Source organism: Rhodnius prolixus, unplaced genomic scaffold, assembly GCF_049639745.1.
Source record: "Rhodnius prolixus isolate KJV_2025 unplaced genomic scaffold, Rpr scaffold_8, whole genome shotgun sequence".
In the NCBI taxonomy this organism is placed as follows: domain Eukaryota; kingdom Metazoa; phylum Arthropoda; class Insecta; order Hemiptera; family Reduviidae; genus Rhodnius; species Rhodnius prolixus.
The window spans coordinates 31,222,504-31,799,219 of record NW_027411593.1 but is presented as its reverse complement, the minus strand read 5'-3'; the positions used below and the strand labels follow the sequence as shown (position 1 = coordinate 31,799,219).

The 576,716-nt window shown below is 31.7% G+C and overlaps 29 protein-coding genes, 7 long non-coding RNA genes and 1 other non-coding gene across 113 annotated transcripts; 21 read left to right on the top strand and 16 right to left on the bottom strand.

Moving 5' to 3' along the window:
• Nucleotides 1-34,206: 34,206 nt before the first annotated feature.
• LOC141451218 (uncharacterized) lies at nt 34,207-45,035 on the bottom strand. Its single transcript, XR_012456632.1, has 2 exons — nt 43,738-45,035; nt 34,207-36,943 (listed from the first exon to the last, which is right to left on the bottom strand). It is a non-coding gene; the product is annotated as an uncharacterized lncRNA (long non-coding RNA).
• Nucleotides 41,360-51,117, top strand: LOC141451208 (fatty acyl-CoA reductase wat-like). The gene is made up of 10 exons (XM_074122412.1): nt 41,360-43,589; nt 45,437-45,643; nt 46,235-46,483; nt 46,926-47,071; nt 47,228-47,337; nt 48,164-48,356; nt 48,712-48,951; nt 49,045-49,302; nt 49,402-49,466; nt 49,559-51,117. Exons 2-10 carry the CDS (start codon nt 45,458-45,460, stop codon nt 49,702-49,704), a joined length of 1,593 nt encoding a protein of 530 aa, XP_073978513.1. The 5' UTR covers nt 41,360-43,589; nt 45,437-45,457; the 3' UTR covers nt 49,705-51,117.
• Nucleotides 51,118-51,341: 224 nt separating this feature from the next.
• Nucleotides 51,342-62,823, bottom strand: LOC141451214 (uncharacterized). Of its 2 annotated transcripts, none has more exons than XR_012456604.1 (5): nt 62,713-62,823; nt 62,500-62,535; nt 62,193-62,263; nt 60,839-61,026; nt 51,342-52,267 (listed from the first exon to the last, which is right to left on the bottom strand). It is a non-coding gene; the product is annotated as an uncharacterized lncRNA (long non-coding RNA). The 2 variants fall into 2 exon arrangements; XR_012456603.1 differs by having other exon boundaries at nt 62,619-62,817.
• LOC141451209 (putative fatty acyl-CoA reductase CG5065) lies at nt 55,583-60,503 on the top strand. 2 transcript variants are annotated; one of them, XM_074122413.1, is made up of 8 exons: nt 55,583-56,029; nt 56,907-57,155; nt 57,620-57,765; nt 57,922-58,031; nt 58,722-58,914; nt 59,489-59,728; nt 59,822-60,079; nt 60,179-60,503. In XM_074122413.1, the coding sequence occupies exons 1-8, from the start codon at nt 55,844-55,846 to the stop codon at nt 60,249-60,251; spliced, it is 1,455 nt and encodes a 484-aa protein (XP_073978514.1). In that variant the 5' UTR covers nt 55,583-55,843; the 3' UTR covers nt 60,252-60,503. The 2 variants fall into 2 exon arrangements, with proteins under 2 accessions (XP_073978514.1, XP_073978515.1); XM_074122414.1 differs by lacking the exon at nt 56,907-57,155.
• Nucleotides 62,824-64,881: 2,058 nt separating the features above from the next.
• Nucleotides 64,882-82,540, top strand: LOC141451206 (piwi-like protein Ago3). 3 transcript variants are annotated; one of them, XM_074122409.1, is made up of 19 exons: nt 64,882-64,989; nt 66,030-66,145; nt 67,324-67,498; nt 67,592-67,664; nt 67,862-67,996; nt 68,568-68,766; nt 69,303-69,508; nt 69,617-69,730; nt 69,949-70,114; nt 71,164-71,265; nt 71,769-71,931; nt 72,006-72,187; nt 73,331-73,615; nt 74,948-75,064; nt 75,264-75,458; nt 77,790-77,978; nt 78,085-78,189; nt 78,504-78,644; nt 80,009-82,540. In XM_074122409.1, exons 2-19 carry the CDS (start codon nt 66,056-66,058, stop codon nt 80,093-80,095), a joined length of 2,724 nt encoding a protein of 907 aa, XP_073978510.1. In that variant the 5' UTR covers nt 64,882-64,989; nt 66,030-66,055; the 3' UTR covers nt 80,096-82,540. The 3 variants fall into 3 exon arrangements, with proteins under 3 accessions (XP_073978510.1, XP_073978508.1, XP_073978509.1); XM_074122407.1 differs by having other exon boundaries at nt 67,324-67,664; XM_074122408.1 differs by having other exon boundaries at nt 64,911-65,096; nt 67,324-67,664.
• Nucleotides 82,541-84,128: 1,588 nt separating this feature from the next.
• LOC141451207 (dynein regulatory complex protein 1-like) lies at nt 84,129-101,082 on the top strand. 2 transcript variants are annotated; one of them, XM_074122410.1, is made up of 16 exons: nt 84,130-84,496; nt 85,796-85,907; nt 87,190-87,394; nt 88,826-89,019; nt 89,240-89,449; nt 90,152-90,291; nt 91,140-91,356; nt 91,713-91,839; nt 92,310-92,539; nt 92,972-93,117; nt 94,562-94,684; nt 94,784-94,935; nt 98,301-98,399; nt 98,613-98,742; nt 99,795-100,071; nt 100,165-101,082. In XM_074122410.1, the coding sequence occupies exons 1-16, from the start codon at nt 84,237-84,239 to the stop codon at nt 100,231-100,233; spliced, it is 2,691 nt and encodes an 896-aa protein (XP_073978511.1). In that variant the 5' UTR covers nt 84,130-84,236; the 3' UTR covers nt 100,234-101,082. The 2 variants fall into 2 exon arrangements, with proteins under 2 accessions (XP_073978512.1, XP_073978511.1); XM_074122411.1 differs by lacking the exon at nt 100,165-101,082 and having other exon boundaries at nt 84,129-84,496; nt 98,613-98,731; nt 99,795-99,969.
• Nucleotides 100,928-107,476, bottom strand: LOC141451210 (glutathione S-transferase 1-like). Of its 2 annotated transcripts, none has more exons than XM_074122416.1 (6): nt 107,334-107,476; nt 102,854-103,006; nt 102,715-102,773; nt 101,836-101,980; nt 101,591-101,755; nt 100,928-101,241 (listed from the first exon to the last, which is right to left on the bottom strand). In XM_074122416.1, exons 2-6 carry the CDS (start codon nt 102,986-102,988, stop codon nt 101,092-101,094), a joined length of 654 nt encoding a protein of 217 aa, XP_073978517.1. In that variant the 5' UTR covers nt 102,989-103,006; nt 107,334-107,476; the 3' UTR covers nt 100,928-101,091. The 2 variants fall into 2 exon arrangements, with proteins under 2 accessions (XP_073978517.1, XP_073978516.1); XM_074122415.1 differs by having other exon boundaries at nt 107,313-107,472.
• Nucleotides 107,477-160,559: 53,083 nt separating this feature from the next.
• LOC141451204 (uncharacterized) lies at nt 160,560-165,402 on the bottom strand. Its single transcript, XR_012456586.1, has 3 exons — nt 164,852-165,402; nt 162,434-162,644; nt 160,560-160,963 (listed from the first exon to the last, which is right to left on the bottom strand). It is a non-coding gene; the product is annotated as an uncharacterized lncRNA (long non-coding RNA).
• Nucleotides 165,403-175,889: 10,487 nt separating this feature from the next.
• Nucleotides 175,890-226,337, top strand: dpp (decapentaplegic morphogen). 2 transcript variants are annotated; one of them, XM_074122403.1, is made up of 3 exons: nt 175,890-176,373; nt 219,554-219,829; nt 224,323-226,337. In XM_074122403.1, exons 2-3 carry the CDS (start codon nt 219,571-219,573, stop codon nt 225,132-225,134), a joined length of 1,071 nt encoding a protein of 356 aa, XP_073978504.1. In that variant the 5' UTR covers nt 175,890-176,373; nt 219,554-219,570; the 3' UTR covers nt 225,135-226,337. The 2 variants fall into 2 exon arrangements, with proteins under 2 accessions (XP_073978504.1, XP_073978505.1); XM_074122404.1 differs by lacking the exon at nt 175,890-176,373 and adding an exon at nt 212,116-212,363.
• Nucleotides 226,338-244,765: 18,428 nt separating this feature from the next.
• Nucleotides 244,766-260,258, top strand: LOC141451198 (uncharacterized). Of its 3 annotated transcripts, XR_012456581.1 has the most exons (6): nt 244,807-245,408; nt 245,855-245,949; nt 246,792-247,024; nt 256,101-256,152; nt 257,657-257,946; nt 258,025-260,258. It is a non-coding gene; the product is annotated as an uncharacterized lncRNA (long non-coding RNA). The 3 variants fall into 3 exon arrangements; XR_012456580.1 differs by having other exon boundaries at nt 244,768-245,408; nt 256,101-257,946; XR_012456582.1 differs by lacking the exon at nt 245,855-245,949 and having other exon boundaries at nt 244,766-245,408; nt 256,101-257,946.
• Nucleotides 258,693-258,764, top strand: TRNAE-UUC (transfer RNA glutamic acid (anticodon UUC)). Its single transcript has one exon. It is a non-coding gene; the product is annotated as a tRNA-Glu (tRNA).
• A 758-nt stretch (nt 260,259-261,016) lies between the features above and the next one.
• On the bottom strand, nt 261,017-269,582 carry Slh (sec1 family domain containing Slh). 3 transcript variants are annotated; one of them, XM_074122365.1, is made up of 15 exons: nt 269,444-269,582; nt 268,885-269,044; nt 268,096-268,309; nt 266,796-266,883; nt 266,574-266,663; nt 266,299-266,440; nt 265,978-266,208; nt 265,724-265,814; nt 264,628-264,763; nt 264,357-264,541; nt 263,360-263,439; nt 262,471-262,609; nt 262,201-262,392; nt 261,933-262,022; nt 261,017-261,294 (listed from the first exon to the last, which is right to left on the bottom strand). In XM_074122365.1, the coding sequence occupies exons 1-15, from the start codon at nt 269,469-269,471 to the stop codon at nt 261,256-261,258; spliced, it is 1,905 nt and encodes a 634-aa protein (XP_073978466.1). In that variant the 5' UTR covers nt 269,472-269,582; the 3' UTR covers nt 261,017-261,255. The 3 variants fall into 3 exon arrangements, with proteins under 3 accessions (XP_073978466.1, XP_073978467.1, XP_073978468.1); XM_074122366.1 differs by lacking the exon at nt 269,444-269,582 and adding an exon at nt 269,274-269,404; XM_074122367.1 differs by lacking the exon at nt 269,444-269,582 and having other exon boundaries at nt 268,096-268,305; nt 268,885-269,024.
• Nucleotides 269,552-273,750, top strand: LOC141451189 (peroxisome biogenesis factor 10-like). Of its 5 annotated transcripts, none has more exons than XM_074122392.1 (6): nt 269,552-269,691; nt 270,309-270,560; nt 270,769-270,946; nt 271,738-271,895; nt 272,621-272,863; nt 273,245-273,750. In XM_074122392.1, the coding sequence occupies exons 3-6, from the start codon at nt 270,835-270,837 to the stop codon at nt 273,605-273,607; spliced, it is 876 nt and encodes a 291-aa protein (XP_073978493.1). In that variant the 5' UTR covers nt 269,552-269,691; nt 270,309-270,560; nt 270,769-270,834; the 3' UTR covers nt 273,608-273,750. The 5 variants fall into 5 exon arrangements, with proteins under 5 accessions (XP_073978493.1, XP_073978494.1, XP_073978490.1 ...); XM_074122391.1 differs by having other exon boundaries at nt 269,670-269,809; XM_074122393.1 differs by lacking the exon at nt 270,309-270,560 and having other exon boundaries at nt 269,554-269,691.
• Nucleotides 273,751-275,246: 1,496 nt separating this feature from the next.
• Nucleotides 275,247-284,256, bottom strand: LOC141451183 (probable peptidoglycan muropeptide transporter SLC46). Of its 4 annotated transcripts, XM_074122380.1 has the most exons (11): nt 284,075-284,239; nt 283,874-283,993; nt 282,722-282,866; nt 282,234-282,476; nt 281,950-282,121; nt 279,991-280,174; nt 279,741-279,903; nt 279,520-279,615; nt 277,795-278,022; nt 277,068-277,224; nt 275,247-276,960 (listed from the first exon to the last, which is right to left on the bottom strand). In XM_074122380.1, exons 3-11 carry the CDS (start codon nt 282,849-282,851, stop codon nt 276,867-276,869), a joined length of 1,467 nt encoding a protein of 488 aa, XP_073978481.1. In that variant the 5' UTR covers nt 282,852-282,866; nt 283,874-283,993; nt 284,075-284,239; the 3' UTR covers nt 275,247-276,866. The 4 variants fall into 4 exon arrangements, with proteins under 4 accessions (XP_073978481.1, XP_073978482.1, XP_073978480.1 ...); XM_074122381.1 differs by lacking the exon at nt 283,874-283,993 and having other exon boundaries at nt 284,113-284,256; XM_074122379.1 differs by having other exon boundaries at nt 283,874-284,239.
• Nucleotides 284,257-284,290: 34 nt separating this feature from the next.
• On the top strand, nt 284,291-287,091 carry alc (5'-AMP-activated protein kinase subunit beta-1). The gene is made up of 6 exons (XM_074122394.1): nt 284,291-284,626; nt 284,747-284,910; nt 285,337-285,430; nt 285,516-285,633; nt 285,711-285,823; nt 286,783-287,091. The coding sequence occupies exons 1-6, from the start codon at nt 284,441-284,443 to the stop codon at nt 286,927-286,929; spliced, it is 822 nt and encodes a 273-aa protein (XP_073978495.1). The 5' UTR covers nt 284,291-284,440; the 3' UTR covers nt 286,930-287,091.
• Nucleotides 287,092-288,389: 1,298 nt separating this feature from the next.
• Nucleotides 288,390-289,396, bottom strand: LOC141451193 (sentrin-specific protease 8-like). The gene has a single exon (XM_074122398.1). It carries the CDS (start codon nt 289,230-289,232, stop codon nt 288,531-288,533), a length of 702 nt encoding a protein of 233 aa, XP_073978499.1. The 5' UTR covers nt 289,233-289,396; the 3' UTR covers nt 288,390-288,530.
• A 59-nt stretch (nt 289,397-289,455) lies between these two features.
• Nucleotides 289,456-306,993, top strand: muc (dihydrolipoamide S-acetyltransferase muc). Of its 4 annotated transcripts, XR_012456573.1 has the most exons (11): nt 289,456-289,654; nt 291,022-291,179; nt 291,252-291,388; nt 292,274-292,525; nt 292,622-292,795; nt 292,872-293,065; nt 293,161-293,323; nt 295,032-295,165; nt 300,081-300,229; nt 301,285-301,391; nt 302,152-306,993. XR_012456573.1 is itself a non-coding variant. In XM_074122376.1 (10 exons), the coding sequence occupies exons 1-9, from the start codon at nt 289,521-289,523 to the stop codon at nt 300,205-300,207; spliced, it is 1,473 nt and encodes a 490-aa protein (XP_073978477.1). In that variant the 5' UTR covers nt 289,456-289,520; the 3' UTR covers nt 300,208-300,229; nt 301,285-301,810. The 4 variants fall into 4 exon arrangements, 3 of the variants coding, with proteins under 3 accessions (XP_073978477.1, XP_073978478.1, XP_073978479.1); XM_074122376.1 differs by lacking the exon at nt 302,152-306,993 and having other exon boundaries at nt 301,285-301,810; XM_074122377.1 differs by lacking the exons at nt 289,456-289,654; nt 302,152-306,993 and adding an exon at nt 290,053-290,296 and having other exon boundaries at nt 301,285-301,810.
• Trs23 (trafficking protein particle complex subunit 4-like protein Trs23) lies at nt 302,840-306,199 on the bottom strand. Its single transcript, XM_074122399.1, has 3 exons — nt 306,025-306,199; nt 305,676-305,954; nt 302,840-303,584 (listed from the first exon to the last, which is right to left on the bottom strand). The coding sequence occupies exons 1-3, from the start codon at nt 306,197-306,199 to the stop codon at nt 303,382-303,384; spliced, it is 657 nt and encodes a 218-aa protein (XP_073978500.1). The 3' UTR covers nt 302,840-303,381.
• On the top strand, nt 306,851-311,637 carry tank (EI24 domain-containing protein tank). The gene is made up of 7 exons (XM_074122387.1): nt 306,851-306,993; nt 307,062-307,237; nt 307,842-308,097; nt 308,193-308,312; nt 309,393-309,616; nt 309,692-309,766; nt 311,364-311,637. Exons 1-7 carry the CDS (start codon nt 306,979-306,981, stop codon nt 311,470-311,472), a joined length of 975 nt encoding a protein of 324 aa, XP_073978488.1. The 5' UTR covers nt 306,851-306,978; the 3' UTR covers nt 311,473-311,637.
• Nucleotides 311,638-311,868: 231 nt separating this feature from the next.
• On the bottom strand, nt 311,869-314,842 carry PNKP (Polynucleotide kinase 3'-phosphatase). Its single transcript, XM_074122375.1, has one exon. The coding sequence runs from the start codon at nt 313,554-313,556 to the stop codon at nt 312,033-312,035; it is 1,524 nt and encodes a 507-aa protein (XP_073978476.1). The 5' UTR covers nt 313,557-314,842; the 3' UTR covers nt 311,869-312,032.
• Upf1 (Upf1 RNA helicase) lies at nt 314,354-329,919 on the top strand. 2 transcript variants are annotated; one of them, XM_074122361.1, is made up of 20 exons: nt 314,354-314,435; nt 315,932-315,999; nt 316,744-316,848; nt 319,090-319,239; nt 319,336-319,508; nt 320,688-320,900; nt 321,625-321,797; nt 321,871-322,078; nt 322,922-323,081; nt 323,157-323,351; nt 323,461-323,549; nt 323,640-323,898; nt 324,713-324,926; nt 325,149-325,375; nt 325,514-325,747; nt 325,822-326,068; nt 326,339-326,506; nt 326,593-326,744; nt 326,865-327,044; nt 327,985-329,919. In XM_074122361.1, exons 1-20 carry the CDS (start codon nt 314,414-314,416, stop codon nt 327,991-327,993), a joined length of 3,246 nt encoding a protein of 1,081 aa, XP_073978462.1. In that variant the 5' UTR covers nt 314,354-314,413; the 3' UTR covers nt 327,994-329,919. The 2 variants fall into 2 exon arrangements, with proteins under 2 accessions (XP_073978462.1, XP_073978461.1); XM_074122360.1 differs by lacking the exon at nt 314,354-314,435 and having other exon boundaries at nt 314,989-315,999.
• LOC141451200 (uncharacterized) lies at nt 329,752-332,562 on the bottom strand. Its single transcript, XR_012456584.1, has 2 exons — nt 332,337-332,562; nt 329,752-330,189 (listed from the first exon to the last, which is right to left on the bottom strand). It is a non-coding gene; the product is annotated as an uncharacterized lncRNA (long non-coding RNA).
• A 77-nt stretch (nt 332,563-332,639) lies between these two features.
• LOC141451170 (unconventional myosin-IXb-like) lies at nt 332,640-364,836 on the top strand. 3 transcript variants are annotated; one of them, XM_074122357.1, is made up of 31 exons: nt 332,640-333,622; nt 333,861-334,104; nt 335,696-335,971; nt 338,744-338,838; nt 339,123-339,285; nt 339,358-339,493; nt 339,586-339,776; nt 341,232-341,407; nt 341,489-341,689; nt 341,774-341,909; nt 342,136-342,334; nt 343,284-343,350; nt 344,854-345,120; nt 346,975-347,203; nt 347,856-348,013; nt 348,868-349,093; nt 349,357-349,539; nt 349,802-349,908; nt 349,982-350,086; nt 350,174-350,286; nt 350,507-350,660; nt 351,644-351,888; nt 352,679-352,959; nt 353,310-353,483; nt 353,650-353,935; nt 355,211-355,428; nt 355,507-355,584; nt 355,661-355,857; nt 355,998-356,253; nt 358,079-358,271; nt 358,832-364,836. In XM_074122357.1, exons 1-31 carry the CDS (start codon nt 333,336-333,338, stop codon nt 358,942-358,944), a joined length of 5,754 nt encoding a protein of 1,917 aa, XP_073978458.1. In that variant the 5' UTR covers nt 332,640-333,335; the 3' UTR covers nt 358,945-364,836. The 3 variants fall into 3 exon arrangements, with proteins under 3 accessions (XP_073978458.1, XP_073978459.1, XP_073978460.1); XM_074122358.1 differs by lacking the exon at nt 344,854-345,120 and adding an exon at nt 343,611-343,658; XM_074122359.1 differs by lacking the exon at nt 344,854-345,120.
• LOC141451199 (uncharacterized) lies at nt 341,499-343,032 on the bottom strand. The gene is made up of 2 exons (XR_012456583.1): nt 342,897-343,032; nt 341,499-342,328 (listed from the first exon to the last, which is right to left on the bottom strand). It is a non-coding gene; the product is annotated as an uncharacterized lncRNA (long non-coding RNA).
• Nucleotides 364,837-368,149: 3,313 nt separating the features above from the next.
• On the bottom strand, nt 368,150-377,990 carry LOC141451173 (microsomal glutathione S-transferase 1-like). Of its 2 annotated transcripts, XM_074122362.1 has the most exons (3): nt 377,769-377,990; nt 368,834-368,916; nt 368,150-368,744 (listed from the first exon to the last, which is right to left on the bottom strand). In XM_074122362.1, exons 1-3 carry the CDS (start codon nt 377,892-377,894, stop codon nt 368,495-368,497), a joined length of 459 nt encoding a protein of 152 aa, XP_073978463.1. In that variant the 5' UTR covers nt 377,895-377,990; the 3' UTR covers nt 368,150-368,494. The 2 variants fall into 2 exon arrangements, 1 of the variants encoding a protein (XP_073978463.1); XR_012456570.1 differs by lacking the exons at nt 368,150-368,744; nt 377,769-377,990 and adding an exon at nt 369,207-377,762 and having other exon boundaries at nt 368,836-368,916.
• Nucleotides 377,991-384,288: 6,298 nt separating this feature from the next.
• Nucleotides 384,289-403,562, top strand: Smn (survival motor neuron). Of its 3 annotated transcripts, none has more exons than XM_074122395.1 (8): nt 384,289-384,597; nt 384,969-385,064; nt 386,296-386,409; nt 386,480-386,594; nt 388,609-388,691; nt 388,772-388,852; nt 388,931-389,042; nt 403,396-403,562. In XM_074122395.1, the coding sequence occupies exons 1-8, from the start codon at nt 384,562-384,564 to the stop codon at nt 403,464-403,466; spliced, it is 708 nt and encodes a 235-aa protein (XP_073978496.1). In that variant the 5' UTR covers nt 384,289-384,561; the 3' UTR covers nt 403,467-403,562. The 3 variants fall into 3 exon arrangements, with proteins under 3 accessions (XP_073978496.1, XP_073978497.1, XP_073978498.1); XM_074122396.1 differs by lacking the exon at nt 384,289-384,597 and adding an exon at nt 384,678-384,731; XM_074122397.1 differs by lacking the exon at nt 384,289-384,597 and adding an exon at nt 384,770-384,891.
• Nucleotides 403,563-404,844: 1,282 nt separating this feature from the next.
• Nucleotides 404,845-408,458, bottom strand: LOC141451188 (uncharacterized). The gene is made up of 3 exons (XM_074122388.1): nt 408,319-408,458; nt 405,980-406,022; nt 404,845-405,857 (listed from the first exon to the last, which is right to left on the bottom strand). Exons 1-3 carry the CDS (start codon nt 408,405-408,407, stop codon nt 405,024-405,026), a joined length of 966 nt encoding a protein of 321 aa, XP_073978489.1. The 5' UTR covers nt 408,408-408,458; the 3' UTR covers nt 404,845-405,023.
• LOC141451186 (hsp70-binding protein 1) lies at nt 407,669-415,759 on the top strand. Its single transcript, XM_074122386.1, has 7 exons — nt 407,669-408,624; nt 408,707-408,881; nt 409,604-409,825; nt 411,033-411,188; nt 413,273-413,481; nt 415,337-415,440; nt 415,587-415,759. The coding sequence occupies exons 1-6, from the start codon at nt 408,454-408,456 to the stop codon at nt 415,403-415,405; spliced, it is 1,002 nt and encodes a 333-aa protein (XP_073978487.1). The 5' UTR covers nt 407,669-408,453; the 3' UTR covers nt 415,406-415,440; nt 415,587-415,759.
• dmt (dalmatian) lies at nt 415,588-421,348 on the bottom strand. 3 transcript variants are annotated; one of them, XM_074122370.1, is made up of 4 exons: nt 419,713-421,348; nt 419,492-419,635; nt 417,849-417,970; nt 415,588-415,923 (listed from the first exon to the last, which is right to left on the bottom strand). In XM_074122370.1, the coding sequence occupies exons 1-3, from the start codon at nt 421,132-421,134 to the stop codon at nt 417,890-417,892; spliced, it is 1,647 nt and encodes a 548-aa protein (XP_073978471.1). In that variant the 5' UTR covers nt 421,135-421,348; the 3' UTR covers nt 415,588-415,923; nt 417,849-417,889. The 3 variants fall into 3 exon arrangements, with proteins under 3 accessions (XP_073978471.1, XP_073978470.1, XP_073978469.1); XM_074122369.1 differs by lacking the exon at nt 415,588-415,923 and adding an exon at nt 416,388-416,552; XM_074122368.1 differs by lacking the exon at nt 415,588-415,923 and having other exon boundaries at nt 416,591-417,970.
• A 1,610-nt stretch (nt 421,349-422,958) lies between these two features.
• LOC141451175 (myogenesis-regulating glycosidase) lies at nt 422,959-440,779 on the bottom strand. 2 transcript variants are annotated; one of them, XM_074122363.1, is made up of 14 exons: nt 440,674-440,779; nt 438,166-438,258; nt 431,675-431,787; nt 430,262-430,442; nt 428,702-428,839; nt 428,532-428,598; nt 428,122-428,362; nt 427,298-427,514; nt 425,634-425,904; nt 425,365-425,558; nt 425,115-425,289; nt 423,759-424,067; nt 423,472-423,683; nt 422,959-423,397 (listed from the first exon to the last, which is right to left on the bottom strand). In XM_074122363.1, the coding sequence occupies exons 1-14, from the start codon at nt 440,674-440,676 to the stop codon at nt 423,080-423,082; spliced, it is 2,532 nt and encodes an 843-aa protein (XP_073978464.1). In that variant the 5' UTR covers nt 440,677-440,779; the 3' UTR covers nt 422,959-423,079. The 2 variants fall into 2 exon arrangements, with proteins under 2 accessions (XP_073978464.1, XP_073978465.1); XM_074122364.1 differs by lacking the exons at nt 438,166-438,258; nt 440,674-440,779 and adding an exon at nt 437,276-437,450.
• Nucleotides 433,801-438,651, top strand: LOC141451201 (uncharacterized). Its single transcript, XR_012456585.1, has 2 exons — nt 433,801-434,763; nt 436,498-438,651. It is a non-coding gene; the product is annotated as an uncharacterized lncRNA (long non-coding RNA).
• Nucleotides 440,780-443,144: 2,365 nt separating the features above from the next.
• Nucleotides 443,145-458,735, bottom strand: Snx27 (sorting nexin 27). Of its 4 annotated transcripts, none has more exons than XM_074122371.1 (10): nt 458,309-458,735; nt 454,434-454,548; nt 454,226-454,354; nt 454,012-454,145; nt 453,794-453,923; nt 451,294-451,471; nt 450,959-451,206; nt 450,565-450,714; nt 449,615-449,743; nt 443,145-449,535 (listed from the first exon to the last, which is right to left on the bottom strand). In XM_074122371.1, exons 1-10 carry the CDS (start codon nt 458,563-458,565, stop codon nt 449,467-449,469), a joined length of 1,539 nt encoding a protein of 512 aa, XP_073978472.1. In that variant the 5' UTR covers nt 458,566-458,735; the 3' UTR covers nt 443,145-449,466. The 4 variants fall into 4 exon arrangements, with proteins under 4 accessions (XP_073978472.1, XP_073978473.1, XP_073978474.1 ...); XM_074122372.1 differs by having other exon boundaries at nt 454,446-454,548; nt 458,309-458,734; XM_074122373.1 differs by lacking the exon at nt 458,309-458,735 and adding an exon at nt 456,634-456,701.
• Nucleotides 458,736-459,070: 335 nt separating this feature from the next.
• Nucleotides 459,071-473,201, top strand: Lac (septate junction protein lachesin). 4 transcript variants are annotated; one of them, XR_012456575.1, is made up of 8 exons: nt 459,072-459,275; nt 461,787-462,028; nt 462,676-462,932; nt 464,290-464,553; nt 464,759-464,898; nt 466,599-466,713; nt 469,146-469,237; nt 470,560-473,201. XR_012456575.1 is itself a non-coding variant. In XM_074122385.1 (7 exons), exons 1-7 carry the CDS (start codon nt 459,233-459,235, stop codon nt 470,563-470,565), a joined length of 1,044 nt encoding a protein of 347 aa, XP_073978486.1. In that variant the 5' UTR covers nt 459,071-459,232; the 3' UTR covers nt 470,566-473,201. The 4 variants fall into 4 exon arrangements, 3 of the variants coding, with proteins under 3 accessions (XP_073978486.1, XP_073978484.1, XP_073978485.1); XM_074122385.1 differs by lacking the exon at nt 466,599-466,713 and having other exon boundaries at nt 459,071-459,275; XM_074122384.1 differs by having other exon boundaries at nt 469,146-473,201.
• Nucleotides 473,202-474,686: 1,485 nt separating this feature from the next.
• LOC141451196 (INO80 complex subunit C) lies at nt 474,687-476,312 on the top strand. Its single transcript, XM_074122400.1, has 5 exons — nt 474,687-475,038; nt 475,176-475,272; nt 475,684-475,783; nt 475,908-475,975; nt 476,098-476,312. Exons 2-5 carry the CDS (start codon nt 475,192-475,194, stop codon nt 476,227-476,229), a joined length of 381 nt encoding a protein of 126 aa, XP_073978501.1. The 5' UTR covers nt 474,687-475,038; nt 475,176-475,191; the 3' UTR covers nt 476,230-476,312.
• A 636-nt stretch (nt 476,313-476,948) lies between these two features.
• On the top strand, nt 476,949-481,240 carry LOC141451197 (transcription elongation factor 1 homolog). Its single transcript, XM_074122401.1, has 3 exons — nt 476,949-477,106; nt 477,678-477,802; nt 480,733-481,240. Exons 2-3 carry the CDS (start codon nt 477,687-477,689, stop codon nt 480,863-480,865), a joined length of 249 nt encoding a protein of 82 aa, XP_073978502.1. The 5' UTR covers nt 476,949-477,106; nt 477,678-477,686; the 3' UTR covers nt 480,866-481,240.
• A 22,794-nt stretch (nt 481,241-504,034) lies between these two features.
• Nucleotides 504,035-571,294, top strand: Tm1 (tropomyosin 1). Of its 41 annotated transcripts, none has more exons than XM_074122341.1 (10): nt 504,035-504,279; nt 531,496-531,758; nt 540,264-540,397; nt 544,043-544,160; nt 549,109-549,179; nt 550,854-550,929; nt 552,000-552,062; nt 553,829-553,898; nt 554,457-554,535; nt 562,221-562,985. In XM_074122341.1, the coding sequence occupies exons 2-10, from the start codon at nt 531,519-531,521 to the stop codon at nt 562,222-562,224; spliced, it is 855 nt and encodes a 284-aa protein (XP_073978442.1). In that variant the 5' UTR covers nt 504,035-504,279; nt 531,496-531,518; the 3' UTR covers nt 562,225-562,985. The 41 variants fall into 41 exon arrangements, with proteins under 41 accessions (XP_073978442.1, XP_073978447.1, XP_073978441.1 ...); XM_074122342.1 differs by lacking the exon at nt 549,109-549,179 and adding an exon at nt 548,605-548,675 and having other exon boundaries at nt 504,098-504,279; XM_074122339.1 differs by lacking the exons at nt 549,109-549,179; nt 552,000-552,062 and adding exons at nt 548,605-548,675; nt 551,656-551,718 and having other exon boundaries at nt 504,098-504,279.
• A 2,059-nt stretch (nt 571,295-573,353) lies between these two features.
• Nucleotides 573,354-576,274, top strand: LOC141451169 (uncharacterized). Its single transcript, XM_074122356.1, has 3 exons — nt 573,354-573,510; nt 574,161-574,349; nt 575,967-576,274. Exons 2-3 carry the CDS (start codon nt 574,335-574,337, stop codon nt 576,186-576,188), a joined length of 237 nt encoding a protein of 78 aa, XP_073978457.1. The 5' UTR covers nt 573,354-573,510; nt 574,161-574,334; the 3' UTR covers nt 576,189-576,274.
• Nucleotides 576,275-576,716: the final 442 nt, after the last annotated feature.

Below are 576,716 nucleotides of genomic sequence, written 5' to 3'. Positions count from 1 at the left end.
ATTCGCACTATATGTATATTCGCGTACTGTAGAGAAATCTGATGAAAATGTAGTTTCCAAATTGTATGGGGCACCGTAGTACTATAGAGGATATTCCCTGCAAACATTTTTTTATAGAAAAAGAAATTGTGGCTACTATATATTTAAGAGTTTTTGGGGAAATATGATCTTCTCTAAAGAAGATTACTGGTTACCAAGAAAACGGAAACATATTTGTACATTAGAAAGGAGTGGGATAAAGTAAGCACAGGGAAAAGAGCTGCTACCGTCAGAGAAATAAGATGACGGATATTAAATGGGTAGTGTTGTTAATATAGAAGGCTGTTGTATGTCGGCAAAGGGTGGCAAAGGAAGTTTGAGTAGGGATGCATTATCGCCCTTCTGTGGATGACACCTTCAGTACAACAAGAAGAAGTAGCAGGACGAATATAAATTATGTTGCTCTTCCGTCTTATCCTGTCGCCCTTCTTCAATCTCCTTTTATTCCTTTAGAATAATAATTAATCCTTTCTTTTGTCTTTTGATGCATAAGTTTATTCAAATATTTTACTGACTAATAACATTCTCTTCAAGGTAAGAAGATATTACAATCTTGTCAAATTTGTTATGAAGAATTTTTAACGAATTAAATTCGTTTTGAGGTTCTCTTTTTTCCTTCCAAAAAAAGTGGGTTTTTGAAACATTTTCTGTGTGCAATTTGGGACAACAAAATACCTCAAATACCAAAAGACTTGGGTATCGAAAACTAGACTTTTCGATTCGAATTTTTCAGGTGCTCTGGCTATTTTAGCAATCAAATTCCACAACCTAAGTATCACTTTCACAGATGGCATTTCTTTTTTGGAAAGAGCTATTTAAGTAAACAACTCCAACGATGTTCTTGTTAATATTGTATACATAACCTTGTGTACTTATTGGTCTAAAACGTTTTATTTGAAACAAGGTCAAAGCAATTTGATAATGTTTGCTGAAAATTGGTATTTAGTTGGTATGTTTTGGCATGGAGTAGTTTAGAGAACTGCTTCAGGTGCAGAAGTGTCTTCTTTTCAACAGAGGTACTCACAGCTACGCGTCCTATCCGTCACTCTCTGAAATTACCATTTTTCTAAAACCTACCGTTCTTTAATTTCTTCAGGGTTTCGAAATCGATAATTAAAAATGAAACAAATAAAAATCAAATCTGATCAAACTTTTTATCTGGTCATTTTACAAAACATTTTATGCTTTTTATGAAGAGTGATTTCTGTTTTTGATTAACAGCTGAAAAAAAAAAAAAAAAATCATAACTTGATCATTATTTCTCTAAAATAAGAGGCGGAAATCATGAATGCCTTCATTTTGAAAAATAATTTATTATCTACAAACTATGTGAACACATAGTTCAACTGCTTGCTGAATAGTTCATACCACAGAGGGTTTAGTAAGCTTTCCTAAACATTTGGAATTAAGAGGAGCAAAAAGGGCATATAAAATATTAATAAAATTATAGATGAAAGGCTCATAGCATTTTAGTTTTTAATACTATTTAATATTCCATTAATTACATTTACGTAAACAACATTGCAAATAGTGAGAAACAAATGCATTTTATTTTAATTCAATCTGATTTTGACGTGAATACGTCTTTAAATTTGCTATCATATGGAGGCAATCCAAAAAACCTAATGATAACAAAATCGGGGGATACAGTTTGGCATTATAGTTTCGAATCCATCGTCTACATCGAAAATTAAATTAGAACACTGGATAGCTAAAGATTCATTACGATAAGCGAGGACTGTGACGCATCGCGCGCGGTGGAGGGGAAAGCACCGCCATTTTGAGATCATTTTGCTGCGTATCGAGATTTGCAATAGTATAACTTTTGACTCGGAGAAGCTACGATGTTCGTTTAAGTTTTAATCGTCAGCTGTTGTCACAATCTATCGATTGTGTATAAAACATTAGTGTAAAATAGTGAAAGTGATTATAATAAGATGTTAAAATACAAAAATATTGTCAAAAATATATAATGTCGGCCTATACGTGTCGAAAAGCCAAAACCAACTACAGAGATCGTATACGGTTGGAAAGGGCTTCTCAAGAACAATCAAATGGTAATAATAAAATACCCAAGCTGTGCTGGTAAAAGAATGAATGCGGCCGAGCGGATCAACGACGGTGTCAGTACATCTGCAGCTTGGAGCAGTTGAAATTTTGCAAGTGGATGTTGCAAATCGCTTCTACATGGACAACGGACTGTATAGGCATAGATTGTGTTCGATCGTCGATTTGTTTCCTTGATTTCATACTAAATACGTAAATAAAAATATTTTATATAAAAAATATAACCCGTTACGTAAACGTATTCACGTACAACACACGGCCGTGTCCATGACACAGCCACACGTTTTTTTTTTTTTAGTGAAATTTTTTTTTGATCAATAATTATTATTTTTAATAATTGAACTCAAAAATTTTTATTTTAATTAATAAATCAGGTATGATTTTTTACATTTATTGTTAAAAAATAATTATTATTTCATTATTTGTGGGAATATAGAAGGTTAAGTAGGAAATAAACGCCTCCTTATGAAACTTCAAGGAGATAGATGGGAAATAAGCATCACTCCAAAAGTGTCATTTAGGTGCAATGGTGGATAGCCTCATTTCCTCATTAATTGGAATTAAATATGCAAGTAAAATTCTAAATTGGGTAGTGCGGAAGTGCGATCCACAATATTGAAATAATTTAGCAGTTCCAGGCAATGTTTTTGCACCAAATACTTTTTAACAAAACTTTTATTTCGTAAATCGAGGTAAAAGTTAGTCAATTGAGTGTCACACACTAGAAATGTAATTTTTAAAAAACAAAGTTTCAAGTGTCGCATGTGATTATTTTAGCGTGATATAATGTGCGTATTAAGAGATTTAATAACATTTTTGTAATGTTGTATTATATTCTAAATATTCATAATATATTTGCTGACATATTCAGTTCGTTTACATTTTATTCAGTACAATAATAGAATTGTACATAATAACATGTCCCGTTATAAATAATGAGTGTAATATATGTGTGGACTGTCAGACCAGGGTTGAGTTTTGTGGCTAGAGACCTTAATAGTGAATTTGTGTATTTGTTCGGATAAAGATGGCGGTAGAGGGGAGCCTCAGTTAAGGTCTTAAGCCCCATAACATTACAGTTAATATGGGACCACGATAAATTACTTTTATTGCTAGTGAAAGATACATTAAAATGATTCCCTATTACGTAATTATAAATCCTGAAAATAATGTGTTATTTAAGTATTTACTTAAATAATATCGTTCAGACTAGTTTTACTCCCAACTGCGATCAGTTATCGTGGACGGAACAGGGATTCTACGAGGTGTGGCTATTAAATAACGAGACTATTGCTGTAAAACATTTTATTTTAAATTTATACATATTTAGTTATTATCACCTTCAATATACACCCCTCCCCTATCACTACAACGCTCCATGCGAATTTAGTGCTGTGCTGGAAGTCTTTTTCTGTCAGCTCCTGCATGACGCGTGCCGCTTTTTCTTTCACAGCTTCAACGGACTGAAATCGTGTTCCTTTTAATGCAGATTTGACTTTGGGAAACAGATAAAAGTCACATGGTGGGGACAGGTCAGGCGAATAAGGCGGATGGCCTAAAAAACTGGAATGTTGTATTTGACTAGAAGAAACACCTTGACGGACAATGCAGTGTGAGCCGTTGTCTTGATGGAGAACCCCGTGACTTGGTCTTCCACAAATCGGGTCGTTTATTTTCCTTACTCTTTCACGGAGTTGAGCAAGCACCTCACGGTAGTAATGTTGATTAATTATAATCGATATTTTCATCCGTTTTGGACGTGGAAGGGCGACCTGGGCGGCCATCATCTCCGACGTCTTCTCGGCCATCTTGGAAACGCTTGAACCACTCAAAAACTCTCGCGCACGTGATTAACATTCATCGCCATAAACTTCTTTTAATAAAAGATAAGTTTCAGTAGCGGTTTTACCCAGTTTCATGTGAAATTTCACAATTGTTGCTCTACTACTATGTGTAGTATCATGTTTTCGGCAAAACGAAACTAACACCTCTTACAGAAACGACGGTTCCGGTCAGACAGATTTCTTTACAAACACGTGAGACGCTGCAATCGAAAAAGAAGGCTTAACGCTGCACAGCTGTCGGTCGTTAGGTCGTTTGGCGCATGCATAGTTCTTCTGTAGCAGCATCAGTCTCGTTATTTAATAGCCACACCTCGTAATGTATTTTCTCATTAAATAAAATCCAAGGCCTAGACCAGAAATCAAACCCAGTGCCATAGACTTAGCTTTGCGCGGATCTCGCTTCTAAACGCTCAGCTATCTTATTTAATAGGAAAGAGTTAACATCTCGCATCAATTCGTCACTATTTGCGATACGCGTATTCCGATTTCATAATGTCCAAGAGGTGAAAATGAATCAATCAAACAGCGAATATAAGTAAGTCCCTATGTTACATTCATTCTCCTGTTGAATTCCAACATTCTCTCGTTTTTGTCCGATGTAAGCTAGCCACCGCGAAAAATATTTTTCTTAATTTTCAGCAGAGATAAGGATGAAAATTCTCAACTTACGTAAGTTAGTTGACGTAGATAAATTTAAATGTTTCTTTAATTAAGTAATAATGCCTTCTTGATATTTAAGGGAAATTTAATTTAGATATATTTCAGAATTTATTTTTTAATTAAAGAGTTTTCTCTATTTTCAATTACTCGAATCTTTTATACTAAGTAATGACTTGTGAATAAAGTTCTTTTTACGGAAAGAACCTAAAAAATGAAATGTTATTAGCATATTAAAAAAAAAAATAATAATGTTTTAGAAGAATAAAAACTCATTTTAAGTAATTAGAGAAGAACTAGTCCCGGTGATGTTGGACATTGCTGCCCGTAATGAGACTGTAACTCTATCTAGCTCCAGGTGCAAAAACCCTATCAATTTTAAAGAAAAAAATTAGTTTGATGTTTCTATGAGGAGATTGCCATAGGTTTTTTAGTGAACTTGCTCAGTTAATTAATTTCAGAAACACCTTCAGCAGGAATATTGAAGGACTTGGCTCTTCCAACTGCTGATAATGTATAACTACAGTTTTAGGTGGATAGGCAGGCATTGGCTGGTCTCTGAGGGTTACCTAGTTGTATCTGACTATCTGTAAATGACCCCCTCAACCCCCCAGTCATGCGAAGGCCGCCCTTTTCGCAGGATATCGATCCGATCTAACCGCCATTGCATGGCTTCATTTGCATCTAGGGATTCTTTTTTTTTTTTGCCTTTTTTGTTTTTGTTTTTTATCCCACACCATTACCATTCTTTTTGCTTATCTTTATTTATTTTGTACACCTGGCTGAACATTATCCTCTAGGTATTTACTGGCTTCGTAAATACTTGGAACAGTCGTAACCAAAGCAATCAAATGATCTTTTTCTAGGCTTGGAAGATTTTTTATAAGCTCTAGAAATTTAAATTGTGGCAAAGAAATAACTACCTATTGCTTATGAATTCGCAGATTTACCTTTTTCATGGCAAAAATCTTACACTTACGAGAAACTTGCTCAAAATTATTTGTTTAATTACAACCTTAAGATTGTAAACTTTAAAAATCAAATTCTTGTTAGTGTTATTGCCTTTTTTGTTTTTTAAATAAAGTAAGGTCTGTCAACGTTTTGGATGCTCAGAAAACTGCTTAGTAAAATTATCTTCTGTGCGAGGCTAGCCACTGTAAAATAGAACGGAATTAATAGGCAGATCAGTTGAATAAAAGGAAGATGCCTAAAAGAGCTACTTGTGGAATCTGTACCGTACTTAGAATCATGTTCTCTGATTAATTTCGGCGTAAAGGAGGTATCTCTTAATGGAAGAGATATAACCTGGCCTTTCGTTGGAACAGCCGCAACAACCTAACTCGACGCAACTTTTCTAACTAGAAAACTGAATTATATTAAAGTAAATTCTATTGTCCTATGTGTAATAATGATACATGAAACATGGAACATCTCACTGTATACCAAAAGACTCCCGTAATTTACCAGCATAAAGATGCCACCTTAATCCTTAATTCACTGAGGCGTTTTATAACTTTGGTTTCTAGAAATGAAATAACTGAATTCCAACATTTAACGTTTTTTGGGGACGGTAGTTTGTGGTCGTGATTGTCTGATCTGGAAACTTGCTTCTGTACGAATAGTTACAGACGAATAAACAGACTATGACCTAGAGGTAGACCGATCTCTCTGACTCAGATAGCCTATTCTTTCACCTTTATTTACTTTCTCAAGATTAGCCATAATATCACTGCAATAGAATTTGGGAACTGTAAAGCTTTAGCCATTGGCAAGAAGTGAAATAGAGGATATAATGGAGAATTACCTTCAGCTCTCAGATTAGGAGGAGCTTGGTAGACCAAGTGAGGGTGAACGCAAACACTAAATTTAAAGAAAAAGCAAGCCCCACTCATATGTTTACAATTTATAAATTGTTAGATCATGACCAGAGATGTGCTAATTTACTCGGTGAGATGATAGACACACTCTGTGGTTTATCTTCTGTACGTTGGGCTCTGAAGCTGAGAGGAGAACTGATGAATGTTAATTAAGATTAACTATAAGCCCTATGACCAACAACAGTACTAGTGTAGAATGTCCTCTATGTAATCTTGAGAAGAAGGAGGATACTTTCCACTTTGTTGCTACCCGCCCTGTCGCCTATTCGTTTGACAGTTTTTGGAGAAAAATATCTCTCTTTCTAGAAAGATTTGTAAGTTTGTTGAATGGTATAGATTGGCCTCAACTAATCCATTACGCAACTCATTCTTGGAAGTTTAGAGGAAAATTCCTCAATGAGCCTGTTTTTTTTTATTTTGTAGACATCTGAGAGGAGCCTTTGTGTTCATATAGTTTATCACTGATGATTAATTACCTAAAAAATCTTAGCGAATAAAATAATAAATGTATCCTGTCAATTTTCCTCCATTTTCTTAGTCTTTTCTGTATTTAAAATGTTTCTATTTATATAAATCGATTATTTAAAACTTTTTTCCCCCAATTGTGTAAATAATATATGTTTCAAACTCCGGCAGGCGGTAGAAACCATGCCGATTAAAGTATTTTGTTCTGTTTCAAAAATCTTGTATTTAAATAAACTTTACTACTATTAATGGAGAATATAGCAGCAGAAGACTACTTAGCTCAATCAACATAAACTCTATTAAGTTCTCTTTCTGTAATTTATGACAGCTCCAATTAGTTGTTGTATATTAATAACGTAACACCAATCCAGAATCTATTCAGAGGAATGAACAAGTTAAATTTAGGCCAAAATCTGTTGACATACAAGTTTTATATTGTAGTATAACTTCGTTTTATAGATTTCCATTTGAAATATGAAGACCACTTTTACTTTTTAGTATGAAAACAAAATATCAGCATTATTTTCAAAGAAGTTTGTTGTAGGAGTAACTGTAACAGTAAACATAGAATCTGTAGTTACCAGTAGCTTTTTATTGATCCAACCATTCAAGCAGGATGTCAACAGGCAGGCCGTACGAGTTGGTAAAAGAAGAAAAACTGCCATTATTCAAAGAAAGATTCCATTGTGCATTATGCACGTTGTGACATAACATGTTATTTATGTTCAGTAAACATTTGCTTAAAGGAAATGATAAAAGAGGAAATATTCATCACGAGATGGTGGATTTTATTCTTTCCTTTTTTTGACTAAGAAGCTTTTTCTCTTTAGAATAGATTGTGAGTGGTTTTGGAAAAATGGAAATAAAAACAAAAAACTTGGCCTACTGATGAGTTCCTGGTCCGTACTTGTTGGTACAAATATAATATACATACTCGTTCAGTGAAGTCAACGATGAAATATGCCTTTTGTCATTATTATTTCAATAAACCCTCGTGAGTGAATGTTCATACATATTTCAATCTAACTTGCATATTTTCATTTAATACCTTTTAGTAATATTTAAGAGATAGGATCTTGCATTCTACTGAAATAGTACTTCAGAGGAAAATCCTACCCACAACCATCTTCAAGAAATGTTTCTTCTGGGTATGATCTTGCACTGATACCTTCCAAGATTGTGTCGCCCTCTACTGGTGCCGCCAGGTAAATTGCTGTAACTGCCCTCTCAAGAAAATCCCGGATTCTGAGAGGTTTCTTGAACAGTACTTACCTCCTCCAACAATACCTCATGATTTCCCTAGTTGTCTCAATCTTGCTTGGATAATGGCGATACAGTCAGTTAATTGGTATATTGGAGTTTTCTCCGATTTCCTTATAGAATCTGTAAGTGCTATCGCTTTACAGATCTAGCTTCTACAGGTACCATCTAAGCCTATGATGTCACGTGAGGGGTACTCTGTTAGAGGAATTCATTCTTTACTTAGTGCAAGACACTCCTCACAACTAGATTAAAAGTGCCTTGACAAATCCTCGCCTTCCTCTTAGCTAGGAAGGCTAAGGCTGGTCCAGAGCATACTATATCTTGACTGATCTTTTCTTGCTTTTACAATCCTCCTATCATATCGCCTGCCCCGCAAAAAGATCATCTCATTCCCCTCCGCCACCACATAGTAGTTTACCTCTGTAGTATTATCTCTGCCGAGCTCACTTCAGTTTCTGAGTCATTCCAAGACCATCTTTCAGCCTGGCTATATCGGAAAGGAATGACAATGTCTTTTAATTTTCATTTTTTAGCAATGTTAAATAACAGTTGGGTTCCTCAGTCGGCCTTCGGGCATTGAGACTATCTTTAGTAGATTGCTGCGATTCATCGAGGTTTTCCAAGCCCTTTGACTCCATTACTTTTAAAGGGAATACAGTACTTTTAAGATCAATTTATGGAAAATTCCGTTTTTGTTCATTTTTTGGCAACTTTTTTCTTTAAACCTATTAGATCTCCGTTGTTGCAAAAACGAGGATTTGTCGTCTACGTTGCTTTTCGTGGTTTTTTGATGATAAACCAACTGTTGTCCTACCGGACAGTTTTTTATAAATAAAACTTCTATTCTCGTGCGGTTCAATACAATTACATATTTTTAATTAATTCCCCAATCCTTTCATTTATTAATTAGTTGCATAAATTCTTCATTTATTTCTTTCGTATAGAAAAACCATATATTCATCACCCTAATCCAGTGGTTCTCAACCTTTTCATAGACGCGGAACACAATTATATGTATATATTTTTCTCGCGGAACACCAACATTAATTTGAAATTCGGTATTTAGCAAGAACTTAAAATTAAATTCAAATTAAAAAAAAAGGGACAATTTTTTGTTTTCGTATCTTTCCTAAGTTTTTAAATTTCAATACATTTAAAATTGAAATTTCGCGGAACACTTGGACCATATTCGCGGAATACCGGTTAAGAACCACTCCCCTAATCTTTCAAGTAAACAATCTAGAAAGGAAATGATAGAAATCTTCTCTTTTTGTGGAAATCACACAGTGAACACAGACCATCATTTTGGACCATCAAAGGGAAGCAGTTAAAAAGTAAAATGGTATAGTCTTACCTCTGATTTTAATATCATCTTTGACTTGAACTTTGATACTCAAGTAATTCCTTCATTTAAAGCGATGATTAAATTAACTGCCTAACAAGTGTTTATTTTAATTTCGGTTAAGGTATCTGTTAACAAATATTTTCCTTTACCTAGTTTTGATATTTATTAAATATCAATAAAAAACCTTTGTTTATCTAGTACCACATTCGCGGAATACCGGTAAAGAACCACTGCTTTATATCTTCTACCTATTTAGATCTGTGCACAAAATAACTATAGTTTATAATTGAGAAAAACAAAGTGTACAAGAGAACAAAATTCCATACCAATACGTGGTTCACAGTGAGAGATATAGAACGGCCATAATTTTACAGAATGTCATGACCCAAAAAATTTTCAACCCTCTATATCTTCTACCTTTTTAGATCTGTGCACAAAATAACTATAGTTTATAATTGAGAAAAACAAAGTGTACAAGAGAACAAAATTTCATACGAATACGTGGTTCACAGTGGGAGATATAGAACGGCCATAATTTTACAGAATTTCATGACCCAAAAAATTTTCAACCCTCTATGTCTTCTACATTTATAGATCTGTGCACAAAATAACTATAGTTTATAATTGAGAAAAACTAAGTGTACAAGAGAACAAAATTTCATACGAATACGTGGTTTACAGTGGGAGATATAGAACGGCCATAATTTTACTGAATTTCATGACCCAAAAAATTTTCAACCCTTTATATCTTCTCCCTTTTTAGATCTGTGCACAAAATAACTATAGTTTATAATTGAGAAAAACAAAGTGTACAAGAGAACAAAATTCCATACCAATATGTGGTTCACAGTGGGAGATATAGAACGGCCATAATTATACAGAATTTCATGACCCAAAAAATTTTCAACCCTTTATACCTTCAACATTTATAGATCTGTGCACAAAATAACTATAGTTTATAATTGAGAAAAACAAAGTGTACAAGAGAACAAAATTTCATACGAATACGTGGTTCACAGTGGGAGATATAGAACGGCCATAATTTTACAGAATTTCATGACCCAAAAAATTTTCAACCCTTTATATCTTCTACCTTTTTAGATCTGTGCACAAAATAACTATAGTTTATAATTGAGAAAAACAAAGTGTACAAGAGAAAAAAATTCCATACCAATACGTGGTTCACAGTGGGAGATATATGTAGAACGGCCATAATTTTACAGAATTTCATGACCCAAAAAATTTTTAACCCTTTATATCTTCTACCTTTTTAGATCTGTGCACAAAATAACTATAGTTTATAATTGAGAAAAACAAAGTATACAAGAGAACAAAATTCCATATCAATACGTGGTTCACAGTGGGAGATATAGAACGGCCATAATTTTACAGAATTTCATGACCCAAAAAATTTTCAACCCTCTATATCTTCAACCTTTTTAGATCTGTGCACAAAATAACTATAGTTTATAATTGAGAAAAACTAAGTGTACAAGAGAACAAAATTTCATACGAATACGTGGTTTACAGTGGGAGATATAGAACGGCCATAATTTTACTGAATTTCATGACCCAAAAAATTTTCAACCCTCTATATCTTCTACCTTTTTAGATCTGTGCACAAAATAACTATAGTTTATAATTGAGAAAAACAAAGTGTACAAGAGAACAAAATTTCATACGAATACGTGGTTCACAGTGGGAGATATAGAACGGCCATAATTTTACAGAATTTCATGACCCAAAAAATTTTCAACCCTCTATGTCTTCTACATTTATAGATCTGTGCACAAAATAACTATAGTTTATAATTGAGAAAAACTAAGTGTACAAGAGAACAAAATTTCATACGAATACGTGGTTTACAGTGGGAGATATAGAACGGCCATAATTTTACTGAATTTCATGACCCAAAAAATTTTCAACCCTTTATATCTTCTCCCTTTTTAGATCTGTGCACAAAATAACTATAGTTTATAATTGAGAAAAACAAAGTGTACAAGAGAACAAAATTCCATACCAATATGTGGTTCACAGTGGGAGATATAGAACGGCCATAATTATACAGAATTTCATGACCCAAAAAATTTTCAACCCTTTATACCTTCAACATTTATAGATCTGTGCACAAAATAACTATAGTTTATAATTGAGAAAAACAAAGTGTACAAGAGAACAAAATTTCATACGAATACGTGGTTCACAGTGGGAGATATAGAACGGCCATAATTTTACAGAATTTCATGACCCAAAAAATTTTCAACCCTTTATATCTTCTACCTTTTTAGATCTGTGCACAAAATAACTATAGTTTATAATTGAGAAAAACAAAGTGTACAAGAGAACAAAATTCCATACCAATACGTGGTTCACAGTGGGAGATATATGTAGAACGGCCATAATTTTACAGAATTTCATGACCCAAAAAATTTTTAACCCTTTATATCTTCTACCTTTTTAGATCGGTGCACAAAATAACTATAGTTTATAATTGAGAAAAACAAAGTATACAAGAGAACAAAATTCCATATCAATACGTGGTTCACAGTGGGAGATATAGAACGGCCATAATTTTACAGAATTTCATGACCCAAAAAATTTTCAACCCTCTATATCTTCAACCTTTTTAGATCTGTGCACAAAATAACTATAGTTTATAATTGAGAAAAACTAAGTGTACAAGAGAACAAAATTCCATATCAATACGTGGTTCACAGTGGGAGATATAGAACGGCCATAATTTTACAGAATTTCATGACCCAAAAAATTTTCAACGCTTTATACCTTCCACATTTATAGATCTGGGCACAAAATAACTATAGTTTATAATTGAGAAAAACAAAGTGTACAAGAGAACAAAGTTTCATACGAATACGTGGTTCACAGTGGGAGATAAAGAACGGCCATAATTTTACAGAATTTCATGACCCAAAAAATTTTCAACTCTCTATATCTTCTACATTTATAGATCTGTGCACAAAATAACTATAGTTTATAATTGAGAAAAACAAAGTGTACAAGAGAACAAAATTCCATACCAATACGTGGTTCACACTGGGAGATATTGAACGGCCATAATTTCACAGAATTTCATGACCCAAAAATTTTTTAACCCTTTATACCTTCAACATTTATAGATCTGTGCACAAAATAACTATAGTTTATAATTGAGAAAAACAAAGTGTACAAGAGAACAAAATTTCATACGAATACGTGGTTCACAGTGGGAGATATAGAACGGCCATAATTTTACAGAATTTCATGACCCAAAAAATTTTCAACCCTTTATATCTTCTACCTTTTTAGATCTGTGCACAAAATAACTATAGTTTATAATTGAGAAAAACAAAGTGTGCAAGAGAACAAAATTCCATACCAATACGTCGTTCACATTGGGAGATATAGAACGGCCATAATTTTACAGAATTTCATGACCCAAAAAATTTTCAACCCTCTATATCTTCTACCTTTTTAGATCTGTGCACAAAATAACTATAGTTTATAATTGAGAAAAACAAAGTGTACAAGAGAACAAAATTCCATACCAATACGTGGTTCACAGTGAGAGATATAGAACGGCCATAATTTTACAGAATGTCATGACCCAAAAAATTTTCAACCCTCTATATCTTCTACCTTTTTAGATCTGTGCACAAAATAACTATAGTTTATAATTGAGAAAAACAAAGTGTACAAGAGAACAAAATTTCATACGAATACGTGGTTCACAGTGGGAGATATAGAACGGCCATAATTTTACAGAATTTCATGACCCAAAAAATTTTCAACCCTCTATGTCTTCTACATTTATAGATCTGTGCACAAAATAACTATAGTTTATAATTGAGAAAAACTAAGTGTACAAGAGAACAAAATTTCATACGAATACGTGGTTTACAGTGGGAGATATAGAACGGCCATAATTTTACTGAATTTCATGACCCAAAAAATTTTCAACCCTTTATATCTTCTCCCTTTTTAGATCTGTGCACAAAATAACTATAGTTTATAATTGAGAAAAACAAAGTGTACAAGAGAACAAAATTCCATACCAATATGTGGTTCACAGTGGGAGATATAGAACGGCCATAATTATACAGAATTTCATGACCCAAAAAATTTTCAACCCTTTATATCTTCTACCTTTTTAGATCTGTGCACAAAATAACTATAGTTTATAATTGAGAAAAACAAAGTGTGCAAGAGAACAAAATTCCATACCAATACGTCGTTCACATTGGGAGATATAGAACGGCCATAATTTAACAGAATTTCATGACCCAAAAAATTTTCAACCCTCTATGTCTTCTACATTTATAGATCTGTGCACAAAATAACTATAGTTTATAATTGAGAAAAACAAAGTGTACAAGAGAACAAAGTTTCATACGAATACGTGGTTCACAGTGGGAGATAAAGAACGGCCATAATTTTACAGAATTTCATGACCCAAAAAATTTTCAACTCTCTATATCTTCTACATTTATAGATCTGTGCACAAAATAACTATAGTTTATAATTGAGAAAAACAAAGTGTACAAGAGAACAAAATTCCATACCAATACGTGGTTCACACTGGGAGATATTGAACGGCCATAATTTCACAGAATTTCATGACCCAAAAAATTTTTAACCCTTTATACCTTCAACATTTATAGATCTGTGCACAAAATAACTATAGTTTATAATTGAGAAAAACAAAGTGTACAAGAGAACAAAATTTCATACGAATACGTGGTTCACAGTGGGAGATTTAGAACGGCCATAATTTTACAGAATTTCATGACCCAAAAAATTTTCAACCCTTTATATCTTCTACCTTTTTAGATCTGTGCACAAAATAACTATAGTTTATAATTGAGAAAAACAAAGTGTGCAAGAGAACAAAATTCCATACCAATACGTCGTTCACATTGGGAGATATAGAACGGCCATAATTTAACAGAATTTCATGACCCAAAAAATTTTCAACCCTCTATGTCTTCTACATTTATAGATCTGTGCACAAAATAACTATAGTTTATAATTGAGAAAAACAAAGTGTGCAAGAGAACAAAATTCCATACTAATACGTCGTTCACATTGGGAGATATAGAACGGCCATAATTTTACTGAATTTCATGACCCAAAAAATTTTCAACCCTTTATATCTTCTCCCTTTTTAGATTTGTGCACAAAATAACTATAGTTTAGTTTAGTTTGGGGTTTTGTAAGGTGCGCAACAACAAGGGTCCTTTGCACCTAATAACTATAGTTTATAATTGAGAAAAACAAAGTGTACAAGAGAACAAAATTCCATACCAATACGTGGTTCACACTGGGAGATATAGAACGGCCATAATTTTACAGAATTTCATGACCCAAAAAATTTTCAACCCTTTATACCTTCAACATTTATAGATCTGTGCACAAAATAACTATAGTTTATAATTGAGAAAAACAAAGTGTACAAGAGAACAAAATTTCATACGAATACGTGGTTCACAGTGGGAGATATAGAACGGCCATAATTTTACAGAATTTCATGACCCAAAAAATTTTCAACTCTTTATATCTTCTACCTTTTTAGATCTGTGCACAAAATAACTATAGTTTATAATTGAGAAAAACAAAGTGTACAAGAGAACAAAATTCCATACCAATACGTCCTTCACATTGGGAGATATAGAACGGCCATAATTTTACAGAATTTCATGACCCAAAAAATTTTCAACCCTCTATATCTTCTACCTTTTTAGATCTGAGCACAAAATAACTATAGTTTATAATTGAGAAAAACAAAGTGTACAAGAGAACAAAATTCAATACCAATATGTGGTTCACAGTGGGAGATATAGAACGGCCATAATTTTACAGAATTTCATGACCCAAAAAATTTTCAACCCTCTATATCTTCTACATTTATAGATCTGTGCACAAAATAACTATAGTTTATAATTGAGAAAAACAAAGTGTACAAGAGAACAAATTCCATATCAATACGTGGTTTACAGTGAGAGATATAGAACGGCCATAATTTTACAGAATTTCATGACCCAAAAAATTTTCAACCCTTTATATCTTCTACATTTATAGATCTGTGCACAAAATTCCATACCAATATGTGGTTCACAGTGGGAGATATAGAACGGCCATAATTTTACAGAATTTCATGACCCAAAAAATTTTCAACCCTCTATATCTTCTACATTTATAGATCTGTGAACAAAATAACTATAGTTTATAATTGAGAAAAACAAAGTGTACAAGAGAACAAAATTCCATACCAATACGTGGTTCAAAGTGGGAGATATAGAACGGCCATAATTTTACAGAATTTCATGACCCAAAAAATTTTCAACTCTCTATATCTTCTGCATTGATCTCTATATTAATGAAATGCGTTTAGAGTATAGTTTAGCTGTATAGACAACTTTTAAATCTTGTTTCCACTTGCCTTAACCGTGCTGCGGACTCATATCCGAGCCTCCTTGTTAGATCTGCTGATAGTATTGAAAACTCTTCTTTGAAATTGGCAGTACCTATTCTTTCTTCCTTTTAAAAATTCTTAATTTCGAATTGAAGGGAATAGTCTTTATAAAGAATAGGGTGTTTTTGTACAAATATTATAAATATCCTTTTTTTCCGATTTCCTCGAATTTTTCTGCACTAATCTATATAATAAAATTCCAGGTCCTGTCTAAAATTGTGACTGATTTGTGCTGATTAGTTAGACTGTAGGGCCTCGCATAATTTTGTGTCTTAGATGTGCTGGAAACAGTTTGAAAGATATTAGTGACATTGAGGCTGTGAATATTTTGCGCAAAACCTGAAATACCTCACCGGTTGCTGTGGGATTCTGTTTATATCTCGTATTTCATTGTTTCTACCAAAGTAAAATAACATTTCCTTAGAAAATATATAAAAAATAAATTCTCTTTACTCTTTGTTTGTTTTATTGCTTTGTTTGTCATCTTTACAGACATGTATGTCTTGGCTGGTGACTTTGTTATCACCCCCCCCCCCGTGTTTCTGTACAACTGTTTCCATTCGAAGAGTTGATCTGACAGGCTGTGTAATATAATTTCCAAGTTGAAGGGGGGCGAAGAAATGGCCGCCACCTTGCCCCAGAACTTCGTGTGTAGGTGTAGGTGGTCGGTTTCTGTAAGAAGAAAAAAAAAAAAAAATTGTCGTACCACATATGTCAAGTTGACTTGTTTTCAATTTAGAAAAAAGCCCCACCCCTCTCACCATCTTGCCACTCCGAGATATATTCATGTATTCCACTTTTAATATTGCCTCATACTTGCTAAATGTTTTTTTAAATATATGTAAGTAGCTTTTCATTGCATAGTATGATGCGATAAAGTAGAGAAGTTGAAGTTGTGATCCGTTTTTTTCATTAACTTTTTGTCTAAATTTTGCCTTTCATTCTAAACTGAAGAGATTTCCCACATAAGAAAGCAAATCCTGAAAATCAATTTACTCATCTTAAAATTGAAAATTACAAAACTTTCATCTGTTAATATTATTTGTCTAAACAAGTTTTGTAAGTACTACAAGCTCTTTGTGTAATATCAGATCATTGAAACTTTATTCTTTGTACAGGGTGCATGCTTAAACGGTTAATCTAAGCAAAAAATGGTAAAGGAAAAGTTGCCCGTCACCTCTAGTTTCAGAATATGTGACTTGATTTTAGATTCCTGCCCGCATACGCGGCTGACGCGCGACCAAAAGTGAGGGTTCGCAGTTGACCCCCATTTTCATGTAAACAACTTTAAAGAGTATAAAAAGTTATGAAAGCAATCGGAAACCGCAATTCGATATCTTCAAAATTGAAGGTGCTAGGCCATTTCAAAATCTGATATTTATTAATCATATTTCAATTTTTTAACTTGTTATCAAAGAGAAAGAAGAGCACGCGATAGGTCATTTTTATGTATTTTTTTCATCCCCTTTCTACTAAAAATATTGCCAAGGCAGTAAAGCTAGTATTTTTCTTAATATCGGGAAATAAGTCGTTTTCCGAGTGATTTTTCTAAGTAAAATCAAATGTTAAGAGCTTTAGATGTTCTCAAGCATACACAAAATGGCTAAAAATTAATTTTACATCTTTATTTTACATTAAGAGGCTAGTTTTCAAACAGATTTATGAGTATAAAATTAATAAGGGATTATGAGGGAAAATTTTTAAGTTTCCAATTGTTTATTGTGTTTACAAAACCCAAAAATGATGATTTTACAGGGAGTAGGAGAAGTTCAAAATTGAAATTGATAAATAGTAAAGTCCTATTTGCAAATCTTTAAACTATAATAAAGATTATTTCAAAAATATTGATTGGTCCCTATCTACATATATACTAAGTGGGTGAGCAATTGAACATGCCCGGATGCAACTTTAATATGAAATAAATGGTACAAAAATAAAATAAAATTTATGTAATAAATGATAAATTCAAGTGGTGTAACTGTCAACTTTCTGGATTGTATAATAATTGTATAATATTCTGCCTCAGCAATAAACAGATCTTGAACTGTACATAATAGTGCATTAAGATCCCCTATTGCGATAAAAAAAGAGGCATATGTAAATTAGTAGCGATTGTAAGTTCCCTTTTTTGCCTAGATTTGATTGCAACCTTCCATAAGATGTTTATCATAAATGTTGCATGCAATAATAATATGTTTAAAATGGAGAATATGTTGAATGCAAATTAGTAATGATATTTTTCTTATTAATTACCCTAAAAATTATAACGCAGAATATCCATTCATATAATTAGAATAATCATTATTTTCTTGCATTAAACAGTTGCGAGAAATATTTGAAGTTATACTGCGTGAATAACTTCATTTTATTATATAGGATAGAGAAAACGGATAAATATTTTTGTCCTTTTAAATCTCATTCGGCATCAGAATTGCGGCCTTAGCGATATCTATTTTACATGTTGGCCAAACATCTTATTGTGTTCTTTAAGCATATCTGATTTTACCTGCAAATATCAGATTTCCTGAATTACAGTGTGTCCGTTCCCTGATTTGACCGATCGTGCCAGTGAGTTGAAAGGAACTTCTAGACTAGCTAGTTTCGATGTTTTCATTTAGAGCAATCCTACTTTGTTCTCTAATAACTCAGAATTTAAAGCATGATTCTCCTTAGCTTTACTTGCTATAAGAAATGTGGTACCACAGGAGAATAAAGAACAATGGCGCCTAATTAGTAATTCTGCAAAGAACTTGTTTTTTTCTTTGTTCTATGAATGGCTTAGTTATAATTTTGGAATCGTCTAATTTGCCAATTCTAGGATCGGTAGTGTTTCAACTTTTTTTTTAACTCTATTTAATTTGTCTCCCTGTTAGTAACAAATAAATATGATTGCGCATAAATATTATTCATAGGGAAGGGATTAGCTATGCGGTTAACATACTGGACTCCCACGCGGAGGTGCCGGGTTCGAATCCAGCTGCTGACCCTTAGATTTTCTCTTCTGAGAAGCTTCTTACAGCTCACTGTCCGGTGATGGAGTAGCAAGGAGTTTGCGTTTGAAATTCTTTTATAAATTAAAATAGCTGTAAATTAGTTTCAACTTGACGATACAAGGAAAAAATAGAAATAACCCCCCGAACTATTTAAAAACAATAAAAATCATAAAATAAAAAGTCAAGCTCCTGGATACCAAATCTAGTAATAAATTGAAGTAAACATAAATGTAACTGAAATATGGAATTTAACAAATAATATTAAGTAACTGAATAAATACCTAATGTCCAAGAGAGCTTAAAGGTATTGCTCTATTACAAATAAAATTCAACCCTTTATGCAACTGTTCTACCGACTAAATCGAAAGAATTGAATGAGGACCATCCAACATGAGACGACAAACATCAGGATACCCTTTTTCTATCCTACTATACAACACTGGTAAACACTGCCTGTCAAGTTAGTTACCTTCATGTCAAACAAGCGTTCTAGTCTATACTATAGTTAATTAGCGCTAGTAGGGTCCTTTTAATACCTTTAATAATCTTTTGAATCTCTTCGACTGGGGCGCAAAAGTTAAATGGGCGTCATACCATGTCCATTTCTTTTAATCCCCAAGATATTGAAGGCTGGAAACCTATAGGACCATGGTGCTCTATGAAGGATTGAGTAGAGCTCTTCAGCTTTTTCATTAACTGGGGATTCCTTAGTGTACAGGAAGTCAATCCTTCTTTCTTTTTTTTCATACACTTTTGATTTGAATGGACGTTAATTAAAGTATTTAATTACAAATAAGTTGCTCAATGGAGATATTATCTCTGTAATGAAATACGAAATAATAGGAAAGAATTCATGGCCATATTATTTAGCTGGTGCTCTGATGAGAAGAGTATTCTTTCTTCTTGCAGGATGGCGCCGCCGCTATTAACCACCCTCTTCGTAATTTCCATCGTTCTCTTTTTCATACCACAAGAATTCCACAAGGAATCTTCTATAACGCCAACTTCGCTAAATATTTCACTCCTTTCCTTGATTAATTTCTTCCCCAAGGAATATTCTACTGGTTGCACATTGCCGAGGGTCTAGAGGCATGGTGAGAAATGTTGCCTATAGAAAGGATCAAGTGCTAGCTATATATATTTATATCTTGGGACCCTACTGACAATCCTCTTCCTTCTCCTCTTTTAACTTTTACCATGTATTTTATTATTAAAATTCAGGAATGATTTACCGAAATACTCTCATATTTTATGTATTTAAGGTTTATTGTTAACTTATTATGGATAACTTCTTTAAAACGCTTACCAAATTTAGCAAGTCTTTTAACACTAGATTTACGGGTATCACCGTATAACCTATTTTTACTGAAATCCGTCTTTTTGACGGGTAAATTTAAATGCAATTTTCATAAATCTTTTTATCATAAATAAATTTTTACTGACCTTCCAAATGGCACTTATATAATTTTTTTTTTCAAAATCCACTGTTGAAATAATCACTCACATTGATCTAATAGTATTATGAAATATCAAGCACACAGCCTCACTAAATTTCCAAAAATCACTTGTTTTCTCTGCAGAATTCACCGGTGAAATGGTAAGATTTACTCTACTTGTAAAAAACAAGTTCAAATGTTTGTTTCTGCACTTATTACTCAAGAGAAGACTTGAAGAATTGAAACAATCTATTGTAAATTTAGTAACCCGTCAATTTGACGGATTTTCATAAAAATAGGTATGCAACATATAGAAATAATAAAATATATAGGTCTTTCGGGACGTGTGGAAATATATATTCGTTGCATTATATTATTAAAAACCAGTATGTAGTGTCAAATTGACGGGTTCCGTAAGTCTAGTGTTAATCAAAGAAGGTTGTATCTGGCTGGCCCTTTTTAAAATCATTTTACGTTAACAACACCCAACTTTTTTTTACTGCAACGTCAAACGAGAAATTAAAAAAAAAAAGAAGCTATATATATATATATATATACACAGAAAAAGTGCATTTTGTAAAGTGGTTTTACCGCTTGAGGGGATAAATTGATCTCTACATGATTATTGAATATATTGTTCGTATTGATTTACATTTTTCGATCCCATTTAAAAGCCAGTTATTTTGGTTTATTTCAAAAAAACAAATTTAAAGATGAATTTCTGTAAACAGTATATAATAAGAAGTTTGTTTAAAAAAGAGCGGGTAGACCACCAAGAAATGGAAGTTAAAAATAACAGTGAGGCTTCCTCTCCAAACTGTAGAACTTTTTAATACCACCTTCTTTCGCTAAAATTCACTCAGTTTACAATTTTAATTCTTTTTGCAAACTTTTATATTTAAGGAGGAGAAAAAAAAGAGTAAAAATGTGAATTTAGTTAATAATCATTGATGTAAATCGGTTCACCCATTGATAATTTTAACAGTTGCAAGACTTCCTCTTAGTAGGTGTAAGAGCACGATAGCACTTCACTGCCACGTAGAGGACCTTTAATCACTTCTTCGTGCTAAATTTTATCAAAAACGGACTAAGCGTTATGGAAATATTGGTAATAATAGTTTTAGAAAGGGCTTTACTTGGGTGGGGCAAACTCCCCTCCTTATGAGGCGTAGCGTCGAGACTTTTAAAATGCAAATCTGTACAAAATTTCGATTCGAATGACACTTTATTTATGAAAATCAGTTCACGTGTCGATAATTTGAAACGATTGCTATACTTCCCCTTAACAAGTGTAAGATTAGATCGTCGCTTTAATGTTATGTAGGGGAGCCCTAACCCTATCACCCTACCAAATTTTATCAAAATCGGGCCAAGATTTACAGAGTAATTAGTAATAATAATTTTGGAGGGGGCTTACATAAAGGGGGCTAACTCCTCTCCCATTCGATGTACAGCGACGAGACCCCCAAAAGGCACATCTACATAAAATTCCGAATCGAATGACACCTCATTCATGAAAATCGGTTCACGCGTTTAGGCGCTACGCAGTTTACAAAAAAGGTAACAAGAACAACAACAACAACAACAACAACAAGAAGAACAAGAACAACAACAATTTTTGAAAATGCCGTTTTTGCACATTTTCGGCAACTTTTTTCTCAAAATCTATCCGATCTAGGTTGTTGCAAAAAAATTACAGTTATAAAGGAGGGTTTGCCCTACATTATAAAGAAAATTTGGGAATTTTATCTTTTATAGAAAAAGAGAAAAAAATTGTCAAAGTTGGGTGTTTTTCAACGTTACGCTTTTTCCTGCAGTTTTTGATGATCAACCCTTATACAACTGTCCTACCGGACAGTTTTAATTAAAATTGTTTTAAGGAATATATAAGTATGAGTGATAAATTTAAAAATAAGAAGTAAGGTTCATAATTAAGCTGCAATTTTGGCAAAAATTACTACAGATTCGCTGCACATTCTTTGACATATTATTTGTACCATCTTCTCATATCTCTTCAGATTTGATTGTCTCTAATCTTTTGATTGCCAGCCTTCTGGGAGACGTCTTTGCTTTAATTTCCACCGCTAGTCGTTAGATTTTTATTTTACTTCAAATTTTTCATAAAGTAATTTACACTTCATTAGTTATAGACCTTTTTGTGACATCTTTTTTTAAAAATTTATTTCTCTCTTTTCATGTAAAGTGAGACTAAAATGGGAAATCTCTTTCTGAAAGATGATATTTCTGAAGTCTTTTGACATTGAATTGTTTTTCTATAATTCGAGGAAAGAGAGATTGTCAATATTGATGTGTGAAAAAACATGAACTGCCCTTAAGAAAATATCGCTTATGGAATTCAATAAAGGATTAGCCTAAAACTTTTCTCGCCTCAAACAAAGAAACATTAAGTCGAAATGCATGTGGGAAGCAAGGCCTTATTGTTATAGAGATACCCTCGATTATGATGGGTATTCTTGATCTGTAGGGAGACCTTCAAAGATCTTAGCATTCCTCAGATCTCTTGGAGTACCAAAGAAACAACTGTTATAACGCAGTGAATTCGGTGTATCTTGGAGTCTTAAGTGCTGTACACAGTTAGTACACTTAACCTCTCTGATGGAACGAATTTTCAGCTTTATACCGTGATCAGTACATTTATTTTCCTCTTCAAACAAATCCGACGTAGTGGTTAACTGCTTTCCAAATGGGTTTCAATTAATTAGATAGAAAACAATGGGATAATCTCTTGGTTCTTATCAAATTACCTGAGAAATAATCGTATTTCCGCTTTAAGGGTGTGGAAGGTTTGCCCCAATATTCAAGTAATCAGACCAGTCAAACTCAATCATACATAATCACAATTATAAATCATTTCAGGAGACCACCATTTAATTTCATAATAATCATTTAGGCAGCCAATTAATTTGTTAAACATTTTCTGTTGCAGATTTAGTTGCTCCTGGGATATGGACTGAAGTTGTGTTTGAAAGTTTGATTGCCATTTGAGAACTCATTTACTTACCTCACTTACCCCATTTTTACCGAGATAAGTATATTTTCTTATTTGTGAAGTAATTATAAAAGACTGATAGATTTTTGTAGTTTCGTTTAGACGTATCTTCCTTGTAAAAAGTGTGAAATTAAAAGAAATATACTGTTAAAAAGGCTAGGCGCCACGGTAGCCGAGCGGTTAGAGGCGAGACCTGCAAAGCTAATATGCATTGTGGTACTGGGTTCGATTCCCGGTCTTTAGGCCTTGGATTTTATTTAATGGTTAATAAAAGAAATTTACAGTAAAGTACGTTTGCTATTCGCCTCCGTCCACGACACCTAATTGGTAGTTGGACGTTAAGCCCCGCCTGAAAAAATAGGCGATTACTTTACTTTTTACTTTACTTTACTATTAAAAAGGACTAGTATAAATAACGAATATATTTAATAAATGATTCAATATTCGCATTAACCTAAATTAAAAACGAGAGTTAAAGTAGGGTAATAGAGCACAATTTTAGTTTAAAAGAATATGGTTAAACTTTAAATAATAGGTAAATTGCTGCTTAGACTGATTTGTTGAACTATAATCATCTTGATTTATAAGATTATTTAAGGCTGATTATCCTTGCCCTTTATCTACCTGATCCTTCGCATTTTGCTCGCCCTGTGTACGCTTTTTCTATATTTATTTATGTAGTGTATTTCTTAACTACATACTAAAGCAAATAACTGCGGAAGAACGTAAGTTACTACGTCGAAAATCTGATTTAGTTGCGGTATTTTGTGTAAAAGTCTTGAAAATAATTTACGCCAGATGAGATAGATGAAACAGAGTTACTTTTGAGTCCTCAGCCCCCATTATCTCTGTATCTTATCGACGTAGTAGAACAGAGGTGGAGCCGTGGATTTTGAAGGAACACCGGAAACGACGGTGGAGATCCCGAACTGACTGCCGTCAGGCTAAAGGAAATTCTTGGCCGGTCGAAAACGGCTGTAGCTGACTTTAGCAGATTCCGGATCCACCAGTTGGTTCAGATGTTGTGTGGACATGCGAATTTAGCGTACAATCTTTTCAAATGCGGCCTTACCCAGTCGCCAATTTGCGCCGGCTGTGGTGAGTCCTGTGCGACACTTTGTGGAGAGAAATGTGTCCCGTTTATTCTAAAACTAGATTTCTCGTCTTCGGGAGGTCAAATATTTCCCTCACGGAGATTTTGGCATCTGGTAATCAAATGAGTCGTCATGCTCCCTAGTGTCCTGTGGCTACTTAATTATTATCAAAGTCAGCTGGTCGTTTCCGGTGTTCCTTCAAAATCCACTGCTCCACCTCTGTTCTACAACGTCGATAGGATACAGAGGTTTATTGTACTGTTATCTGGCAATCTGTAGCCGGATTTATTAGTTTTGAAACCCCGTGGCATTTTGGATTGCCTGCGTTCCTTCCCATTTTTGGTAGAACCACCCTATTAATACAATCTACAATCTACTTTTGATGAAGTGTGTGGAAATGGAAATAACATTGAACGTAGACCAGTAAGTTATGGCGCAGTTTTATTTCATTTTGAAGGATTTTGCGTAATTTTAGAAGCGGTTATTATTATTTGAGCCATCAATTCTCGCAAGTAACAATGGCAATGCTTTACTTTCATGATAGAGTGAGACTGATACCAACATATCTCTTAGAGAGAAACCATTTTACCGGCATCAAAAAAAAAAAATCATTATCGTTCTGGTTAGAAACTGTGATCGGAACTCCTAGGAAATGAGTTACCGTTCAGCTTAAAGTCTTTAGATGGGAGGAGATTCCTGAAGGTGAAGGAAGAAGTTGTGCCCCGAGCTGTTCACAGGTCGATAATGGGTAATTGCGTGGCGCTGCTACCCTTCAGTGGGGGTCCCCCTTTTGCTAGTTCAGCATATTTAGTTTTAAAAACAAGATTATCCAATGATTTGGAAATTGATTTTAGAACTATTTTGAATATAAAGTAAATAAATGACAAATTTACTGCTTAACGGGTGGGGGAAACACAAAACAACCTAACGCGTCACTTCTTTGGTGGTGCAATTTCCGTTGACCTTTAAAATAAATGAACCTATTTTCAGATGACCTTCAAAGGGATATTTTCCATTGTAAATGACTGTAACCATAATTGTAACCTCTGGTTTTTTTAGTTACATTCTTTTTTTTACTTTTTTTTTTTTGTCGGCATTTCATTGCTTTGATAATGTTCCCACTGCCAACTCACTTTTCACGGCTGTAAAGTGAGTTGTATTATTTTTATTCTTCTTTTCTTTTCTTTTTAAATACGTGCTTTGCTTGCGCAGTTCTACTTTTCACCAATTCAATAACAGTTCAAATAATGAATGACTCATTCATTGTCCTATTAATCTAATTTATCATGTGGCAACTCAAATAAATAGACAATAGTACCTAATTATTTTGTAATTTGTAATTTATTTTAGCCCAAAGATCTGACTCTGAGTAGTGATAAACTTTTAATAATGGTCCCAATTTACTTTTTATTACCTAATAGCCTAAGTTTCGGCCTTTCTAGGCCATCTGGAGTAGCCAAATATGGAATTACATATATTACATTTTAAATACATGGCTCCTAAATTAAATTATTAATAATTTACTTTGAAACAAAATTATTCGGAAGACAAAATAATTGTTAAGGTAAATAACATACAATTTATCATAACATTTATTTATTTAATAATTTGTGAAGCCTTTAGGCCCTACAAATGGGTACAGTGCAGATTATTACAAAATATTAATGAAAGATACAATTAAGAGATAAACTTTATTATAAACAAAATAGTAAGCTTTTCAACAAACCAATAAATTAATGATAATGAACTTCATAAAAAGAAATTGAATGAAATCAAACTAAAACAAAGTTAGTTGTAAATCAATCATTTACTTTCATTATTATTATTATTATTATTGCTAATAAACGATTTTACTTTATATAACGTGTAAAAAAATATATATAAATCTATATTATTATATATTGCGGTGGAATTTGGCTGAACAGAAAGATGTTCTTTTTATGTAAACAGCTTATTCTCGAAAGAGCTTGCGCTTTCAAGAACGTTCTTAGAATACCTTTTTAAACTTTTAAACGAATACAGTTCTTGTTGTTGATCAAGGCTTTAGCCCATTTTGTGGAAAATATAGCTTTAGAGAAAGCTAAATCCCTCAGAAATACTGGAGAAATAGTTTTCTTGGTAAATGGGTTTAAATAAAAGTTGAGAGATCGACGATTATGCGGTGAGTGCACAAATTTTAAAATAAATTCTTTGGAGCCATTCAAACAATCAAAAACTAGAATAGTGGCATTTCTTTTTTTTATCTTATTTTGGCTGATTTTGTTGGAGATTTCTTCACTGTGGAATTGTTGGTTGTAAGAAATGGCAGCCATAACATTGAACGTAATTGACAGTAATTACATTTCAGATATTTTGGGCTGCAAGAATTGTGTGTTCAAAGCTGTAATTTTATTGAATTTTGAGGAAGTGTGAGCACGTGTTTACCTGTCACAGTGTCGCAGACATGGGGTTAAGTTTTTCCAAATTTTTTTAATCTATGACCTGAATTTGTGTACGAAGATTAAACAAAGTCTGATCTTCTTCAAAGAATCGTTGTGTATTTCTCAAGATTTTAAATAATTATTTGTACTTAACTTTTATTATTTTTATTACCAATTCTCACTACACTTCTCACATGACACCGCCTTACTGTCCTCTAATCATGATCCTGCCCTAGCTCACAGAAATCTGCAGTCACATCTCTCCTCATTAGAACAGTGGTTCAAGAGATGGGCTATTAAGCTTAATGAAAAGGAAGTCTCAAAATATCACCTTCACTCTTCGTCGCATTACTCTTCCTCCAGTCTTCGATAACCTAACACCTCTACCAGTAGTGAACGTTGCCCGCTACCTTGGGCTTTACTTAGACCGAAGACTTTCTTGGAACCCCCACACTAGACTTAAAAGAACAGAACTAAACAGACGCTATCGACTACTTAAAAGACTCTTAGATGATAGATCAAAACTTTCTCTGGGCAACAAAAGACTGATTTATACTTCTATTTTGAAACCCATCTGGGCGTATGGAATAAAGCTGTAGGGTTCAACCAAACGCTCCAATCTCCAAAGAATTCAATCTCTTCAATCTAAAATACTTCGAACCATCGTAAACGCTCCATTTTATGACTCCAACCTGACTATTCACACTGACCTTAACATTCCTTTTGTCACACAAGTTGCTAAAACAAGATACAGAAAACTCCACATCAACCTGTAATCTCGTATAAATCCACTAACTAAAAATCTTTCTTCAAGAACTCTTCCTGACAACCTGACAAGACGCCTTAAAAGAGACAGTAGCCTCCGTGATCTCCTCTCAAGTGAAGAGAGTGACTAACAGACCAACAGTGGGTAACTTCTCCACTCGTTTGCTTCATTTGTTACTCTGTTATTATTGGGCGCATTCAGCAGAGAAGAGCGCTACGGAACTATCCGCTAAATGGCGCACTTTTAGCATCGCTCTCACAACATGTTGTGGCAGCGGACGCCATCTTATGGAGCGGAAATTTTCTATGCTACTTCGACGGAGCGGTGGTGATCGCTACTAGCAAAGTACGTGTATTTATAAAAACAATTTTGAAATTTTTCCAATTTTTTTGGTAATTAAACGCAACTCTCCCAAAATGACCAAATAATTATTAAACCTTCTTGTTTTTAACAGATGTAAAATTATTTTTTAGTCATTCCGTGTATGCTTGAGAACATCTAAAGCTCTTAACATTTGATTTTTCTTAGAAAAATCACTCGGAAAACGACTTATTTCCCGATATTAAGAAAAATACTAGCTTTACTGCCTTGGCAATATTTTTAGTAGAAAAGGGATGAAAAAATACATAAAAATGACCTATCGCGTGCTCTTCTTTCTCTCTGATAAGTTAAAAAATTAAAATGTGATTAATAAATACTAGATTTTGAAATAACCTTAGCACCTTTTAATTTAAAAGACGAGTTGTTTTTTATTTGACTGATTCCTCGCCAATATTAATTCGAAAAAAGTTTATGTTTAGGTTATATTAGTGGCAGAGCGTTCAGAGAAATAAAGCGCTCCCTTTGGGAGCGATCTGGTAGCGCTCTTGTCTGCTGATGGTAACACAAATAAACGCAAAAAAAAAATACCAATTCTAAACAGTTCGCTCTTCTTTCTACACATATAATTAGGCTTACCTAAGAAGATAATGATTTTTAATGGTAATTTTAGGCAAAAATTCACTTTTTTTTTTATGCAGAAAGTAGTTTGTTGCCTTGAAGTTTAGTCAAAATGATGTACATATTTGTAATTTTACGTTTGTACATGATGTGACTTTGCGGCATCAAAGAACAACCAAAAAAAATTCATAAATTCCCATTCTGTGTTCGGTGTATAGGGGCCAGTTAAGATTGGTAGAGTACTCAATGTTTACTTCCAAACATACAGCCGTTGTGCGTCGTGCTGTGCGCGTATGTATGCACAAGTGGGGGTGTGAGTTCGATGAACCTTGGAGCACGACTCGGCCTTTAGTACCGTATCATTTGCTTTCTCTTGGCTCCAATCTCTAGCTTTTGTTTTCTTTCACTTCAGGTTCGCCTTGTGCGACTTATGTCTGATTACTTGGCTCTTAATTTCGCTTTAAGATTAAATATAATTTACTTTTAATTTGACTTAACTTAATTTCGCTGCTTAATTTTTTGTTTTGTTCTAATGGCAAGTAATTTACTTTTAATCGTACAAATTCTTACAATTGCTACAAAACAATAATTCAGTTTTTAGTAACATTATTAGCATTGTAAACTTGCAATATGTCTTACTGCAGGTACATACCGTGTACCTGACATAATATGGCCTTACAGTTAAAAAAAACGATGTATTTTCTGGAAAAATAAGTAAAAATTCCTATCTAACACGATTAGGGAACATTAAATAGAAGATATTTATTCTCAACCCTCAAAAAATATTAACCAGCCATTTTGTGTTTGCTTTCGCCAAATAAATACGAGGAATGGTTAATAAATAACGAGACTGATGCTGCTACAGAAAAACTATGCATGTGCCAAATCTTAACGACCGACAGCTGTGCAGCGTAAAGCCTTCTCTTTCCATTGCAGTGCCTCACGTGTTTGTGTAAGAGGTGTTAGTTTCGTTTTGCCGAAAACATGATACTACACAATGTAGTAGAGCAACGAATTGTCGTGAAATTTCACATGAAACTTGGTAAAACCGCTACTGAAACTTATCTTTTGTTAAAAGAAGTTTATGGCGATGAATTTTTATCTCGTGCACGAGTTTTTGAGTGGGTTCAAGCGTTTCCAAGATGACCGCCGAGAAGACGTCGGAGATGATGACCGCCCAGGTGGCCCTTCCACGTCCAAAACGGATGAAAATATCGATTATAATTAATCAACATTATTACCGTGAGGTGCTTGCTTAACTCCGTGAAAGAGTAAGGAAAAAAAACGACTCGATTTGTGGAAGAACAAGTCACGGGGTTCTCCATCAAGACAACACGCCGGCACAAGTACAACATCCAGTTTATCTGTTCCCCAAAGTCAAATCTACATTAAAAGGAACACAGTCCATTTAAGCTGTGAAAGAAAAAACGGCACGCGTCATGCAGGAGCTCACAGAAAAAGACTTCCAGCACTGTTTCGAACAATGGTAAAGCCGTATGGAGCGTTGTAGGGATAGGGGAGTGATGTATATTGAAGGTGATAATAACTAAATATGTATAAATTTAAAATAAAATGTTTTACAGCAATAGTCTCGTTATTTAATAGCCATACCTCGTAGCTTGTTCCATTTATATTTTATCAGTTAATTATTTAAAAAAAAATTGTACGAATTTGTACAATATACTAATCTGTTAAACCACAAATATTGGCACCACTGACTTGTTGCTCCAAAATAATGTAACTTCTAACACTTGCAAACTTTGTCTTTGCGTTCAAGCACATTTGGATCGAACTGGCCTAAAGTTACTCTCGCTTAAGCTCTCAGCTTTATAAACTACTCTCAACATTAAATAAAATCTTGAATCTCTCGTACTCCATACTCAACTTGATGGAATTAGATTTAAGTACGTAAACTTTTGGAACTTTTTTTGTTTCCCCTCCATATTAATACACATAAAATGTCATGCGTGACCTAATTTATTATAAAAGTTATTAACAATAATGGAATTTGCGTGTTGTGTTGTTGATATCTATGTGGTCACTTCATTGATTACTACATACTCGTATGATATACTAACGGGAGCTGAGCGCCAGTGAATAGGACCATAAACAAAATGAACTTTTTATTAAATAATTGTGGTCCACTGAAATGTTTCATATTTTATACTTCAATAATTTTTACTTTTATAATTTCAATTAGCATTGCTACATTTTAGTTGTGTTTTTAAATGATAAAATGGGGAGAAATGGAAGAGAATATACACTATTAATTTGAAAAGTCTTCTAAGATTAAACACTATAATCTAAAATGTTATAATTTATTAAGTAGGACACGGGATTATTTCAGATTTGTTTAACTACGACAACTAATGTGCTTTAAGTATTGCAAAAACAAATATTTTTCTTAAAAGACTAAGTATAATAGTATGATAGTATAATTACGACAGCGTAATTTCCTGAGTACACAAAAAGAAGGCTTCATTTGTTTGCCGGCTTATAGTTTGCCTCTATGGGAGAGACTAAGTTTTGCAATAGCAAATAGCAATAGTCTTGTAATAACAAAGCCTTGCTTGGAACCATCTTTGGATCCCTATAGCACTATATCGAAGATAAAACAGTAGCAACATAAGTACAACCTAACACAAAATCCAGACCGGAACTTGAGCCACCGAAATTCTCAAATTGATTCTACAAATCAAAGAAACTTAAGAGGAAAGAATTGTTCTTCCAGCGTTCAAGAACTGATTCCCAGCAGCCAGTCACATTAATGTGCGGAACCTTATCTTATCTCAACTCCAAAATTCTTAGTGAGATGAATGCATTTTTTTCTCCTTTAAGTCACAAATTGTATTGCCCAATAGAGTCTGTAGTCAGAGAGATGATCATGGTAGTTACAAAATCATATGACCCTGTTGGGATACTCAGTCTAAATTTTCGAAAATCCACCCAGTTAATCCAGATAGGCAGGCCTCTACACCAAGTTCGGGGACAATATAAGGTAGAGAGGTGCCTTTTATTTGACCAATTGACCTTTATATGTCTCAAGAACAAATTTCCTTCCACCTTCTGCATCATTACAGTATTTTCAGTGCTGCTTTGCTAACAGAGGTGGAATTCCTAACAATCCATTTGTAGATGCATCCTAAGGACAAAATAAAATGTCATGGGAAAGTTACTGGATTGTATAATAGTACAGCGCGCGCTATCTATCCGCAGCTATTAGAACTAAGATGGCAAAATTGCTTTTCAGTAGACAAAAACTTTTAATTCTTCATTCCCCTTTTTGATTTTTTTATATTTTATGTTATTATTAATTAATTATCATAATAATGTGCCAGTACAACTACTTTTTTTTATAAATAATTTTACTAACAAAACTTATCTTTAAATATTTGAACATCTACTATTATTGGGTCCATTCAAATGTTAGAACTGTGTTAAAAGAAATTATTACCAATATATATATATATATTATAATAATCTTTAAACATACATTGGGGAACGAAAAAAAAATCATATTTTGTAAAATATTTTTAAAAAATCAGTTTTTTAAAAATTATGCATGAACATTAGGAAAAGTTGCTTGACTGTATGATAATAGTACATCGCGCGCTATCTATCCGCAGCTATTAGAACTAAGATGGCAAAATTGCTTTATTAACTGTAATTCTTTTCATTTTTCGAAAGGAACTTTTTTTAATATTTTGTTGTTTGATTCGTTTTTTCAGAATTTTAATATAAATGTAATCCTGATTCTGTAATACAATATTTGAAAGGCCAAGTTATAAATTGCTTACTTTTATAAATTAAATCTCGTTACATAAAAGATTAAACCAAAGAAAGCATTATAATCAGAACGTAACAGCATTTATATTTTAGAATGGGATGAAATGATTGTATGTTCCGATTGATCAAAAAAGACTGCCATTAAGAAATCGCCGTTTTTGTCGTAAAAAGTTCTGAGAAAAGCCGTTTCGAATTCTTAAGTTAACGAATCTAGGTGACTAGGTTTCATACACTAGTAATGAATTAAGGTAAACAAAATCTATGTTTGAAGAAAACTGTCATCTAACTACACTATAAGAAAAGAAATCACTGCAATTTACATTCTCTTACTACGAAGGAGAAATGTTGCGATTACGTCTAATTGATGTTAATAATTATCTACAGAAATATTAGGTTTGTAGTAATCTCATTCTGAAAATGAACAAAATAGCAACAACAAACTAACTGAAACTTTATATTCACAGTGGGTAACCTATCTGTAGATCTATCGATTAGATTCATTTCTTGCCCTTTTCTTAATGGATTTCCTATTTTTATTAGACTTTTCTGTTGAAAATATCTTTTACAATTTTCCCTGAACTTTGTATACATTATTTACACACGGAAATATAGGTTATCAATGATATTAAAATCATTTACCTTGGCATGTTCTTTCTAGGACATTCTGAGAAAGGTTGATGGTACTTATTTCAATGAAATTTGCATCTATACATTCTGAATAATTTTTATATTTATATTTTTTATTCATCCATTTATTTGCAACTTGTAAAATTTTCAACAAGCAACTCAAAATATCGTATTCTCTGTGAGAAGTATGAAACTATTTATTATTGAATTCAACTCCAGGGCAATTAAGAGAGTCGGAGTGCAAAAGTGATTTACATATTTGTTAAAAAAAAACTAAGCTTGGTCGAAAGAGGCTATCCTCCGAAGTTTAGGCAAGTTATTGAAAAAGAATATTGGGGTAAGTTAAAGCTTGAAAGCTGTTGTTATTAAGAATTAAATTCATGTTTTTAAAATTCGAATAAGAGAACAAATTTATAAGTTGCAAGAGAGACAGTTGTAAGAGAGACAGTTGCAAGAGAGACAGTTGCAAGAGAGACAGTTGCAAGAGAGACAGTTGTAAGAGAGACAGTTGTAAGAGAGACAGTTGCAAGAGAGACAGTTGCAAGAGAGACAGTTGCAAGAGAGACAGTTGTAAGAGAGACAGTTGTAAGAGAGACAGTTGCAAGAGAGACAGTTGTAAGAGAGACAGTTGTAAGAGAGACAGTTGTAAGAGAGACAGTTGCAAGAGAGACAGTTGCAAGAGAGACAGTTGTAAGAGAGACAGTTGTAAGAGAGACAGTTGCAAGAGAGACAGTTGTAAGAGAGACAGTTGTAAGAGAGACAGTTGCAAGAGACATTACTGTAAATGTTTACACAAAATTTTATTATTTTTCATTTTTTAATTAAGAAAATATTCTGTTTAAAGTCGAAGCAATGAATGACATATGGCAGAGATTGCTAGTTGAAGACTGTAGTTATTACTGTGTCTGGTTAGCGGGTCTTTGTTTCACAAGTAGAACTGGTCTTCATCAGAACTATAATGAAACAATGGATATGTTCCCCTCGCTGGTCAGCTGCACCCACACTTTCGCTTCTGGCATTCTTTTCAGCTGAATCCACGAAGTACTGATCAAGGAAAAAGTACAAGGCGATAAGGATTTATCACACTAATAAAGAAATAATACTCGAAATTCTGCCACCAGTAATAAATTTATTTTCAAACATTAAAAATGGTATATATTATTATAAAATGTTGTATGTTCAAAGTCAACAAAACTTTGAACAGCAATAGCAAGTTAAAGAAGATTGTTTTAAATTTAAATGGCTGCCTCAAAAACAAAACAATGAACTGTTCAAGAGATAATTCCAAAGCTAAATTCCAAATAAAACAAAATATTGTAAACATTTTAATACGTCATTTAAAACAAAATTTCCTATTTGTATACAGAAGTAAAATTTAAAATATGTCCAGAATTTTTGTATCATTTAAAAAAAAATAAGAAAAACCCTCATTTGCACTGCATTAAATGTGAAACTATCTCATAATATGTTGCATGTAAATGTGAATACCTTACTATACAGATAGAAATGTACAAAAGTAAAAGATTTGTTAGCACAATCCATGCAGCTCTGTTTAATGCGGTGATTGTGTACGTTTTCAGTTTAATCATGACTTCTATTCTCTCACATTTTTTTTTATTTTCTTTATTTTCCTTTTGTTGTTGCTTCCAGCGAGCATGGAAACTATCGTGATATAAGACAATCTTCTTGTCACGGCACTCCAGCCCCTCCACAGTAAACATTATTAAGAAGATCTTTAAAGCCACAAATTCTCTTCAATTCGTGACCTTCGAAACATTCCCTTCAACTTGTCTTGAAACTTCTGAATTGAACATAGAATAGAAAAAGTAACTTTTTTTTTTTTTGCCGTTATTCCAAGAATGTTTTATCTTTCTTTAAAGATAAGAAAGTGAAGTATTACTGGACTCTGGATTAATTGTAACATTCAGTTTTTAGTTTTATTGAACTCAGGTTTTAAGTCTGTAAAAGTTTTTAGTAATGTAGCTGAACAGTATATTGAACTTGTGTGTACTAATCTGTCATTAATATTTTGAAGCATTACATCTTCTTGGAAACTGCCTTTTAAGGTTTCTGATTTAATACTACGTGCTACTGAGTCTAATCTACACATCGCCATTTAAGACTTTGTCATAATCTTTAATTTTAGAAAAGGCAGAGCCACATTAATGAAAAAAAAAACAACTTTTAGCTTCTGAGATATTCACGCTCAAACTTTTCATTTGAAAAAATTTCTTTAATATTCTAGGGGGGGTCCCATACCCCACAATTTTTAGCTTTTTAGTTGAAGGAAGCAAAACGCTAAGTCGTATCTTTATTCAAATTAGCTGGCTGTCGCTTTGTTTAATATAAACCTTTAAAGGACAAATAAGCGTTACTTGCTAGTAAGCAAACCCATCTGTTACCTCTCGCTTTCACATTCCTTCCAGGATATTTCAGTATTCTCTCTCTCTCCTGTCCCCTTTAATTTTAATTTTAAGGGAAAAGGCAACAAATTCCTTCTGTTCAACTAAATTAATTATGACTTTTTGCCGTTTTGTAAGAACCATCAGCCATGCTTTTCTTGCTTCTAGCCTTCTTTAATGTTATTTAACGTTTTATTCTTACTTTAAAATTGAACAATTAATTTAACAAATTTCTGTTAATTTACTAATTTTCAGCATGTCGATTTTTTTTCAGTTTTTACTGAAGGATTAAATGGTTGTAAGATTTTCTTAAAATGAAAGAAGCAAGGTTTTTGGGGGAATGTTCCCACTTGTATGTGGTGTGATCGATCAAATATCTTGAAATGGAAAAAACCATAGATACTCTAGCTCTAAAGTGAAGGTTAACAAAACGCATCTACATGTAAGCTACAATAATTGTGTTTAGATTTCCTGTAATAATCTATTAAGGCAAGTTCGTTAAAAGCATATCTTATAAGGGCACCCACGGAGGATCAGATTCCTCGAAATTCTATGAAAAAAATAAAAGATTTCCAATAATGTGCTCCAAAAAATGAAAATGTAACATGTTCTGCACACAATAAATAGGTAAGTCAAATTTGTATGGTTTAAAGCTACTAAGTATGTTCAGAACATGAATCAATCTGTGTTGTCCATCTAAAATTTGGGTATAAGTTAAGGATTAGATTAAATACCATACCGTAGGTTTAGCTAGCCTAAGGATTTATGGTTGCAATCTCAAGGTGGATAACCTCTCCAGATCCTTCTCAGCTTAATTAAACCAGTTTTTATTGCCTGTCTCTCAACCATTGAGAGAAAGTATCTAATAGTGTAATGCCAGTATCTTCTTCTTCTACTTGTCAAACCTATAAACACTATCTGTGCACATCCGATAATGTTCAATCAGAAAGAGGCTTCCGATTAGCTTTCCTTTTCTTGGAGAATGTCTTAAATAACTTGAAAACTAAAGATAGAACTTCTTTTTCTTTGCCTGCGGCCTGAGGTTTTTACTCAGTAATTGTGGGCTGCGCTACTGCGGCATTTTACTTCCACGTAAATAGGTGAAGTTCTTTGAGAGTACTTCGGGGAAGGTTCTCGGACGAGTAAAAAAGCCTGGAGATGAATGCCATAATAAGGATATTACACTTTAGATACCCAGGTACCTAAACACATGAATAGTACTCTAAAAAAAAACAGTCTCAATTCCTGGAATCAACTGTGTAATACTTGATGACCATCTGAATCACCTGGATGTCGTCTGGAATGGTTTTATTACCTCTTATAACACACCAAACTAAAGGTATTACGACTAGATCTTTGCGCTGAAATCCAGTTTTCCTTGGCTAGCCGAAATAACGCCTCATTCAGATTTATACCAGACACCCCGGCTTGTTCTTCTTCTGTTCTGGAACCGTTCAAGAACCGCACAAAGTTTAAATTAATCACAGATTCATGACTAAGTAATTAATAATAACTTAAATGTTGAAAATTGTTTATTTTGTAGCAAGTTACCTAAATTAATTTTTAAACATATTTTTAGATGTTATCTCTCATAAAAAAAGAAAAGAAAAATGATTCATAAATGAAAAATTATTTAAACTTTACCCCACCCTGACAAAAATATCTTTGTACGCCCTTGAGCATGGCCTTGTAAGTGGGAAATCCCAGTTCAAGATGTTTATTATGCGTGTAAATAAATGTAAGGAAAAACAATGTATGGAATAAAGGCTATTCTCCCTTAATGTGCCAATTTCGTACCACGTACGATCACATTTCATGTATTGGAAGTTTGAACAAATTAGAACAATATTAAAACGTTGAAAATATTGTGTTCAGAAAAATTCATGCGTGTATTTATCCCATTTTTATTTTTATTTTATAGATGCCCGGAGCCTTTCTATTTGTCCAGTTGGCCACCAGAAAGCGTTATCTAGCTAGCAACTCAAAATATCGTACCATCGAAGAGAGAGCTACAAGATATTGTTGGAAAATCCATAAAGAAGCCAGCTGGATTGGAACCTAGAACGACCAAGATCCGAATCCAGAGTAGCCTCGATACCAAGATTTGTCACGTTCACTCCAAAACTAACCAGGGCTTGTCAGGTCTTTTAAAAAAAAGAAATCTACGGACCACAGTGAAATTTCAGATAGCAAATTGTTTAGCTCAAGAATTTGTAAAAAAAAAAATGTAAAGAAAAGTAAAAAATATCATAATTTTTCCTTTCATTTTTAATTTTAATAATTGTGGAAAGAAGAAGTCTAAGTGCTTTTTTTGGCGATATTCTGAGTGTCGCCTTTTACTTACATTCAGAGTTTTAGTCTAGAAAAATAAAAATAAAAGCAGATGTTGTGTTCTAACCTGGCTGAGTGCAAACATCAAGGCGTTGATGGATGATGCAAACATCATCCCCCCTTTATGCGGCTGTGTTTACATTACTTTGTGTGATACATTGGCTTTTGATATTGTAAGCGACCAGCTATTTCTCCAGCATCTGTTTGTATATGCGTAGTTGCAAGATCAATCTCAGGTTGTTTCCATTTTAACCATTTCTGCGTGTATCTGTTTCTTTAGAAAAAAAAAAAGAAGGTATTTTATGCCAAGGATATTGTTCCCTTCTGACAATTTTTTTTTTTTAATTTTCACTTAGGGTATTTAAATGTGTTTCGATTATGACAAAGTTCCGATTTTGAGTTTCCTACTACTACTACTACTACTACTACAATGGCACTACAACCCAGTTAGTTGGGTCCTGGGCCTCCTCGATTTTAATCAGCCAGTCGTCCCTCTCTCTTGCAGCCGCCATCCAGTTTCTAGTTCGCAATAACTGCCTGGCATCCTGCGTCACACTGTCGAACCATCGTAGCTTTGGTTTACCAACTCCCCTTTTGCGGTCAGGGACTTCCTGTAGAAGCCTGTTCGGGATCTCTTCGTTGGCCATTCTTGCGACATGTCCAGCCCATCTAAGTCTGATTAGCTTGATTAACGCTATAATATTCGGCTCTTCTGTCAGAGCATACAGCTCTCTGTTTGTTCTGCGTCGCCAAGTCGTGTTCTCACGTATTGGGCCGAAAATCTTACGCAATATTTTCCTTTCGAATATTAAAAGGCGTTGTCCATCAGCTTTCGTGATTGTCCAGGTTTCGGAGGCATAGACCAGGACAGGGCGAATAAGAGTTTTATAAATTCTTAGCTTGGGTTGCCCTGTCCAACAACTTACTTCTCATGTGCCTATAAAGGCCGAAGTAGCACTTATTCGTGGATATGATCCTCCTGCTGATCTCGCTCGAGACGTCACTACTAGCAGTCACTACTAGAAATCCCAGGTACACAAAGCTGTCAACCTTCTCAAATGAGTAGCCGCCACTCTCAAAGGGGACCTTCAAACCTTTGATCATTTGTTAAAAATTTGGTCTTACTTTCGTTGACACGAAGGCCCATACTTCTGCCAGCCTTTTCTATAACTACAAAAGCAGTTATTACAGCATCGGCAGATCTTCCTATAATGTCGACATCGTCAGCATACGCGAGGAGTTCTACAGACTTATGAAATATAGTTCCGGTGGTTTGTATTCCGGATTTTCTAATGACCCATTCCAAAGCTATGTTAAACAATAAGCAGGCTAACGCATCACCCTGTTTCAACCCATTCATCAGAAGCTTAGAAGTTTTGGGAGATATCTTACTGAACGATTTTGGGTTTCCACCATTTTGAAATCACTTGAGTCTAAGAAAAAGTGGTCTTAACAAATTGGACTGTATATGTTATGTACATGTAGTGTCTGTAGAGAGGGTGAGCACAGCATAACACAAGAACTAGAACTGCAGGAAACTCAAATTTGCTATCTGATTTAGGTGCCACCATCGAATCTAACAATAAATAATAAAATCATTTATCCATTCGGAAGTACTGCTTTGTCGGAAATAGCAGAATGCTTTTTATATTTTATTTTTTAACTTTGCGTACTTAGTTTACAACTTTTATTAAAAACATTTAACCGAAAATTCTATTGACACTTGTTTCAAGACGAGCGTTGGCGTTCTTCTATAGTGACCTTTAAAGGAATTTATGGATGGATATATTATCCATTAATTATGAATAAGGATTAAATATGTAACTAAAATTCCAAAATAGCCACGGTAGCCGAGCGGTTAGAGGCTAGACCTGTAAAGCTTTGTATTGTGGTACTGGGTTCGATTCATAGTCTTAGGCCTTGGATTTTATTTAATAGTTAATAAAAGTTTACAGTAAAGAATGTTTGCTCGACGCCTCCGTCCACCTAATTGGTAGTTGGACGTAAAACCCCGACTGAAAAAATAGGCAATTACTTTATAACAAAAAAAAATATATATATATATATATATATCAAACACATGGAGAATATAACAAAGAAAGAATACTTTACAAAAAAAAATATGAAATATGTGCGAGAGAAATAAAAATATGAAAAATATTTGAATAATAATTATTTACCTGGGCTTTTCTCGTACCCCCTAGAATATCGTCTCGCACCCCAGGTTGGGAACCCCTGATTTAGAATATTGAAGTTAAATTGTATTTTAATTCATCAGATTTTTTTTTAAATAAACAGTGAAGTTCATAGTTTAGATTTACTCGAAACTGCTCGCAGATTACAGAATGTTTTGCAATAGCCATAGTAGTACTCCGTAATATTGGAATTTCTTCCATATCTGTTGTCGATGGTGTTGTCAACCATGAGATAAATGCGTTACCTACAAGACTGTCTTAACCAACTTGGGAATAATAAATAACATTTTATTTTTGTTTAGGTTGAAGAATGAAAATGGAGATCAGGTTACCATTGAAGAAGATAATTGGATTATACAGTATGCCACTGACACGCCTGGATCATTGCTCAGCCTGTTTTTATTTCTAGATGAGCAAAGTTTCAGGTGTGTATGTGGTATGCATTTTTACTACAAACTTCTATTGTCAACTACTACTGGTGTTTTTCAAGAAAAAACAATGAAATCAGTTAGAACATCTAAAACTATTTCCACGCATCGCCTGATCCTTGCTCCACCTCAGTATTAGACAGAGTAAGGTGAGCAAAGTTTCAGGTGTGTGGGTGAGAAATGATTAACAACTTCGCCCTTTGCTGTTTCTTGCAAGAAACAATGTTTCGATTAAAAACTATATGTATTTATTATGATATTTGTATAAGGGTCGATTGTCAAAAAGTACAGGAAAAAGCGTAACGTTGAAAAAACCCATCTTTAATTTTTTTTTCTGTAAAATGTATACTTTTTTACAAGCACTTGTATTAATCAGGACTTCATCCCGCACAATTATATATTATATATTTTTTTTATGAACTCTGTTTACATATATGTGTATGTTAGTGCAATTAATTAAGAATTTAATGTTTTTGTGTGTACAGTTGAACTTTGATAATTGGAACTACAAAGGTGGTCAGAGTTCAGATATTATCTAACAGGAGAGGTTAAATAAATAAACAAAATTAAATTTTTTAATGTGTAATTCTTTAAACAATGAATAAGCATCAAAGTTGTGAAAAAAATTGTTATTTTTTATCAAAACAAAATCTGTTGCGAACATGTAAATGAGTTTGTCTTACCGAAATTTTCGGAATATATTTAATGTTTAACGAATAAATTACGATTTTGATACTGACGACCAAAAGAACTGAATTCAAATATTGATGTTTATGTTACTTTATTTATTATGTACAATGAATTATTTGCATTAAAAATGTGATGGGATCCAAAATTCTGGCTAATATTGATGATTTTATCCGTATTAGCACGACTGTTTCTCTAATTAGTTTTTTCGATTTTTAATTAATTATTCGATTCGTCAGTTTTGATTTCACCCACTTGTTTTTTATTTATGTCCTTACTGTAAACACCCTATTTTATTTTTATTAATTCTTACTGCAATGCTTCACAAAATGTCTTTGTCATAATTTTTACTGAATGAAATACGTTACAACATTGTGTGTATCAACTTAATATTATGTAATTAGTTCATGACTAGTTTGGGGACCATATTAGTTGATTTAAGTAAGTGTAAAAAATGACAAAAAATTAATAAAGTAGAGGGGTACTAAACATTTCCGTGAAGTCAATTTGCGCCTTGAAATTAAGGCAAGGTCGGTGCGTCCTCGATCCGTTTACTCTCCTCTTTTACGAGAAATTATATCCCAAAACTACCGCTAGAAAACTAGCATGCTGGTTAGCTGGGGAAGGTTCTCTTAGCAATTGAATGATATTTGCTTGGAAACGTGCCCAAAAGTTAATCGTACGATGTCCCATGAATGGTCACCTAAGCTAATAGTATACAGGGTCGAATCATGTCGCATCTCTTCTTTAAAAATTCAAGTCGTTTTCGATAAAAAAAAAAAGTCGAATTGTTATTTGAGTTGAAAAGTTGGTATATCTAAACAACATAAACAGAGAATTATTATGTCTGACATAGACTGCAACCTTTGTGCCTTGAAGGAAAACGAAATTGAAGGAAATGGTCTGCGTTTGGAAGAACTCTGTGGCGTTTAGTTTTTAGCTATCACATTTCAATTCTATTCAGCATAATTCGATAGATCCGTGTTTGGTCAACAGAAAAAAAGTTCTTCTGCAACATGTTAAAGCACACCCTGCATCCTACTGTCTCTAAAATTAATAAACTAGTGTTTGAAATCCTTCCTTACTCTGCATAACAGCTCAGACCTCGCCCGCTTGGACTACCACTTACCTCCGATCCATTGCACATTTTTGCAGAGGAATATTTTTACGCGGAAGAGGAGGCGAAAGCGGGTCATATTGAATTATTTGTTTCAAAGAAGCTTAATAACAAGAGAAATTGAATTACTTCACTATTCATAGAAATGAGTTTAAGTGTTTAGTAATAAAGGATTTTACTTTAAAGAATAAACTGGTAAGGCTTAATTTTAGATGATTATTAAAGTAAACCCGCGAAAAATGAGAAAATATTTGTTGTTAAGTTCATCACAATACTTTTACACAAGTTACATTGCACAATTTCGATTAATTAAAAATCTGGTAGAGGAATACGTGAATCCCAGCTCGATGGAAACCCATAGTTCTCCAAATATAAGTATAAAACATTTTTCTTCTATCAAAGCATGAAGTAGACGTAAATGATCGAAGAGTAACTCTCAAACACCTTTGTTTCTCTCCATAGCCTTCACAAATGTATTTTAATAATGAGTAAAATAAAATTAGGCAGAAGAAAACTGAGCTAATACTCAGATATAGAATTCGAAAAGAGGTTTTCTATGACTATTAAGGGATATGGCCACTACATCTTGTGTGAGATCTTACATTAATGCTATTGCCTCCTGGAAGATCAGCAGAAAGTGTTTTTTAAAGAAGTGAGAATAATATTCGGATACCCAGGCTGCAGGTTGCAGCTGACAGCTTGTATCTAATTAATTTGCAGGTATTAGGAGGAATATGGAAGGAAACTGGAAGAGTCAGACTAACTGGAGTCATGGACACCAATCCTCTGAGTTTAGTGAGTCCACTTAACTTGGTAAGCAGAGCAGAAGTAGTTGTGGGAGTTGAGTTGACTATTCCTACAAAAAAAGATTATAACTGTGTATATATATATGTATATATACATAAATTGTATATATACAATACATATATATATTATGTTCAACTAGAATAACCATCATGTTTCAAGTCCAAGTTCAAATTTTCAAGAAAATTTAGTCACATACACTGCAATAAGAGATATACAAGTGTTGAAACTGACAGCACGATTTTTGTTTAAGCTCATTTAATTTTAACTAAATTGAACATTAATTTACCAATTACAACTTTTTTGTCTAATTATAAAAAGTTTATTGTTGTTTTCATTGTAAAAAATTATCATACTTGAAATTTCAAAACCGTCTGTGAAAAATATAGTAATGTAAATTATGTAGTAACTGACATTGAATAATGTAACAATATGAAGATGGGAATTTCATATAACATATATAAAGAGTTTTATTTAAATTTTCCATTACTATAGGCGATCTTCTTTCTGGACGTCGTTCGCAGTAAAGTAAGTACGTCATAACAAATTTTTCGTTTGTTACACGACTGTTACAAATAATAACTATAATTGCAATAAAATTCTAAAGTGGTTTTCATTTTTTTTTTCTTTTTGAATTCTCTAAACTGTTTCAATTAATTTCTTAATAATAACTTACCCTTGAAAAATAAGATAAAAATAGATTTTTCTGAAAAAGCATGATCATTTAAGAAATGTGAAATTTAGAAAATTTGTTCCTGGGAATGCGTAAAACTTTTTATAAAAGGCAATAGCTTAAGTTCTTTTTTATTAACGAATTTTTTAGCTAAAACTCTTTTCTCTTTATTCATCATTACCGCGCACCAGCTTCAAAAATCACTGGACATATTTAAATTATACAGATTACTAGTTCTATTCACAATAAATGTACCTCACTAAGAGAAACTGAACATAAATAAATTCAAGTAATCATAGAATTGACTTTGGTCCGACCTGACTCTTTAACCTTCAGAACCACATCTAGCGTCTGATTTTATACTCCTAACTTCAACAAAGATGAAAATTTCTTATTATATAATCTCAATTATTTGTTTCTCACGTTAACAGATTGTAGTTTTATTGAACTTTTACTTTTTTAAATTAAAAATAAATAATGAATTTGCAGGCATTTGCAGAATACATAGTGCATGTTTTTAAAAAGGAATTTGTAACAAAAATCTTCTAGTTTTGTATTGTAATTAAGATATTAATCATATTCAACAGTTAAATTTTCTTCATAATCACTTACATGTAGACTACTTTATTACTTTCAAGATTACTAATAGATTACTGAAGAATGGCCAGAATTTCTGGTACCCTAAACTAAACTAAAACCCTATGTTGAATTTCGAACATTGGGCATCATATTCTAACTTGTATCTTTCTAAGTCAAATATTAAAATTAACTGGAATCCTACACCGAATTTTGGACATATTCATTCTGCTATTTCCATCTTTTAATTTCGAAAAGTCTGAGAATACCTCTTAATTTCTATATTTTTTTTCTTGTTCCTGCACCATACTCAAATTTTGTCAGTCTCTTCTAATTGTCAATCTGGTCAAGCCAGATTAGATGTATTTGTGAATTCGCTTCTATTTAGACTTGCGAACAGAAAGAAATACTCCTATCACAGGCTCCAAACGGACTTACTTTCCCTCTGTTTGATGGACTATATAGTCCATCAGAGTTTGGGTGGGCTTGTCAGGTTTGTAGGCAAATTTATTGTTGGTGCAAAATCCCTAATATTAACTAATTAAATCTATGCGGTTAGCGTATTAGATTCCCAAGCAGAGGTCCCGGGTTCGAATCCATGACCTTTAGATCTACTCTTGATAGGAGCTTCTTACAGCTCACTGTCCTGAGGCCGGCAGTGAACTGAAAAAAAGCTCCGGGCGCCAATAACCTAAGATGTTGACGCGCCTTAAAATCATTTTAAAAAAATTGTCTAATTAAAAGTAACAAATATCATTCTGTTGTAAAGGAACAGCTAATGTGAAAGTATGTCTTAGCAGGAGCCATTTCGTCATGATGAACTGCATTATGCACCTGATTTATGATACTCTACAATCGAAGCCCAAAAGATAGGAGCTCTCCCAGGTTTTATTATTTACCTTTAGCTTAAGACACAAGAATTACAAAAACTTTCCGCTTATAGAAATGACTTTGAATTTATTTAGAGTAACAAAATACCCAAATCCTGTATCACAGTTCCATCACTATCTCTGGTTTTTATTTTTATTTTTTTGATAGATAAATGTTTTTAGTGTTTATCCTACGATATATCAAAACAACTTATTAAATTTGGTCATAATATTTCTTAATTAAAAATAATTTTCAGTTATTTATTTCAAGAAACACGATGTCCGAAGTCGTTCAGTTTTTTAAAGGAAAAACTATATTTCTTACTGGAGCAACAGGAACGTTGGGAAAATTATTGATTGATCATCTTTTACGAAAATGTGAGCCAAAAAAATTATACCTGTTAATAAGAAATAAAAATAACGTCGACCCGAACAATAGAGCTGAAAAATTATTTGAAGAAGTTGTAAGTACTTACGTTTTGTGCTTTTGTATTAAAATATTCTTCAAGATAAGTGTGAAATCTTTTCTCTCCTTGCTCTTTTTAGAGCTGCTCCTCATAAAGGAATACATAAAATAAGGAAGACCCAAATTTATTTTTAAGCTAGAAAATTCTTTATAGAATATAAAGTTTTTAGATTTCTTGCATAATAGGAGTGGAGTCTGAAGTTTTATACCAGTTTTTCTTTCTGATATTGTATCCAGTTTGGCTTTTTTTAAGAGTTCTATCAATGACGATTACGTTTAAAAAAACGGTAAACATGATTCAAAATTCTTTTAGCCTCTAAAAAAAAATGCTAAAAATAAAGAGGGTAAGTTTTTTATTTTACAATTTAATTTTTTAAATTTTAAGAAACATTAATTGGAGTTTTGATCGAAAAGTGGAGAGTAAAAAAATAGTTTTCATTCAGATATTTGGTTGGGTGCGAACTTAACAAAGTGGAGATGAGATTAGGCCTTTTATTCATTAATTATTCATTGCTTTCCGAAGTTAATTCCTACAATAGTGAGTTGTGTTCCTTTCACCCTTTATGCCACATAGAAATTTTTGTTTCAGATATTTGAAAGACTGCGAAATGAAAAACCATACATACATGAAACGGTGAAAATACTTGATGGTGATTTATGTGAAAACCTTTTAGGAATAAAGGAAGAACTGTTTAAGGAATTAACGGAAAACGTTGAAATAGTTATACATGGTGCTGCCACAGTTAGGTTTGATGAACCTTTAAGGATAGCCACCAATATTAATGTTAAAGGAACAATGTCCGTCATAAAATTATGTCAGCAAATTAAAAATCTGAAGGTCAGAAATTTTGAATACATCAGCGAAGAAATTAGATCATTTGGTTGTTTACATACGATTTTGAGGGCTTCAACATACGTCGTAATTAATGCGTGTAGCCATCTCAATGCGTACAAGCCATTGAAAAGTATTCTCTTATCAAAGAATTGATGACGATCCCAGAAAGAGACCTTCAAGTACAGAGTCAGGATGCCTCCAATTTCGACTTGTTTGCGTCAAATCTAATTCTTCCTCTCAGATTTAATTTAATTTAGTTTATGAGCAACATATAAAGTGAATGGCACGCTCAGACTTTTTATGTGCTCAGTCGGCACCCAAACATTTTCTCAAGCAGACGGTGAATTGTTAAAACACCTTCCAATAAAAAAAATATCTAAAGCAGTCCAAAACTAAAGCCCTCGGTGAATATTCTCCTTGATATAAGCATTAATTTTTTTTTCAGGCCTTTTCGTACATTTCAACTGCATTTTCTAATTATCCTTATAGAGATATAAAAGAAGAATTATACGATATCCATATAAATTGTGACCAATTGATGGATTTAATGACAATATTAAATGATAATGAACTAAATAGCTTACAAAGCAGGTATTTGCTATTATTTAGTAAACTAAGAAATTTCAGTTATATGTTACCTACATATTAGCCTCAGTCAACTATTGGGGTTGCTGTGGCGTAGGCTTTCTGGTCAACCCTATTAGGTCTAATATATTAACAAGGTTAAATCGATTTTTTTAAATGTAGGATTCTGGATAAATGGTGTAACACTTACGTGTTTACTAAAGCAGTTGCCGAAAATGCCATTAAAATGTACGCAAAGGATATTCCTGTAGCAATTGTACGTCCAAGCATTGGTAATTACAGCTTCTTTTACATACTTATTTTCTAAAACATGTTAAACCAATTTTTATTTTATTGGGCGTTACACTTCTCATTAAATTGAACTTTAGTTTTAAATTCTAGATGAAATCGAACTTGTCATATTTTTCGGCTAGTTCCTTCAATGTACGAAATCAGGCTTTATGAAATTATGATCTCATTCTAGATAAGGTAAAAAAAAAAGAAGAGCTTGTTTAAACGGTTGTTAACGATGTATTCCACTTTTACTTATTTTGTTACCTGAACTATCCACTTGCTTAAGAACTTTATTTTAGTATTGCTAGTTTTTAAAATTATTTTAGTTTCATATCATCCATTTTCTTTTTATTTGTTACTCGAATTTTAAGATTGTGGCGACTTTTTGGTACGGATTCGTCTAAAAAACAAATTAATATTAAATATAATAATTCACTCAATAATACAGAAATTATGTTCAGAACAAGATGAATATTACCACACTGCTTTTATTGTTGGAAAATAAAAATTAATTAATTGTAATTCATTAAGCATTAGATTAGTTTACTATTAAACAAGTATAATGCAGAAAAGCAGCAACAGATTTTATTTTTTTCCTTACTTCTATCAAGAACTAATTACTAAACTTAATTCAAATATTTATAGAACCAATATTTTAGGTCAGTTCAGATATAGATTACAGTTCAGATAGGATTAAAACGTGGAACAATTTAAAACACTTAATTTAAATACTTATACACAATTTAAATATTTATGATCTCTCGAATTTTATATTTAAATTTTCACAAATTTCCCTGTTCGAGTTTAATTCTTTAAATGTTACAGTAATAGGCACCGAAAGCGAGCCCATCCCTGGATGGTCTGGCAATTTTAGTGGAGCTTCACGAATGGTAGCCGCAAGTTCTTTGGGAATCCTGCGGATAGCAAAGATGGGACCAAATTGCACTGCTGAAATGGTGCCAGGCGATAAGGTGGCTAATTGCATTTTAGCGGCAACGTATAAAACAGGTCACTTAGGGTAATGTCAAATGTATTGGTTTGGATTAAATTATTATTTCTTTCTTAAAGATGGTGTTTGTGACAATTTATGTTGATAATCGGGAAGAGTTAAATCTGGAATTGGACTTGTAGAAAGTGGTGGCCGTTAAAATAGAAGAAAGATCTTTCAAGATAACAAACGAATCCTCAAGCACTATTTTACCAGCTCTAATTTTTTAATAGAGATTTAGAAAGTTGTTAAATTTACGTAAAAAAAGCAGTTAAATACCAAGCGAGGCGGAATTTCCACGGAAGCTTAAATAAGTTCCACGGAGAACTTATTAACTCAAATTAGTTCATAAAATTCATACATTATAATCATATTATGTTTACAGGGCTAAAACAATTTTAGTTTATAATATGGTCACCAATAGAAACAATAAAGTCTCTTATAGTGAATTTACTAAGATTATGTGCAACGCTAGTCAGACTATTCCTTTGGAGAGAATAATGTGGCCGCCCACTTTAATTATGCAACCAAATGCAGTTGTATTCGAAATATTGTCATTATTTCTTTATCTCATACCTGCATTTATACTGACTTTTGTCCACACAATAAGGGACGATCTTCAAAGGTATAAGCCAGAAATATTTTCTTCTTAAGAACTAAAGTAATAATAGCAGCGAAATTCGAACTTTCAAAAATAACAGTTTTTTCTTAATTTCAGCATTTTTTGGCTCTATAAGAATTTTCGCAAATTAAATAATACTATATCATACTTTACAACAAAAACATGGAACTTTACTTATAACAACACAGTTGAATTGTGGAACGATTTAGGCGATGAAGATAGAGTACTGTTTAATTTCGATATGATTTCCATTAATTGGTCTAATTGTATAACAAACTTTTACAAAGGTATAAAAAAGTATTTGTTCAAAGAAAATATGGAAAATATTAATTCAGCTCTCAACAGATATGAAAGGTGAATGTTTTCATAAATTTGTATATTTCAATTCTTCTGAAAGTATTATTATTTTATGGATTCACTTTAAATTAGTGCACTAATTTATTTTAATTGCAGACTTAAATATTACCAGAACACAATTTGGACATATTTCTATGTTTATTTAATTTATATCATCTTTGGTAAATAATAGAATCCTTAACAAAATTTGTTATATATTTTTTCTTCGTTATTTATTTATTGCTACATGTACATATAATACAATATTCATCAGGCACAGTGTGGACAGAAAGTAATTACAATTACATGATAGTAAAGCTGACCGACATAGCTGATGTTTTGCAACGAATCGTAGGAAGAAAGAAATCAGCCAGTGCCGACAATCACGGGAATTTTAGTGATTGGAATTGTCTAGGATAGAAGATCACGAGACTAACGCCGTTCTAGACGTCGAGGTGAATTATCAGAATGAATTACAGAGGAAACAGTTCGAGCTGTTGAATGGAATGGCAGGATAGGCTTCTGTTGAAATTGAGGAATGGAGAATGGATAGATTCGTGACAAAGGAGATATTTAGATCTTCGTGAACGGTGAATTTATTTAACAATAAGGCGGAGAACTTTTGATTAAAAGGATTGGTTGCGGGAGGTATGGGAGAGTTTAGTTGTGCTCCACAGCTATGTTCAGTTTGTATAGAGTGGTTGAAGTTGTCTTTTACAGGTTTAGTTTTTAGGGTGTGCTTAGTTTAGATTTAGATCCGATCATGCGTCTTAGTTGCCCTACTTTTTTTGCAGTTTATTATTTTTTTTATCGTATGTGGCTATGTGAGTCAGTAGAAATCCTGGGAGCGTACTTCTTTCGAGAATGGGATTGTTAGTGTAAGAACACATTTTGGCACGTTTTACATCTAGGCGTGAAAGTTATGAGGATAGATTTGCTTTCATTAATTTTTATGCGCCAACTGGTACACCAGCTTGCTATTAGTTTGAGGTGCTCCTGATGGGTTGAGAGGATGGCAATGTTGCCACAATAGAAAGTGATTAAACTGTTTGGTTGGGTTGGAATATGCAGTATAAAAGTTACCAAGGATGCTGCCTTATGGATCTCAAGCGGAGATCGGTTTAACTGAGGAATATTCGGAGTACTCGTACTTTTCGATGTCGATTAAATAGGATCGGAGAATCAAAAAATGCTAGGTAGACATTTTTTAAGCTCGTAGAGAAAACTTAGTGCCACACTTTATCAAAGGCCAACAAAATTTGTAAATATGTTAATTAAATTAATCTAGATAATAGTGGAAAGTTTGTCTTTTGTTAATACTGTTGTGAAAATACTGTATGTGAAAAAATTTTATTGACAAAGTTTTAGAGAAATCATAATAGTAGTGACAGCCATGATGATCTACCACTTTTCGAGTAAATTGCAAAAATAAAAATTAATAATCAATAAAGACGCCTTTCAATGTGCCTTAGACCACATTTATTTTGTAATGTGTTTCTGTTAGTCGGAACTTAGGCTAATAATTGAAACTGTGTTAGTATTGTGCAATTGTTAAAATTTCATTTTGCAGTGAAATGGCATTTTTTTAAAAATTGCGACATTACTCCTTCCTCCAAACCATCTAGAATAGCCTTTCAAGCAAAAATGTTTAAATAAACGTTCTAGGCACCTAAATGAGGAGTATAGTAAGTATAGAACTGTTAAAGACAAACAGTAAAGGCAATATCGAGAAAATTTTGCACAAACAAAAAAAATCGACTCAAAAATGTATTTATTATAAAGCAGCTAAGGTAGCTGGGGTTTTAATGCCCTGCAATTCTAGGAAATAACTTATTTTTGAACCTAATATTCCTTTACAAAGGAATACTAGGTAATACAAAGAACAAGTAAAGAATTTGCCTTCAATTAAACAAACTAAAAAATAAGTTCAAATGAAACTTATTACTTAAGTCTATTGTCTATTATTTTGAGGTAATGGAACTAAAGGGGGAAAAAAATTAAAATTTTGAAACTAATAAATAAAAAAATGCAAGGTTAATAAATAAATTAGCCAAAAGTAAAGAAATAAGAGTATATTCGTTTTAGGGTTTTTTTTTTGTTAAGGAAATGAGAAATTTATTAAATATAAATTGCCTTTTATTTAGAGTCAGTAACACCATGACAAACTGAATTTGAATTTGAAAAGTTTATTTACAAAGCAGTTATACAACTATATATTCAAAAGGAGGTTTCAGGCTGCAGTGCCTATATACATATATACTCTCCACAACAATGATTTTTACTTTAATAAATAGTCCAGACTTAATGTAAGGCAAAAAACATAAAAAAAAACTTACAACAGCCTTGACAAACAAAACCAACTCTATGCACTTTTCAATATCCAATTGTTTTTGTCGGAATGCCTAATAACAATCTGTATATACATATATATACAATAAGTAAATCAGGAAGAACAAAATTAATTAGTTCGTGAAGAGCAGGAGGAGAGAAACTACCCAGTGGTAGCACTCGTATAAAGTAAAATTAAATAAAACTAAATAAGAACAAAAAACCTTTCTTATTGATTTAATTTAAATAATGCAATTCTTCTTCTCTAATCTATATTATTATTAAATTCAATAATAATGTTATAAAATTCGTCATGTTTTTCAGTAAATTGCTGCTACTAAATCATTCCTTCGCAAACTTTTCTAAATTCAGAATTCCTTCTGAATGCTTCTAGGCTGACGGTAATTTACCAAGCCGAAAATGCTTTTTGTTTTTCAGTAGCTTTTTATATATTTAATATAAGATTGAATGAATATTCGTCCAATAAAGCTATTCTATTCCATTCTTCTGAATGCCAGAACATCATATAAATTCCATGACTAATAATACTTTGATGGTGATGGAACAATTATCCTATCTAAAAATTTTCTGGTGAACTAAACATAATTTTCTTCAGAGTTTTGAACACCTCCACGTAGTAAAGCGGAATCAGCAACTGTAAACAGAAACACACAAAAAGAAGTTGATGTGAAAGATTTAACACAACTATTTCTCTTACTACAATAATCATAAATACAATGGACAAAGTTTTTCCGAATTTTCCGCTAACTACAAATATTAACTATATGTACATTAAATTCGCAGTGAAAAATTACATATTTTAAAAAACTGTTGAATCCCCTAAAGAAAATACAAATTAGGAGGGAAGCTGTACCATGAACAACAACTAGAAACCTTGCAGGTAGGAGTGACTTTCTTTGCAATTAAAGGGCATTGCTTGAAATTGGTAAAAAGGTGCTCAAAGTTAAAGTAAGTTCTATATTTCATGAATGGTCACCTCAGCCAATAGTACACAGGGTCGAATTGTGACCATCTCTTCTTTAAAATTCAAGTCGTTTTCGATTCGAAAATCGAAATGTTATTTGCGTTGAAAAGTTAGAATATTTAAACAACATAAACACAGCATATTATTGAGACTGGCATAGACTGCAATTTTGGTTCTTGAAGGAAAAGATTTGCGAAAGAGATAATGGTCTGCGTTTGGAAGAACTCTGTGGCGTTTAGTTTTTAGCTATCACATTTGAATTCTGTTCAACATTATTTGATAGATCCATGTTTAGTCACCAGAAAAAAGTTTTTTTTTGCGACATGATAGAGCACACACTGCATCTTACAGTCACAAAAATTAATAAGCTAGTGTTTGGAATTCTTCCTTATTCTGCATAACATCTCAGACCTCGCCCCCTTGGACTATCACTAATATTAATCCAAGGGTGAAAGCAGCTAGTCAAAAAAGCATGGAGGAACCAAGAGAAATTTACAGTCCACAAAAAAAAGGTTGAAATGATCAAGAACTACATTGTATACATACTTCGATGAGTAAATTTGTAGGGCTTAATTTTTGACACTTATTGAAGTATAAAAGCTAAAAATGCGAAGATTTTATTAAAGCAGTATAATATTGCTATAAGTTCGATGAAAAAAAGCCCTGTTGAGAAAAGCTACTTACTTAAAAATAGGTGCGACAATCCGTGGAATAGGACCTAGACATCCTCAACCAGCATTTTTCCCTACTCTGGGCGATCCATAGTTTTTTCTATGTGGCTCCAAAAATAAGTTGACTACTTTTTCCTCTATCAAAGTTAATCTCTCCCAAAGGGATTTCATCAATCCATTTAAACAGAAATATTATTTCAGTAATATGTAAAATAAATAAAAAAACCTGGAGCTGGAGCTCAGTTACAGTATTCATAAGGGAAATTCTGAGGTTTGAAAGGAATAACGCCACGTCTTTTCAGACGAGATCATAGCCTCCTCATAGTGGATCAGCGGAGAGATTATAAAGAGGTGAGAATATTTTCGGATAGCCTGGCTGCGTGCTAAGAGAGAGCAGCATAAAGATCTTTAATGTGCTTTGGCAAATAGAAGTAGAAATTAATGAGAAAACGGAACTGAAAGAGCCTGGCAAAGTTGGAATCATCGATACCGTTTTATAGTTCAGTGTGCCCAAGACAGACAGTCATATTCTGCGGAGATTTAATTCTCACAGATAACTTACATTGTAAGCAGAACGGTAGGTTAGTTCTAGGAGAGGTCCTGGGTTTTTGTAAGTGGCAAAGGATATGTAAATGCCTTTTTAGGCAGGATTAGGAAGATAGGGAGCCCTTTGAAGACAAGTTTCCTTAAATAATAATCTTTTAATAAAGGTGAACACTATGTGTATATAATGTTCGAACCAACTTGATGTCCACTGCTTTATTTTTTTTTAGCAGAAACTCAACATTTTAAGAAAATGCAGTAACATAGCACTACAGTAAGAGAAATACAAATGTTCAAACTGTCAGCACGAGTTATGTTTACATATATTCACATTAATTCTAATTTAATTGAAAGTTAATTTTTCAATTACCTCAGGAATTGTATTTAACTATACAAAGAATGTTATTGTTTCTAATGTAAAATTATAATTCTTGAGATTTCAAAATTTTCTGAGAATATCATAATTAATGTAAATTAAGGAGTACCAACAAAGAACAATATAAGAACATGAAGATGGGAATTTCATTTAATACATATATATATAAATAGTGCAGGTACTAATTTCCATTACCAAAATTCATTTATTCTCTTCCTCGTTCGTATCAAGGTGAGTAAAGAAGTCAATACTAAATTTTGGTTTGTTAATGATTACTTTATGTCCAATAAAATAAAGATTTTAAATAACCTTAATTTACAAATGTGGTTTATATTTTTCATTTCTAATCAATCAAATCTGTTTGAATCAATTGGTTAATAATAACACAGAAAAATGAACATAGATTTTTGTGAAATGAGAATAATCATTCAGGAATCCTCAAATAATTAGAAAATATTGTAAAACTTTTCTTAAAATGCAATGGAAAACTTGAAAAAAAAAATTATTATTTAAAATTTACTTTTATCTTGAATTAGTTTTACTAATGAAAAATCTTTCTTTCATTCTGAATATCATTACCTCATCAGCCTCCGAAATCATTCAAATTTTTAAATGGTACAGTTCTGTACATATTATTCACAACAAATACTAAGAGAAATTGAACATAAGTAAATTCTGTGTAATGGTAGATTTGACTTAGTTGAGACCTTATAACCTTCAGAATCCCTTCTAGCACCCGATTTTAAATTCAAACAAAAATGAAAATTTCTTAATTATGTAATCTCAATAACTTTATGATCGACTACTTCATACGTCAACCGAAAATCCGTTAAAGCCCTACGCCGAATTCAGAACTTTTTCTGTTATTTTTTATCTTATAATTTCCAAAAGTGTGCAGTATATCTATTTATTTCTATAATTTTTTTTTTTCCTGCACACATTAGTCCAGCAATGAGAGTGGACTTGTCAGGTTTCTATTTCAATCCAAAAATCGCTACTTACTTGCTATTTCTATTTTCTCTTCTCTTTTTTTTTAATACACATAATCTGCATCTGCCACTGCTTGCTGTCATTTGCTCGGAGTGTAATGATTTTATATATAATTTACCCAAGAAAACCTTTTTAATACTGACTTTAATAGATGTATCAGCTGAGGGATGTCATCAAAACGTTCATACATAAAAAAAAAAAATGTAATGAATGAAATAATAAAGAGAACAATAAAATTATAAAAGGGTTTTATGCAAATGTTACGAGATATCCATCATCAAGTAATGTGATAAATTGTTCTATTTAAAATAATTACACAAAAAACTTAATAACCGTAAAAGTATAAGGTTTACAATATTAAGTGCCACGTATCGTTCTTTGTAATGGAGTAGCTGAAATGTAAGTCTGTCTTAAAAGAATCCACTTCATCATAATAAGCTGCATTATGCTTCTGATTTATTATACTCCTTTCCGTTTATAAAATTGGCAATGAATTTAGTGTAACAAATTATCCAAATCGAGTATCACAATTCTCTCTCCGTGTTTTTTTTTTGTTTTTTTTTTTAAAAAAAAACTTTTTAGCAATAATCTCCGAATGTGCCAAATTTCTGATTATAATATTTCCAAAATAAAAATTCCTTTCATTTGTTTGTATCAGAAAGAACAATGTCGGAAATCGTTCAATTTTTTAAAGGAAAAACCATATTTCTTACTGGAGCAACAGGAACGATTGGAAAATTATTAATTGATCAACTATTAAGAAAATGTGATCCAAAAAAATTATACCTGTTAATAAGAAATAAAAATAACATCAACCCAAAGAAAAGAGCTGAAAAATTATTTGAAGAAGTTGTAAGTATTTACGTTTTGTGCTATTGTATTTTTGAGTGTGAAATCATTAAATGATCCCGGTTTCTTGTATGGAGAAATTAACTTCATATTTATATAACAGATATTTTTTTAAATCGCAATTTGTGTAGGCATTCATTTTGTAATGCCAAATCACAGACAATAGTTATATGTGAAACGCAAAACAAAAAATGGTGTTTCAGAAAGAAAGGCATAAGACCGGGCAAGGCTAAAATTAGGATCACTGTTTTTCTCTTTGGAAATATAATATTCTTCTGCCCAGCTTTTGTGATATACTATAGTTTCCTAGCCATAACTCTCGCAATTCTTACTTAGTTTTAAACTATAATAGGCTAGCTTCTATGAGCATTCTATTTTTTTGTTGGAAAACCTTTAATAATGTCCAACATTTTGGAGTGTATTCTGATTTGATAAATCTGTAAATTGGAATTTTTATACCAGATTTCTTTGTGTCATATTCTCTGTTTGGATTTCTCTTCTTATTATGTGCAATAAGTACTCTTGAACAAAGAGGACAGTCTCCTTATCTTATTTTCTATTAAACTACTAGGTTACATCTCATGTACGTTCCACTCCTTGTTAAGTTTTAACAAAAAATTAGCAAGTTTCAGATGTTTATTTTTAGAAACATAAGAAACAATTAGCAAGATTTTTATGTTTATTTTTAGAAACAATGTTATGTTTGTTTTTTAATTTCTAAGAAACATTATATGAAGATCAAAAAATAGGATGCTAAAAAATTAGTTTTTATTCTCAAATTTGGAAGGAAATGGAAGGTGATAGTCCTACAAGTAGAAATAATACAATAGTGAGTAGTGTTCCTTTCACGCTTCATGCCACATAGTAATTTATTTTTCAGTTATTTGAAAGATTGCGAAATGAAAAACCATATATGTGTGAAACTATAAAAATAGTTGATGGTGATTTATGTGAAAACCTTTTAGGAATAAAGGAAGAATTGTTTAAGGAATTAACGGAAAACGTTGAAATAGTGATACATGGTGCTGCCACAGTTAGGTTTGATGAACCTTTAAGGATAGCCACCAATATTAATGTTAAAGGAACAATGTCCGTCATAAAACTATGTCAGCAAATTAAAAATCTGAAGGTCAGTAATTTTGAATACATCAGCGAAGAAATTAGATCATTTGGTTGTTTACATACGATTTTGAGGGCTTCAACATACGTGGTAATTGATGCGGGAGCCATTTCGATGCGTGCAAGCCATGAAAAGTATTCTCTTATCAAAGAATTGATGACGATCCCAGAAAGAGACCTTTAAGTACAGAGACGGGATGCCTCCAATTTCGACGTGCTTGCGTCAAATCTAATTCTTCCTCTCAGATTTATTTTAATTTAGTTTATGAGCAACATCTAAAGTGAATGGCACGCTGAGACTTTTTATGTGTTCTATCGGCACCCACACATTTTCTCAAGCAGCCGAGCAATACTTTCCAAGCAGACAGTGAATTGTTAAAGCCCCTTCCAAAAAAAAAAAAAAAATCTAAAGCAGTCCAAAACTAAAGCCCACAGTGAATATTCTCCTTGATTTAAACATTTATTTTTTTTCAGGCCTTTTCGTACATTTCAACTGCATTTTCTAATTATCCTTATAGAGATATAAAAGAAGAATTATATGATATCCATATAAATTGTGACCAATTGATGGATTTAATGACAATATTAAATGATAATGAACTAAATAGCTTACAAAGCAGGTATTTGCTATTATTTAGTAAACTAAGAAATTTCAGTTATATGTTACCTACATATTAGCCTCAGTCAACTATTGGGGTTGCTGTGGCGTAGGCTTTCTGGTCAACCCTATTAGGTCTAATATATTAACAAGGTTAAATAGATTTTTTTTAATGTAGGATTCTGGATAAATGGTGTAACACTTACGTGTTTACTAAAGCAGTTGCCGAAAATGCCATTAAAATGTACGCAAAGAATCTTCCTGTAGCAATTGTACGTCCAAGCATTGGTAATTACAGAAAATTTCTTTTAAGTACTTAATTTCTACACTACGAAAAATCAATTTGTATTTTTATTAGGTATTAAACTCACAACGAAATGTAGAATAAATCAACAACAAACTTATATTTTTCGGTTAATTTTTCAATATATGAACCAAGTTTTTTTTATTATATTGTATAAGATTTTCTAGTTAACGTAAAAACAAGAAAAATAGCTTATTAAGGATTTTTATATTCTACTTTTACCATAAATATCCCATTGCTCCAGAACTTTATTTTTGTATTGTTAGTGTTTAAGCAATTTTTTTACGAATTTTAATTTTATGGCAACTTTTAAAATCCACAAAATTTTAGTGGATTAAACTAAAAACAAAAAATATTGATGCAGATGCCTTATAATACACAAATTATGGACAGAATAAGATAAATCGTACTATAATTGTTTTAGGGTTGGTAAGATATAAATAAAATAATTATAGTGTAATAAGTATCAGTTTAAATCTCAAATAAATATAGCGCATGAAACAATTTTTACTTCTTTCCCATCATTTAAATACCATGTCTAAACTTCATTCAAATATATAATAAACCAATATTTCATAACACGTTAGTTCAAAACATCGTACAATTTAAAACAAGAAAATCGAATTTTATATCAGTAAATTTTCGAAAATACTTAATCTCTATCATTGTTACAGTTTTCGGCACTGATAGGGAGCCTTTTCCAGGATGGTCAGGTAGTTACTGTGCAGCTTCACGAACAGTCGCCGCAATTGCTTTGGGGTTCCTGCGGATAGCAAAGATGGATCCAAATTGCACTGCTGAAATGGTGCCAGGCGATAAGGTGGCTAATTGTATTTTAGCGGCAACGTATAAAACAGGTCACTTAGGGTAATGTCAAATGTATTGGTTTGCTTTAAATTATAATTTCTTTCTTAAAGATGGTGTTTGTGACAATTTATGATGATAATCGGCAAGAGTTAAATCTGGAATTTGACTTGTAGAAAGTGTTGACCGTTAAAATAGAAGAAAGATCTTTCAAGATAACAAACGAATCCTCAAGCACTATTTTTCCTGTTCTAATTTTTTAAATAAGATTTAGAATGCAAGAAAATGATTACAGGAGGATTACGTGATTTTAATTTCGGAATATAGAGTACTGATCCATCCATTAGTTGTAGTATATATAAATAGTTGTATATAGTAGAGGGATGAATGTGTGAAGCGAATGTATTTATAAGTAAGAATGGAGAGTGAGTGATATTCTAGTGATAAGCACCTAGACCATGCTGACTGTATGGCGAAAACAAAACAAAACAAATTTAAAAAGTTGTTAAATTTACAGTAAAATAACAGTTAAATACCAAGTGAGGTGGTATTTCCACGGAAGCTTAAATAAATTACATTTACACAAGTTAGTTCATAAAATTCATACATTATAATCAAATTATTAATATATTTACAGGGCTAAAAAAATTTTAGTTTATAATATGGTCACCAATAGAAACAATAAAGTCTCTAATAGTGAGTTTACTAAGATCATGTGCAACGCTAGTCAGACTATTCCTTTAGAGAGAATAATGTGGCCGCCCAACATAATTATGCAACCAAATGCAGTTGTATTCGAAATATTGTCATTATTTCGTTATCTCGTACCTGCATTTATACTGACTTTTGCCCACTTAATAAGGGACGATCTTCCAAGGTATAAGCCAGAAATATTTTCTTCTTAAGAACTAAAGTAATAATAGCAGCGAAATTCGAACTTTCAAAAATAACAGTTTTTTCTTAATTTCAGCATTTTTTGGCTCTATAAGAATTTTCGCGAATTAAATAATACTATATCATACTTTACAACAAAAACATGGAACTTTACTTATAACAACACAGTTGAATTGTGGAACGATTTAGGCGATGAAGATAGAGTACTGTTTAATTTCGATATGATTTCCATTAATTGGTCTAATTGTATAACAAACTTTTACAAAGGTATAAAAAAGTATTTGTTCAAAGAAAATATGGAAAATATTAATTCAGCTCTCAACAGATATGAAAGGTGAATGTTTTCATAAATTTGTATATTTCAATTCTTCTGAAAGTATTATTAATTTATGGATTCACTTTAAATTAGTTAACTAATTTATTTTAATTGCAGACTTAAGTATTACCAGAACACAATTTGGATATATTTTTATGTTTATTTAATTTACATGATCTTTGGTAAATAATAGAATCCTTACAAAAAGAAAATATAAACTAAAAAAATTAACAAAATTTATTAATATGTTAACGAAATTAGCCTAGCTAATGAGTGGAAAGTCCGTCTTTTGTTATTAGCTTTTAAAATCCTGAAATCTTGTATGAGTAAAATTTTTATCAACAAAGTTTTAGAGACATCTAATAGTGAAAACCATATAAAATGTATATCTAACTCTTTTGGAGTACTGCTAAAGTAAAAATTTTAATCAATAAAGACTCATTGCAATGGAACTTTGGCTAATAATTTGGAGTGTGTTAATATTTTGTAATTGTTTAAAATTTATTTTGCATTGAAATTACATATAAAATAAAAGTGAAACTTTACCTCTTCCTCCAAACCATCTAGTATAGTCTTTCAAGAAAAAATGTTTATATAAACGTTCTAGACACCTAAATGTGTACAGTTACTATACATGTTTTAATAAAAAACGATAGAACCATTTTCGTAAACTAGCATTAAATTTGTCTAACGATAAAATTCAAGATGACTAAAGTTTCTCAAGCATTATTCCATGATAACTGGCATACATATTAATAAGAAAAAACATTTGTTTACCTTCTTTAATAATGAAAGCCTCCTTTTATTTTTGGCTGGTCAAATCTGTGTTAACATGGCCAAGATGTACATGGTTGATAACCTATATCTTGATCTTGTATTCTGGTAAATGCACTCACTCCGTCTTCTAATGCAACGTAGACACTGTGCGATCAACCTTTCTTCTCATGATCGTCCGTACATCTGCTCTAAAATTTTGGGAAATTTCTTAATTTACATATAAAATTCATGAAAAAATTTAAATTTTTCAATCAAAAACCCGTTCACAAAATTTAAACAGCTTTAACGTAGCTTCACCTCCTCATGTAAGTTAGGGTCAGTATACAAACATACGAGTACACTGAGAGATAAATGCAGAATTTAAGTTGGATAATAATTTTTATGCATTTTTCTAAGATTTAAACTTAATGCACTCAAGAGTATATTTTCACTCAAATGTGTATGTGTCTACGACTTTAAGTTTAAACTTTTTCCAGGAAAATACTATTAAGACAATCTCTGAGAATCAGGAAGGGGTTAATTTTGTTATAATGGTCCACTGTAGTACATTACATGATGAAATCAATTTTTGATTTAAAAATTTTGTTTTTGAATTAAACAGTTTGACTTGAAGGGCTAATTGCCCTAAGTCAGGGGTGGCCAACCCAATTGATCTTGTAGGCCACTTTGGAAATTCATTAAAACCCTGCGGGCGGCTTATAAACTTAGTAATAAATCAAAACTTCTAAATATGCATAAAAATAAGGTAATGATACAAAAACAGTATTTGATTTATTTGTTACAAAACACTACCCTAGGAATCAAAATATTGCTCAGAATAAACAAATTTTGTAAAATTAGGATGAATATTGTGGCCATAAATTATTCAAGGTGGGCCACACGCGGCCCGTAGGCTATTAAACCTATCAACAAAGCATCCCTCGATACTCTCAAACAAACCAATGAATATTCCACTTCGACCGCAAGAATCTGAATTCGCAATCAATTTCGCGCTTTTTAAGTGTGGCCACGAATTGGACAATCGGCTTTAGATAAGACTGAGCACAGTTAAAAAAATCACTGTTGTTCAACAACAACATTTACTTTTGGAAACAAATATGTTTCCATTATTTTGATTAATCCAGTGTCCGGTATGGGATTAGGCTCCGCAAAGCATAAAATTTTATATCACTCAGAACCAATTGAATTAATGAGAAGCATGTGTCTTACAAGTTTCTTCTGCTCGAAAAGTTCACTTTTTAAATACGAAATCTCTTATCTCTGGGGACAAGATTAGTCACACTTAGGTGCAGTACAGCAAAAAGAAATGGCTATAAAATCTAATCTAGGAGTTAAAAAGTCTTTAGCGGCTTACCCAGATGTGAATAAAATGGATTAATGAACGTGTGTGGAGGTGAGCTCGAGCCTGCAAATGGTTTCAAGTAACTGCAAGAATGAAATGACATTTTAGCTATTCTCATTCAGGGCTTTAAAAGATGACAGTATTGTCTATGATACTGCTTATTCTGGAGTATTGTCAGGATAAGATCCCACTAGTTGGCATCCAACCCCTCACTATAAAGCACTTTAATAAAGTTTTCTTCCATGTATAATTTTTTTAAAGACATGCTTTTGCCTCTCACATAATTAAAGAAGTAGATCATTAAGTTATACATACTTACCACTTTACTGTTTCAATATATATTACGCACTTTTACCTGAAATAAATAAAAATTTTATTGCTTCTTCAAATTTCAATATTCAGACCATTAAGAATTTAAATTCTTGTTAAAAAAATTACTTATTAAACAATACTAAAACTGCTCAAGTCCATGCTATTTTAATTCAATTTCATTTAACGTAATAGACAAGCTGATGAAGATTAAAAGTATTACTGTGTTAAAATGTTGATCTGTACTTTTGACCCACGGAACTGATATTTTAACCTTTCCATCATTCAAAAGCTCGATTCTTGAGCTTACAATCTATAGCTGATAACTGCATACTAGTGATGGGCTATTTGAGCGGACTCGTTCCATTGGAACGAGTCCGATGGTGGAACGAGTTGATTCAAATCCCTATTTTTAAAAAAAGTGATTCCGCCCCGCCCCAAAAAATTTAGGCAAATAAAAATGAAAATGAGGCAGCAGAAGGTTTGGAACGATTAAACATAAGAACAAATGTCACGCAATTTATTATATTATTATATCATTAAATGTTAGCTTTCCCAGTTAATAACAAAACTATATTTCTTTAACACACATTGAGTACTATCCCTAATTTCCAATTGCTCTGATAAATATAAAATTAACAACGTAATACAAAAATTAACACAAAAATAGGCTAGTCAAATATAAATTAAAGCAATGCAGTTTTGTCATTATCTAGCTTGACCACTAGAAGACTGGAGTTAACTTACTTCAAGAGTATTCAAGGTAGAGAAACGGAAATGGGTAGGAAATTATTCCATAAAAATTCTAACCCTTCAAAATTATAATTACTCATAATATTTATTTACTAAGAATTGAATATCAAGCTTTTAAAATATTATCTTATTGTTTTACAAAAAGAAAAAGCTGTGTGCTTAATCTTAAACTTAGCGCTGGACACTTACTCTCATCTTCATTGGCGTAAGTTTGAACGTGTACATGTCAGCTAGACGGTCAAAGTAAAACTGGGCCAAAATTTAGTATTACCTAACTGGTTTACTTAGTGTAGTATCCCTCCCACTCTAACACCTATTTCACAAACATTCATCGATTAAAAATATTTTTTAGTTAAATATTCGTTTCATTGGAATACAAAAAACATTATAACGCTTTCTTAAGATGATTTGAATTTTTAAAATTTGTTTTTGTCCATTACTCTTATAAAATACGAAGAATTTCAAATAAAATATAATATATACAAACACAGAATGATCTAGTGTGCAGGTGGAGTCAGTCGTAGTTACCATGACAACGGAACCGTTAAACGACTCCGGCCCAGCTCTAGCATTTTCATTGGTTAAATCCACTGGAGTTGGTGGAGTCGAATCCGGAGTGATTTAAATCCTTTTGAAACCGGACTCGTTCCATTTTTTCGTTCACTGAATCTAGCCAATAGAAATTGCTGGAGCTGGAACCGGAGTTGTTTAACGGTTCCATTGCTATGGTAACGAGGACTGACTCCACCTGCACACTAGATCATTGTGTTTGTATATTATATTTTATTTGAAATTCTTCGTATTTTATAAGAGTAATGGACAAAAACAAATTTTAAAAATTAAAATCATCTTAAGAAAGCGTTATAATGTTTTTTGTATTCAAATAAAACGAATATTTAACTAAAAATTATTTCCAATCGATGAATGTTTGTGAAATTGGTGATAGAGTGGGAGGGATACTGCAGTAAGTAAACCAATTAGGTAATACTAAATTTTGGCTCAGTGTTACTTTCGACTGTCTCACGGTCATGTACACGGTTAAACTTACCCAATGAAGATAAGAATAAGAGTGTCCAGCGCTATGTTAAAGATTAAGCACACAGCTTTTTCTTTTCGTAAGATAATGAGATAATATTTTTAAAGCTTGATATACAATTCCTAGTAAATAAATATTTCTTTATTTATGAGTAATTATCATTTTGCTTGAAGGGTTAGATTTTTTTTTATGGGAATAATTTCCTACCCATTTCCGTTTCTCTATCTTGGATCCTCTTGAAGCACATTAACTCCAGTCTTCCAGTGGTCAAGCTAGATAATGACTAAACAGCATTGCTTTAATTTTTATAATTGACTAGTCTATTTTTATGTTAATTTTTGTGTTACGTTGTTAATTTTATATTTATCAGTGCAATTGGAAATTAGGGATAGTACTCAATGTGTGTTAAAGAAATATAGTTTTGTTATTAACTGGGAAAGCTAACATTTAATGATATTTTTCAATAAATTGCGTGACAATGTTACTAATGCATAGGGTAAGTACAGAGACCGGAATCGGTGAACGAGTTGTTGGAATCGATTCCAACCCTGGAACTGATTCAAATCCAACGAGTCCAAAGACGGACTCGTTCTGCCCATCACTACTGCATACAACTCTGTTAGGTGTTTAAAGGTAACAGTTTTGTAACCTATCAACAAAGCATCCCTCGATACTCTCAATATTCTGCTGTTTTTGTAATTTACGGAACATGTAAGTAAAACTTGCGCTAGAGATTAATTTATAATATATAATTGTTCTTATGATTCATGGTTCTTCATTTTTCAAATAAAGGATAAGAATTTTTCTTTACTCATAGGGTGAGTACATAGTGATAGTATAATTTATTATCTTGAAAGAGTTTGACCATTAAAATAAACCTTTTATTGTATTACAAAATTGGTTAAAAGATATAGTAAAGGTATTTAATAGCGGAGAATAGGAAATTTGTATATCAGAGTTAAGTTTCCAGTGTGTGCCTCTGTAAATGGTGCAGTTTTGTTTTAAATTAACCAAAAATAATAATATTCTTCAATAAACAATATAATATTATCAGCAGAATTCAATACAATTATGTAAAATTCTTATGAGTAAGTCCTTTTTCAAAAGATACCTGTTGGAATCTGTTGACGACATGTCCTAAGTTAGTCGACTATCAAAACATCATTCATATTGAATTTTATTACTTATATCTGTGTATATGTATCAGAGGCATAACTATACATAAATTAAAATGTAAGGCTATTCAGAACCTCTATTTTTATTTATCAAAACATTAGATCTCACTCTCCATACTTATATTAACAGTAGAGCTGTTTCTTATCAGCTTGCAAAATATAACAGTTCCAATTAAAACTTATTAATAGAAGAAAGAGATTTTAGCCAACGAATAAAGAAAGTTTTTTTTGGAAACAACTTTACGAGTGTAGATTAGTTATGAACGAATTTCAAGCAAAACTAAATTCTAAATTAAATGCATTCTCTATTTTTATTCGCTACTTTTTGAGAGATGGTTTATATTTAAGAGCGGTAGAGAATAAGAGGCCGATGCAAAATTATTTGGCCTCTAGTTACTACCAAACAAATTAGAGGAGAAAGATTGCTTGGAAAACTATTACAATATAACTATTAATATTAGACATATTCTTTTCTGAGCACATTTCATATAAAAGACCCTTATGTGTTTGCAAGTTACATACATGTCGATTCTTTAAAACTTTTCACTTTTAATAAGTAATGTGTATTTATTTCAGCTTTTAGAAAAGTTTATAGAGTAAAAATGGCATACAGAGGAAGCAGAGGAAGTAGCCGTGGTGGGAGAGGAGAAGCACTGATGAAATTGCTCCAAAAATCTGCAGTTTCTCCAGAAGTAATATTTGATAATATATTATTATTTTAAGACATTTATTATTCTTGCATTACTATTAGTTTTTCTCGTCATTGAGGATTTCCTGAGCCATAAGTTACTTTTGATTTCTGACCTGGCATCTTCCATCCGCAATACATTCAACTCTGTGACTGCGGATATCCACTTATTTCTAGGCCACTACTCCTTTTTCTCCCTGGTTTTCCTGTTAAACCTGATTTCAGGATCCATTCCACATAGTACATTCTGAAATGGGAAACCATATTATATCCTTTTAATCCCAACATTACTTAGAACATTAAACTTCACTTTCCTTCGTTATAGGTATATCTACTTTGTTTCTCTCTCAGTATTGGTTCAATATTCAGTTTCTGTGGAATATTTTTGTTTTCTCTGTGGATCTTCCAGTTCGATATCCAGTACATTGGTATTTTACAGAAGAAAGTAAACATTGTAATCACTTCAGATAGTGTTGCTGTTCGTTTTTATTAGATGAGGCACTTCTTTCCAAGCACATTCTAGATAGAACTCGGCAGGTTATGAAACAAACTCTTTTCGAACGGAACTCAAGGCTATACCGAACCTTGGAACCGTCAAAATGTTATAATATCTTTGATTATATCCGTTGTAGAATGTATGTTTGTTGTATCCCTGATCGGTTTCGTACTTTCATCCATTAATCAGTTTGGTGTGGAGATTTCAATTTGACTTAAGTTACCTTCTCTTACAACACTTGCTGACTGGGTGAGATACATGGTGTGTATGAGTGTTATTCAAAATGTTAATGAATCGTTAAACATTTGTAAAAATAATGAAATAAACATTAATGATCCACTAGATCTTCTCAGGTATGATGTGGTGGCATGCTTTAAGGCCCTAATAGCCTAATCTACATGCATTTGTGCCGCAATAGGATGAAACAAATATAAACACCCTCTTTTTACAACAGGGAAATTGACGCACTAAATCTTTTAGTTCTCCTCTGGGTTTCTTAAAATAGAAGGGCCATATCCACCAAATATGAAATTAAAATAAAATTGGAAGAACAAAAATCGTTTAGGTACAATTGGAATTTGGGTTTGCAACATAATGAGAATAATTTTTTTTTATTATGCTTACAGTGTTTACATTTATTTGGTTGACCACCTATTCATAACTCATATTTCCTCCTTTTTATCCAGGAAGAAGAGTTTCCTAAAGACATTGGCGTACAAGGTGGCTCAAGTCAGGCTGCTAAGCCTATGGGTAGGAGTGCTGCGTTAATGAAATTACTTGAGTCTGCTTCTGGTCGTGGTGCGGCCAGTTCCTCTAAAGAACCATCTCATGTACAAAAGAGAGAATCGTTCACAGGAAGAGGTACTGCTAGATCATCATTTTCCGAAACTAGCACAAGTGTTGGTCCTTCTAGAGAATCTTCTTACGCCCATGGAATACCATCATATGTTTCAGAAACTTCTATTAGAGAGCCAGAACAGCACGCCCCTCCAGGACGTATGAGATACAATCCGTCAATATCAGAAAAGTAAATTTTTAATTTCTATGGTTGAGAATGTTTTCAACCCAATGAAAGACTAATCTTGTGGTTTTATTATTGCTTAAGTCATAAAAGATAATCCTATGTTTGTTGAAACCATTATTTTTAAAATTAACAACTAGAACTATTCTACTTGTTTTTATTTTTGATAAACATCATAAATAATAAACTGCAAATTATCTCAGAGAGAGTCCACCAGAACCAAGTTCAAGAAGACAACCTTCAGATGAAAGATCTTTGGAAGAAAGGTTTTCAGAACTCACGGTATCTGAATCATACGATAGACCAGCTGTTATAAAAAAAGGAACCTATGGACAAGAGTAAGATTTTTATGTTTAATTTATTTGAATAAAAATAATAATTCAATCGTATAAATGAATTTATACATATATAAATGAATTTATACATATATAAATGAATTTATACATATATAAATGAATTTATACATATATAAATGAATTTATACATATATAAATGAATTTATACATATATAAATGAATTTATACATATATAAATGAATTTATACATATATAAATGAATTTATACATATATAAATGAATTTATACATATATAAATGAATTTATACATATATAAATGAATTTATACATATATAAATGAATTTATACATATATAAATGAATTTATACATATATAAATGAATTTATACATATATAAATGAATTTATACATATATAAATGAATTTATACATATATAAATGAATTTATACATATATAAATGAATTTATACATATATAAATGAATTTATACATATATAAATGAATTTGAATGTATGATGAATTTAATTTGTCGAATATGGTTAACCATTTACTATTTTATGTTTTAATTTCAAAAAGAAAACTTATAAGTGTGTCAATTTTTTTCCCCAATTTTAGGGTTAAAGTAGCCGCAAACTATATCCGGCTAAATGTTGAAAAAGGCAAAGGTGTTTTTCAATATGATGTAAAATTTAATCCAGATGTAGATTCCACCAACATTAGATGTCAATTAATGAAAAATGTTACTCACATAATCGGAGAAACCAAATCATTTGATGGCAGTTTATTGTATCTTCCAGTCAAACTGCCTGAAGAGGTAATTTTCATTTTTCTATTTTATTTTTATTTGAAAAATATTAGAGATTTTATGCAAGGTTGGTTTGGGTTTGTTGTCTAATTTTTCAACCGCAACTATTCTATACAGGCAAATAAGAAATAAAAAAATAATAATGTAATCGTCATTTAGTACTAACAATTTATACCAACAACTAAAATGTAGCTACACACAGGATTCAAAATAGGGATCTCACACTTACAAATTCACACTTCAAAACCCCTACATCAACCCACCCGCCCCACCAACTTGTTAAAGAAAACATTTCTCTTGATTGAGTTCTTATTTTGAACTTCTTTCGCTTCAGATGTGTTGGTAGAAGCCTTATAATTCGCATTTTTAACGCAATGAATATAATTAATAATCGATACTATGCATTTCATTTAGATTTTCATGAGGCTATTCATCTAACTGTATTTTACCTTCTTATTTATGATAATTTTTAGTTATTTATTTTCTATAGTTCTGATCACTTTTCCAAACAGTGGTATTCATCTTTATATTAATTTTTATTTCAGATAACAACAGCACATTTAAAAATGCCAACTGATGGTTCAAATGTAACAATGAAGATAACTTATGTGAAAAAACTCTGTATGGGTGATCGTACAACAGTCCATCTTTATAATGTTTTATTTAGAAAAATAATGCAAGTTCTGGGCTTAACATTGCAGGGGAGACACTTCTTTGATCCTAAGGCATCTAAGCAAATACCTGCGCATAAGTAATTCATATGTATATTATATCTTATCTCAGCACTTTATCTATAAAAAAAAAATAACAAAGGTGATTTTGTAAAATATAATTTTCAATTAGAATAATTCTTTTTAAGTCTGGAAGTTTGGCCTGGTTATATAACAGCAATTCAAGAATACGAAGATGGAATTATGTTATGCTGTGATTCATCTCATCGTGTTCTTCGAACGCAAACTGTGCTAGAGCTGATGTAAGCAAATAAGTTTTTATTTGTTTAAATTTAGAGTGAATCACTACTTTAGACAACCACATAATTCTAAATTTCTTCTAATAGTTTATATTTATTTTATCTTACTATCAAATCTTTTGTATTGAATTTTCACCGGGATTTATTAAGAGTGTAAGAAACATTATTTTAATGGATTCTTTTGAAATAATAGATTGTATATATTATTTTTTTTACATTAGGGAACAAATAATAAGTGTAGATAGTCGGACCTGGAAAGATGAATTCATAAAATTGGTAATTGGACAGACAGTTTTGACACGTTATAATAATAAGATGTACAGAGTAGATGATGTATCATTCGATGAATCGCCTAAAGATAAATTTGAAAAAAAAGATGGGACCAAAGTAAGTTACTTATTAATTTGTATTTAATTAATGTACTTAAGGGGAGAGCTGCAATCAGACCTTGTTTTTAGATATATCTTGATTGTTCGTTGCATCTCATTGCCAAAAAAAATATCTGAGATCTTTTTCTTAATATCTGAGCAGGTTCTAAATGGCTAGGTTCGGGATGTCCACATTTTCAGAATGTCTTGATAAACAGTGTGATCGTTCTTTCTGGCTATTTAACAATGCTTATTAATATGTATATATTTCATATTATGTTAAATAAACAGGCCGTAAAAATCATCATATTGTAAGTTCTTGTAAACATTCACAACCAGTCCGGTGACTCCTCTCCCCAAAAATTAACAAAATACTTATGTTACATCAATCATATTTTATTTTCGAAGTAATCGTTAATGTTTGTTATAATGTCATTATTAAACTTCTAAACGTTCTGTTTTATGTAATAGTGTGCGATAATTTCTCTTTTATTTTCATGATTTTGATGATTTTCTACCTCGTGAAGTGTTTGTTTTGTTTTCTTTAGAAGGATATATATAATATACTTCTTTATAGGAGAATATATATATATTACTGATCTAGTGGCCTAATAATTCACTATTAAATTGACTTATAAACAAGAAAACTCTGACCGAATATTTCACTGAGGATGCGTAATCTGCAATTGTAAATGAATCGTGCTAAAGTGATTTTTGCAATTGCCGTTACTATGAAGCTGAGATTTTTATTATTTCATATTTTACAAAAATCAGGTTTCACTGCCTTGTAAAAAAATCAATAAACATTACGCGATCAATCTAAAAAAGTAGGCATTGATCAGTTAAGCCTTGCGGTACATTCAGCAATTGCTTGAACAACATTTATTGAAATAAATTTCAAAAAGAACTCCATTTGATGTACATACTTATTATTTTTTTCGTATTTTAATGGCTAAAATATACACAATACTTTTTATTGACCATTCCACTCTTATGACTAAAATATAAAACCTTAAATAAAAAAAATCCAAATGTATTGTTTTCTTTACGAATTGAAAATTGTTACAGATGTCTTATATTGATTATTATTTTCAACATTACAATATTAAGATATCCAACACCAGTCAACCTTTACTGAAGAGTAGAGTTAGAGGCAGAATGAAAGGAATGGTAAATATATTTTGAATACCCAAGCAGCTTTTAAGCACAGAATAGACGCTGGTTCAATGTACATTTTTTCAGTTAAATAGAATATAAATATAAAGTATATTATTTAAAATATTAACGTGTTTAAAATAAAACATAAATTATTTGGAAAATAAATAGAATATAATATTTATATTTAATACAATATAAATGTTTTACCAAGTTAAATATAAAAAGAAATAGTATAAATTTAACTATTAGTGATACAATGATTTTTTTTTATAAGTGTGTACATATCAGATAAGATTTGTTTGTCTTTGTGAGGAGAAGAGAATCTCAAACTTGATCCATTTGTTTGGATTACAGATGTATTTCACTGGATATTTCTCAAATGTTCCTTCTGCATTAAACCAAATGATCACTAATGTATTTTTCGGATCAGTGATTCAATTTAAAATGATAATTGTAATACAAATCAATTATTTATTGTTATTTATTTATATAATAAACAATTTCCATCGTTTTAGAAAATGGAATTAGTCAATTTAGTGCCTGAATTATGCCATTCATCTGGCCTTACTGAAACAATAAGAGCAGATATGCGAGCCATGAAGGACATTGCTCAAACTACCAGAATATCTCCTAGTCAACGTCAGTTTGCACTTAATGAATTTATAAATTCTATCAATTGTAAGTTTATATTTTACTTTTAAAAGAAATTTTATTTTAATGATTCTGTTTTAAAGTAATTTTTCCGTTTACAGCTAATAGTGATGTGCAAAAAATTCTCTCTTCATGGGGATTAAGTTTAGCTAAGAATATTATTAGACTACCCGGCAGAGTAATTCCACCTGAAAATATTTATTTTGGAAATGATATGGTTCACAGTGGCAGTTTCCTCGCTGACTGGGGTAAAGCGGCAGCTTCAAGCTCTGTTTTAAGTCCTGTAAGTATGTTGTCTAAATCAGTTACAAAAGTTATTGTGATCAGAACTCTTTAGATTCCTCACCTTTCCTTTTTTAAAATGTGTGTTAAAAGTGGCTAGATTTCCTTTTCTATCATCTTTTCTGAATTCTGATTCTGTTTTCGCTTCTTTATTTTTCAAAGATTTATTTTTTTTACGGTTTGTAAAAATAGGTTAGTTTAATAACTAAGAATATTCGCATTAAACACTTTTGAGAAAATTGATTTGCATCTTACTCTTGAGGAATATTCTAATAAAATTTCCCCTAAACGGCAATTCATGTGTTTAATGCTAAATGTATGGTAATTAGTAATTCAGCAATTAAGAATAAAATAGTTTATTAAAATATATCAATAAAAAATACCAAAAAACTAGAATTGTTACTAAGTAATACAAACAAGAAAACAAAATTTTAAAAGACGGAAACAAATAACAAATAAGTTTGGTTATCTGCGCCAAAAACAAAGTAGCAATGTTGTAAGGTCTTCTCAGGCCTTGCGAATACTTTTTTCTCTGAAATTACTTAATTATTTTGAAAAAAATTGTTTTAGAAGATCTTTTTTTGTGTTACAAATATGAACAACTCAATCAATTTAATGAACAAAATTTTAGATAAACAAAAGGTTAAATATGGGAATTGTAGGTGATAACAGTAAAACTGCAATAATAAGGTTACAGCAATAATTGTAACCGCAACTGTGAAATTAATTAACTATGGTAATGAAACATTATATGAAATTATAGATTCGTCTTCTTCAGAGATTGCATTATCATATTTATGTGAAAGTCAAAGTTGTCTTCACAAACCTAACGATTCGATCTCTGAATAAATAAGAGATTCCGAAACTGATCTGTATGGTGAAAAACAAGCGTGCTATAAACGTAAGAGATAATTATAAAATCACGACCGTGCTCAACACATGAAACCTTTATTCACTTATCCCTAATTTGAGCCCATACTTATCAAAGATAAGGTGTTGTAGATTAGACTATTGGTGGAGACACTTAGTTTTCTATATTACTTTTAATTATAGTGTACACTTGAAATTTGAGATTAAGTAGTCATTACTATTTTTTAGATTTTCACCTAATTTTTAATTAATTTATTTAAATATTATATTTTAGATTGATCTGAGACGCTGGGCAGTCATTTGCACTAATCGAGATGAAAAAACTGTGGAAGCATTTGTTGATATGTACAGAAGATGTTTACCACAATTGGGCATAAAAATGAGTCCCCCACAAATTTTGCCAATGCAAAATGATAGCATTCAGACTTACATAAAAGCATTACAATCAACTTTGGCACGTAATTTACAAATAGTTGTTATTGTATTTCCTACGTGTAGAATTGACAAATACAGTGCTGTAAAAAAATGGTGCTGCATTGACCATCCAATACCGTCTCAGGTATATCCTTTTTTTTTTTTTTATTACAAACTTTTAATTTTATTTTTCTTAATTTTTCTTGGGAAATGTCAGTGTTTTTACTTTTGGTGACCAACAAAAGGTTCTCTTCTCGCAAAGAACACTCTAAGGAATGAAGAAACAAAATCATTGGCGATTGGTGGACTAGAAATGATTTCATCTATCATTTTGGTTTCCCTTTTGTTCACCCTAGTTAAAGTGATCATAATTCCTATATATGTACGTGGGTAAATCAAATATGAACCGGACTTTTACTTTAGAACATTTATTGGTACAGTAAATAAAATTTTGAATATGCCTTATTTTTCTATATAATCTCTTTTATTTACACATTTTCCCACCAAATCGGACGTTTTTTAATTCCGTCATCTAAGAATGAATTTGGTCTCGTGTCAGTAGCCAATTGCGCAAGAACGTTTCTACACCATCGTCATCGTCAAAGTGATAACATCCCAGGGGTGTAATGATGCACCCACGTCTCATCGCAGGTGACTATTGCCTCAAGAAAGCATCCCTCTCTGTTCGATATCGTGTCAAAAGTCTTCCACAGACAGCAAGACGGTTTGCTTTCTGTCTTCGTCAAGATGCGAAGAACCCATCTTGCCGACACTTTTCGGTAACCCAAATCATCTGAAATGATTGATTAGGCACTCCCATACGATGTTCCAACGTGGGCAGCAATTTCCCATATTGTAAGGCCGGCGGTCTCCTTCAATCATTTCACGGATCGCAAGAATATTCGCGTCACTAGTGCTTGTCCGAGGTCGGCGTGCATGGCTGTCATTTTGCACTGACTCTCGGCCATCGGAAATTTTTTTGTGCCAGTCGTAGACTTGGGTCCTTGAAAACGTGTTTTCAGCGAACTGTGCAGTTAGTCAACGCAAAATTTCGGCAGGTTTTACGCCCCCCCGGGACAAAAATTTAATAATAATGCGTTGCTCAACAGACATGTGCACCTCTTATTCAGACATGGCGCTACTAACAGCCAAACTGTTCTGGCGAGCCGGACCAAGTTACTCCGCTCCTCTTTACATCCCCACCCAACATATATTATGACGTCACGTTACTCACTTCACCTAAGGAGCGTCAATGAGAAAATCTGCTTAAACTTCTGTTCACATGCTTGCCCGATAAGTTTTTGGGCTGGAATGGATGGCCTAGGAACTCGATATTACATGGGACTGCCAAGATAGAATTGATAAGCAATATTTCCTGCCATACTGTCGCAGCAAAGTTTCCTTTCAGAACAACCCCTCATTCATGTTAGGGTTAACCAAAAATTGATACATTAAACAGTATGTTAAACCATTTCAGGTAATTCAAACTCGCACTATACGAAAACCAGAAAAACTACGAAGCGTCACGCAGAAAATCGCGTTACAAATAAATTGTAAACTTGGCGGAGCTTTGTGGACAGTTGACATTCCTTTAGTAAGTATTTTGTGTGTATTTTTTCTGAATTTCAGTAAAGAATTCTTCAAATTTCCATATTGATGCTTTCAAATTGATTTTTTTTTCTTTTTTTCTTTGTCTTCGTGGAGTCACTTAGGTAAATATTCTTTGTTCATTGATGTTCCCTAGACATTGTATTGGCAAAATGTCTTAAAATCATAATTATTACGTATTTCAGAAACATGCGATGGTTATTGGGCTAGATACATTCCACGATGCTTCAAGACAAGGAAAAAGTGTGGGAGCAGTAGTATCGTCTTTGAATAAAGGATTGACCAGATGGTATTCAAAAATTTACTCACAGGCTCCAGGAATTGAATTAATAGAGGGCTTGGAAGTTAGCATTCTAGCTTGTCTTCAAAAATTTAAAGCAGTAAGTTGAATTTACTTACAGGCTCCAGGAATTGAATTTTACTTAGAAGGGGGAACTCTTTCAGCTCTGGGTGTCTTGGCAAAAGAAAATACTTGCAATTAAGCTAAAAGTAACTTTGTTATATACAGGGTGTTTCAGGGTTAAGTGTCCTAACTGAAAATATGAATTTAGGACCTCAAAACAAGAAAACATTTTCCTCTAGAGGTATGCCCGTAAACGCTTTGTTTATGAGATATTCACGTCTAAAGATCTCTATTTTATGAATTATTATTAGGTAAGTTATAATAAAAAAAAAAATTAATAGTGTCTTCCAACTACTTTATTAATAGAAAATAATGACAATTAACAGTAAATAAATAAATAATAAAGAAAATGAGGAATCGGTATCTTTCTTCCACAGCAGCAATAGCCGAACGGCACTGGATTGCTGTTCTTGATTCAATAACTCTTCTTCTTAAAGAATGAAGATCATTGACCGACATTTCATAGACTTCCTTTAATGGCACCCTAAGCAAAGACAATCCATTGGTGTCAGATCTGGAGAGCAAGCAGGCTAAGCCACCGGTCCTAAACGGCCAATAAAGATTTTAGAACGAATGATAAATTGATTGTATAACTGCTAAAATCACCTTGTGTCTCTAACTGCACATACCAATATTGACATTTTACGGAATATTACCATCTGGAGTTTGCAGGGTGGACTTTCTAAATAATAACTCTTTCTCAATAACATTTATCAGTTTGACGCTTTTACAGAGTTTGTGTCATTATGCTTCACATTTATTCTAACAGAGAATATGCCGACATGGGGTTTGTGTATGGTTTTTGCAATGCTGCCCATTGTTAATATTCCGTGCGATTTCCGAATAAAAGATTACCTTACAAGACCATCTTTAGGCCCACATTTTAACGTCTTAGAGTAACTAGCACATTTGCTTTAATTCCACTTTAATGTGCTGAAGGAGCTCTTGGCCCTTTATGAAATAAAAGGAGTGTGACAATAATGATGATAATCCGTTCGCCAGTGTACGAAGAGCTGCAGCTAAGTTACATATTACGCCAACTTCAGTAAGGAGAACTCTCTCTGCAGATAGATGTAACCCATAGCATTATCAATGGGTATGATATTTATTACCTCAAGAATTTTGCCAAAGAAATTTTTCCGATTAGTTTAAATCAAGTTGAACTTAAGCCATAATTTTCGCGGCATATTCCCTGGACCGATGAAGCTACATTCACAAGAAAAGTTCAACCAAAAAATGATCATCTCTGGATGCTCGAAAATCCTCATGCAATTCGCGAGCAGCATTTTCAGCATGAGTTTCTGTGCAATGTTTAGTTATGGATATTAGACAATATTCTCCGCATTTCTTACCACCTAGGCTCAATGCGGACACATCTCTGCAGTTTCTTAGAAGTGATTATTACATTTTGATTGAAGTTGTTCCGCCTCAACTCAGAAGGAACTCATGGTTTCAATTAGATGGTTGTCCAGCACATTACGGCAGAGGTGGCTAAATCAACATTATCTCAATCGATGGATTGGCCGTTTAGGACCGGTGGCTTAGCCTGCTTACTCTCCAGATCTAACACCAATGGATTGATTTGGCTTGGGGTGCCAACGAAGAAAAAGTCTATGAAATGCCGGTCAATGATCTTCATTCTTTAAGAAGAAGAGTAATTGAATCAATAACAGCAATCCAGTACCCGTTCGGCTATTGCTGCTGTGGAAGAAAGATACCGATTCCTCATTTTCTTTAATATTAATTTATTTACTTTTAATTGTCATTATTTTCTATTAATAAAGTAGTTGGAAGACACTATTAATTTTTTTTTTTATTTTAACTTACCTAATAATAATTCATAAAATGGAAATCTTTAGACGTGAATATCTCATAAACAAAGCGTTTACGGGCATACCTCCAGAGGAAACCTTTTTCTTGTTTTGAGGTCCTAAATTCATATTTTCAGTTAGGACACTTAACCCTGAAACACCCTGTATAGGGCTTTTTCTTTAATTTTGTTACTGACTTTATTGGAGCCAAAAAGAATAAAAATGAACTTGCGATACCTAACATTTACTATAATTAAGTCACTCATTTATTATAATTAAGTACTTTTCTTTAATCATTTCCACGTTGGAATCCAGTATTCGCTGACTACTACTCAGCTAATAATCTCTTCGCTAATTATTATATTATTAGTTTTACGCTGTGGAGGTTTAACATTAAGCAAGGAAACAATTTTGAGCTGCAACTTCATTATTATTTATTAAAAACGTTTTAGACTCAATTAGTCATGAATTATTTATCTACATATTTCTTTTTGCAGATTAATGGAGTTTATCCAGAACAAATTTTAATTTACCGTGATGGTGTTGGTGATGGCCAATTGGATGCTGTGGAAAAATTTGAATTGCCTCAAATAATTACAGCGTGTCGTAGAATATCGCCTAACTATGATCCGAAATTTTTATTTGTCATCGTACAAAAACATATAAATACAAGGATATTTACTGAAGTTAGTAATCTCCAAAAGGCCTCTAAAAAATATTAATGTATAGTTTCAGTATTCATCATGTAAGATAATTATTATTTAATTTCATTGATTTCTGTTATTATATTAGGAACGAGGTGACTTTGTGAATCCATTGCCAGGAACCGTTCTAGATCATTCAATTACTCGAAAAAACTACTGGGATTTTTTCTTGGTATCTCAGAGTGTTAGACAGGTAGGAAATTAACTGATTTTCTTTTCTTTTGACTTTATGTAAAGTGCTTTGTAAGCACAAAATTTAATCCTACTAAGACTATGATAGTGATTTGAAGACAATTAAACTTTAAAGAAAGAACGTAGACTAATGTTAAGCAAGATTCCTTTTGTGACTCAAAAACATTTTCTTCTTAAAAGTGTTTACATTGTATTATGAATTTATTGATAAGTAATAAATAAATTACCAATTTATTGTTATATAATTAATAAATAATTAAAATTAGGAAATTTTTGGGAAATATTTTTTTAATAATATTTATATTTTTAATGTAGGGTACAGTGAGCCCGACACATTACATTGTATTGCACAATACTACAAAAATGACTCCGGATCAAGTGCAAAGATTTACTTATAAGTTAACTCATCTGTATTATAATTGGTGCGGAACTGTCCGTGTTCCCGCTCCATGCCAGGTAATTTTTTTTGTTAATATTCTAATATTTTTTCTTCAAAAGATATATTAACATTTAAGTAGGCAGTGTTATTGAGGGAAAATAATTTTATTACTAATATTCATAAGATTAGATGAGCACGTTTGCACGAAATGTGTAAAGAAAGTCTTCCTTATATCAGTTTCCTTTTCTCAACGTACTGCCCAGCAGAAATGGATTTTTAAAATTTTTCAACTAGAATAGGAAAGTATGGCAATCGTGCCAAAATTTTAGATTTTGGGTATTGACTGGCAATCCTTGAGCCCTAAAAGTGGATTCTCTTAACCGGATTGATAGTACCGAAAATACTTCTTTATGAGCGGATTTTGCACCAATTTCTCTGTTCTTATTTGTTTTCGGACATTTTTGAGACTGAATTTTCGTTTTGATGTGGGCACTTTCTTTTCGTCCAAAACACTTTTTTGGGCAAGAAAAAAAAAAATCTTACGTTACACTCATGTTTTTTTTTTAAATCAGAGGTAAATATGTATACAAAATAAAATACTTGGGAGAGACAATTTGATGGATAATGTTCTTGATTTATCCGTTATAGTGCGCTTATTTTTTTTTATTTTTCTTATTTCTGACCTGTTTCGGAGTTTTCATCCATCAACAGAAGTTAATAACTAATTAAATTTATAATTAACAGAAAGTAATTAATTAGTTTGTTGTAAAGATTTTCGATCTCCACTTTCAATGCTGTGATGAATTTATGATGCTCTTTGAAACGTTCTGTTTAACTCCCCTTCTTCTTTGTCTTTTTATTATTAGTCCATAATATTGCCAAAACTTTACACAAAGTGATACTTCGACTGTTATTAATTTTCTTTTTAGATTATTAATATTTTAAAATTTTTCTTTTTTCACTTTTCCTTATTTATTTATTTATTTTTCTTAAAAATGGCAATATCGACACTATAATGATCGAGTATAGGTTAAGTCGAAAATGATTCATTGTTTATATCATTCTTTAGGGGGCTTCTTTGAACTGAGCTGACGTACATTTAGTGCTTAGTGCGTAGAAATTTCTTAGTACTTAGTAGAACTTAGGTATGTTTGAAGTAAAAAATTCTCTAAAATCAGAATCTCTAGATAGATAATACCTTTAGATTAAGATGGTAGATACTGGTTACCACTGCATATTACTTTAATATTGCCCTCTCTATATTTTGTTAAAATGGCCTGTTGATTTTGAGTGTAAACTGATTATTGTTATTTATTCACTTACACTAATATTAATATCAAATGTGTAAAAAAGTCATTTCACTCTCAATTGCCATATATGTATATTTTATATACTTTTATTGAGAAAAGGCTAAATTTTTATGTTACTTTTTCTGTTTCAGTACGCCCACAAATTAGCCTCTTTAGTTGGCGAAAGTATACACAAAGAAGCCTCAGAAAGCTTAGCGGAGAATCTCTTTTTCTTATAAAAATATCTACTGTATTTTTAAGTTTTTAGTATTATTATATATTTTTCAATACTTAGAATCTCGTTAAATGAGACTACTTTTAGTTAGTTTTTTTTTTTTTTTAATTGAATTTCTTCGAAACATTAAAGGCTTCGTTTTAGAAAAGGTTCTGGAATATGTTCTGTACTATTTTATTTGTATTATTATTTATTTATTATGAGATTTTTTTTTTCTTTTTTTCACAATTTATTTTGAAGATATCCTATAAAGTTACTGTCACATTCTGTACCGTCTTTATTAAAGATGTAGTTTTTGTCTGATATTAATGAGTCTGTAGGTTACTAAAATAGGTGTAGTAAAGCAACTTTATTTAACAAGAAGTGAAGTACAATTTTCTTCATTCAGTTCTTTTTTCATTGTTCGTATTCATTTTATTATTTTTTTCTTTTATACGTTAAAAAATACTTCTAAAATGGTTTTTCTCTGAGTTCCCATTAATTGACTCATTGGAAAGCTTCCAGTGGATGGTAATCCTATCATGTCACATCCAGTCATCTGCTTTACTTGTTGCTGGGGCAATTGTGTCTTAACTTATAAATTTCAATTGAGATTAAAAAATAATAATAATTTGTATATAATGAAATGTACTTTTGACTTAAAAAATATCGTCATATTTCTACTTAGTTTCTAAACGTGTACTTCAAACAAACTTACGTTAAAACTGGATTTTAAGCAAATATAAAAAATAGAAGTCTATAATTATTATTTAACGTTCCTTAAGATTAAGACTAATTGTTTTTTTTTTCACTTAGAATTAAATCTTACTTTAATTCTGTAAATACCTTTTAAAAAAATTCATTTTAAGAACTCGTCAGAGTAAGTTGATTTCAAAAAGAAGGAAGGATAACGAGAGAACAGTGAATCGTGGTATTATCATTCAACCAATGCCAACCACAATCACAATTATTTTGAACAAAGATCTCTTCTCTAATAGTTAAATCTAATTCTTAAGGATATCTCTCCAATTCAGTTTTCCTCATGAATCTTTCAAAGAAAGTCATTTATAATGTTCTTAATTTGTTTTGCGCCTGTTTGCTCGAACGCTGATTTAGTATGAGTTGAAGAAGTGAACCAATGCTAATGTCATCAATTCTGCTTATACTTCTCATTACAACGTAATATTATTGTAAAACATTTCTGAAGCTGGCCTATTGATTGTTACTTGTATTCCGATAAATTGCCCTGTTCTTCAAATTGAATCTTAATTCTCAATTTCAATTTTTTTAAATTAATAAATTATTTTGACAATGGAAACAATCTTTTCATCGTACATTATTATATTATTAATAATTAGTACAACTAGGGAAGGGATTAGCTATGCGGTTAGCATACTGGACTCCCACGCGGAGGTGCCTGGTTCGAATCCAGCTGCTGACCCTTAGATTTTCTTTTCCTAGGAGCTTCTTACAGCTCACTGTCCGGTGATGGACAATGTTGTCTGTCCGGAGGCCGGCAGTGCACTGAAAAAAGCTCCAGGCGCCAATAACCTTACGCACCTTAAATCATTAAATAATAATAAAAAAAAAAATTAGTACAACTACCGAAAAGAATACCAGTTTTATGTGTAACTGAAGTTAGAGAATGTATTTCTTTTAAAAAATGATATTCTTTTCAAGTTCGTTTTAAATATATTAAACATTCATTTTAATTTCTTTGTTAATCATTAGAACATAGTTTTCTATTGTATCCGAGAACATGTTTAATCAACACTATCATTTTTGGATTGTTGTATATGTTACGAACCATTTTTAAAAGTACATCATTTTCAAACAAGAATTATACACAGTTCTGAAAGTTCACATAAATCAGCAAATATTTTATAAAAATCTAGTCAAAATCTACTTCGTTCATTAAATCTTAAAACACGTTTTGAATTTATTGAAAAATAAATTTAAACACTTTATTTTGTATTTTTAGAGTACTTGTGTCATGTATATTTTAGTTCCATGTATATATTCTTATTGTACTTTATTATTTTAAAACAAGTGGTTTTATTTTATTTCTTGTTATAAAATTGATATGATTTTTTTAAATGTTTAATTTTTTTATAGTTTCTAGAATGAGAAGTATTTAATTTTATTTAGGATTGCTTTTTACAACACTAGAATTTAATTTTAATTAGGACAGTTTTGCCTTAACGCTAGAACTATTATGGTACTACTACCAGTTTATTATTTCCAACATAAGAATACCTTTTCAGTGTTGCATAGAATCTCTTTGGTTCAAAGATTTACTTAATAAATTTTTTATTTACAAAATTGTCTTTAGCTGTTATTTCGATAGAACTCTTATTTCTGGTGTAATCTGTTGAACTTTTTATGGTTTGTATAATTTTTATTTTTATTTTTTGTTACTAGTTCGTTATGTAAGTGAGTTTAGTTGCGAAAATAAAATAATTATTGTATATTCTTTTGTATAAATGTTTTATTTAACAATAGAATATTATATTTTTTAAATAAATATTTTTTAGAATAAATATTGATACGTTCAACGTTTTATTTATTAGTTTAATTTTTTAATTTTTATTTATAAAATTAATTAATTTCTTCTCTTGAATATTGCAAATTGTAGGTTTTCCGAATTCATTTTTTATTGTAAATTCTGCTCTCAATGCATCTTTTCCGGTAATATATGTGTTCCAAAGTGAATAATTTTGAATCACTGTCTCTCTCTTTCTTTCTACCTATATTGTATTTAAAAGTAATACCTATTTTTTCTGGCGGCCTTTACACCTTCTACCTAATTGCATATTATAGTTATGTGTACGTGCTTGTTTGAGTGAAAGAATCTAATATCTAAAGAATCTAAAAATCAGAAATTCGATCTAAACTACTGAGCGTGTTTGGAAAGAGCCCGAAATTAAAGATATTCTGAATTGTTTCATTTCACAAATAGGAAAATGTGTCTTCTGATGGGAATTATTCTACTATGCCTCTTAAACATTACAAATGAAGTGTGCCATTCTTTTGGGATGTCTTTCCTTGCAGCATTCCCCGTAGGTAAGACACATTACAGTTTGGACCAATATCAGGAACTTGTTCTCAAGACTGTCTATTATTTTATCCTTAAGAATAATGGTATAAGCTAAAAACACCCATATATCAGTTTTAACCAATGAGGGAAGTGGCACCTAATGTTGCCCCAAAACCTAATGTGTTCCAAAGACCCTATCATCTCAAAACCTGAAAACTGTCTAGGTCTAGTAAGAAACTCCTTGGAACATTTTCACTATGGGAACTTTTAGTGTCATTTTGAAGGTGAAAATTTAGAAAGAACATAACCTGACAACCGTGCACTTCATTTTTTTTTGTTGAAGCTTCTTCAATAAAGAACTAAAGCGTTGGATTATTAGGTGAAACTTGAATACCAAAATAATTTGAAGTCACTACCCTCTCTAAAATTATTATGTTCTTAGATCTTCCGCAGAGGACATGTCACTGTAAGTATGTTAAAAGTACGAAGTTTCCCTGCTTTTCGGATAAGATAAATGTTAGAATGCTTTTATTTGTCCTTGTGAAAACAAACTACCAAGCGTTTATTTCTTTTACAATAAAAGTAGTGCCAATACAATATCCAAAGAAATAGAGTAACTGCATTTATAGGAACGTGTTAAAACTGTTTCGATGTTTTCAAAAAAATGTTTATAATGGAATTTGTACTTTTAATTTACCGATTTTGATAAAACCAATATATATAAAATGCCACTGTCACTAGGAGCTCTGAAAGGTTAAGAGTTGGAACTTTCTCCGATTTTTCTTGCTTGAATAATTACAGTACTTGCAACATTAACATAACAATCAAAATCTGAGAATATGTTTGGATCCTGAGACCTCAAAACTTATGCTTCTGATAAACCTCATTTTTTTTTAATTTGACTTACTAGTTGCAATTAGTCTCTAAAGTTATAAATGCAGTTATATGTACATATGTATTCTCAGAATTTTCAGGTTCTCTTTGTGAAAAGCTATTGTGGCCAATGAAAGTTTAATATGTTAGTTGCCTGGTAACACCAACATTGTTTGTTCGTTATAATTTTTTCTGTAAACTATTTTTGTACAAGTTACATACTCTTAGATTAGTTGTCACATTTAGTTTATTGAAGATGGACGAAGTTGAAGAAGAAATTCAAAATGATAAGGTGGATGATAATTTACCATTGACAATTGAATCCTCTGAGAAAATAGAGAAAGTGGAGGAAGAAAAAAAAGATGACTCCAATAATTTCAAGCTTGGTACAGTACCTTCTTATTTGAAAGGCATTACTGACAAATCTGAATTCAAAGAGGAATTTGATGACGTTGCGAAAGAAATGGAGGCTAAATCTTTAGTTGCAAAACTGCAGATAATCAGCAAAATTAGAGAGTATGTATAAATGTTAAAAGAAGTAATTTCTGGTATAATTTAAGTATTTTGCATTTTCTCTTCCTCTATGACGAGAAATTCCTGTTTAATCTTTTAATCGACATTATGTTGTTTTTTTTTTTTAAAGGTTGTGTATTCTATTGCAAATAATTAAGTTTTACCCCAACTAGAATCATGTGTTCTAGAATCAACTTGTCCCTCAGCAATCCCAACTTTTCAAAGTATTCGATCAGGTTCTCTAAGAAAGAGTGCTGAGTCGCTAGTAAATAATACCAAGTGCCAATACCCAGTCTAATAAAGTCTTTATTATATAGAAAACGCCAGAAATTAAGAGAAATGAAGAATTCTTGGTCCTTTCAATTCTGACTCCCTTCTTGTCCTTTCAATTCTGACTCCCTTCTTGTCCTTTCAAGGAAGTCTTAGGAAGAGCGGTAAACCAGCAGTTAGTGAAAACCACTCCCTGATGGCATCATACCTTCTTCGCCCCCCAGGTGTTCTGAAAATGGCTCCTCTAATTTACCAGACTTCCAGGAAAGTTCTTTTCAGAAAGGTGCCTACGGTCAGATATAATCGCCTCCTGGTAACAAAACTCCTCTCCTTACTCCCAACGCTCTACCTCAGATTCCAAGAATGAAATTGCAGTATTTGAATATCGGTATAATATTGGTTATAGGTTGGAGACATATCCCTCTAACAACTGATAGAATTGATTCAAGCTCCCTATTTATTCCTAGGAAGAAAGGGGTGTTGGCAATCAGGATAATATTGTTTGCATCCGTACAGTTACAACGGATACAGTTGTTGTATCCGTGCCCTGGTTGATATTGAATGTATCGCCTTAAAACAGTCCATAACACTTGATTGCGATAAGAGACCGTCATCGAGCCAAATGACCTAAGAGCTTGCGGCTCGTTATTGAGCCTCGGTTGGTGGAAGATTGTTGTTGCCATTGCGGAAATTAAGAAACTGCCAAACATTTAAAATATTAATTATCGCTTAATGAGGTTGTGAATGAAGCCTTCGTTGACCAGTGAGTGACCAGAAATAGCTCGTTATAATTTCTCCAATATGAAGAGATGCATGTGTCATGGTCACTTCTCTGTCTAACTTCATTGCTTGACCAGCATTACTTGTAAGAAGTGTGTTGAAAAATTTTCCAGCAAATTTGCTAAAGCCTCTTCTCCCAACCACCGACCTCCTCTCTTCCCACCTATTCTTCAACTATCCACTGGCACCAGCAACATCATGAAGTGGGATACAGTTTACAATTAATTTAATTATAATCTTAACATTTTTCAGTTGGTTTGGTTTACCTCGACTGAAGGAGGAACCAGAAACTGAGGAAACGGAAGCCCATATTTTCGATAGTATGGAAAGGCTGATGACATTACTTCAGGACTGTAATGAAGCTGTAAGTATTTCATCTTTTTTGTTGTAATATACAATCCTGTCTCCTACGAAAAACAGAATTACGTGTTTTGCAAAACCGGTTTGTAGCTAATACAATTAAAATTTATATTTCCAATCTATATTTTCATTATAATCGTAAGAGTAAAACATTAAAAACACATTTTTCTAAAATAAATGTTCAATCATTAAATTGCGGATTTATTACAAACGAACTTTTCTCACTCTTCTCACGCACTTTGTTTTTCTTCATTTGTTTTATGTAGTTCGCCAAACCTAGTCGTTCTTCAGTATCCTCGTCAGGTTGAATTACAAAAGCAAAATCGGCACTAATTCATTTTAAACCACTTTTGGGATTATTGGTTCTTGGACTACCTGCTGGACAACTTAATTAGCCTTCTTCGAAAAATATTCCTTTTCTTTTCTCAATTCTTTTTATAAATTCTGAATAATAATAATACATGTTTATTAAAATAAATGATAATCTGTTTTAATAATTCAAAACTAAACAAACACAAACTCAGTTTGGAGCAAACTCCGCCAGTAGGAGTTGCCATTGATTCAATAAATACAAATAAAATTCAATAGAAAAAGGCTCTTCCGTAAACAGGGGGAAGAAACTTCACCAAAAAAATGCTCGAACGTTCATAGACTAAGTTGTGAAGAATCTGTGATTCATTTTATATGTAAAACAGTTTCTTAAAGTCTTGTAAAATTGATTTCAGTACTGGAATTCATCTCTTATAAAGAAGCACAACTTTCTCTTTTTTTATGTTTATATACTCATAGAGTATTACCTTTGTCAGTAATTTTTTATTAAAATATTTCTGTATGTATGGGGATAAAATAGGGATAAAATGTACTGCAACAAAGTGAATCATATCTTCAATTTTCCTCAAACTACAAACGGAGCAAGCTGACTTTCTTTCCTATTATAAAACTTTTTTAAAGTGAAAGCTTCACTGCGAATCTTTATAATGAACTTAACATTTCCCAAAGAAATTAAAGCAGAAATATAATAAGCGTTCTAGCACAGATTGGAATATATTTTGTAGTACATTGCTTGACTGGCTTTAATTTCAGCAGCTACCTTTCCGTTAGTTTCTAAATTAGAAATTATTGTATTTGTATTTATTTACCAAACCGATGACTCCTGTTTGGCTCCAATGTAGTTGAAATCAAGTAGTAAATGCAAAATTAATTCTTTTTGTTCCTTAAAATTTAGCAAATGAAAGACATTAATTTAAATTCATTTTCCTATTGTAATAAAACATTTTGGATTGTAGGTCAGCAATGTAAGACTAGCCACATTAAGATCAGAATCATCAAGATTAAGAAAAGAAAGAGAGAATCGAGCTACTTTAATAAAGGAACTCGAGAAAGAGGAAAAAATTGCTTCGATTAAGTATGAAAAAATTAATAAAAACTGGGAAAAATTAAAAATGTTAAACGATCCTCTAGACATACATAATGCGACTAACACTCAAAGAGGTCACTTTTAATTTAGTATTTTGGATAATCAATTTTAAGATAATTTAAAAAAAATCAAATAAAATCAAACAAAAACTTTGTTTCCTAAACTGGGCAATAGTCCAGTTTTTAGTGATTTAATGTTTACTACTATTAATTTTAATTTTTAATTTAAGGCGCCTCAACATCTGAGTTGATTGGCGCCAGGAGACTTATTCAGTGCACTGCCCTTTTGCGGGATGTGTCCTTTCGTAAATTGTTAAGAAGGTTTAAGGAATAGAAAAATCAAAGAGCTAGCAGCTGGATTCTATCCTGGGATCTCCGCGAAGGAATCCTGTGGCTAACAACTCAGCTAATCCTTTCCCTCTTTAATTTATAATTAACTTTTAATTAAAAATATACAGACCTATCAAGGAGCCAAAAATATTTGACTTTCGGAATAATCATGCATAATAATTATGTATACTATAAGTAATCATACATTGTACTATTACGATCAAAATTATTACAATACAGAATTATAAACAAACGACATGATATAATAGTTATTAACATTTAATTCAAATTCATTAAAAATGAAACAGAACTTTATTTTTGATTTCCTTGAAACAGAAAATATTTTTAAAGCGTACACATCATTCATGCAGTGTTATAGGTCTCAGGAAAAATTAATATTTTAAAAATATTAAGATTTAATGCACTGAAATGCATTTTATTTGCTAAGTTTGAAGAATAATGTTTCATTGTAAATGGTTTTTATACAGTTATTGCTTCTGAATTAATAATTTTTTGATTGACTGTAACCTACTAAAGTATGGATTAAAAAAAAATATCACCCAGACAATATACCTTCCCACAAAGCTATTTTGGCTTTGGAACAAATAAAGGATTGAAAGTTATATCTTCTAGCGGGTTTTTCGTCCAAATACTGATCAGGGGCCGTAGAATGAGGCCATTAGCAAACATGCTTTACTCAAATTTCTTACTACACTAAATAAATTCAAGACCAATACCTCGAATTTGTGCCTAAAAATCGTTCACTGGGTCAACTTTGAATTTCAGCATTGCAGTCCTCTTAAGATACATACTCAATACAAAATAGAAATTCAGAATTGCAAATGTGGTTAGGCCCGCTACACTGGATATCTCTGATTTTATCCGTCGTTGCACCCATGTTCTCCTTAACCCTGACCAGTTTTGAACCTCATCACAGGTTGATTAATCAGTTTAGTGTAAGCTTAGAGTCAGCAAATAGTGTGAGAAGAAAGATAGTTGAAGTAAATTTCTTTATACCAAACTGATTAAACAATTTGACTATGGATGAAAGTCTGGAACTGGTCAGATTCAAAAACATTTGTGCGAAAAAAATAAACGAAAATATTATCTAATACATTAAATTACATTAAGATGAATAAATATAATGATTTAAATAATTATTTCTAATATTTTTAGATAAATGTGTAGCTCTGCTTGAAAGAAAGGATGCAGTAATTGAAAAATTAAAAAAAATTATCAAAACGCTAGATCATCATTTTCTAGAAGATTTACGTAAACAGGAAAATGAAGTTAATATTTTAATAGATCGCATTGATGATCAGCTTAGAGTTATTGGGGATGCTTACCGAAAGGAATTAGATCTTATAGAGGTAAGTTGTGTTAAAAATATTTTTTTTAATGGTATTAAAGGTTAATTTTATAAAAACGTTAAAAGACTTAATCTGCAATTTGAGATGGAATAATAGATTATGACTATTGTGAGCGAGATTAGTAGAATATTGCCCTGGAGCGCACAGGCCATAGTTTCGAGTTCGGGCAGATGCTGTTCTTAAATTTTCAGCAACATTTTAATCTTTTTTTTTTTTTTAGTCTGTGAATGCAAAAGAAAAAGAAGATCAGTTAGTGGCATGTAGAGAACGATGGGATATGTTTATAGCAATGAAAAATCAACTTGAAAATGATATGGTAGCACATAGATATAAACTCATGGAAGAACATGAAGAAAAATTAGACAATTTTATATTGGAGTGTCAAGAATCAATACGTAAAATGACAGTTGAATACTTTAAAAAGATAAGAGTAAGTTTAAGCTTGAATTATTATTTAATAATTTAAGTGATTGATTTCTCCAGATTTCCATAAATGAAATAATTTTTTACCCAGAATTTATCGTTATATTCAGAATCGAATTTGCGAAAAAATGATTTCAAATTGTTTTAACCTTAGGAGAAAGAAAAAACCTAACTTTAAAAGTGTAGGGCAGAAGATACAAACCAGAATCATAATCTGATTTAAAAATCAGGTTAACTTTAGCAGTTAATAATGCGTTTAATATTTCGTAAAGAAATTTATGGTTGCCGCTGCTCCCTGACCTCTCGTCTACATAATAACATAATTTATTGTTGAAAGACTACACTGCGTCTGGCCAGAATTTCAAAATTAATTTCAACAAATCATCTGGACTACCGGAAACATGCTTGCTTTAGGAGCTAAACTTCTTGTTTGGTTTTACGATAACACTTTTAAATTTCCTTTCATTTTCATCATGAAATTTATTTTATTAGAGATAATTGCACAAATCAAATTTTAAGACTTTGGGAAACATAATTAGTAGCAATTTAAAACTCGAACTGTTTAAGTTTTCTGACCTAGAGTGCTGAACATGAATCATTATTATTATTCTTTCTTTTAAAAAAAACTCCCAGCAATCACTGTTGAGAACGCTAAAAAAAAGAACATATATCTATTTTGTAGTGGCTAAGATTACTTTTTTATTTTTAGGGATTAACTATGCAAGTGGAAGAAATGCGAGGCATATGTACTTTAAATGCCCAAAAGCTAAAATATAATTACAATTTACTTCAGAAAAGAGAAGAAGAAAATAGAATCTCAAAGAAACAAATGTTACATAAACTCAGCAAGTAAGTAAATGAAAATTTACTTCTTGAAATTCTCCCAAATTAAAGGTTTGTTTTTGTTACAAAAAAATTGTACATAAATTCTACAGTAGTCACTTAAAAAGAAGTATGAATTCAAAAGGCTTTTCTTTTATGCAATTGTTAAAAATTCTATTTTAAAATTTTCTTCACACCTAGAATGTTATTAATGTATTCTACTAATTCGTATTGATGGAGGGGTTACAGTTGCTGGTGTTCACCAAGATTTACCTGAGTGGCTAATCCTCTTATCAATTCAATGACTAACTAACTTTCAAGACTACATCATGTATAATAGTTTTTAATTTCATTCAATTATTATTTTTCTCAGGGAACCTACAAATAAAGTTCTTCATTCAATCAATAAATGCAATGTGAAGAGTTAAAATTTTCAAAAGTTTAATTACTCATACATTTATTGACATTCTCTCAATCAACACTCACATTTGTTTGTTTATAATTGATTTTTCCTAATATAATAGCATATCTACATCATTTTATTATTTTATTTCAATAAAAGAGCATAATATTTTGATAAATCTGAAAATTAGAAACTAAGTGATTCTATTGATTACTAATACAGTATTACCAAAACGTCAATCTTTAGACAAAATTGGTTCAAGATTTCTACACGGTATAGGTGTATGTTATCTTTCATGCCGTAGATATGCCACAACCTCTCCAAATATGAGTTTTGTGTGTAATGGGGTCAAATAGACAAAGGTCGTGACTATTATTACTTTCTTGGATACTATACTCGTATAATGCATTTTTTTGACAAATTAACTCCTTAAAAAAACAAATTTACTATTATTAATGTTACTTACTTTTAGCCTAAAAGAGCAGCTGGATAAATTAAAAACTGAAACACAGAAGGAGAATAAACGTTTGGAAGCAAAATTAAGCAAACTAAAAAATGAACTGAAATTGTATGCAAGAGAAATAACTATTGTTGACAAGAAAGCTGATAGTTTAGCGCACGCAAATTGTAAAAAATATTTCCAGCTGTGGGAATACAATAAAAAAGTAGCAGATGATCTAATAAAAAAGGTTAGCTTCTTAATCAGTTTTTTAATGCACTGGAATGGAAGGTTGAAGAGAAGAGAGAGAGAGTTAAGCAAAAAGTACCACGATAAGATTAACTTTTTGGATTAAAAGTAATAGTGGAACATAGAGTGAAGTAATAGATCGTTATTTAAGTGAAGAAAACCCATCTAAAATTACTATCAATATTTTAACATATTACTCCTTCTTTCTAATTAAATTTAGAAAAAAATAAATCAACTCTGTATCAGTCAAACAAACCCAACTCTAGGAGTGGGTTTATTATGGCAAACGTAGGTAGATAATAAATTAATGATTCCGTTAATTCATTTCATTTACTGGAATTTGCTTATTTGTTCAAGATTTTAGAAGTAGAAAAACTATTTTATGAACAACAGTTGTGTGTACCTTGGACAGAACCGGAATGCCAATCATTTTCGAAAGAATCACTTTCTTCCTATGTGAGAGCTAAAAGTAATCTTTCTTTAGGTAATTTATTACAATAATTTTCAGATATGTAGCTGTAAAATAATAGATGAAATTTGTTTTTTTTTTAAACAAAAAAAAGATATACATAAGCTAAAAAGAGGATTCCATTTAGACAAATTAATGTCAGCAGATTTTAAAGCAATTATTTACACTTATAATTTTTTAATTGTATTATAATTAAAGATTTCGTGTTTTACGGAGGTCAAACAGTGATAATATTTACCTGGTTTATTTTTATTTAAAATATTCGTTCAAAGCAGGGGTCTTCAACCTAAGACCGGTTGCTTTCATTTATTTCTTTAGGCTATTTTTTATTTATTTTATTTCATTTTTTCTAACTAAGGATCTACTCCTTCATATCTAATAAGGTTACTTAAGATGAGTGCTAAAATCTAGTTAAATAATTAAATTAATGAAGTTTCAAAATGGATTCCCAACCAATATACTAATGGGAAAACTACTGTTTATAGAAAGTAGGCCCAGTGATCCAGAGAGAGATAAAAGAATGGAACTTTTTAAACAAGCACTTGAAGAAGAATTAACACCCGAAGAGGCTGAAAGGAGAAAAAGATTGATGAGAATTATATTTGAAAAAATCGCAGATACAGCTGGATTTATAAGAGAAGATAAATTAGAGACATTTATGGCAGCAATACCTGAAGAGGACAAAACACTTATTAGAATTGATCAGGTGTTAAAAGTAAGTGAACAAATTCTTTCTTCTACTTATAAAAGTAGATAAATAGTTGTACTCGTGCTAATTAAATAGCGGAGGAAGCTCTTAAGAAACATTGGGGTCTAGGTCCAGAGGACCGTAGTTAATATCTCCATTAGCTTTTCTTCTTCCATTGGCACCTGGGCCTCCTCAATGCCACTCGTCCTCTCCTTGATTTAAGAAAGCGTATATTTTCTGCAACACTTTCTTTTCCCATAACCCTAGCCAACTTTGATTTTCTTTTGTTTGGACTTAGGTTTCGCTGGTATATGAAAACACTAGCCTTATTATCGTCTTTTATATAATAAGTTTCGTCTTCTCGAGTCGAAGGCCTGAACCAGAATTTTTTGTATGGCGGACAGGCCAAAAAGTAGAAATTAACATGAAATTAATTTACTCTGCATTTTCTTCCGGTAGGCTTTGGGCATTGAGAATAAAGAAGATATGCTGGTGCTTACAAGATTCCTAATGCCTTATTTATTTTGCAAAACATGTGATGTTAAAGTAGGTTCGGAACCTACTTATTTTGTGGAGATCGATACAAAATATAAAGATGATCTAAGGTATGGTAAAAATTATTATTAATTTAGTAGTAATATTTTCTTTAAGAAAATTATTATTAAAACATCATTTCTTCAAAAATTTATTTATTTACATTAACATTATTTTATTTTAAGTATCTTAAATTTGAGAAACTTCTTCATTATGTTTTGAGGGATTTTAAAAAAGACACTATCTAATGAAGTAGGTAAATGCACAACATTTCAGATAGGTTTTGACATATTGAATTGAATTCAGCGAAAAAGATCATATTTTCTATTTATTTAAAAGAAATAGAAAGGGTGCTCTATTTTACTTTCAAATTAAAATATTTTTTAGGATGATGGTGAGGGAAGCCAAAATTTTCGAATAATATAAAAAAAATTAAAATAAAAAGTAATCGTCTATACTATATTTTCAGGTTGGTTCCATTACCAAATAGGTGTCGTTGTTGTAAGCTCATACTTTACCATAAATATGTTACCAATTAATTAAAAAAACTATCTACATGATGGACTCGAACTGGTATCTCCCACTATTAGTCCGAACGTATAACTACTATTCTAAACCCGTTCCTTTTTATAAAGTATCTTTAGGTACTTTATAGTTCTTCGTCATGAAGTCTTGTCCTTCATTTTAAAAGATGGCAAATTTGGAAGAGCCAAGGAACTTCGAAGAATGTTGCTGTTATTAAGCAAATTTCGGCGAGGAATTTTGAGATCGTTGTGACAGAAATTCTTACTGAGTACTTGAGTTACCTAATAGGATTTTCATATTTGGAGTACTCTAAATATAAAAAACTCAGTTTTTAAAAACAAAATGTGCGTACGCGTGTGATCGAGAGAGCCAGTGGGTGATATTCATATACCAGATCGTAAATATATCAATGAAATTACAATATAGTATCCATATATGCGATTTTTTTTACAATTAGTAGATCATTGAAGCAAAAAAGATAACAATCCTTGATGCATGAAAACAGATGAGAAAGAGCTACTTGCATTGTGCATAGAAAAATTGGAAATTGAAAAAGCTTGTACACATATAATCATTCTTTTTTTAGAAATTGCCATTATCAAACAGTAAAAACAATTATTTAGTGATTTAATTACTTAGTGATCCTGGAATGGGTCGTTTTACAAAAACTGAGGATATATATCAATGGTTCAATGAAATACCGTGGGTAGATTCGAGCTCACTATTTGTAACAAGTTAGTTAGCTTTGTATCAGAATGTAATTTATAATTAGCTGATTGGTTTAGACTGGAACTGCAGCATATATCTATCATTTAAGAATAAAGGGTTTCAACTAACTGTACACTGATTCGAACTAAATATTTTGAAGTGAACTTAAATAATTCCTCTTCTTATTAAGTGGAATTAGATGGTTATATGAATACTTCAGAATTCATAGAAAGAAATTCTTCTACCTATAATTAAAAATACCTTATTTGACTTCTGTTTTAGTGATATGGCCTCTTTGGAAGAAGGAGATGTGGACATTTTAAGTGAGATGAAACGCACTTACGTTTCACGATTTCAAGCAAGTTGTGAAGTGGTTCATAAAGAATTTTGCAACGTAAAAAATGAGTAATTTCTTTTTATTATCCCATAATTAATAATAATAAAAATATTGTAATTGGATTGCCATAATGAACATCACTAAATCTTAATTATAACGCCATTTAGAATTACAGATGGCTTGCCAGTTGAATTATGTAAGCCTTCTCAGAGTTCGAGAACACCATCTTTGAGAGACAAAGAGGGAACTGAACATTTCTATTTTGATGAAGGATTAATGTTGACACCTTTCGATTTAAAACAAAAACATCAATTACTAGGTAATATTTATAAATTTAACATTTATTTTTAAATCTTATCTGTGCTGTCACGGTAATCGGATAGCGATTCAGCAAGGTTAAGTTGTTACAACATTATCTGGAGTGAGTAGATTTTCCAGAACCCTTCTCTAACCTTCGCTTACTCCAATGTTCTCTGTAGAAAGTGACAAATTTTCTTCAAAATGAATTTTTAAACGCTTATTGCTTTCAGTATTAACATATATAGGGGTAGGAAAATATCATTGACTACAATTTCCTTCATATTCCTACACATTTAGTCCTCTTTATCATTTTGTTGTGTTAGAACCACTAGTAACCCTGAAAAGATACTTTAGAGGAATACCTTTCTTTACCCTTACACCGGAACTGCAGGGGATTCATTAGTGGTGAAGAGTTGTCAGTTTAAACGCTAACAACTAAACACAACCCATCAAAATACAAATAGCAAAAGATTTTTAGTATTTTTATGTACAACATCATTCGTTTCATCGAAATATCACGAAAAGCTATGTAGCTAAGCTTGAATTTTAAATTTTTACTCAATTTATAAAATGTAATGCCTTCTCTGAGCCTAATAAGTGTGCACGCACCCACGGAAGACACAGAAGCCGAAACTAAGGAGGAGTTTTATGCGGGGCTAGAGCAGGTGTATAATAGGATCCCCAATCATGATGTTAAACTCCTATTGGGAGATTTTAATGCGAAAGTGGGAAAAGAACAAGACTATAGACCAACTATAGGTTTAAAATAGTGTGCACGAAGTTAGTAATGATAATGGTTGTAGGCTAATTGATTTTGCTACAGATAAAACACTAAGGGTGGTAAGTACCAGCTTCCCACATAAAAGAATCCATCTACAAACCTGGATATCACCAGATGGGGTTACCCGCAATCAGATAGATCATATCCTTATTGATGCTCGACATGCAACGAATATTCAAGATGTGAGGAGTTATAGAGGAGCCGACATCGACTCGGATCATTTGCTAGTGAGAGCCAAGCTAAAACAAAAAGTGGCAATAAGAACGCAGGGAAAAGGAGTTAAAAGAAGATTATATAATTCCGAAAGACTGAGACTAGAGGCGGAAAGAGAAGCGTTTCGGAACAAATGTGAGGAACTATTGAAAGAAAATGTGCCAACCCCTAGTGAAGGGATTGAAGGTAGATGGAAATGGATTAAGGAAAGTATGCAAAGGGCTGCAGAAGAGACATTGGGATTAAAAAGGAAAGGGACTCGGAATGGATGGTATGATGAGGAAGTAGAAGAGGTGTTAAAACGCAGAAACGAAGCTAGACAGAGAATGTTGGTGAGAAGGACAGGGGCCAGTGCGCAAGAGTATAGAAGGGAAAGAGCGAAAGCAAGATTGCTGTGCCGAAAGAAGAAAAGGGAACTTGAAAGGAGTTTAGTAGAACAAATGCAATTAGATTTCGACCAAAAGAGGGGAAGGAAATTTTACAAGGCTGTGAAGAACATAAAAGATGGATATCAACCAAGGACGGGCTGTATAGAGAGTGCAGAAGGAAGATTGATGGCCGGAAAGGAGGAGGTAATAAATAGTGGAAGGAATACTTCCAAGAAGTTTTGAACAGCCAGGGGGGGCTAGTGTTAGAAGAAGAAGATATAGCACTGGATGATGATGCCGAACCCCCGTCGATGGAGGATTTTGATAATGAAGTTGAGACCTTGAAGGCGAACAAAACACCTGGTGAGAACAGCATTGAGGCAGAGATGGTAAAACTAGGAGGGGATCGGATCAGGAAGGAGATATACGACCTTATACTGGAAGTATGGTTAGAAGAAAGAATGCCTCGGGAGTGGGCTTCAGCTATGATCTTCCCCATTCATAAGAAAGGAAACCGGCTAAAATGCAGCAACTATCGCGGAATTTCTCTGCTGAGCGTGGTTTATAAAATACTTGCAACCTTGATTACAGAGAGAGTATCAACAGTGGCAGAAAGGGTGCTAGGGGAATACCAGTGTGGTTTTAGGAAGGACAGGTCCACAACGGATCATATATTCACAATGAGAATGGTGCTAGAAAGTTTCTATGAAAATAATCTGGATTTGCATCAACTATATGTGGATTTCAGAATGGCATATGATTCTGTATCTCGTACTGGACTAATTAGAGGTATGAAACTACTAGGGGTCCCATTTAAGATTATCAGGCTTGTGCGCATGACTCTAAATCAAACATCAGCAAAAGTGGTTATCCAGGGAGAAGTGTCGACAAAATTCGGAGTGAACGTGGGTTTAAGACAAGGAGACCCGGTGTCTCCGGTGTTATTTAATCTGGTACTAGAGATGGCATTAAGAAGAGTTACCAGCAACCCAGGCGGGACCCTCTATAACCGGATGACACAGCGCTTGGCGTATGCTGATGACGTGGTAATAATCGCGAGATCAGTTACAGAGCTAAAGAAAGAATTCTTGGAACTGGAGGAGGGTACGGCTATGTGTGGACTGCGGGTCCATGAAGAAAAAACTAAGTATATGGTGACCACAAGAAATGGAAGAAGGCTCTGCGACCTCGAGGTCGGGCAACACCGTTTCGAAGGAGTGGGGGCTTTCAAGTATCTTGGAACTACCCTCACATCCAAGAATGAGGTAGGCCAGGACATTAGGAGCAGACTGACGGCAGGAAACAGTGCCTGGGTGCTCTGAAAAGAACGCTCCGGAAAAAAGATGTTTCCAGGAAGGCCAAGATCACCATATACAAAACAGTGATTAGACCTGTAGTGATGTACGGGTCGGAGACTTGGACCCTGACAGTGGCAGAGGAAGCCAGATTGGACTGTTGGGAGAGGAAAGTGCTACGATGCCTATTCGACCCAGTGAGCGAAGACGGGGTTTTCCGGATTCGGAAAAACACGGAGCTATACCAACTGTTCGGAGAGGACACCTTGGTTTCATGTGTAAAATTGGGAAGGCTCCAGTGGTTGGGTCACCTGCACCGGATGGAGAGGGAGAGATGGCCCCGCAAAATATATGAGGGACATCCTGGAGGGAGAAGGCCAAGGGGTCGCCCGAGGCTGCGCTGGCTGCAGGATGTGGAGGCAGACCTCCAAAGACTCCGTATTGGGCAGTGGAGGAGGAAAGTCGGGGATCGTTCCGAGAGGAGAGATTTGTTGATGGAGGCCAAGGCCCTTAATGGGCTGTAGCGCCAATGATTAGATTAGATTAGAATGCCTTCTCATATCTTCTTCATTTTCCATTAAGAAGAAAATTGATTAGAATTATAATCTACAAATTTTTGAATGATTGACCATCTTGTCTACGTACATAAAAATTATATATAAATATAATGTAAATAAATAAGTTTTATTTAAAACAAACAACTATTGTTAGTATTTTTAATTTACAGGTGTTGAAAAATTTCTTGACAAGGTCCCTCCAAAACAATTCAAAAATACCGATCAACTTTGTGCAAACTTTTTTACAAAACAACTCGCACCTCAAACTAGTAAGAAATAAACTTAAATCAATCTGATCCGATAAAATTATTATTTAGCTACTATAATAGAAAATATTTAAATTTTTAAAGTGTATCAATATTTGATAAAAGAATATAACTCCTTTATTTACTTTTTTTTAGCAATTTCAAAAAGTATTTATTTCAAATATTTACTTCCTTGGTCATGCAAAATGAAATTGTAATTAAGTTATTTATTTTCAGTTATTGTGCTTCCTACTGATAATGAAATTATTCCTTGTAAAGTTCATTCACATGAGCTAGTTATGCCTACCTATCATGTCATCAAAGCATTAAAGAATTTCATGGTTGATTTTTATAATGTAAGAAAGGAGTAAGTATACTATTAAGCATATCTAAATAAAACAAAAAACACAATTTTATGTGAACACTCATTAACTTCATTTTTTGTTGTTCATGTATTTTAATTTCTTGAAATTTAGAAACTGTACTTAAAAGATTATTGACTTCCATAAAAGAAACTATTTTCAAATAAAAAGTCCTATTAAGCAAAGAGAAATTTACGACCTGTGAGTCTTACTAAAATTTGGAATGTTCACTAGCTCTCTGACTAGATAGGGTGGCACGAGAACATTGGCGTTGAAGATATCCAAGAGAATTCGTGAAAACAGTTTAAGAAGAAAGGTGTTGAAAAAAAAGGAGATCCACATTTTGTTTTATAAGAATTATTTTAAATAATAATAAAAAAAATACCTGTATTTTAGATAATCTTATGAAAGAATTCAATTCAAAACAACTTATTTACACATTAATGTAATTGTAAAAAGAAATATTACTTTGGGGTTTCAAGCTTAATGCCTAAATAATCATATCTAGTGTATTTGCGTAATAATAAGAATAGTTAATTTTGAAAATAAGGAAAAAGTTAAATAAAAACCTTAGATTAACTGAGAGTAAAAAAAAAAAATTGATTCTTTTAGATATCAATGCTCTCATTTGTGACACATAATTAATGTTTTAAATTCTTTAGGTACATTTTCTCGCGACCAAGAAAATGTGGCCAAGTAAATAATGATGTAGAAACTGAAGATTCATCCTATCAGATTTTTGTGTACATTAAAAGTTGCTGATCATTTCAATTTAAATCGACTTTCATCAGTAACAATATTTTGCAAAGCTGACAGCAAACTTCATAATTAGAGTTTTTCTATTTTGTTTCTTATAACTTTAAACCAGTGGAACAAGCGGTAGCGAAATTTTAAGGGCATTAGCTTCTATTTTTTTTAGTAGATTTCTGATTTTCTTGTACAGAATTGTTTATCATGTTGTTTAAAGAATTTTTCTTACTCTTATAAATTTTCTTCAAAACGCACTAAATCAAATCACCTTTTGATATTTAATGGTAGCTAATTACTTTATTTGCAGGATTCGTCAAAACTATATAGACCATATTGTTAACAAAAAGAGGAATACTGTTACCCGTCTAATTGATAATAAAGAGGTGGAAGAATATTGGAGTAAATACGAAAATTATTTTGGACAAGAACAAAAGGAAATGTGGAATACATTCCATCTGGCAATGACAAACTACATAGAAGACCTAAGAAAGCGGCATCAATTGAGTGAAGATATTAAAAAAATTAAAAAAACAAATTCAGAATTAAGACGATTGTTACATCGTTATTTGGAACCTAGAAGAAACGTAAGATTCTATTGCATTTATTGTTTCTAAATTGTAATTCTCTCTGAAAGTTTAGATTATTGCTTCTTTAATAATATATCGTATTATTTTTAGATTTCTGTATTTGAATCAATTATGGAAAAAGTGGATGAAGCATTGGAGGCATCAACTAATGATTCATAACTATTTATACAAGATGGGAAATTAACGTCTGTAGTTATATTACATTATGAAGAATTGGAATTGGAACTAACAACTTTAAACTTCAGAATATTATTTTATTTTAAAATCGAAATAATGCAATCCGCCATAGCTTGTATTAGTCAGCCTCGATAGATCAAATAGCGCAAAAGGATTTCTTGCGAGTAATTTGGACCTGATAGAAGGATTATTATGAATAGTTTTTGGCATTGACTACGAAATTCGTCCATTATAAGACATGATATAAAGTAAAGATAAAACATTTAATGCCCTCGATTCTCTTGGTTCACTTAAAGTATAAAATCAATGTTCAATATATTACTCTTGAATTTTTTTAAAATTAGAATCACTCAAAAATAATTTAATCTAGTAATAATTAATAATTTAATTTAACGACTTTTAAGAGAAGGGATTAACTCAGTGTTAAGCTTATATTGGATACTCACGGGTGCGGATCCATATGCTGGCCTTTAGATTTTCTCTTTCTAGAAGCTGCTAAGGGCTCACTGTCCAATTATGGTCAAGGTTGTCTTTAACGAGAGAACACTGGCCGAAGGCCGGCAGTGCACTAAAAAAAATCTCTGGGCGCCAATGATTTCTGATGTTTACGCGTCTTATATTAAAAAAATGGCTTTCAAGTAGTAGTTCAAAGGTTCATAAATAAGTCATTATACAATCTGCATTAAATGATATATTATATGTTCACTCTACATATTTGTAATTGAATATAATTTAAAGTGCAGATATCACATTTTGTTTTTTATAATCACTTACTGTTTGTTTTTTTAATTTATAATTATAAAAAAAATATATTTATATATTTTTAAAAGATTCACGATTTTATTCTATTTGGCTCAGTTTTTCATTATAAATTGTCATAAACTGATCTAAACCATTTTGATTCAATTCTTCATAATCTTCCATCGTTTCTTTGCATCTTATCAGCCAGTTAGAAACATTTTCATACCTAGTTAAATCAAACCCAATTGCCTGAAAATAATGATAGAAAATATCAATCAATTATAATTACAGTAATTTAAACTGCAAAAAACCTATATTTTTTGACCTATTTTCTAAAATGGTGTCAATGATTTTTAACATACTACGTTAAAAAAGATAAGCTAAATTTCCCTGAGAATTTAAATTCTAAAATTTGTCGATGTAAGAATTTATTAGTCCTGGCAGCAAGACAAGGTACAAATTGCAGAGAATTATAAATCGTTGTATAAGACAGAAAACAGATTTCCAAAACTAGTTTGGTTATTTCAAGAGTTGAAATAATTTACTAAGTGATTGTTAATCGCAGGTATTTATTGAAAATTTAACTTCATCTATGTACCTCAGCGATTGAAACCAGAGTGACTAAGGAATAATCAGCGATAGTAATTTGGTCACCAGCCAGCCAGTCTTTTCCGTCCAAATAAGTATTCAAAATAGAAAAGGAATCTTCAACTTTAGGTACCATTTCGTCGTTTACTGGTTGTCCACGCCAAATGATGGGTACCTAATAGAATAAGTTGATAATTATATAACACAAGTTAGTTAAGAAATACAAGAAATTTTAAAAGTCACTAATTAACTTACGACGTAAGTTTCAATAAATCTAACAGCCAATGAACCAAGATCGAAGAAGAGCCGTTGATTGACAATTGCCCTTTCTTTATTGTCTTTTGGATAATACGAATCATCTTTGGCATATTCATCTGCCAAATAAATGAGTATTGCACGGCTGAAAAAAGCGAAAAATACGAAGAATACAATCAATGTTATACCAAAATTAATTTTGTGTAGGAAATTCGGAAAGTTAGTGGGAGTTAACAAAAAAAACAAAAACCTGAAATACGAGTTTTTTTAAATCAAATTTTCATTTTGCCAATAAATTATTTCCTCTTTTAATAAATTATTTTTTCTTTCTCAAAAAAAAACTGTTTTAATTTAGCAGTGTCTGTAATAACCTTTTTTTTAGATCACAGAAAAGGATGCCAACTTACTCTGAAGCAAATTAAGTATGAATTCAAGTCATGTATTGCAATGGTTTTTGAAACCGCTTTCTAATTTGTTCACTTCATCCGAATTGCAGCAATCTGTTTGAATTATCGTTTGAAAAGAGCTTAAAGAAGCTGTTGGCTTTATGGATGCGGTAAAGTAGGGATTTTACTCTTTATTTACCTTCATTTCTTTAAAAATAATTACTTTCAGTAGTAATTATTTCAAAAGAAAAGCCTTTTGACTTAAATGAGCACTTGAATTTAAAAGGATGATGTATTGAGTGTTGAGGAATTGTAATTAAATTAGGGAAATGATTCGTTTTCATGCAGGGCTTAAATTCTGTAAATTTTGTTTTTACTCGTGTTCTCACTGACTGATTTGCAAATAAACAGGCTTCTAATTGCAAACATTCAATTTGCACGAATGTTTAGGATACCTTACAAAAATAACAATGTTTTGTTTAAACTGATTTACCTTTCAGAAAGTGCAATATCACCATCCACTAATAAGGGCACGCAGTGCTGAGGATTGATCTAGAAGTAATGAAATAATATTTTAAAGGTAAAATATTGTTAAAATTTTTAAAGGTGTAGTTATTTTATAGATTATTTACCTTGATAAAATCCTCAGCGAACTGTTCACCTGCCAAAAGATCTAGCTCCTTCAACTCTAAGGAGAGCCCAAGGGCTTTTGCGAACAGAAGCACCGATCTTGAAGGAAAACTCATGGGGTTGTAATAGAGCTCCATTATCGTATCTTCTAGTCTCTGTAGAAAAAGAAAAATTAAAACACTATTTTTCGAGCCTATTTTTTCTGGCGAGTTTTACTACAACTACCGATTATGTGTCGTGGACAGAGGCGGAAAGTTTCAAGAGTAAATTATGCATTATGACAGATTGTACAGCTTTTAAGAAAATGTTGGCACTTCAGAAAAATCTTTATCTTCACTTAACGGATCTAAATTGATATTTGTATTGCATTTGACACAAGTATTAGTGGACTCGGTTGCATTTGGAGGATACATATACAATCATACAATTTTTGATTAGTTGAATAGTGTTTTTTATTACACGAACAATGTGACTGTTTTCCTAATTACTAAACAATTTCCAAAATTAAACACGATGAAATTCCTTTTTTGCAACAAAAATAGTGTTACTTGTAACACCGTTTTCTAAAACAATTTGGGGATAATGAATTTGTGTTTCACTTTTAAAGAATTTCGTGAGACTAGGAAGAGGCGAGGCACTCGCCGAAAGTTATACAATAAACCTGAATCATCTAAATACAAGAAACAATAGAATGTTCTTGCGAATTAAAACTGTCCGGCAGGACAGTTGTATAAGGTTGACCATCAAAAACTGCACGAAAAAGGGTAACGTTGAAAAACACCCAACTTTGACAATTTTTTTCTATAAAAGATAAAATTCCCAAATTTTCTGTAAATCTTACTCCAAACCCTCCTTTATAACTGTAATTTTTTTGCAACCACCCAGATCTAATAGGTTTCGAGAAAAAAGTTGCCGAAAATGAGCAAAAACGGCTTTTTCAAAAAATGTTCTTGTTCTTGTTCTTCTTGTTGTTGTTGTTCTTCTTCTTGTTACCTTTTTTTGTAAACAACGTAGCGCCTAAACGCGTGAACCGATTTTCATGAATGAGATGTCATTCGATTTGGAAGTTTATGTAGATGTGCCTTTTGGGGGTCTCGGCGCTGTACATCGAATGGGAGAGGAGTTAGCCCCCTTTATGTAAGGCCCCCTCCTCCAAAATTATTATTACTAATAACTCTGTAAATCTTGGCCCGATTTTGATAGAATTTGGTAGGATGTTAGAGTTAGGGCTCCCCTACGTAACAATTAAGCGACGATCTGCTCTTACACTTGTTAAGAGGAAGTATAGCAATTGTTTCAAATTATCGACACGTGAACCGATTTTCATGAATGAAGTGTCATTCGAATCGAAATTTTGTACAGATTTGCACTTTAAAAGTCTCGACGCTATGCCTCATAAGGAGGGAAGTTTGCCCCACCCAAATAAGGCCCTTTCTAAAACTATTATTACCAATATTTCTACAAAGCTTAGTCCGATTTTGATAAAATTTAGCACGAAGAAGTGATTAAAGCTCCTCTACGTGGCTGTGAGGTGCCATCATGCTCTTACACCTACTAAGAGGAAATACTGCAATCGTTAAAATTATCAGTGAGTGAACCGATTTACATCAATGAATTGTCGTTCGATTCAAAATCTTTGCCTTTTAGGGAGAAGTACTGTAATCGCAGTTTATTTTTCTTGCTTCTCTCAAAAGGAAGTACTGAAATCGCAGTTTAATTTTGCTATTTACGTACAAATACCTTCCTATTTTATTCAAAACGCTTTCTCAAAAAAACTGTTATTGAGGTTGGTTTGGGGACCGCAACTATAATCATTCTTTAAAAAGATCTCTCCAATGGTAGTAACTCCGATTTAACACTTTTTCAGGTTATAATGATAGAATAGCTTATTCCAAATTTTAAAAAAATCTGTAAAGCAGACGTAACTTTGCAAATAGACAAAAAGGAAAATCTATCCAAAAGGTACAAAAATCTCCTTAACAAAAACTTACAGTTTTAAAAGTTAAGTAAAAGGGTTGATTAAACGCCAAAAGGTACACAAATCAGCAGTACCCAACATTTATTAATACTTCATTGATATAATTTAAGTAATTTTACTGCATTAACTTTTCCTTCACATTTTTTAGAATTTATTAGATGTCACAGACCCTTATGCTGGCCATTTTCATCTACAAAATATTTACTCAAGTAGCACACCATTTAACTTAGATTGACTGTAATATCTATTTATCTATAATAATCAAACTATTAATCACAGGTTAAAAAGAAAACGTTATAAAATAGATCTTTGCTATGGTCCATTTGCGCCAAAATTTCTATTTCTACGGCTTAAGAAAAGACAAACAATTAGATTAGTTCCCCAATTTGTTTGACAGTTTTTAATGTTATTAGTATTTTGAGTAATATCTGATTATCTTTATCTTGTAAACACAATTATATAAGGTATTAGTTTTAGTAATAATTCATCTCTTCCCAATTACCTTCTAATCGGGGTATCAAAAATCCAGCTGAACTCAGATTTCTATGGGTCCGAGTGTGTCAGATCGATAAAAATATGAGAATCTAAAAAGCTGGATTTCTTGGTGAACTTCATACAATTGATTAAGAATTAGAGTTAATGAAACAATGAAAGAAAGTCAATAAAGTAGTTACTTTTCTTTTTCCTTTTTTGAAGTCTTTTGACTTATTATGAAACATATCTAGTCTTAATATCGCGTAATGCTTTCCAACTCGGAGATCCTGGGTTCGAATCTAGCGCTGGACCATAGATTTTTTCTTCCTAGGATCCTCTAACGGAGGATGAGCAGTGAGGATGACAGTGAGCTGCAACGAGAGGTCACAGACCGGTAGTGCACTATAAAAAGTTCCGGGTACTAATGACCTCAGATGTTGACGCGCCTTAAATTAAATTAAATTCTCAGAAGAGGTGGATCTTGCGTCTCATTATGGATGCCTCGTAATTTATATATTTATTTACGAAGAGAAGTTACAAATTACGATATACATGAAAAATTAAAAAAAATAAACTGGTATAATTAATAAGTAGTAATAGCCAATTTAAAAATCTAATGAGTGAATACAATTAAATGTGGAGACAAAATATGAGAAATAAATTATTTCTCTGAATTTGATGAAAACCAGAAATTTGAAGCCAGCAAAAAGTAACTTTGGAAGCCAGTTGAAAATCACATGATCCAGCTACCAGCTACAATACAAAAAAGGTTTGTAGATGTTAAGATAAATGTCTATTTGGGTTGACCGGTGTTGAGAAAATACAGAAGGCACTAAAAAAACGTTCAATAAAACCAGAACACAAATCTGTATGAAACCAACTGACGAGCTAGACTAAACGGGCGTTGGTTCCACTAAGAAGAAGGTTAGGAATATCTGCCAACCCATACGCTAATATCATTGACCACTAGAAAACCGGGATAGACTTATCAAACAGTATATTCCAATACACCTGTCCTTACCAGCAGATTTTAATAGGCTACACCTGACCGAGACAACTTTGAAATGCCAGCTGTCCACCTAGCAACTACGTGTCAGACGAGAAACAGACCTAAGCAACAAAATAGTCAATAACTTTACTCAATCCATCTAAGAGCACAAATTACATCCTATCGCCACGATGTGTAAAAGTAATTCAAAATTTACACCACAAACGAACTCCAGGTAACGAATTTTGATTTAGTGTTTCTTCAATGTAAAGTTACAGATTTTTCAAAATAAATTGCCGTGTTTCGTCCTGGAAGTTTTCACACGGAATGAACTACAAGGAGCTGCTGGTATCTATAATAAAGTAGTTCGTTGACATTAAAGCACTCATATTTTTTTAGTTGACCGACAAACTACAGAAGCTGGATATTACTACCAACTCGGACAGAAAATAAACAGAGTACTAAAACCTAAATTACCTCAGAAGAATCTACAAAACTCAGTCACTTCGTGTTGACTAAACTTATTGTACTATATATTTTAAGTAAACTCAATCAACTAGGAGTAAAAATAACTCTTTTTTTCTTCAAAAATTATATTTTTTAAACTTTACATTTCATTTTCGTTGCCTTATGCCCAAAAATTCATCAATTTTAATAGTGCATTTCGATTCATATTCTAGTAGGTCTCAATTTGTATGCTTAAAAGTTTCGGATTACCTGAATTCAAGTATAGAACGAAGTAAATAAGCCAAAAATATTTACAAAAATATTTAATTTGAAATTAATATGAAAATAATAAGAAAAAGAAAGAGCAAACCTTTTTACAAGCAAATTAATAGCAAAGCAAGCCATTTTTTTTTTTTTTTAACAAAGTAAATTTAGCGCAAGAGGCAGAAATATTTAATTAAATATATTATAGTATCTTAAAAACAGTTGTGTTGTTGGTGCTCTTGTTTTAAGCTTGTTTCTCATACAGTGTATTAGTCCCATGCAAGGAAATGAAAGAAGAAGAAAAAAATACCAAATATAATAAAGAAGATACCCAATCTACTTTCAACTCTAAAGTTATTTGATGTTAAACTTAAATTTTTATATATTTCTTTTAATAAGATGTGTTTCCAGCGAAGATGTAGCTTTTACACTAACTGCAAATCGTTTGCACACAATGTTAGGGAGATATTAATTTGTTTTGAGACAGTTACTAGGCAACAAACAACCTTTTAGCATTCTCTGTTGAAATATAGGTCACCCAAAGGCAATACCAGGTAAAGTGACTGACATGACTCATCAATTTTCTACCATTAAAATATCAAGCTGTTTTAGTCCAAAAAAACAAAAGTGATAGCACGAAAATAACATCAAATAGAATAATGAATAATGAAATAATTGGTGTAATTTAAAGATGCATTGAACATAAAGGAGATAATTTGTATTTAATTTGTGTGAATCTTCTGATGTGACTACATCGCTAGTTGTTTAAGTTTATGCTTCTGCAATTCTCATGGTGCAAGGTGACAAATTTTCTTCTGATAAATTTTTTAAGTACTACCTGCAATGCTTGGTAGATGAAGGTGTACTAAAACTAAATCAGAACTATTATATCAATCAATCAATCGATGCGAGTCAATCTTATTCGCTCTTAAAATAAATCAATTTTCAAACAAAAGCGATAGGTCTGAGTACACAAGTTAGTATACTGAGTTTAAAGAGATCTGCGATATAATTTTTGAGAAAATTTGTGTAAAACTAGTGAAACTCCTAAACTATTCTATCTCTGAAAACTAATTCATGAATATATTGTACATTTGTTCTTTATTCGTAATTGAATTTTCATGTTTAATTTTAATGGTGAAGCTAACGTTTGTTTATAAGTAATATAATGGGAGAGAAAAGTAACGTTGTTATTATTAATAACTTAAAATAAGGAAACTATGTTTTAATTTTTTTTGTTTAAAAAATTATTAAAACATAGTTTCTTAGTAGACAAGAGTGCTATCACTTTTGTCTCCACATGGTTTATTTTATGGAAGAGGCTATTATTAAAACAAGTCATTCGGAAATTTGAGAAGATTGTTACTTTCCTTAAATGGCAAGAAGAGAGAAAAACCTGCAGTCCCATGCAATCTAGCGAAATTTAAAGACAATTTTGAACTAAAGATTTTTATTAGTTTTAAGTATTGCTGCTAATTTCTTCTGATATTCATTTTTTATCATAGGTAGAAATTTTGTAGGTGTTTATCGTATTCTTGACCAGTTTGGGACTCTCACTCTTTATCTGAGGTAGTATAGTCAGTTTGGAACAGGAGATTTCAACTTCATTTATGTTTTTATCACGTACAACACTTGCTGACTCAGCTACTCTGCTAAATAGCGTCACCAACTGGACATTGAAGCTCGTTGGAACGAAAGTTTAGGGAAAAACCAGCATTGCATACTCTTATGGCGTATTCTTAGAAGCTCTAAGCCATTATAGTATCTAATAAGGTTGCTATCTTGATGGCAATTTTCGAACCAAAATTTTACTTTTAGTATAATGATTGACAGGAAACTTTTGGAGCTCAAGTCTAATAGGGTGCTTCGATCTGGCACCAAATATTTGAACTAACCCTTTGTTACCACTATTTCGTCTCTAGAGGACAATTTAAACGATTTTTTTAATCTAAATTTAATTTTAAATTTTTTTAACGGATTATCGATCAAATAAAAAAGAAGGAAAACAATCAATTTAAAATAACTATGTACACGTAACAAATGCAGATATGTTATCAGTAAGAAATGCCTTTAAACATCGTTCACCAAGGAAGGTTAAAACATGAAACTAATTATGTATTTAATTGATTTTAAATATCAAAAATTTGTTTTACCTTTAAAGTATTTCTTAATTGAAATGCATCTAAAAATAATAATGACTTTAAACAATGTAGAAATTTAAAAATTTATTACAATTTAAAGATAAAAAATTCACTTAACCAGGTTTAACAAAAAGAAATTTTCTATTTTAGACCATTATTTCTTAACTGGTGTCTCCAAAAGTGGTCCACATTACTTCTACTAAGTACCAGGGGCCTAAAAATAAAACATGGAACAGAGGAAATTCTCTTTACACGGTCAAACTAAAGGAAATTTCTTTTTCTTCACTGTACTTTCAAACTTTGTTAACATTACATACACTAACAACCTTTTTTTTTAAGAAATAGAATGTACAAGAATATTCGTAGTCAAACTGAAAGAAATATCTTACATTAAACTATTTTTTCTTCAGTATTACTTCAAAATTAGGTCAACCTCACTTGTACAAACCACGATTGGTCTAGAAATAGTATGTAGAAAAGAAAAACTAAAATAAATTTCCTTTTTGAACCCTATTTTGTTTACAGTATTTCCAAAACTCGCCTACTTTACCCGTACTAACTACCTGCGGCCTAAAATCAGAAATTGGAAGGGAGAAAATTCACTACCAACTTCAGTTTTGGAATTATCAGTGAAAAAAAAAAATTATAATAGGAAATCTCTTTTAGTTTAACCAAGAATTTCTTTTATTTTGGGTACGTTCCGTTCCTAGGCCACTTGTAGTTAGTAACAAGTAGTTGGCCAGATTTGGAAGTCTACGTGAAGAAAAAAAATATTTCAAATTGGAAATTTCCTGCGGTTTGATCATGAATAATGAATTTTATTTCTTCTACTTTCTATTTCTAGGCCACAGGTATCTAGAACCTACGCTGGTTTTGAAGGGTTGCTAGTACCTTTAAAGTTTTGCTAATGAGGAATCAGTGGGAAAGACGTCTTATCTTCTGACGGAATACGAGAAAGATTAGATTAAATCGCTTTCAATGGCAACAACTAGTTTGGAAATAATTATTGGTTACACAGTTCCATAGTTTATTGCAGCTTTTTTTATAATGGATTAAGATGTACTCAAAAAGAAGTTCCTTGGTCAGTTTGATTTATAGAGAAATCATGTGAAGGTATACAAAATTGAGGAAGGGAACAATACCTTAGCAGCTGGTTGCACGATAAGTATTTTAAAGAAAATTGGCGAATTGGCTGAGGCTGCTGAACTGTAAAAATAATCGGATATATGTAAGTATTTTCAAGCTCACTTTTTGGAACGATATCTACTTGATTATCGCACTACCGGCAAACTTGTAACGTTACACATTATCTCTACCGACGTATCAATCTTCAACGATAGACAGTTCTAGCAAACTTCTATTTATCTTTCAATTCTGTAGATTGCGAGGCTCTGGCAAAGGGTTATATGATATAATTCTTGTAAAGTTAGTTTTTGAGAAAGATGTTTCTTAATTAGAAATTGCGAAGCTTGTAACACGACTTTCGTAAGAGTAACAGAGTAAATTGGTCTGCTTGTGGAAGAAGAAATAGGAATGAAAATACGTGAGAATTTAAAGAAGTTAGTTAACTTGGTGAGGGTGGAGAGCAGAATGTGGAATGGTAAACGAGGCAAGAAGAGGTTAAGCGTAGGCATTGATAATGATGATATATGGACCATGTGAAGAAGAAGAAGAAGAAGATATGGATGGAGGTTGCGAGCGGGTGGTGGTATCAGTCGAACAGGCAGATTAACCTAATAACAATGTTTTTCACTTGGAGGCAGTCGTGTTATCTGATCGGACAGGGCGGCTATCCCACCAGATGGGTGGGCGGGTCCCTCAAGATGTATTTATTTAGTAGACGGTGATGATGATGTTGATGTTGATGATGTTGAAGAGTGTGGATTGAATAATTGTAGCCGAGGCCTTCTCTTGCCCCTTCTCCGGTGGTCGCCCAGGTGTTCAATTCAGGTACACTCTCAGCCAAAACCAAAACATTTAATGTACTCCCAATATTTAACTAGATGAGCTCTTTATTTCTTTTTTGTATTGTTTTTATCTGACTTAACTAACTTGGAATGTTTGTTTTCTATCTTTGAACCATTTTACGAATTTTTCATTTATACACGTAAATAAAGATTCACAATTTCTTTTATACATTTTTCCAAGTTAATGAAAAAATAAGTCTGCCCTACTTGCCTATGTAGACATATAAAAGCATCCATATCTTTTGAAAGTTAGTTCAATTTTAAAAAAATACATTAAATAAAGATAAAGCAGTAAATGAATATAATGCTTATATATTCTTTACAGTCGTTTCAAATCAAGGTTGTTAGAAAAGAATATTAAGACCCTTTTATGAAGTACTGGGATGAGACTGATGGTAATGCAAAGGTCTGAGATCTGGGGATTTAAAAAATTATTAGGTTTATAGCCTAGTTAAATATGGCAACAGAAAACATATAATACTGAAATGTTTTACGTTTAGGAGGAATATCTAGGAAGAATTACAGAATAGAATAATATAAGGTGAAAGAAAGATGACCCCGGAATTAAGTCCTGCTTTTCCGAAGGACAAATCTTTCAAAGATAATTTATCATAAATCTTATCTCCTACTAACTACCTTGAGATATTAACTTAAACCATGAAGTAATCTTGAGCAAAGAATCATGGCATGAATATTGTGGAGAATTTATGTGGGAAGTTCAAGGAAAAAAGGAGGAAATTGTATTTTTGAGTAACTATTAAAACAACTAAGTGAATTGTGAATCTATATTACCTATAACCAACTAATTTTAAATAATGTAAACTGCGAAATCAACTAAATCCACTTAAAAAATATTATAGATTATCGATAGATGCAAATGAGATTAAGAATCAAAACACTATGACGTTTACCTAATCTATTTACAGATGTTTTCAGAAATATCAACTGTATAACAACTGTCAGATCCTATGTCATGAATGGAAAGCCATGATTGGACTAGTTGGTTTATTTGTTGGACGTGACTTCTTCACATTGAATTTTTAAAGTACCTGATAAATTCACAATAAATAAGACAAAATCATAAAGTCCTCTAAGTGAAATAACAAAAAGTAATGAACAAAAATTGATACAGAATAGAAAAAAAAAGAATAAGAAATAATGGAAAAGAATTCTGTTTTGATTGTATCAGTGCAGGTAGGTAAGATGACGATAACAACTGGCTAACTAATTAGCACCAATTACTTGACAGTAAAGGTAAGGTAGTCCAGGTATAATAATAAAACCATCCTGCAGGTCGACCCTCTTGCTGCTTCTTTTTTCCGTCCCCTCCTAGCTGCTGCTGTAAAGGAAAGAATAATAAAAAGTGGAATAAAAACAATAAAAAAAGCAGTCAGAAATGCGATACTGTTTCTTGTGCAGTGCGACATGGGCCAGTTCTGACTGCGTCATTAACTTCCACACACACCCTCTTACTTTCTTGGCTCAATTTGTTGTGACGCCCTTAAGTCAGGTATTCATTTCTTTTTTACGCTCTCTCTCTCCGCATATATTTATAGAGAGAGAGAGATTGAAGGAAAGAGAGAGAAAAGAGAGTTTCTTTATTTTGTCTGTAAGAGTATGTAATCATGGTGTACTACATTTCGCATTTACATTTTATTGCCCTAATTAATACTTATTTCTTTGAATGTACTAAAAATATTACATCCAATTTTCTATTTATTACAATATTTCATAAAAAGATTGTGGCATATTATACAATAATTATAATATTCATGTAATATTTCATCTATTTTCCTGAAGTATGTTTCTATAAGCAGCCACTAGATGGTATCCGTATCCATTTCACAAAGTTGCACTTATTTTTTTTACAGTCCCTTACAGCCAATAAAACACATTTATTTATCCAGTCATTTACAGCAGTTATTTACATAAATCACAAGCATTTATATATAGACAATGAGTTCTCTAAATCATGTATACATAACTCGTACAGTAGGGGTCTCAAAAAAAATAAAATTATTTAGAGATATTGTGTGCACACTTTCATGAAAAACTCTTTAATCCTGCTTGTATCAAAAACCATTCAATAAATCACACGCATTTCTATTTTTACTGCTAAGGATGCAAGGATATAAATTAACTGGATCACAAACCTACTACATTTTAAATTTGTGTGTCCTGCTCACCTACCTTACTTTATTTCATTGATTACGCAGATTCAAATCACGACTCCTAATTTTAGTAGGTTCTGGTGCTCAAAATAGCATGAACAGTATACAGTATTTCTTATAAAATGAACGTTTCTTACTACTTGTGTGCATACTTGGACAAATATCTACAGCTTTCTGCCTGAATATCCTCACAGGTTATTTTATTATTTTCTTGAAAATTACTGTCATCAAGGCCGGATTTAGATGAAAAGAGGCCCTAGGCTATTCCACTTATGAGGCCCTTTCACCACCCATTTTTAAGTTTGTAAATTACATGAGAGATAATAAAATACATCACTAACTGTTACATCACTAAAGCAGTGTTTTAGTGTTCACTGTTTTTAGAATAGTGTAATTTTAATTTTGCTAACAATTTAAATGTAGGCCTCTCTTGATCTTGAGGCTCTAGGCTGAAGCCTAGTTAGCCTATAGGAAAATCCGGCCCTGACTATCATGTTTTCGAGATTGTCTATAATGTTTTCCATCCAGTAACTTTCGTAAATGTCGAAATTTCTTCTTCAAAGCCTCTTTTTAAAGTTTAGAGTGACGATTCCAGTCGGCCGTCTAAATAAAGTTCAAGAAAGCGTTTTCTCTGCAAGTGGCAGTTTTAGTATAAAGTCGATTGCCGAACTTTTCGGTTTTCATAGCATAAATTTCATTAGAATAAATTTTAATCTATTTTTATCCTCCATTTTTGCGGTTACACCACAGCTGGGGACAACGTCAATGTCTTGAGTTAGAAATCACTGTTATGTGATTTGTACGTTTTGAAAAGATGGTAGTATTGTTTGTACTTCCTTCTCTCTTACACAATCAGTGAACTAGGAGAGAGTGCTCAGTTCAAAATCTTGTTCTTAAGGCACAAAAAGTACTTAAGGCCCTCCAGTATTTGAGTAGTTTGTATTCAAAATAGTCAACACAGATCTGTTTACAATATAAGAGCTGTTTGTACAATCTGGCTAATAGTCTATTCCATTTCAGTGATTAAAAGTAACGAAAATAAAAAACAAAAAGTATGTGAGAAAAGTTTGTATAGAAAATTCATGTAGGAGAGGAAGAAAAAAGGTTTGTATATTAGTGGCCAGTCAGTTTGCTGCTAACCAAAAAAATATCAAACTGAAATAAACAACTCTAGGACAAGACATTAGGCAAGTTGATGAGGAGGTATTTGTTTATGCGTGTGGCTGTGTTTGTACTAAATAAGCAGAAGGAAGATGGGATAAGCAGAAGGAGAAAGGTCAATAATGTAGTAAAAGCACACACACTTTTACACATATTTTATATATATATAATATAAAGAAGATAGAAGAGAGACAGCTTGCCGCCTTGATCACAAGTTGGTCGTCCTGCTGATGACGACACTTGCCACATTATACATGCGTGTGACCTTTGTCAAGCCGGAGACTGGGTGACGCCTTCTTCTACACATTCCTGCTGTATACTTCTTAATGTGTAATTATTAATATCTACATATACAAACACACACACACACACACAAAGTTTCTACTTAAATTTGTTTTCCTTGTTTCTTTGCATATTATATAATAACCTTGTAAGAATTTAAATAATATAAAAACAAATTTAAAAAATAATAAAAGAAGAAAAATATCCTCTCTTTATCTGAAATATCCAACTGCTTTGAAAATGATTACTCCTTCAATACTGAGTGATTAATATTTTAGTCACTTCTGTTTTAAACAATTTCTTTCTTTCTTGTTGGGGTTGATCGCCAAAAAGTGTTCGAAAAAGCATAATGTTGAAAAACACCCAATTTTGACAATTTTCTTCTCTTTTTCTGTAAAAGATAAAATTCCTAAATTTTCTTTAAAATATTGGGCATATCCTCGTTTACAACTGTAATTTTTTAAAACAACCCAGACTGAATAGATTTATATAAAAAAGTGGCATTTTCAGAAAATGTTCTTGTTCTTCTTGTTACTTTTTTTTTGTAAACAACGTAGCACCTAAACGAGCGGGCCGATTTTGTTAAATGAGTTGTCATTTCATTCAGAATTTAATTTAGATATGCTTTTTGGGGTCTCAACGGTGTATATGCAATTGGAGAGGATATAACTCTTCTCCGCATGTGTGTAAGGACCCATTTAAAACTGTTATTACCAATAACTCAGTAAATCTTAGCCCTAGTTTGATAATATTTGGCAGAATTAGGGCTTCTCTCCGTAACAAGAAAGCGCAATTTATCGACGCGTGAACGAATTTTCATGAATGAGGTGTCATTTTATTCTGAATTTTATATAGATTTGCATAGTTGAATAATTTGTAAATAAGTATGCATTTTATTTGACCTTATTTAAAAATAAGCTTGCATTTGTCACAAAATATTTAAGATACGAGGGTCGTTTGAAAAGTCCGTGCAAAAATAAAAACTACTTAATTTTTTGGGGTAAACCTTTTTTATTTTTCAACATAGTCTCCTTTTAGGCTTATACACTTCGTCCAACGCTGCTCTAGTTTGTTGATCCCTTCCGAATAATAGGATTTGTCCAAGTCTGAAAAATAGCCATTCGTTTCTGCAATCACCTCCTCGTTTGAATAAAATCTTTTTCCCGCCAGCCATTTCTTCATATTGGGGAACAAATAGTAGTCCGAGGGAGCCAAGTCTGGAGAATAGGGGGGATGTGAAACGAGTTGGAATCCTATTTCCATTAATTTTGCGACCACAACTGCTGAGGTGTGAGCTGGTGCGTTGTCGTGATGGGAAAGGACTTTTTTGTGGGCCAATCGTGGGCGTTTTTCTTGCAGCTCGGTTTTCAAACGGTCCAATAACGTTGAATAATATGCACCTGTATTAGTTTTACCCTTTTCCAGATAATCGATGAGGATTATTCCTTGCGAATCCCAAAAGACAGTCGCCATAATCTTTCCGGCCGAAGGAACGGTCTTCGCCTTTTTTGGCGCAGATTCCCCCTTGGTAACCCATTGTTTAGATTGTTCTTTGGTCTCAGGAGTGTAGTGATGTATCCATGTTTCATCCACAGTGACGAAACGACGCTTAAAGTCCTGCGGATTCTTCTGGAACAGCTGCAAACCGTCCTTGCAACACTTCAAACGATTTCGTTTTTGGTCAAGCGTGAGCAATCGCGGCACCCATCTTGCGGATAGCTTTGTCATGTCCAAATGTTGATGCAAAATATTATGTACCCGTTCATTTGAAATGCCCACAGCACTAGCAATCTCACGCACCTTCACTCTTCTGTCATCCATCACCATATCATGGATTTTATCAATGATTTCTGGAGTAGTAACCTCAACAGGGCGTCCAGAACGTTAAGCGTCACTTGTGCCCATATGGCCACTCCGAAAATTTTGAAACCACTTATAAACTGTTCTAATCGAAGGTGCAGAGTCACCATAATGTTTATCAAGCTTCTCTTTAGTCTCCTCAGGCGTTTTGCCTTTCATAAAGTAGTGTTTAATCAACACACGAAATTCTTTTTCGTCCATTTTTTGAAAATCACTCGACTTCCTCGATTCAAACGAATGCCAAACACAAAGAAATAGACCGATCTGGCTGAAACTTGGTGTGTGTTCTTCCAAGAGATGCTACTAACTAAACATAACCTCGACACGCGCCAGTAGTGCTATCTCTCTGACTTTGCACGGACTTTTCAAACTACCCTCGTACCATGAAATAGTAATTGAGATGTATTTTCATTATTATTATTAACATATTACCAAATCAAGACAATAATCAAATTTATATCTACTAACATTTGTCTTCTGAAGAGTTATTATTATTTTTAAATCTGGAACGATTTGCTGATAAAGGGAACTGTGTTATCTCTTTTGAACCGATACTAATAATTCCATAAATTGTTTTCTCCGCAGAATTCTTTGAAGTTATACTATTATTATTGTTTTTCTGAAAAAAAAAATTGTAATACTGATTGTAAATATGAAATAATATAATGAACAAAATGCATTCTATCAAAGTAAATATAACTAAAAGCATAAAATGTGCAGAACAATTATTTTAATTTTATTTAAAACTCTAAAAAGAATGTAGGTTTTGTAGAATAATGATCACAAAATGAGATTTTTTTTTGCAGCTATCACTGCCTTTTTTTCGAATATCTTCAAGCGTTTTTAAAATAAAGCAGATGAGGATGAGTGAAATTTTAAAGATAGATTAATAACAAATTAGCTGCCATTTATGAAGGCGACAATTATATTAAGATTGCCGGTCTACGCTCCCATTTAAGAATTTAACTATTACTATGAGATTGAATTACAGATCTTTAAATGATAAACATGAAGAGAAAAATGTTTTATTCATTTTTATTGAATGTCTAGCTTTCTCTTTAAAGGAAATTGAACATGGAAGTACAACGTACATTCATGAAAATAATTTAAAAAAAAAAATCTTTCAAACAAAGGTTATCCGGAAAAAATGAGAAGTTTAAGTAAAACATTGGGACAGAACGTTGGAATGTCGTGAAAATTATTTATTTCTTAGAGAAATTATGTTCAAATATTGATAATATTAATAATTAACATTTATAAATAACAGTTCGTTGACACTCCTTAGTAGAGTCGCCGAATGCAAACTATCTAGGACGGACATTCTTCAAGGAGAGATTCTGGAATGGCAAGAAGTTGAGGAATCCTGGAATCACAAGGATTAGTCACTCAAAGAAGCCGAATGGTTTCAGCAGGAATAGGAAAAAAAGAACAGACAAGAAAAGTCTGAAATATTAAATGCACTGTACTTAGGGATTGCATAAGCATTTTTTCCTTAATTATGTAAATAAAATTATTTATTTCTTAGAGAAATTATGTTCAAATATTGATAATATTAATAATTAACATTTATAAATAACAGTTCGTTGACACTCCTTAGTAGAGTCGCCGAATGCAAACTATCTAGGACGGACATTCTTCAAGGATGAGTAGTAGAGTGTCACTCTGACCTGGGCCGTTAGAGATAATTTAGATGAAAAAAGGAGGATAACAGTGGGAAGATCCAATGTTTAAAAAAAAAGAAAACGATAACCAACTTTTTGGTGAAATAATATTATCACAAATAATCTATTGGAGGGCTCGGGGAGAGGACACTGTTGTGCAACATCTCTGGTCAATAACCGGTTAATATCTTCTATTAATTTATATTGTACATTAATACGTTTTAAATAAATTATAAATTTTAAATAAAATCCAAATTCATCTGAAGAAAAGGCTTTCTTTAAAGATCAGAAGATTTTGAACATGACAATAAAATTATTTTTTTATTATTATTGTAAAACCACTTTTTCTTTAAAAATTATATTGTGAGGAGTAAGAACCACGGTTTACGAAAATAGCTGATCAACATAAGCAGGCGCTGAAAATGCTTTGAAAAACAACTTCATCTCTTTATCTAAGATGACTTTCCTTGCACAATACGTATGGTGGTTGTGGACGCTGGCATCAGAAGTAATCAAGTTACTGTACAGCTGGCCAGAAATGGAGCATTCCCTCTATTCAGTGGTGCAGAACTTGTACTTGGTATTACCAAGAGTAATGTGCGAACGACTTTTAAAAGGTCTTTCTTTTCTTTCGAAAGAGCACAAAAATTCCTAAAAGATTGTTTTTGGAATCAAACTGGTTCAAGATGTGGGCCTTATCTATGTAAAGAGATAGAGAGAAGACCCTGAAATAGAGTAGGAATCAGATTATTCTGGTGAGTGATCTCCTCACTGGGTACAGTAACAATTCCAATTCTGGATTCAGACTTCAAAGGAAAGGTTTATAATTCAATACGGAACCACTGTATAGGGTCTCGCAGGAAGTAGGTGCAGAAAACGGCTTCTCATATCCTGTTAGACCTGGCTAGGTTGCGGCATGAGATATTTGGTGCTCTGCGGACAGAGATGATCATATCGCTACAAGGACTTGTGGAGAAGATCCAGAGTCTCGAGAGAATGGAAGGGTTTACTGGGCTGTCTTAAAAGTGTTACAATAAAACCTCTGTGGTTAAACTACTTTTGGAAACAGGATCAACCTTTTATTTCAATAATAATAATAAGCTTAAGTTCAGGTCTTAGATTAATTGGTCTTGCATTAAATTTATGGAGAGACAGAACAATATAAACCAAATATTTTATGCAAAGTGAATGATTTTCAATTGGCAAACCTACTGAATCAACGCCATAGTGGAAGAGGTGGATAAATTCCTTTTTCAGTGAACTTGCCGTACCCGTGGGAATTGATTCCCTAACACTCAAAATACTCTTAGGGTTTACACAAAAACGGAGGCCAAACATAATTACGCATTCACACTTTATAGAATATTCCATCAATTACAAGTAGATTAATGCAGTGAATTTGACTTTAAAGCCAAATGGAATTGAAATTAATATCAACAAAGAGGACGTATAGACCACAATTATTGCCCAATTATTAGTCTTAATTCTTAAAATTTTCAGTACTTTGATTTCAGCCTAGATATTCAAAAAGTTGGTAGTACATCAAGCCAAGTGTTTTGCAATGTATACGAGGTGTGTTCAAAAAGTAACGGGAATTTTCGTTTTTTGAAAAAAATATTTATTTATTCATCTACATTAATATTGTCGCCTTCAAAGTAGTCCCCTTCGCATACAATACACTTGTGCCAGCGCTTTTTCCAATCCTCGAAACACTTCTGAAACTCGATCTTTGTGATAGCTTTCAGCTCTTTCAGCGATTCGCTTTTAATGTCATCTATGCTTGTAAAACGACGGCCTTTTAATGTTCTCTTTATGTTTGGAAATAGAAAAAAGTCACATGGAGCCATGTCTGGCGAATATGGAGGCTGGGGCATCGTTAAAGTTTTGTTTTTGGCCAAAAATTCACGAACAAGCAATGAAGTGTGAGCAGGTGCATTATCGTGGTGCAAAATCCATGAATTGTTTTGCCACAAATCCGGGCGTTTTTTTCGGATTGCTTCACGCAAACGGCGTTGAACTTGTAGGTAGTACTCCTTATTGATTGTTTGACCTTGTGGCAAGAATTCATGATGCACTATGCCATTAAAATCGAAGAACACAGTGAGCATAACCTTCACATTCGACCGCACTTGTCGAGCCTTTTTCGGTCTTGGCGATCCAGAATGCCTCCACTGGGACGATTGAGCCTTAGTTTCGACATCATATCAGTAAACCCATGTTTCGTCACCTGTTATAACACGTTTCAGTAGATCCGCATCGTTGTCGACTTCATTGAGTGACTCTTGAGCAACTTCCATTCTCCGCTGTTTTTGTTCGAAATTCAACAATTTTGGAACAAATTTTGCTGCCACACGTTTCATACCCAAAACATCCGAAAAAATTTCATGGCATGAGCCAATTGATATGGCAACATCATCAGCGACTTCTCTGATTGTGATTCGGCGATCGTTCATAACCATTTCTTTCACTTTTTTCACGTTTTCATCGGTTGTTGATGTGCTTGGACGTCCAGGTCGTTCGTCATCTTCAACGTTTTCGCGGCCATCTTGGAAACGCTTATACCACTCGTAAATCCTTGTTTTACTCATAGCAGACTCACCCATATGCCTTTATTAACATTTCACACACTTTATTTCATTTTTTACGCAAAATTTAATACAAATTCTTTGATCCATTTTTTTTAACAAACAAAAGTCGCCAAGCTCGAAAAACACGTCTAACCTTAACGGCTGCCACTTAAGAAGTAAACAATGAATATTACTGAAAATTTTATCGTACTTCAGGGGCATGTGTACCAACATAATAAAAAAAAAAAATTTACAATCAAACTCTCCAAACCCGCGAAATTTAAAAATTCCCGTTACTTTTTGAACACACCTCGTAAATTAAACTTCTATTAACTGTAATTCCTATCGTGAATTACATGAATTATTTAAAGTCGAATCACTGGAAAGTTTCAAATTCTTATTGAATAATAAATTCAATAATAAATTTTAACCCGACATTTTTCGATATTTTATTGTGAACTTTTGAATTATTGGTAAAAAAAACAAACTTTAATGGAATCTAGGAAAATATTCCGTCATCACCTGCCTGTATTTCCCATTTCTTCAGAATATGAGCCACTAAGAAACGAGTGAATATTATTGTTTACAGTGGTTTTGGCAATTTCTTTATAATATTGTTCAATTGTAAGTTCATTTCTTTGAAGTTTTAAGTTCATTACAACAGAGAAATTTAGAGTAAATTTCAGGGAACTTTCTATTCTCTAAAGTTGGACTCAGAGTTGAAATAAATTATTTGAAAAATCTTATTTAACTTACATAACTTTCTCTAATCAGAATGTTCGAGGTTCTAACTTCTTCGATTTCCAAAATTCAAATTATAGAATCATTTTTATTTTAACCAGATAAAATCACAATGTAAAACAACATTAACTTACCAACTTCATCGCTTCTCATGTTGCCCGTTTAGTTTCTACTAACTTAGCAACACGTTTTTTCTAATTCTTTGCTTTTTAATGTTTGATACCACCGCACCCTTCCAGAAGTGCTCTTCAAATACAAATATTTAAAATAAATCGTTTTAGAATAACATACATACTAATTTTAAAGTCCATCGTTTGGAGCGCAATCATACTTTGCGCTCTGGATATTCTTAAAAAAACGTGGTGACTGAACACCCGAGAAAATCGCAGAGTTTCGAGATCTGCGATCTGATCTGGTGGTCTTGCTGAATGTAGCCGCTATTTGCTCATTGACTAAGGGAACTGAGCGAGATCAAGAATAGATAGCTAGCTCATAGATTATCATATTTACCTATTTTGTTCCAAATAAAAATAAATAATATTTTCTTTAATAGTTTTTTGTTCAGTAATTGTTTTGTAAACCAACTAAGAACATATTATCTCACTGAATTCTAGATATTAATATCCTTGTAATCTAGTTTGGTGTAGCAATATTCTTTATCAGCATAAAACTAGTTAATTTTCTAAGAAATCATTTATTTTTGTTTTATTGAGTTGGTTTTATTGTTATCCACTCTTTTAATTATTTTTTCCTCCATTTTCTTATTTTATTTTTAGCGAAATGTTTTTATTTAAAAGCAATTTCACTATCAGTGCCTTACAAAGTGATTTTGATTTCTTATCGGAATAAATCTATTTTTTATTAATCTCACAATTACAATAGTTTGTTTTTTTCATTGATAAAAATTGACCAATGTTCTAATATTTTCCAATCAAGGCCAATTTGTTTTTCTGGTTTTCAATTGAATCTGCATATTCTTTCATCATCAGAGTATGTTGAATAGTCAAACACACAATTAGAAAATTCAGTTTGTGTACGCTTAGAGTATTCTGGATGAAAAGTTTAGGTTTTATAGATTTTTTGAGGAATTTGATGTGTTTTCCTATAAGTGTATTATGCTAATTATTCATTGCTGCTCAGATTGGATGTTATCTAATCATCATTGGATAGTGATAATAATGGTAAGACCACTGAACTACGTATCACTTCTTCCACTACATTCAATAATTATTGGAAAAGTAGTTTTCATTAGAGGCAATTCGCCATAGTAACATCATGGAGCATTCTCCACAACTTCATCTATGCAGATTATTGTTTGTACTTTTATCCCTCTAAAATCGTAATATCTATCTAATTTTTGGCCATAATTAAGCATGAATACGATAAACCAATAAACATGATCACATTTAAATAGATATTTTCATGTAGAATTTCTATTGCATAATCCGATAATTTATCAAATACCTACGGGGAGAAAATTAGTAAAAAAAATTTAAACTATATTTTTCTCTGAAATAATTAGTGTTAAACAATTAACCAATCAAATGCAGAGTTAGTGGTGTAAAATGGGGGGAGGTAAGACTGGCCAATTAGAAGCTGAAGCTTTCATGGCGGTCCACGCCCATGGAGACCACGCCCCCTCCCAATTGGATTGCAATGGTTGGTAGTTGAAATGTAAAATTTTGTAATTGGCTTAACGCTACCACTTCCTTTTATTTAAGAATGTCTTTTAGTTTTAATAAAATTCATAAAATGTAAGTGAAAGTTCTGAGGATGAGAACGTTTAGTGAGTGCCTCTCGCGCCCGATTCATGAATTCTAGTTTTTACACTAGCGTATTACTTGAATAGCTTTTAGAACCATTTTTTTATATTTATATTAAAAGGGCATCAGTCATTGCTTTGTAAAATATTATTTAAATTATTTTTCATTAATGTTTTAATATAGTAACAAATTATCCTTTGAGGAGTACCTGCTTCAAATAGTACGTTGGATGACAGGTTAGCGCGCCCCTTTATGAAAAACATTCTGATCTGTAGTTTTAAAAAGTTTGGGTACCCATGGTTAATTAAAACTCGTACTTGTGTGGGGTATACGAGCTCTCAACTAACTCACTCTTTTGGAACCATATTATTTTTTTTATATTTATTTAAATAAAAATAGTAAAACAGTAACTAACTATAAATACAATATCATATTCGTGCCCATATCATATTTTATCAGAATGCCAGAAGTTGCCAGAAGATATCTAGAGCTTCCTTATGCAACTTCTTATTCCATCCAAACTTCCTCTCCTAATGAGGACGATCGGCTCTTAAAATATTTTACCCGATTTATTTTCTATATAAACACAGCCAATTTAAAATTTTCTCAACGTCCGGCCTCAGTACCTCCAATTGATTCTTAAGTCATCGGCTAAACATTAGCTTTGCCGTTGACCTGTATATGATGCTATACAGTATGTTTCTATAGGTGATAAAAAATTCCAATATTTTAGATTGTTCATCTAGAGTTGAATGCTTTACAGTCCTCATTCGATATTAAGAAACTCTTTCCGCTCGCTCCGTAAGTCTAACTTCAGGTATACAAACGCGAGAAACCAGTAGAGAATATCACTGAATAAAATAGGCAACAGTGAAAAATATATATTAGCTAATAGAATCCATAACTGTGGTTTGTGCAGTTAGCTTAGAATTGTAAATAAAATCGCTGGGGAATTTTTGAATAAAGTTTGCCTAATGTTTTTTTCTTTTTCTGGATCAAAAGAACAAAAAACGTCCTATTTCGAAAAAAACAACTCATTTTTGCAATCTCCTAAACTGAGTAATATCTACTAACAACACTCAAAGAAGTAAAAAAATAAGTAATAATAAATAAATTGAGGATTCAGTATAAAAAAGAAAATAACATAACAACGTATTTATTTTCTGGTTGAACAATTTGATTATATTGCAATCACTAAAGCTCAATATTTTTAAATAAACAACTTATTTGTTTAAATAATTAACAAAAGAGTAATAATGTAAGAACTTAATTTTTACATTTATCAAAAGTACGCTGTACAGAAATCAAATAATAATCATTTTATTTTGACACATTTATATAATGTATGCGAAATAAATTTTAAACATAACGTCAGCAATAAATAATAAAGTTGCATAAATCATGTATGCTCTTTGCACTCTCTGTTTATGTAAAGTTTAAGACAAATTATACTCTTTTTTTTTCTTTTTTGTGTTTTGCATAACTTCATCTTAGTTTGATCTAATCGGTAAATCTTCATGGTGGAAAGATGAAAATGCTAGAATAAATATTCATTTATATGAAAACATATTTATTTAATTTAGTTTTGTTCATTTTGAATGTCTTTTGAGCTTCATTCTTGAATGTTTAGAATTTATATTCTTCTTCGAAGGTTAATGCGAAAGAAGAGACCGAATGATGTTTGTCGCATTTTGAATTAATAGAGTTTCCAACTCAATTTCTGCATTGGAAGGACAATAATGCCCTTTAATTTTAAGGTTCCAAATTATGTACAACGTTTGGTGTATATTTTGTGAATTATTCGCTTATATTAGCCTTTTACATTGTGTTACTGCTCTAACTTTTTGAAGATTATTTCTATTATATCTAGAAGAACTCGGAAATCTAAAATTACTAAGGATCGACCAGGAGCACAACTATATTGACTCTAAACTGGTACAAACGCATATAAGATCTTAAATATAAATGATCAGTTACTATTGACTAGCGTAACTAGACCCTCTTGGATAAACTCCGACGAATGAAATGCAATGCCGTCCTCCTACACCAAAATATTAAAATTCCTTTACCGCTTCTTCCAATTTTTATAAAGAATGGAAAGATTTGGGTTGGTGTAAAATAATTTCAATTTGAAAGAACAGAACAGGCAATCTATTTACCACTATGAGAAAGTAGTTGAGGTTGTTTATTTCAAATGAAAATTCGTGAAGGAATAGAAACAACAGCCAAGTGTAGATAGAAGAAGTCGCTTTTTGTCTTCCCAAAACAAAAAATGGACAATCCAGAAGTCCAGATTCAAATATTCCATAAGATTCCTTTACTTTATTTGTATTTCCTGTTTATTTCTCCGTTAATCTTTCGCTTATCCCTCGGATACAACCTGATATTCATGTATGCAATTATTTAAACGAAGCTGAACATGTCCCTGTTAAGTACCAGTGTAGATTACTAATGAATTGGAACATGCGCGAATTTAAGACAAATGACTGTTCTGTCTCATCATATTGTACGATCAAATATTGGAAAATGTCCTCTGTGCACATTTATATATTTCATTTCAATGTTTTATTTATTTGTCGACATAAACAGTGGTAAGTACAAAACAATAAGTAAAATCATTTATGACCTTCTATTCCTCTCACTATTTGACTGTTCAAATCCTGCTTTTCAAAGTGGTATTCACTTTGATAAGTTCTGTCCTGTTACAAGGTTATTGTGGAATCTGTGATAAATAGTTTTCTGTACGTTTAGAAGTCTCACTAGATCCTTATTGAAACCTAATAAGGAAAAATAGTTTTTTTTTAGCTTCAATTTAGAGAAATCACTGAGTATTTTGGAAAGAAGTTAATGCATTTTTGATTTCAGCTCGTTTTAGCCGAGTGAACGAAGAATTACATGTATATCTTTCGTCCTAGTAACGCACTTAGTAATCAATACGTAATGTAAACAATGGAAGGATCATTTTGATCATCCAGTATTAAAAAGAAGTGTTATTTACGATATGAGTTTAGGGAATTTATTCTTTGTTTCTGAAACCAAAATGAACGCTCATAATTTAAAAAAAATAAAAAATTCTGTTTCAAGCAGATATTAACAAAAAAATAAAAAAACGAAATGACAAAGCTTCACATAGATACATTTCAGAACCTGGTTTTTATAAATTGGCACTTACTTATTAAGGAAAATGTATTATTATCATCATTATTGTTATTACGAGATAAGAAGGGGAAGGAAGCTGGCTAGAAACGGTGATGATGATAGTTGTACGGCCTGCAGGATACGACAGGAGGAAGGACCTTAAGTTGGAAGGTAGTATGATTAGAGTGAAAGAAGAGACAAAAAGTTTTTTTTTAAGGTAGAAAAGGAAAAAGTAGTTCGGTGTACCAGTCTGTATGAGCGTCACCTCCCAGTCTGTATGACAATCAAGAAGGAATGTCCGCCCCTAAGGAATGTTACATCCACTACACTAACTGCCCCGCTGAATAAATTTTATTAAAGGTATAATTTGTCCAGTAAAGTTGTTCCCTCCAGATATCATCTAGTTTTTTGGTCCTTTCAGATCCTTCCAATCTTTTTCTTTTTGTCCTTATTTCCTTCTTCCTCCATTATTGTACGTTTTTTCGTTGAGATCTCTAAAATTGTTTTGGGGAAAATGAAATGTGTCTTTTATGCTTAGATCATATTGTTTGTGCGGTGAATTGATCGATTATTTAGAATTGATCTTTTGCCCTCATGCACATCTTCTAAAACAGTTTAAAATGTAGACGCTTGTTGGTTTTTCTGTAATTTGTTATAAAAATAATAAAGCGAATATATTTACCTGGACGCTATGTAATTTGTTTTAATCTAGTCCCCAAAAATTGGTATCGAAATAATTTATTTTGGTTCACATTTCCAACAATTAATAAAACTCTTACTTTCAAAAAGTTGAACATTTTGAAAATATGGTGGCAGAATCCAGTAATGTTAGTTTTAATTAACAAATCACAAATCTGCCAACGAAATGATTGACAAAGTAGATGAGATGTTTAGCGAACGAAACAGTACGAGTATCTCCATCGCTGCTGAAAAGGATACCTGCCTACATTAAGTGATAGTGTTTTGAGAAAGAATATGAAGAGATTGTTAAATGCGTACATGTAGCGCTGACAGAGATAGCCAGGTTAGAAGTAAACCTGCCGGGTGAAATCGAATTGATGGCAATCAATAGCAATTTAATTGAAGATGAAAAGTTAAAGAATAAACCGTAAAATGAAGATAATAAAAAAGCAGTAAAGAAGAAGAACAAGGAAGAAGGATTCCGCAAAGAAGATGGCAGAAATAGCACAAAGATGAAAAAGCTGATGCAAACAAGGTTGCTGAAATTGAAGGATTGGTAAAAGATGATGTAGAAGTCTGTGAAAGAAGGACAATATAAAAAAAAAATACAAGGTTGAAACAGACTAAGATGAAAATGAGGCCATATCCTATTGGTGATAAACTTCAGACTTTGGCTTGAGGATAAAGTTTATCGTCTGCTAATCACTAATCTGCTGATCCACAGCTTAGTTTCGAAAATCAAAAGGGCTGTGTCAAAAATATAATAATAATGGCAGAGTATTCAATTGTTTAGATTATGTTGTTCGATAAAAAAAGGTATTAATTGTTTTACTTATTTCTAAAAGTTGCATATTTTTAAAAAGTACTACACTAGCTCTATAGTTCCTTGTTAATGGCAATTATGTATTTCTTAAAATTTGGAACGTTAACTTATATTTAACTTACAATTTTATTCTTAACTTAATTCCCCAAATATTTCAGTAATATTCAGTAATATCAGGGCAGGTGATTGGGCTTAATCCAAAACAAGATTGAAATAAACAGAAGTTCTAAAAACTAGTGCCTGATATGGTAGTATAATGAAAATGTAAAATGAAGGAAAAGTCTGGTAATGTAATGTTGTGTGTTTATAAAAATGCAAATAATCATAACGATTGCGAAGGAATTGAAAGTGAAAAACAAGAAATATTGAATTATAAAACCGAGCGTACTAATTTGAAATGAAAATTGAAAATGTAAAGAAGTAAAAGAGAAATAAGATGTTGAAGTAGACATTGGTAATAAGATGAGATTTGTTTGAAAAAACGTTAGGAGATGCAAAAGAGACTAAGAAAATTATTGAAGAATAATTGAGGGTGAAAAGTACGTACATATAATATGAGGGACAATATTTCAGTAAAGAAGAGGAAGCATCTCTTGAAGATTCATTAACATCAATTGATGATTGACAGTATAGCCTGTTTTTTCTAGTATCTATCTCATTGAAAAAACAACAACGCCAAATAAGATATTAAATAATACAGATTAAGGATATTATAGATTTCAATTCAAACGCTGCAAAAGTTGCACCGTCTTCTTCAGTATACGTAAAGTAAATTTATTAATGTATAAAAAGACATAATCATAGTTTTCTAGAAAAGTTAACAAAGGAAATTTGGTCCGGCTTTACAATCTTAATAGAAAAAGTCATTTTTTTTATTACGTACTCCAAAAAAATAAATAAAACAGTCATCAAATTTTGGGCAGAAAAACAAAATTAACTTTTACTTCGTGACTGAATGAATTCTTGAAATATTAATAAAAGCTTATAAAATGTGTGGAACCGATGTTAAAACAGAGGGAGAATCTCATTTGCACGCTAACTAGCGTGAGGCTAACTATGGACTAATCAATAATAATCAATAAAGTTAGGGTGAAATAGGTAAAAGCACCTAAAAGCACTTTGTTGCAATCAATAACTTGTTTTTAGGCAATACATCGCGTGTAATGGATATGGTCAAATGTCATGCTTTCTATGATTCATCAATTGCTGCTAGACATAGATCATATTTTCATTTCATAACTTTTCTTTAATATGACCATACCTGTAATATTTTTTAACTTACGTAATATAGTTATCACTTGAGAAAGTGCATAATAATTACATAAACTGTAATATTTGTAAACTATGTTTCATTTTCACCATTCTCTCCACTAATACTTCGATATTGTAATTTATTTGAAATTCTACTAATTAATGTTCACTACTATCGAAAAACTTAAAACTACTAATTAAAAAGGTTTGTAAAAGTTGCATTCGCATGAATGGTGAATAATTGGTTTTTCAAAATTACGAATATTTTTTGGAAAATATGGGAAGATTAAGAAGTATATTTTAGGTAATCGTAATGAGTTATAATATTGAGGTGTTTTAATCCGTTACAATATAGATATAATTTGTTTTTATTTCCATTTTGACCAAATTACTGGTACTTTGGCAGAACGCAGAGAAATTTAGGAGCAAACAAATTTTGTGTAATGTTACTGAAAATAACAAACATGGAAGAGAATTTTTCATTTGAAAATTTTTCCTATTTAACTTGAAGAGTTTTATGTTTAAAAGTTTGGTTATAACTTTACAAAATAATGGCCAATGAAGTTAAAATTAATTTTGATTATGATATTTTAAATCAATTATTCTACTTTGTTAGTTCCTCTTTCAAATCCTCTTCATTTTCAATTTTATTTCGTGACTCAGTGTCCCAAATTCATCACATATCCGAACCTTAAAACCTTAAAACATTCCTCGTATTGCCGGAGGAGAGGTAAATTGGCATTTTTGCTACTAAAATTGTTCTGGAAGATTGAATGAATAAATAATGGCTCTTTTCCAGTATTATGAACGTGTTTAGTAATTTCGCAGAATTGTTTGTTCTTTTCAGTAAAATTGCATAATAATGTGTCTATTTCTCAATTTGCTGGTGTTCCGAAAATTTTCTAGTAATTTTGAAACAAAAACGAATAATTCAACATTACTGCGTCTTTAAAGAAATCATATCCTCTCATAAGCTCTACAATGAAGCGACAGTGAGGCGTAATTAACATCTCAGCTTCATTAAAAGTTTTTTTAGATCCTTCCACTAAGAAATAGATTAGAAGTTTTCAAACGAAAATACTAGGTATATCTCTGAATGAAGTTTTAAGAAATTTTTGAGTGCTGTTGATAAAATTCTGTTTATCTAAAAACTTGTTTTTAAAAAAGAGAAATTAAATGAAATTATCTTCTTTTAAACACATTTCATTTTAGATATTATCATTAAGTATAAAGTTTATGACAATGCCTCAAGAATTTTTATTCGTTATCACAAATTTGGACCCATTGTAGCTTAAGTGTGAACTAGAGTGCATGACTTGGTACTAGAATAATCATTCAATTGCTTTTACCATCTGTTTGTAACTTCTCTCGGAAGATCACACCAATTGTACTGCGCAAACTATGCGTAACAGACATGATACTCACTTAAAGATTAGTTATCTGTTATCTGTAAAATATTGACACAGATTGTGGAAGTTAAATACTTTTTTTCCTTTTGAGTAAAGGAGGGTTAGAAATGGTGGACCTCAGTGGTAGACCATAATTGGACAAGGCTGTTGAAGTTTTTAAAAGTAAAGATGGGCGGTATTTCAGGAGATTTCTTAGTAAAGCATGGGCAGGAAGTACGTCCACCAAGGTGGTCTCCCGCCTTCAGTCCTTCTCTTAACACAGGAAATGACGTATCAACAAATCACCCTGAGAAAAAACTACCGCCCTGTTATTTACTTAAAAAAAAGAAAAGAAAAGTACATTTCACCCATCTTTTATGTATTAACGCTATTTCTTAAAAGAAAATGTATTTCTGTCAATGATAAACTTTATTTTATAGGTAATATTTTTTCTCAACTAACTAGACAGGGCCAAGAACAGGCCAATAATTTAGTTGGAGCACGAAAATTGTAGAACTATGAAATATGAAACAAGAAGAATACAAGAAAGCCTCGATTTGTTGTCTTGCATTTTATTGCATAATATTTAGTATGAGGCACACATTATCATGGACCAAAAATGGCAAATTTTCTAGGATAGGTACCTGAAAATCACAATATGGCGTTTTAATAAGGTAATGAGTAACCATTATAAAACCAAATATATCCGAAATTAGCAGAAATAACAATTGGGTATTTCAATCAGTGATGGCACATACGTATTATCAAACATGTTGCGTTTTATTAGATCTACCGAAATGAAAAATATGTAGTTCATTTTTTCCTGATACTGCAATTGTTCCTACTATCAACGGGTTTTTACGTCTACACCCTTATTCCTTTTTGTTTTAATTATTTACTAGTAGATTTAAGAAATGTCTTTTATCAGATAACTAATATTCAGACATTCTAAAACTATTTAATTATAGCTGACAATTATTAGAGATCGTGAATTATAAAGTATTTAATCATTAGATAATTTGTAATCCTTGAGCTGTTTCAAAGACTTCCTTCTTTTAATCAAATTCAAAATCAATCCAAAAGAGGTAAACTTAGTTCAGAGGCAGCGCCATGTTTGCTGCTTAACTGCCTATTAAAGAAGAGGAAAAACTAAGTGCCTATTTTTTCTTCATTTTCTTCATAGCTAACATTATTTTCTCTTTCTCAATCAGCTAGTCAGCTGTGGATACTAATTTTTAGGCAATATTCAATGCAAATCCAGAAATAGAATAATTTTTATTTTTAAAGAAACTCTGTCTAAGAGGAATTTTGAATTGCCAGATTCAATTTTTTTACTCCTTGAGTTCTAGTTTAAATTTTGTATTCAATGTAAGAAGAAGTAATTAAATGAAAGTTAACAAGCTAACTTGGTGATTATTTCATAGACTTAGAGATGGGATTAGCTGTGCGGTTAGCGCTTGAGATTCCCACGCAGAGATCCTGGGTTCGAATCCTGCTGCAGGCCCTTAGATTTTCTCTTCCTAGGAGCTTCTTACAGATCACTGTTCGGTGATGGACAGTGTAACGAGAGAATACTGTCCAGAGGCCGGCAGTGCAATGAAAAAAGCTGTAGTGTCTCTATACTACAGTTATGGAAAGTAATTACACTTAATAAAAACAAGGCGTTACTTCTCGCAAATGCTGAATCGAACTGCCTCAATCTTATTTATTTAACATTATTATAAACAGAAAAAACTAATTATCATATGTATAAAATAGAAGAAAAATATATAGTCCCATATGGGAGTTGAATTCTTTAGAATGCTGCCGCCACACCAGTCCCCTCCGTAGTGGGTTGGCCGTATCTGTGCGGGGGCAAGATGAGACGGCCAGCCCGCGACCAATATCCTGTTTGGCTGCGTGATTGCTGTAGGTTTCCTGCTTCTTGTGGCGCGGGTCGCTGCTGGTCCTGTTGTGTGGCTTGTTGTGGGCTTCGCTCTGTGATGTAGGTCAGAAACGCCGGCTTGACGCGGTCTATGGGCACTGTTTTTTGCTTTCCCTGTTTTTCCAGAGTGATGGTCTTGTGGTCTTTAGCAATCACCCGAAATGGGCCTTCATATGGTGGTGTAAGTGCACGGCGGTGGCCTTCTTTGCGTAGAAAGACGTGCGAGCATGAGGCCAAAGCCTTATGTACAAATGGCCGTTGTGTTGCGTGCCACTCAGCTGGTACTGGGCGCAACTGACTTATTGTCTGCTTAAGTTGTGCGACGAATTCTGTTTGTGGCGTTATGGTTGGTTGGTCTGCGAAAAAATCTCCTGGCAGTCGCAGCGTGGTGCCGTAAGTGTACTCCGCCGGTGATAGTCCAGTGTCCTCTCTGACAGCGGCTCGGAGACCCAGCAACACAGTGGGCAAGTGCACTGCCCAATTTGTAGTGTCGTGTGAGCGTAGTGCTGATTTTAACGTACGGTGCCAGCGTTCTATAATGCCATTGGCTTGCGGATGATATGCTGAAGTGTGCTTAATTTGTGCTCCTGTTAATGCTGCTAACTCCTGGTATAGCCGCGACGTAAACTGTGTCCCTTGATCTGTGGTGATGGTTGCTGGGCAACCGAACCTTGCGATCCAATGCTGGTAAAAAGCTGCGGCAACTTCTGCGGCGGTGACGCTGCGTAGAGGGATCGCCTCTGGCCATCGCGAAAACCTATCCACGCAGGTGAGGCAATAAGTGTAGCCTCGCGACACTGCTAGGGGGCCTACAATGTCCATATGAACGTGCGCGAAACGCTCTTCTGGTGGAACGTAGGGTACCAAAGGGGCTTTGGCGTGCCGCGCGACTTTATTTTTTTGGCATTCAATGCAAGCGCGGGCCCATTCCCTGCAATCTGTCTTCATTTTCGGCCAGACAAAGCGCTTCGCGACAGTCCGTGTCGTGGCCTTGGGACCGATGTGTGCCAGGCCGTGAATCCGCCGTATTACTGACTCTCTAAATTGGAATGGTAAATAGGGGCGCAAGCGTCCGGTTGAAGTGTCGCAAACGAGTGTTTGGCCGGTATTTCCAATGGGGATGGATGACAGGTGCATGGCGGTACTATGTGGGGTGTCCGGCGTGTCTTGCAAGTATGACTGTAGTTGTGAGTCTGCTGCTTGTTCTTGAGCAACCTGGGTGTAATTTAGTCCTTCAAATGCGCTAACCTCATCAATTCTAGAGAGAGTATCTGCTACTGTATTAGCCTCGCCTTTGATATGGCGCACGTCGGTTGTAAACTGCGCGATGAAATCAAGCTGTCTTACTTGCCTAGGGGAAGCTTTGTCCGGTGGCTGCCGGAAGGCGTACGTTAAAGGTTTATGATCTGTACGTATTACAAACTGGCGCCCTTCCAGCCAATGGCGGAATTGTCGAACCGCGGCATATGCAGCCAGGAGTTCCCTATCATATGCGCTGTACCTTCGTTCTGTATCACTAAGGCGTCTCGAAAGGAAGGCTAAGGGTTGTCTGCCTTGTGCGGTGAGCTGATGTAGCGCAGCGCCGATTGCTACGTCTGAAGCATCTACAGATAGCTCGAGATTAGGGTTCTTTTCCGGGTGTGCTAGTTGGGTAGTTTCGGCTATCGCCCGTTTGCACGTGTTGAAAGCGGCTTCTGTGTCAGAGTCCCAGTCGATTGGCCTAGTATCGCGTTTGCGACTATTCTTTAGGAAACGTAGAAGTGGGGCTTGAATGTGTGCTGCACTTGGGATGAACCTACGGTAAAAATTGAATAATCCCAGAAATCGCCTAAGTTGTTCTACTGTACGGGGTTTTGGGAATGAGGAAATTGTGGTGCATTTGGCTGGAAGGGGGCGTATTCCCTGGTCATTTACCAAATGCCCTAGAAATTGCACCTCAGGGAGTCCGAAATGGCATTTCTGAGGGTTTATTGTCAACCCATAGTTGTCCAGTCGTTGAAGTAGTTCGTGTAGGTGTTGTTTATGTTCGTCCTCTGTCGTGGAAGCAACTAAAATGTCGTCGATGTAGACGTAACAGGCGGGGAGATCTCGTGTTACCTCGTGCATGAATCTTTGGAATGTTTGTGCCGCATTGCGGAGGCCAAAGGTCATGCGCGGGAATTCAAAAAGCCCGAATGGGGTGATAATAGCGGTTTTGGGTATGTCCTGGGTTGCTACCGAAATTTGGTTGTAGGCTTTCTGTAAGTCTATTGTAGAAAATATCGTTTTACCCGCAAGAGAGCTTGTGAAGTCCTGGATGTGTGGCAATGGATATCGGTCTGGTATAGTCAGTGCGTTTAGTTGGCGGTAGTCGCCGCAGGGGCGCCACTCTCCCGATTTCTTTCTTACCATGTGCAAGGGGCTAGCCCAGTGGCTATTAGAGGGGCGACAGGTGCCTTCCTTGCACATGCGGTCAAATTCCGCTTTGGCGGCTTCCAGTTTGTCTGGGGGAAGGCGTCGCGCTCTTGCGAATGCTGGCGGTCCAGAGGTTTGAATGGTGTGTGCAATTTTTAGTTGTGGCTGTGGCTCTGGTGGCAATAGCCCGACGACTCGAGGGAAACGGTCTAGCATGGATAAATAAGCGTTCGTAGGCCGGTTGGGTGGTATAGTGGACGTCTCAACGCTGGCTGCAATAATACCAGGCCCGTGGTGCGTTTGCGGTCGGGATGAAAGTAGGCATTGTTGGTGCAGGTCAACTATCCATCCCTGAGCCCGCAGAATATCCGCTCCGAGTATGGGGCGAGATACTCCCGCGATATAGAAACGCCAGCATGCTATTAGGTCATTTCCGAAATTGAGGCGTAGTGTTTTTTGCCCAAAGACCGGTATGGAGGTGCCGTTAGCTGCTATCAAACGTGTAGTAGGGGTATTGTGAGTCGTATTGTTATCGTTTGGAGGTATTGCAGAAACTTCTGCGCCTGTATCTACTAAAAAGGATGTTCCTGAGACTCTATCTGTGATATAGAGGCGGCTAGATATTGAGGCCAAACCGCTTGCCGCCTCTAGCGATTGGCCGAAAGGTTTTCCGGGCGGAATTGACATGGGGATTTACATTTTTGAGCACGAGCTCCAAAACGAGTGTGGTAGTAGCAGGTGGGTGTTTCTCGCGCTTTAAGGGTGTGCAGCTGATCAGAGAGCTGTTTTATCTGCATTTCTAGCTCGGTTATCCTTGAGGCATTAGCACTGTTCTTTCGTTGGCGTATGTATGTGCGAGCGTCTGCGACTTCCGCTTGAGCAAGCCCGTACAGTGCGGTCGCGCCTTGCTCTTCGGGGTTCGATGTTTCTGGGACGCCATCGACTGGCGCCATTACTGGTGGCATGTTTGTGGGGGCGGCATAGCTGGGTTGTTGTGCGGTTAAAACACGGTCAGCAATGGCCGCTAACTCTTCTAAAGGCGCGGAATGCGCGACCACTATAGTCCGCAGGTTAGTTGGGAGTCTTTGGAGCCACAACCGTCGTATGACGGTTGCTCCCACTTCTGTCCCAGAAGCTAGTCGCTGAAGGTCGTCCAGCAGTTGCGTGGGGCGTCGATCACCTAATTCGCCTTCGGCGAATAATCTATCGAGGCGCCGTTCGCTCGTTACTCCATATCTAGCAATTAAATAACTGCGCATGGCCAGATACTTACCCCCTGTGGTTGTGCGTATAGCGCCTGCTGCCTGAGCCATTACGTCCGTGGGTAGAAGTGCCGTTAGATATGCATATTTCTGCTGATCGTCCTGCACCGCTCCGAGGTTCATAGCATTGTCAAACTGCTCCAGCCACGTTTCTACATGTTCAGCCGTGAAAGGCGGTGTTAGAGCGCGAGGATTGTAGACCTGCGCTGCCGGCACAGCGTGTTGTGACCATGGTGGTGTTGCTACGGTAGCAGAGATGGTATCATGCGTCTCACCTAGTGCGTTTGGTGAGCTAGAGAGCGCCCTCCTGGCTCTCTGTCTTTTGCCTACCATTTCCGGTTGTCCAAGGCGGGGTCACCAGTGTAGTGTCTCTATACTACAGTTATGGAAAGTAATTACACTTAATAAAAACAAGGCGTTACTTCTCGCAAATGCTGAATCGAACTGCCTCAATCTTATTTATTTAACATTATTATAAACAGAAAAAACTAATTATCATATGTATAAAATAGAAGAAAAATATATAGTCCCATATGGGAGTTGAATTCTTTAGAATGCTGCCGCCACAAAAGCTATGGGTGCCAACAAGCTCAGATGTTGACGCGCCTTAAATCATTAAAAAAAAAAAAAAAAAAAATACATGAACTCAGAATAGGATCACCAGATTGCTAACCTTTGGTTTTTGTCTTCCTAGAAGCCTCTACAGCCGGCAATGCACTGTAAAATGGCCTTACCTAGATACTGAATTGTCTTAAATTAGGATAAAGCCAATTTTACCCTTGGTAAAAGTTTGTGACAAACCTTTGGCTAAGTGTAAACCACTTTATAAATAAAACATAATTCTAGTTAAGTTGTTAAGCAGGATTATATGTTTAAGTACAGAAAATTCAGTCATTTTAAAAATGTCCTCTTCATTAGAACTAGCTCTAAAGTGAAGAACGCAGGATCAAAAAGGAAAAAAGAAGAAGGACAAAAAAGACAGGGTCTCTATGAGTGCTTTCTGATTTATAGCTTCTTCACTTAATATGGGAATAAAATGATAAGAAATTGTAGGTAACACTTATATATATATATATATAGATAAGCTCATGTCCTAACTTATAACAAATGTCCTGCACAGAGTGGTACCCTATTCTTTGAGCTGTTATCTTGGCCGCTGAAACCACAACCTTAGAAATAAGGAAGAGCGGGAACGAGTGGAGATGGTTGGAAGGACAGAAAGAGGGGTGAAAAAAAGCTCTTAAAATATGTGACACGGGAACGGATATGAAGGGAGATGTTAAGTGGGTGTTTGGAAGGAGAGGTCCAAGTGAATACCTGTGTCAGAGTAATTAGTACGGTAGAGGAATTTCAGGGAAGGAGACCTTGTGGGAAAAGAATTTCAGGGCGAGAAACATTACACATCAACGAATATTTGAAGGTAAAGAGTAATATAGCGGCGCCGGAAACGGAACCCATACACTCTTATCTTTAGCAATAACCAAAAAATGCGAACAGAATGAGGGAATACACTTTTACTCTATGTGGCAGTAGTGGGTAGGTACTTAGATGACAACACTGGAAGGCCTAACTCGTGTGTTAAAAGCACCCTGCATTGTAAATAATACCTGAGCGAAAAGTTTTATGAATGAAACTAATGGAGTTGCCGGTCCGTCCCTCGTACGTTGTTGAAGTACCTGGTCATTGAAGTGGTTCCTGGTGGCGCTTAGAGGTCTCTGGTCCTTGACAATGGTATAAACGCAAAGAGGCGAAAGACACACCCCTCATATCAAATTAAAGCACTATATTTGGAAAGTTTGTTTACTTGAGGAACCAAACCATTCTTAAGTTCTACACTTAACTGCTGTGAAATTCTCTTCTGAATTTCTCTCGTTACAATTATCACGGAGAAAGGCCCCTCTGGGGAAGGATTTAGGATTAAACTCCCGAATAAATTAATGATAAAAGTTGTCTATTATTGTGGTACATCAGATGTAAATGTAACTTTGACTACATTATTTAGGAAATAACATTCTAAGAGAACATTAAATGGCTGAACTCTTCTACATCTAGATAGAAACATGAATCCATTGGCATAAATATAATTCTTTAATCCAAAAGCTTAAAACTATGTTTAGATTAGTTCATTCTCTGCACGGCTAGCTTATTTATTCTCCAAAACAATAATTAACTGTCGGCCTTATTTTTGGTAAAACCACTGGCACTGCGACCCAAGAAGATCTGTTGTTCTTTGTTGGAACCGCAAGTCCTGTCAGTTTCATTAGAGTCTGGAGGAAGGACCAGGAGAAGGATACCTGGGAAAAGATTTGTTGGCAGGAATGTTTCTTGGCTCAAAAGAACCAAACTCACGGCCATTCACAGCTTTCATAATGACAAGTACTCAATTTCGTGTGAAATGGCATTTCGTTTTATTCCTGACAAAGCTACATCTTGTCCGTTGAGTGACCCGTGCGATACAATTGCCAACAAGAGGTCTTCGATCGTCCGATTAGTCTCCTGGCATAGTTAGAGGAACATCGTCTTAAACTTAGACGTGTCCACTAATAATGAGCTGTTACGTCTGAGGTTTTTGACTTTTGTGGGTCAACCACTGTTTGCTGAACTTCTAAGGCATTTTTCTATGCCAGAAATTGCTTACATTCATTGTGGGTATCACGCAGAAACATACAGCTGCCGTCTTTGGTCCTGAACGTCACGACCCGAACAATAAGCACCAGTCCTCATCACAATAGACATTCTCATACTGCCTTAAATTGATTTCTTAGGACTTGGTCGCCAGTAAAGCTGGTTATTTGACCAAATTACGGATCAGGAATTAATTATTCTTCTTATGTTCTAAACAGTACAAATGTATTGCAACAGTTATGTCTTAAATATTAGTTGACTTAAAGAGCAGTAACTGTAAATAGATAAGGCATTTAATGTTCCATTCTTCTGTATTCAGATTATCTTTAGATCATTTACTAAACTAGCGTTTCCGGTTGAACGAAACCTTTAAAAATATTCTTTGGAAACATAATCAATTCCCCTTATACATTTATGAGTTAGAACTCTTGTGAATGTACCAATCAATCAGACTTTTTTCACAATTAAATCTAAGTTTCAAAAACCGTCCTTAGATCTTTAGGCCAATTTGTGAGTTCATAAGCCCAGCTAATGGAATTGAAAATAAATAGATGCATAAATAAATTACTAATGCAAATAAGAGACATTTGGAAGGATGAATAGAAAAGCAACGTTTGTTTGTTTAATTCAAATTTTTCTACAATGACACATCCGCCTGCATTTTTAATAAAATGATGCTGCACCTAAATTTCAATCTAGTATTATTCATTGATAAACAATGCGTTAAAGATGCTGGAACAAAGTTGTTTTTTACTTGATAATTGCTTTCCATAGGTTTTTTTTAAAATGAAATTCTTACAAATATTTTTATAATAATTACTACTATTATTTATATTATCACATTTAAATTAACATATTAGAGTAAACTATTCATTAAAAACTGGGCAAATCTAAAAATTAAGCGTAATTTCATAAAATTTTGAGCGTCATTTGCAATTCCGGAAAGACTAATTAGTTTACAATTTTAATTGGTCAACTTTGTAAGTATTTTAGGTAATAATTGTAGCTTATTTTTAAAGCTTATAAATAAGATATTAATAACTAGAATCTTCATTTGATGTTGACTATCGCAAGTTCCAAACTGTTCTCTCTGTTTGCTCTAATCCTCTCGTACAGTCTATCGCCTCCTCTGATTTTTCTGGCAATCTTTTGAGGCCCCGGGACTTCCTTAGGGAACACTAACATGTTATCTGCATCATCGATATCCTGAAAAGAGTACTACCGCTGGATAGTTTCTTTCTACCTTCTCTTCACCCACCATTTACATCATCATCATATTTACTTATTGTACAATATATATTTACAGATAGTAAATTACTGAATAAATAAAATCATTCGACGTTGATTTTCATCTTCATTTCTCAATTTCATTTTTGCTGGCTGTTAAGAAATTAGTTTACCAATTTTCGTTTGGAAAGATTCCTTTTCCAAAGTCGCCTGAAACTTCCGATCACTTAATCATGTCTCTCGAAGAATGTAAAGAAATGTTCCAGAACTTCTCTTCGCCTTAAAAGTTTTAAGAATCACTGAAACCAAAATGTGCGAGTGATTTTTTTTTTTTTTTTTATAAAACGGCGATCTGCGCATGTTGTTGTATGAGTTGATTTGCATACTCCAGCTCAAAATGAGAATTAAATGAGATGCCGATATTCGGAGCCTGACCAAAAGTATGATTTTCTTAAACTGATTTCTTGGGCATAAGATTTAATTACACCTGATAAAACGTACTTGTATTTATTACTTCTTCCAAGAAGGATATATCCTCTTCCATCGACTGTTATAAAGTTGGTGGTCAGATAGCCTATTGTTCAGTGAAGGTAAATTCTACTATTTCCTTAAGTTGGAAATGAAAATATCTTTTCTGTTCATAAATTACCTATTTCACCAAAAAATCACTGTACATCTTTAACCAAAAAAATGACACCGGTTACGGAACTCTTACTTTAAATAGTCGTCAAGTTTTGCACCAATACATTCTCACATAACTTGATAATTTATCTTTTGTAAATTACTTCTTTATTTTATTTTGCCTACCATTTTTCATTGCTAATTTATGTAATAATTTAGTAATTAGTAATGTTAGCTGCACACTCTACAACCCACGTATTTATCACTGTATACTTAAAACAATACACAAATGTAGTGATTAAAATTCTTTTAAGTAATATTAATAAAACTAATCTGCATAACAAGTCTGGATATATTTAGCCAACCAATCACCTTGAAACTGTGGCCAATTATTTAAATTATACATGTCCCCAGCCTCATTGATATCTTTCTCTCTTTTTCTAGCTACCACCGCAGTTAACATCTGTTCGTCATTATAAATTATTGTTTTTCGCAACTTAAAAATAGGATTTGAATTAGAAAATTATTAAAGAAATTCCCTAATCAACTCAACAGGTTATCTTAATTATAAAGTTTTAAGTAACAACAGGTGCGCACATAGCCACAAACATGTTAGTTGTAATAAAACATAATTATATTCTCCTTCTTTGTATTTGGAATTTGTACCGATTATGAAGGACATACTGTTTCTAAGAATTCTATCTTAGTTTTCAAATTGGAAAAAAAAGAAACAAATGGGCTTGGTATTTCTTCATAGTTTGAAAAAAAAATCTACTTTTTTTTTTCTAAAATAATTTACAATATTTCCCTAAACAATGATCTACTACTCTCGCAATTAGCTTGAGAACTTGAAGAACATTCTCAGATGTGCACAGAGTTGGCGCTGCTATTAATGAAATTCTCGGTTATTCAGTTTTCACCTATAAGAGAATCCAGTTTGGACAATACTGGTGGTTATATTGCTGAGAAGATTTGTCTTATCAGTACGTCGGTAAAAATGGATATGGTTTTGACGCTCTCATACAGTTTATAAGAGCCTTCTCGACTATTCAATGCTGAATGAGGAAATGGCGGAGTAAAATTGTGTACGCATACTTCCAGGTTAACTTTGTAAACTTTGAATTTATTTGACTTAATTTTAGTATTGAATTTAAGTTGTTTAAATGATTTCAAAACGAAGAACGAGAATAGGAAAGCCTCGTTGGAGCATTTCGCTACTTTCTGTGGTTAGTTTTTTAAGAACTTTACCTTCATTCTACTCGCAACCAGAGAGGAAGACCATTTGGCCGCAGAAATGTCCTCAAAAGTGCCAGAATCAACAAAACATACATTTCCGGAGAATTATGATTTCAACAATTTGACCGGAACACATTCATCCATTTTATTAGAAGTGAGAGAAAGTAATATATGTCAAAAGTAAATAACATTAAACATGGTTAAATAAAGGAACAAATAAATGAGCCTAAATGTAAGACGGGAAGGACCAATGCGAGGATATGACCTCATCTCGTATAACTTCTCCATTATTAGGACAAATGAATGGCTGCATGTTTTTCTTGTACAGTAATGTGATGCGGTGACAGAACTTTAATAATTCTTTTGTCACCTAATATTCTACATAATTTGGTACATTTGTAGTTAAATGTTTTACAACTAGTCAAACAATATTTAGCATTCAAAACTTAAGAATATGTTTTTGTAATAATTATGAGTATACTGAAAAATAATGATGCTCGTTCTATGTGTCTGAGTAATCATTTCAACCAATTTACCTAGTTGAGATTATAAATTTTAGCAGAAAAAGAAGCGTACATTAATCTCTTACATTAATTGCAATTTAACTTCAATTCTGTTCCTGTATTGAAGAAGATTATTGCAGATATATTTTATACCCTTTACAATAGACAGTAATTAATGATTCTTTTCTCTTAAGGGATTGTCCTTAATATATTTGTCTTGGCCACAAAACGTTCTCCCAAATAGTGAAACTGAACGTTTATGATGAAAACTATTTTTGTTTAATAGAAATATACAGGAGGTATCAAACTGGCGGCCCGCGGGTCGCATGCGCCCCACGAGGTAATATTTTATGGCCCTCGATGTTCTAAAATAAAGTGAAAATATAAAAAATTGTTACGATGAAAATAGCGCTTAGAGGAGATTAAGGCAATACCATACATACAATTCCGTTAACCCTTTAACTACCGGAGAAAAGTATACACGTGGCCCACCAAGTGCCTTTAATGGGGGCCTGTGGGCCTGTATAAAGGCGGTGACTACTTCCGGCGACGTTTACAAACTCTCCGTGTCACGTAATGTAAACTGATCCCAAAAAGAGCATTCTCGGGTTGAGATGTTGTGTATCATACCTATCAAATCAAATTTGTAAATTTAATGAGGCTCACGTGAATCTTACCAGTTCTACCTGATTGCTCTGCTTTAAAATGCTTTTGACACCCCTTCTCTAGATTTCAACTTTTGCCAATCACCAAATTGGTTTTCAGTTCGTCTAGATTTCTAATTTTTCTGTCCCTGTAACCTGCTTTTATGACCAGAGCTAAAATAAACATACAGGGTAGCCTTCATTTGGGAAATGGAAGGTAAAATACAAGAGAAAAATCACTGAATTGGATTCCAGTTCGTCTAGATTTCTAATTTTTCTGTCTCTGTAACCTGCTTTTATGACCAGAGCTAAAATAAACACATGGTAGCCTTCATTTGGGAAATGGAAGGTAAAATACAAAGAAAAATCGCCGAATTGGATTCCAGTTCGTCTAGATTTCTCCTTTTTCTGTCTCTGTCACTTGCTTTTATAGCTAGAGCTAAAATAAACATACAGGGTAGCCTTCATTTGGGAAATGGAAGGTAAAATACAAAGAAAAATCGCCGAATTGGATTCCAGTTCGTCTAGATTTCTCCTTTTTCTGTCTCTGTCACTTGCTTTTATAGCTAGAGCTAAAATAAACATACAGGGTAGCCTTCATTTGGGAAATAGAAGGTAAAATATAAAGAAAAATCACCAAATTGGCTTCAGTTCGTCTAGATTTCTAATTTTTCTGTCTCTGACACTTGCTTTTATGTCCGGAGCTAAAATCAGATTAAGTTTTTCGCCAGAGATTTTTTAAGATGTAAATTCCATCATCTGCACCTCATCAGTTCTTTGGTAATTTTCCAGATGTGGCTGTTGATTTACCTGTCGCCCATTAAAGTACAATTACGTTGAAAGTAAGAAAAAAATAGATTGTTCATGGCGAGCTTCTAAAGGCTATGAAATGGATTGGGTGGTTGTTATTTATTTATTTATTTATTGTTATAGTGGTCTTGTTTGCACATTAACCAATTACTTTATATGAGGGCTGGAAAAAACCAACATATTGGTATGAACAATTACAGTTGGCTCCTAGCGCCTTAATTTACCAATATGTTGGTGGAAAAAAACCAGCCCTATCTTTTCCAATATTCTCATGGAAGCCACGAAGCAGAATGTAGTAGAAGAGTGGCTGGCATGACGAAGAAAGAAGGGAAAGAGGCTGCGCTATTCCTCAAATTGAATATTGGGTGGTTGTTAGATTGATTTACTAGATTGGGATGTGGTTAGCGCCGAGATTACTAAAGAGCTTATGCTTATACACATTCTTAAAATATTTTTAGGAAATGTTCTCTGAAGAACTGTCTAAACAGTTGGAAGAAATGATTTTTTTTAAAAAGGAAGTACAATTATATAGTATGTTTCTTTAAAATCTTTTACTATTTCTGAATTAAGAAGAAACTTTATTAATGGTCTTGTACAGATAATAGATGGCATTGTTTTATTAGAAGTAGAAGATAACTATGCACTATTTTAACTACTACGCAAACGTTGAAATCAGCATGATCTTTTAAGATTAAATCAGCAGTTAATTTTGTAAGGTTAAAAAAGTAAAAGAGTTATAAGTAAGGAACGGATTTTTATGTATTTAAAAATGCCAAATATTTAATTAAAATATGCATTTATTTTCGTCAATTATGTGGAAAATATGTGATTTTCTTAAAATATTTTCGGGAATATTTAAGTAAAATGGACATTTTTTTTTATGAAAATGAATTTTTTTTTTTTTTTGGCAAGTTATAATTATTTATACAAGAAAAGAACATTTTTACAATTTATAATAATTTATTAGGAACAAAATAATTTGTTTTTACAAGTTATAATGATTTATACAACAAAGAACATTTTTACTATTTATAAAAAGATGTTAAATTTTCAATTTTGAAAACTTCACTCTTCGAAATTGTTTGCAACCACATGAAATTTCAAATGTTGGAACGTAAAGTGACGACGATCTGGGCGTAAGATGGACTTGTAACGACTAAAATCCTTTGAAATGAGGATTTTTAAGTTTGTGGAAAGGGATATCTGCTCTAACCAAAGCCCGACACAGATCTGTACTCAGAGTAGACTTACTTGATGATGGAGATGTAAGGAAGGCTTGATAGGACGTCCTCTCTTTCTTTCTGTTTTTATTCTCTATGTGCGATCCGGTGGCAATATGTTGGGTGACTTGGGAACGTTGAGAGCAAGAAACGCGCTTGTCACAAGCTGTGCAGTACAAAATGTCTCCATCACTTCGAAAAAGTTCTGCTGGAAACTCGCGAAGATATTTAGCAACCAGTTGTTTGTTTGAGGCCGATGTTCGTGGCATTTCACCCAAAAAAGAATACACTAAGTGACCGAACGAAATGAATTGGACACTTCAACGAACGAGCTGAAAGAACAGACAACGTCAGACAACTTCAAAGAACTAACAAGTGCCCGTCTCTGTTTAGCAGCATTCTGTGTAAATTACAATAACCATTGTATCCACTGTGATTCACAGCCCTACAGTCTGTGGTTCACAGTTCCTGTCAACCACCTCCCAATTATGAAAATATGCCCAAAATGAAAAATATGTACATATTTTGATTAAATATGTAGAAATATTTATTTATTTTAATCAAATATGTATAAATATGCGATAACATCCAAATATGTGGAAATATGTGAAATAAAAGTAGACTCAAACGGCTTAAAAAGTGTCAGTATGAATTCTTCTAGTTCAAAAACGTCTGTAAATTGCCTAGAAAAAAATATGTAAATACATACGAATCCGTTCCCTAGTTATAAGTTACTTTTTGAGTAACGAGTAAAAATAATGTTGAACTAAGAAAATGGAGGCTTTTGTTAGAAATAAGTGAGGACTCAACCAGAGCAGTATTGACTAGGAAATTACTTTAAACTATTAACAGATGTTCTTTCTGCTCCTGCAGGACAAAATAGGAAACAAACAAGGAAGCACCAGAGGCTGGACGTACCTCCAAGTAAAGAACTCGTTTTTATAAGTAAATGGTTACACAAATGCACTCGCATGTAGAGATGTGAGTTGCAACAAGAGACAAACACGGTAAGTATGCAACAGGTCACTAATCGATTTTATTTTTCTCGTTTTTAGTTATTTTCTTATTTAGAATGAAGCTTAATATCTCATTGGTGAAGATCAATTGAAGCGTAGTTTATGATTAAAATCTTTTGCTGGCTCGTCCGACCTTGGCTGTGCATTGTTTCGACTTATTTGCATTTCTAAAACATTGTTTGCAGGCATTGGCATCTCTTCTAGATTGGAATGTGTTTACCACGCTCTGGTAATTTATTATTTGATTCTTTTATTACCCTCTACTCTCAGTTACACAGCATCCACTCGTCCACATTATAACAATTTACGTAATTTATAGTTTGGAATTTTCCAATCAAACCAGCTAGTTTCAAATATAAACTTCCAAGTATAAATAATTTTTATTTTATCTATTTAATCTGTTTAACTTATATTCCAGTACATAGGTTTTCTCCCTTGGTTATAATATGAAGCTCTAAAAATTTACAATTGAGATTAACTAATTGAGGGGTTCCCAATTCTATGCCATATTGGTTTAAAAAGGGTAGCAAAAATGTAAAAGATTAAAATGAAGTATCGAATAAAATGTATTTCTGATTCTCAGCATTTGTAAGATTATAATGAAACAATTTAGGATTTAATTGTATTCATTAGCACAGTTGCAATTTTGAAGGAAAATCGTAACTTAAGTATTTAGTTTTTCCTTTTGTAAAGTTAAGTTCCTAATCTAGTAGACTAGTCTATTCTGATTTCTTCAGGATGAATGGAAAATGTCTGCATCAATTTTAGTCCTTCAAGCCCTTATCAGAAAATATCAGTTTTTTTTTTTTTTTTTTTTTTTTTTTTTTTTTTTTTTTTTTTTTTTTTTTTTTTTTTTTTTTTTTTTTTTTTTAAACGAGGAAAAAATAATTAAATGTGTTTTATAATCCAAACATAAAAAGATTTTTCATTTAAAACACGGATTTATTAATTTTTTAGCTGATGACTTTTATAGATTTTTGGCCCATGAACAGCTGTGATATTTCACAGCGTTCATACGCAATAACAACATCCCTTTTTAGGGAAGGGATTAGCTATGAGGTTAGCATACTGGACTCCCACGCGGAGGTCCCGGGTTCGAATCCAGCAGCTGACCCTTAGATTTTCTCTTCCTAGGAGCTTCTTACAGCTCACTGTCCGGTGATGGACAGTGTTGTCTGTAACGAGAGAACACTGTCCGGAGGCCGGCAGTGCACTGGAAAAAGCTCCGGGCGCTAATGACCTCAGCTGTTGATGCGCCAAAAAAAAAAAAAAAAAAAAAAAAAAAAAAAAACATCCCTTTTTTAGTAACTTTTGTGATTATACAATAAATCAGAAAGTATTATTAATTACCGAGTATTTATTATTACGTCATACTATTGTTTAAAACAATTATTTATATTACATGACTTGCTTTCGTAGTTGTTGGCATATTAAACAAAATAAGTTATAGGGTGGCCCCACGGTGAATATACTACTCGTAGTAGAGGGGAGATATTAAAATACTTGGCATGGTTGGCATTGCTCCAGCTAAAGTAATTACTGTTTATACCAGAGACAATGCACTTGACGCATATACAATCAGATCGTAAATTATGATTAAAGTGGGAACCATCCAGAAGAGAGAGACGGGAAGAGGCGGTAGTCGGTGGACTCAATAATGCAACCTCGCCTCCAGTCAGCCAGCAGACGATTGTTTCTCTTCTCTTTTTTTTTATTTTGAACACTAGGTCCAGTGTGTTCGGACAATCAGGCTACCTTTGGACATGGCCACCTGGACAGCATTGTCTATAGTGTTATAATCTGTTGCACTGAATGAAGAACCAATATAGTTGGATAACAATGGTATAGAATGAACCCAGGGGTGGTTCAGATAATGGATCCTCTTCATTGTAAACGCTGAGAGTGTGTCATTTGGCCATTAATGAGCTGAGAGAGGCCTTCTTCTTCTTCTTCTTCTTCTACTTCTTCTAGTCTTCTATGTCCATCACGTTTCCACCTACACTCACTCACAGTATCTTTGTGCGTGTTTTAGTTAATAAAGGATAAACCTGCGTAGTAAGCGCCTCTGGCTTCCTTTAACTCGCTACCTTTATATCATTATATTTATGGGAACAGCCTTGGATGTAATCAATCTTTCAACAACTTTAGGTGTACGACCCTTATTGTCTACACACAAACCACTGCACTAAACTATAACACTTCATATTACACTGTAAACTAGCTGGCTGTTAATTATAATTATTTTCTATCTACTTTGTAATAAGTAACTTGATTTCTGCATTATCGGCATTAACAAAGAATAAATTTTAGAAAGTTCCCTTCCAGCAAAAAGTCTTCTATCATCACGCAAGAAGAAAAGGTAAGAGCTTTTTGAGAAAAGAAAGGTAAAAGTATAGTTTTTTTTTTTTTTAAAGATTTCTTTTGGAGAATTCGCGGCAATAAAAATCAGGCGCAGCAATAAACAGGAGTGAGTCAAACTTTTAGAGATCTGTTTGCGGCTTTTGAGTCAAAATCGGGATGAATTAAGTATAGGTAGTGTTAAATCATACTTTCTTTTCTTTACTAGATCCTGCAGTCTGAAGAAGAATTATTCCTAAAGACTAATTAGTTTTCCATTCACTAGACTAGTAACAATAGTCCATGGGGCGAATAAATGAGAAGTTGTTCAAGGTGGATTTGGTATATGAAGTGCGTTTTGAGCACAAAGAATCGCAGACAACGATTTGTATGGAAAGCTTGAGGCAAGCTTATGGCCTATTGGTTTTTAACGTTAAAATAAATACTGAATTCTCTCTCTCAAAAAAAAAATTCTATTATTAATTTTCTTTTCGGAAAAACCCTTTACTTAACCTCAATTACTTGAAGAAAGAGATCAACGGATGTCTTTAAAAGAATAAAAGCAGATTCGAAATTTAAATTTAAATTTTGCCAGAGTTATGGATAAATTTAAGTGAAGTGACTATTTAGGAGAGAATTAAGAGCTCAAGGATGTCATGGGAAGGTTATGGGAAGAAAATAACTCTTCTAAGGAAAGTCAAACAGGCAGAAAGAATGAAATGTGCTAAAGATTTAGATTTAAAAAAAAGACTCATTTTGGAAAGTAATTTTCAATCCAAATTTACTGTTTCTTGATTAGATAATCGTGAAGACCCTTCATAGAAATAGAAGATAAAATAAATAATTTATAGAATTAAGTGAAATGCAAAGAATGATTTCTGACTGATTTCACCTTACTCTTATTGTGGTAGTTGGACATTAAGCCCTGCATCGAAAATAAGCGTTTACTTTGCTACTGCTTTCTTTAAGCTTCATTTTCTGCAAAAGTTTGATTTGATATGATTAGGTAACGTTTAAAAGTATAATTTCGGCGGAATTTATGTTTACTTTCTTGCCAATTATGCCATCACAAAGATGTCCGCGAATCTATTGAGAAAAAAAATCGCAGACTTTCATTTGTTTAAAGCCAGCGTTCATAACTTTGGAATTCGAGGCCTAAATTTTTGAACGTTCTTTGGTAAGGGCAAAATCAAACCTTTTTTATGCATACCTACATGGTTAAAATTAATAACTTGAAAATATTTATTACTACGATCTAAAGAAGAATGTTGTAATCTAACAAGTATTTACATAATGCATCAGTGATGTTTTTCTATTTTTTCTTTAGTTGAAAAAAACTTTGAATAAACTTCAGAATGTTAGATTTAAATGTTTGAGCGTGCAATGCGCAAACTTGTTCCAAAATGTTTGTCCAGAGAAGAAAAAGATGTGCTACAATTATTTTATCACCCAAAAAGACAATTGGGTAGGCACTGGTAAGTTCTATTTTTATGTTACTATCATGGCTTCAAAAGAATGCAATTTGCAAGCTCACTAAGCTCTCTGAGTGTGTGATGCAGAAGTCAACATAGTTGCATTTAAGGTTCAATAGATTCACTGTATGATTTACTTTACTATCCGTAGAAGAGCTATTCGTGCTGATAAGGATCGCCTGGATCTCTAAAAAGGCAGCTAGTCATTCTCTACTTAGGATAATGCAAGATACGTAAAACTTTAAAAGTTTAGTTCATGCGCATGATAGAAATGAACAGTGTAATTTTCTGGATAGATTCCGTGATAATGTATACAGAAATGTAAATAGTCCGTGATTGTCATTCAAAAACCAACATTATGGTACCGTCGGTATAAAAGGAATATTTACTTTGCAATCAAAATGATTGTACAAGCCAATTACTAAAGGTATATTGCTGTCTAGCTATGTTATTACAATCCATAATGCGATATAAGAATTCGTGCTCGGTTTAATACTGTTTTTCTTCAACGTAATTTCCCAAATTACTTCTCAGTACCGATAGGATGAATTAGAAACTATTTTCGCCCACTAAATGTTCAATATTACTAAACTATTTCACTATAAATTCTAGATAGATGAAATTAACATTTTATGAATATACCTCAAAATATAAATTCCATTTGCCCTTTTGTTTTATTATTTACAGCGAAGTTATCAAAAAGTTCTCTTTTCCAAAAACAAAATTAGGACGAATTGTTTCTATTTGATTTAATTTTTTATCAAACCCAAATTTATTATCATCAGGAAAAGGATGTAAAGTATTGGATTATTTTCGTTCCAAAGCCGGAACACGGAAAGCTTTCTTAAATAAATGTAGGGTAAAGTCGGGTGAGATGGCCAATCGGGAAAGATGGCCAACAGCCGAAATTTAACCGAAATGTCGTCCGACGGCGCTGCGTTACCTCTCAAGTGGTGAACATTCATGTCTGACAACAGTGAGTTCATTTTGGTCTGGGTCAAAGTGTTATTAATTAACTCAGAGAATAAAAACATTATCGTCTCGACAAAAAATTTTATGATAGTTGCATTTTGCGTGCTGCAGCGAATGTATGTCGAAATGTTAGTCGTTTTTTACATATTAGGTAAGTACAATATACATTAATGAATCCTAACTTCCAAAACTGTCAAAAAGTACGCGTTGAGTTATGTTTAACATATTGGCAATCTCTTCCTAGCATTCGGGACAGATGGCCATCAAACAGTAGGGATAGATGGCCAATTATTTTTGCTTTTTTTCTGTTATAGTTTGGCTCAGTTTCCAATTCACTACAGAAAAATGCCAAATCAGCATAAAAGACAGAACACTAACCGCGGAAATTATACTGAAGAAAATTTGAGATCGTATTAACCCCACACCCAAACTGTCGTCTCTGCGAGAAAACGAGCCAAGTCTGTTGTCACTTTATTAACTTCTCTCGAGCACATTGCTGTTGTGAAAAAAAGAGTTGCAAAGAAATCCAAACCAACAAAAAATACTATCCCCAAAGAGACAATTCTGAAAGAAAGAATTGTCCGAAAAAGAAAACGCTCACCTTCCCCAAGTTCCGATGAAGAGGACGAAACAGGAATCGAATTTGAAGAGGAAAGTGATGCAATTTCAGAAATCGATGAAACTGAATGTACAGGATATGGGGAAAGCTACAGCAAGACCAGAAAAAAAAGATTGGTTGGAATGCATAATATGCCGGAAGTGGTTCCACGAAAATTGCTCTTCTTTTGCATACGCTTGCCAAAATTGTAGTAAAAGCGCATTTAAAAAGAAGAAGAATAAGTAAATATTAAGTAGCTATTCATTTTTTTCTGTTATTTTTAAGTTTTACTAGCGCAATTCCTTTACAATATGTGGCCATCTATCCCAAGTTACATTGGCTAACTCACCCAACCCAGTGGGGATAGATAGCCAATTGCTATTTTTTTTTTTTGTAAGAATAAAAAAATGTTTTCCTTAGCATTTTTTCTGAAATTTTTTCCTTATCTTATGTTTGTGAGAGTATAAGGTTTCCAAAAATAATAATAAAGTAAGCCTAGCCCCTACCAAAAATTTGCAGGCACCCTCCAAATAAAATGGTGGCCATCTCACCCTACTTTACCCTATGAAAAAATCCTATAATTTTCAGTTAAGGAACAACAAAGAAAAAATATAGCTTTATGAAGCAAAGAAAACCTAAAAATTTTCCATCGAATTTTGGAAACTTGGTTAAAGTTAATAAAATCATATCAAATCCCTAAGTTTAGTTTGTACCGAGATAACTGATAGGTAACCACTGCCATAATTGTGTTACTCTCTTAAGAACACTTAAGTTTAAAACTGTAATCATTCAGTCCATTTTTCTGCGCCTATAGCTTAATCATTGGTTCTCCGCTGTTCTTGAATAGGTGCTGCATGTCATCTTCGGTAGCAACTTTCCCTTGGCTATTGTATATCATTCGTTTTTTTTTTTTTTTAATTTTTAAATCTGATTTGTTAAAATTTTAATTAAATTATTCCCGGAGGGGTGTAGCAAGATCGTAAAGCACTAAAGAAATGAAAAAATTCAGGGTCATAATTTAAATGGTTTGAGCTGTGCTGAGGGAAGTTTTGGTAGCTATAAAAGAGAAGATTGGTGACCTCCCGCTGTAATAGAACCAAACCGGTTCCCTCGAGGAGCCACCAAGAAATGGGTACACCTTCCAACTGGCACGCGCATCTCCAGCCTTGACGGAATCTACCAGTTAACCCTTTAATTTTTAATCTTTTTTTTTTTAATTGTCGTTATATTTTTATGATTTAGAATAAAAGCTTCACAAAACAGTAATTTAGTTGAAGAAAATCCATACATTATGAAAGGGCGAAAACAACTTTTCTTTAAAAGACTCGCGCATTTTTTTTATAAATTATTTTTTGAATAAATTTGAATAGAAATTGAAAAATTACCTGTGATTGATTTTCTTAAATTATCACCAAATAAAATCAGATCATCTTATTTTATTTTTTTCTTGAGCTAGAATAACAACTAAGGAATTTTGAAAATCACTAAGAAGGAGTGTAGAATTGCATTTTGGCGTAAACTCTTTCACTTACTCTGGAGCCTTATCAATATTTTTTTGGTTACAGATACACACTTATACGGCAATATACTCGTACGAGGTGTGACTATTAAATAACGAGACTATTGCTGTAAAACATTTTATTTTAAATTTAAACATATTTAGTTATTATCACCTTCAATATACACCCCTCCACTATCACTACAACGCTCCATGCAAATTTACCATTGTTCGAAACAGTGTTGGAAGTCTTTTTCTGTCAGCTCCTGTATGACGCGTGCCGCTTTTTCTTTCACAGCTTCAACGGACTGAAATCATGTTCCTTTTATTGCAGATTTGACTTTGGGGAACAGATAAAAGTCACATGGTGGGGCCAGGTCAGGCGAATAGGGCGGTTGGCCTAAAACTGGGATGTTGTACTTGGCTAAAAACGTCTTGACAGACTATGCAGTGTGGGCCGGCGTGTTGTCTTGATGGAGAACCCCGTGACTTGTTCTTTCACAAATCGGGTCGTTTTTTTCGTTACTCTTTCACGGAGTTGAGTAAGCAACTCACGGTAGTAATGTTGATTAATTATAATCGATATTTTCATCCGTTTTGAAAGTGGAAGGGCGGCCCGGGCGGTCATCATCTCCGACGTCTTCTCGGTCATCTTGGAAACTCTTGAACCACTCAAAAACTTGCGCCCGTAATTAACATTCATCACCATAAACTTCTTTTAATAAAAGATAAGTTTCAGTAGCGGTTTTATCAAGTTTTGATGTGAAATTTCACGACAATTCGTTGCTCTACTACATGTGTAGTATCATGTTTTCGGCAAAAGGAAACTAACACCTCTTACACAAACGACGGTTCCGGTCAGACAGATTTCTCTACAAACACTGCAATCGAAAGAGAAGGCTTTACGCTGCACAGCTGTCGGTCGTTAAGATTTGGCGCATGCATACTTCTTCTGTAGCAGCATCAGTCTCGTTATTTAATAGCCACACCTCGTAGAGCTGTATAGAACACTGCTAAAAACACGATTCATTAACTAAGAGCAAGTTAGATGTGGTACTTAAATATGTTTGACTAATAATGAAATTTTAAAGCCTAAATTTTATCTTTACTTATCTAAAAATATATCTGAAATTGTACCAGGGTAATCTTCAACAATCCAAAAAGATGATGTAAAATTAATTGCATTATCTTTAATGATAAGTAGTGATTCAATTGTTGCGGAAGGAAATAGTTTGTGATAAATAAGATTGAAGGGAAAAAACTAGATCAGTTTTTCAAACTAAGAACTCACGTCATTAATTCTAAGTAGGAATAACTATTGGAAAGGGATTAACCTAGTAGTTAGTCAATTGACGATCCCGGGGAGCGATTTCAGGGAGGAATCCCATCATATATGTAACGAGACAATTCTCTCTGAAGCTGAGCAGTACACTGAGAAAAACCCCGGGCGCTGATCACCTTAGAAAAAAGTTTTATTCAATTTATATCAGATCATGCTAAGTTCTTTAATGAGTAAATTAAGTAGTAATTTGTTCTGTTAATGCAATCTTGAAGACACGATCGTTGTAAAAATCGTTATTGTTCAACTCGAATGGCGGAATAATTCTTTGCGAAGAGGATTCAAGCTGTCCATAACTCTTCTGTACGCTGGGTAGAGGCTTTAACCTTGCCTACTACCTACCATATACCCTTTTTAAGGTTATGTTTTTCCCTTCTTTTCTTTGGTTGGCGAAGAAGGTGAAGATTATTGAGAAATTTGACAACTCATTGTCGTGATAGTTGTTAACTCATCCTACCTAAAGTTTTATGAGATTCTGTGTTACATTCTTAATTCAGAAATTAATTACATAATTACACATTTTGTTAAGCGTGAATTGTGAGATTTTTAGTGGTCCCTTCTTAATTCTAGTGTGAATTCATGCAGTCAAGATCAGCTTAAGCTGTGAAACCAGCTACGAAATCACTTTTCATCAACAAATTTGGCCAGTAGCTCATCTGTGCCGTGCAAGTTACACTTGTGCTTTGGATATGTGCTCAAGAACTTCTGCTTTGGAGATCAGACTTTTGAGGAAACACATTAACTAAATTTTACCTGGTTCTTCTTTTACCAAACTTATCAGCGTCTTCAACTGAATAAGATGGCGACATTCAATCAATAAAATTAGAGGTCGGTTGTTCATCAATATTTGGATTGCAGCCTTGGAGTCATCAAGATCATTGACTGATAAGATCTCTATTGCTAAACATCCAAAATTAATTAAATCACCTCACGTATAGTCTATAATTAGCAACCACAGTTGTGCAATTATTGATTTTCTCTTCTGATCATCTTGCCACCAAAAACAGAAAAAAAAAAAATAACAAAATGAAAGCTAGAACAGACAGCGCTTTTACAAATATAAACACTTCAATGTTTGCACAGAAGCATTTTTGTCACTTGAACATTTAAAAGATTTGAACATTATTTATCTTTTTTCTCATTTATCATTACAAATGTTTGTTTAAAACATTTGGAAGTTGCTGTGAAATTGACACAAGTAATTATTATGCGTTGAGTTGTCTTTTAAACTTTATTTATAGTAATCGAATTTTTACTTTTACATCTTATACTTCACGAGAAATCTTGTCTTGATTTCTATCACCAAACATTATAAAAATGAACATATTGTTAGCTTAAGTTCTAGAAAACGTCTAAATTCTACTTCATCATTCTTACATCAGCTTCAAAACCCTTTAATTCTTTCCAGAAATTGTTTTTTCCCTTTTATTTGGGAATCTTATTCAGAATATCTTGGAACGCGTTGGTGATCCTTAACTGCCGCCTATCTTCTTCTAAAACTTGCCTGGTGAGATTTGTTCCCTTCATCCGGTGAGCCATCTTCACCGAACTGTGGTTCTTTAAGATAAAAATTGTATTTTTGGTCTACCTCAACTGTTTTCAATATCCATTCAAAAGTTCTTATATTGCAGAAGAAGAATGAATTATTAAAAAATCCATTTTATATTAATATTCCCATAACTCAAACAAATTAAATTGTCCGAACTTATTAAAAAAATTAATAAATTATTTTTTAATGAATTTAATTAGTTTCAGTTTATGTAGTCGAGGAAGTTATTGTTTACATATCTAACGACTTTTTTATTATTATTATCTCTTCCTTATCAATGTACAAGGTCATTAATATTATATAAAAGGACACGTGGGAAATGTCCAGTTATACCACATGATTTACGCATTCTTTCAAGTTTTATTATTAATAATTAATGAGCGAGAATAATTGTAATGTTTTAAAAAATGGAAAAAGAAAAAAAAAATTATGATTGGTCATCAAATTCCGGAAAAGGAATTAATAAAATGAAAATAAAAATAAGAATTCTTTTGTAAGAGGAAGACAAATAAATATTTCCTTGGGCAATACTAGTACAAAGAGTCAAGGGTAGCCAGGAGTGGTAACTTAGCTTTGTGGGCACGACAGGTTTCCAGGAGAAATACGCCAAGGGCATTGAGAACCAACGCCCAACTATCCTCAATTACACTCGCGCTAACTCATGAAGAAGGGAGATCTGCCTCATACTTTCAATTTGTAACTTTTACTCTTAACCTACTTTTCAACAGCTGATATTGTGTAATTGGTCTTAACACTCTTAAATGTAAAAACATTAAACATGATTGCTTATATTTAGATCATACATAACCTTATTATTGGTTACCAAATTTAAATTGATTAATCTTAAAAAAAAAAATTGACATTTGATTTACATTAAGGCTAACTAGTTGTCTCTTTATTAACAAATATTAATGACTTCTATTACTTTTAATAAACGAACAGAATGAGCTCCTAAATTAGAAGGATTTCAAAGATGGAAGAAGATGTCACCTAATAATATGGTATAAGATTTAATTTCTAAATATCTAGAATATTGTAAGCATTGCATTCATTTTTCTGGTACAAATGAAAACTCTAAACTAACCTCCATGCAAAAACATGAACCGATTTGAAGATCATTTTAGATTTTCTTCTAAAAGAATAGGGCTCTCCAGCCAGCGGTCCAAAAACTGCTCGGAGGCCGTTAACGCAGAGAAAGCAACGTTAATATCAGATAGCAGCGAGGGCATTTATAGTGAATAATTTAATAGCAAAAAAATTACTATGCTAAAAAAATTAACAACTACTGTTCTCGAAATTAACTTGCAACTTCTCGAATATGTGATGCATTCAATAACAAAATTGTTAAGTCCTATAAAATTCTTTTCTTGTATTTGATTCCGTGCTATGTTGGACAATATCGTTAACACATTCTAGCCAGCTATCTAGCATTTACGTTTCGATTCAAAACCGGGATTTCCTTGTTGGCTTAGTAATATCCTCTCTGTAATCAGATGGTCTAGTGGGGCTAGTACATTTGATTCCTTCCAAATCATCCAGCGCTAATGGGTTCTCAATTCAACAGAAGTTAAACTTTAATTGTGTTAAGTTCGTAAATCAGAATGTTGTCCTAAGAAATTAAACGAAAACACCGATAACCCTGCGTTCATATCTTACTAAAGTTGCTAGCACCTCTATAGCTAGTTTACGTTAAGTAAAAATTTCCTGTAATTCTTAAATGATAATAAATGAAATTAGTGCTTTTTACCTCATCATTACCTCTATCTCTGCTGTTACTCAACTGTGTCGTAACATAAATTCAAAGTTTCATTATGTGAAGGCCAAAAGTTAGTTTCTACTAACATGACGAGGAAATGAATGGGAATTCCAGCTCAATTTGCTAGAAGCAAAGGCCAGAATGATTCTTGTTGAAATCGAATTCCACCTGAACCATGATTAGCCTAAAAATAGAACGTAGACGTGGGAAACTTCACTTTTGGGGCTCAAACTAAGAGAATTTCCTATTTTAAATGTTTTTTTCTTAAATGGGGTTTCCAAAACTGGCCAATTGTACATCTACAAAACACGTTTGATCAAAAAATAAAATGTAGACGAGAAAAAAATTCACTTTTCGGGCTCAAAGTAAAGGGAATTTCCTATTTTAGATTATTTTTCTTTACTCATACTTCCAAAACTGGTCAGCATCACTTTTATGAACCACGATTGGCTTGGAAATAGAATGTTGATCTAAAAAAAAAACTTCACTTTTTAGGTTCAAAGTAAGGGAAATTTCTGTTTTTTCTTAAGTTGTACATCAAAAAGTAGCCAACCTATTTTTACGAACCACAATTGCCCTAGAAATGGAATATATACAAGAGAAATTTAACTTTTCGAGCTGAAAGTAAAGAGAATTTCTTATCTTAGATGTTTTTTCTTAACTTGTACCTCACAAACTGGTCCACCTTAATTGTACAAACCACTTTTTGGCCTAGAATTAAATTGTCAACGAGAGAACTTCAATTTTCAAGATCAAACTAAAGGTAATTTCTAATTACTTTCAAAACTGGCCAACCTCACTTTTAGGAACTACCAGTGGCCTGGTAAAGGATTTATAATTCACATTTCAGGATCAAATTAAAGAGAATATCTTATTTCAGATATCTTTTTATTCACTTCACTTCCAAAACTGGACAAGCTGACGTGTACAAACCACAATTGGCCTAGAAATGGAATGAAAAAAGAAAACATCACTTTTCGAACCAAAATAAAGGTAATTTCCTATTTTAGATGTTTTTTCTTAACTGGTGTTTCCAAAATTGTCCATCCTTACTTATAGGAACTACCAGTGGCCTGAAAATATAATGTGAATAAGTTAATATCCTCTTTTGGGGTTAAAACTAAAAAGAATCTCTTATTTTAGATATTTTTTCTGAACCTGTACATCCAAAACTAGGTCATCCTTACTAGTTTGAACTACCAGTGGACTGAAAATAGAATTCAGAAGAATTAATACTTACTTTTTAAGCTCAATTTAAAGAAAATTTCCTAATAATATGTTTTTTTTTTAAATTTGCACTGCCAAAACTGGCCAAACTTACTTAAACGAAATACGATTGCGTTAGAAATGCCATGAAAAGAGGAAAATATAACTCTTCGATCTCAAAGCAGAGAAAAGTTACTATTTTAAATATTTTTTCTTAACTGTTACTTAAAAACACCGGTCCACCTTAATTGTACGAAGCACGATATGGAATGTATACGAAAGAAATTTAACTTTTCGAGCTGAATGTACTCAGGCCAATCTTACTTGTACGAAATATTGGATTAGAAATAGAATGTAGACCCAAAAAAAATCATTTTTTGGACTCAAACTAAGAGAATTTCCTATTTTAAATGTTTTCCCTAACTTGAGTTTTAACATCTACATTAGTTTGTACATGTACAAAACACGATTGGCCAAGAAATGTAGAAGGAAGAAAATTCACTTTCGGGGCTTAAATTAAGTGGATTTCATATTTTAGATGTTTTTTTCTAAACTTGTACTTCCAAAACTGCCAACCTTACTTGTACAAACCACGATTAGCCTGGAAATGGAATTTAGGAGATAGAAACTTCTCTGGTCGAGCTCAACGTAAAGAGAATTTCTTATTGTAAAGGTTTTTTCTTAACTTGTTCTTTGAAATCAGGACAACCTTACTTGTACAAACCACGATTAGCCTGGAAATGGAATTTAGGAGATAGAAACTTCTCTGGTCGAGCTCAACGTAAAGAGAATTTCTTATTGTAAAGGTTTTTTCTTAACTTGTACTTTGCAATCAGGACAACCTTACTTGTACAAACCACGATTAGCCTGGAAATGGAATTTAGGAGATAGAAACTTCTCTGGTCGAGCTCAACGTAAAGAGAATTTCTTATTGTAAAGGTTTTTTCTTAACTTGTACTTTGAAATCAGGACAACCTTACTTGTACAAACCACGATTAGCCTGGAAATGGAATTTAGGAGATAGAAACTTCTCTGGTCGAGCTCAACGTAAAGAGAATTTCTTATTGTAAAGGTTTTTTCTTAACTTGTACTTTGCAATCAGGACAACCTTACTTGTACAAACCACGATTAGCCTGGAAATGGAATTTAGGAGATAGAAACTTCTCTGGTCGAGCTCAACGTAAAGAGAATTTCTTATTGTAAAGGTTTTTTCTTAACTTGTACTTTGAAATCAGAACAACCTTACTTGTACAAACCAAGATTAGCCTGGAAATGGAATTTAGGGGATAGAAACTTCTCTGGTCGAGCTCAACGTAAAGAGAATTTCTTATTGTAAAGGTTTTTTCTTAACTTGTACTTTGAAATCAGGACAACCTTACTTGTACAAACCACGATTAGCCTGGAAATGGAATTTAGGAGATAGAAACTTCTCTGGTCGAGCTCAACGTAAAGGGAATTTCTTATTGTAAAGGTTTTTTCTTAACTTGTACTTTGAAATCAGAACAACCTTACTTGTACAAACCAAGATTGGCCGAGAACCATAACTGAAGAGTTAAAATTCACTTTTGGGGCTTAAATTAAGAGGATTTCCCTTTTTTTTTAGAAGTTTTTTCTAAATTATACTTCCAAAACTGGCTAATCTTAGTGTTACCCACCATGATTCGCCTAGAAATATAACGTAGAAGAGAAAACTTCTAATTGCTAGCTCAAAGTAAAGGGAATTTTCTAAATTAAAAACGTTTTTTTGTGTATTTTTACTTCTTTAACTGGCCAACGTCACTCATGCAAACTAAATGCTCACCATTTCAATGCTAATCTAGTAAATTTAGCCTTACACTTTGTTTAATTTTCAGCAAAAGATAACTAAAGGTTGAACTACAGAAACATGCAACCGCAAAAACAATCTGGACAAAGCTAAAAGTAACGGTGAAAAAACAAAAATTGACAGAGTTGGAACATTTTTATCCTGTATTTATCCACCTTTTGCGTGCACTAACTTTTTGACCAATTATCTTCTCGTTTAAAGTGGTTTGAGAGAGAGGATCGCCATCTTCTTGTCCTTCTTTTGGCACTCATTAAAAGTTCAGAAACGGAAAGAAAAATAGTAAATCACTATCTTAATAACCGATCCGATTCCCGTAAAGTTTTGAAGTGTACCTGTAAAGAGAATTAGTTCAAGATAATAATAATTTCATGGAGAAATGAAAAGGAATAACTTTTAGAACAAGTTATACACCAATGAATCATTTGATAACAACATAACAATCCAAGAAATAGACAATTATGATTCATTCGGTTTTATTAAAAAAGAAATAAGATGAATCGCCGAAAATTGTATTTTCCGGTATTGTCGATAATTACCATCCAGACTGTCTGGACTAGAACAACTGTGAGTCTGGAATGAAAGCGCCTAGGATTCATTATCAGAGATCACTGACTCAGTTGAGACCATGAAGTGAGTGAAGCCGTTTGGTTCTTATTGTCTCTGCTTCATCATTCTATTTACTATAATTTTCACATTGTATACAACTTCCGGTTTATCATTTTTGTAATTAATTTGCTACGTGCTTTCCGTTCAAAAATAAATGTTACCATTCGTGTAAAGTTGTGGATGATTCATCTTTACCAAGAAGACACTTCGTGAATCGCCTAAGAATACTCTTTAAAGCGCATCAAATGGCAGATCCTCCAGAATAACGGAGTCAGGTATCTGTGAACCTTTAATTTAATTTTTAAAAGGTTAATATGGTCGTGAACTTGTCACGACCAAACTGTGCAATTAGCACCACGAATATAAAAGTAAATCTTCGGCTTTATTAAGAGAAAATCTTTAACAAAATTAACAAAAGAACCTTCTGAAACCTCTTTTGTGTTTGGCGAATTCTAACCTAACGTTTTAACCGAAATATCAAATAACTGTAAGTTTCCTCTTCTTCGATTTTCATTCTTGTATTGTCCTGTTCATGTTTACAATGGTACAGGTGAAATTGATAAATGGGTGAGAATGGAATGATATCTTACCCTTATTTTATCTCAAAAATGGAAATGAAACCTTACATTTCCAGCAAAATAAAACAAAATAGAAGTTTAGTTATAAATTACGTCTCCAATTCACTTCACAGAACAACATTATTAAAATCAGATTATCTGAAAAGTTCCACATTTATTGGAAATTTGGAAATAAAGTTTAAAGAATATTAAAAAAATCATTTGTGAAGAAAATCCCAAGAAACACAGAAAGCCAAATTTTTATTTCAACGTTGCTTCTAAAACAGCAATTGTAGCAATCATTTGTTCAATTTCATTATTTTGTAGATAAAACAAAGAATCATGAGATATCAGTAAAAGCAAACTTTAGAAGCAGAGGGTGCAACTCCTGCTGAAAACTTTCAGACACACGATTTTTTTTTTTTGAGGAAGAATGAATAACCGAGTAAAGTCTTTTGTCCGATGGGTTTGATTTAAAATTTTTCTGATTCTTCTAGGATATTAATGAACGGGAAATCAATTTTTTCAAGAACAGTTATGATTTGTATTGACTTTTTGTTGTGTAATGCACTCTTACATTCAATGCGTTCCTACATTCATAAATCACACACAATTGCAAGAATATATGTTCATAATTACCAACAACTCAGGGCTTCGGCAGCCTGATACTTTTCAGTGCACAAAATGGCTCCGGCCAGAGTTCTCTCATTACAGGCAGCACTGTCGTAACATTTACAATTTCGGCTGGTCTACGTTGTGCAAAAGAAACTAATGGCTAAAAAGGTTTCTACAGAATAAAGTGGCTGTTCTCTGCATTTAGGTTGAAAACCCAATCGTGAGTGACTCGATTCTATTAAAAGAAAACAGTAAGCAATGAAAATAGGGACAAAAATATTTGAAGAATTTCTTCTAGGTTGTTCTTGACCGGGGCGGACACTCCTGTACTTCAGAGTAAACGATTATGGCTAACTGTGTTTTGGTGCGTCACATTGCCACAGACATAATTGGATCCTAGAAGAGAGGCTACTAGTCCTAGTTTATGATTCATCTTCAACTTTGTATTTCTAAATTATTGGAAATGGGGAGAAAAAGTTTTTGGAAACTAGAACATACAATTTTTTACACTCACTTGTTGAGTTCAAAAAATATTTTTTACGGAGAAACTAAAAACAATAACAGCTTATTAAACGGAAAGTTTTTTTATAATTTATGGTTCTTTTTTTAAAAAGAGAAACTGTGACAGTAATTGCTTATCAAGACTAAAAATATTAGTTACAATTGTGCAATTATTTGTATCCATAATATTCTAAATAAACAAAGTAAATAAGATAAGAGACCGGTTCACCCACAAAAGAAATATTATTTGTGCAGAAGTTTTGTTATTGGTTGCATTATTTATCTAGAATGATTATTGTTTTATGTTTATAGATTAAATGCAACTTTTTTTTTTTTTTAATCCGCTAATAAATTAGGATTACTCAAAACGTAAAAAGGAACAATTTTATCTATATTATACTTCGACTGTCACAGTAAAGAAGATATTAGAATTTCCAAGTATTGATTTCTGAGAACAGAGATGACAAAGTGCCGAAAGATTTACCGAAACGTTGTTCGTCTTTGAGCTCATCATTCTACCATAATTTTGCTAAGAAACTAGATTTATTATTTTTTAAGATAAAATTAGCACAATCTACTCAAATATACAATATACAAGAATATGTTGCACATAAGAATACGAGGGTCGTTTGAAAAGTCCGTGCAAAGTCAGAGAGATAGCACCACTGGCGCGTATCGAGGTTATGTTTAGTTAGTAGCATCTCTTGGAAGAACACACACCAAGTTTCAGCCAGATCGGTCTATTTCTTTGTGTTTGGCATTCGTTTGAATCGAGGAAGTCGAGTGATTTTCAAAAAAATGGACGAAAAAGAATTTCGTGTGTTGATTAAACACTACTTTATGAAAGGCAAAACGCCTGAGGAGACTAAAGAGAAGCTTGATAAACATTATGGTGACTCTGCACCTTCGATTAGAACAGTTTATAAGTGGTTTCTAAATTTTCGGAGTGGCCATATGGGCACAAGTGACGCTGAACGTTCTGGACGCCCTGTTGAGATTACTACTCCAGAAATCATTGATAAAATCCATGATATGGTGATGGATGACAGAAGAGTGAAGGTGCGTGAGATTGCTAGTGCTGTGGGCATCTCGAATGAATGGGTAAACAAAATTTTGCATCAACATTTGGACATGACAAAGCTATCCGCAAGATGGGTGCCGCGATTGCTCACGCTTGTCCAAAAACGAAATCGTGTGAAGTGTTGCAAGGACGGTTTGCAGCTGTTCCAGAAGAATCCGCAGGACTTTAAGCGTCGTTTCGTCACTGTGGATGAAACATGGATACATCACTAACAATCTAAACAATGGGTTACCAAGGGGGAATCTGCGCCAAAAAAGGCGAAGACCGTTCCTTCGGCCGGAAAGATTATGGCGACTGTCTTTTGGGATTCGCAAGAAATAATCCTCATCGACTATCTGGAAAAGGGTAAATCTATTACAGGTGCATATTATTCATCGTTATTGGACCGTTTGAAAACCCGAGCTGCAAGAAAAACGCCCACGATTGGCCCACAAAAAAGTCCTTTTCCATCACGTCAACGCACCAGCTCACACCTCAGCAGTTGTGGTCGCAAAATTAATGGAAATAGGGTTCCAACTCGTATCACATCCCCCCTATTCTCCAGACTTGGCTCCCTCGGACTACTATTTGTTCCCCAATATGAAGAAATGGCTGGCGGGAAAAAGATTTTATTCAAACGAGGAGGTGATTGCAGAAACGAATGGCTATTTTTCAGACTTGGACAAATGCTATTATTCGGAAGGGATCAACAAACTAGAGCAGCGTTGGACGAAGTGTATAAGCCTAAAAGGAGACTATGTTGAAAAATAAAAAAGGTTTACCCCAAAAAATTAAGTAGTTTTTATTTTTGCACGGACTTTTCAAACGACCCTCGTACAATAAAATACAAAAGAAAAAAAGCAACTTCTTATAAATTATACCTTAAAGAATTGAAAAACTGAATGTTAGAAATTCCAATTTTTATCATTTCAGAAACCTCCTTCTCATCTTGTATAATCCAACCGGTGTAGACTTTATGTTGAACGTGTTAGAGGAGAAGTCTCCAGATTATGAATTAAAGGCAGTGTACTTTGAAAGCAACGCTCACCGATACCTGAAGACCGCTGGTTTCTTGTTCAATCCAATCAATCTTTAAAAAAAAAAAAAGCCGGTGAAATGATATTGCCATTCCAGTGAGGAAATCTGCTATTAATTTTAATGACGAGATTTGAGCAATCCTTAGAAATGGATTTGGGCTAAATTTCGGGTTCCGCTATCGCCTCCATGACGAGTTCAAAGTCGAATGATGTGCACGATGTGAGTGCAAGCAAATCAAAGATAAACTGCTGAAGAATCGAGATGGTTCTTTATTAAAGCAGTGGAGTTCGGAGAAACGATTTCGCCTGTATATTTGCGCTTGAATGATCCAATATGATACAGCCAGAGTATCGTCTTCCGATAGACTCTGTGCCAACAGAATAGTGAGGAACGCGTTTCATTCCCGGCATTTCTCGAAAGCTCTCAACATTAACACACAATCAAGCTCCAAATGGGTGGATTTATTTTTTTAAAAAAACAACGTTTTTGTGATTGATTGACTTTAAAAAAAATTCTAACTCTTAGAATTGAACTTGCTAATAAAGCATTAACAACCAAGAATCTTGTAAATACTACAGTATAAAGCATTTATATCCCGAACTATGTATCAATAAACATCTGTGTAATAAAGTGTAAAATAATGTTTTAAAAAATAAAAATAAAAATACCGATGTAAGTAGCGTTAAAAGTGAAGAATATTGGCCAAAATCCTTGACCTTTGCCATGACCCAATAATTCTATCAAAGTTCATGACCCACTCACTTTGGTGATCATTATTATTGATTTATTAGGACTTGATTGTTAGTAGCCCATTTTTCATAATAAAGGAATATAGTCTAACTTAGAAATCATTTCAACCTAGTTTGATAAGAAGTAGTAGCCACACGGATGTAGTAATTTTACTGCATTTAATCAAAATTTAAATTACTGTAATAATTGAAATTTTAATTTTTAAAGAATATCATTGCAGATTAGAAATACTAGTGTATATCTCCATTTTCCAATGTTGTAAATCCCAAAAAGAAATATTTGACATTTAATAAAATCTTAGAATACTTTGAAATTTTCATTATGTGAAATATCAGTGCATAAACTAGCCGTTTTCCTAAACAGTCAATTTTCTAATCGCAATTGTGACAGTGCATTTATTTTTAATTCACTTCTAATTCTCCAGTAAATTATCTTGTCCTTAGAAGATAATTTAACATCCTGGAGCTGGGTTTCTTTATCGTTCAGAGAAAAGGATTCCAAATGCTATAATTAGTAAAACAGTTTAAAATGAGAATTTATCGTTAATAAATCATTTGGAAAATAACACAAAACTATTTTGTTTTAAACTTAGACATTTATATCGCTGACTGACTTTATCCGTTGTTGCGTTCAAATTTTTACTATTTTTGACCGATTTCTAATTTTCATTCATCTTCATAGATTGGTTTAAAGAATTTGTCTTCACCAAAAGCACCATCACACTCTACACTAGCTGATTGAGTGAATAAAATCAGCATTATTTCGCATTCCTATGGAACGAACCATATTTTCAGTATATTTATTAGTTTTGGGGAAAATAGCAACGAAAAAACCTCACTTGCTGATTTTCGAGTTCATTCTACGTAACTGAATACGTTATCAAGAGTAACGATGTCATGATGGCTAAATTTACTGAACAGCGAAAGCTGAATAAGATATTATTGTTTCATTTGTATTGAATTTTTTGGGGGGGCAAGTTATAATTATTTATACAAGAAAAGAACATTTTTACAATTTATAATAATTTATTAGGAACAAAATAATTTGTTTTTACAAGTTATAATGATTTATACAACAAAGAACATTTTTACTATTTATAAAAAGATGTGTTAAATTTTCAATTTTGAAAACTTCACTCTTCGAAATTGTTTGCAACCACATGAAATTTCAAATGTTGGAACGTAAAATGACGACGATCTGGGCGTAAGATGGACTTGTAACGACTAAAATCCTTTGAAATGAGGATTTTTAAGTTTGTGGAAAGAGATATCTGCTCTAACCAAAGCCCGACACAGATCTGTACTCAGAGTAGACTTACTTGATGATGGAGATGTAAGGAAGGCTTGATAGGACGTCCTCTCTTTCTTTCTGTTTTTATTCTCTATGTGCGATCCGGTGGCAATATGTTGGGTGACTTGGGAACGTTGAGAGCAAGAAACGCGCTTGTCACAAGCTGTGCAGTACAAAATGTCTCCATCACTTCGAAAAAGTTCTGCTGGAAACTCGCGAAGATATTTAGCAACCAGTTGTTTGTTTGAGGCCGATGTTCGTGGCATTTCACCCAAAAAAAAATACACTAAGTGACCGAACGAAATGAATTGGTCACTTCAACGAACGAGCTGAAAGAACAGACAACGTCAGACAACTTCAAAGAACTAACAAGTGCCCGTCACTGTTTAGCAGCATTCTGTGTAAATTACAATAACCACTGTACCCACTGTGATTTACAGCCCTACAGTCTGTGGTTCACAGTTCCTGTCAACCACCTCCCAATTATGAAAATATGCCCAAAATGAAAAATGTGAAAAAATATGTACATATTTTGATTAAATATGTAGAAATATTTATTTATTTTAATCAAATATGTATAAATATGCGATAACATCCAAATATGTGGAAATACGAGTATGTGAAATAAAAGTAGACTCAAACGGCTTAAAAAGTGTCAGTATGAATACTTCTAGTTGAAAAACGTCTGTAAATTGCCTAGAAAAAAATATGTAAATACATACGAATCCGTTCCGTAATGATCACCTTATAATTTGTAAACTAAGGATAAATAAAAGAAAATGACTGATATACTAGTTTTGTAGTAAAGGATACTTTGTTTTTCTTAATCAAAAGCAGACAACTATACAAGGGTCATTCGTGTGAGACCAAACATCAAGAACAAGTGGGTGTTGCATCACGATAATGCTCCTTGTCACACAGCAATTTCAATAAAACGAGTTTTTGGCCAGTGAAAACATTCCTGTGGCTCCTCAGCCTCCTTATTCGCCTGACTTGAGTCCTTGTGACTCTTTTCTCTTCCCGAAGTTGAAAAATCACCTCAAGGGAACTCAATTTGGGACAGTCGAAAACATTCAAACGGCTGCAACCGACCAGCTGAAGGCTATTCCAGTATCGGAGTTCGAGTACTGCTATGAGGAGTGGAAGAAACGTCTCCAGCGCTGTGTAGCTTCAGAAGGAAGTTATTTTGAATTGTAATTCTTTTTGAATAAATTTTTTTTAAAAAATCAGTCTCATTACTTAATTTACAGACCTCGTATAGTTCACACAACTACATAAGAGTTCTTATGTATACCTATTATACCTATAACATTATTAAATTTACTAAACTTTAAATCAATTTCAACTGAAAATAATTACGATCTCCACGTAAAAACGTTTAAGAAAATTAGATAATCTCAAAGAAATAATGCCAATTCCATTACTCTGAAGCCATTCGTAAATACATAATTTACTCTTAACAGTGTATAAAGTTATTTTCCCAAGTTGTGGCGAACGGTTTAGCTCAGTGGTACTGCGCCACTTTGAGACAAATCAGCGCGATTCTTAGTCTCAAAATCTGTGTGGATTTTGTCGTCTGCAATGGTAATTACCTAAGAAATTATTTTCATTTTCATTGAAGTACGACAACTGATCAAAGGAAATCAGTAAATGAAGCAAATTAGCTAACAGTAAACTAACTAACAGAACAACTAACTAACAAGAAGAATAACTGAACTAACAGTAAATGTTGATTGGGTCTGCAGTTTTGGAAAGAAAGGAACAATTTCTGTTACTTTTTTTTTAAAAAAAAAAAAACAGCAGAAATCTTTTTGCCGGAGTCAACTTCATGTGAGGCGATTAACGGTTTCGGACATCTTCGACATATCTGGACGCTCACAATAATTCACTGAGCGCATAAAAATCCGTCGTAGCATACTAGAGTGACTGAAATGGCAGTTCAGACTTGGTGACATGAATAATACTTACAATGAACTTATCTAGTTTTTCTTTTTTCGACAGCAACATTGAAAATGGAAGTCAAATATCCATACAAACATTGAACCTTTCTCTGGGAAGACAGATAAAAATTCGAACCCAATAAAGAACACAAGCATGCTGTGACGGATAAAACCGACACTACAATATGTTGTATTTAAAAATATTTTGTCTCTAAAAAAAGAAAAGAAGAATTCTACACCATTAAACAAGGACCATCAACGAATAGAAGAAAGAATTCTAAATGCTACATTTACCAAACCAGTGTCTAAAGTTAGTGTTTATCTCATAGAAATCACTTTAAATAAAACATTTGATAAGTTAACACATACTTTATGTTATAAATGTAATGATAATCACCAATAATTTAAACATAACTTGGTAATAGTGTCCCAACTTAAGTGATAAACCTTGACAAGGCTTGGAATAGAAAGAAGAGTAGATATTCGTGCTTAATAGATTTACTTTGTTAATGTTGGAATGTAGTTTAAGAAAGGATGATATTATAGGGTACCAAAGGGTAGGTGGGGGGAGGGGTTAACAGCCCTCTTAAGGGGAGGTGTACGGTTCTTAGAGCATGATTGGCTGTAGGCGAATAGGTGGGCGGTACAGTCCCTCTTTCCTTCGGAAACTTACACTTGGAGTTGTGTCCTCATCTTTGTAGAAATCTTCTCCCGTTAAAATATATAGCACTGGCCATTCTTAAAAGTAGTAAATGCAAAAAAGCAACAAAAATTGCTCCAGTAACTCTCTTTAAAAGAAAAAAAAACCAAACAGAAATAATGGCCGTTATATGTTTGTTCCTCTCAAGAAGTTTTATTTCTTAATCTTTTAAGTAAATAATTTGCCGGTAAAGCAAGTATATCTTTAGATCCACCTTTTATTCTTAATTATTATGTCGATATGTTTCACTTCTTATCAATATAATAAATAAGAATTAAAATTATCGATTATTGTCTTCACACAGTTTACACGTGTAACTTCAATTTTAGCTCGATTAGTTATTCTCTTTAAACTTCTTACATTTAGAAAACTTGCCGCTAAAGTGAAATGCCCCCGTTACAAGAGATGGCCAAGTACATTGAGCCTAAAAGCCGACTGGCGCCAACTATTGTTATTGTATGGAAAACCCAGGGTCATAATTTTTCACAAAAATATAGAGACGACAATGGTCTTGTACATCCTATTCAAAACTCATCAAAAACTGGCATGTCATAAATAGAGCATTATTCTAATTTGTTGTATATATTTTGTTCTAATATCCATGTGTGTATGTTTTCTGTTCAAATTTTTTGTTATTTAATGATCTAGTCATTTCATTGTTTTATTAAAGATAAAAAAATCATTTTAAAGGGATATCAATGATTGCTTAATCAATACAATAACAATAACAATTATAAATTTAAATGAAACTCTTTGCGTTAATATAATAATTAAGTCTGTAGCCAATCTGTAGAAGTAGCTTTAGTTTTTCGTAGTTATTTGAGATTAACTTTATCCCAATAAATACAGTTTTAGTTCTAAGTAAACTGTAACATTATGTAATTACTTCCTTGCTGGGTTAGCAATATTATTCTAAATTATTAATGAATTGCAAATTGCAGAAAGGAACTCATGAAAGCGGAGCGCCGGGTAGCTTAGTTATGCTAGAGCTGCGTACCGCCAAACTGAGCTGTATTGCGTGTTATCATATCCACTTCCCGGTACCTTGTTTGTACATTGTAAGTTAAAACTAATTCATGTCCTATACTTACTTATTATTTATTCTCATTGTAAACCCAAGGAAGGTAAATTTTATAATTGCTGAGAAATGAGTTTATTTCAGTAACTTTGAATTGATCAAAGCAAATAGCAAGACTTAAAGATATAAATTTTGTTTCAACAACACTGAAATAACTTCCTCAAATAGATGTTGTTAAATAGAAAAACTGGTCTAGTTAAAAATTATTCTTTATAATTGTTAAGACATTTTTAGAATTTAATTGAACCAAATGAGTACATGTATTTATAGAAGTGAATTTTTTAACGAGTTCTAACGAATGAGTCAGCATTAATGACTCCTGTCTAGTCAGAGAACATAAATGACCAAAATTGACACAAATCGAAACAAAGTTTTAACATTTATAACTAAAATATATGAAAATATTTGTATTTTTATTGTTTTATTAATTCATTCTTTTTAAAATAAATGGGAATTATACTGGATACATTTTCTGTACACTTTGCCATTCATGTTTTACTTCAGACAACAATAAGAGATTTCATTCTAAGACCTCACATTGGTTTAACACGAATCAATTTGCTTTGATCTTATATTACAGGTTGTGAATGGATTAGGATTGGCTAGAGATACTGATGAGTTTTGACTTTAAATGGTAGCTGTGGTTGATTAGTAGCGGAGATATTGTGTATCTCACAATATAAATGGTGAAAAACTTGAACTAACTGTCATTTGGACATCCACTAGTTGCTCGGCCTTTTCACAATAGGGTTTTTATAGGAAATGACTTGCTTTTTCTAGTTTAAGACCTTCCCTTTTGATTTTCTAATCGTAGTATAGGATCTGACTGTTTTATGTTAGTGACATTCTCTGAAAACACCTGGGCACGCCATCAGGTACTACAGCTAGATTACAAAGAAGAAATAGATGACTTGAGGCCCTGTAAGAAGGAAAAAATTATTTTGAATGATCAGTGTACGGGTATGTTATATTTGTAACTAAGTATGATGAACGGAACTACAAATAACTTTACACGTAGAAGTAGATTTCCTAAAGTAGTTGGCGCCCATTATGGATTTTTCTCATTCGTGTACTCTCTCAGCCCTCAGGTAGAAATCTTCTACATTCTAGACTTTTCTCGAAATCGACTACTTCCGGTAGGATCCATTGGTCGATTCGTTTTAATCGCTTAAGGTCTCTGTTTCTCAGAATAAAAAACCTCAGAATAAAAGGCAAATTTTACAAAATGATTTCCAAAATTTTAAAAAAATTTGGAATTGTAAATATGGTGATGCCAAATGGAGAAAAGACATCAGAATTTTATATAAACAAGTATTATGTGCTTGTTACCAAACCATGATTTGTAACAATGGAAGCTCGACAGATTTCTTGAACATTTTAATTAATTTTAACCCTCAAACCACAAGATGAATTTTCCTGACACGAACACCAAGGTAGGGTCGGATCCGACCCGATACTAGATTTTCTTGTTTACAGTAAAAAAACTCAAATATAACTCAAAATAACACATTTATTTCTATATAAAATGAATACATTTTTTAATAAATTGTATAATTTTATGGCTTAGAATAGACTAATACATGAAGAAATGAACTTGAAAAAGGCTTTGTCTCAATAAAAACAAAACAGCTTAAAAAAAGCTTGAATGAAAATTAAAGTAAAATAGTTTTGTGGTAACAAAATTATCACATGGTTGTGGAAAAAAAAAATCATTTGATTCTTCGCCATCATCAGTGGGAACAAGTAGGAGATATAACAATTTTATGTTTTCCACATAACATACGTTTACACTTGAGGCATAAAGCGAATGCTTTCCCTTCCTATCTCGTGAGGAGTCACAAAAATCACACCTCCTCCTTTTCTTACAGTGCCTCCATCTTAGGATCCTCTGAGGTTGCGCCTTTATCCAAATCTTCTTCTTTTCCAAACATCTTTCAAATCGTAAGGAGTACTTCCTTTGGAAAACGCTTGTTTTTCAGTCTTTTTTCTACTAGAGGATGCGTCAAGACAAATGCAAGGTTCTTGAGAAACGTCGAACGTGCATCTCCAGAGTAACTTTCTTCATTTTTGTTCCACTTGTACAGGACAAAACGTACAACGTTAATACCAAGGTCGGGTCGGATCCGACCTAGAAACTGACTTACTGAAAGAAATAAAAACCTAGAGCGCGGAGTGTCACTTACCGAATCGGCGGAAACAGTGTGTTCTCTTCCTAAGGACTCACAGAAAGGGTATACCGAGTCTAGTCGCTAAGAGTTAATGGTGGGAGGAACTATGGAAATATGTTTTCGTCTCGGGTCGGATCCGACCCGCATCTTGTGGTTTGAGGGTTAAAAAGATTATTGAAAAGGTGAACATGTTTGTTAAGGTTGACTCATTGTTACTTTCTAAAGATTTGTGAAAACAGGTAAGTCAAAAATCATTACTTTTTAGTTGGCAAAGTGAACTTGAGACTGCCTTCTTCATTCCATCATAGAAGCAGATGCAATTTGTTTTATAAACCGATAATTTAAGACAACTCGTTTTTTTTTACAGTTACAAAAGAACTGGATTTAATCACTTTGGAAATTTGGCAGATAAATTAAAAAAATTAAACATTTAATTACGCTTTTTAATCTAATTATTTACTTGCAATTATCCCAAGTTTACTTTACTTCCAAGTTTATCTGGTATTTTAATTAAAATTTATTTTGATTTAGTGAAAACAGAGTTTGAAAATTCTATTTTAGATCATCGTCATAATTATAACCTTACTTCTCCAAAATCCCTTTTCGACTTTAATAACGCAAATTTAGTCGCAATTTATTATATCATTTAGGTATATATATCTTTATAAAATATAATAATTAAAATTTATTTAGTTCTAATCGCCGTTTGTTTTATGACTGAAAGATTATCATCTTTCTACTTAATAACTTAGTTACTAGAAATAAAAATTATCATTAAGCGTGATCATAATTATTTCTTGGCAGAAGACCTTATCTAAATCGTAAATATTACTTTGTTTCTTTGAATAGAATTATCTTCAGACGAATTAAAATTGATTACTTACATTAACTGAAAACAGGTTTTTCTACTAGCGCTAATTTGCCAGCTGGTTCGCATAAATTGCGTATCTAAATTTTGATGTCACGCACAAAAAGGAGATAACATCATTATTTTAGAGACTCTAGCGCAGGAGTCCCCAAACTACTGCTCGCGGGCCACATGCGGCCCCCTGAGGACATTTATCCGGCACTCGCCGCATTTCCGGAAGGGGCATCAATTTCATTCGTGGTCAGTGAGAGGAGCACTATATTTGGCGGCGCCGCAAAGCGCTGCGTCGCCCATGTACAGTACTACTTTCGGTGACGCGGAACGCACGCGTCACGGCTCCGAAAACCGTGTAAAATAACAGCCAGAAATAGGAAGAAAGGCAAAGCACTATAGCTAAACCAGACATTGACCATCTCATTAGTCAAAAGGAGGCCCATAGTTCCCACAGAAATACTGGGCAGTTTGGTGATTTAAATAAACTTGTTCTTTAATTTAAATATTTTATTTGTTCCCGTTTTGTTTTTTTACATTAAAATAGTTTTTTTTTTATATATTCTGACCCTCCAACGGTCTGAGGGACAGTGAACTGGCCCTTGTGTAAAAAGTTTGGAGTCCCCTGCTCTAGCGTTTTAGGGCGAGTCACTCTGTCTCTCTACCAAATAGTCTATCTCAGAGAAACAATGTGAAGGCTCTGCTAGGTCTAACTGGACATGAGGGAATAGAAGTAATGAGAAAGCGGACGATCTACCTTAGGGAAGGATCATCGACACCGCTCTGTGGTCTCAAACCAGGAGCATGATATTACAGAGTGGGAACATTATTGAGTAGAAGATGCAATGAGTTAGAAAAGCACCGGTGAATCCCTTAAAAACGGTATTCACTAAAATGATCGTACGAGGTGTGACTATTAAATAACGAGACTATTGCTGTAAAACATTTTATTTTAAATTTATGCATATTTAGTTATTATTACCTTCGATATACACCCCTCCCCTGTCCATACAACGTCCATGCGATTTTACCATTGTCCGAAACAGTGCTGGAAGTCTTTTTCTGTCAGCTCCTACTTGACGCGTGCCACGTTTTCTTTCACAGCTTCAACGGACTGAAATCATGTTCCTTTTAATGCAGATTTGACTTTACGGAATAGATAAAAAGTCACATGGGGCCAGGTCAGGCGAATAAGGCAGATAGCCTAAAACTGGGATGTTGTACTTGGCTATAGAAACGTCTTGACAGACAATGCAGTGTGAGTCGGCGCGTTGTCTTGATAGAGAACCCCGTGACTTGTTCTTTCACAAATCGGGTCGTTTTTTTCCATACACTTTCACGGAGTTGAGCAAGCACCTCACGGTAGTAATGTTGATTAATTATAAACGACCCGGGCGGTCATCATCTCCAACGTCTTCTCGGCCATCTTTGAAACGCTTGAACCACTCAAAAACTTGCGCACGTGATAAACATTCATCACCATAAACTTCTTTTAATAAAAGATAAGTTTCCGTAGCGGTTTTACCAAGTTTTGATGTGAAATTTCACGACAATTCATTGCTCTACTACATGTGTAGTATCATGTTTTCGGCAAAACGAAACTAACACCTCTTACACAAACGGACGGTTCCGGTCAGACAGATTTCACTACAAGCACGTGAGACGCTGCAATCGAAAGAGAAGGCTTTACGCTTCACAGCTGTCGGTCGTTAGGATTTGGCGCATGCATAGTTTTTTGTGTAGCAGCATCAGTCTCGTTATTTAATGGCCACACTTCGTACTACGGTCCAGGTTAACTATCTTGATATCAACTAATATCTGGAAATATTCGATGATTGGAGAATTCGAAGTATTATGAGTGACTCGTTTTAGTTTTGAAACCAGATTTTTTTTTTTGGTTTATTTAAAATAAAGAATTGCGCAACCAGACAGAAGATATGCAAGGTTGATATTGAAATCTGGAGATATCCACATAAATAATATAGATATGGAGTCGCTGGAGTAGAGTGTAGAACGAGCAACAAAGACAGAGTGGTGGGAGCCGAGGCTAGTGTGTGTGTAAAAGACAAGGGGTGGGTGGGGGTAGAGCTAGTTGAGTTCCGTCCAGAAGAGTGTGGCCAGTCTCCGCAGTGTCTACAACGCGTTTACCAATTATTTGGTTTTGTTATTTTTAATTATTATTAAAAAAAAAAAAAAAGAATATATAAGAATTAAATAAATACCCCGTTCTATTATATAAACATTATAATTAATAAGTTTTTTAATTAATTTCAAAAATAAAAATATATAAGCCAAAAAAAAGGTTTTGAAGAAGTCGGTGTTCTAGTGCTTATCAATGTGAACGTGAATTTAATGGACAATTTGTGTTTGCATATTTATTTTTTTTTAAATCAGTAATAATAAAAGTATTATATTAAATAGTATGTGGTGACCCCTTGGATAAGGAAAGAATCTAGAGGAGATCGCCCACAAGTTCCGGTGAGGAGGCCATCTTGTCACATTGGCCGCTACATACATCCGTTCCAGATATGATATTGCCACTGTTAGTCTCACATGTCTCCTCAAATCATCAATATACAGGTGATACTGCTTGTATATTACATTTCTATTTATTTGATAATCTAGTTATTTATTTTTTTTTACATTTGAATAAATTTACTATAACAGTAAATGTTACGAGTGATTAGAGACGAATTCAAAGAAGAAATAAAATATATGTATCAAGTTAACATTATTTTTGCCTCTATATATATATTTAAAGTAAAGTAATCGCCTACATTTTCAGACGAGGGTTTAACGTCCAACTACCAATTGGGTGTCGGTGGACGGGTTTATATATCTATCTATATATATATATACATATATATATATATATATCTAGAGAGAGAGGGAGACAAACAAAGAGAGTGCAACTATTGCATTGATAATTGGGTTTCTTCCGATCTCTTTGCCTTCCGGGGAATTACGCCTCAAAATTTCGCTTCTCTTCGTAAATTACAAGAAAAATAAAGCTCTTAATTCCCATTTAAATTTAAAAAAAAAGGGAAAATAAACTAATAAATTCAATACATTTTACTAAAAACATACTGAAAGAAGGAGCATTCTAGAAATAAAACAAGAAACAAAAGCAAAAAAAAATCTCTGAAATAAAATAAAAAAGTTTGAAGAGAGAACTGAGTGGTGGTAGGGTGTTTGTGACGTAGAATCATGGCGCCTAACGCACTTAACACCCTCTCATAAAAGGCGAACACTATCCGTGACAAATATTTACAATGTCACACCCCGTCGAAATCACGGATCTCTGTATATACACCGCCTTTTTCTCGAGTAAATATTCTACTGCATTTGTAAAGGTCCCATTTCAACAAAATAATAACTATAACTCTTCTAACAGGGTTGATTCACTCATTTCTTGGGGGATAATTAAAACAAAAAAACAAAGAAGATGAAAAACAGATTTGGGAATCATGTTTGATTTGCTCTACTTTTACCATTGTTACCTAGTCAAAACCACTAACGTGCCCCGTCGAGTACAACATTATTTAATTTGCTTTTTGCTCATGTAAATTTAGAATAAACTTTTCCACTCATCATAATAGGCAATGAATTAAACTTTGTGACTTCGTAGGAAATCTATTCTTCACTCCCTTTGTTTATATTTTTGTGTATTTGTGGTCAGCCTAAATCAAGAACAACAACAAAAATCAAATTCGGTTTGGTGAGGTACGAAAATGTTTTTTAGACAAAATCAGCCCACCTGAAAAAATTGCAAATTTATTGAATCCATTTCTTTTTAGGTATTCTCAAAAATAGATCCAACAATTTTTCTAGTGAATTTGGTACACTCATTGTTTAACACTTAATTCAAAACGTTGGCTAAAAAAAAAAAAAATTATTATTTTAAGGAAAATTGGGCCAAATGTGAAAGTGACTTCCCAATAAAGACTCATTTCTGAGTAGTGTGCTGTCTCTAAATAATTTTAAGAATGATTAACTGAGTTAGTGAAATTTCAGTATTTCCGGTAAAACTTTTAAATTTGAAAATCCATAATACTTTATCTCATGGATCCGAAAATCGTTTTTTCCAAATTGCTGATTTTCTAAATTTTTTGTTTTCAATGTCCTGCGTAATTTCAGTTCTCCTATATCATATTAGTAAAATAATACTGTATAATAAAATGTATAATAAGTTACCCAAATTATAGATATCTTCCACCTTTAGGATTTACTAGACTTAATTTTGATCTACAAAAAAAAATGGCCACCTCAGGGTTAAAAATAGGTTATTAATTGTATTGATCAAAACTACACTATCTGATTGAAGTCTCAGAACATCGTAGACTGCAAGTACTTACATTAAAACAAAATGGCCCAACGGAAGATTTCTAATTACTCCGACATCCTGAGCTTAACAAGTACGAGGGTCGTTTGAAAAGTCCGTGCAAAAATAAAAACTACTTAATTTTTTGGGGTAAACCTTTTTTATTTTTCAACATAGTCTACTTTTAGGGTTATACACTTCGTCCAACGCTGCTCTAGTTTGTTGGTCCCTTCCGAATAATAGGATTTGTCCAAGTCTGAAAAATAGCCATTCGTTTCTGCAATCACCTCCTCGTTTGAATAAAATCTTTTTCCCGCCAGCCATTTCTTCATATTGGGGAACAAATAGTAGTCCGAGGGTGCCAAGTCTTGGAGAATAGGGGGGATGTGAAACGAGTTGGAATCCTATTTCCATTAATTTTGCGACCACAACTGCTGAGGTGTGAGCTGGTGCGTTGTCGTGATGGGAAAGGACTTTTTTGTGGGCCAATCGTGGGCGTTTTTCTTGCAGCTCGGTTTTCAAACGGTCCAATAACGATGAATAATATGCACCTGTAATAGTTTTACCCTTTTCCAGATAGTCGATGAGGATTATTTCTTGCGAATCCCAAAAGACAGTCGCCATAATCTTTCCGGCCGAAGGAACGGTCTTTGCCTTTTTTGGCGCAGATTCCCCCTTGGTAACCCATTGTTTAGATTGTTCTTTGGTCTCAGAAGTGTAGTGATGTATCCATGTTTCATCCACAGTGACGAAACGACGCTTAATGTCCGGCGAATTCTTCTGGAACAGCTGCAAACCGTCCTTGCAACACTTCACACGATTTCGTTTTTGGTCAAGCGTGAGCAATCGCGGCACCCATCTTGCGGATAGCTTTGTCATGTCCAAATGTTGATGCAAAATATTATGTACCCGTTCATTTGAAATGCCCACAGCACTAGCAATCTCACGTACCTTCACTCTTCTGTCATCCATCACCATATCATGGATTTTATCAATGATTTCTGGAGTAGTAACCTCAACAGGGCGTCCAGAACGTTAAGCGTCACTTGTGCCCATATGGCCACTCCGAAAATTTTGAAACCACTTATAAACTGTTCTAATCGAAGGTGCAGAGTCACCATAATGTTTATCAAGCTTCTGAGGCGTTTTGCCTTTCATAAAGTAGTGTTTAATCAACACACGAAATTCTTTTTCGTCCATTTTTTGAAAATCACTCGACTTCCTCGATTCAAACGAATGCCAAACACAAAGAAATAGACCGATCTGGCTGAAACTTGGTGTGTGTTCTTCCAAGAGATGCTACTAACTAAACATAACCTCGATACGCGCCAGTGGTGCTATCTCTCTGACTTTGCACGGACTTTTCAAACGACCCTCGTATTAAGAAAGAAAAGTATGCACTTAAAAAGAAAAAATCACGACAGAAGCATTCATTAATGAAATATGAAATTATATAACATGCCTACGATTTTCCTTTTTCACATTTCATTGCTCAGAGAATCTTCAAAAATGAAAATCCAATGAAAACTGTATTTCTAAAATCTGTAATCCTTTCTCTTATGGTAGAGTAGGAAAATGGAAAAATTAGACCGGGAAATTTTACATCTGGAGTAGAGATAAATAGGTAATTTTTAATAATAAGCTGAAACTCGACTCTTTTTTTTTAGAAATGCACTTAATAAAAAGTTGTTATGAACTTTACAGCCGTATTTTTATATCAAATCCTTCTTTTGGTTATTTAAAACCAATCATTTTAATTTGTTTCTTCTACAAAACAAAGATAAATTTCTTTAAATTTAAAAATCATTTCATTTGAAGCAACATTTTTTGAGAAAACTAGAATTACGTTTATACTTTTATTCACATTGATCTTTCATTCCAAAGACTTATTGATTGCGATTTACTGTCAAAATTAGTTGGGAAACGACGACTGCCGAGATGTAAAACCATTTAAGAATTCCCTAAGTTTATTTAAAATAGATATTCATAAAATAATTTTTGAAAAAATTAAAAGAAAAGAAATCTCATAAAAAAGCTTGCCCCACATCCAAGAATGGCCAGTCGGGAGTTCTAGAAAATATTGAATTTTTTTAAAAACTAAATTTCTCCATGTGTTTGCCACTTTTTCTCTTCTGTTGACTTTCCTGCTTTGAAATATGCCCACCAAGCATTTGCTTGCCTCTTTTTCTCTTCTGTTGACTTTAAGCTACGAAATATGCCCACCAAACATGTGCTTGCCTTTTTTTCTCTTCTGTTGACTTTCAGCTTTGAAATATGCACACCAAGCATGCGCATGCGCTTGCCTTTTTTTATAAATCAGGATAAACATGATAAAACATGAATAAATACTTTAAATTTTCTACAATAAATAAGGCAATCTCCATTTTAATATCGAGCTTTGATAGGTACGCCAAAAAAATTATGTTCTCATTCGTCTTCACAAAGAATTTATTCAAGTTCTTCTAAGTTAGATATCTTGTGACATTAAATTCATCTTACTGCTATGTTTTAGAAGAATTATAGAAATTGAATCTATTTTACCTGTTCAGAGACAATTCATTCAAATAAAATAATAATGTTGACAGAAAAGTATAGAACAGTAATTCTAGTGTTAACCTTATTACTTAGATGAACTGTGTACAGTTGGTAGCTCTCTTTATATGCATATGTTTCCATTCTTTTTTTCTTTTTTTTACTAATGCAAACAGCAAAGTAAACAAAGGCATGTTACAACATGTTCTGTTTATTAAATATTAGCTGAAGTTGCCATGTTTAGAATTCATTTACAATGTTGAGGTTAAATTCATTACCATTACACACTGCATACTCTCATACTGTTTAGTATTACTCTTCAGCTTGGACGTCCATTTTACTTGTGAAATTTTTAAAATCAAAGGCACGAAGAAATTTATTTCTTTTATTCATTTATTTATTTTAAAGTAATCATGACAGCGAATCGCATTACTTCTTCCTTTAAATACTGGTAAGAAAAATCATTGTGATCATGGCAAATTATTACTTTGTTTTCGTCGTAAATACCTGCATTGATTTCCTCCATCTAAATATGTGCAAACACTCCAGCTTAACACTCGTTAGAAGCTCCAAACTTGGATCGGGTTTAGGTAGCTAAGCGCATGTTCGCTAATCAAGTTACTTGATTCCTTTCTGCTCCATTTTTTTAAATCTAAAAGATATCTTTAGACTTAACATTCTGTTTAAATCTCTTCGCCTAGGCACGAATTAAATAGGAAACATGTAATGAACCATCTTTTGTGATTCCCACTCTTTGATTCTGGCCGTTATTGCTCACAGTGTTGTGGAAGGTACTCGAGCTCTGTGACTACAGAAGGTTTGAGAAGAACTCAACATCACCAACTCATGAGTTTCATCACAATCCGGGATTCCTTGCCCAGAAACAATCTAAGGGACCTCTTGTTACATATACTTACATCCAGTAAGCTATACTCTAACATCTCCATGGCCTCAGCTTGATAAATTAGGCTGACCTCTACATCCTTACTTTTAAATATCGGCTCCTTTGAAACCCAAGTTTGTTAGCCTTGAACCGTTCTTCATGAAGACCAATTTTCCGGATTCCTGTACTAGTTGAAAGCTCAAATCCGGTACAATCAAGCTCACAATCCTTACGTAATTAAATCCTTTAATCCCTAGATCTGATTTAAAAACCAGCTCTAAAACTTAAAACTGATTAAAGTAATTCGTTTTAGGCTTTATTCTAAAGAGTCTTTTTAATTTTAACGGATTCACAACTGTTAATTTCAGTTAAATATCTTTCTAATTTGAAAGAAAAACTAAAAATGAATTCTAAAAGATTAAGTCCTGTATTTATACCAGACTTTTTTTTCGTTTAAAGATAACGGTTTATGCGATACTAGTGATAACTTATAATCTAGTTTATTCTACATTAAAGAACAAGTTTGGACCTGGACGACTTTAATAAGACCTACTACACATCACGTGATCTAATTACTTATACCTACTTCTATTCCAGTTAAAATCACGTGATTAAAAACTATTCCATTAAAAAAAAACCTCTCCAATAAATTACGTGGTAGAATTAACTCCAGCAGTCCAATATGTTACACAATTACTTACAGATGGATGTAAAATGAATTCAAGATTATAAAAGTTCTTATAGATTTACGAGTTATTAGATGATGTAGAATAGTTATTTATAACTAATAATTTTCCATGCTAAATCACTGTGGCAGTTGTCGTAAGTAGAAAACAATACTCTAAACTCATTGGTTTAATGTTATTTTCATTTTTTAATTCACCTTTTTTCCAGCAACCTCATTCAATTTATTTGTAAATAATATGAACTACCAATAAACAACAACTTGTGGCCTTATTGTACCGTACACTGAACCAATCTATCGATAAAACAATGTAACCTTTTTCAATTAAAAAAAATTCGTTATATTGTTTAGAAATACACTTTTCATGTCTAATTCAATCTTTCGGAACAGTCTCGAAACTAAAACCTACTAAAACGTAAAAAAAAACTAAATATTGAGAGTTTATTGGCAATCTTCCTTGTTGCTTATGTTATATATTTCAATTCGTGACTCTTCTCGGATTGTAGACAATCTGTAAGAAAACGTTTAGATTGCTAGGTGAAGAAAAATCAGATTAGTAATATTGTTCTTTCTTTTATAGTAGTGGTTTTTTAGGAATGATTGTGCCAAAATAATTTCCTTAACAAATAATAACACGATTTTCTCTTTTATCGTTCTCTTTAATACTTTTAATTTTTTTAAAAAAAGTGGTACTAAATGTTTAATCTTCAACTCCCACCACCAGGTTGTGCGATTTTAATTGCACTAATTAAGAACTGTGGGAACAAACCTCATGCTAATCTCCAGCTACTTTACCCATCTTATTTTAATTTCTAATTTAGATAGAGGAATTAGTCGCTTAATAAGCCTTGAAACATCTATCAGATCTACGGTGGTTCTCTTGAATTTCCTCAAAGCATCCGTGTGCAATTAGTGATAGTGGATCAGAGAGTTCGATGATTGGGTGCAGTTTGCCTGGGGGGTATGCTAAACCCCAAGCAGATGCACTAATCATCTACTTCTTCAGGCCCATCCATATAAACGGAAATGGTCGCCAGCCGAAGTACAGTCTCTTTCCATGCATGCGTAGATTAGATTAGATTAGACTAGGGCGGCCTCAGGGCCTACGCCACTGCGACCCCTTTGGGTCTATTGTGGCTCCCCTAACTTTAAAGCTCACCCTCCAGACCTGTCCTTTTAATTAGACTCTTAATGCTGGAGAGTGACTTTTGGGAAAAGCTCACAGGCCTTGGTTTTTCCTCCCCGACAAGTAACATCCTTAGCCACATGTGCCCCTCACACTGACACAACACGTGTAGTGCCGTTTCCTCCTCTTCCTGACAGAACCTACAGAGGCTATCATCTGCCAGGCCCATGCGATGCATGTGTTTTCTGAGTCTGCAGTGGCCAGTCAATAGGCCTACAATCATCCTGATAGCCCCACGGCCTTGACGGATTAATTCTGCAGTCAACCTCGGCGAATAGCCTTTAATAAACTCCTTCGCCTGTCTCTGCCCAGTGGTGGCAAGCCACCACTCCTGAGACCTACTCTGCACCCATAAGTTAATGGTCGCAGTCTTAACACACTTCGGAACCCCAAAACAGGGCTCCGGGCCAACGAAGTATCCCGCAGAGCCTTCCCGGGCCAATAAATCTGCCGCTTCGTTACCCTTATTTCCTGAATGACCAGGTACCCAGACCAGAAAGACCTTATTTTGGTCACTAATCTCCTTCAGGGCACCCAGACAGTCCCAAACCAGTTTTGAGCAGCCTGACTATCCGAGAAAATTACGACCTTAGAATTAATAATTTTTCGCCCTTCAATCTCGGTAGCACAGAACCTAATTGCAGCTAGCTCAGCCTGAAAAACTGTAGCTAGTTTCCCTAGGCTAACCGAAAAGCTACATTTCGGCTTCACCCTGTACACTCCCGCTCCCACACCCTCCTCCATCTTGGAGCCATCAGTGTACCACATTGAATCTCCCACCACTGGGGGTCCACGTCTCCAAGCCTCCCGCTATCCAATACAGACTTTGAAAGGCTTGTCGAAGTTATATTTGGGAGTCATAAAATCCGAAGGCAGGCCCAAAATAGGATCGGCCTCCAGCTCCTCGTATAACTCTTGATATGCTCCTCCATGCCTGACGGTAATAGGAGCTTGTCCTTCCATAAGCCTAACGACAACGGCCCTTGTAACGCCCTGAATGTATATGCGCAGTGGGGGCAGATTTAACATGCATGCGTAAACTGTTCCCAAGCAAAAACTCAGTAACCGCCGAAGACACCACCGTCGAAACCCTCCCTTAGGGAAAAGAAAACCCAGATAAATGGAGATAAAGCTTGTGGACTTGGAAGCTTTATCTCCAGCGACATCTTTACGGTATACAAAACTTTATTCCTTTTATCATCCAGTAAGCTAATCAGTAGAGTTCAACTAGAACTTCTAAAATGAAAATTCATGTCAGGTTTTGAAGCAGAACTTGTGCTCAAGTAATATCGCGCAGAAAATCAATTAACCAAGCAGTTGTTATCAAAAACAGAAACAAATGCAATTATAAAGAACTAAAATATAGATATTTGTATATATTTCTTGGAAGAGCTATTTCCTACCATCGCTATATTCTAGTCAATATTATATTGCAAGCTAATGTATAGTTTGGCGATAGTAAATGGAAACTTGAACATAACTGCGCCTATAACTAACTAATGAGCTATTTAGAAAAATACTATTATTAAAGTATGTTTTATATTTGTTAGAGATATTTATTTTTATTTGTATATGGATAGAATTTTTTATATTTTCTGACAATTCTATGTAATTATTGATTTTTTTTATTATTAAAACTTACCTTTAGGAGTTGAGATGAAACTGAGATAACCTTACATTTTGTTTCTTGAATTTTCTCTTAAAAACAAAAAGAAATACTTAGTATCTCTTCAAAAGTCCATTATCTTTAGATTTAAAACAAAAAATATCGCGTTTTCTAAATCTCTGCAGCAATGTAGATGCTATAATCTTGCTTCTTTTCTATTTCTGTCAGGATTTTACCTTTTAAAGATTTCTTAGATTTGATGAATTGCCTAATTGAAATATTGCTTATTATTTATAGAATTATTTTTTTTAATAGGGTTTTTAGTCTTTGAAGTTGTAGATTATTGGTTTGTTATTGCCGAAGATTGGTTATTGACGAAGAATTTTAGATTGTAATAATTTGATACGGAAGATTTAAACCAGTATGATTTTATTTAGTGCTGTTGTATTGTTCAGCTCTTCAGAGAGAAGATAATGTAAGTAATCTGTTATTATTAAGTCTGAGGTATCTGACTGTGACGATGTAAGGAAATCCGGTCCATTTCTTTGTTATAACCCGGGTGAAAAGTTGATTGAAAATTATTTACTGAAAAAATAATCATATCAGACTGTTCAGCTAGTGTTATCGATACCAGTATCTGTACACAAACCGCAAGAGCAGAAATACCAACATTCACTGTAATTGGGTTAACCAAAAGCAAAATTTTAAAGCCTAGTTCTTGGTTTCCTATTTCATTCTAAATCCAGCCCTAAAGATTGTCCTCAAGATTTCTGGTTATTGCCTCAAAAACCGGTTCGTTTTTTTTCAATAAAGTGAAACAATAAAAAAAAATAGTTTTGGGATCTGGTTATTAATGACGTTCATTATTTTTGACAAAAAGAAATAACTAATATAATTTATAGAGTTTCGATTACGTCAATTACGTACTGATTGGTGTGGTGGGGGTAGAATATCTTCTTGAACTCAGTTCATTCAGCCTATAAAGGTCACCGATAGCATGTCAGTTAATGCAGGGAACAAGTTCGATATAGTCAACTCTTTTTCTACATCATACCCAGTGATGACGGCAATTTGACTGGAACACCGCGGAGTGGGGCCGTAGTTGATGTTCAGTGTGATGATCTTTGTTACTTTTAAAGTTTTCGTGGAAGTGATAGAGCCGGCGAAGAGCGACCAGAAAATACCTCCAACGCCTCTGTTAGAAGGTACTTTTACCTGGGATTCGAAAGGCTTTCTGGGTCGTAGATCCTCCATTTTGAGTCGTCTGATTGAATATGTCCCTAAAAAAAGCGGATACACAACCATTTCCAGTTCCATCGCTTTTGATAGATGCTGATTCTGGGCCTCCAACTGAGACTCTAGCCTCGATATCTTCTGGAGGCGTACAGTATTGCCGTGTTAGTGTTCTTGGGTAATCTAATTAATTATTGCTTTCACGCTCTTTCTAAAATGATCTTTAAAAGTAAAGTAAAGAAATCGCCTATTTTTTAGACGGGGCTTAACGTCCAACTACCAATTAGGTGTCGTGGACGGGGGCGATTAGCAAACATACTTTACTGTAAATTTCTTTTATTTATCATTAAATAAAATCCAAGGCCTAAGACCGGGAATCGAACCCAGTACCACAATACATATTAGCTTTACAGGTCTTGCCTCTAACCGCTCGGCTACCGTGGCGCCTTATAAAATGATCTTTATTTATCACATTAAGAAGATTGTGAATTAAAATAATCAAACTTACTTATGTTAATTAACGGCTTGTTTTCTCGTTCTTACTGTAATAAATTCACTAATACAGGACGAGCAGAAGTTTGGAATCGTTTAAAGGCAATTCTGTACTTTCTTACTAATACTTGTTTTATACTCGTATCTTATGGGCGCCACGGTAGCCGAGCGGTTAGAGGCGAGACCTGCGAAGCTAATATATATTGTGGTACTGGGTTCGATTCCCGCTCTTGGGCCTTGGATTTTATTTAATGGTTAATAAAAGAAATTTACAGTAAAGTATGTTTGCTAGTCGCCTTCGTCCACGACACCTAATTGGTAGTTGGACGTTAAGCCCCGCCTGAAAAAATAGGCGATTACTTTACTTACTCGTATCTTAACTTATACTTGTGATCACTTCGCATCTCTAAAATCGAAAGGCAAACATTAGTAAAAATTCATGTTATTGTAAAAGACAAGACAGTTTTTTTTTTATTATTATTGAACTTAATTATGTCCGTCTTTGGCAGCCCTGAGTAAATTATAGTGGAGATCCTCGATTTCATTAAAATATTAAACAAAGGAGCTATGGCATAAAATAGCAAAATAAATAGATAAAATTCATTGTAAACTTTATAAACGGAAATAGGCAAAAATTAAGGAAACATGGTGGAATGCGTGCTTGGTTATTGTTTATAAGATTAACGTGTAATTTCTATTAAGTAAGCAGGCCATTATCCTTTTAAGGTATTACAGTCAAAAGGATTTTTGCATGAGGGAGGTAAATATACTAAAGCTTACAAGGAGAGAAAAATAAAAGAGTTTCTTAGTTATAAGGAACATAGTAGTAAAGGATATTGAAGGAGTATTGTATTAAAAGGATCTTCCCATTGTTGTACCTATAACATTGACAATAATAAACAAAGTGCTAGTAGTTGAACATACTTTAGAATGGTTAAGAAACAGTAAGGTACTTTTTCGTCTTTGTGTGTTTTAGTGTTCATGTATATATATATATATATATATATATATATATATATATATATATATATATACACCTCCCTCCAGATTGTGAGAAACAATGGGATGACAATGGGATGAGCAAGCTACCTGCCTTTACAGATTTATATTTCTACCTGTTACACTCAACAATTCCTATTACAGACAAAATATTCTCTATTAAGAATATTAGAGAAACAAAAACATTATCTCCATTTATGGTATTTAAAAAAAATCTAAATAAATGTATATTTCCTCTTTTACACTATTTAAATTTACTATTTTAAACATTTTAACTTATTAGATATAATTTATACGTATAATGTTTTTAAACAAATTTAGATGTATGTTGGTAAGCCTGATATTAGAATCTTGATGAATACAGAGATGCATCAAACTGATATTAAAATCTTGATTTCCAGAATATAAAAAATAAAGTTCATTTTAGGAACTTGGTCTCACCATATATTTCTTTCTTTTGTAAAAACCACTATTTTACTGAAAGACATTCGCATTGTCTAAACAAAAATATTTGATTCGATGGCAATGAATTTTTCATGCCAGCAAGTAATTTTAGCACTTATTTAATATTGCAACAGAAATAGGTCTTGAGGTGAATCAAGCAAAAACAAAGTATATGTACACTTCTAGAGCGGAGCAGAAACAGGATACTGTGCAATTCGGAAATTACACCTTCGAGTGGGTGGATAATTTTTATCTAGGGACGCAGGTGAATACCGACAACGTGCACAGTGAAATTAATGGAAGAATACTGCTGGTTAACAGGACATACTTTGGTTTGCAACATCATTTTAAAAGTCAGTTACTCTCCAGGTCGACTAAGATAAGGCTTTATAAGACCCTTATCCGACCCGTCTTAACGTACGGCTCAGGGTGCTAAAAATTCTTCAAAGGAGCCATTTTGGATGCTGAAACACGGAGACGGAGAAGTAATGCAGAACTAAGGGAGTTTGTACAGCGACGTCGACGTGGTAAGTGTGGTGAAGCTTAGACGCCTTCGTTGGGCAGGACACGTAGGCTGAATGAATCCCGAGGAAATACCACAGAAGATAATTAAAGAAAATATATATAGCATGCGACGAATGGGCTTGACCGAGGTCACGATAGAGTGATGGTTTTTCGAAGGATGTAAGAACTCTCCTTGGTGTCCGAAACTAGATGGTGGCAGCATTGGACCGGGACAACTGGCAAACTTTGATAGAGGAGGCGAAGATTCGCGCAAGCGAGCTGTAGCGCCAGTTAAGAAGAAGAAGATTTAATATTTAACCAAGATAAAACACCCTAACTACCGCCCGAAAGCTGGAACAAATACTTGGTATCTGAACCAAACCCTAATTCATTTAAAACTAGTTGATACGAGGGTCGTCTGAAAAGTCCGTGCAAAGTCAGAGAGATAGCACCACTGGCGCGTATCGAGGTTATGTTTAGTTAGTAGCATCTCTTGGAAGAACACACACAAAGTTTCAGCCAGATCGGTCTATTTCTTTGTGTTTGGCATTCGTTTGAATCGAGGAAGTCGAGTGATTTTCAAAAAATGGACGAAAAAGAATTTCGTGTGTTGATTAAACACTACTTTATGAAAGGCAAAACGCCTCAGGAGGCTAAAGAGAAGCTTGATAAACATTATGGTGACTCTGCACCTTCGATTAGAACAGTTTATAAGTGGTTTCAAAATTTTCGGAGTAGCCATATGGGCACAAGTGACGCTGAACGTTCTGGACGCCCTGTTGAGGTTACTACTCCAGAAATCATTGATAAAATCCATGATATGGTGATGGATGACAGAAGAGTGAAGGTGCGTGAGATTGCTAGTGCTGTGGGCATCTCGAATGAACGGGTACATAATATTTTGCATCAACATTTGGACATGACAAAGCTATCCGCAAGATGGGTGCCGCGATTGCTCACGCTTGAACCAAAAACGAAATCGTGTGAAGTGTTGCAAGGACGGTTTGCAGCTGTTCCAGAAGAATCCGCAGGACTTTAAGCGTCGTTTCGTCACTGTGGATGAAACATGGATACATCACTACACTCCTGAGACCAAAGAACAATCTAAACAATGGGTTACCAAGGGGGAATCTGTGCCAAAAAAGGCGAAGACCGTTCCTTCGGCCGGAAAGATTATGGCGACTGTCTTTTGGGATTCGCAAGGAATAATCCTCATCGACTATCTGGAAAAGGGTAAAACTATTACAGGTGCATATTATTCATCGTTATTGGACCGTTTGAAAACCGAGCTGCAAGAAAAACGCCCACGATTGGCCCACAAAAAAGTCCTTTTCCATCACGACAACGCACCAGCTCACACCTCAGCAGTTGTGGTCGCAAAATTAATGGAAATAGGGTTCCAACTCGTTTCACATTCCCCCTATTCTCCAGACTTGGCTCCCTCGGACTACTATTTGTTCCCCAATATGAAGAAATGGCTGGCGGGAAAAAGATTTTATTCAAACGAGGAGGTGATTGCAGAAACGAATGGCTATTTTTCAGACTTGGACAAATCCTATTATTCGGAAGGGATCAACAAACTAGAGCAGCGTTGGACGAAGTGTATAAGCCTAAAAGGAGACTATGTTGAAAAATAAAAAAGGTTTACCCCCAAAAATTAAGTAGTTTTTATTTTTGCACGGACTTTTCAAACGACCCTCGTATATTCAGCCAGCTGAAATGATTGTTCAAGCAGTAACAGATATGGAAAATCCTTTTTAGCTTGTGCCAATAAATAATATCTCTTTTCTTTTTTTTTCTTCTTATAGCATTTCAAAAAATAAAAGTCAATAAATCAGTATAGAAATTATTACAGCTGTACACTAGATAACATATAATTTTTATCAACACTTCTTTGCAGTTAATTATTCCGACTTCAATATTTAATTATATGCTTCGCTCCCCCTCATATATTATTAAACAGTTTTTTTATCTTAAACTTTTTTTGTAATCTTTCTAAACTGATTTTTTTATTTATTGCACTTCAGAAAAAAATAATAATAATATACCCAATTATCTTCATGGTTTTATAGTTTTATCACAATAGACAAATGAGTAGCAAACCAAACATGGACCCTCCTTGAAAGGCGTACAAATTATTTGTATATTCCTTGTAAAAAACGTTTTTCTACAGAAGATAATTATTATTAACTTTATTGACAACTACAAGTAACCAAAGTGATTAATTTTTAAAAATTAATTATTGTTTTTTCGTAAGTCCGAATGGCCAATATTAATTGAAAAAGAAAATTCCTTATTGCATCTATTAATTTATTGCTATTCTGTTCCTCTACTGTTTCTTTCATCTTAAAAAAATTAAAATATTGGTTCTTTGGTTCCTTTTTTAACTAAGATAGTTTTATGCAGTCTCGAACATCGTAACCATTTTAATAAACCTTATGATGAAACTTAAAGCTGTTGCCATTTTATGAAACCAGAAATCGTGATGATTTCATTTAATGGAAAGTATTAAATTATTCAACTGGCAGAGCGTTCAAATTAATTTTAATTGTCGTTTATAATTCAATCCAATTAGTAAAACTTTGGGTCTACTAATTATTTTTTTTTTGCAAAATCTTGCTAGACATTTAGCAAGTCTCAAGCACATACTTACACTGATAACAAAGAATTATTAATTGTTTAGCAAAAATTTAATAAATTAATCAATCTCCTCTTGGATAGAGTTATATCTAGGTATCTCAAAAGTTACTGAAGAAATTTTATTTGAAGCTAGTAACATATTAAGATAACGCTTTCATTATTTCTTCAATTCAGGAGCCATTATCTTTCTTTTCTTTCTAGTCCTGATTTAAATAAATGTATAAATCTTAAGAAGAATGATGAAGTGAATTAAATAAAATATGAAAAAGCAGTTATGAATGAAATTACATTTAAACAAGTAGTAGAATAAATTATTATATATTTTTCATTGATAGAATAAGATGCATTATGGAATAATAATGCCAGCTCTTTTTTATGCAATTTTAAAAGCAGAAAAATACACTTTTCCGCTATCTAGTGTGAGCAACAGGAACTAAATGGAAAAGCTGTTCATTGCCCAGCACTAAATTGAATGGCAATAGCAAAACATTTTTACCATTACCTGCTTTTATAGAATTTTTGGTGACGAAGTTTCTGCTTACTAAAAGTTGTAATAATATTTAATAAACATATGGAAGTTAGATTACACTGACGCACGTGAAAATCTGGAAAACGTGCATTTTTGATTAGCTGACTTATGCAAGCAAAAAATTTAAAATAAGCGTTTAAATTAGCCAATGAGATGAACTCGGCAGGAATGCTACTTTTGTTTAAAAAAAAAACTGCTTAAAGCAAAGTATGTAAGTTGCAGTACATGTTTAATTTTCTAAAAAGATGAATTAAGCGTAGATGTGATTCACTTGTTGAGCTTGCATTTGAGATTGATGTCACCAGCTTACTTCACCCCTTCCATTTTCCTTTCCACCATTTCATCCTCAGCTTTACTGTTCTGATTTTCAACTGACAGCCGCCAGAAATCCAATTGCCTTAATACCGTGAATACTCGTTTTGTCTTACTGTTAAACTGATTGGATTTTCTACTTATGCAATATTCCCAAAAATGGTTTTAATATGTTCTTTAAAATGTTTTAATGAGAAAAATGTTTTTTGGTTCTGGCTTTGCTACAGTCTTCTCAGCAGTCATTAGATTAGATTAAACTAGGGCGGCCTCAAGGCTTACGCCTCTGCAACTCCTTTGGATCTATTGTGCCTTCCCTCACTTTAGAGCTCACCCTCCAGACCTGTCCTTTTAATCAGAATCTTGATGCTGGAGAGCGACTCTTGGGTAAAGCTCCCAGGCCTTGGTTTTTCCTCCCCGAGAAGTACCATCCTTAGCCATACGAGCCACTCACACTGACACAACACGTGCAGTGCCGTTTCCTCCTCTTCCTGACAGAACCTGCAAAGGCTATCATCTGCCAGGCCCATGCGATAATGTGTTTCCTGAGCCTGCAGTGGCCAGTTAATAGGCCTACAATCATCCTTATAGCCCCACGGCCTTGACGGATTAATTATGCAGTCACAGCAGGCATTACTAGTTTTCTATTTTTACTGCTGAAATCCGTATTTTTTTTTTTTAAATAAATAAATTGTAACTTCTACTATTGGATCTCTTCGAACTAATTTTTATTTAAGCCTTTAAGAAAAGAAGTAACAAAGAAAAAATCCTGCCTCTACGCTAAAAAATAGATCAAGATTTTTCTAAATGAATACTGATAAGCGAGCGAAATATAAATCCCATTTTGTGTAGATACAGTGAATCTAAATAGAAGAAATTAAGCAGTTGTTAAAATAAGTTTTGATGTATGATTTAGAAAGTAAAGTAATTTTTAGTTGAGAACAATAGCCGACTGAATAAGCAAATTACTTTAACGCTACTTAGGGTTGAATATGGTTTCAATGGTTTAAAGAATTGGTTAACTCACTTAAATTTACACATTAATTACTTATATCTGGTTAAACATAACTCAAGTTAAAGAAAATATTAGCTTAGAGAAAATTGATGTTAATACTTTAATAGTTCAGTTTAAAACGTTCTTTGAAAGGAATAACGTTTCTTCAGCCCACAGGAGAAGGGTTCTTAACTCGTAAATACGGATTTGCATGCTTGGACTAATGGATGAACGGCGGTATTTTTATAGTATAAAAATTCAATGAACTAAGGAGCTTCTAAGAATTTATTACAAAACATTTCTGGAATTTCTATTGGATATATTCCATGGAATGCTTCCAGATTTCTGGATATTCTTCTAGCTATAATATAGCTGTAAATCCCTCTTTTGATCCCTGATTGATTGCGCAATAATGTCCAATCTTGGATGAACATACACATCAATAACAAGATTAGGTTACTTGAAACTTATAGTATAGTAAATGAGCATTCTTTTGACTTATTTATGCTTTTTGCAAGTTTAATGGTAACTTGAATATGCTACGACATTGTCATTTTCTCCAATTTCTTTAACGCATCACTGGACAACAATATTAATTATTTCAACCGTTCTTTCGAATCAGCAGATTGTTGACAACTTGAAAAATAGCTACAAGTTAGAAGAGTTAGTCTTTCTTTCTGTTAAAGTCGACGGACGGGCAGAACTTCTGAACGATGGAAAAGGCTGGGAAGTCAATTTAATTTTCATTAAATTATTAAATACCATTAAATAGTTAATGGTATCACTGGCAAGACACGGCATGTCGCCTAAGATTTGCTAGATCGCTTATAAATTCTACCAATAGAACAACAAAGGGAAATCGTTAATCAAAAGCATCTAATATTTTGCATCTAAGACGTTTACTACAGCAAAGTGGAAAAATATCTGGATTTGAGCTGTATCCAAATTATCTGATAATTAAATTATTATTTAAATTTGATGGTTGGCAAAAATACGCATTGCATTGGGAAATTTTTGAACGATTAATAAAAAAAAGAAGATGACAGTAATTTAGCAGAATAATATTGGGCATAAATATAAGAATATAAAAAATGTGAAAATATTAATACCAAGAAAATGGCGGCATTTCAAAAAGGAAATTTAAGTAATTTAGTTAAAAATAAGAATAAATTTTAACAATCTGAACTATATAATTAAGATCAATTTATTGTGATCCATTGATTAATTTGTATTTATTCCTTATTTCTACTGAGAAATTAATTAATTTTTAATATTTTATTCAAATTATTATTTACTATCTTAAAAAAAATTAAATTGACCGAAGCAATTTTAAAAATAAAATTTATTTTCTTGTTTGTCTTGCAAAGCAGTACACAGCCTCAAAGTACGGTCACTAGCTGTTTCATTTTTCTGCGATACGATTAATAAGTATTAAAAGTTGTTAGACCTGTTATTATTAATATGTTACACAATTAACTATTTCATAATAATTCGTAAATAAATAAAACAAAGTCTGAACTCTTCTTTCTTCAGTGAATATTACACAAGTGCTGATCTAAGTGGGTGTTTAAATGAATTGAATTTTTGATTGGATAAAAGAAAATTAGTTATATTTTTTGGGAGAAAACAGTTTAGTTATGTTTTTATGACTGCTTTTTAGTTGCGTCATGAATTGTTGCAAAATGACCTTGCTTCTTTTTCCTTAGTCATATGGAGTTTGGTGAACGCATTACCTGTGAGGTCTATCCGTGTGGGTAAAGTTTATAAGAAGAAATTAATTAATCGAATTAAATTGTTGATTTTCACCTAATCTCTTTCAAAACAGGCTACTTTATGGCCAATTTTCGCTACAATTAATGAAATATAATGCGGAATTTAAAATATTGATCTGAATTCCAAAAACAATATGCACCTTCAGCGAATAGTATTAAATCCTGGCTATTTCATTGTAGTAAAGATCCTCCACCTTGATTTCGAGTACTTTATATGTTCAGACGGAAATGAAAGTGGAAATAATGTCAGAGATATGTTTCCATTTTATCATGAGAATAAGTTAATTGCTGAAAAACAATTTAAATTATAGCATTATTACTCTAATAATGAGACGAAGCAGCATTGAGAATTAAAACCTTAGCGAAATACCGAAATATCAATGGCCTTTAAAAGAAACTATATGAGTGGAGCCCAATAGCTTTGAATTGACTGTAAAATAGAGCTAACCGCAGTTAGTAACCAGAAGAAGCTCAAAAATTTCTAGCATATCGTATGATTAGCGGTCAGACAATTGGTTCCAAATGGACCAATCTCTTGTGGGGAATAGAAGCATATGAAAGAGCTGATTTTATAGCAAAAGTATCTCCGAATTGTTCTCATTTAATTTTCTGAAAAGAATTGATATCCTCTGGGACAAAAAGTGAAGGAAAAGCATGCAGAAGTGTTTCCATGATGTTTTCTATTGTAAAGAAAGCAATTAGTTGCAGATCTGTTTCGGCCTAACACAACTTCCGGACATAATAAGCTCAGGATGTAACTGTTCCATAATTAGCCAGTCCTCGGAACAATCAATCTTTTTATTTCTTTGCAAATCCTTAAGGAAAATGTAACTTTGTTGCAAAGGGCCTGGTGATTTGCACATGCTATTTATTGCTAGGTTTTTCTATTAATTTACCCAATTTACTATTTCATTAAATGATTTTTGATAATTTTTATAATTACTTAATACAAATTTGCATTATTTTTTACCTGAACTATTTCATTAGTTATTATTTTAGGCAGATAGTTACTTTTTCTCATGACTGTTGTTGTTTATTAATTAATTTGTTTTACTAGTTTGGAAAATTATTGTAATAATGACAAATTTAGTACATATTTCATCTTTTCTGCAAGAATATCCGTTTTGAAATCCTCCCGTTATTTTTAGAAAGTGGAACATGAAACAAAATATTTAATAATATTAATATTTATAGTTTTCAAAGAGCTGGAAAACTTAACTTCTGAATTCTGCCTTCGCTTCGCAGAAGCACCTAAATGAATGGTATTAGCAGAAGATAATAAGGATGAGTGACCTACCAGAATAGCATAAAGGTTATTCAAACCGGACATCGGACTCGTCTTCCTTTTGTTCCAATATCCCAACATTCTGTTTATTAGCTATCGAATTGAAGCATTGTCTAACTTCTCCACTCTTTTGTTAGATTACCAATCAATAAGTTAGATTTATTGTTATAGCATTTTAAGCCACTACCTGGACGAACTAGTGTCTAGTATTTCTGATGTTTGTTTAAACGACATTCGTGGCACAACATATTCACCGCACACATTTTGTACAGTCGAGATTATGCACTGAAAAAGTTTCAGATTCGAATTTTTAGCATGAAACTCCCGAATATGATTGCTAAATAAGCCGGGGCGAAGTTGCAAAGAATATTATCAGTGTATCCCTTAAACATGAAGTGAAATGAAAGGATACTGAAGTGATGCTCCTCTGGGGGTTTCTCTCAATGTTAATCGTCCGATCAGTTCGAAAAAAAGATACCTCAACTAATCGAAATAACCATCATGAGTTGATGTTGATGGTTTCCTATTTCTTTGATCACCTCCTAAGATCTTTCGACTACAATTGAATACTATTCACAATGGAACTATCATATCTTTCTCAAATTTCTGCAGCAGTTTTTATGAAGTTTTAAATAGAGTTTTACCTAACCAACGAGCGTCTTCTCTGCTACACTGTTCATGATTAAACTTTGCGTTAGGATGATACACATTTTTACAACTCCTTTTCTTGGATATTAAGCGAGACATCAATAAACGGATAACGGAGATTATTATTAGTAGATCCAGCCATTAGGATTTTAAAAGAAGTAAATTACGTCATGTTCTGGATTCAAAAAAAAGAAAATCATACATGCCACAGACAAATAGTTTTAAAGTACTCCATAGATTACTACATTAACCTTTTTCAAATAAATTGGCTTAAGCAGAAGAGAACTATATTCCTAAAAGCTTTAGATGATCAGTGTTTAAATTGTTTCTTGATTTTACAACAGAAATCATTGAATGAAATAGCTCTAATTGGAAACTATTTTAATAAAGCAGCAATAATATTCACTTTCTGGTGACTGAACTTGAAGTTACCTCAACTTTATTTGTCCACTTTTAGTTGGAAAATAGCACCAATATTGGACTCATAAAAAGGTTTTAATGTAAGAAATCTTTAAGGAGAGTATAATTTTGAAAAGTAAATGCGAATGGAAAAAATAATCTAAATCATTTAAGGGAAACTAATCGATTGATTTGCTTTTAGAAGAAGATAATGCTGAGTAAATGGTATATACATCACTGTTATTTAACTGAATAAAACCAAACAAAAATGGGATCTCCAAATTGTTGAGTAAATAAACAAATAAATTCAAATCAGAGCAGCCAATCAATAGGCCAGAGATCTGTGAAATATTCGGTAGTTTTATGCGGAGTGTTGGTGAGAAGCTCCAAGCCGGCTCGACTTCTTTGTATCTAGAGACAGTCCCAGATTCCTGAGGAACTGGTTCCATCCAACTGATTCTTTCTTCATTTTTTTTTTCTTTCCCAGATAATACTCATTATTAATAATCTTTATCATACAAATTATTAGTTTTAAATATTTCAACTTTATTTTTTATTTTTTTAAGCCAAGTATGTGAGCTCAACAGGTGTTCATAGAGGTGTATAGTATGTTTGTGTACTAAAATACATACATTTTTTAAAATATTTTTATTAATTTACTGTAACTTTTTAAAATTTATTATAAATAAAGTTTTAAACAACGAGAAGGAAAGGGAGAAACAGCCGGAAATGATGTCCACCCGCGTTCATTTTATTAATAAATATCTTTTAGTGAATGGTTAATGTTATGTAGTGTTATTTTAAATAATGGTACGCCTTAACTTTTAAACACTTCAGCTGTTATTTGTTTCTCCCTTGGGTTCCTAGTTTTGGCCATAGCCCTCTGAAATAAGTAAAAATTATTTCTCGAATTTTAGTTTTCTCTCAAATAATTGTTCGGATGCCTCTTGACATATAAAAAAATGTCCTTTGCTTGCTTTGCAATTTAGAAAATTGAAGTTGGAGGCATTAAATGTGATAAATAACTCAATAAATGGTGGCATCTGAGTTACATTCCTGAACTGAAGAGGCAAAAGTTTACAAAGTTTGCAGAAACTTGGTAGGTGCATTCTGCAGGTGTGTGTGTGTGTGTGTGTGTGTGTGTGTGTGTGTGTGGAAAAAGGAGTGCAATCATTTGTTTCAATAACTTTTAACTGCAGGAAATTATGCTGAGAATGGGGCGCCACGGTAGCCGAGCGGTTAGAGACAAGACCTGCAAAGCTAAGATGTATTGTGGTACTGGGTTCGATTCCCGGTCTTAGGCCTTGGATTTTATTTAATGATTAATAAAAGAAATTTACAGTAAAGTATGTTTGCTAGTCGCCTCCGTCCACGACACCTAATTGGTAGTTGGACGTTAAGCCCCGCCTGAAAAAAACAGGCGATTACTTTACTTTACTTACTTTACTTTTACTTTGTGCTATCTTGGAATTGGACCAATGGCCAATTTCGGTCAAGCCTAGAGAACTGGAGAACATCCTTGAGATTGAATTCGGAGTAATGTCAACTCTTCAGTTAAAGAAGTTCTGTTTTATATAAAGGTGAGACTGAGATCCCTAAAACTTAACTTTCCATGATTGCCATTCTATAAAGAACGATAAACAGAATTTTTGGAAAACTAGAGGTAAAAGTTGACTGAATCTAGCGGCTTAGGATGTAGGAATTGACAAAAAAAGAAGTAGTAGATGAAATATCTAATTCAACATCTAATCCTAGACTAGATGAGAAAACGCCAGAAGTAAAAGTAAGTGAGCCTAGAAATGCCTACGTTACAATGACTATTAATTTCAAGTAAATTGATCAGGGTACGCTATTATTAATTGTTGTTCTCTTAAGAAACCCAAGTAGATAGACTTGGAAAAGATGTGTTTGGTATGAACACAACGCTAGATAAAACAGTATGCAATGCTTAACTAACTTTTCATACTCGCTTAAAGGAAATTGTTCTCATCTTCTAAACTAAGAAGGCAGAGTTAGTGGAAGGTTAACGGCTTGATAACCACCACCAAATAAACAAACATTGAGCACTTCCTAATTAAGGTATTGGGTCCAAAAAAGAGAGCTAATAGAAAAGTATTACCTGCTTCTTCCTTAATTGAATGGTTTGGAAATCAAAGGTACTTGATATTTCGATTGATTACAGGGAAGAGAATGGAGTTTTTTCCTGTAACGATGGCCGATTCAAGAAAGCATATTATAGAATTTCATGAGCCAGTTCATAAGCAAACAGGACAGAAGATAACGCCAACTTTGGAATAACAAAGTAAAAATATTTTATTGTCAATTAGCCCTGAAGATGATCTAGTACTTCGGCAAAATACAAAAATAATTACTGAAACTAACATCATTCTTTTTTCATTCTGGATTAATGGACCAATCACTAAAAACAATGTACAATGTTATTGTTGGAGCCATTTATGAGATAATCCTGTAAAAAACTAAAAATCTAATCCATCTATTCCAGTTGACTATTTTAACCAAAAACTTATTGAGCTTCCCTTGTTAGCATGTAAACTTAATATGAAATTTGGACTTAATACAATTTTTGGTTTTTGAGTTACGCTAGATACTCTTTCATAAAGAGATTTGTAAAAACAACTTTTTGGGACTCAAGGGACATCAAAATGGATATTTTCAATAAAAACTCAAAACTGGCACGATTGCAATATCTTGCTTACTTAATACTGTAAGAGAAAGTAGAGAAAACTACGTATTTTTTTCAAAGGATGTTGTAAATATGTAATAAAAGTGACACTGTTTCCAATTTCATTCTTTCGAAAAGCTATTTGAAAATACAGTTTTGGTTAATTGGAAAACCATGTTTAAGGATAAATAGTTTTTCAGTAAAAGAAACCTTGAAAGAAGTTTCATTGCAGAAAAACATTAGAATGTTCAAGGTAGACCACCCACGTGAGAAGGAAACGAAGAGAAATGGTATCCATTAATGGGTTCTAGTTGAGTTTTAAGGAAGGAGTGATTTCGAATTGTTATTTTAGGTGTAGAACGTTTGAAATGATCTAAATCTTATCTATGCTAGGTATTTTTCAAAACTTTTAAAATTTGATGTTGATATGGTAAAAATTATGTTTGTAAGGAAATAGCTTATTTAAGAGTATGTGTGTGGAACTAAAGAAACATCACATATATATGTGTTTAAGTGTGTTTGAATGTATGTTTTGTGGTACATGGGTATATATATATATATATACGTATATATATATATACGTATATATGTGTGAGAGAGAGTGAGGTGAAGGTGGAGAGGAAAACCTCTCATTAGATGTGGAAGGCGGTGAATGAGACAGACCAAATAGAAACATTACCTGGACGATAGAGTAAAAGTAAGAGTGCGGTAAGAAGACGGTATCCTTTTGATCCCAGGAGAGTTGGAAGTACAGCAGCACCCTCTAATCTTAGCAGCAGTTGAGGTGGTTATAGAAGGTCCAGCGTATAAGGGACCTTGTGGGCTACTTCTTCACTTAACCACCATTAGTTATACCTCCTTGGTGGTTGGCCCCGGCCTCTGTTCACTCACTAATTAGGAGCACCGCCTTCTCTCTCTCTTGGGCACAATATAGTTAACTACACTCACCACGGACTGTACTTCTCTTCACGGAGAAGTAAAGGAATGGAAATCCAATGACTCACTCAAAGATACAATTTTTATTATAGAGTTTATAAAAGGAACAACCGACAACTTATAAAAGACTTTCCTGGCAAGAAGAAAAATATCTTTGCGATTCACGTCCATCTCTAATTATAATTCTAAAATTGATCTGGATCTTTAAATTTTAATAAACGCTAAAATGCCCTTAATATTTGTTATTGCGACTCAGATAGATTCAAAGCGTACAGCCTAAATTGGAGAGATCCAAGGCATACTCTTAAAGAGGACGATGGTAAAGGTTTGGAAATATTGTAGTAGAAAAGATAAACAGCTAAACGAAGCTTTTCAGTACATAAAACTGTGGTTAGACTGGCGGCGATTAACCCCAGAGATATGGTCTGACATTCACCAACGAGTGTTTGAAGTCTAGGACGATCTACGAACCGATACGTATGAATGGCTTGCGGCTTATTACCAACAAAGAGCTGCTAAACTTATATTTTGGGACGGACATGTTGGCTAGAATGAAGCAAGAAGTTACCTAGAAATCGGCTGGCCATCTGATGAGAAGAGAAACCAGTAGCTGGCCGTGATTAGTGGTTAGGCCTAGGATAGAAGGTATAAGAGGGCACCCAGTTAATGGTGAACTTAACTAATTGGTAGAGAATTTGTGGATGATGGTTGTGATAATGTTGGAGAGTAAAGACCCAGTTTGGAGAGAATTGGTACAGCTGAAGGTCTTGGGCCCGTTTAAGGACTTTCGAGTCATAGAAGGAGTAAGCAGTAGGTAATCCAAATTTAACTCAATCCTTTCGAGCCATTTGCAAGAAATATTTTTAAAATTAAGAAAAATCATTAATTGCACTTTCAGTTGGAAAATGTTGAGCGAAATTTTGTATCAAAACGGATTATCAAGATTCAGTCTTTGTGCTTTTGCAATTAAGATGTTCTTTTCACACAGAGAAATGCACTTTAGGAAGTACTACTCACTAAAAAACACATGAATATATGTTATAAAATATAGTTAATGGCGTCTTTTCCATGAATGCATAAATATATCTTTGAATCCTATTTGTATTTTATTAACATTGTACGAAATTATTATATATTTCGGTGATAGAAGTAATCCGAAGTTAATAAGAATATCAACTTGCAGCTCCAAAGTTTACAATGAAGAAAAGCAAGAAGCCTAGAAAAAGAGGAGTGCTAAGCATGCGATTTCAATATTTGTGGATTTGTAGTTTTTTCTTAGATTTCTATTTGCTAGAACAGTCTCTATATACAACTAGATATCAATCAATATACCTGCTATAAGTTTCGTTCCTAAGTCCTTAGTTTCAAAGTATTTTTTGGTGGTAAAAGCATTGTTCAGCTAATTTCACCAATCCCAGAATTGAAGTAGTCAAAATTCTACTCGTAACCACAGATAGCTGAGTGCTATGTTCTTTTACAACACAACTGATCAAACCACTGGATTGGGAGAAATATTGAAGTTTTTAGAACGTTAGTTGAAAGAAACCTATGTTTTTGTTAACTTTAAAATCTATTAGAAGATTGAATCAAATTTATTAGGCCATTCATCATCTTCATTACTTGCTTGAAACCATAGTTCGGCAGGATTTGGCCTTCATAGGCGCAGCAACAGATTAGTTTGGGTTCAAAGATATTAGGTGTATCTATTTTCATGATGGAAAGTTAAACCAAATAATGAACTTGAAATGTGCATTGGAAGAGGTTTAGCAAATTAATATTGCAGTAAGAGTGCTAAATGTAACCTTAAAACTTGGTAACACTTGACTATTAAGTCAACTAGTCAAATCGATGGTCAGTTGCTAGTTAAATGATCTCTAAAAGAATACCTTTCTATTTACAGATATAAAACTTAAAAAGAAAAAGAAAATGCTTTCTGTTTGATATCATTGTTTCTTATTCGTTCTTTTTTCTATTTGTGTTTTATTAATTCTTCAAGTCATTATTAAAATATAAGAACAGTGGGAATTACGTTTCAAATTCTAGTTCTTGATCCAACTGCTGTCAACCAACCAAACGAGCTAGCGGTCAAGTGTACACTCACTTGAAACGTTCACTTCAATGACTTTATGTATTATTATTTGCTTTTTCATTGACGTCAAAATGAAAAGTATTCACTTAGAAGTATATAAATAAATAATTTTATTTTTTAAATCTTTAAACTATTGGATGTTGATGGATATTTGATTTACATTCTTGTGATTAAGTAATCCACCTTTTTTTTGGTTTTTAAAAATCATCAACCAACCAATTTTTGTGAGTTTCTGTTCTCATACTATTTACTTGCAAATTTTCAAAAATTAAATGAAAATTTGGTAAAATGAAATTACATTTTGGATAGTTAATCCAAATTTCTTGATTAGAGTATCCTCCAAGAATTAATAGAGGAGATGAATGGCTTTAGGCAGGACAAAACTACTGTCCTGGAGCTTTATTCACGGCCTGGGAATCAAGAAATCTGTGGCCACGTTTGAGAACATGACTTTGGTTATCAATTACTAAAAACGTCAGGATCTTGAATTTGGTCTCGGTTGGAGTGGATTTTTTTGAAAAAGCAAGTATTCAGATAGTTAAGATTCTTTGGAAGCTTTAAATAAAAGCAGCGCTGGAGAGAATTTCGAAGGTCTCTTGCAAAAGTGTAGCATTAAGTTTTACGGAATACTGTACTCGCCAGAATAGACTGGAGTACAAGAATAGTTGGCTAAGGTGAGATTATCTGCAACATTTTGTCCAGAGAGAGCGGTGACTAAATTTTTGCTGCAAAAAAAATAAAATATACTATAAAATGGAAGTGAAGAATATTACTGAGTCAATGTTTCAGTTACTTAGTTAAAATGTTTGGCTGGGAATTTCAAGTTTGCGTTACTGGAAAACCTTTTTTCATCGTCGTGTTAGTTTTTCCAGGGTTTTCTCAAAATCATACTAGCATTGTCTTGAAACTATTTTTTAAAATACTAAAGATCTTTCCAGTTTTATTAAGTTTAAATGTATTCAGTTTTATCAAAGTTCAATCACTTTTGATTAAAATTTTTTCCGTGTACAATGATTTTAGGAGTTTTCTGAGGGACAACAGGTTTACCATTTTGAAGCACAATTTTTTGTCCTTATACTGTTTAATCGCTATACAGTAATGGATGGATTTAATTGAATTGCTAATATTTTGCAGAATTCCAAAGAAAAACTTATGAAAATTTGTCTCTTTACTATGAGAAATATAAAAAGAAGTCGTATCATAGATTTGCATAACTTTAATATATGATAATAAATTTAAATAAATATAAAATGAATTAAATGATCCAATCTGATATTAAATAGCAAAGTTCATGGTTAATTTGATAGGAAATAAGACGGATAATTTATTATTTTGAATTAATTGCAACAGTTTTATTTTACGTCGCCAAACTGGCTGCCATTTAATATTGATTAAATTGCAAATGATTATTAAATCAATTTGACGTCAAATTCTTAGTAATGAAGAGGTCACCATAGTAACAGGAGAAGATAGGACGGATGAGATAATATTTAGAAAGAAAACAAAATTCCCGCTAGATATTAAATTGATAAAAAAAACCACAATTCATTTCAAAAATGCGACAGTTTTTTTATGTGGAAATTCTTAATTTCAAAGCATTATGAATCAGACTTCTGTAGTGAAAGTACGTAAATAAAAAATTTATCTCCAGCGGTTAGAATAAATTGAAATTGATAACTTTAATAGTTTTTATTCTTTGCTACATAGCTCAGCATACAGGTTATGGACCACAGCTTAGAAATTGTGAAATAAATTCTGAAAATATTTAGAATCTCCTTTGAGAAGAGAAGTGAAGATTGGACCAAGCTGCTTCTTTGTAAGGTCGTATTTCTTTTCTTTGTATTTATTATTATTATAGTTACTATTTTTTAATTTAAAAAAAAAGTTGGCACCTTCCTCAGTTCACTGTCGGACTCCGGACATTGTTCTTTCGTTACGACACTCTTCGTTTCAACTTTTTCTTTCTCCGAATAGTGAGCTCTTATGCTTCTACAAACAGAAAATCTCAGTATACAAAGCTGGATTCGAACACGAAGATTTCTGAATGAGAATCAATCTAATCTGAATAGAATAGTCTGAACGAGGAAAATTAAATCATTTGGAAAATGCGTTTACTAGTGATCTTCAGAGAAATTATCCATATCATTCTAATCCAAACGCATTTTCTCATGAAAATTTGGTTAAGGGTTAATTTGGGGTAATCGATTGCATTGATTCCCTCTAAAACTTCATTTTTTGGAATGCCTGATCCTAATTATTGTTTACTGTTAAAAGAGTTAAATAAATTAGAAGGAAATTCCTCAACTGCAAGAGCTTCTTTACACAATGGATTGTTCATTTGGTTGAAAATTATTACTTAGCTTTTCTTCAAACTCCGCTTATAAAGTTTTTCTTTTAACATTTTTCTTGAAAACTTCGTTTAAGTAAAAATCTCAAACTGGCTTCGGAATAGTCTTTCCTTTACGTTACGTTTCGGTTTAATGTACTGATCTTTACAAGCTACACGTTTAGTGGCATTAAGTGATAAGTAATAAATATGCCTCAAATATTTGGAGTTATAAGAAAATTTGCGAATTAGGATCTTGAGAATAATTATCAGATAAAGTTACGTGAGAGTTAAAACCAGATTTTAGCTTCATTTTATTGACAACAACAACAAATATTTACAAGTAAATTTGCTAAAAATGAGTTTCACTTTACATTGTGATAACTTATTAGAGTAATAATCCATTAGTTATCATATAAATATTCACATCTACAGTTTGATCGCTTCCATCAACAAGTCGGGTAGAAGAGAAAACATGTTCTACATAGATTAGGTTAAAGAACTGGAAGGATATGAAACTTGCGGTAGAGATAATTTAGTCGTGAATTGACCAAAGGAATATGTAGAAAATTGAAGATGATATGGTCTGTGACTCAGTATGGGGGACTTTTCTTGAAGGATTTGTATTTTAATGAAGCGTCTGGAATCGTGAGGGGTTTGATCTAGTCCTCGCACAATCTGCTTCGTAAAGAAATATTGGTCTTAACTGTATATGTATTGTTAATGGTTAGTTTCTGTTTCAAGTCAAGATTTGATCTGAAGTCATTCATTCTTGTCGTTTCAGTCGAGTGAGTAGATTTCAGTTTAGTCTCTTGCCAAACTTGCAAATTCTAAATATTGTTCTAAGTAAGCTGGCGGATTAGTTATTCCATTCAGGTGATCTGGAATATAGGCACATTTTATTGATGAAAATATTTCCTGAACCGATTTCTATTAATTTATTTTAGTTTTTCCATCCGCAAAACCACGTTTCAATAAGATTTAGATTATCTGGAGGCAGCACTGTTGCCTAGCAACCCACCTCTAACATAAAACAAAAAAATTAATATAATAATGGTTTTTATCTATGTAAAAGGATAGGTTTCATTTTTATAGAAATGAAACGTATTGTTTTCTGCTTCAATTTCAATTCTAAATGGGAGTATTTCCCTTAAATCAATGTTTGAAGAAAGAATAACTGTAACATCAGCGTATGTTGAATGATACGAGAGATTGACGATAGTTTTCTTAGGAAAATGGAAAGGACCCAGTGTACTTCATTGGGAGGCTCCCGCGATAATAGGAATGTAGAAGAAGAGGGCCTATCCAGACGAATGCGTCAGTGCCGATTGGTGAAGATCCGATAATTAGGGAGTACATTATTTCATTTAAAACAGCCTTCCTATTGTTACATCCTGAAAAACGATAACCTAGAATTGCCAAAACGAACTGAGTTCGAGAAACTGACATTACGTGATAGAACACAGCCGTGTTAAGTCACTATTAGCCACGAATAGGAACAGTCCAGGGAAAGACCAGAAACTAGAGATTTTATCGCATCTTTCAAACCCAAAAACCATTTAACTTAGTCACAAATTCTCTCTTCTAAATCTCAAACCATTACCACAAAATTTGGTTCGTCTCTGTCATTGCCTAAAATCGCGTTGCATAAAATTCCATCTCTCTTCAATCTCCCTAGAGAAATCCTTCCCCTCAATTGTCGATTTAAAAGTGTCTGGTGTGACAGTCATGAACCATCGTTCTTTCATAGCATAGTACGACTGCTATCACTGGATGGAGGTACATGTTTCCTTCAACCAAACTGCGCACTTTATGTTTTACTTGTTGCATTTATTTCTGTTCAGTTGTAAAAATCTCATTAAAGGTAATAAAAAGAAAAGTAGAACTTGAATAGGCCGTGATATTTAATGTGAACAGCAAGTCTGAATACCAGACTCGAACGAAAGCCTAAAATGCATACAAATCTAATCTATTTTCAAGTTTGGGGGGAAAAAAGATTTTGTAAAATTGAATTGCGTTATTCTTTCCTACTTAGAATGCTAACAAAATTTATAAGAAAGACACATTAAATTATAAATTTTCATATATTTTTTCTCTTTTTTTTAATTAAAAGGACCAGGTGGTGTTGTGACGCACTGAATATTTATACTACTTTTAGAGTTATATATGTAATGGAACAGGTTATCTGGCAGCTTATTATTACTTTGTGGTTAAAACGGGTGAAGAGAGGAGAAGGAGGAGTGGATTTTTTGATCTCCAGGATTGTAAGTTATTGAGCAATGTAATCTGGATGTTGGTATGTGCCGCGCGCGGACGTAGGAGAACATGTTAGGATCTGCTCGAGTAGGGGGCCCAGATAGGAGTGCCAAGCTGTCTGGCCAGTCTTCATGCCAAGGATCCCAGTCCTTGCCTTCTCTCTCTCTCCCAGTTCCATGGTCTTCCTCAGCACCCCCTCTACAACCTATCCCCTCCACCACAAACTATCCGTACGTACGCATTCCGCCACTGATATTCACCAGAGCACTTTTTAATTCGCTCTTCTAATCTGTATATTACCCAGTTCCGGTTATATTTCGCTTTTGTTAAAAAAAACAATTTTCGTTTTAAATACATGCAAAAATTTCAGGGAACGTTCTTAGTTACTTCTAACTACTACGTACCAAGTCTTATTTACTTGATATTCAAAGATCTAAGGAATTTGAACAAATCGAGTGGTGGGGAATATATTCTTTGGTTTCTGAAATTTAAGAAATGGGTCAAGCAGGTGATTTTGAGTAGCAAGATCTCTCCGTGTATTATAACAAAAAGTTTTTAGGACATGATCTGTCGGTGCGTATAGATGGGAAATTAACAGAATTATATATTTTGTAAAGACGCCATACGAAGCACAGAAATTTGTGTCCTTTTTTTATTCTGTTTTCATCACTGAAACGACTTTTTATACTGAAAACCCGCAACAGAAAGTATGATTTTACTAATTTTTACAGCTTTTCACGATCTTCTGTTAAATAGCATTTGGTTTTATTCTTTAAACTTCATAACATACTCTTAACCTCATGTTTATAATACTAAATACTTAATATTACAATTTAACTCAAATATGTAACCATACTTTTTAGGCTTATGAGTGAGCAGTCTAACAAATCAATTCTAAATCAATCTGAATTGTAATTCGTGGATACAAAATCCATTTAGTACAGAACTTCTGCGCGAATTTTGATATCCAATGTTAGAATAAACTTATAGCATTAAGATAAAGTAGTGTGAATGTTCTTTCCATTTTGAAATTTAGACTAGATTTAAGTGCGTACTTCTTTCGAAGGATCTGAAGGAGTAGAAACCATTTAAAAATCTCATATAAAGGTATCTTGGCAGGCGAGTGGTTAGATGCCCGCAATACTAAGACGATCGCGGTACGGGCCTTTTTTAATGCGCTAATTCAGAAAATTAAGTAATGTATGCTGTCCACCTCCGTTAAAGACTTGTGATCGGTAATTAGAAGTAAAGACTGCCTAACAAATAGCCATTGCTTTACTTTTCTTCTTTGAAATACCTCATCTGTTCACTGTATTGACCCGTATAGTTGTCTAGAGCCAGTCTACTTTGAGTTTTAAAAGAAATATTTCTAAAATACATTTACATCATAGAAATACCATCAGCGCTGTCAATAACAAAACACAGAGCCTTTTTAAAAGTAAATAAATAAAAGAACCCAAATGTACATTAAAAGAAAATAAAGCTATGTTAAGCAGATGCGGGCTATACACTTGTAAAATAACTGTGTTTGACCTGAGAACATCATTTTGTGCTGGCCGCATTAAACTCTAATTGATAATCACCACTTTGACTGGTCCGTCTGTCTTTATATTAATTTTAACACTGCTCAAGACTAATACCCACACTATTTATCATTCTATTTTCTACTTTATTATTTTAAAGAATAAAGTTTTATGAAATATTATTCTGTGTGTATCTACGTAGAAAATCTAGTTACATAACTCCATCAGAATGTGGTTGGAGACTGAAACTGAATCTAATTTTACTAACAGTTTAAAAATACTTTTTTAACAAGAACTGGAAATTTACATTCATTACTGATGTTTATCTTCGCTTCTGCCATCAATAATACATCGTGTACGCAACAAACTTCTTAGAAAAGAGAGTCTAAATAACAAGGACCTCCTTTGGCTTTTCTTCAAAACTTGAACAAAAAAGGGCAATGAAAGAAGTGAGGCTTCCGTTACTTCTTTCCCAAATTTGGTTTACCTTGCCAATAAGAACGCAGATTAGTAGCCCGAACTTGTAGGTTGAATAAAATGAAAATCCAGCATATTAGAGACCATCCTTGTTCAAACTGGGAGATTCTTTACGTAACACCCTGTTAGTAGTCTTCTCCATAACAATGAGAGAACCTTTTACTATGTATTTCCATAGATCTAATTTAAGATTAAGAGATATGAACTTGGGCTGTAGTCTAGCTATGATATCTTAATAAAATTTAGAAACTGCTCTGCAAAAAATGAACGGAAAATGTCATTCGATAACAGTGCTCATGATTAATCTGCTTACTGTGGATAAGGAGATGTTGAGTATAAAGGATTGAGGATAAAGAGGCTCTGTAGCTTACAATCGGGAAGTTAAAAGAGAACAGTGGTTTGAAGATTAATTTCACCACAAACTACGAATCTGAGATATGAGGATGAGTTGGAGAAGTTGAAACAGAAATAATCAAAGAATTAAGCTGGTTTAAGAAATTTGGATCAGTGTTTGAGATTAAGGGAGGATTATTTAAGAAAAAGATGAGGAAAAGGGATCAAAAGGAGATTAAAGCAACAAGGTTGTAGCAGTTTTGTGGAAAATTAGTAGTTTCCAAAGAAACTACAAGAAAAAGTGGATTATTCCTCATTTAGAATGATCTCCTCCTCGATTCTCAGCAGCCAATTATGCAAAATGTAAGCAGTAGAAATGGCCTTTAGGAGAAGGTATACAACGGCAATATCGGGCGACACTCTTTTTTTCATCCGAAGAAGCCTCAACTACCACGTAATTTGGTTGTCTTCATTGCCACGCTAGTTCTTCTTCCTCATAAGCTGTTTTAGTTCTTTTCCGATCGTACTAGCCGTTCTTCAACATAAGCTAGAAGAAGATATTCCGAAGTACTTTTCTTAACCAATAATTCAGGCCGAGATTTATCGGCTGCTGTGAAAATTCCAATCATATAAATGATGATTTCCGTTTCCTTGGGCAAACTTTTATTATTGCACATCACTTAAGACTGTTGGCCTTTTATAAATGTTTAGTTTTCCACTTCATTTTCACGATCTGGCAAAAAAAACCTACCTAAAAGAATGGAATTCGGAAAATCCTTTTAAAATAATTGTTTTCAGGGAATTGCAGTTAAGAGAAAGAGCACACTTAGAATCAAGAGCGATGGAGGGGCAGTTCCATAGGATTTATCCCAGACTGAAATACAATGTAGATTATATTCATAATAGATCTTACTCTGATTCCAAACTTATTATCCCAGGCCAGATCAAAATCATGTTTTTAATATAAATTATAAACCTCCACACTCCAGATGCTTGTCAATTGTGTACCCTTTGCAATTTAAAAGAAACAGAAGATATTTTGCACTTTGTCGGAATATGCCCGATACTAGCCCCTTATAGGCGACAATATTTAGGAAAAAATGTACTCTCAGTAGAAGGAAATTTGCAAATATCTCGATGGCGAGGACTGGACTTTACTCAGTAAATATCTAAAAGATGCCCTCACATTATAGGGAATTGTTGCTGGAAGAGTTTATTTAATTAACTTCCCTGTTCATCTCCTAAAGGAATAAATTTGTTTTTACGCCATCTCTTTTTTCTCTGTTAATTTTTTTATTAATTATGAAAGTAAAAAGTCGTTTGTAATCATACATAGATTAGCAACTCGGCAGGCGGATTCTGTCCATGCTGATAAGTACCAGTGATTTATGTTTTTCTTAATAAATACACTATTATTATTATTATTATTATTTAAATGATTTAAGGCGCGTCAACATCTAAGGTTATTGGCGCCCGGAGCTTTTTTCAGTGCACCAAACTGTGTTCTCTCGTTACAGACAACACTGTCCATCACCGGGCAGTGAGCTGTAAGAAGCTCCTAGGAAGAGAAAATCTAAGGGTCAGCAGCTGGATTCGAACCCGGGACTTCCGCGTGGGAGTCCAGTATGCTAACCTCATAGCTAATCCCTTCCCTCCTAATACACTATAAATATTATTATTAGTGGTTTTCACAAATCCCTGCATCTACCCTTTTTCTTTGAGGAGACCAGTTACTTGATTGGTTACCTCACTCAGTTCGCATTCACTCCTAATGATTATTACGTTTCTATTAGAGATAGTAAATCTTAGGGAGAGATAAGGCTATTATGTGCATATCCTTTGTTGTGATACGAATCAACTTAACAAATAAGTGAATAAAAATTTAACACCTGATATTAGTGCGAAATATTGAGGGGGTGACTTTGTTTTTTATTTTTATTTTGAACACAATAGTGTTAATGTAGCCACCAGAGAGGCAAGTGCAATGGGAAGGCAGAAAGCCAGATTTTGGCAACAGGTAAGTGCTCAACGTGAGACAGTTTGTTATGTGTGTGTCTAAGTGGTCGTGTAAATGAGAGGGAGTGAAATAAGAAGGAGAAAGGTTTGGAAACAAAGATTGTCCTGTGGAAGGTAGAAAAAGATTCAAGGAGGGGTAGCTCCCTCCCCAGTAATAGAGTGCACGTGTATGTGTGCATGTGTTTATGTGTGTGTAAGTGGTTTCTCTGTTGGTTCACCTGCTTCTCTTATAGTTTAGTCAGTCAACTACCAGAGCTCGCACGTCACATAGTTGTTACATTATAGTCCCTTAACAACAATTTTCGTTTTTTTATTTTACGTTATTTCTTTCTAAATTTTTTTTTTTTTAATTTTTAAATTTTCCCCAATTGTTTGGTTGTTAATGATATCTTCAGTTGTGTTCATATCATTAAATAATCCACAAGTGATTACCCATGTGTTCACGGTCCAGCCAATGTGATACCTACAAAGTAAGTAAACAATTTAATTTCACCTTAATATAAAAGAAATAAATCCAAAAAAAAATACGAGGTTTTTATTCTGTGTGTTCGTTCATTTTGTAAGAGAAGGTTGAAAGCACAGACAGCTTGGCGCCGTAGCTCTCCGCTTATCAATACTCGGCTGCCATAAACAAACCGATTATGTGTAGTTTTACAAGGAGCAACTATAGTTAGCTGATAAAATAAAGGAATAATATTTCTTTTGAACAGCTTAATAAAATTAATTAAAACTCGTGGTATAATTATTAATAGATAGATAATAATATAGTTTAATATTAACAGAATTCCGAACACAATGGGCGAGAACTGCACTATAGTGATAATTAATCTTTCATCATAAATAAAATAGTGAATAGATGAATTAAATGGAAAGTAAGATAAAAAGCGGGCCGTGACTCTCGTCAGTCGACCATCGATCGATTCGCTACGAGTCGATCTCGGTCGCAAACAAAGCCCCTTATAAATTATTACTTTACCAGCCGCAATAACTAAAGTGACAAGACGTTGCCTGAAGGTGTAATTTATCAATAATAATGATTTGCTTTATATAAATGGAGAGAAAAAAAAAAAATTAAATAAGGAAAAAATTAGAAAGTCTATATTTTTTGTTCTAATTATTATGGTTGATAATTAGAGATGTCAATTGAGAAGTTGATGTGTAGTGAACAGTGTGATTCTTTTTTATTTCTTCTTTTAAGAAACAAGAGAATTAGCGCTATGTACGGAGGCTGTGCTCTGGACCGGCGATCTCCCGTACAGACTGCCTGTCTCCTAATCAAGGTTCCCTCTCTCTACTTACTCTGATTTCTTCTCCGTCTTCTGCAAACCAACAAGTTTTTATTAACTTCTACTTTTCTTTTTTTTTCTATTATTATTATTATTATTTTACTTTCTTGGAAACCATCTTAACCACGCTAAAATCAAATGATAATGTAGTCAACTTCTTAGAGTTGAAAATGTCAGTCTAATTTAAAATTTCCATTTGAAAAATTAAAAAAAAAGTATTCTAAAACACTTACAAGATTTGAAACTTGAAAATCTAATTTATAAAATGTTTCTCCTAACTCAAAATGATGGTTCAATATTATGGTCAATTGTAACCAACAATTAATAATGTTAGGAGCCAGAATCAACTTTAAAATTAAACTCTATTGTAATATTTATGTTATTAGCTAAAATTTAAATAATTTTAAACTCAGAAATCACTCAAACTCAGCCGGAGAAATTTAAATTTAGTTGCTTGTACACCTACTCTTGTTTCTTTTTCGCGTAAACTCAACGGTCATTGGCGCACACTTCCAGATACCGAAAAGTTGATCTCTCGATACTGAGTCCATCACTGGACAATGAACTGTAAGAGGCTCTAAGAAGATAAAACAACAATCTAAGAGGTACTAAGTAGATGTACTAAGACTCTATTAAAACCATTTTTCGTTCGACTTAATTTCATAATACAGATTTCTTTAGACGCTAAGAAAACCGAACGGTTAGAGAAGCGGATTGCAAAACCAAGATATATTCCGGTTCTATGTTCAATCCCAATTTTGGTTTTTTACTTTAGTTATTATTCAAAATTTTAGTGGAGAACGTCAGGTTTCCTACCGCCTTCTTTCTTCACACGGCTGGTTGGTAAACCGGTAGTCTTAAATTATTTCAATAAAGAGAATCAAACATTGCTTTAAAATATTTAAAATCTCATTATCTGCGAAAAACTACCGGAAATTGGTTTGCTAAATAAAATTTCCACTAAAGACGATTTCTTTTATTATATTTATACCAAACAAATTTAGTAAGGCTTTTATAATTTCATTAACATAATTTCATTTCCTCTTTTTCAACGAGAGATAGCGCGATATCTATCATTTCCTTTCAATTTAACTTCAACAGTAATAATGATAAAAAACAATTATTTATTTTTATTATTCTGATTTTAAATATAAAAATGCACGCTTTGCGTTTCCTCTTCAGCAGTTATGGAAAATATGGTAGTGGTATTGCTTTTTCGAATGTTTTTATTGGAAATATAAGTTTTGACGTCATGTGGTTTACAGAAATAGTTTTTATCGAATTCGTATTATAATTTTACTTTAAATTTTGTTCAATTTTTTTATTAGGCCTCTTCAGGAATTCAAATTATCGGTCAAATTCTAAAAATAATGTAAATTTGCAGTTTTTTGTTTTTCCTTCATTTTTTGTATTTTTCCCCAAAATTTTCGTACCATCACTTTTCTAAAAATGCTAGCTGCAGTTCATAGTCAACCTCTACCACATATTTGCGAGAAAAATGCATTTTTCATAATGCTATAAACTTCAAACTAAATCATGCGATTAAAAAGGCGATGTTTGATTATTATGAAACGTGACGAGGGTAACTAACTGTTAGTTAAGAAAGTCCAAATTTGATGAAGAATTTCCAACTTTGAAATATTATTGTCTTAAAAAGAGGTTGTTAACTTCGTTTTGCTTTGTAAAGATACAATTACAAATTATTTTTCCGTTCGCATAATTTACATAATTCAACTCTTATTCACAAGCCTTTTTTAGAGCTATTGCCTGCCAGCAATTTGATACAATTCAAGCAATTAAGATTCTCCTTAACTTAGGAAGAATTTTGGACTATCTAATCACAGACTTTATGTACAAAAAAGCCGTCATTTCAAATGATTTAAACAATATTTAGTTATAAATAAAATTTATTCTATATTTATTATTATTATTTTTTGTTTTTTATCTCATTTAAAGAATCCAAAAATGGATTTTCGAACATCTTGCACCAACTTTCTAAGAATCCACTTACATAACTTCCATGGAAGTCTCTGTCCATTTATATAATCAAGGAATCCATTAAATTTTCTTAATTTCTGGATAAAAAAATGTTACTAAACTACCTGAATACACTAGGTCCAATCGTTACCAAAGCAACGACTTATGTAAATATAGCGCCAACAATTTAGCGAAACAGATTTAAAACAATGTGATTACTAAAGATTGGATTGGTTAAAAAAGAACGGATCGATGTTACATTTCTTTACTTTTTCAAAGTAAAAACAAAAAACAAAATCTGGATAGTTAAGAATTCACGTCTCTTTCATTGCACGCAATCCTCAAAACGGTTAATTATAGCTTTCTGTTTCGAAATTAGCGAAATATTTATTTGTCTCCAACGTCATAGAAGGACAAGAGAAAGAAAACGAGGAGTTAAAGTAAATTAATCGTCTACTTTTTTTACGGGCGTGGCTTAACTACTGTACTTTACTATTAACATATTTCATTTACAAATTCGAAGTAGCTAAACCGGGATTCGAACTGGAAATATTCCACTTACTCATAAATTCTTTGCAAATAATAATTTAAATAGATATCTCCTGAATGAACGGAATTTAGAATCGAGGTGTAATGAACTTTATATTCTATTAACTCATTAAAATATTTATCACTGATAATATCTCGACCAAATATAATAGTTTACTTATTTAGAGAGATTAGGGAGCAATTGTAATTATTAGCGAGTAAATTTAGGGAATCTGAAAAAAAAGAAAGAAATTGGTCTAGAATTTCTGTACAAAAATTATATCTAAGGAGAAGCCTAAAAGACATCACTTACCACAGAAACCTTTTGAACTAAATTTTCATTGAAAAAACTTGGTCTTTAATCAGGGATAATTTTAATTACCATTTTTACATACTAATTAAGGTGAGTCGGAATGTAAGATCATTGGGACAAATAGCCTTTTTTCAATGCACTACGGTCTCCGTACAGAGTTTTCCTGTTCCTTACTCTCCCCTACCGGACTCAGAGATGAAACAGGCTCCTATAAAGAGAAGATACTAAGTGCGGCAGCTGGATCCAAGCTCAGGATCTCCACTTTGTCACGTGCACTCTTCAATGAGCTTATCCATTTATTAATTATTAATAAAAGATGCGGTTTGTTTAACAAAAAACGAAAGAAAAAAAACACGCGATAAAATTCTAAATGTTATTCTGAAAAAATAATAAGATTTTAGAGGTAGAATGTATTAAAACTTGAATCTACACTTTTCTTAAACATGCCACGATCACGTTCGTTCATTTTATAATGAAATGCCTCATCTATTATTTGCCTTATGTTTTATTTGAAAAATCTTTTACAAATAGTGTACCCAAGGTGCTAATGGTTGCTTCTAATCTAGGCACTTCCCAAATTCAAATAAATAACAGTGAACATTCCTGTAGTATGTTTGCATCACTCCAATAACAATTAATAAAACTTCAATGCAATTAATTCTGAAGTTGATTGCTGTTTAGTTTAAATTGAAAAGAGATTGCTATAAATAAATTGAAATGGTGAAATAAAATTACTTTTAAAAAAATACAAATACGCTACATTGTTTGATAATAAGATATTTTCATCATTACAATTCCATTTGTTTGATTAAGAGGGAGGTGAACGTACTTTTTACTGCACTCTCTAAAACTTCTCACAAATTCTATTGAACATTTAGGGATTTCTAGATATTTAAAACTGAAAGAGAGAAAAAAAACAAAAACAAAGTGCATATTCATAATATGAATCGATTTTTATAAAATGTTTGGCTTCATCAGAATTTGATGCCCGCATTATTAAGTCCTCTTAGTTGAACATCACCATCTCAAATTCCTTATGAATCCCTTTTTGTTTTGTTTTGAAAAGGTGTGTAATTTTATATTGTAATACTAATCGTTAAATGTAAATAATTATATTGATTCTATAATTTATATACATAGAGATTAATAAACAAAATGATTCTGGGGCGAGATTAATCATTGTTCTCTAAATAAATAAACTCCCTTCGAAATAATAATCGATTATGAATCATTTACCATTATGTGTATATATTATAGATGCGTGATTCATAATTGTTAAAATAAACTAAGTCTACCAAAAAATAAAAATAAAATAAAATAACTGGCATTCCCTATAATGATTCACATTGTTTATTGTGGTTTAAACTATGTACGAATTGTAAAAATAACAAAGCAACATTTAGGGGCCATCATTATAATTTTAGAACTCACTTGTAACTAACTTTGTCCATATAAGATTGGATAATCTTTCAAGAAAAATCGCTATTTACTTTAGACTTATAATTTGATCGTTTATAATTTGCTTTCGCACAACCAGAAGACTAAATTTTGACCAAATTTTTATTTCTTACCAGATCTACTGTTGATCACAAAATGAACTCTCATAATATGTATACTAAAGTTAAAATCCCAAATTAGTAAAATAGAAAATGGAAACTGTAAACATATTTTACTGTAGTACTGGGGCTACAAAACCGGACAACGAAATTAATAACTGGCCAAGGGGCAAGAACACTATGGAAATAATTGCCTGCTTTATGAATGATTTCAATTCCTGATAATTTATTTAGTAAATTTAATTTGAGAAGTTCGACGAGGCACTTCAAAGTCATCTAAATAACCACATTCTGGTATTTAACTATTGTATAGCTCGATTTTTATAATCATTTGTAGGAGTTATTTCGTAACAGCCTGTGATGAAATTTCTTTCAATGGACGTTAATATATAATAGGAACGGCGCTTTTGATTCTCATGACGAACACGCCTTTGATGCCTGATTATGGTTTAATTCTACACATGCTGCAATATTCATCGGAAGAAACAGTATAAATCACTGTAATTCTGCCTGAAATTTCATCAAAAATATAAATTCTGCATTTTTTTAAACACCACTTTTGTGTTTTACTGGAATTAAGGTCCTTTGAACAACTTGTTAGCATTCTCAGAATTAATTTAAAAAAGGGAATGATAAATTTTGTTTGTTAAAATGTTAATAGTGTGGACTAACATTTATTTTCTCATTAACAGTAATCAAGTGCCCCATCTTACTTAAAATATCTTTAACTTGGGCCTGTTAATAAAATAAGTTTAAAATAGCCCTTTAAAATTAAGTATCGTTGCGTAATATTAACGAAGTCAAATTTAATTGGTCCAATCAGTTAAACTGTTGAAGAACATCTACTCTTTTGAATCCTTCAGAAGTGAAAAGAAATACTAATTTACATGAATATTATTTGATAAATTATCTGCTCTATATTCTGAAATATCTAAATTGATGAGTTTTAATTGTGCTTCATTTAAATACAAAATATTTTCCCTAACTGGCGGATTAATTACTCATAAGGACTTAATAAGGAAAACTGGAGAAAGATCTTTTTAAATGTTCATAATTTTCTTGCTCTCTCTTGACGCCAGGAAATATTTCAATTTGTTAGCGATTCCTCTGAAAAATATATTTTGGCTCCACACTAAGATCGAAACGCTTCATTTTTTGTTTTCCAATTGGCCTGAAGCTACGTTTAAAAACTTTTTTGGGCATTTTTGTATTTTTGCCTTCATACACCTTTTCCATAACGTCCCAACTACCAAATTAGGTGTGAATAGAGGTGTCTAGCCTCTAGCGAATATATTTTACTTTAAATACTCGTATTAACCATTAAATAAAATCCAATGTTTAGACCGGGAATCGAACCCAAGTAGTACCTCAATACTTCTAAGCTTTGCGGGCCTCGATTACCGTGGCGGCCTTTTGGATAACATCAAAGTGTAGTTTGTGTACTTATCCATAATCCACAATTTTTTCTTGTTATTGTGATTGTTTTTCGACAAAATTGTGACTACTTCTTTTTTGCCCTGTGAACTAATTAACGAGGTTCCCTCAAGAGGTCACCAGACTCCAGTAATAAGAATTTCTTCGAAATTCTCTCCCGTTAATCTTTACAACAAACTTGGCATGCACTGTTCTCTCTGATGAAACCTACTCCAACTCAAAATTGGAATTCAAAAATTGCCGATATTGCGGTTGTTTGATTCAATGCCAGTAATGGTATAAGTTCAATTCATCCACGATTGGCTGAATGTTCTAAAAACAAAAATAATGTTGAACGAAACAAGTTACACTTTCTATTAGAAATGAAGAAGCTGAATTAATGAGGGAGAATTTTTGCTGAAACTTCTCCGCATAACGTGATTTTATCTTTTGCGTTTTCTGGTCATTGCAACCTCAGCTAACAGTAGTTAACTCTAATTTTTGTTTTCACTTATTGTATTAAATATTTTCATTGCTTGAAATCTCCCAAAATTGGAATTATTAATCATTGTTGTTTGTTTGTACAGGAGTGTGATCGACGACCATGGTGTGGCTGGTGATGGTGATCTGGAGTGTTGCAGTGTTGCAGCAGGCTGAAGGAGATCGTAAAGCTGTTGAAACAGGATTGCTAAGAATGCTCGGATTGGAGAAAAGGCCTAGGGCAGTGCCTTCGTTAACCGTACCTGAAGATATGTTACAATTATATAAACAACAGACAGGTCTTGATTTAGATACTCCTTTTCTGCCTCTTCCTGGCAGGATGACGAGATCAGCAAATACTGTTAGACGGTTTACCCACTCAGGTAAAAAATACAGAAGTGTATTATTAAACATTTATTTCCGATGTTATTGTTTTTTTCTTCTCTTACTGTGTGTCTGATTAAAATTGCAGGAAGTTGAATTTGGTTGAATAGGAATGTCAAAATAGAGTTTTCGTCACAATGGGTCAACCACTATAGAATCGTTTTTTCGGTTTATTAAGATTACCCCAATAACTGTTTTAACGATATTTTTGAACTTCGAATACTAATTTGTAAATATATAATTTTTCATTTTACGCAGAAAATGCGATTATAGATAACTTCTAGGAAAGGAGATAGATAAATTCCGTCTGAAGTGCACATTTTGTGCAATTTAGGGTCCTTTCTCTAGTTTACAGTTAAGTAGGGTTAAATATGATGCTGAAATTGAATTTAAAGAATCTCGTTTACCGAAAGTTCGTCTTTTATTCAATGGATTTTTTGCTTTTTATGGAATTTTCTCTAAAATGGCTCCCTTTATGGATTTTAAGGAAACCACTTACATACCCCATAGGTTTTATAGAATTCTCCTTTTTAATTTTACTAGAAAAAAAAAAAATCGTTTTCAGGCGATTCTCTGAAATGGAAAAGATTTTTAAGTCTACTTGAGCGTTCATTTCAATTCAATTAGACAGCTGGTTCACCAACATATTGAGACTGAAGTTAGCCCAGGTTTAAGATTTCAGTTTCAGTTATTTTTTTTTTTTTTAGAAATATTAAATCTGTTCTTCTGTTCAATAATTTATTTTGTATTCTCAAGCCATTACTTCGGATATCTCAGCATTCCTGCGGGTATATCTTGGGCACCCCTTCGGATATTCAGCCTAATTCCACGAAATACTCTCTCATTGACAATTCCATCATTTACAACATACCCAAAGAGCTTCTAAAACAGTTGGTTGAGCAAATATTTGATTGGTTGGTTTTTAAAAAAGAAACACAAAATATCAAATTATTATTAGAAAATAATATTTAGCTACATTTATAATAAATGCAGAATAGCTAAACCTTTGACCTTATTTAAGAAAAAAAAAAACAGCGATGAAAATTAGAATCTAAAATTTAAAATAGCTCAATAACATTATGATAAATTGTTGGTGGCATCATTCGACAATTCGGAATGACGCACAATATTATTCGTTTAAAAAAAAGAAAATTAACTTGCATATGTTTTTCAAAAAAAACTATATAATTTCATATATTGCTTTATTGTTATTATTATATTGTTCTTCAATATTATCAATTTTGTAGTTTGTGATAAAGATCTGTTCTTAAAATAAATTTAATCAAATATGTATAGGTTTTTTTTTTAAATCGTTTTGATAAAATTAATTATCAATATTATTATGAAAATGTAGTAAAATTGAGTTAAAACTTTTCTGTTGATTTTGCGTTCTTTGAAAACAATATTTATATATTGATGGAGAATAGTTTAATGACTTCGTTATCGATGTTGTTATTAATATTAAATTGTAGATTGTATTAGTAAACTACGCAATAATAGATGGAAAAATATTTATATTATTTATTCATTTATTTTAACAAAGGGTCTTGTCCTGCAAAACCTTTTTTTAAAGTGCGTTTTAGTACCAGCAGCTGTGAACGAAAGCTATTATTTTGCTACTTCAATATAACGAACGGTTCGATTAACTAATTAAAAAAAACGAGGTGAACTAAATATGGTTACAAAAGCACCAAAACAGAAAGATTCAGTAGAGTAACTGTCTGGTCAACCTGATCGCGGCGATCCATTGTTGTACCCACAATTAATGCATGAACTCTTTCTCTGGCTGTATAATTATACTTGGGAATATGAAGAAATAGATGCCAAAAAACCTGGGTTACTCTGTCTGTTATGCCGACGGTGTCAAGACTTAGGAAGACATTGGAATTATATCCATAGTCGGAGGCTGACAATCCATCATAAATGGGGGAGAAAGCAAGTATGCTACCGTCTGTCAAAGCGGAGGTTCTGCGTTTTACTTGCTAAGGAGGTCCTAAAACGAAATTTATATTACAGGAGGATTGTCAGCTTCTTTGTCAAGTGGTGATTAGTGTCAGATCCTGTCAGGTCACTTCTAGACTGACAATTGTGATGTATTCTATTCCTTTCTGAGTTTAGCAGCTTTAACACGCTCATCCAATCTTGCGAACCAGGGTAGGGAAGTGGTATTAACAACGTTGAAGGCTCTCTTCTCCTGGTTAGGTCCCTTCTACTACTAATTACGACTGTGACTAAATCAGTCTTCAAGTCCTGCGTTCGCATTAACTCTAAGGTCTAGTGGTTTAATACCACTAGTTAAAGACAAAGAAAGTAATTCTCATCCGAGAACTGTTGCCAAACTTTGCGGCAGGCAGACCTTCTCAATCAGTGTCAGGTGACACTGAAAGTTGTGGGAGATCTGCTGACTAGGCTTTGCAGTCTCAAAAGATATCCGATCAAATCCGGAGTAAAAAAAAAAAAAAAATCATTGTTAGGCATCACAAATAAATATTCACAATAACCGTTTTTAACCTCAGTAAATGTAGCCGAATATTTGCAAATTTTTCCCCTACCATTTTTGAAATCTAATAATGTTAAATCATAAAGTGATTATGGGTTGCCCTGAAAATTGGATGTACTCCCATCGTATCCTCTAATTTTTAGTTTGGTCTAAAATTTACTCTGATCTTAAACAGAGATGTGATAAGAGATATTTAGTTTAATTTGATAAATTGATGGTATTTAGGAGAGAAAACATACTAGCTAACCTCTTTTACAACAGAAATATTCCAAGGCTGTATTCCGCCTACATCTTTAGTGTCAGAGGTCATTTCGCCCCTCTCCGCCGTAGTTCTAAATTCCCTCTCATTCCACTATAAATTACAAAGATAACTTCTTTAATGTCCTCACTTTTAATATCATTCTTATGTAACTTCTTTTAGATTTCTTTTTATTTGAATACCAAATGAGAGAATAAAAAAAGAAGAGAAAATTGAAAGATTTGTTTCTTTTTATCTTAGTTGAAATTTTGGCATTCTGCTATTTGACGAATTATTCATTAGTTATTGTTATTGCATTTTACCATCATGTTATCCCACTCATATCTATACCACTGAACTATTTCTCTTGAAATAATAAATAAAAACCTGATTGGATATATTTTGTCCTTTACTTCCCTTTCAAGAGCCTGTCTAATTTAAACCCTTGATGGTAATTACTATAAAAGTAAACTTATTATCAACAGAACTTCTTCCAGATCTTTTAGTGAGTTGTTGGTCAAAAGCGGAATTCATGGATTGATCGAGTTATGAAGAAATGATATGAATTTTGGTTGAAACCATATTGATACTGTTAAGACTTTACCCTTAAGATTATTGTTTGTATTGTTCGGGCATCTGTATGTCTCAGATTAGTAGATTGTGATTCACTGCTTTTGTTTAAAAGTTACCTAAATGTAACTTAACATTTAATGTCCCTTCTGATTTTGTTTTTTGAATGCAGAACATTACGATTCCTTTGATTCTTCAGTGTCAAACCATTTATACAGAATTAATTACCTACGCACTGCTCAGCGATTCCATCTATTTCTTTTATCTTTCAAAAAGGTCCTCAGGAATCCTAGTACCATCTAGTGGTGCCCATTGTGGAGTGACCACCGTTTTCCAGTCCAAGGTTTATGCTGTTTACTGTTATGTATTTAGATGAGCTGAAGGAGTCTGCATTGGCATAGGAGGCTGCATTCTGTATTCTTGTCTTTTCACTTCCACACTGTTTTTAGCATGTTCTAGGAGACTAGAAAAGCTAGCAGCTTTTCTTCTAGTCTGTCAGGTTATGTGGGGATTTCGGATAATGAGGAGATTGATAAACTGGCCAAATTGGGAGCATTGCATCCATCCCCAATACAACTGTTGGCCTGTCTTTTGACACAGTTTGTATAAATCTGGTTTCCAGGCGTGGACAGCCTCGCAATCGTGGATTTTCGTCATATAAGAGCTTGGGCTGGTGCCGTTTCATGCTTAAAAGGTTGCTTTCTGGGATCGCCAAGAGAAACTTTGGATAATTGTAGGTCTTCGCTCCTCACTGACTACTAGTATTTCATTTCCCCTGATTTAGCACCAAAAGTAGGTTGTTATGACAATGTCTATGAGGAGAAAAATTGGAACTGAAGTAGAAACCAATTAAAATTACCTCGCTATGATAAAATACCAAAATTTTAGAACAATGTTGAAAAAATCGTGAAGAGAAAGACGTTTGAATGATTCGCATAAAATTTTTCCAACAGTTGAAATAAATCAGCGTAAATAAATTTTAATAATTTGCATTAAATTGAATGACGGTTTAACCTTGTTTCGTCATGACTCTGATTTAATTTAAATATTTAAATTAAAATCAAACTTTTCCAGAATTTTTAAATGCAAGGCCAAGTAGAAGTAGATACAATTGGAAGTAGATATTACTTAGACTATATAAGAGCGACTGTTTTTTCTTATGGAACTTGGTTTTTATGTTACAGGTAAAGGAGACGATAGGAGAAAACAACGAAACGATAGGTTCAGATTATTTTTCAACGTATCAGAAGTACCGAAAAATGAGAAAGTAACAGCAGCCGAATTAAAATTAACGGTATTAGGAGGTGAATTCGCTCAAAGAGTTTTAGTGCATGATATTGTGAGGCCTGGCGTAAAAGGAAAAAGGCCGCCATTGTTAAGGTTGCTTGATTCATCGAAAATTTCAAGAAAAGAAGGCGGTGCAGTAACTTTGGATGTACTACCAGCCGCAGAAAGATGGGCACTACATCCGAAACAAAATCACGGTCTACTAATTGAAGTGACCACGAAGAAAGGTGCAAGACCTCAAAAACCAAGTAAATTACGTATTAAACGTGATTTAAATGGCCATTCATTATTATTATACTTAGACGATGGTAAAATTCGCCAACCGAATTTAGAACAAATCTTATCTAGAACAAAACGTGCACAATCGTCGAAAAAACAGCGCAGAAAGGATGGACGAGATATTTGTAGAAGGCACGCTTTATATGTGGATTTTAAAGATGTTGGATGGGATGATTGGATAGTAGCGCCTCCTGGATATGACGCTTACTATTGCTATGGTGATTGCCCATTTCCATTGGCCGATCATCTAAATTCCACAAACCATGCTGTGGTGCAAACGTTAGTACACTCTGTCAATCCAAGCGTTGTACCTAAAGCATGTTGTGTACCTACCCAATTGTCTTCAATATCGATGTTATATGTTGACGATGAGAACATAGTTTTGAAGAACTATCAAGATATGGTGGTAGAAGGATGTGGCTGTAGATGAAACCTCTCCATCTTTTATCTGAAAACAAACAAAAATAATTCTATGCCTACTTTTTTATTTTTCTTGAATATTGTGATATTGTAAAGTGAATAGTCTTTATGTACTTGTAAATAGATTGTTGTATATTGTAAATAAATTGCGTTAAATTTAAGTAATAAAATAAATTTTTAACGGGTTAAATGAAAGAACCCATACAGTCATAGTATTAATTTCTTATAGTTTATTAAGCAACGCGAACGATAAATAAATATAATTTGTTAAAGAGGGCATATACAACTTTGTAATTCCAAAACATTTATTTGGCACAAAAACTTAAACATCTTGATAAAAAGATATTATTTAAAAAGCTACTTAAATATTCAGTAGTGGAGAAATTCCAAGGAGAAGTTTTATGGAGCGCTGCCATCTGGTTAGGTGTGTATTCCACAGAGAGAATGGTCATTTTGTTCATGTTTACAAGTTGGCCGGAATAGGAAATACATAAATACAGCCTACTTAAAAACACTAGGCAATCTCAATCCTTTTATCCAGCATCTACGACATAGTAGATTTATATCTACAAAGTTGGACAAAGAATGGGCACAGCCACATCCAAAACCTCCCAATACATGTTCAATAATATGGATGAAATATTTTTATTACAAGAAACATCTATTTATAATAATTGTTAAAACATTCCATAACAAGATACCTTACGGAGTGCCTTAAATTTAAGAATATATTAAGAACATTCTAGTATATTTATATGTAGGCAATTATTTACTTTATTTATGAATCAAATGAAAATACAAACAAATTAAATGCCCCTATTTACCACAGTAAATATTGTATACAAGAATAATGTGAATAGTCATTTAAAAGTCCACATATTTATTATAAATATATATATTTTTCTTCTGAAGTAAATATTTTGTAAATACTTTTGTAAATAGTTATTCAATATTGTAAAAAATTAAGTTGTAAAGTAGTAAATAGGTTGAAATGAGGAGAGAAAAATGTAATAAAATTAAAATTTAATTTTAAAGAGAACATACCTGTTTTTTTAACGCGCATGATACTATCATTATTTGGTCCAAATTATTTATTAATTCTCTCAGTGTACTGTTATCTTGTAATATGCGGCTAAAATTACTCTTTTTATGTTGTTTTATTTTTCTAAATTCCAATTATTAAAATAATATTGAAAACAAAAACAAATCCAAACCGGTACTTGTTTTAAATAAAAGAGAAAAGATTTTTTTATTTAAAAAAAATGCTTTCTTTTTTTCAAAAGTAACACCTGCACTAATTATCCTTATTCCTTTTAATTGGTTCCATTATATAAATACAAAAAAAATAACTAAACACCTTCTACTACAGCAAACAAAGGTAAGTCGAGACTAATAAAATTATATATTCAAATAAAATTGTAATTTAAATAATAAATCATATTTATTTACAACATTTTTGTTTACTACATATATATTTCTTGGAAATAAAAATTTCAAGTTAATAAAATATTTTAAAAAAAGAAAAAAAAAACTTCTTCATGTTACTAGTGAGTGTACCTGCACAACCGGTTGACCTACGTCAAAACTATAAGAGTTTTTTTAAGATATTTATTGCGTCAAAACTATGGAGTTTAAAAGTTATTTATCTCTGGAATTATACTGCAACTGGTGGAATGTCCTGATTTTTAAACATTCAACCAGAAATAAATCTTGATTGGACATTCGCATAACTTGCTTTTACTGCTATTTAAGTAATTAAATTTTCTTGCCTTAGACAATTTGTACAGAAAACTTCTTGGTTAGAAATTATGCAGAACTTGATAATAAGAAGCAAATGATTTCAGTAAGGAGTAGTTTTAGCAGAAAAATATTTAAACATTTTGGCGCTGCACTTGGTGTCTGATAGTAACACCAAGGGAAATCTGATGATAGTTTTGTTTTAAATAAGGATAAGAAGCCCTCCAAAAACTTAATTAAGTTTACAATTTTCATTAATGATTAATATTGGAAAGTAAAACTGATTAAAATGTTCATGTTTTGTGACAGCGCTTCCAGGTTATTCCGAGCATAAAAAATTTGTATAAAATAATTAGATTTCAAGAAGATTTACCAATTCAAATTATGATCAGTCAGTCATTATGCTGACGAGTATTGTTTATTGCTACACCTTTTTTTATAGAGAATAGAATTTAATTTAGCCTCCCCACAGACCTGAATATTTCCTACATCAAATACTCAATCCTTTCCTGTTACAAAAAATTTCCCTAAATCACTATCACTCCACCTAAATCCTCTTTATCATGCAGCTAAACTAGCCTCACATCCCAGGAAATTCTAGTCGTCAGCTGAAGCGCCACAAGACCAGTGGCTCCAAGACCTCTTCAGCTTTCTGAATACGGCAAAGGAGGTGAGAAATAATAATAATAATATTTATTGCTTTTTAAGTTTACACTTTACAAGCAAGGAGTTGTATGTATTTGTGATTACAATAATGCTGAACTCAAAGTATTGAAAATAGATAATGGAATGCAGACAGCGCATGTACAATATAATAATAAAACATACAAAATTAAAGTAACTGCTTAAAAAATACAGAAAATACAAACAAAAGTAGGACACTTGATATCTAATAAAATCGAAATTAAGTAGAAAAGGAGGTGAGAAACCAAAGAATGGCTATAGGCAGACGAAGTTGGCAAGCAGATGCAATACGTTTCCAAAATTTTGAGAGACCTTTCATCTGGAATTCTAAAAAATGAATACATATTAAAAACAGAATTCTTCAGAGTCCTGCCCTTATTGTTGTTGACAACTAATCTAAGAATATTATTATTGTCATTATTCTGAGAATAAATGAGCTTCACGCATATAAAAAGGCTTTGAAATAGAACTTTTGTTTAGGATAATTCATTTGCATTTTCCTCATTTTCACATGTGCAGTTCAGTGCAAACCAAAAATAAAAGACACATCTTTTACTTTTCGTTCGCACTGAACTTTTTATTATTATTTAAAAAAAAAAAAACGTTTCAAGTTAAGCAAAGGAATCCTGTTAATAATAAGGGAGGCAAATATTTTAAATAAGAACAAATATCATCCACAAGTAGGAGTATTAAATTAACAATAAATTAATTGTACATATTAGGAACGAGTAGCATTATTGACAGAAAGATGAGCGAAAGAATCATTGGAATTCGAAAGAAATAAATTCTAGAATGCTGTAAAGTATAAAAAAAATTAATTGAAGGGTGAGTCCAGTTAATTGATAAGAATTAGTATTAATTAACGGTCTCTTACAATTATATCTCACCATAAATTCTCTCTTCTTTTTATGCTTTTTTTTACCATTCTTAAATAAATTAAACTAGCACCCATCAATTAATGTACATTTTTAAATTAATAGAGCTTTAAAATGATTATACACCAATTGGCTCTCACCATCATTTAAGGTTATAGTTTTTTATTAATTCTATTTAATTGTTCATGCTCTCGTAAAAGTTAAATTTTAGTAAAAAAGCAGTTCAAAACTATTGATTTCTTTGTTTTTATGGAAATAATTTTCACTCAAGTTTTATCGGAGTTGGATAGGTCTTCAAACATCTGCACACATAAAAAACAGATCTCCTCAGAGTCCTGCCCTTATTGTTGTTAACTACTAATCCAAGAATATTATTATTGTCATTATTCTGAGAATAAAAGAACTTCACGCATATAAAAGGGCTTTGGAAAAGAACTTTTGTTTAGGATAATTCATTTTGGGGCGGTTCTAGAGTAGGGGGAATTGTCTGAGCATCCCTCTTCATTTCATTGAATTAGGTATACAACGAGCTATAGGATACGAGTATGACATCTGAACATCAAATTTTCATGTTGCTTGATACAGCACAAAATGAATTCTAATTTGCTCATGGAAATAAATTCCAACGGATGTTGAAGTTCAGGTGACCCTGATTCAGGCGAAGTGTTGGTCAAAATTGAAGTAACTCTTGCACTTTAAGACGGAGACTTGAACCCAGTGCAACTTAGTCTGATTCCAAGTATTGGTCCAGTATGTTAGAAGTTGACAGTAAAGCATTTTAAGTACAATATTGTGCTCCAACTTCATATTAAATATTATGAAATTTTGTTGATTGATTTTTTTTCCTGACTTTTAATTCCAAAGAAAAAATTATACTTTTTTATCATCCACATCAGATTCTCTATTTTTTTCTATTCTATTCCATTCTCTATTCTCTTTTCTAAGGGTAAAGTATGTTAGCTAAAGTTATGAGCGATTTTTTAACACTTTGATTGTTACTTGAAGAAAAATCGGGTTTAAATAAAAGTTAACTTCCAGAAAATGAGTCCACTATCTAGACTCATTAGGAAAGTAGTGTATTAGGAGATCTTTCGTTCGTAGGTTCTTAGATTTATTGTTTATAATTCGTTTTTTATACGGTAAATCAACAACATAAAATAAATTTTGTTAAAAAAAACTGGATCTCGAAAGATATTGAATGGATTTATTACAATCACTAACAAACTAAAAAACGATAGAAAAAGCTATCATAAATTATTATATAAGCAAAAAATTGATAATATTTATGACGCAGAAGTTATTGTTATTAACTTTTTCACCGCTTGATAAATCAAACCATATAGTGGAATTACAGAAGTCATTCATTATTAGCAAATATTATAAATATTAGGTGTTTGAACAGTATTAAGTTTTGTTTGATAAATAATCTTTAGATTTTTTTTTATTTCAAGGAATAAATTATAGAGTCTTTCAGATACATATTACATTTTAGCATTTACTAAGATTAGTTTGTGGAACAAATTCAATCAAGTTTTTGTCAAGATTTGTTAAAGAGGTTAGTGTCTCAAAAACTTGGCTCTTTAATTTGTCCTCACCATCCATATTTTTTTTTTCTACCAAGATGAGGGACTTTAAGAGTTTGCTGAAAAAAAACCAAACAAACAAACAAAACAAAAAAGAGCCCGTGCCGAGCATTCTTGATGTAAAAGTGACTTTACAATAAACTGTTTAGTCTCAACAAACCAGGCACCGGACAAGCTTCTAGCACCTGGATAGGGGCCTCCACAGGTGTTAATTTTCTCTCTCCTCATACAGTATTAAAGAAAAGTTATGTGAAACAATAACCATTATTAGTAGAAGAATTAGGTACCGCAGCTTTATGAAAGAACTAAATATTAATACTGATTTTTTTTTTATTAAAACATTTCATTGTATTTTCTTTACAACTGTCGAGAATTAAGTCATTCCACAAGTAAATAGGCTAAGTTTAAAGTCATGAGAGAAGTCTCAGTAAAAGAAATATTTATTTACGAATTCTCATCGCTGAGGAAATCGCACGGCCAGCGCCGCCTCAGTTGGCAAATGCAATTTTCGTGAAGAGGAACTCATCTCTTCTGAATGATGAATTGAGCTGATGATTGGATGTATTTTTTTTTATTGCAGGGAGATGAATGGTTAACTTCTTGATGAATATGATTCATCTATGGTTGTGATAGATATAGCAATAGTTATTTGGTGAAGAATTTCTGACTCTAATAATGCAAATTGGTAAGAATTATGTTGTAAATTATTTATTTTTGTGACTGCCATGTTTTAATAAGAAAGTACTGCATTATTCATGAAAATCTGACCATAATGAATTTAGTATTCCAGATGGTAAAGATTATTTTAGAAACAATTCTAAATTGGTTGAAATAATGTATAATTTATATAAATAAATATAATATTTGCTTACATAATTATCATAAATATATACTTCAAATCTCTTCTGTGACAAACCAGTGACTCAAAATGGTCTTTTTGTTATTTTATTTCTATAATTTGTCTCAGAAAACGAAAAAGTACTATAACATTATGTAAATATCAAAGAAATATTTTTATATAAATTTTTTTCAACGCGCATCTGAGATCGTTAATGCCCAGATTCCTTTCCATCAGGGCACCAGACTGTCCTCTCTTTACAGAGACTAAGGCCTTCAACGAAGAGTAAGCTGTATTTCTAGGAAAAGAAATTTAAGAGCAGCTAACTGAACACGAATATGGACCCTGAGAAAGACCAGTTGCATTATCACCACGGATACATGGATTCATTAGGATTTTCCTTGACTTACCGCCGTCAATTAATGTCACTTAACATGCATTTGATATGGTAAGCCAAGATAACCTTAATTGCTTCCTAGCTGTCAGAGTAAATGACAATCATTCAGTTGTTCTTCGATCTTTTTTTAAAAAAAAACCTTTTACAATAAAAACTTCCACAAACTTAGCTTGAAGAACTGTGTCAAAATAGCCTAGGCCATTCGAAAAGTGAGTTCGCAAACATTAGGTAGATGATTCAACATTAGATTTGTCGATAGAATTAGTTTACTTCACAGGAGACACAGATTTGGCAAAGCATAAATTTAAAATATATATTAAATTAAGCAATTTTTGGCAAGAATTCTGAATTCTTGTGCGATTTGCACCGCGGCACAGATTATTTGGTGAATGATAAAGAATGAACAAAGTCCGTCCGTATTTCCAGCAATTTAGTAAGTAAAAGATTTAATATTTATTTCTCCATATTACAAGTCTTAATAGATCCTCTAGTTATTTCTTTAAAGAACTTTCCTGAAAATCACCTCAACACTTCTTACTCTCATCTGAAGCTTAATGCATGCGGATGATATAAATCATTGACTTTAAAATCATCCGAAACTTACTTGCCCTTGTTTTTCTATTCTCTAAAACTATTCCAGTTGCAACAATTTTAGCAAATATAAAGAAACTTGACTTATTGACCCTGAAATGGAATGTATCATAGCCCTGGCAATTATAATTGATAAAAAAGATAGATCTAAAGAAAAATCAAGAGAGGTTAATTGCCGTACAAGTGGCTTATATTCATTCATCTGCCCAACTAAGAAAGTGGAAGTGGGACGAAGAGATAATTCGGAAGATAAGATATCTTAGCTAGCTTTTTTAAAATAAAGAATTCGAAGAGTATTTTAATTTTGCAAATTTAGGTTTCCTTTGAGCTAAGTAAAAGTTTAAAATAAAGGAATTTTCACAAGAAACGATGAATAAGTAGTTTCCTGGAAAAAGAATGTATAATTTCCTTTCAATTGTTTGGAGAGTTGAGGAAAAAGAAGCAATTGCGCAAAATAGGATCAAAGAGATGCCAAATTCTCTTCTCGTTTGTTGAATGTTTAAGACTTGTTAATTTTTTGTTAAAGATTTAGAAATGTTTATAAAATACCCGGACAGTACAAAAGTATTGGAATCAAGTGGAAACAAGCTCAACGATTTATATTTAAAGTTGTAGAATGATGGAGAGCAGAGAGGAGCGGCGGGTGCGCTCCCTGACGGTCGGTAGTGTTTATTTGCTTAGTGAAGAGGGAGTGCCAGAGGGACTAACCAGTAAGTATGAAGTGTTTGTGTTCTATTTAAGAAAGAGTTGTTAACTTTAGTGTTATATATTGTAAACATTGGCTACCTTAACACAAACATAGCCTGGATACTAACTAAACCCTCAACACCACTAACTTACAACACTAGTTGCAAAATTTTAAAAATATCTCCTGCTGTTTATTTCGCTTCTAGGAAATACACAATATACAAAATTTATTTTTGTAAATCGTTTATTTTATATTGGCTACGTTACTAAAAGATCAATTCATTTTGAAGAAAATGTTTAATATTCATTAATTGATAATAAGATTGAGAATTAAGACTGTCTAAAAAGTTTCAAAACAATTATTTCATTGCTCATGATGATATTAATAAGAGGCAATGGAAGGTTAAAATTACATTTACTGCCAAATGTAATTAACCAACAAAGATGATTGACAAGAAATATCTAAAGAAATTAGGCTTTACCGCCAGTTAAAATAAAGTATATTATGAGATGGACGGTAAAGATTCTGTGGCGACAGTTGGTTGATTGATTTTATCTCAATCCGGAGAAATTATTTTAAAAAATTTCAGGAAAAACAATCGGTCAGACGTGACATCTTCTTTGGATCGCCAGTTTTCAATCTTTAGACAAAGGGCTTCAGCAATTTCAACTATAGAGTATTATACCTAAATTTTGAAGTAGCTCATAACAGGCAAAGAATTTTAAGCCAGCTAAAATGAAGAAAAGTATTGTTCAACTTTAAAGGTATGAAGGTAGAATAAATTCATTTAAATCCTGTTTCTCTTCTTGTAACCTGAGCCCATCCACGGCCACATGATGATCTGCCGTTCAAAAGAGCCTTGCGCAGACTTCAGGCAAGTCCGTCGGGCCATCATTAACCAACACCGGATAAATACCTAGCTTTTCTACTGCTTCCCCACATAGATTTGGCAGACGGTGCCAAACACTTAAGGTATTGCTGCTGGAAATCTTGGTCTCTAACCACCAGAAGTTAGTTACAGCCACAGTCTTTGGCAGAGTAGGTAGGATTAAGCTGCTTTTCTTGACCAAAAACTTCCATCTCTTAACCCTTTGCTGTTCCTGACCAACTTGTTCATCGTCGACAAATTAAATAACATTCTTGACGTGATGAGCAGTTCTTGATGTTAAAGCTTTGCCAGCTCATCTACCTTCTGATTTCCTTGATGTCTCAGTGTCCACTACAGAAAGACTGATGTTCTTTTCTTTTTTGGGTTGTCAACAGGCGTTGGAAAAAAGATAACGAGTCATCATTCTTAAATGTTTTTCTGAACTTGGTGCCTGAATCGCTGCAGTTGAGACCGATAGAAACGCGATCTCTTTTAATTCCGGGAGTGATTAAGATATTGCTCTCGACACCATTTATGATTTTCATTTAAAACTTTTTGAAGTAAATTATTGATCCCTAAGTGTATAGTTAAGAAAACTTTTGAAAATTGTTAATAATTATCAGCGCTTCTAAATTCCATCTTCTAATAACTTTGAAGAGATTTTATTATAAATATAGAAAGATAAAGTTTAGCCGATAGTATAAGGTGTTGATAATCATAAAATTAAACCAGTCAGAAATGTTTTTCTTGGGTAGTGCTGAATATTTGGAAAGTCTTCACTTTCAAATGTCTGTTCACAAAATTTTTTTGCCAAAGACTGAATGTTCTAATTGTGAAAAGGAACAAGTATTCAACGTCCATTGTTTAATATTATAAAAGAAAATCAGGCATAAACTTGCATAAAGAAATTAAATTTTCTTGAAAATAGAAATTGTACGCAAAAAGTCTTTAAGTCAACATTGTACCTTTAATGATAATATTGTTGAAGGAAATGTGATGTTACAGCTTCCACAAAATCAATCTAAAATCATATTTGCGGAGAAAATAAAGTGATAGACCTGACACATGCTAGGTCAAGTACAAATGAAACCCTTTAGTGGTTGTTCAGAAAATTACAAAGTACTCGAAAAAGCCCTTTCTAATTCAATCGCTCTCTTTCGGTTTATATTCTGAATTTTGGGTACACATTTTATGCTTTTAATTACTATTTTATTTTAACACCGTAAAATATATGAAGTACACGTTAAAAAAAGGTATCTTCATTTTACAAGAACTCGGCTAAAATTGGCAACACAGTTTAGCAACTGAAGAATGTAGAAAGAGTATTAAATATAATTTAGTTGAATAAAGTTCTTGTAAAGATATAATTGACGATCAAATATCACTGTTGTAAGTATTCAGATGGAATTTTAAAATATCTAAATTTATTTCAAGAAACGAATAAAAAAAGGAAGAAAAATAAGAGATGAGAGAGAGGAAGGAATGGAAACGGAGCTGAAGAAGATGTCTTGGCTGCTGGTTAAATTGGGATGGCCAGATACGATCTCCAGGTGGCCTCCATTCTATAGATTCTATCTCCTACAACTAACATAGGACAATTACTTTTTTAAAGCTATGCCCCTATATAAATCTTACAAGTCCCCTACATATGCATTTAGACAACTGGTCGTGTTCAAAATTTAATTTACTGATATTTCTTTTATTTTGATTCCTTTTTTTTTTAATGAAAAGAAAGAAAAATTCCTTGCGCATGTATCTTGAAGTCAAATATTTATTAAGTCATAACGGGCAACCTTTCACAATATATATTTATCGTTTTGATACACATCTTTACAATTTTATTTTGCTTTAATTTTGTGAAAAAATGTTTTAAAAGAAAATACATTTCACACAACATCAGTTTGGAAGTAGAAATTTTAAAACGTTCTTAAACGATGGGGTATAGCTAATTTATAAATTCAATTGTCAAGGCGTTTCTAAGACATTCCTCATAAGATATATTTTGAAAATGAAGTAAATAAAAAATGGAGCTCGGAGATAATAGGAGATTGCTTCTCTTTTATGACTGCCGTTTAGCATGATTATATTTTTGCCTAAATTAAGCTGCTGGAATAATATAAATTAAGATCTGAAAAGAAAGATCCTGAGTTAGGTAAAATTATATCCTGAGGAATGTTTGTCAGTAAGTATACATCAGTAGCAATCGAAATCGAATAGTTTGGTTGAATCCACATTTTTTCAAATGTTTGTAATCTTTTCTAAGCTTTCCTATTCAATATTTTCTTGTTACATCGCTTTCCTTTTAGAATTATTATCTGGCATATCCACCAAAAAACACCAACCAACCTTGTTAAGAAAGAAATAGAAAAACTTAGTTACAATGACCGCCAAATCAATGGTGTTCTCAATACTATCAACAAGGCATCGCTACCGTTATTTTTTTGTAGACCTTGAGCCACACCCTTAAAATGACCAAATATTCTAAGCAAAAAACTCAAACAAGTAAGTAAAGTAAAGTAATTTCCCATTTTTTCAGGCGGGCTTAACGTCCAACTACCAATTAGGTATCGTGGACGGAGGCGACTAGCAAACATACTTTACTGTAAATTTCTTTTATTGTATCAAGGTAGCCGAGCGGTTAGAGTCGAAAACTCAAACAAACAGCACTCTAAACAAAATATCAAAAATGATTATAAGAGAAGAGAATGAGTTCAATACAAACGATTGTAGTACAGCAAGACATGTTGCAAATAATCACCTCGTTGCATTAAATGCGCAGGTCCACTTGCAAGTGAAGATTTTGTTAAATCAAGAGTCAAATTCCAGCTAAATGCGTTTTGTGCCATGAAGACCACCAAGCTCTCGTTACAGACAACACTGTCCATCAACGGACAGTGAGCTGTAAGAAGCTCCTAGGGAGAGAAAATCTAAGGGCCAGCAGCTGGAGTCGAACCCGGAACTTCCGCGTGGGAATGCAATAAGCTAACCGCAAAGCTAATCCGTTACCTATCAAAGATTCCACATGTTATCCAATCATCACAATCCTCTTGAACACAGCTTTAAAGCCTAACCTTACCCCAATACTTCAGTTAGATGATTGAAGGGCCAGTGGCCTCGTGATCATCTGCATTAATTCTAAGACTATGAAGCGATATTACTGGATATCTTCTTCAAATGTGATTCACGTTATTTATTCTATAACATAGTTCAAGTTTCTATTCAATTAAGGTGAGCTTGACAGTATTCTTCAAATCTCTTTTGTAAGGTTTACCTGTCTTAATGTAGAATTACTAAAGCTCGATTTCTCCGCTAGTTTATTTCTACAGTATGTCTAATTTTGCAAGTAGCTTCCAGGTCTATTATAATCTAAAAATCACACATTATTGGTAAATGCTAAAAACATCGAAGTGCAATTACTTCATCACTTTACATTTACCAACTTTCAGTTTCACTAACTGCCTGACAAACTTCAAATAGCAAAAATACTGTTGAGTTTTACATTGTTAAAAGATGCGGGTCGATTGTGGAGAGAATACAAACGAACTCTACTTGAATTATAATTTGCGGTTTGAGAGTAAGGTGGAACGTTTGCAATGTAAATTCTGAAGCATATTCGGCCACAAAGATTGTCCTGAGTAATAACACCTGTCACCTCTGAATAAACAGAATATAAATGTGATGTTCACTGACATAACCAAACCATCATTGAAAATAAATAATGAGTGCAGGGAAAAAGGTTGTTGAAATTCACCAATAATTTCCGAACTTAAGTCGTAGTTCTAAAATTAGAAGTCAAGTCTGTTTATATTTAAATTTAACTTACATTCAATCACATATACTTGTTGCCAATAGTAGCTGTAATTTCAATCATTTAAAAAGGAAGTTAAAAAAAAAAACAGATTTAATGTGCTTATTCTTGTCTTGATGTTTACACACATCCAGTTCCTCAATATCTAGATTCCTTCATATTAAGTTTGTCAACAAACACAGTAAACGTGAGGTCAAAACTTCTCTGCAGCTTGTAAATATAATAAATTAAAAATAAATATGTTAAAAAAGCTCAACTGTATAAGTTCTACCTCCAAAGAATTGTTTAAATTAGTAAAAAGGCCGCAAAAAAGTTAACCCAGACCTTGCTTTGTCCCAAATCTAGTCAACAAATTTTGGTCACCCATTTCAAGTAACTTTGAAACCAGGGACTAAGTTGGTTCTAGGCTGAACCTTACATACACAAAACAAAAGGATCAATCTGGTTTACAGATGGTTTGTGAATCGGGAACATTGGGGTGAATACACTTGCTGAAAGTTCTTTTGGCAGCGGAAAATGTAGAATATTTTCGAAGTAGTTTTTTCTAAATATGTTATATAAAATTTAAACGTCTAACAAATAAAAAGAACGATAAATATTTAAATGACGTAGTTATAAAATAAAGCGGACATACTGATACAAAAAAAACTTTTATCAATTTCTATGGTATTATGTTATCCTACATCCTGAGATATTTAAAGTACTGCGGTACTGTTTTTATCATCTATTACATTGTCATTTTTCTATTTAAATGTTATTTTTAGCTTTCATATTTCCACCATAAGATTTATAATTTAGATAACTTATCTTTATGTTCCATTAATGTCAACACCAGCCTTAGAAGTTTAAGCGAGACAAAACGTTTGCATTACAGATCTTTAGTTTATATGAATGGCAATTTTTTTTATTTAATTTAAGGCAAGTGAACATCTGGGTTCATTGACGCGTTCAGAGCTTCATTCAGTGCCCTTTCAGCCTCTCTCGTTACAGAGTACACTGTTGATAGAGGTATAAATGTATTGAGAAGGTAATAAAGTATACCATATAACAACACAGTACAGAAATTAATCTAGTACATCACCAAGGTCCCAGAAATAAACACGATTTGAAAGACATTATTATCATCACTTTTGTTGAGATTACCATTCTCTGGTAGTGAAAACGAAATTCAAAAATAAGCAAGATCTGCCACTTTCTAGACGCCTGCGCACTGCCAGTATGCAGAGATTTCGAAAACGTTCATTTGAAAAGACAACGCTAATTTGTTTATTTTTTCTAGCAATATATTTATTGTTTTAGAAGTCGCAGTAAATTTTTTCAGGCAAAGCAGATATTCACCATTGATCTGTTCTTTCATGTTAAACTTCGAGGGCAAAAATTTATTTTCTGTCACACTAGCAAAAGCCATTAAAAGATTTAAAAAAACAAAAAAGAAAGATTAGTCACCTTTTCAACCATTCTGGCTCAATTAAAGTCAAATATTCTCTGTAAGATTTTACTTTATAGCCACGTTAAAATACTCAACAAATTCTTGTCTCCCATAGAAACATAAACTAAATCTCTAACGTCTAGGCTCATTATCCAACTCTATAACACAGTGACAACTAAACAACCATTACTGTCTAAACACTAATGGCTAATGTTACTATAAAGTTGCAAAAGTTAGTTTTAACACTTTAAAATTGAAGAGAAAACATGAGACAGTCCTGTTTTTATAATTTCTCTTAATGTAAATTATCAATTTAAATTCACAGTTTTACCAAATCCTATCCAAATGCTGTTTTTTTTTCTTTTCTTTTATTTATTTAAATATGTATGATAGATTTTAAAGAAAGAAGATAGGTTTGTATCTGTGCTGTAGGAACCCAATTTACAGTAAAAACCATTGCATTGTTTTCAAAATAACAGTGACAAAACTAAAAAGATCCGTAGGTCTTGACCAAAACTTTGGTAACTGGGTGAATAATTAAGATTAGCATCTCACAGGCGAATACCTTTCTTATTCATTATCTTGGCAAATAACTCCAACACATTGATTGGCCTACCTACATTTTTGACTTTAAAGTAAGTGAGTTCCTTCAGTAATTTTTTTTAAAAATAACTCATCTACAGAATTTCAACTAAAATTCAGAATCAAATATTAAAAATCACAACTGCGATATTTCAATTTTCAATGATCAAAAGAAGCTTTATTTGATGCAGAGTAACCTGTAACATCACTTTTTCATAAAAATTATCTGATTTCTGATTAGTGTACCTAAATTAAAGAAAATATTGATGTCAATTAAAGACTACTGAAATATTTGTGCAATGAATCAGAAACCAGGATAAGTTAAAGTTTTCTGAATGTTGGTCATGCGCTGTTAATTATAAATGTTTGTTCTAATCTAAGTATACATGCAGCTGTACAGCGAATAACTAGTATCTGATCTTTTCACTTGTTTTGCTAGTTCCATAATATTTCAAACTATATGAGCAAATATATGAGGTGTTAGATGTTTTGAAAAGATGGACGATTTTTCTGCTTTTGATAGAATGACAACGAGGGATAAACATCTTTTAGACTTGAATAATGGTTAAACTGGGGCAGTGACACCCAACGCTGGCAAATAAAAAGGAGAAAAATTATACTAATTTCCAACTTCGCTAAGTTAAAGCAAAATATTTATTATTTTTTTAAATGCGTTTTGTTTTCCTCATCTCCATAATTTACCTTGGACTTACTTTTTGCAAGGATGGTCTCTCAAAATTAGGTGGGCTCTATCAATAAATTGAGTTCATCTCGTTAAATTTACGAGTTCATCTGATTTACTCAAAAAATAGAATAGGCTTATTTCACAGACAAATTAACAAATTAACCAAAATAAGTCTGCAATTTCCAATTAATGAAATGAATAAATTAAAAGAAAAAGGCTTTTCTGCTTTGTTGAGGAAACTGCGGCACAAACAGAGTTTAGGGGCGAAGACAGTTCTGCCGGTTTCCAAATTTATTGTTGATAGAAAAATATTACAATGCTAATCCTATTTCCCGTTGAATCCTTCCGCGGCTTTCTAAATTCGACAAAATTTCTAAACTATCCAGAGAAATTAATTGATAGAATTAACAAGATTTTGAAATACTTAAATTTAAATCCGGGTATCCAAAATTGTTGGCCACAGAAGAAGATATCTGAACCCAGGTAACCCTGAATTTATCAAAATTTGCTTAAGTTATTAAAAGATTATCAAAAATCAAAGTTATTGAAATATTTTCTTCAACTTATTGAATGGAGCGTGGATTTAGTGCAACCACAATTTTATTAATTCAGTTTATTGGAAATACTAGAATGCGGCCAGCCTCCTAAGACCAGTGCTGCTGATCAAACCGGACCTCGGAGAATAATCTGGCCACGACTAGTTCATTCTTCTCACTAAAATAATTTTAATGATCTTATGTACAATGAAAATACTATTTCTAATTAATTATTTAGTATTATTTTGTTTAGTGATTCTTTGTTGGTTAAATTAAATCAAATTTAATTCTTTCATATTCCAAGGTGTTAATAGCTTATAGAAATCAAGTACCTTCGCCTTCCTTGTTTGTTCGACTTGCAGAGGAAGGTGAGTGTCTTCTTTGGGGAAAATGGAGGCGGAAAGCGAAAATAGTTTGGAATATCTATTTTTTTAGAATGCATAAATATTAATAAAAATGGATATTACGAATTCGAAGTGATTTATTTTAATATGGCGAGATGTCGGCTAGAAGCGCATGGACGAGGAAATTGAAAAAGAAGAACGAAGAAAGCAATTGGGTGGTGGTTAGAACAGAAGAAGTCAGAGAAGAGATATGTGCGGAGTAGCTTGGCCAGTGAAGTTGGTGCCTGAATGTCTCCCACGACCTCTTTGGGCCTCTTTAGGGCCTTAAGTTTTAGTAAAAAAAATAAAATAAAATAAAATAACAAAAAACAAAGGAGTAACAAGAGCGAGAGACAAAAGGCAGAGTATAGAAGATGTACACATATAAAGAGGCTGAAGGGGAGGGTGTGGTAAGAGAAGATCAGATGGTGCAAGTGAGAGAGATATTTCCAATTCGGTTGTCGGACGGTTATCATTGGCCGTTGGGCAGACCACCCAGCCAGTACCTGACTTAAAACAAACACAGCCTCCCACGTAGATCTTCTCTGCGCCCCACCTGAGAAACACTCAGCACAAGAACTAGAGGATGAGCACACCACTCTTTGGGAGAAATGAGTGAGGTACGCCGCTGTATCATCAGTACTGAGCCGTCCTTCGGCATTCTCTTCCAGCACAATAAAATATTCAATTTTTTATGCTCTTGTTTCATCTTTAGTGTATTTATTTTTATTTATTTTATTTTTATTTTTTTCTTTAAAGATGCAGCGTACACACGCACCTAACTAGAGGCGTGTGCCTTCCCCATTCCTAGCCCGTACAAACACAGATTAGACTTGTAGCAGTAATCTAGCATCCTCTTCTGACATCCTTTTGAATATATATACATATACATGTTACTTATATTGACATAAATTGAGTGACCACATTACCAACAACCAAGACTTCTTCAAGTCCAAAGAACTGGAATGAACCATTACAAACGGCTCTCTTGCACCGCAATCCAACTATAAATTGATACATTAAAACTTTATTAATACATTTTCAATCAGATTTAAATTAATTAGGAAGTAATGCAGTACTTTCCTCGTTGAACTGTACGAACCTCAAACCACAATACTTCAAACTAAAGTGAAAGATTTTTTCCACGAAGAAAACCACTAAAAAATTACTTTAAATTAACGAAAAAATATTTCAAATAAAACTAATATAAAGTAAAAGTAAAGTAATGCCTATTTTTACTGGCGGGCTTTGCGTGCAACAACCAAATTAGGTGTCGTGGAGGAAGGCGACCAGCGAACGTACTTAACTGCAAATTCTTTTTATTAACCATTAAATAAAATCCAAGGCCTAGAACAGAAATCGAACCCAGTACCACAATACTTCTTAGCTTTGCGGCCCTCGCCTCTAACCTCTCGGCTATAGTGGCGCCTATAAATTTATCTGTGGAATTATCGTACTAAATTCAAAGAAAGCCATGAATGTCTTCAAGGAAATATTCCTACAAAAAAACTGCTCTGCAATGTCTGCAATTTACTTAGTAAAGTCGGATAATTGGCCGATTTTCATTCAATAATTTGATCTCTAACAATGTTTTTAATGATTTTTAACAATACTTAGTGATATTATAAACTTCTTGAAGTGGAGGTCTTTCTTATAAAGTAATTGTTTCTCCCAAAAAAATACCAAAAAATTAACTCTGTAGATAATTAAGAGCAAACGTGATGGTTAGTGGATTAAACTGGAATGAATTGGTTAAGATTATCAAATGATCGCATTAGATAAACCTTAAATATTACTGTAAAACAATTTGAATTTTTAGGACTAACTAAGGATTTATATTTTACAAGTCATAAGAAATGCATTGCCCAGATTTGTAAAAATTAAATGAAATAAAGTATAGTAAACATTTTTGGAAAGAATCGTTTAAGAATTAATAAAAGTTTATTTATATATTTAGATCAAACAGCAGATTATTTGCTAAAACATAGCCACAGACATAGATATTGTCAGGAATGTAATAATTCTGAAGTGCAAGGAAAGTAATAACTAGCACAGTGCTCAGAGTACTGGATTTCCACGCCGAAATTCCCAGGGATATACCTAGCTGTCTGTTGTGAGATTTTCTCTTCAAAATTCTCTTACTGTTCATGATCTGATGATAGGCAGCCTGGTCTGAAACCAGTGAAAACTGATCAAAAGCCACAAAACTCAGAAAGGAATTACTCCTGGAATTCAAAATAATGATTCTGCTTGATGAGAATATGTGATATTGTGGATCAATTTTGTCCATTGACCTCCCAGTTCTTATTTGTCTAGGCGTAACATCCATCTGCAAGATTGTAAATTATGCCAGGTTGTTTTTGAGACCTGCTAGTAGATATCGTTTAGTATTTATCCAAAAATGACATTACAACACTAAGTAGATTAGTGTTGGTAGTGAAGGAGTCGTCCTCAGCGGAATGAGAATCATTTAGTAAAAAAGTCCATTTAGACGCTATTAAAGTCGAGAACTGGTAATATTTTTGCACAGTTGCGGGAGACTTTTTACATTGTACACTTGTGATTTTTGAAGCAGGATAATGGAATAAATTGCCACCGATATAGCTATAATTAATTAAAAATAATTGTATTTTTTGAATTATCTAGTTTTTAAAAAAATAAAAACTAACCAAATATCAATGAAATTGTTTTGTTAAAGAGCAATAACAAAGAGAACTATTGTAACACTCCATTACCGACAATTAGTCTTAGTTTCTAGTTTCCCACATACCTGATTTATATACTTCTTTTCGGTATAACTTTTGATATGGGTCGACAACTAGATTTTTACCTTGCTTATAACCTTTGTTTTGTAAGAGCAAAATAAAATAAAAAAAAATTCTCTGTAACTAGCACGCACATTATAATGGACGATTGTGTACTGAACGGTTAAACTATCTGGAATAATCATTAGAAGTGTTACAGAATTTCTTAACGAAAATAATGTTGGATGTAACAAATATCTGGTAAATTTTACTGAAATAGACTAAATAAAAATGAAAGTAAAATAATCACAAATCTTAATACTATACTTAGCAATTGCAAATTTGAAAAATAGAACATATTTTATTTGATTTTAAATTAGAAAGAAACAGAAATCTGCTGTGAACTTTCTCACACCACTTTTTACCGTTTTTAACTCATACATTTTCCTATGCTCCAAATATTTGAATCATATTTGTTATTAACATGTTGCAGTTGATTTAGCTGTACAACAAAATGAAAGAACACATTACAGGGCATCCTATTCTATCTTAGAACCACCCTTCATACGTATTTTCATAGATAAAAGGTAAAAATAAAAGTTATAGGTACTATGTGCCTAAAGGCAGAATTAGAAAACAGAAAAAAATAGAAGCAGTTTTTGAGAAAATATTAAAATACTGAAAGATTCATTCAGCAAAATGGTTTTGACCAAAACATTATGTTCGCATCCTGTGGTGACTTGAATTTCTGTAACAATTTCTGCTTTTTTGATTTATATTTATATACTTTGCAGGCCAATTTGTAAAAGCCACTTTTTGCTTTTCTGTGGGCCTTAAAACAAGTATTTTCAGTTTTAGTTGGACATTCTTTCAATTTTTATCTAATTGACATGAATTAAGAGAGGGAATAAATGTTGGTTACTAAAATTCGGAATTCAAAGGCAATTACTCAAGCGGAATCACTTTTTTTGAGATTTTCTCTTAAATAGTTTCTTTGATTTTCTTTAAATTCCGTTTTCACATTTCCTGCTCGCATTGAGAGTGATTGGCCTGTAAGGTTTGGTGAAATATATGAGACAGAAACGAAAGAAAAGAACGATTAAATATTTAGAGCTTGAAAAAATGTATGGGTTAGAATAGCAGTTGGAGAAAGCTTAAACAAGCATGAAAATTAATATTTAATTCATTTATTTAGAAACATAATTAAAATCCGTTTTTGCCGTTTAGTTCAAGAATAAAAGCTAATAAAACCAGAAAGTGAACCATACAAAGAAAAGAATCACAAAGGAAAAAAAGTTTTTGTGATTGACGTTAATTTAACAATCTCCCTTGGAAAAATAAAAATAGATTCCTAAAGTACTCGAATCTAGTAAAACAAGACAAAGGAAAAAGTGGATAGATTAATGTATCTCAATTGGTTATCCGTAAATAATCGCTATCCTTTGTAGAAGAGAAGAGATACAACAAGATAGAATAGATGAGATTGAATATACAAATAAGGAGAAGAAAGAAAATGGAGAAGTTAGTTGGAGATGGGAGGATGAGAAAAACACAAAGGGGAAGAAGGCAAAACGTTAACAAGGGGAGGTTGCGCCCTCCCCTCTCGGAGCGGTAAGCAAGCAGTACGAGTTTATAATTTATGTAATGCGTGCCAGATGGGCAGTTCTGGAGATTAGTGGAGATGTAACAAGTGAGCTGGACCACGAAGAGATGTAAGGTACAAGGGGAGAAGGGGCAGATCAAAGGTGAGGGTGCTGACGGGGCTTACAGCCTCCAACACGGCCATCTCAATTCATAAACACTTATATTTTGATAACTTTATTGCAGTTTTATGGAACTAGCATGAGAGAACCATGGTAAGATTTACACTATTCTTTTAAGAACCCCATTAATTATGTAGCCAATAAAGCAGGAAAATTTATTATTTCTTTACAAAAGAAGCTTTTAAACTTAATAAATCACTCTGACTTTGGCAGATACTTTTTGTAATCTGGACCTCTTATTTCTTCTTAAAAATTGGATCTTATAACAAAACAATTTTCAATTAGCACTGTCCAAAATTATCTTCAACAACCATAACGCCTGCTTCATCGTTAATGGCACAAATATAGGATAAATACAAGATTAACGATTAAGAAACTCCTGTACGATTTCAAATGACCTCAGTGAATTCTTTTAATCAAGTTAACTTCATTTTTCATATTTGATTTCAAAGACTTGTTATGAAAAAGCTCAATTCATGTAAATATTATACAATTTACGAAAAATTTCCATAGACTAATAATTAATGTCATTGCCTTAGATTGTTATAAATGTAACCACTATAATATATAATTACTGTATGAGTTACTGGGACTGTTGGCGCCGCAATCTCTCATTTACATTCTTCATCACAGGGTGAGATTGATTCAATTTAATAATTAAATTAATAATTATTTATACCTGTTATAAACTATAATAATGTTGTTAAACTATTAGTAATTAAACATTTGTTTTGGATTAGATTTAACAAAATTTTATTTGTATTTAGTAAAACAACAAATAATCGGCTCTTAGGTTCAAGTTGGATGCTGAATAACTGAACTGTCGATCGTATTAGAGGTGGCGATCTGCGGAAAAAAACGTGTTATAAACTTTAGCAGCTGATTTAAAAGTAGAAGACACGATAGTAGATTGTATACATTATTGTATATCCGTTAAAAAACAAAATAATTTGAAAATTCTGTAGTAATTCGGTATTCTATGAAAGATAATACACGTTTATGTTAATAATACATGTTTAGAAGATAAGAATGCAATTTGAGAGATAATATCGAACTGTAGGGAAGGGATTAGCTATGCGGTTAGCATACTGGACTCCCACGCGGAGGTCCCGGGTTCGAATCCAGCAGCTGACCCTTAGATTTTCTCTTCCTAGGAGCTTCTTACAGCTCACTGTCCGGTGATGGACAGTGTTCTCTGTAACGAGAGAACACTGTCCGGAGGCCGGCAGTGCACTGGAAAAAGCTCCGGGCGCTAATAACCTCAGCTGTTGATGCGCAAAAAAAAAAAAAAAAAAAAAAAAAATATCGAACTGTATCGATCCGTAGAGAGATTCAAGATCGTTTCGTTTTCAAACTCTGCGAGATCATATTTTGGGAAATTAAGTAGCAGATAAAACGAAGCTAGTTTAAATACGCTGAGATCTGTGCAAATGAGCTTCTCATCTAGTGTTAACTTATGTTTCTACTTTTGTACAGGCAACATTTACCAAATATTGGTTAATTTCGGCCGTACCATCGTTACCAGACGAACGCGGAAAGGTGCGTATCTCCATCTGGCAAAACTTTTAATTGTAACTCATACTACGTGGATGCCTGGAGTCTAGAAAGCCTGTGATTGTGAGCATGGCTGATAGCTGGAATGCAATACAGTCAGACCATTTTACATCTGCAGGACAAGCCAGACTATCCTCTCTGTTTATTTAATTCAGGTAAACTATACGTTCAAAGAACAAAAAAACCATCACTTCATCTGTATCCATTGGGGTTAGAAAATTTTGTTTTTAGGAAAACCAAATTTGTTTTCTCGTCACAATTTCTGCGCCTCTAATGCTCAAACGCATGAAAACTACGTATTTCTATTTCCTGGGGATACAAAACTGTGGTTCAGCCTTGTCTATATTGCTTTCTAGATTAGAATTTAATTCTATTATTTAAATGACACCAAACTGGAACAAAATTACCAAAACAAATGTGTAATTATTAAATTCTGTGAACTCTTACATTAATTTTGAAAGTAAATTTAATATTGAATTTTGCATTTATATCAGTAATAATTTAAATTAATTTAATAATATAATGAAGCATATATTTTTAAAAGGCACTTCCTAACATCTAACGTGGGTTACTTGTTTATATAATAAAAACGAACCAAATCCTCTAACAGAAAGAGAGGGGTAAAGGTTGCGAATAAATTACTGAACCTGAATAACACCTTCGAACGTTGAGAAAACGTTCTGCAGCTCGCAAGAATATTCAAAAGCTTTCTCTATTATATAATTTATGCAATAGAAATATCAAAAGCCGCTTTTGCTTTTTTAATGTTTCATTATTAACATTTGATCTGATTGACCTAAGTAATAATAAGATTTGGTACGCCTATCAATCCATAAAATAAAAATGTATTCGATTGGATTGTTTTCATAAATCTTGTTTTTGTGAGAAGAAGATTTGTGGAGGAAAAGTGGAGATTATTCTATTCAGAAAATAGAATAATTTGGACAGAATAAAATAATGTAATTAAGGCATCAAGAACTTTAGAGTTTTCCAAGGATCTTAATCAATGTTTCCTCGTTAAAATGTTTTAAAGTGATTAAGGAATGGTTTAATCAGTATAAGAAAGTGGGCTTCCTAATTCAGAACAAACACCTCTGAACTATTTTCTTGGATGACGACTAGTAGTAATAGCCAGTGCAGGTGGCTTTGGATTTTATGATAAAGAAATTAGAGGAGCTTTTTAATCTTATTGGGCTGTGAGGTATTAAACAGTTGTGAGAAAACAGAGTATAGATGATATCTAGAAAGAAGAAAATAATTTAGATATAAAGTGAAAGAAATGGAATAGAATTTGAATTGAAAGAAAAGCAGTGGTAACGCCAAGATGAAGCCAACTGTCAAGGAAAGCAATACGAATGTTACTCACTTCCATATTTCCAAAAATTTTCCAATGCACAATAGAATTATTATTATTTTAAATAAAAGTTACAATCTCTCAATAAAATTAAAAATAGTTTAATAAAATAAATATTATTCGTTTACCTCCTATTTACTTTAATTCTCTTTATTACTTCTTTATTGTACCTGTTGTTACAAATTTTGGATATCATCTCTCTGTACACAGCAACTTCAATCTATTTACAGTACATTTACAGAGATTATTCGTCCATAAATCAGAGTATTACATCAATTAATGCAAGTACAAATATTATTTCTAATTAAAGTAAAATAAAAACAAGCAAAGTTAAAATAAATCCAGAGGAAAGGAACTAATCTAAGAAGTTCACTTAGTGGATTAGCTACATTTTCCTCTCTTTTTATGCAATTGTTTGGTTTACAGATAAACAACTTTTGCGCTGTTATCTATTTAAATAATCTCTCTGAGCTTCTTAATTAATTAAAACTTGTAATTTAATCCTCTGAGCATTAACTTAATTTAACTAAGCACTATATTAAATAAGTTCTAGGCTAAACTTTTTCAAAACAGATATTAATCCAGGCGGTGGAACACAGTTTTAGGGACTTTGACCATTGGCAATTTTACGAAGCACCTTATTTGTAAAATGAATCCAGCACTCTTAACTAACTAGTAGCAAAACAAAAGTGAAATTTTTTATACAAATTTAGAAAATGTATTTATGATTTCTGCAGTTTTTTTCTGAATGAACAAGGAGCCACAGAGTGAAGGTTGAAATTGGTTATTTTTATTTACTAAGCAGCTCTTGGAGTAATTGCAATAATTGATTGTATGCCTCAATTTGCTCATAAGTTTTTTCAGGATTTAATTCTACTGAACCATTAATCATTATTAGTTTTCTTTTTTGTTTCATGAAATCTTTGTATCCGAACTTTTTCTGTAACTACTTATGGGCACTTAGTAGGATATTTTGCAAGAACTTCCTTTCTTATTCAAGCATGAAGGATGCTTACATTCAAGCAGCTACATTGGCAGTGCATCTTTTCTTGATTATGCATCAGTGTGGAGCTATAATAGTACATAATCATTTAACTAATATAGTGGCAAGACCACTAGTACTTCCATATAATATTTATTATCCGAAGAAATAAGAATCTACCATTTGTGCGCACAAAATGAGATAGTTTAATACAAAAGGATAAATTGAGAGGGAATTTTTATATTGAACATTTGTGTCACGTTTATGTGTGTGGGCTAGCAATGAGATTTTTTTGAATAATCGTGAAAATAACGAGCATAAAGAAGATAAAATTGTTAAATTTACGTCAAGTATTAGTAAACATATCCCACCATACAAAAAGAGAGTAAAAGAAATGTTTTATGAACATTAATATGTTAATAATAAAAAGAAAATAAAGAAGACAGGTTAAAAAACAACGAGAGAACCTAGAACACAGAATGAGGATGATAGTTATAATAAAGAGAAGGTAAGGTTGTTAACTATAGCAATAAAGTTGTCGGGTCGCTTTTATCTTTAGTTAAAATACATATCAAGAGAAACTGTGGATATGTGCGTGTTTGCGCGTGTGTATGTCGTAGTGGAAACTGTTGACAGAAATGTGAAGTATATCTTGAGGTTTAATGATTGATGATGTCAAGTAATACCGGAGGGGCCCCTGTAAACAGGGTGGTCCCTCCAACAGCCCTTTACGTATACACCCCGCAGTCATTTGTTCTCGATCTGACCACTTCTCCTTCACGTTCCTAGAATATTTTGTCCTTCAAACTATAAAATAAAATTAAATGGCCTTTACCTCGAAATATTTTTATTTTTTAGTGTGTAACTAACATAAATAAATAAGCGTAAAAATACTCAATTAAATCTAAGAACTTGGTTATAATTGAGCAGTTATAATCCATGTTAATAAAACTAGCAAGGCTTAATGGAGCTTTACAGGCAAATTTGATGCTTCTGTACAAACACAACGTGAGTAGTAAAGCCATTGTTAAAACTTACATGAATAAAACTCCCCAATTAAAAGAAATTGGAAGGATGCTAATCCAAATTCAGTTCATCTCTAAGGAAGGCGCTGGAAGAGCTGGGTGCCGGCAGTAGGGAAGTCCACTCCCTTTGTGTAGCACCCTCTTCCCTCCATAGGATGCAAAAGAACTAAATCAGACATATCCGGCTTCCAGCTTAAAAGCCAAGGTGAATATCGCACTAGTCAAATCAGAATCCATAGCTGGCCTTACTTATGGGAAAGACTCTTTCAGTACCCTTCTATGACAAATAGAGATTATTGTTTATGTATACCAGTGCCACTTCTAGGAGCTCTATCTGATATTGTTAAACATTTTTTAATTCCCAAGTAATTCTTCCAATCTGTTTCTACATTTTTAGGTTGATTTCTATAGAAACGAAATAAAGAATTATGCAGAAAATTATTAAAAAGGAGGTTTTGTTTCTTAAATATAACCTTGATCCTTCGTGACTGACAACCCTCAGTAATATGGGTCAGCAATAAAAAAAAATCAAGGGTGCGATTGACAAATCGATAAATACAAATATCTGTATTTCTATAACACTTTACATTAATAGTAGTAAGATAATTTTTTAATAAATAAAATATAACTATAATGAATGATACACATAAACATTTTAGTAAATTTACAATATATCAACTAAAAATAGATAAATATTATTCTTAAAATAGATTTTATAAATGATAACTGATAGGAAAGTTCATTATAGATCAACATTATGATGCAATTTTGGTGGAATCTTTCAATGAATTAACGAAAATATCGCTGAGATACATTCAAAAGAATTTTTAGCCAATTTTGGTCTCAATTATTTTCGATAACAATAATATCTTGGATACCTTATTTAAACTTTGTTACTTTCTTCTTAAGAATATTTTAAGAACATGTGAACTCCTTCGCTCTTCACAGATCTTACTCTGTCCTCAAGCCTTTTCAGGTTAAGTGATACACTACCAAATTTTCACACGCCATTCTACAACTCGGAATTTCATTAAAATATATAAACCCTTCCTGCCGATTATTATGATTATGCAGAAAATTGTACTCTAGAATGAAAATATCCATCCTCTCTCCCCAAAGAGTTCCTTTAATCGATTTGTTATGAAAAACTATCTCCTATAAAAGTTGTAGAGCAACACTAGTGCAATGAAGATAAAAAGGCTTGCATAACATTACCAGTATATTTGAATATACTGAGCTCTAAATTGTCAATAAACTATAAGTTCTTTGAGAGCTTCATTTGATAATTTCCCTACAATAAAATAAAAAAAAAACATTACTTCAAAATCTACCTTCTAAGGACAGTCACATCTTTTAGTTAACAAATCCTGTTAATTAGTTTGTTCTGACAAACTTTCATCAGACTTCTCTTATATTAAAAGTTATGTTTTAATTTCTGGGTTTTACTTGACTTTTTTTTTTGCCACGTCACCAATTATTTTAATTTGTATAATATTTTATTACTAGCATTTATTAAGTTCAAACTCAACTATAACACTTTTTATGCCATCAATCAGCAATTGTTTTTTTCTTATAATTAAAAAAAAAGAAGAGCAATGTTTAGTATGATTCCAATCAACTTATTTCTTTCAAACCGGAGTGAAAATTGAAAATTATTGACCTCCCTTCGTTAAATAAAAATCCTTTGATTTAATGAACCAGGGTATTCTAAGAAATTTCCCAAGTAAATCCAGTTGTGAAATAAATGAATTATCTCCTAATCCAATGAGAGTTTTATGCTGCATAACAAACTGAGCGAGCATTGTTTTTATATTGTCTTGGTTTTTAAGTGAAACAATGTAAAAAATCTAGTTAATAAGTTAACAGAAAATCACATTTAAAACATCAGTTATGCAAGCTTCAATTCGGCATGTTTGGATTTAGTAAAATTAAAATTGCTCCTTAACAATCAAGAATGTAAATATTAATAATAAGTCATCCTTCTTCCGCTAGTTTTTGGGGAAATACCAGGCAGTATTAAATGAAATGAAAGTCAGTAACATTAATTTATTAAGTGACAAGTGAAAGGATGGGGTAGAAAAGTGGGAAAAGTAGGCACCAGGCTGTCTGGTATAGCAGACCTTGTGTCACTTTCTAGTTTTTGAACCACCACCACCACATGAGGCATTACTGGACATCTGTGAACTATTTGCACCGGCCTCTTATTGTCTGCTTTTCTTTAAAATCTGGACAATATTGCTACTTATTTTTTCGGTTTTAGTGATGCCGACATTTCATCCCTTTTCAAACAGTTGTCCGAGTTCACAAGCTTTACTAATACCAAACATTTTATTGCATCTTGGACCTTTATCTCCAACTAAGGGTGAAAAAAAAATGAGGTTAAACTAGGAATTAGGAAGGTTTTGTGTAGTATTTTTCTTTTGAACAAAAATATTTTCTTCAGCTGTTCCTGATTTGGCAACAATTATGTTGACTTAGGTCGGCTTACTTTGTTGTGTTTCAGATACTTGGTTCTCTGAAACTAAGTTATTTCTCCGTTTGGCACGTTTGGTTTTAAATAAAGTTCATATTACTTACTTTTGTAAGAAACGTCCAAACTTTCTTGAACTGTACTTTACTATTCTATTCTAAAACAATCTAATTTTATCAAACGAATTTTATTAAAGTAAGTTAGGTTAGCCTTAGTGTTTAAGGAAATTAGGAGGACCCATATCTTACTTCTTTTTGAATATATTATTGTATGGGTCTGTCATCCAGAGATGGCAGTAGTTTAGGGAAGAGGACTAGCCAATTCTTTCGGGATCTTAGGAGTCCTGGGATATGCTAGTCTCCACTGAATCTCCAAATTCACACATCCTTATAGACTCTGCTAAGGCAGTTGATATGTGCATTTAGCAGTAACACTGAGACAATTTAGCTTCCTTCCTTTAACTACTTGTTTCGAACACTAAACAGAGATTTTTTTATATCATAAGTTCGAAATTATGAGAAATTTAAGCAAAGTATTCATACATTAGCTAAACAAAACTGTCCACGTAGCCCAATCGGTTTTTGGATGTAACTCGAAAAAAATCGGAAAAATCTACCTGGAGAGTTAAGGGAAGATTTTCTCAAAAAAAGCTAGAACATTTTCTTTAATTTTAGATGGCAAACTGCAGATACCTTATCCTATGAATTTTGGTGAAAATATTTTTCAGGAATAAATGGTTACAGCAAGGATGAGCACAATTAATTCCTTAAATCTAAATTAAGTAAATCATAAAATCTTAATAAAGTATCCAAAATATCCAACTGCTAACTGCTTGTTCCCTCTCTAATTTTCCCGTGTTTTGATTGTGGTTTATCTGTTTATTTTGGAGCACTCGAAACAAAATAATGTGTTTGATGAATTGTTTTATATAATTTATCTTCGGGATCCCCAGGGACGCTCACTTCATCCAGTCAAATATATCTTTAAACTGGCTCTTCCCAACATTTTCCGCCGCCAAAACTTCTTTGAATCTTTCCAATTCCGAGAGCTTTTAAATTTCAAAGTTTCTTCATTTCAAATCCAAATCGCATTCCCCTCATACCCGCTCCTGTTCTAACCAATACATTCCTTCTCATTGACAGAATCGTATGAGAAATTCTTTAAATCTATTTTAAATAGACATATATAAAATTGAACACTTCAGTGCCCAAAGACTATAATACTGTGTTTGTAAAAGTCTGACATACATGGATGGGTTTTTAAACTCTAAAAACCTGATCAGTTAGAAAAATAACATTTCTCTACTTTAGTAAAAAGATAGTATTGCTATCATTTCAAAGCTATTGTATTGAGTTTACTCTAGCAATTCAAATTTTGAGATTAAAAAGAGATTTAAGCGCAAGGTCTAGGTATGATGTATGAATGAGTGGTCAGCAAGTCTTAAAACTCGGAAATCGAACTCACGATGCGTTCGAACTTAATATTTGGTTTTGGTATACGATAAGTCCTGGTTGAATGTTGGCGATCAAAATCCACCATCCTGGAGTAACTACTTTAGTGATTTTTGTTTATTAACTTTTTTAAAACACACTTAAAAACGCTCTAATGATTTTATATTACCTTGGTGGAACTTAAAGTTTGTAAAAATATCAATTAGAATATACTTAGACACAATATAAGTACTTCGAAATAGTTCATGTTAGATATGTTGCACTTTTTTCCTTAAAAATTGGTTAGGAATTTCTCTAATTTGACTGTTTAGCAAGAACAATGAGAAAAGCAAATCTCTTTCAGCAGTGAGAAAAAATAAATTGAAAGTTAATAAACTCGGGGTAAATTAGGAAGAAATAGCATGGAATAAGGAAATAAAAAGGATAAGTAGAATCAGAGAAGGTAAAAGATAACGGTGGCAGAGACTGGCGACAGGCTGTCTGCCAGCAAGGGTACCGCTAACTCTAACACCTGTAAAGGATTTACCCTCAACCAACTATTAACAATAATACAATACTCGCTTCCTTTCACCACATAATAAAATCTAGTTATATAGACTTTGCAGCACAATATGACTCTTATTCTTGACCTAAGTTTAAATTTTACCAACTATATCAATGTAAAGACAAATAATTTTTATTCTTTCAGACATGCCAGTAACTTTATTTACTTATATTTCTTATATTACTTAAAATTTAAACTATGATCGGGAATGGAGCCCAATATCACAATACGTAATAGCTAACTATAACTGCGAATAAACACCTATCAAATTTATTAAGAACTTTTATATTCAAAAAATTCTTAAACCATTTTTTTTGTTGGCTTAGCAGTGAGAAGAGTAAAAAATAGCCAAATAACTACTTTCGTTCAACCTAATAAGAATCATTACCAAATTTGCAGTCAATTACATTGCCTCCGCTTTAATAAAAACAATCAGATATGTCTTTCATAGTATTGATAGAGAAGGTGAGCTTCTACCAATAGTTTCTCGTTCAACAATGTCAATGACTATTTAAAAGTTTTTCATAATAAAGATAAAAATGTAATAATATATAAATATTTGAAGTATAACTACACATTAATTATAAAACTATAATGACTTGCAGAATGTCAGGTTTTTTCGAATTTGCTGAGATAGTTGTCTTTTTGTTTAGTAGTTAAAAATTAACTGCCAAAAATACTGTAGAGTCTAAGTCTTAAGGCAGCAACTTGAAGAAATTGAAAATAATTATTACAGATTCTCTAATAATTGTTACAGTTCAGTAATGAAGGAAAAAATCTATTATCAAGATACTGTTCGTCCGCAGAAAATGAATACAAGACGACACTTAACATTACCATTTGATTCCTTTTTATAGACACGATATACAATATTGATTTAATTCCTCTACGGTCATTGTAGCGGATTTTCGGCCAAGTAACCATAGAAAAATGTATTCCTTTTCAACGAAGTTTTAAATAATTATAATAAAACAGAAGGATGAATATCCAAAACCGGTCAGCAATAAAAGAAAGAATGGTGCTACATCTGGCAGATTCTCTAGAAATGTTTGGCATAATCCTAATTGCGCATGATAGAGTGAGAGGAGTTTAATTTATTTTATATTTTTCACAAGAATTCAGTTGAAAGAATTTATATTTAAAATAATGAATAAATACATGTGAGAATTCCTTTTATTATGTAACAGTAGAATTTATTATGATTAAAGAAGTTTTAAAAAATACAAAAACATTTATCAGAAAAGAAAGTTGCAGGATTCTCAAATAAAATTTATTGTAAGAGATTTATTTAGAAAAATCAAGAATTTTTTTTATATTAAATGTAATCATATTTTGTTCTAGAAATATAATAGATTAGAAAAAAAAGAAGACCTTTCGAGTAGTTAAAGAAATCTTTTTTGTCCAGGAATTCGACGAGCGGCAGCCCAAACAGGTTTGTGGAGGAAACGTAGAGGCAGGTTTGTTACTCCAAGGGGACCGAGACTATTAAACTAGCTATAAGAGAAGAGTCAACTCCAACTTAAGAGAACAACTCTCAGAGAAACTATATAGTGTTACTTTTATTCTATTATTATTTTGCAATGTATAAATACCAAGAGTATCTCTTCCTAATAAGACCAGCGAGAGGAAGTAAGAGGTCTAACCAGACAGCCTGGTGCCGACTTTGCTTTACCTTTTTACAACCATAGTCAAGCATATTTCTATTGTTTCCAATAATAAAACATGTGCAAACTCTACTAAGACACCTCTTTTTCAATGGGAAATACACTTTTATATTAGTAGGTGTCTGACCTGAATTTCTTGAAAATTACCCACAATGTTCTCTTTTCTTTCAAATCTTAAAAGTTTATTCCTCTTTTTTGAGAGATATGATAAAAGTTGATTTCAGTATGAGTGAATTTGGAATTTTTTTTTATAAAAAAAATAATATAGACTGAAAAAAATGACCTTTTTTTTTATTACTTTTATACTATTCTAAAAGTAATAAATAACTTTCTTCAAACATGGTTTTACTTAATATAACTTAGTTTCAATAATAATACGTTAAAATGTAAATGTGACCTTCAAGCTCTTTAGAAGATTACGTTAAAATCAATTTTATTAAGAAGAATTTCTTTGAATAGAACTACATAAATACTGAATAAAAAATAAATAAGAATACTCTACTCCGACTTTCAGATCCTACAATTCTCAATGTAACTTACACATTGTCTTCAAAATTCAAATAACTTCAAACAACTTCAAATAAAAACAAGTATTAATTTAAATATTACTTAACTAGGTGTACAGTCTAGGTGAACTGGCCTCCCAACAATTCCTCTCCAAGTAACTATCTCAGTCTTGAACTTTTCATTTTCAATCGTTCCTTTCGATTTTACACAAATCATCTTCCAATTCTATACTCCAGAACTTCCTTAAGCGTCCTCTCTTGTTATTCTCATGACCATTTTCTCATCTGGTAGACTTTCTACATGTCCAAGCCAGCTTATTTTTCTTGATTTAATGATACGTACTATACCTTTATGACCAATTAGATCGTCCAGTACTTTTTGGGACTAATCAGCCAAGTACCTTACGTACATACTGGCCTGAATATTCATTTGCCTCATTATTCATTTGAGTATTAGTAAATGAAAATTTAAAAAATTCACTCTGCTATAATTTCTGGCATATGGCTCACTTTAAACTTTGAGCAAAACACTGATTTCAGTTTTAGAGGTCAGTTTCAGCCCATTAAAACACATAAAATTACTTTACTAGATCCAGAACGTTCTTAAAATAACTTTTCTCGAAAAGATGTTCTAAAAAAAATTATTTTGGTCGGTAAATAGTGTACGAAGTTTGAAGGAAATGGTTGTAGGCTTTTATAGAGAACATTCCTTATCTCAAAATTCTATTCTATAAGATTATAATAAGTGATTTAGTTCATATTTGAAATTCTAACGCTTTTAATATTAACAGGGAATAACAGCTGCCAGAGAACATCCTCTTCTGGGGGAAATCCCGCGATAATGTTTCAAATAAATGGACAACTTCACTTTATTTTACTCCGAACAAGGGAGGAGCATTGCTTAGTTGTGTCATTTAGCGCAGCGCGAACAATCAGTACCTAAAGCCTTTTCGGTCTATTTCTTTCGCTTCCTGACTATTTCAGCTCAACGCCATGCTTTGTATCCATGCACCATTCAAGCTCAAAGGGCAGATGTACGTACCGGCTTTATATCTAAGAGATATGCCTGAAGGTAAGATAGGTAAGTGACGATAGAAATGTTAACACTAGTTTTCTTAGTCAGTACCATGAGAACCTAAAGTTTCTTGCTCATTTATAGAAGACTGTGGACAAATGGTTGGAAAATCTCAAAACGAGGAGATATTTTTGGTATTCAATAACTGACAGATTTAACTGCTCTATTGATAGTGATGCAACAGCCAGGATAACTCATTGGGTCCACATACACAACGGCCTTTCTTATTTTTCAGAACAATATTTCTGCTACTTATTCTGTTTCGGCTATTCTCCCTCGAGATTGGAATTTCAACTTAAACACTAATGCTTTTAGAAATGAATGTAATATAAATGTTTATATAACTATACATTTATAAGTAGATAAATAGAATGTGTAGACAATGCCGAACTAAATTTAGTTCTTTTTAATTGAAACTTAAAACGCATGCAATGTAAATGTACCCAGTTACCGAAATAAATTACCTCTAGTTGTTGGCAACGGAAAAAACACTTCTCTAAGGCAGTAATATATTTTTATTTGTAAAGTTGGCCAAACTTTAACCTCAGAATTTTGAAAAACAACCGATAAAACGTAAATATGTTTCGAAAACTCGAAATTTAATGAAGTATGAGTTAAAAATCTTGTGAAATTAAGGTAAGAGAAAGCCGTATGAGTGTTTACCCAGATTTTTTAATTTGCAAATTCTCAAGGATAAAACAATCCAAAAGTATAAGCGTAAAGAACCCCCATTTAAGTTGAATATCCAAGTATCCGGTATGGTCTAGTGGCTAGGATACCTGGCTTTCACCCAGGAGGCTCGGGTTCGATTCCCGGTACCGGAATATTGCTTTTTGTTCCTCTATAATATTTACTATTATATTTGTTAATTTAGTAATAAGGTATTTCAAGAGTTTTATCAATTTTTTTTTACTTTCCGAGGCTTAATTTAGAAACATTTTCGTCGCATAACTCATTGGATATTGATAGTAAATTTTTAATTGTTTTCAAAGACAATCAGCAATTATCTCTTAACTAATAGCAAAACAAAATTTAAATTACAAGCAATAAAATAAAAAGAATAAACAAATTATTTACTTTAACTATGCCATGATAGTTATTTTAAATTAAGCTCTCAGTGCTCTATGCTTCTACTAAGCTAATAATAATTCTATTACTAAAGATGGCTTTTCATTTATTTTCCACGTACAATTTACTAAACAACGTAAGAATTAACATTTTATCTTCTTGATCGGATCAACTAGAGAAACTCTCGATGTAGTTGTTATAACACTCTCGGATGGTTTGCAAAGCTAAAGGTGATTCAGCCGATAGAAGTTTGAAGTCCTGGGCTCGCAGAAACTTTGAACCGTGGTGGCCAAAGTCAAGCAAAAATTTACGCCTCGCTGCTTAATTCCTTAATGGCTCTAAGAGAATGGAGAGCTGGCTGACCATATACTGCAGACTAGGAAGATATGTGTATGATGGGTCTAGTCCATGATATGATTATAGATTTTGCTTGATGAGGAAGAGATAAAGTTTTGCATGCTTTACACTTGTGAGGATCTGATTAGTACGAAATTCTTCAAGCAAATAGTAGAAATACCTACTTCACTGAAGTAACTCTCAAGCGGCTCTGTGGTTCGCTAGAAAGCAATAGGCTCGCAAATGTGCTCTTCAGTTTGGTCAACATTGTTTTACAAGGGGAATGTTCCAATAGATTCGTTTAGGTCGCAGTGACTGTAGGACGTTTGGCTTGCTTCCCCCCTTCATTTATGATATTCTAGAGACTTTTACCCTATTATATTAACTTGCTACATTCATGCGGCTCGAAATTGATTAAACTATCTTAGGGTAACTTGATCGTAGATACTTATTTGATTACGCAAACCATTAAAAATTTTTTGATATAAGTCTAAATTGAAGAGTACTCAAGCAGTTTACAGGATTATCTCTTCTAAGGAAAGTGTTCATCAATTTTTAAAATGTGAACTTTAGATTCAATTGAGTTTAACATATCTGATTGTGGTGAAAAACGTGAAACAGCTTTTAACTGCGAAGAAATTCTGCTTCCATTTAACCTGATGAAACTCCAAGAACATAATTGTAAATAATTTCATTTTTTCCAACGGAATAACAGAATATATTTACTAAGAAAATAATTATTAATTAAAAAAAAACATCTCCCTCGATCATACTAAAATCAATAACAAAAATCCTTTTAACATTTAAGACAATCAGTTATTAGAAAGTTGGTGTTAATATTTGTTTATAATTTAATGTTGGTACATGTATTTACTAATATAAATAAATAAAATTTAAAATTATTGAAACTTCATACAGAGTGTAACAAATTACAATAAAAATGTTTCTTAAAAATATTGAAAAATAATTTTATTGATATTTATGAACAATCTTTTGATTTTTTTAAATTTTGGATATTTAAATCGAATTGTTTTTGTTGTAAAGTTAATGCGAAACTGGGTTTAAACTTAATAAAACATATGCTACAAAAATGATACTGTTCAAACGTGACACTTATCAGTAAAGAATCATTTTTTTAACTCATTCAATTAAGAACTCCTTAATAATCAAGGGAATGTGTCATTAATTTGTTTTCCAAAGGTCAAGTGTAAAAGACCACACAAAAGACGAGAATAACGCCACTAACAAAGAGAAACTGCAATAAGTACAGCCCAACCTTTGATATAGAAACCATTAACTCATTGGCTGGACGCAAGGAACTAGTGGTAACTAAAATAGCCACTAGATTCCCTTTATGGCCAAGGTAATAAAAGAAAATTGAGTCTAATTAAACGCAATAACAATAGAGAATACTGATGGAAATGAAAGGCTTTTTCTATTGGTAAATAATTGGATTTTTGCCAAGATTTGCTCGAAAACACATACGATTCCTCTACACGCTCAAGGAACATTGAATACTTACCATTAGTATTAGCCAAATTCAGATTAGAGGCGTAAAAATCAGTTCTTTCCTATGTTCTTACTCGTCTACAGAAGACCGCAAGATCAAGAACAACTTACACGCAACAAACAGAAAGTGTAGAAGGCACTGCAAAGACAAAACTATAGCAACTTAGATGGTTTAAATTGTATTGTCTTTAAAAATTGGACATAACAAAATAGAATACAAAAATCGGAATTTGTAAATGCCCCTTTAAACTTAAATAGTATTTACATGCACACATTAAATACCTTACTGATAAATAATATACAGAGTATTTACATGATAAATGAATAATAAATGGAATACATTTAAAAGCATTTTATGTACATTTTTTGTTTGTTTTTTGCCTTTTTTGTTTTGTTTCCTGTTTAGCTCTTCTCAGACATTTCGTTACCCAGCAGTGACAACTGAAAAAAAGAAACTCTATTGTAATTAAGTACTTAAAGTTAGGAGCAATGAAAAAAAATATGCTTAAAATGTATATTACTACAATATGAACCTTAAAGGGTACGGTAATATAATATGCATATATACTTATATTACTTTAGTTCGGTTTATTCCTATAATAGCGTGAATTTAAAAAAAAATCATGAAAGCAAAAAGAACATTTCTAAAAGTAAACCTGTCGACAATCTATCTCAATAAATAACAATATGGTGAAAAACATAATCTATTTGTTAATTTTTAAAAATTGTTTTGTTAAAGTAATAAAAATAAATGTATTATCTAAAAAGTTGTTATGAAATGTTCTCATTCAATTATGATTCGACACTTTCACTCACAGCACAGTGATCTGCACCAGATAGGACTCGAATCTGGGACCTTCGCGTTTATGTACAAATAAATAATATAAGAAGGAAACATTTTAAGCTTACATAAGGCCACAACCACAAGTAAAAAACGTTAATAAACATTTATCTACGCTATTTTCAGATAAAATAAGAAATAAATAATAACTCCGTTTCTTACACAATAAATAAATAAAAACTTTAAATCTCTACATAAAATCAAATGGCAAACTTTTTCATGACTTATTTATATTTACCTGTTCAAGAAATTGTTTCGAATTATGTAAAGTGGATGAACCGTAAACTACTCTTCTACTCCCTGGGCCAGAAGTTGCTCCTGATTTGCTCTATATTATAAAATGTAATTTTATTAGGAAAATGAAAAAATATAAGTAAATGAATGCACGTAATTATTAATTTTTAAAATTAAATATCTTCTTGCTAATAGATTAGTTTCCACTAAAATCAATTAAATTAACATGATAAAAGTTAACAAATTTTTACTTGAAAATCCTTATAAAATACCTTTGCATAATCCACCAAATTTTGGTATTCAATATAATTGCCTCCACCAACAATAAATACTATGGCTTCGTTTGCAACTGTCTTACTTCTAGTAGGTTCAATTGCCCTTAACTGTTTTGGATCAAAATATCTGTAGTCATCACAACCGCGACATTCCATAAGCTGATCTACTATACGTGTCACAGGTAAATTCTTAAAAATTATAAAAATGTTTTAGAAACAAATTTTTTATACGAATTAAGCAAGTATTAATGGCTTAATTTTACTTACATGTCGCTTAACAACTAAATTTTTAACGCCTTCCATAACAAAGGAAGATCCTTTGGAAACCAATTTAGAAAACATGCTGACAGTTTTTGTACCACCACCAGAATACTGACTAGGTGCCGACGCCATTTTGGCATAAGATCTAACACACAAAAAATAAGATACATACTAGCAACAGAAAGAATTTTGAAAAGCTGAAATTTTAAACGCAACAAATTATGAAAATACATCAAACTATATAGGAGACATAACAAGTTGTTATGTCTTGTTATTAACAACCATTTTTTGATTGATGATCGCTTTAAATGGCTGATAAAGTAACAAACGTAAAGATGAATAACTTTGAGTTCATTCAGTTAAATTTGAGTTCATTATTAAGTTTAGATAAGGAAATTTAGTTAATTCAGCACAAAACATTTCTCAAAACAATAAAATATATAAAGGTACACTTGGAGAAGAGGATTTAAACAATAGTCGAAAATTTTGTTTTTTCTTGATGGTTCTTGAGTTAAATGGGATCTACATAAATGTGATATTTTAAACTACTAGACTTACAAAAACACCATTCTTTAAATTCACTACAAGAACTGGCACTAAAAATTAATTCAAAAGCCTCATGACATTGTATTTCTATCAATAACAAAAAAAAACTTATAACATCAGTTTCGAGTTTATATAAAATGTATTTTAAAAACTGGCAGCCGGCTTTTCAAAAGAAATAATTTTGCCCAAATGAATGTTTTCCTTAATGTTTTGTTAATACCTTATAAAGAGAAAGAGATGTATACAAAATACATAGAGATACACAAAAATTACTACTATATTTCTAACAGGGAATAAAAACTAATTTACTAAACATTTCAAAAATTCGAAAGAGACAAACAATACATACTTCCATCTTTTAATGTAATTGAATGCTTGTAAATCACAACCAGCTCCTTCCAAAGCCAAAGCATATCTATCAAGTTCTACCTAATAAAATACAATAGCTTGCATTAAAACATTTATAGCAGTATGAAATTAGATAGCAAAATAGGATAAGTAGCCTTTCTCAACGTATACCGACTCCTTTAAGATGAAACAACAATATCAGAGGTTGGTAGGAAAACGTTTTGATATGTATAATTATCAGTTTTTCTGGATGAAATATCAACTCAATTCCTTGTTGTTGATACTCAGGAAAAAAAATTTTCACCTTTACAAGTTTGGATTTTTTTTTTCTTAACTTTTACATTTTTCCTATTCTTCAAAACCATTACGACGAAGTAGTTTCGGATGATTTTTTTAAACGAGTTAAACTTGGACAAAGCGCTGCTAAGAGGCTCGAAAAATGAATGCTAAGTTCACCAATAATGTTATTGTAAGGTTTGTATAGAATATCCTAAATTTCGGCCTGAAGATTTGGACATTCTAGATAACGCACGTAGCAATCCATCTACGGTAATCGAATATGTATTAAGGATTATTGAGGTAGATGACCCATTTCAGTTGTTCAGAGGATCGCTAAAAAATTGGAAGTTACCGTACTGACGTCATGGATGGTTTAAAGTACATTGGGGGGGGGGGGGGAGAAAAGTGGGTATCTCATGATTTGATTGAACAACAAAAATGGTTACTTTTGGAAGTTTGTTCTATATTGCGAAAAAGATTAATTATTTGACTGAGTCGAGACCTGTGATGAAAAGTGGATCCTGCATCAAAATAGGAAATATAATGGAACAGAATAGTTTTACATCTACGGTAAATTTTTGAAAACTTGAAACCTCAAAGCACAAAGAGGTTGCCAAGATATGGACCGCTCTCATAACAACTCAATTACTCAATCCCAAGGCTTATAGCTCGAATTTACAGCGAATTTATCTTAGGAAAAAACAAACTTTTGATTTTACCTCAGGAACAGAATCTGTACAAATATAGTAAATTAAAATCAACCGCATTTTATCTTCCGGGGTACCAGTTTCTGCATCTGAAAGTATTTCCATTAACGGTTTGTCTAATGTACCACCAGCCAAAATTTTTTCTTCATATTCAAATAGAGTATCTAGTCTTCTGAGTTTAATTGCATTCAAAATGCCTAAAATAAAATTTAAATAAACTGTAAGCAAAACAAATTTTGTATGTATGTATATAAATTTAAATAATTTTGTTTAAGATTACTACCTGTTGCTATAGTTGTATGCATATCAATAAGACGTTTCTTTTCCATTAACTGCGGAAGTGAATTAACGGCAGAAGTTAATTTAGCTGTATTGTCAGTCATCAGTGAGAATGCAGCATCACTTTCATTATCTATTCCCTAAAATTCAAAAATATATCTAAATAAAGTTAACAAAGAATAGTGAACTTTCTTTGCCGCAACTTTGCAATATTAAGTAAGGCAAAATATTCTTATATATTATAAAATTAAAATTAAAATTTTTTATAAAAATAAATAATAAATTACAAAAAAAAAAATGCTGATAACCTAGAAAACTTCTGTAAGAGGAAAATGAATAATCTGCAAAGGTAGGAGGCACTGGCTACTTCCTTCAAGACTATATCTATACGAACGATGGAATGTGCCTCCTAGGACTTCCTCCGTATTTGACTTTGACTGTATTTGGACTTCCTCCCGATGAATCAATGAGTTTGCGCGGTGCTTAACTTGATTCGATCTTAGATGAGTTTAATTTAAGTCACTTGCAAGGAAATCGCGATATCAACTGCATTCCCTACCAGGAATGTTCCAGTGGGATGGCATCTCCATTTGCAAAATGCTATCATAGAAAATATTCCAAAGTTCAGCTCATGACGGTGCCTTGGCTACCTCTTACGTGGTACCTCTGATCTAGGTGATTAACTTTTTTAACCGAAAGATAGCTTTGTTTAAAAGGAAGAAGTAATTCAGTACTTGGATCGCTGTGGCAAAAGCGGTCAACATATCGCTCGATCTCGCAAAATTAAATGCGTTATTAACAACAATGAATCTTGCGTAGTGTCGCTAATTGTGATTGTATTTATAACGGATTCAATAAAATTGACTAAGTTACTAGGGACTTAAGAATTAGAAGTTAACCACATTTTGGGATTAACTAATTTAATGACTATTTAGAATATCTTACACACTTAATATACCTTTTGCGAGCGTCAACAGTTAAAAAAAACGGATATGAATTTGGGCATAATAAGTTTTGGTAATAATAATAATTTTTGCAATAATCTTTGATGAAATTTCATCACCTCTATTATTCTTGCAATAACAAAAAACGTTTCTTACCATGGACGCCTTTAATCTTTTAACATCGTCCTCTGAAGCTCTGTATTCTTCTAATTCTTCTTGAATTGCTTCAGCAACGGTAGGAAATGGACTGCAATAATAAATAAAAATATTCTCTTTGCCAAATAAATAACTTATAAAGAAATTAAGAGAAACGTCCAACTTGCATCCCTTTTTTTTAAAAAAAAAAAAAAGAAAAAAGATCTCTCTATTAAAAACTCATAATTCTAGAATAAAAATAAATTAATAACAACCTTCCTTTGTGCATTGCCCAGAACCGATCAGAGTGATCAAGATCGCAGGCTCGGTTTTTGGAACGTAATTTACCGCTAGGTGATTTACTTGCGGCTGTCTCTTCCACAATTACTCTGTTCAGCGACAGATCTAAAACATCATGGGCTAATGCTTGATAAGTCCAAGTATGGTGTAAAGGAGTGGCCATATCAACATTACGATCCAACACAATAAGTAGAGGTCGCTGAAAACTAACAACAATTTAAGATAGTACCTTTAAGCTCTACCTAGAATTCCAAACTCAACTGAACATAATAATTGAAAATTAAGAAGTGATTTACCTAAAATTTCCAGCTTGAGCTGAATCCATAAGAAAGAGACTGTTTCTAGTATCTCTTAGGTTTTCTCTTAATTTTTTATCCAATTTTTCTGCTACCATTTCGGCAGCATTTCCTCTTGGACATCTTATTATTGGGACAGTACCTAAGCAATGAACAATATTTTCTTTTACAATGAATCCATTGCTACTTCACTGTCAAAGAGTTATTTAAAATTTGAAGAATAAAATACAACAAACAGATGTAAATAAAACAAAAAATAGATTTATAAATCTTACCAAGAGTTGCGAAAACGGAAAATAAACTATCAACAATTGAATCCATGATTCCCTCCATTTCTGTGTCTTTTATTTTTCCTCGATTTATAGCTAAAACAGAATTATAATAGTCAGAGTTATAACAAGTGAGATCTCTTTAAATAAAAATTGGCTTAATCATTAAATTTGTTTCATTACAATCAGTTTATTAAATTTATAAAACTTATTTCAATAGATGGCTACCGTAATAAGAAATGGCATCACTGTTCTGGTGACGAAGAATAAATAAATCATCTTCCAGCGAAATAAAATTTAAATACTGGTCAAATACCTAGAACAAAAAAAGAGCAAAATTAAAAGAAACAAAAAGATACATTAAAATTTATAACGGAAATTGTCTTAATGTAATTCATCTTTTGGCAAACCAATTATTTGAAATTAAATGGAAATTGAAAACTCGAGGTGCCACGCCAAAAGTTAAGAAGGTGGGAAGTCAGTAAAGTTAAAAAATTGTTTGAGGACAATTACAAAAATAATTGCCTGTAAATTTCAATTAATGGTTATAAAGATTACTTCTAAACTATCACTTCTCATCGCATTTAATGGTAATTACCAGTCAGTAAGCTTCGATACGCAATCAGTATGGAAAATTAAGTATTTTTATCTTCTCTTATTCTATTTTAGTAAAAGAAGTTATGAGATTTCCAATTTTAAGTGTACACAGGAAATATCCGTTTTGAGATACCCTACGGCGGAAAAAGTTGTTTTTGCAAAATGGTCTCATCTCTCTAAATGTTCGAAGTTTAAAGCAGATTTTTGTAAGCCAGAACTTCAAATAGTAATAGGAGAAAGTTGTGTGAGTGATCACATCAAGTAGACAGCATAATCTAATTTCTAAAATACACACTTGTTGCTTCTAGTTAAAATAAGCTCACTTTGTCTTTTAAAAAATGAATTAAAAGGAAACTGCGAATTGAAGGGTAACTGAAAAACTGAAGATCGAGACAGAAAGATAGGCGACAAGATAAACCATTTGGAACAGATATAATAGCCGATGATACTGTTAGAATAGGGAATAAATACAACAGACTCAAAGTGACTGTTCAGAAGGCCGCGACGATAACATTAACATCGGGAAAGTATAAATGGAGCGATAAAAAGAAGAATATCTAAAATAGGAAGGAATATTTTCTCTTAAATTAACAGTACAGTGGATTAAGATCTTAGAGGGATTACCGATAAAAGAAGACCTGAACACCTAGAGATCGGCCAAGTTGTATCGCTATAAGATGTTGAGGCAGTTGGCTGAAGAGAGACGTCTGATATTAGAGAAGTATGGCATGTACAACAAGATGATTGGGATAATTTGCTAAAGGAGGCCTAGTGTCAACAAAGGCTGAAGAGTAATTTGTTTCTTCCAACCTTTACAATATATATATCCTTATAATTATTAAACTGTAATTTGTATATTTATTAAAACTGAACACAAACTTTTTAACCTTACATGCTGCATTAACTTTCAAAAACAAATACTTCAACTTACCTTATGGATATTGGCCACACAATTAGCTTGCAATGCAGCTGTAGCAAGATCTTCTAATCTTTGTCTAGACAATGGTGATATAAAATTTAAATGATATACGTCATAAATATTCTTCTGTAAATCTTGTCCAATACGTACTAAGTTTTCATCGGATGGCATACAAAAATAAACTGCTGGAACATCGGGTATAGGATCTCGGGCTGAATGTAACTGTCTATGCAGAACAATAATAAAAAAATATTTTTATAATTAGATGTCACAATCAAGTGAATCTATCACTAAAAAAGTCTTTTTCATTATGCTAGCAAAGCGAAGTTCACATAAAAATACTAAAATCCTAGAACAATACCGAGAATGAACCACACAAAAATACAGAACCAAATAATTAAGTGCTACAATAAAAACGGTTTTGTTCATTTGTTCATTAAACATTATTTAAAATCCATGGCCTAGACTAGGAATCGAACCGTGCCATAATATGAACATCTTAGCTCTACGGGTTCGCCTCTAACTGCTCGGCTATCGTTTATAGTAGAGTACGTTTGCCAGTTGCCCCCGTCCGCCACACCAAATTAGGTAGCTGAACGTAAAATTCTTTTGAAAATATAGTCATTACTATAAATTATCTTAAGACTCGCAAAAGCGGAAGAATGCAAATAACTTTTCATGATAATTATGGAAATTATACTGCTTATAAGTGTCTCAGAGTCGAGCAACATTAACTTTTGTTAAAGAAATAACAGAATATGCCAAATGTTCAACTTTATTGTAAATAAATTGTATACTTACACATGTAGTGTTATACCCATTTCACGAAGTTCCTTGACAGATATCAATGGAGAAATAATATCTTGACCATAACGATCGTAAATCAAAACTTTCCAAACGGGCTCCGGTGCAATTACTTTGGATTCTGGCTGATTAAGATTCAGCATCTGTTTCAATGCACCTAGAATAACAATATACACATTTCTTGTAACCACTAAAGAAAACAGCATCTTGGTATCAATACGTAAATTTATTTGGTAATGTGAATGAATTGACAAAACATTTCTCTATTTCGTGATTGAGAAACTACTAATAAATATTAAAATGCATAAAATGTATTAATACTATATAAGCTATTCTCAGCAATAATAGGAGAGAATTTTAAATTTAATATAAAAAAAAGATTATACTTGTTATATCAGTAGTTTAATCTTATAACCAACATTTTTGTAGATGTCACTAACTGTAATTCTTGCTGGTTTCATAGTAACTTGTGTGTTGGTTACTTTTATTTATTTTAACATTTTGCATAGAAACTGATATACACGATAGAATAATTGATTTTTATTTATTATCTTACCTATTTGTTTTTCTCTTAAAGTTGCCATAATTAAGTTCCACAGTTCACTTAATTTGCGGTTGACGTGTACCGTTCCTTAAGTTGTATGCTGTACAAGTGTACAGTATAACCTGTAGTATAACCACAAGGTGACTGACTACGAAGTCATGTAATCTTATGACGTAGCTTGTACGACCATCAGCAATCAGCAGTTAAGTGATCGGCAATGGTGTGTTCAATATGCGAATTGAAGTTGACGTTTAGAAGAGGTAATAAGGGTTTTTAGTGCTAACTGTAAAATGATACTATGAGAATGTTTAGAAGGAAAGCAAAGTGATGAAAAACTATTAGAATCTTGAAGGATTAGAAGTTGACTTGCAAATGTCAGTAGGTATTTCTTTTTATATTCTTACTAAAAAAAAGTGGTCTCCTATCTCAGCTGCAGTAATCTTATGACAGGAAACAAGGTTCATCAGAATTTTATCTATAAATTGTATTTGCTTTATTATCATTATTTCTTTCTTTTTGAGGAGATAATTTTCAGGAGCGCCGAGAAATAACCAAAAAAAACTGTCTAATTAACAGAGCCAGCTTATTATACTTGAGATGTTGTGTGGTAGTCCAAATGTCCTAAGTTCCACTGTCAGTGTTTCCCAATAATATTGCAAAGATTATCAGTTAGAGTAGATATCAGGAAAGGAAAACACTTGAAAGTGATATTTGACGTGGAGTTTTCTTGTAACATTTAACTTAGTTGTATTTTTGTTTTTGTTTGGTGCGATTTGCGATAGTAAAGAGCACCAAATTAACTCTAATTAACAAGCATATGTATCGCCGATTCTAACCAGCAAGGTGAACTTAACATTTGCATCATTATTAATTACAGTTTCAACTCAAGAATCAAAAGTTGATTTAATATAAGTATATTGAGGATTTACGGAGACTGGAGAACAGTTTGAAACTTTTTCTGCTGGCTTCAGTCTGGAATAAGACAGTATGCTGCCACATAATGTGCACTTTCTTACTACTTTTTAGTAAAAATCTGAAAAGATGAAAATTTCCATTGCTAATACAGAATAATTAAAGTAAAAGAAAGTCTTTTTGTGGGTGAACTGCCAAAACTTGTAATTTCCTCATGGTAAGGAAAGTATTGTTTTTAATAAAAAAATAAAAATTAAATTGAGAATATTGTGTACTGCTCTCTGAAATCTGTCTCTTTCAAAACACCCATCTAAAATGCCATTTCTATATTTCTAATTTTGCTTGTTTATAAGTAAAGTCAAATCTGAGTATCCACACCAGATAATTTTGAAAGATAACATTAAGATTTTGTTTTTTATCTACAGATGAGAATGAAATTGCTAAGAATTTACATACTAAATCTGCACTAATCTACTGTATACAAATTAGAAATGGCTTTTGTCAGAGCAGGACCTGCTGAAATTTTACGATCTTCTCAGAGAGACGATACTATACTTAATAAAATTGAACAGTTGTTGGAAAACGTGCTTCTCAAATACGGAGGTAATCTGCTTCTTCTCTTTTCGTACGTTTAGCTGTCATGAACATGTTGGATAAGAAAATAAGACCATGATAGACGTCGTCCGTTCTTTTTGTTTTAATGTTATTTCACATATTAATTTATCAAAAATTTTATAAAAATAAAATTAGTTTGGCATCTAAAAGACTCCTTTCTTTGAAAAAAAAACAACTAATAATTATGAAGCATGGTTGATTTATTGGGTAGGCTGAAGCCGTGAAGATTTAAGTTTTTATAAAGTAAACTTTTCCTAAAGGTCACCTCAGATTTCTTGTAGTAATATAAGAGATCCTATTTAAGAGAAGTTTTAGCGAGGCGTTTAATTGCTCATTTTATATATAAAAGAACTTAGAAAAAGTTTTAAACTCCTAAAATTTCGTTTTTAATTAAACAAATAGTACAGTAATTAAATTAGAACTAATTAAACAAATAGTACAGTAATTAAATTAGAACTAATTAAACAAATAGTACAGTAATTAAATTAGAACTAATTTTTCCCCATCTGTCTGAAACCACTGCGGCAAGAGAGCAACGTTGCGCTTGTTCATCACCAAATTTTCTGGCGCATCACAAAATATTATTAGTAAAATTTTTAAGGGAATGAACTGTTTACTGTATTTATTGCTCCTTATATTTTTTGTTTAAGCATTTAAAAATATTACCTGAATCAGGATCTGTGGTTTTACCGAGTTTGTAACGGGAGTCTACATTCAAAAATATTGCTCTAATTACCCTGCTCTGATACCTAGATTATATTTTGTTTTCTCTATTCTAGGTCCTAGAATGTCAATAAAACATAAAAAAAGTAAGCAATTTATTGCTCATTTATTATACTATAGTAATACTACCTTGAGTAACCTGCAAACGTTGGGAGAGGAATATACAGGCATTTTGCAAGTTGATGATTCATTAAGACGGAATTCGTCACTTACAGTATGAAATAATTTACTTATGAATTTGTGATTTCTAATTTTTCCTAAAAATTAATTGTAATGGAAGGAATTAGTTCAGTGGTAGGTGTAAAGTTAGTGTATTCCCACGCGGAGATCCAGAGTTCTAATCTAGCTGCTGGCTCTTTGATTTTCTCTTCCTAGTAGCTTCTTACACTTCATAGAATAGTGTTGTCTGTAACGAGAGAAACGATCTGAAGATCGTCTGTGCCCTAAAAAAAGCAAAACAGTTTGGAGCATGTTATTAAACCTATAACTGTTAGTACCACTTAAGTACTTTTAATTAATTTTTCACTTTTTACTTTCTCATCTAAAAGATCATGTTAGTAATTTTCGATTTCGAGATTTTTCCAGAGGACCCTCAGAGTTCAAAAAAGTTTAGAGAAAAAAGTATATGTTTCTTTTTCGATAGAGTTTTATTGACCTAAATACTCATTACCTTGTCAAAAAAAAGTTTAATTTGATTGAAAAAACTTTTCGTTCCTCTGATCATAGTTGCTATGATCTGGTGATCGCGATTTACTGGCTTCTAACAAGTTTAATGTGACCTATATACTCGTAGATGAATTAGGGTTTTACTTTTGTTAGACTCCTATTTCAGCGATTTTTTTTCATTTTGTTTGATCGATATCGGCCTAACGAATTTAATTACCTAATGATTATAATTTTAATTGGAACAATATATTTTCAGTAAAATATTTATTTCAGCAACGCTTTACAATGGTAATTCTGGAATGTTTTGGAGCAACTATCGCCACTTCATTTCTGTCATTACTAGAGCAATTGGTAAATGAAAATAATGACTTAGTCCCTGATGCAAAAATAAAATTGCTTAATGTTTTATGTATATTAAAAAAAATTATCCCATTCATTAACCATCTGCATAAAGCCTATTTCTATTGTCATTGGAGCACTTATCATCTATCTAAAAGGATCACCGGTATTCATTATGTAAGTATTAAGAACGCTTAAGTAAGCTTCATTCAGAAGAAATACTTATAAAGATCTAAAATATATGTACTCAATGGTTGTTAAAAATAAAATATATTAATAATACAAATGTTACAAAGTTTACAAAAATTGTAATGCTTGAAACAGCTCTCTGCTAGAACCAACCGCTTATATTTGCGTGCAACTTTGAAACTGCAGCGATAATTAGTTGGTGTTAATTTCTATTTCTCGATTTTAACCCACCATTCAACAACCAAGTAAAGAAAATTAGTAAGAAAAAACACAATTTATACTTGAGAGAAAGAATGAGTTTTATACTAATATGCAAATAAATTAATGTAGAAAACAGTTGATAAATAATAATAAATTAATTTTTTTCAGGTGTTGGTTCGATCCTGGTTAAAAAATCGTGATTCGCACTACGGATTTAAATTCCTAGGTATTATCACTTTTTTAAATTTACTCATACTTGCAGTGCAGTCAAGTAAAGACTTTATTACTTTTGGTCGAAATGTTCCTATTGGTGGACAATCTTTACTAGAAAGCAAAGCCGAATATAAACAAATAGCTAGAAAAACATGCAGTATGTGCCTTAATAATATTAACAGTCCGAGCTGTACTCCTTGTGGTCATATTTTTTGTTGGAAATGTATATTAGAATGGTTGAATAATGAAAATAAATGTCCACTTTGTAGAGAAATCATTTCTCCCGCAAGAGTGGTCCAGCTCATGAACTATTGTTAAATTATTGGAAACTGTTTTATGCTTTTAAATGTTACCAGTATATTTTCAAGCTAAATTGTAAAGATTTATTGGTAGACAATTATGTTGCTAACTCAATTATTTTGTTAATTTTGTTTAATTAAAGTAATTGTTTTGAAATATAATTATTTTGTTTTTCTTAGCATAGTGTAAAATAGCAATATTTATTTTTGTTATAATTTTTACAGACCAACTTCTATTTTTATAGTCAAGCTTTATTGATTAAAGTTTTTTAAAAATCAGAAAATAATTTCAGAAACATCTTATTTTAAGTATCAGTATTTTAAAATATTGTCTTTATAGAGCCGCGCACCAATTAAAAAAATATTCTTGTTTATTGAAATTACAGTGACCTTTCTATTAATAAAATTGAAAAATGATTTAAAGCAATCTCTGTTATGCAGGAGAACAAAGGTACAGGTTGCATGAATTTCCCAAAGTGAGGGCATTCCATTTAAAATTCCGGCGTGAAAATTAACAGATTTGCTCTTTCTACACTCCTCGAGGTTCTAACTTTTTTCTAAACTCCGAATTTCAAAACATTGAATTCACGCAAACAGTATTCAGTAGTACAACATCACATTGCATGACACTTCAGTAGGAAACACTGTTATAATTATAAAACGAATTTATCAAGAACAATGTAAAAGTTACAGACTTACCTAAATATAAGGTTTGTATAAAATTCAGACAGATGATAGAGCAGTTTTTTAAGAATATCTCAAAAGGAAAAAGTTGATTCTATAAAGTAATATTTTCTTCTGGAAAATATACACTTAGTACTAATTATCTACTTAATAGAAAAAGGTATAACAAGAACTCTCTCACGACTTTCTCCTACCGCAGTTTACTTTCTTTTCTCGGAAAAAAAAAATTGAAACGCTTTCTGCAAAAAATTACTAAAAACCATTTAAAAATAAAAAAATTTATTCTTACAAAGGAAACTCTTGACCTACATTATTCAACTTTAGAATTTTACTTATTCATTGAAATTGTGTCAATATTTAAAGGAAATGAGACATAAATATTACCCTAAAATGACACATTAAAATGAGCTCTTTTATCACTTTCCCCGAACTGACCAAGAAGCACTTTCAAATAAAATTCATAGATCTTCATGCAATGAGCTTATGAAATTTGAAGCAAATACTTTTGAGCATTTAAAAAAAAAAAATCTACAAAACTGAAAGTCTTGTAAAATAAAGCGTTTTCGTTTGACTTTGTCTGAAAGCTTAATACCGGTTTATACAGTAGCACTGATTCAAAAAATTAAATTTAAACTTTATTCGATTAACCGCTTTTGAGATACGCTGCCTTACCTTTATATCCAGTCAGGATCCTTTTCATCTAAACGGAACCTTATTAATATTTTATATTTTACTTAGTTTTACTACTTTTAACCTAATAAAAGCAATTTAAAAAAAATCGTATATTGGGAAGGAAGGAAAGTCTGCTAGGAAACTTCAGTACTGCATGTGGGTTAATCTAAATAGCTCATTTCAACTGCTAGCTAACAGCTCTCTTGAACTTTAGATTTGGTTAAGAAATCATTGTACAACGTAAGTATTGGCAGAATTGAAGGTAATTAATTTTTAAAGGAAATTTTAAAGAAAAACCAGAATGAATTAGTAAAATATGTTTTAATAAATCAGTGTAATAATATTATAAAGTATATTTATATCTTCATATTATATTCATTGTATAATAATGTACATTAATATTGAATATATTACCATTTTCAAACTTCTTAGGCCATTTTTATGTGTCTAAAAATGCAATAGAATCACAGTCACATCGTAGGATCAAATTTTTAATACTATGTAACTAACTGAAATATCAAAACCTTTAATAACTACTTAAAGATGGACTTCAAGAAAATTGCAACAATTATTGACATGTGTAACAGTATTTGAACGTTTAGAAAAAATTTGTTTCAAAATATCACAGATGCACATCAGGTGACTTACAAAGTACAATAAACATTTTTCATTCTTACAACTAATATTATTATTCTATTGTTCATAAGATTAGAATGCATGTTTTCTAATGAGATTTGCAAGCAGCATAAACAAATTAATAAAAAGAAACGTTATTGAAATCTAAGGCTTTGTAATGTACAAAACAAAAGTTCATTGTTCAAAACACTTATTTTCCGTATTTTAAAAATCTAGTTGTAAAAAAAATAAATCTCTTTATTATTCAACTCCAAGCGTTAAAATTGAGAACCTAAGTTATTTTACGATCTTGGTAAACTACAACGCGAACTATGATAAGACCATATCACTCATAATATAAGACCACTTATTCCATATTTCGTTTTATTGTAATATCATCACTTCAAAATATAATTTATTAAGCGTAAAAAAATTAATTTCTTAATTCTAATACTGATTGTTTCTGATAAAAAATTAAAAAAGGAACTAAGTTATAATTGCAAATATAATAAAATAAAAACAATTTCCAATTATCAGTAAACTACCATAATCAAAATCTTGAAGAAACTTTTAATAATAACTGGCAAATGTAATCCCACTTTATAAAATAATTACTCAATAAAATATAGGTTTGACTGATTATTAAAAAGCGTATTATGTGTTCCATAAAAATGTAGAAGCGCTAGGTACTAAATTTCTTCTTAAAAGAACTACTGATTGAATATAAATGTGTAAATAGTGTACAAGAGCTATCCCTTTTATTCGTTACAAACTAAAAGTAAATACCAATTAATCAACCTAGGAGTGACAATTATTTTGTTTTCTTAAGTATACTTCAAGAAATTTATGGACTATTGAAAATCCAATGTTAGGTATTCATAAATAAATTAGTTTCATGTTACATTAAATACTGAAACCCTAATTTAAAACAAATGCTTTTATTTTACTATTTTATCATCCAGTAATTTTCATCAAGTCAAAAAGTTAAAAATCAGATATAGATTCAAAGCATCTTATTTTACTAGAATTTTCTCTCTGCTAATCCACAAATAACTCGTTTTTTTGTCGAATTTTGAGAGCTGTTATCACATTTTTAATCCAAAAAATCATCTCATAGAGTACTTACTTTTGGCGGTTTTAAGAATCTAAGAACATGTTTAGAATTTTTTGTTTTAATAATAAACAAGTTAAAATGTTGATTTGCTCTAAATTATTACTTGAAGAACTAACGCTAATCATTTTAAATCATTATAAGTACAGTATTTCCTATTTTGAAACGAGCAAAACGCTTAATCAAATTAAAGTTCTCAAGAATTTGTAGAATTAGACTCATCGACGGGTTCATCGTTTAGGGGCTGGTATTTACTATGTCCATGGCGACAATTAATGAAAACAATTCCTCTGAAACATTATTTTTAATATTATTTTCGTTTCTAGATGAGACATAACTAATTTTTTCTCATTAGCAATTAAAAATTGATTTAAAAGCGATAAATAAAAATACTTACAATGATAATACAAATGCTAAAAACCAAAACCCAGCGGAAACAAAATATAGATAGAGAGGTTTGGTAGAAATAACAGCATTATAAACTTCAGTATATACTGGAGATGCAGCAAAAGGTGCAATAGCTTCTAAAGTTGATGTAAACGCAAATACTTTTCCTGAAACGAATTTTACTTTTAAGTAGTTCATTCAGTGCTATTTTTCAAACATACATTTTTTAACGTCCTATCCAAAACAAATGATGAATACAATTACGATTTTTGTGGATATTATCTAAAGATATAGTACTAGTAATGTACAATTTCATGATGGGCAATAAAGATAATGTCGCTGATTTCCTTCATTATTTTGTGAAAATGATGCTCAAAGAATGTTCAACAGAACAGCTTTCCGCAGGAAGATTAAGCTCTTCTTGCGACCTAAGTTGCTGATCGATGTGGAACCGCTAAACTAAGCGCAAAAGACTCGTTAAATAAAATTTTTAAAAATGAAGGCGTTGTAATGCAGGCTGCCACACATTCATGCTTTGATTCCTTTTGAATTAAAAAGCATTTTATATTAGCACTAACATCTAACGGAATCGCAATATTTTACCCTAGAATAATTTTTGTTTTTTAATTTTTTTTAAGGAAAAATTATGCCTATTCATGGCATAAATGATAATTCAATTAACTTTTAATGAATTATAATGAAAATTTATTAATAATCATTAAGAAAAATGATCTTACCTATTTCAGAATTAGGAACCACGTAGGAAATTTCACTTTTTATGAGCGGGCTAAGAAGTACGGCCAAGCAACCAAAAAGTGCAGAACTATAAAATCCAGTCGAAGATTTTGATAAACTTATTAGTACTGAGGAAATGCAACACATACTTAGCACTAATGATGTTGTAAACGTGCCGCTTAGTCCAAGTACTCTGTTCAATAACCACATTCCAGCCAGACTAGTGACAACTGAAAATGTTTTACCAAAAAAAAAAGTTACAATATTGGTGAAGCAACAAAATAGAATGAGATATAGAGGTTTGAAATTTCAGCGATTTACGAAACCTCAAAAATTTAACCTCCTATATCTCATTAACTGTGATCACTAAAAAATTCCTATTCATACCAGATACAGAGCAAACCTTTCCTTACAATTAAGTATAGAATTCATTAAAATCTGAAAATTACGAAAAGATACACAAAGGTTTGAAATTTGAACGAATTTGAAAAGATGCAAAATTTAGTGTTCTATATCTCCTGAACTATTATCTCTAGAATATTGCAATTTATATCAGTCATACACCTAACTTTTCTCCTCTGTTCGGTAAGGAATTGCTTGAAATTCTGAACAATACGAAGAGGTATTTAAAATGTAAATCTATATAAAATTTCGAACAAATGATACTTCATTCATGAAAATTGTTTTACGCGTCGATAATTTGAAACGATTGTAACACTTTCTCTTAATAGGTGTAAGAGCAGGTTTGCGCTTTCATGTTACGAATGGAAGTGTTCTAATCCCTTCATTCTGCCAAATTTGATCAAAATGGGGCATGACTTAGAGTTACTAAAAATCATATTTTTAGAGGGGGCCTTACATACAGCCTTGAGACCTCTAAAAGGCACATCTACATAAAATTCTGAATTGAATGACCTTATTAATGATAATCGGTTCTCGAGCTTAGGCGCTACGTTGTTTACAGAAAAGGTAACAAGAAGAATAAGAACGACAATAAGAAGTACATTTTCTGAATACGCCGTTTTTGCTCATTTTTCTCGAAATCTATTTGATCTACGTAGTTTACAAACTCGCTATAAACAAGGATTTTCATTAAATTTTTAAAAAATTTAAGAATTTAAAGTTGGATCTTTTTCAACTTTACGCTTTTTCATACAGTTTTTGACGATCAACCCTACCGAACAATTTTAAAAATGTTAATTTATGGAAATTGCGCATGATGATCCGACAAATGAGAGATCTTTCTTCAGATAGTGATTCTGCAGAGAACGTATCTTTATTAAGGATAACTTATATATTTACTTTTTTCAAATTAGATAAATAAAACTGAATATCGCCACACAGTTATTATTCATATTAAAAGTAAAGTACGACCGTTATGACCCGTTTGACCATCACGGTCTAATTATTACTTAGCATATAAAGAAGCAGAAGAATATAAACAATTTTTTTTAATGGATTCAAGTGGGAATTGTAGGTTATCAACAATAAGCAAGTCCCCAAACAGTTAGATGAATTAATTTATTGCAAGGAGGATTTGTTCATCAATGGCCAAAAAAAGCCTTAAACGCAATATTTAAAGCTGCTCTAAGTTTAAATTTATTATCTTAGCTTCATTTCGTTTTTAGCAACGCGTTACGTCACCATATTTCTTAAAAAGAATTTGGGGATCCCTGCTGTAAAAAATATAAAAAGAGATGTCTTTCAATTAAAATTAAACATTTTACCAGCCACGCCGCTCAATATAGCACTAAATACATTGTAATCTTCGGCGGTCCAATGGAAACTAGCCTTCAACGATAAAAACTTAAAGTTACTTTCACCTGAAAAAAAAAAATCATATCGACTGTGAAAACGAATGGCATCTTTGTTTTCCATACTTCAACAGGTCAATGTTTTCTTAACATATTCAAAATAATTCTCAATGTGTAGATTTAAATTAAATTACCTTGAAAGACAAGAATATCTATAACTATAATAGCAGTAAGCAAAATTAATAGAGCTCTTCCATTTGATGGTCGGTTTTTCAATAAAACGGCTAAAGATTCTTTAATATGCGATATACTAAAAAATGATTTTTTAGATCTCCTTTCTTCAGAAATTTCGATTTCCTGAAACAAAAAATTAAAAAAAAAACTGGTATTCATCTTTTAATACACTCAATATTGATAATTTTAAAATTATTCAAAACAATTTACCTCAGTATTTATAACAATTTCTGGTAATAAAAAAATTGTGTACATCAATATGAGAATCATGCAACAAAGTGAAGTGCCAAATAGTACAAAATTAACATTTGTATGAACCGTTTTATAAATTTCAGTAGATACAAGATAACCACTTAACATCCCTATAGTTAATGAAACGTTTAATACAGTCATTCTGTAAAAATAAAATGAAAAGTTATTCTAATGTCTAAAGTAGTACGTTCAGTTATCTTATGATATAAGTTATAAGATAAAGAACCTAAATTTCACAGTTTTAATTTCAGGTTGAAATTAGATATACTCTTGTTTTCTTCTATTGAACACATTATATATATACACTTATACGGCACTTTCCTCAAAAATTTAAATTTATAAATACTTGAGGAAATTAATAATTTGAAATGAATCAGAAATTAATTTTTCAATAGTTATAATCTTTCATTATCATAATTCTTTATGACGCATTTCCAAACACCTCCTCGAATTGTTTAATACAAAAGCACTAATGAAACCCTAATTCTGCTAATTTTCTACTAGTGACATATGTGGTAACCAGTAAAACCTAAAACTTAAGAAGCAAACACAAAAAAATGCAGTTCTACTCATTAGTAATAATGAATTTTTAAGTAAACAACCCAAAATACTCGTAGTGTCACCTAAACGACATATCTCCGCCTTCATCAGTGACACTTCCATCCAGGTATTCCCTTACAGCTACTGTACTAAGATATTGTTGAACAAGGTCAGAAGTTCAAACAGAAAACGGTTTCAAGACAAGCCCGGTCACTTACTACCACAAACTGTTGCAATCAAATCGGTGATTTTCTTCATGGCATTGTTACTACCCAGAATCTAATGCACTTTAGCTTAAAGGTGCATTTCCGCCAAACATAAAGTTCTACGAAACTTCCAATGGGTTTTTGGCAAAAAAAAAAATACACCATTAACATCAACGATCATTATCACATCCGTCCAGGCGTTATCGTTAAATGCCTCGACTTTTTACCGTATTCTCTTAGCGCCTGTACAAAGTAAATATAACATATACCCTAACTGTTAAACTGATGCGGAGAGACTAATAACTTAATCTTTCACTCCTTTAGATGAAACAGATCGTCCCAGTTTCTAAAACGCAGTCAAAGGGTAGTATTGAAGCGGTTTGAATATAGGGATTACCATGGGCTTAACCGGGATAAGGAATGCGCGGGAGTCCCAATGACCATCTGATGGTTTCTTCTGTCTTTTCAACAATCGCAGGAAGTTTTCAGTATCACAAATGGGACTCTTCGTCGGCAAGAAACGTGTATTCTCTCTACCAAGAATACCATATAATAAATCTGCGAGGATAAAAGAAGCTTTTTTTACATATATTTCTGACTGATGTCGACTGTGTAATTTACCAGAAAACGCTGCTTCAAGTGAGCAAAACGCAGAGATGGCTGACGAATAGCAGAACTATTTGGGTATGCAAACTTTCAGAAGAATTTTTCAAATTCCTAATTTGAAGTGCTATCTTAAAAAAAAAAGAAAAAAACAAAATCAAGAATAACTCTGTGCTGAAAGTTACATGGTATTATAAATGAATTCACCCGTCCAAGTAAGTTTTAGTGCTGGGCTTTCTTTGAACTTAAAAACTTAGTGTACATTAGAAAAAATTACATTAATTTGAAAAATATTTTTCCAAAAAACTATTAACAAGGAAAATAATGGAGCAACGGTTCCTTTATTTACCACAATACTTCACCAGCTCTATTAAAGACGCCAGGACTTTAAAAATTCTGAGTGGATGAATAAAAGATACTTCGGTTAATTAGATTGGTAATATGTCTCTTTGGAAAAATATTTAGACTAAACAAATTTTAGATATTAAGAACATTAGTAAATTAAAACTGTCGTAAGAAGAGATTTGAGAAGTATGGTATGAGAGTTTCAATTTGATTTTTCTCTTACCTAAATGCTCTATTGCTTTCAGTAGTAACGTCCGATAAATAGCAATAAGCACATGTAAATAAGCTAATAAGTCCACCAGAAAGAGAATATGGTAAAACAGCCAACAAAAAATATATAGGAGGTATCGGAAAGTACATAAAAATAAGCCAAAATGCATAAACCATCGTAAAACCTGCAACAATAAATACAAAATGGTTTTTGCTAATAGAATTGTTCAATTTAAAAGGCTAGTTTTGCCTACTATTCCATAATAACTTATGAGAAATTTAAAATAACATAATTACCTATTAAGGGTAAAATTATAAATGGTTTTCTCTTTTTGTTTCCATCTGTCCAGGAACCAATAAAAAGAGATAATATTGCTGGAAATGTAGCTTCGATTAACGATTTTCCCATGATAATTCTAGCTGTATAAGGTTGGATAATTTCTAACGTTGAAGGTGACATTTTATCTGTACAGTTATCTTCCGAGAATCCATATACCACTGTACAAGTTCTTGTAAGAAGAAAATTAGTACCTGCCGCTTCTGCATTTTTTTCGTACACATAACATGCATTAAAATTAGGTTTTTTTAAAAAAAATAGAAAACCATTTTTTTCGGGCGCATCGACTGCTGCGGTCATTAAATCATTAAAATTAGATTAAATGGCTAAGGGACCAGCAGCAGAAGCCCTAAAAAATAAATAAATAAATAAAAATATGACTCAAAGAAGGGAGCATCAATTTTTCTACAATTCTTTTATTTTGATTAATATGCACTTTTGTACTCACCAGTCAACGAAAAACAGAAAAACAGTAATAAAAATATTGGTTCAACTGTTATTTGAAGTAAACTTAGTAATGATTTACGAATAGGAACTGGTTGAGCATTTTGAGTTTCCTGCGAATTATGTGTGTCCATTTTTCGGCATTAAATCTAAATAAATAAATAAATATTAATAAATAGATAAATAAATAAATATTAGCGTTCATGGGAAAGTAAAGAACTCGTAACAAACTTAAATAAGAAATAATTTAGTTCAGGAAAATTGCTTTACAGTTACATTTTTGAATAAACATAGACGTGTTAGTGAACATGGCTATCAATTTCTTCAAAGAATTATACAGCGATCCTGGCAATAATCTTTGCTTTGATGGTTCAAGCATCATGGTTTACATAAATTCGGAACTAAAAACATTCTTTAAAAATTTAAAAAATAGTTACACCTGGTAATGATGCTATACGAACCAGATCTTAAAACAATGGCACGTTTTTCTGAAAGAGTAATGACTGAAATTATTTTGAGCAATGAAACTATTTTTAATCAATGGCTAAATTCTGAAATTTGATTCCTTTTCAAAAAAAAGGTGATCTCAAACTATTAAAAACTGCCACCCTATTAAATTAAACCCACTGAAAGTGAAGTTATTATAATAAATAAAATTCAGAACCGAATAACCGAAAATTTTGAAAAATACTAGCCTATTGAACAATTATTAATAAAATTAATGAGAAGAGCTTGGTGCATCACCTGTCGATAGTGGCCTTTATAGATTTCAGGAAGGCGTCTAACTCCTTCATTTTAAAGGTTCAACATGATAACTATAAATATTATTATTTATAGACTGAAAAGTAATAGAATTTTAAGATCGTGAATTTTTTTAACGTGTTCATCTGGTTACTTTCATAGATTATTAAGAACTTACCGAACTCATTTCTAATAAAATTGATTAACAGAAATTTATAACTCTAAATTAGCACGAGAAAAACATGAAATTATAAACAATTTGCTCTTATAAACTTCAACTTACTCCCATGAGAAAGAAAGCTGGCATTTTTTTGTAAAATCAGTATGTGAAAAAATAAATAAAAAATAATAATACCAAAAGGATTCAAGATTCAAATAATCATAACTATCAAATTTTAAAATGGTGAATATTTACCTGACATAGATGACTGGAAGTAGCCTGAACAATTTTATATTTAGATAAGAGTTAAAGAGAACTTCGAAAGAAAGAAGCAGTTTGATAAAGTTAATTTTGTTTACTTCATTTGAAAAATATCTGGATCATGAAAGATAATTCGGAAATAGTAGCATGATAAGAACAGTTACTACATCTAAATCGAAGAAATTAATTTCTGACCTTGCATTTTTTTAATTAAGAGTGTTATATTCAATTACCGATTTTTTTGTAGATCTTTGAAATGATAGTATAATAAGCCCTGTAATAAGTGAAAAAATAAACGGAAAAAATGTTATGCCTAACATTGCAAATTTTCAATGACTAATAAGAAGTAAAAACACTTTATTGTTGACATACTAGTTGTTTATTTTAACATCAGCTGAGAAGATAAATTATTCTTATATGGTGTCAGCTGTGTTATGTTGATGCGCACCTGCTTCCCATTCTGGAATTTGTTTCCAGTTGTTTTTGTTTGAATTTTATGTCTGCAAGGTTATCAGAGTGCAAAACAGGGTGGCATAAGAAATTATTACATATTACAACACCATGGGGAATGTAGGAAGTGCAGGCGGCAGGGAACGTCAAAAAGCAGGAGAAATAAATGCTCCCCATTCGCCAAGTAAAGATGATACTGCATTTGTTTTTGATAAAAGCCCACAACCTAATTTGGTTTACGAATCATCGCAGGATGATGAAGATACATTTTTTTCTAAAGAAAGGGAATCTAATACGGTATGTTTGGAAGATAAATGGTATTCGTTACTTTATAAATTATAAACTAAGGTATTGAAAAAGAGCTTATTTAGATTTTTTCGCCTTCAAAGCAATAAGTGCGTTTAAATTAATTTGTAGGTTGGTGAATTTTGTATTCCAAGGCAAAGATCTGCTACATTGTCTGAAGGGACTTCTGTAAAAGACAAGGTTTTTCCAACTGTCTTTAAATGGGACGGTGGAGGAAAGCAAGTTTTAATCAGTGGAACGTTCTCTAATTGGAAAACTATTCCAATGGTTAAAAGGTTTGTTATAAATAGTGGTTTGATTACAGAAATAAAATTGCAAGTATTTTTGGTTAATCATGTGCATATACAAATTCACATTTTGAAATACATTTTTGTAATAGGACCCAATAGAAAGAACTGACCAAAAGTCGTTATTAAATAGTTTTTTACGGTATAACTCAATTGCACTGAGACTAAAGATTACATAATTCAAATAAGTAATACCTAGCCTCTGTACAATGATGAAGGGAAAATGCTGCGGTTCTAGAAACTCATTTATTTATGTATTTATTTTCTCTATTTCTGATAATTAATGTAACATGTTCAAATATTTTTATTTATTATTTACGTAAAAAAGTTTACTAAGCTATTTTCTTATTTGCAGAAGCTCTTTTTTTAAATAATTGGCGAAGTAATCAATACAATTTCTTCTGTAATTTTCAGCCATGGAGATTTCGTTACCATAATTGATCTCCCTGAAGGAGAGCATCAGTATAAATTTTATGTAGACGGAGAATGGAAGCATGATCCTTCAAATGTGATATCTCAGTTCTTTTTTAATTATCTTAAGAAATATCGTTTATAGTATAATAATACTCCTTTTTTTCTTTTCTTTTTTTAAGAAAATCGTTGAAAACGGAATGGGGTCAAAAAATAATTTGATATCAGTAAAAAATACAGATTTTGAAGTATTCCAAGCTCTTGCCATGGATAGTGAGAGTGGGGCTTCAAATCAACCAGGTACGAGCAACCTATTGATTTATTAGATACTATGTTTTTAGTGATAGTTGGATTTAATGATTGAAAAATGTTGATAGGAGACTACGGGCAAGAAGTACCTCCTGTCAGGCCTTGGGAGAAAGCACCAGGTCCTCCAATTCTTCCTCCACATCTTTTGCAAGTTATTTTAAATAAGGATACTCCTATTTCGGTAAGTATCACTTGTAGTTCTTTTTATTATTATCAAAAAAGTCTCTCTCAAAAGTGGTTAGATCCACATTTAAATGAGTGAACGTCAGACATTCCCTGTAATTTTTTCGACAGCTTCAAGAATTTGTTTTTCGTTATTCTAAGGATACTTTAAAAACTGTTAGATCGATATAAGTGTTTTTGATAGTTATTTAAAACATCTGAAGGCGACTCGAAATAAGGCTTGCACAAAAAATAGCTATTACCAAGAAAAAAAAAACTCCCAAATAAATAACTCTACTTACTTATTTTTTCGCAGATTTATTACTAATTATAAAATATTGCCATCATATCTTTTGCTTTTATTTTATCAAAACTGCTGCGCGATAGATGGCTGGGAATAGCTTTACGAATTTAGATCGTGTAGTAGCGACATTGAAAGCTTACGATTTCGTGTTTTATTTGAAGGGAACGGCAGTACAAGGTTGTTTAACACATGCTGTTTTCAACGTGTTTTGACATGAAGATCACATTTCAGTGTTCAGTGCCCGTTTCCCAGTGCTTTTTCACTGTTAATCCCAGTTTTCATTTTTTCACCCCTGATTCGCGTAATGAACGGACATTCCTCATTAGAAATTCACAAAAAATTTATTTATTTATGTATTTGCTAGCTATTCTGGCCTTCTGCCATTTATCTACCTACCAAGTCATTAATCGAAAATTGAAACAATTCTATCTGACTCCATAGCCAACGATCTGAAAATTGCACAGAAAAAAACTAGTAACTTACAGTACCAATAAGTTAATAGCAAATATTTTATTAAAGATATCTTGAATTTAGGAGAGAGGTCTGGATCCGGCCCGTAACCCAAAAATGAAGTAGTCTATCACGAAAAAATCTCTTATTTTTTAATTGTGCTAGTCATTTAACATGCTACTTTTACACAATTATTATTATTTTTATAATTATTTTAATTTCAGTGTGAACCCACATTATTGCCAGAACCAAATCATGTAATGTTAAATCATCTTTATGCTCTGTCTATAAAAGATGGCGTAATGGTACTTAGTGCTACGCATAGATACAGGAAGAAATATGTAACTACCCTACTTTACAAACCGATTTAGTAATTTTTATGTTATAAAAGCGTAAGTTTTTTAACCATTGTAAATAATTAGTGGATTTTATAAATGTGATATAAATCTAATGTTATTATTTTTTGTAAATAATTTTTTGAAAAAATGTATGTAATGAATGTTTAAGAATAAATATAGTATTAAAATTCTGTAGTTGATGGATAATAGTATTTCTATCGTATAAGAGATGCAATCTACTGTGAATTATAGTTTTTTATATGTATACCAATTTATTATTATAATTATATTATTATTACTCTCTCTTATCTGAATAAGTACGGTATCGAGAAGAAACGGTTTTCGAAAAGACATAAAAGGCACTCTTGATAATGGAAACCTGCCAAAAATTAAGGAAGCTGATTCGGCTGCCCTCCAAGTAGTCTATTTAGTATTCCAGCTTCCTTCTTCATTCATTAAATTTCCAATTTATTACAATTATTCCCACATAATCAAAGGACAACTTATCTAGAATTGCATTGTGTTCTATTTATTTAAAAAAATTTACTTTAACGAAATTTGTTACCAATCTCTCAGAATTTCATCAAGAGATTATTACTAACATCTCAGCACTCAAAACTCATCACAGTATTTTAATTTAAACGGTTGGGCCAAATTTTGTATTTGTCAAATCTCGAAATATTCTAATTTAAATTAATCGTGTTGTTAATGGAGATGGAAGAAAGTCAAGGGTAGGTGCTGGATGATGTGATGACTGACCGTCGGTGCAAACGAATTAGTTTAATGGACAGTTGGCGACATACACTTAGAAGTATGGTAGTCAAGATTGATTGATTTAGTAAGAAGAGAGTAACATTTGAACAAACTTGCCCTTAACTATTCAACAGAAGAATCGAATTAAACTAATGATGTAAGAAATAAGGCTAGCGTCTTCAATCTAAATTAAATAATAAAAAGTTGAAGAGGAAAGCATACTGAAGTGAGTTACAAGATGATTAAACAAGAATCCTTCAAAATCAATATGACTAGTAAGTTCCTAGCATCTTGATCATCTTTACAACTGTTGATAAAGTGGTTAGTGTGAAATTGAGATACACCAAGCAAGCGTGCTCCGATGGATAAGATCAAAGATATTTTATTTAATGTTTTATTAACGTTAATTTTACCAACCATAAAAAGAAATCAAATATAGATTTAAAAAATATAGGTAGATTTTGTGCATAACACCGGAACAAACTCGGCATTAAATGTTATTAATTTGTAGAAAATTTGTGGGTATCCCAGCCTTTACACAGGCCAACTTTTTTAATAATTTGATACAACGCGCTGCATAATGATGTGCAAAAAAAATTGTTCTTTAATCAATTCATTTCGAGGACATGATTTTTTCGCTTAAAGGCGCCATGTTCGATTGATTAAGATCAATTGTATAAAAAAAATAATAAGAAACAATGACTTAAGTTTTATGCATATTGAAAAATAGTGATACGACATAAAGCTTTGTATGAAAATTTTATTATAAGAAGTAATACATCGTTATTTTTATAAATAAAACCGCTACTTTCGAGCAGAGTTATTAATTTACAGCAAAGAAATTTAATAATAATTAATATGTAATGCGCTTCCAGGCATTCTTAACCATCTTCACCTAGCATGGACCTTTGTTTTCCTTCCTTTGCCTTTTGGGTCTGGGCTCTAGTGTATTCCCTTCTATACAAGTTTATAATTAACTTTTTGAGATCTTCTCTTTTTTTAGATACTTGTATTTCTGATATAGGTTCTAGCGTTGATAGTTTTTTTTTCCTAAAAATATGGTTCAACACATTTTCCAGATTACACAACACAAAGACCCCACAATCGTAAGAATTAGTTTGTTGCAAACTTTTTAAACTTTCAAAATCACATTTAGCATTTTTATCAACATAATCGGCTATTTTCGCTGCTAATTCTTTGGCTGCCAGTTTGTTGGTACCTTCCGATGAATCTAAATGATAAAATTTGAATTCATCGCGAGAAAATATCAGTAAACTCCAATGAGAACCTCCTGGAGAATTGGGATTAATGCAATCGTTCAATGTCATCACAGCATACGCTTTACGTCTAAAATGAATTGGATCTAAAAATATAGGTAGATCTGGTGATAGTTTTATGCATTGAGTTACTTCGGGACGTACGAAACAAACATCGAGATTATTGTACTCTTCATTTTCCAAATAATCCATATAAAATCCAATTAGAGTATCATTTAGCCAATGCGGACCTTCCAATAATTGTACATCTTCTTCATAAACTATTGAGTCATAATAATTTAGAACTATATTCCCCTTCACAGACATCTTAGTTTAACTTCTTTGAGACTAAATGTAATTATCAAAAAGTACACTATCATAACTCTGAAAATACTACAACTAAGTGTACAAAAGACGGAGGCCTGCCTTTTTTAGAGAAATACTAAGACATAACTCACTAAAATGAAAGGAGGTAATGTTGTCGTAAAGGTTTCAGTTGTCAAACTCAGTAAAACAAAACAGCTGATATTGGTGCTAATATTATTTATTATTCAGATGTGTGGGTAGATTGCATTTAGGTTATATTGTGTACGGTGGTGTTCGCGTAATTTGAGAATGTCATTTATGGGAGTTAGAGGAGGTCAGATATTAACATTTCTCGTTAAGCAGAGTTTAAAAAGAAATGCTACGACTAGGTGCCTTTCGTCATTTCGAAACAATCAATTCACTCTGGATAACAAAAATTCTAGGTATTTGTAATTAATTGGGACGTTTAGATATAATTATAATGTCAGCAAAAGTTTAAAATGAGTTTTAATTTAACTTAGTATTAAGTATTAATGACTATTTGATTTGATCCTATCTCTTTCATATAATTTTATTTCGTAATTTAATCATCAAAACAATTTTTCACCAAGTATTTTAAACTTTTAAAGTCAACGTATTTTCGTTGACAATCAGATTTGTCTATGTATGCATTTTTATTTTCATAGATTTTATTGTCCACTTATTTTTCTACATTTGCATTTGATTCAGTTGACAACTATATCAGTGTATTGAATAAATTCCTTATTCATATGATGCACTACTCGGAAATAGTTATCTGGTTAAAACAAAAAAAAATCTGATTATTAACTTTATTCATCATTTAGTGCAATAATTCATGAACAGATTTTTTGAACTGTTGTGTGCACGAGAACTAAACAGTAATAAATCCCTATTTGATAGATTGTGTCAAGCATCGTTAACAACATTAATATAACAGTGTAACTTTTTATAAAATACGTTCTCGCTAAGGTTTTTTTAACAGTTACTGGTAATAATTAGAACTTTTTCTTAAACTCATTTTCCTGAGGAAAGACCGAAATTGTGTTTTCTCCACAGAACAGAAGGTTAAAAAAGCAATACCCTCTCTTAAATATAGTTTTATTTCAGTTTCAAAGAGACCTCGGGTTCCTCAAGTTTTCGCGGCCATAGGAACAATAAATAAAATAATTAGTATCCTGCTTTGATATGAAGAATATCTAGTTTATGTTTAGAAAAATAATAAAAAGAGAGCCTTCCAAATTCAGGTTATTTCGTCGAGTTTGTTATTTTCGGAGTTAGATGACTTAAGTGTTGTTTTGAGATGAAAATTTATAATTATAGTTTGAGCCATTAAGCATTTTCAGTGCTCTCAAGTACATATTAAATCAACTTTTCTTCTAGTCTAGGAATTACTTAATATTTTTAGGAAATTGAACAATAGCTGAAGAAGGAAAAAAGTTTATTAGGTTCTTATAAATCCAGTTAATTATATTTTAATCTTGTTAATTACTTTCAGCTATACTCCACTTGTGAATATTGATTAATTATTATTATTAACTTGTGGATTAGGAGAGAATGATTATTTATACGATAAAAGAATTTTTTTTTTTCCTACGTTTACAAAAGTAGTTATTAATTATTAAATAATTATTTTTAATTTGTAATCTAATTAAAGTTGTTGAGAAATTTGCGAGTAGATAAGATAAAACGTCTTGTTTACAAAACTAATTTTGAAGTTTCAAGGCTTTTATTTATTTTTTGTTAAAATAACTAGGAAAACTGGTTTAATATTGCCTGTATACATTTTCAGATATGAAAGTAATATACTTCCGGTCGAACGAATTTGTTACTCATGGCAAATAACAAAACGAACATATTCCAGCCTCCCTGATCACTTCAAAGTACCGCTTCCGGCCCTTTCTCCAACTATGGAAATGGGGACCATTGTGAGTTGGGCAAAAAAAGAGGGTAATCCTTTGTACATATTACACGCCATAGTACTGATATATAAATTGATTATTAATTTCTTTTTCTTTATAGGTGACAAATTAAATGAAGGAGATTTATTAGCTGAAATTGAAACTGATAAAGCAACAATGGGTTTCGAAACGCCAGAAGAAGGTTATTTGGCTAAAATCTTAGTTCCTGCGGGGACAAAAGATGTTCCCATTGGCAAGGTAGGGATTTGTTATTCCAGTTAACAAAAACCCAGGTATGTTTATTGAACAGACAGCTATTCCTCAATCTGGAAAAGCTGAAAAAAATATTTTGTTTTATATTATACTAACAGGTTTCAGTTTTTCAGAGGTAGATACATCATACTTATTTAGGGAATTATATTTCCACCAAAGTTTCAAAGCCACAGAACACTTATCGACAATTTGATATCATTTTAGTTTCTACATTCTTAAAAAGAAAAATCCTATTCTTTTTTCCTTTTTTTTAAGCGCGTCAACTTCTGATGTCATTGGCGCCCGGAGCTTTTTACCTAAGTCTGCCGACCACCGGTTAGTGTTCTCTCGTTATAGAAAACACTGTCCATCACCGGTCAGAGAGCTGTAAGAGGCTCCTAGGAAGAGAAAATCTAAGGGCCAGCAGCTGGATTCGAACTCAGGGTCTCCAAGTCAGAATCCATTTGACGCTAATACGCTAACCTTCAGCCAATCTCTTTCCAGAGAGAAAAATGAGATTATCATACTTAATACAATATGAAAATTTGTCTTATTACATAAATGTATCTTGTATGCATTTGAATTCTGGGCCTGTCCTGCCTTCGTTTGTAAAAATAGGCAAAGGTATGTAAAATAAATAAAGCACAAAAATGTGGTGCTAAAGAAATGACAAATAATTCCAAACCTCTAAAACTATTCATTGGTTGTAAGTATTAATAGGCAATAATATACAATATTATCCATATCTAAACTATCTACTAATTTTGTAGTAGTGCTTAACGAAGCACGCCTGAAAAATGGCAGTACGTACTACTGCTTAATTATTGGTTAAGTGGTCTGAATGAATTATAAAGTCATACTTAGTCATTAAATTCTATTTACCTTTTTCAGATAGTTTGTGTTATTGTTGAAAAAGAAGCCGATATACCAGCCTTCAAAGATTTTAAAGACGAAGGTGGTGTGATTCCTGCTAAGGCTCCCTCACCAGCTGTTACTCCAGCACCGCCTCCAACTCCAAAACCTGCTGAGCCTGCTCCTGAAGTGTCTCCTCCCAGTCACGCTGTACCATTAACAGAAAAAGGTAGAATATATGCGAGTCCAATGGCACGGAGATTAGCTGAGAAAAAAAACATTCGTCTGGAAGTAAGTAGGATAACTTTCGATATGTGGAAACCTTTGGTTTTAATATTCTTAAAAACCACACTAGACTGAACTAATTCGTAAATAATTTATTTTTAGACGGTAGAAAAAGGCTCTGGTTTGTTTGAGTCCATAAAAAGTAAGGATTTAGCGTTGCTGAAACCTAGCGCGGCACCAGCAAGGGTTGATAGGCGTCCTGGTTCAGCTTATACTGATATACCTCTTTCAAACATTAGAACAGTAATTGCTAAAAGATTATTGCAGTCCAAACTGGTATTTTTTATTTAATTGATAACTTTATTAATCTATTATCAATTGATATTTTTAATAATAATATGTACTTTCTTAGACTATACCACACTATTATTTAACAGTGGAGTGTTGCATGGATAATATAGTATCACTGCGCAAGAATTTAAATATTGCTCTTGAGAAAGAAAAAGTTAAATTAAGTATAAATGATTTTATCATTAAAGCAACAGCACTTGCTTGTCGTAAAGTACCTGAAGCTAATTCTGCATGGATGGATACTTTTATTAGGCAGTATGTGTTCTATAAAATTACGGTCTTGCCTTCAAATCTATTTTATGGCGATTTAGTATTAAAATTCTAATAGAATGAAATAACATTTCCATTAGATTCAATACAGTGGATGTTAGTGTAGCAGTGAGCACTGAAAGAGGTCTGATTACACCAATTGTATTCAATGCAGATCAGAAAGGATTAATTGAAATTAGTAATGATGTGAAAACATTAGCTAAAAAAGCAAGAGAAGGGAAACTTCAACCTCAGGAATTTCAGGTAATGAACGGTTTTTGTACATTTAGCAAAAGATTTCTCGGGCTTGAAAGAAATCTGTGCTTTTAAATACTGTTCAGGCACTAAATTTAAGTTAGTTTCTCAAATTAGAATTACAGGAAACGTTGATTTTATCCATTTTCTATTTCTGGCCGGTTTCGGTTTTTCTTCCATTTCATTTGATTTTATATTTCATCAGAGAAGTCGACAAGTGTAGCGTACGACCAAAATATTATAAGTGGCAGTCAAATTTTCCATACCAAATAGATAAATCAACCTCTAATGATAGTTGAAAATATTTTTCCAATTTAAAACACTCAAAAACGTGTTTTCTTTCTCAAGAATTTTACTATATATGTTTCCTACAAGCAGAAATATAGACAATAATGATATAACAACATAATTAGAGGTTGTTTTTATAATTCACCTTAATAATCGGAAGTGGCCTTGCTATTATTAGGTTCGTACTGTTAACTTTTGAAAGCAGCTATTACCTTACACAAAACATTCAATGAAAATTCCTCCTAAAAATTCTATTTCATTGTATTCCTTAATTTAAAACCATGGGAATGTTTCTGTTTCGACTGAAGAGCTTAATTTGTTTTCAACACTCTTATCATTAAAGTGAAAACCAGTTAGCAGAAATTAAATATTTTGATAAATTTATGACTGGAGTCATGAGAGGTATTCAATAAAGAGATGAGATATCAGTAAAGTTAATGAAACCAAACTTTATTTTTCCAGAGTTTCTCTAGACGCTAAGTTTTCCGTTTCAATCATATGTATTTCTTCTGTTCTATCGACTGTTATTTCTTTGATTGAGGAATATTCCTACTGTGACAGAATAAATATTTTCTTTTTCTTTGTTTTTGAAAAGCAAATTTCACAGCACTGGTACAATGTATTACTTTATTTTCCCAAGGTGTTTTCTTTAAGTCTCCCTGATTTTCAACTCCTATCCTCCATTCATAATTGGAATTTATTAGGATGTATCAGTGTTGCTTGAAATTGTTTAAGTTGATATTAGAAGGATTAGGAGTAGGGCTTCTCTCTAAATTGATGTTTCTGGGAATTCTCCGGTTACCACTGCCAATTAAATATGTTGTTAAAATTCGTAGTTAACTGAAAATCTAAATAATATTTTGAACTACAATAATAAGATAAGCTGTAAATATAGTCATGTGAGTTTTTCACGTCTGTGTTGAACACAAAAATACTACTACTATTACTTCTAAGGCATTTACTTGTTAAAAACATTCAGGGGCCTAAAATTAAATTAGCTTTCTTTCTTTAGCTTTGGATTATTAATATTTACTATAATAGTATAAATTGGTAAATAAAATAGATTGTAACAGTAAAGTATTTTAGGCAGGTTTAACATCCAACTGATTAAAAGCTAATTTAACGTGAGATTACTTTTACTGTTTCTTTTCTTTTATATTTTTTTCAACATAACGTAATAATCGGTAGTAATCCGCGGGTATCGAATTGAGTGCCTCCTATAAAATAAAATTAACATAAAGTTAAACTGGGTAACATTGAAGATCTACATCTCAATCAACTTTTGTTATGTTTCAATCAACGTGTTTCCTTTGACGTTTGATTGTGAACAAACATTATTCCCCCACAAAAATTTAATTTTAATTTATATTAAAGCGTCCTCAGCTTTTCTAGAGGTTGAAATTGTAAATTAATAAATGGTTTTTTTCAGGGTGGAAGTATTTCTGTATCTAATCTAGGAATGTTCGGTGTGAATCATTTCTGTGCGATAATTAATCCACCACAAGCTTGTATTTTAGCCATAGGAACTACAGTTGAAAGGATGGTACCGGTAAAAGGAGTAGGGTAAGTGATATTTCCGGAAATCTAGATTCTAGATCGAAATTATGTTACGTTGATATTCTATCTCAGATTCGTTCAATAATACGCATTTTATTGTAAGTTGCAAAACACGTTTACTAATATTTTTGCATTACGGAAGAATTAAGACGATTTAACGCGATTAAATGTTAGTAAGAAATAAGCGCTATAAGTAATTAACAAAAACTTACAGTTTAAAATGTTAAGTATAAGGGTTGATTAAACGCCAAAAGGTACACAAATCAGCGAGTACCCAACATTTCATTAATACTTCATTAATAGTTAAGTAATTCTACTGCATTAATTTTCATTAATAAGTTATTTTTTAGAATTTATTAGATGTCACAGACCCTTATGCTGGCCACTTCATTTATAATATTTTTTTGTTATAATTATGATAAATCACATAAATATGTACAGGCATGTTAAAGTAGAAAAAGACAAAGTTAGAGTAGGCTACTGTCTTGAATTTGTCTTACCGAAATATTCGTGAGCACAAATAACACACAGTTAATAACAAGTAGATTATTCAACAACAATTATTCATTTCTCAATTGTAATTTAATTTAGTCCCCCTAATTTTACTTATAGTCAAATACTGGAATAATTAGCTGCCCTAAAAATATGCATATCTTATTTACTTTATATTACATATATACAACATTGTGGGATGAATACCTAGATTGAGAATGTACTCGTAATTGAAGAAAACTATATTATTTGCGATAAAGCCAGATAATTATTACCTATTATTATAAACGTTTGACTACTACATAAAATAACAATTAATTTAATCGAAGAATGAACTTAAACCGACGATTTTTATTTAAAAATAAAAATAAATAAATAAAATAAACTAAATCATTGATGTAAGTTTTTTATAAAAAAAAGTTTTGAATTTTTTAGCCTCATAATTTTTTTTTATTTTTTGTAACGTTTTTCTTTTTAACCTGTAATTAATAGTTTCATTATTATAGATAACTAGATATTACAGTCAATCTACAGTGCTACTTGAACACATATTTTGTAGACGAAAATGGCCAGCATAAGGGTCTGTGACATCTAATAAATTCTAAAAAATAACTTATTAATGAAAATTAATGCAGTAGAATTACTTAACTATTAATGAAGTATTAATGAAATGTTGGGTACTCGCTGATTTGTGTACCTTTTGGCGTTTAATCAACCCTTATACTTAACATTTTAAACTGTAAGTTTTTGTTAAGGAGATTTTTGTACCTTTTGGATAGATTTTCCTTTTTGTTTATTTTACAAAGTTACATATCTTCTTTACAGATTTTTTTAAAATTTGGAATAAACAATTCTATCATTATAATCTGATAAGGTGTTAAGTCGGAACCGTAACTACCAATGGAGAGATCTTTTTAAAGAATGATTATAGTTGCGTTCCCCCAAACCATCCTCAATAACAATTTTTTTGAAAAAGCGTTTTGAATAACATAGGAAGGTATTTGTACGTAAATAGCAAAATTAAACTGCGATTTCAGTACTTCCTTTTAAGAGGAGTAAGAAAAATAAACTACGATTGCAGTACTTCTTCCTAAAAGGCAAAGAGGCAAAGATCTTTTAATCGAACGACAATTCATTGATTTAAATCGGTTCACTCATTGATAATTTAAATGATTGCAGTACTTCCTCTTAGTAGGTGCAAGAGCATCAGCAACGTAGAGGAGCTTTAACCACTTATTCGAGCTGAATTTTATCAAAATCGGACTAAGCGTTATAGAAATATTGGTAATAATAGTTTTAGAAAGGGCCTTATTTGGGTGGGGCAAACTCCCCTTCTTATGAGGCACGGCGTCGAGACTTTTAAAGTGCAAATCTGTACAAAATTTCGATTCGAATGACCCTTTATTCATGCAAATCGGTTCACGTGTCGATAATTTGCAACGATTGCTATACTTCCCCTTAACAAGTGTAAGAGCAGATCGTCGCTTTATTGTTAGGTAGGGGAGCCCTAACCCTATCATCCTACCAAATTTTATCAAAATCAGGCCAAGATTTACAGAGTAATTAGTAATAATAATTTTGGAGGGGGCCTTACATAAAGGGGGCTAACTCCTCTCCCATTCGATGTACAGGATCGAGACCCCCAAAAGGCACATCTACATAAAATTCCGAATCGAATGACACCTCATTCATGAAAATCGGTTCGCGCGTTTAGGCGCTACGTTGTTTACAAAAAAGGTAACAAGAAGAAGAAGAAGAAGAAGAACAAGAAGAACAAGAACAAGAACATTTTTTGAAAAAGCCGTTTTTACTCATTTTTGGCAACTTTTTTCTCGAAACCTATAAGATCTGGGTTGTTGCAAAAAAATTACAGTTATAAAGGAGGGTTTGCCCTATAATTTAAAGAAAATTTGGGAATTTTATCTTTTATAGAAAAAGAGAAAAAAATTGTCAAAGTTGGGTGTTTTTCAACGTTACGCTTTTTCGTGCAGTTTTTGATGGTCAACCCTTATACAACTGTCCTACCGGACAGTTTTAATAATATTTGAGGAGATCCCACTTACGTGGGGCTAATGCCTGAAGTTAGGTATATAATACAGCTTCTGTTCCATCAACACCTAAAAGATAAATCTATACATTTAATCTCAAATCAAATGATATGTAATTTAATTCCTAAAAATCGGTACGAAAATTAGAATCGATTGCAATCTCTCTCCTTAGTAGGAGTAAGAGCAGGATGGCAATTTAATGTTAAACAGGGAAGCCCTAATCCCTAATTTCTGCCAAATTTTAACAACATCGGGCCAAGATTTATAGTTATACCGGACAGTTTTAATTGTTAATAATAATTGGTGAAGCTAACTCCTCTCCTGTACCGTGTATGACGTTGAGATCCCTAAAGTAAAATTTAGAATAACCCAAAAAATATTTAACCCAAAATTTAGAATGAATACTTCATTCATGAAAATCGGTTCAAGCGTCGATGTCTTGCAGTACTTCCCCTTAGTAGGTTAAAAGCATGATGGTCCTGCCATGTAAGGAAGATTTAACCAATGTTACTTGCTAAATTTTATCAAAATTGGCCTACAATTTTCAGTCATTAGAATAAGTTTTAGTGTTGGCCTTACTAGCACGGGGCAAACTCCTCTCCTCATGATGCACAGCATCAAGACTTCTAAAATGCAAATCTATGTAAAATTTCGAAATAAATGACCATTCATTCAATGAATAAGGTTCACGCGGTGATAATATGAAACGATTGCAATAATTCCCCTTAATAGGTGTAAGAGCAGAACGCAAGACTTCTAAAATGCAAACCTACGTAAAATTTCGAAATAAATGACCATTCATTCAATGAAAAAGGTTCACGCTGTGATAATATGAAACGATTGCAATACTTCCTCTTAATAGGTGTAAGAGCAGAACGCAAGACTTCTAAAATGCAAATCTATGTAAAATTTCGAAATAGATGACCATTCATTCAATGAAAAAGGTTCACGAGATGATAATATGAAACGATTTCAATACTTCCCCTTAACAGGAGTAAGAGCAGAACTTCGCTTTAATTATGTTATATAGGGGATCCTTAACCCTTTCAACCAGTCAAATTTTATCAAAATCGGGCGAAGATTTACAGAGTTATTAGTAAACAATAATTTTGAAGGGGGCCTCACATTCATGGGGCTAACTCCTCTCCTAATCGATTTACAGCGCCGTGACCCCCAAAAGGCACATCTACATGAAATTCCGAATCGAATGACACCTCATTCATGAAAATCGGTTCGCGCGTTTAGGCGCTACGTTGTTTACAAGAAAGGTAACAAGAAGAACAAGAAGAACAAGAACAAGAACATTTTTTGAAAAAGCCGTTTTTGCTCATTTTCGGCAACTTTTTTCTCGAAACCTGTTAAATCTGGGTCGTTACAAATAAATACAGTGATAAAGGAGGGTTTGCCCTATAATTTAAAGAAAATTTGGGAATTTTATCTTTTATAGAAAAAGAGAAAAAAATTGTCAAAGTTGGGTGTTTTTCAACGTTACGCTTTTTCGTGCAGTTTTTGACGATCAACCCTTATACAACTGTCCTACCGGACAGTTTTAATGAAAAAAAAAAAAAAATTGAAACACATTATGAAATTTTCGCAAGGTAAAATACTTTTAGATGGCGTTGTAAACAAAAAAAAAAACTGCAGTAAGAATATAGGTATAAGGGAAGGTATAGGATTGAATTTTACAAAACGCGTTAACTTTTTTTTTTCACAAAAATATACTCCTTTTATCGTGATGCATTAAGTATGAGAAAGAAAAATCAAATTGGAAAAATAATCTGTTAAGTGGTCCGCTCTGATCATTTTTAAAGAAATTGTAATTACATTATAAATTAAATATTATTTTTACTTCTATTAAAGTATAAAATTTAAAATTAAAACTAATTATTTAACATATTAGTTATTGAATTATTAAAATCATTAATGAAGAAGAAAAAAAAATTCCCCCCTTTGAAATCCCCTGAGGAGCGTTTGTCCTATATTTTTAGAAAAAGAGAAAAAAATTGTCAAAGTAGGGTGTTTTTCAACGTTACGCTTTTTCGTGCAGTTTTTGACGATCAAACCTTATACAACTGTCCTACCGGATAGTTTTAATGTAATAGTCTAGGGTTTGTGGGAGCAAGCGCTAAGTCACCAATCATCCGAAGGTTACCTTTGCATTTCATACGCCTTCTATGCCTCGCAAAACTGTAGAAGTTACTAGACCCGCTACGAGGATGTTTAGGTTAGACTAAGATAAACTTTTTATTTTTTATGGTTTTTGAATTTAACGCCAAAATATCTACATCTGTTTAAAATATTCAATGAAAATTATTTAATTTCAGTGTCAATGTTTGAAATTGTGTTAAAATGTAATACTCTTAATTATTTGTTAATTCTAGAGTTGCTAAGAGTTTTATGAGCGTTACTTTAAGCGCAGATCATCGTGTAGTAGACGGTGCTGTAGGAGCTCAATGGCTTGCAGCTTTTAAGCAACTTATTGAGGAACCTTACAAGATGCTGTTGTAAGATTTAGATTCCATGTAGACAGGTATTTTTACATTTTATAAAGAACTGTTAATCTTTTTTGTCCATAACAATTTTATTTACTTATATTAGTAGCTAATCTATTACGTCTTACATTTTTGTTAGATAAATAAAGCTTTTCGTTGTACAGACCTGTTATTTTAGGAAACTTACGGTGGAAATTATGATATCGTTAACGAGGGGTGGAAGCACGTAATTAGTTTTAAGAAATATAGAATTAGTTACTAGAACTTTCGAATTAGGGACTTCCCAAATACAAGTCCACGCTCATGAGCACTCAACCGATCATCGCAAACGAATTATATTTAACAAAATGAAAAGTGGCATCTCATGATTATATATTTTAATCGGACCAATAAATTGTCACATCAAATGCGGTCATTGGTAGTCTATATCTTTTTATTACCACAAAAATAATCTAATTAGTTTATAATAAAAACTGAGGCAAATCAATAATTTTTAATTCATAAACATTTTGCGAAGCAAATAACTCAGAACTTCAATTGTTTGAGAGGTTGGTATTAAATTAAGAAAGGCAAATAAAAAGGTTCTTATAAAATACTATAAATAAAATAATCTTAAAAATAATTCTTATCAATTATTATTGCTTTCTGAAGTGGATTTCTACTTAAATTCGCCAGCAAAATCAATATCTATCGCACATGAATTAGCTAATCTATAAGAGCGTACGATATTTGTTTTCGGGTGCTGGATAAGCTCGTGTTATGTTTCTTTGTAGGCCGATTGTTTTTTATTTATTAATTTCAGTTCAAAACAAATGTTTTTTTTTTTCTTTTAATAAGAATTAATAATTAAAGAAGTAACCGTGAAGGCGTATAGAATAAGCAGTTTTAGGAAGGCATTGGTTAATTAGGCACTCTTTTGCTAACCACTCACCTAATCCTTTCCCTAATAAATATTATTATTATTATTTTATGCGCTAAATTCCCAATAAAAACGATCAAAGTTTATTGAGAAATATTTTTCAGCATTAAATTTGATTAAAGATAAATGTATAAAATATTTTAATACTAAAAGTATTAATTTTTTTTTACTTAGGTGGCTGATTTATCCAGACAAATTGCTCTTCCTTGCCCTTTGGCGGAGGGAACTTGAATGGGAAAAAGACATTCTTCTCCCTTTTTACTAATTTCTTAGGAAAAAAGGTGATTGCCAAAAATAAAAATATGCTGCTATAGATTAAAAAAATACAAACTTAATTTTTATTCATTTGTCCAAAGTTGACAATATAGGATTTGTGACTGAAATCATTTTTACTACATAAGTCTACAATAGTAATTTATTATGATGGATAATACACAATGTAGATAACCATATAGATATATTTATTTATACTGGAAAAAGAATTTTATTTTATCATAACTTATGTATATTATTACTCAATATTTTCAATCCTCATATTGAGGAACGAAATGTATAATTCAATTTATCAATTTGATAAAAAGTTAGGAGAGATGTATTTATTCGAAATATAGAAAGCTATTTTTCAAATCAATAAGCTGTCCGTGTAATTAAGAGTAATTGATATTTTTCTGTGTATCTTATTAAATTTTATTTTCGTATATTTTTTTAATTTACAAATTATTTCCCTTTAAATTCTGTTCGAAATTTTTGAAAAACGGTGCCAAAGATTTAAAAGCACAAAGTATTCTTGTATCGTGTTTAAAAGTAAAAAAGGGTTGAATTATATTTAATTTTTGAAGCAATAATATACTAGTATAATAAAATGAAAAATTAATAAAAAAGAAATGCTCAAAATCCTAGTACTGATTTACTCCAATAAAGTATTTTTAAGTAAAGTATTGATTGATCTACATTCATTCTAGTTCAAAGATTTCTCGCTACATTTAAATGACGATGATATGATAACGTTTAGTACGAAGGTGACTTTTGTTTTTTTTACAGGTAAAAACTTACCACAGTTTTTGGGTAAATAAATTTCCAACTTAACCAATGCCAAAGTAGTTGTACTAGCCAATATTAATAACAACAAAAGATGCTAAATTTGTGACGAAGAAAGCCGCTTGTTCGAAATGCACATAACATTTATTTAAGTTCTTGTTAAGTATCTCAAGGGGTATTTTTTAAGTTAAGCTAAAATTCGAAATTTGTAGAAATAAATTAGAACCTTCAAAACTCAGCGAGTGAGGTATCCACTGCTGTAATCTGAAAGTAGAATCCTGAAAATGGCGGCGTGGAGCTACCCTCCCCCCGAACTGGTGAAATAACTAGTAAAATAACATTATACCTTCAGTATTAAGATATTAAGAGTTGAACCTATCGTTATATTGTACATTACACACAGGTGCCAATCTTTGGAAAATTTCCTTTTTTTTATTTTAATTTAAAATTTGAATAAAATATACACCGTTTCGTACCTACTTATTTTCAGGTTTTGTCTGCAAAATGATACTTTAGAATTAAGTGTGCACTTTCCCCTATTTATTTGGTTAGTGGTTGAAATACATAAATTATCATTTGATTTGCAATTTATTTTTGTGAAAAAGCAATCCATCGATATTGTATTTTACGGGTATATGGAATCTGTAAATTTAAATCTGTAAAAGATTTTCCCAATAAGAAGTACTTATAATTACAATTCAATATGTACGTACATAAAAGAAAAGATTTATATATGGTTTATTATTACAAAATAATAAATTATATAATACTTAAGACAAATATAAGTAGCTGATTTATCTGACGTAGCACGCATGTTTATTGTGTCGCTAACCGGTTCGGAGCTAATTTATCAGAGGTAATTAATCAGTTTGGTGTAGAGAATTCGACTTCATGTTTCCGCCTTCAACCAATTCTAGCCACATTATCAAATATAAGTAGACTTCTTGCTCTAAAGTACTGTATGTTAACTGAAAACTTAAAACCATTGGGTAACATGTTTTCTTGTTTTAAACCATATTTTTCAATATAAATTATAGTTCGTAACCTTTCTAAGAAGGCATCAAAACTAATTGTAGCATTATTCATATTGAAGAAGTTTGACATTTTCTTTTGATAAAACATTGTTTAACCCACTTAGCCAATCTTAAACAATTTAGCAAGATTTCACATTTTTGAGAACGTAATTGTACAAAAATTTAACGGCCAAGATAACTTTTACTTTTGTTTCAGTAATCATACATGTGTAATGTTGGACGACTTTTCAGCTTGTTCAAGCAGAGCTTGTAAATTACTCTCAAATAATTCACACCTTATAGGCATATCCAAAGAATAAAATGGATTTTTTAAAGCAAAGTCGGCATAAATTTCATATATTCTTTTCAAAATGTTTTCTAAACCAGTCTGCGCAGGATCAGCAACTATCATAAATTTGACTCCTGAAACAAAAACAAAATTAGTAATTTAAAAAAAAAGTTTTTTAGTCAAATAAATAATCAATAATAAAAGTAAAATTATACAAATATATATATATATAGGCCTCGTCCAATGCTAAGATTAAATTATGTGCCACAATAGACACAGGGATACAGTCGTTTGAGTTGTCTAGCCTCAAGGAATCTGTGTGAAAAGATCTCTGCAGAAATGGCCCAAGGGTCAAAAACAGAGTATCTGAAGATATCAGGCGTCCCCTCAAAGTTGCCTTTTTGTTTAATGCAGGGCTCTTCCTCAGGTCAAACTGGGTAATAATTGGACTCCGATAAAGACTATCACATTATAAAGGCCAAGCGATTAGAGGCGAGACCTACAAATCTAATATGTACTGTGGTAGGGGTTCGATTTCCGGTCTAGGCCTTGGATTTTATTTAATGCTTAATATGAGAACTTTATAGTTATGTATGTACGCTAATGGTAGTTGGACGTAAAGCCTGCCTTAAAAAGTAGGTATACCTTTAGTATACCTTTTTTTTACATCACATGATAACTTGCTGAATGCAGCCTCAGAAAAATCAGTATTTATTTATTTATTGCTACATAGCTAATTGCTTTAGCAATGGAGATGGCCTATAATTTAATTTTTAATAATTACATATAGATGTACAAAGAAAAAGAAATTAGGTACATATCTTAAGGAAAACAAAGTATCCTCAATTTAACACATAAAATAAATAATATAAACCAAATAATATAACAAAAGATACAAATTCTTATCCTGAAAACAAACTAACATAAAATATAAATATTCTTAATAAGTACTAAAAAAGAAGAAGAGGGAGAGAGAGAGAGAGAAAAAAAAAGGAACTAAAATAAAATATCACTCTCCTAAAACAAAACTTCTAATTTTGGCAGCCTGTTTACAGAAGTTATACAAGGAATTTATCTGTTCTTTAGAATGTATTGTGAGAAATTGCTCAAACCTGGAGTTTGAACAAGAGGCTGGACAATAATATTTAGTGATGAAATATGATCTAATCGGCGAATAGGTTTGACACTCAAACAAAAAGTGCAGAATGGAATCGCTGCCTAAAGTCTTACAAACTGGACATATTGCTGTCAAAAATATATGTATGGGCATTAATATAGAGTTTCGCTACTTTTACTCTGCAGAGACGGATCTGAGTTACAATTCTTAATTTAGTTATACTGCAGCCCACATTTAGGTAACATTCAGTATTTCCAAAATTAGAGACTATTCTGTATAGATCATTGTACTTGCTATTAATTACATCTCCGGAAAGAAATTTATTTGTAAGCTTTGTAACAACAGATTTTCTTTCAGTTTTCAGAATATTAGGGTCTTCAGTTAAGTAAATATCAAGGCAATCAATAGAGGCCATTGTTTCCCTTATAAACGACATCCAATCATTAGGATTTTTCTTTTGAACTGATTTACACCTGGACAGAATATTAAAGCATATACGTGGTAGGCGCGAAGTGTCCATTTCAAGTATTTTAACCAAAAGATTATACATAGCTTTGAAAACATTTACTTTGATAGGTAACGCTCCAAATTCTATACGGACAAGTGAGTTGGAAGGAAAAATCGGTGAATGTGGAATCTGAAGACACTTTTGAAAGAGACTTTTATACAGAATGCTAAAAAAGCCAAACCTTTTGATGGGAGATGAAGTCTGTGCTTAGAGTAGAATACATTTAGGCCACTGAAGCTCTAGAAAAGTTCGCCATACGCAATGCCAGCCTCCATATCTTATCTGATTGCATAACAATCGATATTTTGCATTTGAAAAGAGCGGGGAATCAGAAAAACTAGAGGGAAAATCCTGGACTTTACGAAAAGGGGTGATTTTTGCAGCTAAACTTTAAAGGTGACTGGCACAATCTTTTGGTTACAATAATTATGAGTACGTCACACTCATTTAATCTAACAGTTTCAATCTAACCAGCTAATCTCAAATTTTTAATTACATTATAAAAAGTTTGAACTTGCAATTGTACAATTTTATCTTTGTTAAATATTTTTGCACCTTACAAAATTACACACCAGTTTATAAAACAAAACACTAATTTACCGGTTAAGGTTTGAAAGCACTGAAGCTTGAAAGTGTCAGCTTCCAAGAGTTCAATTCCTGAACTTTTTGGCTCAGGACTTAGCTGACTGGCGAGAGCAAAAAGTGGATAAAACATGCTAGCAAGAAAAATTTTTTCGTTAGTGGTTACTCTCGGCCTAGTAAATCGTAAAGTTAAAGGATAATTTGATTTATCCTCGATCACTTCCAACGCATCTCTGCCGTCATCTAACTGAGTTCCAGAAACTGTTATTCCATTAACAGCCATTAGGGTATGACCAACTGCAGAAGAAAATACAAAATTATTTTATTGATTTTTCAAAAAGAAATCAAGTAATCGATGATTACATACCCATTATTCCATCATGTTGTCCAAAACTAACCACTATCTTTTTATTTTCATTCACTAATTTTAAATCAATTGGATAGTTGAAAGTATGCTCAGATACAACTTTGGGAACATTGTGGTCATGATTAAAGATTAACCCTCCCGATTTAGAAACAATGTAAACTCCATAAATAACCATCCTGTGTAAAACAAGGAGGTTTCAAAACGTTATCCTAGTTTATTGTTTCCTCTTATTACACCTCACACTTTTTACGGCATCTCTGTTTTTAACCGACAAGTATGAAGGTTTTATAACCTCTCAACACAATCTTATTAAGCAACATTTAGATTTTTATGCAATCGATAATTATCGCATTTTAACATTTCTCTTAATTTTCTTCTTCAGAGATGATATTGATGAATTTCAAAGAGAAAATTTGTTTCTTGGGTTAGCTACAATGTTAAAAAGATTAGTTTTTGATTAGAATTCTAAGACTTTGTTTAAAACTGCTCTGCTAAATATATATTGACTACAAGGAATGATTTAATGTTAGAATGTTTTTTGTTTTTTTTAATCCTGATTATTCTTAAACTTGATTGTTAATCATTTCGCTAAACCAGCAATGAAAGCGATTAGTAGTGATAGTTCACCCATAATAAACATCTGAAAAGAAACCTCCACCAATACGGTCAGGTATCTTCGAAATGTCTTCTATCCCCGTTTTGTTATGCTGAATCTTAAATAGGTTATAAATTTTAGATGTTTTGGAAACTTTTGTATTTTATCTGATGATTGATTAATAATCATGTGAATCTTGTTAAGAAGCAGTCTTTTGGGCAGCTTTTAATTTATATTTTAAAGTATTTTATTTTCAAGGGCTTGATACCCTATTTCTTTGGTGAAAGTTAACAGAATTAGTTACTACAAAGTGTAAAAGATACTTTTAGAGAGATTCACTGTGAAAATAGTCAACTTAAATGGAGAACATAACGGTAGGCATTATTAGTTATTCCTAGTATAAAAAATTATCAATCAATAATATGTGCCTTTTCTTACGCAGACTGTTATAAGGGCCCTTACAAGAGGCTTCATTGATAGTTTAAAAGGAACAGTAGTAATATTTTACCTTGATAAAAGTATTAATGAAAAAGCAAGAAGAGGTTCTATTCCACAAGAAATTAGTAAGTTGCGAAGAGTGAGCGAACATCCAGCAGTAAAGCAGCAAAAACCACAAAAGTATTTATTCTTAGTACTACTTTATTATTTGATCGAGTGCCGTCTTCTTTAATCTTGTTGCTATTCTATTTTGATGAAAAGAATTGTTTTTATCTCTATATTCTGTTTTCAATTATTCTTTGTGAAATTAATTTATCTAAGAATTTATGCTCCCTCAAACCTGTATAAGACTCTGCTTCTATCATTAAAGTTTTATACTTATAATTTTGATGTCGCAGTGAAATAGATTTTCATGATTCTCTGCTTTCTCTGAAGTAATGCATGGTCTCAATGAATGTAAATGTTTTTATAGTTTGTTAAGGTATAAAGAGACGAAGAGAAAGGGCGTGATAATTAAGAGAATCATATAGATGCTAGAATTTAACTCGATTTAGGAATATGCTGCAATAGATAGTAATCCAAAAATTAATTAAGCTTTTTTAGGCAAAATGTATAAAATTTAACACGTTGTTAAATCTTTTTTTCAAAATAGTTTACAAACTTTATGACACATATGTTTTCGTAGATTGTGCACAATTTCAAACGGAATAAATATTCCTAGTTTTTATATCTATTCAATATATGACATAATAAGTCCTGTTTAATGTATAAGTATTATTTTTAGAGAAAAAAAAGTTTTGAAAAGGACATTACAGTGCTGCGGTTTAAATGGAGGAATATTTTGGCTGAGCATATTTTTATTTGAAGGCGCTGTACTTCCATTTTTGAAGTATATTATTTCACTTTTATTTGGAAAATCTTCCTTTGTGGGAAACTCCGTTTGGTCTTTAACTCATTCGATGTTATCACTAACATTTAGTACAATATGGGTCATGCCTCTTTTATTGCTCAGTAAAGTAGTCAACAGCCTCTGGTTTCAAGTAAGATTTAAAAATTGTTTATACTAATCAATGAATGCCGCGTTGGATACAACATATTAATTCAGATTAATTCTATAATTTATGTTTCGTTGTAGGATATTGCAGATTCTGCGTACCGACATAGTAGAGGACGTCCCCAACTGTTATCTAGCTTTGGGAAACTTATTGCAGATACAATGTTTAGTGTACTTATTCAGTTCCTATTTTTGATACAGGTAAGGACGTCATGTTACTAGTTAGAATGAGTTGTTAGAATAGAAGAATTAACATAACACGGATCGAATAGGAAATGACGTTAAAGCTAAGTTCAACTGTCTTCTACGTTTGTGAGTGAGTTCTGTCGTTCTCCGTTTTTGGATTATAAAAGTATGCATAAATTCTTTTAAACTTTTTTTTTGGCCAAATAGAAGAAATTTTAATCGCGCAATATTTAGGGTTGTGTTTCAATAATTGCTTAGTACAAAGGATGGCAAGGTTGACGCTATTAGATGAGAATGTGATCGTGGATCTCAAGATAAAAGCCATTATTAGAAGCACTTCAACATTTTTATTTTTTCTCTCTTAGTCAAATTTTGTCTTCATCCATTCCCTGCTAAAGATTAGTTTAATACTAGTTTGCGCTAATATTCTAGTAATATTAATACTAGTTTGGCATATTTATTATAATTACTATATTGTCATTTATTATATATAAACCAGCAAAAATCACGAAGAGTTTTTGACGGTTTATCTGTTTACTTTCCTTCTCATTATGTATATACTTCCCGCTCTGAATCCAAAAGTAGCTGGTACTCATTGCAGTTTTGGGATTGTTTTTATTATTATTATATATTCAGGCGCGTTAAACACAAGTCATTGGCGCTCGGAGCCATTTTCTGTGCACTGATGGCTTGCATATTCCATAATATCACGTTACAACCATCACCAAATGGACAGTGGCTCGTAGGATGCTTGCAGGAAGAAAAAATGCACTTATAGTTTTACTTTAATAGACTTATTGAATCACAGCCTTGTTTTAAATAAGTCAGTAAGGATGTGCATATGAATACGTTGGTTAAAGATGTAATCAAGGACTGATAATCTGTTTATATCTTTACCAAGTGCAAAGTATTGTTCGCTGAAATATAATTAATTTTTTGTTAAATAGAATCATTTTATTAAATTAAGTTAAATGAAATGAAATTATGTTATATCCAGTAATGAAGTAATGCGTTAAGTTCTTAAAGAACCAGCTGCTCAAATTAATAGGAATAACAATAACTTTTTAATCAAAATTTTATTTCATTTTTTTCCAGACATTGGTGGTCAGTTTCTTTCCAGTAGCTCCGTTTGGATATTTATTTTCACTGGTACATACTTGTATGCTTTACTCCTTATATTCTTTTGAATATAAAATGTACAATATGGGATGGGAATTACATAAAAGATTAAACTTTATTGAAGCTAATTGGCCTTATTTTATCGGTTTTGGTTTGCCATTATCATTCCTAACAAGCCTTACGACTTCATATATAATAAGGTAAGAAGAACATATATTATTCTTTAAATTTACATTTCTCAGATCATTATAACTAATATTAATTTTGACTTCTAGTGGTTGTATATTTTCCATATTATTTCCACTGTTTATAATCAGTGCTAATGAAGCAGAACCAGTTATTAATTCAACGTAAGTTTATTTCCAGTTATTAATGTAGTTAATTATTTTTAGGTCAAAACCTATTTTTCTTTGTTGTGCAAACAAAACTAAATCTGGTTCGAATTCTCATACTATTCTCTTTGTTCAAACTAGTATTTTGAACGAAAAGACCGCTTAAAACTAAAACATTTATTCAGAAAAGTGGCACATCCGCTCAACAGATTTGATTATTTGTCCTCACATTTTAAATCTTGTTCAATTAAAAAAAAAATTATCTCTTCAATTAATAATTCAAATTATCTCTTATTCTCAGCCTCTCCCTCCTCACCCCATGGAAGTTTGTTTGAACTTATCACTTCTGAAGACTCGCAGACTTAACTCTGATAACCCTATCAAAATCTAAAAAACCCTTTCATTGGTGTTCATCAGCTGCTAAACAGAATTATTTCTTAGTATCTTTACATCTACACATCATAAACATCTAAATTGCATGAGACTCAACTAACAACTGTATAATTAGCCCTCTTATGATAGAATTAAGAAATATACAACAAGATGAATTAATCCAACTATAACTATTCAATTCTTTGGAGTCATTTTTGAGAAAATTTCAAAACTGATAAACCCTGTTCAGTTGAAGTTGCATTTCAAGTTGGCTAATATTGTCCAAAAACTTATTTCAGAGTTACATACATGTTGGAATACTTTCTACGTTTTTCTTTTTTGAGTGAGCTTTCAATTATATCCAGTCCGATTTGCAACTTCGTTCTCTGCCTTATTACATTTTTTTCCGTGTCATTTTAATAGTTGTTTCAAGGAAAATTGTTTATTTTCTTTCTTCTTTTTTTTGTACATTGTTGTGGGGTGCCCTTTTTCACTTAACTTTCTGTTGTTTTTCCATATTATTTTTATTTATAGTTTCTTTTCTTTTGTTCTCAAACTCGTGTTCTCTTTTTTCATTTTTTTTTTTTTTTTTACTTTAAGTGCTGCATTTATGTTTCTTAGGGCAACCGAAGGGTTGAAGATCCTAATTCTGAATAAATAGAATGATCTTAGGGACTTAAAGTTAACGGAATTAAGTTACACTTGAAGACAAATGATCCATAATATCTTCGCAAAAATTTTACTTTTAAGACAAAAGATACGACTTTGTGTTTAATGACATTTACAAAAAATAAATTAAAAAAATAATGATCTCTAATATTCATGAAAACTCAATTTTTAATCCCAAATCTTTTTGTACCAATCTGACACTGAATGGTAAAAAAAAAAAATTGTTATTGTTTGGGTGATAAATTTATAACATTTCATTAGTTTATCTTAGCAGACAGCCTAGACTATTATTATTAATAAAATATTCACAGAATACTGTGTACAAGTTATAAGCCATTACAAAGGAGAGCTGTGGGTCCGAGCGGTCCTTGTGCCTTTGTCTTCGTGTTATATTTATGGTTCATCGCATTATGGTACTTGCTGATTATTACGATATACCATGTTTATGATATAAAGGTTATTTTGATAGCCTAGACTTATGAGAGCCGTTAATTTTTTTTGTCCTTACTTGATAGCATTTAAAATGTTTGGTTGAAATATTTTTTGTAGATTAATAAAATTAATTTTCTTTCAGGCAAACACAACTTCAGTTGTTTTCACCGGTAATAGCTTTGTCTAACGCTCTTTTTCATCGCACGATGACACCGCTAGTGGCTGACAAAAATCGCATTAAAAATAGTTGACTGATAGATATAGTACATTATTTTTAACAATGGCTGTGAAATATCTAGTGGTTGGTAAAATAACATGGCCTTCTTATTTATTTATTACTCGCTTTTTAATTAAATGAGCATTAATTTATTTTAACTAATTTCTGTTTTCTTTTACAATTAAACGACATAAAGGTGCCTTTTCTTTTATTGAAATAAATTTTAACACTATTTCTCATTATTGGACTACGTCGAATCCCAATCCTAAGTTGTACCTATATTTTTCAAACAAAATATTTTTTTACTAGTAAATATTGTTTGTGTTGGTTGTATGGTGAAAAGCCAATGCCAGAAAAAAAAGTTTGTGTCAAATTTATGCTTGAAAGTTTATTTAGAAGTTGTTAAATACGTCATTTAAATATGACACAATATTAGAAATAAATTTTATTATATAATTAAACAAGAACATGGTCATCTAAAATATGTACAAAAAAATATGACTTTTTCAACTGATGGAACTTCAGTTTACTGCTGTTAATATTTATCTAGAAATTTGGAATGCTGGTAGTATTAATACAAAAAAAGTCATTACACTACTTTTTTCTCCCAAGAAGGTACTTTTTATATAACTGTTCATGTTCTAAACATTGAAAATGAGGAACAAAGGGTATTTTCACCACACTTTTAAAACCTTCTGCAAGTGTAGGTTTTTCAAATCTTTTACCGAAAGTGATTATAGCTGTGTGTGGTACAGGATTACTATTATTTACTAACTGACGAAACCTATTGTTGTGAACACAACGTTCTTCGAATGTTGTCATCATGAAGCATCTAATATTTGTAAAATTCTTTAGAAGGCAAACATCCAATATTGTTTTTCTAGATTCTTTGTCAGGATTTGTGGCATCATAGACTACGTTCTGCTGGTTGGAAATAGCACTGATTATTTTATCACGGCACTTTGTCCACACCTTAAGTTCGTCACGACTTATTATAATGTAACCTTTAGGCTTAAGTATATTTCTAGCAAAATAACTTTTCCCAGAGGCCGGGCTACCTACCATAACGATCAACTCCGATGGTTTTGAGGGTATATACAGTTCTGGATAATCTTCTTCAGAAGTTTCCTGGGGATGGAAATCGACATCTTTAAATGTCCTTGGTGATTCATTTAAGAAAAATTCATCTGGCGTATAAAATTTAACACCAATATTCCTGGCAAATAGGCGATCTGTAATGTCAAAATCAGATTTCTTCTGTTTTTCTGCAACTCTTCCTGCTGCATCTCCTACATAAAATGAAGAATTAATGTCAATTTTACCTTGGGTCTTTGAAATATAGTAATCCCACATTCCAGGGGCTGGTTTCCTAAATACATCGCGAGCAGTTGCTATAAGAACCATAAATGGGACATCTAGTGCATTCATTATATTTTCAATTTTCTTTTTAAATGATTCTTTTCTAGAAGTAGATGATATTTCAAGTTGGGCTTGATTTGTAAACAATACAAGACTGTAGCCTTCGGTTACTAAAGTTTTTAAACGATTTTTAACTACTGAGTGCCATAATTTCCAATCATCATCATTTGAAGGAAATGTGTGACCAGATTTAGTAGTAATAAGTGTGCCATCAAGATCAAATCCTGCAATTTTCCTGAGAGAAAAATTCACTTCGTTTGTCATACATGTTATCACTGTACCAGAAGGGATTATGCTCCAAGTAAATTTCTTAGCTAACTTCTTTACTTCTGGAAGTATCTTTTCTTCATTCTCCCTTTTGTTTTGTTGCAATGCCTCAAATGTGACTGTGTATACGATTTCTGGTGTAATTTGCAATACCATGCCTTCTCTAGCAATGTATACTTGATTTTGTTCCAGTGGAAAGCCAGCTAATATAGAAGGATTTCTTCCTACTCTACGAATTTTAACCATTCGGGCAGCTGTATCCGCTTCTAGAAGTAATTGTTCTTTTGAACAAGCCAAATCCATAATTCCATATTCTTTACCCCGACCAATGGTGATTTCTTGCAGATTCGGTAAATCTATTTCTTTTATCATCCACTCAACACTTAAACTTTCTTTGGGAACTAGATAGCATTTGACGTTTACATCGACCATTTCTGGACTAATATCGAGTCGAACCAAGAGGAAAAAAACTTCGATTAATTACTAAATCTCATACCCAAGATAGATTGCTTTACAGCAAAGAGCGAAGGAATACCGATTGTGCCTACGATGAGCCACTCAACTTGTACCTTTTCTTTTGCCGCGACAAAACCTCCCGCATGTCTGTTGCTCAGGTTATGGTGATTGTTACCCACCCATTTTCATAGCATTTGAGATTTGTACATATATGACCATTTGAGATTTAAATAGTAGTATCAAATATATTGTATAAAAATTAAAGGTTCATCAGTTCCATGGCCAACTTCATAAATATGTTTATATTTACGTTCACGTAATAAAGTGACACATTTTAGCTTCTTATCTTAATTTAAAGAGGCTCGAAAGAAAAGTATATGATTGAAAATTTATAATTTAGTGCTGCTGCTTTGTTTTCTTAGAAATCGCCAAACTACACATTAGCTTAAACAATGACTTAGTGTGATACTGACAAAATGGGATATTAAAACTGAAGGGTATTATTACAATATAGTACGTAGTCCCATTTCTAGAGTGACCACGGAATCTCTTCAAGTAATTTATTAAAACCTTTGATTACAACAATTTGAATAATATAACATTTTAAAAGTATAATCAATTACTAGCATGAGTAATTACTAATTACGATCCATCAATTCAGTACTAATTATTCATTCCAAAAAGCGCATGTACAATTATTTTTCCTAACATATGATAAAATATTAAATGGTTACTATAGAAGGGAATATAATGGAATATTTGTGTTTTTATGTGCTCAGAAATCAAACTTTTTTATTTTCTTACGTAAACGAGGATTTCTCAGATGGCCGCCCATGCATTGGCAGCACCATCATGGTATTTGACTAAACATCATATATTGTAGCACTATTGAATGTGATATATAGACGTAAGCGTGAAATCATCACCGCATAGTGGAATAATTTCGCACTTTGTTGTAATAAGTTTTATTTGTAAGTTTTCGATATATTTCTACAGACCGTATTAACGGTTAAATAAATAGAAAGTAAACACTACTAGTGTCCGTAAGTTCACCATTTTAATTTTACTCTATTGATGGTCCCATAGATGGAAACGGTTAATGTTTTCATTATAAAAGTTTTCTCGGGCGGAATATCAACAAAAAACGAATAAATGTCTAACAATGATATTCAATTAAAGTATACATAGTAAATATTTAACGCAATAACTTTAAATTTATCAAAAATTCAATATAATCATAGTTTCGGGAGCTTCTTAAGAAATACATTTCTTCTATGAAGCAAGTTGCACGTTGAGGTTCTAATATTGTGATTAAGTATAGTCAAAGCTAATTTATAGCACTTATACTGAACTAATGACGCAACTATGACCAGCATCCTGGTATCATTGAAAAACAAATTAGTCCCCCCCCAAAAAAAACTATTCATTCAGCTGAGAAAAACAAAAGTATGTGGAAAGTTAATTACGAAAAACACTAATAGCCACACACCTTCCTACGATATCACTGTCGAGTATAATTATTATTGATGAACTAACACATTTAGGTAAATGGTTTTGAAATGTTCCATTATTTAAAAGAACAGCCACACACAACACTAAATGAGAAGAGGACAAAATTTTCTAAAAATTTTGCTTCTTTCCAAATCAAGTTCAAGAGTTTTAGCTTATTCTTTAAAATAAGCTAAAAATCTATAGATGAAATTAGCAGTTCTAAATTTTATAAGAATTAGGATGAATTTCGTAGTGCCAAGATAAACAGAATTAATTATGATCTCAGATGTCTTATGATCTGAAACTTAACTTTACGATTTTGTTTGAAACTCACACCTGAATGTTAAGAGAATTAATTTCAAAATGTGTACATTATTTTGAAAAAAAAAAAACATTACTCGCAATATCGTTACCTTTATTGTCAATAACATCATTAAAAATTACTGCATGTATAGCATTGAAGTTTTCAACACCTTTTAACCTCACGAAAGTTGAAAGTAAATTCCTTTGTGCAAGGAGGGTTTTAAGTTATATATGTTGATTAGCTTGGTTGTGGTTTATAGTTTATAATAATGGCATATGCATCCTGTTGACCACATATTGGTTAGGAAGGTTCTGAAAAATATGGCTTCCTTTTCTATCTCAAAGCATGTAATGAGTAAAATTTTTAACGTGTGACAGCATTATGTAACTGGTTAGCAGTATTAGGTTTTTTAACATTTTAGTGGAAAGGTCCTTTTATGTGAAAAAAATGAGTGTTGATGCTTACGGCCCAAGTTCGCAAACATTGACGTTTTTAGATACAGAAGAAAATGATATAATTGGTGCTGATACTCAAGGTTCTCAATATGATTTTACAGATTTTACGTTGCCATCTCAAAGCCAAACCCAACCTTCACAGTTAGATGGTACTTCATCACAGCTTCAGGTAATTTCATTTCTTGCTTTAGAAGATTATCCTATTTTCAAAAACCATATGACGAATGTTGTTTCTTCGGATTTAACATTAATTTTTACATTTAATTCAAACAGTTAATCCAACAATTTTTTTAATTAAAACTTTAGTTGGATATTTAAAGCTTTTGATTTTATTGGGAAAAACCTTAGCCTCATTGGTATTTCCAAAGCGAATTATGAATGTCTTTAGAAACTTAATTTCGAAAACCATTTCTTTTAAGATATTTTTGTGCATTAAATTAAAAAAAAAAATCCACTTGCTTTAAATGGTTTAAAATGTCCATTCCCATGAATTCTCTGTATTTCTTCATTAAAAATGATACAATAATTAAATATCCTATGATATTATCTGATTTTTAAAGAAAAAACACGAAGTTAGTTTTGAATTTGTTCTTCGTGAAAAGAACTTGGTGCTTGGATAGATGCTTTAATGATAACACAACATTGTGCAACCAGAATACAATTGTTTTTTTTTTTCATTCTAATTTTGTTGAGTCCAATTTTATTTAGCCACGGTTCCACAGATTTCCATGTTTTATTTTTAACAAGTTTCCTGCTGAATAAAAAGTGTATTACTATATTCATTTTTCATTTTTGGTCAAGTATGTATAGCATCACTTGCAGCAGGGCTCTGATTAATTATTATAAAAAATTAGCTTTTTTTAATCATCTTGTAGTGGAGCATATTATTAATCTTCGTTATGTTTGAACTCAGGTCAATGGAAAATTGAATATCGATTTAGATGGAGTATCATCAGCTACCCATAAATTGGGTGAATTGCAGTTTGAAGAAGAAGAAGAAGATGCCTTTTACAATAAGGTTTTAATTTCATATTCTATTTGTTAATTCAATTATTTTAATTTTTGTTTGTTTCTTACTTGAAGGCAAAATAACTTTTTTTTTGTGACTTTTTCTGTTCAGAAATTTCATTATAAAGAGTAAATAGATAAGTACTTTTAAACAAATAAAAATAATTATTATTTACAAAAAAAAATATATTTCGGGTTGAACAATCATTCTTTATTATAGTCTTTCTCATTCATTGAAATTTTACCTAGGGAATTTGGAAGATTACTTTAGTCTTTTGTTATAAATCCATTACTAAAGTAAGAATCATGCACATCATATGCCTCGTATGGACACCCATTAAAGTCAGAGAGTAGTTCAAGGTTACTGCAATTCGCACGAGGAGTATGCAAACATTAGGCTATAGGCGGGCCAAAAATTTGATTTTTAACTAATTATTATTAGCTATGTGTTATTCCACAATGCAGGGCGGTCATTCGTATGATCGTAAGCTTTTGATGGGAGACTTTAGACTAAAGAAACACTCGGAAAACATGGGCGTGACAGTAATTAGCTTGCCTAGATTTGTGAGAAAGAAGAGGAATATCGCGTTACATATTGTGCCAGAACCTAGGCATAGCTCGAAGTTCATTTGTTCGGAGAAGAAAAACCCATTACTTCATACTTAGCCCTGTAGACCTCATGCGACTACTTACAGATAGGAATCTAAAATAGGAAAAGGTTGTGGGTTTCTCATTAGGATTTTTGACCAATGGAATTTGAGGTGAAGATACACAACTAAAAGTAACACATTTTACTGGTCACATCAAGTATTAACGGCAGTAAAATTCTTTTGTTCTAATACATGTCACATATCACTTAATTCATGGCAAAAATTATTGCGATATGTTTCTTTAATAATAATGACCATGATAATAATAATAATTATTTGTTTTTTTGATCACCGACAACTGGTCATTAGCGCCCGCTTTAATTATAGTTTACTATTACTATTAGTTTTAAGTGTTACTATTAATTTGGTTTATACATCGTTCTTCCTTTTTTCTTCTTTTGAGTCTGTTGAAAAAAAAAATCTTTTTTGTTACTTGTGCTTCCGGTATGATTAGTATTCATTAGGAGCTTCTGAAAATGTCTTCACAATAGAAATCAGATACACTGTAAACTGTTTTGTACTAAAACAAATAAAAACGTTAAGGAAGCTGGTTGACAAAATTTATTGTAGACAGACTTGTTCGAATAATTATTATAAATGACAATTATTTGATTAAAAGTGAATAGTAGGGGAATGTAAAGAATGTGTTTGATAAGAGCTACAGTTTAGCCTATATAGGTGCGCTGATTACCCTAGTGATAATTGTCATGGTGTTGGAAGTGACAGTATTAAACGGTTTTTGTGTTGTTGAGGAAGGCTGGGCTACTTGGGGTACTCCCAAGAACTTCTCACTACCGCCGCCTTATTGCACGCAGCTCTTTATCATCTGGTAACACGTTTTTACGTACTTGATATTGTAATGCAAGTTGCAAAATAAAATGCATTTTGCAAATAATGATACAGGATAACTTTTAAATCAATCTGTGGAATGGATGGTATCAGTTGGAACAACGAGTATGTAGAGGGACTGGGAATTCAAAATTAAAATACACATTAAAAAGGTATTAGTGAGAATGTGAAACGTAAGCAGAAGTATTAAAATTGATAGCGTTTGGATGGGGTGAATGTGAGGAAATTTTCTGTTATTGTCGTTTGGAGTGGCCAGCTTAACTTCTTTAGTTACTTAAATCAGATAAACAATTAGATTGTACTAAGATCTGATTAGTAATTTGAATGTGAAAGATGTTTGGAAAGAGACTGTGCTGACAGATATTTGTTCTGTCAATAGCTACTCATGTTGCCTACTCTTGCGACCTTCAGCTACTAAGTAGCTACAAAATATCGGATATAGCCAAAAAAAGATAATTTTATTTAAGCTTAATAAAATTGTATCAAGACAAAATTAAGGTTTAAATAAAAGAAACAGAACCGCTGTCTAACGGTTTCTCTCACAAGTAAGTTGTCAGAAGTTTAGGCGGCTTAATGTTCATCTGGCTGACATTCAATTTATAGTATTACTAGAGAATCTGAAATAAACGCTTTTAGGTTTTTGATTAGTAATTATTATTATAATTTTTTTTTTTCAGAGAGAAAATTCTTACTTAAAACCATTGATAAAAAAAATTCTCCAATTATTAATTAGCCTTTCACATTCTTTCTAGGAATTACCAATCTATGCTTGTAAATATTGTGGAATTCACGATCCCAGTTGTGTGGTTATGTGTAACGTATGCAAGAAGTGGTTCTGCAATGGGAGAGGCAACACATCAGGCTCTCACATAATTAATCATTTAGTAAGAGCCAAGCATAAGGTAAATTATAATTCTTTATTTTAAGGCCAGTTCTTGTTTAAAATTTTTTTTTTTTTCAATTCATTGGAAAGATACATGTATATTTTTTAATTAAAGGAAGTCACATTGCATAAAGATGGTCCCTTGGGAGAGACAATTTTGGAATGTTACTCTTGTGGTGTGAGAAATGTCTTTGTACTTGGATTTATTCCTGCTAAAGCAGATTCGGTTGTAGTTCTACTGTGCCGTCAGCCTTGTGCAGCTCAAAATTCTTTAAAAGACATGAATTGGTAATTTTATATTTTTTCAATTAGTGAATAAATAAAATATAATCTATTTTAGAAATGTGGCCTTTCCCAGTCGCCAATCTGCCCTATGGTGAGACCAATTAGACTGTGCGGCACTTTGTAGAGGAGTGTCCCGTTTATTCTAAAACTAGGTTCTCGTCTTCGGGATGTTAAATATTCCCCCCCCCCCCGGAGATAGTGTTATCTGGTAATCTTTACTAACTCTCAAGGTTTATTCAGTACACTGGGCGATTGAGTCGCCATGCTTCCTAGGGTGCGTTTCACTAAGCGCTCACAACGATCAAAATGTACCTTCAGCCGTTCCACATGACGACTGTGGTCATTGTGATCGTGGCGAAAACGTCACTAATGACGTCATTATTTTCGCTCACGCGAAACTCACAACGCTCCACCTATAGAGCTGGGTCGAAGTGGGCGTTCAGAAAGTTGGTGCAATTTTTAAAAGAAAAGATGGCGACCGAAAAAATTATATCATGTAAATGAAAGTATTATCTCATGTAAATAATTGAATGTGTTTCTCGAAAGTCTAAAAAAAATAATAAAATGAAACATTACTTATCCCTTTACATACTAAATCACTGAATAACGATCAATTACACTTTGATACTTAATAATACGTGGCCTAAGTTTTCGCTTTTTACCATTGCGATTTTGTAAAATTGCATTCCACTCTTCATCGGAACTAGATGAAGGATTTTCTAAAGCATTATTACGTTGCATTAATAAATATCCCATTGTTGCCACAAAAACATCTTAATTTTATTTAAACGTAAATTTTATAAATACTCCACTAAAATTTTATATAACAAATTGAATTATGTATATATTTTTAATATAAGTCAACTTTACCAATAATTAATAAAGTTTATTATAACTGCTTATAAACGAGGTTAAAATTAAAAAACAACCTCTTCAAGCTTCTGACTTATTTTCGAGGTCGCCATTTGTAATGTTTACTTGAACGGTTGAAACGCCCCATAGTCCCATTCCACTTGAGTTTTCGATTGTAACGCTCGCAAGCAAGTGGAACGATCAAAACCGCGGTCGTGAGCGTGACCGTTGTGAACACTTAGTGGAACGCACCTCTAGTGTCCAGCCCTTAAATACAATCAATCCATTTTAGAAATAGTGATAATGTTTATTTTTCTTGTTTAAATACAGGGATCAGGAACAATGGAAACCTTTAATTTCTGACAGATGTTTCTTATCATGGTTGGTGAAAGTGCCAGCTGAACAGGATCAGCTGAGAGCTAGGCAAGTCAATGCAACACAGATCGCAAAAATGGAAGAATTATGGCGAGATAATGCAGATGCTACTTTTTCAGATTTAGAAAAGCCTGGTGTTGATGAAGAACCACAACAAGTTTTATTGAGGTATTTCCTATCTTTAAATATTCGCCCAGTATATGGTCATTTAGAAACTAATTGCAGCCTTTAATTTAACTATATTTAAATAGATAGTGTGATACTATCTCAAATAAATCAATATCTTTCTTATTTTGCCAACCAATGCAACAAAATAATGAAATAAGTTGAACAAATTAACAAATAAATCAAAAATTATTATAAAAATAAGTAAAAAACAAAAACTAATAACCAAGTGAAATGCACTAATAATAATGATAATTAAAGTTTTCTTTATTTAATTTTAAATTGCTCTTTCCTACTATTTCAAGTTGTTTTTCTTCTGTTTAGAAAAGCATTTTTGAAAAAATATGTTAATTTAATTTACTAGAGATATGCCCGTTTACCTTCTTTGAGAAGAGGTTTGATTTTGTACTGTTTAATTGTTGTTTTAATTGTTTATAATTATTATAATTTAAGGCGCGTCAACATCTGAGGTTAAAGGCGCCCGAAGCTTTTTTCAGTGCATAGCCGGCCTCCGGACAATGTTATTTCGTAACAGAAAACACTGTCCATCACCGGATAGTGAGCTGTAAGAAGCTCCTAGGAAGGGAAAATCTAAGGGCGAGCAGCTGGATTCGAACCCGGGATCTCCGCGTTAGGAATCCAATACGCTAACCGCGTAGATAATCCCTCCCCTTTAATGTATGCATTTTTTGTATAGCTGAATATACGACTTATTTATTTATTTCAGATATGAAGATGGATATCAATATCAGAATATATTTGGACCTTTAGTAAAACTGGAAGCGGATTATGATAAAAGATTGAAAGAATCCCAAACTCAAGATAATGTTGATGTACGGTGGGATGTAGGACTTAATAAGAAAATCATAGCCTACTTCACATTAGCAAAATCTGATGGAGGTACACATATATTCAGCGGAAAATCCTCACATGATTAAAGCTTCATGGTAACCTAATAGATATGTATTTTCAGATATGAAATTAATGCATGGAGATGAATTACGATTGCGATATCTTGGAGAAATGCATAAACCATGGTCTGGTGTTGGACATGTCATTAAAATACCTGATAACTACGGAGAAGAAGTTGGAATAGAATTAAAAACATCTAGTGGTTCGCCAACTGAATGTACTTCAAATTTTGTCGTCGACTTTATTTGGAAAAGCACTAGCTTTGATAGGTATATTTGTTTCATATTATATTTTTTAAATAGAATTAATTATAATAAAGAATATATGAAATCTAAATTTTAAGGTAGATAAGGTACAAGATTATTTTACCCTCAAACTATATTAAAGTAAATTGCTTAAAGCAATATATCAAACAAAACCCAAAACTAAGAATCGAATGAAAACTAGCCCTAGTTTAACTAGAAATAAAGAATATATGAAATCTAAATTTTAAGGTAGATAAGGTACAAGATTATTTTACCCTCAAACTATATTAAAGTAAATTGCTTAAAGCAATATATCAAACAAAACCCAAAACTAAGAATCGAATGAAAACTAGCCCACCACTTATCCCTATAACCTCAGTTCATAGCCTCTCGTGACACTAAGAAGTTAGGAGGGAGTATAATTTCTTAAACATCACCAATCTGGTTTTTCATGTTCAGTTACTGTTAAATAAACTTGTAAATTAAATAACTAAAATAAATTAAATTATAAATTAAACATAAAATAAATTATAATTTTTGGAGGTTAGATGATACTTTTTGGTTTCCAACAATGCCATTCCAGTTGATATGTTTGCTAATCTAAATTGTAAAGACAAACGCTCTAATTCTTGAGCTTTTGATTTAAAAGTGAAACATTGGTTTAAAACAAGCTGTTGTAAATTTCTCCCGAAAAGAAAAGGATTCTGACTAAACTTGTATTCTGAGAAATTTGTAGGTTTTTAGTGTTTCCTTCTCAACATGATAAAGAATGTAAAAGCGGAGGACAGATACTATTTCTGCTTGAACTCCAGTTTGTTACACTTCAGCAATTTCTAATACTGGTTTTTATTTATTTATTTTTTGCAGAATGCAATATGCATTAAGAAAATTTGCTGTAGATGATGTTTCTGTATCAGGTTATATTTATCATCGTTTATTGGGGCACGATGTCGATGAATTATTATTTCGTGTTCACCTTCCTAAACATTTTTCTGCTCCAAATCTACCAGACTTGAATAGATCTCAGGTAATTTAACTTAATTTATTTATTATTATTTTATGGAATTTGAAAATGATTAAAAATGCTTAATGTTGATTAAAGGTGTATGCAGTAAAGCACGCTCTACAGAGACCATTATCATTAATTCAAGGACCTCCTGGTACTGGAAAAACAGTAACATCTGCTACTATTGTATTCCAACTTGTCAAGCAGAATGGTGGGCCTGTTTTAGTATGCGCTCCATCAAATATTGCTGTGGATCAACTTACAGAAAAAATTCACAGAACTGGCCTAAAAGTAAGACTATCCATTTAATCATAATTTGAGCAAATTTATATTTTTTACAATTTTATTAATTAAAAACTCCCTTTATATTTTTTATAGTTATTGCTTATTTATTTTTTAGGTAGTTAGAGTTTGCGCCAAATCACGTGAGGCAATAGATTCACCTGTTTCATTTCTTGCTCTCCATAATCAAATTCGAAAAATGGATTGGTAAATTATTTTTTACCTTAACTAGATAAAGTTGCAATTTTTTTTTTTTAAATGACGTTGCTTACTTTGAATATGAATTCTTTTTCGCAGCAACACAGAACTGCAAAAGTTACAACAATTGAAAGATGAAACTGGGGAATTATCTTCAGTAGATGAAAAACGTTACAGAATGTTAAAAAAATCAGCTGAAAAAGAGTTATTAGATGCTGCTGATGTAATATGTTGTACTTGTGTGGGTGCTGGTGATCCCAGACTGATGAGATTAAAATTTCATTCAATACTTATAGATGAAAGTATGCAAGCAACTGAACCAGAATGCATGGTACCAGTCATTCTTGGCGCAAAACAGGTATAAATTGAGTTAAAAACAATATTTTTTATATAGAAATATTTGTAAAACATAATTTTACATGTTTATAATCAAGTTGTAAAATATGTCCAAATACTTTGTACCGTTTTTAGTTTCGTATATGCTTAAATATGCTTAAAAAATACGAACAATTTTTTCTCCATTAAAATCTTAATGCCTTAAGAAAATATGTTTTTAATATTGTGTATATATGAATATACAGGTTTCGTGACTGTAAATTATTAAACTAAGGATTCATGATTGGCGAGGAATCGGACAAATAACAACAACAACAACTTGTTTTTCTGCCAACGTTTCAACAAATATATTGTCTTCTTCAGGGCGTGGCTATGCGGGTTGGTTGAGTTACAGAAAACTGTTACAGACTTGAGTCCTCCTCGCCAATCTTGAATCATTAGTTTAACTGAGTATATGAATATACTAAAATTACTTGAAACTATATTTTCTCATAATAAGCTTTGGAGAAAAATTTTTGTTGTAATTTTAAACTTTTTTTTTCAAAATCGTTGTTCTATTTTTTTAATTGTATTATCAAGATAAAAATCTCAGGCTTTACTCTGAAACCTTGTAAAAAAATTTTATAACGAGATCAAAAACGTAAATGTTGGAATTGAATAGCACATAGGGATTATTAAACGCTCTCGTATTAGGCTCTACTTAATTTTTTCTCTTTTATACTCGAAAATGTATCCATTTTTACACATTCGTACTCGATATTATATTTAATATATCTGATTTTTAATTATAAATAAGAATTATATACATATCGACGTTTTTCACTTTTTACTTTTAGCTCATCTTGGTAGGTGATCATTGCCAGCTGGGACCTGTTGTTATGTGCAAAAAAGCATCAAGAGCTGGTTTGTCTCAATCACTTTTCGAACGTTTAGTTGTCCTTGGCATCAGACCTTTCCGCCTTGAAGTGCAATACCGTATGCATCCTGAACTTTCTCGATTTCCATCAAATTTCTTTTATGAAGGTTCTTTACAAAATGGTGTCTGTGCTGGTAAGACAATAGTATAATAAAATAATTATTATTATTTTTTCCCCCCCGGCGCATCGACGTCTGTGGCCATTAGCGCCTATAAAAAATTATTATTAAAATTATATTAATAATTACGTATTTTCCAGTGGAATTTTTTCCAATTAAAACCAATGAAATTGTTCAACAAATTAATGTTTATTAATTATTGCATGATTGTTTTATGAGATTTGCTTTAATGTTCAGATGAGAGAAAATTAAACAAGGTGGAATTTCCTTGGCCAGCACCTGATAAGCCAATGCTATTTTACGTCACACAAGGACAAGAAGAAATAGCCGGTTCTGGCACATCATACTTAAATAGAACGGAAGCTTCTAATGTTGAGAAAATGACTACCAGATTTCTTAGAGCTGGAGTAAAACCAGAACAAATAGGCGTAATTACTCCTTACGAAGGACAAAGAGCTTATCTAGTAAGTAAATCCTGTTGATAATTTTAGTTTGATGTAATCCGTGGTTGAATGCATCTTTTTTCTGTTTTTGATTCGTTTCGGATTATTATAAGCATCGTAGGCTTTGGTTTTACTTATTAACATTTGCGTACTTTAAAGGTGCAGTACATGCAGTATCAGGGAGCGCTGCATTCTAAGCTTTACCAAGAAATAGAAGTTGCAAGTGTTGATGCATTTCAAGGACGAGAGAAAGATTTGATCATAATGTCTTGTGTACGTTCAAATGAGCATCAAGGAATTGGTTTCTTGAACGATCCTAGAAGACTCAACGTTGCTCTTACCAGAGCGAAATATGGAATTATCATAGTTGGCAACCCAAAAGTTCTTTCTAAGGTAATTTACACTTACTTGTGTAAATTTAAAAGATCAACATTACATTATAGATTAATATTATCTATTTTTATTAGCAACCTCTTTGGAATCATCTGTTAAACTTCTACAAAGAACAAAAAGTTTTGGTTGAAGGACCCTTGAATAATTTGAAAGAATCACAAATACAATTTTCTAAACCGAAACAGATAGTTAACACTAACAATCCAGGTACTCATTTTATGTCAACCACAGTATACGATGCTAGAGAAGCAATCGTGCCTGGAAGTATCTACGACAGAAGTGCCGGTCCAAACAACGCTTCTCATTACTTTCCTAGACCAGGTTCGTAACGAATTTTGTGACAGTCTGTTTTTGATACAACATAATGTTCAAAAAAACGTTTTAACAAATAGCTAAGACACTAATCATAAAAATTCGGCCTTGATAAAAAATAAAATATCTTAACGTTATTAAAAATTTATTTGTATGTATGTCAACTTACTTTCAACTTCAAAGAAAATCCTATACACAAGCACATTCATATTTGTTTATCACTAAAATCTTTGTTATTTTATTATTTTTAGACTTTTCTGAATTCCAATTCAATTTCAGGTGCTGGTGGAATGGATATGTTTTCCAGACCACATGACCCAATTAGTTATATTTCGCCAGAAAGGGCACAAGCTACAATGACTAATATGCCAGTCCCATTAGGAATGTTTGTTAATATGACGCACGTTCCTCCAAGATTCTACAGTCAGCATCAACAAGCTCTTCAAGGTATAAAAACACATATTTCCAAATTATAAGTGAAAGGTACAATACCATTATTCATTAGAAGTAATCTAAATCTGTATTATTTTTAGCTCGACAAAATCAAAGAGGTGGAAGATTAGGCAGCGGAAGAGTACGAAGTAAAGCTAACAATTTCAAAAATAAACTAGCCTCACTAAGCCAGAGCAATAGTCAGGATGTAACGCAACCGTACAGCCAGGGGATTACTCAAGCCATGTCACAGGTATTTACTGATAGCCATTTTTGTACACTTAATTTTTATTATACTGTAATGTTGGAAAACAACTTGTAAAATGTATAATGGTTTAAAAAAAATAATAGATTTTTAATGTTAATTTATTAGGGCATGTCTCAGCCAGGATTAAGTCTCTCTCAAGCGGGACTGTCCCAAGCGGAATTATCTCAAGATTCTTACCTTGTCGGAGAGTTCCAGTCCCAAGTTGATGGTCTGTTATCTCAGGATTCCACTTACCAAGGAGAACGCTCTCCATTCTATACACCGCCAAATCCACATTTTTCACAGGTATCATTTTTCGTTGTGTAGATTTTAGAAAGGGAAATATATGTAATATTCATTAGCTTGGGTGACAACAGAGGATGCCGCAATTATGTTTTGGTCAAAATCAATCAACTGGAAGAGTCACTTAGACATTAAATAGAATTTTCTCTTTTTTAATATGTATTTCTCGCAACTACGATTTTACTTTAACTTAATAAACTTTTTAACTTTTCCGTCGATATTCGCGTTTTCCACCACACAAACGGCCGTAACTTTTTTGTCCTTTACCCTACAACAAATCTGCTTTGTTGTAGGATAAAGGATAGAAAAGTTACGGCCGATTTTATAGTGAAAAAAAGCGAATATCGACGGAAAAGTTAAAAATGCAAATATCTTGGACACTCTTGAGAATCGGGCCAAAGTGAAGAGAATATTTTTTGTTGCATTTGAGCTGCTGAATCACCTCCCGAAGTTTCGACCACTCCTCTATATATGAAGACGCGTCAACAGCTAAGGTTATTGGCTGGTTATTGGTTACGGGACGGTGAGCTGTAAGTAACTGCTAGGAAGAGAAAGTCTAAGGGTCAGCGGCTGGATTCGAACCGGGGACCTCCGCGGGGCAATCCAATACGCCAACTGCATAGCTTTTTCTGAAATTGATCCTTAGATGTAATTATTATCATTAGCTTGGTTTTTAAAGGAAGCAAAAGCATTAGGGAAGACCAAATAAATTATTCCGTATATTTCCATTTTAAGTCTTAATGTGATGGGAAATCTGAATCGGGTCATAGTTAAACATGCTGGGACATGATAAACATCGAAATCAATGGTTAATGACCGTTGAAATATTTCTTAAAACTGGGAATGAAAATGCTCTCTATCAAGTTTCTCAACGGCTTTAATTTTGTGATTAATTAAATCGAAGTTTTCATTTTGTTTAATACAGTTATGTTTAAAATTTCAGCCATATTGAGGGCTAAGAGGAACCAGAAGTTAAATTACTATGGAGCAGTACTGAGAAAAAGTGGATGGTGATCAGACGAATGTCGGAAGCAAGCCCTGGCGCACAAGAAGGCGCTAGGTGTTCAGATAGAAGGAGATAAATATTACATATTTAAAAAACAAAATAGAAGCCATCAAGAAAATTTTCATCCTAATTCTTGGGGCAAAATCTAAAAATTGTGTGCTTTCTCTCTCTCATACACACAAAAACTTCACTTACCATTTTTGTTGGTTTCTGTGAAACATACACACATTTATATATATAAAGGTTTTTCGGTTTATATATAGAATATTTTTCAGAAAGAAGTATATTTATTTGTAATTCCCCGAATTCAGTTTTTTTTTTTTTTTTCTAATTTCTTATATTCCGGAAAACAAATTTGCTTTTTCCTGTTCGGCGAATGCTGCGGCAATTTTTGGAGATGCACATTAATGTTGGAAAAATAAAAACTTAACATTTTACCCATTATTGAGACGTTTAAAAATTTAAATTTATTTTAAAATAAAAGCCTTATTTTATTTTTTCTTTTTGGTAAAATGAATTGCACGTTTTCTAGTCCTGAACATTTAAAAAATTGTTCTCATTGGTTTTGTAATATGTCTGTTGTTTATCAAAAAAGTTCAATTGATAAAAGAAAACTAAATAATTAAAGCCATTTTAATAATTTGTACAATTTTTAAAATACTTATTGCAGGCAACTTTTCATCTTTTTGAAATTCAAAGAATATTTTTATTTTGCTTATAGACATAATCTTATTTTCTTCTTCTTATTATTATTATTACAATTATTATTATTATTATTATTATTATTATTATTATTATTATTGATATATTTTACAAATGACATTATTTCAGTACAAAAATATTTTAAAATTTTTATTTAATGAACCTAAATAATTCAAAAAACTTGCAATATCAAATTTTTAATGTACTTAAAATAGTGCAATTTACTTTTTAACTATTTTAAATTAAAAGCATTTGTATTGAACATGAATCGATGAAAACACCCTCGAAATTAAGAAAAAAAAAAATTGAATAAACCGTTTTTTAAATGTTTTTTATCCAGATATTGTTCATAAATGTTAGAAAAATGGAGATGCAGAATCCGTTAACATTCCATAACTAAATCTCTAATTCAGCTAAGGTTAACGGATAATTTTCAAGAGAGAATCATAAAGAAGTTAAGTTGTTTCTGAAAATTAGAATTTGGAAAAATAAATAAAATATTAAAAGAATTTTCAAGATCTATTGAAGAAGGGGAAACGTTGAGAAATTTCATTGTTTTGGCAAATTGTAAAATTTATTATTATCAGAGATTAATTTTTTACTATTCTATTTTTAAATCCCTTTTAAAGAAGTTGTTTCTCAGATCCATACAATATCCGAGATGTAAGAAATTGTACTGCGTAAGACACTTAATCTTATTATAAGTTTAAAAAAAAAATGTTTTTACTACTTTTTCAGAGTAATGACAACTGGATTAAATTAATTTATGTTTTCAATAGAATTTTAATAAATTCTTAATTTTTCCCCTGATCTTGAAACATACACCACTTTTTATTGTTATTAATTAATAATTTCATATTGTTCTAAATTTAAATACATTAAGCAAGCTTGTAGTTTTGGTCCAGTCAAGAAGCTTCATTCATTAATATTAAATAAACCAATTTTAAAGAAGGAGACAAGTTTTAGAAACAAATGAAACCATAGCTGCAATAAGATTATGCATCTCGGTGAATTGATAATCACTCTGTTTAAAAGTGAAAAAAGTTATATACTACATTATATTGTTATAATACTTTTGCTTCTAATTTGATTTTCATTCAGAAAAACTTTACATTTTTGCTGCATATTTATGAAAAATAAAAGGGAAAATAAAATAATGGTTATTGAGTATTGTTTTGTGAATATGTAATTTTAACCTTTGTTCAATTTAATTTTTTCTTATAAATAGTTCACACTACTTTCAACTAATTTTAAACCACGAAGCGATTATTTGCTTTAAAAAAATAAAATAAAAAAGAGCAGATGAAATCGTACGAAGGTGGCTGGGTCTGTGTTCTCGAACTTGTTCAACTTTTAACTTCCATTTAATGAGCTCTTTCTTTGTAATCCAGAAGTTCAAAAGTGATGGATTGTGCTTAAAATCTTCCGCCACACTTTACTCTAGATTAATAATGTATAGTTTTCATAATGTAGCGCTAAAAGTGAATTTATTTACACAATTCACTAAATTCTAACCCTGGAAGTCGTTGATACAATCGTCAATAAGAGCCAAATGAGAACATTAGAACGAAGAGTAAAATGTAAGATATTTTACAGAAATGAAAAATATTTCCTCATTCAGAAATTTTTTTGAAATAATAGATTACTGTATATAATAAGAATAATATATTTCTATAATAATAGAAATAATAAGGGATGGTTTACCTCAATGGTTAGCTTATACTGAATTCCAACGGAGATCCCGGATTTGAATTCAGTTATCTCCTAAGATTTTCCGTAACGAGAAAACACACATTCCGGTGAACGGTGGTAGTAGTTGTAATAATAGTCTATTGAATATTATTACCTTGCATCACATATTTTACTCATTTACTTAAAGCCAGAAAGGTTTTTGAGGGAATTGTGCTTTAATGTCTCTCCCTAAAAATGTTCTGTATTATCTTATTAAGTCTAATACTTTTACTTATGATCAACATTTTTGATCATATTCACTAATTGACTTTTTTAATTCCTAGATCAAAATAAGTTATTAACTTTCTTCCAATATTGTTTCTTTTGGTAAAAATTTTTCGTCTTAACATGCTATTTTTAGTATTTGTGGCTGGTTCCAAACTTTCAACCACTTCAGAGAACTGAACCATCAGATTTCAATAGGAAAATTTGACTTCTCCGATTTCATAATACTATCTTACATTATTAAAATCCATTACATCAATAGAATTATACTTTTCAAAATTAGGCTAGCAATTATTTATCTCATGATAATGGTTTACTCAAATTTATAACGGCAACAACTGTATATTTTCACAAAAATTATTGATAAAATTGAAGTATTTATTAACGAACAAATTTATTGGGATAGGATTGACATTGGTAGAGCATTAGTGTTTTGAAAGAAGTAGTAAAATAAAGCCAAGTCTAGTGCGACGAGTTTTGCTGTTTTTTGCGGGAATTCATTTAGAAATTTATAAAATTAGTTAATGAGTTTGTAGGAGGAGCGTTCAGCCTACGAGCAATCAAAATTTAGCACACATCAGCAGCTAACTACGCAGACCAATAAGTAAAATGTGACTGTTGGAAAAATCGTGTTAAGAGTTATCATAAAAATCGTGTTGAGTTATCATGCTAGACGCTTAATGATGATGAAGTTTGAAGCCAAACAATAGCGTGGATATAAATTTTATTTGAAGTCACTATTTTCTCAACTTTCGTATTAATTTCTTTCTCATTAAAATCAAGTATTTAAATAAAATACTTTAATTGGGAATTAAATTTCGGCCTATTCACTTTAACAATTCCAATTTTTAAAGGTCTCAGCGGAATATTCCCAGCCTTTCGACACTTTTAAACCTTTTAATTTGACTATTGGTAATATGCAATCCATCTTTCTTTTTTAGCTTATGTTATTAGCATTAATGGACAGGTTTAGAATTAAATTAAAATAGTCACTAGCAAAAACATAGATTTTGTTCCAAATGTATCTGTTTAATAATAATAGAGGGGCGGGTGTTGGTCTAGTGGTCAAGATTGTGGCTTTGTAAATGGGATATCCCTGGTTCGAATCCCTTGTATGGCTACCTTTTTATTTGTTAGAAAAAATTGTTTATAGTAATGTATGAGCTTCCGCGCCCCTCCACGACACTAAATTTGTAGTTGGACGTTAAGTCCCGCCTGAAAAAATAGGCGATTACTTTTCTTCTACTTTTAATAATTTATAGACAGCTACGATAACAATTTTATTATTGAACACAAAAAGTAAGTGAATCATCAGACAGAAAGAGGATGAGGACCGATTGGAGCCTCATCCCATTCAAAAAAAGTAAAATAGCTTTTATTAATTCTTTTCATTTATTATTCTAAATGATGAGGTCGATTTTTTTTTTAACTCATAATAAATTTGTTTTGGAAAATATTGAATACACTCAACATATTTTATAATACAATAAAGAATGTAAGAGGTCTGGATCCAATTTTTTTTTAGGGAAAACCTATATGTACATATTTGTTTTAGTGTCATTGAACGAATAAAATACTCTTATTTTCTCAATTTTTCCGTAAACATACAAATAACTAACAAAAATAATCACCTTCGTGCATTATTATGAAAGATCCATCTTCTTACTTTAATTGACTATGTATTGACTATATATTTTGTTTCCTAATTCCCAGAAATATGTACATACAGTACTGTAACTTTTGATATTCATTCTGTTCTGAAATGTGGAGTAAATGGTTGCCAACAGTTAGCTCTAAAAATTAAAATATATTTCTTTTCCAGAATAAAAAAAATAATATCTCGCTTCGCTTGTTTGATAAGCATTCATCTTTACAATCAAAATCAATAAAATAAGTAAATAATGATTTAATGAATGTTGATGTGTGAGGTTATTGGTCTGCAAGGATCATTCATGGAGGCATTTGTGTTGATAAGTCATAGGGATGTGAATGAGTAAATGAGTGCAATGGAAACTGTGGAAGTTAATTAAATTCAGCGCGTTTCACATTTTATTAGTACAGTTTTTAGAGTTTGGTGAATTCAGAAATTTAGCATTTATTTTAGCTCAATATTTTCCTTTATTTCTTTTCATGAATACTGACCCTTGAAAACATAAGTTCTGCGTCATCTACAAAAGGATGTTTCGAAGTATTATTAAAATACGCATGTAGCATTGTGTTTGTTTACATTTTCTCTAATTCAAAGTATCTCTTTATATTTGGGTATTAATATTTAGATACTTAGGGGCGTAGTAATTTCAGGTTATAAACAATATGCGTTTTCGTTTATATTAAATCAGTAAGATAGCATGTATCAACGGAACACACATTGTACTATTTATTCCTCTGGTTTTTATTAAGATTAATTTCTAAAATGTTTTTGTAAATGTTAACGGAAATCATTTGTTCCCCCACTGAATAAATGTCTCTTAGACACAATCTTATTAACGACTACCTTTGATGATATTTTGATTAGATCTACATATTCAAATAAATGTATCATGTTTATGAAGGAGTTTGCGTCTTTTAAATTGCATATAATTAAACAATTAGCCAAAATAAAATATTTAATGAACAGAAGTTAAAACATAATGGAACCAGAAAACAACAGATACATTGTACAAGTGTTTGTTGGTGCACTTTCTCAGCACTATGAAGCACTTTCAGTAGAAGCTAGCAAGCAAACAACTGCAGAAGAAATTGTTAGTTGCATTGCAGAAAGACTTTCTTTAACTACAGGAAGTGGTTTTGAACTTGCGGAAGTTGTGGGTGATACACTGGAACGAGAATGTAAAGAGAGAAGATTAGGAGCCGCAGAATGCCCTGTGGCACTGATGTTGCTTTGGCCAAAAGCTAATCCACAGGAAGAGTATTACAGGTAATTTACTTCTTATAGTATCATTGCAAGCATAAAGCGTTTTGTTTAAAGTATGACATTTTGGAACAAAAGTACATAAATTGATTTCTTTTTAGTAATAACGTTTTTAGTTAACAAGAAGCACTCTGATGTTTTATTTAATAGATATACTTGCTGATTGTAATGAAAATTTGTGCATAAAAGAAATTAGAGTGTGTAACATATATTTGTATTATTTCAACCAATTTAATTTTTTTAGGTTTTACCTGCGTGAAAAGTTGAACGACACAGTATGGGCTGACGGATTCACTATGGATCCTCAGCTTATAAAGGATTACTTTTGTCGATTTTTATATCAGCCAGCGGACCGAGAATATCCCGATTTGTGTCAGCTTCCAGATCTAAATGAACACACACTTCTTGATAATCTCAGAGCGCGGTTTATTGCTGGACACATTTACACATATGTTGGCTCTATTCTAATAGCAGTTAATCCATTTAAGGTATAAAACATATATGATATAAAAGCTATGAATTAATTTCCAGTCTTAACATTTTAAAAATGAGTTTCCAAGTTTTAATTGGCTATTAAGAAGCCTAATCTAATAGTATTTTGAACATTTTGTATCCTTGGCACTTTTTTAAATTTATTATTGTTCATCATCCACCTTCTCCCTTTATAAATAAACATAAAATACTTTTTCTAAAATATTGGAAGTAATATGTATAAATGAGCTATAAATAAATTAAAATGTTACAAATTAAGAGAATAAGGTTGAAAATTCCCGCATAAAGGAGGCCCGCAGGTTTTGCCAGAACTTGATCGAAACCTCCAACATAAGTTTTTAAAGAAAGATATGCATGCAACTGCTTGGGTTTAGTGATACCGTAGTAGATCTCTCCCTCTTTCTTTGACTCTCATCTAATTTTGTTGACGATAAATTCATGTAAATAATTGGTTAGGTTGCCACAAAAGAGTTTTTATATCTTATGGATATTTGTTTTTGGAATTAGATATTCACACTTTATTATGTATTATTCACATTCACAAAATGTTATTTATATTTAATTTGATTAAACTAATTTGATGTCCTAAATGTGACCCAAATCTATGAAACATAGCTAATACAAGGCAACCAGTTATCCTCTTTGTAGTCCAATATCGTTCTGAATCGATAATGCTATTCGAATAATTCTTAGTGGGACGAAGTTTAATATATTGGGTTAAAACTTTGCAGTGGGTGTTTTGCCAACAACCCTAGGATTGTCAACAAATAAATAGAATGAGGTCTCTACAAGGCAACACCTGCGCTTTATATATGTATATGTAAGGAAATAGTGGCAAGAATAATAGCTAGACATTAGTGTCACTAAATACAATCAGGGGGTCTGCCCGCCTTAAAAACAATAAACAATATTTAGATTAAATATTTCATTTATAAAAGGACCAAACATAAAATGAATCAATGACACAATTATAACAAAAATGTATGCTTCAGGAAAGGGATTATTATTAGATCTATAGATTGTGCACAAGATTCCCACTCGGTGATTCGGTTTCTATTCAGTTTTGTGCCTTAAAAGTTTCTCATACTGCTAATAAGACGGGTTCCAACCTCATTGTTTTACGTTAACCAGTGCCACTTGGATTGTAATCGTGAAACTGAAGGCCTTTTAAATATCCGGGCGTACAGAATGTTTCGAAGGGTCTTTGGCCAATTACAGAAGAGGGATTTATGGAAATCTAGGCCCTGTAAGTAATTTGTTCGGAGATTACGAGCTAAATTGGCTCTACCTATATTGTAATGGTATTCAGGTAGAATAGTTTGAAAATGTATACCATCAGTTTGCGTGTATTGAGCACTCGATTGATTCTAGTGATATGCCTAGCTATGTCCGCGGATACTACTGTGAAATAGCTCAGGAAATTTAAAAGAATGTTTTTATTCATTATCTTCTTTGTTTGAATTGTTTTCATATTTCATGTTCTTGCATGTACTAAGATTGGAACCTTTTTTTCTATTTTACTTACCATATTTGGAGTAAATTTAGAACAATTTTTGTCACTGATAATTTTTTTTGTTTTGTTTTCAGTTTTACCCCATATACAATCCAAAATACGTCAAACTCTACCAGAATCGTCGAATGGGCCCGGAACTTCCTCCTCATATATTTGCCGTAGCAGATTCAGCCTATCATTGCATGTTAAGAAATCGTCGTAATCAGTGCATAGTTATTAGTGGTGAAAGTGGCAGTGGGAAAACTGAGAGTACTAACTTCTTGTTGCATCATCTCACAGCGTTATCTCAAAAAGGAAGTCACGGAAGTGGTGTAGAACAGACCATACTCAGTGCAGGACCAGTATTAGAGGTAAGGCTAAAATATATTGAAGTAAACGTTAAAAACTAGTTAGTGTTGATGTTTTAATTTAAACAATTCTTTTGTAGTTTTATATTAATTTCTCCTGAAGTAGACGAAATTAGTTTTAGTTACTTCTGAAGGGACTCCTTCAGGCCGGAATTTCAGAGGTTATCATTTAGTCCACTTTCCTATCGAAACTCTTCATCATATTGTTCTTCTTCTTCTTTTGAACTCTTTATTATTTGCCTAATCACCACCATTATTCTGGAATTTCTAATTCCTTATCATCGCTGACATTTTATTTTTTACACTTAAGAATGTAATCTAAGCTGTAGCTTAGATTTGAGTGCTTCCCTTTAGATTTTTTAAGAGGATCCGAAACTAGTATAATTTTAAGAAATGACTTATCAATAACGTTTAAAAAGCAATTGTGTTAAGAGAAGAATCTCACACTGTTGACAAAAGTATTATAGCCTTTTGTCTGACTGCAAATGAGAAGAGAGTATATGTAATTATGCAATATGAATATCTTGTAGCACTTTTGGAAAAAGAAGGGATTATAGTATTCGAGAAGAAATTAATGCCGATTTATTTAAAATTCAAATCACCTCAGAAGAAATTTTTTTACTAAGGTTATGGGGCAATGAAAAATAATTAATAATAATAATACGTTTATTTAGAAAAAATATAAATACATACATAAGGATACACTGTACTTATTGGACATGGCATAAAGCCGTCTGCCAGAGTTTGAAGTGATTTACATTATAAACAAATTAAGAACATAAATATATAAGAATATAAAATATAAAGAATTTAAGTGATTATCTATACTTCTTTTTTTCCCCTTAATATTTTGACCTGAGCACTAAAGCCCTATTAATAAATTTTAATAGCTTTTTCCTAAACGGGCACCCCCTGTAAGTGAGTCCACAACAGTCTCCGGCGACCGATACCCCAAAGTATTGGCTTTGTAACTCAGAGTACATTGGGCATGTGCACTGAAAATGAAACAGGTCTTCACGTACATGGGTGCACATTAAACATACCTCCTTGTTTGACTCCTTTGTATACCAGGGTACAACATTTAAACCAAGTAATTCACCTCTTAACTTAAAGAGCAGACGCACTTCAGCAAGCTTCAGAATGCCATTCGTTGCTGTACTGTACGTTGTTGTTGTTAAGGATCAAACTTCCGAGCAGGAAATGAGAGCGTTGGCCCTGGAGACAATACATTCTCGATACCCCGCTCGGGACTGGCTACATATCTACACAGACTTTCCGCCCGAGCGGCGACTCATAACGCAGGGGCCGGTGTGTTCTGTCGAGAGTTTACGCTGGCTGAGCCAGTGGGTAGGATGTGCTCTAATTTTGATGGAGAGGTCAAAGCTATCTCCATGGCTCTGGCTAAATTAATAGAAGACAAAAAGGATAACCCCCAAATAGTGCTCTTTATTGATTCCCAGGCTGCAATACTGGCAATCTCCAGTAGACATCACACTGACCACTCGGAGGTGGGGATAGCAAGAAGCCACATAGCTGTTCTGATCGAGCGGGGAACTCGTGTCGTGCTCCAGTGGGTGCCGAGTCATTGCGGCCTAAAGGGTAACGAGCAAGCAGATGAGCTAGCCCGCAGAGGAGCCGAAATGCAGCAACCTGACACACCTCTCGCCTTCTCCGCTGTTAAAAAAGTAGTTAGGTCTTCTTATAATGAAGAAATAAAAAGGACCCAACAGCATCAAGCAGAAGGAAAGCGGTGGCGGACGCTGCTTGAGAGTCCTGTACGGTAACAGCTGCAAGAAAGGAGGCTGTGGCATGCTTTCGTATGACAACAGGGCATGACTACCTCCAAAAACATTTGCATAGGATTGGGGTGGTGGACAGCCCTATGTGACCCAGTGACTGCAAGAGGAGGAAATGGATAGTCAGCACTTACCGGTCTGCCACGCCTTGATAGATGTCGTCGCGAACGACAGCACAAATCTAAATATTCATGACAATAAAGCCATTATGACTAAATTATATTGGGCTGCCAGAAGCCGAATGGACTGAGCACCAACGGCTTGGCGTTAAAAAAAAAAAAAAAAAAAGTACTGTACGTTGTTATATCTCCATTAGTTAGCACTAGCTGTTTGTACAATAGAAAACGCTCGAGAGTGTATCGCCCTACTCACAGACACCTCTCTATCAGCTGTTTAATTTTAATTTTTTAATAATGCCGAAAACTGGACTTCCCATGTTTGGATATTCTCAAGCTGAAAATCACAATCTGCTGAATATTGTCGTGTAAGTTGAGACCAACGATTGAATCACAGAATTTTACGATTTACAATGTAAAATAGATAGTAATGTTGAAGAAGGAATTCAATTATCCAAAGAATAGAGGTACAGGATGGAGAAAGTGGACAAATTTAATTAGAAGGAAATCCATGGATCTAGGATATGGGTCCAGTTTTATAAGGGAAGCCTCGATAGTCCCTACAGTAGAAGCGAAAGAAGATTACCTATCTGCATCTTAGCATGTTTTCTTGCTAGTTTGTTGGTTTTCTCTCACATGGTTTTTATGCTTGGTCTATTCTCAGTTTTTTCTCCTTTTGTGTATGGGTGTGTGGTCGTTAGATGATTTTCTGGTGATTTAGGTTTGATGTTTTGCTAGTTTAGTTCAAATGTCGAGCATTTTCCCTTTTATTTGTTAAGAAAATTTCCAATTACATTTTTAAGCTTTTATAAGTAAGAATTCTCTTTTTTTGAATTTTGATATAAAAAAAATACATGTTTCAGGCTTTTGGAAATGCTAAAACAGCCCATAACAACAATTCTAGCCGTTTTGGAAAATTTATACAGGTTAACTATAAAGAGAATGGCATGGTACACGGGTAAGCAGTTATCTTATTTCAATTTATAAAGATCATAAATTATAAATAATGTTCAGATTTAATAATTAATTTATAAAAGAACCAAACATAAAATGAATCAATGACACAATTACAAACAAAAATCTCTGCTTTAGGAAAGGGATTATTATTAGTTCTATAGATTGTGCACTGGATTCCCACTCTGTGATTCTGGTTTTTATTCAGTTTTGTGCCTTAAGAGTTTCACTTTTTATTAGCTTCTTACTTCACTATCCGGTGAATTAATAAATACAATACTGTTTCAGCGCCGTCGTACAGAAATACCTTTTAGAGAAGTCTCGTATTTGTTCTCAAGGGCGAAATGAACGTAATTATCATGTGTTCTATTACTTATTAGCTGGAGCTAGTGACACCGATAAACAGCAACTCCATTTACAAACTGTGGAGTATTACAATTATTTAAATAGGGTATTTATTTATTTATTTATTTAAATTATGTTTTGCTCTAATATTTTAATCACTAGAACTTTTCTTTTTCAGAGTGGGTGTTACGTTTTGGATAATGTGGATGAAAAATATGAATTTTCTCGCTTAAAACAGTCAATGGAAATGGTGGGATTTACTGCAGAAAAACAGAGGAGGTTATTTTCTGTTCTCTCTGCAGTACTTCTATTAGGTATTAAGAATAATGGATTGTTTTTTATACCTATTGATCTTGTATGACCATAAAACAATAGATTTAAACACATTTGTTTTGTTTTTTTCTAGGAAACGTGGAATTTCAACCTCGGAAATCAGCCTACCACCATGATGAAGCAGTTGGAGTGAAGAATTCAGAAATAGTCTTATTGATATCCGAATTATTGAGAGTTAAACAAGAAACCTTGTTAGCTGCACTTACAGCAAAAAGAGCGCGAGCTTCTGGCGAAACGCTGGTCATTAATTATAAACCTGCAGAAGTAAGATGAACATTGTTTTATTTAATTAGATGTTAATCCAAGTAATTAGTAATGGTTGATGTTAGATATACCGTAATTAGCAGTTGGTACATCAATGAAGGCATTTTGGTAACGATATAAGGATAAGAGAGCGAGGAAAAAGACTAACTTTTTAAAAATTTTATGTAAATATGACTGTTGGAGGTCTTGACGCTTTACATAGTTAAGAAAGGGACTTTGCCCCACTAAATAAGGCTCCATCTAAAACTGTTATTATTAATAATTCTAAATTTTAGCCCGAATTTGATAAAATTTGCCAGGAAGCAGAGGTTACAGCTTCTCTAGGTGACATTGCAGTGCCATCATGCCGTTACATCCACTAAGGGAATTTATTGCAATCGTTTCAAATTATAGATTCGTGAACCGATTAAGGTGAATGAAGTGTAATTCGGTTCACTATTAATTATGTTGATGCGTCGTTTGGGTGTCACTACGCTGTACTTAATATTTTAAGATCTTAGTTTGCCCCAAGATTGGGGCGTACTCTAAACCCCGGTTGAAAAACGACGAGGGGCCGTAGGAGTGATTTTGCACGATATAAAGTCAAACTATATGCAGGGAGATCATGTTCAGAGATCTGTATGATGTGTAAATATTTTTCGTAATAGGATTATGAAACTGCAAATAGAACTACCCATAAGGTACAAAAATGTACTTAAAAAGAACATACGGTTTAAAAAGTTATGTATAACGGTTGATTTAACGACGAAAGGCAGGAAAATTCAATGACAAATCAGCAAGTACCCAACATTTCATTCATACTTCAGTTCGATATTTCTGTTATATACAGAAACGTTCGAAAAACATCTTATTACGATTGATATCATTTAAGTAATTTAACTGCATTAAATTTTCATTAATTTTGTTTAGCATTGCTTTACTTTTTAAAAACTCACCCCTTTCAAAATTCACTCCTATTTTTACTGGTATTGTTCTGATTAATCATGAATTAAGATTCATAAGTGTTTTATAAGAAAAAAATGTTTGAATTAAGTTATAACTTGGAGATGCGAACTGTTGCCTATCTTTATAGAATAAGCAAGACTAAAAACGGCCGAAGTTTTTATCTACGATCTCTCACGATTAGAGTGATTCCTCTCAAGGACTACATTCACTAATAATTTCGAAATTTCGACGAGCCACACGACAGGTCAATCTTTAAAGAAACGGCTTTCTACACAATGACGTCTACTAATTGTGTTTCAAGAAAAGATAAATTGCGAGCTTGTCGACATTATATGCACCTTCTTCGAAGGAAAGAGGGGGAGAGGGCAAAGAACAACAGATATTGGGCAGCACAGAACAAAATGGGAATGTTTTCTCGTGCTGGCTTTGAATAAATATGGAAAACTCCATGAGAATAGTTCCTAGTTCCATTACGAAGAAAAAATTTAATTAGAATTATCACTATTGCAGGCAATAGCTGCTAGAGATGCCATGGCCAAGTGTTTGTATGGAGCATTGTTTGATTGGATAGTACTACAAGTGAACCATGCACTTCTTTCTAAAAAAGATACTCTTCGAGAACATCAAGGAAATTCAATTGGAGTTCTAGATATATTTGGATTTGAAGATTTCGGACTGTGCAATAGGTTTGTTAAAGAAAAGAGAATTTTAAAATTTAAATCCATATTTAGTAATTTAAGATCATGTACATTTGGTTTAAATTTCAGTTTTGAACAGTTCTGCATAAATTATGCTAATGAGCATTTACAACATTACTTCAACCAGCATGTATTCAAATATGAACAAGAAGAATACAGAAAGGAAGGCATCAAATGGAGAGATATTGATTTTCTCGATAATTCCGCGTGCTTACATTTGATTGAAGGAAAACCAAATGGTTTACTTTGTGTTTTAGACGATCAGTGCAAGTAAGATACTACTGTGTTATCTGTCCATTGAAATAATATCTTGTTTTAATTTATTTTATTTCTAATTTTGATGACGTATTCAAGCTTCCCAGGTGCTTCCAACGAAACTCTTTTACAAAAATTCAATTCTGTTCATAAAGAAAATATGTTTTATGAAATGCCTCAAAAAAGAGAAGCTGCTTTTATTGTTCGACATTATGCTGGGAAAGTGAAGTATCAGGTAATGTGGTTACGAATATATAATAGTGTATTTTTTTTTAAAAAAAAGTTTAATGTATATTGTAAAGGCATATAACTAGATGTAGCTCTTCCTGTTCTGTCTTCATTAAACCGAAAAATAATTAATTTAAAATCTTATCATTACTTAAATTCATTTTCAATTAATAGCTCCTAAGTTTGTGTTTTTCGATAGCTTTTTTAATGATACATTATTTTTGACATTTTAGGTTGTTGAAATGAGAGAGAAAAATTTAGATCTTATGCGACAAGAAATAGTTGGGGTTTTGAAGAATTCTAATATGGCATTTGTTAGAGAATTGGTCGGCGCCGATCCAGTAGCTGTATTCAGATGGGCTATTGTTAGAGCTTTCTTTAGAGGTTATTTTGCTTTTCATGAAGCAGGCCGTAAACATCGTCTTTCTAGAGGTAAAAGAAAATTAATAAAAAATGTTAATTTATGAATAATACGTAAGTTAGCCAAAATTTAAACCAAAGAATAATTCTAAATGTTAGTTTTTGATACATGCGCATTCAAAAAATGCCATTAAGCCTTAGTTCATAATTTATTTTTCTTTATGATTCAGTGCCTTGAGTCGTTTTAATGAACCGATCAATTAAAATTCATGTGCAATAATTTTCATAATTTCTTTTACTCAGAATTGCACTCTAGTTTTTTTTATTTGTTACTTATTACTCTAATACATTCCTGTATTGTTACTTTCAATCAAAAGCTTCGAAAACATCAAAGAGCTACATTCAGTACAAATATATAATTTAATGTATTTTATTCCTACGAAATATGCCCCTATGGAAAATAGTTGTAGTCAAATTCTCTACAGCTAACTGATTAATCAACTCTGATGGATAAAAATACGAAACAGGGCTGGGTTACATAAACATGCTTGCTTGCTTCGATAGATCAAATCAGCAATATTATCCAGCACTGAGATCCTACATTCAAAAGTATTTATATTAATTTCTTACATACTGTATTAAGTTATTAAACGTTGCAGAGAATTATTTTTCTGTTTCACACATTAATCTACTTTTGATGGTGAATGAAAGTACTAAACCGGTCAGGGATTCAAAAACTTAGGTGTTACGTCGAATAAAATGCATGATAAATGTTGTTACTTAAAAAAAAAAAATGTAAGAGAAAGTCCTTCATACCAGTTTTTTTCGAGTGGTCAAATTGTACTATGTAGAGGTCATGGGAATTTATGCATTTTTACTGTATATTTATTTTTAAGTTCTTACCAAGGATTAATTAAGCACGATTTTTTAGTTTTTATTTTATTTATTTATTTTTAGTTAGATTAGAACTTACTTTTTAAAATCATGTATTTCAGTTTTTTGTTATTTTTTTAATTTTCAGATGGGAATAAACCAAGTACAATGCACAATCGTTATCGAAATCATACACCTAATGACACTATTCTCAGGTTGGTTTCAGTTAATTTGTTGAATTTAAATATTTCTTTACTAAACGAAAAGATCATTGTCTTGGTTTGATTTGTTTTTAAATTTCATAAAAAAATAAAATAAATAAATAAAAAATATCTCAATTAACTTATTAATGATAGAACTTTCAGCGATTCGGTAAAAAAGATTATTACAACTAATTTACTAATTATTACATTATTTTAGTATGTTAAAAGTATATAAATTTTTTTTGGTACACAATTGGTTATGTTCTGTGTAGCCACCTAGTGACCATGTCTGCGGTTAATCTAACCGTTAACAGGATTGCGTAAGTGGAAAATTAAAAAGCACATTGTATATCAATGTATTGCAACTCTTCGTCGATTTTTAATTTAATATTTTTTAAACGTTTTATTTTAATTTTATTTTGCATGAAGTAAAAATTTAATCTGATTTCTGTCAGTTTAATTTTTGTTAACCATCTTTTGTATATTTAAGACATTTTAATTATTTTATGATAATAAACCGTTTTATGACAAAACAATTATTTTATAATATATGTTGTTTAGATATTAAGTATATATACAAAGCAATGTTTTCTTGATATGCTGTTCATAGTCTACATAAACTGTTGGTTAATTGGAAAGTTTGCTAATTTTTTAAAGGATAATTTTGTTATATGTTCTAAAACTGTTCTATGGGGGGATGGGGAAGAGAGTAGTAAGAGCCCCTTTTAAAAGGAACTAATTGTAGGTTTGATATATTTTTAAAGCAGATTTTGTATTCAGAATTCGATGTAATGCAAAAATCATATTGGAAGTTTTTGCTGATGGTGAAATAAATTATTAAAGAAAGTAGAACATATTTCGTTGAATGTGTAAAAATGTATTGAATTTTTGTGCGCATTTTTCGCATTTGGGACTTTTTTCGGAGTTATCTTTTTTTAAAATAATATTTAGTTTCTTCGTAGGCGTCTTATAACGAAAGTTATAACAGATTGTAAGTTTCTAAAACTCTCTCATCGGAATCGGGGTCTCAAAGCGTTAATATAACTTATATCTAAATGTGATTTAATATATTTCGAAAATTTGACGCAATTGCAATAGGAAAGCAATCAACGCTTGTAGAATATACTAAAGAGAAACCATCAGTTTTGCTGTAATGATTTATGAATTATCTTTATTTTGTTAAGACCACCTGCGAAAAGGGGCCCATAACTCGGGTGAGACATGTTCTTCGATGAATATGGATACTTACAAGTTTCTTTATATATTTTGTCTGGTTCCCTATGGCTGGGACATGCTATTTTTTGTTTTTACAACTTAATCAGATCCTTTTTTAAAATAGGTTTAATTCATTAAATAAATCATTTGAATTTTTTTTTGTACTCTAAACTGTTTTCCTTTCACATATATTTAGCGTATTTATGTAAGGAAATTATTAAAAAATACCCTTTAAAAAAAAAACTTTTCTGAAACTAACTAGTGGAAATGATGTGACAATTAACATAGCTGAATGTTTAGATTCAACCCTCGATATGGTAATATGAAGACTTACTGTGCAACAAAGCAACTGACGTCATTAGAGAAAGAGGAAAATATTATAAACTATAAACAGTTAATTAATCAGTCATTACAATATGAAAACGAAACAACGACAACGAAATATGCAAATCGTATGCTCAAGAGTAACAACGAAATAAAAGAAAACATCTGTGATAAACCAATTTTACATAAAGTGTTATGTCCAAGTGAGGCTAAAGTTTTCGAAAGGGCGTCTCAAATAGTAGCGTATGTAATAACTATTTTGTCATATAGGTGACGGGCTTATTATTTTTATTTTATATAAGTATTTACATCCAATCACCTATCCACTTTCATAAATTCACCTAAACAATAATCATGGTTAGTTTGCAAGAGAAGCTTAATTTGAGCTTTGATATTTTATTTGTATTAATCTCACTTTGATGTAGCATGCAGTGAAAAAAAAGAAGTCATATTAGCTTTTTTAGATGCTTCTATAAATATGCCATTTCAGATAAGTGTATTTTTGCCGTTCATTTGTAACATTGAATATTTGTTAGTTTGTATTTATTTTGTGCATGCTATTCACTAAATTGTTTAATAATAAAATTGTTACACATTTCAGCACTTTCGGTTTGAAATTTCACGATTAAATTTTCAATAATAAGAATTCATTATGAGAACTGATACTAGTTAAGATTCATTGGCGTTGTAGATTGAGTCTACAGCTTATATTCATTCATCACCTTCTCCAGTCTTCTAAGTCTATTGCTACATTGTCCAGTTAATATTCCGAGGATATTTCTTTGAACATAGATGCATTTTCTTCCCCAATTGGTCGTTCAGAACTGCCTTCTAAGATCTTTATCTCAGAGACATGTTACTTTTTTTTAAGAAATAGTCTACACTTTAGATTCAATTAAGTCTTCTAGTCAAATACTCCATAATTGACTTCCTTTACGAGGAACAGAACGCGTATCCTTGATTTTGATTATTCTGAGTTGAGTATCAATTAGCAGTGTACAAGCGCCCCAGTGATATGAAGGGGTTAGCTTTTCTTTTATTTATTAACCTCTCATTGTTTAAGGAGTTTGTAACCTCTTAAAGATGGTTGCTTTTGTCAAAATTCACTGAAGTTGGAAGAGCTTATATCCCGTTAATGATTACGTGGATAAATTTTAGCTCTCTGAACTTATCGCGATCATTTAACATTTCTACAAACTGATTATTTATTTTCTTTCTCAACAATTAGAAACTCTCAATCTTCTCTTGATTGATCGAAGCGGAATTAGAGAACATTTAACTAGTACAGATAGTGGTTTTTGTATAGTGCAACGATGTTAATTACCTTTTTTTGTTAAGTAAAATTAACGTGACGCACTATACTCTACATTAGTGACATAAGATCTTAAAGTGCTTTCTAAGAAAAATAAATTCAGAAAGACATTTATGAGGTTAAAAAGAGAAGCTGAAATGTTTTTGTTAACCTAAAAACGACAATTGTCTTGGGGGAAATATATTCTGTTTCTTTCTTGCGCTTATTATTCCAGTATTATCAGTTTTATTTAAAATTGATTTTGTCAGTTATTAATTTCTTTAAATTCAAAAATAGATAAGGCTTATACTTCAAATTTTCTTTCCTTTTTCCAAAATCATATGGAAATCATTTGAGTTGTGACGTTTTTGGTATGTTTGATTCCCCATTCAATTCTTATTACATTGTTCGTAGTCAATGAGAAAATGTTTTTCTTTTGAAATTATTTAAAACCTATTTTAGAACATTGAAAGCGTTCAGGAAGTAATATTGTACAATGAGTTAACTTAGTGCTTTTGAAATTAGCAAATTGAAGCTGCTTTTCTTCAAATCCGACTATTTTTTCTCCAATTCAGTTGACCAAATAGCTTGTAGATTTATTTAAATAGTTTTCATACCTACATTATTGAAACTTTTAGGAGAAGGCTGTCATTTTCAAAATGTGATTAATGTTTTTGTCTGTTTTGAATGTGGAAATGAATAAAATTTGTCAGTTTGGTGCCCAAATTTAAAAGTGCTCCTAGTATTTAAGTGACTAGTTTATTTTATCCTTTAAAATTAAAATTCAAAATGTTTTATAAAAACAGGAAAAACAAGTCTTTTAGACCAAGAGAGCGTGGTAAAAAGGGACTGAAAAATTTACAAAGTGTAAAAACATTAGCTGGAAGAACTCAGAGTATTGGACAAATGGGAAAAGCTAGAAAACAACCAATGACAGTGACTGCTCAATTTCAACAATCTTTACATAGTCTGATGGATACATTAAACCAAGCCAATCCTTTTTTTATACGATGTATTAAAAGTAACAGCAATAAGGTAAGGAAATCTTTTATTATAAGAAATATTCTTATTCATACTTATTGTTTAAACGTTTAAGAATTTTAGCAGTCTATAGTGAAGAGTAAATAAGTTAGACTTATATAGTCTATATATAGTTTTGAAGTTTTACTTACAAGCATTACTCATTCATTCTGTTACTTGAAATCAATGAATTTGATAACGGATCTGAAAAGTTGCCCTGTACTATTTTCAAATTATTCTCAGATTTCAAAGAATTTTGTACATGGCTAGAAAATTAAAAAATCCTTCTGCGTTTAGAGCGGTCTATCCTCATTTTGGCTTATTGATTGGGAGTACCAAGCTTGCTTGACATTGGAAGATTAAAAAATCAGTCTGGTTCTCATTCGGAATTGTTTGAAAAACTTATTCAACAGACTTGAGACAGCCACCAAAATCTTTTTTTCAATTAACTCATTGGGTTGTAAGATACCTCCAAAAAGACTTAATTCGTTGTGCACATGGCAGCATCATGAAAGTTAATTCTGTTACCAGAGAACAGTACTCATCTTGTCGCTTTCTTCTTTACTCTTTCACAGTCATATTTTTAAATCACATAATTAGTTATTAAAATGATGAAGTTTTTGTGGGATTGTAAAAGTTTTAATTCTTCATTAATGAACTTATTTAGGTTGCCAATACATTTGATGATGAAACTGTTCAAAGACAGTTGCGCTATACAGGGATGCTAGAAACAGTGAGAATCAGGCAAGCTGGATACAATGTACGACTGACGTATGATGAATTTATTCAACTGTATAGAATACTTCTTCCTAAAGGTCTTCTAAGGTTAGTGATTTTTTCTTCTTTTTTTGTAAAAAATAGGCAAATGATATGTTAATTCATCGGTTACTGTGATCAGTTCTCTTTCTTTTATTTGTCCGTTTATTTTAAAATTATTTTATAGCGCAAACTGTAGAAGTAAAAAATAGAGCAGTTAACACAATGTTTTACTATCTACTTTGACGGTAGACCAAGTGTGATCTTGTCCTGCGCATTTTACCTTAAAACGATAAATGATTTTACTGCAATTTAATATGTTGAAAATTTGGTTAGGTCCACAATGCAGGGCAATATCGTCATATTTATTAGTAGCACGTACGTTTTATGTATTCCTGATCGGTTTCGGACTTTCATCGATTTTCTTAATTACCTCAGTGTTGAGACTGACAAATCAGAAAGTGAAGTGCGAGACAAAAACATAGTTGTATTCGAATTCTCTTCACCAAACTTATAAATCAACTCTAATGTTGGAAGAAGGACCAAAATTGGTCAGAGATAGAAACCACTTGAGTCCCACGACGAATAAAAATTAGCGAAATTATTTAATAGTTAATTATTTAATAAGTATTTACAAAATATAAAATAGCTCGGCGCTAATGACCGGCAATAGTCCTTCAAAAAAAGAAGAAGAGTTTAATGTGATTGTCAGCACAAATTCTAATTATTTTATCAATTATTCCTGCTTTATTATTTATAACTAAGCATTTTATCACAAAGAATTTTGGGTACTTCTTCAAAGTGTTGTTTGAGGCCCTCGAACATTCGATAATGAGTGACACTGTTTTTCCAGTTCCGAAATTCTTCGTTTGTTCCTTGGTACATATAGCTATAAAAAAAATATATAATAATTATTATTTCAGCTCTCAAAGTGATGTACGAAGTTTTCTTTTGACACTGAACTTAAACCGTGATAACTATCAAGTTGGTAGCAGTAAAATATTCATGCGAGAATGCGAAAAAGTAAAATTAGATTACAGACTTCATCAACAGATAATGGCTAGCATAATTACAATTCAAAGATGGTTTAGATCTGTACTAGAACGCGCTAGCTTTCTCAAATTAAAAGCAGCTGCAATTACAATTCAGGTAAAAGTAAAACTTTAATAGTACATTTTATTTATGATATTTTAGGTTTTATGCTTAAGTTTGTTATTGAGGGTTACTAAACGTTGGTAGTTAATCTTAAATCCTGATGAGGCTCAACGTTTTCGCTTTAAGAAGATATTTGTTGTGTAAACAAAGTTCTCGAGATATTAAAGCTATATAGTTCTTAAAAAATTTTAATTTAATTAACTTCAGAATCTTTATTGACCTTTTTGTGTATTTAAAAATTTAAATTATTTTTTTAGGCATTTTGGAGAATGGTAATGGTTCAACAGCAAAAACGCCAGTGGAACATATCTGCTTCAAAAATACAACGAGCCTGGAGATCTCATACAAATTCTGCGTGGTATAGAAAACTAAGAACAAGGGTCATAATATTTCAGGCTCATGTGCGTGGTTACCTTGTACGTAGAAAAATAAAAGATCTTGTAAGTAAAACATAGGTTTATCTGAAAACTTGGAAAAATCTTTAGAAGTTAACTGTTTTTATAGAAGTAAATTATTATTATTTTTAATTACATAAAATTGTTATTGATTTTACTCAAAATTAATCATAGAAAAAGATAATTTATCACTTACTCAATTTCTTCTGCTCTTACGAGTATTGGGATTTCTTCTTTTCATTATTTCTAACAAATAGAGATCTGTTTAGTTATGTGCATTAATTATTTTTGTTTTGTTTTAATGTAGATACAATTGAAATTAAGTGAAAAACAAAACAAAAAAGAAAAAGAAAAACAAACAATCCCTAAAAGCCCAACATTAAAACGAGAAGAACCGCCGGACAAGACCACTCAGTGAGTAGCATTTATTGATTGTTATTTACTTTTAGGAAATATTATGAATTTTTTTATATTTCATTATTTTCAGAGAAAATTTTGCCAAAGAATTGAACTTAACTGAAAATTTTATTAAAAAAGAAAGAGCTGTAGACGCTGGTGAATTGGCCGAAAGCCAGGAAAATAGAACTCTAAGGTAGTAAAAAAAAAAAAAAAATACAATTCTCTTAGTTTTAAATGTAAAAAATTTATTCACTGTAAAAAATATTAATTAATAATTTAGAGTTGGAGACCCTAATAAAGAAATTTTGGGCGTTGAATTTAGAAGAAGAGTTTCACCAAGAAAAGTAGTGCTTTCTGAAATAAGGAATTGTTCTGATGAACTTATAGCTGCAGGTAATTTTAAAATCAATAAGTACAGAATTAGTAATTAAAAATCAAAAATAAAATTTAAAAAATAATTAAAAAATTTGAAAATATTACATAATAACGTGATATCAAAAAAAAATTGTCAGTTAAGTTGGAAAATAGTAGTAGTAATACGTTGTGACTTCATTTACCTGATGTGTTTAAAGTTATATTCTTATTTTTGTTTATTTATTTTTTTGTGTAATAGGAAATGATCTAGAACCAACAAGTGGAGCACATAGTGACAGTGAAATGGAAACTGGTGACTCTAATTTGTGGAAGGAAATGAAATGTATGCCTCCCCCTCCAAGATTACCCCGTCGTAGGGATAACTCGACAAAACCACCCAATAAATTAGCTCTGTAATAATTTATAACTTTTTTTAATATATCTATTCCTACATAATTTTTTTTAAAACTCTGCTTAATAACAGAATTTTAGAATATGCAATTTATTAACTTTGTTTGGTTCAAAGTTTTTAGGTTAGGTGAGGAAATTTATAATTTGTATTAAAAAGTTTGTAATGATTATCAATATCGGTGTAATTATTCTAATGTGTGAATTGGACAATTAGAAAATTTCGATTATAATTATTATTTAGTAGATTATGTTTAATAAAAAAAAAACATGGGAAAAGAAGGAGTGGCAACCTTCTGGTTTGGTCGTATTCAAAGAGGTAGTGGGAGTGTTAAATTTTCCTTGATATTTATTATTTCCTAGCTAAACACTGTAACAATTTATAATTTGTTCTTATTCGAATTTCTTTAATTTAGAAAATTAGGCGTCGAATATACTCGTATTTATATTATTAAATCCATCGTCTGCTGATGAGGCAAATTTATTTGCCTCTTGCACGTTTAGTGCGACGTTTTATTGTGTCTATGCTAAATGAAACAGTTTATAACGAAAATAAATCTCTAATTTTAATCTATCAATAGGTATAACGCCCACTAGACTTTTAGATAGATTTCTAGCTCAGGAAAGCACTTCTTGTTGTTCAAAATTACATTTTAGTTGTAGACTTTAGTTTTATGGTGCTGATGATAAGTTTCTCCTTAGAATGTTGGTTTATAATTGCATTTTTCACTTAGTAAGTATGAAAAAAGTTTAGCTTATAGCCAAATTATTGTCTGATAGTTACATATTATACAATGATATTTAAAAATAAATTGTATCTACAAAAAGTTGTTAGAAAAACAAATTACAGAAAAAAATAACATTGGATTATCAGACTGAATTAACATCTACTTCTTTTAATAGAATAACTTATTGCCAAGATTGGAAGTGTTTAATGAATTCAGGTATTTCATTTTTATCTTTTCTACAGTGATTAATATTTGTGCAGGGGAGGTCAAGAGCTCAAAAGACGCAACAGCGGTCCTGAGCCTTCACATTATCAGCACAGTAATGCCAGCCAGCAACCCACTCAGCTTCATTCACCATCTGCAGATTTATTGGAATGGAAAGGAACATCTATGTTTACAATAGCAGGACACAGTTTTAGAAAAATTGGAAGATTAAATAAAGATGATTGCTGTTCATCCTGCTTAGAACCAATGCTACATCTTACCCATGGACATAAATGCACAGGTACAAATTTTATATGACCTTATGATAATTCAGCAATATTGATATACATTTTTGTAAGACGTTACTATTCAGTGCCACACTAAAGAGCTGTAGAGAATATCTACATCTCTCAAACATCTGCGACAATGCTTTCATTACTGAGAGGTTTCAGTAAGGTTTACTAAACTGGTGCAACACATCCCTCCTCTCCAATGTTTTCTCTAGATATTCTGAAGAAACTCTCCCAAATTTAAAGATGCTGTATTGGTTCTCGGTAGCGCTAAGAAAAGATTATCGCCGTATTTATAGAAGAAACAGGCTGCGAAGCTTTTTTCGTTCTATTGCACATCATCCTCGTTTTATGTTTTATTTAAATTTAACCTTAACTACAATATCCGTGTCGCATAATTCTGTATAATTTATTTTCTCGTGTAAATCCATCCAAATTATGCAAATCTAAGTAAGATTTGGATCAAAAATGGTACTCTAGGGATTTAGTACTCCGTTTTCATCCAAGAGATACATGACGAACGTTTCACTCACAGGGAATGTAGTGATAATTGACGGTTACAGTTATTTAGGTTTAACAATCTCACGCCAAAGTATGGCTCATCATATTTACATGTGCTAATAACCTTTTATTCCTTCCTACCTTTACTTTCAATTGCACAAACTAAACATCAAAAGTAAATCTAGCGATTTATATTGCTTAGCTTATTACGTAAGTCCCTTTATCAATAATGTTGTACAATAGATTCATTTAAGAGATTAGAACATACTTGTCTAATTTATGCTTTTTTTTTTTAAATAGATTGCAAACAATTGTTTCACACAAAATGTATCCAAAATGGTGGTGTACTGCAGTTACCATGTCATCCTTCTGTAGGAAGTGGAAGTAGAAAAAATAAACAATCAAGAAAATCAGCTAGATTACTAGCTGGTGCCGTACAGGCAAGCACTGGAGGCAGCAGTCATTCTCATGCTCAGGCTAAATTTAATTTGCAGGGTACTTCTGAATTTACGGACAGTACTGATAAAATAATTTCTGGAATAAAAGAATTACAACTAATGCAAGATTTTATCACAAAAAAGGTAATTGTTTTTTTTGTAAATAATTATGATTTTCGTTAACGATTATTCGATATACGATTAAAAGTTTTAATTCCACTAATTTTAAATTCATTTTTATAATTAGGAGAACTTAAAAAGGGAATCATAGTATCTAATGTAGAATACAGCGTAAATAATTTTTTAACCATTATTATTTTGAGGTTAAGGCTTCGAATTCTGGTGTTTATTTTTGAGTGTTGCAATTCATTAATGAAAGTAATGTTTAGTTTTTTGTAATGATATTTAATGAACTTGTTTAAGATAAAACTTGAATACTCAAGGAAAGTTTATTTTGGTTAAACTTTAAACAAAAATATTTTTTTAATTTTTAGATTTACAAAATAGAATTGGCTGAAGGAGAAAAACCATCCAAAGCAGATATGGTATTCAAGCAAGCTTTGAGAGAATTTAAAGATAATCTTATAGCAACTTATAGTGTAGTGAATAAACAAGGAACTGAAGCTTTAAATATTAAATATAAAGACCTGATAGCTAATTTTTCACATGTGAGTATTGTTTAATCTGGATTGTTTTTATTTATTTATTTTTTTTTTCAATTTATCACTATCATGAGAAACAGGAAAGCTGTGTGGTTTCACTCATGTTTTTGAGACCATTCTGCCCCAGATCTTCAATTAAATTTTTTTTGTAAAAAATTTATTATTTTTTCAGGTCATGGAAACTGTACGCTTACAAGAACATATGAGATCTGATTTTCCAGTTACAATGGGTGTAAACGCTTTTAGAGGATTTATGAATGAATTTATGACAATAACGAGAGAAGAACAGGAGAAACCAAGAAAAACCAAAAGAAAGAAAGATAAAAAAAGAAAAGTTGAAGATCCAGTTATGCACGCTGGTCATCATTTTGTATTGACAATTATTAATATACCAACTGCTTGTGAAATATGCAGTTCATTCTTCATGTGGCCTATAGAAAGAGGACTTGTTTGTCAAAGTACGTAATTTATTTTTATTCGTTTTGATTAATAATGGTATTTAATATATTATCGTATTAGATTATAAGTTATCACCCCTGTGTGTTCAATATGTTTTTTTTATTTTGTAAGTTTTCATTTTCATTCCCCGCTGAATTTGATTTTGCCAATATCACTTATATAGCAATCAAAAGGTTTCAGCTCCACCTTCCTTTCCCAGAAACCAGAATAGGCCTCATATCGGTACACTTTATGCATGGTTCTAAACCAACTTGGAATATCAGTACATAACATTCCTAGCAAAGCTATACCTTTTTAGCAAATGGAGTAAACCATTAAAAATCGAAGGCCCTCCTATGAGCTTACTGCAACATACTTTAAAAGAATCATTGTTACTAACATTCAAACGATAGATAGAAACCAACCTGATGGCCAATACGAATAGGCAGTTTATCTTCTCAGGTTGAAGGAGAAGTTTTTGTGAGCTTGTTATTCAAAATGTTAATGTGTAACCTCTCTCACTGAGTAGGCAAGTGTAGTGCGAGATGGAAACATAAGTGAAGTCAAAATCTCTTCACTAAATAGATTACTTTATCTCTGGTGATGGATGAAAAACCGAAACCGATTAGGGATACAAGAAATATGCCTGCTATGACGGTTAAGATCAAAAATATTATCCAGCACTTCGGACCTAACCACATTTTCAAAAAAGATTTGGCAAAAACTCCCGGGTTAGATAGTATATATCAGCGGAATTGTTTAAGATTCACGGAGATAAAACAATTTAACATCTTGCTGAGTTATAACTGGCTGGAGGTAGTGATTATGTTAGGAACCTTGTGCCAAGAAGGAGGAATTGCAACAATAGTAGAAGCTCAAAATGATTTAAAAATTTCTCTGTAGAAATCTCCCTTTGTAGAAGGAATCTAGCAGGCTGCTAAGAGGATTTAAGAAAGAGAGATCCACGACCAATTAAATTTTAGCCTGAGATGTTGGTGTAATTTGTTAATTTCTATGCTGCTTAGACGCTGTTTTTATACAGAAACACGAGCAGTTCATGCTTGTTTATATTCCTCCAAAAATGTTTATATACAATAGAAAAATAACTATTTTTGGCTATTCAAAAACAATGCCAACGTTAATCACTACATTTCTACTTAATTTTTCGTTAAGCTTCTCATCTTGAAAACATTGTATGATTCTAGGTGTTATTTTTTTATTTATTGAAATAAACTAGGTTTTGTTTAAGATGCTTGCAATATTGCTCATATTTCTGATAAATATGTTTCTTTCAGATTGCAAATTGACATGTCACAAAAAGTGTTATATAAAAGTTGTAGCAATTTGTAGTAAAGAAGTTATAGTACCAAAATTATGTCCTCATCCAGTATTCGGAGTTCCTCTACAACAGTTAACTTCAGCAGATGAGAAAATTCCACTTATAGTTGACCGACTGATTACTACCATAGAAATGTACTTCCTTTATACTGAGGGAATTTACAGAAAATCGGGGGTTAGTTAATTTTGATTAGGTTAACTTTATTAATATATAACACTTTTAAAATATATATATTTTTGTATTAATAAACAGGTGAGTTCGAAAGTTAGGGAATTGAAAGCGAGAATGGAAGAAGGGAAGATTGAAAGTATACAATTTGAGCGCTATCAGGTTTGATTAATTAGTTAAATTTGCATGTTGAACTGTGTAATTTCTTTCGTAATAATTATGATTTATTATTTCACAGGCTCATGTACTTGCAAGTGTCCTTAAAAGTTTTCTAAGAGAAATGCCTGAACCACTGTTAACATTTGATTGTTATGATGATTTCTTACGTGCAGCCAATCTTACCGAAGATAAGGTTTCAACTATGTTTACAATTTTGAAAAAGCTACCAAAACTAAATTTTGATTTAATGGAACGATTAATATTTCATTTAGCTAGGTAAATGCTTAAATCTGTTTTAAGAAAGCTTAAAGAAGTTGCGAACTAAAGAAAAACGTTTAAATTAAAAATAAAAGTTTGAATATATTTCAGACTTGTGCTAAGAGTAATTCTCTGTTTTTTTGTTCGCGTTATTACAGGGTTGCTTTACATGAAGATGTTAATAGAATGAGTTCAAGTGCATTAGCAATAGTATTCGCACCGTGCATTCTAAGAACAAATAAAATAGTTCCTGCACAAGATTCATTGCACGACATAAGTAGACAGACAACGTGTGTAGAAATAATAATTTCAGAACAGCTTAGAAAAGTAAGGTCTACTTTAGCTGATATTGATACATTAGATACTGCTTGCCATACTGCCACGTACAGATTGTCATCCATACGGAGTTCTAAGGTGAGTTCTATACTACACATTCTTGTAACGTTTGTCCAATAGATCGTTTATATAATCAACAGCCAATGGGAGAAACGACTTCCAGAAGGGCTAATTTCAAGGGGTAAAATGTTCCTGTTTGTGATATAGCAAGTGGTGATTTCATTGGATAACATACGAAGAAACTATCTTAATACACTAACATCACCATAGTTATTTATAGTACCGCTTCATGCCTGCTTAACTTTTCACACAGCTTCTCCAAATTGCTTGCAGATTTGACTTGAAATCTTGAGAAACTCTTCACATGTTTAACTGAAAATTGTCCCATGTTGTGGCAATTGCTAGATTGTATTTTACTCTACAAACATGTTTTCGGAAATACTGGGAAGATGTCAAGCCACTTTAAATTTGCTTATTGGCGTTGTAACTAGAAGCTAGGTTTCTTAGTTTTTTTTCCCCATTCGGTTCTATTACTGCTGAATCGGTAGGTTATAGGGGAAGGTTCCGCACTATTTTAGTTCAGAACAAATATCGATAAAGATATTTGGTGGAAAGAGTTGTTACGACCAAATCACAGATCGATATTATTAATATTAGAATTGTTGAACATGTGTGGAACCAATGGCTCATTCCCATTTGTAGCTTTACAAAAATCCCTAATCATTATATGGCAATTGCTGGCGCAAATATATTTTTCTTGGTTGTTATTTCTTCATTTTTTCAAATATTTCTTTTTTGCTTATTTTGTTAAAATGTTTTTAAGACTTCACAAAATTTAACATTTTAATTAACTATTCATTCCGTATTTCATACTTAACATTTTATAAACAAGCAGTAATATTGTTGCAATATGGAAATAATAAAGGAAGGGATTAGCTCAGTGGATGATTTCTGGATTTCCACTCGGAGATCCCGAGTTCGAAAATATCACCGGTTTCGGACAATGTTGCCTGTAACGAGAGAAAATTGTCCGGAACCTGGTTTTACATCGAAAAAGTCTCTTGGTTCCAATGACCCTAGATGACGCGCCTTAAATTTAAAAAAATAATAATAATAGAAATTTTGGAAGGGATTAAAGTGGTTAGCGGTAGTATTTCTATGCGGATATTCCGGATTCGAATCTAGCTAAGTACCCTTAGATTATCTTCTTACTTACTACTTCTTACTTACTACTCACTGTCCGATGATAAACAGTGTTTTCTGTTTCGGCATTACATCGAAAAAAGTTCCAGGCGCTATTGACCTTAATGTTGATGTGCTTTGAATTAATAATAATAATTATTATTTTCATTGATTTTTCATTGCCTTCTACTCCAGCAGGTAGATGAAGCTTCTAATGATTCTTCTCCTTAAGGCGTTTGAGCTCAAACATGACTTCTTCTAAAGCCTTGAGCATAGCCTGATTTTCCGGAAATTGCATCTCATCCTGAGTTGGCCCTTTATAGTCACTCTGACAACAAAGAGTTAAAGGGATTCGAAAGACAAAAACATTGAAATGGGCGTGGTTCCTATAGCTCATCTCTTCGGTTTTTGCTGAGCAAATGAAGCATTGTAATCTCTTATAAAAACCTACGTTAACTTTTAGAAGCACTCTTTGACATTATAAAAATGGTTGATTGATTGAGTGATTGAGTTGAAAAGATTTGTTGTTACAATTTGTTGATAATATTTCCTTCTTTTGTTCTAAAGTTCGGATTTTTTTTGTTTTTTAAATAGATCTTAAAATTCGAATTTCTCAGTCTTTGATTTTTATTTATGTAAGGCTAATTGATACGTGTTCTTGTAACATAATATTACAATACTTTGACTTATGAAGTACAAATTTATCTTCGTTATTTTATAGATATTTACACCTGAAGAATTAGTAATTGTAAAAACTGATGAAGAGGAAGCCATGCTGATGGGAAAAATTGAAGAAATTCAAAAGGAGAAGGCTCTTCTTACATCAACACTTCCATCACTTACAAGATCACCTAGTGATGATGACTTACTTTCAACAGATGATGGGAGTCTAGATGAAGTGGATACATCTAACCGTAAGTTTCTTTATGATTATTTATTATTGGTTAATTTTGTGTTTGTATGACCGTGTTTCAATTCAGCATACCAATATAAAAATGTGTAATATTACCACATACTTATATTAATAAAACTATATACTATGTTTAGTTTCTCTTGAGTTTCTTTTACTTTTTCTTTTCCATTACTTCCGCGAGGAGTAATAATGGCTGTTTTCCACTACATTTTCTTCGAAGCTTTCATGAAATGTGGGCCTCCAGGACTACTCACCTTTCCCAAATTTCCCCCTCTTCTTCATTTGCTCCGAAAGTTGCCTTTGTGGTATTATAGCTTTTTAACTTTGCAGTAATATCTTTATTCATGTTGGCTCTTTCATAAGCTTAAAGTAAAAAAAAAGCTAAATAAAAAACGTCTTAGCATGATTGGCAAATAGTACAAAGTACAGTTTAGGGTTAACAGTAAAAATCTCCTTAATTTTGTTAAATTCTAAAGTTACAAATAACCTCTAGCAATGCAAATTTCTAGATAGAACTTATTTATTTCTATTTTGTTTTATTTTTATTTTTTGTGATTACAGCTCAACCCTTATCAAGGCATCGTGTAGTTCATAAACATAAAAAACGTGGATCTGAAAGTTCTTCAGCAACTTTTTACAATCCAGATTGCGATGAGGACCCAATAATGGTTTAACGAGATCTCATCAACGATTATGGTTTTTTCTAAATAGATATTTTTTATTATTGTATTATTATTAATAATATAATTTTTATTTGCATTTAGAGCAGACTTCATTAAATATTCCAAGTTTAGTAGTAGATGTAAAACTATTGAAATGGTTTGATCATTTATTAAAAAAAAAAAAATGCATTTATTAATAGAATTAAATATCTTTAATTTAGTTTTTTAAATTAAATAAAATTAAAACTTTTTTCCCTTTTTAAAAAATAATAATACATTCCATTGTTAATATTGAAAAAGGGTTATCTCTGATTTCTATACAAAATTACTTTCCGCTATAGATGTGTTTCTTCCAATTTAATTTGATTAATTAAAATAAGTTAATTAAAAGAAATCTATGGATTATTTAAAAAAAAAAATGCATTTATAAACTTACCATTCATTTTTGGACAAATTGTGATATGATAAACAATGAAGTTCTAGTCTATGAACCGTTTAGCTAAGTTTTAACTTGACTGTTTTAAAATATTGTGACAAAGAATTCTAAAAAAAAAAAAGAACTAAATTAGAAAAAAGTTTGCAATTTTTGTGACAACCAATTCACTTGTAGATAATGAAAATATCTACTCGAAATTAGTTTTAAATCATTCACTAAAATACAGTTTTCATTAGTGACTGATTTATTATTATGATGATTATTATTATTTCAATAATAATATGTAAATAAATTAGAGTTATTTCTTACAAATTTATAAATATTGTAAAGTTTATATCTATTTAAAAGTTTATAATGTGGTTAGAGGGCCTTTGCAGCGCTCGAAAGAAGCATGTTGATTTTTATTACGAATTAAACTCAAAATATTATTTAAATTATTGTCAGTGCCTTCAGATACTTATGTAGTTATTTAATTTTTTATATGTATATATTTATTTTTTATTTTTTTTTTCATTAAACAAAGTAATCTTAAGAGATTTTTTCATGTTAATAACTTAAAATCCTTTTATTTTTTAAAAGTTTTGGATTAAAACATTGAGGTCCAAACTTATCTAATAGAGTAGGTGCTGAAAGAGATTTGTTTGTAAAATATGATGGACGCATTCTTTTCATATTCTTTTTCAAGTGGTACGCTTTAGAGTAGAAAATTTAATCATTTATTTTCAGAATCTAGTTACCTTGCTTTCCCCTATATTCATATGGGCGCACCAGAGGGGAGTTATACCTCGTTTGTGACGAAATAAACGTGTACACCTTCTTAGCTTCATGCTGCTAACGGGGAACACGCTTATGATGACTACTTTTCAGTGCTGCAATTGAATAATTTTACATATAGGAGACCGGTTTTCGGAATCTCTTGAGATTAGCCTGTCTTCTTCGGCCTCATGTTTATTCTAGTTAAATGTTGGCCGCCTGTTAGTCAGGATTTCTTAAATTTTACTTGGAGTACAGAACTAATTGATTATTATTCACATTTAATATTAAAACTTGAATTTCTTTAAAAGAGACAATACAGAAAATAATCCCATATTTTTGGACTCGCTGTTTCATCTCTTTTGATGATTTAGAAGCTAAACGTATTGCTCTGGTTGGATTTGAAGCTGTAGTAATCCTAAACTCGATATAGAGCGAGTTATTGTTTCAACTTCTGTCGAAGATCTTGGAACAGTGATTATGTTGAAGGGCTCACGACAAATTTCAAGATAGAATACTTATTAATGAAAAGAGGTAGAAAGTGGTTGTTTTTAAAACTTGTAATAATGAAATTTTGAATATTTTTGGTTTTTAAAATGCCAGTTTATATATTTACTAAAATAAAGATTTTTTATCTTTTTTTCGCCGAAATAAATTTGTTCTAAACTGAATATCTATCGAAGCTCATTTAACAACCAACACTCATGTAGACTATTTTGTACGTCAAAGTCCAAAAAAGGAAATCAAATTGTGCCTTATTTTGTAGTGAGTAGAGAGAGGGCTAAAAATGTTTTGATGGCACTATTTGTTATAACTAAGTACATTAAAAAAGTGGCAGGTAAAGGCCGGCAACTATTTTTTCCAATCGGAATTTAAATTTACGGTAAATTTTAACCTTTGTATTAATTGTGCCCCTCATATTTTGGAAACAAAAAATCTTTTAAATCCTGCTTTGAGATTTAAATTAAAAAATGGAATTACTTGACTGCATTTAAATATTTTAAAAATGTTATGGCCCATTCCTTATTTTAACAATTAAATAAATATTCCTTAAAGAAAACAAATGAACAGTATTTTTAATGACTGGATAATTTTAGATATGTAAGGAAAAAATATTGCAATTTATTTTAATCTCATTTTTTCCCCTAACCACATAACTATTCTGTGCGTTTAATAAGTTTTAATTAAATATTAACTGAATAAAATATATTTTCAACCAGGATTAAATGTTCAATTAAGTATGTTCTAATGAGGGGAAAACATTTATGAGAAACTAAATTGCCTAACTATTTTCTTGATGGGTTTTCTTTCAATTTTTATGAATGTAATTTTCAGGTTTACTCGGAAGTCTTCCAGTTTAGTTCCTTCCTTAATCACTTTTCTTGGTTAAACGTGTAAATAGAAAAAATATTAAATTGTGGAACTATTTCTATTTGTAAATAATATATACATATTTTAATGTTTGTGTAAATAGTCAATGTAACTGACTTGGTGTGTGTAGACTGGATCTGATTTGAATCTGTATTAACATATGTTTTTTTCGATTTATGAAAATTGTAGTTTTACTATGTGCCCTAAAGGACTGTTCAGCATTTTTCGATTGTTGACTCATCTGTGTTGCTGCACGTTTATTTCACGCGAAATTTGTATTCTATCTGAGCAGGCATGTTTGGTTGCTGCAATTTGGCTGTTATAAATTCGAAGTTTATTTACTTTTTTTTAATCTACAACTGCTTAATAATAGAAAATTATTGTTTCCATGTTATGCTCCTTTTGATGTAAAAAGCAATTTTATCGGGAAAAGTAAAGATTTTAGGGAAGGATATTTATAGATCGCTTTTTAAGAAGAAATATTAGTTTGGCTTGGAAGCTTATTATTGCTTTCCAGTGTGTCAATAATCACATTTTCCTGTTGATGGAATCCACATTTGGAGTCACTTCGTCATTTAGAACTAACTTAAGCCTTAATGGTTCCAATTTATGATCCCGAGGGGCTCAGAATTTTTGAAAAGAATTCTCTGTGTCCGAGAACGATTACAAGTTCATTCTACGGTAAAAGTTTTTTCTCAACTAAATTTAAAGAATTAAATGGAACTTCAGCGACACCATTTCGGGTAAAAAGGTGGTCTCAGCCTGAAATAGTTCTTTTATCAGGCTAGAGCACTTTCTAGCGTTTTGTTTTTTTTAAACTCATTTTTACTAGCGTATATCTTAATTTCTTAATTCACTAAACTGCTAGTCGTATTCTGTCCTAACGCTCCTTGTATTTTATCAGAGCTCATTAATGATTAAATAGCCGAGTCCGCTGTATTACTTTCTTTTATAAGAGTTTCAATTATTTGTAAACAGCTGAAAATAATAAAGGTTTTAATTTCTAAAGAGAGCCAACACCACCGCTCCACTTTTCATTTGAAATATACTTTTTTGGATTCTGAGAACCTTTTGTGGTATTTTTCCAATTCTAGCAATTCCATTTCCAAAAAAAGACACAAGTTCGGAGTTTACGCTGGGTACTAGGACTCTTATCAAAATGGTTATATGTGCAAATAGTTAAGTAGAATCTGCAGAAACCACAATCAATAGACAGTTATGTCTTGTTTAGAGCTAGAATTGGCCGTTACAATTTGAACTCATTTAATGTATCCATAACTAGCATTTAGGTAAATTTAATCAGTAGGCATTTTTAAATTGATGAAAGCCGAACATTTAATTTTCTAAAAAGCTTGAATCTACAGACTACTTGAGTGGGCGAAGCAACCAAACACCATCATGAGTCAGAAAGTAATTTTTGCCAGAATAATGCAAACGATTAAATAAAACTGTCCGGCAGGACAGTTGTATTAAGGTAACGCAGAAGTGATGTAACAATCAAAATGTGATCCTTAAAATTTTATTACTATTAAAAAATCAGGAATATATTTGATTTTTTTTTTTTTTTTGGGTGGGGGAATTAAACTTGCTCAAATATAATGGACATGATATATTTCAATATAAATTTTTTTTATAGCTTCATTATAAGCATATTGTGGTACTTAAAATTATAAAAGAGAAAAAATAGTTTGACTAGAAAATGATAAACAAATATATATTTTGAATTATAAAAAAGTATATTTAATAAAATAAATAAATGAAACATATTTTATGTGCAAAAGAGAGATGGAAAATAGTATAAACATAAAATTCAAAAGTATTTTGTAACATTTTATGCAACAAGTGAGCATAAGTGTATTGAGATTAATAATACATTCATTTGCTGCATGGGTTGAATGTAAAGGCACTAAAATATTAGTATATCTGACCAAAGTTTGAAAAGAGATTTATTTACAACTTTCGTCGTTAAACAAAAAAAAAATTGCCTTTGCCCTTGTTACTATTGGTACAATAGAACTTATAATTCCCTTGATTAAATCTAAAAAGTTAGTATTCTTCTTATCGACAAAATCTCTTAATAATATTAATCTATTAAAAACAGATATATTTTGCATGTAAATAAGGCAAGGAACACAAGGCCAAGAAAGAAGAAATTAAAAAATAAATATAATTAATTTTTTTCGAAAATATTTTTATCATTTTCAAAAAACTCAGTAGTGATTCTTTATTTACTTCAATATTTTCTTTTTGTTCCATTCATATTATTTATAAATACATAACACTGATGTCAATTATAGATAATGCATTTAAGAGCATTCTTCTTGATGGTCGGTTAAAGTTGGACTGACATGATGTGTTGTTTGTTAGCATCCCTATTTAATTTTATTCTTTCTTTGTTTTTGATAGAATTGTTATCTTTTAATCGAAATTTTGGTTTTGCCGGAATGATAGATATGGTATGGACTGTTTGTTAAAAAGAATTTAACACATTTTTATTTTTGTAACAATTTGGATAAAAAGTAGGTAACTATTATTCCTTTCATTGTCAAACAAAAAAAAAATTTAAATAGTATTAAACAAACAAAAATGTAACACTAGCTAATTTAATTGATATTGATGTTGATTGTGTAACCGTGAAATAATATAAATTTTAAGACTAATACTGCTATTGGACGGACAAATTTTTAAGGGAAACTGTTTCTCAATTTATATTATTATTATGGTTTATAGAGCAAAGTTAACTTATTCCTTTTTTTAATTACTATGTCACAAGAGTAATTATATATTTTTTTTAAATTCTTTTACTCTTGTGCAAACTTAATATATAAATATATAATAATAATATATATATATATTCGTATTAACTAATTGTTGTTAATCCATTTGCAATTATTACGCTTAACCTACTCTAATTAGGTAATATCTGTTCAGAAAATGCATAGTTCTGACAAAAGAAATTAAACTATATGGTAGATGGCAAATGTTGTACTAAAAAAAACAAAGAAACAAAAAAGAAAGTAAATATTTTTCAGTTGGCATTTTAGTTGTTTAAAAAAAAAAAAACTTTAAATCTTAAAATCTGACGGGTTTTGTACATTAATAAATGCTTTATAATTTATTGTTGATGAATATTACCCTTTAAAAGAAAATGGTATATGTAAAGTAATGGTTTTGGAAACACATCTATTTACGACTTTGAATGAGTTATATGTTTGTTAGTCCTTTACAGAAAATTTGAGTCATTAATCTCTTACTTTACCTGTTACAAAGCAAAAATAATTTCAATAAATTTGTACTTGCCTATTAAAGTAGAACAAATAACATATGTATATTATGGACATTTATGTTGCAAACATTTTTGGGACATATCAAATATATATATATATATATGTAAATTTTTCTTGCTGTATACCTAATAAATTGATAAATAAATGTAAAAAATTTAATTTTCAATTCCTTAATAAGTTAGCATTAATAGTTAGTTGAGAGACAATAAACATAACGGGCGATCATGACCAATATACAGAAGTTAAGATAAGATGATTTTATGTTTTATTTTATATTCCGTAACTATTGCTCCGAAAACTTTACACACTGTTACTTTAAATCAAAGATAGTTATTTTAGAAAAGAAGTGGAAAGTTTTAATTTAATTAAATCTGTTTAAAAGAACATTCTCATTATTTCTAATGCATCCGTTACGTAGATATAGAAAAAGTATTTATTTTTATCATATTAATTAAAACTCAGAAAGGTAAAGTTCATATTCGGACCTTAGATTGCTTTTGAGTTGGTAATAAATAAAAATTCTTTGTATTTACTGAATCAAAAGTGTTTTTATTATATGATGAAAAAATATAGATAATTAAAATAACGCTATAAACAAACAAATTTAAAAAACATTTGTTAGAAAATTCTGGTTTTTTTTTATCTTCACACACTTAATCATTCTGCATTTGAATTTGGGGAGCGCTCTGGGGATAGGTGCTCTAGAATTCATGGATACTTATTTTTGAGCTTCATTTTTAAATATCATAAAGGTGACAGTTTTTATAGCTATCTAGATTTACTGTTGGTATAGTGTTGTCGGGTCGTTCTTAACCTCTGGGTGTCTGTTTTTGTTGAATTCCATCGTTTTGTTAACATAGTCTGAATGTGTTAATGTTACCGTAGAGTTGCATTTGTCCGCTTTAAATAATATGTGATTATTATCTTTTATTTTCTGTCTTAGATTATTTGCTGACGTAGTTCCTAATTGTCTGTTTAATTCTGTGACTTCAAGTTTTGTATGTAAATAAAATTGAATTAAATTTTACTGACCGCAAAATATTTATATTAAGGATTCAATTAGCGAGTAATCGGTCCAGAACAAAAAAAAACCTACGTCTTTTAGCCAACGTTTCAACAAATTTATTGTTTTTTTCAGGGCCTGGATATTATTGGATATGTATTTGTATTCTTGTGGTTCAATATTCTAATTGATGTATTGTTTATTTGTATTCAAACAATAAATTTGTCGAAACTTTGGCAAAAAGACAGAGTTGTTGTTTTTTGTTCTGAGTATTTACAATTTGTTTTACTTCGAGAGAGGACTAGGTGTTGATGCAGGATTAGATTTGGTAGGTAAAAAGGTGCATCTGCAAATGGCGAATGTATTTTTGTCTTAAATGGAGGGTTTCCTTTGAGTTATTTGTCAATTTGGAATTCTAAATAGCGCACAGTGCAGCGTCGCCGAAAGTGAAATTGCCATTTTTCTGGTAAGAGAGAAATTTTAATAAAATATAGTTTCTCAAAATAAATGGGAAAAATAATCTGAAAATTATGTTTTATGTTATTATTTATGAGCAAAATTAGCAAATTTTTTAAACTATAAGCGCACCGCCTATATATGAAGGTAGAACAGCAACTTTTTATTTAAATATCTGTCAGTACTGCCTCGTTCGTCAAGGGAAGGCTCTATCGTCCTTTATACCCATAAAAGCTGGAGTCTCTCAAGGAAGTATATTGGGCCCTTTCCTTTTTCTAATATACACTGCTGACTTATCACTATCCCAAAATACAATAGTTTCAACATTCGCTGAAGATACTATTCTTTCATCCCTCTCCGATCCGGGCCAAGCCAGTCAGAACATTCAAATTATTATTTTTATTAATGCAGTTGTTTATTGTGTACTGTGTAATCGCTAAAAGCCTTTTATGTATACATTGCATAAAAAAAGAGAATTAAACCCACTCAAAGACATTTTAAATTGCAGAGATATAAACATGTGGAAAATTCCAACAGCATCAAAATCTGTTAAGAGCGCTCTATTGGCAAGCTCGATAATTATTCAGCCATAATTACTTCACAGGTCATCCGCTAGATCGCATTAATGTGTAGAATTTGGGTTTTTAAGTTCATTCAAAACTGTATTTATTTGCCATTTTTATGTTATCTCTTCTTTACAACTTCTCGTCTTTCATCTCTTCACGCTGATAAACAGACCTTGAATGATTTATCCTCAGACCACAGCCCAGTACTCCTAAGACTTGACACGATACCAAAACTGGTTCAACCTCCACCTGGCTTAATCAGAGGACCGAAAGACTGGAAGTTGTTCCAAACGCTACTTGAACAGATGGCAACAAACCAGATACCATCAGACAAATGTATACTCAACCAATTTACTCGAAAACTGAAAACGGAATTACAAAAGTTAAGATCTGACCGATTACAGAATTGAAAACAGATCAATTTGGAAAGCAACCTACAAAACTTTTCTACCTACAAAACTGTTTCACACACGCTTCAAAGAGACAATGGCAGTTGGGCTAAATCAAACGAAGTAAAAGTTGAATTGTTTACCTCCTACCTCTGTACAGTATTCAACCTGCACTCTGACATAGTAGGCTCTAGCCAAGTACTTCATGTCACCAATGATCTAAATGCACCTCTTCCTCTTTCACTGCCACCCATTGCATTTCACCCTAAAGAAATCGCTTTCATTATTAAACAACTTCCAAAGAAGAAATCACCTGGCCACGATCTCATTACACCTGCAATTCTCAGAAATCTACCACAAAAATCTATCCTCTATGCTACACAAATATACAATGCCGTCTTAAGAACTACATATTTTCCTCTCTTATGGAAATTGTCAATAATTAGGATGATTCCCAAACCCTCGAAACCTGGTCATTTACCATTTTCAATTTTGCCATTTACTTACTACCTTAAACTTCGATCTTACCTCTCCGAAAGATTTTTTCGGGTATCTGAAAACTTATGTTTTAAAATCTTCAATTATTATTAGTTTTGTTCTTTGCGTCAAAAATAACAAAAATTAATTAGTTTAAAGATGTACTGGAAGGTGAAATCTGCTTTAACTATGCTTCTAACTAACACTTATTTTAAATTTGGTTAGAACATTTTTTTTCTACCGGTGTGGCAAATACTGAATTATTCCTAGAGCATTATGTAGTAACAATAACAATACCCTCTTCATGAGCAGTATCTTCTATTTCTAAAATAAGTACAGTGATAATACTTTTACAGTGGTAATACAGCAATACTTTTTTCTGGACGAATAATGAAGCTGGAAAATGGAAAAACTCTTGAGAAATACTATAGCCTACTAACTAATTTAAGGTTTCATTCAGAAAGAAGTAAGTGCACTAGTTCTAGTCTAGTTTTCTTTATTCAATATGTTTGATATAAAGTGTTCTTATTTCATTAAAATAAATTAAAATGCATGTTTATATTTAATTTAAAAAAACAGTGTTTAGTAACAACTAGGAAACATTAAGTATAAAGTAAGAAAGATATATTAAAAATACAGAAAGTGAAAATATGTTGAGTTAAAATGATAATATAATGTACTTAAACATGCAAGTTATTTTTAATTTTGATTACTTTTTGCCAAGAATGAAAGAAAAATATTTTTGGGTAAACAGTTTTTACATAAATTATGTTTCATTTAAATAATAAATATAATTTTAGCACATTCAAGAATTAATTTCAAAGTTACAATTGCGGGAAATATACAAAAATAGTAAATACAATAATGATATTAATTATTACTCCTGTAAAAAAAAATATTGTTCTTACTGGTTGACGAACAACGTATACAGCGTATACAATAGTGTGACCTAATCTGGCTATAAAATAAAGGCGAAACATCATTAAAGCAAATATAACATTCGGATCTGCTGCAACAAGTATTAATCCGGATATTAAAAAGATAGGGATGTTCTCTAAATCATTTAGATGAGCCCTGAGTACAATAGAAGATAGTTAATTATTTCATTAAATAAGTAAGTAAGTAAGTAAAATAATCACACAACACTAACTGTATTTACAGACCTTCTTATCCTCTCAACATCTTCATCCTGAACTCCTTTTAATTCTGCGCCAGCAAGGGTAGCATCCTCGGCATTTACAAATACCTTCGAACAGTGTGAAAAAAAACGTAAATTTTGAAACAAAATTTATTTAATTGATTTTTTATTTATTTATTGATTTTTTAAATAAATGTAACCATAAATTTACTGTCCAAGTTTTCCGCAAATATGTTGAATTTTGCAAGGAAGGTAAGAATGGTATCAAAGATATTATTAACATTTTATAAAAGTTGCCTCTATTGGATACTCTTTGTAACAGGCGACATGTTGGCTAAAGCAAGTTGTGCAAAAATTGTGTAAGCATTTTTTTTTAATTAAAAAAAATAATAATCTACCCAGTAAAGTGGTTCTTTTGGTGCACCGATTTTGACTAAAACCTTATTATGGTACCAATGTGAAATGTCAAATCAGAGCATTCAAACAACAGAAAAAAAAAATTGCACTTAAGGCTGGAAACATAGTGGAGCGGCGAGCAAAGCGGCGCTGATAGCGAAGAGCGAAGCGGCGAAATCAAACACAAGTAAACATATGGGACCGCGCATAGTGGCGAGCAAAGCGAAGATAGAGCAACTCTATCTATTTCTAGTTTTTGTTTTTGCCGCTTCGCTCTTCGCTATCAGCGCCGCTTTGCTCGCCGTTCCACTATGTTTCCAGCCTAAGAGAACTCAAGAGAGATACTCCGATGCAAACTCAAAATAGATAATAAGCATTTATAATATTTTCTTTTATAGAAGAGTATGAGAAAAAAATAATTAAAAAAAAAAACGGAAGATACACTATTAATTCACAGGAAATGTTAGGAAATTTAAATATTTCAGCCAGTTCCAGCTTGAAGACATTAGTAATGATTACCGAAAAAAAATAAGTAGATAAACAAACAATTCAATTCATATCGCTGATTTTATCCGTTGTATCAAGTACGCCTTTTGAATCTAGAATTGCAGACAAACCAAATATTTTCAATTGAATGCACCTTATCGTAAATAGACAATTATCGGCTTAAGTTGGCAAAAGAAAGAAGTGCTAGGAAAATTTCAATTACTTAACAATCTTTTACATTTTAAGATGAGTAAACCATCTATGGCTTACAAAGTTGTTCACATGAAACACAATGGCAATTTCATTTCAAGAAAAACAAAACACTGACACTACAAGTACTCAGTAGCAATATACAAATATGTACATATAAAAGATATAATGAAAACAAGTTTTTCTATTTCTAAATTCTCACACTCCTGCCAGTTTAAAATTGTAAACTTTTAATAAATTTAGATTTCTGATATTGAAAAAAGTATAAAGAAATATTCATCAACTTTTGTTTGTAAGAGTTTTGACTATTGTCGCTAAACAGTTTTCGTTAAAGGATTAATCATTGATTACAATTCAAATAAAATGTATAGAAATATCGGACACCCCTAGGTAAGATTCATAAGCAAGCAATATTTATAAGCGCTCCAAAACAAATGTCCTTACAAATGTCTTATGTCCTTAATAGATAAACCACAAATACTTAAATATTTATATTAAAATCGTTTTTAGTACACCAATATTTCTTGCTACTAAATACTTTAGTTTATAGTATAATCGAATTGATTGGGTTGATGACTTGTCTGCAAAGTTACACCTACAACCTGATATAAAATATATGTGGACAGGCAACTACAAAAAAAATGGATCAATACAATTTTATTAATTCAAGAACTTACCAGTTAAAGAAACTGAACTTGTCAATAACGACAATTTATTGCAGTTTTTTTTTTTTCCCCCCTTTGTTATTGGCCTCTTGAGCAAGCAAATCAGCCATTATTTAATTTCTTCTTTAGCATCTTGAATATTTACAGAGTTATCCTGTTGTTTGTTATAAACTCAAAGAGCTCTGTGTAAATTCTGCCATCATCAGCTGCCAGAATAGTATTTAAATTGGCAGGTAACGGACATCCCGTCGCTATCACTGCCCTCCACAAACGCTCTCTTCCTTTAGTATTATTAGTACATTCCAGGATTAGATGGTTGGCGTCTGCTATTACTCCTGAAGTACCGGAACACTGGTGAGATGTTTCCACCCCAATCCTGGCTAGATGGTGCGGCGAATAATTGTGGTTGAACCTCATTCGAATGACAGTGCTAACAAACTTCCTATTGTGGTTTTTGTATTTGTAAAACCATGGTCTTTTGGGGACACTACATTGGATGGCTGTGTAAAATTGGCCTTTTCTCGCCTTTGCCAATTCGTATGTCCGCTGCCATTCTGTATAGCACTCCGCTTTTGCATAGTTTTTAATATCGGAGACCAACAGTGAGTATGGCGATGTATGTTGTAGGGAGATCGCTTCCTTGGCTTTACGATCCACGATTTCATTTCCTCTCAGACCTGTGTGACCCTTAATCCAGATTAAATGTACCGATTTGCCTTTTCTTAGAATATTATTTAATAATTCGGAAGTTTTTAAGATTAAAGCGGGAGCATTATTTCCAGAATTTTGTAGTTTTTGGAGAACACTTTTGCTGTCTGTGAGAATTAACACCAGCGATTGGTCTATTGAATCTACATACTTTAAACATTGATATACAGCAAATAATTCGGCTGTGAATATGGAAGCGAGCTTATTTAATTTGAATTGTAAGGAGACGTCAGCCGAAAGGTCAGTCATTGCACATCCCACACCGTCTTGATTCTTAGAACCATCTGTGAAGAGCTGATATCCGTTGGGAAAAAAGCGGTGTAATTTGTTAAGAAGCAGTGCGTTGTTGCAAGAATTTGAATGGTTTTCGTTGTATTGGAAAAAGTTTGTATGAATGTTCTTAGTATTTTCCATAGAAACCAACAGCTCAAAACTGAAAACAGGGAGCAAATCATAGCGTTTTATTTCTAAGGAGAAGTGAGATAGTTGGCTGAACTGGTTTACTAATATCGGGCTCCTCTTCTTGTGCCAGAACTTGTCGGTAAAAACTCGGGCTGATATTCTGCTTATCCTTTGAATGCTGGGTTGTCTTTTGATACAGAACCTTTCAATGATAAACCGTGAAGCTAACAACTTCCTTCTGATTGCCAAGGGTTGTTGCTTGGCCTCTGCTAGGAGCGCATTAGTCGGCGTAGAAGTCAGGGCACCCAGACTTGCTCTCAAGGCTTTGTATTGCAGTTTGTCTACGTGGTTAAGGTGAGTGGATGCCGCATCTCCATAGAGGAAGCATCCATAATCCAATCTAGATAGAATTAGTTGGTTGTATAACATTAACGATGTTGCAACATCTGCCCCATAGTTAAGGTGGTTAAGGTATCTCAAAATATTCATACTTTGTTCGCACTTTTTAACTATATAACTAATGTGCTGTCTCCAGAGTAATTTACTATCGAGGTACATTCCCAGTGTTTTCATGACCGGCTCTACTCGTAATTGGAGTGCTCCCAGTTTTACTGGTGATTGTAGAGTATACTTTCTTTTTCGAGTAAACACCGTAATACTACTCTTCGCTTCGGAGGGTGTTAGTCCCTTGTTGTAGCACCATTTACCGAAGATAGTCATAGCACGATCCATTGTGTTTATAGCTTCCTTTAATATTCTGTTACTGCAATACAATATTATGTCGTCCGCAAATTGAGAGATACAGACTTCCGGACCCAAATTCTCACCGACGTCTGCTGTGAATATGTTAAATAATATCGGGCTTAGTACTGCCCCTTGCGGCAAGCCCATATGAGTTTGTCGTGGACCAAATAACCTTCCACAACATCTGACTTTTATAGTGCGAGATGCAAGGAAATTACAGACATGATGTACAATTCTTGAGGGGACCCCTATAGAATCCATCCTGCGAATAAGACTGGGGATATGGACGTTGTTGTACGCATTTACTAGATCAAGGTTTGCAGCGATCTTGAACTTACCGTCTGTAAAAGCTTCATATGCGTCCATTACAAAATTGGCCAAAGCGTCCAAAGTGCTGCGTTTTTTCCTAAACCCGTTTTGGAATGCCGGAAGTTTGTCCTCCGATTCTATCCACCATTCTAGCCTGGTTTTAATTAGCCTTTCAAAAGTTTTTGCTACGCATGAGGACAGAGCTATTGGTCTGTAAGACAGATAATTTCCTGAATCTTTTCCTGGTTTTAAAATGGGTATAACTACTTGATTGCTCCATGCTTCTAGTCTTATTTGATTCATCCAAATTTCATTCAAAATTTGAAGTAATTTAGTTTTGCCTGGTTCTGCAAGGTGTGTAAGCATGGGGTAGTGAATCCTATCTTCTCCTGGAGAAGTGTTATTATTTGTTTTCAACGCTGTCAGTAGTTCTAAGTAAGAAAACGGCTTGTTTAGTTCGTGAGGCCTATCAGATATTTCGGGTAACTGAATTTTCTCAGGAACAATTTCCGGAGTCAAGGCATTGAGGAACTCTGGGATCCACTCACCACTTGTAGGTCCAACCCTGTGGAAGCCATGCCTGAGAGCCTTTACCTTCCTCCATATCTCCTTTATTGGAGAGGATCTGTTAAATGACGAGCAGTATTCAATCCATTTTTCCCTCTTTTTTATTTTATATATTCTGCGGCACTGAGCTGTAGCCTGTTTGCACTTTATGAAGTTGGCCCATGTAGGAGAGTCTTTATACATTTTATAGGCCGTTCTATTTTTTCCCCTCAAGCTGTCACACTCCTCATCCCACCAAGGTTTGGGTGGGTGTTTTGGTTTACGTCCTAGGTATGGCTTTGTTTGCGGAATAACTTGATTTGAGACTGTATGAATAATATTTATCAATTTGTTGTAATTAGTTTGCGGGTTATCTCCTAATGCAGTTAAAATAAGTTATTTTTAAAAAAATCAAAGTTAAGATTCTTTTGTGAGCGAATTAAAGAAAAAGTCAGCTAAGTGCTCTTTTGTGAGTGAGAATTATATCATCTCATTCCTCTGATCTAATGGTTCCAGATAAATTTTTGATTTCAATTAGTAATAAAACATACAGAAACTTTCTTTTTTGAAAAGACTATTATGACACAGAAACTGCATGTGCGACTGAAGCTAGTCAAAAAGTAAGTGAAAAGAATTCACATTAAAGAGGATTTTTTTTTTTTTAAGGAGAACTCAACAATAGGAGATAAACTTTTGGTTAATGATAATTTAATATTCTTTAATAACAATAAATTTGTTATCGTTTTACCATACATCCTAAAATGTTAAATTTAAATCATTTATCTTATGCAACTATTGTTTATTATAAAATGCATAAAAATTTGTGAAGGACTGTACTGCGCGTCAGACGTTTGAGAGAACTAACATTAAAGAAAGCCTCTGGGTTGAAAACCTACCATCCTACCATTTGAAATGGTTGCTGCAGATATAGCTGAATATGATTCGAAGAATTATGTGATTATTAAGTTGATTTCTCTCGTTAGATGAAAAAAAAAAAAAAATCCGTTAAAACACAAGCTGAGATTATATGCAACCAAAAATAATCTTTTCGTACCATGTATAGATAGATACCAGTCACTGTAAGAAGCGGCAATAATCCTTTTGAATTCAGAATTAGTAAAAAAAAAAACTGAGATAACTAGAACTGGCCAAAAAAAGTAATCACATTAGATTCATATTATTACACGTCATATGGGCAAACATCGAATTATAATTATGATAAAACATCCAAATATCTTACGAGAATATCAGAAAAGGATAAAATTTATATCCGTGTCGGCTTGAAATGGTATCCTGGAAACGTGGAGAATGTATTGCCAGAACCTCCTTCTCATTAGTAAGGAAAGATAATGGGGATATGGTAAGAAGAAATAAATGGCATTTACGCCTGTAAGAAAGGTAAAAAGCAATCATAATATCTAAAGCCAAGGGTGTGTGCTTGAGGTAAGTCCAATTATTTTATCGATTAAGCAGTAGGTAAGGAGTAATGATCTAAGCTGGTTAGGTAGCTTTGTAATAAAATGTTGGTTGTAACCAATACTATTTATGAATAAATTATAAAAGTAATTTTAATGATAGTAATAAACGAAAAATGTCTTTTCTATTAAAACTACCTGACATCCTTTTCATCCTCTTTAACTACTCGAGTTTTTTTATCAGATACTATTATAACAATTCGATCCATACTTTTAATTACAGTTTTTATAACTCCCCAAATTTTATTTAGTATGAATCAAAATTCCTAATTCAATTAATAATTTCTTATTTCTTTATTTATTTCTAAACCTGAACTTAAATTCCTTCTTTTCGAAAGTCATTTCATTTGTACATATTTGGTTTACAAGAATGCCTTACAGATGCAGTTAATACTTTGTCTTACAACTTTTTCTCAACCCTAAATCTCTCATCAAATCAGGAAATTTCGGATAAGTAACTTTTGTCCTTCGAAGGTAAAATTTAATGTTATTTAAGAAAAATTTCAGATAATTGAAAGATCAATTTCACTTCTAAAATATTTTACCTATAAATAGCTTTATAATCAAATACGATGAATGTTCAGAGAGTAGAAGATTCTACAGCACCATTTGGAGGCTAAGATTCATTTACTAGTAAAATAAACTGCATGCATTGCCATTCAAATAAACCACTTATGCTCATTCGATTCTAAATCGGTAGATGATTCTAAACAACTAATTCTAGCTTGTATCAAATATATCATTGGTAGACCTATTAAGGAAGGCAGTACCTATAAACAGACTGCTTTTATACTATACTTTGGCTTGGACAGCTGTATCAGGACCAATCATTATTTTTTTATATTACCTACTTCCTTTCATGCAATTGACGAACTTATTTGTTTATATAATAAAAAAAAAGTAATTGGTATCTTAATTTATTGTTTCAATTGTCCTCATTTACTAATATTTACTTATTAAATACCAAACTTTAAAATTTCAGCATAAAAATGCGATTAATTATGATTCGAAATTTCATTCAAAACACCTCTTTCAAAAATCTTCAACCCAGAAATATACAATTAAATTTACGAACAAACGTAAAATCAAAACTCGGACAAATGAACGTCCTTCACTAACATTTATTAAAAATCAATATCGGCACGTTCTGAAAGACCAATTTTAGGTATGGTAATTACATATCTATTCTTCTCAATGTACAGTTCATTTTCTGAATAATGCAAGAGCTTTGACTATTTTTGGTATGGACTTATAGTTATTTCATAAAACTTATAGCAGTGTTCACTTAAGGTTAAAAAAAGTATTTAACAAAAAAATCAAACAGTCCAAAAAAGAATAACTAACTGTTCCAGACTGCCGAACCCTAGAACTTTTCTACATATCTTAGATTGTTATAGAGGAATCGCTCTACTGACCTCTAGCCTTGCTGTAGCCAGAAGATTGTACAGTAAGCTTCTCAAGATGCAGGACCTTGGGGAGCAAAACCCGCCATATGTTCGAATTCCAGGTGTTGCAGAAAAACATACTCTTCTTAGGAAGGAGACAGAAATAGCTAACTATCGGCTTCTTGTAATCACTAATACATTGTTGGAGAGAGTGCATCAGATGTTGGAAAGAAAGACACTTACCCTAGGATCATTATAGGAGGCCACGCTTGGTCATATAGGAAGGGAATTGAATGGGAAGCAAGGTTCTGGCTTCAGGAAGTGCTTTCTCCCCCTTAACTTCCTAGAAATTATAAAGCCTAGACAGATACCAGGCATTGGATGGAGTTTACACTCGACCAAGAGGTCGTTGGAGAAGAGAGTGTTTAGTAGCTGGGAATGGTTGTTCCTAACATCCTGATTCCCATTTCCCGCAGTATTTCCTGAAGAGCCTAAGCGGCTACCAGGGTTAGAGAAAGTAACCAGGAATTTCGGATTATAGTTCTTCGTACCGCATAGTTATGTGTCAATAAACAATTCGTTCCTACAGTTCTTTTAGATATAGTATTATTTTCAGAGCCATTGCATTTACGGACTTGGGCAAGTCTCGTACATACAGCCACATGTTTTAGAATAAATACGCATGCACTCTCGTTTAATATAAACCGTTGCCTCTAATCTCGTGAAAAAGTTTTCCATTGATTTGGAAATCTTTTATACATAAATATTACTGCATATTAACTGCATAACGATGTATCTGATTTATAAAATAAAGCCTTACTGGGAAGTATATTTAAATTACTCCCTCCCTAATGTACCGGATTGCATCGCTGAAAAAAATGTGACCCTAGATTAGAGGGGTGTACAACCTCATAAATACTCTTTTTCGCGTGACGCCTTTGGGTGTTAGGGTCAGTGAGTGGTTAGCTCTTTGACTTCCTAAGTTTGCCTATTTTAGTAGGTAACTAAAATATTTTTTATTGAGAACTACTTATTTTCTTTTTTAATCCTATTGTACCAAAAATTCAATTTAGGAGGGCTGGATGAGCTAGGCGATGGGGCAAATTTTTAATGATCGGCTAAGCGGAACCTTCCGTCAGCAATAAATAATCGTGATCAAATAATGTTAGTTGAAAAATGTCAACCTTTAGATAAATTTCTCCATCTTGTAAAAATACCAATTAGAAAAAAGCTTGTGACTGTTTTTACAACATTTTGTGTTTCTTTAAGAAAATGTTTAGCGAGGAAAATATTTGATGTTCTGAGAAGAGATATCCCGTTTAAGCTTAATTCAATACCACAAAAAAATCAAAATTAACATATAATAATAAATATCATTTTGCTGTGCTAGAAATATTAGGACTGTGGTTTTGTAAGTGTTTACAATTCCAAATGCTCTAAAATTATGGTGTTATGAAATTATTGTTCAAAATTAAAAGTAATGGGCAATAAAGTCAAGCATGAAGCAGCAAAAATTTCAGAAGCACCTTGTGCAAGAATTTTAAATTAAAATTAAAAAATAATTAAATAGCAACAATAAAATGATTTAATAAAAATGAAATGTTAATAAATAGGGACAAAAGACAACAAATCACCTTTTTTCTTTGCCTCTGATAGCCTGTCAAAAAAGACATAAGTATCATCTTGAAAATTAAAAAAGCAGCATAGAAAGCATATCCCGCAAAAACGGGATTGTCAGTTGTGTACAGTGACTCCTTCATAGCACTTGTGCTAACTGTTGACTGGCCTAAGAAAGTCTTCTCAACTTAAGTATTGATTGCCGACTGTAACGTTGAAACGTTGATCCCTTCGACCTGTTTGTACGATTTGCCTGTTGATAGCAGCAATATTCTTGCGTGACGAAATTCTTATATTAAATAAATTATCCATATATGTATGTTTGTAGTTTGAATATCAGTATTTGAACTTTGACATTAAATTGCAATATTATTATAACCACCAAAAAGAACATAAGCTAATGTTTCTTGTTACCATAAGAAATAATTTTAGTTAAAAAAAAATTTAATTGCGTAATTTTGCTTAAACTGAATAAAAAGCATTGCATCTATTGTAATACTCCGTATTTTATTGATTGAAAATAGATGCTTTTAAATCCAAACAAATTCCCGAAATTAAGTTTTCACGAAATATAAGTTTTTAAATTGAAATTAAAATGAAATTTTGATTTTTGTTTAAAAATTATTGAAAGTTTAAAGAGCTTTTATAAAGTGTTCAAAATCAATTCCGTTTATTAGCATGTGCATCCCTTTTCAAAATATTTTCTGTTTAACTTGATTCTATCATAGACTTTATTGAACAACTCTAAACCACTGCACCTTTTCTAGAAGTGCCCTGACCAGAAATTACGCATTATGGCTAACATTAAAATAATTTTGCTGAAAATGCTATGTTATTGTGATAGTATTCTTTAGAATTTACTGTCAAGAGCAACATCCAGATAGATATTTACACGATGAAGATTCATGACACGATGAATAGTTCCGTTTTTTATAGAGAAAAAGTTTTGATTGAATGTTAGAAGTGGATAATTAATTCTTAGATTAACACCCACAGCGTAACAGAGAGTATGTGTGATGGTGAGCAACAGTTTGCATGTAGGATCGTTAAACCTAAACTTTCGCCCAATTCACATCCTCCGCAGTCCCCGTGTAAGACACCAATTCAAAAACAATGAAGTTTGTTTGCACAATATGCTGATATACCCAAGGGTGCACTACAAAGATCTATAGAATGCAGTAACCGAAGGTCGTAACTATTATGTAAAGCTTTTTATGATATTTTTATCAATGGTTCCAAAACAAAGATGAAATACTAAAAAAAAGAAGATTTTTTCAATCTTAAAACAACTTTTTTTTGGTTAATAATCTTGTAGAAGACTATTAATTATTTTTAAACAAAAAATGAAATTGCAAGTTGGTGCGAGACTTTAAATTGAAATAAATTTTACGAAACAATTTATATTAATATTAGTATGAGCGGAGCGCTTAATGTTTTAAAATACTTTGGTTCATTTTGCTTTTAACTAGTTTGTTCTGTTTAGCTAAACTGTATTTAAATTAATTAAATATGCAAATAATAAAGAAATAATGAATATACTACTACCATGGAAAATTAGGACACCAGAAATAAGTAATAAAGATAATTATCTCAGTTTATTCTAGGTCAACTTGCCCTTGAAATACTTAGCAAGTAAATAAGTCAAACCCGTATAAACGTTTCCATGTTTCAAGGATAATCAGTATTACTAATTTTATGACAAATATTTTGTTTATTCTTTTCATTTTTGAAATTTTATTAAAATTCTTGCTCTACCTTTGAGTTTTCCTTCTAGCTTTTGTTTATGGTTGACCGCATCGGATTAAATTCCTCCTATCTAATCATCTCTGCTCATGCAATCTCTTTCCTAAAGACCCCAGTCGGCGACCACTTTCTGGGTGCATAATACTATTCTGGTCTTGGTTACCCTTCCTCTTGCTAAAGGGCAGCTGCCACCTTCAAAGGAAATTTAAAGGTTAATTTTTTATCTACTTCTATGTTCTTTATTCTATGTACTTTACTCTTTATAGTAAATTATGTTCGCTAGTCGCCTCCGTCCAGGACACCCAATTTTGGTTGTTTGACGTAAGCCCACCTGTAAAAATAGGCATTACTATACTACTTTACTTTTTACGTTAAGAGTGACTAATGGCGCTGGCTCAGAGAATTGTATAGTATTGTTCTGCGATAAGTGACACAATTCGTTTACTAGTTTAAGAAAAATTAATCTTATCACTACTCTAGTAAATGTTACTGTCAAAAAGATCTTGGAGGAATATTAAACAATTATAGGTATGACGTGTCTTTTATTTTGCCTCGTGCAAAATAACAATTACAGCTTATGTTACTTGCAGTTTTTGGCCCAACCTACACAGCATTCTAAGTTGTTCTTAGAAACTTACCTGCATAGCAATGCAATAAAATATCAAATTCATTAATATATACGAGGCAAACGTATAAAGGCAAATTTGAAGAAATCTAGTATTTAGAGAAAAGTCGAATGGTGTAACTTCAGATGGATTTTAAACCTCAAATGGATTTTTTACGAGAAATAATAATTACTAAAAAGGCAGTTTGTGGAAAATACATAAAGAAAAATTCAAATGAGTATCACATAACATTTTTTTTTTATTTAAGGCGCGTCAACATCTGGTTATTGGCGCTCGGAGCTTTTTTCAGGGCACTGCCAGACTCCAGACAGTGTTCTCTCTTTGCAAACAACACTTTCCATCACCAGTCAGTGAGCTGTAAGAAGCTTCTAGGAAGAGAAAATCTAAGAGCTGGATTCAATCGTGGTATCCAATTTGCTAACCACATAGCTTATCCCTTCCCTCCATTAGATAGTATAAAGAAAAATGAGTATTATGTCCAATTTTGAATAAAGCTCTGTATATTAAGTGAACATTAAAATTACTTTTAAAAAACTCTCACATTCTTAACCTCCTCCATAATAATGCCCCTCCCTCATACTAGATGATTGTCCAGGTTTCCACAATTAAGTAGACACATTTTTATTTTCACACCTGGCCTACCTAAAAACATATACTAAGTTAAAATAATTCAAGAGGAATTATTTATTGCGGTTTATCAAATCTTTAAATGATAAATCAGATTGTAGACTACATTTCTGTTTAAACCTTCCGGTAATCATGTTTTTACATTTGCAAAATTGCTGATTTAATTAGTAAAGTACATTTGTATATTGTTTTCAGATCATTTACTGTAAATAATATCTCTGAGTTGTTTTACTGAAGAAGTTCTTTGTAATTGTTTACCAGTTAATTAATATTGTAATATGGAACATGTGGAAAATAATAAAAAATTTAACCATTTCCCAGCCACCTTGTTTTCTGACCTCACAACATAAACTTCTGCTGAAAAATCAATTCTAAAATCTGGGATGATGCAATAGTTTCTGTTTCAATAGTAAGAGAAAGGAAACTCAGAATTTCCAATTTCTATTACGTAACATTTAGAAATTTTTCTGTATGTCACTGTTAAGGCAGGCACATTCTATATCTCATAAAAATCGTTTGATAGGCAGACAGCCTCGGAGGGAAATATTTGTAACTCCAATATTTCAAACCCACAAAAAAAAAGAAGATTTTAACGATGAAATTATTTAAGTATTTATAGTTTTATTTGAAACTATCTAAAATCAATGAGCACAATTTATTCTGATATTTGCTAAGTGTAAGCCAACTTACTATTCTATTGGGTTGTCCGGAAAATAATGCAGGATTTTATGTTTTCTTTAAAATACCCTTCTAAATAGTAAACAGTTTATGTTTGTTGGACTTTTGACTTTTATAAATGTAAACACTTATTAATCCTCTTTCAAACAAAAATGTTTGTTTACCTCAGTAACATTTTGCTACTTGGAAATAATTCAGTCTTTACAAATATGTCTAAGCGTGATTTTGGTATAATTTTGTTTTACGAGTTCAAACTCAGCCAGAACGAGGCCCAAACGGGCAGAAATATCAACGATGACTGGGGTGAAGGCAGTATAAGTGAGTGCATTGTTCAACGGTGGTTTCAGAGATTTCGAGAGGGAGACTTGAGCCTTGAAGACAAAGAAGGCCGTGGAAGAAATTCTGCCCTTGATGACGATGTTCTCCGAGCTTTGGCGGAAGAAAATCCCAGAACAACTGTTCGAGAACTGACAGGGAAACTCGAATTCAGCAAATCAACCGTCGATGGCGACGATTGGGAAGGTGAAAAAGCTTGAAAGTTGCGTTCCTCACACAAACGACCGCCAAAAAGATCAGCGGTATGAAATTTGTGCTGCACTTCTTTGCGGAAACAACAGCGATCCTTTTCTGTCCAGAATTGTGACTTGCGATGAAAAGTGGATCCTCTACGACAACAGCAAACGCTCCGGACAGTAGCTTGACAAAGGAGAAGCAACACGACATTTTCCAAAGCCCCCAAATCATCAAAAAAAGGTGATGGTTACTGTTTGGTGGGCTTCATTTGATCTGATTAATTACAGCTTCTTGAATCCCGGCGAAACCATCAATGTCGAATCGTATTGTAACCAAACTGACGTAATGCATCAGAAATTGGCAATAATGAAGCCATCTTTGGTCAATCGAAAGGGGCCCAGTCTGATGCATGACTACTCTCGGCCACATATCTCACTTTTGACTTCCCGAAAATTGTTGCGAGCTTGGCTATGAGACTGCCACACCCGCCCTACTCACCGGACCTCTCGTCTACTGATTACCATTTTTTTAGAACCTGGACCGGTATTTACAAAATAAAAAATTTATTGACCAAAGAACATTAGAAAATGCGTTTTCTGAATTTATAAATTCTAAGGATTCCAAATTCTATACAGAGGGTAAGGAAAAGATATCCACACGTTGGCAGAAATGTATAGAAAGTAATGGAAACTATTTTGATTAATAAAAACAGTTATAAATAATTAATTTTTATTTTTTTCTTTTAAAACAATAATCCTGCATCACGAGTATTTTCCGGACAACCCAATACTATTCACAGAGATACATTATAACCTACATTGTTAAGTAATGTACGATACAATTCAGAGAGTCATTTACATAATTAGATCATTCTCCCAACAGAACCACTCCTAATCATTTATATAGAAGTAGAATCGTAAGGATTAGAACCGCGATAGTTCAGAATGATTCCATCACTACAAAATAAGTAAGTTAAGCTAAACTTAAAGCATTCGGTAATGCAGAGAGTCAAAATTTAAAAATCTATTTTCTCAGATTCCTAAAATAATCAAAGAATTTCGACATGAATGAATGTAATTTAAATAATTACATAGGAGATAACAACTTTCAAGATCATCTGTTTTGAGAAGGAATTAATGACAAATTTCTTGAAAGTTGATTAACAGAATTCATTCTTAAAAACAGAACTCCTCTTCCAACTTATTGATAGAATTACTGAATTTATTTTTTCACTTACATTATAATAAAATAATGGTTATACATATCTTGAGAGCGCGTTTTGAATATAAATAAAATAAATTCCTCCAAATTAATTTATAAATTAATTGTAGACTTGAATGATAATATGGTTTGAAAGGAGAACTATTATATTTATTTTACCCAAGTTACTGGATCTTTGAGTACTTGAGGAACATATGCCTCTAAACTGTCATGATATTTGTAGATTCTTTGCAACAGTAAACGCGTTGCTAGAATTTCAAACTTAAAGAAAATCTGTTATTTGGAAATGTGACAAAATAACGGCTTCTGACCCTTTCGAAACCTCGTCAACAGTACAAATATTTTTCTTTAAATGTGAAATATTAATTTAAAAAAAAAACCTATAGCTTCAATACATTTATCCAGACAAAATATTTTAAAGAACCACTGGGGGATTTCAGAACCTGATTTAAAATCCATCGTTTCTCTACACCATCAAGATCCAATTAAGGGTTTACTTTAAACCGCAGTAACAAATTTAAAGTTCTAAGTTGGAGATTTAAAAATTTCACTGAATAATGACAGGAGTAAGCGAACCCTGCAAGAGATTCATTTCTGATATGACTATTTTCGGAAGATGAAAGAAACTGTCACATTTGGAAAAAAGGTTTCATGAAAGGACTAATACAAGATATCTGGGAATTATTATCAGGTTAAGGCCATAGGCGTTGAGATCGATGAACCGCGTTCCGTTTCTGGCCACCCTTATCACCTATCTTTAGGGGAAAAAAGTGATCTGATAATAGTTCAAATAATGTTCCCCAAAAAGCTTGCAGTTTCTAGTACTTATAAGAGAGTAAATTCTGAATTATTCTTTGTAGTCAAATGAATATTTTTAGTAATAGATTCAATGAATTTGTTTTACCTCATTAGCGTATTTAACTGTTAAGTATAAATCTGTTTAATTTCTAATAAAAGTTGTAATGTATAAAAGTTTGTCTCTATGTTACACTTATTTTTTGGCTCTTTGATTCTGGTGCTCCTCGAATTTTTCATTTAATCAAAATTGCTTAGAATAGAGATAAGTTATGGTCTCTTAACTTAAGTAAAACACTTCAGCGCTTTTTGGTTTTGTGGCCTGAAGCTACTTGTATTTTTCGCACATTTAAATAATTGTGAAGCCTCCCGCGACTGTTAACTAATCTAACCTACTGCTTAGTTTTGTATTTTAAACGAGTGTCATTTGCATGGGTTTTTGAATTCACGTTTTAACATCGGCAAGTTTAGCTAGTGGACTCTTTTAACGAGATGGCTTTATAATTTTATCTCATTTACAAAAGAGATAATACTTTTTTGAATAACCCCATTACTGTTGTTGATTGATCACTAATTATTATTTGTTGATCCCATCCTCTTGAATAATATGTGTGAAAACGTGTTACACATCAACGATGAGAAGGTTTTTATCTACATTTATAATTTTGTTATGTAATAAAACATATGTAATATCAATGAAAGTTCACTGTACAGTTTTGTGTAAGAAAAATGCTATGCGATGTAGATTAGTAACTTATTTCTCAAGTTGAAAAAATGGTTAGGATTGCTGGACAGCATTGCTGATCATATCCGTCTTAGTTACTATGTTTATTGTATCCCTTACTTGTTACGGATTTAATTTGGAAACTGGTCAGGGATTGAATAGGTTGAATAAGCGTACTAAGGCGGATAAAATGAGCGATTGATTATTTCCTAAGTATTAGAATTACCAAGCTTTTATTACTTTTGTTATAGGTTTTTTTCCCCATCACTAAAAAATTGTTTGCATTTCAGATGTTAGCTTTAGATGAGGAAGACCAAGAAAACATTTGGGACGATTCATTACTCATTAAGGCATACGAAAGGGCTATTAACTCTGCTAAAGAAAAGGTGGATTATGCTTTAAATTTAATATTCCTGATCATCTGAAAAAAACTTTTAATAAACATAATGGAACAGTTCTTTATAGCTCTTATTTTTCGGCTAACAGATAAGTAACTAATACATTCATAAATATCTGATTTTTAAGTGATCAATTCCTGCCTTATCTTGGAAAGTATCGAAGATCAGCCTTTCTATTCTTAATCCAGCAGGACATAGGTCACATCTAATAAGTTAGTATTTCTTTAAAAATGGAGCCACTTGGTAGTCTTTTAAATTTTATTAGGCTTTCCGTGCACTACAATTCGAAATCTTTTAAGCATTGATGCAATTTCATATAAGTCGAGTTAGGAAAGAATATAATTTGTGAATGCTGTTTATTAGGCCAGTTCTTAAATAAATTTTCTCTATTTGTTGTGAAAAAAGTTTACAAGTTTTCTGGCTGTACCAGAAAGAATGACATTCTGCCTCTATCCAGAATTAAGCAAACACCTTATTTTCTAACAGGTGTCTGTTGTGTGGACATTTGTCTGTATTGTAACTTACACCCCTTGTTGTCTTCATTGGATTTATGACTGTTTATTCTTAGAATAATTTAAAACCGATGAAGGAAAAACTGCCTTGAATTTACCATTCTGTTTTTTTGTTAAAATGCATCATATATTTCCCAGTAATATTTAAATTAACGTTTAACCATCAAATCGGTTAATGAATTCAAGAGACCTCATCTTACTTTAATGTAGAAAATTTAAAGAGATTATGAATCGCGGCGAATGAATTGATAGTTCCAACTCTCTTGGGAAACAGAAACCATGAAAAATTCTCATTGGCATTATGAAAAAAAGGTGGAACTTGCAGTAGCCGAACTGTAATCAATTTTTAATCGAAATGTAAGTGAAGTTCTTTTCATCTTTATGTTTAAGCTAAAATCTAAATAATGTTAATTTAAAATATTTAGCTGTCTATTTTGTTTTCCGACTTTTCGAAGTAGTGAAAGTTTATTGATTACTAGGATATACTATTAAAATACAAATACATATATATTTTTTATATATTAACAAGTTATACTCTCTTTAATTTACATAATAAATCATTGGTGTGCTACAGACTGAACTTGAACATCTAATTATGTGTATAGATCCTTCTAGTTAACTATTTAACTGTCCTTGCCATTTTAAACTAGATGCTACGAAATAAACTTTTGTTCTTTTCTTAAAAAATCCTAATCATTTATTGTTAGGCTGCTTCAAAGTTAAATTTAGAGAATGGCGACGACAATCAAGAAGTTAAGTCAACACATCCTGCTGTTAATGCAAAAGGGAAAAAACACAAAACTACATCAGAAAACAAAGAGGTTAAAAATTTTCAACTATTACTGTACTGAAATAATATAATAAACTTATTTAATGTAAATTCTTAATTAGGCTTGGACAATTGGAATGTATTGTCGGGCAACCTATTCTGAAGATGGATTGGAGTATGAAGCAGTCATTAAAAATATTAATGTGCGAAAAGGGACTTGTCGTGTGAAGTATGTAGGTAAGTACATTTTGGAAGTAAGCTTTCATACCATTTTTATATTATTTTTTTAATTGAAAATAAACTATAAAAATAATATTATCAAGCATTCCTTACTAATTAAGAACTAGTTATAATAAGTAAACCAGTTAATGATTTTCCATGATTTTTTTTCAAATCGTCTAATGACGTCCAATCAATTGTGTTAGCAATGTCTGCATTCTAGCCTAGGTTCCTAAAGGAGTTGTCACAAAGAACTTCAAATGAAGAATGAAGGGTTAAATTGATGGTTGATCAAGTGGGTTAGCGAACATGTTGTTAGAGGTGTCACCCAAGTACTAAAAAATGTATCCTTTGGTGGTGATCTTCGATCCTTTCAAAGTTTTTCTAGTGTTAAGTTAATTCTGTTTTATCATCGCATCATAAGTTTGTTTTTATAGTGCTTTTATACAGTAAAAATTAAAGCATTGGTTAAGATTCAAATCAAAAGAAAAAAAAACGTCCAAATTTTAAAAGCTGCATTAATATTTTAATATTGATTGCATAGTGTAAAGAACAATTTCTGTGTCTAAAATGAAACTATGTACCAGCTCTTACTTTTTATTATTTGTTAGCCCGTTAGATATAGTATAAAACAGAAACCGGTACTTTTCCGTTAGCCGGGCGCAAATGTCGCCAATTGTGAACCAAACGCGAGTCAAGTCAACGGAAAAAAGTCGAAATCGTTTAACTATAAACAAATATTAATTAATAGTAAGCAAAACAAGTTCTATAAACTATATTAATAAACAACTATAAACAAATATTAATGAATTGTAAAGAAAACAGTTTTACCCAATACTGTTTTTCGCTTGCGCCCGGCTAACGGAAAAGTACCCAGAAAACTTATAATTATTTTAAAATTATTATGTACATTAATATCCTGCCACCTTCTGCCACATCTTTCTTGGCAAATGAAAAATCTGTAGATTGCTTTTTTCTAAACGGTTTTTACAACTCACTTTTTTTTTATTTATTACATCCAAAACAAAATGTATATTTAATGGAATATATAGAATACAATATGGTTTAATTTCTTCTTCTGTGAGGCATGATGAGAGACGCGATTTATTGCTAGAACGGCGTGATCGCATTAGTAGTTCACGCGGTCGTTGCATTTTTAAGCGGCATAGTGGGTTTTCGGGCTAGGAAGTGGAAGAGAGGTTTGAGCCGCAGGATTGGGATGGCTGGAAAGTAAAGAAACTCAAGCAAATTCATTCAGATATTAAAAGAGTTGAGGTGGTTGGTCCCCTATTACCATTATCATTGGAAATGTAGAAAGGTGCATTGGTTCGTCTCATTCTTCGGATGTGTTCTCTGGATGTATTGGATTTTGCGTATTCCACAATTACTCCCTGTATAACAAATATAAGTGATCAGTGTCGTTGACTCAAACTTCTGTACAGTTCTTGTCTTTCCAGCCGTGTATGCAGGTTCCAAGTATGTGTACTATCCAGGTATAATTCCGGATTGACGTTTTTAACTTTGCACATTTAAAATGATAATTATTATTCTACATATGTGATAAGCGTTTTTAAACAATTTACCATTTTTTAAAGAATAAGAGTAAGTAATTAAACACTCGGAACAAAATTTCTAGTGTTTGTCTGAAAAGTAAATGCATCAATATTTCATTAAGGATACAATACTGTCGTTACATGTTCTGCTTATTCAATTGAAGGCAGTGTGAGACTTCATGAATGTACACTGATTATTGGTACACTTCTCTAGTTGCCCAGTATTCCCGACATAGAGGTGGTATCTTGCTAGACCCTGGAAGACGACTCCCATGTTACCCACAAAAGACCTCCGCTATTTTCAGTAAAAAAAAAATTAAAGCATAAAAACAAATTTTTTTTGATAAATATTTCTTGGGGTTCGGTATCAGTCCTTAACTCGCCATAAGTGCTATTATATAAATAATATCTGATGCAATCTCTCTGATATTAGTTTTTATTTTGAAAGTTAAGAAATGGTCTTTGATTTTTGTTTTTAGGATATAACAACGAAGAAGAAGTCCTGATTAGAGATTTAAAACCATCCAATGGACCTGAAGCTCGGAAGCATCAAACAATACAGGTAGTTCAGTTTGATTTCATTATATCTTTATTTTTTTTTTTTAATAACAAATAACAATGCGAATTTTGTTGAAAATGTAGAGTGAAGCGTCTAAAAATGTTGATCAATTGTCTACTTACAAGCAAGAAAAGGTTCCAGGACAGTCACAAATTAGAGAACAGGTTACTTAATTCTTTTCGAATGAAGCTTTTTAATAATATACCGAATCAATGGGTTATATTTGATTTATTATTATTTAGGGTATGATTCCACCGCCTCCACCTCCTCATGTGATGGCACACTTTCCTAAAGATGAATCTGATGCTTTATCAGCTATGCTTATGTCGTGGTACATGAGTGGATATCATACTGGTAATTCTTTGATTTCTCTATATTCATTATTAGATTTCCTTTTTACTCTCTGGTATTAGTAATCTTTTAAATGTATCTCACATAGATCTAAATCTGTGGAACCAAACTTACACCTTCAGTACATCAAAACTGTCCAGTAGAACAATTGTATAAGGGTTGATAGGTACTATGAAACCTCTTTTCTTGGAAGTGCGCATAATTTTAATTTTGGTTTTCTGTCACTAATTATGTCTTTAAGAATTCCGTCCAAAGAATACTTTTTATCTCTAAGTCAGAACATGAAATTAACGTTATACTTATACAGTAAGTATAAAGTTAGTTTCACGCTCCATAGTTTTACTGCTAGTATGAGGAAGTACGATCGTGAAAACTTTCCAGTAAGTATTAAACATCATCTCAAATTATCCTGATTCAAGGATTTTAACTCTATTGTCAATTTGCAAATATATTAAATACAATAATATGTTTTAAAAAAACGTGTATATTTTAAATAAAAAGATTACTGTCGTCAGAATCAAATGATCTACAGATATTAATTCAAAGTTTGCATATTGAGTACTTTTATAGAAGTTATATATTCAAGCTCATCACTTTAAAAATTCTGGAAAAAGTAAAAATGCAAGAAATTTCAAAAAAATTAATCATGTATCCTGATATATCCTGATAGTCAAGACAAAAAAATAAATCTGCCTAAAAACAGTTGAAGGACTCTCTTTTCTTTATAGCATTTAATAATAATTAAAAACGAGAAAGTTTTGATTTTGCTAGATATTTTACTTTACAAAATTACGGCCTTACATGAATCAATTTACTAAATAAACCCTTTAAAAATTTTGAGAAAGTCGTACATCATTTTCCTAAAAAATTTAAACACTTATTTTTTTTTTCCAAAATTTACTCATTAACTTCTTCGTCATGTGGCATATTCGGTTTTCCAAACGTTGCCAATCACTTTCACGAACGCCTCCCCTATTCATACTCAGAGTTGGGCAAAAATTTAATCAATTAAAAAACAATTGAATTAAACCGAAATTTAATTTTAATCATGATTAAAATTAAAAAATTTAATCGGCCAAAATTAGTTGATTAAAATTAAATTCACTTTTAATTTAATCGGAATTTAATCAATTAAATTTTTAATCATAACTGAAAATTAAGATTAAAATTAAATAATCAGAATTTTAATTGATTGAATTTTTTTTCCCACTTTATTTTTATATTTACAACTGCAACAATTGTTGCACCAAGTAAATCTGATCTTATTGGTTCAGTTCTCTTGAAAAGTCATGGTTGGAGCAATCACCCACTGGCGAAACTCCTTCACAATGATTTAATTGATTGAATTAAATTCCAAATTTAGTTTTAATCTCTTTGGACGATTAAATTTTTTAATTTAATCAAAATATGAGAGATTAAATTTTTAAAACCAAACATTGCCAACGGTTAAACCAGAATCGGACCAATGCATCTTTATTCCGCCTAGCTGGTGCCTCTTCTCTATCAATATTATCACCTTTTCCAAACTTGTCACTTTCATTCTACCAGTCTGGTGTCTCATCTATACATGTTGGTGACTCTCAAGACTTACATAGGACCACCTTACACTCACATTTAACCAAGTTTACCACTCACGATACTTAGATAGGACCACCTTACATTTAACCATGTTTACCACTCACTAGACTTAGATAGGACCACCTTACACTCACATTTAACCATGTTTACCACTCACTATACTTAGATAGGACCACCTTACACTCACATTTAACCATGTTTACCACTCACTATACTTAGATAGGACCACCTTACACTCACATTTAACTCAGAATTTCAAATTAATTAAAGTTAGTGTTCCACGAGAAAAGTATATACACATAATTGTGTTCCGCGTCTATGAAAAAGTTAAGAACCACTGATATAAAAGGTTGAAAATTTATTAGGTCATGAAATTCTGTAAAATTATGGCCGTTCTGTATCTCCACTGTGAACCACGTATTGATATGGAATTTTTTTCTATTATACACTTTGTTTTTCTCAATTATAAACTATAGTTATTTTGTGCACAGACCTAAAAAGGTAGAAGATATAAAGCGTTGAAAATTATTTGGGTCATGAAATTTTGTAAAATTATGACCGTTCTATATCGCCCACTGTGAACCACGTATTGATATAGAATTTCGTTCCCTTGTACACTTTATTTTTCTCAATTATAAACTATAGTTATTTTGTGCACAGATCTAAAAAGGTACAAGATATGAAGGGTTGAATATTTTTTGGGTCATGTAATTCTGTAAAATTGTGGCCGTTCTATATTTCTCACTGTGAACCACGTATTGATATGGAATTTTGTTCTCTTATACACTTTGTTTTTCACAATTATAAACTATAGTTATTTTGTGCACAGATCTAAAAAGGTAGAAGATATAAAGGGCTGAAAATTTTTTGAGTAATGAAATTCTGTAAAATTGTGGCTGCTCTATATCTCCCACTGTTAACCACGTATTGATATGAAATTTTGTTCTCTTGTACACTTTGTTTTTCTCAATTATAAACTATAGTTATTTTGTGCACAGATCTAAAAAGGTAGAAGATATAAAGCGTTGAAAATTATTTGGGTCATGAAATTTTGTAAAATTATGACCGTTCTATATCTCCCACTGTGAACCACGTATTGATATAGAATTTCGTTCCCTTGTACACTTTATTTTTCTCAATTATAAACTATAGTTATTTTGTGCACAGATCTAAAAAGGTACAAGATATGAAGGGTTGAATATTTTTTGGGTCATGTAATTCTGTAAAATTGTGGCCGTTCTATATTTCTCACTGTGAACCACGTATTGATATGGAATTTTGTTCTCTTATACACTTTGTTTTTCACAATTATAAACTATAGTTATTTTGTGCACAGATCTAAAAAGGTAGAAGATATAAAGGGCTGAAAATTTTTTGAGTAATGAAATTCTGTAAAATTGTGGCTGCTCTATATCTCCCACTGTTAACCACGTATTGATATGAAATTTTGTTCTCTTGTACACTTTGTTTTTCTCAATTATAAACTATAGTTATTTTGTGCACAGATCTAAAAAGGTAGAAGATATAAAGGGTTGAAATTTTTTTGGGTCATGAAATTCTGTAAAATTGTGGCCGTTCTAAATCTCCCACTGTCAACCACGTAATCGTATGAAATTTTTTTCTCTTGTACACTTTGTTTTTCTCAATTATAAACTATAGTTATTTTGTGCCCAGATCTAAAAAGGTAGAAGATATAAAGGGTTGAAAATTTTTTGGGTCATGAAATTCTGTAAAATTGTGGCCGTTCTATATCTCCCACTGTGAACCACGTATTCGTATGAAATTTTGTTCTCTTGTACACTTTGTTTTTCTCAATTAAAAACTATAGTTATTTTGTGCACAGATCTAAAAAGATAGAAGATATAAAGGGTTGAAAATCTTTTGGGTCATGAAATTCTGTAAAATTATGGCCGTTCTATATCTCCTACCATGAACCACGTATTCGTATGAAATTTTGTTCTCTTGTACACCTTGTTTTTCTCAATTATAAACTATAGTTATTTTGTTCACTTATCTAAAAAGGTAGAAGATATAAAGGGTTGAAAATTTTTTGGGTCATGAAATTCTGTAAAATTGTGGCTGTTCTATATCTCCCACTGTCAACCACGTATTGATATGGAATTTTGTTCTCTTATACACTTTGTTTTTCTCAATTATAAACTATAGTTATTTTGTGCACAGATCTAAAAAGGTAGAAGATATAAAGGGTTGAAAATTTTTTGGGTCATGAAATTCTGTAAAATTGTGGCCGTACTATATCTCTCACTGTGGACCACGTATTGATATGGAATTTTGTTCTCTTATACACTTTCGTTTTCTCAATTATAAACTAAAGTTATTTTGTGCACAGATCTAAAAAGGTAGAAGATATAAAGGGTTGAAAATTTTTTGGGTCATGAAATTCTGTAAAATTGTGGCCGTTCTATATCTCCCACTGTGAACCACGTATTCGTATGAAATTTTGTTCTCTTGTATACATTGTTTTTCTCAATTATAAACTATAGTTATTTTGTGCACAGATCTAAAAAGGTAGAAGATATAAAGGGTTGAAAATATTTTTGGTCATGAAATTCTGTAAAATTATGGCCGTTCTATATCTCCCACTGTCAACCACGTATTGATATGGAATTTTGTTCTCTTATACAATTTGTTTTTCGCAATTATAAACTATAGTTATTTTGTGCACAGATCTAAAAAAGGTAGAAGATATAAAGGGTTGAAAATTTTTTGGGTCATGAAATTCTGTAAAATTGTGGCCGTACTATATATCCCACTGTGAACCACGTATTGATATGGAATTTTCTTCTATTATACACTTTGTTTTTCTCAATTAAAAACTATAGTTATTTTGTGCACAGATCTAAAAAGGTAGAAGATATAAAGGGTTGAAAATCTATTGGGTCATGAAATTCTGTAAAATTATGGCCGTTCTATATCTCCCACCGTGAACTACGTATTCGTATGAAATTTTGTTCTCTTGTACACTTTTTTTTCTCAATTATAAAATATAGTTATTTTGTTCACTTATCTAAAAAGGTAGAAGAGATAATGGGTTAAAAAAAATTTAGGTCATGAAATTCTGTAAAATTATGGCCGTTCTATATCTCCCACTGTGAACCACGTATTCGTATGAAATTTTGTTCTCTTGTACACTTTGTTTTTCTCAATTATAAACTATAGTTATTTTGTGCACAGATCTAAAAAGGTAGAAGTTTTAAAGGGTTGAAAATCTTTTGGGTCATGAAATTCTGTAAAATTATGGCCGTTCTATATCTCCCACCGTGAACCACGTATTCGTATGAAATTTTGTTCTCTTGTACACTTTTTTTTCTCAATTATAAACTATAGTTATTTTGTTCACTTATCTAAAAAGGTAGAAGAGATAAAGGGTTAAAAAAAATTTGGGTCATGAAATTCTGTAAAATTATGGCCGTTCTATATCTCCCACTGTGAACCACGTATTCGTATGAAATTTTGTTCTCTTGTACACTTTGTTTTTCTCAATTATAAACTATAGTTATTTTGTGCACAGATCTAAAAAGGTAGAAGTTTTAAAGGGTTGAAAATCTTTTGGGTCATGAAATTTTTTAAAATTATGGCCGTTCTATATCTCCCACCGTGAACCACGTATTCTTATGAAATTTTGTTCTCTTGTATACTTTGTTTTCCTCAATTATAAACTATAGTTATTTTGTTCAGTTATCTAAAAAGGCCGAAGATATAAAGGGTTGAAAATTTTTTGGGTCATGATATTCTGTAAAATTATGGCCGTTCTATATCTCCCACTGTCAACCACGTATTGATATAGAATTTTGTTCTCTTATACAATTTGTTTTCGCAATTATAAACTATAGTTATTTTGTGCACAGATCTAAAAAGGTAGAAGATATAAAGGGTTGAAAATTTTTTGGGTCATGAAATTCTGTAAAATTGTGGCCGTACTATATCTCCCACTGTGAATTACGTATTCGTATGAAATTTTGTTCTCTTGTACACTTTGTTTTTCTCAATTATAAACTATAGTTATTTTGTGCACAGATCTAAAAAGATAGAAGATATAAAGGGTTGAAAATTTTTTGGGTCATGATATTCTGTAAAATTATGGCCGTTCTATATCTCCCACTGTCAACCACGTATTGATATAGAATTTTGTTCTCTTATACAATTTGTTTTCGCAATTATAAACTATAGTTATTTTGTGCACAGATCTAAAAAGGTAGAAGATATAAAGGGTTGAAAATTTTTTGGGTCATGAAATTCTGTAAAATTGTGGCCGTACTATATCTCCCACTGTGAATTACGTATTCGTATGAAATTTTGTTCTCTTGTACACTTTTTTTTCTCAATTATAAACTATAGTTATTTTGTTCACTTATCTAAAAAGGTAGAAGAGATAAAGGGTTAAAAAAAATTTGGGTCATGAAATTCTGTAAAATTATGGCCGTTCTATATCTCCCACTGTGAACCACGTATTCGTATGAAATTTTGTTCTCTTGTACACTTTGTTTTTCTCAATTATAAACTATAGTTATTTTGTGCACAGATCTAAAAAGGTAGAAGTTTTAAAGGGTTGAAAATCTTTTGGGTCATGAAATTTTTTAAAATTATGGCCGTTCTATATCTCCCACCGTGAACCACGTATTCTTATGAAATTTTGTTCTCTTGTATACTTTGTTTTCCTCAATTATAAACTATAGTTATTTTGTTCAGTTATCTAAAAAGGCCGAAGATATAAAGGGTTGAAAATTTTTTGGGTCATGATATTCTGTAAAATTATGGCCGTTCTATATCTCCCACTGTCAACCACGTATTGATATAGAATTTTGTTCTCTTATACAATTTGTTTTCGCAATTATAAACTATAGTTATTTTGTGCACAGATCTAAAAAGGTAGAAGATATAAAGGGTTGAAAATTTTTTGGGTCATGAAATTCTGTAAAATTGTGGCCGTACTATATCTCCCACTGTGAATTACGTATTCGTATGAAATTTTGTTCTCTTGTACACTTTGTTTTTCTCAATTATAAACTATAGTTATATTGTGCACAGATCTAAAAAGATAGAAGATATAAAGGGTTGAAAATTTTTTGGGTCATGATATTCTGTAAAATTATGGCCGTTCTATATCTCCCACTGTCAACCACGTATTGATATAGAATTTTGTTCTCTTATACAATTTGTTTTCGCAATTATAAACTATAGTTATTTTGTGCACAGATCTAAAAAGGCAGAAGATATAAAGGGTTGAAAACTTTTTGGGTCATGATATTCTGTAAAATTATGGCCGTTCTATATCTCCCACTGTCAACCACGTATTGATATAGAATTTTGTTCTCTTATACAATTTGTTTTTCGCAATTATAAACTATAGTTATTTTGTGCACAGATCTAAAATGGTAGAAGATATAAAGGGTTGAAAATTTTTTGGGTCATGAAATTCTGTAAAATTGTGGCCGTACTATATCTCCCACTGTGAACCACGTATTCGTATGAAATTTTGTTCTCTTGTACACTTTGTTTTTCTCAATTATAAACTATAGTTATTTTGTGCACAGATCTAAAAAGATAGAAGATATAAAGGGTTGAAAATCTTTTGGGTCATGAAATTCTGTAAAATTATGGCCGTTATATATCTCCTACCGTGAACCACGTATTCGTATGAAATTTTGTTCTCTTGTACACCTTGTTTTTCTCAATTATAAACTATAGTTATTTTGTTCACTTATCTAAAAAGGTAGAAGATATAAAGGGTCGAAATTTTTTTGGGTCATGAAATTCTGTAAAATTATGGCTGTTCTATATCTCCCACTGTCAACCACGTATTGATATGGAATTTTGTTCTCTTATACACTTTGTTTTTCTCAATTATAAACTATAGTTATTTTGTGCACAGATCTAAAAAGGTAAAAGATATAAAGGGTTGAAAATTTTTTGGGTCATGAAATTCTGTAAAATTGTGGCCGTACTATATCTCTCACTGTGGACCACGTATTGATATGGAGTTTTGTTCTCTTATACACTTTGTTTTTCTCAATTATAAACTATAGTTATTTTGTGCACAGATCTAAAAAGGTAGAAGATATAAAGGGTTGAAAATTTTTTGGGTCATGAAATTCTGTAAAATTGTGGCCGTTCTATATCTCCCACTGTGAACCACGTATTCGTATGAAATTTTGTTCTCTTGTACACTTTGCTTTTCTCAATTATAAACTATAGTTATTTTGTGCACAGATCTAAAAAGGTAGAAGATATAAAGGGTTGAAAATTTTTTGGGTCATGATATTCTGTAAAATTATGGTTGTTCTATATCTCCCACTGTCAACCACGTATTGATATAGAATTTTGTTCTCTTATACAATTTGTTTTTCGCAATTATAAACTATAGTTATTTTGTGCACAGACCTAAAAAGGTAGAAGATATAGAGGATTGAAAATTTTTTAGGTCACGAAATCCTGTAAAATTATGACCGTTCTATATCTCCCAGTGTGAACCACGTATTCATTTTGTCCTCTTATACACTTTGTTTTTCACTAATATAAACTATAGTTATTTTGTGCACAGATCTAAAAAGGTAGAAGATATAAAGGGTTGAAAATTTTTTGGGTCATGAAATTCTGTAAAATTGTGGCTGTTCTATATCTCCCACTGTGGACCACGTATTGATATGGAATTTTTTTCTCTTGTACACTTTGTTTTTCTCAATTATAAACTATAGTTATTTTGTGCACAGATCTAAAAAGGTAGAAGATATAAAGCGTTGAAAATTTTTTGGGTCATGAAATTCTGTAAAATTATGGCCGTTCTATATCTCCCACCGTGAACCACGTATTCGTATGAAATTTTTTTCTCTTGTACACTTTGTTTTTCTAAATTATAAACTATAGTTATTTTGTTCACTGATCTAAAAAGGTAGAAGATATAAAGGGTTAAAAATCTTTTGGGTCATGAAATTCTGTAAAATTATGGCCGTTCTATATCTCCTACCGTGAACCACGTATTCGTATGAAATTTTGTTCTCTTGTACACCTTGTTTTTCTCAATTATAAACTATAGTTATTTTGTTCACTTATCTAAAAAGGTAGATGATATAAAGGGTTGAAAATTTTTTGGGTCATGAAATTCTGTAAAATTGTGGCTGTTCTATATCTCCCTCTGTGGACCACGTATTGATATGGAATTTTTTTCTCTTGTACACTTTGTTTTTCTCAATTATAAACTATAGTTATTTTGTGCACAGATCTAAAAAGGTAGAAGATATAAAGCGTTGAAAATTTTTTGGGTCATGAAATTCTGTAAAATTATGGCCGTTCTATATCTCCCACCGTGAACCACGTATTCGTATGAAATTTTTTTCTCTTGTACACTTTGTTTTTCTAAATTATAAACTATAGTTATTTTGTTCACTGATCTAAAAAGGTAGAAGATATAAAGGGTTGAAAATCTTTTGGGTCATGAAATTCTGTAAAATTATGGCCGTTCTATATCTCCTACCGTGAACCACGTATTCGTATGAAATTTTGTTCTCTTGTACACCTTGTTTTTCTCAATTATAAACTATAGTTATTTTGTTCACTTATCTAAAAAGGTAGATGATATAAAGGGTTGAAAATTTTTTGGGTCATGAAATTCTGTAAAATTATGGCCGTTCTATATCTCCTACCGTGAACCACGTATTCGCATGAAATTTTGTTCTCTTGTACACTTTGTTTTTCTCAATTATAAACTATAGTTATTTTGTGCACAGATCTAAAAAGGTAGAAGATATAAAGGGTTGAAAATTTTTTGGGTCATGAAATTCTGTAAAATTGTGGCCGTTCTATATCTCCCACTGTGAACCACGTGTTGATATGGAATTTCGTTCTCTTGTACACTTTGTTTTTTTCAATTATAAACTATAGTTTTTTTGTGCACAGATCTAAAAAGGTAGAAGATATAAAGGGTTGAAAATTTTTTGGGTCATGAAATTCTGTAAAATTGTGGCCGTACTATATATCCCACTGTGAACCACGTATTGATATGGAATTTTCTTCTCTTATACACTTTGTTTTTCTCAATTATAAACTATAGTTATTTTCTGCCCAGATCTAAAAAGGTAGAAGATATAAAGGGTTGAAAATTTTTTGGGTCATGAAATTCTGTAAAATTGTGGCCGTTCTATATCTCCCACTGTGGACCACGTATTGATATGGAATTTTTTTCTCTTGTACACTTTGTTTTTCTCAATTATAAACTATAGTTATTTTGTGCACAGATCTAAAAAGGTAGAAGATATAAAGCGTTGAAAATTTTTTGGGTCATGAAATTCTGTAAAATTATGGCCGTTCTATATCTCCCACCGTGAACCACGTATTCGTATGAAATTTTTTTCTCTTGTACACTTTGTTTTTCTAAATTATAAACTATAGTTATTTTGTTCACTGATCTAAAAAGGTAGAAGATATAAAGGGTTGAAAATCTTTTGGGTCATGAAATTCTGTAAAATTATGGCCGTTCTATATCTCCTACCGTGAACCACGTATTCGTATGAAATTTTGTTCTCTTGTACACCTTGTTTTTCTCAATTATAAACTATAGTTATTTTGTTCACTTATCTAAAAAGGTAGATGATATAAAGGGTTGAAAATTTTTTGGGTCATGAAATTCTGTAAAATTATGGCCGTTCTATATCTCCTACCGTGAACCACGTATTCGCATGAAATTTTGTTCTCTTGTACACTTTGTTTTTCTCAATTATAAACTATAGTTATTTTGTGCACAGATCTAAAAAGGTAGAAGATATAAAGGGTTGAAAATTTTTTGGGTCATGAAATTCTGTAAAATTGTGGCCGTTCTATATCTCCCACTGTGAACCACGTGTTGATATGGAATTTCGTTCTCTTGTACACTTTGTTTTTTTCAATTATAAACTATAGTTTTTTTGTGCACAGATCTAAAAAGGTAGAAGATATAAAGGGTTGAAAATTTTTTGGGTCATGAAATTCTGTAAAATTGTGGCCGTACTATATATCCTACTGTGAACCACGTATTGATATGGAATTTTCTTCTCTTATACACTTTGTTTTTCTCAATTATAAACTATAGTTATTTTCTGCCCAGATCTAAAAAGGTAGAAGATATAAAGGGTTGAAAATTTTTTGGGTCATGAAATTCTGTAAAATTGTGGCCGTTCTATATCTCCCACTGTGGACCACGTATTGATATGGAATTTTGTTCTCTTATACACTGTTTTTTTCAATTATAAACTATAGTTATTTTGTGCACAGACCTAAAAAGGTAGAAGATATAGAGGGTTGAAAATTTTTTGGGTCACGAAATCCTGTAAAATTATGACCGTTCTATATCTCCCAGTGTGAACCACGTATTCATTTTGTCCTCTTATACACTTTGTTTTTCACTAATATAAACTATAGTTATTTTGTGCACAGATCTAAAAAGGTAGAAGATATAAAGGGTTGAAAATTTTTTGGGTCATGAAATTCTGTAAAATTGTGGCTGTTCTATATCTCCCTCTGTGGACCACGTATTGATATGGAATTTTTTTCTCTTGTACACTTTGTTTTTCTCAATTATAAACTATAGTTATTTTGTGCACAGATCTAAAAAGGTAGAAGATATAAAGCGTTGAAAATTTTTTGGGTCATGAAATTCTGTAAAATTATGGCCGTTCTATATCTCCCACCGTGAACCACGTATTCGTATGAAATTTTTTTCTCTTGTACACTTTGTTTTTCTAAATTATAAACTATAGTTATTTTGTTCACTGATCTAAAAAGGTAGAAGATATAAAGGGTTGAAAATCTTTTGGGTCATGAAATTCTGTAAAATTATGGCCGTTCTATATCTCCTACCGTGAACCACGTATTCGTATGAAATTTTGTTCTCTTGTACACCTTGTTTTTCTCAATTATAAACTATAGTTATTTTGTTCACTTATCTAAAAAGGTAGATGATATAAAGGGTTGAAAATTTTTTGGGTCATGAAATTCTGTAAAATTATGGCCGTTCTATATCTCCTACCGTGAACCACGTATTAGCATGAAATTTTGTTCTCTTGTACACTTTGTTTTTCTCAATTATAAACTATAGTTATTTTGTGCACAGATCTAAAAAGGTAGAAGATATAAAGGGTTGAAAATTTTTTGGGTCATGAAATTCTGTAAAATTGTGGCCGTTCTATATCTCCCACTGTGAACCACGTGTTGATATGGAATTTCGTTCTCTTGTACACTTTGTTTTTTTCAATTATAAACTATAGTTATTTTGTGCACAGACCTAAAAAGGTAGAAGATATAGAGGGTTGAAAATTTTTTGGGTCACGAAATCCTGTAAAATTATGACCGTTCTATATCTCCCAGTGTGAACCACGTATTCATTTTGTCCTCTTATACACTTTGTTTTTCACTAATATAAACTATAGTTATTTTGTGCACAGATCTAAAAAGGTAGAAGATATAAAGGGTTGAAAATTTTTTGGGTCATGAAATTCTGTAAAATTGTGGCTGTTCTATATCTCCCACTGTGGACCACGTATTGATATGGAATTTTTTTCTCTTGTACACTTTGTTTTTCTCAATTATAAACTATAGTTATTTTGTGCACAGATCTAAAAAGGTAGAAGATATAAAGCGTTGAAAATTTTTTGGGTCATGAAATTCTGTAAAATTATGGCCGTTCTATATCTCCCACCGTGAACCACGTATTCGTATGAAATTTTTTTCTCTTGTACACTTTGTTTTTCTAAATTATAAACTATAGTTATTTTGTTCACTGATCTAAAAAGGTAGAAGATATAAAGGGTTGAAAATTTTTTGGGTCATGAAATTCTGTAAAATTGTGGCTGTTCTATATCTCCCACTGTCAACCACGTATTGATATGGAATTTTGTTCTCTTATACAATTTGATTTTTGCAATTATAAACTATAGTTATTTTGTGCACAGATCTGAAAAGGTAGAAGATATAGAGGGTTGAAAATTTTTTGGGTCATGAAATTCTGTAAAATTGTGGCTGTTCTATATCTCCCACTGTCAACCACGTATTGATATGGAATTTTGTTCTCTTATACAATTTGTTTTTTGCAATTATAAACTATAGTTATTTTGTGCACAGACCTAAAAAGGTAGAAGATATAGAGGGTTGAAAATTTTTTGGGTCATGAAATCCTGAAAAATTATGACCGTTCTATATCTCCCACTGTGAACCACGTATTCATTTTGTCCTCTTATACATTTTGTTTTTCACTATTATAAACTATAGTTATTTTGTGCACAGATCTAAAAAGGTAGAAGATATAAAGGGTTGAAAATTTTTTGGGTCATGAAATTCTGTAAAATTGTGGCCGTACTATATATCCCACTGTGAACCACGTATTGATATGGAATTTTCTTCTCTTATACACTTTGTTTTTCTCAATTATAAACTATAGTTATTTTCTGCCCAGATCTAAAAAGGTAGAAGATATAAAGGGTTGAAAATTGTTTGGGTCATGAAATTCTGTAAAATTGTGGCCGTTCTATATCTCCCACTGTGGACCACGTATTGATATGGAATTTTGTTCTCTTATACACTTTGTTTTTTTCAATTATAAACTATAGTTATTTTGTGCACAGATTTAAAAAGGTAGAAGATATAAAGGGTTGAAAATTTTTTGGGTCATGAAATATTGTAAAATTATGGCCGTTCTATATCTCCCACCGTGAACCACGTATTGATATGGAATTTTGTTCTCTTATACACTTTGTTTTTCTCAATTATAAACTATAGTTATTTTGTGCACAGATCTAAGAAGGTAGATGATATAAAGGGTTGAAATTTTTTTGGGTCATGAAATTCTGTAAAATTGTGGCCGTTCTATATTTCCCACCGTGAACCACGTATTCGTATGAAATTTTGTTCTCTTGTACACTTTGTTTTTCTCAATTATAAACTATAGTTATTTTGTGCACAGATCTAAAAAGGTAGAAGATATAAAGGGTTGAAAATTTTTTGGGTCATGAAATTCTGTAAAATTGTGGCCGTTCTATATCTCCCACTGTGAACCACGTGTTGATATGGAATTTCGTTCTCTTGTACACTTTGTTTTTCTCAATTATAAACTATAGTTATTTTCTGCACAGATCTAAAAAGGTAGAAGATAAAAAGGGTTGAAAATTTTTTGGGTCATGAAATTCTGTAAAATTATGGCCGTTCTATATCTTCTACTGTGAACCACGTATTTATATGGAACCACTGGTCTAGAGACTCGTGAAGAAGTCCAAGTCTACAAAAATTAACCGAAAAGTATTTATTGAAGACGCTTAGAAAAAGGGCCTCGCCAAAACGTGGTTTGAACCATTGGAGTAAACGAGGAACAATAATTTGTGTTCCTTTCTTAGAGGAACCGCTTTTTTGTGCGATCAAACCTTTTAAAAAAGTTAGAAACGCTTTATAAAAAACATATTTTGTTTTTAACGTTCGATAAAGATCTTTTAGTTCGCAACTTATCTTTATTTGTAATTGATTTCCTGTGATTTTCTTATGTTATTATTTTTTTAACACGCCCTAGCGAAAATTCAAATGTCCATCAAAAATATTTTTTAACAAGAAAGCGAGTTGGTGAGAGAATTAAAAAGCTATCTGTGATTCAAGTTGAGTAGGTTTCAAATTTATGTGAAGTATTGCTATATTCTAAGAGTCAACCTGAAGAATAATAATTGAAGGCATTACTTTATTTCTAACAATTATTTATAAATGATTATATAACATAAAATTATTATTATTGTTAATTTTCATTTTTCAGGTTTCTATCAGGGTTTAACCGTGGCTAAAACAAATTCACAAATATCTGGATTTAATACCCATTTAAAATAAGATTCCTGGATATGTTTAAATTATATTTAACTTGCTTCTATTGCTAATTTTTATGTCATAATTATGTGAATAAATCTTATATTTTTCAAACATAAATCATTCGCCTCTTTTATTAACTAGATTCTCTCAGAACTTACTCTAGTGTTTAGTAGAATACACTTTTTATTTGTAAGGATTTATTACGAAAAAAATAAAAGAGAATTTTAGTCATTTTTAACATATGAAGTTGCCGAATTACTATCTTTTGTTGAAGATACAGATTGATAAACAGCAAGGTATGTTAATATTATAGATTTTTTATTCATTTCAAATCAATTTTTGATTAATTCAATTCAATACAAATGGTATAATGAAGAACTATTTTTTGAGGGTTGGGGCTGATGCGTTTATACAACAATTAAACATTTTGTTTATTCAGGACAGCCAGTTGCTTCGCGAGGTGAACACCTAATGCTGACTATGATGTCCTCTACCCGTTTGGATTAGGAACAAAAATAAGTGATGCAATAAATAATGGATTCCATAAAGTACAAACTTGTACTTTATACAGCCTAAATAACAAATTTAATTTTAATTACAATACTGGTATGTGCGGAGAAACGCATATAAGTAATTAACGTAAATCAACATACAGAACGTCTGTCTTTTTACGGGCTATTCTCTAACTCTTGTACAACATTAAATAGCTCGTTAAAAAAAATAAATAAATGAAGTAATTATAATAACTCATGATTTATACAATTCTGTTTTCTCATACTAATCCAGACTGTTCTAATAGTCTAGAGAAGCTATCTTCGTCAATGGAAGTTCTAATATGGTCAAAGGTGAACAGACAGGAGGCCCTGATATAAGGTGGCAGTGAGTCCCAAGTGCAACCTTAAAAACTTTAGACCACACTGTAAGTTAAATAGGGCCATATATCAACTAAGGGAGGAGGTCCGAATAAAGTTTCAATGAGAAGATTTTGCCTTTCATTTCAAGCAACTGGATAAATTCATCTCAAAAAATGTGCTTTTACGTGACATTTTTTTACTGAAGACGGTACGCCTTTTTTGTAGGGTTTCAGAAACACCCCAGACAGATTACACGAGATTCGATACAATATTAGGTGAACAGAAAAGTGTACGTTTGAACAAATCTATTCAAACACTGCGAATTAGCTTGTTCGTGGATCTTTTTAGGATCAGTTTCAGGTTACGATTTCCAACTTAGATCCTTAATGTCGTTTTTTTGAGTAATTGAGATTTAGTCACTCACTTTTCGACATTAAAAATTATTAATGTCGGGACACAAAAATTGATTTTTTTCTAAATAATATTTAATATAAGATTTTATTATTAGTCATAAAGGTTGAATATTCATTATTAAAAAATTGCACTTGTGAAACAATATCAAAATTTATTTGCATTCATTTCTATTTGGATATTATTTTTCACTTTTTAGCAAATTGTATCGATTTGTTTTTACTTTCTGTATTTGTTGGAATGTTGTAGATACATAAGTAATTTATACATCTCAAGCATCAAGTACATCCTTTTTAATACAAGTCAGATCACTCTAATCAGTAAGTATATAATTTTTTAGGTTCCTTTGATTTTTTCCTAATTGTTGTTGATGAGTACCAATGACTTTATTCCAACGGCTATTATTTGCGTCAGTTTCGTTAATATAATAGTTTAATACTGAGAAATTTTTGTAACACTGTTGCTTTTGGAAATTTGAATGGTCAGTCGGCTTTCTTAGATGGTTAATTTTACTTTGAAGTATATTTCCTTTATTTTTGATATTTTTCCGTTTTAGGCGCTTCTCTAATCGATTTGCATTATTAGAAAACCTTATTTTTCTATATTTGCTTCGAAGTTTTTCCTCTTTTTTTGTGTGGTTGGCTCTATATGATTGGATTTTATTTTTGGGTCTATTTCGAGTATCAAAGAAATTTGCGCTCTTCTTAGTAGTGTATACTGATGATATCTTTTTCTCGTCGCCTCCTTCAAGTGTATTTTCAATTATTTTCTTACGTTTTTGCCTTGTAAAAGTTGCTTCAATACTTTTATATTCTGAAATCTCTGTTGAAGTGCGTACTTCATTTTCAAATTCGATATTTACAACTTTTTCTAAGGTAATAGGTAATTTAGAATTATTTTTTTCATCAAAATCAATGGAAGTTGTATTACTAGGATTTTCGTCACAAATGGTATCATTGGTAGCGGCAAATTCATTTTCTTCTTCCGGGACTAAAGTTTTGATTTCTTTATGCAACTTGTTAAGTAAATTTGGATATTGCTTTTTCACTGTTTTGAGGAAAACATATAATGCGTTATTTTGGTCAGAATAGTCTTGACTTTCATTCTTATTGAATGCTAATTTATCTATGAAAAAATTTCTGAATGCCTGAAAAAAAGTTTTTTTAAAATATTTTTATTTTCAATCTATTTAATTGCAGTACGAGGATTTAGGTCACATAAAGATATTCTTCCAGATGAAAGTAATTTTAAGACTCACTTAAACCTTACCATGTTCTTTGAGACTCCCAAAGTAATGCAGTTAATAAAAAAGCTAAAACAATAAAAAAAAGTTTAGTGTTGGTGAATTATAACCAAATTCGATGGCATCCTTCGTAATAAATAACAAAATTATTTATTAGTTTCAACAATCAGTGAGCTTTAGTGAGGTAGAGATTATAGAAAAGAAAATCAAAGGACAGCACGCCTGGACCTTAAACCGAGACCGAGCGTCCCGGCTTTTGTTGACGTTCTTCCACGTCAATGAGTGCACTCTGGAACATGTTTTGAAGAGATATAATTGTGGTTAGGATTAAGATAAACCCTCAGACCTGTCTCAAGAGGCTGTTGTTCTCTTTGACCATTTTTCTCCTTCTTATCTTGAACTTTGTCCAAATTGACCGATATGGGGCTATTTCTACTCTATCTCTTTCAGTCTTAAACGTTGCGACGTGCAGTTTTTACTATTGTTTTATGTGTTATGGAACTCCTGCAAGGTTTAAGGCGGCATTTTTCCGAATTTGACGTTTGTAGGACTGTAACATTAATTGAGGAAGGCCAGGGAGTGCGGGAAGTAGGCCGGCGATTGGGATTGAGTCATTCTGTATTACGGGGGAGATACCACGAGACAACCGGAGTAGGGCCGGCCAAGATCCACTTCATTAAATGAGGACTGATTCATGCGGCTACAAACCCTCAGAAATTGCCAAACCACCTCACCTGCTATTCAAAGTAACCTCAGGCACGCCACAGGAACCATGATTTCTCCTCAAACCGTTCGTAATGCGTTGAGGAAAGGTGGCCTGCGTTCCAGGTGCCCGATAAAAGTGCCACGGTTGACCAGAAGGCATAAAATCGCCAGAAATCTGTTTGCCAGGCACCATCGCAATTGGCACAGCGAGCAATGGAGGAAAGTTTTCTTCTCTGATGAGTCCAAATTTACTCTGTACAGAAATGATGGACGAATGAGAGTATGGAGGCGAGGAAACGAACGTTTTCTCCCTTGTGCACTACAACTAATGTCTCCATTTGGTGGCAGATCAATTTTGGTTTTGGCAGGAATTTCTTTCACCGACAAAAGTAACTTGGTTGTGTTCGCAAATGGAAGTTTGACCGCTCAGCGGTACATCAATGAAGTGTTACGAACCTACGTCCGCGGAAGAGCACTTACTGGTGGTGATCAATTCATTTTCATGCAAGATGGTGCCCACCCCATACTGCAAATGTCGTACGTGAGTTCATAAATGCCAATAACATTCAGACTCTAGGCTGGCAAGCTTGAGCCCGGATTTGAATCCGATTGTACACTTATGGGACTAGCTGGGGCAAAACATTCGCAATCACGGGCATTACCCCAGCTGGAACAAGTCCTAAGAGAAAATGAGAAAGAATTACACAACAAAACATCAGGTGCCTAATAATGAGCATGCCAAGACGTATGCATGCTGTTATTCAAGCTCACAGTGGCAATCCGAATACTGAACATATAATCAAAAAGAATTTCAAACTTTTCTGTATCAAATTTTTTTAAATTTTGACTTTTGTAAAAATGATCTCATACATTGGCATAACTTCTTTTCCCTACCACTATCAACTCTCTTCTCTGCACTTACAATACAGTGTTGTCAGCCTTATTCTTCTAAACAGGTTGTACTGTGGGCTTGTTCCAGTGGCCCTTTAATTTTTTTGCTGTGTGTAGATTGCTAGTAGTAAACACTGTTACAAGTTCCACCATGATCCAAAAATGTATTAAAATGACAAAACACAATAAAAATGAGCCCTTTAGTTATTTTGCTAACTATTAAAAGCGAAAGAGAGTATCAATGATTATCGGCAATAAATACATGTTACAAAAAGTAAGATACTTTTGCAGAAACTATTTACTGCGAAGTTCTTTTTTTTAGCAGAATGTCAGAGACCTTAAGTAAAAGTAAAAATGCTTCATACGTTAATAGAAGAGTAATATAAAAATAAATAGTCACTTTGTGAGAATTGTTCTGTTAACTGCGTCCTGCCGTAATATTTACCATTACCGAGAATATTTTGTTATTGTTGTGCATTTAAAACGTTAAATTTGTCTGCAAGCAACCAATGTCCAAACATGAAGTTCTTCAGAACATTAAAAAAGACTAATAAGCGTCAGAAAAGTACGTCCTAATTTGTGATGTAATTCCTTAAATCTTTTAAAGGCAAACTCAGACATTGTGTAATGAAATATGAATTGTAAAGAATGAAATGTTTCCAAAATCTAATGCTCTTAATTTATTGCACTGCGAATTCTCCAGACATTTTCTACAGCTAATAGAGTCCATATTATCATTTGGTTTTAATCAAATCTTTATTTAACTTACCCCCACAAAATCAGTTCCCAAAACATCATTGGCTGAGCATGGTTATAAATTATCAAAATAACCTTCCCATATGTGACTTTTGTTTTCATTTAAATAGTATTTCCAATGTGGGCATATACCATGTAAAGCACGAACATGTCGTCTGGTGACAGTAGGATGGAAGGTTCTGGGGACAGAAGGATGGAAGATGATGTACCCCAGCCGAGACAACCTCGAAATCTCCAAGATTTAGTGAGATATTCGATCGAAGCTGGGCCTTCTCAACCACATGAAACCCAAGAAATTCAAGATAACTTAACCTTAGAGGTATTATTTCTAAGAATTTAATTTATTTTACACTGTTTTATTACATTTAAAAATAATAATAATTAAAATCTGTAATTAAAAGCGAAAACTATTTTTGGAAGAAGCCCTTCAATCGTTAACTGAAGATGTAACAAAGGAACTTGCAGAAGCGATTGCAACACTTCAAAAATATCAGTCTACAGATGAGGATTACTCTTCATATGAAAGTGCACTTGATATCATAGCAGATCGTGTGGACAATATAGATTGTGCAAATGGCAAGTGAATCTTATTTTATGCAAAATGGTTTTGGTTTTTGATATCAAAGTTTAATTTACAAATTGTCGGAATTTGATTTAGAAGTGATATTTTTTATTTCTGAAATAATTTCAATTATTAAGTTATAATTAAATTATCAAATATGAATTTAGATTTTACTATTCATATTAGTGTTTACGAATAGTAAACTATTCTGACACTTACATGAATAATATAAGTGAGTTATAATAGTTGTTGCATAGATTATATAATACGATTTTAAAAAGCCACGACAATACAAAAATGTAACTTTTAGAGCTCTAACACTCTTGATAGCTGACTTCTGTTAGAGGTCATTTTATTGCAAGCGCAAAGTAGGACTGCTCCCAACGTCCATAACTCGCAAGAGTAGTTTTATTTAAAAAAAAATCAAGCAAACTTTTTTACTTTTTTTAAATCATAGGTTTTAGTACTAAAAAGAGATGTTTTATTTACATAAAGAAAACATAAGATTATATTATTTAAGATATTTATTAAAACATGGCAAACAACAACTTGGGGTGCCATCAGTCTTTGTAATAGCTCCACAAAGCGTCTTAGTTATCACCTCTCTAAGGTATCCTAATCATTTACTAAAGTTTAAATTTGAGCCCATCGTTTCTAGTAACTTTTCCATTTTCTTTCTTTTTTTTTTGTGGCTTTACAAAGCATTGTAGTATCTGAACAATTACTTTTTCTTCAGATTTCTGTAAATTAGGCGGATTTGATGTTGTGCCAGCCTGTTTATCCAGTTGCTGTAGTGGAATCAGATGGCGAATGTGTGACGTTATCGCTCAGTGTACACAGAATAATCCATTTTGTCAAGAGTATGTTGTTAAACACCTCTTCCTAGAGTCATTACTTAATATGGTTGACAAAGATCCTGATGAAAAATGTCGGACGAAAGCATTTTTTGCTGTATCAAGTGAGTTAGTTGAATTTTTTTATTGTTATTTATTTTATTATATGTGTATATTTTTGCAACGACTGCTGTGGTGCCGACTTTTGGTTCGGTATGATCACGTACTCCATGCATAGGCATAACTTCTTAACAAAAATTGCAGTTTAAAAAGTCAAGTATAAGGATTGATTAAACGACTAAAGGTACGCAAATTAGCAAGTACACATCATTTATTTAATACTTCAGTTCAAAAAGCATGTGTTTAATTGTCATTTTATTACAATTGATATCATTTCTGTAATTTTACTGCATTAAATTTTCATAAATTTTGTTTAGAATTTATTAGATGTCGCAGACCCTTTTTCTGGCCACTTTCATTTGCAAAATATTTGTTCAGTAAAGAGTAGTCTACCGTAAAGAGTAAGTTATATGTCAGCGAACTGACATTCTACCGGACTGCTTAACTACCCCTCCCCTAAAAGTGCCCTTAATCGAATTATTCCAGAAAAATGTTTCTTATAGTAGATGTAGAACTAATAGTGAGTTATATTTATATGAATTTTAAAGAAAACGTAGAAGTAGTTTTCTTAAAAATAGTGAAAACTCTATTCAGCCGAGTGTTACTTCTGGAGAATCTATTTTGATCAAAAATTTATTGTCGCTTCCCATGGCGTTACTTTAACGAAATATCAATTTTGGAATTTGTTCGATTTTCCGTTCCAGAGATATGGTGGATAAACTCACTATAGAGATATTAATTAAAGACCGATGGGTTAGCACAGCAAATTACGTACTTTGAAAAAGAAGAGATTTCCAAGAATTACTTGATCGCTAACCCATCGAGCCTTAGTCGTGTTTTTAATATTACATTTCTCTCTAACAAGCCGAATGCGATCGGGGTTTTGTAGGTAATTTTTGGCCCATTTACCATGGTTATTAACTTTACATCCAATATTTTACATCTAATATGCACTCAACACAATCACACACACACGACTTTCTCTTACCACGATCTATGTAGTTAGGTTTTCTTGTGACATGAGTTTTTACCATTTAGTAGATACTCAGAATTACACAATAGATTCTAGTGGAACTCTTTTTAAAAAAAATTAATGGGCATTTAAATAAAACTGTCCTATCGGACGGTTTTAATATTGGAAATAATGCCCCTAATGAGTTTACGTTCTCTTATACAGGAGGGCTTGACTGAAAAATTCATTTTTGGTTATAGGTGTTGTTCGAGATTGTCAACAGGGATTAAAAGAGTTTTTGCGACTAGATGGATTTTCAGTAGTCTTAAGAGCAATGCAATCACCTATCGAAAGACTAAGAAATAAATCTACTTTTTTCTTGTCGTCAATTTTATTTCAACATCCAGAAATAATAGGTAATAATTAAATAAACGTGTTATTAAATTTACAATATAATTGATGTCACTTCTATTATCTACTAGTTCAAACACAATATTGGAGTGGCTGAGTCTAGGCCCTTCAAGGGTTGTGATGGCCAGAGAATAAGTTTGAAACAAAATTACTTGAACTCATTCCTTGTGTAGAACCGCAACAAAGTGTAAAATAAACTTTCAAAAACTCAATAATCTAATTATAAAACATAACCACGCACTAAGTCAAATGATGATATTTTAAAAACTCAAATAGTTCAGAAGGAAGTTTTTTGGGAGACAAGTCAAATTGGAAGTGAGAACTTTGTCTTAAATAAAATGAGTAAAATTGAAGGTTTTTTGAAAACTTGGTATTTAGCTGAACATCTCATTGTCCTTAAAGAAAGATAAGGCCTTATTTATTAAGTAAAAGTATTTACAATATTTCAAACACTTTTAGAAGGCTTCGCACATAATTAGGATTGTGTTAATAACCAATCATGGGTCTCAGTTAAACAGTTCAGTGATGGGATATTTTTAAAGGTCTCGGTTACAGTTTGTTTTCATTTAGAAAAAAACAGGATGTTAGAGAACTAGATAGCAACTTCGAAAGCTATACCAGCAGGCGAAAGACAGTTATTTCCGCTGAGATACGTCAAAGGCACCTTACCGAAGGATTACTGCATCTCATCAGAGATGTTAAAAAAGAAGAAACGCCAGCTTATGAGTTAAAAGCCATACTATCCATAATAGATACCCGTACAGCCTTAGGCTGCATGTGTATACGGATGGGTCTCAGTAGATGCCAGTGGTAGTGCTGGCGCAGGTGTTTCCGCTTTCAGTGTGGCGGAGCCTGTGGGAAGAGTGACCTCTAATTTTGATGGAGAAGTCAGAGCGGTCCTTTTAGCCCTAAAAAACATTGTGAATATGACGATTAGGAATGAAGTCCTTTTAATCGATTTGCAAGCCGCGATAATGGCACCGACTTCTTGGGCTGCAATCGACTCTTACGATATAATTGAATGTCGTAAAATAATTAGTCGATCTCATCGAGAGGAATGTGAGGGTGGTTTGCAATGGACACCCAGCCATTGTGGCCTCAGCGGGAATGAGGAAGCTGACAAACAAGACGAATCTGCCGGGCAAAAGGCAAAAAGAGAACGGCGGAGCTGCACACCACACTATCAGAGGGTAAACACATGTCTGACTTGAGGGACAATGTGTTGCCAAATAACCTTCCTCGTGGCGTGGCGGTGGCCTGTTTTCGCTTGACTGCCGGACATGATTACCTGCAGGCACACTTATTTAAAATCGGGATAGGTGACAACCTGCACTGTGTGCTGTGCGGGGAAGGGCACATGACAGGTGACCATCTTTTTGTGTGCGAGGGCCTGTTCCATTTGACTGACGAGCTCTCGCTAAAATATATTGGGCTACGAGACGTCTAATGGCAGAACGCCAATGACAAACGGCATTGGAACAAAAAAAAAAGTCAGTTTTACGCAGGCTATGTGCATTTGTCTGAGTATTAGGGGTTTAAGGGAAGTTGTTTTAATTTTTAAGCTGAAAATTCGAAAGAATGTTCGCCAAAATCCTGAAGATGCAATAATTTTGAGAATTCTTTCATTTTTGAATGAGTAATGTTTCTGATAAAATAACTGGTTTTGGTTTTGGGTATTCTGTGAATCAGATTTGATACAGTATTACTGTTAGAAGGTTGGAATCAATGTTTTATTTATCATTTTTTTAATCAAATAGGTTCCGTAATATAAAAAATTGACCGATTTTTCAAGAGATTTGATTAATCTCTGAAGATTACGACCTTTTTTTCTATTAGAAAGTAGATATAAGTAGATATTAGTTATGTTACTGTTGGTTTCAATCATATTCTTGTCTCTACGGAAGGAGCTCATTAATACGTAGGATCCAATTAATATTTGTTGGTATATTTTGAGGACCATCTCCCTTTTCCTTTGTATACCTATATAAGTTATTGCAATTGACCAATTAAATAAATATTACTTTTAATATTTTCATAAACTACTCGTATAAAATTTCAGTGATCAGTAAAAATTTGATTACATTAACAGGTGATGTCTTCAATATGGGGTTTGTTGAACAACTTGTGGCTCTTATTCACAACGAGCACAGTCCTGTTCATGAACATATTATATCAACCTTACTTACCATCTCAAAAAGTTATACACCTGCCCAGGTTGAGTGCCGAAGGCCAGAATTAAAACTGAGATCATCATTAACATATTTACTTCAACAATATCAACATGATGATGCATTTCGTGTAAGAATAATTGTTTTATTTTGAATTTCATGTTTAAATAATTTTTTAATATTTAAAAATTATCCATTGCTTATTGGGGTTATTAATCTGTTCAGTACTTATAATCCTGCATGATCTATCTTTCACACAGGTTAATTTATAGGTTTTTTTGTTAAGTATTCCCTATACCAGTATTTGTGTGTGATAGCGATTCATAGTTCTTTGTGTTTTGAGGCCAGAATGTACAGTGTATTTTTTTTTTTTTTTTTTTGTGATAGTGAAAACATTTTTACCTGATTTTTAAAAGAAGAGTTCGCCAAATTTTCAATGAGTTCGACTACATGGCATTCATGTAGGAAACAATTCATGCAGTTAGTCGTTAAATCTACTCAAAATTACCAGAAAAATTATTAACACTCTTGAATCCTACTAAATGTAGCTCTATTTGCCTTCTTCAGTAATTCTGTGGTAATTAGTTACACGGGAATACTTCTTTATTGAGGTTTAAGTCCGGTAACTTTAACGGCGCACAGAGTACTTCAGTTCAAAAGTTGCACAAAATTATCTCGTGATTTTTATCGATTTGATATATAATAAATAACAGTATATAGTCATAATATTGTATTAAAACAATCGGTCACCCTTGAAATTAAAAGAAAAAAAAAATCATATTAATCAGATTCGTTTTCACTGGATGCATCCTCGCCTTCATTATTATTATTATTATTTGGTACGTCCAACGTTTGCGGTAGCAAGAGTCTCACCAGATAAAGGTTGACTTTTTTTCTGGAGTCTTTTTCTTGCACTGTTTAGCAAAGGATCATAACTTAGAATAAGTGTTTAAAATATCCCTATTACAGTTTTCTAGCGAAAACTTTCTCGAATTATCTGCCTATAAGCACAGAAGTGTTTATTTCGACCCTCAGCCGCCTCTTCCGATAGTTGGCCAATAGGCAGGTAGAGCAAGGTCAATTATTGTGGCGCCATGTCTCAATATCTTAAACATTGTCGGAATCATTGGGTACCATCCATACAATTCGACTGTAAAGTTTTGCTGCCTGTTTGCAAAATTTTCAAATTTTTTGACATCAGTTTTGTGTCCACTTCATCCAAAGTCTCTAAAATGATGTTACATTTTTTAATAAGTCTGATGTCAACTGTTGTGATGCGGGAAGACGTTTGGGAGAAAAATCGTCTTGACGTACTTCTCCTGACATTAGTGTACTCAAAATGCCTTGGGAATATCCACTTGCAGCCCCATTTCCTCTTTAAATGTATTTTATTGGGGATTTTAAAATTGTTTTAATGGTGCCGATTTAATCGGTAACAAAATATGAAATAAGTTATTTGGAAATAAAGTATTTTTTTTTTTTGCAAAATTGGTTAAATAAAATAGAAAAATGGCGGATGTAGGCGGGTCTTTTCTGGTCAAAAACATTAACAGGTCCGAAATGACCGTTTAGAATGTAACCTTAATTAAGTTTCAACGATGTACAGTTAATAGTAGTAGTCTTTGACACAATTCTTGAAATCGACTATTTCTTGAAATATTCCTAGTGCGGCCGTTTGACTTAATCTAGATATTTGGAACTTATTGAGTTGGATGCTAGCCAAGATATTGTTTATTTTAACCCGTCAGAAACCTTTTTTTTTCATTATTTATTTATTTTTTCTTAAATTATCCTGTTTTCGAGTTGCAGCAATCGTCAGTGATTATTGTCTACCAATAATACAGAAAATGGAACAACCCCTAAGTTTTTGGGCACACACTGCACTTTCCACCAGTCACCGATTCACTTTTTTCTCTAGGGAATATTTAACTTAGCGTATTTCAATTTATTAGAAAAAAAAAAAAAATTCCAAATTTCATTTTCAGGAAGAAATGGGTTATATCAAAGAGCTCATGAATCTTATTTTCTCTGATGATTCAGAAGAGGAAAGATAAATGGGAACAAAGAAGGAAATGCGAAACTTTTTTATGTAATTGCTATGTTAATTTTTTATTAAAATTCCTTAGTGTAATAAAAATAATGTTCCTTGTTGATGCATAATAAATTACTTTAATAGAATTTTACCAAAATAAATAGGTAACTAGTTTTTACTTTACTGGTTACTTTCATTTTCAGGTAGAAATGGACTATTATATATAAGAACTCATGAAATTTATTTTCTCTGGTGATTCAGAAGAGAAAGAGATAAATATATATTTGTATGTTCTCCTGATACAAAACTTTTATTAATTTAGTAATTATTTCCATTTTTGTCTTGAATTTATTTTAATAAAAAAAGTTTCGATTAATGTGGAGTAATTCTTTAATAATATAATTCCACCAATAATACATTTTGTTTTTCTCTAATACGTATCTTTTTCATTTTATTACTTATTTTGAAAAGCAAAATCTCATAATATTGCATCATTCTCATGGCTCATCTTTTTTTTCGAAGTTCAGAACCAGAGCATTTCTGAAACACCACGTATCTTCAGTTTATTCTCTGTGAGTTTTAAATATTTTCTTATTTTAAATAAACGGAAATGCATGAAATGTTATTGTGTATATTGCATATTTTGTTATTTTGTACAAGTTTTGTAACTGTGTAAGGTTACTAAAATAGATACATGTGGTGAAATTTTACCAAATCTTTCAACTTCGGGAGACCAGAAATAATATATATGTAAATCTCGCCGATCAAGAGCAAGTGCCATTATCCCACCAAAAATAATCGAAACCAGATTCTTTATTTAATATCTAAAAAGGAAGATATTTCTGTTCGTTTCAAGACATTCACCCACCTCAACTCATCTTGACTTTCGAGACACCTGTTCAAACTTAATAATACGAACGATAAGGACGTTGTTAAGGTAATAATGAAGAAGGCAGTTAAAGTCAAAGATTGTCCATCATAACATTTTTCACTTTTGTTCTTTAATATATTTTCCAATTTTCTTTGGTTTATTAGATTTGAAGAGAAAATTTTTCTTCCAATTTTAAAAAGAGCGAACGTCAGGAAACTGGCGAAGTTAAGCAAACTGTCTTTGATAAAATCATTGATATTACGCCCACCAACATTCTTAGTATATTTGAAGTAAAAATCTAAAGGATAAGCAGAAAGAAGGTTATTAAAAAAGCTATTTAAATCAAGTTTAAATTTAATAACAATATTAAAAATATAAAGCTTTTATACAATCACAAATACATAGCATAAAGCTCTTGTGCAGTGGTCTTTCTTTATTTTATTTCAAAAATATAAAAAAGTATATCATTAAAATAAAAAAAGAGCTTTTATATACAGTCTTTAAAAATTTGAATTTTTTTAAAAATTATAAAAAATTTAAGGTCAGGATTAACAACCACTTAATAAAAAAAAAGTAGTTAATGATCTCAAGCTTAAATCACTTTATGTCCAACACATTTGCTTACAATTGTAATAAATTTATTTTTAAAAATGATTAAAATCTTGTTTAAAATCCGTAACAATAGAAATATTCAAATAATAAAAAGGTTTAAAAAGGAATAATTTAAAGAAGTAAAAATTAGTAAATAAAAATAGTAAGCTACTTGAACTTTTTTAGATTTGGATATTCACCTTGCTTCTTTTTTTCTTTGTAGTAGTAATTCAGAAAGTAGTTATGGTATTTAATAAAATATTATCCTAGAAATTAGTTTTAAGAATAATCGATTATTACCTGTGTACTTGAGTTTCATAAACGCCTTCTCATTTTTTATTTTTTCTTCATGAACTGAAGGTATTAGTGTTTGTTACAACTTAAGCGCGGTCTTCATAAAAGGTTCTGCATCTTTATAAATTTCTGAACTAACGAGATATACGCTTGGAGACCTTTATCTTAAGGTCTTGATATACCTTTATCTTAAGACATACAGTAAAATTTATCAAAAGCAGATATTAGCATCATTCTTGATTTTGAACTTTTCGAAGAAAATAATGGCAATTCTAAATTTACAACAATGAAAGTTTATGGCAATATTATATCTTGCTTTATACTTGGCAAGTTTACTATGAATAACTCATAATGTGAAAAATGAAGGTAATAAGATAGGCCCTCTTTAGATTTAGGAATTAGTTCTCAGGAATGAAGGTGATGGATGGGCCATTCGTAAAATTAATAATGGCTTTACACATTCACTTAAAAGAAGAATGTTAAATTGCTAGTTCCAAATCAGAACCAACTGACATTTGATTAGATGTTATTCCTCGCGTAAATAATTAAAATAACAATTCTCACAAGGGTGATGCTTATGAAACACGGTGATGTAGTTGACACGAAATTAGGATCAAAATTAGTTTTATATTAACTTAATATTAAAATATGTAGAAAAAAAAACTAACAAAATCTAATCATTGTAACGATACTCTTTTAGAACACTTACTCTTTCTAAAAGGTTTTGGATTTCTTCTTTAGCCAGATGTATTACTCCACCACAAGGTCGAATTTTTCTACTTCCTGGCATTGTGAATTGAATGCATTAATCCATTTCTGCATTTCTTCTTTCTAAAAATATATTTATTTTCATAAATAAACCAAAATTTTTAATAAATAAATTTAAATCATTGTCTTACTTTACTTTTGGCATACAAATTAACTCAGCTAACTAATTAATACAAAGCTATGCTTACACCTGCAAAGCCGGGGAAACACAGATCGTGCCTCTCTTTCGGCAGCCCTGACTTACAACTATCAGCTTAAAAAACAACAACCCTAATTAACTTACTGTTAATACAATACACCAAAGAGTAAATTAAACCTACGAATATTTGTTTCACCTGTTCACACCTTAATCCGTCAATAAATGACTTTCACTTATAACAAACATTCAACTACTTACACACGCTTCGCGCCTATGTTGCTCCCGCTAATTTCATAAAATAAACATACGTACTTATATTCTTTCATTTCCCAATAATATTTACATCCGTCAAGTTGGACTGGCCACCACCAAATTTTTCAAAGATTTTTTGCACCTCATTTGTGCCGCAAAATTAGAAAATTTATTAAAGAAAGTAAGTGGCCAGCCCACCTTGATGTCAAGTAAGAATGGCCAATTTTGGCACAAACGATGAATCTTGGGGAATCTCCTGCACAAACGATTAGTGAAGAGAAAAGTTTAATAAGTTTAAAAAAAATTGGTAGCCATTCTTAATTGACGTCCAGTTGGGCTGGCCTCTTACTTTCCTTAACAACTTTTCTAATTTTGCGGCACAAACAATCTGCAAAAAGCTTGGAACAATTCGGTTGCGGCCAGTCCGATTTGACGGTCGTACAATAATTAGGAGGTATCAAAATGATCGCCACAACGTGCCCCATATAACTTCGATTTCATTACGGCTACAATTCAAAACTAGATGAACTAACAAGAAAACAGTACAAATTATTCTTTGAACACGGTAATTGAAAACTGCAAAGGCATTTCTATCTAACTGGACCTTTTTCTCATCAAGGAAGTCAACATAAACCACTCTGTGGAATACAAGTTGAATGTTCATTGCCAGAAAACCGTCTAAAACAACATTCCAAAAGATTGAGCCAGATATAGAGATCCCTGGCAGTATCCACGACAAAAACCTTGGAAACTTTCTTGAAGTCCGGCCTCCTTTTCGGAAAACATTTTATACTAACGGAATCATTTAAATGGACACTTCATAACTGTAAGCCACTATACTATCAGAATTATCAAATGCCCAGATACTATCATTGAGTATACTGCAATTTCTTGATTATCAGCAAATGGAAAATGACTATCTGAAACACATCTGTTAGAAGCAAAGCCATAGATTAGGATAAATATACATATTTCTTTTTACATATCAACTTAAAATCGATCCATCCTCGTAGCTGAGTGACTATTTTATAAAGAATTCGAAATTTTAATTTTCGGAAGAAAACACCCTAATTTTGACGCTACAACACTAACAAAACACTTAGATATTCTGAAAATACCAACGAACAACAGTTTTGTGATTTGCTGCGATCCTTCAGATACTTTTGCTTTCAGAGGAAGAAATAAAATCAAACCTCTTTTTTTGTTGGTCCATGCTTTTTCTTCGGAAAAAAAGTTTTTTTCTTTTTATCTTCATCTGATTCCCCTCCCGAATCTTCTTCAAAACTCTTGTTCTTCTTTCTTAGAAAGGATGGTCTCTCATAGGATCGACGAGGAGCCTAAAACAAGGATTATGTTACTTTTCAAGAGTACACAGATAATCGATCAAAGATAAAAGAAATAATAATATATTTACAGGTTTAACAGTTTTCTCAAATTTGTCTTCTCTTATATTCTCTTTATCGTTCTCAGCAGCTGGATCATTGAATATGGGTGATACACTACCAAAAGATGATCTAATTTTATTTCCTGAGTTATTGTCATCATCAGTACCATATTTTAACATTTTGATCACTTGAGACACCGGAATTTCTTCTTTCTTTTCACCATTATCCTGTTTTTGGTAAAATCTATGTGGAGTAGGCACTGTATCTCCTGAATGGGTGGTGATCCTTTCTAAGGAATTTTTTATAGGAGATATTAATGGTTCTTCAAATTCTTCGGGCTCATCAAAACCAAAACAATTTTCAATAGAACTAGAATTTCCTGTATTATTGTAGTGATTATATTTCACAGGAGTAGAAGCATTTATCTGATGATCGAAATTTAAATTATCCGAAAATGACGATCTTAAACTTTTTTCATTTACATCATGAGACCTCTTTGGGAAAAAATTTATGTCTAAATGATCTTTTTCACTTTTATCCAACTCTTCATCATCACTCATAGCGCTGAAGACTGGTTTGGGCGCAGAATTATTTGTTTTAGCTGGTGAAGCATCTTGATGGTTATGAAATAATACTGGCACTTCGAATGTCATGCTATTGAAGTTATCTTTTTGTCCTGTCAGCGAACCTTGCACATCAGTGTTAAGTTCTTGTGCTGGAACAGGTGTTCTACTTCCCAAGATAGATTTATTTTTAGTAGACAAAACTCTTTTTTGATCTTCACGTCTTAATTTTTTCAGACAAGAGGCAAAGTTTTTTGTAGTTATTTTATTTTGATCCTTTTTCAAATTTTTATCTTTTACTTTTCTGATTCTTTTTTTCTTTTGTTTCACTTTAGGTTCATTTTCATCTACTTCAAATTCGTAAATTGCTAACTTTTTTTCAACAGGCATACTTTGCCTTGCTCTAGGAGTGTTTGTGTGAATGTTATAAATAGGTTTACTATTTTTGAAAGCAGATTTCACTTCACTTTCTGCATTAGATTTGTAATCAGCTGATATTTTATCAATTAAAACTGATTTTAGGATTTTATTGGTGCTCTTTGGAGTAACATGTTTGACAGAGTTCGAATCATCTTTAAATTTTTCTTTAAAAACAACTTTTGTATGTATTCCATTGGACAATTTTTTGTAATCCACAGAATTAGTTCTTCTTAAACTATACTTAATAGAAGTAGACGATGAAGGTGTATTACTTACAAGCTCTTGCCCACTTTGAAGTACATTTGTCTGATCTTTGAGAACGATTCTTTCGTTGCACGTGATTGAATTTTCTGGAAGAACGACATCTGTAGAACCTACAGGATCCAAGTTATTTTTTTCAGTACTTAAATTATTTTCACACTTTTCTTTCAAAAGTTCTTTGTTTCGAATTCTCACAGGTCTCCTCATTGTGCATTCTGAATTAAAATTAGACTATTGCGGAAAACTAATATTTCAGTAATAACAAATATAATTCAACTAGTAGAAAAATGTACGATTTAGATTAATAAAACAACAACTAAATTTTTTTACACAGTAACGCTATCCAGAACTCAAACATAAACAAAAACAAACTAGGTTCACTTGGTCCCGCTCAATTCTACTTCAAATAGATGGCGCTCCAAATTCTACGCGATCAGGCGTGAATATCGACATGAAAAATACACAGCATATCGATATATTTATTATTGCCTTCCGACGATCTGTCGGTTGTTTGGGGCTCAACCCACTAAAAAAAAACCCCTCCCCTTCAGGCGTAAAATATCCATCCCGGAGCCGCCAAACATCGTTACATCAGGATGGCGCCTCGTACACTTGGCTTTCCTTCTTTTTCTACTCTTCCACCTTACCTGCAATTATTCGAGTCCTTCTTTTTTCTTATTAGTATTCCTTTAACAATGGTAGATACCTTTGCCCAAGCTTCCTTATCTTTAAGCATCCGTCCGACGACGAAAACTCAAACATAAGTCTCCCAGTATTGTATTTTTTAATTATTAATTCATATTTGCTAAATTGACATTTTCGCACTCATTAAGGAAAGGCCTTCTTTTCCTGTACTCCTGTATTTCTTGAATATGGGTTCCCCTAAGAGAGTGTACTAGGTCCTTTTCATAGTCTCTTTGACTTGACTCACAAATTATTTAAAAGGCATAGGACTAATAAATGGGACAGAAGTGTGGGGCTCAACCGAACATTCCAATATTGAAAACTGATAAAATCACACACCAATCCAAAATCTTATGGGAAATCCCAAATGCAACATATTACACTATGACATTCAGACTGACCATCAAATTTCTATTATAACTGCTATAGTAACCTTGCTACCGCATTTCATTGCCTACTGGCTCTCCATCCTAATCTTCTACTACAACACCTCTCCTTACATACCAGACCACCTTTGACGTTTGAAACTGAAGTGGTCCAGAGACCTGTTGATGTGAGGAATCAAAAAATTGTTTGCTGTTAATTTACTTCTGGGTAAAAACTCTAACCCAAAGTAAAGAACGTATCTATTACGTTCAATACGGGAAAAACAATCTGGCCCTACATTATAATCTTTCATTGACGAATCACACCACTGTTTCAATAGTTATTGAATGTGAGTGGGTTGGCGGGTACAATTTGTGACTTGTAATGGTAAACTCCAGTGTAATGGCACTGGAGTTACTGGTGTTACAAAGTAAACATTCTGTGAGTTTTGACATAGCAATGTATATCAGACGACCAAATTATATACATAAGAAATTTATTAATAACGAAAGCAAAAATTCTGAAGCGCTGGTGTAAGGATCGGTTGATGTAGCTGCTGGAATTCCGCGTCAAAGAGTGGTTTCGAAATACTTGCAAATCTATCTAAACCTTTGGAATCCAAACCTAGGAGCTTCAAAAAAAATAGAACCTTTCCCCCCTCTGTTGGTTATATAGGCTCTTTTTTGATTAGTGAATCAAACACAATTAATATTTCAATCACATGGATTCGTTAGAATAATCCAAAAATACAATAAAATTTGGAGGTATAAGATATTTATTCATATTTACACCTCAAAAGAGTGTATATTTTACTACCTAGACTGTTCTTCCTTGTGCTCGCATACTTAAAACATTATTTCATTGGACACTTGCATTCAAAACGACTGACCACCCCTGGACTTAAAATCTTATTTTCATAACGATATACTTGGATAATTTGCCCCTTACAAATCTTTATTTATTTTAACAAAATACAAAAACTTTTTTTTACACAAAATGTCTTTATTTCTTAAATAATTTATAAAGTAACAATGAACTTTATTTTGAGCAATGTCAAAACAAACTTTACTCGAGTGAAGAATGCTCTTTGGGAAAACAAGTTTCAGAATCTTGTATTATCGGGCATTTTTAGAAAATATGCGATTTTGTCACCAGGAACTTTGTAAGAATGTAGCCACCGAGAACCTTTTCTCAGGCTACTATCAATACCATCTTTCCAAACTCCAGCTGGTAGATAAACTTCTCTTTCGTGCGTCCCTTGGCGAAGTATGGGCGCAACAATGAGTTCTTCACCAACTGAAAATTCATCTACTACAAGATGACATGCAGAATCCGAGGGATCCAACATCCATAAAGGTCTTATGAGTGGTACTCCAGAATCTAATGCCTCTTTTGCATATTTCTTCATTAGAGGATTTACCTGACCCACAATAAATTCATTCGGTTTTAAAAAAGAGTTGAGAGCTGATAATATATAATATATATCTTACTAACCGTTTGTTGACGCAAGGCAGTAAGTACTTTAGCCTGCTCTAAAATTTCGACATCTGAGTCATATTCACTGGGTAAATGAGAATATCTAATTACAGGCAAGAATGTAGCTAACTGTAACCAACGAACGTACAATTCTTTGTTAGGAAGATGAAATTTATCAGTCACCCTCAAATCTCCAATGCCAAGGCCTTCAAAAGTAGAATTTATTGTACCTGCAATAAACATTTTCTAAAAAAAATTCTCCTTTTTAGACAAAGAAAATTTATATTAATTTCTTTAATACTAACTTTTGACAGGAGTCTGAGTAGGAACAACTTTCGGAAGGTAATCTCCACCCACTGGTCCAGGCATAAGAAATGGATAACCGACTATACCATAAGTCAGCACAGTAGGTATAATAACTTGTAATGATTCCCAAGTAGATGATAAAGTCGGTAATGATACAAAAACAGGAGCCGGTGGTCTAGCAATTGCGCCTGACACACCAATTACTCTATGACTAGCCTGTATTTTATTTGTAAAAAGAGATTTATAATGATCTGGATTGGTTAAATTTTGATGCAATTGGTAATATTGAGGCATATCATAGGCAGTACCTGAAATGCAAATGAATCAAACTTAAACCAAATTAAATATAAGCTGAATCCAAATTTTCCCGAAAATAATTTTCGCAGAGAAACATTTAACAAATATTAAGATCTACATTAGCAAATAATTCAATACACATGCTTCCTATTTCTAACCTAACAGAATCTTAAAGATACAAGATTATAGATGGTTCTGATTAACAGTAAACCATAAAAGTTTTCAGAAACTTTTCAAAAGTAAGAATATGTAAAAACAGCTGCATCAGAAACTTCATTAGCAGCAAATCTAAAGAAGTGTTACATCCTTTCTGAATTATTTAAAATATCAGTAATTAAACTTTGCGGAAATTAAACTAAGAATTAATTGACTTTAAGAGTGAATACACTAAACAGACTGGAGAAAACTAACAGAAGAAATCGAAATCGAAAAGTATAATTTAACATTAAAAATCCGAGACAAAGCCTGACATGACTTCCTTATATCCCAATTATAAATTAATTTAATAGACAAATTTTGCATCTAATTTTGACTACACATACTCTTATTTAATGGTTAGTGGGTAATAAATCATAGTAGCTTCTTAGTTTTAAGCTTAGAGTTCCTTATGGAACACACATTTTCATGTATTAAAAATAAAGATAAATATCGGTTCCAATTCCCCTATAATTTTAAATAAACATCCTAACTCTCTGAAAATGAGTTCACCGTATATAGAACTATATATCTTGACACTACAAGCATATTGGCACGCTGTAACGGACTTGTGATCTGTACTTAATTCAACGTTTTGGACAAAATATTTCAGTCTGAAGCTAACTCACAAAACAAATTATTTGTTCAACTTTTCAGTCTTTTTCGGAACCTTATTTGAATTCTCCTTTAATTTACTTTAATATAAAATCTAAACATGGACGTAATTGAGAAAACCAGATAATCTAGCACACAAAGTATTATTTGCTCAGTGAGTCAACGTGAGTGAACTATTTTAGTGAACAACTCAAGCAAATAAAATAATAATATTTTAAACACCAAAAATATTCATTAAATATATGTACCCATATCCAAATAAAAACAATCGACATTATACTTTTCAACTAACTCCTTCAACTGCCTGTTTATCCAAGGAATAGTTTGATCGTTTGTAATATCCAACATTCCTGCACTGGCTACCGATTTATACTGCGTCAAAGCAGGTACTCTTCTTAAATCTTCATTCCCTCTTTCAATAACCTAATAGTAAAAGTGAATTAATGGAAAAAAGGAGATAATAAAAAGAAATTGAAGAAAATTAAAAAATCAGCTTACAAGTAAACCTTCTTCAACAGCTGCAGCAAAATTTCTACTTTCGGTAGCTATAAATGGTTGTAAAGTAAGTGCAATTCTAAAACCTCTTCTATGTATAATATCTATGGTTATGTTTGTAGTCACTGGGAATCTGTCTGAATCAAAAGTGAAATCTCCTACTTGGTTTTGCCAATGTTCATTTAAAAGCACATGTCCTGTAAAATTTATTTATAAAATTAAAATGTATTAAATTTTTGTAAAACAATGATAATCAACCTTCATTATATTACCTTGTCTAAGAAAACCCAGTGCAATTACGTCTTCTGTGTAATTCACAATAGCTGCTTCAGTAAGTAGTTGCTTATTTGATGGTGCAATCTGCCATACAGGTTCTGTTAATAAAGAATACACAACTTCAACGTCAGATTCTTTCAATCCGTCCCATAATGATTTCTCTGAGAGGAACGAATGCAACTCCTTCATATTCCCAGAAGTACATACTGAATAATTAAGATGAGGCAGTCCAGTATGACTAACATAAGCAAAATTATCTTGACGAGCCTGAAATTACATATATTAATAAGTTGGTAGTAACAAGTAGTAGTGGCAGTTAAATTTGTGTCACAGATAACATAATATCCAGACAAGGAAAACTAGTTAAATGAATGTGGAAGATAGCATATGACAGAAAATGATGAGTAAATTATACCTTAAATAAAACAAATAATTTATCCCATCCCGGTTCCATAATCATCACGTTACTTGTTTCCACTTTAATTGAATCTTCATGAATATAGAGATACCTGATAATGCAGGAAGAAGTAAGAAACCGATTTTAACATAATATTTCATAAGAGAATGAAAAGTGACTACTAAATAAATTAATGTTTGTATAGTTATTAGAGGGTAAGATGATTCCACACAATTATATTGTTATAGAGTTAATTTCTGAGTACATTCTCAGCACAACTTTTCATTAGACAATAAAAGTATAAATTAATTGAATCAATTATATTTATATTCTTTTATTTTTCCTGAAAATGCACAACTTCAACTTTTTCTCAAATTCCTCTCTTGCACCTCTAGAAATGTCGTTGTTGCTATTCGTAGAAGTGTTCAGTCGCCTCAAGTAGTTGCCATTTTAATAATTGCCACTATTCTTTTGTACAATCCCATATAACATTTTCTTAGGGAAAGAACTTGGTTTCCATGAAGTTAGTGAGATGTAACTTTTATACGGTAGCCTTTTTAATCATCGCTAAATCAGCAGCAAGGGCTCGTTTATTCGTAGTTAGCTTTCCCTCGACAGCTACACTGATAGCTTATCTACACACTAATATTTTTAAAAACAATTTGATATTATGACGCGTAGTCACCAGGTTATTCTTTTTATCTAACGCTAGTTGTTGGCAGTTTTGCCTTTTGTTCATGGTACCCCAATATATTTTCGATAATTTTGCTATTTGTCTTCTGCTGCTCTAGGCTTGGAATAACGCAATAAACTGTTAAACCTCAGCATTCCGAAATGCCATTTTATTTAATCTATTTTTCATTATTTTGGAATTTTCTCCAAAAAAAAGCTTCAATTATTTTCTTTAATTGCTCTACAAATATAGATTTATAACTTTTAACTGACCATTAAAATGCTTCTTAAGGGCGTTTTAGTAGAGAGAAGAGGGTTAATCTTACCTCTAAAATGTCATTTTAATGTGTTTTTCGCCCTTATTCCTGTTGTACTAACAGGAATACAGTATGTAAGTGAAATTCCAAATACGAAGGAAAACGGTAATGCAATTTTATCCATAAATATATGTATATATGCGAAATTTCAAAACAAATTTCAACTTTCAAGAAAAATTCAATACTTAAAATACTTCAAGAGTCGTGTGTTCGCATCAGATTCTTTTATAAACCTCACTACTAAAAGAAAATTATTCGACATTAATCTCCTCACCTGTAAACACAAACTTGCTTCCTCATCGGCATTGATTGATACATACAGTGGTGTATTCGGATCAATATAAAGTGCAACTCCTTTTGAATTGATAAAGTATCTCTTAAGAACACTGCCCCATCTGTGACGTCCAATATGTCCAGTCACAAATGCTGACATTTCTACTTGACCAAGTTCCACAGGCCAAGCCATGCCAAGTGTCCTTCCACCACCATACCTTAAATTCATACTTAAGTTAGTTAACTCTAATTATGCTGCAAAGATAATACCAAAGATGAACATCCAATTATAAATGATAAATCTATTAGTTGAATACTAATAAATTTTAAAGTAAAATTTATTTACAATTTATTTAAAACAAATCTGTTAAGGGATATGTTTTACCTGATAACCGAAATAAATTTTCATAATAGAATGTTTTAAGTGATTATATTACGATTTGTAACTTTGGTCACTATAATTTCGTTGTCACTTTAAAGCATACAATAAAGTAGCTCCCGAGAAGTTAAAAAAACTCTCCAACTATAAAAGCAACAGCAGTTGCTGGGCCTTTCACGCTATGGCAGAATGAACTAACCAAAAGCCCTTAGTGAATACTGCTAGAGCGGAGACGACCTCGAATTATATTACGTTTGATTCTGTTGCCAATTCGCTATTGTGATTGGTAGAAGTTTGAGACATGAACGCCAACATGTTGTTTTGGACTTACCAAAAATGAGATTTCAAAACTTGAGAATTTAGGAATTCGTATTAGAAGCAATTTTAATTTGACACATTAAGCCTGAAGCATAATTATAATTATTGTATATAATCTACCAAGTTACCAATGTCCATACTGTCCACCATTTTCAAAACAGTCTGTTAAAATAGTATCTGGATGTAAACTTTGCCATGTAAATCTATAACATCTGAAACCTTCTTTTTGATTATAACTTAAATATAGTCGAGCTCGATGCATCCATTCTAAACATACCATATCTGGTTTTTGATCTTTAGGTAAACAGTGGTAAACAGTGTCACCGGAAGGCAAATCAACACCTAAATATCCTAAGGCTATTTCTACACCTGAAAAGTAAATTCCAATTCATCAAACACAAAATACTGAAGAATGTGTTATAATAAATTATTTATTAGTTGTAAAAAAATATCGAACTTAAGGTACTATTAACTTTAAAGAATTAGGAAACAATCGTATAAGAATGCATTTTTATAAAGAACAAAATCACAATGTAACCTTCATTATTGAATAATCTTACTACTCTTTCTTCTTTATTAAATCTTATCTTTTCAAAATAAGCCCGCTGAAAATAAAAACAAATTAATTTTATTTATGAATAAAATGAGTACTGTAATATAAGTAGTTTTTAAATTATAATCAAAAATATTTTTAGCTAAGAAACTCACCTGAAGAACTTGTTGATGATAAAATACATGCGCAAATCCTACTAGAAATACTATTGCCAAAAATAACATAGCTACAAATCCTCTTAACTTATACTCTTTTGGTTTCTTCCGTCGTTTTAATGCTTTTGGGAACGTCATCTGGAAAAATGATAGAATAATTTATTCATTTTGAAAATATATTGTTTAATTAATCATCAAAATATTTCTAGTTTATCTTAATATAGGAATTTAATTGAATTGTTGTTTGCCGTTTATTATTATTTAATTTACTATTTTAGAAAATGATTTTTATCGCCAGCGCTAAAGCCCAGTATTGGGCCTTAATCCCTCTCGATTCGCTTCTCGTCCTCTTGTTGCATCACAATTTCATTTAATAGGACCCTCAAGTGAACAATCTGCCCACCAGAGTTTATGGCGCCTAACACTTTTTATTCAGGATTCTCTTCTCGCTTTTCATTCGGGATACCTTCACCTTTTACTTTCTGGCTTGATGCCCTGCCCATCGCAGTCTACCGAGTACTACTCTAGTAATGTTCGTTTTTGGAAAAAAATACATGATCTCAGCATTAGTTCCACTCTTTGAGGTCACTTCTTCCTTAAATGTTCCTTATATACGCCTAAGGATCTTTCTAGAGTCTTTTTACCTCATTTATAGATAATCTACGCTTCAGAACCGCGAGTAAATAAACAGGTAAATTTTGTTTACTCTGGGCAAGTAAATTTTCGTTTTTAGGTTTCGATTCAGCTTTTATGATTTATATTATGCATTTTATTTTTAATAATATATTTTGTAAATTTAAGCTTTACACAAAAACTTGGAGGGAAAGCAAATGCATGCGATTTTATAGCTGCATTTAAGTTGGGCCCAAATAACTAAGCAAACTGCTCACAGTAAATCAAATACATATAATGTTCAGAATTTCTTAGAACATGATGGTATTAATAGTTTTACAAATTAAAGAAAACCTATCTCCTAGTCTATTGTAGCTCGGGTCCTTTCAACTGAAAGGTACTGTACTTACAGCACGAACTGGCCTAATTTACTCACTTCGTTCCATCCTACTACAACACAATTTTACACCTTTTGTTATGAGTAGAAGCTCCTTCTCTCAATAATACGCATCAAAGGCGAGTCAAATTTCGAGCAATATATTAATTTTTGAGCCTAAATTGCCTTTAAACTCAGTTAGCCTACTAATTATAACCTACAGAAGAAAGATGTTTACAGACTAATTCTTTTGCAAAGATGGTAAGCACTTTTCAAATATTTATTTTTTACTGAAAAGAACTCTACATAATTATTACAATATTTTGTTCCTCCATTTTTCAAACTTATCTACCTGTAATTAATCTAACGTTAATTTTAATGCGAACATAAAATTATGCAGCAATTAATGGAGTTTCTACCAGCTGTGTCTTCTCTGCAGTTATTGGAAGGTAAAATAAGGAACCAGTTGCCATGATTATAAGACCTTAGTGATACCAAATTACAGGAACTTTCCGAAGCTGAGCTTAAGTACACAGTAACAAAACCAATGCTTTAAAAAACAATATTCTTACTAGAAGTTTTTCCTTTAATAGACTAGATACTGAATTAACTGATGTAACAGAATTGCCGGGCGAATGATCAGTCAACTCTGTAAGATCACTTCTACTGTCCTGATCAGTTTCTGTTTTCGAAAGTGCATTATCCGGAAATATTGATTTTTTCCTGGCATTCCTAGCTGGAGGAGGTGCCAATCTAAAATGAAAATTGGATATTATTGAACAAATAAAATATATACAAAACTAAATTACTGCAGTGAAAGGTAACAAATGAGAGGCTTGTTTTCTTTTATTAGTAATTGGCTGCTAGGGCGAGTATTATTACATGTCATATCAGAAAAAAAACTATTCTAATTTCTCTTAATATATTAAAGGATTTTGCTACACAATTAAGTGCATCAAATGCTAGCTTTTTTTTAAATGAACTTCATACTGAGATAATAATGTGGATGTTGAACATATCAATTCAGGCCCCAAAATTTGCCTCTATTTGTTTGTCACCAAAAGTTAAAGAAAAATTTGTAAGTATGTTTCTAAAAAAAAACTTTAAAAGAAAAAAAATAATTTAAGTTATACTTCTAAATGACGTATTTTTACAGAAATCATCACATTAAATCAAAACCGATTGTTAGTTTGTTTCAACTTTATGTAAATCTTTGTTTTTCAGACATTTAGCACGCCCTCACATCTATTCGTTAGTGAATACTTGAACCCAATAACGAAATCTATTTGATCTGGATTGTAGTGAAAATTTACACTCATAAAGGAGGATTTGTCCGACATTATAAAGATAATTTGGGAATTTTATCTTTTACAGAAAAAGAGAAATAAATGGTCAAAGTTATGTGTTTTTCAACGATACGCTTTTTCGTGCACTTTTTTGACGATCAACCCTTATACAACTGCCCTATCGGACAGTTTTAATAACTCCACTAATATGTACTACAAAGAAATTTTTGACGTCAACATGAGGCTAAAAAAGAGTGGACATTCCTCTCACAGTCAATTAACCTAAAAAGTCCTTTTTCTAGTCTATTCGTTTAATACAAATTTGAATAGTCAAACTCTTTAAACCTTCCTACTGTACCTATAAGATCTTACCATTTCACCAGGGATTTTTTGCAAGTGCATTTTTTAAAAACCTGCCCTCAGCTCATACAATTAATAGTTACGAATGACTTCGCAATTCTATAACCTAAATACTAACGATTTGAAAGTGGTCCAGCTCATGCTGTGGTGAATACGAACCCAGATAAGTGTAAAAAATAATCATTAATATTTTAAATAGAAATCACTCAACTACTTATATTTGGGCATTTCAACAAATATTTTACTTGTTAAAAATATTTTTCTTCAATTGTGCACTTAATATCGAAACAATCATTAAAAAGTTGTTAACAATTAATACATCAGTGATAACTTACTAACTTTGGAGTCTCTGATTCAAAAATGCAACTTCCTTGATCTGACATTGCACCATCACTAAAAGTGTCGCTGGTTTCATAACCGTCTTGACCATGTCGTACTTCTTCTGGAGTCAACTGAAATTGAATTCATACTATTAAATAGGCACATGTGACAGTTTTTTCGAAAAATAATATGGAAGATAATTTAAAAGAATACTGAATACGTGTTTTTTTTTTTAATCTATTTGAAATGAAGCATCATATAATGATTCTTCACAAACATTGCACACAATATAAACTCTTATACAACTGTTTTATCGGTCAGTTTTAAACATTATATCTTATATAATGAAGTATGGTCAGTATTTCGTAAAGATGAAGTTTATTGACTTTTAGGGAAGTGGTTCATTAAGCAAAACTCTTAAGAAAAACGTTCTGTAAAATCTCGTTACCGGTTAATTTATTAATGAGAAACGCAATAAACAAAACGAAAAAAGCAATAACTAAGAGTTTTAACCCTGTAACTTTCTTTCAATTACTTACAACTCATTTGTTGTGTTACATTCATTTTTTACAAAGATAGATTCTTTATTGTTATTATTTCTATAAATTATCTGAATTAGTTTTTTATTTATTTTTATTATTTTACCATAAGGACCTACTTTAATTTTGTCCCATGTACATCATCCACCGTAACACAAACGAAAAATTGCAAAAAATTCAAATCTGATATTTCGCTTAGGCCCCACAAACAGATGCGGACAAGATCAAGGATTTCGTCAAAATCGGTCAAATAAAAGTCTTATTTTACGCAATCGATAAATCAAAATTTAGAGATTTCCTTAACATTCGTAATTCGTGTTTCTGGTTAATTAGTGTTCACTGCTCAAGCAATGCTTTTACGAGGGTCATTCAATAAGTAACGAGACAAATTACTACTGCTCAAAAACAGCTAAATTGATCCGTATGAAACTTTCAGGACATAAAGTTGGCAACCTTGCGATGACATCTAATCAGCTGTTCAATTATATTTTGTAAACATAACCTCAAATTTACTCAGTTAACGATGGCGAGTCCGCTCGAGAATTGCACCGTGGAAGAACAACGTGCCGTGATCAGATTTTTAGTCGCGGAAGATGAGAAAGGTAGTAAAATCCACAAAAGAATGTTAAAAGTGTACGGAGACAATTGTTTGAATCGTTCGAACGTTTACAAATGGGTAGAACAGTTTCAGAGTGGCCGTACAAAAGTTTCTGACGAGCAACGCAGTGGACGACCGATCGAAGTTGGGACTTCCTCCCTCGAATCTCGGATTGACGCGTTAATTCGGGACAACAGGCGTATCACCGTTGAACTGATAAGTGAAAAAGTAAACGCGAGTGTTGGAACTGTCCATAACATTATTCACAACAAGCTGCAGTACAAGAAAACCTGTGCGAGATGGGTGCCCAGACAACTTTAGCATTAGCATTAGACATTTACAAATTAGCAGAAAGATGGGTTAAGTGTATAAGTGTTGCTGGGGACTATGTTGAAAAGTAACCAAAGTTTTGTACTTATTCAATAAACCGTTTTTGAGCAATAATAATTTTTCTCTTTACTTATTGAATGACCCTTGTAATATCAATATTTAACGATGGTGATACCTATTATTCTGAATGCTTCTTTAGAAGAATGCATAAATTTGTTTCCTAAGAAAGCTCAAAATCAATTAAAAGAAATTTTTTCCAAATAAAAAAGCAAGGGATTAAGATTAGACTAAGTTTTAGGAAAATTGGTTGTAATAATTCTAAAGGAAATCGCTGAAAACTAAAATGCACATTAGTCGCATTTTCGGATAGAGGATTTTTTACTATATCTTAGTAGTCAGTAACAGTAATAACAAAACAGAATAATATGAGCTTGCTTTTTATTACTTGAGATTTTTTGTTTTAGAAATGCCATCGCACATGCAGCTCACAGCATTCTTTCTGTAGTTAAGGTCTTTTGTATTTGTTCTTCTGGTTAATCAATAACGAATATTCACAAGAATGTCATTTTTTTTGTTTTTTATTCAAGGAGAATTTAAGAAGAGAAAGTACAATAACGTTATTTATACTCTATTCACTATACATTGTACTGCGTATGGTGTAAATCTGGTCACACAATTATACAATCTTTTTATCTCTGAATTAAACTTTTGAGCGATATATCTAGAGTAAACATTTTCTAATTAAATTAATATAATTCATTGTTCATATGTAAATATGAAACGTATTGTATTTATCATGATAGAAAACAAACAAGATGGAGGAAATCCTTGACTTAATTTTTTAGTAAGGTGTTTACATACATACATGTATTTATCGGACACATGTTATCCAAATAAGTTATTTATTACAAAATAATGAAAATGTGAGCAATAGCACACTATCAATTAGCCACGAGGAGATCCCGGGTTTGAGTTCAGATAACTCTCTTAGATTTCTTTTTCCCTCAAGCTTTATACAGCTCACTGTTTGTTGATGGGGAGTTTAGAGTTTAGTTTGTCAGTAACAAGAGAACACTATCTGGAGGAAGGTTATGGGCATTAATAACCTTGATAATGACGCGCATTAATGAAAAGTGCCAGCAATATTCCAGTATTATAATACATCTGTGATAAGAACTTTATTATTTTCCTCTAATCGGTTGCTAATTATGTTAAAGTACCAATTAAAAGAGTCTTTTTTTTAAGGCGTGTCAACATCTGCATTGGCGCCCGGAGCTTTTTTTTTAAGTGCGCTGCCGATCTCCAGACAGTGTTCACTCGTATAACGCTGTTCAACACCGGCTAGTGAACTTGAAGCAGCTAATAGGAAGAGAAAATCACTGAGATAATCCCTTTCTTCAAAAAGAGACTATTATATGAATTATTTTGGTATTTGTAGGTGTTATTAAAATAAAAGAATGTAGAATGTAATACGACTTTAAGAGATACATTGGTGTAAAAGGCATAAAATCAGATCAAGTCGGCATGGTCAATCGGCCAGGCGGATTCAAGGCCCGCGACCAATCATGACCTCTAGAAGGCTTTGACCATCAGAGATTAATGTGATGGCCAAGTTCTAAGGGAGCTTTTGGGTTGGAAAGGTAATTAAATGGGCCTGCATGCGATTATAAAATCACAGCCTTTTGTTTAAGGAAAACCTCATCTCATCTTGTCTGTTTTATATATATACACTGGGCCAAAAAAGTCTGTGAACACTAACCTAAATTTTATTACTTTTATTATTATCTTATTAGAAACTTCTTTTATTTTCAAATGAAATATACTATTCGATAGACAGAAACCAGAGTTTTTCATTTTATATTCAATCTTTTATTTTTGTTCAGCAGGAATAACACAATTAAATGTTTAACAAAACAACACCCCAAACGAATGCAAAAAAAGTCTGTGAACAGCTGTATAAATATGTAAAAACATTAAGATAACAAACAGAAAAACGATTGAATAAAGTTTCAAAGTTCTCTATTGTATTGTAGAAACCACTACAGTCAGTTTTGTGAATAAATAATCTAATTAGTACATATTTAACCACTAATATGGAAGTTCCCAGACCAATTCGAGAACTTATTGTGACGTTGCGAAATGAAAGAAAAAGTATTCGAGAAATAGGGAAGATAGTTCAAAAAAACCCTTCAACGGTGCATAATATAATTAAAAAGTACGGAAATGTGATTAGTAGGCCACGCAGTGGACGGCCACCAAAACTTAATTCCTTTCATAAACTGCAAATTCTGAAGTCTGTTCGAGAAGAACCCAGGACAAGCGCTCAAAAAATCAGTCAAGAATTATCAAGTGGTTATGTGTAAGCGTAACACCACAGACAATTAGAAATAAATTACATGAATACGATTATTGCGGTCGAGTCCCGAGGAAAAAACCTTTAATCAATAAAATAAATAGTAACCGCCGATTGGATTTCGCGAAAGAATATGTTTCTAAGCTTTCTAGTTTCTGGGAAACCGTAATCTTTTCAGATGAGTCGAAATTCAATGTATGTGGGTCTGATTGACGACAAAAAGTGTGGCGAAAAAGAAATGAAGCTATGAAAATGAAAAATATGAAGCCTACTTTTAAGCATGGGGGAGGCAACATTCTGGTGTGGGGTGCATGAGTGCTAAAGGAGTGGGCAAGTTAGATCTAATTAATGGTATGATGGACCAATATGTGTATGTGGATATATTAAGACGCAATTTAAAAGAAAATTCAAAAAAATTAGGGTTGGAGGGAACGTTTGTCTTCCAACAAGACAATGACCCGAAACATACCGCACTAAAAACTCGGGAATGGCTTTTAAATAATACACTCTGGCGCCTAAACACCCCTCCACAATTGCCAGACCTTAACCCAATAGAACATTTGTGGGATGAAATCAGCCGCGAAATAAATAAACGAGGAATAAGAAACCGTGAACAACTAAAAAACGCTATTTTAGAAGAGTGGGATAAAATTCCAACATTGACGACCACAAAATTATTAGGATCGATGAAAGCTCGCTTGTTGGAAGTGATTAGGAACATAGGAGGTCCTACAAGTTTTTAAAATTTATAATTCACGTACAATGTGTAAGAATGATTTATTTCTGCAAAGTGTTCACAGACTTTTTTTGCATTCGTTTGGGGTGTTGTTTTGTTAAACATTTAATTGTGATATTCCTGTTGAACAAAAATAAAAGATTGAATATAAAATGAAAAATTCTGGTTTCTCTCTATCGAATAGTATATTTCATTTGAAAATAAAAGAAGTTTCTAATAAGATAATAATAAAAGTAATAAAATTTAGGTTAGTGTTCACAGACTTTTTTGGCCCAGTGTATATAGGCGCAATAATCTCCACAATGTGTCGCACTGTTGGTGAATCCAGCCTCAGAACAGCGTGTCAAGAGGAGAGGAAATGGTCACTTATATTCTGCTTAATGCGATCCGAGACCTCTGACTTTAGAGCGATAATATGCAAAAAAGATGGTTGGAAAACCGTGGACTTTGTAAAATGTTATTATTCCAACTAGTACTACGATGGTCAGCAACTTTTGACTGAAGCCCGCAAACTATGTCATAGGATTAATTAGCACATCTAGAACTCTAAAAATTTGTTCCCAAAAAGTTTAACACAGATGTCGTATGTTTATCCATGCTTCTCAAAGTTTAACAGAAAATATTTATAGCAATGTACTATCAAATAGCAGAAACGAAAAAATCTGAAATGAACCTAAGTGTCACACTTTCTATTAAATTAGTTTCTAACAAGAGAATACGCAAATTTGTCACCATGTTGTTCAATATTGAAAACTACAAGATTTTTTGATTTCTAAATTGAATATAAAAACTATTCTTGGAACAATGTTTGATAAACAAAATTATTGGCAGTATACTTTCAGAGAAACGAAAATATTTTCATAAATTCGATTTAATTATTTCTGACAAAAATTATTACTAAAACATTAGTTTTTATAAGCGAGTTATTAACCTTTTATGCATAAAGTAATCTTTAAATTCAATTAAAAGTTAAAAATTTGTTTCTCTTCTATTTTGCTGGGGAAAGAAACGTTTCTAAAAATGTTTGCATTATATTAACTGAGACTTAGATACAAATAATTACCTTACTCATAAGAACAGAAAACTAAAAAGCCAATGTATAATAATGAAGTACAAAGTAACTCAGTCACAACTAAAATTCTCACATTGTACGGGTCACACCTCAACCGAACAGAATTATACGAATGATTGGAATTGGAATGTTTCTCTAATCAGATGATAAACACGTATAGAGTGGGGGAGAGATCATGACATTTCGAGTGGTAATTAGGCAGTTTAAAATGTTTGTACAGTCTTTTTTTTGTTTACACTAAAGTGGATGTGAATCTGCTCTTCACTATTCATGTGTCTCAGACTGCCAAAAAATTCAACATTATTTCATGTCAAACGAATAAAAACAAAAATAAATAAATAGCAAAATGGGATTACAAATGTTCATTGACGAATAATTTTTAATGTCTTGAAAACACACAGGTGGACAATAACAGTGTTTTTATCGGTCATAGCAAGCTTGTTTACGGTCTTTTTAACCGATTTCGAATTTCCAACTTTCTGCAATTGAATTAGGGAAATATCCGACATCCGCTTTTAAAGTTTACATATGTCTAAACGTTGTCAAACTTTCTGTAGAGGGGTATCAGATATCTCCACACAAACCTGATGAGTTAATCATTGAAGATGAATAAAAATCTAAAACCTGTCAGAATGTTATGACAAATGAAAACATTGGTAATGAACTGTACCCAGTGTTGGCTCATTAATGACTCTTAATTTGCTCTTTAAAACTGACGTAAAGTTAAAGAGATACTTCGAAAAAACCTTGTTTTCACAAAAACAACACTTGAGTTATAAAGTTTAAGATATATAATTTCTTTGATTCTGCTTCAAATATTCTGAAATAAGAGTAATCCCAGGACATACATTGATATAGTTTATTGAAATACAAATGTTTACCTGTGGTTCGTATTCAATTGGTTCCATATTATTTAGTCCAGCTGGAAGTGAGATAGAACTTCTTCTATTTAAACGAACACCCTCTCTGCTTTCCTGTAAGAGTAATCTTAATATATAACAGCGTTCATTTATAAAGCATGAATTGAAGTAAACAGATAATAGTTAACTCAAGTTATCTCTCCAACTAACAACTTGTAACTGCTGGCGTTCTCAATTCACTTTAATACTATAATAGTAGTATAGAACATCCTTCAATCATTCTCTTTAGAATTTGTTCTATTAAATTTTGTAACATAACTAATGATTCAATTATCAACATTGTTATTAGCCAATATTGTAATTATTTTTTTAGTTTCAGAATTATTATGTACTACTATTGAAATAATTGAAAATTGAATGAAATTTTGTAGATTTTAAAATAATTAGCAAATACTATATCATCCGTGTTTTTGATGTAACTAACCGAAGAATATAATACTGTCCATCTCTTTTTTTTTTTATTTAAATGAATTCTTGAAACTAAAACTTCTTTGAGCTACAGCATCTTGAATGAATGGTGAGATCTCTACATATTCCCCTATAACGAAAATCACTAAAACTTAGTTGCTGTATAAGTTAAACCTCATCAATAATCACGCAAATTTTTAAATAAAAAAACTTGTTAAACCCATAATTTATACAAAAATTGTATAAATATAAAATAATTAATGAAATGTCTGCTGCCAGGAAAATTTGAAAAAAATACACAAATATATTTTTGAGCAATTTCAATCGTTACTTTTAAATAAAATATTTATTTCTGTCCAGTTTAAGAGCGATTTCGATCTTTAAATAATTCGTAAATTTCAACATGCTGGTAAGCGATTTTTGAAATATTTGGTTCCACTCGTTTTATCAGAATAAAATCACTGAGTAAGTTTAAATAAAGATTTTTCTAAATTATGGAACTTTTTAGGACCAGTTTTGTAGTTACGGGAGCAGAGAAAGAAACTGCCATGTATTTGATGGTTTATAGATTTTGAATTTACCCTGACGATTGTACTTTTCGAAAATCGCTGCTCTGAGAAGAATTCAGAAGGAACGTTAGTGAAACAATGAGCCATACATCGTTCTTGAAGATATTCGTAGTCAATTATCTTGCAAATGTCCGGTTTCTTCCCCAAAATAAATTATAATAGTAATACATTAAATGTAATAAATCAATGTTGGTGATATTAAACTTAGTGGAGTTCGTCAGGGTGCTAATAGGATTTGTCCTGCTCAGAGTAAGTAGTAGCTTACTGTTCAGTGATTGGCAGTGTTGTATGTAGTAAGAGAACTCTGGCCGGAAACTGTGAATAATTTAGTTCCCTTAATAATATAGGGGAAATATTCTTAAGGCCAAATTTGATTCAAATTTCAAATATTAAATCTTGATTCATTTCTTTGAGAACGTGCCAAATTATTACTATTTTTTTGTTTTGTTTTCTTCGACCAAAACGGCTGTATGGTCGTTCTTGCTTCACCTCGGTCAGAATCGATCCAAACTGGGGTTGCAAGAGTTTAGATTTTTACTAAGAATCTTTTATTTTTTTAAATCGTAAGGAATTGAGGTGAATAAATTTAAATGTTTAACGTGTACGGAGAAATATTTATTATTCTGTTCTTGTCATTGTCAAGGTTGAAAGAGACAACTTGATGTTGACTCCTTTAAAAATGCTAACTATGAATAATTAGTAACTTCTTAATTTATATTCTTATTTTTTTAACTAATTAGAAAGTGTTTATTTTAAATATTACAGATAGCCTGAAAAATTATAAAACAATTTAGTAGAAGTCATTTACTCAACTTTTTAATTTCTCTATTAAGAAGTTTTGCAATCACGTCATATTTTCAATATTTCACCAAAATAAATGTTTTCAATCTTACAAAATATATATCCCTCTATATGATGAATGTGTAACGTACAAGTACTCAAAATCAAAAAGGTCACAAAAGCTACATTGGTGATCTGTTTCTATTTCACTTTCTATCGCTTGAAGAGTTGACAAAAATTCGTCAGTAGTAACATTGATTTTCCAGCCCTTTCGGATTTTCTCAAAAATTGTTCAACGATTCATCAAATACGTGCATATTTAACCACCTAAATGCAAAATTCTTTTATTTGATGGAGTTTTCTAGAACTTAAAAAGGATTCTAGGTGGAAATCGGGCAATTTTAAAACACTTTCTAAAACGTACTTGTGTTGCCTTTGACAGCGTCTTCATAAAATATTATCTAAAAGCATGATTTTCATAATTAGGGAGTCACAAAATATTAAGGCCATAATGAAAGCTTCATTCAGAAAATAATTTGCAATGATAATTAATAATAAAATTTCAATAAATCTAATTTTAATGAACCGATGTAATATACTAAATAATAAAATAAAACTTTTTGGACAGTTTAAAATAAGTAGGTCTGAAACACCAATAAAAAAAATTAAAGCGTTCAATACAAAAAGTTGAAGAAAATTTGATTAAACTTACCATTTTTATCCAAGGCAATGCTGTGGCAGACTGAAATTAAAACTAATACTGCGAGTAGGTGTTAGGTCATTAAGTTTAGAACACAGACTCCATTTTAACTCCACACCTAAGTGTGTTTTATAAAGATAAGAAAATTACACAAAAAATATTCATTCTGAATGATAAAAAAAAGAATATAAAGTAATTAATGCAAAAATGATTAAAAGTGTAAATATTTATTTTCAAAGGCTTGAAAACGGATATTTAAAAGAGTAATTCTAATTACTACAATAACAATAATTTTATTACTTTTTAAAAATGGTTTGAAGAATTTTGGTCAAAGAGGAATGTTATTTATGCCTTAGTGCATTTTTTTATTTTGCAGATGGTAGTTTGAAAATTCGCCGGAATTAAAAACTATTTATGAAATAAGTGCGAACTTAAAGAATAATGAGATTTTAACTAATTTAACCGGCATTCTCATTATTTTTATTATTTACCAGGGCACAATTCCTTTGCCCTATTATGAAAGATTAGGAATACAAAATATAGGTAATGATAATTTTTAATATTGAATTTGGTTGAATTAGCAAAAAAAAATTAATTGAATAGATTTCATCCATCTTTGCACGCTTGTATTTCTTCATTCTGACCGAATTATCATCCACCTTCAAGGACTTTTATAACACATAGTTATTAGAGCGACAAATATTAAAATTAAAAATAAAATAATTGTATACTTATATACTAAAAGAGCAAAAATGTTTTTGGTACTTCTTAAATTTTTATAAGAACCTTTTACCAGCTCTATTTATTTTCTTATTAAAGTACTGGGACAATTATTCAATTTCATGAATCACGATCTCAAAACATAAACTGAGAAGATTGGTTGGATATGAACCAGGCAAAATGTAACAGAGAACTTTTTATTCAAAAAATCACGTCGTAATCCCAGTGACAAGTAAGGAGGAGGACTTTATCTTTTAAAATACGGACTTAAGGCTGAGGGTGGTGGACCTCAGCAAGACAGAATAATGTGGAATAAAGTGGTAAAAACGTATTTTGTGAAGTGGAAGTTAAATGTTTATTGATGTATAAAAATATGTCTCTGTTTTTTGTTTTCGAATAGTAAGCTTTACTGTATTCTTCTGGTTCATTTAGTATATTTTATTTATTTAAAAATTATTGGTTCTATTCTTAACTTCAGTATGTATTTGTTATGTTCTGCTATTCTGATCTTCTGCTCATCACGGGCTTTTAATAAACCTACACAAGGTCACAGTTGTCCTCTCGCAAGACGTACAGAGTGGTTTGCAACCACTAACTTTGAGAGGTATAAATTATCAACAGGCCAAAAATTTTAAATATCTCAGGTTGAAGTGTGGATTCCACCACATGGAATAACGTGATATATTTGTATAAGGTAGCTGCATAAGTCCAGAAGAAAAATTGAGGACTTCACCACTTAAGGAATCACGTATGTGCTGAACCAGCCAACGGTCCGGTAACTTTTACGAGTTTATAATCAAGAACTCAATTTTTGAAGAGAAACAATTTTAAGAAGAGAAATAAGAGAGAGTTGTTCGAAAATTCATTCGAATTTTTTGTGTGCATTAAAATCTTCGAACCTTATTTCATGGTAACTTTAATTTTATACCTTTCTCGGCTCTATTCAATATCACATTTCTCACCTACAACCTCTAATTTTGTTTTGTTTTTTCTTTTGACAAAACAGCCTAGTTCTATTGCAGCTCCAACGTTGAGTTGCTTTCATAGAGCGCGATTGCAGGATCTGGTAGATTAATATGGGCCTGCAGGTTCTGGTCAGTAGTGATCATTGCTGGTTTTCTAGAAAGAAGTGGGTGATATTACAGAATTCAAAACATCAAATAGTAAAAATAATAAAATAGTCAGGGACAATTTGTGGCAATATACACAATGTAAACTAATTTTATTTTTTTTCTAAATATGCTAGGATTTATTAAAATTCGAAGCTGCTTTTACAATATCACATATACAATGAAACGCAAGTAGTATTCAAAAACCACTTGACAATATATAAATTTTTAATTTGTTTAACTTTTAAATATATATGGTACATATGGATAATTTTTCTATATCAGTTTTGTTTATTCCTAACTACAATATTTCTAATAGACCACGCTAAAGATAATTAATAAATCCCCAAAATTAAATTTGTATTTTTTTAAAAGCCCACTTAGTAAAAATGATCTAAATTGTCTTTTAAAATAGACAATTTAAAAACTTTTTAAATTCTTCTTATTTTGTAATTAATTTACAAACTAATTTAGGATTTGTTTGAAAAAAGGATATTTCTTCATCTAACTGGCTAACATACAGATAATAATCCTTTTAAAATATGTATCATTTCCAAATATATATTATATATGAGAATAATAATAATAATAAGATAATTTGTTTAGTATTTTCTCAAGAAGTAATTTATTTCTTTCCTTTTTTTAAAAAACAGGACCAAAAAATACAACCAAATTAATATCTTTGAAATTCATTCGTAAAAAAATCATTATGGCACAAAATTCTAATTAAAAAAATAATAAACAGCAAGGAATCTGATAAATAAAAAAAAAAAAAAATACCGTTCATTTACAACAAAGATGTTTAGGCCCTTCAAAATAACTTACATATTTGTAATTAAAATAATTTTTGTAAAATTTTGTGTATTTATTTAAAAAAATTCGTTTTTAGCTTCTTTATTATTCAGTATCAGTTATTGCTTAAAAAGGTAACATTTTTTTAAATTTAATTTTAACAGTACATTTAATTAATTTTTTCTTTTACTTATATTTTACTGAGCATAGGCAATTAACAAGAGCAACTGAGGTGTTCTAATAATTCAAAATGCAGAAATAGTTTGGACGGTCTTAATTAGTATCTATTTTATTCATATCCCGTTATCTTTTTACATAATTACCATACGAGAAATCAATTTTATATTCATTATAAATTTATTTATAAACTTTATATTAACAAAGATAATTTGATCTATATACAAATGAAAAAACTAAATAACATTTTTACACAAATGTTTTTATAAAATAAAATAAAATAAATTGTATACACAGCCAAGTACGTCATATACATTTTTTAATTAAAAATAATATTAGAAGTTTGAGAAAACTAAACCTCTGAAAATGTATTTAATTATGTACAAAATAAAATAAATAACATATAAAATGAAAGCTTTTTCGGGGCATTGCTGGCAATATTTTCTCGACAAAACTGCCCAACCATTGAGTGAGTTGCTGATGAAGAGGCTTCTAGGAGGAGAAAATCTAAGAACAACTGGAATTTTGCTGCGACGAAATTAAGTGCTCTCTAATTTTAAGATTTCTTATGTAAATTACGATCTGGTTTTACTGCATCAGAATAAGTCATGACGATTTAAGGAACGAACTTGCATAGATCATTTCAAGGTAATCTTACTATAATTTGCTTTTATTGGTGATAACTTTTCTCTCTACCATACTTAGCATTTAACAGCAATTGTTAAAAATTTTTAGTTACCCGTCATTATTAGTTTTTTGGGTACTAAACTAAGATAAATATTGAAGCATAAACATCTGAGCGCACTGGCACACGAAGCCTGTTCAGTGCTATTATAGACTTGCAATAGACAGTACTGTCCAGAACCTGAATTATAGCGGCTCGAAGGAAGAGTTTATCTACGAACAGACATCTGGACCCGAAACTGGAACTTCTACGAGAGAAAACTGCACTAACCACTAAGCCATTCCTTTCCTTATTTCAATAACTTTTTACATTTCCAAAACTTTATTTTCGTTTTAATTTATGCTTCAAATGAATAAAATTAAAAGACAAAAAAATAAAACGGCAAATCAGTTTTTTAAATGTTAGATGTATTAAGCGTTGAAATTACTGGGAAAAAAAGGAATTAGTTTTAATTTGTTTAGTGCACCTCCTTTCTGAAAAATAGAGAGACGTCATTTATTTTATAATTTACAATCTTTCTTGTCATGTTTTTGCTCTGGATTTCCTTAGAAGTATAAAATTAAATATCATTTGTCTACGAATGATAAGATACTATAAAGAGATCCTATAACATTAGATTGGGTAGTTGTCAAAGTTGAGCATCTATCAAGAGGGCAAGCATCGGCGTTGGGTGCATTTAATGAAGTTTATTTTTTTCAATTCGCGCTATGAATGTAGTAAATCTAATAAGAAGGTGGAAGCCAAATAATTTCACTTTAAACAGCTATTGACATGTTTTTGTCGGCTGCTAGTCGTTCATCTCTAGACTATGCTTTTTGCTCAAAAGTCTTTTTTTTTCTGTTTAATAATGATTTTATCGTTTTATGTTTTAGTTTATGAGTATTATACAAAATACAGCGATTGTTCTTCAAGAATTGCCCTTTTCCAAGCATGCTTCGCAATGGCCTTTGAATATCACTAAAAAAAACTTTGTTATTTCCTATATCTTACAATCAATTTTGTAGTTATAAAAAGGGATTCACTTTGAATTATTTTTTAATAAAGTCAACTAAATTGTAACATAAATACAATTTATAATTCAGCAGCTTTTTTTTTTCTTAACCTTACTCCTTTTTTCATTTTTTTTTCAATAACTTAAGTTTTATAAAAATGTGTTAATTATATTAAATTCTATAATTCCTGACAATTTATATTAAAAATACCAAATTTCGAACAAATGATCAAGATAAACTATTTGTAAAAAGTACACCATCCAAATAGAATTTAGCGGAGCTATTACTACAGATAATCAGTATAGGTTTAATAATCAGCGTATTACCAAATTAAGAGTCAAAACACTCAGGCTTAATGTTCCTTTGATGAGAAAAAGATTCAGGTTTTGAATCTAAGAGTTACTCTGAAGTAATATTAAAATGAACAGCTCTAACTGCCAAAATTAATATGGTTTTTAGCCCCAGCACAAATAAGCAATGGCAATCTGTTGCAGCCACAATTTCAAAAACTATTATTTCTTCCTTATCATGAAGATAACTTAGGCAACATGATATAGTAGATAGGAAAAGGCAATCTGCCACTTTTTTTTAAAAAAATTATCATCTTTCCATGGAGATTTCTCTAAGATTTTTAAGATCTACACATTTAGACATTACATGAACAATACCAACTCATTACAGGGATTCTGATGATATTGATAAATCACTTGAATACTTTACAAACATCATTTATACTGTAATAAACAGTGCCACTTACAAAAAACGGGATAACAATTCCAGAGAGAAATGGTTGTCCGTATGAATACTTGAATGTTATTCATGATTAAAACAGAATTCGCAAGTTATGGCAGAGAACTAGGAATCCTTCAGACAAAACCCACTTCGACCAACTACCGCAACCAACTAAATGGGAACTTGACAAACACAGAATCACCAGATTCAGAACGTACTAACTCCAAAATATAAGATATATATATATATATGAGATTTATTAATAAGGTAGCATTTATCAAGTGAATTTAACTGAGAAGTCAATAAAGAGAGTGGATCATTCCACATGATTAATTAAAACTAATGTTTTCGGCGGACAGTTCTAAAGATGAGGGCAATGTAAAGCATTTAAGTTATATGAAAAAAAAAAAAAATATAAATATTATAAAATGAACATAAGATAATATATATATGTATATGTGTGTATGTACTTTTTCAGGCGGGCAATGCATTCAATTATCGAGAGGAGACTACGGATAAAAACGGAGTACGTTCACAAACCTCAATTAATCAACAAACAGACGCGTGTAAAAACTAAGGCCCATCAGTTTCTGTAGCATGCCCTTGAACAATAATATATTTACTACATTAACCTAATAATAGATAACAGATAGACATAATGAAAATATATTAAGAATATGGCTCGAAAATTTGTTTTTCGTTGAGCAACTTATTAAAAATTCATTTGTATAAATCCTTTAAGATATCGACTCTTTTCCAAAGAAAGCAAGTCAAGACGTTCAATAAATGTTAATCATTTTTTTCAAGATTATTTATTCCTATTCATATAAGTAATTTAGAAAATGTGTTTTATTTTTGTAAGTTCACTACAACGCAAAGCATAAAAGAGATAAAGAGAAAATGTGAGAGAAGAGAAAACTGTTTTGAAAAAATAACATATTTGTCGAAACACAATCATTGGCAATTGAAATATATAATATTTTAAACAAGTTTTTTTTTTCTTTTTTTCAAGTACTTGTGAAATATTTTGGTCAAAAGTATTTCTCTAATTTTAGCTGCATTTAAGTATATATATATAAATATAACAAACTTAAAGCGAAGATAAAAAACTTGGCCTTTGAAGTTTATGTTCAACGCCTTAATTTGTCAATAACTTTTAAACACGTCAATGTTTTTCATTATGTTTTGTCTTTTCTTAACTGTTATTTTAATCTGGGATTAGTTAAAACTGATTCAACTCTTTACTAAAATTCAACCTACATTAAAAAAATTATAAACAATCTAAAGTCAGAATTACAGCAACATATTGTTAGGTAATCAATTTCTCAAACAACGACATTAGGTTTTATTTTAAATTTATGAAAAAAATTTATTGGTTTTGTTATGAAAAAGAACGCGATACTTGTCAGAGAAGATATTTTTTGAATACAATTCCTTAGCTATTTATCAACGTTTCGAGCACCATTAGTGGGGCTTCTATGGAGCTTCTTTTAGGGAGGAAAAAATATACATATTCTATTACATTACGGGCTAACCGTTTTATCAGGTTTAATCAGCTATTTAATTTCATTTTAACTGGTTTTCCCAGGCTCGACTAATTCTGACTTTACAAAACCAATTAAAAACCTTAAATGAGGAATTACATTTTTGTTAATTTAAAATGTAATTTTACTTTAAATATGTTTCTTTACAAATATCTTAAAGTACTAAATACAATTTATTTTTAGAATTCTAATGAATCTATTTGAACAATTATTCACCTTGGCAATAATTAATTTCAGAACTTTTAAATATTACAAACTCGTTTTTCTTTAAAAATGTTTAATTCATGGGAATAGGTAATTTACTTATTTTTCGCTAAACTCAAATAAATTACATTAATGCTGCTCTTTCTTTTACTTGGTAACACTTAAACATATAAAAAATGATTAAAGTGGAAGACAATAAATTGACTATTTCATGTTTAATTATTACTTAAAACGTCAATATTATATTTACTGCTGTCCACTTTTTGAGACACTTATGGAAGTTATTATTTACCGTATCAATTACATGCAGCTTAGTGAACAGCATGTATCATATTATTTTAGATATTAAATATATGAGAGTTATGTCCTTATAACTGAAGAAGTTTGAAATTATTCTGATCATAATGATTCCTTAAGCTCATTACCACAATACTGAACCACGCAAAAATATAAGGATTCACGCATGCAGAAAATTCTATCTGATTTCTAACACAGATTAACTTGTAAAAATTATTTATAACCCTTACAAATTAAAGCGAAAAGGATATTTATATTGGCTATAACATATCGACTGATAAATATATAATGGTGTATCAATTAAATGTAGTGTTCGTACTGCATACAAATTCGTTGGAAACACCACGACTATTTTTTTTTTTAAATTAAATAATTATTAATATTTTTGGAAAAAAGAGAATCATTGCTACTACATAAGCGAATAAAAGCGTTCAAAAAAGATGATTTCAAAACTTTACAATATTTCTGCTTGAACAATAATAGTAAGTAGAAAATGAAATGTTCAGTACATTAAAGTAGATGTAATTCAAGTTAAGGAACCAAAGTCATAATTTCTAAACTATCCATTCTTATTTCTTTTCAAATTAAAATGCATTTTCACATTATAAACAAACTTCGATGTAATATACTCGTATTATTGCCATGGTGAACTGAATTGTGCAAATGTAGAACTACACATCTATCGATTTTCTGAAATAAAGCAATGCTTTAATTGTGTATAATTATGTACTGGAAAGTTATTTAAGAATTAAAAAGAAATAATTATACTTTATTTATTATCAGAACTTAATCGTTGACTCTATTTTATGAGTTTTTCATTAAACTTTTAAAAATTTGATATTAATTTTTTTACTTGACAATAATTTCATAGAAGTTTTTCTCCTTTTAAATAATTTCTAATTCAATGAGGTATTAAGTAAAGAATTTTACATCACTTTAATATTTATTTTAAATTCGTTAGTATAAGATTACTAATACATTTGTTTTATGTCAAGAAACTTAATTATTATATTACTTTGCTGACGTATATTTTAATTATAAAAATAAAAATCAACGAAAATTTCTCTATATGGAAGAGGCAAAAAGGACCTAACAAAAACGTAAGTACAAAACACAAAAACATAATCACGTGCTTATAAAATATTTATACGTTTATTTAAATTAGGAAAATATTCCATAAGTAATGTATTATTTTTGGGGGGATTTAATTTGAAAAATATCAATTAATATAGAACTCCATATAAGGTCTTCGTGTAAATAGCACTTATATAAGAACCAAATAACAATTTTTTGAAACTTATAACTAATATAAATTTAGTTCTTTATAAGGATAATGAATGGAATGTCTCAAAAATCGAGAGGAATATCAAACTACTAAAGAAAAAAAATTCATTATATATATATTCTTTCAGCGCTATTTAAATAATAATAATAATAGTCTACTAACAGCCAAAATTATACTAACTCTTTTTGATATATAGACGTGATAATTAAATATTTACACTTATACAATGCATAAAGTGATGACAGCCTCATTTTTTATGATAATTTTATCATTCTCCTGTATCTGACCACTTTCGTTCCTCCTGTATCCTTTCAAAGCAGTCGAACATAAAGGTGAACTAAACAAAAATAAAAAGAGGTTCAATTAAAATTCTTATTTTTAAATTCGGATCAAAATAAAACTTCTAATCAACTTACATAAGGAGTTAATATTTTAACCCATCTCGTGTTTTTATCTCCTTTTTGGTATTGAAATGAAAACGCCATACTTTCTTCATCTACTTCCCACTGTTTTATAGAAGACCAAGGAAACTCCACAACCTGAGACTAATAAAGATTTGATTCGCTTCATATTATAAGCATTTTCAAGTCTTACGTATAAATTAATTATTATAAGTGAACCTAAAAGAAGGAAATGCTTATCTACTTAATCTAAACTAGACTCCAATTCTCCATTCCATTCAAAGCTATTAATGAAGAATATTAAGGTCTGGATTTATTCTTCTCTACGCACACATCGACAGTTCGTGTGTATCTCTCCCTTTTTCGAAAAATGATGTTTCTCAACTGGATCTTTGTGTACATGTTCCAGGAGAACTCAGGCTAAATGATTAGCTTAATCCATTGAATGGACGGATGCAAATTGCATAAACAAGTTCTTATTAGAAAATATTTTTCCAAAATATGTGTATTTTGTATATTATTTTATTCTTAAATAAATTTGCCTAATATCTCTTTCGGTTTTTTAAAAAAATTAGGTTTTTTAGTCCAATGAGGGCAATAGGTAGGCCGAAGGGTCAGAGCCCTCTGAATAGAAAGTGAACAGTGGTGGCGTTGGTTCATGGGAGCAAAGCCCCCTAACTAAAAATTAAATAACTACTGAATTTTTGTTGTTATAAAAATCTAACTTAAATCCAACTCTTGATATGATTCTACATTCTATGCACCCGACGCCAGCGCTACTATCGTTCTCACAGTGCGTTTTAAGTAAACTTGTCTTCATTAATTACATAGAAAATAGTGGCAAAAATACAAAAATGATAAACCGCAACAACAAATGGAAGATGGAAATTTTTTTAAACCAATAATAATGGGTTGAAACGATGTCTAATTAACAGTGGCAGAAAGTAGTATAGAAAATAAATTACCTCTAGAGTTCCATCACTTTTGCAAGCGTGTAACTTAAATGCGTTATAACCTACAGCAGCTATTACATGGCCTTCTTTACGGCTGTCACATCCACAATGAGGAAAAACAACTTCACCGTATCCTGGAAGTTCTCTGACTAGATTTAAGTACTGTAAAATGAATTGGTAAAATTAATTCACAATACGAACTGGACACTAAGATATTTTAAATTTTCTTGAATGAAACACTGAATTATTTTTAGTTTGTTCCTTTTTTTTTTTTTAATGGAAGATTTCTTTCATTTTTTTTATTACATTTCATTTTTCTTAATCCTCTCATCCTTTAACAAACTTATTTTAGAAGAACTGTTTAAATTTACTTCTCTTAGCACTTTATAAGATCTTTTACATTCACCTCTTGTTTTCTTGAGGAATCTTGCAAAGCTTTTAACTGATACAGCCTTTCATTAGGTAATACATGATTACGATCAACAGCGTCAACAGCCAGCCAGAAAAGATATAATAACACTAAATCTTCTGTTAGTTTTAATTCAATGGCTGGTGAAAATATCCACCTTCTGATACATAGACAGGTTGAACTGGATGTACTGTAATTCTGGATGTAAAGACTATGTGGATATTCTGAAGGTTGTAGTTTTCTTTCTACATATATAAAGAAAAAAAATACAAATATATTATTTTTCTTTGGTCTAGAAGTTTTAATAAACCTATTAAAAAGAAAATATTTACCAAAATTGTATTCCACAATCTCAAACAAATAAAAATGTTTCGCAGCATTACTAGAAATGTTTATTCGCTCCACAACAATAAAATATACTTCATTTGCCGTTGAATTTTTCCTCACTGTCACTGTAACTATATCTCTATCTGGTAACAAAATTTTCAAATCTACAGGTGTAATGTTGCCCTGAAAACAAAACAAAAATTCAAGACTAAAATTGTATTCTGGTTTGTCCCTGTATTGACTCGTAAATAGAATGATAATGATTAGGGAACGGATTCGTATGTATTTACATATTTTTTTCTAGGCAATTTACAGACGTTTTTCAACTAGAAGTATTCATACTGACACTTTTTAAGCCGTTTGAGTCTACTTTTATTTCACATATTTGGATGTTATCGCATATTTATACATATTTGATTAAAATAAATAAATATTTCTACATATTTAATCAAAATATGTACATATTTTTTCATATTTTTCATTTTGGGCATATTTTTATAATTGGGAGGTGGTTGACAGGAACTGTGAACCACAGACTGCAGGGCTGTGAATCACAGTGGGTACAATGGTTATTGTAATTTATACAGAATGCTGCTAAACAGTGACGGGCACTTGTTAGTTCTTTGAAGTTGTCTGACGTTGTCTGTTCTTTCAGTTCGTTCGTTGAAGTGTCCAATTCATTTCGTTCGGTCACTTAGTGTATTCTTTTTTGGGTGAAATGCCACGAACATCGGCCTCAAACAAACAACTGGTTGCTAAATATCTTCGCGAGTTTCCAGCAGAACTTTTTCGAAGTGATGGAGACATTTTGTACTGCACAGCTTTGACAAGCGCGTTTCTTGCTCTCAACGTTCCCAAGTCACCCAACATATTGCCACCTGATCGCACATAGAGAATAAAAACAGAAAGAAAGAGAGGACGTCCTATCAAGCCTTCCTTACATCTCCATCAAGTAAGTCTACTCTGAGTACAGTTCTGTGTCGGGCTTTGGTTAGAGCAGATATCCCTTTCCACAAACTTAAAAATCCTCATTTCAAAGGATTCTTAGAGACCTATATTGGGAAAAAAATGCCTGACGAGAGCGCTCTGAGGAAAAACTACCTGGAAGATGTCTATAAAGATACACTAACCAAAATTCGAGAACTTATCAAAGATGGACCGATTTGGGTGTCAATTGATGAAACCACTGACGTTGAGGGCAGTTATTGGAAAACTTGATAGTGATGCTGATGTGGATTCAAAGCCATTCCTTTTGAACTGTGAGGTTCTCGAAAAATGCAATCATTCCACCATTTCACGATTTTCATAAAAAAAAATGTCCATTTTACTTAAATATTCCAGAAAATATTTTAAGAAAATCACATATTTTCCACGTAATTGACGAAAATAAATGCATATTTTAATTAAATATTTGGCATTTTTAAATACTTAAAAATCCGTTCCTTAATAATGATACATTTTCGGAAGAAATTTTATTTAATGCTATTGCGGAGTTCTTCTACGAACCGCAACCTTTCTTGAGCCAACTTCTCGAGTGTATTTAATAGGTGAAACTAACCCTTCTTTCAAGAGCCAGAATTTTACCCACTATCGATCGTTCTTGCGATATAATTTTTCTATCTTACGGTGCCGAAGATCTCATAAGATAGCGATGGCAACGCTATCGAACTGGAAGATAGGAAAAGCCGTTTACCTATCCTGGTACAAACTGTGAGGTTATTTATCCCTACTCTGTGGGTATGGAACCAGACCCTACTGCTCTTTAATCGTGCAGGTCATCAGATTAAACTGGTCCTTACCTAGATTAAGGATTTTCATCCTGTCTTTGCACATTTTGCATAAGCTTCTAATCTTTTTTTAATGTCTGGTGTTTTCTTCACTGTTGGTCTTTCAAAATCACGTCTTAATAGACGTTCGGACGACTTTAGAGACATAAAATGTAAGGCCAAATAAAGAAAGCAGTTTTAGGTTTGTTCGGCGCAATTTACTGGTTAATTCATAGAAAATAAATCGTTGCAACCTAAAAAAAAAAGCCAAATCAGGGGTCGTGATCTCAGCACTGACTCAAAGCTGAGTTTGAAAATGGTTTAGAATTTTCATTGTCTTCCTTTCATGCTCACCAAGAAATCAGAGGTGAGGAAGAATTTAAGAGACACGGCTTTGAAAATACGCGCTGAGTTCGCATTAATTTAAAGCTTATTTCATAGGTCTGAAGAAAATATGCTAAGGAAGCAAAGATTAGGACATGAGACTTAATAGACCTAGAAGAATCTAGGCACACGATATAGTGCTTGCTGATTCAATCGGAGATAGGTAAAACTTTTTTTCCCTGGGCCGCAATAGGTAATAAAATATAAGCGTTTGACTATAACACAGAATATTTTAGAACGAGAATATGATCAACACTGAGAGGTACATAGATTCAAAAGAACTACAAAATCGCCATAAATTGCACTCCCCGAAAACAAGTTTAGGTTTGACTTCAAAACAAGGTAATTTCTTTACCTGTTGGTCTTCAGTATCTGTTAAGAACTGATGCATAATATCACTTTCTGCAATAACCCGTACTGCACATACTTTTTCTAAATAAAGTTCAAGACCACGTCGTCTTTGATCAACTTGTTGTCCACTCAAACTGTAAACATTTATTGGAATCAATTACTTATAATATTATTTGTTTTGAAATTTATGTTTATTATTTAAAACTAAATATCAATACATACGCAAATGGCCATTTTCCTGGAAGTTTAGGAAAATTAAAGCCTAAAAATTCCTTTTTCAAAGCATTATGTAAATTAGAAAATTCTCGATAACGCCTTGAACATAAATGTCTCCCAGCCATATATATATTGAAAACCTAAGGGCAAATTTAATAAATTTCGATTTAAGTTTAAAGAAATTTACAATTTTCTCAAATGTACCTAAACATGTTCTTACTGCGAATTTTTCTCCATCTCTTTCTAAATAATGATAGTCAGGAATAGATATAGGCAATGATCGCTTCTCGCTGTAATCAATATAATTATAGCTTGTTTGATCTTCGCTTGGTTCAAGTCTTTCAGCTTCCTAAAATAAATAAGAAATACACATTTGGACTTCAATATTTTTGAATCTCTCTTATAATTTAACGTATAGTATTTATTACATAACGTTCAACCTGTGGAGTGACAGATATAACAGTTAACGTCAAAATATCTCCTCCTGATTTAATAAGATCCACTACTTGTTTATGAGTAGCTCCTTCTACATTTACGTTATTCCTGAAAACAACAAAATTAAATCTTTAACCTCTGTACTATATGATAGGAATTTAATTTTAGACGATTTTTCAATCCTTTGTTGGAAATATTACACTAATTATAGTAGCGCCATGGAAATGTGTATTGCATACCTCGTCTAAATTCTCTTAAGATGGGTTTCCCAGATTTTCAGTTTTAAAAAAAGGAATAACTAAGAACGATGATTGAAAAACTTGTTTCTAAGAAATAATCTATATAATGGAGTTACGAATAGAAAAACAGAATTTTACACTACAAGAAATTATAAACAGGAACCTTATAGAAGCAGTTTTAAAACGATTGATGGAAACACTGCATACATGTCCCTTCATTATATATAAATGTTCAAATATAAACGACTAATGAAGCCACAATTATCCATACAAGTCCGCAGTCTTCAGCAATAAGAAGTAACATTCGGATAACCTACACTTGTTTATACTTATTTATGATAACCTATAAAAATTGTGAAAATCATAATACAAAAAATTCCTCCATTGGCTCTGGTGCAGACTAAAATGCTATAAAAAAAAACCATTCTATTTTTTTTTTTAGCCCATTTCTCCATGACATTCAATCTTCTCCTGCAGGATGAACTGCAATATTTTAAATTTCGTTTTTCGTAGCGTATGTACTAGATATTTTCCTGCATTTTATGATATTCACTTTTTTCCTTTTATGTTCTTCTTAGTCAATCAACATAATATCCAATCGATTCCTACAGTTATTCCAACTTACGTACCCTCATCAATAAAGATGGCTCGTACAAACATAAAATTTCTAAAAATCGAATAAATAAGCGCATAAAAAATACTTATAAACAATTTAATTTTAGGCTCATTTATTAATCAAATGAGATAAAAATCTAGCGTGAAATTTAGAAATAATTTTAAATATTGAATCCCTCATAGTTTTAAATTAGTTAGAAGAGAGTGAGAATGTTGGAGGATAAGGAAATGTACGTACTTAAAAAGCAAAGCTAGTTAGTTATTAAACACTACATTGCCAATCAGTGGTCAATTTGACTCAATCAAAATAACGACCGTATATTTTCCCCTCCTCCTTATAGCTACCACAAAATGCTCAAAATATACTATCCCCACTCAGCAGTTGTGAAGTGCGAACTTTCACCTTTCAGTCTGAAGGTAAGTGAATGTACAATTAGAAGAGTCATTTTGACTCCAGACTGGCAATACATTACGTTTTTCAGAGTTATTACTCTTGACTGGTAAACTAACTAATATTCTTTTGTAGTCAATTTTACTCCAGTTTGGTAAAATATATGGAATCAAGACTATATGTTTTAGTCAAAAACGGAATCAAATAAAATTTGTGAAATAGTAAAAAAAATCGAAGAAATTCTCTGAATTCTTTGCGATGAAGACCCCGAAGAATCAGCAAAATGAGATTATTTGAAAGAAGAAATTGTTGTCTCAAAAATTTCAGATTTAGACTCTGATTTTTTCAAAAATTCGCACAATAAAAGAAATCCGAAGCTGACAAAAGAAAAAAAAAAAAAAAAAAAGCGAACAATTAGAAGGCAGGAATTAAAAAGCACTAACGTCACTGCTGTAATAAATTCGGTGATCATAATCGGTGAAAGATAACCTTACTTCTAAGGAAAATTTAATAATACAATACTTTTTTATCGTAACAGGGAACGAAGGGACCAAATGGTATGCAGGTAAATTTTCTAGATCTGGTTAAGAGTAAAAACATCAACGTTGTTCACGTAACACGGTGCCAAATCCTTCTGCAAATTATATACCTGACATCCTTGAATGCTTTCCACATTTTTTTTTGGAAGACTTCCTAAATTTTGTCGTTTATTCAAAGAAAAAACAATTATACCACACATTCCTAAAAACACCACTAATACTGAGAAAATTAAAGCTTTGTCAGGAATACTCATTTTATCAGCCGCCCAAAAAGATTATCACTTTACAAAAGAGGATATGAAAAATTGTCCCAGGTTTGACAGCAAAGAAACACGAATAGCAGACTTGCGCCAATGGAAGATATTTGTGAAATTCTTATCGATAACTGCGAAAAACACTACTGATTTACCAGTTACTTGACGATTGAGAACAACGTGTTAAGTTTAAAGGGTGATCTTTCATAAAGTCGTATCCGCAACTAACTACCCACAAGCGTAACTCTTTTTTTATTGGTTCGTTTGTTTTTCCCCCTTTTTTAATTACGTCAATGACGATTGATGTCTGATAAATTTAATATTTTGTTTCAAGAAATAAATTATTTAAACAATGAATATTCTTCACGATGTTAAGCTGAATGAAGAGTTGGATCCACAACTGTTTTTAAGGAATTGCAGTATTTAGAAATTACGGAAACCAGAATGTTAATACATTCGGCGCAAAAAAACAAAATGAATTTATCAGGTTATAAACCATGGTTTGATTAGAGCTCAATACACCAATGAAAGTATCTCATTTAATAAATTTAAAACGAAGTTTTGTAAAAACAGCATTAGACTACTTAACAAAGGATCACAAAGAATGTACCACCATATGATGTCTCATATCGGTTAATATTATTTGGTGTAGATCGTTATTTTACTGTGTTATACACTTGTTAAATGTTAACAAAGATTAGTTTTTGTAAATATTATACATGTACCAAAGAAAAATTATGCATAGTATGTTTTAAACATTTACTAAGGATTTAATAATTGTTGAATATAAAATAAGAGCATTATTTACATCTTCACTATTTAACCTTTCTAAAAAATAAATAAAAACAATTCATTAAGGGACTGTAAGGTACCAGACGACCTGAACTGAGTTGTACGAGGAAGTATCCGTAGGTAAAGAAAAATACAGTATTTGCAAAAACTGATCCTTTTAGCCGCAATTAGAAACAATGTCGTAAGAAAAGACCGAATATTCCTTTTTTAATGTGTGAAGTTATGCAAAATTCAGAGACAAGTTTTGTTGTCTTGTTTTTTCTTGTTCAAGTCTTGTTTTCTACTCTTTCATGGAACCAATAGAATATTAAATTTCTATTGATTACAGTAACATTTACAAATTTAATTAGAATTATGTAAATTATATAAGGCTGCCGTAGAAAAACAGATTTGTTCTGAAAACCTGGAGAAACACGCCTCAGCCATAAATAATTCTAAATTGTGTAAATAGATGTTTACCCATAAATAAATTACATGAATATTACTTTTTTCTTTTAATAACGACAGCACTTTAAAAAATATATTTTCAGCTAAGTGACATTCATTCAAATGAAAATATAGATCACAGATTCCTAATTTCTCACGCTAGCTTAGGGATCAAGAGAACTTCTCACTGAATCAATCTATTCTTAAGTTCGTGAGGGCTTATTTAAGGTTTTTTTCATCTTAAGTGTTTCAGCAATTCCACTTAATAAGCCTGAAAAAGAGTTTCTGTACTTTTTGGTCTCTTCAGAATAAGTAGACTCAAAAGTTTACTTTACAAGAAGAAACCAAGAACACACTGCGGCAACGAAAATAAGACTTCAAGATATGCTAGTAAGTTTCGTTTGTACTACATACTTACCGATCTTAGCTCTCAAATATTTCTTAGAAAAGTACTATCAGTGCCTTCGAAGATGCATGAAAACGTAACTAATTTCAAACAAAATAACTTTAAGATAGATATAGATACAACTTAAAGGTAAGACTACCATGCAATAAATTTCATCAAACAAACCAATCCTATATATTAATAGAATATTAAAAAATATTACTTACACTTCAAGGATCCTATCACCTTTTCTTATTCCAGCTTTTTCTGCTGCACCACCTTCTAAGACGGCACTAACATGCTGTAAAGGTGCATATAATTCTCCATTTATACTTCTCAATTGCCCACCTTCACTGACTTGGCCTCTAACATTAAAACCGAATCCAGTTTCAGTCTTATAAATTTTAACAATTCTTGGTCCAGAAGGAACTGATTTAATGAAATTTTCATTATGTCTAGCTGGAATATTTTCTACACTAGCCATAACTTAGGCTAAACCTTTCAGCAATTTAACATTCCTAATAATGTTCAAAAAATGTTCATAAATTTAAACAAAAAAAACACTAACTTCAGAATAACAAGCCTACAAGCCACTGACACAAGCAAAGAGAAACATTAACAAAAAACAAATCGCCTTCAGTCACATCAGTGTTGCCAGAAAATAATGCTTTAATAAATTAAGTAATTCCATCTTAGCTGATACTTTTGCCATAAATTATAAATTAATTAATATAGAAGGGATAAATTAACTGGGAGCTATCGTATTTTAAATAATTTTAAAATGTCCAATAATTTGGAATTGGACAATGCAATAAAGGGTAAATATTACGAGTGATTTCAACTAAAAGAAGGTATATTAATTAGATCGTGAAATAAAAACATATATTTTTAATGCGCTATTATTTTTGCTTTAAATGAAATATTTAAAAAAATACAATTACAATGTTTTACCATAGGGAAACGCCCTCTTTATTACACAAAAGACGCTTGTTTATAGTTGGTGGCTTAGTCTCAAGTCTGACTCATACTCACCACAGCAAGTAATGGGTGTCAAGTAAATGTGTGTACATCAATAGTTTAAGCTCTCTGGTTGTGGCTATTTTTTCTGACAAATAACCTATACAATTCTTAAGAACTCATTCAAAACCATCATGCTTTTGTGCAGTACTATTCAGTTTGTTTTACTTTCAGTTGGTAAGTAATTTCGTCTTAAGTCAATTCGAAAATTATCTTGGTTCATTAGTATTTAAATTTAATTTATATTGAATTTTTCTATGAATTTTAAAAAATTGTATTAATGGGCAAAATGAAAAATAGCATTCGCTTATTAAATCAAAACTTACACTTGCGTTTTATAATTTTTGGTTAAAAATTAATTTTATATTTGATTAATGTTGACATACTCGTATTTCATCTAAGTTCATCACTGAATTTATTTGAATGATAATTATTAATTAAACGACAATCATGACGTAACTTTTCTTTATTCTCAAAACGGTTGCTAATCTTCAGTTTTTTTAAAAAAGATGTAATGTTCAGGTATGTACATCAGTATTTACATCGCAAAACCTTAACTTTGAGTTTATAATGCAATTATAATATGAATTTCATGAACTTAGGAATAAAAGGAAATTAAGTCAGTAAATGTCTTTTGATGTCTGAAATTATAGAAAAAAAAGGATGTTTACTAAATTAAATAATTCAATCAGTAATTTTTAACTTTCCCTAATATTTATATTTGCATCTAACCTTATTATTTCAATAAATTAAAGGAGAAAATTAATATTTGTGAGGCAATTAAAAAAAAAAAAATTGTCTTCCAAATGTTCCTTTACTCTTATAAACTAAAACATGTTTCAGTTTCCGAATGAGGTTGAGGGCTCGTGAGGTCCTTTATTTTGCTAAAAGAAGTGACTCTATGCCCTCTGCCTCAGGAATCTTGTAATAAGGCGTTGGACAGCTCAAGACAATGAACTACATGGTGATGCCTCATTAGACAGCTTTGAGGCTAGTTTGTGAACTGAGGCATGCGTTGGCGCTCTATGCCTGGTTTAACGATGGATATTGTAATATTTAAAATTGCTCTTCTTTTGAGTCATGCGGACAGTTGTCATCGTTTTTCTTATTTCAATGTTGAGCTTCGGTAGCTTTGAAGTTAGAAGCGTGGATTACAAAACTGGTTTTTTAGTCGGACAAGTTTCTATTTTTTATTTTGACCTGTGATTTTATTTATTGTTTTATAAGTGAATATATTGTAACGGTAACTCCCGTCTTAGTTAGGATACCTAATCCATATTTTGGGGAAAAATCTCGGTCTAAAAGTAGGCATTGATTTACTATTAGTGAGTACGACGTTCTGAATATTTCGCTTACACAGGTTCTGGAACTGGCTACCTGAAGTGTTTAGACATAAGAACCTCATTTCATTGGATAATACGTAATTTTTGTTTTAATCTTTTTTTGATACATCTTTGTTTTCATCCGTCATAGCTTGTATGTTCCTTACTTATGATAAATCTGACAAATTTCTTTCCTTCTTTAGGACCAACTCATTGTGTTCGCTAAAGAGTTTTGCATCCGACCTTTATTAATATAAATTAAAAAAGAAAAAAATATACAACAATTTTGCCTAATTCCCTTTGGCAGCCACATATTTCTCCCAAAGATTCTGTAACTGTCGGAAGCAGTGTTGGAGCACCTTTTTTTGAACAGCGTGCAGCTCATCTGTTGCTTTCTACATAATGTATACTTTCGATTGAAATCTGGTCCCTTTCAGGCACAAGTTCTGCTTGAGAAAAGGTAAATTTCACTGGGGTCATTTCGGGAAAGATGTGAAGTTAATCTGGATGTGTTGCCAGGTCATTTTTAATAAATGTGATAAATGGTTGGGTGTGTGATGGTGGTGGTGCAGCAATCTTAAATCGTGCGGTTTCTTCTGATCTGTGGCATGGCACACGGCACAATAATTGCCAAGGAGAAGTTCTGCGACGGACAAAACTGCTGCCAGCTGAAAATTTGGCATCTTCATCACCCATATCACCACTATTCTTCCATTCTTTACATTTATTATAGAGTTTGTTGACTAAGCATTATACAGTAGCACTTTGTCAGCCTACATGGCTGCTACTGCCCAGACATGAATCCGTGGAATTCTAGCTTTTGTTCAAGCTGAAAATAACCTTAAAGGGGCCAGAGTTTTCATTCTTAAGATGCCCGTCTGCTCGCCAATTCAAAAGAGGCAAGCCAGTATTATAATGGCGGTAAATAGCAGATCCGTTGAGAGAAGTTGTGGCGGCTGTTCAAGGTGATTGCTTTGAAGAAAATTAAGGTAAGAAATATTTTAGTCAAACGGTTATTTTTATTAATAATGGTCTGATCCTTTTTTAACACATCTCGCGTAATGTCTGATTGATTGTGTGTGGAAGGTTATCAATTTATTTTCGTAAAAGTTAATTATTTTCATTGTAATGTGTAGTATGGTTAAATTGCTTACAAGAAGCTAAAAGAACGATACCTAAAGATAGATAATCACAGAGGACTAAAAGAAAGAAAGCTCTGAATGGATTAAAGAAAATATTTTATCCTTTGCGAAACACATTAAATTTTCAATCAATTAATTTTTTTATTATGTTCTTGGTTTTTTGAAGAATCTTAATTTTTAAGGCAAAGTACATTAGTGTTTGATCTTTTTTAATTTTTTTTCAGCTTTTGCCCAGCGAACTCCAACTATATCCCATATAACACAGGAACAGATAAAAGACATAGGAGGTGTTGTAGAATTAGAATGTAGTGTACAGTATGCCCAAGATTATCCTATATTATGGATCAAAGTAAGTCCTGGTAGACAATTAGATCCACTTCCGGTATCTACTGGTAGTGCACTAATAATAAGAGACAGCCGCTTCTCCGTAAGGTATGATCCTGCCAGTTCAACATACACATTGCAGGTTAGATTTTTAGTTTAAATTTGATATGATAAAAGTTTCTCGTTTAAGTAACTCTTAAGGGGTAATGGAATAAACTCTTCTTCAGAGAAAATGGCATATTAGCGGCCACCTCAATCTATCGTCACACAATAGAATATTCAGAGTTGGTTTGAATCTAACTCTAAGGCACTCTAACGCCCTAAAGTAACTATAAAGGTTTAGCGAACCCGCAAATAAACTGTTGTTCAGATCTAAAAAGTAATGTGGTCCGTGCCGAAAGTTGAATGGTGCAAAATGACTAAGTCGGGAACGGAATAAGTAGCCTTTCCTAACTGATGCGGACTTCTGAGGGCAAGAACTTCCCAAAAAACAAGCGTAGTTAGCAAATGGACTCCTTCTTAACTTCCAACTCCCCGCTCTATCTAGAGTTGTAGTAGAACATACCCTACCTAAAGTCGTCTTGAGGGAGTCTTCAGAATATTTATAGGAGGGCATCATTAGTGGTGAGGAGAGGGTGAATTATCATCCCCGGGTAATGGTTGTCTCACTACATACAGTAAAAAGTGAATGAGGTTTTCATTATCTATGTTGTCACCTTGATAAAAAAATGGTTTGAAATATTCTTGATTTTATAACTACAAATTAACATTCACATAATTTTTGTGTAGATAAAAGACATACAAGAGACTGATGCCGGGATTTATCAGTGTCAAGTTATAATATCAGTAAATAACAAGGTTAGTGCTGAAGTGGAATTACAAGTTCGGCGACCACCAATTATATCAGATAATTCTACAAGATCCATAGTTGTCAGTGAAGGACAAACAGTATTATTAGAATGTTATGCCGGAGGATATCCAAGACCAAAAATTTCTTGGAGAAGAGAAAATAATGCAATTTTGCCTACTGGTGGTTCTATTTTTAGGTAAGTTTTGAAAATGTTATGTTAAATTTGTTAAGAAAAAATAAAACTGCATATAATCATAATAAAACTGTCTGGTAAGGCAGTTGTATAAGGGTTGATCGTCAAAAACTGCACGGAAGATAGTAATGAAAAACACCAAACTTCGACAATGTTTTTCTCTTTTGCTATAAAAGATACAATTCCCAAATTTTCTTTAAAATATAGGATGAATCTTCTTTTTTCTTTTTTTGCAACTGCGTAGATCAAATAGATTTTAAGAAAAAAGTTGCCAAAAATAAACAAAAATAGCATTTTCAGAAAATGTTGTTACCTTTTTTTGTAAACAACGTAGCGCCTAAACGCGCGAACTGATTTTCATGAATGAGGAGTCTTTCGATTTGGAATTTTATTTAGATGTGCCTTTTGGGGGTCTCGACGCTGTACATCGAATGGTAAAGGAGTTAGCCCCATGTATATATGGCCCCGATGAAAATCCTTTAAAAAACTAACAGTTTAAAAAGTTAAGTATAAGAACTGATTTAATGATAAAAGGTTCACAAATCAGCAAGTGCCATCATTTCATTAATAATTCATTGGTGTCATTTAATTAATTTTACTGCATTAACTTGTCATCAATATTTTATAGAATTTATTCGAAAGCACAGACCTTTATGCTGGCTATTTTCATTTGCAAAATATTTGTAAGGTAGCACCACATTTAACTTAAATTGATTGTAATCTATTAATCTATAATAATCAAACTATTAATTACAGGTTAAAAAGAAAAACGTTATAAACTAATAAAAAAAAAATATGACGCAAAAAGATTCAAACTTTTTTTAAAAAAATGCTTACACCAAAATACATCAGTGATTTTATTTTATTTCAAAATGAAATACGTCGGTTTAAGTTCATTCTCTGATTAAAGTGAATGTTACTCTATGTAGTAGTCCAGCATTAAAAATACGTAATATGTAATTAATCTGTCATAAAATTAAATAATATAGTTTCTTCAATTACATTCTTAATTTAGGTGTTACTCCCACAATGTTATATATATGGAATATAAAACAGTTATGTATATTTTTAGGACAACTAATTTTATTATAAGTAATGGTTATGAGAGGAGGTTAAATTTTGGAGGTGTAGTAAATCGTTCAAATTTCAAACCTTTATAACTCTCTTCCTATTGTTAAGAATTTATTGAATTCTTTACTGAATTGTACAGAAAAGTTAGCTCTATAATTGGTATAAATAACAATGTTTGATTGATAATATTTATTGAGTTATGGAAGGTTATAAATATAAAAGGCTTATTAGCTTACTATTATTATAACTTTATGTTTCATAAATTTTAAAATTTTATTTTTATTTACAGAGGGAATTCTCTGAAAATTAATTCTGTTCGTAAAGAAGATCGTGGAACTTACTATTGTGTAGCAGAAAATGGTGTAGGAAAAGGTACTCGTAGAAATATAGCCGTAGAAGTCGAATTTGCACCAGTGATAGTTGTACTCCAACCAATGCTTGGCCAGGCATTGCAGTATGATATGGATTTGGAATGTCACGTAGAGGCGTATCCACCACCAGCTATAGTTTGGCTGAAAGATGGTGTGCAACTGGCTAATAACCAGCATTACAGGTATTTATTTAAAAATTAATTATTTGTCGAATCCGCTGTTGATCCTTAGAGTTCTTCTTCCTAGGCGCTTCTTTCAGCTCACTGTCCGGAGGTTGGCAGTGCATTGTAAAATCTTTTGGGCGCTAGTAACCTCAGATGTTGACGCGCCTTAAAAGAAAATGTTTATAAACTGCAAGTAATGTAAATAATTTTTATTTTTTCATAGTATAACATACTTCGCATCTGCTGATGAGTACACTGACACCACCCTCAGAGTTATCACTATCGAAAAAAGACAGTTTGGAACCTACATCTGTAAAGCGAGCAACAAACTGGGTTTCGCTGAAGCACAAGTTAAACTGTTTGGTAAAAGAACTATATATATATAATTAGATATTTTCACTAATCTGATTTGATTTTAATTAACCTTTTTTTTTTATTATTATTATTATTATTAAATATTTCTTGGTATGAATTATCGATTTTTCATTAATATACAATATTTACTTATTTTTTTATTTAACAAAACAATAATATTTTGATTGCTTTTTTTTCTCGATGATTGCATACTTTTTTTGAAAGATGCTCTGCGAAAACGGTTTGAAATAATGAGTTTTCATTTTTATTTTGGATTGAACTGAAACTGTTGATTGTTTATTTAAGTTATCTAAACTTTTAATTTAAAAGAATGCTGAAGTTTTCTGTTTGTTTCAAATGTTTCTTTACGAAATATGTCTCTATTTCTAGTCCATTCCAAAATTATATGAACCCTTATTTCGTACTTTCACCTGGCATTATATAACCTTCCTTTAAAAAAAATGTAAGTCTAGCGCTAGTATATCTAAGTAATATTGATGCTAATCCAGAATCCGATTTCTCTTGACTTTGTGCAGAGGTGTGAAATTCTACTTTTAGATTTTTAGATAAAATATATTATTTTATTGAAAAGGAGCTGCTCCCAAATCGCGTGCTGAAAGGTAACTGAAATTTAATATGAACTTTTGAAAATGTTGCATCTGAGCTATCGCTTAAGTGAAGTTCTTTAAATTTGTCGCTTATAAGTTAAATTCAAGTGTTGCCTCCTCCACAATCTAGCAGAACAGGCCTCATGATAAGCACAGAATACTCCCGTTTGCTTGCTCTCTCATCTTCAACCAACTCCAAATTCTTTAATAAGATTAAAGTAACACATTATTAAAGATTAAGTAATAGATTTCTTTCTTACAAAACATATACTTAACGTTTACGAAGAACAAAGTTTTGAGAGGCCTGTGTTTCCAATTCAAAAAGACTTTCAAAAATGTAGATTAGAAAGTCTCTCTCTAAACAGTGGTCGTCATTCACTTCTTAATGCTTCAGGAAGAGGCATAAGTACGGATTGGGCAGAAGTCCAATTGGTCATCTACACATTAACATGTCCATTATATCCGACTTCGATTTATTGCAACTGTGTGACTAAGGAATTTATTCAGTAATAGTGCCATAAGTGCACCTAAACTATTCGGCCCAAACTGTGGTTCTTGCATTTAGTACCACGTAGAAAATCTTTTGATTGTTGACAAACTCGAACTTCAAGCTGAGACAATAACTGTAATTTATTGCTGAGGCAATAGTTTCATTTAAACTGTGAAATATTTATTGACCTTAAATATAGACCCTGACTGTTGTGAGTCCCGAGCAGTTTATAAGAGAGCAAGCAAGAGTAGGACCACGCTCGTTTTTTCTTTATTTCAAATGTCTTGCTTGGCTCCTATTCCTATCCTAAATGTACGTAATAATTAGTATCCATGTTAGAAACTTTATTCAAAGGAGTCATGAACTATTTCTAATCTGAACTGAATTTAGCAAGAGATTGAGATGTAGTGTATCCCGTTGAGGCTGTAAGCATTTGTAAAATTTTTCAACCTGTTTATTTTCTGTAGGAGTGCTAAATCCTAATCAACAATAAATTTCTGATTTTCGAAAATTATTTTAATCATTGTTGTTCAAATAAAAAGCATTATTTTGTTGCTTCCTAATGGATTGCTAGCAGCGTTTGCTTAGATGCTTAGTTGTTTGTGTTACAGAATCAGTAATACCAGTGTGTCCCCCTGCATGTGGACAAGCGATTTATGGTGATGCTGTAAAACTTTCTCACAGTTCTCTTGTATTTTTCTTGATTGCATTTTATATTTTAAAAAGGTAAGTAGTGTTTGATTTATTTTGTTTATTATTTGGTTGCCTATGAAAAAAAACATTTACCTATAATAATTTGTGTTTTGGTTCTTACGTAAATCAATAGTTTGATAATATTATTTTTAAACTATTGAAAAAGTACAAAAATCGCCTTAACAAAAACTTACAGTTTAAAAGTTAAGTACGTAACATATAAAGGTTGATTTAACGACAAAAAGTACACAATTCAGCAAGTATACGACATTTCATTCATACTTCAGTTCGTAAATTCAGTTATATGGAAACGTTCGAAAAAGCATTGTTTAAGTGAAATTTTATTATTGATATCATTTAAGTAATTTTAATGCATAAAATTTTCATGAATTTTGTTCAGAATTTATTAGATGTCACAGAACCTTATGCTGGCCATTTTCATGTACAAAACATATGTTAGAAAAAGAGTAGCCTACTATAAAGAGTAAGTCCACTATTACAGCCGGACTGCCTAATCACCCCTCCCCAAAAGTGCCCTTACTCGAAGTATTAGAGAAAAACGTTTCAAATAAAAGTTGTAGAACTATTTGAGAACTATAATTATACCAAGTTTAAAGAAAATCCATTGAGCGGTTTTTTTAAAAAAAATTAAAAATGTGAAAATTCTATTCAGTAAAGTGGTACTTCCGGTGGACCTATTTTTACCAAAACATTATGGTCGCTTCGTCTGGTGTCACTTGAACGAAATAACAAATTTAAAATTTCTACGATTTTCTTTTCCTGAGATATATTGGATAAACTCATTACAGAGTAGTAAAGTCAGTCCAAACCTATACCATCAAGGACCGATGGGTTAGACAGAGCACATTTATTAGGAAAAAGAAGAGAATTCCAAGAATCACTAGATCTCTAACCCATCCAGCCTTAGCCGTATTTTTTTACATCAGATTTCTCAGTATTTTTCTCTAAAAAGCCGAATGCGATCGGTTTTTTGACGGCAATTTTCGGCCCAATTGACCATGATTAACGTTATATCCAATGTTTAACATCTAATATGCCCACTCACACAACTTTTAATTTTAAATAATACGTACGTAGTAGTTGAACTATTTTAGAAAAAAATCAGTGAACACACTCACACGTCTTTCTCTTACTATGTAGGTGGGTTTTCTTGTAAACTAGTATTTTTACCGAGTAGTTGTTACTTTAAATTACTTAATTAATTTCCATTCTAATGCAACTATTTAATAAAAAATCTAATTGGCACACTGACACAATTACAACATATTGAGGGTTAAAATTTCAGTAAGATACAACGAAAGAAAACTTTAATAAGATGTTTAAAAAAAAAAAATAATAATATCGGTAATGTACGCTGTCATATATATGCATTTTTTTTTATTTTTATTTTTGTAACCTCTTATATACGCGCACTTGATAGAAAAGTAGTCCAAACCAACATCTTACTGAGTTACTGATGAAAATTGGACTTAGAGGTGAGTCGAAAATTAATTTTTTTTTATTACAGAATGGATTGATTATGATTAACCCATTTGACTGTAGTGTGTATAAAAATTATATTTACTTTCCTCATAATCATTGCGATCCTGATTTTTAAGGTGATTTTTTTTTTAACTTTCTTTTACCACACTGTTAATGATGAATCAATAGACAATTATACTCTAGAAGTCCTAGGAACTTCTAGAATCTCTAGGAAATAATCATAGACGAAGCAAAATATAAATTAGAATTATAGGAAAAATAATTAATAAAATATAGTATTATTGAACATAGATTCCAGGTTTTTTGCATCATAGTCACACTTCATCTGATTTACTAATTGTTTAATATTTGCAAAGATAAATTTCAAATAAATGAAAAAACTTAGATTCTTTTTTTAAAAATATTTAAAAAAAAGATTGTTTTTTAAGTTTAGATTCAACTCCTCTCTTGCCACTTATCAGTTATCTGATTTAAATGTTGTAGAGGCAATTGTGCCTGCATTTGTAGATTTCAATTAACTTATTATGTATTTGTTTTAGAGAAAATAGATTTAAAATCCAATATATTTTCAATTACTTTAAAAAAACAAATTAAATAAAGTGTGGCCATGATTACAAGTCTGAAGAAACCTCTTCCAATTAGTCTTCACAGAAAAAATTTCTTAGCCTTATTTTTTTCCCAGAGAATCGCAATAAATTTCCATCATATTTGGCACAAACATTCCTGAAAAAAAGAGTAAAAGTGTGTAAGGGTAATAACATAAAAACATTTGTGAAGAGAAATGGAAAAATTAAATATTTTACCTCAATTAACGTATATGTTCTAATAATTAGGACGTACTTTAAAAACTGTTACTCTTGGTACTGCCAGAGTTTCTTTAAATAAAAATGACAGAAATCTGTTTGTATTATTTATTGTAAAATAATATTTCGATTGTTAATAAAATGCTTTGTATGTTTCAGAATATCCTATACCTAATATCAATTATCCAGGACTTATTTTACATAACGTAGCAAGCCAACTTAGAAGCAGTAAAGCGCTGCAACTGATTTTGGTAATTTTATTTCTATATAACATTTGCAGAACTGGTTTATTATTTTAAGTGGAGATCAAATTCAAGGTTTGTTAATTTATTTTCTTACGCAAAGTGTCATGTTATACGACATTGCTTAGACCAAATTAAAAAAAAAGAAGAAGGAATTTCATCTCTATCGGTGCCAAAACTTACACGTAAGTGTGATGATGCTCTTTGGAAATGAAATAAGAAAAAAGTTTCATCTCAATTTGTTTTGAAATCAACATTTTTCAGTCCTCTTGGTTTAAGTTAAAATAAAGTTTTCTCGTTAATTTATATTTTTTCATTACAATGAATGAATTCATAGTGCCAAAATGAACAGAGTTTATTTTGTGTTAATAAATTAACTAAATTTTTTAAACTTTAAAATATGATTAACGCTCTCTCAAAAATCTTTGTAGTATTTTTATAATTTCCACATTAATTTTATGGATATGTCAAACATAAATCTATGTTTATATCAGACAGAATCCACTTATAAACTGACGTTTCATGATTCGATTCCTTTGTTAGGAGCTCCGTGTTTGTAAGATACATTCCTTGAGTTTTGTTTTTAATAACTTTTTAATTGCGTAATCAATACATTGTTCTTAAGTACATATAAGTGCTTGTTATTTTTTAAAGACTAATGAAAGAAGGCTCCCTGATCCTGTTAATGCATTTTTGGTTATGGGCAAGTAATAATTTATTTATGTTTTGTCACCTCTTTTATGATTGTGATTATTTAAGGGTACTTTTCAATTTACTAGGTACTTTACCAAAGCATTTTTTTTTTTTGTTAGTTTTTTGTCATTTTCCTATTCCCAAACAATAGAATCGTTTTTATTTTCGACAAAAGCACTAATCTAGTCTGAACTAAAAAAAAATTAAGTTTTACAATTTGTCTTTTTTACAGTTGGGTTATATTTTCTTTTAATTCAAATAAAAAAAATACATCTTTTTTTAACTTGATCTAAACAAGTATCGTATAACATTTTAAACGTCGATCTAATTTTTTCCATTTTGATAAGTTGTATCAAATAAGGTAATATGATTATGAACTTTTAAAATCTTTTTACAATTCCTTTTTGTAGTTCATTAAAAAAAAAAAAAAAATCAATAATACTAATTTATTACATTAAAAAAAATAATTTGACTTAAATTCGAAAATTTTCTGCCTTTATTGTTGATAAATCTTTAGGCCTAAGTGGAATGACCTTTTTTTCAATTTGCTATTGAAGTAATTTATTAAAAAAAATTTGTTGACATTTGTAAAAATTAAAAATCTATGCTTTTAATACATATCATGTTTTTTTTTTTAGATTTAAGAAATATGTTTTTGAATTAAAGTGGAATCTTCAAAAAAAGAAAAACTGAAAGGTTTTTCGTAAAAATAATTTCAGTTTTTTTTCAAAAAAAAATTTTTTTACTGTAAACGCCCCTCGATTTACTTGTAATTAAAAAGTTAAGTGAAAAAACAAGATTAAAATAGTCTAGAGATATTTTTTCAAAAATTGATTATAAAGTTTTAAAATCATCGACAATGTAGAGGATAAAACCGTTTAATTTTTCGAAAGACGGGTCCCCCCCCCCCAAAAGCCCAGAAAGCCATTTGGGGGGGGGGTTGGATTCGAGAAAAGAACCGTTCTCAAAGAGATTATTACAGAATTACAAGGAGTCACACAACCTCGTTTGGCTGTAGCTAGGAAGAGGATTAAAAGTGGCTTATTTCTCAGTGATTGTTTTGCTATGTTTGAAACTAAAGCTCTAAGAACTGCAACAGAAAATGAATTTTTTTGTTTTTCAATGTAATTAAAAAAAAAAGAATACTTCAGTTATATAATCAATTGAAAATATAATCTATCTAATATATTCCGTTTTCTGAATTTAGCAGATTTGTTTTCATATTAACACAGTATTATTCTTTTCTTTTTTTTCGGGCCTTTTGAACTTCAATTAGAAATGTGAATATAAAATCAAATTTTTAAAATTGTCTTGCAGTAAAAAATGAAATCGTAAGTAAAATAACACAACCATTACAAGTGGATAAAAAAAAAAAAATGTCAGTGTCAAATAAAGAGAACTAATTTATCGGGGGGCAGTATTGTGTGAGTTTGAAATAATAATAAAAACTGTAAGAGTAGTTAGATGTTTAAAATAAATTACGTAAACTTTATTGCTAATAAGATTGAAGTTTAATGTTGAAAACTGATCCTTAAATGTAAAGTGAATCCATTTTAAAATTTTTGTATGTGGGGCTTACCGTAATGATATATATGTATAATAGATATGTAAGGAATGAAACAGCACAAAAAAACGGATTCAGTTTTATTTTTTTGAAACACATAAAAAAAGTTGCACAACTTTTAATTATTTTAGGAACCAATGATTTATTTTTATATTTCTAAAACTTCCAAACTGTTTTTTTTATTATTTCTACAATAATAGCAGGCTTATGGAATTAAGCGTGTTAAGTTAGGCAATAAAACTTTTTGTTTTGATTATTTCATGAAGAATCTCTAACTTAGAAATCTCTGAACACCAAAGTACGATAATATTACAAGTCAGTTAAGTATATTACTAATAGGTTGTAAAGATCTGATATTAATTTTATATTTTTGTAATAGCCGTCCTTTTCAGTGTAAAAGTTTTTAGTGATTTGACTTTTGTTATTGTTTTGTAGTACTTTTTTTTTTTTTTTTTACGAGTAGGTGGCTAGATTTCTGGGTCATCATTAACTTTTCTACTTTGACAATAAATTCAAATTTCTTAAGCCGTTTCATTATCAATTGATAATCAACTAATTTAATTGAAGAAATTTAAATAAAAATTAAGTAAAAATGAACTTATGGTATACCAGAAAGTTATTATCATTTGATATATTTGAATATTAAAAGATTTTTAGCTTTGTGCTTGAAATGTTTATTTTTCTGACTTTAATGAAATATAAAAATTTAATAAGATGTGAAATTAGAACCAGTAGTTTTTATCTATACATAAAGTACTATACACTTTACATTTCATCTAAATATAATTACATAAAGTAATTTTTATAATTTCTTTGTATAACCCCAAAAGTTATCTGAACATATCCAAAATTTATCTTTATCCTCGTAAGTGTGTTAATTAATTTTTATTCATAAAGAATAGGCTTGTTTTTGAACGAGTAAGATTCTTAAATAATTTATTTTATTTATTTTTTTTTTTAACGAGGATATGACGTTTGGCATTTTTTGAGTTGTAAGAGTTCTTACTATTTTGGACTTTTTATTTCATTTCCCTTATAAAAACAACATTTTGGTTAGAAAAAAAGCTCGTAATTCGTCAGATCAATGCTCTGAAACTGTTAAAAGCGTTACAAAAATCCTTCGCAAACTTTGTCTGAACAAATTTACTTATTTAATGTTTGACAGTCACAGTAAATTGAAAATAATAGTTCTACACAATGAATTTACATCCACATTCTCAGATACTCTCAAACAAGAAAGAAAAATTTAAACATTTTACTTATTCCCTCCAAAATATAGTCAATCATTGTTGTACCTTATAGTGTTCAGGCTTGTGCCTACTTCTTTCGTAAATTAAAAATAAAAAAATGCATTAATTTTTAAATTTTATAAAGTTTTTGTACATTTTTATAATGTTAGGAATGAATAACTGTATTTGAAATTGTCAAGTTTTTTAAGGTTGTATGTAATTTTGTAAATTAATTTTTATTAGCCTTATTATTATTATTATTTTAAATATTTAATTTAATTAAACATTTGTAGATATTTCTCTGCATTTTAATTTGCTTACTTCATTTTCTCAGTTCATGTAATTTAACATTGCTCAACTTATTGTTTTTATTGTTGTTTTTAAAATTGTACATTTTATTTTTCATATTTCCTTAAGCAGTGTACATTTATTGTTGTTTGATTTAATTTGAATGTAGTAGTTCAAAACAAATTTACTTTATGATATAGGAATGATTTATTCTTCCTCTGTAACTATTAAATATTCATTCCTTTATCTGAATTTCCGTTCATTTTAATTTTGTATATGCTTTCCCTTTCAAAGAAAATAAGTTATTCAAAAATTATTGTATTTTAGTTTACTTATCTAGACTATTGTATGTCACATTTTTTACATCAGATGAAATGAGTTTCAATGCACTTTCAAACAGCCAATGCACTATCCAACAGTCAATGCCCTTTCATACTATGTAATCAAACTTGATTTACAAATTTTGTGGAAAGCCTGTGACGACTCCTGAAACTTGACAATTCTAAAATTCATATCTTACGCTTTATTTAATCATTTATTTATTAACTTTCTCTTGCTAGTAAGGAAAGTATTACGATCATACCACTTTTTTGATTGCGAGTTCTGACCCGTTAGTCAGAAAAAGTAGTTTTTAGAAAAAAGGATTTAGTGTGCGTGTGAATACAAAATATCTCAAAAACTAAAAACCCTTATCAGAAGTACCATTTTAGTGATATTAAAAAAAGAGCTTAAATGTCTTGATTAAATTCCTATCCCATTATTTTGAGTATTCCCACATTCCCAGTAATCTCAGAATACTAATAATTCTGTAACATTGCATTATTTAAGGGTTTATGAAAGTTTAAAGAGTGAAGGCATTATAAGCCAAATGTATTGCGTTATTTTTTTAAAGATCCAATGTAGTTTTCTAAAATTAAGTATTTTTGACACAGGTAGGAATATGCGAAATTATAATATTTGAATGGGTTCTTGCATTATTAGAGTTTGTAGTTACGTGAAACCCAAGATCGTATTCTCATCAACTGCCTCCAAATTGTCTTAAGTGAATTGTGCGAATATAGAAAGTCTCGAACGTTGAGATAGATAGGTGTTGGTAGGTCAAGATTATTGAAGTTATGGGTTTAGGAAAGCAACAAAAGTATATAAAAAGAGTTCTAAATTCATCTTAACTCTAGACCGACCAAGTAAGTATATGAAGTGGAGTTGGCTACAACCCATAAGCATCCTACAAGTTGCAAGTAGCTCCTACAAAATCTGAAATCAGTGCCTGCATTGTGGGTAAATGCAAATGGCTTAGTACTAATTACAATGCGTGTAACCTCGCTACTAAATGATTTAGCGCTTTGACGGTAAGTTACAGTTTGTTTTCAAGGAAAGGCCAAATTTCGGCTAAATCTATTAATAATTAATAATTTAATTGTCAATGCAGTCATCAAAGCGAAATGTCCACTTCCTGCCAACCTGCATACCATCCTCACAGAACCAATATTCAAAGCGTATCTAGCTATTTTCCAATTCATTACCAAGAACAAAATCAAACTTTGAAAATAAAAATTAAAAAATAAAACATAACAGCAACTAAAACAAAAATAACAATAGTACTCATAGCACATATCATTAAATAATACATTAATACATCTCTGGCTAATCTGCACAGACAGGAAGCCCAAAAAAACAAAAAATTGTCAATAGTTGGTTTTCGTACTGTATGAAGTTTCGTACTGATTAAATTGTTGTTCATTCTTTTTGGTGACTGATTCATCCTATTGTTACTGATTAAAATTATTTAGTGCTGTTGAAGCAATAAGAAAATGGAAAATGAAGATAGGGCAATAACGATTTGGCTGTTGAATGGACTGTGGAGTGGGAAATTGAATATGCAATGAGAGGTTGAAATTGAAAGAAGGTTAGTTTACGTTTGTTATCTTCGGCGAAGAACAAGGGCAATTTTTTTACATATTTTTTGAATAGGACGTTGCACAGCATTGTCTTCGCAACATATCCTTAGTTCTAGGACGTTACTTTTTAATAAATAGGTAAGTGTTATTTTACTTTACTTTTTATAAAATGTAAACTTCATATGGATTATAGTGTTTCTTTGTATTCGTTTGATTGTGTTTTAAAAATAATAAATTGTTTTATATAAGTTCCCAAGCATCAATTATTTTTTCAGTTCCAGTAATTAGTTCATGCCACCTGGAACCACTGCAGATCCCTCGGATGAAGGAAAGGATGAGAAAAGACCAATATTCCGGGATCCTAACTATCAGGTCTGTGTTCTCAAATGGACATTATCATTTTTATAAGTGAGACTCCAAGTTTTCTCATTGAGAAAAATGTCAGATTCTAATTAATAAGTTAATTTATTGGGTCGCGAATAAGAACAAGAATAACATTTAACAGTAAGAACAAAACTCAAACAATAATCACAGTTGTTTTTTTGCCATAAATTTCATTTTCATACTAAATTTAATTCTTTAAATACTTCTAGGGCGCATCAATATTTAATAAAGTTGATGTATTGCAAAATTGTATTTTTGCTTTACTATCTGTTTACCAACATGCTCTGTAATCTGAATAAATCTATTTAAAAAATAGTTATTGTTAAATTGGGTTATTTTGACAAATTAGTTTACGAGAAATCATGATTTTAAAAAGAGAAATTTTAATGTAACCTACAGAACACTGCTACTACGGGAGGCAAGAAAAAGACTTGGAGATCATTGAAACAAATTATGGCACATGAGCGGAGTCTGCCTTGGCCTCCTGATACGCCTCTTTGTAAGTTTTTAGTTCCTACAAAACATAACCATTTAAAACATTTTTGCTACAAATTGCATTTAGTAAGAGAAAGCTCAGGTACCTATATTCGTATTCGAAAAAGTATTTTTCTTATGGTTTTTAGATAGTACAATTGCTGCTCCACCATCACTTAAACCAGCAAAAAAGTATTCTGATATCTCAGGATTAGAGGTATATTACTAACGCCATTTATTATTATTGTTCATTATTTTTTCAGTAATGACTGAAATTGGCATTCTTTTCTTCCTATTATTTTTTGTTTATTTTTTCAAAAATAATTTTTATTGTTTAAGGCGAAATATACTGATCCTCAGACGAAGTTATTTTACGCCAATGCAGATGAATTCACAACTGTGCGTTCATTACCTAGTGATATTATTGCCGGCTACTTATCTTTAAGAGGTGCTATCAATCCTATTGGTTAAATATTTCATATCTTATTTGGTAAATATTTTATTGTAATTAAACTTTTGTAAGTAATACACGCTAAAAAACCGTTTCTGGCTTACTTAATTTTATCATTTATCTACTATTCTCCCATAATTTGAATATTATATCAAAAGAAAATGATGATAAAACTGCTTCTTCATTCATTCTGTAATTCAAAAGTTGAACTGATACTGTACATTCCTTTGCGAGGACTTAATTTGGGCGAGTTCTTGCGTAGAATTTGAAAAGTCTCGGCATTGAGTTAATTGGAGGCGTTTCGCAGGCTTTTGAAGGCGAAGTCAGAGCCTACTTGAGATCATTTGCTTGCTGACTTCAGAAAGTCATTGATGATTGCTTAACCGAATGTGCAGACCTTTGGGTCGTCGGGACTTATGATTTTATTATTAGGTGCTATAGTAAAAAACCATGAGACTCCTGACGTAAAATTATTAGTTTACCTCACATCTTTTTAGGGTAATTAAAAAGTTCTTGCAATTTGTTATTTTTATTGCCAGAATTGGCTAACAAACATCTGAAAGTGAGAAACTAATTTCATAACTTTTGAGGGGGCGGCGCAATCCAAAAGTTATTTGAAAATCTGGGATCCCCTCTTTTGAGAGTACACTTAAAAAAAATAACTTTCTGATAAGAAATTAATGCCCACGACTAAAGTTTCCATTTTCATTATAAAAATACCTCTAAATATATTTAATCCAAGGAAAATTAAATTCAAAGGTTGGCTGCCTGTTGTTTATATAATGTACAACAATTATATATTTTTGTTGTGCTTAAAAGTTTGAGGATGATGAGTATCACTAGATTTCTAACATCTTATAGATCACCTTTAATTTAACGGTGTTCTTTATCTATCGAGTAAGTATACTTACCATTTTGGCGCTCAATAAAGTATGTAAGGATGTAGTGGCATCTTGAAGTCAGTGAAGTCAATACTAAGAGCTGTTGTTATGTCGTTATTTCTTCTAGCTCTTAATATCAATGGTAACTTTAAGAGCTATCATCATCTTTAAAAATTAATTGGTTATTCCTTCCTGCCGAATTCTGCCAAATTTGATGAATACTGGTACCTATACACAGATATCTGTAAGGAATAATTGCCTATAGTAGCTAAACATATAAATCAAATCCAATTCATCAAAAGGAATGAATATTCATTTATTTATATAATCAAAAAGTGTAAACTCAGTAGGTAAATATTTTTTTCTGGTGGTCAACGTAAGGAAGTTAATAATAATTGATTATTTATTGCACTCTCAAAACTGTATTTCGTCGTAATTCTATTGCAGTCGTCGTCAATAGTGAAGTGAATTTTATTTCTTACGGTTAAAAGATGTACCATTTTCAAAACAACATTGTCTGAAAATTCAAAATTTACAGTTATAGATTATTTCTGCCAATTTTTCTAAATAAAATATTAAATGTTTAGGCGTAACCGATGGGAAGGAGAAAGAGTAAAAGAAAGCCCCCACCAAAAAGGAAGGCAATAGAACCTTTAGATGTTCAATTTAATTGCCCTTTCTGCAATCACGAAAAGTCTTGTGAAGTTAAAATGTAAGTATACTTGTTACTTTTCAAAAGCTGGCTAAATTGCCTTCTCAGGAATTAAATTATTTTATTACATAATTGTGTAGAGTTATTTAGAATGTACTTACTTAAAAAAGAAAAAAATAATATTTGTTAGGTAAGAATCTTTTATTAATATTAAAAAAATAGTCTCTTGAGTGGTTGTTGTTAGGCAGTTTTAAGGAGTTTAAATTTCTTCTTATTCATGTAGTGTGCAAAGAACAAAGCAAAAGAAAGTAGTATGGCGTTAGTCTGAATTACAGAATACTTGTGAAAGATATTCAAGACCAATAAGTCCACACTTCGATTTCTTAGGGAATTTTCGCATATCGTTAGTGCAACCGATCTGAAAATTGAGGAAGTTATTAAGGAAGAGAAGTCGGCGCCCCAACTTGGACATTAAGTTAGAATGACCACTTTGAAGTTCTTTGACTTCTTAAAATGTCCACCTTGCCAATCTTTAGAGTCGCATTAGTACTGCCTAATTGCAAAATTTCTGAGTTTGCGTTGAAATATTTTGAAAGTTAGGAAATAAGTTCCCTACATCGAGAAAACTATTTTCCAGCAGGTAACCTGTACATGAATAATAACAAGTGTTTCTTCTTTTCTTTTTTAATGCCTGACTAACAAATTTTTATTAAAAAGATTTGATGTAAGATTATTTAGCATTGAACCTCATTAAGCTGTTATCATTATATTATTGCAACCAATATTATCAGTTCTTAAAAAATATATTTTATTAAAGAATTTTACAATAGTACTATTTTACAATAGTACAACAAGTCAAAAAAAAGAAACATATAAAGTTCGTGCGTGGGCTTAGGGCTTGCGCACATATACTGCCTTTATTTCGTGAATGACAGCTGCAATAGGCCCTTAAGGCGTTATGGACTCTCTAAATAGCCGAAATCAGGCATTGAGATGGTCGCGCAGCCAGCGGCAGACCAAATTTCTGGTAGAATTCGTGGGAAGAGTTGTGAGTGAGAGGGCGTGGATAAGTGGATTTGATTAGGGTGATAGTTTGCAATTAATTTTCAGGTAACGGAGTTTTTCTTTGGCGTAAGCGAAGGGAATTTTCAAGTTGGTATGGATAGTGAGGTTTGAGATGTAAAAGGGAGCATAGTCTATGATTGCAGGGTTTCAGATTGTATTTAATGTGTTCAGGTTTGTGCATTTGGCAATTCCTTAAGTTCGAGCCCATAAGTTCATAATGTAGATAGTAGAGTGTTGTATCAGAGAATTCGTGTTTCTTGTGTAAAGTGAGTTCGGAGCATTAGTCTAATAGTTTCTTTAACGTTCTGTACCCGTGATTCAGTTCAGTTCGTTTGAGTGAAGTTGAGGGATCATGTCAATCGTATGTCAAGTAGAATCCTTGATAATGGGCTTGAGAAATTCTGTAGGGAGGGAAGTGTGATTGAAAAGTATGGAGGGAAGGATTGTTTTTTATTGGCCTTGTTCATCACTTCCGGAGCCAGGATACCAGTTTTATAAGAGGGGCTTGGAGATGGTGAGTAGCCATGACCATGGGATCATTATAATGGGAAAGGGTGGCATCAGCGTTTGTGTCTCGAAAGTTATTAAGAAAAAAATACATTACTTTCACTTGATTATTTGTGTTAATCTGTTAAATTTCACACTTTTTTCTGCTAATATTATACTACTAAAATCTTTATACTTAAATGGTAAGTGAGCATCGTCCAGCAATTAAAATAAAGACTATTGTTATTCATGAACAAATTAGTCTGCTGGAAAAAAGTTTTTTCGGAGTTTGGAACGTTTTTTCTAAAATAATTTTGATCTACTAGGTCCCCTCAGATGGGCATAAATTTAAATTCTTATTGAATTGAAATAAAATTTAATTTTAATCATGATGGAAATTAAAAAATTTAACCGACCAAAATTAGTTGATTGAATTAAGTTTACTTTAACTTAATTGGAATCTAAAATGGTTAAATATGAGTGTAGGATGGACCTAAGTAAGTCTAGTGTGAGCCTTCAAGATTATGTTTACAGAAATTGCCACTATGGTTCTCCAACGGATGGAGTATAAAGTAAGCTTACAGCTTATGTAATGGCGGCTTTCAAGTCTACAATATGCCCCATTCCCTTATCTGTTTCAACGTTAAACTTTAAAAATTCATAAGTTTTTTTGTTTCTATTGACGATAATTATGCAAAACGTGAAGTATTATTCCATAAGAAATATTATTTATCGTATTTTTAAAGGGAACTTTTTTTTTCTTGCTTAAATCGAAAACTTATCAAATACCTATGGGAGAAATGTTGAAAAAAAAATTTAAATTGCTTATTTCATTGAAATTATTAAGTTTAAAGTATTGGCCAATCACAATGTATTCAGGTTGCAGACTGTGGGCTGGACACGCCTACGACTAGGGTTATTCGATACCCCGTCCAATGAAAACGATTCAAGGATGGTCAAAGCGTATTAAAAATGGTGCTTCAATGCCGTTCGGCTATTTTTCTAAATCTTTTATTATTTTCTCACATTTTAATAACATTTTTTGTTATTTTAAAAATAATATAAATCTTTCGTAAATATTGAGAAAAAATGCCAATAAATTATTTAAAAAAAAATACAATCTCAAATTTCAAGAAATTTTTTTGTTAAGTTAAGGTCGGTTTCGAATGATCTTCGCCTATATTCGACAAATTCACTTTACTTTCTTAGGAAAAGAATCTCGTATGAACACTCACATGTCTTTCTTACCCTAATTTACGAATATAATTGTATTTATTGGACATTTTTGTATACATCATATTCTCTTCACAAGTTTTTTTAAAGTTTTTGAACATCGCTCTTTTGGTTTATTTGAAAATATGACTGTTACTTACATTTCTAAATCTCGTAAGATATGTATCATCATGTATTATTTTTATCATTATCATTTTTTTTTGCAGGGATAAAGGTCGAAATTCTGCTCGAATAACGTGTAGAGTCTGTTTAGAAGATTTTCAAACGACAATTAATTTTTTATCAGAACCTATTGATGTGTACAATGATTGGATAGACGCATGTGAAATTGCAAATTAATATATTTTTTAGTTAAAGAGTACAAAATATTTAATTGTTAAATACTAATTCCTTTAAATTAATTATGCTGTTTCAATATTTTGAACATTTGTAATAGAATTAAGGTTATGTATTTGCACTTCGAATAAGTGTTTTAGGAGTAAGTGAATACTCTAGATACAATATTTTTATTATTTTTTTTATTTACAACAAAATATGTTAGTGAAGTAAAGTAAAATTTTATTCTTGACAATATTGGTGTTAGTGCATTTTACTTACTATGCATACATGTTTTTATAATTTAAGAAGTTAAAGAATGAATGAGATGCTTCTTTGAAGAAAATTTATTAAGTTCTTAGTTTCCTTGACAATTATAGGAGTTTTGCTTTTGTCAGATTTTCGAAGTTATCTTTTCATTTTATCCAACCTGGACCCCACCATTTGCGCTATGCAGACTTCATTGTTATCAATCTATCCATTTTGCCTATTTTGTCGAATTTAATCTTTTGCAGATTGATTATGTGTTTTATTAAAAGTTAATACACAATGTAAACATAGGTCGCAAAATCTGAATGAATTCTTTGTTAGATCATGTGACTGTTACATCGTTTACCCGCTTCGTCTGATCCGAAAATTGAAAACTGTCAATTTATTTGATAGTTGCAGTTACAGCCTTACCTCAGATGAATCACTTAGATCTGCAAGGGTTGCTCAAGAGCTGGAAGGAGCAACAGATTTTTGAATAGGATAAGAACATGAATAAAATCTAAAATATGTTGTCAGGGGTATTGTATAATTGCAATATTATTTACTATATACAATAGTTCCGGTATCTCGAATAAATATCTAATTCTGAACAATCAAAAGCGCAACAATCTGTGAATTTGAATAAAACCAGAGTTTTTTTTGCAACGATATATTTAATCACTAGTATAAACCGCAAATAAATGTGTTACAATAAATAAATAATGTCTTAAACGTTCATTGGCAGTCCAACAATCACATTTATGTCATACATCAAGAAAAGGATTGATATGTGAAGCTATTTGGCAACCTCTCTTAATTCACAAAAAACATTCACTCCGAGACAACTCAATATGAATGATTATGGATTGTGATGTTATTGGTTTCTCCAGTAAAAATAGTAGTGCCAATAATGTATACATTTTTAATGGTCGGTCCTTCTTCTTCAAGTTCAAAAATATTACAAAAATATACAGAAGATCTAAAAGCAGAGATGTTTAGTTCTGAGTTCGATTTTAGAGCTTGTATTTTATTTATTGTGTTTATTGAATGAATTTTTTTTGTAAAGGATGTTTGCTAACTGCCTCAGTTCACTATATCTCAGAAAAGAATAAGGTTCAAACTCCTGGATGTGAATCCAAATTTTCAGGCGTCAACTCTAGAAATTTCAATATTCAAGAGGAATATATAACATTTTGGAATTCTTCTGAATTTATTAATCCTATATTTACAATAATAGGTCACTAGTTGGTAGCGGATTTTATCAAATTCTGTGATAGTTGATATAGATAAACAGCTAGATTTTAGGCCGTTATTACGTATTTCTTGATTGACTTGTAGATAATTATCACAAAAATTAATGTTTGGGCATCTGAAACAAATAATTAATCTGGGTACTTATGTTTAAACGCCGTAAGAAAAAGAGGCATTACTTTTTTAGTGACACTGAAAAATACATGATAATTAAATAAAGGAATAGCAAACAGATTTAATAAAATCTAGGTTGGTAAGTTTGTTGTCCATTTATGGGAAGTTGGTTAGTTAACTTTCATTTGATGGGTTGAATGAGTCAGGTTCACCAATACTCTCTCTCTTATCTCGCCTTGGACGAATTCATTTCAACAAGAAATTTTTTTAAAGGTAGGACAACTAATGAAATTATTAAGCAAAAACATATTGATTAATCATTCCTGTTACATCTCATACGGTTAGCATAAAAATATAGATTAAACAAAAACCTAGTTTTACAATTAAATACCCATTGCTGGTCAATGTCATTCCTGTTGGTAAAAAAATGGTATTAAGAAACTAATGGTATTTATATCGCAATTTCTAATTCTATTTCGTGTTTTGAGTACTTAAAGTGGTAGATAATGGAGCATCTCTGATTATCTTCAATAAACCAGTAAAATTGTAGTGAAGCAAATAATTGTTATTTGCTAATTTTTGTAAAAATAATTTTGCAAATTATTGAAAACAAAAGTAGGATTTTTATAATTTTACAAATATTTTATAAATAATATAATATACCACTTGAAAAAGTAAATCTAAATTCCAAATCTAACTAGTTAATCTATTTAAAGTGCTGACAATAATAGAGTTTGCGTGGGCCTAATACACAGTATTATCAACATAATAATAAACGATCTGGGTCAAACTTTAACCCACAATTTTCTTTTGATTTTTGGAAGTAAATAAAAATATTGCTAGCCACAACAGAAAATTCTGGCGTGATTATACTCACATGACATCTTTTAATACTTTTCCCAAGATTCTAACTCATTAATATTCAATCAAAATCGGAATTTTTGACCCATATTAATTCTTACCAACTGTATAATTCTCTGAAATGTAACTTTACTGAGCAGCTAATTCTAACCAATGCAAGGTTTACTGAATAGCTCTAGGAGTGGTTTTCGAGAAAGTGAGCAATCTTTTGAATAAAGGAGAACTTTCCGTAAAATAATTTTCTTCTTCCAACTAGATTTTAATAAAACACTTGACCCTTTCGTTCATGAAACCTAATTTTGTAGTTGGACGTAGAGCCAGCCTGAGGAAATAGGCATTACTTTACTTTTTACAATATACTTCCCGTAACAGCACACAAGAGATACGTCAGGTTCTTACAAAGAAATGTTACTTTAGAGAGAATCTATCTATCTCTTACTCTCAGAATTACCCTTCATCGAATTTTCTGTAAAATTGTTCCAAATATAAGTTGTAGATTTATGTATTTTTAATCACTATAATATAGTTCTTCATATAATAAGTTCTTCATATTATGAAGAATAAATGAAATCGTAGGATTTGTATAGTAAATCTTGAAGTACTAAAAAATCTTTTTAGCAAAGTGGAATTTCTGGCCAGCCGGTTTTGGAAATTTTGTCTCACGTTTGCGATTTATAATACATTTATACAGAGGACAATAGCCACCACGATAGCCGAGCGATTAGAGGCGAGGACCTCAAAGCTTTGAAGGATAGTGCTACTGGGTTCAATTCTCGGGTCAGGCCTTGGATTTTATTTAATGGTTAATATGAGAAATTTACAGTAAAGTATGCATTGCTAAGTCGCCTCCGTCCAAGACACTTAATTTGGTAGTTGGACGTATAGCCCGCCTATAAAAATAAGCATTACTTTTACTTTACTTATACCGGGGACAAGAAGCGCGCAACAGATGGCACTTTTGGGGAAGTTTATCCATCCTCCCCCCAAAATTGCCCTTAATGCAATTTTTCTGGGAAAATATTTTAAAAACAAATCATTTCTCTACATATTTTCCATTATTAAATCTAGTTTAATGAAAATCCTTGTGGTTATTTTTGAGGAATCCCACAAAACTGAAATGAATTTAGTAAAGTGGTTCTTCCAGTGGACAGATCTTGACCAAAGTCATATTTTAGCGTTTTCTATTGGGAAGTAAACGAAAAATAAAATTTGAAAATTATTCGTTTTATAGTTACAGTGGATACGGACAAACAGACAGAAGAAACACCCTCAAAAAATCACTTTTTCTTACCCAATTAACTTCAAAACGGATATTTCCCGATCTGCATGAGTAAAAAAAGGAAAAAATGAGATTTATATCTCTGTAATTTTGATAATTATAAATCAGTTTACCTTGATTAAGAAATCAAAAAGCATTTATAATTTGTGGGCGAATATTTTAATTGGTTAAAATCATATTAATTATTAAATAATTATAATAATACGGACAGATGATAAAACATATGTGTGATATATTGAATGTAAAAAAAATATTGAAGCTAGAGGTTTTTTGTTTTATATTCATATAGCGTTGTGTTCTTTTGACTGCCTTAACCCATGTTGATGAGAATAAAATAAAATAATAAGAATTCATCATCATAGTGGTTGTTCTTATTTCTCTTAGTGGATCAACTCCTTCAGCTTCAGGTGTGGGGTTCGAGGCAGATCAAATTGGTACGAGGCAGATAAAGTTGATCAGAGGCAGATAAAGTTATATTGCAAAGAAAAGGAAACGAATTGAACATTGAAAAATAGTGAAGAGTTGTCGTATAAACTAATTGATTTGCGAGGAAGTAATAGCAATTCAGATTGTTCATCGGCCGTAAGTAAAACTCAGTTATATACTACATTGGTTTAATTTATTTGCAAATATGACGTCATTAGGAGAAATTAATAGAATTAACAAAAATATTAGCAATTCTACCATTAACGCTATTCGAGCACTCCACTTATTAATTTTTGAGTGCGAAGGAAATCGTCAGAAAAGAGCTAGACTCAGAAAATTTGAAGGATTTAGTTTCTTGTTGGATTCAGAAGAATATAAGGCCAAACTTAAATTCATACATGAAAATTTAACTGATGGTGACCTTACACTAATCTGCAATATTCTTAACATTGACCATGACGGAAATGCGGACGAACTATCCAAACGTATTTGTACAAGTCTAATGAATTTAGAAGATTTAAAAATATTAAATGAAGAGGTTAATGAGCAAGAAGATGAAGATACTGAAGAGCAAGATGTAAAAGAAGAAGAAAATAAAGAAGATGAAGAAAGAAGTAATTCAGAGTTGTGTTACCATCCCAAATTTTTATTAAGAGATATAGAAGATTCTATTCGTCCTTTCACCGGTAGTGACAATTACACCGCTAATCGGTGGATTAAAGAATTTGAAGATATGAGGAAATTATTGAAATGGAACGATTTGGAAACTTTTATATATGCCAAGAAATCGATAAAAGGATTTGCAAAAACAGTAATTAATTGTGAGCCGAATGTAAACAGTTGGGTTAATTTGAAGAGGGTCTTAAGAGCTGAATTTCCAACTACGATAAATAGTGCTACTCTACATCAGATGCTAGTTAACAGAAAAATGAAAAAAGAAGAGACACTTAAAGAATACTTTTGCCACATGCGCGAACTGGCCGGAAGGGGTAGTATCGAAGATGATGCATTAATTAAATATACAATCGACGGCATCAATGATGACATTAGAAACAAAGTTGTACTTTTTGGCTGTTCTACGGTTGCAGAATTTAAGAAAAGAATTGATATTTATGAAGAAATAAAGTTAAGCAGTAAAGTACATCAAGAGAAATGTCAATCGTTAGCATTCAAGAAATTTCCAGAGTCAGTGCAGGAAAGAAGAGTGAAAAATGCAGGTACTACGAGTAATGCGAATGTAGTTCGATGTTACAACTGCGGGAAAATGGGTCATGTTTCTTCAGCATGCACGGCTCCGAAACGAGAACCTAATTCCTGTTTCAAATGCGGATCTCAAGGACATCAAAGAAAGGACTGTCCACGATTGCGTCCCACATCGAGACAGCTCACGGAAGGTACTACGCATAAGGAGATTGGCTGGATTGCAGAGAGCTCATCGTTAGCACCAACCTACGAAGTAAAAATTAAGCTAGAGGTAAACGACGTAGAAATTAGCGCTACTTTAGACAGTGGTAGCCCAATTTCTCTAATTTCTGAACATATTTTGCCTGTTAATGTTATTATAAGTCCGTATACGCGTAAATTTCAATTTGAAGGAGTCAATAAAAGTAAATTAAATATATTAGGAGAGCTTAAACAAAATGTATCTGTTAATTCAATTAAAATTCCAATTACTTTCTATGTTGTTCCGGAAAATACTATAAATTCTATCTGTTTATTAGGTCGAGATTTCCTGTCATATGATGGAATACAGGTTAAGTTTCAGGGTAATAATGTTTATATTGACGTTAAAAGTACATTAGTTGAAGAACCGATAGGTGAATGTATTTCTGATATTTTAAATATTGATATTTCCAATAACGTAAAACTTAATGAACCTGATTTGGATATAAATAATGAATTATCATTAGAAATTCAAAGTAAAGTCAAAAATATTATTAAAGAAAATTATAATGATGTTGAAAAACCTAAAGAGCCCGTAACAAATTTAGAGCTAGCACTCACAGTTAAACCCGATTGTCACTTAGGGTATTTAGTGGATGGTGAAGGGATTTGTCCCTCCACAGCAAATGTTGCTGCAGTTGCAAATTACCCAATACCCAAAAATTTTCGCGAATTGCATAGCTTCTTAGGATTAATTTCTTATTTCCGAAAATTTATTCATAACTTTGCTATTGTCGCCCAGCCACTATATAAGTTGTTGAAATCTAAAATCAATTTCGTATGGTCCGAAGAAGAATCAAATTGTTTTGAGCGACTTAAGAATTTCCTAATATCAGAGCCGCTGATAGCTATTTATTCACCCACTGCACTTACTGAGTTGCACTGTGATGCAAGTGCACAAGGCTATGGTTCGATCCTTGTGCAGAAACAGTTCGACAATAAATGTTATCCAATGCGTACAGCTAACGCTTATGAAGTTATTAAATGGCAAGCATGCTACTCGTTTTTTTCCCAATACCACAAGCCAGTTAAGTTAGTTTTCGATGGGGGTTCTGGCTTCAATCCCAATGGATTTACTAAATTCCATAAAAGTTCACCTATGAACATGAAACCGTGGTTACCTAATAGTTAGCCAATTGAAGACTATTGAACTTATTTGTTTTAAGTTTGCTTAATTTTTCAAACTTAATGTTTTGTACTTTTCTAATTTCTGTTTTGGATTCTAATGTTATTGTTATTTATTTTCATAATTTTAATTTTAATTTTGCTAAGAATTACTGTTTGATTGTGAGACCAATCAAGGTCAGGTTGGACGAGCTGTGGGCGAATATTTTAATTGGTTAAAATCATATTAATTATTAAATAATTATAATAATACGGACAGATGATAAAACATATGTGTGATATATTGAATGTAAAAAAAATATTGAAGCTAGAGGTTTTTGTTTTATATTCATATAGCGTTGTGTTCTTTTGACTGCCTTAACCCATGTTGATGAGAATAAAATAAAATAATAAGAATTCATCATCATAGTGGTTGTTCTTATTTCTCTTAGTGGATCAACTCCTTCAAATTTAAATGAATTTGTACTGTTCTTAAACCCTATCTTAATCAATGTTTCACATAACACAGCTTTAAAAATTATTATTTTTAAAGATATTCATAAGTTCATTTTGATATAATTTTTTAAAAGAGAATTTTATTAAAATTAAAACTTATAGAATTAGGATGTATGGAGCCAGTAATAATTCACATGTTTTGTGATATAAATATCTTGGCGATCAGGGAAAGTGGCATTGATAGAGCCCATGACTCATTAGCACGTTTTGAGGCATGGTTTTGTCCAGGCGACGACCTGATTTGCCCTATTTTTTATGTGCATCAATAAGAACGTTATACCCATTTTTGTATTTCACCTTTCTACTGTAATTTATTGAATTATTAAATATTAGTATGTCTTACATAATTTACAAGCAAGTGCTGAATCCCAAGGACATTTCTAAAAATGGATATAAAATAATAATAAAAAAACTGGCTTTTATTTTTAATTTTTCGTCTGTTCCGGTACCACAGGCTAACACTGATAAACTTAGTAATTAGGTATGTATTTAAATAACATATAGAATCTGCCTAAATGATAAAATTAAGAATGTTATTAACTTAGTGTATCCAATCAACTAGTTTCCTCATGTTAAATCGGATAGTCTGATTTCTCTGCAATTCTATTCTTCTTCACTAGTACTACTGCAACTTGCAATTATGAAAATTTTTCTAGAAGAAATTTCTAATAAATTTATTGGATATTAAAAGAGGATTTGATTGTTATCTGTATGATTTTTATTTATTCATTTTTTCGCCAAAGCAAAAAAAATTGTGGATATAATAATTATAAATCGCGAAGAAAAAATAATTAAAATATAATAACGGATATATAAAGGTAATAACGTTAATCATAAAGCGGCTAAACTTTTATCATTAATAAATGATTACCAGAAGTAGAGATAACTTTGAAGGACATTCGATAACTTTTAAGGAAAAGTAACGGTCTTAATGTTCATTTAAATTTCAAGTTCCACATTCCTTCTAATTTTATAAAAGTATGTTTTATATTAGGATAAAATACTCTGTTTTGGCTGGCTAGTTTTCAAATATTGTTTACTGTATTTCCTATTATTTGTAGAAAAGAAATATATACTGCAATTAGATCATACTGCATTTTTTTTGTAATATTTCATTTTCACTTGAACCAGCTTACTAAGTAATTGCCAGATGTAACCAAGAGGTCGAAACCCTTGGCACCATCATTCTCTCCCATAAAAATGATCACTTAACTCAAAACCTCTATGTTTCCACTAAAAATCGGTGATATCGTCTGCTGTCAACTCTCTATTTTGCTTGGTATGAAATTCATCTGTAAAAATATTTCATTAATATCGAATCAGCATAGTTAATATTAAGAAAGTGCACGTTTTAGTAATATTATTGTGGACCTTGCTGGTTATGCTGTAAAAAGAGGACTTTCAATATCACTTAATAAAAAATCTCGTCTGGTTTCTGTAATTTAATGGAGAAAAACTATTTTGTTTTTAATAAATTAATGAATTAATTTTTTATTTATTTATCCAAGCTTTCCGCTTCTAAAGTTCATTCTTCCCTATTCTGGAAGCTGCTTCAAAGGGGGAAGTATCGAGAAGATCCTTTTTCTAGATGAAAGAATATTCCAGTCAGACAGAAAACTAATCCAACTATGTTTATTAAAAATATTAGCAATTATTTAAAATTCTGTAGTTCTCTGACTCAACTTCTAGGTTCGTTATCTTTTAATTCTAAATCTAGAGTGTACAGTAGAACAAGACAGTGCAAGACTATAGAGCAGCCATAATAAAATACTTACAGGACAACAACGTGCAATACCAAACTTATCAATTAAAAAAAGATAAGACCTATAGGTCGTTAACTTGGTTGTCTGTTTCAAAATTCAAGGTACAAAAACCTTTCAAAACATCGAGATTATGCAATGCAAACGATGGTTTCATGTTTTAAATTCAAATTTCACCAAGAGATAAAAGCATTAAAGATATTAACCTAATAGAAATTGAAGTGAAATGTTCAAGAAGTGCCATTAGAACTACCGACAAACTTAAGGTATGGCATCAACCTTCAAAATGTGTGAAACGTGCATGGTACGTCCGAATATACGAAGCCAAGGAACATGTATACAATTTGGGTACTTTACCAAGGATTTCATCACGCTAACTGCAGATAAAACTGCGTCAGACATAAAGGCGCCTAAGAAGAAAGCTAAATCCTCAAAATGAGAATAGTTTCCTGACAGGATCACCTTAGCAAGAAATGTTATCGTTTTGCCAACTTACTGCCACAGACAAAGATGACTCCGTAGCAGCGATCCGCTCATCCAACTTGTACTCACTGCGTTCGAAATGGTAAATTCATAAGAGCCTTATTGGCATCAAAAACTTACACATCAAACCATACTATATTATAACTCGTCTCTGAACTCCAATTGACCTTATTGTATGTAGATGTACAACTTTGTTGATAGCTGTTTTAGGTAAAACTTGAATTTTTCTGTGAAGCTTGTGAACGATGCACGTTGATTTGTTGAGTTAATTTAAATTCGCTGCACTTAGTTATGGTCCAATTGAATGAAAAGCACCAGACTTGAATTGCAACTTAATATCACCCACAAAAGAGGACAGTATGCAATTTGGATGCTTCAGTCATTTGCGAAAAACTGTATTCGAACTCATAGATGGTAGAAATATTAAAATTAATGAAATAAATTATAAGTTTAAAGAAAACATTTCTTTGAAAAAAATTGAATTTGAATTAATGAACAGCATGAATAAGAGATCATTCTAGAATACTCACCGATTTCTACATTCCTTTTGTAAAGCAGCTGGCCAAAGAAAAATAACAGAAATGAACTACACTTTCTCCTGGCCATAATTATATCGTACAGTCTCTTGCCTCTTCTGCCATCCCTGACAATCTTCTACGCCGGCTGAAGTGCTAGTGACTCCGAGATCTCCTTTAAGACAGGCCAGTAAATTGGATATGACGAGTGTACTACCAATGGATAATTTCTTTTCTCTTGCTGTTAGTCACGTATAACAGATTCATTGTTCACCTATTTACTTCTTTTATTCTAAAATGCGTAGATTATAAATTTATTTTGTAAAAATCGTCCATTGAATTGACCAAAACTCTATCCACGAAGTCAATATAAAACGTTAAAGCTTCTTTCATCCACCAGATTTGTTGATTGTCCTTCCCTACTATTTTTGATGGGCAGTTCCTTTAAGGCGATTTACTAATTTCAGTAAAGAAAAGCCATCACCCTAAATTTGTTTTGTAAGTTGTAGTAGATGCTATCTTATTAATTATTTTTAAAGGTCTTATAATATAGTTAATAACTGTTGTGTAAACGTGTTCACCTAGTTAAAGTAATAATGCATTGAGTTATGAGCACAATGTTAAGTGAATATTAAGGGAGGGGTAACAGTTGTTTATTTGTCTAAAAATGGTATATATTTGAAAAACTGAAGGATATCAAACACTTGTATAGTAGAGGGAGGTTGTTGTATCAAGATTTTAATGGTAGCCTCCTATTGAGTCATCCTGTAAAACTACCTCGTGGTGAATTTACGTACAGGTTGAAGGACTTCAGCAGGAGAGAGGAGAGTGGGATAGACTAACCACATGGCTCCAACAGTCTTAGTTCTAGAGGTTGTTATATAAACGTATTTCTTGGCGCAATTATAACGATCATGACCATAGAAGTAGGTCATGCGCGCTATGCATACATATGGTTTGCCATCTGTAATTGCAATACTAAACGGGGAAGAAAAATAGAAGCTCTTGGGAGGATGTCTGAGATATTCCATATCTAGTTATAAAACAACAGTTTTATAAAAAAAATAAATATTTAAATTTATTCAGGATCAATAACATTTCAGAGAAAGGAATCTCACCTAATCTGACATATTCACTCTTTTTCTCTGGAAGATCTTTTAGCAGTGTTTTAGATCTTTGCTTTTTCTGAACACTATTCTCTTAATCTGAAAAATATTTTTAAAAAATTTACTGAACTTTTGCTACTGTTTTTTTCTTTTTTGTTATTTTATTATAATTATATTTTACCAATGTCTCTATAGCTAGGTTCTGATTCTTGGACTCCTCAATTATCCTCTGTCCCTCATGCCTATTTAATGTTTGCAGTGGTGGCTAGTGTAGGGAGGGACGTAGGACATGCAAAAGTTAAGCTTATTCCGTAAGATTTTATTTATTTCTCAAACCACAGTTCTAAATGATCTATACACTTACTGCAAACGCTTAAACTTTTCTTTTAACCACTTTCTTTGAAGAGATCCTCAAACCGGATATTTCCGACCGAAACTCAATTTCTTATATTTGGCATGATCGCAATACACTCCTTGCCATAAGTATTAAAAGGAGATTTAAAAGATATTCAATCGCTGCAATTTATGACCAATTAAAATCCAGCATTGTCGATTCAGCTACTTATTCAACCAACTGTACTTTAGTCTAAACAGTTACCAACATTTCGGCGCTAGAAGGTACATACAACCTACAACGATTGTTTAACATCTTGTTGCTATTTGTTACTTGATGTAGCAATCTATTGTACATACAATTTTGCATTTGGAAAATGTTTATTGTAAACACCTGTAATTCAGCTACCATTTTGTATCCTTAATTTAAATACAATACATAATCTTCTTGCATTGTTTTCTGCTCATATTAGATTTATATTAGTATTCTTTAGACTATATTGTTAAATAAATTCAAAGAAGCCCTCTTTAATGTAGCTCCACTAAATATTACTTCAAGATTTTCATAAATACAGCTTACATTACAATTAAGATATTGAAATATACCGCTGTAGATATATATGTAAAGATGTAGTATATAATAATCCAAAAAACAATATATTATTGTTATTTATGACTGTTGAAACAGCAATACCATAAACGGCGGACCCAGAGACATTCATTCATCCTTAACTAACCAACTCTGTAGAAACTATAAAAGCACCTGCCCATATTAGGCCCTGCTGGGCTCCTCCAACACTTGTAGTCTCTAAAACGGTTTATACAACACCATTCAAAACTTCTTCCCTTTTTCTTTCTTTTAATAAATATGTATGTTAAAATAAACAGATGTTTTATTCACGTTCTTTGATCAAATTTCTTCAGTTTGTCTAAATAAGATTTTAGAAAGTAGGCTGAATAGAGAGGGTTTCATGAAATTTAAGAGGTTTATCAGTTTGAAATTTTTTTATCTTCACAAACAGAAGATTCAAGTTTATGTCCTACACGAGTATAAGTGAACAGATGTTCATATTATTTGACAGTCCAATCCTAGAGCACCCTTATTGAGTTAAGATTTAAATAAAATTATATTATAATATTAATATTATATTAAATATTAATAGATAAAATTTTATTAAAATATAAATATAAAAAATTACAGAATTGTGACAAAAAATATGAAAATGGAGAGTCGATATGTCTTAATAATGTTATTGCTTTAAACTGATTATACGCCAGAGTTCATGGACAAGAGTCGTTGATATTAAGGAGATGCAATGAAAAAAACGCGGAAAGGCAGAATGAAGAATGGATGTAAGCAGAACATTAGTAAGTAATGCATGCGATGGAAGAGAGAATAAGACAGAGGGATTGAGTTGGATGGACATCTTAGAAGGATGTCTTTTGGTAGATGGCGAGAGATTTTAGGAGGAAGAATCCTCCAGTGAAGACAAAAGAAGAAGAAGAAGACTACCAAGAAGGTGAAAGGAGGAGATGGTTGCCAGAGGTCTGAGTCAGGTAGAGTGTCAGGATTGGAAGATTCGGTAAACCGTAGAAGGGGGAATAGTTGATTAAGTAAGAAGTCCAGTCGTATGTATATTTAAATTCATTATCTCTGTATTAGTTTTATTATTATATTATAAATAACTTTTTTATTTAATAGTTATTTTGTTTTGATATCTATTATTTCACAAAAACATATTTATGTTTTCACTATATCTTGTCCTGTTTTTTCGGAGTAAATAAATAATTTCATACTATTATCCATATTCAGAGTTTAGTTAAGAGAATTTGACTTCACTTAAAAATTTTCAGTCACTCGCCGAATAAGACAGTTAGGAATGCAAAATGGCACTGTTGAGTAAAACATTTATCAATCAATAAACCTTTATTTATTAATAAATGAAAAATACAAAAAATAAACAAAAAATACACTTAGGAAATGCATGGCGTAAAACATTTATACAAATACATTTTCCTAAAAATAAAAATGATATTATTTATTTAACGAATGAGTTACAGAAGTTAATGAAAAAGTAGGGAATTGTGTAGAATTTCTTTGAGTGAGGAATCGCTAGATGACAGACTGAAACTTTAGGATGCGGAATTCTTCAAGTATCTTGTAACAGAAATAAGAGAGCTTCATTCTCACACTTCAGAATATTTGCTAAATGTATTTCTTCTTTTAATACGAGTATTAAAGAATTTGTACCGAAGAAAAGTCTAAGTTAATAATGAAAATAGAATAAAGGAATAATACTATTCAAAAATTAAACAATTTTCTAAAAGTTTACGCATTTCCTATTGTTGCGTAATAGATGTTTTTTTTTTTACGTCAAAGCGGTTTGTAATGAATAAATCATTTTCAACTTTATCATTTGTAAAATAAAAATAACTTCTCAAGTATCTCTGAATAAATGAGGAACGCCTAGAATACACAATATGTATAATTAGTCACCCTGGTTACTGACTTGAATCAATAATCTACTTCAAATCAAATTTAATTTTCTCAAAAGGATATTGTCAAATATTTGTAGTTCATAATAACACCAATGTTTTGGATAAAGCTTTTTAAGAGTTGAACTTTTTTTGGACAAAAAGTATTCGCTTAAAAGATTAAATAACAAATAAGTTTTCCAATCTTTCTAAATTGCAAAATTATCGATGGAGTAGTCATTTTTATTAATTAAGAGTTTCCAATCAATCATTATGTAACGATTCTTCGATCAAAATAATGAAATGCGAAGAAAAGAAAATCCTACCCAGCCTTATGCCTTCATGTTCTTTCTCTACTCTCCCTTCTTACCTTGAATGCTCTTTTTCTCAAAGAAGACTGAAGACAAAAAGAAAAAAAAGCGGAGAACGTAGAGATTGTAATTGACTCATTTTCTATATATATATATTTCAGAATCTGATTATTTGTTTATAGTATAGTTGGTGCACATTTGAGTCCCCCGGAGTAGGTGTTAACTGGTGTAGGCGAGTATTCCAAATCAAGGGCTCCGAAAATTTCAGAATCTGGCAGAGAATATTCTCTGAACTATAGTTTCACAGTCCGTCATGAGGCAAATTGGAGTCTACTCAATCTCCCTATAGTTTCTGCAGGGACTGGCACGTTTCATACAAACTTTCTTCAGGGGTCCACTAAGTCGACCGACCAGGGAACCTATGAGGGAACCTATCAGCATGCGCAGTACTCATACCGCGACTAGCCTCAAATCTCTTACAAATATATTTCTTCTATTAATTTCCAGGTAGATCTCCGCCGGCCTCAGACATGGAAAGTTACTCATGAGTTTAGCTCTGTTGTTCCTTCCAGAGCTCTTCCACAAGAACTCTGTCGCTTAACCCAATGCAGTTCTTGCCCCTAAAAGGCACCCTGCATTTCCAGAGTTTTCACTTGGTTCTCAAAATGGCATAATTTTATCTTTTCCTAGATCATTGAGTTTGCTAAGACATACCCTAACATTTGTGGAACAATTTAGCTATCCTGTGATTATTAAATCAATGATTATTTCAGAACCAGCTAATTTTGGTAAAATTGCTTAAAATATTCTTCTGTGTTTTAGGGCAAATAAATGGGTCTTTATATATACATACCTAACTGCTAGTGAAACAGAGTAATGTATAAATAGTTCACTACCCTTGAGTTGATAGTTATGTTGAAATTTGTCGTGCTCACATTGATATTAGGAAAATGTTACAAAATTCGGAAAATGTAAACTTTATACTGAAATTTTGAAGTTCATTAATTTGTAGTGAAAATTTGTAGAGCAGTTTTAATAAAAACAATTTGAATGGAAATGTTTTTTTTCTACAGAATAAATAGAACTTATAAAAATTTAAAGAGATCTGAAAATATTTGGCACGAGGCCTTACTTTGCAAAGAAGAACTGTTCATATAAGTTGCTATTTTTAAACCCCGAAACATACTCGTACTACTCATAACCACGAATCTTGTCTCCTATAATAATAGTAATTATTCCAATACAGAAAGAAATATTACAGTATCAAAGCAAGTTGTTTTAAAGAACTACAAAGATAAACTTAACTGACTTTTAGCAAATATTCTACTTAACAAATATAATGGCCAGTTTAGCAAAATTCATAGCATCCCCTTCTTAACTTAGCTTCTTAATTTGTAACCAGTTGTAAGTTTTTAAGCCCATTCTATTTTTATAATATGACTTAATAGTAATTCCAAAATCAATCTCACGTGGCTGAGTTAGTGTCCAATAGAGATAACGCATCTGGGAAGAGGTTGCCATTGTGGCATACTGTACACCAATTCACTAACGCATGGATTATTATTTATAAGGCAAAGACAATGAATTGTTAATAATTAATTGGATAAATTGTGTAAGATAAAAAAAAAGAACATTACAAAATGTATGCAGCATGCAAACTGTGAATTAAATAGATTCCTTTACAGAATATGAATTCACCCTTCACTTCATCCCAATTCGAGACTCCATGAATCTCCATATTATTTTTTACCAAAAGGCTAACTTTTTAGAAATAACGATGAAGAATTCCTATACAAGATGGCGTTCTTGAGGATGTGACATATTATTGGATTAGGCAAAGAAGGCTGGGTCATTCTAAACGGGGTAAGATTAATATTGCTCTAAAATCTTTGGTCTTTAGTGAGGATACTTTTCCTCAAAATGCCATTTTCTATTTAAATAATTTGAGGTAAATTAAGAAACACTCGATGCAACTTTGGAAACTGCATGGATAAAAATTTGAATCCAATAGTTCATTATACAAATAAACCTCTAATACTGGAATAGTTAAATCAGGACTTTTTGAACAAATACTAAATTTAAATTTACTCTTAATGAAATTGAAGGTATTGAAATCAAAAGGAAACATTTAATAATTCACGTTCCGCTGTTTATAATTTCATTAGAGAAAGTAAATATTAAGATAGTGTGTTTGCAAGTGCTTTAAGGCCAGAAGTTGTTTTAAATCGTGATCAGCGAAATCAGCACAAACTATTAACGTGATCTGCAAACATTTCACAACATACCAACCTATCTAATTTGGATCATGATTTTGAAAATTCACAATCTGATATTTTATGACTTTTTTTTTTATTACAGTTACATGAATAAGTTTATTTCTTCAGATGATCTGCAGAATATAAACTGACAAACAACAATCTTGTGTGAACCTCACACAAGTTTCGCTGATGGCAAACCTTAAGAATCTAATTTGTACGTGATTTAATTCTTACATCACGATAAAGTTAGGTAGATATCATCTCCCAAACCTTATATAACGTTATAACTACCTTAAAACTATAAGTGAAGTAAATTAATGCCTATTTTTTCAGGTGGGTTTTACATCCAACTACCAAATTAGGTGCCATAGATGAGGAGACGAGCGAACGTACTTAACATCAATGTTATCATATTAAACATTAAATAAAATCAAATGCCTGGACCGGGAATCGAACTCAATACCACAATACATATTAACTTTGCAGGTCTCCTCTCTTAACCGCTCAGCTACCGTGGCGCCTTAAAGACTGCCGTAGTAGCAATAATTCAAATTAAAAGTCAAATTTAAAGAGATTTAAAGATAAAAAATTAAAATATCAGTAAAGGGATAAAGGTTGGGAAATTTTCTTCAAACGCAAACCGTATCTTACGTAGATTCCAACAATTCTCTAGAGTATAAAGTTTGTCAGAATCACCATTCGAAATGTTTTCAGAGAGGAAATTTGGTTCTTGGTGGTGTTCTAGGACAGCTGTTACATCACATTTCCTTCAACTGTTCAATTTTATTAAAATTAAACAAAAATAAGTGTCTTTTATTTCAAATTCTATCAAGAAAATTTCATTGTACAGTAGGTCATTCATCAGATTATTTTAAAAATAATTTGTATTAGCTGTTTACCCATAATTCCAAAAAGATTAAAATAACTTGTTGTTTCAATTTGATCATTGTAGCGGTTTTCAATTATAGTTGACTGTTTTAGTAACATTAAGCTGCTGAAGACAACTTGTACTACAATAATGTTTCGCTACTATTAGTTTTGTGCAGACTGTTGTGCTGCTAAAGTATACATTAGTATCTAGTACATAGTTTTGTCACCTTGGCCGCAATCAAAACAATACCTAAAACCTCAACTCACCGCTTCGTTACACATTCTGTACATAGTTCAATATACAATAGAAAGCTTTGATAACAATGCGCGAATAGAATTATCATCCTTTTAAAATCGTAGTTCAACGCAGCTTCAATACTAGCCATGACCAGCACTGATTTCATTGTACAAATTAATGTTTCTTTTCCCACAAGAGCTTTACAACCGTCTAAAACATTGGAGTCGGCTAGACGGAGTAGCAATAAGATTTATTACATTTTTTCATACTTCAGCATAAAATAAAATCCAACGGAAGAGCGATAGTCCAGAATCCAGTATCACGAATCACTTCTTAGCCAGACGGTCCATGATTTCATTATGTTTAATGCTCTAATTTATTCATGTAATTTTTATTTAGCGAGTAGGTCAATGTTAATCATGTTTAGTTCATTCATAACAATACTTTTTTTTTCGAAATAGTAAAACGAAATTGCAATTCGATAAAGTGAAACTTCCTTGCATGAATACACTTCTACATTTAATTGTTCAATATTGTTGAAACTGTCCGGGTTGATCATCAAAAATAGTATGAAAAAATGTATTGTTGGAAAGGATCTAAACTTAACATTTTTTTCCCATCTATCTCTATAAAAGATAAAATTCCCAAATTTGCTTTAAAGTAAAGGGTAGATCTTCGTTAATCAGTGTAATTGTATTGCTTTAAACTTTAAAGCAGATGTACGTACAATGTGGAGGTCTCGACGTTGTAGATGCTGTAGGAGAGGAGTTGGCCCACATATGTGAGGCTCCCGCTATAATTATTATTAATAAATCTCCTTAACTAAAACCATTAATTTGCTCTATTATTATTATTTTTAAAGAGTTTAATAGCTAGTATTACAATCAATCTAAATTACAATAAATGGCAAGTGGCGAGTGGCTACTCTTAATACAATGGAAAAGGCCAGCGTAAGGCTGTTGACACTTAATAAATTCTAAATAATATTAATGAAAATTTAATGCAGTTCTTAAATGACATCAATTATTTCAAAATTTCCAAAAGTTCAATGATTTTGTGTTCTAAATATCTTCTGTAAGGATTTATAGCAAACATTGTTCAAAAGGTGAAAGTTAAAGAACTTTGAAATATTTAAATTGAACCTATCTTGATCGCGGAAAATTTTGTAAACTTGGAGTTCATAAATTCAAGACTTTCAGAACATTTCTTGGCTACACATTCATAAACTAGTAGATTAGTAGACTGATATAAATGAACCTTCAAAGACAAGTCTTTTGTTTTAGGGATAGCAAGTAAATGATATGTCACAGAGTGTGATCATATTAACATCGATATCTTTTACACTCGGATATTAACTTTCAAAAGTGATCTTTATACTTTTTTTGTAATGGCTTCTATTATAGTTATGAATAATTAGCTCATTAACTATTTCTTGACGATTCCGGTTAAATACGAGTAAATGAAATTTTAGATGAAGTTCCAAATCTTAAATTTTAGACAGTTATACACCGATTGCTTTGACATTTGGATTTGGATGCAAAGATTTAGCAAAAAGGGAAAAATAGAAAATCTTCAATAGTTTGGCTAGAATTTCCTCAGTTTTTGTTTCTAACATTGTATTTTAATGCCAAGCGCGTAATATACACATTAGGGCAGCAGATTTTGGATGCAGAGATTTAGAAAAAAAGGGAAAATTATAAAATCTTCAGTAGTTTGGCTGGGATAACTAAGGTTTCTTAATAATTGTAATATTTTCTTACTATACAAAACGTACTATGTACAGAATTACACATTTGACCTAACGTCCCTATACAAACGCCTAAGTTCCTCCAACTCCTCGCGCTCTATCTCAAGAACGGTTGATTGTAAGAAAAATTGCATAAAGCCAAATTTGTGGAGAATTTTATGCTCTACAACTTTTTTTGTCATTTAGAGCAAAGGAAACAAGATATTTACAAAAAACGATTTTCGTGACCACTGATTTCCGGTGACGAGGATAAGAGATTCTATGTGACTTTTGTACCAACTTTTAAAATGCCAAAACAAAGATTTATATAAGTTTGTAACTTATTATCTTCCATTCCAAGATTTATCCCCTTTTTTTGCTTGATTTGTCTAGGCTATATTAAAAATCACAACCAATACTTCGATCACAAAAAGCAGCAGATAAAATAGTAGCTTAAAAACGAGATAGGTTGTTGAAAATGGTGAAATATTTCTTCTCTAAGCCATAATGCTGATATTGCAGATTGATTCTAGAGTGGTAGCGCCACTTTTCGCCCACACCCACATACACAAACACAGAAGTCTTAAATGATTCTCAAGGTTTCCTACAAAATTTAAATTTTTATTTCCTTCTAAATGTTAGTTTCATAACAATAAAAAAGAATGTTAAGAGTAGCAGCCTCCACAGAAACTTTAAAAAAGATGACAATTGAAAAGAATTCAAATATTTGCAAGAATCTGAGCTGACGTTTACGATACTTGAAAAAAAAAAGTCGTATAATGACATCTACACTTTAGTACGACCGATCTTCTTCAAGTTCGAAATTCTTAGTTTTTTTACTTCGTGAAATGGCTCTTAGAGTGAAGCCATACCATAAATGAATTAAAACGCATTTTCCTGGATTTCGGACAAATGTTGACGCACCTTGTGAGAGCAACCCATGTAAAGATCTTCAATGAAATTGCTGAAGTGTTTTTTTTGGAGAAAAACAACGAAAATCGGTCGAATAATTTGCAATTGCGGTCATTTTCTTCAAAATAAACTCATTTATTTTGTCGTTAATAGTTCTTACCTCAACAGAACTTACTTTTCATATTGCACTCTAAATAATTCAAAAATTATTCTTCCTTGAAAATAATTACACATAAAAATTGTAGATTATTGTTCATTGTTTTCAGAGACTGATCTTTTAATCTAACAGGAATTGCCAATACAAGTATGTACAGTTCCTAAACAGTCAGGGCAGAAGCCACGCCAAAGTTTGATGATAAAAATGCAGAAAATGTCATAAGCCCTGAAGATGATCTGTTCCCAAATCAAAGGCTTGGTAAAAAATAAATAAAAACAATTATGACTGAAATAATAAACTAGATATAATATTCAGTATTGACAAACTAAAAAGTTTAATAAGTGAACATTGAAATAAAATGATTTTCATAATAGAAAACATCAGTAAATGATGATTGTTAAATTGAATAAAAACATGAAATCAATATTATTTTCATTTTTAATAAGAAGGCGCTAAAATAACACTGGGAATATAATAGTTGACGTATTGTTCCAGGAATAGTATTTTTATGCATACCTAAGAGTTCGTTACATTCAAACAAGAACTCAAGATGGATGACTCACAATTTAATCTATCTGTTCTTTGCCACGATTAGATATTTATTTTATTTCCTGTCATTTTATTACAAAATTAGCACTAGAGTGTGTAGCTACTCATTTCTCAAGTTGTTTTTTCTTTTGTTTTTGTAATTTCTCTTAGTTTTTGTGAGAAAAAGAAGTATTGCAATCTTATTATTATTATCATTATTTTTCTTATGTTAAGGTCGTTCATTGGTCTGACTAAAATGAAATTCCGTCTTTTATTGAAATAATACATTTTTATTCTCTCATAATTTGTCCACGCGATATACCAGGATCGTGACAAATTTTATTGTACTAAATTGATACGAATAAATTTTACGCTTTGATACTGAGAGACATTTATCATGAAACAAATTTTTGAATTTAATGTAAAAAAAAAAGTGGATAATTGAATTCATTCAATAAAAACAGGGAACAAACCTTAATTAATTTAATAAATGGGAATAACTTTAATAAAATTATCTATTATTTATTTACGATTGAATTTAAGGATGAGGGAGTATTATTGAATATTCTTATAAAGATTTTAAAATTAAAAAGGTGCAAGGAAGCTTGTGAAACGAATATCTTCTGTACTCGGACGCAGAGATCCTGATGTACTTTGACTTCTACAGCATGGAGCTCGGCATCGACCATTTAAAGGATTTGATCGAAATAATTGTTTTACGAGGATAATCGATACAGGTTCTTAATATTTATGATTATTGTGATATTTACCTGCTGTCAGCTTGTAGAAAGATGGGGAAAGAAATACTAAGAGCAACTAAAAGTCCCAAGTGTGAAAATAATTTGTCATTCAGGGTTGAAGCGAAGTACGCAATATGAAAATGCTTGTCGTAAACCAGCTTTACTAGTCTTACCTCTTTGTTGTCGCAGTTTTGTAATTTTTTTTGTTTTTGTTATTCATTTTTAGTCCTTTTTTATTTCGGTCGGTGTGCAAGGGTTTCATGGAATTTTGTCTGTTTGTTTGTAAAAAAACACGTAGGTTGAAAGTAACAAAATGGACTGGATTTGTTTTTAGAGGCAGCGGTGAATCACTCTGAGACTGTTTTATATCAGCGTATTGCAAAAAAAGAGTTAAAACTATGGACAGTTACTAGCACATTTTTTTTTACAAATCTCAGCTAGTAACAAACACATATTAAAAACTTAATGAGAATAAATATCTAATTGAACATTTGTGCATGAGTAAGGTACCTCAATCATTAGGCTTTCCTTCACAGTTACAGGTATGTAATTAATCTTTGAACATTATTTTTGAAATTTTTTGAGAGCCTTACAGTGCTGGCGCTCAATAATTTGAATTGATCCTTGCTACCTAATTTACAATATTCAAATGTAACGATTAAAAACAAAAAATTGTTTAATGCAATTGAGATAATTAAATTTGAGATAGTTTGATAAAGTTTGAATCAGCGCTAATATACTCGTGCATTCACCAAAACATTTTCTAATACTTTAGGTAGTTAGGTAGTTTAATTTTTGAATACAGTAGTTAGTGTACTTTTTTTTAGAAGCTTCTTAAAACTCACTGCCTCTTGATTAACTGTAATGAAGGCGCCACGGTAGCCGAGCGGTTAGAGACGAGGCCTGTAAAGCTAATATGTATTGTGGTACTGGGTTCGATTCCCGGTCTAGGTCTTTGGATTTTTATTTAATGGTAAATAAAAGAAATTAACAGTAAAGTATGCATTGCTTGTCGCCTCCGTCCGCGACATCTAATTTGGTAGTTGGACGTAAAGCCGGCCTGAAAAAATAAGCGATTACTTTACTGTGACTGTAATGTTGGATGTCTGTAACGAGAGAACGGAGGCCGGAAGTACAATGAAAAAAGCTTCGGGCGCAGATGACCTCAGATGTTGAAGCGCCTTAAATGAGGAACAAAAAACTGTTTTTTCAGTAAGACCTTATACGAATATTTAAAAAACAAGCAGAGTAAAACTTATTTAAAATGATACAAGGTGAAATATTTTAGTTTAATATTAATTTGTTCAATTTTAGCGTACAATGACATGATACAAGTTTTGTCCCATAGTTTCAATCCTTTTTATTAAATTAAAAAAAAAAAAAAAAAACAAATTACTAAAATTTTCTTGGATAGTTGAGAGGAATTATCTTTGAATTTTTTTTTAAGTTTTAGGTGTTAATGATACATGCTAAGGAGGCTGCATTGAAGGAGTTTTAGTGTAGAATATTTTTAGGTGGGGAGGCCTGCCCCCCTCCCACTCGTGGAATATTATGACGGTTGGAGAGATGTTAGTAGTTCTACAGGGTGGGGGGGATTTGAGAACCAGTGTTGCCACTTAGCTGCTTCTTTTTCTGTATGTAGGTCTCCTGGTTTGGGTGGACGTAAGACGATACAACCTTCAGTCTAGCTCGTACTAGCACTCGTGTCGCGTCTTTACACTCACAACACCGCGAGTGGTTACTCTCTCATTAGATTGAATAAAGTTAATTTATTGCACGCCTTGTAAGTATCTCTTTGAAACTTCTTTTTTTGTTTAAAATCAAATTCTGTGCTTTTAATTTAAGTTTTAACTGTGAAGGTATTCATTAAAAAACTAAAATTTTTCAAAAGTTAATATAATTATATTTTTGCGATTTAACCCTTGTGTCGACAGATCGGATATTGAAAGCAACAGCTTTTTCATGTCAACACTGAAATATTCAATTATCAAACCTACTATTATCTGTAACTTCAGTTTGGTTCAACTTCCTAACTTGTTTTTGTTTAAAAAAAAACCAGTTATAACTGTGCCGGTTCAACTCCATTGAATTATTTGCACCTTTTGAAATGCAAGCAGAAACACCGGTTGGCAAGGTCCTGTCTGAAGGCAACTTGAATCATAATCCTGCTTATAATTCTTTCATTTAAAAAAAAAACTTCTCTATTTATTGCTGTCCCATATTCAGTTTTAAATAATTTTAGAAATGACCTGACATAACGATGACCTTTGGCATGAATTCTTCATGATTAATATTAGTTTTTTAATGATCCCTATTAAAACATTTTTAAAAGTTTTTTTAAAACATTTTCTGAGTGTATCAAATTCCCAAGAATAATAATTTTTTTCTTATAATTATTTCTTGAACAATTATTCATTCATAATTACATAAATTAAATTTTTGGTATGTATCAATTTGGCAGTGTAGAGATGAATGTGACGTCACTACTTGGTAACTTTAGCCACCCTGAGTGTATTTTTGGATACGCGCTGGTTCCCTAGTTTACTGCCTATGGTTATACCCCTACCAAATTTGTGCAGAACTTATTTGTTTTTCTATGATGGTAATAAGTAACAAGAAATTGAATAATTGCATCAATGTGGCTATTTTTGATTTTTTTTTTTTAAATTAGGAATGAATAATTTAATGTTAAGAAATACTTCTTCATGAAGTGTTTGTTTTATGGAAATTTTTATTTGTCAAAAAGTTTGCCTTTTTTAGTCAGAATTTCTAAACAATGAATTTTGAAGTAGTTAACACGTTTTTAAAACACCTAACTATTACTTATATACAAACCTTTTATCTTATACTATCGACAGCTTTAGGAAGCATACAGCGAAATCATCAAAAACATATATAGAGGAATGAGGAGGTTCTTTTTTGAACTGCTCAGCTATCTCGGTATCTAATCAGTTAGTGTTTCATCAGCATTAAATAAAGGCTCCAACAAAATTGTGGTTGGTCCGGATATGTTCGGTGATAAAAAGGCAAAAAATAATAAACTCTTGAAACCATTTTATCAGCTCTCTCGGAAATGAGCCTTTCATTGCGTTTTGAGCATTGGTAACAACGAAGAATGGTAATCTTCCTAGAATAATTGGCAGGTTGCTAACCCCATTATGGCTGTCCTTTCTCTTAGCAAATCATCATCTTCTTTTAGTCCTTCTTAAGCAAAATGGTGGCTTAAATTGAATTGTTGAAACTTAATTTGCTTCTATCAAATAATCATTTGGATGAAAAATTTATCTCTTAATTCCTTTATTAAGTTTATGGATTTGTGCTTTACAACTACTAAAAATATCGAATTACTCGTTGGTAATTTAATATTAAAATAGTTTATAAAAACAACCTCACTCACAAACATGTAAAGTATTCATAATAATGTTTTTGAATCAATCTAGGAGGCTGTGATGGGTTGGCCTAGTAGGTTCTATTCTGGGCAAGGATAACGCTCGGACAGAACACAAGTAGACACAGAATCTTGGCTAATTTCCAATTTTTGTTTAATACTTAATATATAGTTTTCGTTCTTTTATTTTATTTAAAAAAAAAAAGAAGCAAAACCTGACGTCTTTACTTCACAGTATAAAGCTACCAACTCACACTAAGAATCTAGAGCAAGCTGTAAAGATATTTAACCAAGGATCTTATCAAAACAAATTTGTTTATTATCTTTAACCTTAATTTCTTTCTTTTTCTTTACTTTTAAATTTATCTTTTCTCATTCCTCCTCTTTTGAAATTTCATTTTACATTTAAAATTAAGAAAAAAAAAGATTTTGTAATCATTAACTAGTTTTAAATCTTTTTGCTCGTAGGAATTCCTTTGAGGGGACAGGATGTATATAAAGGCGGTACTGCGCCAAAATAACAGCTCATATTTTAGAAACTGTTATAAACCTCACCACACTGTTATCTTTTCTAAATTATATTTATAATAGTTGGTGATTCTAGCATCCTACAAGGCAAAATTCTTTCTGTTTGATAAATAACGGCTCATTCTCTGTCGTAATGTTTTTTTTTTGTTTTTTTTACACCTTGTTTATTTATTTTAACATAAAAGAATATTGTTTAGTTTAATTCTTGTTATTATTTAAAACAATCCTAGACTTTGTAATAAACTATAAACAGTCTTCTTTTTTAAGTAAGATTTAGTGAGAAAATAATGAAAAGTAAGGCGATTATTCCTTTTTGTTCCATTTAATAAACTGTAAGATTGTCACTCGAACAGAGTACTGCAATACATAGATGTATAGCGGTAGCGCCTTAAATCTAGTTTCTATTCATTTCTAGAGTAATGTGGAAGGTTTTTAAGCTCATTAGTTGTGCTTACCAAACAAAACGTGGTCACCCTGGGTTTGCGACCCTATTCCTTCGATCTTAGCAAAATTAATTGTGTTTTGTGGGTCCTCTAAGTTGAAATTGAGTTCATACAAACAGTGCTGAAATACTCTTAACAACTTAAAAAAAAAATGTTTATAGTAAAAATCGCATTATTACTCAACTAATTGGTTCCAAAAATTTGAACTTCAAATTAGTTATTTTGACATTCATTTTTTTTAATTTATAGTTAGTTATTCATACATTTAAGATTATTACGTGGTAGCGGAGCCAAAAAGAGAATTGTTCGCTTGAGAATTGAAACTAAAGATTTACCAAAATTTGAAGTCAATGATGTTTTCTATTTTGAGTTATAGCTGCTTCATTCATAAAAACGAATTCATATTCTAGGGACTTCAACGCTCGTATTTTCAGTGAAAACGTGAGAAAAATTGACAAACTTTCTCTTGCGCTAAATATCTTAAAAAAAACTGCTGAAAAACTACAAACTTGTTACCACCATGAGTTTAGCACGAATATTTAGTTTGGAATTCGGAAACAGACGGAACGTAAAAAAGATTTCTCTGTATGTTTTTTAATTTTCAGTTTTACTGGAAAAAGAATTGCCTAATACTTTGTTCATGATTCCGGCCAATAAATTTTATTTCATTTATTTTCGCTAAAATATATTTTGGGAAATACATTTTGAGCGAGGGGTCCGCTTTCCTCTTCTGGGAGCCATTTAATTTAGTTTCTTGTGTCAAGTGTTCATTAAATAAGTGTACAAAAATTAGGAAATTCATTTTTGATGTACTCTTTGTGTTCACGAACTGCTCATGTTTTTTTGTACATGTGCAGCTGATAGGGTACGAAAATATCTCCAATATGAAAATTATTAGCTATCTCAACTTGACCATTTACTTGGCACTTCTGACATTTTGACATTAATATTTTGGCAGAAATGCGTCAAACTAACTGATATTGTAGTTACTGATATTTTTATAAATAAAATAAATAATACAAAAAAAAAAGTAGCATTAAAAATTGTTAACTTCGTGGGCTCTCTTAAATGTACATCACTTTTTTTATTGAATAATTTCCCTAAATCTTTTTTTGAGTTTGGGGCGTTTTCAGGTAACTGTAAATTTAAGCGCCTTTTTTTTAAGTCTTACTTTCTTCGGCATAATGTATATTTCACTAAATTAGGTAATATAAAGTTGCTGATAGTTCAGCTAGGAATTGCACATTTGAAATAAATCAAATTATAGAAATGGCTTCTCTACCCTTAGATATCCTTATTTTTTTTTGTTGTAATTTTTACTTTTAATTAAACTTGAGTGCTATTTACATAAATTATAAGCAATAATTTTTAATAAAATGATTTTAGATGACTTGGGGGATGATAAATGATTTTGGAATTATCAGAACAATGAATAATATCCCAACTACTCGAACCAACTTTTCGCTCTGTCACACCCAATCTTCTGCTTCACCCCTACATCTACCTTCTTAGAGGGTTTTTATCTTTCTCTATATTCTAGGACATTGATGGCGAACCTACGACCCGCGAGTCAGACACTGACCCGCGCAAGCTTTTTCACTGACCCAAAATTTCTAGGCAACCATTTGTTTGTTTACGTGGATTGATTTAGATTTTCTAATTGTGGTGGATAATTTATAATCTATCTGTATTTTTTTCAATCACGCATTGACACAAAAGCAATTTAAATGCTATCTATAACCTTTAGTTTGATCATTACAGTTCTAAAACGCAAATGACGACAAATGCTTTTGTAGTATTTGAACTAAAGCAAAAGTGCTTACAAAATATCAAATAAAATGTATAATTTTACTCATATTTTGTTTGTTAAAAAAATTGACAACCGAAAGCAAATAACTATATTTAGATATTTCTTCAGATAAAACAAAATTTTGTAAGGTTTTTTTTCAGTTATGTTTGTAAAAAGAGACTTCCATAACACTTGTTTCGTCCCGTTTTACCCGTTAAGCCAACTGAATTTTAAAGATTTTGAAAATATTCAGTTTAAAATTTTTAAACTTAACTCTTTGTGCAAATGGGCATTAGTGACCCAAGAGCTAGTACCTACTCTAAAAATGAACAAAATTTGACCTACGTCTCAAAAAGGTTCGCCATCCCTTTTCTAGCAGAACTTACAAACTGAAGAATCCTTTTCAGCCAACTCTCGTCTCCTACCAGCCAGTTAAAACAGCAGTCTTTATTTACAACAGATCAGTTCACAGGCTCCACAGCATCAGTTGAAAAAGAAAAGCAGTCTTACTTTTATTTCTTGAAAATTTCTTTAACTTTAAAATTGAGAACATAGTTCTAAATAATGATGTTGAGGCTACTAGAAATAGATGGCTTACTAAACCACATCTGCTTAACTTAGGGAGTTATTTCTGTCAGACCACACATACACCACAAATAGCAAAACATGTTCCTTAAAATTCACTTATTGTTTAAAGTTTGCTAATTATTTTGGATAATTGTAGAAAGGGTAAATCATATATAAGTGATCCCATCCATTTTTTTTTGTTTTCTTTTAACCATGGCAGTACATAAAGTACGCACTAGCTACAAGAAGTTTAATTAATAAAGTTTTATAACGCTGTAATTCACTCTTTATATTGACTTTAAGAAAGAAATGTCTGACTTAGATTTTAGTATATGAAAATAATGAAAGGTTATCTGCTAACGATTGCAACAATAAATACAGGAAAAAGGTGGTACATATTTAATGAGATCAATACTAATATTGCTATTCTAAAAATAAACAAACCATTTAAGAAGTGCGTACTTCTAATAATCATTAAGACATGTCATTTCTTCATTAAACTGATTAGAAAATAAAAAAAATTATTGACATTTATCCCCACCATAAATCAAAGATACCAATTTTTTACTAAAATGTCACGACCTAAACAATTACTGTGCAGTATTTATTTGCATCATTTTATTTATAGTAGAATATATCAATTTTATTAACCTAAGATTCCTTGGTTGGTATCTTAAATTTATTGAATTTTTACCACATTAAAAAACTGATATTTTTATTGCCAATTGCAATTAAAAAAAAAAATCTTTTCTAATAGTTTCCAAAAAACAATTATGTTAACATTTTATTGATTCTCTGTTTCTTCAGAGAATCAGAGAATTGTTTCTTCATTATGTTATTGAAACCAACTAAATATTTAGTTAAAACTATAGGTCAGTTAATACGTTTTCGTTATCAAGAGAATGAAGTGAATGTGTCAGACAGGTTTTTTTAGAAAACAAAAAAAATCATTAATAAAATTATGATTCTACACTTAGTAATTCGATTACCAAGTATATTTTGTAATACTTATTTGCTAACTACATTATAATAATCTTCAATATTCGATTATCTTTGCAATTATTAATGAATTCCGGAAATTGTCAGCAAAATGTAGGCTATTTCATTGGACTTCCTTATTTTGTTCTTAGTAACAGTTATTGTTTTAGTAGGAAAAAGAAAAACAAGTTGATGTCCTCATTAATATTATTTCGTTTGGCCGTTGTTTTCTTTAATTTCTAGCTGTCTTTCCATTTTTCATTTTTATAAATTTATATTTCCATTATTGTTTGCACCAAAATCAGTGTTGCCTGTTAATAATTGCTTCTTGAATTTTGTGAGGGATTCTGAAACGTCACGTTCTCACAAAATTATATAGCATCGAGTTAAGTTTTTAGAGAATGTTAGATGTAACTGCAATAAAAAAAAGCAAGTCGACTGAGTTATTGGGCAGTTGTTTGAAAATCGATTTAGACCAAATTTGTGTGCATTTCTTCCGCCCTTATTGCTTCACTCTTATTTTTTTTCAACTCTATCTAAAACCATTTAGGCCATACTCCATTCTTGACCTACATTTAGGTTTCTTTTCTTTAGCTTCCCACTTCATAGATATCTTCGAAAATCCTTCAGCTCGAAATCCTTTTTTACGTGGCTAAATCATTCTAGTTTCTTCCTTTCGAAGTTTTGTTTGCTTTTTTGTGTGTGTTTAGAATAGTCTGAGCCGATAATTATAACTAACAAGTAATATGTAATAAAAAATAATAAGTTTGGCCCTCAGTTTTCTAAAAATGAACCTTCAGATTTCACTGTTTATTTCATAATAATCAAATACACAAATTTAGGTACCTAAATGCATAATTTAATGACAGCTCTCAGACATCTTCTTAAATGACCATCCAGTTACTTTTGTTCTAAATAAATAATTCTATTATCAAGCAGGAAATGCGAGAAATGTTGCATTTTAATCGTAACAGTTTATTAAAACGGTTCATTCTGGTATTTATGTCATAAAAAAGAAGATAAAATGGCGTCTAGATAATTTCCTTAAATAATGACTCGTGGTGTTGATTAAAAATCTAAAAGAAGGAACCATTTCTATAAATACGTTTTCTTCTATTTGCTATCCACTCTAGCGGACTTTAATGTTGTGTGTTCTTGTCATTTACTTTATCACTAGTTCTTAGATAGTTACTCACATTCTTTACAAATGATTCACAACTTACTCATTTCTTATACCATTTTTATTTTATTTCTTTCACTACAGTCTCATTTACTTCCTTTATTTAGTATGTTTCTATTTATACAAAAGAAATGTGTGGTGAATAAAACACAAAAAATCTTTTCATGCGAATATATCTGAGGTTTTGAGTTCTTTGAATTTAATTTCATTATCAAGTGGCCTTTTTTTTTAGACTGATTTTGAATCGAGGCCATCATGTGCAACTCCTACCTCCTTTCCACAGGTTTTTTGATATTTACCTAGATCTTCTGCAGGCCAGAATCGCATATCGTAAAACAAAGACATGAATATCACCAGATATTGTGTGCTCTAATTTTGTAAACCTAAAATGGAATTTTTTAGAGAGTATTATTAGAATAAATGTAGATAGAAAATGCATGTGTAAGTTATAAATAATTAATAGAAAAGAAGTATACTTTTAGAATAGAATAGAAAAGAAATTTATTATTCTGGGACAATTGTCCCCAAAGGTACAAATAGAGGCCTTAATAGTTTGGCCTGTGATTAAACAGAAAATAAATAAATAAATAAGTATTTACAAAAAGTGAAAATAAAAATAACAGCAGAAATTAAGGAAATAAATTAAAACAATTAAAATTTCGGAGGAAGCTGAATAGAAGGGATTTAAAGATAGAAAGGGTAGGAGCATGGCGGACAGATGATGGTAAGGAGTTCCAGAGAGAGGTATCACGAATTAAGAAAGATTTGTCAAAGGATGAGGTACGGTGTGAGGGAATATAGAGATGGGATGAGCGATATCTGGTATTACGGGAATGTACCGAGGATTTAAACTTAAGAAGTCGAAAAATATAGGAAGGCCTTTGAGACTGGATGACTTGAAGCCAAAAAATATTGGCGGCGATAGACAGGAAAAAGCCACTTCAACTCATCGTAGCAGTGCGAAATGCGAGAGTCTCTGGAATTGTTGAAAATAAATCTAAATAAAGTAGTTCTTGAGGATCCGAATTACATTTTCATTTTTCTGCGGTTTCTCCTGTGAAGGACCTCTTTAAATTTGGACTCGTGTAACTCGTGCTTTATTCCCTGCGGGCATTGCCAACTTAGAAATGGTCCTCCACTTCCCCAAGCGCGGTGACCATAATTCTAATTCTAAATTAAATACCTTTCTGTTCACTAAAAGAAGGCGGAAATCGCGTACAAAAAATTCTGAATAAGATCGTGCTCTTAAGTGTGTTAATTATCTGGAGGAGACAATGTTTTATTTTTTCAAAAAGACAATTAAAATAATTAAGAAAAGGAACAAAGGTATGCTAATTAAATTAGAAATTGTGTCCTTTTATGCCGACTAGACGGAAGTAATAGTTGTGTCTATTAAGGTACCTTATTTTTATGTCATAGGTGCGTAAAATTAGTTCACTGATATCTTCACTAATGACTATAATTATTCTGTATTATGATATAAATAGTGGTTTGGCCAAAGTTTGAAAGAAACTTTGTACCTTTACGTTGGAACGCCATTAAAGGACATCACTGAAACATGATACTAGCTAAAAATACGTATTTAACACAACAAAAATATATATTGTTTAACCAGCGTAAGACGTGAGAAAGTCAAGTACTGTTCAAAATAGCTATTCGCCGCTAAGTAAGTGGAGATTTTATCTTAAATTTAAGAACATATAATACAAGTACATAAAACTTAATAACTAACTGGAAATTGCAGTTAAAAAGACAATTCCCTTCTCATCTAGCGTTTATGACCTCAAAATTAGTATTAAGGACAACCACAACAATCAAACAATCTCATAAATAAATGATGAATGTTGTGAATCACCTCCTTATTACCGGAAACCCGATAGTTGTCCAGCCAAGAATAAGGAATAAATGATGTTTCTCATTTGTGTTGCCAATGTTTTGTTTTTTCAAATTTTTAGCAGCCATCTTTCTTCCTTAAAGTTTTATCCAGAATTCTTTTTTTTTTTTCATTTATTTTTAGCCAATTTCAAATCTTTTTATCTCTTTTCGTATTGATCAGATTTTAATGAATTCTGTACCAAATTGTACAAAAAAGTTAGCTCTATAACTGGTATAAATTGCAATATTTTAGTGGTTATAGGTACGAGTAATAAAGTTATAGAAGGTTTGAATTTTCGTGGTTTTCAAATTCGTTTAAATTTCAAACCTTTGTATCTCTTTAATTGATCAGTTTTTAAAGAATTCTTTAACAAATTGTAGAGAAACGTGTGTTCTATACCAGTTATGAACAGAAATGTTTTAGTGGTAATTGGTAATGAGATACAGAAGGTTAAATTTTTGGTGGTTTTCCATTTCGTTTAAATTTCAAACGTTTATCTTTTTTCATATTGATCAGATTTTAATAAATTCTGTACCGAATTGTAGAGAATAGTTATTTAGATATATTTTATAATAGAAATTATATCTTTGATGAAGATTACTTCAACAATGTTTAATTCTAATGTAATTTATATCCTCAAGAATTGTACTATGATCTTTTCACACGCCATTTTTTAAAAAAAAACAAAACCTTTTTTTGCTGATTCCAAATTGTTCCAACTCCTTATCAGGAAATATCTTTAACAAGTTAATCGAATATCAGTTGACATGATTCATGTCTTGTTTTTGGTGCGAGGATCTAGTTCAACCTTTCCTTCGGGGGGACTCTAGAGTTGTTAACCAAGCAAAGCGAACGTTTTGCAAAGTAACTTGGAACATTTTTTATCAAGTTCGAATTTACTCGATTGCAAATGTTAACTTCGTAGAAGGCTTTCTTTCAATTGAAAAAAAAATCGTTCCTAGAATTTCTTTAAATCGCGCATGCGACCTCCATATGCATCTTAAAACACCATTTACTACAGACATATTGGCGTTTTGTTAGAAATACGAGTAGGTAAAACTTGAAAGGAAAATCTGGATAAGCTGCCATGTTAAGACTTTCTCAAAAAGAGAGAGACCGTTCTACAAGCATTATGAACCGGATAATGCTTGCTTGAATTCCAAGTATGAACCAAATACATAGGTTAGCCAAAAATGATTCTTTATTTTTTTAAGCTTTTAAGCGTTTTGGAAGTTCTTGATCTAGGTTAATAACGCTCCGCTTCGTACTTTTTAGTTTTTAAGCTTCGAACAACTAAAAGATGTACTTTATAAAAAAACATGCAGTTGTTATTTACTTTTGTACGAACAAAATTGAATTATGAAGTAATTGTATTCATATTCATTGAAATTCATAACTATTATTAAGTAGAAATTCTAACTAAAGCAAAAAATGCTTTGTGACTGATTGTGCGTGAGCTTGTAATAATAATATATAATATAAAAAAAGGCATTCGTGAGTCAGAATGTAGAACGGTCTTGACCGGCTTTTTTCAAAGTCCAATCTGTCTTTAGTGAGTGGTGGAGAGAGGCCTTGCTTCCTTGTTTGGGCATACACTTCAACTCCTTGTTATTACCATATATGTAGAAGAGACAGCCAGCCAACTGTCAAGAACTTTATTATATGCAAATATATCTTTAAATAATCAAACTATGGTTAAGCTTATTTATCTTTCAGATTTGCTTATAATACCAATAGTCATTTTATATATAATTAGTTCCACTTAAGTATTGCTTTATAGTTTAAAATTATAATTATATAGGACAGGTGTTTGTTTATACACTTATGGAAGACAAACTATAATCATTCTTTAATCAATGACTTAATTAGAGGGTAATATTAATATTAAGCACAATTAGCAAGGGTTATCTAAATAGATAAACCAAATGCTTTTATTAAATTAAGTTTTGCAAATCTTTATTATCAGTGATTTCATTAAATACTACAAATCTTCCTTTTTCCAAATGAAATTTAAATGATCGGAACGAAATAAATGCTAAAAAGAGTCGGAAGTTATGATTAAATGATGCCATTATTGAATATTCGAATAGAATTTTTTTAATTCAAATTGACCCTAGATATGCCAGCTTAACTAAACTATATAAAATCCTAAACCCAAAATACTTCAATGTTCATTTTTTTTAACGAATAAAACTTGTAAATCCATTACGATTTACAGATTTCATTTGTTAATGACTTTCGAAAGTAGATCATCAAAATTCCACTTTCTTCTCGCAGAACATTTCTTAATCCAATCAAAATCCTAATTCTTTCCTTTTCCTAATTACTGTCAAAATTGCTTTGTCTTTAATGGAAACATTTTTGCACCAATAGTACTGTGTTAGTGTGAATTTAGATGGGACTTATTTTGTCAATAACGAAGATGGTTCTTCTTTTCTCTAAAATTAAAAATACTGTAATTAGTAGGCATTGTACTACGTATCGTAGGACAGTTTCTCCTCTCAAATATGTTGTTTTGCATCCATATTCAATTGGATTGCATTCAACGTAATAAACCATTTTATAAATTATTATTCCGACCACAGATTATAATGATTAATCATTTATTTAGTTTTACAACCATATTTATTTAATTTAGTTTTAAATTATGTCATTATCTGATTATTTATTCGACCGCGGATACACAGAAGTCGTAAGATTAAAGTTTTGTTGTAATTGTGGAAAGATAAGCCATTTCTTTCTTCTACTCCGCAAATGTTTCCATAACAAGACTGTAATTGGTATGTGTAACTAGTTATTTAAAGATTCATTAATTGTTAGGTATTTTCATTAGTCTAGTTATTAAAACAGAGGTCCGCTTAATAATCTATTCCTTCTCTTTAATTAAAAAACATCGCCATAAAAATTTTATCTTTAACTGTATTAAAGGCAATATTAGTTATTTCTGTTATTAAAGATTATAAAGAGGTATGTCATATTGGGCTCGGCTATACAGGAGTATTTATTAAAAAGCCAAGAAAGAAAACAAAGGTAGGTTTTAACTATAAAAATTATCAGAATAAAGAATTGTTAAAATTGCCAAAATTGGGGGAGTTAATTTATCAAACAAATTGAGTAAAGGAATTCTCCGGAATACGTTCCTTCCTTTAAATTATAATTATGTTTGACATTATTATGGTGCTCCTCAAGGCGCAGACCTGGGCTTAACGTGGCCCTTTCCTCTACCGAAGAACCTCCACAAAAAACCATGAAGGCTCTCCTTCAGAAGTGGAGAAGTAGGTTTTAATTATTACCTCTTTTTAATTTCTGCCACTTCTACAGCCGTTAAAATGCCAGTAAATTCCAGCTGGAAAGCTGTGGTTAAACTCCTTAGACCAATAGAACTTCCATTCTACCGAAAGATCTGACAATGAAGAGAGGAAATACTACATAGAGTGCTGACAAAAACATCAACTCAAGAGTTTTTCAACACTTTGCACTTGGCTAGCTTATTTTAAATAATCCAAAAGCAATATTTCAAGAGCGCTAATCCGTATTATTTCATCAACAAATCTGTAGTAACGGGACCAAGAAACGAAAGAGTATCTAAATTAAAATATTACGCCTTACTGCTAATTAAATATGTAACTCTTTACGTGGGAATAAGTTTAATGAACTTTTATTCAGATTATATTTATGTGAGAAAATTGTATTTACATGGTTTTAATTCATCTCAGATTGTTTTATATTTACAACTTGTTTACTTTCGTACTTTCTTATTGCAGAAAAAGAAAAACTTGCCATAATAATAGCAAATTCAGTCTAGAAAATTACGTATGTTTTATTGAGCATTTGTTATTTGTTGAAGTATTATCTGGCTAAATCAAATCCACTGTTACCTTAAAGATCAATGCAGCTTGCTTCTTTTTTGATAAAAATCTCGGGGTCAACTCTTCTTTTTTGTATGTTTTATGTTTATATTAGCACCTATTAGCTATAAGTATATAATGAGGTGTTTGTAAGGGATGTTTTGTATAAGGGATCACTAAATATGTAGTAGCCATTTTATCTAACTCTGCAAGCCCTTTGTGAAATAGTGTTTGATTAGGAAATTTGTTTTTTTAAGCTAGGGCTTGGAGTTCCTTCTGATATAGAGGTAAAAGCTTATGCTTTTGGCAGGGATTCTTTTCTATGTAGAACTCTTTTAACTACTGGTGTGTTACCTGAAAATTATTTTGAATTATACACAAATGGTCTGAAGCGGCAATCTAATTTGGCTCTGTGGATAATTTTGGTGTTGCCCCTTGAAAAATAGGACACTGTTTTCTAGGCCGAGCTTTCTGCTAATCTCTGTATCGTGCTTCGGATGAACGTACTCACTATTCCCAAGCGGAAGGGATTTGCATCCGTTTTGATAGTCTGGCTGTGTAGGGTAACACCTAAAGTTGGTTTTCACCATTCCAGTGTCAGAACTTTCTTAGGTATTGGAAGAGCTAACTTCAAAATGTTCTGTAAGGGAATTTCGAGAAACCGAGAAGAGACCTGCCTTAGTTTACCTTATCGGTTCCTAACCAACTGTTACGTATCTTGTAAATCAGGCTGCCCAGACGTGGTTGCTCTTTCTGCATTCACTTTATGAGCTTTGTGATCTGGTAACATTACTAAATATTAATTCGCCATTCATTCAGGATGGTTAGTGTGTCGCAGGTATCTAATTTGGATCTTTGTTTTCAAACATTTTGGTTTTAAATAGATATTTCTAACAAATGGTCCCTCTTCGGGGTTTTTGTAAGACGCAATTTAAAGGAGAGATTATGGATAAGAAGATGTTTTGTTTATAAGCATAGGTTGCTTATTTTCTCTTAAGGTTGTCGCTAGATTCAATATTAATAATTTCTGTGAATCTTGGGTGGCTCCGGTCCGAGCCTTGGCCTAGTCTTGATCTGTAAATGTTCGTTTTTCTTTGGGAGTAGCTACTTATTAAAAATAAGGGTTGCTCGTCTATAAACTGAATTGTAACTTAAATAAAAGAAGAGCTAGAAATAAAGTTCCATTTTAGTTCAAAATAAGCCACTAATTATTCCAAAGTTGTAAAAAATTTTATCTGTTAAATAAATTATTGCTGCAATTAACCCGATCCTCTTATCTTTACTAGTAGACCATAAATAGTTATGCAATGATACAAACATTCTAAAATGGAGCGCAACAATTTTATTTATGAAAAACCATTTGACATTTATAATAATCTAAAAATTATATTCATTTCCATGCATGGAAATATTATATATTAAAATAGAAATACTCCTGTAGTCCCCTTTTTTATTTTAGCAATTCTTTAGTTATTTTATTCTTTTTTAAATTCTTTTTATCCATTTCCACCATTCTAAGGAACAATCAGCTGATTTAGGGTTTCTCTTGACGAACCCGACCAATACATGCATCTATCAGGAGAACTCCTTGTTGTCCTTTTTCTTATATTCTTTCATGAAGAAGCCATATGAAGTCTGCTCTGTTGGAATTTGCACCCATTAATGGTGCTTTTTAGATTTATAAGTTACTTTATCCTTTTGAATTCACATTTGGGTTATCCACATTTAGCTAATAGGTGCTGTGGAATTCATTAATCCTTAATTGATTTGTGTGGCTACGATTTTAAGTAAATGACTTATAGAAATTCCACAATCCTTATGGTGGGAAAGACAGTTATTACAACTTTCAGAATAGCGTTCAAAAAAACAGAAAAAAAATATATTTAATCATTTTAATTTACAGAAGCTATGAAACCTTGAAAGTAACTGTATTGGCGATAAACGTCTGCATGAAAGCCACAAAACAAGTCACTACTTATGAGCCTAAAGTTAAATGATGAAATATTACTATCTAGTACACATTGGGTTAGCTTTCTCCACAAACAGTATAACTTTTAACTCTATATTTGTAAAGGTGCAACTGCATTCTAGGACGCAGAAATTGTTTAGATGTTTTAAAATATAACTTATCATCTCTTTCGATTTACTTGTTTTATGTGAAAGAATGTTGGGTGCTAAATTAGAAAGAATATGCTCACGGAATAATAACAGTTCTTTAGCGACTTTTTAACAAAATGTTACCAGGAAATCATGATATTTTTCTATTAACTAGTCGTATTCACTGCAACAATAATAATGAGGCTCAAATTTACAAGTTGAGTATCTTTTCAAGCATTGAGAGAAGATTTTAAATCATTCAAATATAAGCAATGAAACTTAGTATTGGCAAATCAAATTAATGTTGTAATATTTCAGAATCTCTCATTTTAAGACATTTTCCCAAAAGATTTCATTTCAGTCGTTTGGTATAGCTTCAGTATGTTCAGATCTGATGTAATCTAAGCGGTTAAGGCACTAGAGTTAGACCCAGTTCAAATTCAGCTTCGCGGTAATACCTGAATAGAATGGTTCACTTCAAAGAGCATCCTTTAAAGCTCAAGTGATCGCGCTCAGTCCAAGGAATTTAAACAAAGCATTAGTGGACGAAAGGTGAAAGAAGTGTCCATGAGTTGAATGTGAAAGGAGAGGTAACATGGACACATAGTCCTTTTGATTTGTTTCGTTTCACTCATTTTATATAAATATAAATTGTTTTTGGGTTACCTGGTTTTTGAGTTTCTATTGTAGAAAATTTGATAAATCTTGTATGCGCAAAAAACCTAGAGAGTCTTGCTTTTGGGCAAATTACTGAGAGCATTCACTTGATTATGGCTTTCTAAATAATGTTAAAAAAGAATAACTTATACTATTCATTCAACGTTAAAATGATGTTGTAAGCATCAGGACAACAGAATTTCTTTTGAATCACTTAACGATTACTTCTATTTTGACCGACGAATCGTTTTGTCTTTTAGAGAACATCAGAAAACTCTTGGAAAACGCAAATTCTAGAAAAAAAAAGACCTCATTTTTCTTGTATGTAGATTTCTATGAATCTAGGCTCTTTCAGGACTGTTATGATCTAGAAGGATTCGAGATTGTTTCCACGACAAAAGAAATTATTTCCACAAAAGTACAGTTGTATGGATAGATGGAGCATTATGTATTTCCATTCTGGTTTGTAGCACTGCTGGACGGAATTCAAAGAAACTTTATTATAGGCAGTTAGCTGTCCTCTGTAACATCTTTCATTGTCAATTACTTCTATTCTCAAAATCAGACATTTAATACTTCCCAATTTTTAAAATTAATTAAGTAAAATGAAACTCAATATGCCCAAAAAAACTTTTTAAACATAAATAAAAGTTTCAAAATTTCGTAACTGATGGACAAATTTCATAACAACCAAACATTTGTTATAGTATTACCTTTATTTGTTTACAAAATAAATTTCAAATATAAATTATCTTTCAAAATGTAGAAACCATTTTTTTTTTTCAAAAAGGTTTAAATTAAGTGACATCTTTATCTTTTTAATTTTATTTTCAGAAATTTGCAACTGTACTAAATGGTACCAAGTAAAACAGATGGTGGCGCTTTATCTCAAAACAAAACTTAGAAGTTAAAGTCGAATAATTTACAAAATGGTGTTCAAATCGTTGAGTAATGTTCAATTTCTGATAAACAATTTATTCGGAAGTAATTTTCTAAGTTGAACCGAAAGTACTTTGAACTTGAACACCAAAAAAAAAAAAAAGATGCTAACTCATCCTTTTAAATAAAATAAATATATCAGTATTTATATCGGTATTTACTCACTTGGAACAGTTTTCTAAAACACCTTTAAATTGTGTCAGATATAATCTAATTTGCCATTTCTAATCAGTAGAACAGTTACAAACCTAATCATGAACATTATTTAAAGATGACTTAGAAAGGAAGGAATTCAGCATGTACTAGTGTACCTTAAGAATGTGTAATGGTTATTAATTCTCTGATAATAACTTGGGATTCGCATGTTAACGGCATCATTCTGGGAAGTTTTTTTTTTGTTTTTTGCCTTTTTTTGGCATTGGCTTTCGCCATACAGCCAGCATCGTCTAGGTGCTTATCACTAGTAGATCACTCACTCTCCATTCTTACTTATAAATACATTCGCTTCACACATTTATCCCTCTACTATATACAACTATTTACGTAAACCTTACAACTAATGGATGTATCAGTACTCTATATTCCTTGCCATCCTTATAGCTTAACCGAAATTAAAATCACGTAATCCTTCTCTAATCATTTTCTTGCATAAATTCTATAACTTTTAAATACATTCATATTTCATTGCTAGCTCTGCTATAGATTTAAGCACATAGATGTTGGTGGAGAATATTATGTCTTCGTAGTGAAATGGTGCATCTACATACCTGTATATGTCGTCAAATATTCGTTTCCTTTCTATACCACATAACGTGGACATATCATTATTATCTGTTTGAAATCCTCCTCCTCATTGCAATCTACGCAAAGAGGAGAGGGCCTTTTGTTGATCCTGTGAAGATACGATCCGCACACCGCGTGGTTCTGCGAAGTTTTCAACTTTAATCATCACTAATGAGAGTTACCTGAAGGACTTAAAAATGAATATAAATGAAATTCTGTCGATATTTGTTCGAATTTATTTGTGGATTTTCTATTTGTTGTAAGAAATGATGGAAAATTAAGGAATATCTATCTTTTGACATTTAACAAATTAGTTTATGTCGATCGTTGCAGCCATTCCAAAGTTATTTTGGACGCAGTGGGAAGATACAGACTGATGTTGTGATCAAGCCCCTTCGTAAGCAAACTATTTTTTTTACTTTTGTTGTTTAAAAAAAATTAATACATTCAGAAGCCTTCATTCCAGATCAACTTTTATTCTTAAAAATGTTTTGTAAAGTTTCGAAAAAAGATCTTTTATACACTACGAAGGCGTTTCTAATATGCTACCGATTAGTAGTGGCTCTTAGGCCTTAGAATCCCGAAGAACTTAATTGCTTGGAAATTCTTTCACTTTCTCTCTCTTTGTTGGACCAAATTTTTCTTTTATCCGCAGTCTACCTTCGTCATTTTTTTTTTTTATTCAATTCACTCTGGCGACAATAAACTTTCGAATTAGCTGTGCCATTGTCCAGTATGGATGTACGTTCTCTGATTAGCAAACTTAATGTAAGTATAAACTTCTTTTTGACAAATCTTCATTTGTACAATACTTAGCCCTCATGTTCTGGCAGACGGAATTCCAAGCCATACTTTTTTTTTGTTTTTGTTTTAATGTATTCTTTTCTATTGTAAAAAACGTAATATTATTATACCACATTCTTAAGAATAAGAAAATTGGATTATTACTCTTGAATACGAAGAGTCTGTGTTGAATGGTAGAGTTGTTTTTAGTTTCTCAGTTTTCTACAATCACAAGAACTTAGAAGATAATGTAGACTTTTGTTTAAAGAGGTTAGCTGTTTTAAACGTACGAAACATTCTAAATTTGAAAATTACGGATCTGTTAAAAAAAAGAAATCGAAAATTGATAGAAAAGAAAGAAAGTGGTATATCAAGAAGAAACATATGTTAGCTAAGGTGACGTTAGCATGCAACCAGAGAACGCTTCTGAATCAAACGAACCAGAAACCTATGTTAGCTAAGATGACGTTAGCATGCAATCAGAGAACGCTTCTGAATCAAACGAACCAGAAACATATGTTAGCTAAGATGACGTTAGCATGCAATCAGAGAACGCTTCTGAATCAAACGAACCAGAAACATATGTTAGCTAAGATGACGTTAGCATGCAATCAGAGAACGCTTCTGAATCAAACGAACCAGAAACATATGTTAGCTAAGATGACGTTAGCATGCAATCAGAGAACGCTTCTGAATCAAACGAACCAGAAACATATGTTAGCTAAGATGACGTTAGCATGCAATCAGAGAACGCTTCTGAATCAAACGAACCAGAAACATATGTTAGCTAAGATGACGTTAGCATGCAATCAGAGAACGCTTCTGAATCAAACGAACCAGAAACATATGTTAGCTAAGATGACGTTAGCATGCAATCAGAGAACGCTTCTGAATCAAACGAACCAGATGCTTAAACAGAAAGTAATATTTTAATGAATCGTAACAAAAAAAGAAGACATTGTAAATCAGCAATATTGGACAGTGCAAATTATCTAAATCGAACTGGGTTTATCTTGGTACAATTGGTCTGTACGTGACTTCACAGCCCTGAGTGGTCTAACTAAAACAATATGTATTTTTGCTTTTTCCTTTTAAAGAATGCTGCTATCTAATGACGCTTTATTTAACTAGTGAAAAACATTTTCACTAATAAACATATGTTTTCTGAAGAAATAATTTGTTTAATTAACATTTGTTCTTATTCTTTCTAGTAAAATAAAAATTGTTTTTCCCCGTTAAACAAAAATGAATAAATAAATAAATAATAATAAAAAATCAGTTCGATAAAGTTTTAGACAAGATACTATTCTGGTAACGAAGTCACTGATCAGCTGGCCTGGAATGAAACATTCCATTCATTTGTACAGAACCTGTCCTTGGTATGCTACTGGCACTGGGCGAATAGCTCTTAAGGAGTGGCTTTGGAGAGGGCACAACATAGTCTGGAAGACTGTTCTAGGAACCAACAACACGCTAGAAAGTTTATGTCCGATATATGTTAACCAGGGATAGCAGAACTTAAGAAATTGTGTGGTTTAAATAGGAAAACCTGGTTTATTATTGTTATTAAGGCGCAGAAAATATCTGCACAAGTCGGGTTTATTTTACCCTATTTTAGGAAAAGGATGAAAAGTTACTTGATTACCATCGTGTGGTTGCGGTGGCTCTTGGCCGCCGCTAGAGGAGAATTATATCTTAACAAAGTTTGATGGAAAGATCCTGGATCTTGTAAGAGATGGAGGGTTTACTAAAATAAGCTGTCTGGGGGATGATTTAATAATCCCATTTGGCTGCAATGCCTTGGGGAACAGGACCCGCTTCTGGACCTAATAATAAGTCATTGCAATCGAGTTGGGGTTCGAAGATAAACCTCATAAATTTTAGTTTATAGAAACTGCACACATAGAATCATTCCCATTAATGAGGAAAGTATTATTAAGTAAGATGCGATATTACTAGAGGTAATTTTTAACAAAGACTCAGTACTTCAACGTTATGTCTATTTCTCAGGTAGTGTCCACATCCAAGAACCGAAAAGGTGTTGTGAACTGAGAAAGGCATACTCACAAACTCTATTTAATTAAACTTTACTTTTTCCTATTAACTATTCTAAATAAAATCCAAGGAAAAAACTAGGTGTTGTAACCATTACCGCAACTGATTTTAGCTTTGTGGTCTTTTTTAAGTCTAACGTGAGACCTTCAATTGAAGTACAATGCATTGAGGTACTAAGTAGAATATCAGTCATAATCGATGCATTTTCAAAAAACATTTATCGTTGCAGATTTTTATTAAATATTTTGTATAATGTATGCCACCTTTCCCAACCTGTTCTTTTGCAACGGTAGAGCTTGGCTATACTTATATCTTCTCCACTTAATGGAAGAAATTTATTAAGATTGAAATTTAGGTTGGAAATTTAAGAATTAAATATTATAAATTGTGCTTTAAAGTGGTGTTTAATTGAATAATTAGTGATAATGGATTAAAAGGAAGTGAAAAAAGTTAGCAAATGAGACCTGACAGATGCATTAGTTCATTTTTCATTCCTGGTCACGAACAGAAACTTCCGTTCCATTGAATCAAAAACAATAAAAAACTCAAATCTTGAGGTAAATTCAAATTTTTGTATTACATTTTGCAAACTTTAAAGAGAATTTTCTTTTTATGTGAGCTTCGTTTAAGAGGGCTCTTTATGTACTCATTCATTTTTGTTGGCTAACTTGTGAGTCACTTGATCACTGCTTGAAATTCAAAGTTAGTACGACTGACCGACCAATTCACTTTAGGTTCACTAGACCTGCACCAGTGAAAGTTCTATATTCGTGAATCTTTACATACCAGCCAACACTTTCTCAGATAAATATCTTTACAGTGTGAATGTAATATTTATTTACGGAGCAAGAAGGCATTGATTTTTCACGCTTGTGAAAATATTTCTTCTGAAATGAAGGTTTAATAATTGAATTTGAAAATTTGAAATTAGTTATTCTGCATCGACATTGGAACATCAGGAAAACCTATTTTTTATCTCTTACTGCTTGCTCCAATAAGATTTTAGTTTCCAATTATGCATCATGAATCAGAGTCTTATAATTTTTAATGTAATTTCTTAGGCAAGTGCAGCGATTATTCGAAATAAAATTTGATTTTAAATTAAACTATAATGTCTTCTTTTTCGGGTACTGTTTTCTCTTTTCTTTGCTGCTGCCAAAAGCTGCTATAAAATAGTGTAGAGAATACATTTTGGAGCACTAATTAAGACTAACACATGTACTCAATCCATTATTTTCTTTTGACTTAGCTTATCTCAAGTCTGAAGTCCTATTTTACCATATTTACTTGTCAATTCTCCAGATTAGGGAGCTCCCCCTACCTGTTGAGAGAAGTTGGTACTAATTTTTGAATTGTTAAGTTATTAATTTTATTGGTAACATTTATTTGTTTGGGGTTGTTCTGTGATTACACCCTTAAGTTTACTTTTAAGTACAATTTTATCTCCCATAAATATCGAAAAAGTTTCAAAGCATTGCTAGAATTCCCACTTTGAATAAAATTAGTTAATTAGATAGGCAACATCCCAGAAAAGATTTGTTAATGTTTTGACTCTCTTTTTTTTCATTGATTTTTAGTTATTTCAATTTTGTCAATAATTTAAATGATCATTGTGCGTTTAAAAACCAACATTATTCTTAAATGCATACTTTTTTTGTTACTTCTGTAGCTTTCGTTGAAAAGAACAGGTCATTTCAGGATCTGATTAAAGCTTGACATTTGCACTGTTTGTAACTGCTGAGTTTTCAAAAAAATTTCCGCTACCCACAATAACATTTTTTACGGTTAGTAAATACGTTCTTAAGATCAAGTATTAATGAAAATTTGCCTCCCAGAATCTTGTTAATTGCAGTAAGAGAGAGTGGTGCAAATTATTACATTTTTATCGTTCAAATTACTGTTTTAACAATATTCTTTCTTGCACTAGAATGATCTCTCAGGCGTTTGGTCTGGGCTCTTTGTTTATAGTCTATCACTTGGGTACTAAAAGTAGGGAACCCAATAGGTAGCGAATCTGGTAATTAACAATAATAATGAATCTGGCGAGTGTGTAGGCCAGAACTAAACAGCAATACTTCAGCATATTACCAACTTGCTTTCTCTCATACTTAATCAGGTTTCTGAAAGAAATTTAGCTGTAAAAACATGCATAAAAAAGGGGTAATAGATACATTAGATTCTTAAGGGTTGTCCAGAAAACCTACGCCACTGCGACCTATAGGGTTTATTATGGAACTAATTAGATACCTTCTCCAGGTTTGTATGTTTGATAGAATTAGAATTTTTGAAAATGATGTGATTGAAATAAAAGGCATATTTATGTAAAGTGATCAATTTTTATTTTGTGTTCGTTTATCCAGTTTATTTCCTGGAAAGCGAACGATTTTAAAGGTGTCAAACTATTCTTTGACGAAAGAGAACTTCTTTCCTCCTTGGAACCTTCCTACTATTTTGACATTCGAAAAAATGATCCGCTCTTTTTCCAGAAAGAGCTCGTCTATTTTTATTTATTAAAAATTATTATTCTCGCTGTAACTCTCTCTTCTGTTATTTATACGTTTTTACTTTACAACGTTACCCGGCTGTAACTTTCTAAAATAAAATAAAAAAAGTCCTTTATAATTTTTAATATTGATGTCATAACGATTAGTGATGTGACATGCCAATAACTAAATGTTATGATTGTAAAATCAAAAGTGAACAACTCATTTTAGTTACTAAAGAATTTTTACTTTCATTAGTTGAACAGATGTGAATAAATAATTTGTAGTTTACTGTTCTCTGCTCAAAAGAAATGAAAGTTTACTTTCTGATTTGTGTCCCTCCATATATCTGTAGGATTTATTTTTCAGTTAATGGATAGAAGTATGTTTGATGTGTTGAAGAAGAATGTACAGGATTCTTAAATTGTCTCTCCTTTGGATGATAGTAATGGTTCGTAACCGTCGGTAAAGAGTTAGAGATTCGGTGTAAGTAGCGTTCGTGCAGTTAAGCAGAGACTCCCGCAGCGCTCTGTATTGTTTTAGTGTTTAAAGCTATCTATGAAAGCATAGAACAAGTTTTTAGAGAATTCGTCAGAAGCGCCAAGATTTAGAAGTATTTTAGTTTTTTTTTTTACTTATGCCATCATAATTTCATCAACAAAGCTTAATTATATAAAGCTGCTTGATAAAAGGTATTAAATCCTCTATATTGACCAATTTTGACTTTTACATTTATTTTTTTGCTCAGCAATTCGATTTATTTTTCAATGATAAAACTTGGAAATTGCGTGACTATAGCGACAATCATCAATAGTTTCATCATCTTTGTACAAAAGGTGTGACTCTAGGGAACAAGAGGTCTAGATTCCCCATTTGCTATTTAACTTTTAGAAGTTAGAGCTGCGCCGTGATGTTGTGCACCATCACTGTTCTCCACAGAAATTCCTCCAAATTAAGCACATCTTATACTACATTTTCTCATGAAAATGCTACCACTGATTCTACTCTTGTAGAACTTGTACTCTGCTTCAAAATGCACTTAGATTTACTATAACCAAGACAAAAATAGATGAAATTTATTTTTCCACAGGGTTTTTGAAAAACAATAACTCATGTAGCTAATGCGCGGTGTAGTGAGTTTGCCACAGCCTTTGGACTGCGGTGACGGTAGAGCGTATATTACGGACTAAAAACAAAAAAAAAACAGCATTTCGATTTAAATAGAAACCAGTACTGCGTGAGATTATCTAACATTTTTTTTTCAAGAACGTTTTATATTCTTTGGGACTCTGTATAAAATATACTCCTATTCACTAACTTCGCTTTGTCAGCTAAGTGTTTTGAGAAGTAAACAGAACGTGATTTAATGAACTTCACAAGATATTTTGTCCACAAAATTTCTGATAAAATTTTCTTTAATGCAAGGATGAATTAAAATGTTTCTAAAAATAAATCATTTTAATTGTTATCGTTTCTGAAACAAACTCTCTTATAGTAGAAATAATTGTTAATATCTGTAATTATTATATGATTATTTTTACGTATTTATACACCTGAGAAATTACCAGTAAAAGTTAAAATGGCCTTCGACGTGCTGTCTGAATCCATGAGAAATAGAATGTTATGAGTTTTACATTTTTTATGATTATTTGCTATTTTTTTTTTTAAATTAATGTTTTCTTCTTTTATTTAAAGAAAAATTATGTATAGTTTACACTTCTAACCTCAATTTGCGTTGAAATATGTCTGAGTGCAGAGCATAGTTTAAAATCCAAATCTCTAGCAAACTATATTTATGTGGCTATCGTATCGTTTCTAAAAAAAGCCAGTTGGTCATCTGTAAAGTGGTGTGATATAGGTTTAACGGTGTCTATGGTGAATTCTATTGATTATGATTCACTCGCAAGGATTCTATTTGTATTAAAGCGATCAGGTATTCGGCAAGTCCCACCTTCAATCAAGTCTCGTTCCATTCAGAATGCTTCTCTAATTTCTCTAACTTTGTGCTCATCAGCTTACTTTTTAGCAGAAGAAAATGTGCATATTACTAACTCTCTTCCTTCTAACTTATGTTCTAATAACAAACCTGGGAATATTCAAAATAAACAACCATCTGATAGAAGGCGAACAATTTTAAGAAACATTATAAGATATTGTCTTGTAAAAATTCAAGAACAAAAATACAGTATAAGTCAAATTTGGCCCATATGAAATTGAAATGAATTCATGGTAGTGTGATAATTTCGAAAATAAAGTTTTATTTCCCGTAATTCTTATTTATATTAACAATGCAGCTATGAATGAAATTCATTTTCAGTTTAGGCTTACTGAAATTTAGGTTTACAACTTTGCTCAAGTTCTATTTCAACGTAGAATTTTCCCTAAATTGAAATGATTCGAGTATGAAACAGATTTTTAAATTGTATGGACTTCGCTACCCTTACATCCAAGAACGAGGTGAGCCACGATGTTAAGAGCAGAATAGCAGCTGGGAATAGATGCCTGGGCATGCTAAGACAAACGCTCCGGAACAAAAACTTGTCCAGGCAGGCCAAAGCGGTCATCTATAAAACGATTATTAGACCGGTTGTTATGTATGGCTCGGAGACGTGGGCGCTGACGGTGGCCGATGAAAGTAGACTAAATTGCTGGGAAAGGAAGGTTCTTAGAACTATCTACGGACCTATAGCTGACAATGGAGTTCTCAGATGTAGAAGGAACATCGAGCTGAAGGAGCTGTATAAGGATGCAGACTTGGTGACCACTATTAAAATCGGAAGACTGAGATGGTTGGGGCACCTAGAAAGAATGAGAGAGGCCCACGCAAGGCTTTTGAGGGGCATCCTGGAGGGAAAAGACCGCGGGGTAGACCGCGACTCCGTTGGCTGCAAGATGTGGAGGATGACCTCCAAAAAATGCAGATACACCAATGGAGAAGAAAGGCAGTAGATCGAGACGGCTGGTCTAATCTGCTTAAGGAGGCCAAGGTCCTACAAGGGCCGTAGTGCCAAAGGAAGAAGAAGAAGAAGAAGATGGACTTCGAAGTGCAAAAGAAGTAGAATAAGAAGGGTCGTGATGATCCTTGAAGAACTGGTGTCTATCTTCTGCTTAAAAAAAACGATGTTGTTTGTTTGATCCTGTTACTAGAAATATTTCTTCAATACTACTGATAACAGGGCTTTTAATAAGTACCGATTGGGAATCTTCTGATGATTCACAATAGATTCTTTCTTTTAATTTTGTTTCTGTATCTATTAGTACATCTTTTACATCAGTAACTTATAAAAGATAATCCAAAGCAATTATTTTGTGGAACATTTCACAATCACGAATTGACCTTGGTTCTAACGTTGTAATGTATTTTAAATTTCACTCCTAATAAGAAATTATTAAGATAGAAGAGGCTTTTGAGAGAAAATGTTTACAATAGAAAAGTTGTGACCAGTCAGTCAACTTTCAAATGTAGTAATCTTCTGCAATTATACTTTGTTGGGGGTGAAATCTTTTTTTTCAGTCTTTCACTCTTTTTAAAGCAATAAGTTTCACAATTTAATGAGTCGCCTAGTTTATGAAGATGAAGTCAATGAAATCAATGGAGGTTATACTATTTACATTTGGGACATGAACTCTAAGGCATATAGGACCTACGCCACAAGTGTGCTCCTACCCTACATTCTTTGATTTAGAAACAACTGATATAAAATTTTTATGCATTCTTAACTTAGATTTTTTTTTTTTAATAATATAAAAATTAGGGAAAGAATTAGTTCATTGGTTAGTGCACTGAATTCCACGTGGAGAACTCTTCCAATCCAACTATCGGCCCTTACAAATTTTCTACTTACAGATTTTTATAGCTCACCGTCAGATGATAGACAGAGTTTTCTGTTATCAGAGAACATTGTACGGAGGCTGGTAGTGCCCTAAAAAGGCTCTGAACATCAATTTTCTCACATTTTGACAGATCTCATTTTTGGTTGCTACTTTTTATTCTGATTTTCAATCAATTAACAAAAATAATTCATTTGAAAAATAAATTTTTGTGTCATTGTGAAGAAATTTTGTAAAACATTACATCATTCAGTAACTTTATAAATGTATTTATAAAATGGGGCTACTTTCTCATTCATTTTTGTGAATTTTATGATAGGTTCTTTTTTTTTCTTTTATAAATAATTGAATGATGTATTATTTGCAACCATAAGCAAAGAATGATTTCGGTTGAAAATCACTCAAACTTGATGAATCACTTGCTGAAGATGAATAAAATTCCGAAACCCGAGATCTTCCGAGGCTGTAACTTCGCCAAAACTATTGAAAAACCATCTCTTATTACTTCCTAAGTTTGCTAAGTGATAAATTTAGTGTAGGGATGTTTTTTAGTGAGTTATGAGCTGTTTATATCTAAACTAGAAATTTATAATTCGATTAAAGACTAATTGATTGATCGAATCTAATTTTTAGTTCTTGCTAAGTGAACTTTACTTTTCCTGTATAATTTTTGTATAAATAATTAAGATTTTATTTAATGTAAAACAGATTTAATTATTATATAACTTTCTTAAAAAATGTGTTTCCTAATTTGTTGTTTTGGTTTATTTTCAGCAAGAACCGAATAAGCCGCCACCATGGACGCGATCAAGAAGAAGATGCAAGCTATGAAGCTTGAAAAAGATAATGCATTGGATAGAGCATTATTGTGCGAACAACAAGCTAGGGATGCAAATTTAAGAGCAGAAAAAGCTGAAGAAGAAGCTAGATCGTTGCAGAAAAAGATTCAAACCATTGAAAATGAATTGGATCAAACTCAAGAACAACTGACACAGGTTTTGCAAAAATTAGAAGATAAAGATAAAGCCTTACAGAATGTAAGTATACAAAATTCATTTATTATTATTAAATAATTAAATAAAACGAAAACAAAATGGGAAGCATTATCTCAGTGGTAGCGCGAGTTTTCGCTAAGCTTTTTTTACTTTCTTGCTATAGTAGCCTTTGCAACAAACATACAATGATGGAACGACAATTTAGTAAAAAAAAAAAAATAAATAAATAAAAATAAAGGATTAGGACACGCAGAAGTTGCCAGACGCGTTTTATTTTATAATTTAATATCTTAATGATTTGAAGTTTTTAGAAGGGCCCACAATATTATTTCGAATACAGATATTTTATGCATCCACCCTCAAACTATGATATTTGTTTTATTTAAATTATTTTCAATTTCTTCTATTTATTTTATTTTAAAGAGATTCCTTTATTTAAATTATATTTTTATGTTCAGAAGTTCAGTTAAATTGAAGCATAAAAACATGTTTTATTGGCAGTATTGAGTATTCAGTGTTAGTGAAAAAACATATTTTATCAAAACTTTGAAAGAGAACGTTTCTCAAATTACAGTTTGCCTAATTGTTTACTCAAATTTATTTAAAATTTTGCAAATATTTTAAAACCTAATCATGTATTAATATTTATAATTCATATTTTTTTATCTTCTTTGCTTAATGTTAATATTTGTAGAGAGATTTATGTACAACTACAACAGTAAAAAATTAAACGAAATTGGCTTCTCTTTGAACTAGATTATTTGTTGTACGATAATACTGTTTAATGTATTTGAGGATTAAATTTGTTTGAAACGCAGAGCTCTAGGAACTGTAATAGAAATTTTTAGTTGGTAAAAGTCTTGTGGTTGTTCTACCAAATTTTTTATTTTAAATTAGTTACGACTTTTGATATGCTTTTTGGAAACTAGATTGTTATAAGATACCAATTATTGTTGTTATTAGATACGAATGATATGTTGAATAACAGCTATGGTTGTTAGCAGTCATGAATGTTTTAGAAGTATAATAATACTAATGCATCCTTGTTCGCTCGGATTTGATGTCCTTAAAGTACCCTCCGGCAAGAAAGTTCAGTAGAGAAATTCTAAAAAGTTAACGAAAAACAAATGCCTGATACTGCTCCGTAAGTAGTGGGATAAAAAATTCATCAGATATGCAACAAAACGTTTATTGAGTGCGAATAGCATTGTATCCAAGAATGATAAAAATATTTTTTGTAAATGTCTGGTATTGGCCCTTATTGTACGCTTTAAGTAAGCCGGTTTAACCTATCATGGAAAGAAATTTCGAAAAATTTCCGAGTAAGAAACAATAAACTGCCCCTCACTACATAAATTATTTTAGCCTTCATGCCGCCTCTGAGACGTCTTGACAGCTAGATCTCAAGATGTAGACAAAAGATGATTTAAATATTAGTCTGAATTTCTTGAGGGTTGGATTGATCTGCACAACTAATAATTATTCAAGAAGATTCATTTTTTGCTTATTCTGGTAGACTTCGCTTGAAGTTGTTGAATATAACTCAAATTACAAGTTTCATAAAAAGCTATGAAATAACCTTTTATACTTCTTCACGCAAATTTTTAAACTTTTTTCTCAAAAATGAAATTCATTCTCCTGAATGCCCGGTGACTTCCAAACGTGTAGAAACATAGCGCCCTTTTTTAGCATTACTAATTACTAACTAGTAACTAATAATAACTAACTACCTGCGTTTGTTTTGAGCCGTAATAGTGTTGGCGATTCACAAGTATTTGACCAGTTCTCTGGCTCGAGAGCTTGATGAGTAAATTCAAGATAATCCTTCCTAGAAAATGTTTTCTTGTACCCAAATCCTATTTTCCTGAACGCTATTTCCCCATGAATCATGGTTATACCTAACATCTCTGTATTCCCCACACTTGTAGGCGTTCCTAACGCTCAATACCCAGTCCCCTTCTTTCTATTAACCATTTACGCAACAGATATCCCACAACACTCTTAATACTGTACTCGGTTTCTTAGCAGACACCACAGCTATCGTTTCACCAAATCCATGATTCTGTTTTCCCTACATACTCAACTCAATGTTTTGGAGACATGGTTTCAAAGTGTAGACTGAAAATTAACGAGCCCAAAATGCATACACGAAAAATTATCTCTAGGCCATAATTTCTTCTTACCCATTCAAATAATCCAGGCCCGTATTAAAAACGTTAAAAAAAACTATTTCTCTTACTGCTTATTAGACCACTGTGGTTTTATGGATTATAATTAAAGGGGAACTAACAAGAGTTCATGAATCCAGGCCTTTCAATCCAAAATTCTAAAGAAAATATTATATGTTCCCTTCATCCGGCAATCCGGCGAAATGTCTTTTTGCCCGGTTTTATTCCTCATAGATGGTCACCCTTAATCCGTAACGCGAAGTACTTCTATCAAATATCGTTCAGGAAACCCAAGAAGGCGGTTGAAGCGAAGATGGGTAGAGCTCCAATCCCACCAAACGTTTACTTTTTAACATATTTGCAGTTATATAGTTTGTTGCAAATTTCTAATAAAATGTAAAAATTGATAAATTTAAATGCTTTTTACGTTGATGTTAAAATCAGAAAGTAAAATCTAAATATTTATATTTTGTAAAAAATCTACTTTGATTTTTAACCGCTATTAATCACTGACTGCTGTGATTAATAAAGTTAATTAATTATATTTAGAGATTTAATACTTTGTAAATTAATTTATGTTCGATTCAGCTCTAAACTATCTAGAATAAGTTTACTAATTTTAAGGCAGATTAAATAAAATTACTTTTATCTATGCCTGTACTCACCACAATTTATTTGTGCTCCTTTAGTACAGAATCGTAATTTTAATTCAAAAAAATAATAAGAAATGAAAATATTGTAGTAGCGATAAGCTATTTGCATTCTGAGTCGCTGGTAAGCAAAGCATAGCTTTACTGAGGGCTATATATAAACGATATCAGGGAGGGGAGATAAATATAGCACTACTCAGGCTCAGCTCCAAATATGGAGTCAGGTCCCAGTCTTCTATCTGCCTTCTTTACGCTGACACTTAACGAATTTAATTTAAATTATTCACTTCTATCCAATTGCTATTTCACCTTATGCACTCTTATTTTGTTGAGTCAGCAATAAATTTATCCGAAAATGTTGTTTAACTAATTAGTGGTGAAACACAGAAGTATATTTGCTCTTTCTTTTTAAGTATGAGATTGAGTGCATAATAAAGATTAAGAATTTTCAACAAGAAAAGTAATGAAGAAAAATGATGCAAAGCTGCAATCGCTAGACTGCATACGAATGTAAGGCAATCTAAAGTTAGTGTTGAAATTAGCCGCAAGGGAGTGCAGCAGTCGTGTAACAGCGCAACAGTTACCAAGATGGCAGAGTAGTAAACGTCAAGTGAGTTGGCTCGGAGTAATGGCGGATCGCGGATCGTATGAGCCTCATTTACCGTCTAATCTAATACGTAATATTCCTATGGGGCCATTAAGTAATAGTAGTGATTCGAATCAATCGCAAGCCGAACGAATTGTTATTGGTAGCGAACGAACCCGAACGAGACGACGGTTGTCTTCAAAATTATACAAATCATCATCACCACCAGCAGTTGTAGCAGTTTCTACGGCAACTTCAACAGCAGCTACAACGTTCATCGCTTCAACGAATTCAGCATTACCTGCATCTTCGTCAACGTCAGCTTCTTCGTCAACGTCAGTTTCTTCATCATCGTCAACTTCATCATCAACTTCATCCTCATCACCTTCAGCATCGGCGGAGAATCAGCCACCGTTGGAAGCAGTTCGATCGGCTGGTGATGGCAGCAGTAGAAGTGACGATGAAGACAACGAAACGGAGGAATTAGCCAGGCTGCGTTGTCCCAGTGAGTGTACAGAAGTAATAGCCGAACGAGAACAAAGACGAAGACAACGGCAGAGGAGATGTGCTGATTATCCTGGGCTTTCTTTCGGTTCATCCATTTTCAGTTCAGACACCCTTATGAAGTTCAGCATAATTAAAAATGAGCTGCATAACATATTGAACTCTCAATTAAAAAGGGTTAGTAATCTTAATTATTTCATTCACGCTCTCTTTCACAAAGTCGGATAGTATTAAAACAGGTCACCTCCTTTCTCCTAGTAGTGCTTTTTTTTTTATTAAAGTGTCTATTTTCTCCTACACTTTTTTTGTAACTGTAACCTGTACTATTTTGATGTTATTTTTCTACTTGAATCAGCTGATGAAACATGTTTTTCTATCATGGGTGCCATATTGTTCTTATCAGTGTCCTAATCAAATTAAAAACCGTCTGTTGATCTGTTGTCATGACGTAACAGGTGTCATATGCTCATCGGTGGGGGTTTGGCATTCTCAATTGGTGACGTCATAGGTTCTGGGTGTGTCCCACGTGTTTGGTTTTCTGCTTTTCTCTTTATTTTGCAATTTAAAAACACAACATTTAATGTAATAACATGGTTGATGAGAGTGAAATTAATCGTTTCGAACACCTTAATTTATTTTAAGAACTTATATTTGTGTAAGGGCAATTTCCTTCCCAAAATACTTTGATTATTCACTATTCGTAAAATACCACAAAAACAGTTTTCTATTATATATTTTTCATTAGAACACAATGAGGCAGCTTGTTTCAATATTTCTTATTTTATAAGTCAACCCATTTTATGCGCATTTCCAATCTTAAACATTACTAAATCTTAAAGAGCACGAAATTGCCAATCACTTTAATATTTAGGAAATTATTTATTTTTTAATTGTTACGTCAAGTTTAAATTTTAAAAATATGATACATATCAGATTTTTAAGGTTAATGAACCCATATATTTTATATTTATATTTTAAAATACAAAACAAAGGGTTGTTTAGAAGTGTAAAATTTGAAATAACCGCCAATTGAATAGTCTTGTACGGTATTGGTTGAAGTAATAGCGGATGAATATTTGTTTTTATTGTAGTAATTCTTTTAAACAAATATTATTTATTAAATAATATTACAAAATATTTAGTTTAGCAGTAAAGTATACAGAATAAATTTTGAATGGTAAAGTGGTTAATATAAAGTTTGCAAGTTGTTGACCATGTATGGTACTACTTTTTGATTGCTTCAACTAGTTGCCGGTGCTGCCCACAAACATGGGCAGTTGAGTTGGCGAATAGCCTTCAGTTCATCCACCATATTGGGTGATTCGTGGTGCTTGTTGAGAGAGTAGTGTCGGTATTTAGTGATTATTTAGGTTATTTTAATTGAAAGTTTTTTATTTTAAAAAAAAAACAAGTTTAATCCAACATGACTACAAATATTCCACAAGGTACATTATTAGATGTATTAAAGAAAAAGATGAGACAAACTAAAGAAGAAATGGAAAAATATAAAGAAGAATGTGAGGAATTTCATAAAAGATTACAAGTAGAAGTTATGAGAAGAGAAGAAGTAAGTGAAATTAAAATTTTTATTTATTTTTTCTCTTCTTAGTTTTTATACCGATAACTACATCTGCTCTTATTGAAATATCGGTGTTTTCTGTAACACACTAAGTTATCTATTGGCATCTCCATCAAAATCGATTTTTCTGGACACCAATACCTACTTTGTTATCTTTGATTCATAATATTTTAAATATTCACTTTCGAGCTAATTGTGCGAGCAATTAAAGTTTATAGCGTGATTAGATTAGAAAATTATTATCCAGATTAATATTTCTTCAGTATTACATTTCCAAAAAGTAACATTTGTGTTTTTGGTAAAACAAAAACTTTCTCAAGTCTAATTTATATTTCATATATAGTTTATATGTTTTTTAAATTTTATTTTTCATTTTCACTGTCTTAAAAGGTTATCCACCTATAATATTAAGTATGGATAGTCATTGCATGGATAGACAATGTGTGTAGTGGACATTCAGAAACGGAAGGTGTGTAGGTAACACCCACTATTCAGTGCCCAACCTCACAGGAACTATGTATTTACTCAATCAATAGTCACTGGAATATTCACGCATTATTCTAATACAACAGGAACTGGGAACATACATATAAGTTAACATCAAACCATACATACGCACCTGTTAAAAAAAAAGAAGTACCTTGTGTGCTTTCATCTCACGCTTGTTCGCGCTGTCAACTAGTGGTCCTTCCCCTACCACTTTCATGTAGATTTTGAATTAAGGAAATTTTTTTTCTACGGAAAAAATATTAAATCGAGTAATACGTATTAATCTCTTCGGTAAGCCTGTTATATTTAACATTTTCCTTAAATGTTAGTAGCAAACTTTTAGTTGAAATATAACTTGATTACATCGTTTTAAAGATCATAATGGATAGTATAATATATATTAAAAATTATCTTATTATAAATATTAAATATATAAGTAAATTTAAAATAATTCCCAGAAAGAAGCGTAAGCCTACCAAACGAAGGCATGAGTTTTTTGACCCTTAAAACAGGTTTAGTTAAAATTGTCTGTCTCTTGTTGACCGGTTAAGATATTCTTTATAAATTAATTGCTTTTTTTTTTCTAAATATTTCAATGTTTACAAAAAAAATGCAGTTGCAATTTTTTTACGAATTTTAATTTAAATATTTAGACAACAATTTCTTTAGGATCTGTTCCACTATCTTATAAAAGATCTTTGAAGTTGAAGCATTTGGAGAAAGGCCTCCATAAATTAAAAGTTAATATATTTAATATAAAATGAAAAGGTGTTTTTATATTCATGTTTTCCTTATTATATAATTGAACAACACTCATAGGGACAACTTTAATTACATTAAAAGTACTTAACGTTTGTATATTATCTGTAGTAGGTATTAGTCATAGATAAAATTGACTTGGGCCATTTTTAACACTCACTTCTCTAGTGATTGTGTGCTATATTGGTTTCATTCATGTGAGAAATGACTTTACCAGTTAGTAAACGATATTTCACAAATAGTTACGATCAAAATTGTCTCTAACAATTTAACATTTTAACCTAATTTTCACAGAGTCAGTAAAATAAAAGAGCAGGTTTTTTTCTTATGTTTAAAAATACATTTCTGTTCATATGGGATTTTATTTATTTATTTTAATACGACTCTCTCATCTCAATAATATTGTTAAATGCATTGCTATAATTTCAAGATTAAACAAAAAAAAAATTCACTTTATAGTGTTTAATTTAGAATTTTAATTTTTTAAATAATAATCTCTAAAACGACCTAAACATTAAGGCTGTTTAATCATTAGAAAATTAATGTATTAATAATAAATCTTGAAGATATATATAATTAACTATTCTTTAACAATAATTCCAAGAAGTGGTGAATACGTGATGCTGCAAATGTAGTTCTAAATGGGTCAAACTATCCTTGTAGCAGATTCAACATGATGAAAAATTAGCTAATGAATTCAACTATGCCCTAAGGTCATTTTTATTTTTGGAACTAGTGAATTATATTTGTTTTATCATTTATCCAATCTTATATTAATAATTTTAGTTACAATGGGTTCATCTATGAAAGTATAGTAATAAGATTTTTAGAATTATTGTTGATACACAATAATATTATTTTAGACTAATTTAACAATTAAAGCTGTGCCTCTATTCCATCATTTTTAATTATTAGGAAATACTGTGTAGAATACGGAGTGAAATTAAAAATTTGTTAATTTTCGCAATGTGAGTTTTGGAATTGAAAGTTATTCAATTTATTTTAATTAAGAGGAAATAAAGTTAATTTAATTTTTTTATACCATTTTTATTAGAATTAAAGAAAAAATTGGTGGCTTCTTCAGGTACTGACAGTCACCACAGAACACTTTTTGTAGCTTAACTTAAAGATTTATTAATTATCTACCTCTCTGTAGATTACTATTGTAAATAAGCTAATTTTCATTTCATTTTTTATTTTTTTTGCCTATGTGCTTGCCTTTATCACAAGATGTGTAAGTAGAGATTTAAACAGTACTTTTGAAGGTATTATAGCAGTTAATATTTCCACCCTTTAATTTTCTAAAAGTATTTGTTGTAAAAGACCTGAAGAAGACATTGACCTCCAGTGTAAACGTTGGCAACAGGTTGTGTTATGAACGAATCTCAATAAACCACAGTCATATTTCAATAGAGATTGAGAATTGTAAAGTGGGCTTTTATTCTTATTATGTAAATATTTTTAGTTGAAAACAGGCATACTTTTTGGGTTTTAAGTAGTTGTTTTTTTTTTAAACTATTCATATTTAATCACTAAAATAATTTGCCTAGAAACATTGCTTGAGATAGTTCTCATTCATTCATTCTTATTTATTTAATTTAAAAAGCGTCAAAATCTGAGGACTGTTAGGTGTAAAAAGCTCTGAGGAATAATAAAAAATGTAAGGACTGGCCATAAGTTTCGAATCTGGGATCTCCGCTTGATAATCTAGACGTTAACCACTGAGCTAATCGCTTCTTATTATTATGATGATGATTATAGCAAGAAATATATTAAACGGTTAGCTAGTAAAACTGAATTGTATTGCCCTAGGCTGAGAGTGAGGTGGCGGCTCTGAACAGGCGTATCCAACTTCTTGAGGAAGATCTGGAAAGGTCTGAGGAAAGGTTGGCTACAGCCACTGCCAAATTAGCTGAAGCATCACAAGCGGCCGATGAATCAGAGAGGTGAGAAACCAGTTGTGTAACTACTTTTATGTTATTTACAACTAAATATTGATTAAATATTGCTCTTTTATTAGAAGTGTGAGTTTTTTGTAAAAAAAATAGAACAATTATGTTAAATTCAGCCATGTTGCTTTTTAAACAAATTTTAGTAAGATTAGATACATGAATTAATATGATTCCTCATTTTAAATAAAGGAATTAGTAGTAGATAGAAACACTCGTACTTCTAGATGCTAATTTCTTTAGAATGGCCGGCGTCTTGTTGACGGCTCCGTTTATTGATTGACGAAGGATAAATGAGTGGCAAGAGGAACGAAATTATTACAGACCTCCACATATACCCTCGTCATTTACAATATTGTCATTGCCTCCTACATTTTTTTTTTTTTCTAAAACTAATTAGATTTCGATATTTAAAGTTTATATTTATTTTTATTTTTTAATTTAAGGCACATTAACATCTGAGGTTATTGGCGCCCGAAGCTTTTTTTTTTCAATGCAATTCCGGTCTCCAGTACAGTGTTCTCTCGCTACAGACAACACTTGGCTGATAATCCCTTTCCCCGTTTTTCGGATAACACAAGCTTGGAGCACACGAAATATCCGTTTCACCGTTAGGGAGTTGGCCTCTTTCCATTTGACGGTACACAGGCGCTATTGAAGAAGTTGGTTTGCCCTGTCAATAAACTAAAATTGGATTTAGGGAACACTTCAAGGTAGATTCTCTGGAAAGGTTTGATCGTAGAGTGCTGCTCATTTTTTTTGCCTTCAACCTTGTAGGCTGCTTAAGATCACTTTTACCTGGGCTTTTAAGTTTTAATGACAAAAATTTGTAAATGGAATGCTTTCTTCTTCGTCAGGGACCACCATATGATTCATTGTTTTTCCTACTAATTGCCCGATCTACTCGTTGCCCTCTGTTCCACATTATAGCATGGAATCCCACTGAAGAATCGCTTTCCGTTCCGTTTACACATCATAAAAACCGGTATAAAAGATAAATGGTCATTTTTTTAAGGTACCTTAATACAGAAATTCGACACGAAATTCATCAGATCTTAGATTTTTTTTATTTCATTGTCAATCCAATGTTAATAATATAGTTTGCATTTGCTCATTTTTTCAGTTCTATTTTTATTTTTTGTTGTAATTATATTTTATGAAAGACTCACACTTTTACTTATTTAATACATTTGTAGAAATTATATTCATCACTTTTAGTATACAGGAGGCTTTTAAAGTTCCAGTCTTACTTAATTGTGCACGTTTATTGTTGGATAATTAATTGCTATTTTAAAGAATAATTTAAAACATGGTTAGTTTTCTAAAAAATATTTCTGATCAATAAAATTGTAGTCGAAAATCATCATTGTTTTATACTTAAAACATACTTCCACAGTATAGAGGGAGTGTTCAAAAATTAAAATCATTGCGAATAAATATGTAACCGTTTGGGAGTTCTTGTTTCACAAAATGTGAAAGAGATAAACAATAGGCAAAGAAGGCTAAGAGACTCATGCAGTTATTTATTTCTCATTTGTCCTTCCCTAATTAGAGTTTTTAGTATTCCTAGAATTAGAAGGAAGGTTATTTACAGTTAACTATTTCCCAAATGCTCCAGGTTGACACATTTATTTTTATTGAACAATTTGGATTGAGCATGAGATCTTTATTGTTAATTGTCCTATCTGAAATTTCATGTAGGTATTGTGAATTTACTGTAAATTTTTCAAGTGCTAAACATAAGATAGACTGGAACTTAATTGACCTTCAATGAAATGTGTTCAGCTAGAAAAATTTCAATGTTTTTTAATTACCAATAACTTCTCGTTAGCAATTTATGTCAAAATTAAATACGGTAATGGATAAGTGTTAAAAATTATGTAATTCATTTTTGAACCATTGAGTAAAAGTTAATATAATTTAATTTAATTTTGACATACAATCTCCTCCTTAGTTTAAAATTATAATTATTATTTAATGTAAATGCCAGCCTGAAGAAACGTACAAATATTCAATTGATTTGGGTTTATTATAAAAAAATAATAAATAGTTTTCTAAAACTGAAGAATTTATTTATTTCAGTTAATTTTGGTTATTTTGAAAAAGAAATGATTTTGTTTTTTAAATAGAATGAAATCTCTCAATTTTCGAAAAAAACACAGATGAACGCGTATAAGTAAATAAATATTACTAGGAAACCCTTTTTTTATACATAAATGAACGCATTTATTTTTATATTATTCTATGCATACAATACATCTTCCCATTATCAGTGCTCCCCTGATGGTTCGTAAAGATGGCTAAAATTATAAAATAACTACATCTCTTAGATTAGAGGTTAGTATTTATGTATGCGTTCTTTACTAACCAGATTTTTTTGTTTCTGTTTTTGTTTATTATTATTATAAACCAAAACAATGTTTTTTGATTTTTAGTTTTATTAATCTTTTATTTATTTATGATTTTATTTTGCAGATTTGTGACTAAAAAAAATTATTTTGTTTTTTTTGATAATTATTAAAAATAATAAGTGAATTGGCTTTATTAGGTTTGCCAATGATGTGGCTTGCTATAGTGGAGTTAACTATTTAGTTGATATTTTTGAATACATATGAATTTCTTGCAGTTGAAAAAAAAAATCTCATTTGTTGTATAAATTTTGGCGCACTAAGTTACCACTGTAAGGGAAAGTACACTTTGTAATTTATTAGGACATTGTTCTTTGGAGGGTGACATCCGTAACACCTCTTGGCTTGATAAATTTGAAAATAATTAATCCGGCAACTGAGGATCATTATCAACATCTCCTTAGAATTTTTGTTAATACTTGTTAGGGTCTTCAAAGTAAGATTTTGGTCAGAGTTTATCTTTTAGTTTATTATTCTCAAATGCCCTTAACTGCAACAGCAATTTCATCCATCTTAGCGATCTAATATTGGAAAATCGGGTGTACCTTAATTATTTTGGATTACCAATATAGCGTTTACCTTATTTATTTTTTAAATGCAATTCAGCCATTGCCAGTTGTGTGAGTTTAATTATTTAAAAAAAAGATTAAACAATATTGTGACGATCCAAACGAATTATTTATAACCAGAGATTTTTTTTTTTTCAACCTTTTTGTATTCAAATTTCATGTATATTCATCAATATCGAAAGACATTTTTACTGCTATTTGTTTTTGCAGCTTCCATCATTCATCATTCATCATTGTTGTACAAAATTTATCGGTTTATTTTTAAAAATAAATTTTCATTTCATATCAATAAATAAGAGAACATAATAAGTGTTGATGTAAATTTTTTATTTTATATAAAATATATTTATAATCAATTAAATTTTTTGATTTAATTCTAATAAAGAGCCCTGCTTTATTTTATTTAAACCATAGTGATTGTTGATAACTTAAATTGTTTTATTTTAAATTCCTTTCTAATTATGAAACCTTGCATGTTTCTCTGCTATTTATTGATATATTTTTAAGTTTTTAAAATTTTAGTTTATTTCCCCCCGTCCACTTCTCTCGTTGATTTTTAGTTGAAGTTTTTAATTTTTACTTTTTTTTTTTTTAATTTAATTTTTAACGAGAGCATTATGTAGATAATGTGATTTGTGCATGTTGTGACCGGTGTGTGTGTAAAGGATACGGAAGGCACTGGAAAACAGATCGAATATGGAAGATGATAGAGTTGGAAGCTTGGAAGCACAATTGGCACAGGCTAAACTAATCGCTGAAGAATCGGATAAAAAATATGAAGAGGTGAGTGGGTATTAAATAAAAGTTTTTGTAGTTACCATCAGAGTTGGACTGATAATGAGAAGTTTCCATAATTATTTTAATTATAACCTATTTTCCTGTAGAACCTTCTCATTATCATCCTTTCTCTCTCTCTCTCTCTCTCACTATTTTTTTTTTTTTTGTATTTTTCAACCTACCGTGTTCCGATGAAGTATTTCTACAGGCTGGACAAGAATATTAAAAAAAAAAAAACTGTTGTAGAATAACAAATTTAATACTGAAAACAGCATCATTAAAAGTAAATATTTGTTTTGTCTAATTGATTAGACAACGCAAGGTTCTTGAGAATAGGAGTTTAGCGGATGAGGAGCGTATGGACGCCCTAGAAAATCAACTAAAAGAAGCCCGCTTCCTAGCTGAGGAAGCTGATAAAAAATATGATGAGGTGACTTGAAAATCATCCTCTAGTATTGATTTCCCCGATACTAACGACCTAACTTTATTTTTTTTTTATTTAAATTAGTTTTATATTTATCATTTTCTTAATTTGATGCATGATTTTATTTTTTTCTAATATATAAATAAATAACACTTCGACTGCCATTTGCTTTTTTTTTTTTTTTTTGAGGAAGTTATGGTTGTTAGAAATATAATTTCTTCATCTAACTTCCCTCAAATTTTGGTTTTGTCGAACCTAAATACAATGAATTATTGACTTTATTACGCTAGATTGGTTTATACATCAATTGGATGGGCAGCAGCTTACATAATAATTCACATTAAGGATTTTTAGGCTAGTAAAACTGAAATTTGTGAGTCCTACATAGCCTTATAGGAGGAAACCAATGCAGTCGGTGCTACAAGAAAATTAAAGTAGCATTTTAAAAAGCTACAATTTTTGATATTTTAATTTTTTTCCGGCGTAAGGCATCACAAGTGTTTTGTTTCTTCGATAGTTTATGTAAAGTGCCTCCATCATCCAGTGCCTTCCAGATCTCATGGCCTCCTTGAGTTTTTGAATGATGTTTATTAGATATATTCTTGAAACTCCTTGGAATTCATTTCATGCTGGTAGAAACTCTTAACTGCAGGAATAATTAAATAACAAAGGATAAGGATGAGCTTTTTTAGGATGGTAAGCTGTATGATAATTTTGGCAGTTGAAGTGTTGAAATTTGTTTGCTTATTATATTTTTATCTTCTTTATAAATCTAATTTATTGTATTATTATTTTTTTGTTTCTTTTCTTTTTTTCTCCTACAGTGTCGACAGTTATTCAGTTAATAACTTAGTTGTGATGTGAGGGTTTATAGTGTTATTTTTGTGAAAAAAAAGTGAGGTTTTCTTGCGCACATTATGGTCAAAAAAATGGTGGTTGAATTTTGTGCAAAAAGCCATGAATTTGGCAATTTTTTTTCTTTTTTTAAGCCATAAATTGAGCTTAAAAGTGATCTAAAAAAGAAAGAAAAGGCGTTGTCGAGATACCGAAATAAAAAACAAAAAATTTGTTAATTATTTTGTACTGAATAAATCTATTCAGTGCAAATTCTATGAAAAATTTTATGTTACTTTTTTTCTTTTAAAGTTTATATTTTCTAATTAATTTGATTTTACTTTCTATTAACCCAATATTAATTATTATGCACTTATTTATTTTTTTTATAAAAAAAACTTGGTTTTTATGAACTATTTACTGATTAAAAAAAAAATAAATTAAAAAATTTAAATACTCATTCAAGTTAATTTAAAATAATAATTGATGCCTTGTTGATGAAATCACGTTCAAATTTGATTAATGTTAAAACAATTATTTGTGATATTATTTACACATTTATTTATCAATTTCTTTAAATAAAAATATTAAATGCCTTCACCAAAAATATGTGATAATTTGTTTTGTAAATATTTGTATAACAACAGAAGAGTTTTTGTATACTGTTAATATAAATATACATATATATTTAGACTTTTAACTAACTATATATATTTTTTTTTTAATAAAATAAAAGTATTTAAAGTCATGAAAAGTCAGGCAATTTCTTTCTTAAAAAGTTATTCTACTATATTTCTTTCCTAAATTAAACGAATTTTAATTTGATTGTGAGAGCATAATTTTTTAGTACAAGTATTTACCACTTCAGTGTCTATTTAGCAACGACCATCATTGTTTGGATTTCATTATGAAAACTAAATCTTTACCAATTCAAAACTGCTCGAAATTATCAAAGTAGAAATTTAGTAAAGGTAGAGCTAAATTCTCTTTAGCATCAACGATAAGTCAGGAAAACCTCTGAAAATTCTTGCCATTATTTAAAAATTACAAATATCAGACTCTGGCTATCTAAAAAATAGGTTAGTTGGTAGATTTTAGTTTTCTTTATAAAACTTTTAATCATATTAGATATCTGAACTCAAAAATATGATCACTTCACCATTCAAACGAAATTGGCATACCATTTAGTTCTTCGCAGATCAAGCAGTAAGCAGATAATCTGTAAAATTTATTCAGTTTCTCTTTATTGTTTCATGTTTTAATAATTATTTATAAAATTTAACCTTGGAGCTGAAATATAATGTTTACGAACTTTCCTTTTGTTAGAGGAGAGATTAACTTCAAACAAAATTAAGTGTTTAAAAACAATTAACTTGCTGAATTTAATATAATGCATTAATAGTAATAAAAAATTCCGCCGTAAAAAGGGTTTTCGATTCTTTTAAACACCCAGTTTACTAATAGATGGAAATTGTCTCTGGTGACACTATGTAGCGTTTACTTGTACTTTAATGTTATGAAACTTATCTCATAATCTAATCTTGATTGGCATATTTAAATTATTATTATTCTGAATTTAGTGATCCCCCAAACCTTTAATTTCTCCATGAATAATTTGTCCCTTTACAGGTATTAATTTCATGTTTAATGTTATTTTGGAATGTTTAATACCTACCTAAAAACAAATAAGTTAGAGATATTTGTTTTAGAGCTTTAGTATGTTTCTCATAATAATAATCTTTATTTATAGAATTTTAAAATTTAAACTGGTTACTTAAAAGTGTGATTTTTAAAATTAAATTATGTAATCTAAATTTGTGTTAATATTAAAATTATTGATATTTGAATTTGAAAGATAATTTCAGAAGGTATTTTTGCGGCTATAAAAACTACTTCGGTTTTTTGTTGATCCTTAATGAATGGTATATAACAATAATTTTTCAACACTTGTGGTGTTTATTTACGACCAAAAGGTTTGGAGAATCACTAACTTAATTGTTAATGCATTTATTTTGGTATTTGTCTCTTGAAGCTTTCACTTGAAGATTTAAGATCACTTCATAAATTTTTTTTTAGACAACTTTGTAGTTTTGTGATTGCAGTTGTAGGTAGATAGGAATAGGGTTACTGAAAATAATCCGCTTGGTGATTTTTTGTTTTTTGGACAATTACGAAAGATGTATTTTTACAATTTATTAATTTCTTAGTTCGCTTGAAAAAAGAGATTACCAATTTGCCTAATTTTTTTAAAGAAACTGTTCTTTTAGGGACCTCAGGCCGCCAAGCCTTTTAATGGGTTGCTTTTTCAATTCAAAGAATATAATGTTTATAAAAACTTACTAACAGAATAAGACAATAAGCAGATTTCTTTTCTTTTTTATTATTACTTCAAATTATGAAAAATTCTTAGCTCCAAATGAAAGAACATTCGCTCCTTGTTATAGATTTTAACAAAAAAAAAATAAACAATTTACATTTTGAGCGTAGACATAATTTAATTGAATCTTCAAGTAAAATGCCAAGGAAACAAATGCGTAAAGGTAGATAGAAAGAAATATTGATAGGGATAGAGGTTTTATAATAAAATATTGGAGGTTGCAAAAATGTACATCAGTGTTCACTGCTTTATAAAATTAAAATCACATGCGTATAAATTAAAAAATAATGTTCATCTTAAAAAGAATGAAGTTGAGTATTATTTTACAGTTCTTTTTTTTTTCAGATATTTGGTAAGTAAACTTTTTTTTAAAACTAAAATAAAATAACTTAAATAAGTTAAAATAACTATTTTTTTTTTAAGTTAAGTTTTTAAGGAAGATATGTTGACCATTTGCAATAAAAAATGGTTAATAATAAAGTTATTTTGACGTTTTCTTATTACCTTAAGAATTATTTTCTTGCTTATGTTACTTCCTTATACCTCATTCAGGGAAGTGTGCAAGACTTGTTAGTAAAAAACTTTGCTAATTAAACTTGTTAGTAAAAAACTAAAACTTTGCTGGAATAACGTTTATTATGAAAAGGTTATAAATATGTTCCATGTTTCAGCTATGTTTTGAAAAAATTATTAAACAAATTAGTTAATTCAAAATTAACCAATTCTTTCCTTACAAAGTAAGATTATGTTTAAAAAAAATATATATATTCGAAAATAAATCTTATTTGGTTTTTTGTTGGGGTTTTAATGGATAGGTTGCTCGTAAATTGGCAATGGTTGAAGCTGATTTGGAAAGAGCAGAAGAACGTGCCGAAAGTGGGGAATCGTAAGCAGTTTCACTTTGAATGCACCTTTATTTGTGTGTTACATTTAGGAAATAAAAATTTATTATTAATGCTAATAAAAATATGTTGCAACTACAGAAATTAATGTCTCGTTAGTCTGCTCGTTTTAATATTTTGAAGCTATGCAATTTCCCAGCTACTCTCTAGATACTGATAAATATTTTTTATTTTTTTAAAGTTATTGGTATCTTGTTTTTAATTTGAAAAGTTGTTTTTGAGCATGAATTTGCATTTTTTTTTCTTTTAAGTATATTTTTTGTTTTTTTTTTCTTTTGAATAACACTTGCCAATTTTTCATTATTGTTCCTATCATAAGGGTCTGTACACCCCTTACACTATTTCGTATAACTGTGTGTTTGTTGTTTTTTTTTAATTTTCTATCCTAAATGCATGGTTTGTTGCCTTAAACTACAGGTTGCACGTAAGCTGGTCATGATGGAACAAGACCTTGAAAGAGCCGAAGAAAGAGCGGAACAGAGTGACATGTGAGTGTGCTCGCTTTTCCATCATGCCTCTTCTGCATTTATATATTTTATATATCTTGCTCTTGTCTTCAATGATGCATGATGTGTTATTTTATTTGTTTGCCTATTGAATTTTTTGTTTTGTTTTTAATTGAATGGTGTGTTTTTTAAACTATTTTTTAAAGCAAAATAGAACATTAAAGTAAGATTCTAAAGTGTAGATATTAGATTCGCTATATTAAAGTTCAAAATATGAAATTACGATAGCTTGTTTTAAGATAAAATATTACATACTTCATTAAAAATTTAATTACTTTCTGAAAAGGTGACAAACTTTAAGCAATGCTTTGATGAATTCTTCTGCAAGTACACTTCTGAAGCTCAAGTTGAAGTTCAATCCGTAATCAATAATTACTCCTGTATTAAAAATAAATACACTTTTAAATAAATAAAAATTTGCCTCATTCTATTTTAGTTTTTTTAATTTTCACTATAGTTTCTTCCATCCCTGTAGTTTTTATTTTTTAAGATTTTTACGCGATCGCTTTGCTATTTCATCTCTACATTGACTTTTTCGTTAGTAAAAGCTGTTAACTTAGAATTCATTTAATTTTCTCTCGACTTGGATACGGCTCCAATAAATGTCATTACAATATTTATTGAGAGCCACACAATGTTGTTAGTAAATCATAGCTTTAAATCTAAAAATTGCAAACCTAGCTTTTATATACAGGGTGATCCATTTAAAACGCACCAGTCGCTAATAACTTTTTAGGAAAGCGGAGTTTCGTAAAAACCCACGAAGTAAACTGTATTTACATATGTTAAAACAAATTTATTCTGATTCACCCACAGCCATCACATTACTCTATATTCTTTAAAATCTTCAATTATTATTATTTTTGTTCTTTGCGTCACAAATAAATTTTTTGCTGTCAGAGGACCTCCCAAAACGAGTATTTCTGGTGGAAAATTAATATCGAAAACCGTTCACGAATAGATGAAATTGTAACTTTGATCTTAAATATCTCGACTAATATTAGGGATTTCGAAACGGAATTAACGGCATTTTTCACACTTTTTTAAGTAGTTTTCATAATCATTGTCAAAACCAGTGGTCCTTATAAAAACCTAATCGGGTTTTTGGCCGTAACTCCACCAAAAATAAGGATACAGCATCGGGGGTGGAAAATTTGATAACTAGACCAAAAAAAAGCATATAGTTTACTTCGTGGGTTTTTTCGAAATTCCGCTTTCCTAAAAAGTTATTAGCGATTGGTGCGTTTGAAATGGATCACTCTGTAAAACTAAAGCATGCACTTCAAATAAAGTTCCGTGTTAAATAGTATATTATTCAGCGATACGGTAGCAGTAATAACCGAAATCCTGGATTTATTATACGGTTAAACTTAAATCTCTCTGTAGTGATTAAAAAGAAAATCCCAAAGAGTAACAGAAGTACCCAGCGAAGAACTAAAGTAGAAGTTTGAATTTGATGCCATTCCTTAGCATATAAGCTTGGCTCAACTTACTTTGTTATTGTAAAAATTATTGATAATTAAATTTTACTTTTTGTACTTATTTTATCTGAAATACTGTATCTAAATAATTCAAAAGTTATTTTAAAAAAAAAAACGGTGAAAGTATAGTTGGTATCAAGTTCTTGTTTAATAAGAAAATTAATTGTTTTTACAGGAAGATTGTAGAGCTTGAAGAAGAACTTCGTGTTGTAGGCAATAACCTGAAATCTCTAGAAGTCTCTGAAGAGAAGGTAACATTTTATTATTGTTATTATTTTAAATTTAACTTGTAAAGAATTTATAAGCTGCAGGACTTCTGAAAAATAGGTCATTGAACTGATGTTTTTAGGAAAATCTTTTTCCTTTAATATTGTTTAGTGAATATCAATTTTAGAAGGTAGTAAATAAATAATGTTTGTCTTTTATCATTTTTTATTTTAATTTACAAATTGACAACACTCCAGACCAAGATTAATTTCATGATTTCCGTCAGTGCAAATTCATTTTCTGAATTATTGGTTTCTGAATGCGCTAGATTATTTGTAAACTAATATTTCGTTCATTTTTTTTATTTTATTTTAATTTCCCCAAACGATTGTGTAGCTATAATGGAAACTTAAAATGTCTAAAATCATATTTACTATGCTACACAGTCTTGGTGAAGCAAATAAAGAATGAAGACGACATTTAAATAAGTCACATTCGAAAGGTCGTTATATTTTAACAAAAATACTTAGTAGAGTCAGTTCTAATTGCATAAAAACAACTTATTTTTGCGTGCTACGCATGTAGAAAAGGTAGAAAATAATTTCAGTGAATATTTAAATCTTTAATGAATTTCAATATTTCATACGATTTAGTTACTGAACTTACGCGTTACCTAAACTGTTTTTTTTCTTTTTGTTTACAAAATAAAATAAAATATTTAATGAAATAGTTACTTGATTGTGAAGAGTAAATGATTGAATACTCTGCAGGCCAACCAAAGGGAAGAAGAGTACAAGAATCAAATTAAGACTTTAACTAACCGCCTAAAGGAGGTATATTATTCAGTCCTGGCGTGTTATTGTTATTTGTTTGGAAATTAACTAACATTTCCTTTCGTTAAAGTTGCATTAAATTTGTTATCCTTCCCTTGTTAAGAATTAAGAATGTTTGGTTGTTGTAATGTGATAAAACGTTTTCTTTAATAAGTTTTATTTTTTAAATTCTACATTTTATTGTGTTTTATAATTTTTCTTTTTTATTAACCATTTTTTGTGTTCATTTTTTTTTTCGCCTGCTCATTACTTTGCTATGGAAATACAAAAATATAACATAGGCTACTCAGAGAGAGGAATCATTTGAAGAACAAGTCAAGGCATTATCTGGGCAATTAAAAGAGGTGAGTTTGGAAGCTGCAGCAAGAACAATTCAATAATATCTTATTTCTATTTAGCGGTATCCATTTATAGTTGTTTAAATGAATTGCATACTAAAACCAACTTTGCTAAATATGGGTGTTAATTTACCAGAAATGAGGTAATTACACCATTTTGTCTTTTAAATGATAGTGAATATTTGGTAAAAGTAGCGAGGAACAGTTACTTAGAAGTTACAAAAACTCCTATTTATAGATGCAATTTACGCTGTACAGTAAAAATAGTTCATTCAGTGGCCGGTCTATTTTGAATCTAAAGTATCGTATTATATCTGAATTAAATTAATTTAAATAGTCATCGATGAGAGAGCATTTTTCCAACCATCCAATGATTAAGTTAAATAAAATTAAAAATTGTGATTTCTACCCTTATTCGTTTCTACATACCTAGGAACAATACAAAAGCAGCACGATTTGCCATTCCTGAGTAACTAAAGAAATTCCAGTATACACTCGAATACATGGAGGTATGTATTCCTTGCTGGAATAATGTGTATTTTGTGATATAATTTGCATTATCCAGGCCTACGTATATATATGTTTGTGTGAACTAACCTTTCCCCGTGTGTATTTGTTTTTTTTTTTAAAGTTTATTATTTATAATTAAGTAAGGAATGAGTTTTTGTTTTGTTTAAAATTTTAGTTTGAATAACTTCATGTTTTTAATTATATTTTTTTTCTCTGTAGTTTTAATTTACTTAAAATCTTTTCGTATTATTGGACGAAATTCAATTTTGAAAGTTAGAAAGAAGTTTGCACCTATTCAAATATCCACTTCAGTGCTGAGAGTGCAGTTTGAAAAACATTAAAGTAATGCATATTTTTCCTAAAGGGTTTTTACGACCATCTTTCGGTTAGATGTCGATTAGCTAAGATTTTTAATCTTTCTAGGACATAAAAGTGAAGACTAACATTTAAAATCGAATCCAATTGATCCACGCTAAAGAAGTTACTTATTTTACGAACTTCTGGATTTTGGTTTTGTTGGCAAGAAAGAATTTATAACAACAGTGATCAAATTAAAACTGGTTTTTCTATTTAAGCAATTTACAAAAGGCACTTTTCTATCATCTATGCGATCGATCTGGTCCATTGTGCTAACCAACAATCGATTTATGTCTGGTGGTCGGAAACAGGAAACTTACTTGTAACAATCTTAATCTATAATTGTGAAAGAGTAGCCATTTGCCAAATTATTATTGTGTTTGAATATGCACTAAATCCGGAGCGTAAACTGTTAATGTGCCCATAGTATGTTCTCAGTCGGATTTATACTTTTTTGGAATCGTACTCGTGAAAGGTCAGGGATTGCTCGGAGTTTCTATTAGTTAGTAGCCAAGTATGTAAGAACTACTTCTATTAAAGCGTCAAATTAAAAAGTTATTTTAGCGTTAATTGCTTCAAGTTGTCATGCTGCATAATAAAAGTATATTTTATTGAACATTGAAAGCTTCTTAACTAACCATCTCGGTGTATCTGTTACTGGGAACAAATTTAGTTTTAAGAAATTAAAGAGATAATTTTATCTAGTAATTTATTACGAAATTAGTACGTTTGATGTCTATCGGCAGGGTAGATTGGAAAATATTTGAGTATATTGAACAAAAAAGGACTTAACGCCTGGGGGGAATATAAAATTCCTAAGAACTGTTTTTTTTTTTCTTTTAAGAATTATTTTAACTAATTTTGTCACAAAATGTACTTAAGATTTTTTATTATTTGTAATATAGGCTGAAGTAAGAGCTGAATTTGCAGAACGTGCTGTTCAGAAACTCCAGAAGGAGGTCGACAGGCTTGAGGGTAAGCATATTTTATCAATTTTTTTTATTCTTTTTTTTACCAGATCAATCTAAAGTCAATTTTAGCTACAGGTACAACTTTTGATTTATTATAATTAGAGAAATTACTGCCTTTTATTTTTATAGTAAAAGAAAAAAAATAAATACAAGAATTCTTTTCATTTCTGAGGCATGATCACCTCTTTTATTATGACATATTATTTTTATTAATCGTTTTAAATGTTTTTAAATTTTATTTTATTATATATAAGTGTAAGTAGAACAGATCAGAGCACAGATCTTTATTATAGCTGTTGTTTTTTTATAATGTTGTTTTTAAATAATTAACTGTGTGCATTGTGGCTTTTTTTTTTTAAATAATTAGCCTTTTTTTAAAAATTTTTATTTACTTTTTTTTTTTAGTTTGGCAAATTAGTGTTTTTTTTTATTAAAAAAAATTAAATCACCTAATTAGAATTAGTTTGCTCCTTAATTATTTATAATTTTTTTTACCAGCATTAATTTTGTTTGTTTGTGCATGCATGTGATAGTGTTGTTTTGTGTTTTATTTGGTGTGCAGATGACCTAGTCGTGGAAAAGGAGAAGAACAAGCTGCTGCAAGAGGAAATGGAAGCAACACTTCATGATATACAGAACATGTAAACACTCAATCTCCCTCCATCACATCCTGCTATGCCTTCCACAAAACAATACCCTTTCACGTTTTTATCCTTGGTCCTTTTATTTTAAGTACCGTTTTTTTTTTGTTTTTTTTTTTAATCCTAAAGTTAACTGTGATTTTTTTTCGGTTAATTTTTCAAGTCACCTCCTGAAACAAACACATTCCTTAATTATACACTCCTCACTAAAGGTTCGATTTTTAATGCACCAGACTTCTTATACTTTGGAATTCTGTTTTTTCACTTCTTAACTTCTATTTTTATTTCATCTTTCATTTTAGTTTTCATTTTCTATTAGTTTTCTTTTTCTTCATAGTTTAATGAATAAGTATGTATATTTTAAAGAAGGTATCACGCGACTAAAATTTTACATAATTGAGACTTAATTTATTATTTTAGAACTCTGTTGAATTGTTTTAATTTTCTTTTTCGGAAAGTTATAAAATATTCCTGTTATTTTTGTTGAATCTAATTAAAAAAAAAATTATAAGTCAAGAAAATCAAATTTTATTTTATTTCAATTTTGGTGTATATTCCAGTCACGTAAATGAAAATGTTGAGTTAACGCTATTTTAATTTTAATTTCATTTAATTTCTCCTTAAATGTATTTAGTTTAAAAATAGTATTTACTGTTAAGAAATGAAATTATTGTTAGTAATTACGGTAGTATGTCCAATAAGATTGCTCTAGTAATTGGTTGCACTTGCGTGCAACAAGAGTAGAGTATTAGATGACGACGGGCCGCAGGATGTAGGCTGTGAAAACGAGTATTAAAAAAACTTTTGCGAATGTCTTCGTCTTTCCAACTGAAATAAGCGCGAATAAGAAAAAGTTAATTTAATTAAAGCGAAAGGTTGTTATTAAAAACGTGAGGTTTTGTTAGTTTCTTATTGTTATAATATTTACAAAAAATTATTTCAATTTTCAATAAAACTAGGAAATCCTCGACATATTCTTACTAAGGTTTTTGTTTTTTTTTTCTTTAATTAATAAAAAAATATACATTTTTAAGGATTTTTTTTTAAATTTAGATATTTTTAAATTAGGCTCTGCAGCAGCCCACGAGAGTGTTATCTTCTCAAATTTTAAGCAACAATTTCACTGTTCTCCATTTTAGCATGGAATTTTTGATTGTGTACACTCTAAAGTGAAGCAAAGACTTATCAGACTATGAGACGTCTGAGTATTTTCAGTTTTTGCCCCTATTCCTTCCTTCTAATGTTGTAATATTTCCGTGGATACTTAGTTTTCTGAATTTGTTTTAGTCTAAATGAGAAATGTTATTGTTTCAATGTTTATCATATATAATAGCATGCTTATTTCTACGATGCTAGAATCAGAATTAATTCTAGCTATTGAATTAAAAAAAAAGAAGCTTGTTATCAGATACAAATTCGGGATTATCCAGAATTGCTGATCCAACATGTAATTATATTTTTATTTTTTGATTCCTTCGTATTGAGTGCTTTTACATGCGCAAATGATCTTACCATTAATACTTATTCTATTAGTGGAAGGTTATTTTACAGATATATGTAAATGTACTTCACTTAAAGTCAGGAAGTAATCTAAACGGTTCTTTGTAGCAAATATTCTCTAAATTTTTAGCAATGTAACATACGTAGTCTTTTGAATTTATATTATTTCTTTTATGAGAGATGCATACGTAGTTGAAAATCCCTTGTACCATTTATCTGAATAGTTTTGATTGTAATTGGTAAACATTTTCTTCCTTTATTACAAATAAATAGTGGGTATTGATATTGTGAGGGGAGTTTTTTAAATTTAGTATCAATGATTTTATCGTCGTAGTACGTACGTTTTGTTATATTCTTGGTCATTTTCAGACTTAATTCTATGATCGAAGATTGATCAGTGTGGTGTAGAAAATTTGACTTAACCTGTCTCACAATACTCTTGCTGAATGTTCGTAGTAAATTGTGTACAAAATTTTTTGTATAAAAAATGAATCTCTAAAGAAATTAAATAATTGAATTTCTAACCAAACAAAAGCTTACATTTTTACTTTATGAAATGAATGTAATTGAAAGTATTGGTGTCATCACAGATTTTCGATTTCGAGTTAACACAGAAAACATTCGTTTTAAAATCCCTAAGTTAAAAAAAAAGTGGTTATTATAAAATGGATTATTTTTGTCAAAACAAAAACTTGCAGGAAGGTTAAAAATTGTATGTTTACATTGGGCCTTAACAGCTGCTGACCTGTAATTGCTTTGTAAAGCAATTACATTCTCTCAACCGGAATCAGTGATTCAGCAAGTGTAGTGTGAGTCAGTGTTTTGTTTTTTATTTTAAACATAGTTTAAGTTAAATTCTCTTTACCAAACTGATGATGGATGAAAATCCGAAACCGATTAGGGATACAAAAAAAAAAAACGCGTTCTATGACGTATAAAATCACAGCGATATTATCCAGCCTTGCGTGGGCCTAACCACTCCTTCAACTATTGAATTAATAGCTGAAAGATTTGTTTTTGCCTTTTAATTGTCTATTTGTATAGTCAGTTTTCTTTTACGTGAGACAAAAAGTGGCTTGTCTAACTTAGAGGAATGATCAAATGAGAGGATATTAGCTTGTCGAGGATTTTCCACTTCGTCTCGGCTTCTTTTTTGTTATTAACGTGCAAAACACTAAATTGGATTCGCCAATGATTAAATTTTACATCTTAAGTTTAAAAATCTTTTCTATTGATAATCGTTTTTAGTTTCTAACTAAGACCTCGGAACATGCATCCACATTTGTTTATTATAACCTATCGGAAACTTTTGGATCACAATAGTTGATGGCTTTTTATTCGATTAATTTTTGCCTGAAATTTAATGTTAGTTAAAAATCCAACATAATTTAAAATTTATATGGAGTGTTTCATATCAATTTCATTCCTTAGCTTAACCTTCTAACGGAACAGTACACATAAAATTAGTTTAAAAAAGTTATTTTAATGTAACCCTTTTCTTCAAGGATTTGCTAAGGGTAAAATATAAAATTGTTTTCTAAATTTTTCCAAAGAAATTGTATTTAAAATCTGGTAGTTCATTTAATAGTTGATAGTTAGTTTAAACTACCAAAGAATTATCCAGAGAAAAATCCCAGTCATCTCATTGTTTGATAAAAATATTTCTGTTGTATTTATTCAATTTGATAAGTAGAGTTTGGTTTTGTTCGTCGTTTTTAATGAAAATTATTTCTTATAGAAGAGAGATTAAATAATCAGTTTTTCTAATATTTGTAAGAGGCAATAAATCCTCAACAAAAAGTTGGTGGTAGTTTTTTTTATTTCTATTTTAAAAAAATCTACTTCAGTGTATTTCTCGAAGTAGATAAATCCCTACAAAAAAAAAGAAAAGAATAGAATTATCAATAAAATTACTAAATTCGTCAATATTTGGATATTTATTGAACTGTTTGAATTAAAACTGTCCGGTAGGACAGTTGTATAAGGGTTGATCATCAAAAACTGCACGAAAAAGCGTAACGTTAAAAAACACCTAACTTTGACAATTTTTTTCTCTTTTTCTATAAAAGATAAAATTCCCAAATTTTCTTTAAAATAAAGGGCAAATCCTCCTTTATGACTGCAATTTTTTTGCAACAACCTAGATCTGATAGATTTTGAGAAAAAAGTTGCCGAAAATGTGCAAAAACGGCATTTTCAAAAATTGTTCTTGTTCTTGTTCTTCTTGTTCTTCTTCTTCTTCTTCTTGTTGTTGTTGTTGTTGTTGTTGTTACCTTTTTTGTAAACAACGTAGCGCCTAAACGCGTGAACCGATTTTCATGAATGAGGTATCATTCGAGTCGAAATGTTATGTAGATGTGCCTTTTGGGGGTCTGGAAGCTTTACATGGAATGGGAGAGGAGTTAGCCCCCTTTATGTAAGGCCCCCTCCAAAATTATTATCATTAATTACTCTGTAAATCTTAGCCCGATTTTGATAAAATTTGGTAGGATGACAGGGTTAGGGCTCCCCTACGTAACATTAAAGCGACGATCTGCTCTTACACTTGTTAAGGGGAAGTATAGCAATCGTTTCAAATTATCGAAACGTGAACCGATTTTCATGAATGAAGTGTCATTCGAATCGAAATTTTGTACAGATTTGCACTTTTAAAGTCTCGACGCTGTGCCTCATAAGGAGGGGAGTTTGCCCCACCCAAGTTAGGCTTTTTCTAAAACTATGTTTACCAATATTTCTATAACGTTTAGTCCGATTTTGATAAAATTTAGCAAGAAGAAGTGGTTAAAGCTCCTCTACGTGGCTGTGAAGTGCTATCATGCTCTTACACCTACTAAGAGGAAGTACTGCAATCGTTAAAATTATCAATGAGTGAACCCGATTTACATCAATGAATTGTCGTTCGATTCAAAATCTTTGCCTCTTCGCCTTTTAGGGAGAAGTACTATAATCGCAGTTTATTTTCCTTACTCCTCTTAAAGGGAAGTACTGAAATTGCAGTTTAATTTTGCTATTTACGTACAAATTACCTTCCTATTTTATTCAAAACGCTTTCTCAAAAAAATTGTTATTGAGGATGGTTTGGGGGACCGCAATTATAATCATTCTTTAAAAAGATCTCACCAGTGGTAGTAACTCCGACTTAACACCTTTTCAGGTTATAATGATAAAATTAAAATTTATTATTCCCAATTTTAAAAAAATCTGTAAAGCAGATATGTAACTTTGTAAAACATACAAAAGGAAAATCTATCCAAAAGGTACAAAAATCTCTTTAACAAAAACTTACAGTTTAAAAAGTTAAGTATAAGGGTTGATTAAACGCCAAAAGGTACACAAATCAGCAAGTACCCAACATTTCATTAATATTTCATTGATATTATTTTAAGTAATTTTACTACATTAATTTTCATTAATATTTTTTTGAATTTATTAGATGTTTCACAGACCCTTATGCTGGCCAGTTCATTCATTTTCTTTTTCTTTTTTTTTTATGATTTAAGTCGCTTCAGCATCTAAGGTTATTGGCGCCCGGAGCTTTTTTCAGTGCACTGCCGGCCTCCGGACAGTGTTCTCTCGTTACAGACAACACTGTCCATCACCTGGACAGTGAGCTGTAAGAAGCTCTTAGGAAGAGAAAATCTAAGGGTCTGCAGCTGGATTCGAACCCGGAACCTCCTCGTGGGAATCCAATACGCTAACCGCATAGCTAATCCCTTCCCTTTGTTCATTCATAATATTTTATTTTTTTGTTATAATTATGATAAAATGTATATTATATATTCATAATTAAATAGGTACTTTATTTTAGCTTTATTCCAAATTATTCTTCTGATTTATCTTTATTATGCTCTTTATTCTGAGTAGTCACATGTATGTACGAGTATGTACATGCACGTTAAAGTAGAAAAAGACTAAGGTAGAGTCGGCTACTATTTAAATTTGAATCACGGATTTAAAACAATATTTCAGTCTAGAATTCGTCTTTCCGAAGTATTTGTGAGCACAAATAACGCGTAGGTAATATCAAGTAAATTATTCAACAATAATTATTCATTTCTCAATTGTAATTTAATTTAGTCCCTCTAATTTTACTTATAGTAAAATACTGGAATAATTATGTTAGCTGTCATAAAAATATGCATATCTTATTTATCTTATATTCCAAATATATAACACTGTGGGAAGAATACCTAGATTGAGAATGTAATTGAAGGAAACTATATTATTTGCGATAAAGCCAGATAATTATTACCTATTATTACAAACGTTTTTTTTTTTTTTTTTTTTTTTTTTTTTTTTTTTTTTTTTTGGCCTTTTGCGGTTAACAAATTAGCCATAATTACAAACGTTTGACTACTACATAAAGTAACAATTACTTTAATCGAAGAATGAACTTAAACCGACGATTTTTATTTAAGAAATAAAAATAAATAAATAAAATAAACAAAATCATTGATGAATGTTGGTGTGAGCATTTTTTTAAAAAAGTTTTTGAATTTTCTAGCCTCATATTTTTTTTAATAAAGTGTTTCTTTTTAACCTGTGATTAATAGTTTGTTGATTAGATATTACAGTCAATCTAAGTTAAATGGTGTTCTACTTGAACAAATATATTGTAGATGAAAATGGCCAGCATAAGGGTCTGTGAAACATCTAATGGTGTTCTACTTGAACAAATATATTGTAGATGAAAATGGCCAGCATAAGGGTCTGTGAAACATCTAATAAATTCAAAAAAATATTAATGAAAATTAATGTAGTAAAATTACTTAAAATAATATCAATGAAATATTAATGAAATGTTGGGTACTTGCTGATTTGTGTACCTTTTGGCGTTTAATCAACCCTTATACTTAACTTTTTAAACTGTAAGTTTTTGTTAAAGAGATAAATAATTGTCAGAGGCCATCCATAAATCAGTTCTATGTCAACTGCAGATTATTAGTTTACTTAAAAATAAAAAATGACTCGTGTTTTCGATGAGTATTACTCCAATTTTGACTTTTTGTTGTAATTTATCAACCTTTTTTGTTTAAATTACTTTATTGGTGGGAAGGGGTTATGTTAAACAAATGACACGACCAATTAACTTACGTTATTTATTCATTTAAAATTATTCGTGTTTTGGCTCCATGCGTCATTGCCAGTGCACAAAAAAGTTGAAAAGTTAAAATTGTTAACTAACAATTCGGATTACTGAGATATATTATATATTCTTGCGTTTCTTAAAATTTAACAATTGGTTCTTTATTCCCCTTGCAAACTTCTCGAATTTTTGGCCTACATTCTATAATGTAATCCCTTATATTTTTATATTTTTTAGTTCAAATCGAGTTTATGTTATGCTTCATTACTGAGCAGTTAGTTGTTCGGATATAATCAAATTGATAGACACACACGTATTTCCTCCTCACAGTTTTCAGTATTTCACCGGTAAATGGGACAACTGGTTGGCCTGATTCAATCGATTATTTGTTTTGTGAGGATCGTTGAAGTAAATCCGCTTTTCGTAGGAAATATTTTGAAGAACGCTTTTTAAAACTGTCCGGTAGATCCACAACAACATAGATTAATTAGATTTTGAGAAAAAAGTTGATGAAAATATAATATGTATTAGTAAATGGCATGTGGACTTCGGTTCATTTTATTTTTTTAAGTGTGAAAGCAGAATATATAGTTTCTAATTGACTAAAATTCAAGTCACCAAATTCTTATTTACTTCAGTGTACTGTTCCTTTTCATTAAATTCTTCCCTAACATGTCCATCCTATATAATTTGCTTTTTTACTATATTGTTACAAACGTAAAACCTTAGTTTTTTTTAAATTTTCCACAATTTATATTTTTGTCATTTGTTATTTTTTATATATTCTTATAATTTTGACTAACTATAAAAAAAATTTTTTGATTAATCAAAACCAGCATAAATTGTCATTTTTTTAAAAAATCAGATTCAAACGTTTCTGAGATTTTTTCATTCTTTTGGAATTGTTGTTTTTTGCATGGTTATTTTTGCAATACCCCACTATTTCTTCATCTTTTTTCTTTTTATTTTTTTATTTTTCATTTTTTAAGAGAAGTTCTCGATTAATTTATTTTTTAAAAAACCTTCAAACATTCCTAAAAACCCTTTCAGTGTACCCAAAACTTGTGAAAACTTTACCATTATTAAATTTTCTTTACAGATGAATTGGTCATCGAGAAGGAGAAATACAAAGACATTGGAGATGGATTGGATTTGGCCTTTGTAGAATTATATGGCTACTAATCTAAAAAAATTCTTTCTAATTTTAAAAAAATTGAAAAAGGCCCTGTTTTTGTTTTAATTTTCTAATTTTTATTTGCAAATATATATTATTCTTTTAATGCAAAGTTGTATGTGTGTGCCATCAAGCAGTATCACAAATTTAGTCGCTTATTATTTATTTTTTAATTTTGTTTTGTTTTGTTTAATGTATGCACGCACTTCACCTTTACTTATTACTTATTACTTTATTTTTCTTTCAAACAAGTTAAAAACACAATGGAACTTATGCCTAGCATAAAAAAAAAAGAAAAAGCTTTATATGTTTGTATATCAAACTTCTGAGTTGTATAAATCTTCAAATTGATTAAGTTGGGGGTTATGTGCGGTTTATTTACAGGTTATTATTATGGTCTTATTTACACCATCTTTTCTCTCTCTCTATTTTCTTTTTATTCCGAAAGTATTACTAACAAAAAAAAGGCTTCTTTTGTTGACTTTTTCAAAAAAGGGCTGAACATTGATATTTTCTTTCTCAGCCCCTACATTGTACATTTAAGGCTTCCTTAGTTTTTACTTTCTAATAATAATTTTTTTCAAAATAAATTTAGCCAAATTAATAAATAAAATATATAATATTAACACATTCTAACTAACTTTATGATGGTGCAAATAGCTTTTTAATTTAAAATAAAAAATTTCATTCTGATATCTTTAAAAAGAAAATTTAAAATATATAAATTTAGAAATGACAATTGTATATTCCAGATTCGTTTAAATAATTTATTGTAAAAAAAATACAGTGCAGTGAAGGGATTCTATTAAAAATATATATATATATATTTTTTTTATTTACAATATTTATTTTCTTGATTGCTATTTTATTTGTACAGTTTTATTTCTTGTAGGTTCCTTTTTATTTTTTGAATCCCAATTAGAATTTGTATTTACTATTCCTATATTATTGAAATATTATACATGAATTTAAAAAGGTCAATAAAATGCTGCCATTGAATGGTAATATTTTTTTTTATTTTTATTTAATGTTTTCCTTTATTTTTGATTTTTTATTATGATTAAAAAAAGAAACGGGCTGTTAACATATTGAGAATTAAGGGTTTGACTTGTGCCAAAAGAAAGTAGTTTGATTTAGTTATACGGGCTACATGTGCAGCTTTTGGTGTAAAATTATTACTACACATCTTGAAAAGATTCCAGCTTTTTTATTTAAAATTAGGTTGGCAGTTACCTTTTTTCTTTTTCGGTTTTTATTTTCGAAATTTTTTCGGTAACGGAAATTTTGGGATAATTTTTTTTTTTTAATTGGTAGTTCACGACAGCCATATTGTGAAGTGATAACAACAAAGAGAAATGCACTTAGCTACTGTCACTGATAGCTACTTGATAAATGCGCAAAACCATCTTTAACAAACAAGAGATTAATCTTAACTGCTTGAAACAGAATTCAACCGAAATGTAAAATGGAGGTTTCCAACCAAGCTTACCAGTTAATATTGAAATTGGTATATAATTCAGTAACCTTAGCTTTAGCCCCACACATCGTGACCTAATATTCGCTCTCATTTAGAAAACAAAAGATGAGTTTTACAATTTGCATCGGTTATTTGACCTTTGTGAGAAAAGTTTGAAAAAGGAAAACTTCTCAATTTTCCCCGCAGTTTGTTTTTGTCTTACTAAAAAAATTTAATATGAAATTTAAAATTTCAAAGTACATTACATGTTGATTACATACTACATTATCCTGAGGTCCACGTTACATTTAAATTGAGCATGAGGATTCTTGCCCAGATTCTCATCATTTAAATGTATTGTTTCTATTAATTTATGATAGCAGTGTTAAAAACATACTGGATAAATTGTAAGCCAGAACACTGCTCGAAATAATCATCCACCCGAGTCCACCGTTAAAATTAAATCTAAAACAAATACCTAATGTAAAAAGAGAAAAATATGTAGGCGTATTTTAATTACTGCTAGATACTGACCCATATAGTAGGCTTAATTCAATTATTTTATGAATCATCGACTTCTTTTAGAATGTAATTTTAACAAATGCGTGGACATTAATTTAGAATTCTAACAGGAGTTCTGTATAAATAAAAAGCAAATAAATTACAATCTCTGATTTTACTTTAAACAATTAAATTTTGAATTGGATTCAACATCAAGTTTTTTAATCTACGTAGTTGACTTTAGAGGTACTCAAATTTCAGAAAACCTCAAGTTCACGAAAATTGTAATATATTTTCATATCAGTTCTCAATTTTTGTGGACTAAGAGAGATAAATAAATAAATAAATTGTAATACAAAAAGACGAGTAAAAAGAATTTTTACGATAGCAAATCGCATTATTGATGCGTTGAATTAATTTAATATTAGTTTTATTTAGTATTATTAAGATATGGACTGCTTATCTATCAACCAGTTAGACAATCAAAGAGGTGGATATACATAGGGAAAGAACCCATTCTCAATTCTCTGCCCTCGATTGTAGAATCTGCTTCCTCACCACTACTTTTGAATTGTAGTTTACTAAATTAAGTTTTAAGTTTATTATATCATTTCAGTTTAACACTTTTGAAATTAGCAACAAGCTTTTCAGTTTTGTAATATTGTAGCAGTCGCCTTGCGCAGAATTTTTCCAGTAACTGTTAATTAATTTGGTTTTTCCTTACTTTAAAAACGCTTCATTTTTATAGAATTTTTTTTTTTAATTATTATTTTATATCTTTAAAACGCATAATAGTGTGCAGTATTTGGCTTTGCAAATTGTATAGGGGCTGCTACAAAAGCTACAATCAAAAAATATTAAATATCAAAGTACTTTTACTTAATTATAAAGCTAGTTGTTTGAATTACATTTTAAATGAAAAGCTCTAATGGCGATTAATTTGTAAAGGAAGATTAGGTCCCAATGGTAGTTATTATTGAAAGTAATTTTTGAAACAATTACTCCAAAATTGTCTAGAACAGAAGTTATTTTTATTTTTTCTTGAGGCGCCTCATCTTAGATCATTGAGACGGAACCTTCTCAAGCAACATAGGTCTAAGGACAGTGTTCCTACAGACCACATGCCCAACATTGGACAGTGAGCTGTACAGGCTTCTGGAAATGGAAAGTCAAAGGGGATTACGTTTACACCCTGCCCTATTTCTGTTTTTGAAATAAATAGCAACCATCTTATTTTAGTCTTATGCCTGACTCTTCAATGTTAACATTATATGGCCAATCCCACAGCAGATTAAAATATTCGTATTAAATTAGGTACCTTTACTTCAAGATAATACTTTCACCCGCCATCTTTCTCACAGACATCACTTGTAACAAGTTAATTAATTTAAAGTTTATTGAAAGAAAATATTTGATTGTAGCTAGCTATTTTAGAGAGTAATTATTTTAATAAATTAATATGATGAGGAGTGATGAATTAATTATGTGATCATTTATGAACATTTAAAAAAACTTTTTTTTCTACAACAGTTGTATACTCGTATTTCCACTACTCTCCTAACAATTGACATTCTTTTACTTTTTTTCTTTAAGACATTCTTAATGGCATAATTAATGACATTCTTTTCTTTTAAGATTCAAAGCGATCATTGGCACGCCCAATTATGTTTAAACCACTGTTATAATTGGGGTAAAATGTTTAAGTTGCATATAGTAAAATTTGTTTTATTTAAGAACGATCTGTAAAAGATATAAATAAAAGTGCAACATTATTCTAAAAATTCACATATCAGTAATCTTTCATTCTTCTTACAATCTTCCTTATAGTAACGATCTTAAAGTGGCATTGAAATCATTTTGTTCGCAAATAATTTGCAAACTTTATACACCTATTATTTCTTCATTATTTTATCTGTTGTAGAAAAAATGTAATATTTATCGAGAAAGCAAAATATAATGATTAGGTCAATTCTCGTTCAATAGTCACACATTCATAAAAATGTTGGCAAATCTTGTACTTGAGGTCAGAAAGTTGCTGAAGATTTGATTAAAAAAATGAAAAATGAAACGGCTGAGCCAAATTACCTCTATTATCAATTCGTTCCTTATTCATCACTCATCAATTAATTTTCCTCACTAAGCGGCTATATCGCCAATAACACTTTAAAGGTAGTGATGGATTACGCTAATATTCTGTTACATAATAGAACTTTTAAAATTTTTTTAGATAAGTGGAAGTAAAATACAAAAAAAAAAACTTAAAAAAAATAGGTCAGTGCTCTGGGTTGATTAATCCGTGAAATATAGTTAAACTATAATTTTCTTTATTTTAATTTTTTGTCATAATGCACATTTGTAAATGGTATTTTATATCTAATTGATTTGTATTTAACCCTATCTTGAGGATATAGGTTTTTCATCCTAAGCTTTAGAATTTAGGAAGCTCCATGAGAATAGAAAACGTAAAGCCAGAGGAAGTGCTGCAATCCATCCACAGTGTAGCAGAAATTTCAGAAACACAATGTACTGCGAAACGGTCGCTAATGTGTGATGAAAAGATGTCTTTTAGACCAGAACCTCTTGGCCATTAATGAGCCATAATTATCTTTCCGAATTTTACTTTTATTGAACAATTGAAGTGTTAATGGCGATTTTTGAGAAGCCAGTCATTGAGCCAATCATTCTTTGCATTTTACGGTGCTTACTTGCTAAGGTACTTTGAACTCAAATTTTTATCTTTTCGCATCCTGATCTCAAAAAATTATGGTAATTTGAGAAGCAGTTAAAAAGTAGCAGGATTATCTCTAGATCATTACAATATCAAAATCCTCGCGGCGATTTGTGGGGTGCAGTTGTTCTAAATAATTGTTTCCTTTTGTCAGATCCAGTATTTTAAATAAATAACTAAAAATTCACTCCAGTACTATTTTTCCATAAATATATGAAAGTAAACTCTAACAGGGCAGTTAGACTGTTTATGTCGTCGTCAATAAAGAATAAAGAATACCTAATTGCGCATATTTTGAGAGCAGTTTAAGCAAGTACCCTAGCTTAAAATAGAAATGATTTGAATAATTTTTCCCTTTCGGTTTCTTAACAAATTAATTAGTTACCTCATTTATTAAATGCGTTATAATAAATTCCATCAAATAACACAATTCACAGGTCAAATTAGGTATAAAAGATCAATTTTTTTGTTTTGTGAATATTCAATTTTTAAAGGTATTTTATTTTTGTAATTTTGAACATTTCCATATTTTTGTTTTTGTTTTTACCAATTTACAGACGAGTTGGTCCACGAGAAGGAGAAATACAAATACATCTGCGACGATCTCGACCAGACTTTCTCCGAACTTGTTGGTTAAATATATTTTTTACAACCAACTAAATAAAAATATAATATTGAAAGCTTCACAAACCAAATTTTATCAATAACTCAAATAATATTTCATATAAAATAAATGAAAGAACAAATTTCTATACTTATTTTTCCATAAATATAAAATATTTAATTTTGCAGTTGAGAGATAAAATATTTTTTCATTACACTTATCAAATAGAATCTTATTTTTTTAAATAAATTATTTTAATTTTATTATATTCATGTGACAGTTACCTCTTTGAACCTTTACTTTCATTGTAAATCAATAAATATTATAAACATTAATTTTATTAAATTTATGTATCTTAAATTATGATTAAATAAAAATGAATAATATTTAACATGTAAAATATTTTAATATCCTCTTGCTTACTTATTTATTTTTATTATGTACATATTTTTTATTATCATTTTCTGCCAAGAATACACATATTTAGTATTATTGCACAAGCATGTGTAGATTTTTGGATATCACACAGCCCTTTGCATGTAACCAGAACCTGAAGATAGCTGGAACATTGCTGACATCCTAGTATTTCAAGTACTTATGTCTTTATTACTTAATTTATTTGATATGCAATTATTTATTTATTTTTATTTTTTGCTCTTCACACAACTTAAACAGATGAAAAGTGAAATATATTTACATGATTTGCAGATGAATTGGTGTCTGAAAAGGAGCGTTATAAGACTATTGCTGATGAAATGTTGGAAACATTTGCCGATCTATCTGGTTGTTGAGGAGATATTAACATAAATTACTTAGGCACTGCCAAAAATTTTAATATCCTGCTTTAACTTTTATTTTGTTTACATTGCTATTTATATTCACTTTAAACAATTTATAAATAAACTATAATATGTTAACATTAAAAATGCTTCTTTTTTCCTGAATTTTCACTTTTCATTTAAAATTATGGAATTTTTTGTTGTATGAAATTTTGTGATATAAGTACTTTTCAATAATTGTGATTTAATGGATGTTTTTTACAATTTGGTATAATAATATAAAAACTTGATACAGAATATTTGCATTATGTTTTAAAGAAGAATGGTTCGGGTATAAATGAGAATTTGTTTTTGTTAATTATATTAAAAGCTCAAAAATTCTCAAATATCAGCCTGAGACCGCCAAGAAATACAGTGATGCTATAATCACTATGCTTTCTACATATTCTTAAAATTCATATCCTTTTTGAGTGATGTTTATGACCAATCCCTCAAATATTCTCAAGCGTCTCTTATCAGCGAGGGAGTTTCCTCCAGAGAATCTGCTTTATTAAATAAAGCAATAAAAGCAAAAGTGGATTTTCCACAAATTCCTCTAGAGGGAATGCTTTCACACTCGCATCATTCAAATAAACAACCCTATACTCTTTTGAAGAGAACATTTGCGGCCATGCGTACAGTTAAGAAGAGTCTAGGAAACCGACAGCTCATTAAACAGTAACTGTTGTATATCTCAGACTTCAATGGCTTAAAAGAATAATTAGGTTTTATTTTATATTCTTATATATTTATATTATATTTTTATTTCTGCGAGATTCTACCTGCTTTTAAGACTTTCTAGCCAATACCTTTGGAAAAAATGCTGCTATCAGCTCTCTCTCACTACTATATTTTTCTTGAAGTGAACTTAAAGTTTAACAGCAAACTGCGAAAACCACATTGGCTGGTAGCTTTATAATATCTTCAACTTATATTTGTAATTTTAGAAATAACAAATTCTCCTTTATATTTGAAATTTTCTTATAATTGGACCATTTTCGTTATAGAGGGCAGCATTTTTCATTTTTATTAATTATATATTGTTATATTAACATCTTATTGTAAAACACTAAAAACTCAAATCTGTCGTTATTGTTAGAAATATTGTTTTTTAAAAATTTAATATGGTACAAGAAAAAACTTGCAATTTATTCAAGAGTATTTTTGTATATTAAAATATTAATTATAAGGTCACATTGATAAAATCAAATCTGTAACAACTTGTATTCTTCAAGTTTGTTAAAATCATTCTATTGTCCTTAATGTACCTACTGAAACTTAAAGGAATTGTGGATTTTTCCTTTCATGCATCATAAAGATTTCCAATGCTTTACTTTTTCTTGAGTAAAACTTTGAATTTAGGAATTGATTTTTTATTCAGCACAGATTTCTAGAATTAGTTTTTACTTGCGTTTTTACTGGATAATAACTTGTTAATCGAGGACTTGTATTAAGATGTCAGTGTGAAATGTTCCTCGTGGAAATTATATTGATGAGTGAAAACGAATATCTCATTGCAACTATAAATTATAGCTGCAGAAATTGAATCTTGAAGAGAGCTAATTTCAACTTTATTTGAGACGTTCCAAAAAATACCTGCGCCGTTAAAACTATATTCGACTAATTCACACGCTCTTCTTAAAAAATAATATATAATAGTATTTAAAAAAAATAATAAAATTTTCTTGGTTATTCTGAACGTATTTGGTTATTTTTTTTAAAAGAATTTGACAGATCTACTGCTACTCTTCGTTGAGTTCACTTTTGGCATCCTAACTGATAGAAAAATGTGCGCCTAAAAAGCTTTCGGTATTTTAGGATTGATTTCCACTTTTAGAGCAAAAATTCGTTCCTTTAGTTCTGCATTTTTTTTTCTACATTTAAAAATATTTATTAGAAGGTCTACCGGGATTTTTCATTCATTGTTTTTCACATTAAAAAGATTTATAGTACAATCCAAGTACAAGTTCTGTGCGAAAACGGTGCATTTTATAAATTATCATTTAAAGCAGAGTAATGTTGATAAAAACTGAGCATTGGCTTTAAATATGGAAGTCGTTTTCGTTTCACATGGTTAGTGATTAGTTTACATAAATAAAACTTATTGCTCAAATTAAGGAATTTTCAAGGACACGATTTCGAAAAAATGAACTGGGTAAATCTAGTGACTGTAAGGTGGTGACACATGATTCACCACTAATATTGTGAAATTAAGCGATAAATTTGTACTATGTAGAATCTCTAGACTATTTACATCAAAGATGAAAACTACTTAAATTTTGCTTTGAATACAAATCTTATATAAATATCTCATTTCATAGAGATTTAAATATACAAAACTAAAGTGGAGTCCATCATGAAGCGTGAAAGGAGCAAGAGAAAAATCAAGAAAAAAGCAAATCATAAAGCGAACTGATGTTGGTTGTGACCTGAAGTGGTAAAATGTCAAATACATTATATCTCTTTGTTTATAAATTTATATTTTATTTTAAGTAAATCTTGAAATTTGTGATCAGATTTGGTTTTAGTTTGGCAAAAACAAAAAAAGCTTGCATCAGAATATCAAGTAAATTTTTTATTAATGTAATTTAAATTTACGGTCGTTTTTATTTCATTGTTAACTAATTGTTCAACAGATATTTGAAATTATTTTTTAAATAGTTTAAGCAGTTTTTAGTTCATTTTGCTGGAACGGGAATATAAGTGCTATTTCTAAATAAATAATACAACTTGAAATAAAAGGCGTGGGTATTTGTTTATTTGGTGTTTATCCTTTTAATGAAGTCACTTAATTAGGGAAAAGCGACATCTAATAAATACTAAACAATATTAATGATAACATAATGTAGTAAAATGACTTAAATAATAAACACAATTGTTTTAAAATTTGAATTTGGAACTATTTTATCAGCCACAATCGCTAAACGGATAGTATTAACAAAAAATACTGTTACATATGTAAGAAAAGAAAGACGTATGAACATCATAGAAAGAATTTGATAAATACTAACACAAAGCCATGTCCATTAAAAATAAAATAAAAGTAGCGAAAATTAACTATAACTCGAACACGAGTTATTTAGTTATTATTTCGTTCCAAACAGAGAGAGAGAGTTGAGCTATCTTTACTGATTCACAAAGGTAACTTAAATTTGTTGTATAAATTATGAATGCCAAAATATCTAATCTTATTGCACAAAGTATCGTTACTTCGTTAATACTTTGCTTTAGCCTAGTTAAATCTTAAAAATGCAAAATCTATTAAGCAGCTTAATTTTTATTTTTTTTATAATAAGTTACTGTATATTTGGTTAAAAGCATACAACGTACTATAAAGTAAGAACTATAAGTTTGATTTTTGTCGTATTGCTTGCTGAAATGAGCTTTTTATCTATATCTAGTGCAACACTTTGCCAGGTTGCAGCTTAGTGATACTCAACTTTCATCTGGAAATGATGTTGAAATAATCTACCTTGCTTTACAGTCAGCAGCACGCCTATAGTATTAGGTGATTCTCATCAAGTCAATTCTGGTGTATAAAGAAGATAAGACAATCTTCAACCTTTTGTTAACTTTCATCCCTATTATGCTCAGCTTTCACCTAAAATTATTATTTTTAAGGGTATACCACTATACTTCTAGCTGCACAACTGTAAATATGAGTTGATTCGCATCCATTCTTTTTCCAATAATAGATTAAACAAGGGAATCTATCTACACTCCATCTGCGGAACTGTACTTCAGGTATTTTAACTATTATTTAATACGTTCAACGTAATTAAACAAAAACCTCAAACTTTATATTATTTAAATCTTGTATCTGAAAAAAGTTTTAATTTTAGTTGAAGGAAAATTTTAATTTGAATTAAAAATTAAACATCAGAATTTTTGTTCATTTATTCAAAAAATATTTTGTTGAAAATTAATGAAAATTAAATTATAATGAAGTGTATAAATAATTTAAAAGATAAATAAATTAATGAAAATTAAATTATAATGAAGTGTATAAATAATTTAAAAGATAAATAAATTAATAATAATATTGTATTTATTTTTCCTTTCAACTTATTAATTAATATGAAAAAATTAAAAATAAAACAAAAATAATTGATAATATTGTATTAATCTAAAAATAATGAATAAAGTCCGAAGAAATACAAAGAAAAACCTCTAAAAAAAATAAAATAAAAATGGCTGACAGAGTCTAGAGAGTGTGAAGATAGAAGTAGGCAACGTTACAAGTGGTAAAACAGAGCAGCGCGAGCGATCTAGTGGCAACTGGTGGAACTAACGGTGGTTGTTGTCATGGTGATATGACGCGCCACCATGTTGTTTTTTTCCTTATATAAACAAATTCGCCGCTGGGGTGGGACGGGTGAGGCGAATATTCTCCTTCCGACCGTCGAGGCGAACACATCTCTTCCGACTTTACCCTTATATAAGACACTTGAATATTCGCCTTCCGACCGTCGAGGTGAACACATCTCTCTACCGACATTACCCCTATACAAGACATTTTATGGTCATTTTTGGAGAGAGAGGTGATCATGTCAGACTAGAAAATATATGTTTGGAGTAACAAGCGTTCTCATCCCCCTTAACACTCAAGTCGTACTGACTAGAATTTGAGTTAACGTATACATAGAAAGGTCACAATAGTGCTATCTGATGGCGAATATTTGAACTACTTTTTAATCTTTCTGCTTAGTGGCGCCCTCTGACGGATTTTTTAAAAACTAACTTTTCATTTTTACGTTTTCTGCTCGAATTTTTTTTCTTCAGTTTTAATCGATTTTTAAGCACTTCTTTTTTCATTTAATTCATTCACAAATATATGTTTTTAATAACATTAAATATAAAATATAAAAACTAAGTCTATCTAAAATAGGTATGTAAATAAATAGACTTTTTTTAACTTGAATGTTTTTCTTTATTCAGCTACTAAATTATACTTTTTTAAAGGCCAAATTTCAGGAAAAGGTTACATAGTTTGTTAAGTCTCGTTTCTGATCGTGGAGAATATGTTGGATGGTTTAGTGGTTTTTGTAATGTTAGTTTGCACTTTACTCTGATGCCTGTTTTCTCGAAATTATTGGAAAATGTGAAAGGTAAAGAATAGCTCGCTTTCCTATAACAAAATAATTCTGTAAGTAAATATTATATGTCAACCATGGTTTTTACAAATTGAATTTCTTAGTATCAAAGGAGGGCCTGCTAGAAAGTAAATATTATGCTGCAACCATCAAATTTCTCAATTAAGGAAAGTTAACCGAGTAGTTCCGCAAGATTCAGTTCATTTTTAGACATTCCCATTTTTAGGATACAGACTTAAGCACGCTAATAACCCTATCAATTGCTAAAGATAAGATCATCGAAGAGAGTTTATTTTTGACCTCTATGCCTTCAATCTATCACCATCAATTTGATGATGAATAAAAATAGCTCTATCTTTTCAATTCTATCACGATCTTGATTAATTCGTAATCTCTGCTCCCTTTTGCACAGTTAATCTTCTCCCTCCCAGTGGAGCCAGAGGATTTTAATAGCTAGGGATCTTGCATTTTGTTAAATTAATTTGTACATTTTATAGCAATTTCAATTTTTTTCGAGTAATATACATCTCTAAACAGTTTATACAAATTTAATCTCTGTTCTAGGTAGATATAGGATGAGTATCTAATTCTTGCTTCAATAAGGTCATTGTATTTCTTTTGAACTAAGAACAGAATTAGGACTATACTCACTTTCGATTTTTAAGTTGGGACCTCGACATAGTTGTGTAAGTCCTGGCAGACGTGAGCGACAATATGGTACAGGATGAATACCAATTGGTCAGCAAGTGTTTTGGTATATAAAGGTGTGCGACAGCTCCTAACAATTAGTACAATCAGCAATTGTAGTATCAACTGTACACGACTACAAACAAGTAACAATGAAAGTTATCGCCGTAAGTAATTATTTATTAAACCACATTACCTTGAATTTTAAATTTATGAATACGTGTTTACTAATGTAGAGTTGAATTTATATGTGCATCGGCTGTGTAAAATTTATCAGACAAATTGCTCCTAACAAAGAAGCTGAGATAACATTTTTCGTGTTAATCTAAAAATTATTTCTGTTGTGATGCAGAGTGAGAACATTGAACTGTAAAGTTCTCGTTTCTTTCCGTTTGATTTCAAGGCGTGAAAAGTGCCCAATTATTTCACTTAATTGTATTATGTTTTCAAATTAGTTTGTTTTCTGCATTATTCACTAAGATACATTGCCAACTTTCCAAAAATGGGAAAATGTAAAATTACAATGTTGCAACACCTTCAAAGTCAAGATGTTGCAGTATTAGTTTTTAAGAAAGTCCATTGCCTTCCTTCTCTTAAGCTGTACAATTTCTCACTGTTGTAATGATGTATTACTTTATTTTATCTTATTCTTTATTTATTTTTTTTACCTAGAGAATTTTGTGTCGAATACTTACATGTAGCTTATTTAAAGTTTTGTGTATTATGTCCAAACATTTTGTGTTAGGTCAGGCAATCATCTTTTGCTAACAGATGCATTACCGAAAAAGTTTCAATTTAGTTAAATATAACATGATGGAATATTTGTTTTTGAATTTATGCAGAGAAAAAAATAGTTTACTTAATTTTTCTGAAGTTGTTTCCTCCTTACACGATAGATGATTGGAGGTAGATAAAATCTTTTAATATATTCTCTAACGTTATTATATTGTGCATTAATTTTAAGAATTTTAAAATAAAAATCTTTTAATATATTCTCTAACGTTATTATATTGTGCATTAATTTTAAAAATTTTAAAATCAAAATCTTTTTCTGGACTATAGCTCGAATCAAGTTTTAAGCACATACAAGCTGGATAAGCGGATGCGATTAGTCACTATCTTGACCCGTCGATATTGTATCATACTTGGGGCCTTTTATACAGATCACAGATTCGTAGACAATAACCTACTTTTTGTTAGATTTTCTCGTCCTATTTTATACAAGTTGTCTAATAAAATCAAAAAACTGACTTTTAATGCTGAATTAGTAAGAAATTCATGGTTGCTTTCGCAATGGGTGGTTTTTACCGTAACTTTCTACAGCGTGATTTCTACTATTTTGATCAGTTTTCATTTTGGAAATGGATTAATTAAGTGGGTAATAAGAGAGTAAAACTCGCTATGCATTAAGCAGTGTAAAACTATGGCAGCCCGGATCAGTAAAATTCAGGCAATCAGAAAATAATTTCTCAGAGTGAGTTCCTCAGAAATATTTAATTGCAAACCGATTAAAAGCGATCTTTGGATAGGTGCTTATCAAAGAATGCCAATAAGAAACGTTTTCTACTAAGACAATTTACTCAGAATCCTTGCAAATGAAAGTAAAATCCTGTAAACATACAAAATGAGTCAATTCCTGATCCTGGTTGGAAATATTTTCGGGACGTCTTTATATTTTCTTATATTAAGGATTTGGTGATACCATCACTTTTCATAAGAACTTTTTATATTTCTTTCAATCAACAATTCAATTATAATCCATAGTTTCTAATTTTTGTTAACAGTTGGTAGTTTTGGCCATCGCTTGCATGGTGAGCGGAGCGCAACAGCAGAGGGACAAGAGAGGACTGCCTCTTGTGGCTACTTCACCATATGTAGCTGCCGCTCCCTACTACGCTGCACCTTACGTTTCTTCACCATACTACGCTGCACCTTACTACGCTTCAGCATACTCTGCCCCTTACCTTTCAGCTTCCTACAGTGCATTACCTGTAGCCTATCTTTGAATCTCAACTTTCCTTAAGGAATAAAAAGGAATTATGTAAAAATATATATATATATGTAATTGATGTATAATAAATTGTATATTCGATGAGCAGTCTGTTGTTTTGATTTCTGAACAAATAATTCCTGAACTTTGAATATAATTTTGTTATCTAGGCATTTATTATAGGTCCAACCAATCTCGTCTGTTTCATCCAAGTCCATTATTAGTTCCAATTATAGAATCAAACTTCGCATCTTGGAAGTTTTTTTTTTATAGTGGGGGAACAAGTTGAGACCATGACTTGAGGAGGTAACTCCTTAACTTCTTAAGAGCCATATGTAGGCGATGTGAAAAGAACTGAGGATATTAGGTTAATTGGGCTGAAAACTACCATAGAATAAATGATACGTCGCTGCAAAAATGTTTACTAGAAGAGATAAATACGTATGTATATCAAATTCACTTGCGAACCTAACCTCTATACTGTTTACCAGGATGTTCTTTTCATTGATTTAAAGTACAATTTAATTACGGTCAATGATGTTTG

Excerpts from the sequence above, each read along its gene's own strand:
- LOC141451208 (XM_074122412.1), top strand. The coding sequence starts at position 45,458 with ATGTCCGAAGTCGTTCAGTTTTTTAAAGGAAAAACTATATTTCTTACT. Across the intron at positions 46,484-46,925 it reads AGCAAATTAAAAATCTGAAG|GCCTTTTCGTACATTTCAAC; the intron begins GTCAGAAATTTT and ends TTTTTTTTTCAG. Across the intron at positions 48,357-48,711 it reads TATAAAACAGGTCACTTAGG|GGCTAAAACAATTTTAGTTT; the intron begins GTAATGTCAAAT and ends TTATGTTTACAG.
- LOC141451209 (XM_074122413.1), top strand. The coding sequence starts at position 55,844 with ATGTCGGAAATCGTTCAATTTTTTAAAGGAAAAACCATATTTCTTACT. Across the intron at positions 57,766-57,921 it reads CTAAATAGCTTACAAAGCAG|GATTCTGGATAAATGGTGTA; the intron begins GTATTTGCTATT and ends TTTTTAATGTAG. Across the intron at positions 60,080-60,178 it reads GCTCTCAACAGATATGAAAG|ACTTAAGTATTACCAGAACA; the intron begins GTGAATGTTTTC and ends TTTTAATTGCAG.
- LOC141451206 (XM_074122407.1), top strand. The coding sequence starts at position 66,056 with ATGGCATACAGAGGAAGCAGAGGAAGTAGCCGTGGTGGGAGAGGAGAA. Across the intron at positions 67,665-67,861 it reads AATCCGTCAATATCAGAAAA|AGAGAGTCCACCAGAACCAA; the intron begins GTAAATTTTTAA and ends AAATTATCTCAG. Across the intron at positions 68,767-69,302 it reads CAGTCAAACTGCCTGAAGAG|ATAACAACAGCACATTTAAA; the intron begins GTAATTTTCATT and ends TTTTTATTTCAG.
- LOC141451207 (XM_074122410.1), top strand. The coding sequence starts at position 84,237 with ATGGACGAAGTTGAAGAAGAAATTCAAAATGATAAGGTGGATGATAAT. Across the intron at positions 87,395-88,825 it reads TGCGACTAACACTCAAAGAG|ATAAATGTGTAGCTCTGCTT; the intron begins GTCACTTTTAAT and ends TAATATTTTTAG. Across the intron at positions 91,357-91,712 it reads CAGATGATCTAATAAAAAAG|ATTTTAGAAGTAGAAAAACT; the intron begins GTTAGCTTCTTA and ends TATTTGTTCAAG.
- LOC141451210 (XM_074122416.1), bottom strand. The coding sequence starts at position 102,988 with ATGGAGCTCTATTACAACCCCATGAGTTTTCCTTCAAGATCGGTGCTT. Across the intron at positions 102,774-102,853 it reads TCGCTGAGGATTTTATCAAG|ATCAATCCTCAGCACTGCGT; the intron begins GTAAATAATCTA and ends CATTACTTCTAG. Across the intron at positions 101,981-102,714 it reads GATATTGCACTTTCTGAAAG|CCGTGCAATACTCATTTATT; the intron begins GTAAATCAGTTT and ends CGCTTTTTTCAG.
- dpp (XM_074122403.1), top strand. The coding sequence starts at position 219,571 with ATGGTGTGGCTGGTGATGGTGATCTGGAGTGTTGCAGTGTTGCAGCAG. Across the intron at positions 219,830-224,322 it reads TAGACGGTTTACCCACTCAG|GTAAAGGAGACGATAGGAGA; the intron begins GTAAAAAATACA and ends TTTATGTTACAG.
- Slh (XM_074122365.1), bottom strand. The coding sequence starts at position 269,471 with ATGGCAACTTTAAGAGAAAAACAAATAG. Across the intron at positions 264,542-264,627 it reads GCATACAACTATAGCAACAG|GCATTTTGAATGCAATTAAA; the intron begins GTAGTAATCTTA and ends ATTTTATTTTAG. Across the intron at positions 262,393-262,470 it reads ATTTAGTTGTTAAGCGACAT|AATTTACCTGTGACACGTAT; the intron begins GTAAGTAAAATT and ends ATAATTTTTAAG.
- LOC141451189 (XM_074122392.1), top strand. The coding sequence starts at position 270,835 with ATGGCTTTTGTCAGAGCAGGACCTGCTGAAATTTTACGATCTTCTCAG. Across the intron at positions 270,947-271,737 it reads CGTGCTTCTCAAATACGGAG|GTCCTAGAATGTCAATAAAA; the intron begins GTAATCTGCTTC and ends TCTCTATTCTAG. Across the intron at positions 272,864-273,244 it reads GGATCACCGGTATTCATTAT|GTGTTGGTTCGATCCTGGTT; the intron begins GTAAGTATTAAG and ends AATTTTTTTCAG.
- LOC141451183 (XM_074122381.1), bottom strand. The coding sequence starts at position 282,851 with ATGGACACACATAATTCGCAGGAAACTCAAAATGCTCAACCAGTTCCT. Across the intron at positions 277,225-277,794 it reads GGTTCCTAATTCTGAAATAG|GAAAAGTATTTGCGTTTACA; the intron begins GTAAGATCATTT and ends AATTCGTTTCAG. Across the intron at positions 276,961-277,067 it reads TTAGCATTTGTATTATCATT|AGGAATTGTTTTCATTAATT; the intron begins GTAAGTATTTTT and ends ATAATGTTTCAG.
- alc (XM_074122394.1), top strand. The coding sequence starts at position 284,441 with ATGGGGAATGTAGGAAGTGCAGGCGGCAGGGAACGTCAAAAAGCAGGA. Across the intron at positions 285,634-285,710 it reads TGGGGCTTCAAATCAACCAG|GAGACTACGGGCAAGAAGTA; the intron begins GTACGAGCAACC and ends AAATGTTGATAG. Across the intron at positions 285,824-286,782 it reads ATAAGGATACTCCTATTTCG|TGTGAACCCACATTATTGCC; the intron begins GTAAGTATCACT and ends TTTTAATTTCAG.
- LOC141451193 (XM_074122398.1), bottom strand. The coding sequence starts at position 289,232 with ATGTCTGTGAAGGGGAATATAGTTCTAAATTATTATGACTCAATAGTT.
- muc (XM_074122376.1), top strand. The coding sequence starts at position 289,521 with ATGTCATTTATGGGAGTTAGAGGAGGTCAGATATTAACATTTCTCGTT. Across the intron at positions 291,180-291,251 it reads GAGTTGGGCAAAAAAAGAGG|GTGACAAATTAAATGAAGGA; the intron begins GTAATCCTTTGT and ends TTTTCTTTATAG. Across the intron at positions 291,389-292,273 it reads AAGATGTTCCCATTGGCAAG|ATAGTTTGTGTTATTGTTGA; the intron begins GTAGGGATTTGT and ends TACCTTTTTCAG.
- Trs23 (XM_074122399.1), bottom strand. The coding sequence starts at position 306,199 with ATGGTTATTTATGGAGTTTACATTGTTTCTAAATCGGGAGGGTTAATC. Across the intron at positions 305,955-306,024 it reads ACAACATGATGGAATAATGG|TTGGTCATACCCTAATGGCT; the intron begins GTATGTAATCAT and ends TTTCTTCTGCAG. Across the intron at positions 303,585-305,675 it reads GTGCTTTCAAACCTTAACCG|GAGTCAAATTTATGATAGTT; the intron begins GTAAATTAGTGT and ends TTTTTGTTTCAG.
- tank (XM_074122387.1), top strand. Across the intron at positions 308,098-308,192 it reads TCAACAGCCTCTGGTTTCAA|GATATTGCAGATTCTGCGTA; the intron begins GTAAGATTTAAA and ends GTTTCGTTGTAG. Across the intron at positions 309,767-311,363 it reads GAACCAGTTATTAATTCAAC|GCAAACACAACTTCAGTTGT; the intron begins GTAAGTTTATTT and ends ATTTTCTTTCAG.
- PNKP (XM_074122375.1), bottom strand. The coding sequence starts at position 313,556 with ATGGTCGATGTAAACGTCAAATGCTATCTAGTTCCCAAAGAAAGTTTA.
- Upf1 (XM_074122360.1), top strand. The coding sequence starts at position 315,823 with ATGAGTGTTGATGCTTACGGCCCAAGTTCGCAAACATTGACGTTTTTA. Across the intron at positions 323,550-323,639 it reads CAAATTCGAAAAATGGATTG|CAACACAGAACTGCAAAAGT; the intron begins GTAAATTATTTT and ends TCTTTTTCGCAG. Across the intron at positions 325,748-325,821 it reads ACCCAAAAGTTCTTTCTAAG|CAACCTCTTTGGAATCATCT; the intron begins GTAATTTACACT and ends TATTTTTATTAG.
- LOC141451170 (XM_074122357.1), top strand. The coding sequence starts at position 333,336 with ATGGAACCAGAAAACAACAGATACATTGTACAAGTGTTTGTTGGTGCA. Across the intron at positions 339,286-339,357 it reads ATTACAATTATTTAAATAGG|AGTGGGTGTTACGTTTTGGA; the intron begins GTATTTATTTAT and ends TTTCTTTTTCAG. Across the intron at positions 345,121-346,974 it reads AGGGCGTCTCAAATAGTAGC|GAAAAACAAGTCTTTTAGAC; the intron begins GTATGTAATAAC and ends TTATAAAAACAG.
- LOC141451173 (XM_074122362.1), bottom strand. The coding sequence starts at position 377,894 with ATGAAGGAGTCACTGTACACAACTGACAATCCCGTTTTTGCGGGATAT. Across the intron at positions 368,917-377,768 it reads ATCAGAGGCAAAGAAAAAAG|GTATTTGTAAATGCCGAGGA; the intron begins GTGATTTGTTGT and ends CACTGTTCGAAG. Across the intron at positions 368,745-368,833 it reads GATGTTGAGAGGATAAGAAG|GGCTCATCTAAATGATTTAG; the intron begins GTCTGTAAATAC and ends TATTGTACTCAG.
- Smn (XM_074122395.1), top strand. The coding sequence starts at position 384,562 with ATGTGTGAAAACGTGTTACACATCAACGATGAGAAG. Across the intron at positions 385,065-386,295 it reads TTAACTCTGCTAAAGAAAAG|GCTGCTTCAAAGTTAAATTT; the intron begins GTGGATTATGCT and ends ATTTATTGTTAG. Across the intron at positions 386,595-388,608 it reads TTGTCGTGTGAAGTATGTAG|GATATAACAACGAAGAAGAA; the intron begins GTAAGTACATTT and ends TTTTGTTTTTAG.
- LOC141451188 (XM_074122388.1), bottom strand. The coding sequence starts at position 408,407 with ATGAAAACAAAAGTCACATATGGGAAGGTTATTTTGATAATTTATAAC. Across the intron at positions 406,023-408,318 it reads TGGGAACTGATTTTGTGGGG|CTTTTTTATTAACTGCATTA; the intron begins GTAAGTTAAATA and ends TTATTGTTTTAG. Across the intron at positions 405,858-405,979 it reads TGGGAGTCTCAAAGAACATG|GCATTCAGAAATTTTTTCAT; the intron begins GTAAGGTTTAAG and ends ACTTTTTTTCAG.
- LOC141451186 (XM_074122386.1), top strand. The coding sequence starts at position 408,454 with ATGTCGTCTGGTGACAGTAGGATGGAAGGTTCTGGGGACAGAAGGATG. Across the intron at positions 409,826-411,032 it reads AGCATTTTTTGCTGTATCAA|GTGTTGTTCGAGATTGTCAA; the intron begins GTGAGTTAGTTG and ends TTTTGGTTATAG. Across the intron at positions 413,482-415,336 it reads AACATGATGATGCATTTCGT|GAAGAAATGGGTTATATCAA; the intron begins GTAAGAATAATT and ends TTTCATTTTCAG.
- dmt (XM_074122370.1), bottom strand. The coding sequence starts at position 421,134 with ATGAGGAGACCTGTGAGAATTCGAAACAAAGAACTTTTGAAAGAAAAG. Across the intron at positions 419,636-419,712 it reads TTGAGAAAACTGTTAAACCT|GCTCCTCGTCGATCCTATGA; the intron begins GTAAATATATTA and ends TCCTTGTTTTAG. Across the intron at positions 417,971-419,491 it reads ATGGACCAACAAAAAAAGAG|AAAGAAGAAATGCAGAAATG; the intron begins GTTTGATTTTAT and ends ATATATTTTTAG.
- LOC141451175 (XM_074122363.1), bottom strand. Across the intron at positions 430,443-431,674 it reads TTTGAATCAGAGACTCCAAA|ATTGGCACCTCCTCCAGCTA; the intron begins GTTAGTAAGTTA and ends TTTTCATTTTAG. Across the intron at positions 424,068-425,114 it reads TTGTTTTTATTTGGATATGG|GTACTGCCTATGATATGCCT; the intron begins GTACATATATTT and ends TTTGCATTTCAG.
- Snx27 (XM_074122371.1), bottom strand. The coding sequence starts at position 458,565 with ATGGCTAGTGTAGAAAATATTCCAGCTAGACATAATGAAAATTTCATT. Across the intron at positions 454,146-454,225 it reads GAGATGGAGAAAAATTCGCA|GTTTTCAATATATATATGGC; the intron begins GTAAGAACATGT and ends ATTTGCCCTTAG. Across the intron at positions 449,536-449,614 it reads TTAAAATATTAACTCCTTAT|TTCACCTTTATGTTCGACTG; the intron begins GTAAGTTGATTA and ends ATTTTTGTTTAG.
- Lac (XM_074122383.1), top strand. The coding sequence starts at position 459,233 with ATGCTTTTGTGCAGTACTATTCAGTTTGTTTTACTTTCAGTTG. Across the intron at positions 459,276-461,786 it reads GTTTGTTTTACTTTCAGTTG|CTTTTGCCCAGCGAACTCCA; the intron begins GTAAGTAATTTC and ends ATTTTTTTTCAG. Across the intron at positions 462,933-464,289 it reads ACTGGTGGTTCTATTTTTAG|AGGGAATTCTCTGAAAATTA; the intron begins GTAAGTTTTGAA and ends TTTTATTTACAG.
- LOC141451196 (XM_074122400.1), top strand. The coding sequence starts at position 475,192 with ATGCCACCTGGAACCACTGCAGATCCCTCGGATGAAGGAAAGGATGAG. Across the intron at positions 475,784-475,907 it reads GCCTCCTGATACGCCTCTTT|ATAGTACAATTGCTGCTCCA; the intron begins GTAAGTTTTTAG and ends TATGGTTTTTAG. Across the intron at positions 475,976-476,097 it reads CTGATATCTCAGGATTAGAG|GCGAAATATACTGATCCTCA; the intron begins GTATATTACTAA and ends TTATTGTTTAAG.
- LOC141451197 (XM_074122401.1), top strand. The coding sequence starts at position 477,687 with ATGGGAAGGAGAAAGAGTAAAAGAAAGCCCCCACCAAAAAGGAAGGCA. Across the intron at positions 477,803-480,732 it reads AAGTCTTGTGAAGTTAAAAT|GGATAAAGGTCGAAATTCTG; the intron begins GTAAGTATACTT and ends TTTTTTTTGCAG.
- Tm1 (XM_074122323.1), top strand. The coding sequence starts at position 535,163 with ATGGCGGATCGCGGATCGTATGAGCCTCATTTACCGTCTAATCTAATA. Across the intron at positions 540,398-544,466 it reads GCGGCCGATGAATCAGAGAG|ACAACGCAAGGTTCTTGAGA; the intron begins GTGAGAAACCAG and ends CTAATTGATTAG. Across the intron at positions 548,676-550,853 it reads CGTGCCGAAAGTGGGGAATC|GAAGATTGTAGAGCTTGAAG; the intron begins GTAAGCAGTTTC and ends TTGTTTTTACAG.